At 44.7% G+C, this 472,803-nt stretch overlaps 1 protein-coding gene across 2 annotated transcripts; it reads left to right on the top strand.

Moving 5' to 3' along the window:
- Nucleotides 1-49,255: 49,255 nt before the first annotated feature.
- Nucleotides 49,256-457,926, top strand: GNAO1 (G protein subunit alpha o1). Of its 2 annotated transcripts, XM_090063850.1 has the most exons (9): nucleotides 49,256-49,852; nucleotides 50,053-50,095; nucleotides 178,687-178,828; nucleotides 324,353-324,513; nucleotides 373,414-373,542; nucleotides 374,375-374,504; nucleotides 439,466-439,619; nucleotides 455,277-455,498; nucleotides 456,611-457,926. In XM_090063850.1, the coding sequence occupies exons 1-8, from the start codon at nucleotides 49,735-49,737 to the stop codon at nucleotides 455,462-455,464; spliced, it is 1,065 nt and encodes a 354-aa protein (XP_089919976.1). In that variant the 5' UTR covers nucleotides 49,256-49,734; the 3' UTR covers nucleotides 455,465-455,498; nucleotides 456,611-457,926. The 2 variants fall into 2 exon arrangements, with proteins under 2 accessions (XP_089919976.1, XP_089919977.1); XM_090063851.1 differs by lacking the exons at nucleotides 439,466-439,619; nucleotides 455,277-455,498; nucleotides 456,611-457,926 and adding exons at nucleotides 389,722-389,875; nucleotides 395,488-411,237.
- The last annotated feature ends 14,877 nt before the right edge of the window (nucleotides 457,927-472,803 follow it).

Raw genomic sequence — 472,803 nt, forward strand, 5'->3', positions numbered from 1 at the left:
CTCTCTCTCTCTCTCTCAGCTCCCCCCCCCCCCCACTTCTCCTGCCACCTCTCAGTCCCTTCTCTGTTCCCCTGCTCTAGCCTCTTTGCCCTGTTGCTTTCTGCCATCTCTCAGTCCCATTCCTGTCATCTACCACCTTCTTCCCACATCTTTCTGCAGCCCTTCCCACCATTTCTGCCACTTCTAGCCTCCTGGCCCCATTTCTGCTGTCCACTGCCTCCTTCCCATGTCTTTTTGCAGCTCTTCCTGCCACTTTTAGCCTCTCAGCCCCACTCATTTCTGCCTCCTGCTGCCTCTCCTCATCTCTCTCTCCACCTTCTGTTCCCAACCTTTCCTGCCCTTTTCCCCCTTTTCTCTGTGTTCTCCAGCTTTCCCCCACACCCTCTCTAGCTGCCCCCTCCCCCACAATCCTCTGGCCTGCCACCAACTTCCCTGCAGCTCCTTCAGGCTGCCCCACAGGTTTCCTGGCAGCCAGAGCTATCATCCAGCTCCCGGCACCACAGCCCCTCTCCCTGTAGTTTCCTGAGCTCCCTGGCAGTCCCCCTCCAGCACCCCTGATTCCCGGAGCCAGCCTCCAGTTTCCTCTGTACCCTCTCTAGTTCCCCTGCACTGTCTGTCCCAGTTTCCCTCTCCCTGCTTACCTTTTGGCTCCCCTGTAGCTCTGACTTTGCTCCCAGCCTCTGTGCTGGCTTCTCTCCAGCATCACTCCCCTGTTCTTCAGGCTTTTATCCTTTAATCAATACAGGTCATTTAACCTAAAGTTACCCCCAAGCCTCAATTCTTCAGCCCAGATCCTCTAGTTGACCAGTTCTAATCCCAGTCCCAGTAACTTTCACTCCCTTTTTTTACCTTAACCTTTCCCCAGGTATCCCAAGTACACCAAGCACATACATACATACATACACATCACAACACCCAAGTTAGGAACTTACCTGTGTGTACGTGTAGGTGAGTGGTATGTATGTGAACTGATATACATATATGTTACTGTGTGCATGATATACGAATTAGTCATCTGTGTGTATTGGGCATGCAGGTATTGATAATTGATTCTGGTCTAATTTTTGGTTTGTAGAGTGTGTGTAGGTGTTTGAACTGGTGACAGGTGTGTATATGCCTAGGCTGGTAATTGACTTTCTGTGTGTGTGTGTGTGTGTGTGTGTGTGTGTATGCACCTAATTAATTTCTGTGTTTATGTATATACAAATGTACACTGCACCCTCCTGTCTAGCAGCACAATTTTGAGACCCTGGGAGTTGGCCTGACCCCACAGGACAACAGTAGGAGATTTTGATAATCTCTAGAGCCTCTTGACAAGCAGGACAGGAGATTCTAAAAGAAAGAGTTTCTCACTGGCAATTTTAGAGAAGGGAAGGAAGAACACCAGAAAAAGAGAGCTGACTGCTGAAGTGAGAGATCCCATGATTCAGATAAGAAGCCAGGAACTGCAGGTAAGGGATCCTTGACACCTCAGTGGCCTCTGACCTAAAGCCCAAACAATGTTCCAGTGAGGGAACTGAAGCAGAGCAATGCATATAAGTACATTTATGATTTTGTTTAGATTTGTGAGCTTCTTGTGCTAGCTCCAGTAAAGAATATGGGGGAGGGGAATTGGGTTGTCTCTGTCTCTTTGCTTCAACTATCACAGCTCCCCGAAAAGGTGCACTATAAATCCAAAGCGCCCACAATGCACAAGTTCCTGAAAAGAGTGTGTTTAAGCTATTGAGAGACAGAGGGACCAAGGCAGCTGTGCTATGAATTCCCATTTCTGTGAAGAGATGACAGAGAGTCTAAACCCAGGAAGTGGCTCAGAGAGGCCAGTGCTGCGCTTTGTCAAACTAAGGGAGATAGGGAACCCAGAAACTCAGAGTAATTGAACTAATATGCAGCAACTTGGTGAGTACCCAACAGGGGGAGCTCAGTAAGAACTGAGTGACAGTTCTTTTTCAGGAAAGCACTAAAATAATGTTTTTTCAAGGGCTTTTAAACACAGTTCAGTTTTCATTGTTCTGAACTCTACTGTTTATTTACTTTGGGGCAGATTTGCATTTGGCATTGACATATCACTGTGCAGTGCCTTGTACAATGCTGTATAAATAAGTAATTATCCTAATAATCCACTTCTCCCTTCATTCCCATTGGTTTATTGTGTTCTGTATTTAGGATATAATTTGGCGCTGATTTATGTTCTGTTATATTCAAAGAGGGCTGAAAGGAAGTAACACAAAGAAGAAAGATAAAATTGGTTAAATAGACCACAGATGAGATATGTTTGGCCTTGAGAAAGGTGCAGTACATGTTAATTAAGTTGATGAATATTTTGCTAGCTAAAGGGGCTATTGAACCTATTTAAAACAGGCTAAAACTATTTTCTTTAAATCTGAGGTTATCTAAGCTTTGGAGCAAAATAATTAAGTGAGCTTAGTTCCAAGTAAAATGTCAGGTTAGACAGTAGGGTTTCATTAGACCCTGTTTCATTCCACACTTTTCAGGTTGCTCATATTTATCTTTCTTTTGGGTTATTAAACCATAAAAGACTTTGAAGAAAAAAAGCATCAGAATACCAGGTTTTTACATAACCTCTGACTAAAAATAGAGAACTGCAAAGTGAGGTACTTTGACCAGAGCAACTAAGTGCAATTTTCTGCTAATTTTATGCCAAAAATTCAATCAGCCATGTAGGAACAAATCTTAAGAAGTGGCCCTTCATTTGGGATGCCCCCAAAAAGTCATGCCCCTGTAACAACCTGCAGCAACTCTGAGAACAAGATGGCTAATTTGTCTATGCACAAACAGGGCTCTCTGGAATTTTAAAAGTCTACTACAAGAAAACAAATGTATAACAGTGCCACAGTTGCACACTATCCCAAACCTCTTGAAAAACCTTGAGAAAAATCTGAAGTTGGAATCTTCACTTCACAATATTAAATAGGTTCTGAACCTCTGGAGAGTTAGTTTTTCTCCAGACTTAGTTTTTAACTGTGAATTTAGTCAAGCCTAATGTATTTCAGAATATTGTAAATAATCTCTACACATTTTTCAATGCTTTGGATCCAAAGTGAGCTTCATTAGGAGCAATGGAGAAAATTGAACCAAGTGAAACAACAAATTGGAATAGGAAGTAATGAAAACAACCCCTAATTCCCACTACTAATCTTGACTGCCTCCACCATTAACTGAAGAACACAAAAAAGAATAATGAATGCTATGTGAAAAGAACCATAATAGGACAACAGGCAAAGAAAGAAGCATTACTATGCATGTTCCACCCACTAGTCTCCATACAACTATTGTCTGACACCCCACAACATAACCCCCTCCCCTCCACACCCTGAAATATTTGCAGGGCTCCTGGTACTTTTATAGTAGGAGCAGATCAGATTAGAAGAGGACAGGAAGGAAATCCAGCTGAACAATGACATTCAGGAAAACTCTCTTGAGTCCAAATAAAAACTGAGGACCTGACTCAGCAGAGCAATTAACAGACCTTTATTCTACTCAAACCTCTAGAGAGTGGAGTAATCAATTTGTTCCCTTTTGTGAGCTGATTGTCCCTGGCTTTCTCCATGCCTAGTCTGCAGTCTCCTGATATTCCTAAGAACCAAGCTGTGCTGCTTGACAGGAATACCCCTATTGAGGACCCTGTGGGAAACTCAACTTTGCAGTCCAATATTAACAATATTTATATTTTTTAATATTACTGATTTAAAATGTGCTCATGTCTCCAAGCACATAAAAATATATAAAGATCACTTCTTCATTCACCCACACAGAGTAAAAAGCCTGGATTTGAAAATAACTCCAAAATGGAATTCCTGATCGATGAGGAGATAGTATGTCCCAGGGAGTAGGACCTTAGCCTGTATAGTAGTCTACTTCTTACTTTGACACAATCATCTTGTTTGACCTGATCAAGTGACTTCATCTTTCTGTAACTCTTCCACATCTGTATGGAGGGAATAAAAGCAGTGCCCTATATCACAGGGTTGTTGTGTGCTTGAAGATATTAAAGACTATGAGGTGTTCATAAGTGACTGGAGCTTCGTAAGTTCCTAAGCAGGCACACCATGGGAGAAGTGAATTTTTAGAATTTAGCAATACAAAATAATAATAATAGTAGTAATAATAATAATGATAATAATAATAATATGGAGGAAGGGACTATACTGTTTCATGACTGAGACAAGCTCCAAGTTGTATGAAGAAATCAGTACCAGCCAAAGATGGGGAAAACAACATTTGGAGAAGCAGTGAAAGGGAAACAGGAACAAAAGAAAAGTAATAGTCTCTTAATTTTGGAGCCAGGAAGATACAATTTGGTACAGCAGGTCAGGAAAACCAGGGTGGGGAGGAAGGAAATTACATATACTAGTAAGTATACTAGTATACATAACTGTTGTGAGTATGTTCATATAATTTCTAGTTGAGCTACAGCTTAACTTTTAAAAGACATGAAGTCCTGGATAATTGCCACTGTAGTTGGTTAAATCAGTTGCTCACAAGAAGGTTAGCTTTGAGGTAGGTTGTTCACTGGGTCAGTATGTTTGGGAATCATTGCTACAACCACCTCAGTAATCTTACTGAGAAGAGAGGCATTTTAGAGACAGAGCATAGATCTAAGAGCCACTAATTTAGGGAATCTGGCTGGTATTCTCCACTCCCACATAAAGACATCGTAATAGTGTCAACAATAATAGCACCCAGCATGACCTGAAGGTCCTCCCCTGACCTCTTATATCTCACAGAGCAAAGTGACTGAAACTTTGCTGGAGAAGACATTGCATTTGTTTCCTTTTCAGACAGCTCTGCCATCCTGACAGCATGCCAATCCTTTCTGAATACAATTATACTTCTTTATAAAACACAAAACAAACCCCTTACAAAAATGACATAGTTAACTGTCCTTTTGAACCTAAGTAGTATTTAAAACATTGTGTGATACTCAGTAATCACTTGGAGCCAAGAAATCCACTATAGATCTTCTTCACTCACTGTTAATTTTGATCTCTAATAGGCTGGCATTGCATGACATGAACCCTGGCACAACACACTGACAAGTGGTTTGGAGTGAGTCTTGCAAGAGCCCCTTAAAGACACCATTTCCCCAAAGGATAGGAGATCTTCAGAACAAGGAAAGCTTTGATTTTCATGACAGAATGGTACTGCTCACCTTTAATTACTATTTCTACAAGATTTGGGCTGGTATGACATTTGGTTGGGCTGTTCAAACTGCTCAAAAGCATCAACAGTGGGAAGAAGCCATGCAGGTATGTGTAGTAGATATTTGATGATCATGGAACACTCTAGCATATCTAAACTGTGCAGGCCTTGCATTAGGCTCCTTAGAAAGCCAAGAAATGGATTCCTCAGTTCTGGCCAGCAATATCCATTGCTGAGTGACTTGATGGCACCTACTGCAAGGTGTAGGTATAAATAGCATCTGTGTATCACTTTTACCCCCTAAGATGGGTTCTTGGGCTAGACCATGGGCTGTAGTCTGCTCCACCTTTCCCCCATGTGGTCTTCCACAATAGAACATTACAATGGCTCCTTGACTTGAAGCCCCCAACTGTTCCTCTAAGTACTCCTTGAAGACAGCACAGGCATAGCTTCTCCAGAGGGCAAGTCCACAGATCTTTGGATTCTCAGGGCCCTGAGGTCAAAATAGCAGTTGTCAGAAAAGCTCCATCACTAAGACCCAAGTGGCTCGGCTTCTTATAGGGCTTTACACCTAAGGGAAGACTTGCAACTGGAAGTGAAATACCGTAAGACAAGCTTCTGTTTTCAAACAAGACAGCATTTGTAGGTTAATTACAGTACTGCCAGAAGAATCCTTTGGTCAGCAGAGCTAGATCAGACCTAAACAGAGTGCATGGCAGCTAAAAGGACCTAAAAAGCCATGCCCCTATGGGTACCTCCTCTATGTCCAGAATCCAGGCTGTGATCCTTTTGCAAGCCCCTTTTCCACCCTGTGTTTTGTTTGATCTCTCTCCTGGGGTTTTTCCGCAGCTGCAGTCAGATGTTAGCTGGCAGTAAGTGCATCTACACATGACATAAAGTCGAAGCAATAAACTCTGGAGCTCTTTGAGCCAGAGAAAACTGCTCCCAGATGTAGCATCTACATGTGCACCTGTGACAGCAGCAATCTGTGCTTGATGGAGCAGCTCTGGGCTGGCAGGAGGCATGGGGAGGATCAGCCCCAGGCTCCAAGTGGTGGTGGAGGAGCTGGCTGGTGCATGAGGGTGCAGTGTCCCAGCCGCCTGCGGAGGGTTTAGATTGAGAATGTGGTCGGGGGTAGAAAGGTAAGAAAGATTTATTGACTTAAGGAAAACACAACTACGCGTAGTAACAAGACAAATGATGACAGACAAAAGCAATTCACGTTGGCAACTTATCAGCAGTCCCTCTGATGCCCAATAAATAGCAAGCTTCTCTTTCCACAAAGTTCAGCAAGGTCAGGTGTCCCTGAGCAACGCTGTCTATGGGGTGCCGGGAAGGACCCTGATCCAGGCAACAGCTAACTTGAGGTCCACGGGCCCACTGATCCAGGCAACAGCTAACTAATCCTTTTCACAGAGCTGCATCTTCCTTCTGAATGGTTTCCAGATATTTCATCTAATTTATAGCTTCTGAAAGACACTGATGCCATATGACCACTTAGATTCCTTTTTCTTCAACTGTCCTTAGATTGACCAATAGCAGTACAAGCCTTGCATTCCTTTGATAAGGTAATTTTAACTGCGCCACAGGGCCTTACTACTTCTAGGCTTTGCTAAATTTACTAGGCCTCACTATATCTTAAACTACCATTAGCCTTTTAGCAACAACTTATAACTTAATATCTAAACAAATACAGAAAAACCCTTGGTCTAATCTTCATAGAGCCTTCAGCAAGCAGTTTTATCACACAGACATACTTTTCAGCTGCCACATGCAGAACCTGCTGAGCTATGTTACTAAGTGGCAGGTAACCCCTGCACCTTATTACCCTTGTGCCCCAGCCAGCGCCTGTCACCATCTATACATGTGTTTCAGTACAGTTACTTTCTCCACTGTAAGATAGTACTGTTACATGGAGTTAATTCATTTTCTGTGCCTTAATACCAGCACGTGTGTAGATGATGATGCTTTACTGTAGAGCTAATTAGTCTACTCCTCAGTAAAGCACATGTAGATGCACCCAGTGATTCATATATCCAAGCTACAGGGCCACATTCCACAGTGATGTACATAAAAATAACTTGGGGTGCAGTTTCTGAAGGTTTCATCAACTAGGAAGTTATTCCAGTATAAGAAGCACAGTTCAGAGCAGTCGCATGCTCTTGCATTCTACAATGTGTTGCAGTGCAGTTCACTGAACATTGGTGCTGAGTCACAAAACTGACTGTAGCCTTGGCATGTTACACTCCAGAAAATCCAAAAGCCAGCACTGGAATTCCTATCCAAGTGGGGATTCACTTCTAAAGAAAACTAAAGAACTAAACTTGCTAAAGAAAAACTACTGGCAAAAAAAGAGCAAAAATCTGATAAATGTGACCCACTCTGAGAATGCAATATTCTCCCCCCACTTTTTAACTGGTGTTGCTGTGAATCAAGTCATTAAGCAATCCGTTGATCCTCTAGGCAGTTTAAAATCAGAACTTTCCTCATGAAATGAACGGATGATTATTCTAATTTTTATTGACTGACTAAAGCGTTGTTATTGTATTATGGCCAAATAGTCAGCTCTGTCTGCAGACTGTATTGATCCACAGACCAATCCTCCTGTGAAAAGTGCTGTGATTTCTCAATGGTGTTGGGTTACAGAGTCCTGTGAATGGGGAGATTAAGTGGACAGATGCATCACTCCTTGCTGGGTGGAGAAGAGGGGGGTTCCAGGGATGTGTGTGGAGGGGGAATGGAGGGCTGGCTCCAATCAAAGCTTGCTGCTGCTGGTTTAGCTGGATGTCTTTGCTGTGCCTGTGCTGCTGCAGTGCTCAAGTACACGCCCTGAAACAGATTGTTAAAAAAAAACCCACCAGGCTCGTTCTGCTGCCAGCCAACATCCTCTCTCCTCTGTGTAAGGCAGCTTACCAAAGCATTACTATATTAATGCTAACAACATGGTTCCCTGAAAAAGGCACAAGTTGATTTTAGGAGATTAATTTTGCATGTGAAAATCCCAGCTCCATCTCCATTCCTGTTATAGTGCTAGAGTGAAAGTGCAATTCAGAAGCCATGGAGCAAGACTGGAGGGCATATCATTTCCAGAAGACTGCAACTTCCATGCACTGTGTTATAATCCAACAGAATGAAAAGGAACCAATGCAAGGAGGCACTAAACCCCTTTAGCATCTAGATGCTGAGCTCTGCACAGGATAGAACCTTATAGACTAGCAAAGTACAAAAACAGTATTCTTCTGCCCAGTATATATTCCTGGTGTTTGACTGAATTAGTCCAATTATGGTAATTTCCTACTCTGCTGACCTCATAGAAAGCTGGTAAAGAATTTCTGCTAAGACTGATGACTTTCCCTGTGGGCTTCTGATTATTTTTATTTTATTTTGTATTCACATATTTCTAATTATCTCATGCCCAAAGAAAGTGAAGCAAATATTCTAATACTGACAGGACAAACAGCCTGTCAGCAGTAAGGCATTCTACTGAAATACTTATCTGCATCACTTTGCATCTTTCATTTCAAGCAGCTTATAAGCACCAGGTAGGAGAAGCCCTAAAACACAATGTAGATGATTTATCCTAGGTATAGACCACAGCTAATAGTCTGGTGCACAGACCCAGAAACTTGGAGTGTATACTAAGTGGGGGAAGGGGAGCAGAAAAGAGGGAAGGGGGCAGACAAATAGGCAATTGAAGTCTGAACTCAGAGCCAAATTTGAAACCTGAGCCCTTCATTAAACAGCTTGTCCAAAAACTTTCAAGTCATATAACAGTAATTCCCATATCTTTCTACTACCCTATCATTGACTTTAAGCTCCAAAGGGCCATCCATCTAGTCACATATTAATTCCATGCTCACAAACAACAGGGGAGAAAAGTAGCAACCAGGGAGCTCATAGACAGGGTATGAACTCCTTTGCTTAAAGTTTGAGCACGACTTTAAGCGGGCTAGGGCTTGGGTGAAGATCCAGAAGTAGCACCACAATCTTCTCCAGGAGAGTACTATCTTACCATCACTCTGGGTGCTTCTACACATGCTCTTTACTGCAGAGTAGACTAATTAGTTCCACAGTAAAGCATCACCATCTATATATGCTATGGTATATGAGTACAGTAAATCAATTAACTCTGCCATAAGATAGTACTGTCAGGGACAGCACTAACCTATGACAGAGTAATTTATTCTGCTGAAATGTACATGTGGACACTGACCATGACTGTAAATTGCAGCCAGTCAGCCCAGCCAGCCAGGGGCCTGCTCCACCCGGGCTGTAATTGCTGCTGTCCCAAGTGCAGTGTCTACACGTGCACCCAGGAACAGTTTACTCCAGCTCAAACTGCTCTGGAGTTTATTACTTTGCCTTCATTGCATGTGTAGATGTACTCTCTGAGTATCAGTGCTGGTGCAAGTAATTGCAACTACATCGTGGTCCACTGGTTGAAACTATATAATGTGATATATGTCTTTTTAATTTCAGAATTCTGAAATTAAATTCTGTTTCTCAGGATTTTCAATAAGCTAAAGCTGTTATTAACCATTTCTAGAACAGTTCTGTAAGTATTTTTTTCATTTAAAAATAACATTGAAAATGTTATAGAAAATGAAAAAAAATGAAGGAACTAATTATGTTTTTGAGGAAGATGCTTTGTGGGAACTTTAGAATTTTTTGTGAAAAAAATTTTGACAAGTTCTGCTGAAGATATTTTAAATTTAATGTACCTTTTGCATTATCCTAGACCAGGCATGTCAAAAGCACAGCCAGCAGGCCAGATCTGGCTCACAGAGCCATGTTGTCTGGTCTGCAGGGCTCCCAGAAGGGTCAGGGTAAGTGGGGGCAGGACCCACCACTGAAATCTGAAATCCAGAGCCCCACTGGAAACATATGTCAACAGCAGAGGGCAAGCAATGACTGCATTAATCCCTATATTGCTACCATTTGCCCTGCCACCATTCTCCCTGCCACCACTGCATCCAGATCCAGCTTGCACAAAAGAATGAGTTCAGCACCCCTGTTCTAGATGAATGAGCTAATCTCATTTAGCTTCCTTAGGAAACTTTTAGGAGTGCATTATCTTCTGAAGGAGGTGAAATTACCATTTTGATGTGAATTAAATATCCTACCAATTAAAGAGAAAGGTAGTAAAGTTCACTGCCAAACTTCCTGTCTGGTACTAGAAAGATGGTACCTAGTATTGCTTTGGCATAATCTCTTCTGTGAATGTCACTATCCAAATATTTGAAAAATTCTCTGACCTTATTCAGTGAGAATTGTGTTGAAAGCATTCTGGGTCTCCTCTCTTATTTCCTGAAGTGGAAAAGTTCAAGTAGTTGTAACTCTTACCTTTGGAATCCACGCTTATTTGGAAAACTTCTGAAAGGCAATACCTTCAGCCCTGTCCCCACTGTCCATAATTCCCAAGGTTGACTTGGAGAGTAAGATGTAAGGGGCTTTGTGGACCAACTACATAGATTAAAAGATCATCAGCATAGAGAGAAACAATTGAATGTCTCCCAGGCTAATGCCTCAAAAATCTTTTAATTCTGAAGGACTCTACTGCTGTGGCAAAATGAGACAACGACTTGCCCTGATTGGTCATAGATCGTTAGGTAACACACACAAGCTATGTGGATTTGACTTGCAAACAATGGGATTCTTGTGGCTGACTTCAGTGGGAGAAGGATCAAAATCCTAGTTTTCACTTAGGCTTATCAGTCCAAAGCAGACAAATAAATCACTCAAACATAACGTAGATTGAACTCAAGCAGATAATCCATGCAATCGCAAGACTTTTTACCCAGTCATGTCTAAGGGAGTCCCCTCTGAGAAGAACAAGCCTGGATAAAAGAAAGCAACAATGGCTAGATGACATGGAGTCAACAGACCAGCAAGCAGAATTATACTGTAGATCAGCAGCTGAAACAACATTTAAAGTCACAAATGTATAGAATAAAAATGAACAAGAGAATGATAAGAAAGACAGATAAGGTATCCACCAGACAGGGAAATAATTGGACCTTTAATTAATGAACCTACCAGCCAGTGCAATAAATTTTAATTAAGCAAGCTGGAAAAGAAGAACATTTCCTCAAAATGACAATTGCAAAAATAAAGAAATTGATTTCACATCAAACAAAATTTTACCAAGTTAAAAGTTAACAGTGTAGAAACTGAAACTAATGAGAAGGAAGCTTCACTAATGGACAGGTTAGATACCAGGAGCCAGCTCCTCCAATGTTTTGGGCACTTTCTTTATTCATGGACTTTGATGTAAACCAGATGTTCTTAGTGCCTTGTACAACTGTGTCCCCTGAGTGCTCAGACCCTATATAATGCTACTTGTACAACTTAAGCCCCAGTGAAGCCCTATTTTCAGACCTTAAAATGGGATTTAAGTGGTGCCTGGCCTTTTTCTGTGCCTGTCCATATATATGTCCTCCATACAAGTTAGTGGCAGGCACATGCAAACTTGGAAGAGGCACAGTGGCAAAGAAGGAAAGGGGGTTTTGCTATCATTCCAGAGACGTGAACTTGGGTGCTTCTCTGGACTACTGATGAAGGCTACCCCCAGCAAACACAGCTGCAAATGGGCACCTGATCATTCAGGCTAGTGAGTCAGAGCTGGTAGAATGTGGTGCTGACCACATCGCTCCCTTGGGTGCTGTTGGCTGTAGAAGCTGATGTGACTTAGCCACGCTAGGTGGAGAAAGACTTTGACCTTACCGTATCTCATTTACATACAAGGAATACAAGAGGTGCCGGACATTGGAAGAGCTGGATTCTGGTTGGTCTTGATGCTTCCCAAGGGAAAATGAGTAGCATAACATGGGGTCAGCAAGTGGAACACATGCTCCAGGCCCCACCTAAGGGAAAGGGTGCCAGAAGGATCCCATCTGCTGACATTTCCTGGCTGCAAGAGGTGGCCAGCGCAGGCACTGTATGTCACAAAGTACAAGGCATTCTAGGAATCATAATTTTGTCAAGAGGCAGTGAAGTTTGCTGCTGCTGGGGAGAGAACTGACCGCATTTTTGCCTCCAAAATCAGCTCCTTTTTTTGCTTTATTGACATGGGCTGTGGCAGCAAAAAAAAAAGGAAGTTTCCCTCCAGCAGCAGCAAATTCCACTGTTGCCCTAGAGAACTACAATTCCCAGAATACCTTGGACTCTACAACATACACCTCTTAAGTCTCCTGCTTGATGGTGCTCCTGTGCATGCTGCCTGGTGCTGAAGCCTAAGGGGAGGAGGACAGGGAGATGGGGGAGAGAGGAGTGCCTCAGGCAGTCCCACATTACACTTCTGGAGGAAATACAAGAGCTCTTCTCCATTCACCTTTTGACTCCGCTGGTTCTCAACCCACAAAATTATCAGGCTTCTCAATTAAAAAAGAATTGTGGGGTAAATCTGATGCAAACAAAGGATTATTAGTCTTTTAAGCATGTGACTCTGTTCATTTTTCCCCAGTGAAGCTCACTAGTGTGGCTTTCAGACCAGATTACTGAAATTGCTATGCACAAGATTATCCTCAAAAGTTACTCAGGAGCTACAAGCAGTAAAAAGTTTGTGTAAAATCCCATTTAGTAACTAGAGCCTGTAGTAGTTTGTGCAACCTCTCTCTGAGGTCTGGGGGTGTTTTCAGCTTGCTTCCTGACCCTAAACACAGCCATAATCCTACGGTGTACAATTCTATAAAGATCAACATGAGTAGGAGCCTGGCTACTTTTAAGGCCGCTTCTTTCTCTAAGTCAGGGGTGTCAAACTCATTTGGCCCCATAGGCCACACGATTGGCACAGGACCAGTCCACACACCAGATTCATGACGATCTGGAACTAACTTTCAAGTGAAGTGGTTCTGGCTCCTACCCTGGGGGTCTTTAAGAGGAGGCCAGACGAACACCTTGCTGGGGTTGTTTGACCCCAGTACTTTTTCCTGCCATGCCAGGGGGTCAGACTTGATGATCTGCTCAGGTCCTTTCTGACCCTACCAACCATGAAACTATGAAACTGGCATTTTTAGATACCTGGCACCCACAATTCCCCACTCACGCTAGAGAACAGTGATTTTATTGTATCTTCTTTGATATCCACCCACCAAATATAACTGAGGCAATAGTGATATTTGGTCTAACTCCAATCAAACTTTTGAATAGTCAAAAGAAAACTGAAAAGGATATGCTAGGCTGCTCACTGTGGAAAAAGCTAATCAAATCAGCCTTTGAATTGCTAGAATAATGATTTAGATGTGCAAAAACTCAGACTACATTTGCATGACTAATTAAATAATTAAGCATAGCCTGACAACTGAAGAGCATAATTATACATCCAAAAATCAAAACTGCATCCTAGGCTTCCTAAGCTTTGGTGCCAATAAATTGGAAGGCATTTGCCACCTTTTATACACTTTGTCTTCTTTTGTTGCATGGTAATTGCACTACTGTTGAAGAGTTTTATACCCGTGATTATACATCCAAGTTGCTTTTAAGGATGCCTACAACAGCAATTCACTTTTGAAATGTTTAAACTAAGTCCAAAGAATTGTCACATTTTAAATTTAAGTTTAAATGAATGAGAGAGTTTGGCCTCATTATATATACCAACATGCCTGGACCCCAAGTGAAACATCAGGCAATAAATTAAAAACAAACAATAGGAAGTACTTTTTTACACAAATCACAATTACCACATAGAACCTATTGCAACCAGACATTGTAGAAGTCAAGAGTACAATGACGTTAAAAAGTGCATATGGGGAATTTAGGAATGGATTTCCAGTTGTAGTTCTGTGGCATTTCATCACTCAATTCTTTTTGCATCTCTGACAATGTATGCCTTGGCAGCACCACTGTATCCTTGATATCTGTTGTTTTGATCCAAACATCTTGCTTCTGAGCTTCATTAAACTCTTTTTGGATATGATGCATTGTCTTGTTTTAAAACCTATTTGAAGCATTTCCTGGTCACTTCCTGTGGTTTTGGGTCAATGATTTCCATTTCTGGAGGTTTTTCATTCCCCACCTCTATACCTAAATTCATTACATAGTGTTCTGTGCTGAGACTTCTAAAATGGAGGGGACTATCTCATAAAAACAAATGAAAATATATGTAACTGGGAATGGCACAAAACCTCATGCATAAGAAGCAGGATTCTCCTCTCACTTTTCGTTGTGTACATTGTTGAAGCTAATGCAGGATTCATGCAAGCAAAGCTGAAGTACTCCATAAAAATATTAGGTTAGATACCCAACAAAAATGCTCCAGACTGGGTTTTCTGTCCCTCTCCACCTGCCCTAACTTTGTCTGGCACATCACCTGAGATGGTGAGGAGGAAGTACTCAGGCCTGTATGTGGGAAAAACAAAAAGGAATGAATCCAGGTCTGAGGGGTATGTTTCTGAAGAGTAACCAAAGGACAGGGAATTCTTTTTTTTTAAATAAAAAGGAGGGTTACAATAAAAAGGAAGACATCATCATATCCCAGAGGGCTTAAGTGATTAATACCACTTAACTTTTAGTCAAGCATGAAGCAGCTTGAACTGCAGTCTGAAGAAAGAATGACAACAGGCGTTTCAAGGATATGGGGGTACCTACGTGTTAGAAACCTGTTGCAGTTGCCAGTTTGACAGCATTAGCCTCATGGACCCAGGATGTCAATCTACAACCAACATGAGTGAGATCAGGGTCAAATTCAGTATCTTTCTCTTCTAGGAGGTCAATTCTGTGTGTCACAAAATCGAAGCTCTATCAATAGATAATAGTATGACAAGAACACACACACACATCCATGCTCCGGAGGGTTAAGAAGCAGAGTTATCAAGATAACAAAATCATTCTGTCTCCTCTCCTTGTCAAGCACAGTCACAAAATCCATTTAAAATATTAATATCATGCTAGTCAGAGCTGCAAAAGGGCAATTTGAAAAGATTAATTCTCTATTAAAAGCAGAGCCTTGTTTTGTAACATTAGAAAGCAGAAGCTCTGAAATTCTTCTCCCAAAATCTTTTCCAGGAAGCCTCATTTGACAACATTTAAAACAACATAGCATGTCAGGATATAAATTCTATGATCACTGTCATTCTTGAAAAAAGGAATAGTGAACCAGGGCAAGGGAATCATGTCCCCTCCAAAAGGGGGTTGACGTTGCTAATGTTTTACATCCTACATGACACACTTTGCTATTGACTCTATTGCTAGATTATTAGTACAGCTGTAGGAATAAAATCACTACTGCCTTCTTAGAATAACACTGGCAAAATAGCTGTCAAATTAGACCACAAAGATCCAGCATTTTTGTAATCATTATTAAGGACTACAAGCCCCTATACTGAGGCTGGAAGAGGAATCAGTTCATTAGTTATCTCTCCTGTTTGATGTCAGTATGCTGATAACTTCTTATCAGTCACAGGAATATTAATTACATACTGTGAAACTTCAAAACAGAGTGATCTTTCTGGCAAGAGAGGAATAAGTTCCCCATTTTATGTATAGGACAAAGCTGCAATAAAGATGAATCTAGGCATTCATAGTTTTAATCACTGAAACTGAAAGTTCACTAAAGTACATGGGATCCCTGAGTTTGCCAAATGCACATAAGTGCATGCCCAGATGTTAATCTTGCAGAAACAGGGGAAGTTCTAATAGATCAGGCAAATTATTGGCTTTAACTGGCACTTCCAACAATTGCAACAAATATTCCCTACTGTTAAGTCTTTCTCAACGTGTGGAATTCCATATAATTGTAAACATCAAAATAACCCAGTGCCTCATAACTAACAGTCCACTCATCATTATTAGAAAGAACCAGTATATTACTTCCAATTGGCAATGCCTTTAGAAAAATAAAATCTTACCTACACACAAAATTTAACAACAGTAGACTTAAACCAGTTCTAAATCTCTGTATGGGCAATTTTCAACCAGTTTCCATGAGGCTTATTACCTGCTTTCAGTTAAACCAGTAAAACTTTGATGTGGAGATAAAGCCATGAAACTAAATGAATATTAGTGGTAGTTGTCAGTAAAACTCAACACATGTACAGACTACGCACAAAGCAGCATCTAAATATATAGTAATGGAATTATTTCACAGGAGTCTAAGACTTTAGCCACCAAATCTCAAATGTCTGTTTTAAGAGAAGAAAAGTTTTGCTCAAGGAAAACAATTTAGGTATAGGGACATGATTGTTCAGAATAAAGTTGAAAAAAGTATTATTGATTCTGTGTGCATCACAGTTTGACACATTCATAGAAGCATGTCAGGATATCTCTATCCTGTGACAAACTGGAATCAAATGTTTATTGATAAGAATATAACACGTGCTACCATAAGCTCTGCCACTTACTAGCTGTGGGAATCACTTTATATCTGTGTACTGGCGCAGCAGCAAGCGAGGATCGCAGCCCCTGCCGAGTCGTTTGTTTCCCCAGTGCTCCCCACACTCACCGAGCACAAGAGGGAAGCCCCAGGTGCTGGAGCCAGCTGCTTTCCCCGTCCCAGCCCGCTACAGTGCCTGGGGCTTCCCCCCTGTGCCCCGCAAGTGTGGGGAGTGCCAAGGAAACAAACAGCTTGGTGGGGGCTGCGCTCCTCGCAGCGCTGGCCAGAGCCAGGAGCCAAGCACCAGTGCCAGGCAGAGCACTCCCCAACCCCGGTGCTGCCACCCCCACTGCCTGCCAGGGCTGTGCACCATGGGGGAGTGTGGGAGGGTCCCCATACCCCTCCCCCCTCACACCCACACCCTGCCCACCTGAGCTCAGCGCTGCTGCCGCCCCCACTGGGCACAGGCTCCGTGCTCCCACCCTGCAGTCCCCTTCTCCGCCCCTCCCCACCCCGAGGGAGCAGGACACTGGGGAAGCCTGCAGCAGCAACCCCATCCATGCTACCCCTTCTGCCCACAATGGTGGGAGTGAGGCATAATAGGATATGTTGGGGCGGGTGTAGGTGCTTCGCTCCCACCCTCGTGGGTGGAAGGGCTGGGCGGAGTACAGTTCATTGTGGGGGGGCATAGGCCACATGAAAGTGCCTGGCGGGCCAGATTTGACCTGTGGGCTGTATTTTGCCAACCCCTGACCTATACCGATGGCTCTACATTAGCTGTTACCACACAGAAAAGAGATATGGAAGTCATTCTGGACAGTTTGCCAAGAGCTTCAGGTCAGTGCTCAGCAGCCATCAAAAAGGCAAACAAAATGTTAGGGATTATTAAAAAGGGAACTGTAAACTAAATGGAAAGTAAGTATCATTGTGCCCCTTTATCCACACTTTGAATACTGTGTCCAGTTCTAGTCCCCACACCTCAAAAAGTATATAAAAGAACTAGAGAAGGTCCAGAGAAGGGCAAAAAAAATGATTAGGGTATGGACTAATAGGCTAGGCCCATTCAATTTAGAAAAGAGCCTCTTGAGGAGGCCATGATATGGGTTTACAAAATACTAAATGGTAAGGACAAAGTAAATAGAGAGTTATTATCACAATACAAAAATAAGGGATTGCAAAATAAAACTAGTAGGTTTAAAGCTAACAAAAAGACATTTTTTCACACCGTGTGTCATTAAAGTGTGAAACTCATTGCCACCAGATGTTGTGGAAGCTGATAGTTAGTTTAGGCAGATTCAAAAATGGATTGGACAAATTCTTGGAGGAAAGGGGCATCAGTAGCTTTTGAGCATAGGAGTTAGGGATACAATCTCTGAATCAGAACTTCCTAGACCTTAAATTCTGGAGGCTGCAAGTAAGAGAACAGTGGAAAAAACCCTGATCGTACCAGGGTTATTCTCCCTTTCAGCATCTATTCTCTGCCACTATGTGACACACAATACTGGGCAAGATGTATCTGTGGTTTGACCCAGTAAATGGCAGTTTTTATGGGTTCCTATACAAGAGCTGAGAGGCTGCTCTGATGCAGTGTAACAGTGTGTCAGAGCAGATTCAATTAATGGAATCTGCTGGAGCTTTGCAATTATCGCACTCCAGCTAGCCTCTGTCTCTCATGTACCAGCATCCCCACACTTCACAAAAGTGGTGGGAGTGCTTTAACTAAAGGTCATTCAACAAGCTTTGGCTAAAGTGCTCCTGTCACCATTTTGAAGCATGGGGACACTGATACATGAGGCACTCCAGGCGCTTTAATTAGAGTGGCTCTTGGAGCCGCTTTAATTAAAACGACCCCTCCACACATACAGTCCTGGAGCATGTGTAAAATATTCTATTTAATTTCACCAATGGATTTCTTTTCCTATCTCTGGTCTCTGCTGTCCTCTGAGAGCCAGACCAGGATTTCAGAAAAGATTAAGCCATCATCTATGAAGTTGCATTTAATTTAAAATAGAACCATTCCCTCATCTTTCCCTATACACACAAATGCATATGTATTCACATGTATGCACACCAGGAGATAGCAGGCTTGCTGAGAAATCAGAAGTTCTGAAGTGTAATTCTGAACTCTATACATGGTGCCTCAAAAAAACACTTTTAAAAGGTTTTTTAATGTTTTGGTACATAATACACAGAAATCTAGATCTCATACAAAGTATTTTACAGCAGAAAAAAATTCCTTATGACAAATTATACTGAAAAAAATGTAAAAGCTATAAAGCAAAACTGGCTTCAAAACCAACAAAAGGATTCATTGAAATTCCAGTCTTTGCACTTTGCTGATTCAGAATGATCAGACTTATCTTATTTGCTCTTCACTTTTTCTAGGTTAAGGGACTGATTAAATAAAAATTACAACTCCATTTTAAAACATGGAAGCAGCATACAAAAGATCTGGAGGATACTCTCCTGGCTTCTGCAGTCCTGTGGTATGTCTGTAGCCTGAAAGCTAAACATATCGTAACAGAGTTATTGCGCAGGCTGAGTGAATGAGTACCCCTTGGGCACAAGCACATATAGACCCTAAAAGCGTTTCTTGCTTTACCCAATAAGTAATTCAAAGGAACCTGAGCTGTACACGTCCTGCCCAGGGGAATAATCAAAATTGCAACAGAGTTGTTTCTTCATCCTCTTCCCATACAACCAGTCATGGCTCTGTTCTTAAACTGAGTTTAAGCTAGTGCCATCACTACAGAGACTCTGAATGGCTCTGCTAACAGCCCAGTAAGGAGACTGTGAGATCCTACAGTACAATTTTTACTGAATCAAACTGAAATCACACAGGCCCAAGCATATGATCTTATATTTCACGGTGTCACAAATGAAACAGAAATCTAGACTGGAAACCTAGGAAATTCAAGGTGCTGCTTCAAGTGATTCAATAGGTGGTACTCTTCCCTCTATATAAGAACCAAGCCACTTTCCCAGTGTCATGTTAAGAGGCAGTGTCTTCTAGAAGCTTCCCTGTCTTTAGAGATGAGTCACACTGAAGGCTGTCTGCTAGCGATAATTTAGGGCCCTTCAGTATCTTGGACAAATTGTATCCAAATTGCCCATTGTTTGTAAAAGGAAACTTCTTCACTTTTTGCCCTTGCAGTCCTAAAAAACAGCTGGTGCACTTCACCTTGGAGGTGGCCAATTTCCAGTCACAGGCAATAGTCATCCCAGTATGAAGTTGGTAAAGCATTTTAAGATAAGAATTTGTGATATAAGTGTGTCATCATTATATAGCAATTCTTTCAGCTTAAGAATACAAATAGAACATGCTCTAATATTATATAATAGTAGAATGAATCAATAAGCTATGATCAAAATCATTGCTCTGTTGGGCTAAATATTGCATGACAGAGGTTAACAATCACCAAGGTAGAACTGACCAATTGGGAGAGAAGGAAAACAAATGAAGATAGGGTAGAGAGAGAAGGAAAGATGTGGAACTGAGATAAAGGCCAAAGCTGGAGAAGAAGCTGACAGAACTAGGCAAAGTGAGAGAAGGGAAAGGAAAGCAGACTGTGTAAGGAATTTGTAAAGGTGACTTAGCCCTTGGCTACTTTCTTTCACTGTACCCAGGTTATAAAAGATGTGAGACGTCAATACATTAAAATATTAATCTTTCAACATATTTTTTTAATCAGAAAAGAAAAATATCTAGTGAACACTCTTCTACATTTGTCAATGTAGGATCACAGGACATTTTCTACTCCTTTTTCCAGGGTAGCAATTATGGTTAGTAGTGGTGGTGGTGGTGATGGTGATGTGTTTGTTGTAGTAGATCCAAGGTGAAGACCCCATTGTTCAAACATGGAGTAAGAGAGATTCCCTGCCCTGAATATCAAAGCTTCAATTGTCAGAATGAATATCCCACCTATTTAGGATGCATTTTGATGTACAGTTGTAGTTCATCTATCTTTAATTTTGCTTCTTTACTCTTAAACACATGCCTTGCTCTTCTGTCATAATAGTCTTTACACACTTTGAATTTTTGTAGTTTGTTATCATAGCCAGTTTAGTCACCTGTAGAGGTAATTGTTTTTAATTTGCTCTGTGAGTAACAATTAGTGCAGAATACAATTTTCTACTCTTGGTCCCATTCTGAACACCCTCCTTTCTGTCTACATGCTTTCACTAGTGAAGAATTGAGACCTAAGTGCAGTATCCTAGATGTGATCATGGTACAGATGCTTAGAAATAGAACATCACACCCCTGATCCATGATGTCACAGTACATTGGATGTTGTACTCTTGCAAACATCTGGCCTTTATTTAGGTGCCTAAATGACTCTTGAAAATTTGTCCCACTTGTTTTGTGTTAGGGTTAGAGTTTAGGGTTAGGGAAAAATCTGGCCCTGAGCTCTTACATGCAGTCCATAATAGCATTCACATCTTTTCCTACCACTTCACACTGTGAGTTCATACTTAAGATATTTTCATTCCTCCCTGCATTACTACTTTCTAAGTGTCTCTTTCTTGTTACATGTTTGTGTTGCACGTTTTGGGTAGTTTTCTCTACAGGTATTAGCCCACATTCATCCTACTGTTATTTCTTGGCCATTTTTTTTCACCATTTCTATGCCCCTTTGTATTATTTTTCTGTTCCTGTTAGTTTCTTTGAAAACCTTAGATTCTTTCCCTCATCTCCCAGCAGCTGCATAAGACAAAGTGCCATATAAAAGTGAGAGTGCCTTCTATAGACTCTGGCCCTGTTTCATCTGTTCCTGTCTATCATTGCTTTTAAATCATAATCCTGTTCAGTCAATATACGAACAGTTATATCCAAGGAACTTCAAATTAATATCGTAAATAAGATTTCAGGAGATGCTGATTCAAATGCTTTACTACAATCCAGATATATTAGATCTAGTATGTTCTCTTCAGGATGCAGCAGCAGAGCAGTTAAGGCATCTCACAATAACTCTGTAATTACATACATACACTATAAGTGACTTGAAGAAGGGTACTTGATGCCTGAAAATCTGTCCAACAGTTCTCCCGACTATAAAGTTGTTCCAATAAAAGATATCAATAAAAATAACTCTTGAATAACTCTATAGGCATGAATTCAAGCCTTATTCAAACACGTCAAAGTTCAGCTGCAGTCAACTTAGCTGTAAAGGGGCACCTGGTCATTCCAGCTGGGAAGCCACAGGCAGTTCGAGGTGATGCTAACCACATCACTTCCTAGTGTGCTATGGAAGGTAGCATGATTAACCATGTTTGCGGAATGACCTTTGATATTCTCTACCTGTTAATATTGTAATTCTGTCAATAAAGCAATTAAGTTTGTCATACATTACTTGCCCTGTCCACATAAATCCACACCTCTCATTGTACCTGCAATGTACATTTTTCCCCCTTAATACTTTTTCTATTGTGTTACCAAGAGTTAAAAGTGGTGCTCTGGTGTAGTGGCCAAAGACTGGAAGAAGGCCAATGTGGTGCCTTATCTTCAAGAAGGGGAGGAAAGTGGATCCGGCAAACTATAGGCCCATCAGCCTGACTTCTATCCTGGGGAAGATCTTAGAAAAGTTTAATAAAAAGGCCATCTTTAATGGACCAGCTGACGCCAACATCCTGAGGGGCAGCCAGCATGGGTTTGTTGCAGGTAGATCTTGCTTGACCAATCTTAATTCCTTTTATGACCAGGTGACCTATCACCTGGACAAGGGAGAAGAGATTGATGTCATATATCTTGACTTCAAAAAAGTCTTCGATCTGGTTCCCATGATCACCTCCTGGTGAAACTGGCCAATTGTGACCCTTGGTCCACTATGATCCGCTGGCTGGGAAATTGGCGCCTTGGTCGGACCCAGAGGGTAGTAATTGACAGAAGTCAATCGTCATGGGGCTCTGTGACCAGTGGGGTCCCTCAAGGCTCTGTCCTTGGACCCATATTGTTCAACATCTTCATTAATGATGTGGACATTGGAGTCAGAAGCGGACTGGCCAAGTTCACCAATGATGCCAAACTTTGGGCCAAAGCATCCACGCCAGAAGACAGGAGGGCAATCGAGGCTGACCTGGACAGGCTCAGCAAATGGGCAGATGAGAACCTGACGGTGTTTAACACTGAAAAATGCAAGATTCTCCACCTTAGGAGGAAAAACCTGCAGCATCTTTATAGGCTTGGCAGTGTTACACTGGCTAGCACTACGAAGAAAGAGGCTGGGGGGTCATCATTGACCACAAGATGAACATGAGCCTTCAATGTGATGCTGCGGCAAGTAAAGCGACCAAAACGCTGGCTTGCATCCATGGATGCTTCTCAAGCAAATCCCGGGACGTCATTCTCCCCCTGTACTCCACCTTGGTGAGGCCACAGGTGGAGTACTGCATCAGTTTTGGACCCCACAATTCAAAAAGGATGTGGAGAAGCTTCAGAGAGTCCAGAGAAGAGCCACGTGCATGATCAGAGGTCAGGAAAACAGACCTTGCGACGACAGGCTGAGAGCCATGGGGCTCCTTGGCTTGGAAAAGCGCAGGCTCAGGGATGATCTGATGGACACCTATAAGTTTATCAGGGGTGACCACCAGGATCTGGGGGAACATTTGTTCACCAGAGCGCCCCAAGGGATGACTAGGTTGAATGGTTATAAACTACTGCAAGACCGTTTCAGGCTGAACATAAGGAAGAATTTCTTTACTGTCCAAGCACCCAAGGTCTGGAACAGCCTGCCATTGGAGGTGGTTCAAGCACCCACATTGAACATTCAAGAGTAAATTGGGTGCTTATCTTGCTGGGATCCTATGACCCCAGATGACTTCCTGCCCTTTGGGTGGTGGGGCTGGACTCGATGAGGTCCCTTGCACCCCTATGAAATCTATGAAAAAGTTTGAGTTGGCATTATCTGTCCCCAGCTCTGAAGAGTGGGACCATACTCAACTTTTCCCACAGTCCTTTGGAACAGCTCAGTTTTTCTGTAATGCTTCAAAACTAGCTGTTAGAGGATATATGCATTAATTAGCATAATTCTCCCAAAGTGGCCAATAATCTATATAATTTTGCATAAATTCCCATTTTCTGAGTATTCTCTCATCTGTTATTTTAATCAATCGCTGTATTTAAAAGGATTTCATTGCTTCCTATTGGCTCAGTTGTGACTTTAAGCCACAGCCTGTGGAAAGACAGGACCCAGAGTGAGTTCCTGGAAGCACTATGTATCAGCGATGGTGGAAAATAAGATTCAAAGGGCAAGCAGGGGCAGATGCACACAAAGCAATCAGAAGTCCAAGATGTGCACTGCTCTGTTACGTACTGAAGTAACAAAAATTCTGTACTAGAATCATAATCCTGTAATTGAAAAGCATATGTGGTCTTTTTAATATGAAGTAAGACAATATATAAATCCCAGCCCTGAGCCACTGTAGATCTACTGCAGAATCACTGCAGATTTCCGGGTGATTTCTGCTCTTCTCCCATTTCTAGTACTCCTATATTAGGCCAATTTTCCCAAGGCCAGAGGAGCTCCTGCAAACAAGATTAAGAATACAAAGAATATAAGGTAATCACTTCCTTCTATTAGGTTTTGTCTTGCAGGGAAAGTTGAAAATATATCTGGGGTTTCCACATATGGTCTTTGCTCCTCAGGGGCTCTATTTTCCTTCCCCATTCCATGGATGTGGCAGACACTCCCACTTGGTTTGTCTCCAGAGTACTGGAAATCTCAAGAAAGCTGGGAATGGTAAGAGGCCTTTTGTCCCTGCCCTGCAGTCAGACACTCCCTCAGTGTCCTCAAACCCAGAGGTCCAGCAGGCCTGCCAAGCCATGGCCTCCCCTTCTTAAGGCATCCAAACATACCCCACGAGCGGGTGTGGGACAGAGGATATGTAGGTCAGATAATGCTGACTCAGACTTCTTCAGTGATTACATTCAGTAAATATATAGCATTCAATAGTTGGCACTCTTCTCTCTGAATTAATGCTTAAGTGCCCCAGCAAGGTATAAAAGTCACTGTGCTATTGGAGGTATCATCTTCCAGATAAGGCAAAAAATGGAGGTCCTGCCAACTTATAATAAAGATGTGTGACCCCCTCCTTTCCTTTGTTTACTCAAGAAGGGAGCAAAACCTTGTGTTCTGGCCACACTCCAGATTAGACAACTCAGTTCTGCCTGCATTCATCTCTGCTGCAGTTTTAATCAGATAAGTGATCTTCACCTACTTTCCTAAATTAACATCTAAGATTGTTGTGTAGTGTGAAATGGCTGCCATATTCTGCCTCAGAACTGGCTGCTTTTTAGTGATGGGCTGACATACATAGATTCTGACTGGGCAAAGTTTTTAAGGTAGTCTGGGATTCTACAAACACACATCTTCATCCCTACTAGTGAAAGCTGCTCATTTAGTAGCAGTAATGGTAGAAGATTTAACACCTGTGGAAAGTTGATATATTTTTCTTCCTGCTCCCTGCCTGTACCAAGACTATTTGAATGCATATCTTTTTGCAAAGCTGTTACCTATGATACATGATTTTGATGGGAATTTTATTTTTCCACTGAGTTACTTCCTTGAGCTTCATCTGATACAATTGTTTTGTGGGAAAAATGCATTGATACATCATTATATAAACTGTGACTTTTATATAAGCCTGAAAGAGTTAGATGCTTAGTTCTAACTCAATTTCAGGGGATTTAAGAGCCATTTTGAAAAGAGAAGCCACATACATAAGAATTTTGTTCGGTGATTTGCCTCACTTTTCCTTACTGTTTGTGTTGGGTGTTTGGCAAATATATCTGTCTTTTCTTTAAAAAGGAAATACTGTGGATTTGCAATTTTCTGGAGTACTGAAATGGTAACGATGATGAGAATTTAGATTACATTATTGTCTAAAAGCCCCATTTGGCACTGGGATTCCAATTTGGGAGGTAACATTCAACACATGTTGAAAGATGCCTCCTCTCCCAAACAGCTGACAGCGGAGAACTGTACATGGAAAAAAGAAAGGATGGAGGAGCACGGAGGCTGAGAGACAAATGTTCTTTCAAGCCAGTAGCAGAGCCAAGCACAGAACCCAGGTTCCTAACTGCCAGGCTAGCATCCTGCCAGACCCTGTTGCATCCTTCTAAAACTTCTGTTAAGCCCTGTTCCTTATTTGACTTTCAGTTGGTTGACTCATAAAAACTATAGTTTTGGTGGGATTCTGTAGGGAGCAAGGGTCAACCTACCTACTACAAACTGTAGGACTGGGGCCTTTATGTGATAAAAATATTAATGATGAGCCTGATTTTGCAGGAGAGTAGCTTGACCCAGACTAGTCTTTTGAGTTTGAAAGCACCATTTGTATGAATGAAGTTGTTTTTCTGGAGGAGTGTTTAAATAATTGGTTCTAGTACAAGTTCACAACAGGACGGGTTTTATTACATTAATAATCAACATTAGATAATTAAATAATTGGAAACATTTCCCGTTATACCTCTCTGTGTTTAATGGAGGACCAGTAAATATGTTCGTTTATTTGCAATACACAATAAAACATTTACACTGAGCTTTCACATTTTCAAGCAGGATACTAGCTTCAATAACATTATATTTTAATGTTATTATTGATGATTGCAGCTACAATATAGAATCATTTGGGTTAAAGAAAGCTTTTGAGTAGATGTTCAAATACCACTATGAAAACCATAAATGCTTAATATAACTACAAGACAGGCAGGCAAAAGGAAAGAGAGATTCAACTACTCTGTTCCCTATGCTCTTTATCATAAGACCGTGGTTTATTGCATTATCCTTAAACCATTCTTCATAGATAGTCACAGTTAGGTGAGTCTCAGACAGTGGTTCTCAATTTTTCAGTCTCAAGGTACCCCTTTTGTAGCAACCACTCACCCCTGGAAAAATGCCAACTCTTAGTTTTCACTTAGTTTTTGTTTTGTTTTCTTTCTTTTTTTTTAACTATGGAAAAACAATAGAGAAAATATTCCATTGCAAAGAAGTCAGAAAGACCACAACAGATAACAATGTTTCTGACACTGTGGATGCATATTCAAAATCTCTGGGTTTATCTTGTAAATTATTTGTAGGTGTTTGAGACTTAATGCTGCTACTGTTACATGACACCCTTAAAAGGATTTTCCAGAACCCTGCAGGTACTGGGTGCTTAACTGTTGGAAGAAGCTGCCAAGGTACCCGTTGGCTTTTCCATCTCATGAAGCCTTGAAATCACGATAGGATTGCTTTTCCTAAAGAAAGCAACAGAGTTCAGTGTAGGAATAACTGGATGAAATTCTGTGTCTTGTATTATTCAGAACATCTGATCCTATGATTTAATGGTCTCTTGTGGCCTTAAAAATCTCATTCACTAATGTAACTTGGAAAACTCACTACTGACAATTCCATGACTCTTCCGGTGATATTTTTCATTGCCATGCCTGGGCTGATGCCTTATTCTCACTGCCCATACTACCTGACTAGTGAGAATGTGCCTTCATGTATTTAATAAGTAGGCACTAACTAATAACTATGGCTTGCCCTCGATTGTCTCTGCTCCAGGCAGTGTGTCTGCTTCTCTTAACAAAAATAACCTAGAAATGGACCTTTGTCATCAGCTTCAGAGTCAGATTGATTTGGCCTATTATATAGACTGGAATCACATAGTTAAGTGGATACTCTGGCATCTATAGCACCAAGTAGATTAAAAGCTGGTTACAAAATGGCGGCTCCTGCGTGCAGTAGAGTTAGCATAGCAGCTCCTATCCAGCTACTGGCCACAGCATAGGGATACAGCCTAGGATCTGCTACATCTATGATTGTGATTCCCAGCTGCAATAACAGTTCCTTCATTCCCGAGGTTGCTCCATCTTGTTTAGCCTCTGGAACCCTGGAGTTGCAAAGCCGCTTTACTGCCACATTTGTCTGCCGTTAACAGCCCAGATTTATCATGAACTTGATCTGGATGTAACTCCAAAGCTCAAAGTGAGGAAAGAGGTGGAACTTTGGCTCTGTGCCATTCTTACTCACATCCCGGGTTCTGCTCAGCTCAGTGGGTGTCAACTGCTGCTGATTTATATTAGCAACAAATTACTACTTTCATGGACCAAAGGGGAAGGAGGAAGGGAATTATGCCTCACAGGGTGGTTCCCAGGCTCAGTGTTACAAGGGTGGCCTAGTGCTGCCAGGGTGGTGCAACTTTCACACCAGCCCTTGCTAATATCTCTGTCCAACAGTACAGCCTAGCCCTAAAATGACTAAAAACAAATTGTTAGTCATTAGAAGGTCTGCTGGTTGTTCTAGGTTCACAAGGATGCTCCTAGTGTGTGATCACCTGTATCAGAAGATCAGCTAAACAAATAATCTACTTGGCAATATAGCTTCTCTTCTTGCTCATGAAATGTCTGCAAGCTGATCATATTTCCCTTGAATTCATAAATTCTATTTATTTATTAAGCAGAGATTCTTTTTATATACATAAGCAGGGGGTAGATGCTTTGGTGGAGAAATGGTTAGAGCAAGCATCCAAGTCAGAGGAGAAACCAAAACTGGAATCAAAGGCTGAGACAGGGGTTAAAAGCCACACATCCAAAGCAGAAATCGAGTCAGGAGCAGAGGTCAGAAATCAGGGTGGAAGCTGAGGGCTGGGTAGAAGCAGGGCCCAAGGCAGCAGCTGAGAAACCACACTTGGAGGCACATAGGAACCAGACTCTTTGCAGGTTTGTGAAGCCTGCCAACACTGAGCAGTCAATTTTTCTCTAGCTGTTGCCTGATTTTATGTGGAACTGTTGGCTTCAGCAACCAGTCAGATTGCAAGGTGGTATCAGTCACCCAATTGTTGCTTAAACCAGCCCCAGCTGTGGCTAATGGCTAGGCCCTTATAATTCTTTTCTTGTATGAATTGATTGTGAACAATTCACTGCACATGCTTACTAATAAACTAAGCTTTGTGTCCAGTCTCTATAGATGGGACTAGACACATATCACATAGGACAGTATCTGTTCATGCATTGAACAATCATAGCTCTTGCTCTGTTGGATAGATTCCGGGAGGAATCAACCACCATCCTTTTTTAACTCTCAACTCTTTTGTTTGTGATCGATGGGAAGCTGGGTGACAGCGACCACGAGCTGATCACCTTCACCATCCACTGTAAAGCTGGCAAGTCAGTCAGCAACACAGAAGTCCTTGACTTCAGAAAAGCCGACTTTGACAAGCTCAAAAGGCTAGTCGGTCAGGCCCTCAGGGAACATGACCCCAGGGTGATGGGAGTTCAAGAAGAGTGGTTGCTCCTCAAGGAAGCGATCCTCAATGCACAAGCTAAATGTATTTCAACACAGAGGAAAGGCAGCAAGAAGGCACAGCAGCCCCCCTGGCTCTCCAGGGACCTAGCGGACCTCCTGTGGCTTAAAAGGAAAGCCTACAAAGGATGGAGGATGGGATTCACCTCCAAGGAGGATTATTCCGTGCTGGTCTGGTCCTGCAGGGAGCAAACCAGGAAAGCCAAGGCTGCAACTGAACTCCAACTAGCTTCAGGCATCAAGGACAACAAAAAGTCCTTTTTCAGATATGTAGGGAGCCGGAGGAAAAGCAAGGGCAACGTTGGACCCCTGCTAAACCAGATGGGGCAACTGGCAACTGACGCCCAGGAAAAAGCCAACCTATTAAATAGGTACTTTGCGTCAGTCTTTCGTCAGTCACATGGGATGCCCATGCCTGCTACGGGACAGGGAAATCTGGGTGAGGGGGATCCCCTACCCTCCATAAATGCTGACCTCGTGAAGGAACACCTTGAGAAGCTGGATACCTTCAAGTCAGCTGGCCCTGACAATCTGCACCCCAGGGTACTCAAGGAGCTGGCGAGCGTCATAGCCCAGCCCCTGGCATGGATCTTTGAAAACTCCTGGCGCTCTAGTGTAGTGCCCAAAGACTGAAAGAAGGCCAATGTGGTGCCGACCTTCAAAAAAGGGAGGAGAGTGGATCCGGCTAACTACAGGCCCATTAGCCTGACTTCTATCCTGGGGAAGATCTTAGAAAAGTTTATTAAGGAGGCCATCCTTGAGGGACTGGCCCAGGCTAACATTCTAAGGGTTAGCCAGCACGGGTTTGTTGCGGGTAGGTCTTGTTTGACCAATCTCATTTCCTTCTATGACCCGGTGACCTATCATCTGGACAAGGGAAAAGAGAATGATGTCATATATCTTGACTTCAAAAAAGCTTTTGATCTGGTATCCCATGATCACCTCTTGGCCAAACTGGCCAGTTGTGGCCTTGGCTCCACCATGATCCGCTGGCTGGGAAACTGGCTCCGTGGTTGGACCCAGAGGGTTGTGATTGATGGCAGTCACTCATCGTGGTGCCCTGTGACCAGTGGGGTCCCTCAAGGCTCTGTCCTGGGACCCATCCTGTTCAACATCTTCATTAACGATGTGGACATTGAAGTCAGGAGTGGACTGGCCAAGTTCGCTGATGACACCAAACTTTGGGGCAAAGCATCCACGCCAGAAGATAGGCGGGTGATCCAGGCTGACCTGGACAAGCTCAGCAAATGGGCAGACAAGAACCTGATGGTGTTTAACACTGAAAAATGCAAGGTTCTCCACCTTGGGAGGAAAAACCTGCAGCACCCTTATAGGCTCGGCAGTGCTACGTTGGTTAGCACTACAGAAGAAAGAGACTTGGGGGTCATCATTGACCGCAAGATGAACATGAGCCTGCAATGCAATGCTGTGGCTAATAAAGTGACCAAAATGTTGGCTTGCATCCATGGATGCTTCTCGAGCAAATCCCGGGACGTCATTCTCCCCTTGTACTTGGCCTTGGTGAGGCCGCAGCTGGAGTACTGCATCCAGTTTTGGGCTCCACAATTCAAAAAGGATGTGGAGAAGCTTGAGAGAGTCCAGAGGAGCGCCACGCGCATGATCAGAGGTCAGGAAAACAGATCTTACGATGACAGGCTGAGAGCCATGGGACTCCTTAGCCTGGAAAAGCGTAGGCTCAGGGGTGATCTGATGGCCACCTATAAGTTTACCAAGGGTGACCACCAGGATCTGGGGGAACGTTTGTTCACCAGAGCGCCCCAAGGGATGACTAGGTCAAACGGTCACAAACCCCTGCAAAACCGTTTCAGGCTGGACATAAGGAAGAATTTCTTTACTGTCCGAGCCCCCAAGGTCTGGAACAGTCTGCCATCGGAGGTGGTTCAAGCACCTACATTGAACACCTTCAAGAGTAAATTGGATGCTTATCTTGCTGGGATCCTATGACCCCAGCTGACTTCCTGCCCTTTGGGCAGGGGGCTGGACTCGATGATCTCCCGAGGTCCCTTCCAGCCCTAATGTCTATGAAATCTATGAAATCTATTCTTTAAATTAACTTCACATGGCAATTTGGATATCATATGCTTACAGTGATAAGTATTACTAAGAAGGCTCAAAGAGTTTGGCAGACAATACCCTTAGAGTAGAGTAGCCATAAATTAATGTATCTTCTTACCTTTGCTATGACCACAGGCATTTACAGGCCCAGGATCATAAGACATGCAACCAGCAGGCATAATTTCATGCCGATCAGGCTTCCACCTAGGATAAAGAGGATCTCTAGCTGTCATATGAATCTCTAAAGCCACTCTAATCAGAGATGGGTATTTGGCAAAACACACAGTTGCTGGTTCTTTTGTTAGTCTTTGCCTTATTGAAGACCCAGTTAAGTTAAATTTCTATTGGAGACTGTAGAATTATACACAGTATGAATTTGTCCCCAGTACCTTCAACCAAGCTACTTAAAACAATGCCTATAGAGACCTGATCCCACTATAATTGACTTTAATGTTCTCTTTTTCATTTATTGAATCATTCTGATAGTTTTTACTAACACAGAAACTTGATGGAGCTTAAATTTTTCCACATGTTCTAGTTTTTCTCTGTTTAGGTTCCCCATCACTGTAGTATCAAGTATTCTGCTTTGCTTGATCAAAGATAATATTTAGTTTTTATCATGTTATTCAGGAAGCAGACCCGGGAAGAAGTGCTGCTACTCTAGCTAAACATCACCCCAAGTTCTCAACACTATTCTAGGAATGTCTCTTTTCTAGCACAGCTGAGTGTTTCTGCTCTAATGATCAACAGTGAAATTTCAGTTGTGAACTTTGTAAGGTAAGGACCTTGTCTGTTTACCTTTAACACCCTGCTGAGTTACTACAGAATAATAAACAATGTTGACATTTCACTCTGAATATCACAACACTTCACATGGCAGAGGAGAAAGACAGTAGCTTATACCTCCTATAAGACGGTGGACCAAATTATTGTCTCACTTGTATTGTTGCAATTCTGAACACCCCCAATGATTTCCTTAATTTGACCTACCTGCAGAGTCACACAGACTTTGCATTAGGTTACCCTTGGATGTTGTTTTCACAGTTAGAAATGCTAGAAACTTTATTATTTTATACCAAAGCTTAAAGTCTTCAGAGGATGAGGGGGCTTCCAGGGAAAGTGCTTCTGTGGCACACAGCAGTGAGCAGTGGTTTAATTCAACCATGCTGTAGTATTCATAGTCATTTATCAAGCCTTCTTTCAGTGTTTTCTCCAGATAGAACACCCCTAGCTCTCTTCAGGTCTCCTAATAGATTTGTTTGTTTTGTTCTTCTCTAAAATATACTCCAGTCTCTCTGTGCCTTGCTTTATTCATATGGTGCCCAACACTGACTGCAGAACTATCATATATATCTGTACTGTGTGCAGTGAACTATACCTACTTTCTGGCTTTGGGTTTTCAGCCATCGCTGATCACCCCAATGAATGTACCCCTTTCACATAATAGGTGACTGACAATATCAAAGTCTCTTCCAGACTTTGCAGTGTGTCTGGCTTTTGTCCTTTTTTGTTATAGGAAATTGGACCTTATTTTATTTTGACAAGGTGGGAGGCAGATGAAAAGAGCTCAGGTAGAAAAGCTTTATCAGGAAAAAAGCTTTTAAAGTGTTTTACAAATATGACCAGACTGTGAATCCTTCTCATCTCTTGATCTCACTTTTTCCACATATGACATTCCTGTAAATGCAAACAAAATGCACTTTGCTCTATGTGGAACAACTCAAATGTTTATAATTTAGACCTCAGTTCCATCTGTCTGCCTTATAAGTACTTTTCTATTCACTTAGCCAGCTGCTGAGGTCTTTATTCAATTAGTGTTTATACTGGGGACAGGCAAAATATGCCCCATGGGCCATATCCAGAATGCCAAGCAATTTCATCTAGCCTGTGGGCAGGTGCCTGGCATTTCACTGTATCCAGCCAGGCCCTAGGCTGCCCCTGCTGTGCTTCCATGGGGGCAAGCCCCACTCATTCCTGCAGGACAGGCCTGACCCTGGCCCGCATGTAGGGAAGCAGTGGCAGGCAGGGAAGTGGTGGCGGTGGCAGTGATGGGGTGGGGAGTGGTGGTGGCAGAAGTGGGAGGGCAGAAGAAAGGGAAGGCAGGGAGACAGGCTGGAAGCAGCAGGGGAAGGGTGGCAGCAGCAGTGGGCAGGGGCAGGAGAAGTAGTGGTGATGGTGTGGGGGGAGAGGCAGGGACAGCAGCAGCAGCAGTGGATGGGGAGAGTGGTGGCAGTGGTAGGTAGGAGCAAAGTGGCAGCTGGGAAGGAGTGCGAGGCCCCCACAATATACAAGAGTAAGATTTCATTTTAAGCTATTAGGTAATAACTTCTATATACACAACACAAACACACGTAAATCAGAACAAAATATTTTTTTTAATAAAATTAAAATATGTTATTACTTTGATGTTTGATTTTTAGTATATAATTCGGGTTTTTTTCCAGTTCCAAAATAGCAAACCCCCTTCCCAAAAGAAGTACTTCTGGGGGCAAGGGAAGGGTCTTCCAGTGGCAAAGATCAGGAGTTAGGGGGCAGGATTTCCATTCCCATGATGGCGACCAGTGCTGGGGCTACCCTTGCGGCCCGCAACAGCTCACCAAAACAGCCCACCCCTGGTTTATACTGTCTCCTAATGGAGGTCACAAATAATCTTTGTGATTTGACCCAATATTTGTACATTAGCCTATCAATCCCTTAATCTTTATGACATTCTTACTGCTACTCAGTGTAATGATTTCAGTCCGTTTCTCTAATTCAGTGAGATCATATAGTATTTTAAACCTGTCTTGTACAATATAAGTAGGTTAAACTCGAGGTAATTGACATGAATTTAAAGAATGAAAAATTAGGCTGAATATCTAGCAATCTTTCTAAAGAACAGATCTGCTAGAATGTGTAAAGGTCTCCCAGTAGAACTGGCAGAAGTCCCATTAATGCAGACATTTGAACCTAAAATGGAAAGCCACCAGGTAACATATTGTAAGGAAGGATCTCACTATACAAGAATAGGCTAGATGAACTAAAAATGTCCTTCCTGTCTCTCTGTTTTTACCATCATCACATCATATCCTTAAATGTCATCCTTTTCACACCATCAGCCAATTCATTTATGAAACACTGAATTAACAATAATATCAAGTAATAGTGAATGCAGTATACAGCTTGCTGCCTTCTCCAAGCATTATTACTGTTTAGACTGAAGTAGTATCCAAAAGGTACATAAGAATATGAGAAGCGCATAATGGTTCAGACCAATGGTCCATCTAGTCCACTATTCTGTCTCCAAGGGTAGCAGAAATGAATGTTATAAAAGGACTGAGTTGAACCAGATATCTCTAGAATGATCAATCCCCTATTCAGTATCCTCCCTGGCATCCAACATTATTGGTTCTGAGATGCTAGAGGAAACATCTCCAACAATTCTGTTCAATAGCCATTAATAGATCTATCACCCATGAATTTATCTAATCCCTTGCTGAACCTAGTTATACTATCTGTCTCCACCACCTCCTGTGGCAATGAATTCCATAAGCTAATTACACATTGCATAAAAAGTACTTTCTCTGGTTAGTTTTAGTCCTGTCACTGACTAATTTCAGTAGATGCCCCCTAATTCTAGTGTAACAGACTCTAACAGAAGGGATTCTCATCCGTGGGCTGTCTCCTGAGGTGAGCTGAAACCAGGATGGGCTGGCAGCCAAGATCTGGTGCAGGAGGCTGGCAATTGGGGACAGCCAGGGAACTAAGGGAGGGACAAGCTGCTATGGGAAGACTGCAGGGATCTCGCTGGAGCAGCAAGTGTGGGAGGCTGCAGGAGCTGAGCCACCTGTTACATGAGTGAGGGAAGCAAGTAGATCCCAGAGGTGAGCCCTGGAGAAGCACCTGGAGCTGCGAGTTGGTAAGTGGGCATAGCACTCTCCCCTTGTTGTAGACCCTCATGTAGGGGACCCTGAGGGGAGACCAGCCTCAGCTAATGAGAATGTAGCTGAAGGCAATGAGGAGAAGGGCACTAGAGAAGCCCTAACTCTAAGTGTCAAAGAGGGCCCTGGGAGTGAGCAACCAGCCCTGTCGGAGGAGCAGAAAGGGCCGACAGGAGGCGGAGGTTGTTTAGGCATTACAGGAGGCCAGGCAAGGGCACCCACCATGTAGAGCCCCGGGGAAATCAAAGGAGATGCCATCGCACCCATACCTGACTGATTACAGTTGCCTGAACTAAGGTGACTTCAAGACAACAGTAGTCTACTAACAGAATAGTCTTGGGTGTCTATGAAGTCCTACCCACACTGTATCATTTTTACAAAAGAGGGGATGTCCCTGTTTTGTTTCTTTTTGGTTTTGAACACACATAAGGTTGCCTTACTGCATGGGGAATAAACCTACTGCCACTCTACCAGGGGTGTGATCACCTTCCTATACGTGTACATATTAGGGCTGTGCAAAATGGCATCATTCTGTTTCAACCTGTGTTTCAAAGTTTTGATGGAAGAGCATTTCGTTTTGAATTTTGTTTCAATTCAAAACTGCTGTTCCGTTTCATTTCATTGAAACAGTTTCATTGTTTCAATACTGTTTCAACATTTCGCCCATAGGTTATAATGGGGAAGCTTGAAACAGCCTATAACTTTGTCATTTCTGGCCTGATTTGGATGAATCCTGCCAGAATGGTAGCCTCTTCTGAGGGCATGAAGCCTGTCAAGTTTCAAGGAGATAGGTGCAGGGGTTTGGGGGAAACTGCACCTCAAACTGCTGACAAGCAAAACTTGTGTTACATGTGTATGTTAAACTACAGCAGGGTGAAAACTGCAGGGATTGTGGCCCCTGATGAGGCCACAAAGCCTTCCATCCTTCAAGGATATGGGTGCAGGAGGAGTCTGGCTTCTCAGGCCCTGCACCTCTGGCTGCTAACAGGCAAACTCATGACATAGGTGCTTGTGGGACTGTGTCTGTCTTGGGGCACAGGAGGGTGAAAATGGCAGGCCTGCTAGGCCCTGCTGTGACCATGAAGCCTGCCAGCTGTCAAGGAGATAGGTGCAGGGGCTTCTGGGGCCCTGCTGACAGGCAAAACTCATGACATGGGCGGGTGACAGTGTGTGTGTCTTGAGGTGTGCCTTCACTGGTGCTGGGGCAACTACACAACATGGTCATGTGCCCCAATGAGGCTCCTCCTCCCCTATAGCCTCACCTCAGTCCACCACTTTACATGACAACAGAGATAAAATAACTTAGTGAGTGAGCAACACTAGCACAGTTGCACCAGCAGCATCTCTGGTAGCCTAGCCAAACTATCATAGAATCATAGAATCATAGAAGTAGCGTCAGAAGGGACCTTGTAGATCTTCAAGTCCAACCCCCTGCCTGGGCAGGAGAAAAAACTGGGCTCAAATGATCCCAGCTAGGTAGGCATCAAGCCTCCTCTTAAAGACCCCCAGTGTAGGAGCCAGCACCACTTCCCTTGGAAGTTGGTTACAGATCCTAGCCGCCCTAACTGTGAAGTAGTTCTTACGGATGTCTAATCTAAACCTATTCTCCAAAAACTTGTGGCCATTATTCCTTGTTATGCCAGGGGGTGCTAGGGGAAACAAGGTCTCTCCCAAACCCGTCTGGTCCCCCCTAGTGAGTTTATAGATGGTCACCAGGTCCCTCCTCAGCCTTCTCTTGTGAAGGCTGAACAGGTTCAGGTCCCGCAGTCTCTCATTGTAGGGTCTGTCCTGCTGTCCCCAGATCATTTGGGTGGCCCTCCTCTGGACCCTCTCCATGCTGTCCACATCCCTCCTGAAGTGTGGCGCCCAGAACTGGATGCAGTACTCCAGCTGTGGCCTGACCAGTGTTGCACAGAGGGGGAGGATCACCTCCTTGTCCCTGATAGAGATGCACCTGTGAATGCATGACAAGGTCCAGTTAGCCCTGCCAACCGTGACCTTGCATTGTCGGCCCATGTTCATCTTGGAGCCAATAATGACTCCAAGATCCCTTTCTGCTTGCGTGCTTTCAAGAAGTGCGTTTCCCATCTTATAAGTGTGCTGCTGGTTACTACTGCCCAAGTGCAGCACCCTGCACTTGTCAGTATTGAAGCGCATCCTGTTTTTGCTAGTCCACCCCTGCAACGTATCCAAGTCTTGCTGCAGTCTTTCCCTTCCTACTAGCGTCCTCACCTCACCCCAAATTTTAGTATCATCAGTGAATTTAAACAGGGTGCTTTTCACCCCGTCATCCAAATCACTGATAAAGAGATTGAACAGCGCAGGCCCAAGAACCAAGCCCTGGGGGACTCCACTGCCCACTTCTCCCCGGGTCGAATATGACCCATCCACCACCACCCTCTGAGTGTGACCCTTCAGCCAATCTGCAATCCATCTGACTGTGTAGGCATCAATGCCACAGTTGCCCAATTTTTTAATGAGGATGGGGTGGGAGATGGTGTCAAAGGCCTTGCTGAAGTCCAGAAAGACTACATGAACAGCAACACCTGCATCCAATGCTTTTGTGACCCAATCATAAAAGGCAGTCAGGTCTGATATGACCTGCCCCTAATGAAACCGTGCTGGTTACCCTTGAGCATCATCTCCGAGGTTGGCCCATCACAGATGTGCTCCATGATGATCTTCTCAAAGAGTTTCCCTAGGATTGACGTAAGAGTGACGGGCCTATAGTTGCCCGGGTCCTCCCTCCTCCCTTTTTTAAAGATGGGGACACATTGGCTATCTTCCAATCATCTGGCACCTGGCCCGAGCACCACATGGGCTCGTAAAGCCGTGCCAAGGGCAGTGCCAAGGGCCTATCACAAAGCCCTTCTTTCCTCTCAGGTAGGAGCTGCTTCTTCTCCAGTGTATGTGTTAAGGTGCACCCTCACTGTGTGACTCTGTGTGTGGGTGCATGTGTGTGTGTATTTGTGTTACAGTGCGACTTCACTGGCACTGGGGCCTCTATACAACATGGTAGTGTGCCCCTATGAGGTCTCCTTGTCCCCTACAGCCTCAGCTCAGTCCACCACTTTACATGGCAACAGGTAAAATAATAACTTAGTGCACCGCACCAGCAGCATCTTAAGCAACCAAACTGTCCCAGAGCCCTTCTTTTTATAAAAGAATCAAAGCAAGAAGTAAAGATGTTGTGTTGGATATATGTCACTCATGGTGTGTGATGGCTTATCTTGTGTTTTTATGTTTATATGTTTATTATGCAAAAAACCCTCCAGAATAGTTAGAGAAATACATCTTAGGAAGCTTTCAGGTTGAAAACCCTTTGTCAGACTGAGGAAGCTCCTGCAGTTGGTGTGTCTACTGGTCCTGGATGGAAGGAATAGTAAAGAAGCCAGAGGCTGGCATGCAATGCAGGCAAGAAAGCCAGTCAGTGAAAATGGAAATAGAGGCATCAGGGGATGAAGGATTTAGCAGCGCAGGTAAAAGTGCAGAGGTACCTGGGAAGTCAGATGTCTGACAGGTTACAGTGTGTCAGAATGCCACTGTCTATATTGAGTCCGCGAGTATCTGTACCTAGGAGGCTGATGAAGTGAAGTTCATAGGTCCAGCTGTAAAACGTGGTTTCTATATTCAAACAAGCACCTAACCTCATCACCAGAACTCAAGCCAACTTTCTACAGCTCAAAAACACAAAACCTGCCAACTATCTCCAGTACCCCCACAAACTGCATACCAAAATCAAAGACAACAATACCCAACTACCTTTGGGGGCACATTCCTCACCAAAAAAACCACTCTGGCTCCAGTCTCTCAGGCCTGATCCTGAGAGGGAACCATTTTAAAACCACTTTATGGTGTGTGTGTGGGTGTGGGTGTGGGTGTGGGTGTGGGTGTGGGTGTGGGGGGGATGTTATGGCTGGTGCTCGTGGAGGGGATGCAGTCTCGGACACAGGCAATAGCACTGGCAATGGTACTACTCCCCTCTCCTTGCTGCTTGTAGCAGCCTTATTCCTTTTAGCTAGAGGAAAGAGGTGGTGTCTCAGTTTGGTGGGGGTGGGGGGAACTTACAGTTCTCCCTCAGCCCCCTCTTCCGCCCCTCCCTATAGGTTGGCCAGTGCAGTCACCTGCCTTTCCACTAGGCTTCATGGTATGTTCCACGTCTTCTTTTTTTACAAATATATAAATGTATTTGTGTTCCTATATAAATTTAAAAAAGTAGGCGTGTGGTACAATGAAGAAATGTATAACAGCAATTATATGGCTTTGTCCCTATATAAATCCAAAAGTCTAGGTGCAAGACCATTGGTACAAGGTGTGTGGTGCAAATAAGAAATATATAACAGAAACTATATATGGATGTGTCCCTGTATAAATTCAAAAGCGTAGGTGCAAGAGCATTGGTACTAGGTGGGTAGTACAAATATGAAATGTATAACAGCAAATATATATGCCTTTGTCCCTCTATAAATTCAAAAGTGTAAGTACAAGAGCGTAGGTAGGTATGTGGTGCAAATAAGAAATGTATAACACCAAATAGAAATATGTATTTGTCCATATATAAATTCTGTAATGTATGATGTATGCTGCAAAGCTTTAGATGTATAGAAATAAAATATAAATATATTTTCCTTCCTTTATAAATTAAATTCTGTAGTAATCCTATCCAATATAATTAAAGAATTCAAAAGAATAAATCAATAACAACATAAAAGAGCCTTGAAGAAAAAGGTATTCTGAATCTGAAATCCCTCTTGCTAGCAAGTAGAGAATCCTCTAGAAGATCAGGGTTGCTAGGCTAGCTGTAGTTGTCTAACACTAAACTTCTGGAACACACAGGTAAAAGTGTGTCAGCCATAACATCCCCCCCCACACACACCCACACCTACCCACACCCACACACCCACACACCATAAAGTGGTTTTAAAATGGTTCCCTCTCAGGATCAGGCCTGAGAGACTGGAACCAGAGTGGTTTTTTTGGTGAGGAATGTGCCCCCAAAGGTAGTTGGGTATTGTTGTCTTTGATTTTGGTATAACTAGTATAACTGACACCAAGGCAGAAAGCAGGGCAGTTCAAACAATGCTGCCTTTTATGCAGTTTTTCCATCCCTCCCCCAGAGCACTGGGGTTGGAAGGGACCTTAGGGAAGGAGACAGTCACTGGCCAGCTGCGCCATCAATAATGAGAGCACTCCTTCCTCCACCCCTTCCCTCTCTTCCCCCTGCCTCTCCTTCCTTTCGTTTCTGTTGCCCTGCAGGCAAGTCCAGCTTGATCTTCGAAACTTAAAATGTTTTAAAAATTTTGAAACATTTCGACTTGCCTCATTTCGTTTCGAGGCTGTTTCAAAGCTCTGTTTCATTTCGATTTTGATGTTTTGAGCTCAAAATGAGTTGAAACAGCATTAAAACAAAATTGTCGGCGAAATTTCACACAGCCCTAGTACATACAGGCATACCTCAGAGATATTGCGGGTTCGGTTCCAGACCACCGCAATAAAGTGAATATCGCAATAAAGCAAATCACACAAATTTTTTGGTTTCCCAGTGCATATAAAAGTTATGTTTACACTATACTGTAGTCTATTAAGTGTGCAATAGTATTATGTCTAAAAAACCAATGTACATACCTTAATTAAAAAATACTTTATTGCTAAAAAATGCTAACCGATGGAAAAATGGCACCAATAGACTTGCTCGACGCAGGGTTGCCACAAACCTTCAATTTGTAAAAAACGCAATATCTGCAAAGCGCAATAAAGCGAAACGCAATAAAACGAGGTATGCCTGTATGTTGTTACATAGTTACATATATTTATAAGCATTGAGTTCATTAGTATTATTCCATAAGTTAATTGGGTTATGAATTAAACCTTAGAATAGATAGCAGCGTATGTATACAAATATAAATATATATATATGTAAATATCTGATTATAAATTAATAAATATCTATATACATAGTAAATAATAAATATTGTAAATAGTTACCTGTTCAGTCAGAGTGCTGTTACAGGATGTATCCCTGTACTAGGATTCTGAGGTTCCTTGTTAGCCCAAAAGAACCAAAAAGACAGGTCCAGCTGGTGCCCCAGGGTTCCACAAATTGCCACTGCCAGCGATCAGCACCCCAGAGTGGGGTGTTGCATTAGTATTCTGGCATTTGGTGAACAACAGTTCCCTGTTCACTTGGACCATACCCTTCATGATTTTGGAGACCTCTTCCAGATCTCCTCTTCAGCCTTCTTGTTTCCAAACTGAAGTGTCCTAGCCATTTTAGTCTCTCCTGGTATAGCAACTGTGCCACGCCCCTGAATCTTTTGGTTGATCTTCTCTATATCTTTTCTAATTCTACTATATCCTTTTTGAGATGCAGAGACCAGAACTGTACACAGTATTCAAGATGTGAGTGCACCGTGGATTTGTATAGTAGCATAATGGTGTTCTCCATTTTGTTTTTTTTCTATTCCCTTCTTAACGATGCCCAACATTTTATTGGCTTTTTTGGTTGCCTCTGCACATTGAGCTGATGTTTTTAGAGAACTATCTAGAATGACTCCAAGATCTCTTTCCTGAGTCATAACACCTAGTTCAGAACTCAGCATTGTGTACATTTAGTTGAGGTTATTTTTCCCAGTGCTCTGCACTTGTCAACACTGAAGTTCATCTGCCATTTTTTTGCCCACTAACTTAACTTAGTGAGATCTTTCTGCAGGTCTGCTCTGTCAGCTTGGGATTTGACTACACCAGAATAATTGGAATCATCTGCAAACTTGAGATTTCAGCTGTGCACTCCCCATTTCCAGCTCATTGATGAAAATGTTGAACAAAAAACTGGGCCCAGCACAGATCTCTGAATAACCCACTTTTGACCTCCCTCCATCCTGAAAAGTGACCATTTAGCCCTACCCTTTGCTTCCTATCTTTCAACCAGCTCTCAATCCACAAAAGAACCTTCCCTCCAATCCTGTGGCAACACGGTTTTTTTTAAAAGCCTTTGGTGAGGGAACCTGTTCAAAATATTTTTGAACTTCCAAAAAGCTTATGTCAGCTGGATCCCCCTTGTCCACATGCTTGTTAACACCCTCAAAGAACTCCAGCAGATCGGTGAGGCAGAGATTTCCCTTTACAAAAACTATGCTGACTCTTCCCCAGCAGATCATATTTGTCCATGTGACTGCTGAACTTATTCTTTTTTATAGATTCTATCAACTTGCCAAGGGAGGGAAGTGAGACTCACTGGTCTGTAGTTCCCAGGATCACCTCTGGAGCCCTTTTGAAAGATGGGCATTATGTTGGCAGCACACAAGTGTTCTGGCACAGAGGCCATTTGTTAATGATAGGTTATATCTACTGCCAACAGTTCTGCAATTTCACCTTTGAGTTCCTTCAGAACCCTTACACGAATGCCATCCAGTCCTGGTGACTTATTAGTATTTAATTTATCAATCTACTCTAAAACTTCTGTTGTCACTTCAACGTGGTCCAACCTTTCAGACCCATTTACTGGGAAGGACTGATCAGGCATGGGAATTTCTTCAGTATTTTCTTCAGTAAAAAAAAAAATAATTTATTTAGGTTCTCTTCTATGGCTTTATCAACCCTAAATGCACCTTTTACACCATGGTCAACTAATGGTCCCACCAATTCTTTTGCTGGCTTTCTGCTTCTGAAATATTTTTTAGAAGTTTTAAGACTAACTTAGCATCTTTTGCTACACTGTCCTCAAATTCTTTTTTGGTTGCTTTTTCTTTTACATTTGACCTGCCAGAATTTGTGAGCTTTCCCATTTTCCTCATTTTGAGCAAGACTTCCACTTCTTGAAAGGTATCTTTTTGCCTTGAATGGTTTCTTTAACTACTGTTAAACCATGCAGGGGTTTCATTCAGTCACTTGGTATCCCTTTTGATTTGTGTTATCAGTTTTCCTGAGCCTCTAACACTGTATTTTAAAGAGCTTCCAAGCTGCCTGCAGGCCCTTTACAGTTTTGACTACTCCTTTTAACTTCTTCCTAAAATTCTCATTTTTGTGTAATTTCACTCAGGGTTAGGTTTAGAATTCTTTCTCCTCTTGTGGGTTCCAAGATGACTTGTTTTAGAAAACAGTCATTTATCACACCCAGAAATGTTATTTTTACATCTCACCCTGATGAGGTTTACCCAGTTTATGTGACAATAACTGAAGTCTTTCATTATTACTGCTTGTCCCATTTTAGCAGCTTCCCTAATCTCCCTGGTACTAGGCACTTTCCAAACAGGGTAATATTTTTAACAATGCCTTATTCTTTTAGGCTCTTCTGAAAAAGCTGTCTGAAGACACCGATTAATTAGTAATTAATGGCCACATCCTATTGAAGTTTTCCTTGCATTAGGACCAAAATGTGAACTGTCACAGCCATTATTCAGCTTTACAAGAAAAAAAAGACTATGCTCCCATTTCTCCTGTTCCCTTCCTTCCCTGTTGCAATTATGGAATGAGGGTCAGGGAAGCAGGTGTTGCTCATCTGTTACTTTTTCTCTATGAGATATCTTGGTTCCATCCCTTCTCTGTCTGTCCCTCACTCACCAACCCAAGCATCCAGGCAGAGTCACAGCAGAAAAGGGACTGTCCCATGGAAAGGGACAAAGCACCTTACAGTACTCTTCTTTCAAGACACAGGGAAACCTGGGAGGGATGGTAACTCAGGGTTAGGTGTCAGATCACAATACCCCAGGGCCTACTGCAATGGTGTGGCATATCCATTCTCTCTTGATCGAGTCTCAGCCTGGAGTCAAAATCTAGCCATGATGGGAAACCACAGCATGCTTATTATTCTAGCCAATTGCATATTTGTTTTATAGTAGTTCAATCTAATCTACTTTTCATTCATTTCCTCATAAGCAGGTTATGCAGAACTAGATCAAGTGTCATAGTAAACTGAAATATTATACACCACTGCACTTCCTATGTCATCTGAATTATCTGCTGAGAGAGAAAGAAATTAAGTTCATTTGGCTTGGTAGGTTTCAGATGAATCCACAATGTCTGCTATATATCACTTTACTACCCTTCACTTGTTTAAAAAATGATTGCTTTATTAATTTTCTTAGCACAGGGGTTAGAAAACCACTCACCTAGGATGTGTATAAAACTGTCCTTTCTGAAGCAGTGGGTACCCATACCAAGAATTTAAATCATCATTAAAATGTCTATTTATCCCTTATGTATGTGAGATAATTTTCCAAATGCAAGGGTTATCTTCCTGAGTCTTCAAAGAAATACCTTCATTGCAGGGTGGTTTGGAAAAGTAACGTCCCCCCCCACCCCACTCCCTCCCCCAGAAAATTTTAATTAAAGTGGGTTTCCTTTCACCCTCATTTAAGTTTCCAGCAAAGTAAAGTGTGTGTGTGCATGTGTGTGTGTGCATGTGTACACATGTATAAAAAAAACCCTGGAAATTAAAAAAAATGAAAAATCCTGACAGTATTTTGGTTTGGGGCCACACTGTTTTTGTTTCAAGGATTTGGTTGTATTTTACATGCGCTCTCTCCCTCCCTCCTCCTCTTCCCCTTCTCCTCCCAATCTTTTAGTCAAACAAACTTTTTCAAATTAGTCCAACTTCATTGCCTTTCCTTCTATTTAAGTGACAAGAAATAAAATTGATAAAACACCTGCCCAGTTTTCACTGAATTCCACAAGCAGGGAGGAGAATGGAAACTGGAGTTTGAAGGCAAGAGAAATTAGCATAAACAAATAACATTTTCATTACATCAAATAAAGAGCTTGGGGAGAAGAATAATAGACCTCTAAGTTCCTTTTTTCACCAGTTGAGACTGGGGACAAAGGGTCAAAGGCAGTTGATAAAATTACTTCTCCACTGTAGCTAGAAGCTTCTAATTTATCAGATACCTATCAGCCACAGGCTGTTGTGAATGTTGAATCCTCTGAGCAGAAACTTAGTATGAATTCCAGACTCTTCCTTTTCTCAGAGTTGAAAAAGTAGGGAAGTTAGATCTAAACTTCTCATAAAAATAATGCTTCTGGATTTTATTTGTGCCTTACTTACCCTGGATGTCTCATATTGGCCTCTGGCTAGTACAGTTTCCAAACTCTGAGCAATTATTAAACTGATTAAGCTCAATTTTGATCACTTTCACTTAATATACAGTAGTGTATAATTGTGAAACAACTAGGTTCACTGGTCCATATTTACATATACTTCCTAGTGAACAAGTACCATATGTTTGTCCCTTACAGTTCTCTAAGACTTCATTTCTTTTTCATAAGTTCTCAGAAATAATTACCAACTATTCACCATCACTGCTGATATAGGACTCTAGAGTAAATGCTTATTGGTCCAGCTCTTTTGAATATGTTTTGGATAGTCTTTAACCTTTTCCTTTCTCTCATTAACTATAGGCCATTTTCCATCCCTTCACCTAGTGGACAAAAAAAAGGAGAAACAGCCACCCACTTTTAGGGGCAGGAAGCTGCACAGAGAGGAAAAGGTAGCTGCATAAGATATGTCTCTCTCTTTCCATCATGGTGGTGATGAAACCCAGTTTGCCATAGTGGAAAGGATCTGAAACAGAGAGAAGTGGAAGAATCTGAAGAATAACTGTGTACATATATTTCTCTTAAAAACAGGAAAACGAGTGTGTAGATCACTGGAAGATAGTGATGTTTTTCTTTCTTATGGGAGGAGTCTGCACAAGCAGGGCCACAGAAATGACAACAATTAACACAGCAGGATGGGGACACTGACTGCATCCTTAAGACACACTTCAGAGCATTTGGCCTTATGATTCTATTAAGCCTACTTTCTTTTCCAGTAAAGGCTGAAGAAAGTACTTGCTTTCCCTTTGATATGTTTCTTGCTTTCTTTCGCTGCTAGGCAATGAACTTTGCTTTGGCATCTTCTTGTTCCTAACATAGAATTATAGAATCATAGAACCAGAGGGGATCTGTAAGATCAAGTCTGGTCCCCTGCCATGGGCAGGAAGTTACTGGGCTCAGACAAGCTCAACAAGGTGCCTGTCCATCCTCCTCTTGAACACCTACAAGGAGGGTGACTGCACCACCTCTGCTGGGAGTGTGTTCCAGATTCCAGTAACCCTTACAGAGAAGAAGCTCTTCCTTATATCTAGCCTGAGTATATCTAGCCTCTTCCTTATAACTTATCCTCTATAAGCTTATGTCCATTGGTCCTTGTCCTCCCTTGAGGTGCCTTCTTCAAGAGTTGCTTGCCTAGGTCTTGGTGTTCACCCTTGATGTACTTGTAAGCAGCTATCAAGTCACCTTTCAGCCTTCTCTTACTCAGACTGAACAAGCCCAATTCCCAGAGTCTCTTCTTACAAGGTCTACCCTCCATGCCCTTGACCATGCAGGTGGTCCTTCTTTTTTACCCTCTCAAGCTTAGCTATGTCCTTCTTGAAGTACAGTGCCCACAACTGGACACAGTACTCTACCTGAGGCCTGACCAGTGCTGAACAGAAAGGGAGGAGCACTTCCCTGGAACTACTGGCCACACATTGGCTGATGCAAGCCAGAGCTCTATTTTCTTTCTTGGTGACCTCATTGCACTGCTGGCTCATATTCATTTTCCAGTCGATTGTAACCCCAGGTCTCATTCAGATACTGTGCCAGCCAGCGGACCACCACCCATTGTGTAGTTGTAGTGAGGGTTCTTCCTACCCAGATGAAGGATTTTGCACTTATTCCTGTTAAAACTCATCTGTTTCTATTTCACCCATGAGTCCAGTCTGTCAACATTATCCTGGATCCTGACCCTATCCTCCAGTGTGCCCACATTTTCCCACAGCTTGGTATCATCCATCAACTTAGTAATTGAGCTTTCTACCCCTCATCCAAGTCATTAATTAATATATTAAAGAGTATGGGTCCAAGAACCAAACCCTGGGAGACACCACCAGAGATGGCCCTCCAGGGTCATCCCATTGATTACAACTCTCTGGGAGTGGCCTCTAAACCAGTTGTCCACCCACCTCACTGTAGACTGGTCAAGTCCAGCACCCTCAAGTCTGTTTGAGAGAATCCTATGCAAAACAGAATCAAATGCTTTACTGAAGTCTAAGTATATCACTTCCACCTCATGTCCCTTGTCCACATGGCTAGTTACCTGGTTGTAGAAGGACACAAGGTTTGTCAGGCATGATCTACCCTCAACAAAGCCATGCTGATTGCTTCTTAACACCCCGTTCATTTCCAGTTTGCAAACAGTGACCTCCTTCCTAATTTTTCAAAGATATTACCCAGGACTGAGGTCAGACTGACTGGCTTATAGTTTGAAGGGTCATCCCTTTTCCCTTTCTTGAAGATGGGCACCATGTTGGCCTTCTTCCAGTCATCTGGGACCACTCCTGAGTTCCACAGATCTTCAACAAACAATGTGGCCAGTGGTGCTGCTATTACCTCAGCCAGTTCTTTCAGGACTCGGGTGCTTTGGCTGTTCAAGACTCATTTTGTGTAATTTGTTGTCTTCCTGATGTTCCCCAGACCTCTGATCAGGTAAACAGCCCCCATTTGATTTCAGGAATACTGACATGAAGTATACATTTTAGGAGCTTGGCTTTTTCATGGGCATTGACTCTGGGCTACCCCTCAGCATTCAGCAGGGGTCCCACAGTACAGCCTGACCTTGTCTTGTTTGCGTGCTTGCAGCAGGTCAAATAGAAGCTGTGCAGATTTGAGCCGGGGCCTTTTGCCTCAGCACATGTGCTCAGACATGCACTTTGTTGTGGGGAAAATTGTGCCACTTGGGGCAAAATAACCCTGCCTGGCTCCTCCCGGATCTGTAACCAGGGGGAGCTAGAGCCCAGGGCCAGCACCTGCCCTCATGGGCAGGCAGCGTGCTTCAGCACCAGGGTGAGGGCTAACCATAGAGACACTCTGGCAGCCAGAGGGTCTCTATGAAGGACCCGGTCTCTGGTTGCCTCAGGACACGGTCTGGGACCGTGCCCTGACCCGCTTTTTTTCTGCAGGGTTTTTTGACCCCTGGATATCCAGGGGTCTAATTTTGCCTCACGCTGCAAACTTGCAGCATGGGGAACATTTTCTCGTTCCTGCATGTGCCACTTGCAGCTTCTCAAGGGGGTTTGAGACGCTGCAAGAAGCACATGCGGGCTCATCTGGACATTCCCTATGTACCTGTAGAAGGACTTTTTGTTGTCTTTTATTGCAGTTGCCAGCTTGATCTCCATGCCTGCCTTGGCTTTCCTTGTCTTGTATCTGCAGGCCCTGGCAATACAGGTGTATTCCTCTCTGATTACCAAGTCATTCTTCCACTGTTTATATGCTTTTTTCTTTTTCAAAACTCTCTAATATTCCTGTTGAGCCAAGCGGGTCTATTGGCTCCTTTCCTGTTTTATGCCCACTTGGGGATGGCCTGTGTTTGGGCTGTGAGAAATGCCTTCTTAAGGAAGCTCCACCATTCCTGAACTCCCAAGTCAGCCAGTTGCTGGTTGCAGAGGCCTATCCAACTAACCTCTTGAGTTTGGGAAATCACAGCAGAACTGAAGTCCCGGACTTCAAGAAGGCAGATTTTGGCAGTCTTATGGTGGATGGTGAACCTGTCTTCATTTCCCACTGGGTTATCCTGGGCCTGTAGTGCTGAAAGAACCTGCAGTTATTATTTAGATTATGACAACACTCAGAGGCCCCACCCAAGGCAGGGCCGCACCCAAGGCAGGGACTGCACCTTTGCATAATGAAAGCACAGTCCATGGCCCCAGGAGAGGACAATCTAAACAGGCAAAGGATGGAAGAAGGGTGGGATTTCCTGCTTTGAAGATGGGCCCGCTCAGCGTTGCACAAGTCTGTGGCCCAGGTTGGAATCTGACCCAGGCCTCCTGAGTCCCTGAGCCTTGGCTGCAAACCCTGCTTCTTCACAGCAAGGTGGAAGTTAGCAGTAGATCCCGTCCCCCAGCAACAGAAGAGGCCTGTTAGGGACAAAGACATGGTTGGGTGACCACAAATGGGAAAGAGGCAAAGATTTATTGGGGCGGTATCTGCAGTTGGACCAACTGCCAGCCGCCTGGCTGGGGTAGTGTTTGAAGAGTTAGAGACTCCCTGCAACTTGCTGTCCCAAAGCCCCTTGCCCTGCAGGACCCTTCCACAGCACCCCCGCCTTCGCCTGCCTGGAGCTGGGCATAGGGGTCACAGGGAGACCCCTCTGCCCTGGGACTGGACAGGAGGTGCCTCAGGGCAGGGCTGGGTGCTCACTACACCTCGCCTGGAGCAGCAGGATCCAAAGACGTGAGGGGCTGGAAGGGACCTCACAAGCTCATCGGGCGCGGCCCCCTCCACTTGGGCAGGAAAGGCTGCTGTTGAGAGCTGCAGAAAGGAGGGGGCTGCACCCCCCCCTCCGCCCACGGATCCTGGGCACGAGGGAGACCCCTGGGAACTGCCCCAGCCAGTCCCCGGGGTACGTCCCCCTGCCCCCGCAGCCCCACCCCGCTCCGCCCCGCCCCGCCTGCTCCACTGAGGCGGCGGCGCTGAGGCGCGGGCCGGGCGCATGCGCGGCAGACGTCAGCGAGGCAGGCGAGCCTGTGCGCGCGGGGAGCCGTGGCGCACTCCCGCCCCCGCCTCCCGCGCTCTCTCCATTAGGAGCCGCCGGACGATGCGATCGCTCGCAGCCATCGCCGCCGCCCATTAGAGACCCCCAGTCGGCAGCAGCACCAGCAGGACAAGGACCCACCCTCCCTCACCCGCCGCCTCCTCCTCTCCGGCTCAGCTCCCGCGCAGCCTCTGGTGCCTGCAGCCCCGCACCCGACTCGGATGCGTTGATCCTGCGGCGAGCCCGGGGAAGGCCGGCGCGGGGGGCTGTGGTCCCGCCGGGGGTCCTCTCCGCGTCTGCGGCCGCACGTTTGCTTTTCTCGGGGGGGCGGCCGGCGGTTCCCGATCTCGCGGGGGTGGGTCGTGTCCGCCTCTTTGCCTTCCCCGCCCGCGGAGCGTCTGAGAGGGGAGCGGAGCCCGCCGAGGTTGCTTGGCCACCATGGGATGTACCTTGAGCGCGGAGGAAAGAGCCGCCTTGGAGAGGAGCAAAGCGATCGAGAAGAACCTCAAGGAGGACGGCATCAGCGCCGCCAAGGATGTCAAGCTGCTGCTGCTGGGTAAGCCGGGCCCCCTCCCCGCACCGCACCGCACCGCGGCCCCGGGCGCCTGCCGGGGAGCGACCCCCTCCTCCCTCCCTGCCTCCCCCCACCTCCACCCCGCATCCATTAGCCCAGCTGCTCCCTCCTTGGTAATCTCCTTGATCTCCTTATTTTCTCCCACTCACCAGCTCTTTTCCTTTCTGTGTCTGTCCCAACAGGGGCTGGAGAATCTGGGAAAAGCACCATTGTGAAGCAGATGAAGTAAGTTCCCCCCCCCCTCCCCTTCGGGGTGGGGGCTTGTTTGGCTGCTGTAAATCCTGGATCTGACCCGAGGGGCAAGAAGGGGGTCCGTGTATCGTCGCCCCCCCCCCCCCGCCGCCTTTTTTTTTTTTTTTTTGCGGGTGCCAGGCACGGGCAGGGGGGGGATGCTCGGCGGTATGAATGGCTGTGGCCGCCATGTTTCTCGGGGAAGTGTGAAGGGTGCTCCGGGGGGGGGCGGCTGCCCCGGGTCTGGCACGGCTGGAGCGGGGCTTTCCGGCTCTGCGGGGAAGGCGGCGGGGCTGCGGGCCGAGCCGGCCGGCGGGCAGGTGTCCGCTGTTCACGGCCTTGGTGCTGAATTGGAGCTCGTGCGGTTTCTCTGCCTCACCGGGAGGGCGGAGGGAGAAGGTGGGTTTCCAAGACGATGTGAATGGCACAGATGTAACCAGGGCACTGCCATTAAACATACCGCTGTCAATTAAGCTTAATGTCAGGTTTTTATCTCCCGGCACTCCCCCCCCCCCGCTCCCCACACACTCACACACCCGTGTTTGATCTCCTGACATGGGCTCCGGGGTTGGCTCTCTAGCAATTTTTTTTTTTAATCTGTCTGTAATGCGGATTTAAAGCGCAGCTCGCTGCCACTCAAAGCCGCTGCCCTTTTACCCGAGATTTGAGCCTTTCTTCTTAATTAATTCGAGATGAATTTGGCCGTGGATCACCAATTAAAATTAAACCCGGATATTGAAACACAAACAAACAAAAACCCACCGAGGAAACCAGCTCCTTCCTAGGCCACCTCGGGAGCCTGCTCCTGCTTCCCCTTCCTCCCATCCACCATTTCTGGTGTGATGCGAGCTCGGTGTTTGAAATCTCCGAGGCTGCCAGGGTGCAAGTGAGGAGCGATGAAGCCGGCTGGTGTGGGACTGCACAGGGGTTGTGCCGTGCCCCTTTGCACACGCACACTCACACTCACGTTTGCTAATTAGGCGCTGCTGTAAAATAACAACAAATACATATTCCTGCTCAGCTCTAGCCTGGCTGGCTGGACTCATTGCATCCCCCAGAAAAGCAGATGCGGGGAGGGGCTGGGGAAGTGGGCGGCTCTGGGGGTGTCATTTCACCAAACCTTGTGTGTGTGTGGGGGGGGGGGGAATCCTTTCACTGGAGCAGACACGACCAGCCTCTTCCTGGCGGCGCCATGGCCGAGCAGTCCCCAGGGTGGCAGGGCGATGGCCTCCCCGTGCCTTTATTTTTCTCCGGGAAAAGAGAGAGAGAGAGGATGTTTTCCAGGGGTGATGGTGAAAGGAGGTCCCGGCCCAGAGCTGGGTGTGGAGGGCGGGGAGCTGCACCATTGCTCTCGCTGCCCCTCGCGGGGCCCTCGGGAGCAGGTCCCCTCTGCAGAGGACGGGCTGTGAGCATCCATCCCAGGACCGGGAGTAAGAGATGCAGGCCGGGCTGGGAGAGGCGGCTGCCGGGCCCTGTGCCGCGGGAGCAAGGAGATTTCAGGCGGTTGAGGTGGTGGACAGCGCCCAGCCCTGCCCAGCCTAGGGCCGCGATCAGGGCTGGGAGATCGGGAGCGCTCGGCTGTGCTCGGGGGTTGCCGGCTGCCCGCTCGGCTACGCTCGGAGACGCTTCGGGAGCTGTGGTAAAGACCGAGCAGCCTCGGAAACAGCCGAATGAGCTCGGAAGCGCTCGGCAATCTGGGGCTCTCCACTAGCATCAGTCAATGGAGCTGTATAGGAAAGGCTTGATCCCCCTGCCACTGCTGAAGGGAGGGGAAATTCTCTATTAATTTCCTCTGGGAACAGGCCATGGCCTTTCACTTCATCTCTTCCCCGTCAGCCCCAGTGTCTGTTAAAAAAGGTGTCATGTCAAGTAAGTTAGTGGAATAATTTGATTTTTTTTAACAGGAAAAAAAAAGAGCCCCAAAGGGCTGTACCAAATTTCAGCAATTCATAGAGAAATCAGGTTTCTTCCAGAGCTGAAGTGACATTTTTCAAGATGAGTTCTCAACCACTATAGGTGGATAGGAGATTTCTGCATGAGATCTCCAAAAGGCTTGGAAAGTCTACATGTCTCCAATGGCTTTTTATATTGATATATTTGTGTTTCCATAAAGGCTACACGCCAATCTTTTTTCTGTCTGGGTTAGATGCAGTTGATATGGCTTTAATATTTTGTTTGGTTGATGGCTTTTACTGTTGTTAGTTTGGGATTTTTTGGCAAATTTGAATTGGAAAAGGGGTTCTTGTAGATAAATTCCCATGAATGTATTATTAGTGATCTATTTGATTTTTTTTTCAGTAGAAATAGCCAGCAGTGCCCTGGAGGTGCCTTAGTTGAATAGAAGCTGTAGCTATTTGGATATCAGCACAAAATATCCTTAGGAGATTAATAAGAGGATGTGTTTCTGGGAATGAACATTATGTGACCATGCAGGCATATAGCTACTTTACAGTAGCTCTGCAAAGTAGGATTTGTGCTTTTAGAACAAGATGGATCAAGATAATGTACTGTTTCAATTCTGCTCTCAATTTATTAAGGAATCATACTATCTAGCTATTATACAGTATGTTCTGACCATCAATCTCAATACTCAGTAAATCTCAAAGCTGTATATATTATGCTCATCCCCTGGTTAAAAATTCACTGAACCCTGTCCTTATGAAACTGCTTGCATTGTCGTCAGATGGAACTGGGAGGTGTCTTTCAGAAAACTCAAGGGAACTATACTGTGGGAGATAACAGTGTTGCTATGAATACAGTAGGAGGCATATTTAGAGAGCAAAGTCTCTAGCATTGGGAGATTATGACTGTAAAATGAACACCTTGCTGAAATTTACATTTTGGAAATTAATTAAACAATGATTTACACATTAGTATATCACCTGGTCAAGCAGTGCTAGACAAGCCTGCCAAGAGCCTAATGAATTCTTAATAAAGATTAAATAGCATGTCTGTTAGCTTGTGCTGTAAGAGAGTAATGTTACTTCTATACCTCATTATTGGGGTACTTTCAGTTAATGAATCACACAAGAGTATAATGCCCATGGGCAGTTTTCACACTGGGACATGTGTGTACTATTTTGTAAACTGACAATAAATGCTAAGAGAAAGGAATAGATAGCAAAGAGTGTTAACAAAGGACCAAGAGCATTACAAAGAGTCTAGGTAATCCCTGAAATACAACATAGTAATAGTATAAGATGTGTCATATAGAAATTATAGAAATTTAAGGACACATTTGGATTAGAAATAGAAAAATAATTGTAATACTTTACAGAAATAGAAATATCAGTTGCTGATTTTTGTTACGGTAAAGAAAAATATTCTAGCAATAGGTAGATTTATAGCGTAGCTTTTGGAGGGAGTAAGTTTCAAATCTTCCCAATGGTGTGGCAATAATTTTACTGCACTATACCTTTGACATTTTCTCTGTTCATGGAAGGCCTTTCATCCTTGTTTTGCTTTCAATGTTAGAATAGCAAGACTTGTTATCATTTCCATTTGGTATTCTTTCTGGGTTTAAGCCTGCAAATTATGATGTCCACATGGGATTCCATTGGCTGTGCAGCAGATTGCAGAATCAGTATGGATTCAGGCCACACTAATTAAAGGCATGGCCATAGGTGACTGGCAGGGGGTGCACAGGGGTACATGTGCCCCCCATGACAGGGCTGCCCCCACAACAGCAGACACCAATGCTGTCAGCAGGGCTGGTCCCCCACCCCAGACAGGGCTGTCACTATCGACAGCTTCTGTGGGTGCCCCCCACAGATTCAGGAGGCACCAGGCACTCATGGGCATGGCCCTATAAGGTGCTATCCCACAAGTCAGTGTGGGTGTGGGGCACTTCATCTTTTTCAGAATCATGTTCAGCTTCATTGTGATAAAACATAAATCTCTGAGTGTTTCAAATGGATACACCAGATTTGGATAGTTATGACGTTATGGTATCTTGTAAAGAAATATTTTTACAAGAGAAGGAATCACCCAAATCATAATTTCATTTATATTTAGGTTTCAAGTAAACATAAGAATTTATTCTGTCTTAAACCAAGTAAGAGGATAGTAATTAGTGCATTATAGTCTTTTTGTACTATGTGTAATGCAGTGTGACATCTAGACAATTTTTCTTTCAGCATAATAGGATTTTGAGCATCTCTAAACTAGAGTGAAAGGGTGTGAAAAATTAAATTTACTGGTGAACGTACAGAGCCCAAGTTGGAAAGTACGGGTTCAGCTTTGCACTATCACGAGTTTATGTCACCCTTTGAAAATTACCTAATTGTACCTGTTTCCCTGTCTGTTCGTTACTAATAAAATATCAACTTGACAAACATTTTTAGATCTTTTTAAATGTATACTAAACCCCTCAGGTACAGAATACTATAGGAGATGGTGTTTATAGGAGATAAACAAATATTGTATTGTTATAATTTATTATACATTTCCCTATACCACCATCAGAACTTGGTAGATTTTTTTGAAGCTTTTTCAAAAGCTCCCAAAAACCATAAGCTGTCTGAATAACTAAATTAGTTATAGCCTAATAAAATTTCTGTAAAGAGATCATCCCCACCCACTGTGTTTCCAGTTAATGTAGGCATATCATACAAACTGACATTGGGCGTGTCTACACATGCATTTATGTGCTTTAGTCACTGTACATTAAATCAAGTACTTCCATTGTGAGGTACTAGGAAAATACACAGTAGCCTGGCTTAGTGCACATTAACTAAAGAGCACACTTTTAAGTGATGTTTAATATGCATTAACCTATTTTAATGCACATTAAGTAAAACGCATAGGGCTCCTATATACATGCACAGAGCTTGCTCTGACCTGCTGGAAAACCAGTGCATTACAGCAGACTTTACTGAGTCTGCTGGAGCACGGAAACTGACACGCTCCAGCAGCCTTCCACATCATGTGTATCAGTGTCCCAGTGTGTCTGAAAAAATGGTGGTGGGGTGCTTTGAAATTAAACATGTTCAATGAACTTTAGTTCAAAGCGTACTGTCGCCATTTTTTCAGTGCGGGGACATGCAGGGACACTGATACACATGATGGATAGGCACTTTTAATTAGCACAGCTCACTAATTAAAGTGCCCAGCATATCCCACAGCACATGTAAAGTGCCCATAGTTTTTTACGTGAGGCTTTAATGAGCGTTAAAATAAGCTAATGTGCATTAAAGTGCATGTATAGATGCAGCCATTAAGAGCAAACGGTCCATATAAACAGCTGCATGATGCCTTGTCCTTTCAGAAATCTGCTAAGGTGCCGCAGCTTTGGTGGTATCATTTGACCATCTTTAACTGAGTGTGCAGCAGAAACTATTCTATAGGAATATGTGGAGGGGTGCTTTGCAACTAGAGAGTTCAGAGATTGAAAGGTTAAAAATAACTTAAATTTACAATCTGCCTTAAGTAAATGCTGGCATGTGACAGTGCCTCCCCTAGAGCTGAGCAGGTAAACTACCTCTCATAATTCTAACCCCACTCTTAACCCCACCACTTACTTGCTCTGAGGATTGAAACACTTCCTTGTTCATGATTACCCAGCCGCCTACTGCGGTCAAATTCAGAGATACAGTTCCTTGTTTCTGAGCATCCAGCTAGCTACTGTGGTCCATAGCCAGTGTGACAAATTTATCAGAGCAGTTAGGAAATGCCTTATTTTTACTCTTCCCTATGGCCAAATAAGGTCTGTAATGATCAGCCTTGGGTATTTTTTGCAATGAATCTGAATATGCTTCAGGGATAAGGCATTGCTGCATTTGTTCCAAAGTTATGGTGCATCTGAGTCCCTTTTTTCATTAGCTACAGTACAACCAGGGACTTCCTTCATAAGATATACTGCCTTCTCTAACTTGACTTTTTCTCTTGGACCCCTTCTGGCAAATATGTGTGCTCACTACCAGCACTCTGATGAGATGATTTCTGGTAATAAAATCTACAATTGAGAGATTATTATATCTGCATCCTCAGGCCCCTGTTCAGGGGGCAAGTTAATTTCTTCAGGTTTAGGGATATGTAGCAGGACCGTGGATGTAATTCCATAGACTAAAATAAAAATGATGTCAGACAAACTGAAAAATAGTGTCTCCATTTCTCATAGATCTTAAATTGTTTCTGGTTCTCTAAGCTCCAAATACCATACACTATATCTTGAGACGCAGTAGTGAACTGCATTGTTTTCTCACATTGGAACTCTAGCATAGAATCCTTTGCAGTGAATTCCCCTGGGACAGATGGACATGAAGCATCTAGTTCAACTGAAAACATTTTAGGAAGAAGTATCCTACCATATGCAAACTTCATTACAATTTTTCTGTCTTGAATAAGTTAAGAGATGCAAAAAAATAGATTGAATCATTACAAATTAAAAAGACTTAACCTTTTCCTACTTCTTGAAGACAGAACTGTACCTCTGCAGTATATTGTTGTGCCTTTGGGGCCTCATGCTGATTTGTACCACTGTGAGATCATAGCCAAAGTCTCTGACTCTAACCATTAAATGCAAGGATACTATGTCTCCTGCAAGCTTCCACAAAGAAATAATGAAGGTCTCCTGGTTTCACAGTTTCTTGCAGGGTTCTGGTGAGGAGGCACTGAGCCTACATTTGTGGAGATGTGGAGAGTATACCTTTGACTTCATGTCTCAGTGCTGGCACAGATTTGGAAATGATTTACTGATAGCCACAGACAGTAGCAAATTCCTTCTCATCCAGCTTAATGGAGAAACCAGGGAGAGAATTACGACTCTTAGGGCACATCTAAATGTGAAATTAGCATGGCTGAATAAATTGTGCTAGAGTTTATTGCTCCCAGGCACAGCATTTACATGTGCACCCGGGACTGCAGAATAGTGAGCCAGGGTGGCACAAACCCAGCTGGTAGGGGACCAGGAGGCAGCTTAGAGCTGCTCTTCTCTGGCTCAACATGCCGCAGAGGGGCTGGCTGGAGCACAAGGGTGCTAGCTGGCAGGCAGGCCGGCCCCACATTGTAGCATCCTTGTGCCCCAGCCGGCCCCAGTCGCTGTCTACATGTGTGGTGTGGTGGAGTAAATAACTCTGCTGTAGAACAGTTCTTATGTTGGGCAGTACTATCCTACAGTGGAGTTAATTAGTTTATTCCAGCCTAACGGCATCACATGTATAGACACTGACACTTTACTCTGCAGGTAAATAGTCAATTCCACAGTAAAGTATATGTGCAGATGCCCCCGTAGAGTCACATAATTGCCCGGCCCACTTCTGTAGCAGAGCTACCTTGCTTTGGACAGTCTGTAAAGTTGCTCTCTAGCCCTAATGAGTACATGTATCAGCCATCTGATTTTTACAGAGGCCTTAGAGTGTGAAAATTAGCAGTAGCTCCACTGAAAGAGGGTCACACCCATGAAGAACTGATGGAAGTGAAAGGAGAAACAGGCTTTGGAGCTTTATAGTTTATTCAACAAAGTACTGAGGTACTAGGTCTGTGTGAAGCTTCAGGTGGTGATTCAATTTGGAGGAGATTCAGCCACCGAATCAGGCTGAATCTCCTCCAAATCAAATCAGGGGACCCATTAAAAGGTCGAAATCGATTCAAATCTCTCCACATCTTCAGAAAAGATTTGGAGAGCTTCAATGATTTGGACAGTCCCCAGTGGCTGCAGCAGGAAGCTGCAGTGTGGGGAAGTGGGGGCAGCAGGGATTGCCGCCTGCCGGCGGGAACAGTGAGTCTGGGGGTTTCTCAGGGTTTTTTTTTTTTGCTTAAAGGACCAGAACTGGGCCAGGCAGAGCAGCCATGGGGGGTTGGAAGAACGAGGGGAGGGTCAGGGGGTTCGTACCGAGCCCCCCATGCAGCATTTAGCAGTGTGGGGCAGTGGGGATTGCCCCCCTGCCCGACAGCACCCAGTGGGGCTTTTTTTTTCCAAAGGCCAAGAGCTGGGCACGTAGGGTAGCCAATGCTGGGCTGGGAGAGCTGGCGGAGGATGGGCCTGAGAGATTCCGAATCAGATTCAGCCATATTGATTCAGGACAGTGATTTGAATCACCAAATCGAATCACTGTCCCCTGAATCAGCTGAATCTGAAGCAAATACTAGCTGTTTTGCACAGGCCTATGAGGTATCACAACTCCCCTGGAAGCCACTGCAAAAAACATGGGTTATCTTGTACAACTGATCACTCAGACCCATGCATTTCCATACCAGATAAATCAGGCTCATCAGCTCAACTACTTTTGCCCTTCAATACCAACTTTCCAGTTGGATTTCAGATTTAAAAGAACTATCAGGTCACTGGAAGGAATCACAACTTCTACCTTTCAGACTTCCTTGCATGGATACTTTTAGCACCTCGAATTTGTGGCATAGGCCAACTGCAAAATTAAGCACTTAGTGGCTTCAGTCATCACATCTGACTGCACATTTTCCTTCTAAAGCAATTCAGCATTAGGAAGCAGGTTACAGAGGTACAGGAAGAGCAGATGCCAGCAAGATGAAAATACAGATAGCTCCGAAATTGCTTTATAAACAAAATAGCCATTTTCATTGTCAGAGGCATTTATATTTAAAATACTAATAAAATTTCATAATTATGACAAGGCTGCAGCTTAACTTTAATTGTGAATTTGTTTAAGTAAGGACTTAGTAGGATTCTTGGCATTTGCCCAACAAGACACTTTCAGGAATTTGATGCAAAACCAGGCTTGAAGCAAAGTTGCTGAAATCTTGCTGTGAAGCTCCTTCAGGACCCTCACAGAGCAAAGGCGGTTCACAAACAAAGGGTATTCCTATAAAAAAACACAGAGGGAAGTATAATTTCAAGTCTTTTCAAAGCACAGGAGAAGAAAACAATCTCTTTTACTGGAAAAGGGCAAAGGGACCATTCCCTTTAGAACTGGGCCAATAATAAATACTCCCAAGACAGGCTCTTACACACAATTGGGAGTTAAAGATTGAATTAAAAAACTTAACATAAAATTTGTCATAAATAGAAAATGAAGTTAATTCTGATCCTATCATTGGCAGATCCTATCACTGGCAAAAGCCTCTGTTTTACTCACACATGTAGATCCATTGACTTTCCTGTGATTATTCTTGTGGGTAAAATAGGCAGGATTTGGCCTATACTCTTATACTCTAAAACAACTTAGTCAAGCAAAACATGCAGGTAGGCAACCCAGCCTAACACAAAGGACAGCTAACGCCATTGCCAAATTTCACAGCACAATCATAAGTCTCAGGAGATTTGATGTTTTTCTTAAAGACTGAGTTCCTGGAATCATGTAACTGACAATCTCAGCTTTCATTTTTGAATGTTGAGGTTGGCAGTACTGACGTTATCTACTTATTTATTTATTAAGGAATCAATTGGAAGCCGAAACAGAGTCCTTTCCTTGACCTCAGTGGGCACGGGCACTGGACTGAGATCCTGTAGTGCCAGTGCTGTTTGCAATTCCATTCAAAGAAATATGCTCAGTTCCTGCCACTCTGGGATTCAGTCTCTTCTCTTTGACATTATGTTTTAAAGAGAATTTTTAAAAGAAAATCTATCCAAGGCATTTTAGAAGTCTGTGACAAGTAACACACAAGGTAATGGAAGCAACTGAGCATTGTACCAATTTCTACAGCACTGAAGGTCATGAATTAGAAAAGGAAGTTTGGAAATAGACATTTTGGGCCTAGTGCCTTTTTCCTTCTCTTAACATTTCTTATAGATTTATTTTATTTATAGAAAATATTAAGTTTTGCTGTGCTCTTTCTTTGTAACACAAAAGAAATGCTAGGAGATAAAAAGGAATCCTTCAAAACTGTTCATTAATGATTCACATTTAATTTTTAAAACCATTCATGTAAGCTGCAGATGAGGAGGTCAGAGGATTACAGACCTGATTACAAGATGCCCTCTACAGACTGCTTCAAATAGGAAGTATGCAAAACACTGAAGATTGCCCATATCTATCACTAAGCAGAAAAAATGACAAGCATCTGGTACTAAACACAAAGGCTTCTAATCCAAGGCTCAGTTATTGTCTGCTTATTACAATAGTATCATAAAAACTCTGTGGTAGAAATATTTTTTAGTGCACCCATAATAATGTTTGCCTTCCTGAACTGTAGTGCTAATTGAGTAGTAGAAGAGTGTCTAGGAGTGCTGAGAAAGAAGCTCAGAGAATTATGGAGCTAGTTGAAATGAGGCCTATCCTCAGTCAATGATGAGGAATGATTAATTGCATCTGGATGGCAGGAAATGCAAAAGGCCAGGAAATGCATGGATTTTTAAAACCTTGTTTTGCCCCTGTTGACAGTTGCCACTTACTCCCAATTTCTACCAGTTCAACAAGACCTAGATCCTTTTCAAATGGGCTGTGCCTGCTGTTGCAGTCAGGACATTGGCTCCTCCCTAGCCATAAAAATTTTATCCTTACTGAGGTAAAATTTTCACAGTCATTCACAAAAAGAATTGTGCCTGTGTTTACAATTGTAGGACCAGACCCCTTTAAAAAGAAATAGGCAGAACGGCCAGTAGCTATTAAATCATTTTTGGGGTAATGGTGCCAGCAGATTTATCTGATCACCAAAGAACTCTTTTGAGCCTGAGCCTATTCAGGGATGTGGCTGTTTTCTTGTACGCATTAAGTGGTGGGCATAGTATAAGAGCCTAAATAGTGGATAGTATTATTCTGTCTTTTCTGCCTTATTCCAGATGTGCACTGCCTTTCAGTGACTTGTTAAAGCAATGTCTTTAATACTCCAATGTTTGGGAGATAAAAATTACTAAAAAAGAACTTTTTTTAAAAAGGTTTTTAATCTAGCTTAATTATATATTAAATTGGCTGTAATGAGCCTGATTTTGCAACTCTTTACTTACCTGAATAAGGAATTGTAAACCTGGGGTTACATTCTGGAGGAAACAATAAGCTTTGAGCACTTTGTGAAAGGAAACAAAATGGAGGGCCTGTTTCATTATAAGGGTAGTTTTTATTGTCAGTTTTCCAGAGCAGAAGTAGCAGATACCAGGCGGTTTTCTCATTTTCAACATGATGCCATTTGTAAATTAGTTACTCCCATCCTACAGCAGCTTTACACTGCCAAAATAATGTACATAGGCTGTAGCATACATGAAAATCAGGCCTCAATGTCATTATAATAAATGAGAAGTGAAAACCATTTTGATCTTGTAAGGATGGGTACCAAAGTGGCAGATGAATGATGATATAATTGTATACTGGAGGAAAATTCATCTGAAATAATCACATAGGCCAGATCCTACTCCCAGTGAAGTAAAGGGCCAGGCTTGCAGCCACTTTAGTGGGAATGAAATATGAATTTACAAGATATAATTGAGAAAATAGTCGCAGAATCCAGAAATATTCCAAATAGCTACTGATGTGTTTAAAGGGTGAGAGTCAGCATGTGGATTGTAGGCCCCATCCCAATCTCAGACTCTAATTACTTGGTGTGGTCCCCTGAAAATCAGTGGGACTTGCTGTGCAATTAAGGGTTTTCAAAATCAGACCCATTATTTCCTTTCATGATGCTTGAAAAATTCAGGGCAATCTCCCACCTTCTTCAGATCCTTTTTGTTCTATTTTGGTAGTTTATAATTTAAGCAAACAAAACACCTATTAAGGCTCTCACAGTCACTACTCTTTTTGTCAGGCCACAGATAAAACTTATGTTCTTCATCTTTGGCAGCATCGTGGTGTGAATGCACTGTCACTCATATACCCTATCTCAGGTCTTACACCATTAGAGGCTATTTACTATCAGGACATTAGAAAGCCACAGTATTTGGCTGGATGCTGAATTTCTAATGCTCATTCCATTCCAAATATGTTTTGCCAGCCCTACTGTTCTAGTGTCTGCTTGAAATCCAGATCCTAAAATAATAAGGGATGTTTTATCATGGAGAGAAAGATACTCTGAGGGAGAGCAGCTGAGCCCAAGCAGATACTCTGGGGGAGAGAAGCTGAGCCTCCACTGCTGTATGGTTTTTGACCCTACTGAATCATTTCTGTGGTGAGGATTTTGTAGTTTAAGTGTAACTAAATAAAGGGTGTTGCCTTCAGCATCTGTATGTACATGCACTAATTATTAAGGCTATGCAAAATGGGCCGTACCGGATTCAGATTCAGCCCAAATCAGGGATAGTGATTTGATCCTTTGATTCGGATCACTGTCCCTGATTCAATTCGGCCAAATCTGAATCTGAAGATTCAGTGCTGATTCGACAAATCACTGATTCAGAGACAGGCACAGCTTTAAAAGTTTTTTCTACATACCTTGAGGTAGCAGGTGTGGCTCATGATCGCTGCAGTGCTGGGGTAGATAGAGAGTCCCACAGCAAACCCGGAAGTGAGTTGGCAGTGAACTGGAAGTCCACTTCTGTGTCTGTCGGGGAGTGTCCTGGGGAGCCCTCCATGCCCCTCCAGCTCATCAGTTGGCTGCGTGGGGACCACGGGTGCCCCCGCCCCGACCCAGGAGGCACCAGTCGCCGAGCTGGAGGGGCACAGGGCCCCACCCCCGTGCACTCCCTGGTGGACCAGGAAGTGGACCAGAACTGCTTCTGGTCCACTTCTGGGTCTGCTATTGAGCACGCTGGGGAGCCCTTGTGCTTCTGCGAGATGCTGCATCTGCCCCAGCACCACAGCATTCAGAGCCCCTGCTACCTAGAGGTATGTAAAAAAACATTTAAAGCTGTATCTATGTTCGAATCGCCAAGTGTGTCCAGATCTCTCCAAATCGATTTGGAGGGTTCTGAATTGATTTAGAGAGTGTAAAGTGTCCCCTGATTCAATTTGGATTCAGAGATTCAGCCGCCAATTCAGGCTGAATCTGTGCCGAATCAAATCAGGGACCAAAGCTTTGCATAGCCCTACTAATTATGTGTGATGGCAGACTCAAAGAGCCTTTACACAAGTAATTTAGCCTTGTGCTGTCTTGACTTTACATTGGTAGGTACAATCTGGTCCTTAAAGCGTGATTCTGCTCCTATCAAAATGAACAGCTAGATTGACGTCAATAGTACAGGACTCAGTCTGATGTAAACACATGCAAAACCTGTTTCTTAGGTAAACTGATACCTCTTTATATAGGTCTAGCAGTGCAAAGGGCCACTATAGTGGGTGCAATAGTTTGCTACCACTATGACCTCTTTGTGTGAATGAGAATCCAGGCTTTTGCTGGCAGATTATTGGCATTTGCTTATCATGACAGGGATAGTGAGCTCAATAATTTGCTCCTTCCTATATTTTGTTGGGTGGCAGGTCTCCTTATCTCAGTGAATGTAAATTCCTATTAATAACAGATAATAGATATTAATATTGCTGCAGTTCCACACATTATGGCATCTTTAGTTCAAGTGCAAAATGCCATTGGAAAAAGAAACTGGTAGTAGTGACCATACATCTCACAATGTCATCTCACTTGTCATTAAATACCTTTTGTTACTGATTATTAGTCCAAACCAGACACATTTTTCCACTTGAGTGAGAAAGTTTTTCCTTAATAAAACAGAAGGCTTCTGGGAACATGTCCTTGTTTTCCTCAGTTTAGCTACAGGATAATTTTGTATTTTCCTAATTTACAGCTCAGCAAAAAGCTAAAATGCTGTATCAACTTGTTAATTTCAAGATGGTTGCTGCATGGCCAGTTTTCAACAGGAAACCTGATTCTCCTAAATGTTTGTATTTAAAATGTGTTTAAATTGAACCTTAGACACTCACAGTGATGATCCTGGGATTTTTATTCTCTGCCCCCTGTGTGCACTAAACTCACATAGAGCAGCTTTGAGAAGAAACTGGAGACTACTTTTCTCTGCCAAGATCCTTGCTCAAGAGGATGCTCATGACAGATCATGTAAACAGTTACCCGTCTTGGCCACCAACTGTCTTAGATGACAGGAATTCTACTGCAGAGAGCATCCATGTGTTTCCTCATCTAGCCAGAAGTATCACTGCTGAGTCATGTGAATTGTACCCACTCCACACGGAATCTCATGTTGGACTTTGGTTGGCAGGGGTGTTATCAAGAGATTGAAACTGAATTTAGGTCTTTGCTTATATCATAAATAGGGGTAGTGAGGCCAAGTCCTTGGCACCTTTCACCCCTGGTTGATTCAAGGGAAAAGAACGGGAAAATGACAGACATTTCATGTAGGGGCAACCTAAGTAACTAAATTAAAGAACTATTACAGATTTGAAATGAGCTGGCAGCTATTTTCTATTGCTTTTTCTCTAGGTCAAAACAAAGGGCTGGAGAACTTTAAGTAAATTCCCCAAATAGCAAATAATTAATAGTTGCTGTATATGAGAGTGAATTCAGTTTCTTCTTCCGTTATTCTTGGAATTTTCTAAACAGGTTATTATTGCCCGAAAATTATTCTTATTTCACATTTTTATGAACAGTTTTCAACAGAGGAAAACTGTTGCCTGGTAGGGTTTGTGCCCTGGGCAACTATGTGCTCCAGCTGATGTCCAGAAGCTGAGGTTGGAAGTAGGAGGCCTCTAGGATCCGGGCAGCTCCACTGGAAGTTGTTCCCCTGCCTCTGGCCTGCCCCCCTCTTCCACAGGCACCACCAGATGCCAGGCTTAGTGAAGGATTAAAACCCTTAATTCAGCAGCAGGGGGGATGCAGTGGTGATACACAGGGCGTGCACGAGGGTGCACATGCACCTCCTGAGAGCACCAGTGCACCCCCTGACTGGCTGCATTCGCTGCTTAGGCGACGGGCAAGAGAGGCAGGCTGGAGTGCCGGTGCCCCCCCCTGCAAGCGCCAGCATTAGGGCTTGGTCATAGGAAATTAACGTTCTGTTTTTTACAAATGCTTGTGTATATGACTAAAACAAGTCTGCAAATGTTAAGTAAACCTTGCTTCCTTAAAATTTAATGAAAAAAATGTAATCAAGGTATGCAAGTCTTAGGGAATGAGTTTTAAAACTGGACAAATTTGCCCAGATTTTCAAAAATGATTAGTGGCTTCCATAATTTTAGGTGTTAAATGCCCCATTTTAGTATTTAATTTTAAATCAAAATGTCATATTCCATGCACTGAAGACTGGGTTTCAGCTGAATCAGAGCTCATTTCGACGTGGAATTTCAACTAGAGACATAAATCCGTGTTCCGTAAAACAATATTTTATATTCTTATCTCTTGGCAAATTTTGTTTGTTGTGTAAGTGCATTCACATAGAAATGTATTTGCCAAGACAAACGGATTCTCTGACACACAAAATGATGGTATTGAAAGGCTTTGCTTCCACACTACCCAGATGAAGAGAAGTTCAAATTGAGACAAGGCTTTGGGTTACTTTGCAGTTTGGAATGTAGTGAATCAAGACAGTAACTAATGACTAAAGTCTCCTTCAGTTACAATAGAGAAGCAACATATACTTGTTAAACCATCCTTAAGAAAAAGCAATATCAAATCCTATTTCACTTTTGTCTCAATGGCTGGATATGAACATACGGAGCAGAGAATCGACTTGAAGCTTTCTAGAGCCCCCTATACTTATTTCCTTTTCAAACAGAAACATGCACATTTGTCTTACTTAGCTTTAAATCTCCAAATATGTGTGTAATACTTAGCTTTATTCTTTATGAGCCTGACTTTCCAAGGCCCTGCAGCTTCTTTTTGCTTAAAGGTAACAGGTCGCTCAGCCCTGCTGAAAAATCAAGCCTGTGATTAGTTCCATTGGAGTCAGCGGTACTACTTGAAGTGTATAGAGTTTAAGTTCCTGTGCCTGCCTTTGCAAGATTGGATCCTATGTTTGTTCCTCTTACATAATATTAAAATGCCCTGATCAACACAGTTTTCACAAGCAAGAAACAATAGCAGTTAAATTGTTCCATATGTGTAACGCCATGGATGAATTCAAATCACAATCTTGTGTCAAAACACATGGGGCTTGGAAACAGCCATGGGGAAGGGACTGTTTCCCCGCTGCTGATGTTGGTGACATTTTTATCTGGAACAGAACTTGTGACCTGTCTTTATATTATTGCCCCATGTTCATTTCATTGCTTATCTAGTCTTTGTCCAAGTATTCACTCTGTGGTTTATATACACTTCATAAAATTTGGGATAGAACAAATGATCCTTGCTTAAAGGCCTCATTCTGAGTTGCACCAAAGTCTTTACCCATCATCCTGGGTGTGTCTGCAAATGCTGCTGGATGGGTTTACTCCAGAGTAAATTACACAGGCACTCATTTGGGAGCAGATTTGGTCCCACACTTCTCTGCTTCCCTGCAGCAGCCAGGGGAGCTCTAGGCCAAGGGGAGCTGCCTGCTGCTGGGGCAGGCTCCACCACTGGAGCCCAGGCAGGGATAATGTCCCCCTGCCCCAGTAGTAAGGATCTCCTGGCCCCAGCTCCCCACTCAGGAGCAGGAGACGTGGAAAGAGCTGTAGGGGAGGGGCAGGTCCCAGCCTCCTTCTCCAATCTGCCAGTGGGGCAGCTAACAGCAAGGCTCACTGCTAGCTGGGGACTCACTGCTAGCTGCCCCACTGGCAGATCAGGGCAGGGGGCTGGGACATGTCCCTTCCCCATGGCTGTTTCCAAGCCCCATGTCTCAATTGCCTGATCGGGCCACAGGGCCGGGAAAAGGCTGCGGGTCTGGGACCTGCCTCAGACTGGGAAAGTCGCAAAACAGGAAAGGTCCCACCCACACCTGGGCTGCATGTGCAGACTTCCTTGCACACTCCTGAGCTGGCCAGGAACTATTTCGGTCTGGGGCAGGTCTCAGCCTGCTCTAGGCTGAGCAGGAAACTCTGCTCGTGCAGGTAGCTCATGGCCCCAGCTCCACGATTGTAGAGTGGAGCCAGGAGCTCCCTTCTGCTTGGGCAGGGGGACAATATTTTAAAGGATGAGAGTCACCATGGGAAAAGCAAGGATTTTTGTGGGTGATATCTTTTATTGGACCAACTTTATAGTTGGGATAAAGTTAGATTAGCTTTCAAGTGCAAGGCATTCTTTATCAGGTCACCGTGTTTCTTTTGTCCTGTAATCTCTCTGTCAAAATTGATGTCAGCTCTAACAATGAACATCTTGCTGTCTTCAGGTAATCAGGACTTTTTGTCACTATAGCTATGATTTAGATTCAAATTAGTAACTTTGAAGTAAAGGATTCTGTTGTTCAGTCCTAGTTCCTTGAGTTATGCTTACAGATGCATTTAGGCATCTAGTGGGATTTTGAAAAGTGTTAAAAAATACAGTCACACACGTGGGATGTATCTGCATTTTTAGGCATTTAACTTTCTTTAAAAATCTGAAACTTTGTGCCCTCATATTACCTTACTTTAAAACATCATATGCAAATTCTCCTACTGGACAAAATTCCAGGGTTGTCTTAACAAATGTCCTATGGCCCACAGTGCACTGAAGAAGAAAGAACCTTAACAAACTTTTTAACTGTTTTATTTTATCTACATGCCATCTTTAACTACTGAAGATTCATTGTAGTTTGTTACACTTTTCACTCATTGTTAGGGACCTACTTAATTCATGATTTTGAGGAAACTGTGAAATCAGGCATTGTCTGCAATATCCACAAAATCAAAAGAAAAAAGTTACTAAAAATTAAATGCTGACTTTCCAGTGGCAGCCAGCAGTCATTATTGCAGCTGCAGCCCAGCCTCACAGCCCACCAAGGTAGGGGGTGGGGCACCAGCATGAAAGGGAGCAGCCAAATGGCAGCTGCCCACCCCTTGCCAATGATTGGCTGAGAGGGCTTCCCATTGCGCGACCCTGACCCTCTTCACCCATCAGCAGCAAGGGGCTGGGCCACTGCCCCCCAGCTAATCAGCAGTGAGGGGTGGGCTTGCTGTGAAAAGACCACAAAATTGGCTCTATGTGCAGTGACTGGCCTGCAAAAATCCCTTTCACCTCCCACAACTTAGGTAGATCCCTACATATTGTACATCTTTAGTGCAAAGCTAAATTTTGCTTTACAGGAGAATGATCCCTTCCATCTTCCAAAAGCCTTGAGCTTTTAAGACTTCTTCCTCTCCACCCTCCTTGATTTTGATCAGAGTTGTAGGTGCTTAATGTATACTTAGGAAAATCAAGCAACTTCCTTCAGTGACTAACTCAATGTAGATGCCTAATTTTTGGCATCTGCATTTAAATTTTGAAGTTACAACTCTAGATCTCACCTTGCAAGCAACAGAAATACAGCTGCCTCTGATATGACACATGGTGACTGTTTAACCACTCATTGTGCCAATATAAAAATATATGATGGGAAGTGAATGATACTTTACCTCATTGAAATTTATGCAAGAATTGTAATGTGGCAGCAGCAGATTTTCTGTCATGGAATTTGGACAGTATATGTTGCTCACACCCTTCTGCTTCCCGAAGAATTTTGAAACTAAGAGAGGTGGTTTTGAGTACCTAAACTGGTCTAATCTGGAAGAGACCAACTCTAAAAGCAATACCCCCTACCCTAAGCTAGGGAATGACTTCCATTTTAACTCTGGTTATGTCTATACTGAAGTTACTACAAGTAAAGCATCATAGCTTGGGTAGTGGTCACTGATAGCAGAGCAGCCACAGCAGCTCTGAGTTCAGCACAGGCTTCAAAACACAGCTGAGAAGTTGGGTAAATACTTGGGTAGGTTTTAACATCTGTGCTGAGCTTTATGCTACTGTGGCTAGACTGATACCACTAAATAAACTAACTAGTTAAAAGGTGACTGAAATACATCTCCAGTACTAATGATTACTCTTAAAAGGGAGAGCATCACTTAACTGAATCACTGTGTTCAGTTCATAGAGTGCTACCATCCAAGCACTGACCTGGTCTGACATTGCTTGCCTCGTAAGAACTGACCAGTGCACAGCTTGAGGAAGAAAGCTTCTCTGAACTTATTCTAAGTAAGCCAGGCTAGGAGGTCATTCTTTGTAGGATGCACTTGTCACACACTTTGACCTGTATGTGCAGAAAAGGTTCTGCATTAATGTCTCAGTGCAGGCCTGATTTCCTTAAAAGTTCTCTGGTGGCATCTTCATGGCAAGCTAAAGCATCTACTCATAAGCAGAGCTTATGTCATCTCTCCTCCTCACAGGTACTTCCAAAGACTGACCTGGTTTCCCAAAGTTGCTGCTTCTTAGTAGGTTAACCAAGTAGAGAGGGCAAGAAATTTCTCAGGAGCTATAGCAATGGAAAAACTTAAAAGCCATCACACTGCATGACAATAAATGTTATCTTAGTGATGAAGACAGTACAGCCTACTGTTAGGGGAGCCATCAGAAACAAATTTGTAGTAGCTAGGATTCCAATGAGGTTCTTTAATATTTTAACACAAAATGTCCCTGTCTGAAAGCACCAGTACAAGTGCCTCTTCCTATAGATGCCTGTGGCTGAGAAAACCATAAGACCACGCAGAGGAAATTAACATACTGCATATGAACATGGGGGAAGAGTGTTGTGGTGAATATAAAAGGGCAACTAATAGGAGACCTGGCACTGAAAAGGGAGATGTGAGAAGGGAGGAAGAACTATCTTCATTAAAATGTTATCACAAGGTAATAATATGTCACACACAAGGGACTGAATGTGTATGTACTGTGAGGCTGCTCTGTATTTCCTGTTCTTAGTCATATAAAATATATCAGAGTTTCAAAAAGTTAATACAGTTATTATATGACAGACTCATTTTCTGCAGACAGCAGTGGCTACTGTTACATAAATGGCAAGTGGTTTTCAGAGTGCTACTTGTTTTTCCGTTAGACTGTAAAGTAAGGCAGCACCAAAGAGAGAGCATATTCATTTGGAAACTAGTTTGTTTGGGTCTACCTACTCTATTATCTTGGGTTTATTCTGAAGGTCATCTTCATGAAGCTCAAGCCACGAGATAGCCCTCTGCGTCTGTGTCTAAAATTGCAGCCACTGCACTTTATGCTTCCAGTTCCTTCTAAATATCTGTCTGCCCACCACTTGTCTTTCCTGCTGAAAATCTCTAATGGGGGGCAGCAAAGATGGGAAGTAGAGTGAAAAATGGTTGGAAATCAGAAGCAGGAAATGGTGGGATTACTGCTGACTGACTTCCTATATTCATAACTAGGAACCACTGGAATTTGTGCTGGAAGTGCGCTGTGCAACAGCTCCTTTAATCCTGCAGTTTCCCCCATGCACCCCCCTGCTACTTCCTCCCCCCTCCCTGATTGGGGGAGCGGGGCAGGGGGAGGACTGTTGGCCTCACTGCTTGCTCCCAAGGGCCAGGAGGAGAAAACTGAAATTTTAAACATGCTGCTTAAGGCATGTTTTTGCCTCTTGCCCAATCAGCAGCAAGAGGAGCAGGACCCCTCTCTGCCAATCAGCAGCAGGAGGCAAAAACCATGGTATATTTAAAACCCTGATTTTTACCTCCCTGCCAGTCAGAGCGAATGGTAAGGCCAACAGGGCTCCTCTGCCAATCAGTGGTAGGCAGGTGTGCAGGGAAAACTGCAAAATTAAAAGAGCCACTGTGCAGCACACTTCTGGTGCAAATTCCAGTGGTCCCTACTCATGATGTGCAGTGCCTGAGTGAGATCTAAATACACAGCAGGGAGGGGAGAGGGAAGGGAGGGCAGAAGAAGTAGGGAGTCAGGCTTGCTTTTAGACCCAGAAGTTCACCAGAGCTTCCTGTGGTGATCTTCAATTAAGCTTAGGGATTTTCAATGGCGCTAGTTAGCATGTATTGCTTTGAGGGCAGTCTTAAGACTGACTTCACAGCAGAGGCTAGCTGCAAGCAAGTGGATGTGAAAGGTTGTCAGCTTGTTTAGAACATGGCAATGTGATGATGCTAGGACCTTGACCCCCTTTGGACACACAAAGATGAACTACTTGCAGCAAGGAGGGTGCTGGTAATAAAACAAGTTTCCGCTGCTTCCTGTTGACCCACAGTTCCCTTCATATTGGCTGTGCATTGACTTCAGTGGAGTTAACTTTTGAGTTGCACCTAAGGGAGAAGAAAAATGGACCCAATTTGTTCATTTAATTGATTGTTAATTTCACTCTGAAGCTGTTAAGAGAGGAGTAAAGGACCTGACAGAGTTTTGGGCATTGCCAACCAAAATGAGAGAGGAGTTCTAAATACAAGTGGGAATCCCACCCCACTCCGGTTACAACACTGATATAAGACTATGGCACTAGAAGAGTATACCTTCTTGAGCCAGAAACTTTTACGTGAAACATGTTCAAAGAAAGCACCCAAAATTCAGCAAAGCTTTGAATGACGACAAAGACTGAAAGGGAAAATTGGAGAAGCCACACAGCGAAGTGTGAAATGTAGACAACAGGACTTGATAATAAATGGGGATCATTAACCACAGTAAAATTGTGGAGCTCTTACTCATATGGCATCATTTAGATTATTCACTTTGGGAAAGAGTACAAAAGTTGGCTTAATGCTGACCCCAGAAAAAATCCCCACTGCTTCACAAATTAAACAGATGGTCATATAGAAAGATACTGCAGAATTTTTCTTTTTAAAATGGCTACTGCTGTATATCACTACTTAAAAACAAAGAAAGGGAGAGAGTGAGCAACTCGGAGTTAGTTCAGTTTCCAGACAGAACTTCTGCAGATCATGGATTAATTTGTTCTTGTAAGTGGTAAGCCCCACTCAATAAAACTTGTAGTTTACTGTGGACTTTGGTGCAAGTTAAATCCTTCTACTCATGACAATCATAGACTCACAGTTATTGTCTGATAGAGAAAATGCTAGTGGCATTGGCAGAAAAAAAGTGAATTAAGACAACCAGAGGCCTATTTTTCATATGGGTGTAAATTAGGAGAAACTTTATTGAACTCAACGGAATTGTTCAAGAGTAAAAATGGTTTAAAAGGATAAATAGTAGGCCCTACATTTTCAGTGGTGATCACACTTGCTTATTTTAACATGCAACATGGGAAGAAGGGACAATGAATTACAGAAAATGTGAACAGGCTAATTTTGACATTTCCAGCATCTATCAGTTGGGTTTGGTGGAGCTCTGTTACAGATACTGTCTTATATCCATTCATAAATAATCATACTAAGACATGGGCATAAAAAGTGTGAGAACTTTATAATTGATTTCCATGGAAGCAGTGTCAGACCAATCCTTATCTTGTTTGAAATTCTTACTGTGAAAATGCAACATTACAGTCTTAAAATTTCAGTCTGTCATTGGACAGTCCATTCCTTAAAAAGTAAAATAAAAAATAAAAATATTTTTCTTCTCACAGAAGAGGTCAACTGTTAATGATTTCAGGGCTGTGTGTTTCATTCTGATTAAGGTTTTTGAGAAGATGCTGATTGGCTGTCTCAAGCATACAAAGAGTATGGCCACACTAGTTGTTTAATGAACTTAAACTATAAAATAAATACAAGCAAATTAGTCTTTATAGCCAAAAGAAAAGTTGTTCTGAATTATTAATGCATGACAATATTGGAATCCTTCACCTGGTAGCAAAATACTCTCTGACATTTCTTAGATTCTGTTAGATTGAGAAGTTGACTTGTTTCTTATTGTGATAGATCAAGTAAATTCCTTGTACAGAAGCAGTTCAGGAAAGGTGAACTTCCAAATGAGAAGCTACTTCTGTGCCGAAGGCTGCTTGAAAAGCAGGTGATGAACTCCAAAACTGTAAATTGATGGATGTAAGTTGTCCTGGTCAGGGACAAAATGGTAAACAGCTTAAGAATAATGAATGACAAGCGAAATCATGGATGTTCAAAATAGAAGAGATCAAGTAAAGGTTATTGTGTTCAGCCTAGTTTTAAACGAACAGACAGGAAAGCGTCTGCCATTATACAACATTCATCATTCTAGTATTTAAGCATCTAATAGATTACAGTCATGGATTATTTTCCTTACAGGCTATATTTTCCTTTGTTTAATTTAATCTTGTTTATCCTGAGCACTGTACACTCCAAACCAGCCTAAAAAAGGCTGGAAGAAAAACAATATAATCAGTCATCACCTGGCTGGACTGAATATTAACTGTATGTTAGGGTACAGTCCAGAGATACGAGCTTGTCCCACTGAAGATAATGGGAGCTTTATATTTCCTATGTGGAAGATCTCTTAAAAGCTCAGCTGAATCCCCAGGATGAAAAGGAGTGACTACAGGATGTTAGACCAGTAGAGGGTACCGAGTGGGGAGGGGAGACATAAGGAAAATAAGTGTCTTGATTGCCATATTTCAGAGCACTGTCAGTAAATTGGGGACAAATTGTGCCACAGCAGGCAGAATCTGGGGTGAAAGTATGATATGGAAACTAAACAATGCTATGGTGAAAGGTGACTAGACAGACAGATGTACTCAGAGATTGAGAAAGAAAGAGAGAGAGGAAAATAAATTTATTCTGGGTCAAGCTCACAAGCAAGGCTAAGGTATTATCTACTCTGGAGTCTCTACTGCTATAGCTACAACAGCACAACTATGCTGGCACAGACATCTAGTTGAAGACTTAGCGTATATTGTCAGAAGCCGGGGTTATATGCAAATATAGCTTCCTCTTCTCAAGTGACATAAACTAAGCTGTCAAAAGCCCTCTTTTGTCAGCCTAGTTGTGTTCATACTGGGAATTCTTGTGACATAACAATGTTGCCCTTCCCCAGGTGACATGTGATGTTGGCAATACTTTGTAGTATAAAACTGGCCTTTGTGAGTCCAAAATGGCATCATTTATACCATAACAGAGTTGCTGGGATGGTGAGGTGAGAGGGTGTCTTGATGCATCCATAGATAACCCCTACATGCTGAAGATTGGCTCTGATGGAGTTTCAGGAACTTGTTCTGAGAGGAAGCTGAAGTATGTGCTTCCTGCACTGAAGAAAAGCAAAATTGTTTTTATCAGCAACACCAACAGCAGGAGAAAAGTTCCCTCTATACCTGATTCAGCTGATAGGTAAATGTGACACTGTTATTGAAGTGAGTTGGTGCCATTGTTCTCAGGTCTCACCCTGGTTGTGCCAACCCATGAGTAAGGAGACAACGAGATTACAAAGCAGTGCCTCCCATCAGCTCCCCCAGCCCCTGCCTTAGCATGCAATTGTATCAAATTTTAGATCCTTCTCTACTTGTCTTGACCACTGTGTAACTTACATCCTCTCAAAGGCCATGTGTAGACAAAACGAGGAGCATGTGTGCACAACACTTTGAAGCGGGCTAAATGCTTTTGCACCACTTTAATAGTGTCACTGTTTGTACACCTCAGCAGCATATTGCACAGTAATTCCAGCTGCTGTAGGAAATTCGGTGGTATAATGCACCTTAAATAATTTGGGGCGCAGAAAACTAAAACTTCTTACCTGGCATCCTGGGACCTCCCAGGGCTCCAGCGGCTGCAATCTGGGCATGCAGAGCCTAGCCAGCAACTGGAACGTGGCTCTGGCCAGCCAGGCTCTGGTTTTCGGCAGCGCACACTGTTGCCACATGCTCTGCCCCACTTTTTTCTTGTGTGGGTTTTTTTGACACGGGGATCTCCCATGCCTATCATGCTGCAAATTAGCAGTCCAAAAAACACCTGCACAGGTCTGCAGTGCCACAAACCACGCATGCACACTTGTCTGAACACACCCTTAAATGTCTGCAGCTGGTGCTTGCTAGAAACATTTGCATGCTGTGTGGAAAAGCAGAGAGTGATGGAAAAAGGCCTCAGAGGAAAAACAGCTTAGGGAGACATGAAAATCCAATTAAACAGAAGACAAGGAAAATTTAAAGCAAGTCTGATGCCCTGCTCAAAGTTGCCAACACTGCAGAGGAGAGAGCATTCACGAGCCTCATTTTCATCTCCAAATTTAATGAATGAAGAGGGCAGCAAAGGGGGAAAAATGGCCACCCCAAAGGATTTAGATGACCAGGTAGATAAACACTGAAAATTCCAGGAGGAGTCTTTTGAATTACATCTATAGCATATACTGCCTGGAGTGAGAGCTGCAACTTCCCCAATATGGGAGATGTCTGTTTTTTTCTTCTAATAAGAGTGGTTGTTATCTACATAGAAGCCAGAAAAAACACAGCTAACCTGATTCTCAATTGTACTGCTTTTTGGGTATGCATTTCCAGCCAAGTCACATTGAATGCTGCAAATGGATATAAAACTACCTGATCAGAGTGATAATATTATGCATAATTTTATGTTGGACCTGCATCTCCTGCTTTTGATTTGAAAATAAATCAAAAGGCACTTAGAAAACTGCCTTGCTTCTTGTATAGGGTTATTATAAGGTCCTGTTTTGCAGAAATAGTTTACATATGTTTGGCACAATATGCTATTATAATGTAAGAATCAGGTGATATTTGCTCCATTAAGATAAACTCTTAGCACCTTGGAAAATGATTGCCACGAATTTGCTTTCTGTCAGCTCTTCAGTGAAGTCATTCAACCTCACTTCATACCAGTGACTTAATTTTTCATGCAAACATTTTACTTCTACTTCACTTGGAATGTAATCATATACATATTTAGAACTCTGTTAATCAGGACTGAAATGTACTCTGTGATTAAACCATGTAAGACTGGTTGTTGATGTAACAATGATTTCCATTTTGCAGGTATAGAACACACCTATCAGGAAAGCTGTCAAGCTACATAACTAAATGGGTTAATGCACTTTGAGAAATTCGTATTTTTACACATTATATAAAAGGTTTGATCCAAAGCCCAATAAAGGCAATAGAAACACTCCTATTGTCTCTAGTGGGCTTTTTGGTCAGACCATAAATGCAAAATATTAGTGCTCATGGACAAAAAACAGTCAATCAGAAAAACAGCACTAACTACAGTTAAATGCTTTTTGGAGCATCTATAGGGTTGTAATTCTGTGCAAAATTAATAACTAACTATTTGCAAGACAGAGTTACTTGTGTTTTGCAACCATGGCTTTACACTCTGCAATGTTTAGCTCTTTAAATAAAATGAAAAATAAAATAAAATAAAATAAAATATTGCTGATTGGTAGATAGTCTCCAGGTCATGTTGTGAAGGGTACTGGATTTGTCAAGCTTTCCTAGAGGAAGGAGTTGAATTCAGGGTTTTAGTGTCTTTATAGCCATTCAAGTCAGTCTGTAGGTGTTCTTGCTATTATTTTAAATTATATACACATTCTAGGTTGCTTGTGGCTAATGAATTTATAAAATACAAGTAAGTAAAATAACCACATAACCCATGCAGGGGTTGTACAGCATCTGAGTTCTAAACAGGAGAAATTTATTCATTCACTTCAGTCCTTGTGCCTATTCCTGAAGTTGCTGTTGCTTTTATTATTTTTAGAACAGTTTTAGCTGTTTCCTCTTTAGCATGCCTCTAGGCTTTGTAATTTCTCTTTCCTCCTATTCTATGTAGAAATCCCATTCAAAACAGTACCACTGCAGCACTGGTTTAGGCCTGAGGAAGGAGCAGAGTTGAATGCTAATTTTGTTGTTGTCTTCTGAAGTAGAGCCTGTCATTCCCTGACACTGAACTGGCCTTGTCCACTGTGCCTTTTTTTTTTTTTGTGAAACACATTGTTATTTGATGTCATTCTTTCTGGTTTTGAAAATGAAAAGAATCAGCCCTTCACAAAAGGGGAAAAATCAAAATCAAGTTGTAGTGTTTAGGAGTTTGTTGATATTGTTAGCTTTAAAAAAAAAAAAAAAAAAAAAAAAAAAGCTTTTGTTGGTGTCATATTTTCTTCCAGTCAGAATCACTTCATTGATGTTTAAGATAGAGCAAAGTTGTTCAGAGAGAATCCCCTCCAAGCACCCTTTCCAGACTGAAATGCAGGGGTGGAGTGCCAGTGTGGCCACACCCTGCTTTGAATTCAAGGTGCATGTGCTCTCCACTGCCAGGAGCTGTGGTCTTGGCCAGTGCTCTCTGCTGCTGCTTGCATCCTCTGCACCAGTAAGCTCTTTGCTGCATCCATCCTTTTCAGAATCTTAGATCCACTCCTAACTGTTCCAGAACAACTCTAATTTCCCAATTCTTAGGACCCCATTTGTTCACTGATCTTGAGAAGTAAAGTGACAACTGACAGAAATGCTGGCCACCATGCTTTGATTTGGCCATATTAAATTGAACTATTCTGGTGTGACGGTCCCATGACCCATTATGGGTGCTTTGTCAGGTTCCATTTCAAACCAGCAATAATGATATTGTCTCACTAGAATTTTTATTCCAAATTATCTCCAACTCAAGCTCCAGTATTATTAAAGGCCACATTGTCAGTTCATTTTAAACAAAGATGAAGCCAGGTTATTCTGAGGGAATTTTTTAAATTGGATTATGGCACCAACACAAAATATAAAAAAAGCTAAAATAGAGATATCTAAACACACACACGGGCATCAATCTCTTCACCTGCCAATTTGGAACCCTGATAAATCCACATTATAGATGCTAGGTTATTATTGTCTGTAATGCCAACTTTGAAGAAAAATTTTAGGCTATAAATATGATGCTCTACTCCATTTATCACCAAAGTTTAAAATACTACCTTTTTTTCTTTGAAAGTCAGATTACAAATTCAGGCTGACAGGAATTAATCCTTAGTGTTCTCCGAGTCCCTGTTTTCTGGCTAGTTTCAGTTCTGCAGGTTTTTGGGGAAAGACAGGTCAAGTACTCTGAGAGGTAATTGAATATTGGTTAGGTAAACCTGCCGAGTTCCAGGTTTAATGAACATCATCAGGAAGCATTTGCCATTGAATAGATCAATTTAAAGTACTAGCTAGCTGGGCTAATAGTCTTATTTGTATTATGACAAAGCCTACTGACCTCGTGCAAGGGTCATGTCAAGTACTTTGTAAAAATGAAATAAAATATGGTCCTTTTTCCAAAGACCTTACAGTCTAAACAAAAAGCCATGACAAAACTAGGTTTTAAAAATAAGAGGCAGCTTCAGGGGCAGGAAGAATGACAGTAGCATGGGTGAGATTACAGAGTAGCTAGCACCATGATTATTTCTGATTCAGCTGAAAAGGTTGGAGAAGGGCTTTTAACCACTGTCTATTTCAATTTAGGCACTTAAGTAATGCCAAATCCATAAAATCAATTACTCCACCTCCTGTTGAAATCAATAAGAGTCTTTCCATTGACTTCAGTAAGAGTTGGATCAGGCTTGTGTTTGGCCAATTAATCTTTTAAACACAGGGCACATCATTTGGTAGAAACCATGCTCTCCCTAAAATAAAAATCCACAAATTGATTTAAACAGAAAACACCCAGCAAGCATCTGTCTGCCTCATGGCCTTTGTCTGGCTGTACTCTGTACATGTACTTTGTCTGGCAGATCTGTGGCCCCCAATGCACTCCAGTGAGGTTACATGCAGAGATAGTTGGTACAGAAAGCCCCATTCTTGAAAAGATGCTACACCCTGAGCCTGTTCTACTGCACAGAGAATCAGGACTGGGATAATGGAGACATGAATGTCTAGGTCAAGTAATTGAGATCAGAGCCCTGCACATACATTATTTATTTGCAGTCCCAAATTTAGGTCGTATTTCTGTTACTGTTGCTGCTAGGTAAGGGCTGATGACCAGTTATGAGTCTTAATCAACATTCACAAAGTGCTTTTTGCTGCTCAAGTAGAAAATGCTATTATCAAAAAGTGTGTCTGTATGTGTGCATATACACAATAGTACAAACTATTCCTCTTTGTTTTCTTATTTTGGCATGCATCTTATTGGAGTTGTATTAGAAGTTAAGCAGAAAGGAGCAGAGTGTTCTACTAAATGATCATAGGTGTGGCAGGGCACTATGTGTGCCTTCCACTTTAAGGCCCTGGCACCAGGTGCCTAATGAAGGCAGCCATTTTAGGCTCAGGGCTGCATATATAAACAAGGCAGTTTGGCTGCCTAGAGATCAGGCAACAATATTGCCTGATCAGAGGGCTGTTGAGTTTTATCTGGAGGTAAGGGAGGAGCTGTAGGTGATGGTAGGAGGCTCCTGGTCCTGGGTACAACCAGAAAGTACACTCTGCCAGGCGTGGGTGGCCTGGTGGGGCTCCCAGTGGCGTGGCAGCCCCCATAAAGTGCCAGGCCAGTGATCACCCTGGTAAAAGGCAGGTTGGGGTGCCTTAACCCCTAGCCCTTACCTTAAGGTGGGTCATGTACACTGGAGGTAGTTGTGGGGGTGCAAGCCCCGAAGAGGAGAGTTGGGGCTAGGTACGACTATGGCCACCTGAGCCCACCTGTGGAGAGAAGCCCTGAGACCCTGAGTAAAAGGGGTGTTATGAGCAGTGTGGAGCCCCCAGTGTGTGTGTGGGGGGGTGGGGACAGCGTGTGGAGCCCTGTGAAGGGAGAGGGGGCTCAGCCAGAGAGAGAGAAAGAGAGCTGAATCCTGACCCCAGTAAGTCCTCTAATGTGGGTTGAATACTACACCAGTAGTAGTTTGGGTTGAATACTACACCAGCAGTAGTACCATGACCTGCCGACCAGGAGGGGAATGAGAGTCCCCTGTGAGACCTTGAGGTACCAGTTGCGGTGTGAGGTAACCCCAGCTCCCCCACATCTGTGGAGGAGGACCCGGGGGGGGGACCCCGGGATAAGAGTATGGGTCATACATCAAGGCCTACCAGAGCTTCCACTGACTGGCCCAGGCGGGGGCCAGGACCAGGAGGGTCAGAAGGGCAAGGTGGCCCACCGAGAGGGATGCCCAAGAGCCGGAGGCCTGGGGTCCTGACTGGCCTGGAGGTGAGCTGAAGGTCCCAGTGAGGGGACCACACCTGAATGGGAACTGGTGGCAGGGAGATGTATGGCCTGGTATGATGGTGGCAGAGTGTCCCTCAAGGGAGGAACCCAGGTGGGGGTCTTGCATCAGAATTCTGGGGCCCATCGTGGGGGATGTATGAGAACATCGTGATGTGATCTGCAAGGCTTGGGCTGCGGTGTAGGAGAGGAATGGAGCTGCAGACAGCGCCCCCTAGCAGCAGGGCAGAGAATGGGCAGCCTCCTGCCTAATTACATCTATTAATTAATCAATTAAGACCAAGGCATGGCAGGCAAAAAGGCAGGCAGTTTGCCCAAGAATGGGTGGGTGAGCTACGTGGAGATCGGCCCCAGTAGGCCCACTGTTATAATAGGGAATACGAGAACGAAATCTAAATATGGTCAGGGTGGTAGTGCAACCTTATAATCAGCATTTAAAACTAAAATGTAGCTCTCCTTTGACTTCCCACCTTACCTTCAACATAAAAGTGCATAGAACATTACAGCTTCACAATAAGGGACTTCAGGATTTCCAATTTATAAATTATTAAAACTAATATTGTGTTCTGTGTAGTTGGAAACCTATTATAATATACACAAGGACATTGGTAAAGCACAAGCCATTTTATTAACACCTATTTCAAGAACAGGCACTTTATGCTATATTTTCCATTTGTATATGATTAATCTCTTGTTACAAACTGTTAAGACCACATCTGTCTATGAGCTAGTGTCACACCCAACACAATGAAGTCACCATATGGGGGTCTTCTGGTGCAACAACTGCTCAAACGCATTAATACTAATTAATATATCCAATTTAGCCAATGAATTCCATAGAATAAATTAATAATACCTAAGACAATCTACGTCAGTTGTAGTGTAAAATCAGAGATCGGGGTTCTTGAGAGTTATCTCTAGTGTCATTTATCCAAAAGCCCAAGCAGGGGCAGGGATGGGGTCTCTTTCTAACCTTAAAAATACAAAACTATATGAGTGCACTGTTCAGAAGGCAGATGCAGAATAGATATTTAGTCAACACTGTACAGCAAAGGACCAGTACATTACCAAAAAGCACCATCAGTTTAGAACAGGGCTGGGTACTAACTTTAGCTGGAGGGCTGCTTAATGACTTTTAGTGAGCTGTCAAGGGCTGCAATGGTAGCCCCACCCCTTGACAGGTGCCCCGCCCCCTGGTCACCATCTTGGGACTGGAAGTCCTGCCCCTTAAACCCTGACCTTTGCCACCAGAAGTACTTCCTCGGGTGGGGGAGCAAGTTGGGGTATCTCATCTTGGAACCAGAAAAAAATGAAATCATATACTAGAAGTCAAACATCTACTATAATATATTTTAACTTTATTTCAAAAAATATTTTTGTCCTGATTTCTGCATGTTTTCATAGTGTATTGCGTAATTGCTCAAAAATAAAGCCTTACTCTTGTATAATGTGTGGGGGAGTACTTGGAGTATGGTTAGGGGAGGTGAGTATGTGTGCATGGTGGGGTGTCAGGGGGATTGTGATGAGGTGTGGCACTGTTTGTCTGGGGGTGTAGGTTATGTTGCACGTTTGAGGGTGTATATGTGGGAGGGTTGTGGGGAGGTGAGGGCAGGGTGTGTGTGTGGGGGGCTGTGAGGTGTGAAGGAAGGTGGGGGGTGTGGGGAGCCCCCCACATGCACTGTCTCCCCCATGGTGCACAGCCAGCAGCAGCAGGCCCTTGGGGCACTTGTGGCCTGTGCAGGCACAGCTGCCAGGCACCATATAGCTCCAGCCAGTTCTGGGACCTACAAGTGGCAGCAAGGAGTGGATCCAGGCCAGCTCACCTCTATCACGTGGGGCTCACATGCAGCTCCTGGGACTTGCATACCAGCAGGGGTGGAAAGAAAGCACTGCACGATGGAGCCGGCTGCCTTCCGCACTGCCTGCTGCCATGTGCAGCTCACAGGACTCTGCCAGGAAGCAGGCCTACCTCTGCTCCACGCTCCTGCTGCCCCACTGGGCATGCGCCCTGGGCTCTACACTCCTGCCAGCCTCAGCCCCATGTTCTGCATTGCTGCCCAGCTGTAGCTCCCCTACATGGTGCCCAGAGCAACAGCTGCAGCAGAGACACAAGAGGAGCCGCTAGAGGCTGGGGAAACTGAGCAGGTCCCCCAGCACCTGCAGCACTGGACCCTCCTGGAAGCTGTGCATGCTGGCCATGGCTGGGCCCTCCCACGCAGAAGGGTGGGAGCAAAATGCTCAGGCTGGGCAATGTACAATTAATTGGTAGGTGTGTGCAGACCAGATGAGGCCCATAGACTGTATTTTGCCCGCTCCTGGTTTAGAAGTTTTGTTCAAACCAGGGAATACCAAAGAATAATGTTTTACCCAAAGGTGCTGTTTGACTACATAGCAACAGTGGTCTGATCAACTTTGCTTTGATGCTGTATTATATATAGAAACAAGACAGAACCTCAGTGAACAGAGAGCTAAGATTAAAGAGGCTGGCTGTAGATATTTCTTGAAAGGTACTGTTCTTGCCCTGGTTATTACTGACTTCAGAACCAAATCGGTGAATACCAAACAGAAAGATTTGTGGTTTTTTCCTACCTTGATAAATACTCTTCATAGAAATAGAAGAACGAAATGGTTCATGCTATTTTTGTATTAATGATTATTTATAATTCACTAGTTGTTCACTATGACATACACTGTTTCATACTCAGTGGTCATAAGAGAGATAAAGGGGAACTGTTGTTCTTGATTTTAAATATTTTATCCGATGTTATAATTCAAGTCAGATGTATTCCATAGGTCGCTGGTGGAATCAGAAAAGAAAGGTTATGCGGTTTTTTTGTTTGTTTTTGTTTTGGTAGGATGATGGCTGGGAAACATCAAATGTCCGGTTCCTTGCTGGCTGTTTGTTCTTTGAAATAAAGCAAGCATTGCTATGTTGCTACCTTAGCTATGTTTGTTGTGGTAAATAAGCATCATTAGGATTGTTCTGCACTGTTTAACTATTCTGTGATTGTTTTGGACTGAGAGAATTTCCTCTTTCAGATGCATTTGTCATGTTGACTTCTTGTTTTGCAGAAGCCATTCATTCCTCACCAAGGGCGTAGTCCAGGGGTCAGCAACACCCGGCACATGTGCCAAGCATGGCATGCAAGGCCATTTTGCTCAGCATACCACCGCCAGCCCAAGTTCTAAGCAGCTGCTGCCAGCCATGGAATCCAGGCTGCTCTCAGCAGGGAGCTGGGAGGCTGCAAGCCCTGCCACAAGCAGACTGGGCTCCATGGGCTGGCTGCAGCCAGGAGGGTGCAACCAGCTGCTCCGGCAGGTCAGCACTCCGGCATCTTCCAAGGTAGATATTGTGGTTTTTTTCAGCACTCCAGCCAAAAAACGTTGCCTACCCCTAGCGTAGTCTTAAGTCATTGATTGGGATGCTGGACCAGTGGAAATGCACAACCAGTAGCACACACACATGAATCTGGCTACTGAGATTCAGGCACACAGAAATTACTAGACTTTTTACTATAATCCCCATATCCCAGAGCTGATGCACAGGGAAGGGCAAGAAACAGGGCTTTGCTGGAATATCATAATTTGGCTATAGCACTCCCTAGAGAATATGGGAAGAGCTTCATATGGGTATATCTGAGGTACAGTGCATCTCAGGCTACCTCATGCTTTGGGTTATTCCTACAGGCAAAGCCTGGCCCTAAAAGGAGAGAAGTTATTGTTTTGTAGGCACAGTGAGCATCTGTAGTTTACAGTTCAAGTCTAAATCTTGACACGTGAAGCAATTCCAGATATAAATACAGAGGTTTACTATCACCACAGACCTGTGCTGTTAGTAGAGTAATTTCTTTAGCCACTACATTGTGCAATGTATTTGCAAAATTGTACAGTTTTGATCTAGTTCCTCGATATTTGAACCAGTGATGTCACTTACAACCCCCATCCAATGAAAAGATGCATAACAGTGCAAGGCCTGGCCTTCATGTTACTTTGACTATCAACTTAACCTAGTTTTGAATTTTAAATGAGTGACTAGCCATTACTGTTTGGTCTGTGTGAAATGAGTTGGTATTGGCAGTATAATCAAACCAATTTAGGATGCGGTAGGCCAAACTTGTAACACCATGGTAGCCAGAGAGGTTTTTCAATACTACACTACTGGGTAGATTATTTATGGGGCATTATAATTTCTTCCAAAGCAAAGAACATTGGCGCAGGGTATTGGACACAGCAGAATGCATTAATGACTTGTCTATGTTTCTTGATCTATCGGATGGGTTTGAATGCAATCATTCCTACTCTCAAAGAAAATACACTGCAATGTTAGAGAAGAACTAAGATCATAAGGTAGAAACATTTCCAAACTGACCCCTTCCCTTCTATATTCAAGGACAGATTCAAGCTAAGTTGTCTGGGATCAAATACAGTCAGAAGGCTGTATTTTCAAATCCTCTCACATGTTCCTCAGAGAACACTTGTGCTCCGTGTGGGGCTCTTCATAACCTGGGTTGATGTAATCTTAAAGTGATGCTTACTTTGTGTGTCTGCTGCTGGGAGGGATGTAAAACACTGATGAGAGTGTAATCCAGTTCCACCAAGATAACAAATCGAAGCCTGTCTCCTAATGCAGTTCAACTGTCTTGGTTTCAGCTAACCAGAGAATGATCACAAAGGTCTTTGTAATGCAGTTGTGGGGGTTCCTACACAGAGTCAGGAAGGAAATGTCATGCCTTAAGACCATTACTCATTAAGGATTGTCCATTCAACTGCAAGACTAAAAAAAACCCCAAAACCAGAAAACAGAACACACACCTATTTCCTCACATCAAAGCTGACAAATACAGAAATGAAGTGGGATCTGAAATCAAATGAAACAGCAAGGACTGAGATTAAAGTGAAACTCATTACACCTTGAGCCATGATCACACTAGATCTCATAGCAGTATCATTCAGCTAATTTGGATGGGAAATTTTCATTGTGTAGGCACTGATGTTTCAACAGATTAACATTTTCTGTTTGTTTCTATCATGCTGGGAGGAGGCAGAGTGCTCCTGGAGGAAATGCACCTTAGCAAAGGTTTAAAAACCCAGGATCTGCTTGCTTGTATTCATTAAAATTCCAAGAGGACATTTTGCAAGAACTAGGGGGTTAAGCCTAATATTCTGGCTATGTTCCATATTGTAGCAGTGTTATGACAATGTTGTAGACATTAGTCTGGGAGATATATGATAGGCAAGGATTTCTGTGGGTAATGTATTTTATTGGACCAACTATATAGTTGGTAGGGATATACAAAAGCTTTTGGGTACTGTGTACCCCCTGAAAACTTGTGTAGATCCCTATATATATCTATAGATATAGATATAGATATAGATATCAATCTATATAGTTGGTCCAGTAAAAGATATCACTCAAAAATCCTTGCCTATTAAATTCCACATTGTTATAGTTGTGTTCAGCCTTCTCAGCATGCTACAGCATTAATTCTGTGTCTGCATTTGCATGGTTTCTGCCAGTGGTATCTAAGTCCCTCTCACCTGTTTAAAGAACATGTTTTTTTGTTTGGTTTTTTTTAATTCAGTTTTAAATGCAAGGAAGTTAGTTGTTTGCCTTATTTTTCATGAGACTTAGGTCCAAAATCCTGTGTTTAAAAAAAAAAAAAATCTTACCCCCTTCAAATTTCTGAACTTCCCCTCATTGATTGACAGTTTCATTGTGCCAGAGGCCTATTGTTATGGGAGGCCATGATCATGGCTGCAGAGGGGATCTCTCGGGTAGTTGATGTATGTCCCATAGAGACCTTTGAATATCAAGACAGAGAGACCTTTGTATTTTAGAGGGCACCTGAACACTGTTGTTATTATTTATTATTTTTATTACCATAGAACCAAGGACCTAATTGTGGACCAAGATTCCAGTGTGCTAGGTGCTCTATAAAAGGCTGTTCCTGTTCATCTGTATGATTTTCTACTCTGTCTTGTAAAATTGCAATAATAAAAATTGAGACCCGTGGCATCAATTGCTTAGGTTTGCAAAACATTTTACAGACAATTAACTCCCTAATTACTTCTGAGTGAGGGGAATATTACACCTGGTTTGAAATATTCCCATTGCAACATTTTTTTAAAAAATAAAAAGCTGGAAAATATTTCTGTTTAAATGTTGTTTATCAATAATAAGGACACTTTAAAAAGTATTGGACACTGATGCAGAGTGGGGTCACCCACCCTTCCCAAAGGCATTGAGCAAGGAAGCTGAAGAACTGGAAATATAATCCAACAATCCTGGCTCCCAGAGTGTTGTTCTAGTCTTTTCCTCGCTTTATTACAACACTTTTAAAAAAGAGCAGTGTTGGCTATAAAGTAAGTCAAAGGCACAATGCTTTTTTATAGTGTATCTATAGCATGTTTACCAAGGTGATATAAAAGGTAGTTAAGATGCATGGCTGGAGTAAATTGGTCAGAAAACTGGTTCAAGTGGCTAGAAATAGTACAGTAGTACAACTTGGCATTCAGTGGATATGCAAAATTATTATGAAGGTAACTTGTCAATTTAAGTTTGGGGTTGGGTACAGAAGTGTTGATTTCTCTTCAGCTCAAGCTCTAACTCAAGTTGCCACGTGGAAAAGAAAGACAAAGAAAAAGAAAGACTGTCTATCAAGGGGAAAGCAGGAGCCATAATAGAAAGACGGTATGCAATGTAAGGGTTTAGCTCAAACTCTAGCTCTTACAGCTAAAAGTGATGCTTCTTATTTCCCTGCACGTGTCCTTTCTCCAGATCCTCTCCCTGACACACTTTACTGGAGCAGAGTTAATGGAAGTCAGTTTGTTGAAGTGAAAATGATGCCGGCAAGAAGCACTGTGAACCTCTCAAAGAGCACTGACAGATGTGTAATGGATTATCAGAGCAATACCTTTGCAGAACTGTCCTTAAGGATGACTAGTGGAATGTGTAGCCCACTTTTACCAGCCATGCAAAGGGTCCAACTGAGAATCTTATGTTCTTGTTCAAATGAAAACAACCCTCCCTTTCTAAGCTATGAATCCTATTAATCTGTGCAAATATGTACCCAGCATCCTTCTCTGCACCTTTGTATCAGGAACCATTTCTCAAAACAAAGCACCGTATACTTTCCGATGGAAAATGCCTTTCACATACAGCCATTACAAACCATTCTGTGTTGTTCAGTGAAAACTGATGTGCTAAAGTGGCAGGTAGAGGGAGAATCATCATCAGGGAAACAGTTATAGTGAAGTATCATCAGCATAATGATTCAAATCAAACAGTTGGCTCTGAGTCTGCTGTTGACATATCTTGTCCACCAGTCATCAGGTGGCAACCTAGTAATGTGTAGTGACTGGGGAAGGAAGAATTTCTCCTGATTTCTACTATCACCAGTTAGCAGCACTTCATATGTTACATCATTGCCATCAAGCATCATCCATCTGTTTTCCATCTCCTGGAAACAAGAACTCCCCATGGGTATGAGAAAAGGCTCATTTTGACAGCAGAAATTGGAAGAAAAGGCCAAACATTCAGTTGGAACGACAGATCATTACAGAAGATGCTGACTTCCAGATACTCTTAATACCTATTGAACTATGCTCAACCTTCCCAGATAAAAATCTCTGTAACTTGGCCATCCAAAACCAAGCATGCTTTTGTTCAAAGAAAGGGTACAATCGTGTATTTTATCCCTGAAATATGGATGCACAGCCAAGTCAATAGAAAGGTATTCAGTGCAATATTCTGGCCTTGTTCTGATGCAATTTTATTGTTCAGTGCTGGCACCACCATAATTAACAATAAGCAGAGATACCAGCAACAGTGGCTACTTGTTCCATGTTTCCTATGACTGAATACATTCAATGTCAAATGAATTACCTGTTGAGAAGTTCACAGATAAATAAGTGTTGGGTGGGACTGTCACTTTACCCTAACCCATGGCTTCAGACAACAAGCACTATATATAGCATTTCTGGAGTTGTTGTCTTAATTTAATCATTTGTGCTTTCCTTGCAGTAAACAAAAGGTGACAGTTTTATTAGCTGGGATACATGAATCCATTTGAATTACTATAAAAGCTTGCACACATCCAGAAGAGAAAAGGCCTTCCAGCTCCACAGATGACTCAAAATTACAATGCAAATAGAGTTGTACCTACTATTGGTCAAGTATATTATTGATCAGAAAGCAGCCATAATGAGATAAATTAAGGACAAGGATAACCAATGGGCAGTGTTTGGAGTAGTACTATCGTTGCTGTTGCTGAATAAAAGTTTGCTTTCACTTTAATCAAGCTAATTCAATTTACTCCTCTCCTTTTATTCTTTGTACTCTTTCAAGAGGTATTTTTAATGAAAGACTAAATAACTTGGGTTTTGACCCTAAGAATCTAAATAAACAAATAGCATTTGAACAAATTCATGAAAGTTTCTAGTAAGATCTGATGTTGTGAAGGATTTCATTAACGAAGAGATATGCTCACAGGGTGCATCTACATGTGCACTTTAATGTGTTTTAGCCTATTTTAATACACATTTAAAGCATCACAAAAATCCCATGCTTTTTTGCTAATGTGCATTAAAATAAGCTCATTTTTCTAATACCTTACAATGGAGGTACTAGATTTAATGTGCATTACTGAAAGCTCGTTAATGAATGTGTAGACATGCCCATGGAGAAGAGGGCCAGGAATTCTTAAGTCAGCTCATGGAGGTAATTAGGTCAAAGGACATGGTCATCATGGGTGACCTGAACTTTCCAGACATCTGCTGGGAAGAGCAGTTAGCCAGGTCTGACCGCTCACGTAGGTTCCTAGCCAGAATGCAGAACCTTCATTTAACCCAGGAGATGCACAGCCCCACCAGGGGAGATGCCTTGTTGGACCTGGTGTTGGCCATCGACGATAACCTGGTGAGGGGGCTGCAGGTGCTTGACCACCTTGGTGACAGTAATCATCGCCTGCTGGAATTCACCATCCAGCGCAAGGTGGCAAAGGCCTGCAGCAAGGCAGCAGCCCTGGATGTCAGGAGGGCGGACTTCAGTGAGCTAAGGAGAATAGTCAGAGAAGCACTGAGGTCCTGGAGGGGAGGGGAGGGGAGCCAGGTGTCCAAGAAGAGTGGTTGCTCCTTACAGAGACGATCCTCCAAGCCCAAAGGGAAGTAATCCCAACATGAATCAAAGGGGGCAGGAGGGTGCAAAAGCCCCCATGGCTCACCAAAAGCATCTGGGAATGTCTCCTAACTAAAAGGGAGGCTTACATCCAATGGAAGGGAGGGGCCATCACCACTGAGGATTATACTGCGGTTGCTCAGGGATGCAGGGGGGCAGTCAGGAAGGCCAAGGCAGAGGTGGAACTGGGACTAGCTTCCCAGATCAAGGACAACAAGAAGTCCTTTTTTAAATGCATGGGGGGCAAAAAGAAGGTACTGGGTAATGTGGGGCCCCTGCAAGACATGCTAGGAAATATGGTCATCATACCAGACAACAAAACTAACTTATTTAACGATTTCTTTGCCTCCATTTTTCTGAGCAGCAACCGGAACAGCCACCGCCCCCTCGAGGCCCCAGGGGAGGCACACCCAGGCCAAGGGTCAGTGAGGAATTAGTCAGGGAACTTCTGGAGGGACTGGATGTATTCAAATCAGCTGGTCTGGACAATCTCCACCCCAGAATACTGAGGGAATTAGCTGAGGTCATTGTGGGACCCCTGGCATGGCTTTACAAGCACTCATGGTGCTCTGGTGTGGTGCCAGAGGACTGGAAGAGGGCCAATCTGGTTCCCATCTTCAAAAAGGGGAGGAAGGAGGACCCGGGAAACTATAGGCCAGTTAGTCTTACCTCAATCCTAAGTAAGCGTTTTGAGAGAATTATCCTGGCTCATGTCCACAAGGGGCCAGCAGGGGAGGTAATGCTTAGGGGCAACCAACACGGGTTCATTAAAGGCAGGTCCTTTCAGACCAACCTGGTTGCTTTCCATGACCATGTCACCAAATCCTTAGATGCAGGGTTAGCTGTGGACATAGTCTTCCTGGACTTTAGGAAGGCCTTCAACACAGTCTCTCACCCCGTTCTCATTAAGAAACTGGGGGACTGTGGTGTCGACACCTATATAGTCAAATGGGTCGCCACCTGGCTGGTGGGCCGAACCCAGAGAGAGGTGATGGATGGGTCATTTTCAACCTGGAGGGATGTAGGCAGTGGTGTTCCACAGGGCTTGGTCCTCAGTCCCGCACTGTTCAACATCTTCATCAGTGACTTGGACGAGGGGGTAAAAGCACCCTGTTCAAATTTGCTGATGACACTAAGTTGTGGGCATGCTGGAAGGAAGGAATAGGCTGCAATTGGACCTAGATAGGTTACAGGGGTGGGCGGATGAGATTCAACACTGACAAGTGCAAGGTAATGCACCTGGGGACCAGCACCAGACCTACAGGCTGGGGAACTGCCTTCTTGTCAGCACAGAGGCAGAAAAGGATCTTGGAGTCATCATTGATGAACATGGGCCAGCAGTGTGGGGATTCAGTCAGGAAGGCCAACCACACCCTGTCATGCATCCACAGATGCATCTCAAGCAGGTCCAAGGAGGTGATCCTCCCCCTCTATGCGGCACTGGTCAGGCTGCAGTTGGAGTACTGCATTCAGTTCTGGGCGCCGCACTGCAGGAGGGATGTGGACAGCATGGAGAGGGTCCAGAGGAGGCCACTCACATAATCAGGGGCAGCAGGGCAGGCCCTGCGAGGAGAGGTTGCGGGACCTGAACCTGTTCAGCCTCCACAAGAGAAGGCTGAGGGGGATCTAGTGGCCTGTTACAAACTAGTCAGAGGGGACCAGCAGGCATTGGGGGAGTCCCTGTTCCCCCCAAGCACTACCAGGAGTGACCTGGAATAACGGTCACAGGCTGACAGAGGGTAGATTTAGGCTAGATATCAGGAGGCGCTACTTCACTGTCAGGGCGGCTAGGATCTGGAACCAACTTCCAGGAAAAGTGGTGCTGGCTCCTACCCTGGGGGTCTTTAAGAGGAGGTTAGATGAACACCTTGCTGGGGTCGTTTGACCCCAGTACTCTTTCCTGCCATGGCAGGGGGTCGGACTTGATGATCTGCTCAGGTCCCTTCTAACCCTAGAAACTATGAAGTGCCAGAAGAGTGGCCAGAAGTGCCAGAACAGGGTACTAAGCACCCAGGAATCTCTATAATATGTCTCAGTAAACCTCTCTGTACTCAGTTCCTATCACATACCCTACACCAAAGTTTGAGGGAGTTCCTCAGAAAGCAGCCTTGAACATTGCCTACTCCAGAACTTCTCTAAACTGAAAACAGAACTTCATGGGTTCCTTTATAGCCTGTAACCTGTATTCAGAATGAGGAACCACAGTATCACCCAAAATCAGTCCTTTCTGTGATTGATACAAAAGAAGAAAGTTTCTGCTTAAATTAGATATTATTCTGTTTGCAAAATTCTTTGTTTCTCAGCAGAAATCTAAGATACAGGTCACAATGCTAGTAACTAAGCTAAATATTTAGTTGGGCAAATATTCCTTATCATAGAGGACTCACCTTTTGCATTGCAAGGAGATATTTGTTTTTCCATAGTATCTTGAGCTGCGTTCTGCCCAGTGTCACCCTTCAATGGAGCTACACTGATGGCAATGCAACACTTGGACCTTAAATGTCAGCCATGAATCTACATTAAGCATGTTATTATTGTTGTTGTTATAAATAATACAGTTAGATAGCACTTCATGTAGGAAGTCGGTACCAATGTCCTCACTTTAGACATGGCAAAACTGAGGCATAGAAAGGGAAAATGGACTTGCTCATCGTCACTAAGCAGGCTGCTGGCCAACAAGAAAACCCAGTCTCCTGACTCCCAATCTTGTGCTCTACCCAGCAGACAATACTCCTTAAGTCTATTCTTATTCTGCAAAAGCCTTGTGCACCAGCTTAAGTCTTTACATGTTTAAAGTTAAGTGCTTTGCTGACATGAAGGCTTCATTTTTTTTCATAAGTGATCATTTTTCTCTTGCTGGCTGCGTCCACATAAGCACGGACATTTGATTCCCTGAGGACAACTAGCAACGAAACACCTTGTGTTTCTGCTAGTTGTCCCGGGGGAATGCCTGTACCATGAACCCTCTGATGCACAGCAGGTTACCCCAAGTAGAGGAGGCTGGGGCCAGCACTGGGCTGGCCCCAGCAGCCTTACTTGGGGTTCTGGGGGCTTCCTGGGGCTGCAGCAGCAGCAATCCTATTGCTTGGAGCCTGGCCGGCAGCCAGAGTCTGGATCTGGCCAGCCAGGCTCCATTTTTTAACAGAGCAGATCATGCTGCCCCAACACCCTGCACCACTCTACCTTTTTTTTTTCCCTCTGTGTGTGCAGGGTTTTTTGACCCGTGGATATCCAGAGGTCAGAAAAACACCCTTGAGCTGCTCCCTTGCAGCACAGAGAACAGCTAAACATGCAATATGTGGCACCACAGATGTGTCTGCAGCACCACATGACTACACTCATCTGGGCACAGCTGCTGAGTCCAACTGAAATGCAGATCCAATTTGTGAGATCAGGCCTGGAGGAGGAGGAACATGCACAATATTCTACACATGGGGTACAAAGACTAAATACCAGTTACTATCTCTACGGAAAACATGGCCAGGGAGGAGCTAACATGCTTACCAATTGTACTAGGGAAATATACCGCATCCTGAAAAGAAGCAACTTGTTTTGTACAACAGGAGAAGCCTGAAAAGAAACTTTCTCTGGGAAGTGTCTGAGGGGTGCCTGACTTCTCCAAGCTTGCAATAGAAGCTTAGTGAAATGAGCATGAAGCAAAACTGAAAGTATCTGATGACCCAAGATGGCGACAACAATTGTTTTTAATGACCCAAGATGGCAACTGCGATCATTATAACAAAAGTCACTGAGCAATAAATGAGCGTTATAGTGAAAAAGCGCTAAGTGAAACATTATTAAGCAGGGGTTACCTGTATTTAGCCTTTTTACTCCAAGCGAAGATTCAAGTAGCCCCTTATAAAGTTTCACAATGGATAGGAAAATCTTTACTTCTTCCCTTCACCCTTGTAAGAGCTGCCCCGATACAACCTTTATTTTAGATGTTTTCTGTGTTTAGTAACTGAAATATAACTATTGTACATGGGATTGAAATGAAACGCATTCCCTGTTTTCATTTTCATCTGCTCATTACCTCAGGAAAAGTTCAGTTTGATTCTCTGCTGCCTTTGGGTCTTCGGAAATAAATCACACTGTACTGCACTTTAGAATTATTATATGGGTTGGTTATTTGCTTGCAAATCTTTGCTGATTATTGCTTACATTTATATTTACCTACAGAAGAATTATCTGCTTACCTTAGTACAAATTTTATCTAGAGAAAGAGCAAGAGGCCTTGGTCATGTTTAAAACAGAGGCCATTGTCAGATGCATTGTATCATTTGGTTTGACAGTCCAAATGTTGCAACAGTTGCAAACATTGCAACATATTTAGTGGCTGCACACAAACTGTTTTAGGTTGACAGAGAAAGTGAATAGGTACAACAATCAGTTTGTGCTTGGTAAAATTGTTCTGCTTTAAAAAGTTGCTGTGAAAATGGCACCATGACATTTTGTAGCCATTGCATCACAGCAGCTGTGTTCACTGTGCTCAGGTTACAAGGTAAAAATATATGTTGTCTGGCTGTAATGTTGCCAACTTACATTTTATTATGAGTTTCATAACATTGAGTATTTCTCTTACAGCCAAACTTTGTAGAAAATGTTGGTTACATGAGAATCTCAGTTTCCACATCTAAAAAAAAAAGGCAGTTTCTAATCCCTGTCTTTGTAAAACTTGAAAATGTGAATCCTGAAAGCTCAAAAACTAGAGCACAACTGTAAAGAAAAATGTATGCTCTGTATTTAAAATCTTATTAATTTTAAGTCACTTCTCATGATTTTGGAGACCCAGCTCATATTTTTTTAATGCTTCAAGTTAGTGTTAGTGCAAGGGCTTTAGGTTTTTTTCACCCAGTCCATCACTGCCAGTGACATAGGTTCAGTGAAACAAAGCCTTGTTGCACACTGATAGCATCAGAGTTGCTTGTGAAACCATTTTGTCCTCAGCAGTTCTGCATACTTGCAACTAGGTAGAACCCATGAAAGATGTTCTGTGGATTATTTGCAAGAGAGGTGAAAGTCCATCTCCCTGTCTCAGCTTTCTTGGTTCTTCAGTGCTACCTAGAGTGAACAGCTGTAAAAAATTATTTTTGGCACTACAGTCTGCATATCCACGCCTGCATAACAGACGAATGGATCTGTTACATAAGATTGCATCATTTTTAGACAGATACTTTTCAGAGCAGCGTTGTGTTTTAAGAGAATAATTTTCCTCCTCTTTCCTAAATTCATGCGGCTCAGATGGAGCCTTAGAAAGGACAGGTGTCATCCTTGTCCCTGGCACCTTTGCCACACGTTTTGCAATCTGCTTTATAACAAGGGAGGGGCCAGAACTGCAAAGATTGAGCCAGAGACAAGACTGGTATTAAGGGATCTGTTTCCACAGGCAGTGGTGATGCAGCCCTCTGTTTTGCTTACACAACATTTTTCTTATAGTACTGCAGAAGTCTTAAATGAGAAAGGTCAATAATAGAGATAATGACTTCAGTTACTGAGTCTCAGTGCATTCTAGAATGAATAAATGCTCAAAATCCAAACTGGAACCATTCATCAGTATGTTTGGGTATAAGCATGTGCCATGGAGCCTTTCATAACCTTAACAAAGATCATGCTCAAATCCAAATAACTGGGGCTGACTCTGACTTCAGTACAAACATGAATTGTTTTTAAATACAGTAAGGGTAAATATCCTTGACAAACACAAAGGAAGAGAGCAGTCAAATAATACATTATTCTTATATAGCATTTTTTTATCCTTTACATTTTGCAAAGGCAGTAAGTGTCATCTCCATTTTATAGATGGGATAATTGAAGAAGAGAGAGGTGTGTCGTGGCACACGCATGGTCTTCCAGCAGGCCACTGACAGAACCAAGAAGGAAACCTGCTATCTTTACTCCCGGTGCAGTACTATGACCATGTAAAGTAGGTTAAACACATACAAAAGCATAGAAAAGATTATACTTCGGTCTCTATCTGTTTTCATGGCAGGTAGGGGGGAGGTTCACCTGTACTCAATTTGCTTTATTTTCTCTCTTTAATTATTTAGTTTGGTAACAAAATATAATCAAGTCATTTAAGGAAAAAACAAAATTAATCACTGGGAATTTTAATTAAGCGATATTGAAAATGACATCTAAATGGACATAAATAGAAGAAGAGGTTTTTCCTAACTCAGAGTAAGCAGTAGTAAATTATTTGCAGCTGTGCTCATGATATATGTACATGCTACAAAAAGTACTTAATAAAATATTATTAAGGCTGCAAAGTCAATGGGCCTACAGACATGCTTCAGGTTATACAAGGGATGTGTGTACACACATGCACAGGAACAAGAGGAAGAGAGTACTTTCACATGATGAAAATGCAGAGTTGTAAAGGGCTTGTTAATTCACTGAAGAAAGTACTGAGAGGAGTACATCATATTCTTAATTGTGAGGTTAACCAGCCACTACAAAAAAAACCACCAAGGAAAATAATAAGTGTCTCATACAGCTAGAGATAGAAGTTCTACATAAACCAGTTTAAGTGATCAGAAACTGGTTTAAACCTGTAACAGAACCAAAGTTCAGTGCACATCAATCAGTTTCAAAATGGCCAAAACTAGTTTAAGATAAGCCTGGTGGGATGTAGTATCACACTTAAACAACTTAGGTCAAACCGGCTTATGCAAATTCTGTCCCAGACCCCTTCCTGGTTTAAGTTAAATCAGAATTCCCCAGCATCCCCACATGCTTTTCAGCCCTGGGCTGTGCTGTCTGCTCCAGAGAGCAAGGCTGGCCCCACCCTTTTGTTCCATAGCCAGCCCTCACTGCTGAGGCTAGAGAGGAGGTGGGAAGCCTGGCTGAGGACTGCAGCCAGTCTGCTGGGGGGGGGGAGGGGGCAGCTCCTGCCAGACCTTTCCCCTCTCTCTTGGAGCAGAGGGGACAGAGGCTTGGAGCAAGGTGGGGCAACAAGAAGGATTGCATACGTCCCCTCCCTCCCCCCCAGGCAAATCCTGTCTGGGGTCTTGGAGGGGTTTTAATCCTCCCTTCCTCAACTCAGTGTGCTGACACTAAGCCCTGCAGGACCAGACTGAGAGGTGGAAGCTGTTAGCAGAGACTTGGAGGGGGCCCCACACAGCTTGACCAAAGAATGCAGAGAGCTACATTTACATTATAAAGCAGAACCTTTAAAAGGTGGGAATACCTAAACAAATGCTTTCTGAATACCTGACTGTAAGGAGACATGGTCAGGATTATGTAAGATTTATGCAAGGCTTTGTCTTGTCTTTTTGGTTTATAACATTCCATTTTAAATTAGACTAAGTTGTGTTTGCTCTCACTGTGTTTTACTGGGCTCTATCTTAACTTGGGTGAAGATTTTGGTTTGTTCTTTGTTGTGTGTTTAATACATACTTGCTTCAGAGAAAGCATTTCTCCTCTGTGCCCCCCTCCCCTCAATGGATTTAAACTTCCACTCTCCAGCAGGCTAGCCCCTGGCTGGTGCCTGCCCCCGCATCCCACCCTGTTCCAGCAGGGAGGGGTGAGAGCCTTTCAGGCTAGGTACAGACAGTCAAAAAGCCTGAGGCTGAATCGATTCAGTCTTTGCAGGTTAGCCTAAACTTCACAGATCAAATTGAAACAGAAATGAACAAACATTTACCTTTGATTCAGCAAATGCAGCCACATGCCTGCAGTGGCTCAGACTAGATGTACAGGGGCACTACGGCATGGCTTTCTGGCTGTGTGTTCACTTCCTCTTGCTGCTGTTCCCGAGGTCTCTGGGATTTGCAGTCCAGAATTACAGTATCAGGACTGTGTAGGCTTACTCATCATCACTTCCTCTTCCTGCTTCCAGGTCCCTCTGGGATTTGTAGTCCATAGTTGCAGGCAGCAGTAAGTCTGAGTGGGGGAAGGGGGATTTAACCACCCTCCCTGGCCCCAGACTTGAGCCAGGGTTTGCCTGGAGGGGGCAGTCCCTCCCCCTCCAGACTGGACTGCATCCCCAGCCAGCCTTGTCCCCCCGACCCCCTTATAAGCCAGCTCTCACTGCTCCAACCAGGGAACAAAGGGGCAGGGCCAGCCCTGCGCTCTGGAGCAGACAGAGAGTTCACCCTAGGGCTGGAAAGCATTGGGATGCTAGGGGACTGTGATTTAACTTGAACCAGGAAGGGGTCTGGGACAGAAGTTTCATAAACCAGTTTGACCCAAATCAGTTAAGTCTGATTACTACATTCAACCAGGTTTCAGCCATTTTGAAACTTGCTTATGTACGCTGAGCTTCTGTTCTGTTACAGGTTTAAACTAGTCTCTGATCACTTAAACCAGTTTATGTGTAACTTCTCTCCCTAGCATTAGAGGTCTCATCTACCCTCCCCTTTGACAGTGCCTGGCAGTCATGCTCTCGCACCCCCCAGCTTCTGGTTTGAGCTTCTGGTTTGAATCAGAAAATGTGGCTGCATTTTCTGATTCAAAAGTGAATGTCTGTCCAGTTGTTAATCAGTTCAATCTTTGTAGCTTAGACCTACGAAGATTGAATCAATTCAGGCTCAGGCTTTTTGAATGTCTGTCCCTAGCTTTTGTCTTTCATTCAAATCTCATTGTCTTTCTAGAAAGTATGATTTCTTGAAATGCAGGTTACTAAGGACCAGTAACTAGGGGTAGTCAAGCAGGGCACCAGCCCTGCCAGTTTAGAGTAGGTACCAGAACGGCAGTCCCTCTGGGGAGTCCACATTGTGACAGCCGTAGCAGCTGGGTCCTGGGATTGAGGCCCCACTGCACCACTGCTGTAGCCCCAGAGCCAGGTAAAAGTGACACACACACCCCTGCTCCCTGGCCCCTTGTGAGTTACACTGGTGACTAGGCAGAGATAGCTGGGTGCAATTCTGTGACCCGCTTTTACAGTGGAGTAGAAATATGGGCATATAAAGGAAACCAATGAAGTACCTTTCTAAGCTAGGGTTCATATGACATTCGTAACTGACAAATAACATCCCTTGCCCTCTGCTACTGAAGAAGGCTCTGTGTATGCAGAAAAAAATGAAAGGCAAACTAATGTTTGCATCTAATGTCACTAACGCTTTAAAAGACTGATGCAAAACATGCTCTTATGATTCCCTGTGAATTTATCTGCCTGTCTATGGAGTGGCTCTGCTTTAGATAATACAGGGAAGGGGCAATTCCTCATTTGAAACAAATGGAAATAATTAAATTAAGAGGTAAATGTTAATGGGATAGATGATTTGACCTGGCAAGACAGTGATCGCCTGCTGATAGACTGAAAATAAAAGCCAAGAGGCAACTAGGGCATTTATTTTGAAAAGATGAGACTTTTTTTTGACAACGTAGTTTTCCAGTGAATTAGAAATGAGAAATCCAATGTCTAGGTACTCACTTTCTTCAAACTTTAAATCAATGGGTCTAGCATGATATGATGACAGTGACATTTGCCCATCATGCTGTCATTGGAAAGCTCCATTTTGATAGGATCAGAGAATGTTCTTATTTTATTTCTCCAGTCAATTAGAACAATCGGATTCACAAAAGTACTTTTTTAATATTTTGTATCATTAACAAAGCTGATATTCTAATAGGTTGTAGATAATCTGGGATGCTTTGGGATTGTGAGTTAATTTGAATCTGAAGGAGATCTGGGACAGAAGTTTAATACACTGATTTAACCTAAATCAGTTAAGTCTGATACTATATCCATCCAGGTTTATCTTAAACCTGTTTCGGCCATTTTGAAAGGAGTTTATGTACACTGAACTTTGGTTGTGTTACAGATTTGAACTGGTTTCTGATCACTTATACCACTTTATTAGGGGTGTGTGAAACAGGCCCTATTTGATTCGGATTTGGCCTGAATCGGGGACAATGATTCGATTCATTAATTCAGATCACTGCCCCGATTCGATTTGGTCAAATCTGAATCTGAAGATTCAATGCTGATTCAGAGAATTAGTGATTCGGACATAGACACAGCTTTAAATGTTTTTTTCTACATATCTCAAAGTACCAGGCACAGCTTGTGCACGCTGTGATGCTGAGGCAGATGGAGAATTCCACAGGAGTGTGGTGGGGGGGTCCCACATGCTCAGCAGCAAACCTGGAAGTGGAATGGAAGTACTTCCTGTCCATTTCCGGGTCTGCTGGGGAGCGTGTGGGGGGGCCCCCCAACTCTCCCAGCTCAGCAGTCAGCCATGCAGTCACCTCTCCCAGCTCAGCAGTCAGGTGCTCCCCCAGACCCAGGAGGATTCAGTCACTGAGCTGGGCAGGTGCAGGGGGGGCCCCCAAATGCTCTCCAGTGAACCTGGAAGTGTACCGGAAGTGTTTCTGGTCCACTTCCAGGTCTATTGCCAAGTGCGTTGGGGAGCCCCCTGCGCTCCTGTGAGGTGTTCCATCTGCCCCAGCATCACAGCATTCGCGACCCGCCTGGTACCTTGAAATATGTAGAAAAAACATTTAAAGGTGTGTCTATCGCCAAATCTTTCTGAATCTCTCCGAATCAATTCAGAGGGTTCCAATTCAATTCAGAGAGATGAAAATGTCTCCTGAATTGATTTGGATTCAGAAATTCGGCCAATGAATCGGGCCGAATCTCTGCTGAATTGAATCAGTGATTGAAGCTTTTCACAGCCCTGCAGTTTATGTGTAATTTCTGTTCCTAGCCTATGTGGCAGAACCCAACCCTTTTACCCTTTGCAGTATTTATATGTGCAACCTAGACAAAGTCCACACTATTAAGTATGTAACAAATTTTGAATATCTTTAAGAGCTTCAGTCCTTTAATCCTTTAAAATATTTGGAAGATTTTCAGAGTTTACCGGCTTACTTCACTCAGCTAATGTTCTTGCAGTACTTTGTAAAACTTTCCAGAATAGTATTCTGAAACACTGACTAGAGTGAGGTTAAGTCCTTGTGTCTGATCAATAAGATTAGCCTTTGGTACATTTTCAACCTGGGATCTTTCATATGTACACCATGACCGAATGTTGTGAGTGCTGCTATTGCCATGTATATTTTAAAGAAGGGCTTGGATAAGGAAAGACAAGGCCTGTGAGATTGTGGGGCCTTTTGGTGATAAGTAAGCACATCCAAATTCGTTGTTTTAGCGTGGTTTTGGACATTGCCAAAAGAAGTACTGTGGATGATGGATAGACTATCATGCTGGGAGTAAAAAGACCTGGATTCAATTCTTTGATTTTTTTTCCACTGATCTCCTGGGTTATTGTAGAAGAGTCACTTCACCTCTCTCTCTGTTTCTTCTTCTGTCATTCATGTTTGGTCTGTTTAAGGCTGTGATCAACTGGTCAATCACAAGGCCTCTTTCAGTGAATCCTGGGCTGGGGGGGAGGGGACAGGGTGCCTGTGTGCATGTGCCTTCCACTCCCAGCCCAACAGGTCAGTCTGTGGGGGAGGAAAGGGGCAGAGACCAAACCAAGGCCCCCACAGTGAGGGAGGGATGGAATGCAGCAGAGCCAGGAGCAGAGGAAGGTGAGTGGGGCCCCAAGCTGTCCGGGTGGTGGGAGGATTGGAGCCCGGGAGGCTCATCCCAGACAGTAGAGGGAGTTCCCCCTGCTGGGTGCCCCCAGCAGAGGCCCTGGGGGCATGTGCCTCCCGTCATCTCTGCATAGGGTGGAGGCATCTGCCACTGCCCACTGCACCTTGATTCCCACTCCAGCTGGCTGTGTGCGAGCATGGCTAAGCCCAGTGGCAGGACTCATGTGGACTTGGACTCCAGCCAGGCCTCTGAAGATCTGCTCATCCAGGGGCACATGGGGGAGAGGGGCTCCTGCTGCTGGACACATTGTAGTGGAGGCCTGGAGGGCCCATCCCCGCCATCTCTGTGCAGAGCAGAGATGGCTGCTGCTGTGGGCTTTGCACCCCAACCACAGGTGGGGAGGACATGGGGCCCCTGGGGCCTCCACTGCAGTGTGGCCAGAGGCAGAAGCCCCCCCCCGCCCCAGTGCACCCCTGGGCAAGTAGATAGTCTCAGACCCAGCTGGGCTGGGGCCTGACACCATGTGCATGTGCATCCCACTGCCAGGCAGGTGCAGCTCAGCCCAGTGATAGGACTCTTGTGGGGTCATCCAGGGAGTGGGGCTGGGGTTGGGGCTGGGGCAAGTGCTGCATGGCTGGGATGGAGCTTAGGACAGAGCCATGATAAGCTTATCCAGTGGATGTGGTGGAGCAAGCACCCCAGGAGGGCAGGGTGGACTGTGTGCCCAGGATCTGCATGTGGGGGAGGGTTGGCTGGAGCTGGGGCTGTGCTGGGCTTTTCCCAGTGGGGAGATTGGGCTGGGCTGGGCTGGGCTGGGCTGGGCTCAGGGTAGGTGGCAGTGGTGGCGCTAGGAGTGGGGCTATGGGGGTGGCTGGAGTCACCTGAAAATTCACCATAGCTCCCCCCAAACTACCCTACCAGCAATGTTCCCTCTAAGATGTAGGAATCCATGAGCACACCGCTTCGGTCCATGAGCACACTGCTTCAGTCCATTCCCAAATCGGTCCCTCCCCCTTTTGGCACACGCCAGGGGAATGCCTGCATTCAGGAGCATAAGACTAGAAGGGACCTGCTGGAAAATCCCAGGCAGGGCCCCTACATATGCTGGCAGACAACTGTGCAAAGGGGTCCACAATATCCACTCCAGCCCCTTTCACACACTGTAGATCCAGGGCAGCTCCTGCCCCAAAACCCCAATGTGGGCCACCGGATGGGAGCAGGACACACAACAGGAGCACTGAGACCCTTGCCATGGCAATGTCAGGGCAAGATGTGTTCAAACAGACTTAGACAGCTGACCATGCCCCATGCTAGAGGCAGGCAAAACCACCATAGTCCTTGTACCTGGGAGGTCTCTCAATACCTCTGGGAGCACCAGCACCCCCTGTCCCAGCCCATCTCCCACCTCTGGCTGTGGCCAGTGTCCAGGGCTTAAAGCTGAGAGGGGAAAGCTCTTCCTTGCTCCTTCAGGTGGTCAGCAGAAGCCCTGAAGCCTGGGGCTACAACCCACCAGTCTCCTCTCACAAGGCAGGTTCTCCATTCCTCCAATTGCCCCGAGCCAGGGAGGCACATGGTGTCAGGGCTCAGGGCCAAGCTTGCCCGATGGGGCTGGGAAACAGAGCAGTTTCCCAGAGCTGGCATAGCCTGCACTGTGACTCAGCTCTAACCCAGGCCCAGTTCCTGCCCTGCCCTGCCTCAGGGAGAAGCTGCTGCCTGTCCCACACTGCTCTCCCTCCCCCCAGTGATGCCAGCACGCTGAGGAGTAAGGAGCAGAGTGGAGGAGTAAGGAGCAGAGTGGAGTGGCCCCTGTGCAGCTGAGCGCAGTAACTTACCACTGGCCCTGGTGCCTCCAAGCCCATTGTTTATAGGAAGCTGCAACCCAGTTCCTCTCTGGGCAAGTGTGCGGCAAGATTTTTTTATTATGCACAGCCGCGCACGCACCTAGCTTAGAGACAACCTTGCCTACCAGCACTGTTGCCACCTGCCCTGAGCACAGCACAGCACAGCACAGCCCAATCTCCCCATTGGGAAAAGGCTGGCCCCAGCCCGCAGCAGCAGCCAGCTCTCCCCCACACACAGATCCTGGGCACACGGCCTCCATGCCTACCCAGTGTGCGTGCAGCAGCAGAAACTGCCACCCCCCTCCCCACATCAGGCCCCCCCCCCCAGACAAGCAGCTTGTCGTTCTGTCCCAGCCCAGCTGTGCAGGGCCTGACCCTACCCCAGTCCTACTCCTTCCCTCACAGCCATGTAGGAAGGGCAGATTGAGGCCCCAGCAGTGAGGGAGGGAGTGGGACACAGGCAGGAGCAGGGGCTGGGGTGAGTGGGGCCTGAGCTGGGCTGAGTGGTAAGACAAGCAGATGTCTGGGGCCCCACTCACCCCAGCCCCTGCTTCTGTCTGTGACCTGCTCCCTTCCTCACTGCTGGGGCCTCGATCTGTCGTCCTGTCCCCCACCCCCACCACGGCCCTTTCCCCTCTCCCCACCCCTTGCCCCACTTACCTGCTGGGGGAGTGCCCCCAAATAATTTTTTATCCTTCTGCCCCAATCTGCCCCTCACCCCTTCCCTCCTCACAGACTGACCTGGCATGGTGCGGGGAGTGGGGGCTGCACGGTAGATCCTAGGCTGCTTTTTCATTCAAAACATGATCTCCTACTTAAACAGGTTGGAGACCACTGGTTTAGGGCATTAAATCTCTCTCACTGTGCTTGCATAGTAGGGGCCTGACCTTATTTAGTGTCACTACACTACTGTCATATAAACAAGCGCTAAAGTAAGTAGACAGTAGATGCTGGTGCCTCTCCAAAAGGGAGTAATAGTGGGTGAAGGAAAAGGATTACTTTTCTCATCTGTCAGTGCTGCACAAGAGCACTTAGGTGCCTGCATGAGCGGACTCTGTGGTTACATCCAGATGAGCATGGCCATGCCGTATGTGGCGCCGTAAACATGTCTGCAGTGCCACATACCACACAGTCAGGTGTTTTCCACACTGCAAGGGCACACTGCCCGTGCATGCGCTGCTCCTTTTTTTCCTGCTCCACAGGATATCCAGAGGTCAAAAAAATTACTGTGAAAGAAATGGAGCAGCGCTCCACAGGTAGCATGCGCTGCTGAAAAGCGGAGCCAGGCCACCCAGAGCCATGCTGTAGCTGCCAGCCAAACTGTACCCAGCAGGGTCACCACTGCTGCAGCCCCGGAGGCCCCCAGAACCCCAGGTGAGGCTGCTGGAGTCAAGACCGTGCTGGCCCCAGCCTCTCCTACCACCCCCCAAAGTAATTTGCCGTGTACCAAAACATGTGGCACAGGCATTCCCCAGGGACAAGTAGCTACAGTGTAAGGTGCACCTTCTACTACTTGTCCCCAGGGAACTAAACACCTCGCTTGTCTGGATATGGCCTGTAGCACCAGGCTTACAATCTTTGTGGATGACTGGGGACCCAGAAAGCTGACTAAGCAGAATCTTTTATTCTCTGCAGCTTGGGCCTGCTCTAATACTGTTGGCACTAATAGAAGTGTTTTGACTTGAAGGGGAGCAGACTGGGGGCCTTAGTGCATTTTCATGTTCTGAGACACATTCAGCTGTCATTTATGGGCATGTGTAGATGAAATGAAGAGCATGTGTGCACAACACTAAAGTGGGTGAAGTGCTTTTGCACCACTTTAATGGAATTGGTGTTTGCATACGTCAGCAGCATATTGCACATTAATTCCAGCCACGGTAGCACTTTCAGCAGCATAATGTGCCTTAAATGACTTTGGGGCACAGCAAACTAAAACATCTCTGAGGAGTTTTAGGTTGCTGCCCTACAGCCATGGAGCAAATCCCTGGGCTCCATGTGGCTCAGGGCTGTGGAGACAGCCCGTGCAGGCAGCCTGGCAGCAGCCCAGGAACTCAGGCTCCACCGAAGGTTTAAAAAAAAAGAAAGAAAGAAAAAAAGTGGTGAGCCTGATTCCCACCCCCACTGGAGCTTGCCTGCCTGTATGAGCTGCATAGGGACCTGGTCCTTCCCTCCTCACCTGTGGTGACCCCCGGGACCACTGAATCTGGGTGTCTGCGGGCAGGTGTTGCCTGGGTGGGGGAGGGCCGCCCCTGCTACAGAGGGAACCATTAGCTCCTCCCACCCACCACAACCCAGGGACCACTGTGCCTGCTGGCAGCTCGCCCTCCCCTCCCCTCCCTGCCACCAGAAAGGCAGGTAGGACATGGGTGTACACAACATGTGGGTTTACTTTGTCTTAAGTTGAAGCGGTGTTTTTAAAAACAAGCGGGGGGACAGGAGGAGGCAGCAGTACTGGTGCTCCCCCTGCAAGTGCTGGCCAGGGAGTGGGAGTGCTGGATGAAGCAGCCACTTCCACTTCCAGCGTTGGATGAAGCGGCCGCTTCCATATGAGTGTGATTGTCCACAGAGGGGATCCCCCTCCCCCAATCACTGCTGGGGGGAGGAGGGGGAGCCTTTGTCCCCCCCTGACTAAGGTGGCACCCATTGCCCATGAGAAGCAGGACAAACCTGTGGAATATTTGCACTGTGCAGCCTGAAGCTACTCATTTACACCAAGTGACCAGACTTTACTACTCATTTACTCCAAGTGACCAGACTTCCTGGAATATTCATGTTTAAAGTGCCTTGCAGCAGCTTTGCTTAGCTTGTGTCGCCATTGATTTTAATGGGAACTTTGCCTCAGGTGCAACCTTAGGTTACTAACAATCTCTACTCCCCTGGTCTCGTCAGGAAATCAGCACTTTGTCCATCCAGTCTTTTGTCACGGGCTACATTTCAATGACAAACTACAAACAACCCATGTGCTCAGCATCTACTATTAAAAAAAATGCTGCATGGTTGATCCTTTTCCTAAGTCTCCTCTGACTCAAGGGGTAACAGTCATGTTTTTCGTTCGCTATCACATAGAAAGGAAGATCTGGTAGATCATTCTTGCTGCACAGACAGGGGTGTGATCAAATTAGCATCAAATAAAGACAACTTACACAGGGGAGGACTTGTCATATCAGGACCTAAAGCTAGTCCTGTTAGCTGAGGGACAGAGGCAGTAATGCCACTTGAAAATATACTCTGTGGGGTAAGCACAAAAAGTCTGAGAAGAGGAAAAAAAATCCTCTCTGAAGCCACTGATGCTGAGCTAATATCTCACCCAGCGATCATGCTAATGAAGTGCACTCGGTTTCCTCTCTTCTCTGCAACATGTCAGATTCAGTCGCATTGAAAATTACTGTGCTGGATACTGCTTGTTGGTTCTGCATTACTTCAGGTTGATGAGAGAGAGCTTGCAAAAGCTGAAACCTAGATTAAAATCTCAGTGTGGTAGAGATCAGCAGCTGCTAAACACATGCAGTGCAAGTTCTCGCCAGTAAAATGAAGCTTTACTTGGAACATGTTGTTAAACATTATCTAGAGCAGTTTCCCCAGTCAGATAATGCAAGGCTTTTTGGATACCCATGGGAACAATGAAAAAGAAGTTTGTCAAATCCCAGGTAAAAGCATCTCTATTTAATTTCCTTCACATGCTCTTACCAGTTTTCTGACTAAGATGAGGAGTCAGTGACACTGAGGGATACAAGGCAGGTGTCCTAGATGGCTTGAATTGCAGAGAATGCTCCTGCATCAGATGAGCTGGCAGGGAAAAACAGACAGTGACTGATGACAAAGGATATAACCTGCAAGAGCAGTCAGAGAGCTTATTCCAAGGGAAGTTGTTATAGGTAAAACACCTCGGATTTCTGTGGCACCTTTATATTTTACACACACACACAATGGGAAGAAGTTGAGGGAATGATCTTGTTTGTAATCCTGCAAGCCCTTTTTGCATGAAGCTATCATCACTTTTAATGGGAATTCAATGTGCAGAGTGTTTGTGACTGAGCCCATGTGCACATGACTAAGTGTCATTTAAGTGAATAGCTTCATGATAGAGAGTTTGGAGTGAAAACATGTCTAGTGAGCCGTCTCTGAGAGTGCACTATAGCACCCTAGCATGGAAGAGAGACTCACACCATTCCCATCAGAAACTGAGAACCTTTCTCAGATTTTTCTTTTGTGAAATATTTAGTCATATCTCCATAAAATCTTAGAAATGCATAAGGAATCAGAATAATGCACGTATGATGGTGACACTGCACTGCGCAGACAGGACTGAGACTCAGTGTGGTACACATGTAACCAGAAGTTACAACCTAGGCTCTGGGGATGGTATAATCTAGTAGTGTGCACAGCAGTTCTCCCATGGTATTATGAGAAAATCAGATTACTATAGCTTCTCTTTCTTTCCTCTTCCTTAGCTTCTCTTTCTCTCCTCTTCCTCTTGCAATCTCCAATTCCAATCCCTTCCCACCCCCACATTATTATTTTTCATCCTTTTTCTACAACCCAGTTCCCATTCTTCAAACAATTTTTGTGATTTCACCTTTTCTTTGTTATCTGATTTTAACCTTCATTCCTCCTTCCCTTTCCTTTTGTACTCAGATTTCCTCTGTTCTCCAGCATAGTCCATATACTCTAGGATCCATCTCTTTTTATTATCTCAAGATGAATGACTGGGGTACGAATCCTGCTTGCCTTCTAAACACAGTTAAGGGGAAAGTCTTGAAGAAGGTATGGCTGATAGAGATCCGTCTCAAAACACTCCAGGTACTTAGTTGCTAGTAGCTTTGTCCCTGTCAACACATGAGTTGGGGGGGAAGGCGGAGAGCCATGGAAGAAAAGGGCCAATATTTTAGTCACCTTTAAACCAACCCCTTAATTATCTCTGAAAAAAAAATTGTGTGGTCCATTTTCTCCCCAGCATGCAGCATCAAACTTTCAACCATATCTGCAAAGAGCTGGAGATGTTATAGGCCCCAATTTTGAGAATTTGGTCCTTTATAATATGCAGTATTACATAATTCAACATTTTGTTTCACATGGATTCAAAATGTGTTACAGACATTCAGAGGAAGATTCTCCTCTCATGACTACCAGTTTTGCACTGGGTGTATAATTCCTGAATCAGACCCATACAGGGAAAGCAGATGGCTCTTATTTCAAAACCTGAATCACCTCAGAATCCAGGACATTGGCTGGCCAGGGGAAATAGACTAGTTTGGGTGATATGCTGACCTCCCAGAAGTCAGTGGTAGCAGTGAGTGAGAAGGGGTCAGGATTTCACCCCTGGTCACTGCCACCCTAAAAACCCTAATTTTGATTATTTCAATATATAGTGAAGGGGTTAATATTTAGAACAGCTTAGCTTAGATAAATGATGGTGTTTTCAGCTCTGTACCAGTCTCAGATGTGTATGACCTTCTCTTTCTAACCTCCTATTAGTTTTACGACAAGCCAGATTAAGGAGTGATCTCTTCCACAGAGTCTTCAGCGTAAGCTTGTAGAGCAGCAGAGATGGAATCCCTCTCAGGACAGAAAGGGATTACGGTAGACATCCAGGTTGGGATTTCCCTATGACGTGCACTGATAGAAAGTGTTTTAATTACCAGGGAGATCTTCTTGTACAATGGCAGTAGATGGGCCTCTTCCAATCTGCAACTGCTAACACATACCATTTGTGATCACTGCAGGGACAGCATTGGTGGACAGAAGTCAAAGTTACCTTGATAAACTGGAGAGAGGGTCTGAAATGAAGATGTTGAAATGTAATAAAGCCAAGTGTAAAGTACTACACAGACAAAAGAGAAATCAAATGCACAAATAATAAATAAGGGAATAATTAGCTAGACCAGAGATCAGCAGGGGACTTCTGTGGTGTTTCAGCAGTGATGGGCTTGGTCTGCACAGCAACCAGGTGGTAGGAAGAAGTAGCAGAGATGGTACTACAGGAGGGAGTAATGACTGGGTACAGCAGCTCAGGCCAGGTTGGAGACAGACTGTATGAACAGCTAAGCTCCATTAAAGCAGCACTCCCACTCCAAAATGTTGCTGATTCTTGGGCTAGACAGTAATGCTTCAGAAAGTGATCTTGGAGTTTCAGTGTATCACAAACTGAGCCAACAATGTAATGCTGTTGCAAAAAAAACAACATTTTTTGTGATGTATTAACAGGATCATCGTAGGTAAGACACGGGAAGTTATCACTCTTTAATTAGTGCTGTGAGATCTCAGCTGGAGTACCATGCCCTGTTTCAGTTACCATAACTTGAAGATATATAGAAATTGGATAATGTTTGGAAGGAGAGCAACAAGACTGATAAGAACTTTAGAAAAGATGGTGAATGAAGAAAGAGTAAAGGAACTGAGTTTGTTTAGTTTAGGGAAAAAATTACTAAGATGAGAAAGGGTAACAGTTTTCCAGAACTAGAAGATGTTTCAAAGAGGACAGAGATTATTTGTTCTCCAAGTTTACAGGGGGTAGGAAAAAAATAAACCAAGTTTATTTGAGTTAGATATTGTAGAAAAGAAAACCCCTGGAACAGGTTATCTATGAAGGAACCTCCTTTATTACAGGTTTTAAATAACAGGTTAAAAAAAAAACAACCTCAAGTGGTCCAGAGTTCACATAGGTATCAGGGATCCTGAACTGGACAAGATGACCTCTTGAGGCCATTTTCAATTCTACTTTACTATAATTCAATTCAATGATTTATGCGGACAGGGGGGTCCAAAAATGTAACGGTCATTCCTATAACTACATGCAATTTGGGCAAGTAATACTGAACAGTAGCATGTCACAGCACAAATAGTGCTAATATGCTACAATGCAGTATTATAAGGCTACTGTGCAATACAGGCAGTCCTCAGACTTCTGACACAATTGGTTCCTGAAAACTGTGTCTTAAGTCGAAACGTTGCAACTTGGAACCGATTTTTTCATAAGAAACAATGTTAAAAATGGAGGATTGGTTCCTGAACCAAAAATACCCCAGAATTTTGTACTCGATCAATTATAAATTAGTACTATAATTAGTACTAATTAATGTATTTATATTGTAAATAGCAATCATATTGATTTGGAAGGACTTCTTTGAGGTGACTTTGCTGGAGTTTTTGAAAGGCTCTTAGTTGGACTTTTTGAAGGGTTCTTGGCTGGGGTCTTCTCAGGAGTCTTGGCTGTAGGTTTTTCTGGAGTCTTGTCTGCTTTCTTAAAGAAAGTGTCCAAGGAAGTTTCGACAGATGTTCTCCAGGGAGATAGGCAACGCAGCAAACCTGTTCACTGGCATGGCGTTGACTCGGATCAAGTGTTGTAAAGTCAAAACTGACATCAAAGTTGAAATAGGGTGTCAATTTATAAATATTGTAAGTGCGAAACGTTGTAACTTGAAATGTTGTAAGTCAAGTACTGCCTGTAGTGTCTCTAAAATGGTACTCACTGGTGGTACTGCACAGTAACTCTGGTCACTGCACATTTATTAAGTACTTGATTATACAAGTACTAAATAAATGCATAGTAACCACTGCACAGTAGCATCTTGTATAGATATGCTCACTTCTGACCTGCAAGGATCACAGCTAGGTTTGAGAGGAGAGTTCAGTCTCTATGGCCCAGTAAGTCTTCTGCTGAGATGGTCAATGGAAGGAAGCCATTCATAGAATCATAAAAAGTTAGGGTTGGAAGGGACCTCAGAAGGTTATCTGGTCCAACCTCCTACTTAAAGCACGACCATCCCCAACTAGATCCCAGCCAAAGCTTTGTCTAGCTAGGTTTTTAAAACCTCCAAGCATAGAACTTCCACCATCTCTCTGGGTAACCTGTTCCAGTGTTTTACAACCCTGCTGTTGAGAAAATTCTTCCTAATATCTACCCTAAACCTCCTTTGTTGCAACTTGAGATGGTTGTTCCTTGTTCTGTCATCTGCCACCACTGAGAACAGTCTAGCTCCAGCCTCTTTCAAACCCCACTTCAGGTAGCTGAAGGCTGCTATTAAGTCCTCTCTCGGTCTCTTCTTCTCTAGACTAAATAAGCCCAGTTCCCTCAGTGTTTCCTCATAAGTCATGTCCCCCAGCCCTCTCCATTTTTCTTGCCCTGCACTGGACTCTTTCCAATTTGTCCACATCCTTTCTGTAATGAGGGGCCAAAAACTGAACACAGCATTCCATATATGGCCTCACCAGGGCTGAATAAAAGGGAATAATCACTTCCCTTGACCTACTGGCAATACACCTACCAATGAAGCTGAGGATGCTGTTAGCCTTCTTGGCAACAAGGACACAGTGGTAGCTCAGATTCAGCTTATTTTCCACTGTAACCCCCAGATCCTTTTCTGCAGAACTTCTGCCCAGCCAGTCAGCCCCCAGCCTGTAGTGGTGCATGGGATTGTTCTGTCCTAATTACCAAAGGACACTTGAACCTGAACTCTAACAACCAACTTATTTCAAATAGGGGACCAGAAAGTCATCAGATTTTCATCACTTCCAGCATACATGCAACTCCCAAAACTGAAAGCCTAGACCCACTGACGTGAAAAGGCAAAACTTTCAGGGAAGCCAGAATTCCATCCCAAGCTCCATGCTCCTCTCTCTCTTCTTGTGGAAAATAGGTTACAGAAGGTGGAAAACAGAATCTTACATTGGCTGATTATTGTGTGATAGAATGTGTATTACTTTATATGTTGGCACAGAAAATAGATGGGCAAATGAAAAGGTAAAGAAGTTTTGTGTAGCCATACTAAATTTTTCTTTGCAATTGAGAGATACAGAGTAGTAATGTTTGATTTGTTGGGGATAAGAAAGGATACCTCTTCATTTCCAAACCTTGACAGAATTTCAAAATGAGGCTGAACCAAACTGTTTTTGAAGTTAGTAACAGAGATAGGCCCAAACTCCACAATTCAGGAATTTATACATGTGCTTCGGCAGGGAGGCACATTAATTAAAGTGGCTCCGAGAGCTGCTGTAATTAAAGCACCTGTAGCATCACATACTTCAGTGTCCCCATGCTGCAAAATGGTGGCGGGGACACTTTAACTAAAGCTTGTCAAGTGAGCTTTAGTTAAAGCACCCCCACTGCCATTTTTCAGTGTGGGGACACTGATGCACGAGATGCTGGAGTCTCCAGGAGTGCACTAATTACCAAGCTCCAGCCAGCAGATTCAATCAATCAAATATGCTCCAACACTGTAGTAACAGCATGTCGGAGCATCCTCACTGCATGTGTATAGGTGTCCTCTGATATGTTGCTGGAAAGTCCAAAAACCATATCCAGGGTTTTGGATCAAAAGGATTTTGGTTCATAAGCCAAATTTGGATCCATAACTGTGTTCAGATTGCAGCAGAGAAACTCTTTTCTTCTCCCACCCCTAAGAGATGCTTGGATGTAGGATTCTGGTATGGACTTACCTCAAAAAAATGTATCTGTTCCATCTACAAAATGTTTTACTTCAAGCTCCCCTATGTTCTTTTGGGTTCCAGCTATGACTAAAAGAACTTATCAACGTATAGTCATCAAGACTATAAGCAAGGTCTTATTATCTAACTGTACCGTGGAGAAGAGTCATGGCATTTATGGCTCAAACAGAATCAAGAGGTACCAGAAATCTCAGTAGAAATACTTTTTGTTCAACTTCCAGCCAAATCTTGCAAATTCAAAAGACTCCTGACTCTCAAGCCTGCGTTAACTGCCATCTAAGGTCAAACCAGCCTTGGGTTGTGGAGCAACCAACATGGTGCAATGCCTTGTCTACTTCATAATTAAAATCACAGGGATGGAAGGGATCGACGGCCTGTTACCAGATTTGCCCACTACTTTGGGGTGTGCTCATTTATTAGGGCTAGGGTCTTGGTAATTCTATCAATGTGCTGCTTGTGTTACTTGTGTTTCTATTATGGAGCTGTATCTCTCCCTTCTGCAAGCCCTCACCCCCCAATGGAGCTATCTTGCAGGACTCAGTTCAGTGGGGCTGGGTTCCTCCAGTCCCCAAATCAGTCATACACACAAACACACACAGATTAATGTGACATGCCTGACCTGGCCGGGTTGATCAGCATGGACAGGCTGACACCCTCATATGCCAAGAATCAGTTCATCAGAGCAACAATAACCACAGTCAGACACAAGCACACAATTAAACAGCATACCTCTGAATCCGGCCGGGTGTCCAGATGACACCCTCATGAGCCAGCATTCAGTTCATTAGGGCATGTCTGAGCCAGACTGGGTCAATCAGCCTGTACAAGCTGATCCCCTTATGTGTTTCGAACTCAGCACATCCCAATCTTTTAGTCTCTTGATGAGCAGACCCCACAGTATTTCTAGGCTTCACAGGGATCTTTAGCGTAGGTAAGAGGGACGTTGCTACAGAGCAAGTGGGGAAAGAGAAGTAAAGAAGGCAAAATATACCCAGTTACCACCAGCTTGACTATAAAAGTTATTTATTGCTAAGTAGATGAAATATATATATATTGACACTAGTAGTGATAGACATGCAAAGGAAAAACAAACACAGACAGTCACAGTATACCCTGGTTTCACTAAGTATTTGGGGAAACTTAGCTCAAGCTTAACTAATACAGTTCAAGTTCAGAAATCTATGCCTAGAGAGAGAGGAGAGAAAAGAGAGAGAGAGCTGGGATCTCACCAGTCCAAGGCACTCGGGTTGCAAAGCTGACAGGTCAAAGTTCTCAGCACGATCCTTGAAGGGAGATGATCTTCCTGCTGCAGCCTCTCCAGAAGAAAGCGAGTGGTGTCAGCACTCACACTGCTGCTGCTTTTACAGATATTTATACCCCCAGTTCAGCTTCTTTCAAGCATTCTCAATAGTGTAAATCAAATTGTCTTTTCTATTGACAAGGGGTTATCTGAGTGGAACATCTCAGGAACTTGATTGATACTCAGGAAACATCTACTTGGAGCCAACTTGACATTCCTATGGATAGCAGATATACTTGATGGGATCTCTCTTGGTGTCTTCAGAAACAATAGATTGCAGCATCAGGGTTTTTGGATTTTTACTTGCTGTGAACAAGCCTCAGCTTAGCATGACTTTTCCAGATCTTACTTTTCCAGTCTTTTAACAGACTTAAGGCAATTATTAGAGTGTTCATAACCTGTTGTGGAGAGGACTCCCACCAGTCATCTTGGGAAAAGTATGACAACACTTGTGGACAGGGCTCCAACGGGCTGGACGCTGTGATGAACCCTGTAGCATTGTTCAAATGTTGCCCATACCCCCTCTGACTGGGTCTATTGCCTCAGCATTCCCTAACCCGGCAACCGAGTTGTAGCCAATTAAGTTTACATAGGCCTCCCATAGTGGGACTGGGGAATGTACGGCCAGAGATGCCTAATAAACTTACTTTTGCTTGGGGGGGGAGGAAAAGTCCTTTGTAAATCCAGATTAGAACTGGTCTGATAAGTGCTGAGCTGGGTGTGGGGGTTGATTAACATTTGGAGCACAGCTTCCCATCATGCAGTGCTTCCCTGCTTCGCTGATCCCAGAATTCACTGCAGTCTCTGCTTCAGGCTTTCTGTTCTCCATCTCTCATGTAAATGAATGGTCATCTGTGCCCATCTCAGATGCAAATGAAACCTAGAGCAGTTGTTGCGCTTTTGTCACCCTTATCTGGAGGGTTTTAGGTGTGTCTCGCACTGCATCTTAATCAGCTTCTGTTTAGGTGGGGGGGGCGATTCTTTGTGAGTCAGACAGTCTGTGTCCTGTGTCAGGGTTCCCCAAGAACATGGAGCTGACAGGTAACAGGCCATCTCAACCAACTGCCCTGTACAAATGAGGTTTCACTATACATAACCAGTAGGGCTGTGCAAAATTTTAGCAGCCATTTCATTTTGGAGGTGTTTTGGCCCATTTTGGCCCAAAACACCAAATCCAAAACAAAATGGAGGGCTCTGAAATGTTTCGGAAAGTATTGGCGTTTCAGAGCTGAGCTTTCAGGGAAACAGAAACTCAAAAGAGGAAGGGAGAAGGGGGAGGGGCAGGGAAGGACTGCTCTGATATTGACATCTGTAGCTGGCTAGTGTCTGCAATCTGTCCCTGAGGTCCCTTCCAATCCCTGTGCTCTGCGGAAGGGACAGAGAAACAGCATATAATGCTCTGTGTGAAGCCTTTCTGTCCCTTTTGTGAGCTGTCTGTCTGAAAGTAACAGCATGTGAAAGGTACTATGGCTGGCTGCAGTGACTGGCTTCCTAGTCAGTCTCCTGCTACTCTCTCTTTTTGAAAGTCACTCTTTTTGGATACACCTTTCCAATATATTACAGATACAAGATATAGTAAGCAGATAGAAGACAATATAGTAAAGACATAGATATAGTCAAGTAAGCAGATAGAAGAAGCAAATAAAAGGAAGGCGCAGGGCAGCTCCACACTCCTCAAAATTCCCCTAGAGCTAGGTCTTTTTTTCTGGAAGGCACTACAGAGGAGGTTGTGGAAGCAGGCAACAGAGATCATGGGGGCCATGAACCACTTGGTGCAGGGATGGCTTGTTGGGCACAGCGAGCTCACCCACAGGTTCATGGATGCCCTCAATGGGGCCAATATGGTCAGGGCAGTCCATGATGCCAACTTTGTTGGCATCTGCTGTGTGGCACACAAGTTCCTCCTCATAGTCAGGGATGCCTTGGAGGGGGACAGAGCTGCTAGTGAGGGCACTGTCACAACCAGCCAGCTCATTTAAAAATGCAGGAAGGCAGGCTACTTCTACCGGAGCATCAAGGGGGGCAAGATGCTGTGTGACAAACAGGCAGAGCTGAGCATCCCGCAGCACACAATCATGCAGGATGTGGAGACTTGGTGGAACTCCACATACCTGATGCTCGAAAGGCTGGTTGAGCAACAGAAGGTGATCCATTAGATCACCTTGCTCAGGGAGACTGAGATCAGCGGCCCCCTTAACAAAACAGAGTGGGATGCCATCTCCCAGATCTTGGTGGTCCTCAAGCTGTTCCTTGAGGCCACTAAGAGCCTCAGCACTGATGATGCCCTCCTTAGCCAGGTGATCACTGAAGTAAGGTAACTTGAGAACCAAATGGAGAGGTTCCAGGGGATCTGTGTTCCTGGCTGGAGCAAGCAGCTGTCACCAGAGGTGCAGGCACTGGTGAAGTGGCTGAAGAAGGGCATCAAGAAATGGCTGGATCCATTGCAGTCTAGTACGGTCCATGTGCTAGCAGGCATGTGTGACCCGAGGGTGAAGGGGAGTGTCTGTGGCAGCAAAACCCTGAATCACTGGATGGAGGTGCTGGTGAACAGAGTCAGGGAGGCAGAAGGGTAGAGGCGTGGGGACGTGGAAGAGGGGTATGTCAGCACTCCATCCACCAGCCAGTTTCTTCCACCACAGGTACTGCCAACGTGAGCCAAGGGCATGGCTTCCATGTTGGGGTCCAGGGGCACCAGACCCTAGCATCGGGCAGGTAGCATCAAGGCCTAGGTGGCTACCTATCTCACCAATGATGTGGAGCCGCTGCTCTGCAACCCCTTGGCCTACTGGCAAGCAGCAGCCAGCTGTGGCAGGATCTTGCCACAGTTGCCTGGGAACACCTGTCCTGTCCACTGACCAGTGTTCCAGCGAGAGGATGTTCAGCATTGCTGGGGATGTTGTGACACCCCACCACACCTCCTTGGATCCTGGTTTGGCGCAGCAGCTGGTGTTCCTCATAGTGAACCTCCCGCTGCTGGGGCTCCCCAAGCCCCATGTGCAGGTGGACTGCGTGCCACCCTCGTCACTCTGTCCGCACCTATTACCTTTTTTAATTTTTCTTTAAACCATGTAATGCCGTGCTCTCAGGGCTGGAGGCGGCACTCACTGTATCACCAGCCAGCAGGGGAAGAACCTGTCATGGGGGACCTAAACTACCCTGAAATCTGGGAGGAGCAGTCATCCAAATCCAATCGTTTGCGTAGGTCCTTAACCTATGTGCAGGACCTTCACCTAATGCAGGAGGTACACAGTCCCACAAGGGGAAATGCCTTACTAGACTTGGTGTTGGCTACGGGGGGGAGGACCTGGTAGAGGAGCTGCAGATTCATGGTCACCTTGGGGACAATGACCACCAATCAGTTGAATTCACCATCCAGCATAGGGTGGTAAGGTAACTAGTAGGGTGGAAGTGCTTGACTTTAGGAAGGCTAACTTCAGTGTGCTCAGGAGTGTAGTCAATGACACACTTCAGGATAGGAATATTGGCAAGATGGGAGTCCAGGAAGGGTGGTCGTTCCTAAAGGAGGCAATCCTTTGGGCACAGAGGGAAACTATCCCAGTATGAAGGAAGAGGGGGAAAGGAGCCAAAAAACTTCCTTGGCTAAACAGGGAAATCCAGGAGAGCCTAAGGGCAAAAATGAAGGTATATAGGCAGTGGAAGCAGGGGGAATCTACCAAGGAGGAGTATACCTACTTCGCCCACACTTGCAGGGGGGCAGTTAGAAAGGCCAAAGCAACTACAGAGCTAAGGCTGGCAACACAAAGACAACAAAAAGTCTTTTTTTAGGTATGTAGGGAGTAAAAGGAAGGCACAGGGCAGCATAGGACCTCTACTAAACAAGAAGAAGCAATTAGTGACAGACAGAGGGGACAAGACTGAGCTATTCAAGGAGTTTTTTGCCTCTGTGTTCTTGAACAGGGGTCAAAATAAGTCTCCTAATGGGCTCTTAGGCAGGCATCAGGGGGACTCCAGCCCACCAACTGTTGACGCTGGTTTGGTGCAGAGTCACTTGGATGAACTGGATGTGTTCAAGTCAGCAGGCCCGGATGAGCTTCATCTGAGAGTACTGAAGGAATTGGCCAGTGTCATAGCAGAACCATTGGCACGGCTGTTTGAATGCTCATGGCGCTTGGGTCAGGTCCCAGAGGACTGAAAAAGGGCCAATGTGGTCCCTGTTTTCAAGAAAGGGAGGATCCAAGTAATTATAGGCCAGTCACTCTCACCTCCACCCTTGCAAAGGTCTTTGAAAAGATTATGAAGGATTATATCTGTGGGAGTCTAGCAGGAAAAATAATGCAGCAGGGAAACCAGCATGGATTCATAGCAGGTAGATCATGCCTGACCAATCTGGTTTTGTTTTATGACAGGGTCACAAAATGCTTAGATGCAGGAGTAGAGGTGGATGTCATTTTCTTGGATTTTAGCAAGGCCTTCGATACTGTATCTCATCCCAATCTCATAAATAAATTAAGAGGCTGTGATATAGATGTATACATGGTCCGGTGGGTGGCAAGTTGACTTAGCGGTCGCACCCAGAGAGTGGTAGTAGACGGGTTGGTATTGACCTGGAAGGATGTGGGTAGTGGGGTCCTGCAGAGTTCGGTCCTTGGACCTGTACTCTTCAATATCTTCATCAGTGACTTGAATGTGGGTGCAAAGTGTACTCTGTCCAAGTTTGCGGATGATACTAAATTGTGGGGTGAAGTGCACACTCTAGAGGGTAGGGAATGATTGCAGGCAGACCTGGACAGGTTAGAAAAGTGCACAATAAGATACAGTACAACAAGGAAAAGTGCAGAGTGCTGCACCTAGGGCGCAAAAATATCCAGCACACCTATTGGCTGGAAAGTGACCTTCTCAGCAGCACAGAAGCAAAAAGGGATCTCAGAGTCATTGTGGACTCCAAAGATGAACATGAGTCATCAGTGTGACAAAATCATCAACAAAGCTAACTGCGCTTTATCATGCATCAGCAGATGCATGACAAATAGAACCAAGGAGGTGATACTTCCCCTCTATGTGGCATTGGTCAGACCACAGTTGGAGTACTGTATCCAGTTTTGGGCACTGTACTTCAAGAAGGATGTTGATAGACTTGAGCGGGTCTAGAGGACAACAACTCATATGGTCAGGGGCTTACAGGACAAACCCTATGAGGAGAGACTGAGGTATCTGGACCTCTTCAGCCTCCACAAGAGAAAGCTGAGAGGTGTTCTTGTGGCCACCTACAAATTCATTAGGGGCAAGCAGCAAGGAATTGGAGATGCTCTGTTCACCATGGTGCCTCTTGTGGTAACAAGGAACAATGGTCACAAACTGACAGAGCAGATTTAAGCTAGATATCAGGAAAAACTTCTTCATGGTAAGGGTGGCCAAAATTTGGAATGGGTTTGCAAGGGAGGTGGTGCTCTCCCATACCTTAGGGGTCTTTAAGAGAAGTCTGGATAGGCATCTGGCTGGGGTCATCTGACCCCAGCACTCTTTCCTGCCTAGGCAGGGGGTCGGACTTGTTGATCTGTTGAGGTCCCTTCTGACACTAGCATCTATTAACAGCTCCCTGCTGAGCTCCCATGCCAGGATGAACTTGGAGATATGGGAAGGGGCTATGGGGAAGGAGGAGACCCCAGGTCCTGGGCATGACCACTAAAACTCTGCCAGGGTCCGGGAGGCCTGGTGGGATTGCCGGTCATGTGTCAGCCCCCAAGAAATGCCAGGACCGCAAACCTTCCTGGTGAAAGATGGGTAGGAGGTGCTTTATAACCTCCAGCCACCACATGCACATACAGTCCTGGCTAGGGAAAGCCCAGATCTGTAAGATGTTTGAGAGGCCTGAGGCTTGCTGGTTGCAGTGGAGTTGTGAGTCTCCAGGTGAGCATAGCTGCCTGGGATACTATCTGCGAGGCATGGGCCTCGGTGTTAGGGGAGGTATGGAGCTGCGGAACAGATGTATGTCACCCCTAGACATCAAGGGCCTAAATGGGCAGCCTCCTATCTGGGAAACATCTGAATCGGTTTTCCATCAGGGTGTGGCAGATGAAAGAGGAGCGGGGAGTTGGTTCAGAAACAGATCTCTCCTGAACTGGGAAGGCCCCCTGCTCTTCCTGGATGGAATGAATAGTGAAGAAGCCAGAGGCTGGCATGGAATGCAGGCAAGAAAACTAGTCAGTGAAAGTGTAAACTGAGGTGTCACGGGGTGAGGGACAGGCTGGGAAGTGTGTGGGGGGGAAGGGGGATGCAGCAGGTAAAAGAGGAGGAGTCAGATGTTAGGCAGGTTATAGTGTCATAAATCCAATGTCTATATTGAGTCCATGAGTTTCTGTATCTAGGAAGCTGATGAAGTGAAGTTCATAGGCTTATCTGTGAAAAGTGGTTTGTAAATTCCCTTTGAGGATAAGGCCAGAGAGATTGGAAACAGGGTGGCTTTCTTGTGAAAAATGGGACCCCACAGGTAGTTGGGTATTCTTGTCCGTAATAGATTGGATTAGTATGTTGGCAGGCTTTGCATTTCTTGTCATGGCATGGTCTAGATCCATTTGGTGTGTTTTGGGCTGTGGGAGGTTGGTTTCTGGTGATGAGGTTAGGGAGGTTCGGTGCTTGTTTGAATTTACAAACCATTTTTCACAGACGAGCCTATGAACTTCCCTTCATCAACCTCCTGGATACAAAAACTCATGGATCCAATATAGACATTGGATTTATGACACACTATAACCTGCCTGACATCTGACTCCCCAGGTACCTCTCTACTTCTACCTGCTTCATTCCCCTTCCCTCCCCCTCTCCCCCAGCCTGTCCCTCATCCCCTGACAACTCATTTTACATTTTCACTGGCTGGCTTTCTTGCCTGCATTGCATGCCAGCCTCTGATTTCTTCACTATTCATTCCATCCAAGAAGAGCATGCACACACACCAACTAGATGCATCCTCAGCCTGATGAAGGGTTTTTAAATCTAAAAGCTCGCTAAGATATATTTCTCCAACTGTTCAGCTGGTCAAATAAAAGATATCAGAGGTACCTTCAACTGGTCCATGCTGGGGCCAGGACCCAAAGCAGAGTCAAAGGACCAGAGGCCCACTGCAAGGAATGCCCAGAGCAAGAGGCTCAGGATGTTGACTAGCCTGAAGTTGGGGCCAGGGCCTAAGGGGGGTAGCCAAATGTCCCAGAGAGGGGACCGGAGCTGGAGGGGGTGAAAGATGCAATTTGCGAGGCACAGGCCACAGTGTTAAGGGAGGTATGGAGCTGTGGAATGGATGTCACCCCAAGACACCTAAATAGGCAGCTACTTACCTGGGAAGCATCGGAATCAGTTTTCCATCAAGGCGTTGCAGAAAAGAGGGGCGGGTGGTTGGCCCAGAAACAGGTGGGCAGGCGGAGATCCAACTGGCACCGGGAAGACCCCCTGTTACAGACTACCATCCCTGTTGGTTTGATCCCACTGCACCTTAACACACACACAAATCACACGTGTCACAAGTTTTGCTTTGAGATGCAGTTTCACAGAAACCCCCGCACATATCTCCTTGAAACCTGGCAGGCCTCCTGCCCTGAGAAGGGGCTACCATCTCTGCTGTTTTCACCTCGCTCTGCCTTAACACACATGACATGAGTTTTGCTTTGAACAGTTTGAGGTGCAGTTTCACAAAAAAAACCCTGCACCTATCTCCTTGAAGCTTGGCAGGTTTTATCCCCTCAGAAGGAGCTACCATCCCTGCAATTTTCATCCAAATCAGGCAAGAAATGACAAAAGTTATAGGCATTTTAGTGATTCCACATTATAGCCTATGGCCAAATCACCGAAACAGCATTGAAACTCTGAAACAGATTCAGCTGAATTGAAACAGAACAGTGATCTGAAATACACAAAGCACTGTCCGCCAAAATGGCTGAATCCAGAATCAAAATGAGACATAACCGTTTCGCCCAGCTCTAATAACCAGTCTCTTGATGACTCAGTAGCTCCCTTCTATTCCTTTGATCCTTCCAATTCCTCTTGAACCTTGCACTTAATGAAGTAAAGCTAGACCCAAGAATCAGAGTCCACATCTCTTAAACAAGGTGATGGTGATGCTTGTTCTGTACACAGTATTGCATTAGGCTAGCCAACCTTTTAGCCTCATGGACCAGATGAAGAGTGTGGGGCCAGTCCATGGGCCAGATCAGATCCCATGCATGAGGATCAGGTTCCAGGGACATCACCCAGTTCTGTGTGCAGGGATCAGTTTCTGGGGGCCCTGTGCCATGGCCCTCTGGTTTTCCTGCAGGGATTAGGTTCAGGGGCCTCTCACTGCCTCCAGGCAGTCCCACACATTGGGATTGGGCCTCACACCATGTTGCACACCTGATCTAGTATGCAAGACCATGCCCCACAGGCTGGGGAGCCCACAGGCTGGATGGCACAATGCTAGGGGCTAGATCTGGCCCATCATCCAGAGGTTGAGCCCACCTGAGATAGAAGAATACCCTTTTCTATTAAGAAAGGCTAATGACAACTTCCTATCCCCATGCAGTGGCTATTTGTGACATCACTACTGTTTGCAATCGCTGTCTCCCAAAGGCGTGGGGACTCTGTGGATCAAATTCAGCAGAAATGATTGTCCCGAAATGTAGTGAATAAACAGAAGCAGGTCTTTAGTAGATCAGTGTGACTACTGATTCCAGTAGTGCTACATTAACTTACACTACTGGAGAGTATAGTCAACAGAATTTTTTCATTAGCTTTGTTCTCATCCTGCTTTCAAATTTGTTCTTTCTACCATTCTGTTTTACCTTATTTTTTTTAATCAGATTTTTTTTCCTCTACCCTCTCTCCCTGCTGTTGTTTTCCCAGTGTCTCCTAAACTGAATGCAAACCCAACAGTATTGAAGTTCATGTTGAACTTTTGAACCTACCCTATTCAACTGGGTTCTAAATTAAGCAAAATGGGTTGAGGCAGCCCTAGTTCTGATAACGGCAATTAGCTTTTGCAAAATAATTGACAAACATTTTACATTTTGGCCACAACTGGCTTTCAAGAGACTGCTTATATTCTGAAACTCTTGCTTGCAAAGTGCCAATATTCACTAGGACATTTTAATAACATCCTTTGTGAAGAAGTATTTGTTCTCAGAACCTTATTTTTTCCTCCACTCAGACAATTGTCAGCTAATGGACTTGCAGATAGTGAAATGGAATTAAATCTATTCAGAAAATTGGAACATTATGCATTTCTCATTTTCCAAGCTGGATTCATTGCTAACAGCACTGTAATCTGCATCTTTTTGCCTGAACTACACTTCCACTCCTGCTTCTGAGGAGCAGCCTTGCCATTTTCATAGATAAGCAGGTACACCCGGAATGGATTGTGGATCTCAACCCAACCTAGATTGATGATCTGAAAAAACAGGTGTTCCTAGACAAGGCAAACTCATTGGTTTCCAGGAGCTTTGGATCAGGTCCATAATCTTTCATGCAAGGAGATGGTCATAAATCTGTTTCCTTCAGGCTAAATACAGGAATTCAAAAAAGCCTGAAATAGAATCAGTACGCAGGTTTCTGTAAGCAGTGTAGGTTAGTTCAGGAGCAAACAGAACACGCGTTCACTCTTTGGTGGGGGGCGCACAGGCTGCCTGCACTGGCACAGGCTAGCAGGTTGGGGGCACTCCTGCTCACCTGCCTGCAAGCCCTGTGGGGTCTCCAGGCTGCCAGAGAATGCTGAGCAGCCACGTCACCCTGATTGGCTTCTGGGTCCATGAGGCAGAAGCTTTCCTTCCCACCCCCTTCTCTCCCACTGCCTGGCTGCAGCTGATTGCTGACCTGAGGCAGGAGGCAGGGCTGGGGAGAGGGGCAGTGCTGTCTCAGATCTGGGAGAGCTGGAGGGTGAGGCCCACTGGGAATTCAACTGGAGCAGCCAAGCACAGTGCAAGTCCTAACACAAATCCCTGTGAGGAGGCTGGCCAGAGGCTGCAAAGGTACCTGGGCTGCCAGTGAACAGTGACCTAACTCAAATCAGTAGGAGTACTGAAGTTTGATACACCAGTCTAACCTAAATTGATTAAGCCTGAGTATGTGTCGATCCAGGTCTATCTTAGACAGGGTTCTGCTCTTTTTAAATCAGTCTGTATCCCAAACTTCTGTTCTGTTACAGATTTAAGACTGGTTTCCAATCACTTAGCAGTAAAAGTGTAATGTCTGTATCTGGCCTCAGTGTCTAAATGATCAGACCTGTATATCACAAGCCTCTCCACAATACAACAGTTAGTTCCAACTGGTTCACCCCAGAGCTGCTTACATGTACAACTCCCCACATCTTCTTTCTCCACCAAACATTGCAATAACAGTTATCAATCAGCACTGACATAATGCAGAATTTCAAGTACACATAAACAACCTCCTAATTAACCACATTCAGTTAATCTCAGAGGTGCTCCATACTGTCACATGGACCCAAAAATCTCCCGAGACAACAGCACCATTGTTGCCTGAAGGGGCTAAGTCTGAGTTCTGGTTGTATCATATCTAGCTCAATCTGCTTTGGTTGTTGCCTGCCAGAGACCTTCTAGGCAAAACAGGTGACTCAGTGCCCCTTATCTCCACCCTTTCTGGTACTTGGAGAATTAAGGAATGTCTCCATCTGGGGTAACAACCTCATGTGCCCATGCAGTGGCTGTTTGTGACATCGCTACTGTTTGCAATCACTGTCTCCCAAAAGAGGTTCTGAATTTGCAGAAATGGGGGGGGGGGTCCCCCTGCCAGAGCCCTGTTAATGCACAAGTGTAGAAAAAAATATTTGGTGTGAGCCATCTTCCAAAAGATTTCTCAGTTCATTGTGGAAAATATTCCTCTTGTACATATTAAATTCTGCTGGGCCTGTACACAAGCAGTGGCTCTGTCTCTTCCTTCTGTGATGACAAGTGTGTGTACCCACTATCTTGGTTCTGCTATTTAGTCAGATTCACAAGCAACAAGCTTGTCCAGCTCCTTTTTTAGTTCCTGCCCCAGGAAGATTCCTCTTGCATGGGAGCATGAATCATAGGAATATTAGGCTCCTTCAGTTCTGTTCCATACTTTTTTGAGTGTTTCTGTACCCCTTCAAACCCTTCCTCAGTTCTTTTGGTTCCCTGCCTTTTCAATGGTGACAGCCCCATGACATGAGCAAGGGCTCAAACATTTTCACCCCATAAAGAGTATTATTTTTCCCTCTGTTACTGTTGCAACTTGTATGTTTGCCAACTTATTTTCCTACACATTTTGTTCCCATCCTTTGGTGGGGATAAAAACATCAACCTATGTCCCCAGTTTTACTCATTTACATTCTCCTGCCTGGGGGCATTTTTTTCAGTGATAGTATCAGTTTCTCAAATCACATAGGCTTGCACAGTGGCTCCATTGGCATTCAGACTGCTCTGCATCTTTTACTGCAAAGTAGTTTATTGAACCTATGAAGAATTTCTTTAAGCTGATAGTGCATTTTCCTCTTAGTTCATGATGTACACGCTCAGTTGGCACTTGCAAAACCTTTAAGAGTGCTATAATAGGGTACTCAGCCTCTGGACCATGGGTTAAATCCAGCCCATAGAGCCATGACATATGATCTATGGGATTCTGCACAGGTCAGAAAATTTGGCAGTGTGAGCAGTGCAAGTTACATGTGGCCAGATCCAGCCTTGCTGTGAGATGAAGGCCAGTCCTGTCCTGCACACATCCAGATAGGGACAGGGCTGTTTCCCCTCCCATGCACATCAGGGTCATCACATGCCTTCCCCATCCTCCCCCCACTCCAAACTGGGGCTGGGCTGCTCCTTCCACCACATGTCCAGGTTGGGACCAAGCCATTCCCCACCCCTACCCCAAGCAGACAATCAAGGTTGACACAGGGTTGCACAACCCCACAGCTGGATCCAGCCTGCAGACAGACCTGGCACCATCCATTTGGCCCACAGGGTGAAAAAGGTTGGGAGCCACTGTTCCACTCTGTTTAAAAAAAGCCATCACTCTGATATAATACAGCACTCTGTACATTTCTGTAGTATAATTTCATAGTTAAACTCCTCCTAAATTGACTGAAAAGCATCAAATGCTGCAGATTCTATTATTGTTAGAAATAAATCTAGATGTTGATTGTTTTCCTGTATACCATCATCTGTTTCTCACAGATCCAGAGGAAGTGCTGTTGAAACCTTTTTCCCCTTCTCCACATTTGTGGCTTTTGAGGCATTTAACTTCCTCTTTCTTCCCCCTGAGGGCATTGTCTTAGTTCATTTTATTCCTGCTACCATGTGTTGTTCAGAAATCATTCAGAGCCATGGGGTCTGATTTCAGAGAGGCTCAGCAGGGATGCCAGTACTCAACCTTAGTACATTAATGGAAATATGTCTCTAGGCTGGTGTAAATCAGTGTGTCTCAGTTGATGCCAGTAGACCTATATTAATTAGTGCTACTAGAGAGACTGGTCTACTGTATTTTTTCGTTTTCTTTAGCCAGGATCTGACTTCTAACTTTTCAGCACAACCACTGTTTCTACATAGTTCTGGCAAGGATTTCTTAAGGATATAATGCTCTACTAGCATGAAAAAAGATGCAAACTGAAATAAGACTTGAAGATTTGAACATATATGCAGAAATAGAGCATATAAATAGATGTGGGTAGACACACCCAGATTCACTGCAAGCATAGCTATAGTCATGTCAATGGAATTATGCCAGGGATGAATCTGGCCTCAGATAATAGAACTTTATTTAAGAGCGGGGGGAAAGAAGATACCCAGTTGTGTTTTCTGGAGTCGTACTAGTTAGAGGGTAACATGATGGGCTCAAAATTAAAGTTATTTTTCTGGAGCAATAAGTTCTGGAGTTTATTGCTTTGCATTAATTGCATGTGTAGACATACCCAGTGAATGCAAGTCTCCACAGGGCATTTTCTAATAATTTTTTTAAACTACATTTTAACATTATTAACCACCAACACACCTGGACTTTAATTGAACAATTTCTTAGCAGCCTCCAAAGGAGAGTCTAAAGATTGAGCAGTCATGGAAACAAATGTATCTCATGACCAGTTCCCTGGTCCTTTCAGGATACAGCTGAGTCACAATACTGGTGTATTGTGGGAAAGCTCTTGCCGCTGCTATCTGAGTTTTAGTGGTCCTGTCAATAACTGCAAAACTAAGTCTTCCTGGACTTTAGTATGGCATTTCTTCATTACCACTTAAACATGATTGTGTCCTTTGTCTTTCTCGAATAATAAATATATATATATGGTTCTTCTCTAGATGGTGGATATCATTGATGCTTTGGTAATAATGACTCAATGTCCGTTTGCTCTTTCATCTGCTTGTTTTACCCATCATTGATGGTGGGCTGTGATGATAATGAGACTTCATATGTAAATAAACCCTAACATATACTATAAGATACACACACAAATCTGCACAATGCTGTGAATGAACTATTGTGAGCACTGGGCATCAGAGCTATGAATGGGTAATGAATAATGAGTGTTCTTCTGAACAAACTTGAGCACAAGAAACACAAGCTACAAAAAGCCTTTCCTGTTCTGCAAAATGGTGTCTGTTTTGTCTTCTTAAATTAACACCATTTTTAAATTACTGGAAAAGAGAAGGAACCTGAAATCTTTTCTTCGTCTTTTTCTTAAGTTTTGGATATGGGGTTCTTTTAAGTATATAAACTGCTTTTGCAATATCATTCATCATCCCAGTACAGGGGATAGTTCCTTTCTGAGCCCATGCCAGAGGATGGTTTTCAGATCTGGTTGCATACAAATGATAAATACAAATATGTGCCTGAATTGCATATACACAATTATTGCAGTTGCACATGCAAATCAAGTAATTACATTATAGTAAACTGCCAGTCATACAGCCACAAAATATAACTGCCAAATTTGCATTTATAATCATGGCAATTAGTCATGAAAAATAAGATGTACATTTAATAGTACCTGCATTTTTGCATCTAATTTCAAGTGCCTCATCCTGAAAATTAGGTCCAGTCTTGTTAATAATAATTCTATTTCTAAAGAAAAATAAATAAAAAAAAATTTTAAAAAATCAAATTTAGTTTACTGAATTACATTTTATCTTATCAAAGGATAATGGAAACAAGATAGGAGAGAATATTCCTAATGTTGAGATATTATGGATTAGTAATCCTGGGTAAGAGGCAAAAGCCCTTTTGCTTGAGACTTTTACATATTAAAAAATATTCAAACAATACAGGAAGATATTTGGCATCCTGCTCAGGTATGCGCCATGGGATTTTCTAGTGTAAATTCTTCTGATATTGTAATTTCCTGAAGGAGCCTTACAGATGGTGGCAAGTACTGCTGGGATAATCCAGAAATCACACAAAGTGGTAACAGTAAATATAGGAAGCAGGATATTTGAGTATAGATTTTAAAGTAAGGCTTTCAATTTTCCCTGTTCCTTTATGCCCAAGGGTAAGGATTCTAAAACTGAAGTGAGTTTTTCTGGAAACTCAAAAGGGCAAGTGACTCCAGGCTTGAATGATGGCCAGTGCGCTTTTTCAAAGCACAAAGGTCTGTCACATCAGCCACACACACGATACATGCTGTCACATATTATCTGGCAGAAATTGCTGTAGTCACAATGGGTTTAGGTCAACAGCTCAGCCTTGCAACAGTAGTATCATAGTGACTTCTCCAGGGGCAGTTTATGTTCTATTACTGACTGGATAACTTGCCTTGTACCAACAGGGATTGCAGCTGTAGAGCAGCTCCCAGATGATCTCAAGGTGTCTGGACAGATATGGTTGCCATCAATCTCTTGAGAAAAATATTTGGAAGATGAGCAGTTTCACTCTGCCTCCATAAAGGGCCAAACACACCACTGAGAGCCTGGGCTAATCTCCAAAGTTAAAAGGTTCCCTTGCTTAATTTATACACTCGGTAATGTGAGGCAGTACAGGGTAATCCTTCCATATTCCACAATTGACATTGTACAACCTATTGCAAGGTGTGACATGTCTTTGTTCTTATCAGAGAGATTAGGAAGCTCTATTAACTTTACATCCTGGCAGATTAAGTGTCCTTGCATTTCTCCTTTCTCTGGGGTTGCACAAGACCAATTTGGTCACCAGGGAATAAGTTAGAGCAGTTCCAATTTATGCCATCTTATAATGATCCCAAAGAGACCATTAGATTAGTTGGAGGGTGCAGCTGTATTCTGGCCCAACCCACTCTGCAGAGACATGTCCAGAGCCTTTAAAACATAGCCTAATTCTCTGTTGCCGTGTTCCTTGTGTCAGCATTTTCACCAGTTGCAAAGAGTGTGTCTACAATGAGTGTGTACATCACCACTGAGATCTGATAACACTCTGCGCATGCTTTGCCCTTACCTTGTCCTGATGTGAGGGGCTGCAGAAGTTATTTAGATTGGGAGGCTGAGCCATGAACCTGCTTACATGTTTATACTGTGTGTGCCAGAAGCTCTCAGCTGGTGGTGCAAGGCTAATAAATACCAGTAATACATTTTAAAAGACATTTTTTTAAAAAACATCATTTTGGTTGCAAAGTCAAGCACTCAAAAGTTAGCAAGTACCAGAACTAATAGCGCTCCTAAAGCCTTGCATTTTGATACCCTCTCATTTTATAAGCACAAAGTTTTGTTTTTTTCACAGGACCCCTGCCCTGATACTTCAGCCCCTTCCCAATCCTTCCTGATTTTCCTCACTGGCTCTCAGGCTCTCTGGTCCCCTAGATCACATGAGAATTAAAAACCAGTAACATCAGTGCTCTTTCAGCTCCACACATTCTATGATTCCTACCCATAGCAGTCTGTCTTCTCTGTGTGGCTGGTATTAGACTTTAGCTTAACTTATTCAGACCTACATGCGTCTTGCTAAACTAGCCAATTAATATTTAGCTTGATTTATCCCATTTAATTTTATCAGTTGATTCGTTAATGAGCCATTTGTTTACCTTGAGTTACTCATCACCATTGTCTCTGTGTATAGACTAGAGGGTGTTTTTTATCTCACGTTTTCCCATATCTTGTGGGTTGTAAATGATATTATTAAACTAAATAATAAATATAGATATTATTAAACTGAAATTGTCACTGTTTAAAGAGGATACTTTCAATGCTACTAAACTCCAAATCTGACTTACATCTTTTTCTTATCCGTGTTTGATAAATCTAGGTAGTTCTTTTTATTTTTTTTCTACAACAAATGCTTCTGTGTGCTTTAAAGAGGGGAAAAAATCACTGTCAACAGCCCAGCACTTACGTACAACCTCATCATAATATACCAAAGCATGCAGGGCAGCTGCCATACAAGAGGTGAATGAGAGTGATGGTTTGGAAACAGTCACCCTTAGGCTAGAAACAGACATTGCATTTGTCCCCGGAGAATTGTGATTTTGTTTGTCCTGGAATAGAAATATCCCAGGATTGACAGTTACACATCACACTCTTCCAAACAGAATTTAGTGAGCGGCTGAATGCACTGCTGCTTTTCTGCCATTGATTCAATGATACAATTCTGGGATAACCATTTAGATCCACTTTGCAATGTCCTGGGATAAACTATTAGTACTTCTTTTGCTGGGACCCTTTTTGGATTTCAGACAATGGTCATGGATGTCTGAATGATTGCACTTTGTCTAAATAAAAAAGTTACGACATCTGTTTGTAGCCTTACTGAATAACAAGAAATGCAGTGTGAACAGCATAAGTATGACTTTCCCCATATCCCACCAGATAAATATTTCTCAACTCTTCTTGGCAAATACCAAATCTAATTATGAGAAGATAATTCACTCTTTGCAATCATTTCTTCCAAACCCAAGAGTTATCTCTCTGGGAATGAGAAAAGTTTTATACAAATAAGAAGGTGCATAATTTTTTATGCGTGCTTTAGAACAAGTCTGATGCAGTCAACCAGACAATAGAACTATTATAAGGCTATTATAAGTTGAACTATTATTATTATTGTATATCAGGGACCAGTCTGGTGCATTTGCTAATAAATTTAAACTGCCCACTTGCAACTTTAATGCATTATGTTTTAAGATGAATTTAGATACCATTTTAGCTTAGATTTATATATAAACCAAAGTATCTAAACTTGGGCTGGAGAGCAGTCTTAGACTAGACTGCAAAGTCTGATGAGGGGGGGAAGGGAGAAGCCTGTTTATTTTAAGGGGTGTCCCACTCTGTAGTAACTAGTTGTCTAACCCAAGATGTTTGCTGACACAAGGAGAAATGTTTTCATCTCATCCACTAATAGCAGTTCAGCTGTCAATTACAGTTGGGTCTGTTGTGGAAGCCAATTTTGTATAAACTCATCCATAGAAAGCTGGATTGGAACTCATGCAAACCCCTAATTACAACAAGTTGCTTGACAAGGCCTATTTCTTCTACCCAGCTCTAATGGCTATCATGTAATGTATCTGTATATGGGGGGGGCCAAGCCAGCTTTTTGTTTGCCCTCCTGAGAGATTTGCTTCCCATAACTCTCCAGGTTGTTTCTTGGTAGCACAGAGCTCACAGGGCTTACATTAGCATAATATGTGCCTGACAAAAAGACTTAAGTGCAAGGGTGGCTCTAAGCCAAACTTTCAGACATGAGAGTGCTTCTGGTCAGGGTGACCCTGGCATTTGGTTCTTCCACACACCCTTCCATTGCTCATGGTAGTTGCCATGCTGAATGTGAACATTTAACTCCAGAGAGGCTGTGGGAAAGCTTTCCTCGAACATAGCAGTGTATCCCCATAGGACAAATGCACTGAGTGATTCTTGGCAACCATGTACTAGCTGTGATTACATGAGATGCCCTATGGGAAAGTAGAAGAGCTGTTTGATGTACTACAGGCAAGATCTTCATCCAGTGATATCAATGAGAGATTTTCCAGTGACTTCAATGTGATGAGGCTACCACCCCAACTGATTAAGAAATAATCACTTGGAGATAGTAGAGCCTCAGCCAATTAGCAGAAGGTTCCCAGAAATGGTTAAAAAGAACATTGCATAGAGGGGCTTTTATGAACAGAGACATAACAGAGGAGGATGTCACCTTTCACAAGACTGAGCGTAGGTCTGTCCTACAGACAGAGCATGCTAGAGGGGAAGTGGTGGAATTCCCTTCCCCCTGCAGACTAGCCTATGCAAGAAAGTGAATTCTGGAGACAGTACACAGCTCAAATCTTTTGTAAAGTAGTAGCAATACCCTCTGAGCTCACTTTCCAGCATCTCAGTGGCATAGAGCTTCCTCCTACAAGGGTGTTGCCGATTCAGCTGCTGACTTCTGTTCCAGTTCATGCCTTGTTTAACTGGCAGACTGGCACTCTGATCTATAGTTTGGCCTTTAGTGCCTTTCAAACAAGCTGTATTCACAAATGCTTTAGAATAAAATCACTCCCAACAGTGAACTGTGTTCACCTATCTAGTGAGATACACAGATGGATCTGATCTATCTGTAATTAATCTATAACTTGTAACAGAAGCCAATAGTGTAAAGAAATTGAAAGGAAACTACGAATCTTTGCAAACTGGTGATACAGTGTTCAGGCTTATTACTATGACATTGAAGCCAAGAAAAGAAAACACCCTATTTTTGCTTGAATGTATGGTTTTTGGAATATAATGCTTCTTTTCTTTTTTTCCTGTTCCCAACATCTACTCCACCAAACTTAATTAAATTTGGTGCTTTAAACACAAAGTATCTGATAAAAGCCCATCATTCCAGGATGTCAAAGCTACATTCTACATTATTGAAAGAATGCAAAGAGGACTCAGAACCTTCAGATATTGCTTGGGCAAAACTCCCATTGGCTCCAAAGAGTCCAGGATTGAGTCCACAATTTGTCAATGATCTAATTAATTAGTCAGATGATCTAATTAATTTGATATTCTCTTTTTCCAAGTGGCCAAATTCCAGCTGTTGTGGATCACAGTAAATCAAAGTAACAAATACCTTCAAATAGAGCAACACCTATTTACATTTTCTTAGGATCTGGCCTATACCTGCATAGTGCCAGAAAAGAGGTGGGAAGGGCTTTTACAAATGTACTTTTAAGACTAGTCAATAACCATCTAAAATACACATTTTGTGGCTGAAGTCAGAACTATAGGGGAGTGTTGCACTCTGTGGGCTTCACTGGAGATGCATCTGTTTCCAAGCCACAGAATTTGGCCTTTTGTGTATGGAGACATGACGAATTTGAGTCTGGAGTTTGTTCTCTCCTTTTTTTCCCCCTTAAATTCTCCTTTTGCAACACAGCCTTATTTGCAGGTTCCTAGTTATCACACGGCATACTGTGTAAAAAAACCCAGCCTTGTTTATTATCCCTTGAAAAGCACTTGCTGTGCCTCTATGCTTGATTATGTGGCAAATCTAGCAACAAGGAAGGTGGGAGGTAGAGAGGGTAGTAGTAACTGTCTATGGTTTGGAATTTCCAAGAAGCAAGGGTAACTGGCTCTGGAACATGAGCGATGCATCTCTCTCAAAGACAAACCAAGCAGCCTGTCTTGCTTTTTTCCTTCTAGAGTGGAGCCCAAAAATCTATTTATGACATTTAATGAAGGCTGGTAAAAGTAATTATTAGTGGTCTCTTGGCAGTTCATGCATTTCTTATGACATATACCTACACTTTTCAGGAGATAAAGGATACACTATTGAAAAATAGGAATCCACCTTATAGTTATATTGGATAAATGTTTTTACAGTGTATTGTCTCCTGGTCTCAAATATCCTTTATTGCCTTATCATCATATTGTGCTTAGTTAGCAAGTTCTTCTTGTGCCTAGGAACTCCCAAAGAATTGATCTTGCTTATGTAAATGTTTGGACACATGGCCTCAGCTTTTGTGTCCAGCCAGGTCAGAGAATACAATCACCAGCAGAGTTCTTGATTTTATACTATTGATCTCAAGAAAAGAAGCAAAGTTTCAGGCAAGTTAGTCTTTGAGCCATTTCTGAAGCCAAATTTAAATGGAGAAACCTGACACTGAAGTGACTGGGTCCCCTGTACCAGGGAGCTCCTGATTAGATTAATCAGGGATAATTGGGGGTAAGAGTTTCTTTTCCAAATCTTAAGAAAATCTGTATTTATTATTTCACATGCTTACAACGTTATGATTTAGTTAACCTTACTTTCCAAATTTCTGAGCTTAAGCCTGATGTATGTTTAATAGTAAGGGATGTTTTAACTCCTCGCTTTCCAGTAACCATAAGACCTTAGGTACATAAAAAGTGCCATACTGGGTTAGATGAACAGTCTGTCTATCCCAGTGGCAGGAGTGAATGCTTTAAACAGAGAGCATTGAAGTAGGCATAGCTAGAATGATCTAGCCAGTATTTCAGTGATTCTCAGCCAGGTTGCTATGAGATCCTTTGAAGGGTGCTCTGAGGCATGAAGAGACAAGCAAAATGTGAGGAGGTAAGCAGATAAACACAGGCTTAGGCTTGGCCCTGTGTGGCTGATCCCCAACCCCTACTGCACAGCTCTACTGCAAGAAAGTAAGCACCATAATATATACATTTGTTTTTGAAATTGGGTGCCACTCAAGTGCCTCAAGTATAGCGAGGGGTGCCTCAAGTCCAGTAAGAGGTGTCTTGAGTCCAAAAAGTTTTAGAAGCTGTCCTATTCATTATCCTCCCTGGTATGCACCATCATTGGTTGGTTTAGACATGCCAGATGATAAATCTTTAACTGTTTGGCTTAATGGCTTAATAGCTATTAATAGATCTATCATCCATGAATGTCTAGTCCCTTTTTGAACCTAGGTATGCTATACTAGCTGCCTCTACAACCTCCTGTGATAATGAGTTCCACAAGTTAACTACATGTTGCAAAAAAGTACTCTCTCTTGTTAGTTTTAAACCTGTCTCCTGCTAATTTCAGTGGGTGCCTCCTAGTTCTAGTATTCTGAGACTGGGAGAATAACAAACAGTTCTCTATTCACTCGGGATGTCTGTAGATGTAGGCTGGGGTTGGGGGGGGGGCTGTTCCAATGCTCTGTCAGTACAGCATATCGGAGCAGACCCAATTAATCGTGTAATTAAAAGTGCTCCAGCCACTGCATCTTGTGTATCAGTGTCCCTGTACTTCAGAATGGCAGCAAGTGAGCTTCAACTAAAGCTCCCCAACCACTATTTTAAAGCACAGGGACACTGATACATGAAATGCTGTGGACTCTTTAATTAAAGTGACTCTTGGAGCTACTCTGATTAAAGCACTCAACCCCAAAGCACATGTAAAAATATCCTTGGTCCACACCCCTCATGATTTTATAGACATCTATCATAAATACCCCCTCAGCCTTTTCCTTTTCAAACTGAAGAGCCCTATACCTTTTAGTAGGGCTGTGTGAGGCTTTGGTCCCTGATTCGATTCGGTGGAGATTCAGCTCAATTCCAGTCTACTTCTGGGCTTGCCACTGAACACATGAGGGACCCCCCACACCCCCATGCTCCTGTGGGACACTCCATCCACCCCACTGGAAGAGGACAGGGTCCTTAAGGAGGGCTGTGATTTCCCAAGGCCCCTTACTGTGCCAAGTTGGCCCAATGGGCACCCTCGATTCTCACCCACCACATCTTTAATGGTATGAATGATAGGGAGGCTGCCTCTAAATCCTCTTGGACACAGTCGAGATGGGTTCTCAGGATCCCGTGGGTCCCGCTGCAAGATGGATGTCACAATAGGTGTTTCAGGGCACCCTAGACTTATGGGCTATGCATGGCTCTAACCACCCCTTTACCACACCCCACACCTCACAGATGGAACTGATATTGTTCGGTCTGGGCCTTGTTATAATTTGGCCCCCTCGTCCTCCCTGGGCTCTCCATAGCCCTGTCTTGCACTGCACCTCCACTGGTGGGGGGGGGGGGGGGGCCTGTGGAGAGCCCAAATGCCACGCCCTCTCTGGCACGGGATCCTGAGAACCCATCTCGACTGGGGCCCATGCACCCCAAATGCCACTCTCTCTGGTGCTGGGGTCCCCACACTGCCATGGGTCCCCTATGAGGCCTCCTCCATCCCCTAATAGGCTCACCCAAACCACCAGTCTTATACAGCAGTAAACAAAACACAAGCCCCTGGGCTGCAACATAAATTCAAGCCATCTGGCTACAACATCATTCAAACCATACTGGGGAATACCCCATCCCTCAACAGTGTCAGAAGCTGCTCCTGCAGTCAGGCCTCTCCTCTTTGGTTGCTCTGCGAGAGCTCCTCCCCCCTTAGCTGCTAGCAGGGAACTGCCTTCAGCTCTGGGGTTTATATATAAGCCAGGCCCTGCCCTTCGAGTCAGCTGACCACTGGCAGGTGTGGGCCACTAGCTCATTCTAGTTGCCCTGGTAACCAGCAGCTAGGGGTTCCCCACTTACTGCTAGGGCTCTTTCCCTAGCAGTTTCCACTCTTTAAAGGAGCAGGGCACCTAAGTGCTCTGCAACACCCACCATTGCAGCATTCATGAGCCATGCCTGGAACCTCAACATATGTAGAAAAAACACTTAAAGCTGTTTCTATGCCTGAACTGCTGATTCTTCAAATCAGCATTGAATCTTTGGATTCGGATTCAGCTGAACCAAAACAGGGACAGTGATCTGAATCAACGAATTCACACACCCCTACCTTTTAGTTTCTCTTAGTATGGCAACTATCCCATACCCCAATAATTTTGGTTGCTCTTCTCTGCTCTCATATTCTACTATATCACTTCTGTTATGTGGAGACCAAAACTGCACACAGTATTCAGGATACGGGCCCACCATGAATTCATATGGTGACATAATAGTGTTTTTAGGGCTTTCAGTTAATTGTGGTTAATGCACAGAATTAACGTGTTAATCAGTGTTCATGTTAATTTTTTTAACATGTTAACTGCATATGTGGTTTTGGAGCCCATGCCTGGGCTTCATTCTGCCACCATGACTGCCACTTCTGGGCCGCCCAGCAGTGCAGCGGTGGCAGCACACCAGACCAACAGGGCAACCTGGGCACAGGCTCCAGGCTGATGCAGTGTGGGGGGAGGGGTGTGCACAGACACAGAAGAGCAGCTGCAGCCTGCACATGGCACAGAAGAGCAGGAATGCAGCCTGGCGGTATGTAGAACACCACCCAGCAGGGAAGTCTGTGGGGGAGACACAGAGCATGGGGAAGGGCAGGAGTGGGGGAGCAGATCAGGGTCCCCAAGGTGAGGGAGGATGTGTGGCAGAGGCACAGTCAGGGGCTGGGCTGAATAGGTCCCCAGGGCTGGGGCAGATTGTGGGCAAGGGCAGCTCCTGATGCTGCATTCATCCCCAGGGGAAGCACAGAGGGCACATGCCCCCCTGAATTTCTGCATGGGGTAGAGGCAGGCTGCAGGCCATAGCTCTCTGTACCCTGCTTCTTTGTACCAAGAGCCACAAGCTGGTTGTACTGCATATACCCTGCCTGCCCGGCAGTGGGAAGCACAGCATGGTATCGTGTCGCTTCTGAGGCAATGGCAGCAGGGCACAAAGCCCTGAGCCTGCAGCCTGCCTCTGCCCTATGCACAAATCTGGGGGGCATGTGCCCCTCATGTCTCCCCTGGGGGTGTGTGCAGCAGTGGAGCTGCGCCTCCCTCCTCCCCGCCCCCCATGCCTGGACAAGCATCCAGCAGCTCTGTCACACATCCTTCCCTGGCCCCAGAGCCCCATTCACCCCAGCCCCTGCCTCTTCCTCTGCCCCACTCCCTCACCATGGGGGCCTCAATCTGCCCCCCTGCCCCTTCTCCCCCTCCACACCCCTTCCTCTCCACAATCTTGCCTGTTGGACAGTGTCTGTGAATGTCTATGCATGTGTGGGGGGGGTGTTTGCCCCTCACTCCCAAGCCACAGTGCCCCCAGCCCTGCTGCTGCCCCTCATTCCTGGCTTACAGTACCTCACATCCTGCTAGGAAATGCGGGAGCCTCTCATCCCAGGCTCCAAACCCCACACACACACTCACAACCCCACACACCTTCACAAATTCCCACACGCATAGCACACATACCCCCCAACCATACAAAGCACCTGTATAATTTGGGGTTTTCTGCGCATAATTTTGAGTTTTTACCTGTGCAATTAAAGTCACGATTTTGCAACTAATCTTCTTAATTGCACAACTAATCGTAATCACTTTTTTCCCACTTTTCGACAGCCCTAGATGTTTTCCATTTTGTTTTCAATTCCCTTTTTAAATGATGCCCAACGTTTTATTAGGGGTTTTTTGGTCACCGTTGCACATTGAGCTGATGTTGATCAGTCACTCCTAACTGATACTGGCAGATTGTCTAGATCCCACTCCAAGGGTCCTGCCCTCCCATACTCAGAGAGATTAATGCAGATGAAAATGAAAGTCAGGGAGCACAATCACAGCCTTCTGGCACATATACATTTTGCATAGTTGTGAGGATTTACAGGCTTTCTTCTGCAGTTCTCCACCTGGGTAGATTTTTGTCCTGATACCTGACACATACTGCTCTAAGCCACTGACTCCATTTTGGAGCTTTCCACACCACCAGGATATATCACCTGCTCTGAATAGCTTGGATCACCTGGGCAGCCCAAGCCCATATCCACCTTGATGAGCCAAGGAGGCACTACAGCAGTGCTCCAGAATGGGCTGTGTTGGGAAGGGTTTGGTGAAGATGGAGTTTGTGTAGATGGTTCACAGTTGCCCTACTCAACGCTCTAGAACATGTGGACATGGAGGCATGGAATTCATCTGCGCTAGGCCTGGGGTTCCAGCCAGGCTCCCTGGCACACATACCATGGCCAAGACTGGCCTCTGTATTTATGAGACATGAATCCCATCTGAAATAAGATGCTGGGCACAGTTCAGTTCCTAGTAGATTAATGACCATTTAACAAAAATCTACCCTGCTTTGTATTCTCAGCAATGCATCTATCAGTTGAATTGAACAAAAAGATTATTCTGTCATTGCCGCTGATGTTCAGTATCTGTCTTCTGTGCTAGGGAAAGAGTTGTTAAATTAGTACATTTTCACCAGCCCTAAATTAAACAAGAAATGGAGCACAAAGAGTCAGTTGTTTATACACCAGTATGTGGAAACTGTCCATCAGAAAATGCAAAGAAATAGCCAACAGGAATGATGGCTAAAGAAACATTTTCTCTTCCATAATTCATCCTGCTTTAGAGCTGGATTTTTTTGGAAATGAAAAACATATTGTGCCATTATCTGATCTAAAGTAAATCACAGTTGTTCAGTGACTTCACTGGAGCTGCTGGTGATAGCACCAACAGACCTAGCCATCATTACAAGAAATAGCAGTTTTATAAAAGGGACCCTTAGGACCCACACTAACTGCATAACATGGGACAAAATCTCTTCCAGAGTGACCCCATCATGTTTCATAGTTTCATAGTAGCTAGAGTCGGAAGGGACCTAGGTAGATCATCAAGTCCGACCCCCTGCCTTGGCAGGAAAGAGCACCGGGGTCAGATGACCCCGGCAAGGTGCTCATCTAACTTCCTTTTAAAAATCCCCAGGCTAGGAGCCTGCACCACTTCCCCTGGAAGCCGGTTCCAGGCCACGTGCATAACTTTTGTTTGAACTATTGCCTCTCTTTTAGAAAGGTCACTGTATAGTCTTGTCTTAAAGACTGGAAGTGATAGAAAAGTCCAGCCTATGTTGATTTTTTCCAATGGTTAATTACTGTTGCTGTTAAACATTTGCACCTTACTTCTAGCTCAAATTCCTTCCAGTTGTTGGATCTTGTCATACCTTTGTCTTCTAAAGTGTCATCTACCATCAGAAATGTTGTTCTGTGCAAGTATTGTAAATCATGATCGATCTGCACTATAAAAGTTATAATCTATTACATCAATAAAGAACCACCCATTTCTGAGGCTCCAAAATTGCTTCAGAATTTATTCACCTACAGAAACAACTTTGCTTACCAGAACAATGTAGCGGAACATGGCAGCTGTTAACAGTGTAGAGAAGTGCATACAGAACAACTTGGGACCAGCAGTGAGGTATACCTAATCCAGCTGAAACAAATCATGGCAATGCCAGTTTCTGGCTTACAAGCATTATATCAAATATAATCTCAAAAGTATTTGAAAGAGTATAATTTCTCTATCTGATCATATATTCCTATTATTCTCATCACCATTATATCTAGGTGCAACATGGAAAGGACTGAGAGAAACAAGGGGGTGCACTTCATTTAGAGGCACCCTAACACTTCATAGTTAGGGATGCTAAACTCTGCATTTACAACTGAATTTGATCAGTTTTTTTTTTTAAAGTTAATTTTTCTTGGGACAGTAGCAGTGCCATGAGGATTTGTTCAGGTTCACTGGTACAGCACTGGGCTTCCCCCTTTGCAAATACCATTATAGACTTCTGTGCTGCTTCTATTAGTCTGCGTCTATCCACCTATTGTTACATGTATCCAATCTGTTGGCAATTTAAAATAGCTGAAGCAGAGCTCATGATATGAATTTACTACCATGACTGAGGAATCAGATACATATTAACTATATTCATATGACAAAAATGGTGTCTGTATCTTTATCTTTGTGTGCTTTGGCATTTTTGTTGATTCAGGAGCTCTTGGCCATCAGAGACATTACTAGGAATCACTATGTGGAAGTGGTTCTCATTGATCCCCATTGACTATATACTCTAAGAGAAAGAGCTGTGGTTTGTTGGGTGCTGAGACACAGAAGCTGAGGTTAATGTGAAAGTGAATGCTTAATTGGTGCTTTCAGGGATTTGTAGTAAATACCATACCCAGAAATGGAGCTATGCAACCTTAACTGTAATTTTAATTTTGTAGGAGGATATGCATATGCAGGTCTAGACAATCACTGCTGATGGAGCGTGTCAGATTAGTATGCAAAATGTAGTAAAAGTGTTATGCTCTTTTTTAATGCAACTATCAGAGCAAATCAAAGAGAAACACTGAGATTTCAAACTTTAAAATGCCAGCTGCCCTGATGAAGAGGATGACCATTTGTTTGATCAATCAAACTGAAAGTCTCCTTCGAAGAGCCTTTGTTATTTTTCCTGACAACTGGATTCATTACTTATGAACTACACTGCTATTTTTTGGAGAAAAAATCATACTGGTTCAGGAATCGTCCCAGGAGCCTATGGGAGTCATGCATCCAACCAGAACTAAATTCCATCCAACCAAAAGTTGGGTGCACAACTGCTATATCCCTTTGAAAATCTCAGCCCAAACCATGAGTCTGCTTAAATTTTACTCAGGCCTCAAGTCATATGAAGGCCTTACAGGATGGATAGCCCTTCTGATGGCTCTCAGCACCAGGAAAAATAGTATTTTCCATATGTATGTGCTTGTACTATAGTTAAAAGTTCTTCAATAAAGCTAAAGCTCAGTCAACAGGCCTTTAGGTTGTTTATTTTCTTTATTGTATTTGGAATACCATCACTAGCTGGGTTAGGACAATAAAATAGTTTCAAAGGTCAAAAAGTCACTGTCTATCATACAAATGCTGCAGATCAAGCAAATGCAAGGTCAACAGTATTATATTTGGTTTGGGCAGTTGAACTGATGTTGGACCCATTTGTTTTTCTTGTCATGGTTAATGACAGCCCACAGAAATTCTAAGTCATCTAAAAAAGCCATATAAAGCTGTTTGGTATCTTTCTAGTTTGGGGGATGAATTTCACAAAACCATTACAGTCTTTAAAGCACTATTTTGACTTTCAAGAACTGGTTGTGGGATGATCCAACTGCAGTTGGATCTCGCTGCATCAAAGAGAACATTTAAGAGGATTAATCCAAACAATTTTAATTCAACAAAATGACCTTATATAACATTACTAAGGAATTAATGAGAATTCTCTCATGTGGGTCAGTGCTAGCCACTGGATTTTTTTCCTCTGGGGTTTTCACTGCTCTTTGAGAAGGAGTCAACAAAGCAGACAGGAAATGTGGCATATTTTATGAAATGAGCAAAGATATCAATCAGCAAAAGAAGAGACCCTGTTTATCTGAGTGCATTACTGCCTAGTAATATACAATGGATGGGGACACATCCTCATTAAAGCTGTTTGGAACATTTTTGACAGAAGAGTTTTCAATAAGAAAATGCAGTTTTATCTAAATGAAAACAGGAACATGTCAGTTTCAGTTAAATATTTGCCAGAGAAAAACCTAAATCAGCCTGCCAGCATGTGGGTCTGAGCTGGCCTGTAGATCTGTATCATGCAGTCTGTGGGTCTCCCCAAGGGTGTGGAAGTTTAGCTACAGAGGGAACAGGGGAAGGGTTAATTGCCACTCCCCTGCTGCCAAATTTCTAGACCTGCAGGGAGCCCCATGAATTGGATGATTTGGCTGTATGCACTCAATTGTGCAGGGGCACTCCACAGCCAAATCCCAGAATGTGGGTTCAGAGATGGGCCAATGCAAAGCTGGGCTGGTGCCCTGGATATCACCCATGGTTCAACCCTACTCACTGACCCCATAAATCAATACCACAACACTCATCTGACTCTCAGGCCAGAAGGTTGAACACCACTGGTTTAAAGTAATAGTTCCGATTCCATCCATTTCAACTTTAACTCTTTAATTCATTTATTTAGTGACTTTTTATGGACACACTATTTTAATACAATATTGTCACAGGGCGGGGACCCAGGAGCAGCCGTGATCTCTCTTGGCGCCCCCTACCATGCCAAGTTGGCGATCAAGCACCCTCATTCTCACCCGCCACATCTTTGATGATCAAAGTATTATAAGGGAGGCTGCCTTTATTTGTCCCTTTGGACACGGTGCTCTTATTTATCCTGGCCCCTGTTCTGTATAGATAGATTTTGGTGTACCCAGCCTTATGGGCTATACGTGGCCCCTACTACCCCTTATACCATGCCCCAAGCCTCTCGGATGTACTGGACGTTGTTGAGTCAGCTTCTATAGCCCGTGCCCTCACAGACGCCCTCCAGGCTAGTCTTCTCCCTGTGCGCTCGCCCTCCCTGGGGCTTAACACGAGCACCCTCTGGGCTTATTGCCAGTGCCCACGCTGGTGCTTCTCACAATTGGGGCTCAGGTGGCCTTAGCCATGCCTGGCTCCCAGACCTCCTTCTTAGGTCTATGATCCCTATCCAGCTCAGGCAGCCTCAGCCTTACCTGGCCCTAGATTCAGACTGCTGTGCCCTCTCTAGCACTAGGAACCCCCCCATGCTACTGGGGTGCTCCCCTGAAGCCTCCTCCAACCCCTTATAGCCTCTCCCAGTCCTGTGGTATAATAACACAAGCCAACCAGCTACAACTCAAATGAAGCCTCCTGGCTGAAAGGCAACCCTAAACTATCTGGTAGCTTAGCCCCTCAAATCCCTACCAGGGTTTCTGCCACCCAGTATCCTCACACAGGAGCTGATTCAGGCCCTCAACTTCTATAGGCTGCAATACTTCAACAGAGCTCCTACTCCATCAGCAGCCAGATGAGAACTACCTATGGCCTCAGCCTGGGCTGTTTATATAGGCCAGGCCCTGCCCCCTCCTAGTCAGCTGACCCTTGTGGTTGCCCCAGCAACCAACACCTGTCCTTCTCTAGGAGCAGGCACTTCGGTGCACTGTGACAAATATATACACTATACAATATTAAAATGCATTATAAATCATTGGACATACAAAAAACTAGAACTCTTGGTTCCAAAATTATACCTTTTTTCCACTTTTCCATCTTCAGCTCCCTGTGTGCAAAAATGAAGTTTATTTCCTACCTATGGGGACTTTGTACCATCTACACTTTTCCCAGAGCCTAACAAAGGGACTTTGATCCCAAAAACTTGCAGAAAAGGACAGTTTTCTTGCCAATTTTCCAGTTGGTCTAATAAAAGGTATCATTTTGGAACCAAGAGTTCTAGTTTTTTGTATGCCTTTTTGTCTCAGACCAACACAGCTACGAAGTACACCCTTATAAATCATTGATAATATTAGAGTTAATTAAATATTTGGACATCATAACAATACAGTTCAATATTATTGAAACAAAGAGAATAAATCACTCTAGATATATTGGGTTCAGCGCTCTCCCTCTGCAGTATCCATGTCTGCTACTATCAGAGAAAAGATACTAGATAAGACAAACCATTAGTGTGTCCCAGTGGCCATGTGTACATGTGCACTTTACTGTGGAGTAGACTAATTAGCTGTGGAGTAAAGTGTCTACATGTGCTACACCATTAGGCTGCAATAAAGTAATTAACACTGCTGTAAGACAGTACTTACTGTCAAGCGGAGTTAATTTCTTACAGCAGAGTAATTAACTGTGATTAAATGCATGTGTAGACACTGACCATGGCGTAAACTGTTTTACCCCACCTCAAATTGCTGCTGTCCTAGGCACATGTGTAGATGCTGTGCCTGGTAGTAACCTACTCTAGTTCAAACTGCTCTGGAGTGTATTGCTGCAGATTAATTGCACATGTAGATGTACCCATATGGCATTTCAATTTAATCTTAGAAAACATTTGTATTTCCAATCAAACAAAAATTCCAGTGTCTAGTCAAACCTATTCTTTACCTTATTTCAACCTGATAATGCCCCAGAAATTTTACCATATGTGTTGTTAGATAGAAGAGAAGGAGAAAAAGATTTGATTAAATCAAAAGAACTCCTTATTTCTGCAGGATCTTCATACTGCAGACAGCCTTTATGTGTATTTGCCAACCTCTCCCAGTTAAGGTGACACACACCAGAGAGCTGTATGGCAGATCCTTGGCTCTCAAGTTAAAACAGAGTGATGGCAAGGAGCAGCTCCTACTGGTACTATATAAAATATGCATATTCAATTACATGTTTGTGTGCAAGGCTGTGGAGAGCCAAGACAGCCTGAACTTAAATGGACACAGCATTTGTTGTTCCTTTCAATTACTGCTCCCTGCTTTTGATCTCTGCTCTGCAGAGTCTGTTTTGGCATACAGCTGGTTGTTGAGCCAAATGAGGTCTCTGTAGTAGTTGTGTTAGCTTGTTTAGACATTTTACTTTTCTTTAGGAAGCATTTTTTTAATTATAGAAGACTGAAGACAGCAAGGGACTGAAGACAGCAAGGGAAGAAAGCTGAGGCATTTTCTCCCACACCTGCTTGTCTGATGGATCTTCTCCTTCAGGCCTTGCTGTCCAGACTCCCATTTGCAGCCTTACTTTCAACCCAATATTATAAAGGAAGGGGAAGGACATGTTTTCAGCAGAAGTTTGATGATATAACATGGATTCAGTGGCCATGTCTACATGAAATGCTGGCTGCACAGTAGCTTGATACTGCTGCTGAGTAGCATCGCTTGGCAACAACCGTGATGCAATGCTACTGCACAGCAGTATTAGGTATTCATTGGTGCTATTGCACAGCAACTCAGATTACTGTGCAGTCATTTAGTATTTGCTTGTACAAGTACTAAATGACTGTGCAGTAATGACTGTGGAGTCAGCATCTCATGTAGAAGTGGCCAATAACAGTTGTACCAGTTTATGTATAACTTCTGTCCCCAGTGTTTAAGTGATTGGAAGCCAATTCAAATCTGTAACACAACAGAATTTCAGTGCACATAAACTGCTCTCAAAATGGGTGAAAGATAAGCCTGGATGGTTGTAGTATCAGACTTAACTGATTTAGGTTAAATCAGTTTACTGAACTTCTGTCCCAAATCCCCTCCAGTTTCAAGTTAACTCTCACAGTCTCCCAGCATCCCAGGACGCTTATTAGCATGTTTGTATCTTCTGCTAAAAAGATGGAAGAGGTTTCTTTGAGGAAACCAGATACTACAGAAATGCCTCTGAAGAAGTTAGATATGTGGTTAGCTGGTGTAGAGAAAGGCCATGTGTAGACTAAACAAGAGGCATGTGTGCACAACACTTTAAAGCAAGCTAAATTGCACCGTTTTAATAGTGTAGGTGTTTGCACACATTGGCAACGTATCATGCATTAATTCCAGCTGCTGTAGGAAATTCAGCAGTGTAATGTGCCTTAAATGATTTGGGCACAGCAAACTAAAACTCCTTCGAGGAGTTTTAGTTTGCTGCACCTACAGCCACGGAGCAAAGCACCAGGCTCCATGCATCTCCATGGCTCTGCAGAAAGCCCTGCAGGCAGCCTGGCAGCAGCCCAGGAAAGCAGGGTTCACCTAAGAAAAGCGGTGAACCTGATCTCCCTCCCCCCCCCGGAGTCTGCCTGCCTGAGCTGCATGGGGGCCGGGTGCTTCCTTCTTCAACTGCAGTGTCTCCTGGGACCGCCCAAGCCAAATGCCTGTGGGCAGGTGCTGCTTGGGGGGACACTGGTGCTGCCGTGGAGAGAAGCACCAGCCTACCCCCTCTCCGCAGCCCAGGGACCACTCCACCCGCCGGCAGCTCACTCTCCCCTCCCCACTAGAGAGGCAAGTAAGTCATCAGGGTGTGTGCACAACACGGGGGTTTAATCAGCCCCAAATTGAAGCAGTGTTTTTTTTAAACGGTGTGTTTGATCTACACACACCCAAATTTGTTAAGGAACTTTGAGTTAATACACAGGGCTCTAAAGAGAGAAGCTAAGCAAACAGCTAAAAGCATATGCCTTTTCAAGAAGGAAAACCCCAAATTACTAAAGGATGGGTATTTTTAATATATATTTGATCAATGTAAATTGGTGTTGCTTGGTTTACTTTGGTGAAAGTCCAACCATTCACCAGGTGAGCCTCTGTCCCAGTAATAAGAGTATCTAATTTTCCTTGAGTACATGTAAGGATTCACCTTCAAATATTTGATGTGCAGAAGTTTTTCTCCAGCTGGAGAAAATCATCTGAGTTTTGCCACTGATTTTTCTGGGGGTGCCTTCCCCGGTATGCTTGTACAGAAACTCATTTCTTTTATCATTCTTAAATCTCCATCTTCACAAGAATTTTCTTTTGCTGAATCTGCTGAAAAATCACCTTTCAAAACCAGGTATTAATAGTAACTTTGGCTGTGTATAAACAAAACAAGAAGCATGTGTGTACAATACTTTAAAGCAGGCTAAATGTTTTTGCACCACTTTAATGGTGTTAGTGTTTGCCTGCATTGGCGGTGTATTGCACAGTAATTCCAGCTGCTGTCGGAAATTCGGTGGCGTAATACATCTTAAATGACTTGGGGTGCAGCAAACTACAAGGAGTTTTAGTTTGCTTCCCTACAGCTGCGGAGTGAAGCACTGGGCTCCGTGCAGTTCCATGGCTCTGCAGGAAACCCTGCAGGCAGCCTGACAGCAGCCTGGGAAATCAGCTCCACATAAGAAAAGCAGTGAGCAGGATCTTTCCCCCACAACACTCCCTGGAGCCTGCCTGCCTACCTGAGCTGTATGGGGACCCAGTGCCTCCCTCCACAGCTGTGGTGCCCCCCAAGACCTCCCAAGCCAGGTGCCTGTGGGCAGGTGCCACCCAGGGTATGTGTGTGGGGGGGTGCAGCTGACACAGAGGGAAGCACCAGCTTCCCCCCGCAACCCAGGGACTGCTCCACCTGCTGGCAGCTCACCCTTCTCTCCCTGCCAGAGAGGCATATAAGTCAGCAGGGTGTACATACTACATGGTGGCTTAATCAGCCCTAAATTAAAGCGGTGTTTTTTATTTCATAGATTTCATAGACATTAGGGCTGGAAGGGACCTTGGAAGATCATCGAGCCCAGCCCCCCGCCCGAAGGGCAGGAAGTCATCTGGGGTCATAGGATCCCAGCAAGATAAGCATCCAGTTTGCTCTTGAAGGTGTTCAATGTAGGTGCCTGAACCACCTCTGATGGCAGGCTGTTCCAGACCTTGGGGGCTCAGACAGTAAAGAAAGTTTTCTTTATGTCCAGCCTGAAATGGTCTGTAGTAGTTTATGACCATTCGACCACATCATCCCTTGGGGTGCTCTGGTGAACAAACGTTCCCCCAGATATCAGTGGTGACCCCTGATAAACTTATCGGTGGCCATCAGGTCACCCCTGAGCCTGAGCCTGAGCTTTTCCAGGCTAAAGAGCCCCATGGCTCTCAGCCTGTCATCGTAAGATCTGTTTTCCTGACCTCTGATCATGTGTGTGGCTCTTTGCTGGACTCTCTCAAGCTTCTCCACATTCTTTTTGAATTGTGGAGCCCAAAACTGGACGCAGTACTCCAGCTGTGGCCTCACCAAGGCTCAGTACAAGGGGAGAATGATGTCCCGGGATTTGCTTGAGAACTATCTATGGGTGCAAGCCAGCGTTTGGGTTGCTTTACTAGCTGCAGCATCACATTGAAGGCTCATGTTCATCTTGTGGTCAATGATGACCCCCAAGTCTCTTTCTTCTGTAGTACTAGCCAGCGTAGCACTGCCGAGCCTATAAAGATGCTGCAGGTTTTTCCTCCCAAGGTGGAGAACCTTGCATTTTTCAGTGTTAAACACCGTCAGATTCTCATCCCCCCATTTGCTGAGCCTGTCCAGGTCAGCCTGGATTGCCCTCCTGTCTTCAACTGTGAATGCTTTGCCCCAAAGTTTGGTGTCATCGGCGAACTTGGCCAGTCCACTTCCGACTCCAATGTCCACATCATTAATGAAGATGTTGAACAATATGGATCCAAGGACAGAGCCTTGGGGAACCCCACTGATCACAGGGCACCATGATGATTGACTTCCGTCGATTACCACCCTCTGGGACTGACCACGGAGCCAATTTCCAAGCCAGCAGATCATGGTGGACCCAAAGCCACAATTGGCCAGTTTCGCCAAGAGGGAATCATGGGATACCAGATTGAAGGCTTTTTTGAAGTCAAGGTATATGACATCAATCTCTTCTCTCTTGTCCAGCTGATAGGGTCACGTGGTCGTAAAAGGAAATGAGATTGGTCAAGCAAGACATACCCACAACAAACCTGTGCTGGCTATCCCTCAGGATGTTGGCATCGGCCAGTCCATTAAGGATGGCCTATTTAATAAACTTTTCTAAGACCTTCCCTGGGATAGAGGTCAGGCTGATGGGCCTATAGTTTGCCAGATCCACTTTCCTCCCTTTCTTGAAGATAGGCACCACATTGGCCTTCTTCCAGTCTTCGGGCACCACACCAGAGTGCCAGGAGTTCTCAAAGATCTGTGCCAGAGGCTGCGCTATCATGTTCACCAGCTCCTTGAGTACCCTGGGGTGTAGATTATCAGGGCCAACTGACTTGAAGGTATCCAGCCTCTCAAGGTGTTCCTTCACAAGGTCAGCATTGATGGAAGGCAGCGGATCTCCCTCACCTGAACCTCCCTGTCCCATAGCGGGCATGGGCATCCCATGGGACTGATGAAAGACCGACTCAAAGTACCCATTTAATATGTTGGCTTTTTCCTGGGTGTCAGTTGTCCCATCTGGTTCAGCAGGGGTCCAGCATTTCTCTTGCTTTTCCTCTGGCTCCCCACATATCTGAAAAAGGACTTTTTATTGTCCTTGATACTCGAAGCTAGTTGGAGTTCATTTGCAGCCTTGGCTTTCCTGGTTTGTTCCCTGCAGGACTGGACCAGTGCGGAAACCCACTGCTTCCCTGTTTCATCTACATATGCCCTTTGTTGCATTATAACTGTTTTGGCTTTCCCAAAATAATTAGCAAATCCATTGCATTTGAGAGTTGGTGGTTGTTGCTCCATATAAGGGAGTGGTCATTCCAAACTTAATTATAACAACAGGGATAGTTCACAACTCCCCCTACTCTAAAATGATAGGACCCTTGCCATTTGCAGTAAAAGACAATTTCTCTCTGTTGGCACTGGGTTTATGACCCAGATACCTTGTTCCAGGCTGACCATGACCACTAAAATATAATAGGCAAATTTTCTTGATATGCAATAATGGCAGATAAGAATCATGCAAACAATTCTATATTTAGCAGTCCTACAGCTGCACAGAGGGACGGTATGTCTGGCCAGTTTGTGAGCTTTACCTTGAGGTTCTTTCTTGAATGTCAGATGTCAGCAACCTGGAGGTCAAAGGCTAAGGCCCACTCCCCCTAAGCTCCAGCGGGTTGCGTGAGATGGACTGGTGGTATGCCCTCTGTTCATGGTGGCCTCATGTTCTCCTCTCGGGGACCCTTTGCTGCTCTGAAATACCTTCTTTTGTATTCTCTCTCTCCTCTGATCATTCTTCATCTGAGCATCATTGACCCTGTGGTCATCATACTGTCCGTGTTCTGTCCTGTCAGCGTGTTCCTTTGTTTCACAAGTCCACACGTGCACACATCCTAATTTGGTTGTTTACCAGGCTTCCTAATTTGATCTATTCCCCCAGATCTGGAAATTCCTAGGGCCCTGTGGTTTCACACTGTGACCCGGCACCAATGCTGCAGCATCCCTTATCTCTGTTATGGAACATCGTGGTACATGTCTTCAGTTTCCCAGCCTGTGTGTTTGCTTGCTGCTTGCCTATGAGAGACACAGTAGGCCTTGAAGGAAACTTTGTCACAAACAGGCTTTTAGAAATCCATTAACCCCTGCCATTGCCCTGGACCATTGTTCTAATGCATATTAGAGCTGTGCAAAATTTCACTGGCTGTTTCATTTTGACACTGTTTTGACTCGTTTCAAGCTCAAAACAGTGAAATCAAAATGAAACAAAAGGCTTAGAAACAGCCTCAAAACAAAATGAGGGCAATCAGAACATTTCAAAAGTTTCAAAACATTTTGAGTTTCAAAGCTGGGCTTGCTTGCAGCTAAAGAGAAACTAAGGAGAGGGAGGGGGAGGAGGGGGGAAGGACTGCTGTGATATTGACGTGTATAGCTGGCCATTGACTGTGATCCTTCCCTGAGGTCCCTTCCAATCCCAGTGCTCTGGGAGAGGGACAGGAAAACAGTATAAAAAGCATTGTTTGAACTGAGCTTTCTCTGTGCCTTCACACTTACAAGTGACAGAAGTTTTGCTGTGAACAGTTTGAGGTACAGTTTCCCAGAAACCTCTGCACCTATCTCCTTGAAACTTGGCAGGCTTCGTGGCCTCAGTAGGGGCTACCATCCGTGCAGTTTTCACCCCACTGTGCCTTAACACACACGCAGTTACACGTCACAAGTTTTGCTTGTCAGCAGTGTGAGGTTGTTTCCCAGAAACCCCTGCACCTAATCTCCTTGAAAGCTGGCAGTCTTCATGGCCTCAGCATATAGAATGTAGCAAGACTGTTACAATGTACCTCTGTGGGAAGGGAGGGTCTTATGCTTTCAGACATTTCAAAGGAAGCACAAGTCTGTATGCCCAATTTTTATTGCATAGTAAATCTTAGCTGTCAATGCAGAAGTTTTCATTTTGCGTCCTTGCCAGGACTCTCTAGACTTATTATATGATTTATTACGATTTCAGACCAGCAATTTCGTCAACAGAGAAGTCAAATCAAATCTAAATTTGGGCAGGGTTAAGTCATTGTGATAGGAATCCTTTTGACAATGGAATCTGTTCTGCCAGGATGGAAACCTGGCATTTTCGTACATAAAGAATACTATTATCAGGGCTACTCATGCAAGTAACATTACATTGTCAAGTCTATGGAAGATCAAACTTAGTAGGGATATTAAATTTTATGATTGGTGTAACTTATAGACCAAAGGCTGGATTGAACCCATGGGACTTCTGTTTTCTGGCCCACAGAACTTGTAAAGACACAGGGTGAACAAAGATGGGGCCCCTCCACCAAAATCTGGGGCATGGAGTCCCATTGGGTACATGTATTGGTGGCGGGGAGTGAGTGATGGTCATGTTAACTCTTGGGGATCCCTGAATTGCTCACTCTACCATCACTGCCCCGCTACTGCATCTAGATCCAGCCCACAAGTATTTCTGTGGTCAGGATCTGGCTGGCGGGAGCAGGGGTGGCACAGGCAGGGGAGTTTGACACCCCTCCCATGGTACATGGATCAGTTTCCTCGTTTTGTTTCTGCATCGATAGTTTTCGCAGAATAATTATACACAGGTAGATTTTGGATGTGCTATTAAGAATATCCTGAATTCAATTTGTCTCTCTGCTTTGACCTTTCCTGAATATTAGTAGAGGATCTTTTGGCTTATTTCTAATATTGGATTCTTGCTAGAACATCTATCAGGAAAATGGTTTGTTTCAGTTTATTGGTACATAAACAGATAAAAGATTTCTCACCATCACTTCATTTTTATTTAATTCATTTATTTTCTTTGTAATTGACATTTTTAGGAATAACATTTCCTGACAGGATGCTCCATTTTCTCATTCTAATGAATCATACAAAAATTAAGGGAAAAAAATCAGTAAAATGTAACATATAAACAAAGAATACAAAAGTAGCAATAGAACCAAGGCTCTAATTCAAGAAAGCTTCTCCGTATTGAGTGTTGACATACAGGCTTAGCTTTAAGACTTAGAGACCCTTGGGGAGACTGAAATACATGCTTATGTCCATTCCTGATCTAGGCCTAAACTTTAGCTTCACTGAGACAGAAGCATGATATTTTACAACACCTGGGCTTGATGGAACACTTCCTTACATTTCTACGGTTAAACTAAATGTTAAAACGATGCTTCTCTCTAAATAGAAATATGGTAGTGATTATTACCTATGGGTTGAATACACTAAATCACTTAGTTTCATCATCCTGACATCTCAAAAAACTCTCTTTGGATGCCATTAAAACCCAAGTTCAGCAGGGTCATAGCCCATATTCTAATATTATAAAAGCCTAAGTCTGTCTGTCTGTCCATAATGCTTTATTCACACTCTGATTGGCTAACGGAAACAGCCAATCAGACTGCTCCAAGCATGGGGGAGTGCTGCCATAATTCCAAAGCTGCACTGAGGACTGGACAGAGGGTGGGGGAGCCACCCCATGGCCTCGGCTCCTCCACCCTGCTCTCTGCAAGAGGCAGACAGCGACAGCATGGGGCATTAGGGGGCAGCACCCCACCCCTATCGTTCTTGATGGGCAGTTGGCTAGTCTAACTGTAAAGACACAAATGGTTCCACTAATGGTCAATAGGGCTATGAACACACTTCAATGCCTTGCAGAATACTGGGTCACAAAGCCTGGGGGATCCCATCTTTTCTGAAGTTAATGGGAATTTGGCAATCAACTGGAATGGGAGCAGGATTTAACATTTCATGGGCTTTGGCATGGCTTATTTTGATCAAATATGCTTTAGTCCTTTGATTGACTGTGTAAAGGTGAAAAAGCTCGTTAATTACACTGTGATCCTTGTATCCAAGAAAGAAATTAATTAGTGTTAAGAATTTTTCTGAGTGGCCCTGCTGGCCTATTTAAGAATATTACTTCTAAGGAGCTACACTTCATTACACCAGCTAAGAATCTGAGCCATTGTATAATTGGGTACAATCATCTTACCTTGAAACCTAGTCCTGCACTGAAACATGGAAATCAAAAAATTGCTTTAAAAAGTCCCATAGCTTTTATTTCTAATTGGATACATTTTTTTATGACTCCTAAACCTAACCCCAATTGGCATTTTTTTTTTTAAACAAGAGGATTGTAGTCACAGGTTCACTTCTCTTTCTGACTCAGCTAGCAAGGATGGAAGGACAACATGTCATTTAAGAAGAGCTAGCAAGGTGGAAAGATATCAGTTTTGATAGAATTTGATCTATAATGTACTTCTGAATTGGGTTTTTGCAGTCCTTAGCTGCAAGGTCATAGCCATCTGTCCCCATGTACTGATTTAGTTAAACATAATCCAAAATATTTAAATCGCATTTCAGATTATTATATGAGTGGAAATGGAGTAATTGAAATGTGGCTTTATGGAGGGCATTGTAGCTTTAAAACTCTTTAAAACTTTTCAACCCCATAGCAAGTGGAGTAGAGAGGAGAGGAGCAGAAAGAAAAATAGGTGTACTATCTGAGGGATAAAATTGCTATCCAGTTTTGGCATATTTGGGAAGGGAAGAGGGAAGAAAATCATTTCACTTAAAATTATATTTTTAATTAAAAATCTGGTAAGGAATATTTGCATTGAATTTTGAGAAAACAGTGTTTTCCATCTCTAATGGTACTTTAATTTTGCTTGATAAAATTGCAAATAAAAAAAACCAACACATTTCTTCCCCCCAAATGCAGATGTTGGATATGAAATAAAAATGAACATTTCCTTTGCTTTCAAATGTTCTGATGCAAAAAAGCCCAAAAGCTTTCATGAAAAGTTTCATAGAAAATTCATGTCTTTCCTAATTTATTGCAGCACTGAATCTAATATTTTAATCAGTTATTAGTCACCTAAAAATGTCATTCAGTTAATCAGCAAATAAGCAATAGAGACTTGTTCCTTTCATGCCACCTTACCACAAACACCAACACCCCATAATTTATAGACAATGCCTTGTATACCAAAGCATCTCAAATTCTTTCCTTTTATGGGTTACATCCTGCCAGTATTCTACCTGTGGACTTCCTAGTGGCCGTTCCACACACAGAGCACAGCCAGGAAATAGGCCTTAAAGCCTGGAATCACTTCATCCACTATTAAAATGCAGCCATTCTGCAGTGGGATAATCACATGCAACAGAAATTCTACAAATGTTAGAAGGAAAAAAAAAGAACAGAGAAATTGTGGGCTTGCTGCTTGATGGAGAAAAGTGAGCTGTTTGTAGAAGACACAGAGAAGACTGAACTGGTCAGTAGGGTGTGCAAATGGGCTGTATTGGATTTGGATTCGGATTCAGCCCAAATCAGGGACAGTGATTCAATTTGTTGATTCGGATCACTGTCCCCGATTCAATTTGACTGAATCTGAATCTGAATCCGAAGATTCGATGCCAATTTGGAGAATCAGCAATTCAGCCGTAGACATAGCTTTAAATGTTTTTTCTACATACTCCTAGGTAGCAGGCATGGCTCATGAACACTGCGATGGTGGGGCGGATGGAGTGTCCCACAGAAGCACAGGGGGGCCCTTGGCATGCTCAGTAACATACCCAGAAGTGGTTCAGAAGTAGTTCCAGGCCACTTCTGGGTCCACTGTGGAGCACGCTGGGGTCCCCTCCCATGCCCTCCTGCCTCAGCAATCGGCCATGGGGGTACCACAGGTGCCCCTCCAGGCTCAGGAGGCACCAGTTGTCGACCCGGGGGGGTGCAGGGAGAGGGAACCTAGTGCGTTGCCCGGCAAACCTGGAAGTGGCCCAGAAGTGCTTGTCGTCCTGTGGGAGATTCCATCTGCCCCACCATCACAGCATTCATGAGCTGCCTGCTACCTAGAGATAGATATGTAGGAAAGACATTTAAAGCTGTGTCTATGTCCAAATCACTAAATCTTTCCAAATCTCTCTGAATCAACTCAGAGGTTTCTGATTCGATTCGGAGAGATTAAAGGGTCTCCTGATTTGATTCATATTCTAGCAGAATAAATCTCAGAAGCATTGAGAATAACATTAGTGGAGTCCTGGGTGACAGGCAATGTCCTACAGGGCTGGAGAAGGGCTAACCTCATGCCAATCATTAAAATAGGAAGAGGTACTATATTTACTCAAATAGAAACCAACTCTGATTATAAGACAACCCCCAATAATTAGATTCTATATACAGAAAATTTATAAATTATTGGAGGTTTGCGTTGAGAATTTGTCCCCCTGCTATTGCTACAGCAGGGGAAAAAATCTGGGGGGGTCAGGTAGTGCCTTTCCACTCTGCTTCCCCCCAGTTTTTTCCCCTGGCAGCCCCTTCCTCCTCTCCTTATTGCCAGATCCTGCTCCCCCTGAGTACAGAGAGCGAGGAGCAAATTTTAAAACAGTAACTTTGAAATTGAGCATGACTGTAACAATTTGCATATAGTACCAATACACTTAGCTCATCCAGAATTGATGCATTTCAACTTTTTTTGAAACTTCTGTATGTTTTAGCAGATAAACACACTTTTAAGCAGCACTTTGGCACCTACTTATATGTAGTACAAACAATTTTTTAAAATGTTATCAAGGCCAAATCAGTTCTAAATTCAATTGGGCAAAGCTCAGTAGTTAAGTTCCAAAATTCAACTGGGCAGAACTCAGTTGCCAAGTCTATGTGACTGTACCACCAGGCAAGTATCTTTCCTCCAAAACTGATTAATTCAGGGCTTTGGATATTCCCCAGTTCAGGTAGGCATCCTACTTGCAAGCCCCAGGCCCAGAGACCTTAGGATCAGATGACCCCTGTCTCACTTGATCTTAGCCAAAGGCTACTAGATTTGGCTTTTGACCTTTAATAATTAACTCCTTTATGTACATGCTCTACGAAGGTAATCCCAACGAGGATCAAAGGGAACAGGAGAGCACACAAGCCTCCATGGCTCACCAAAAGCATCCGGGAATGTCTCCTTGCTAAAACGGAGGCGTACCCAATGGAAAGAAGGGGTCATCACCAGGGATGACTATTCTGGAGTCGCATGGGGATGTAGGGGAGCAGTTAGGAAGGCCAAGGCAAAGATGGAATTAGAACTAACTTCTCAGATTAAGGACAATAAGAAGTCCTTTTTTAAATACCTAGGGGGCAAAAAGAAGGTCCCTGGTAACGTGGGGCCCTTGCAGGACGCGTTGGGAAATTTGGTCTTCACACCAGACGACAAAGCTAACATGTTTAACGATTTCTTTGCCTCTGTCTTCCTAAGTAGGGACCAGAACAGCCACCTCCCTGCTGGGCCCCCCTCGGGCCCCAGGGGAGGCACAGCTGGGCCAAAGGTTAGCAAGGAACTAGTTAGGGAGGTTCTGGAGGGGCTGGATGTATTCAAGTCAGCCGGCCTGGACGATCTCCACCCTAGAGTTCTAAAGGAATTGGCTGAGGTCATTGCAGGACCCCTGGCACAGCTTTATGAGCACTCGTGGTGCTCTGGTATGGTCCCAGAGGACTGGAAGAGGGCCAACATGGTTCCCATCTTCAAAAAAGGGAGGAAGGAGGACCCAGGAAACTATAGGCCAGTTAGTCTTACCTCGATCCTAGGCAAGCTGTTTGAGAAAATTATGCTGGCACACATCCATGAGGGGCCAGCAGGGGACTGCATGCTTAGGGGCAACCAACACGGGTTCATCAGTGTCAGGTTCTGTCAGGCTAACCTGGTGGCCTTCTGTGATCAGATTACCAGATCATTAGATGCAGGGGTAGCAGTGGACATAGTCTTCCTGGACTTCCAGAAGGCATTCAACACTGTCTCTCATCCCGTTCTCATTAAGAAACTGGGGGACAGTGGTGTCGACGCCCACACAGTCAACTGGGTCACCAACTGGCTGGAGGGCCGCACCCAGAGGGTGGTAGTGGATGGGTCCTTCTCAACCTGGAAGGACGTGGGCAGTGGGGTTCTGCAGGGCTCGGTCCTTGGTCCCGCACTGTTCAACTTCTTCATCAGTGATTTGGATGAGGGGGTAAAAAGCACCCTGTTCAAATTTGCTGATGACACTAAGATGTGGGGGGACGTGGGTACATTGGAAGGATGCAACAGGCTACAATCAGACCTCGACAGGTTACAAGGGTGGGTGGATGAGAATAGGATGGGTTTCAACACAGACAAGTGCAAGGTGATGCACCTCGGGAGGAACAACCGGCACCATACCTACAGGTTGGGGAACTCCCCTCTTGTCAGCACGGAGGCGGAAAGGGATCTGGGAGTGATCATTGACTCCAAGATGAACATGGGCCGGCAGTGTGGAGAGGCAGTAAGGAAGGCCAACCGCACCTTGGCATGCATCCACAGATGCATCTCGAGCAGGTCCAAGGAGGTGATCCTCCCCCTCTATGCTGCACTGGTCAGGCCGCAGCTGGAGTATTGCGTCCAATTCTGGGCGCCGCACTTCAAGAGGGATGTCGACAGCATGGAGAGGGTCCAGAGGAGGGCCACTCATATGATCAGGGGACAGCAGGGCAGGCCCTATGAGGACAGGCTGCAGGACCTGAACCTGTTCAGCCTCCAAAAGAGAAGGCTGAGGGGGGATCTAGTGGCCTGTTATAAACTAGTCAGGGGGGGATCAGCAGGCATTGGGGAAGTCACTGTTTCCCCGAGCACCGCCAGGAGTGACCAGGAATAACGGTCACAAGCTGGCAGAGGGTAGATTTAGGTTAGATATCAGGAGGCGCTACTTCACAGTCAGGGCGGCTAGGGTCTGGAACCAGCTTCCAAGAGAAGTGGTGCAGGCTCCTACCCTGGGGGTGTTTAAGAGCAGGTTAGATGAACATCTAGCTGGGGTCATTTGACCCCAGTATTCTTTCCTGCCATGGCAGGGGGTCGGACTAGATGATCTGCTCAGGTCCCTTCCAACCTTACAAACTATGAAACTAGGATGGGTTTCAACACAGACAAGTGCAAGGTGATGCACCTGGGGAGAAACAACCGGCACCATACCTACAGGTTGGGGAACTCCTCTCTTGTCAGCACGGAGGCGGAAAAGGATCTTGGAGTCATAATTGACTCCAAGATGAACATGGGCCGGCAGTGTGGGGAGGCAGTTAGGAAGGCCAACTGCACCTTGTCATGCATCCACAGATGCATTTCAAGCAGGTCCAAAGAAGTGATCCTCCCCCTCTATGCTGCACTGGTCAGGCCGCAGCTGGAGTACTGCGTCCAGTTCTGGGCACCGCACTTCAAGAGGGATGTGGGTCCAGCATCGAGAGGGTCCAGAGGCAGGCCACTCACATGATCAGGGGACAGCAGGGCAGGCCCTATGAGGAGAGGCTACGGGACCTGAACCTGTTCAGCCTCCAAAAGAGAAGGCTGAGGGGGGATCTTGTGGCCTGTTATAAACTAGTCAGGGGGGGATCAGCAGGCATTGGGGAAGTCACTGTTTCCCCGAGCACTGCCAGGAGTGACCAGGAATAACAGTCACAAGCTGGCAGAGGGCATGTTTAGGCTAGATATCAGGAAGCGCTACTTCACGGTCAGGGTGGCTAGGATCTGGAACCAACTTCCAAGAAAAGTGGTGCTGGCTCCTACCCTGGGGGTTTTTAAGAGGAGGTTGGATGAACATCTTGCTGTGGTCGTTTGACCCCAGTATTATTTCCTGCCATGGCGGGGAGTCGGACTAGATGATCTACTCAGGTCCCTTCCGACCCTAGAAACTATGAAACTATGAAGCGGAAGGGGGAGGGAGGGAGGTGCTTTAATTCGAGTGGCTTCCAGAGGGTTATGTGTATCAGCCTTCCCGTGCTAAAAAATGGCTTGTTGAACAAACTTTAATTAAAGTACCCCCACTGCCATTTTTCAGCCTGGGAACACTAATACATGTGACACTGGAGTCTGCTGGAATGCGGTAATTACCATGCTCCAGCAGACTCAATTAATCAAGTCTGCTCCAACATGTTGTAATTATAGCATGTCGAAGCAACCTCAGTGTATACGTATAGGTGCCCTTGGTGCCTCAGTTTAACTAATCTTAAAGATGGATTCAGGATGTTCCTGTAAAGGGTTGTACAAAAGTGTAATTTAGCACTCACAAAGCACTTTGCCATGATGGGACAAAAGGCCATGTACATTCTGAAAGTCATTACTGAACCTGAACTTGAAATGATTTTGGTTTCACAGTCTTGTCCCCATCATAATTCCTACACATAAACTTCTAAGTGGCTCCTGAGCATAGACTAAATCCAAACCTGGATCTTTTAAAGGATTTAAACATCTGAACCAGGTACAGGCATTACACTTTTACCAGTATAAATTATTGGAAACCAGTTTATACCCATAACAGAAGTTCAGCACACACAGACTGGTTCAAAAATGGCAGAACCCAGTCTAAGATTTACCCTCCCCACCCCCCACCAAAGGGCAAATGTGTGTTCTGTTCACTACCAATCTAAACTACACCATTGACAGAAAACTATGTTATCTCGGATTCCATATTGGGCTTTTTGAATGTTTGTACCTAGCCCTGGGGTTTAGATTCAACCCTCTCACTCTTTTGCCATCTTTAAAGTTTTGAGGACAGACTCCTCAAATTCAAGTTTGCCCCTCAAATTTCAATAATGAAAGAAACCTAATGCCACCCCTGTATTTTGTACTGGTCATTCTCACTGATAGAGAATCACAAAAATGTTAGAGGTTAATAAATGTTAGGGCTTAATGTATTTAAGCTATAAACGGACAAGAAGCAGGGTAGTAACTGGGGATTAATAGTTATGGCATCTCAAAGTAACTCAAATTTAGTATTTCATAAAATTAATAACTCTTTGTCAAGACCCCATAGGGCAAATATCAGCTGTCCCAACCACCACACAAAACCCCACCCTTGTCTCATGTGCAAGAAGAATGAATGTTTTATGTTATCAGTCTGAGTTACCTGGGAATATTTAAGGAACTGGTGCCAGTTACTTCGTATTAGCTATCAGATATGCTACTTATTTGCTTACTTAGACCCCCAGTCAGCAAAGCACTTACTTAACTTTAATCATGTGTAAGTGCTTTGTTGAATGGGGGCCAATCAAATTATGCTCATTGTTTCCAACTATTCCATTTATTTTATAATTAAGCAATAATTATTGAGATACTGGGCATTTCTTCAGAACTAATGATTTGCAGGGAGGTAGTAGAAGATACACTGTGCATTCAAGCTATTTATCCCCAGAACATGTCCTTCATCAGTGTTGTTATTGCCACTGTAAAATGAAAACAACAATCTAATGCATAAGCATATGGATTTATTGTTATTTGTACGATTTATATGCACTAAGCATTAGCAGAGTGCATAAAGCAATCAGATGGCTTCAATCATCTCTCAGTGTTCCATTCAACATATTTGTACTTTACTAACCACATTATGAATGAAGTGATCCTTTAATTTTTCAGAATTACGTATAAAGTTAAAATCTCTCTCCACCATACAGTGATCCTCTTTCCATCTTTGCTATAGATTTCATAGATTTTCATACATTTTCATAGACATTAGGGCTGGAAAGGACGTCGGAAGATCATCGAGTCCAGCCCCCCGCCCAAAGGGAAGGAAGTTAGCTGGGGTCATAGGATCTCAGAAGCATTGAGAATAACAGCGGAGTCCCAAGGCCACAACTGGCCAGTTTCACCAAGAGGTGATCATGGGATACCAGACTGAAGGCTTTTTTGAAGTCAAGATATATAACCTCAATCTATTCTCCCTTGTCCAGGTGATAGGTCACCTGGTCGTAGAAGGAAATGAGACTGGTCAAGCAAGACCTACCCACAACAAACCTGTGCTGGCTGTCCCTTAGGATGTTGGCGTTGCTCAGTCCATTAAGGATGGCCTCTTTAATAAACTTTTCTAAGATCTTCCCCAGGATAGAAGTCAGGCTGATGGGCCTGTAGTTTGCCGGATCCACTTTCCTCCCTTTCTTGAAGATAGGCACCACATTGGCCTTCTTCCAGTCTTCGGGCATTACAACAGAGCAACAGGAGTTTTCAAAGATCCGTGCCAGGGGCTGGGCTATGATGCTTGCCAGCTCCTTGAATACCCTGGGGTGTAGATTGTCAGGGCCGGCTGACTTGAAGGTATCCAGCTTCTCAAGATGTTCCTTCACGAGGTCAGCATTTATGGCGGGCAGGGGATCTCCCTGTCCCGTAGCAGGCATGGGCGTCCCATGGGACTGATGAAAGACTGACCCAAAGTACCCATTTAATAGGCTGGCTTTTTCCTGGGTGTCAGTTGTCAGTTGCCCCATCTGGTTCAGCAGGGGTTGAATGTCGCCCTTGCTCTTCCTCTGGCTCCCCACATATCTGAAAAAGGACTTTTTATTGTCCTTGATGCTCAAAGCTAGTTGGAGATCAGTTGCAGCCTTGGCTTTCCTGGCTTGCTCCCTGCAGGACCGGACCAGTGCAGAATAATCCTCCTTGGAGATGAATCCCATCCTCCATCCTTTGTAGGCTTTTCTTGTTAGCCTTAGGAGGTCTGCTAGGTCCCTGGAGAGCCAGGGGGGCTGCTGTGCCCTCTTGCTGCCTTTCCTTCAAGATGGAATAGACTTAGCTTGTGCATTGAGGATCGCTCCCTTGAGGAGCAACCACCCTTCTTAAACTCCCCTTTCCTTGGGGTCATGGTCCCTTAGGGCCTGACTGACAAGCCTCCTGAGCTTGTCAAAGTTGGCTTTTCTGAACTGAAGGACTTCCGTGTTGCTGACTGACTTGCCAGCTTTACAGCAGATGGTGAAGGTGATCAGCTCATGGTCGCTGTCACCCAGCTTCCCATCGATCACTAGATTGCTGATTAGGTCATCCCCTGTAGCCAGTACCAGGTCGAGAAGCACTTTGCCTGTCATTGGCCCATAGACTTCTTGAGTCAGGTAGAGGTCATCCACACAGGAGAGGAAGCTTTGTGACCAGTCGGATTTTGCTGAGTGGTCCTCCCACGAGATGTCCGGGTAATTGAAGTCACCCATGACAACCATGGTCCTGGAGCATGCGGCCTCAGCCAGTTCCCGGGCGAACTCCTGGTCAAGCTCAGGACTTTGGGTGGGAGGTCTGTAGTAGATTCCCACCGTTGTGTCCCCTGTGCTGTGTTCCCCACAAATTTTAACCCAGAGGGTCTCCAGTCGTCCACCCTGGTCGCCAATATCAACCTGCAGCTTCCCTTAACATGAAGAAACCGAGTAAATAAAAGGGCTGAGGGTGAAGCTTTCTGTTACAGGGTATAGCCATCTATACCCATGGTCCAGTCATGGGTGGAGTCCCACCAGGTCTCCGTTATCCCTATGACATCATAATTATTTGCGTTAAGCTGGAGGACGAGTTCCTCCTGCTTATTCCCCAAGCTCCTGTGTACAGGCAGGTAAGTGTCCCCCTGGGGGCTCTTGCCTTGCCCACAGATTGTACCAGCACTGGGGCAAGGGTGGGCTCCCTTAAGTGCCTTGGCCTGCTGGCTTTGCAAGGGTTGCTCAGTGGGCCAGCAGTGGTGGAAGTCCTCACATCCCCCCGACGGGCTTAGTTTAAAGCCCGGTGGAGCAGGTCAGCCAGTCTGGCTGAGAAGAGCCTCCTCTCCCAGGGGAGAGAGGTGGAGGCCATCTCTTCCCAGAAGCTCACTGCCTCTCTCACCAAAGAGCGGGCTGTGGTCATGGAAGCCAAAGCCTTCCCGATGACACCAGTGCCGCAGTCTTTGGTTAACTATGTGGATCCTCCTCTCCCTCCTCAGCCCATAGCCCGAGACTGGGAGGATCAACAAGAACACCACCTGTGCCCCCAGACTCTTTAGCCCCGCTCTCAAATCCCTGTAGCACCTCATGACCCGGCTGGGAGCGCTCCGAGCCGTATCATTGGAGCCCACATGAATAAGGAGCATAGGATAGTGGTCTGTGGGCTGGAGGAGCTTTGGGATCTTCTCCGCAATGTCCCAGATGTGGGCCCCCGGGAAGCAGCAGACTTCCTGGGCTAAAGGGTCAGTGTGCCAGATTACCCCCTCAGTCCCCCTCAGGATGGAGTCTCCCACAACAAACACTTTGCGTTTTGTCTTGGGGAGAGCGGGGGCGGTAGCTGCAGTTGAGCCTGTGTTGCCTGTGGGAGCTAGCAACTCAGCAGGCTCTGCTGGAGCAGCAAGAGGTGCGTACCTGTTGCTAAGCTCCGGCGGGGCAGGGGCCTTGGTGTGGCAGGCCTTAGGGCCCTTGACCACCTTGGTCCTGCCCCTGACTGGACAGACTGGGAGGTTCTGGAGTCCTCCTTTGTCCTGGAAGGAGACAGTGGTCTACCCTCCGGCTCCTGGGGCAGAAGGGCCTGGCAGTAGGAGTCTATCTCCTGCTCACAGTCCCTGATGGCACACAGTCTCTGGACTGTGGCCTGGAGCTCCTCCAGCTGGCGCGCCAGAGACCGCAGTAGGGAGCAGACCCCACAGGGGAGGTGGCCATGCTCCTGGGCCCCAGAGGCTGAAAAAGGGACAGGCAGCCCCCGCAGCCAAGAGCCAGGGGCTCCGTCTGCCTGGAGCCTGGAACCATGGGCTCCATCTGGGTGGCCGTCTCTGAGGTGCCTGAGTGGGGGCCGTAGAGCCTGAGGGGACCCTCGGCATGCGGCACATGTCCATCCATGTCATGCCTCTTGTAGGCTGGCTATGGCTGGGACTGTCTACCCTGGGGGGTTCACAGGCAGGGTCTCGGGCCCTCCTGCATGCCCTCTTACGCGAACTCCGCGCTAACTCATGCACCAGCAGACAAGTGCGCCTGTTTGCACAGCTTGTTCGCGTGGCTCCCTGGCAGGGGCTGGGCTAAGTAGGGGTCTGGGAGGGAGCTTGACCCAGCCCGGCTCCATGCAGCCGCCTCCTCCCACTCAGAGTTAACCCTTTCCCACCAAGAGCCCTGCTTGCCTCCAGTTGTGCTGGGGGTCAGCGGGGGGCTCCGTGGCTTCTGGGGGGCATCTGGGGGGCTTCGGGGGAGCGGCAGGCTTTCACTCGCGTGTCTCTCGCTGCTCCGGAGCCTAACTGGGGCTTTTTTTGCTGTTGGCGGGCCCTTTTAAACTGCGCGCATGCACAGTGGCCCTGCCATCGGGGAAAGCTGCTCTCGGGCAAGGGAGTCCCTGCCCGGGATTTGGGGGGCCCTGCCTTAGATCAAACCCATCATAGCATGACAAAGAGGAACCTGCACAAAGCAATTTCATTGTACCTAGATACATTTTGATATACAGAAATCTAGTAAAAAGAAGAAAGCATAAACCATTGAAATATATAAGAACAAAACCTTCAGGGTGCTGAACACATTCACATCTCACTGATGTTCATTAGTACCTTCTAGGACCAGACCTACTGTGATCTCATTTGCAGAATCCTCTAGGAATTGCTTATCATTTCTGTCCACATTCTGGTTATTTTCAGCACTGTGCATCTTTTCCCCTTAAATGGTTGCAGCTGATCACAGTATCCAAGATGCTGTTTCTTGTGCCTTACATTCATAAACTGATTGGAACCATGTTCTTAAGTATGTATCTTGAAGAAGCATTTGATCTGTTTTCTAGGGAAAGAGAAACAGTAACGACACGTCTTTACATGGAGATGCCTATTCCAAATAAGAGTGGCAAAATGAACGTGTTAAAGAACTAGGGATAAAGCTGCAGCTAGATTTCATTGGTTAAATTTCACACAGCAAGTGAAAAATTAAAAATAAAACATTCAGTAGAACAAAATAAGAGAGTGTCCTAGCATGGTCTCAGAAATGTGGCTGTCCAAGCTCAGCAGTGGCCCTTCCCTTGGATTATTAGCATCCAAATATTAGATGGTCAATGGCAATATCTTAGTACTGCGGCCTGCTAAATGATATGTCTGTGGTCTATCCTAAAGCTAAACTCTAATAATCTGCAGGATTCCTTTCTATCATTGAGGTGCTGGGATTAATTACCTTCCCAGATCTGAAATCCACATAGGAACAATTGTTAGAATTGCTTATATGACAAAGTAATAGGGTTTTTTATATCTGTACCTTGAACAGAGGATGAATGACGTAAGTATGCTGAACAGTCTGTACTATCATCATTGAAGGAGGCCAAAGACATTTTCCACCATTTACATTCTACCTTTTTAAACATATACTGTTACTCAGTTAGGACTTTTATTATCATGCAGCATTTCATTGCCAGGCACAATAAAACTTAAAAATCCTAGAGTGGAGCTACAGAGGTTTTCATTATCTACTTACCAAGGTACTAGGGGTGTGCGAAGTGGGCCCTATTTGATTTAGATTTGGATTCGGCCCGAATTAGGGACAGTGATGCAATTTGTTGATTCAGATCACTGTCCCTGGTTTGATTCGGCCAAATCTGAATCTGAAGATTTGATGCTGATTTGGAGAATCAGTGATTCGGACATAGACACAGCTTTAAAAGTTTTTACCACATACCTTGAGGTAGCAGGCACAGCTTGTGATCATTGTGATGCTGGGGTGCATGGAGCATCCCACAGGAGTGCAGGGGGGCCCTCCATGTGCTCGGTGGAGAATCCAGAAGTACTTCTGGTCCACTTCCAGGTCTGCCAGGGAGCATGCCAGGGGGCCCCCGTGCTTTCCCAGCTCGGTGATTGGCTGCAGGGGACCCCAAACGCCCCCGCTCCGACCCAAGAGGCACCAGTCACCTCGCCAGGGGCGTGCAACCTGGAAGTGGACCAGAAGTGCTTCTGGTCCACTTCTGGGACTGGTGCTGAGTGCACTGGTGATCCCCCCCACCACCCAACCATGCTTCTGTGGGACGCTCCATGCGGCCCAGCATCGCAGCGAACACGAGCCCCTGCTACCTAGAGGTATGTAGAAAAAACATTTAAAGCTGGGTCTATGTCCAAATCACTGAATCTCTCCAAATAGATTTGGAGGATTCCAGTTCAATTCAGAGAGATTAAAGGGTCCTCTGATTCAATTCAGATTCAGAGATTCAGCCACCAATTGGGCCAAATCTCTGCCGAATCAAATTAGGGACCGAAGCTTCACACAGCCCTACAAGGTACTTTCAACTCCTGTGCCAAAGCAGGTTAAAACATAATATCAAAGCAAGTTCACTTTTATCCAGGGTATTCTAATAAATTACAGATTTAAAAATCCACTATGATGAATCCAGCTCTTGCTTACAATCAGTGCCTGACCCCTTTTGTGAGACCCATTATCAAATTTCTTCCATAGGTTTTAGTACACAGTGGTATTGATAGAGCATTGAAACTGTGTGTTAGGACAAGGCTTGGTCTATATTCAAACACAGCCTTACAGTGTTCCCATGACAGAAAGGAATTTGTATATGGTCACTTGGCTCAGAGGAAGAATTAGACCTAGAGAACTAAAATCATTTTGTACTTATCCAGCATGGCAAAATGTAATTAATAGTGTCAAGCATGACTTTACTCTCTCTGTCTCTGTCTCCCCCTCTCTCTAAAGAGCCTGGACATATCACATCGGCATGGCATAACTAGCTGCGCATTGTGTATATATGAGAGATCTTTCTAAATAATTAAGCTCAAAGCATCTTCTCTCTTGCAATCATTTAAAAAATATCTTTGTACCTTCTTAGGATCAAGATAACTTCTTGCTGTGCTTATACTGAAAGTGTATTGTACAGAATATATCTTTCTCTACCTGCCAACTTCAGAACCATCATTAAAAAAAAATCTGAATTAAATAAGCAAAACCTCCACCAAGAATCCATACTTTCCAAAATTCCTGCTCTGCCTAATTAATTGTCTCATTCCTCATAATTGGTAGAAGCTGTTGCTGCACATGGTCTCTATTTATTTGGGGTGGGTATTGATAGCAAGACATCACACCTGATACGTCTTGTGACTCTTCAAATTTTATTGTGGCTTTTGGCAAAATGCAGGTTTCCCAGAAGGGCAATGAGTTGTGAGAGCAAACATTCAGAAAAACATCCAGCCTTCTGCCTTTTTTTTTCCTCTCCAACTTGCTAAAATTGAAAGTGCTGCTGCTAGAAGCTTCTCATCAGTCATTAGAGAATTGAAGCTTCTGATCTGTTCCAATCTAATAGGGCAATTTCAAGATGTGGGCAGATGAGACTTGCTTGACTTTAGGCATCTACTGAAGCTAAAAGCCACACCAGGTGTTCAAAAAAACTTCGATTATTTGTTGACCTTGCGTCATAAATCTGATGTAACATGAAGTGATTCATTAAATATAGAATAAATTTAATCTTTCAGGTGCTAGTTTGTGTTACTTCTTCTTCCTCCCCATTGATGCAGGTTACTTGGAGTCTTCATTTAACTACTGGATATATGTTTACAAAAATAAACAATCTAGTGCAGCTACTCAGGGCAATCCATTACACATCCACACATACTTCAGAGTCAGCAACTTTGAATTAATGAGGTAATATTATAGCATTTAAAACTGAAACTTTTTAGGAAACCTAAAGAAGTAATTCAACTGGTATTAAAAGTCCATAGGATCTTGGCACCTTATTCCTTTTGGTCTTTCTGAAAATTCTGGAGTTTGAACAGAAATAGCAAAGCACTTGAGCCTAATGATACATAATGTACTTACTCAAGTTGGGTAAAGAGCATCAGTGCAAAGACAAACAGACATTCTCCTGACTACAGATACAATGAGCCAACTTATATACAGGCAGGCCTCAACTTACCATGTTTTGAGTTACAACATTTCACACTTACAACGTTTATAAATTGACACTGTTTCAACTTTCTGACATCAGTTTCGAGTTTACAATGCTTGATCCGATGCAATGCCACACCAGCAAACAAGTTCGCTCAATTGCCCATCTCCCTGAAGAACATCTGTTCCTTGGACACTTTCTTTAAGAAAGCAGACAAGACTCCAGAAAAACCTGCAGCCAAGATTCCTGAGAAGACTGCAGCCAAGAGCCCTTCAAAAAGTCCAGCAAACTCACCTCACCTTCCAAATCAATATGATTGCTATTTACAATATAAATACATTAAGGTAGCTATGTTAGTACAAAATTCTGGGTTATTTTTGGTGAAAATAGGGCATTGAGCCTTGGTACAGGAACATTGTTTCCTACAGGAAAATGGTTCTGAGTTACAATGTTTCCACTTACGACGCGGTTTTCAGGAACCCATTGTGGTGTAAGTCCAAGGACTGCCTGTACATTCACATCACTGTGTGAACACAACTCACAGTCAAGCATATTTCTGAAGCCTTAGGAAATTCAAGCATTTGGGCTGCAGATCCTCTGAACAAAAAGCAGAGAGACTAACCGGTAAAATTATGGATATGATTTTTCTTGCACTAGTATAACACCACTGTCTTCAGTGGAGTTATTTTTTATCTACATCAGCATGAAATCAGAATTGGATGCCAGATCAGGTTCAGGCACAGAGAGAGAATTATTTTTAAGCCTGTTAATGCACCCAGAGCCAGTTGTAGGGTCATCGCAATTGCCCAGGGTTCAAGGGCATGGGTGAGGAAGCTAAGTTTGTTCATATCTACATAGAAGCAGTGCAGTGCAAGTCACTATGGGTACAAATCAAAGGAAGAAGGGCACTATCCCACGCCAGTTCTGCATACCTCCTTGACAGATTAGGAACTTTTTGAGCTGTTGTTCTTCAACTGCAGCCCATATGACTCAGGAATCAGACTCCTCACCAGGTGTTTCTCAGACTTTCCAAGGATTTCAGGACGTTCTCCTATTGATAATATCAGTTGCCAAAAAGGTGAAAGTTGGGAAATCAAAGCAGCTGGAGAAGGCAATGTTAATAACATTTCAAGCTGGCAAAAGGAAAATGATACATTTCAGCAGAGGGACAACACCATAACTCTCAAATACTTCATTCAGAATTCAAAGCCTGGGAAATTACAGGGTCAGATCATGGCTCCTAAGGCTGTGGACTTAGTACTGCCCTGGCATAAAGAAAATCCCAGGAAGTTCCTAGGCTAGAACTAGTCTATCCATCCTAAAACACAGGATGTAGCAGGAAGAAGATATGGTTCGAGTGCTACTGAAAGGCAGTTAGGAATGGATCACTAGGTGATTCTTACAAATTCTTTTCTAAATTCATATAGTGCAATGGATTTACTCCTGTGGAGTCACTCTGCATTATGCATTTTGCTGAGAACAAGTTCTTCTGTGGATTCTTCCACTACCTTGGATACAAATGAGGAGTAAAACCTTGTGAATCTATTGAATCTTCAGGGATACCTCCCCCTGCCCCTACCAATCCGTTAAAATATTTTCATCCAGCTCTTTCTGCATTAACCACAAAACTTGTCTGAGGAAACAAAACTTGAAGAAAATCTTTACAGTAGCTATGCTTTAATTCCCAAGTGTCTTTGCTGGTCAAAGGGGTGAAAGTCAGTAACAAAATTTGCAACATACATTGCAGCACTTCAAGAATATCATTCAAGAGGAAATAGATTTGCATTTTCCCCCCAGGCCTGATGGCAATGCAGGTATCATGCTAAAATTCCAGAGGCATGAGTGAGCCCTGCTCTGGACTTGCATCAAAGGCCTCCCACAGTTGGCCCAGCTGCAAATGGGAACATGTCCATTTGAACTGGGGAGTCAAAGGTGGCTGAACGTGATGGTTAGGCATGTCACTCACTTGCATGTTGTTGGCTACACGAAATGATGCATCTTAACCATACTCGCCTGTTGGCTCAGTGGACCTTCATCTTGACCAAATTTTGCACAAGTGATTGCACAGGTTGTGCTTTGAAATATTAGCCAAGGGACTGACTTATGTGTATCTGATTTAAGGGGGAAAAAATCATGTGATACCATAGGGTGCCAGTAAGTGCTTAGTAAGGATAAGATCAAAAATAAAAGATTGATTTTTTTTTTTATACAACCTAAGGCTATCATCAGTCACCCACTTGGTTCCCCCCTTCCTCCCTCATTAAGGAGATCATTACAATCCTATGTTTTAGAGATAAAAATGATCACATCTGATGTGCCTTCATTTGGAGGAGCCTTGCAAACAGAATTAGTTCTGCAAATCCAAACTCTGTTCTAGACACACCCAGATCTTAATTCCTGAGTTAGTGAAATACATGTTAAGGGTCAGCTTTTTCTGGACATCAGCAAACGCGGTCCTAAGGAACAAACGTCTTAAGATTGGCTGCAGGTCTCAAAATGGAATCTGAACTAAGGAATCTTGGATAATAATTTTCTAGGCATGCATGCCCAAGGTCAGCAGCTAATTATACAAATTACATGGTGGATGCACACTTGAGCAGTGTAGCTGAGTGCTGGGGAAGGGGAATTGGCAGCCACAATGTTGTAAATTCCAAAGGAAAAAAAGATTCAAATTACTTGATGCCCATTGCAACAAAATCAGTCCAGCATTTGAAAATCCATCTGGGCCTGTCAGTCATATCACCACTTAGAAAAATGCTGATTGAAGCTGATCTGATCATTTTGCTTAAATGCACAGGTGGAAATAGAATCCAGCTCAGTATTCCATAAGCTTCTCACCATGAGTCAAATCCATTTATTCCAGTGGGAGTAAAGACAGGAGGAGCTGCTCTTTAAAAACTGCCATTGTAGTAACTCTTGCACACTGAAACTGTAACTGTGTTATTAAAACATCTTACTATATTCTGATTCCCAGTTTGCAGAAACCTAATCCTGGTAACCATTTCTGGTTCTGTTTTAAAGGGTACCTGACTTAAAACTCTCCTTTCCAGTCAATACAGTTCGAGGTACTGCCCTAAGATGACATCTAGTAGCAGAGCTTTGCTCTGAAGAGTTCTGCTGACCAGGCTTTTCTACAGTGAAGGTCTCTTTTCATCTAGATGCTCATAATTAAGGCTTTATGACAAGCTTCCCCATTAATGGTCCTGAGGCAATGCTTGGTTTACCTGAATTGTGCACTGTGTGCAATAATTCACTGTTTAACCACTATCTAGAGAGTACACAGGGGCCACATTTTTTAAATGGATTAACATTTTGTGCCCACAATCAATTATGGGTGCAATTTTGTGGACATAAACAACAGCAACATCTAACTATCCAATTACATCCACAAATCAAGTAGGCAGACATCTAATTGCCATTGTCTCTGCCCACAGTTATTCATGCTGACGACCAACGCATGCAAAACTGGAGGTAGGATTGAGGCTCCTTGAAAATGTTGTCCCTAAAATTTAGCTCTTGTAGTTGTCAAACCAAGCATTTTTTTGTATCTTCTCTCTCTTCTGTAAAGAAGCTCACTGTCAAGTGTCTATGGTATCTAGCCTTTGCCTTCCCACATTCCCCATTCCACTCATATCCCGCTGCTGGGAGTTCTGTCAACTCAGGTTTGAAATGAACTCTGCAACCTGCACTGTGCACTGAGTCACTCAAGATTAGCTTGGTTCTCCTCCTGCGCTGGTACAAATTAGGAGTGATTCCACTGAAGTGAGGGAGTTGCACTAGTGTCAGACTTGTGTGAAATCAAAATTGGGCCCAATAGTTTTATGTCTTACCAAACTTTCCCAAAAAAAATAAATAATAATAATAATAATAATATAGATAGATAGATAGATTTCATAGATTTCATAGACATTAGGGCTGGAAGGGACCTCGGGAGATCATCGAGTCCAGCCCCCTGCCCAAAGGGCAGGAAGTCAGCTGGGGTCATAGGATCCCAGCAAGATAAGCATCCAATTTACTCTTGAAGGTGTTCAGTGTAGGTGCTTGAACCACCTCCAATGGCAGGCTGTTCCAGACCTTGGGGCCTCGGACAGTAAAGAAATTCTTCCTTATGTCCAGCCTGAAACGGTCTTGCAGGAGTTTGTGACCGTTCGACCTCGTCATCCCTTGGGGCGCTCTGGTGAACAGACGTTCCCCCAGATCCTGGTGGTCACCCCTGATAAACTTATAGGTCGCCATCAGATCACCCCTGAGCCTATGCTTTTCCAGGCTAAAGAGTCCTATGGCTCTCAGCCTGTCATTGTAAGATGTTTTCCTGACCTCTGATCATGTGCGTGGCTCTCCTCTGGACTCTCTCAAGCTTCTCCACATCCTTTTTGAATTGTGGAGCCCAAAACTGGACGCAGTACTCCAGCTGCAGCCTCACCAAGGCCGAGTACAAGGGGAGAATGACGTCCCGGGATTTGCTCGAGAAGCATCTATGGATGCAAGCCAGCATTTTGGTCGCTTTACTAGCTGCAGCATCGCATTGCAAGCTCATGTTCATCTTGTGGTCAATGATGACCCCCAAGTCTCTTTCTTCTGTAGTGCTATCCAACGTAGCACTGCTGAGCCTATAAGGATGCTGCAGATTTTTCCGCCCAAGGTGGAGAACCTTGCATTTTTCGGTGTTAAACACCATCAGGTTCTCATCCGCCCATTTGCTGAGCTTGTCCAGGTCAGCCTGGATCACCCGCCTATCTTCTGGCATGGATGCTTTGCCCCACAGTTTGGTGTTATCGGCGAACTTGGCCAGTCCACTCCTGACTCCGATGTCCACATCATTAATGAAGATGTTGAACAGGATGGGTCCCAGGACAGAGCCTTGAGGGACCCCACTGGTCACAGGGCACCACGATGAGTGACTGCCATCAATTACAACCCTCTGGGTCCGACCATGGAGCCAATTTCCCAGCCAGAGGATCGTGGTGGAGCCAAGGCCACAACTGGCCAGTTTGGCCAAGAGGTGATCGTGGGATACCAGATCAAAGGCTTTTTTGAAGTCAAGATATATGACATCAATCTCTTCTCCCTTGTCCAGGTGATAGGTCACCTGGTCATAGAAGGAAATGAGATTGGTCAAACAAGACCTACCCGCAACAAACCCGTGCTGGCTATCCCTTAGGATGTTAGCCTGGGCCAGTCCCTCAAGGATGGCCTCCTTAATAAACTTTTCTAAGATCTTCACCAGGATAGAAGTCAGGCTAATGGGCCTGTAGTTAGCCGGATCCACTCTCCTCCTTTTCTTGAAGATCGGCACCACATTCGCCGTCTTCCAGTCTTCGGGCACTACGCCAGAGCACCAGGAGTTTTCAAAGATCCGTGTCAGGGGCTGGGCTATGACGCTCGCCAGCTCCTTGAGTACTCTGGGGTGCAGATTGTCAGGGCCGGCTGACTTGAAGGTATCCAGCTTCTCAAGATGTTCCTTCACGAGGTCAGCATTTATGGAGGGTAGGGGATCCTCATCACCCGGATCTCCCTGTCCCGTAGCAGGCATGGGCGTCCCATGGGATTGATGAAAGACTGACGCAAAGTACCTATTTAATAGGTTGGCTTTTTCCTGGGCGTCGGTTGTCAGTTGCCCCATCTGGTTTAGCAGGGGTCCAACATTGCCCTTGCTTTTCCTCCGGCTCCCCACATACCTGAAAAAGGACTTTTTGTTGTCCTTGATGCTTGAAGCTAGTTGGAGTTCAGTTGCAGCCTTGGCTTTCCTGGTTTGCTCCCTGCAGGACCGGACCAGCGCAGAATACTCCTCCTTGGAGGTGAATCCCATCCTCCATCCTTTGTAGGCTCGCAGGAGGTCCGCTAGGTCCCTAGAGAGCCAGGAGGGCTGCTGTGCCTTCTTGCTGCCTTTCCTCCGTGTTGGAATATTCATATGTATGAATTCTATACTACACTCTCACACCTCTTGCTGTTTTCAGTGATTTCCCCATCTGTCTCCTTTTCCCAGATCAGCCTCAAAATTTCGTGTCACAAATGTGACTTGGCTGTTTTTGAGATTCAGTGGGCATGTCTACGCATGATGCTACGGCGACGTAGCATCAGTGGTTACAAACCATGATGCCGCAGCTACGTGATCGTAGCAATGCACTCCCTCATTATAGTATGTTGCTATGGCAATGTAGCAACTAAAAATAACTGTGCACAGCACATATGGCACAGTACAAGTTGTTACTGCTGTAATTTAGTACTTCCAAAAGGAAGTACTAAATGATGGTGCAGTGACAAAGGCGCTGTAGTAGCATGTAGCATGTAGATGCTTGATGGCCCAGTTTGTAGCCATTTGTAGACGCATGTAGATGCTTGATGACCCTGCTTGATGACCCAGTTTGTCCAGTCTCAGCATTCTGTATAACCTGGTCATGTTAGTACCTGCTGTACCAGTAACAAAAATAGGAGCAAAAGTGCAGCATGCCATCTTTTTGCATTTATGTCAGTGATTCTCAACCAAGATGCCAGGGCACCCTGGAGTGCCAAAGGGTGCCGCAAGGTATAAGGAGATAAGTGAGGCATGAGGAGATAAGTAGGTAAACTGAACAGATTAGCACAGACTGAGGCTTGTCCCTGCCTAAATGATCCCTCACCCCAACACCTCTGCAGGAGGTAAGCACAATAATATATGAATTAGTTTTTGAAATTGGGTGCCACTTAATTCACAAAGGTTATGGAGAGCTGCTTCAAATCCAATGAGGGGTGCCTAAAGTCCAAAAACATTGAGAACCACTGATTTATATGCTTCTTTTGCCTGAGGTGGTAACAATCTCAACATTGTTTGGATGCACAGATCAGTATCTTGAGCCTTGTTTGTTAGATGAGAGTCTGAAAGATGACAAAAATCTAATCCCTAATCAACATGTCTCCACATAACAAAAAGCCAAAATAGCCCAACTCTCTTGGAAGGCAATAGGGGCCACTAGCTGGAGTATGTCAGCCTCCCCCTCTTCCTGTAGTGGCATTTCCAGGTTTTGTGATTAATATTTGTGCAAGTTCAAAGTTCCTAGAATGCGAAGGTGTTCTATAAATGCATAGTGCTATTAACTACAGCAATAGTGACAGTGACAATCTCAGCAGAAGGATGGAGAAATAAGTGAATTGTGAAGACTGAATTGCTTTGTCTTATTAATTTTTAAATAGAGTTCTTCTTCTCCATTGCACTTTCTTCCTTTTTCATGTCCTTATGACAGGGTATTTAGCAAAATACACAGATTTTGTTGCAATCTGACAGGCTGCACTTCTGCTGTGGCCTCAAACTTGCAACCTCTGAGTTGTCAATAGTGCATCTTAGTGCCTGCACAACCTCAGCCCCCTTCTTTGTGCTAACAGATGCCTTAAGCTACATAGTGAAAGCCTCTCACCAGTTTAACAGATGGGCATGCTTCCACTGTAAGGAAGGTCATTTTAAATCCTGCTCAGGACTATTTCTAAGAGATGAAATAGTCATTGGCTATGATGGGATTATTTTAATGCATGGCCCTATAGCTTTTTTACTATTCAGGCTGAAGAACTGGTGTAGCAGAAATTCTACAAGAATGGATTTAGGCTCAGGCCCCATAAAGGCATCTGAAACAGCAATACTTATCCCTCTCCCCCTACCTTGAGACAAGAATACCCAACACCTCTGTTTGCATATCTTTCCTGCTCACAGTGAAAAGCTTGAAGGAAAGAAGATGTGTCACAAAGTGCTAAAGGCGTACGATGGAAGCTAATCAAATCAGGACACAGCGGTCATGTCCAGACAAACACAGACATTTGGTTCCCTGGGACAAGTAGCAGCGGCACACCTTGCACCATAGCTACTTCTCCCTGAGGAGTGCCCAGGCCATGCGCACTTTGGCGTGCAGCAAGTTATCCTGGGGGCAGTAGAGGAGGCTGGAGCCAGAACCGGGCTGGCCCCAGCAGCCTTACCTGGGGTCCTGGAGGCTTCCTGGGGCTGGAGCTGCAGCAATCCTGCCACTTGGAGTGTGGCCAACAGCTGCTGCAGCATGGCTCTGGGTGGCCCAGCTCCACTTTTTAGCTGCACACATTGCCCATGCTTGTGCTGCTCAAGGTTTTTTTTCCCCCCCCCAATTTTTTTTTTTTTATCCCTGGATAAAAAAAAAAAATGGAATAGCACACACATGGGCAGTGAGCCCTTGCAGCACAGAGGACAGCTGACTGTGCAGTATATGGTGCTGCATACGTGTTTGCAGATATGTTTGTGCCACATACCACATGGCCACACTTGTCTGGACACACCCAATGAGAGCAAAGACCTCGCTGACAAGAATCCTTGTTTCCCATTCCACTCACCTTTTCCTGAATAGTTTTAAATTATTGATCATCTTCTAGGAATCTCTTAGAGCCCTTTGAAGTAATGACCTCTGTACCGTAAATTAAGTGGGGATCAAGGGGCACTCATTTCCAGCATGGGGGAAGATAACAATTCAGCAGGTTTTGTGCCTACTTAACTGCAGTGCAAGGACAAAAAGTCAGCTCCATTCAATCATGTGAAATCCTGCAACACCTCCATTTCAGCAGCTGTTTGTTTGGTTAGAAAGGTCCTTTAAACAGGTTAAGTCTGTTGAAGAATTCTCTTTAAAAAGAACCCATAAAAGCAATAAAAATGCCATGAAAATGAAGCATTTTATGTAGTCATTCTCTACTTCTTTTGCCACTTACCCCTCCATCCAGTTTGTAAACCACCCAAATAAAATCAGGCAAGGCCTTCCCCACAAGTGCAGACTGTATTATGCAGATGTACAACATCTTTTAAAAACATAGTTTTTATTAGCCCTGGAGCTTCTTCTGTCCCTTACACCAACAAAGTACCAGAAGGTCAGTCTCAGAAGTCCTTAGTCACCACTCACAGAGTAGCCTAAGCTACACATCTCCTATGAAGCCCCTTTACATATATCATGCAAGGCACTCCAGACTTGTCAGAGCTACATCCTAAGTAATCCCTACTCATTTTACGTGTGTGTGTGTGTGTGTGTGTGCGTGTGTGTGTGCGTGTGTGTTCCCCCCCAGACCATACAAGTTTATATTGGGCCTCACATGCGAGTCCAGCTGAGCTATGCTTAACAGTCATGAAGGGACAGTGGGCAAAAAATGACTTTCTGCCACTTTTATGCCACCCAGTATGGAAACCAAGACCTGGGCTGATGCACTCTTCTGCACAAATTAGAGAAACCTCAGCACTGGTCTCATTTTTGCTCAGCCTTTCCAGTGGGCCTCTCCAGTTGGTGGGGGATCACAAAGCCTGGATATATACTGCCCATGCTGCTCACTTCAGCACTCCACGTGGTGATGCAAAGTCAGCATTTCCAGCTCTGCATCTTCTTGGGATTCTAGTAGTTGGGAAGAATACTTAATTGGTTTGTGAGGTGTCTTTGTGGTGCCAGGGCAGTGACAGAGCAGCATGAAGGCAGCATGGCAAGGCTCTGGAGGGAGGGAGGGAGAGCAGAGTTGCTCTGAATCCAAAATTATATTTATGCATAGAAGCCAAGTGAAGTTCTACTAACAAGCATGTGCGTGCAGGGTCTGCAGCTGTGATTTATGAGACTCCTTTGAAAATACATCTGTTTAGTGTTTGTAAATCCATGGTGGGGGGAGGTGAAGGGGGAGAGAAGGCCTCCATCCTCCTTTCCAGCCTTCCTCTACCCACTCCAAGTTCTTAACAAATGACATAGTTTTAATAAGTGTGTTACTGGAAAAAAAATTAAATCCCCCATTTTTGGCAAGCCATCTATCCTCAGTGCAGCCTATTACCCAGCGAACCATGCTGTCCCCAAGGATGTAGTTAGTTAGCAGCAAGGAACTGCCAGGATGGTGCCAGTATTTCTCATACTAGTAACTATTTGTGTGCATGTTTTTTTAATGCTAAACCTTTATGTGGCTACATTTGTTATTGTTTTATTCCCTGGGAATTGCAGCAGGTCCAGACACAACCTGCCTAGTGCATTACCACGTCCTTGGCTCCTCCGAGATATTTATGTCTTCTCACAGCTGGCAATTCTTCATGAGGCATTGTTTTTTCTCTTGGTCTTTGGGCCTGTTTGCATGCCTTCTGTGCATGCCTGGGAGCACCACTGGGAAAAGCATGCCCTACTCTTGCACACACCAGTCAGCACATTGGAGACAGAGAGTTTAAGAGTGGCTCTTGGTATGTGCTCAGGACAGAACTAAGGTGGTAACTTGACCTTTTTTATGGGATTTGGTACCCAGAGTTTGGGATGAAGTGTGTGGGACATGCTCCATAGCACCTCTGCCAGGTGCAGCACAAAGCCAGTGTAGGTGCAGACATTCTCTTATTTCTATAGTTTTGCATATCCTGTTCCCTAGGCTTAGCCTTTCTTCACCTCAGCAGCACCTGTTGATTCAGGCCTGTCATCTCACCTAGACTTGCGAATGAGGGAATGGAAATAGAGTCAAAAGTCAAGGTTCAATTAAATTATTATCATAGGTCTGACCACAGACAATTGGTATCCATTTGGGCTTAGACCAGCTGTTAAAAGCTAAAGGCCTGGTTAATCATTCACACTGGAACACATCCAGAGTTACTCCAATAAAGCGATGCTGGCATAAAGTGAGTGAAAGACCAATAAAGCCACAGACAAGGATGGCTCTGGAATATGTTGTTGTTGCACACCTTATATGTGTAATATGGAAGCAAGTACACATGTACATATGCACACAGACATATATGCAAATAGGATCTAGTGCATAAACCTGATATGTTACAATCATTTCAGCACTGTGTTGGGTACAGAGAAACGCAATGAGCCTTTCTCAGTATTTTTAGATGGAAGAGCTTTCTTCTGGTAAAGATTTTAAACTGACCAAAAAAAAAGCAAGCTTCAGATTCCCAAAGTTTATAAATGCTATATTGTAGCTCAATATTTTTTTTAACAATTTGCAGTTTCCTCCCTCTGTATTCCTCAGTTTTTCTACCTGTAATATAGGAATAATGATACTAAATTCCTTTGTAAAGTGCTTTGAGATTGACTGATTGTGCTGTCTCAGACTCAAGTTTTAGGGTTGGTTTTTGGTTTTGTTTGGGGGTGGGTTTCACTAAGCTACAAGTCTGGTCCAAATTGTCACTGAAAAAAGGAAAGATTTCCATATATTTTAGTGAGAGGTAGATAAGGCCTTGACAACCAGTAATTGCTGGGAGGCTCAAATATGAAGCCCCGTTACAGCTCAACTCCAGGTTCAAATGTGAACAATTAAGTCTAAGGGAGACAACAGCAATACAAAAACACCCTTGTGGGTTCATAATTAAAATAATGAACAGAAAATAAGAGAATGCCACATACAACAACTTAAAATGCCAGTAATGCAAATAACAGATGTAAAGCAGGGAGTAGGAACTTTTTACAAATGACAGGCCACAGCTCACAACCCAGCCGCCACCATAGGCTGCCAATCCCCTGCTTTTCCCAAGCCAACCCTTTGCAGATGGTTATTTTGTGACACCCCTTCCCTCCCCTAACACAGCCTCTGCCAAAAATTGTTGAAAGCAACAATTTGGAGCAACTAACTTGGTGGAGGTGGTAAGCAGGAGCTGCAGCAGAGGGCAAGAAAGCAGGGACGGTTGAGGCAGCAGTAGAAGATTGCTGTGGTGTTAGTAAAACATGAGCTGGTTTGTGGGCTGGATCCAGACTCTTTTGTGGGCCACAGACTGCTAACCCCTGGTCTGGAGAAAAATAATCAAATAAAAAATTGGGCTAATCAAACTATAAAAACAGCCTTTAAACATCTTGGGTTTAAATGCTTATTCAACCCAACTGACATTCTCACTAAGTCTTTATCATTTTCTTCATTATTTGTTTAGGATCATCCATGAAGATGGTTTCTCTGGAGAAGACGTGAAGCAGTATAAGCCTGTGGTCTATAGCAACACTATTCAGTCACTGGCAGCTATTGTCCGCGCCATGGATACTTTGGGCATTGAATATGGCGATAAAGAACGAAGGGTAGGTTAATATCCAGTAAAAATGGTTGACTTCAAAATGCTGACTTGGAGAAACAAGTAGAGTTTGTGTGTCATGAGAAATGGCATATTTGTACAATCCAACAAAAGCTGAGAGAGGATGTTCAAACCTTTTAGCTAGGCAACTGCATAATTTGATCAGTTTTGTACAAATTGCCTGTACAAAGGGCTAAACAAATAGATTTACATAGCCATCTATTTCAGCTGTGATAAATGTATAATTGCAGACACAACTGTGATAATTGTATACATACCTGCATGTCTAAGTGGTATGAAACTGTGGCCCTATGCACCTCTATGGGCAGAGAAATGCAAGGCCTCACTGGCAGAGTAACAGGTGTCCAAAATACGTGTGTGACAGTAGACAGTAAGTAGATACTACACCAATGAGGATTTGCTTGAGATAAAAATTGCTACAAAATATTCCAGAAAAGAATGCTCTGCTAGTGTTCAGTTACACTCCCCATGCCTTGGAAGGGTGGAGAGGAAGTGGAGTTATCTTACATCCATCTATACACAAAGTTTCTTCTGCTGAATTATCTTTTGTGTTTTCCAAGTGGATGCATCCAGTTTGATGTTGAAATAACTCTACTTCAGAATGGAGTTTTACTAGAAAAGAGGCTTGTACAGATACATGTAGCATCTGTAGCACTTTGAACTAACTCTTAGGCTGATGACAGTCAGCCTAGTGCTATCCTACTATGCATAACTTTACACCTGGATTGGCCTGTGTTTTCTTACAAGGTTTTCTTTTGCTTATCCATTTTCCCAGATGTCAGTAATGCCTTTAAATGCTAGCAAACAGCCAAATGAGCCCCTTTGTAACTCCAGCTCATGATATGTTCACCCAGAGCCACATACCTTGAAGTCATGGCCTGTGCTTCTGCATGGTCCCAAGTAACCTTTGCTTCACTGGAAAAAAATCTCTCTTTAAAAGCAACTAACCCCTTTCCTCTCTTGTCCTTGCATCTATTGTTTTATTAAGTGACCACAGCATGTACATACACGCTTCTCATTTAGTAACTCATAAGGAATTGAACTAAAAAAAGGAAAGAATTAGTTTTCCAAACCAAATCAGGGGCTGAGCTGTTACCATGGATACTTTGTTCACAAAAAGCAGGTCTTAAGTGCCTGTTTTTTCCATACGGTGTCTACAGTATAGAAGATATACACTAATGGAAATCTTGTGAACTAATACTGATGGCTTTGAAATAAATATGTTAATCTGATGATTACCCAGTGACTCAGCTCCAAATAATGCACATATCTTGTCTTTCCTAAAAGTCTATGTGCAGGAGAGAAAAAATCATTCTGTCTGATAAATAGCTTATGACAGATGGTTTTAAATGTAAAATTGATTTTTTTATGTAAAAGTCCTAATTCTATAAGGTAAACTCCTCATCATTTACAAAACTGACTTTACCTACTAATGGAGGTTCTCAGTAATTAGGACTATGGCCAGTGAAAAACTGCTGCTAGAAACCCTTTGAATAGTATTAAAAGTTATGTCAGTTCCCATTCCTATGGATAAGGTGTCAAATGTACCACTGGAGGATTCCCATTGCACTGAGGGGACTTCAATTTGGTATGTTAGTAGTCTCCATTTCCCTCCTCTTCTATGAAGCCAAACACAAGGACCAGCTCCTAATCTCAGGGGCAGAAGCACTTGTGCTGTAGTTAAAAAAAAACCTTGTCACTTGCCTTCAGCATACTCAGGGACCAGCCTCAGCTCCCTGTACCTCAGGAAAACAGTGTCATGGTAACAGGAAACAATGGTTTACTTGATTATTCTAAGGATACAACTACATGAACAAGGTACCATACAGCTCACCAGCTACTCCACAGTAACTGCCTATGTTCACACATTTACTCTGCTGGAAATGCCAGGTAGTTTATCCTGCTTCCACTGAGAGATCAATTACTGTGGAGATGATGATGGACTGCAAGTTCACATCCTAGTCTACCTCCTGATAACTTGCTCAGTTGTGGCCGTGCCCTCATTTGTCTTCTATTGCCAGTCTTGGACAGATTTTCAAAAAACTTTATAGATGCAGATCCATGCATACACACGTAGTTTCATGCACGGTTGCTTTTGAGCACAATTTGAATGTGATGTGTACAGAAATGTAGAGGCTGGTTTAACATCTCAGGCCAGAGCTAATTTGCCCTTTACTTATATGACTATTATGGTCAAATAGTGGTGGTCCTTACTCTGCTGAAACTCCCCCTGATTTCAGTTTATTTCTAAGGTTCAGGCCCTTGAAAATTGGGGCTTGATCCATCTATCTACTTCCTACTGATTTTGTTGGGGTGAGGTTAGGTCCTCAGTGCTCAAAAGCAGTGGTTTTTTTTATAAAGCATTGTCTGGCATTATTTATATCAGCTCTTGGATATAGCTCAGAAGAAAACTCTTTCTGAAATAAATGTATTCCTATTAGAAACTAATAGTCACACTATGTAGTATTTAGGTCTTCAGCACTAAGTATGTGGTGAGATTTTGGACCATGATATTTATCTCAGCTGTTCCCCTCTTACTAGATTTAGGTGAATCTAAATCAAACTTCTTGTCCCATTGTTATTTTCCCAATAATCATGATAAGAAACCCACAAGAATCAAATCTAAATTGAATTCACGTCACACATTTGGTTAAAATATAGTGTTGCCTAGTCAAATGGAAGATTTTCAAGGACAGGTTTTCTAGATTCATTTTTTAATGTAGAGCAGGAAAAGGGGCAGAATTATTTAATGTGGAGAATCTACTAACCTTCTCTAGAACATCAGATATTTTCAATTCCTTCTTTGGGGTTTTGTGACCTTAGAAGGCAATCCATGAATCATTCTACACTAACTTCAGGAAAGAAGTTTCAAGTTTATGTTGAAGTCTGTTAGACAGAGATAGGCTACCTGCTGGTGAATGGGTAACTGCCAGGGCCTTTTAGCTTAGTGGAGTCTGGTGGCTTTAAAATCAAATAATGAGTTTGATTCAATTTGGACTTATGTGTTTTACCCTAGAGTGACTCAGTTGATTGTAGTGTAGGTACTGCTAATTGACTCTGGTATAAGCAGAGTGACCTAGACAAATTGGAGCACTGGGCCAAAAGAAATCTCATGAGCTTCAACAAGGACAAGTGCAAAGTCCTGTACTTAGGACAGAAGAATCCCATGCACTGCTACAGCCTGGAGACTGACTGGCTGAGCAGCAGCTCTGCAGAAAAGGTTCTGGGGGTTACACTGGACAATAAGCTGGATGTGAGTCAACAGTGTGCCCTTGTTGCCAAAAAGGCTAACAGCATACTGGGCTGCATTAGTAAGAGTGTTGCCAACAGATCGAGGGAAGTAATTATTCCACTCTATTCAGAACTGGTGAGGCCACATCTGGAGTACTGTGTACAGAAAGGATATGGACAGGTTGGAGAAAGTCCAGTGGAGGGCAATGAAAATGTCTAAGAGCCTGGGGCACATGATTTCTGAGGAGAAGCTGAGGGAACTAAGTTTATTTAGTCTACAGAAGAGAAGACTGAGGGAGGATTTGATAGCAGCGTTCAGCTACCTGCAGGGTGGTTCCAAAAAGAATGAAGCTGGACTGTTCTTAGTGGTGACATGACAGAATAAGGAGCAATGGTCTTAAGTTGCTGCAAAGGAGGTTTAGGTTGGATATTAGGAAAAACTCTCTCATTAGGAGGATAGTGGAGCCCTGGAATAGGTTACCTAAAGAGGTGATGGAATCTCCATCCTCGAAGGCTTTTAAGGCCCAGCTTGACAAAGCTTTGGCTGGGATGATCTAGTTGGGGGTGGTCCTGCTTTGAGCAGAGGGTTGGACTAGATGACCTCCTGAGGTCCCTGCCAACCCTAACTTTCTATGATTCTACGATCAGCATTAGGCCAGCTGTGTTCAGATAGTATAAGTAAAAGCATAAGGTCAATAAGTATTTCATAACAAATCCTTAATTTCTCTTATTATATTTCGAAATAGTCCTTCATTCTCTGTTCTGTGTAGAGTACACAACCTGTTACCTTGACCCTACGCTATTCCATTTATTCCTTTTTCTTTCTTACCCTCTACAAAGATTTTTTAGAATATCTATGGAAAACCACATTCATTTTCACCTTTTGTCAATTGTACAGCTATTTTCCTGATTTTATTTATGTCAGTGTGATGCAAGAGCATAAGAGAGCTTGCCACCACTAAGCAGATAGTTTATCTAGTCCACAATGAAGACTGCAGATGGTTGTTCTTTGAAGGGGTAAGTCCTGCACTGACCCTGTATACAGCTGTAAATTTCAACCCTATACCTTTGAGATTGAAAACTTACTTTTTTCATTTATAAAAAGTGATTGAGAGGATCTAGACTTTCATTGCTGCTGTAAGAAACTAATTTCTTCTCCCTCTCCAGTCATCTCCATGAAATACTCAGATATACAAGATCACCACTGCCCATACTGACCACCTCACTTCCATTAGGCCAAATACTAAGGATAGAGGAAATGTCATAATGAATCTCTTACCTTTTGGCAGTGAAAGAACACAGGAAGTACCAAACAAAGGAGAGAGTCTTTTGATTTATTGGCCCACTATCTCTGACATCGCTAATGCGAGACCCTTCAGAAAAAGGGATACTAGCAGTAAAAGGCACCCTAATTGCATAATATATCTTGCTGACGCTATTTTTTCCTGACCCCAGCTGGTGATCTGCATCCGCCCTGAAGCAAGAAGATTAACGGCCATTGCATGTTACTTTAACTAGCCTTGCTAAAATGGTAATTATACTGGAAGATCATTTTAAAAGTTACTGGAAGGCCATTCCCATAAGGCAGAGGTTCTCAAACTGTGGGCCGCAGACCACCACTAGTCCACGATCTCCATTCAGGTGGTCCACAGAAAGGTTGTGGAACAATCGAGAATATCTGTACTTGTAAGGTAACACTACTGATATTAAAATATGAGTTGTGTACTTTGATTTGTAGGGAAAAAAATATTAAGTGGTCTGCTGAGACCCTCAGCAATTTTCAAGTGGTCCATGAAAAAAAAACATTTGAGAACCACTGCCAAGGTATTAATGCCTTGCTGAGAAGCATTCAGGACTTCATTTTCTATCAACTTCAGTATGATAGGACTCAAGTGGAGTAGTTCCCAGGAGAAGCTCAGCAGTAAGGTATCAGGCCTAAGATATCAGTCTAAACTTGAATATCTTTCTGTGGTTTGAATGTAAAAAACCATCTAACTTGCGTGAAACGAGAACTGTGCTACCATGAGTATTATTGCTCATGCTCAACACAAGAGTCCAAGAGTAGGAGGAACTTTCTTCTATAGTTTCTCTTTCTTAATAGCTCACCATAATCATCAGGATTATTAGGATATATCAGAAACCAAATTCTGCCTTTCCTGACATATGTGCAGTGTAGCTGACACCAGAGAAATTGCATAATTAACTGAGGGCAAGATTTGGGTCCTGTGGTTGGCCTGTAGGGTTCATAAGTATACACTTCATCATTACCTTTCCAGTTGGATTAACAGGCAGGAAAACTAGGCAAGATTCAATCTATTAAAGCCTGTGGATGTGACAGCCAATGTATCTGAGAAATCCTCTTTTCTTTTAATTTATTGGTGAAGTTGTGTAGAGGAACCTGAGATCTGAAGTTAGTAACCCAAGGAAAAAATCATTACAATGTTTTTATCTGACCAAATAATTAAGAAGGAAGGAAAACTGACTGTTTTTCAGCTATTGCTGTTGGGAGAAACAACTGTTTGAACTCTACATTTAAACATTAAAGCTATTAGTCATGATATTTTTCAGTATAAGTCAATATTAACCATAGAATAAACTTCTAGAAATGACATATGTTCTCCCACTCAGCCACAAATATATAATTTCTATGCTAAGAGTAGTATAAGTAGGGTGGGACAAGTGGGGCACCAGCCCCTGGTGCCCACTATGAGGGGGTGTCAGAATCCCTGCCTCCCAAGAGTCCACCAGCCCTATGCTACCCCTGCCCCTGTCCAGCCTTAGGAGCAGCCCCACACCCAGCAGTGCATCTGGAGAGCAGGAAGCAAATGTGCTTCCCCCTTCCCAGGAGTTTTTTTCAACAACAGGCACAGCCCTACACCCAGTAGGGTATCTGGGGAGGGGAGAGCAAACAGGCCCCCAAGAGTGGCTCCCAGAGAGCCCACACTACAGGGTTGCTGTTCTTCTTTTGTCAGTGCTGCTGCCAGGCTATCTGCATAGGGAAGACACACTACAGAAGCAGCGGCAGCCATAGCAGCTGCATTCCCTGTGCAGACAGCCCAGGAAGGTAAGACTTCCCTTCCCCTCACCCTCTACAATGGTCAGCATGCCACCTTCCTCCACCATGAGTGCCAAATGAGCTTGCTATGCCTCTGATGAACAACCTAAGAGAACCCAAAGGCCCTTTAGTAATCCAAGCCACATGTAGTGTGTGTATGGGTAGGCAAATAATATTAATGCATATACACATATTCATGATTTGCACTTATTTATTCTTGTTTTCGCTAAAAGAAAATGAGGGAAGTAATTGTCTTTGAGGATTTTCATTTGCATTAAAAATATGAAGTTTTCAACCAAACCTTTTTCTGTAGTTGTAAAATCTTGATCTGAAATGTTTTACAGAAACATCACTTTTGACAAAGTGTCATTAGGGAGGTTTCTTGGGTCCAACATGGAGCTCTGATGAATTTCCTGTCCTATGCTCATGAAAAATTTCTAAAAAATCCTGGCTTCCTCCTGATACAGAATAGAGAAAGAGTGGACATTTCCTTTAAATTTTCCAGACAACAGGAAAATGACAGGGCACAACTTTACGAGCACTCGTGGTGCTCTGGTGAGGTACCAGAGGACTGGAAGAGGGCCAACATGGTCCCCATCTTCAAAAAAGGCAGGAAGGAAGACCCGGGAAACTATAGGCCGGTTAGTCTCACCTCGATCCTAGGCAAGCTGTTCGAAAAAATTATGCTGGCACACATCCAGGAGGGGCCAGCAGGAGACTGCATGCTTAGGGGCAACCAACATGGGTTCATCAGTGGCAGGTCCTCCTGTCAGACCAACCTGGTGGCCCTTTACAATCAGATCACTAGATCATTAGATGCAGGGGTAGCAGTGGATATAATCTTCCTGGACTTCCGGAAGGCTTTTGACACTGTCTCTCACCCGGTTCTCATTAAGAAACTGGGGGGCTGTGGTGTAGACACCCACACAGTCAAATGGGTCGCCAACTGGCTGGAGGGCTGCACCCAGCGGGTGGTAGTGGATGGGTCCTTCTCAACCTGGAAGGACGTGGGCAGTGGAGTTCCACAGGGCTCGGTCCTCGGGCCCGCACTGTTCAACATCTTCATCAGCGATTTGGATGAGGGGGTAAAAAGCACCCTGTTCAAATTTGCTGATGACACTAAGATGTGGGGGGACGTGGGAACATTGGAAGGATGCAACAGGCTACAATCTGACCTAGACAGGTTACAAGGGTGGGCAGACGAGACTAGGATGGGATTCAACACAGACAAGAGCAAGGTGATGCACCTCGGGAGGAACAACCGGCACTAGACCTACAGGTTGGGGAACTCCCCTCTTGTCAGCACGGAGGCGGAAAGGGATCTGGGAGTGATCATTGACTCCAAGATGAACATGGGCCAGCAGTGTGGAGAGGCAGAAAGGAAGGCCAACCGCACCTTGGCATGCATCCACAGATGCATCTCGAGCAGGTCCAAGGAGGTGATCCTTCCCCTCTATGCGGCATTGGTCAGGCCGCAGCTGGAGTACTGAGTCCAGTTCTGGGCACCGCACTTCAAGAGGGATGTCGACGGCATCGAGAGGGTCCAGAGGAGGGCCACTCGTATGATCAGGGGACAACAGAGCAGGCCCTATGAGGACAGGCTGCAGGACCTGAACCTGTTCAGCCTCCAAAAGAGAAGGCTGAGGGGGGATCTTGTGGCCTGTTATAAACTAGTCAGGGGGGGATCAGCAGGCATTGGGGAAGTCACTGTTTCCCCGAGCACTGCCAGGAGTGACCAGGAATAATGGTCACAAGCTGGCAGAGGGTAGGTTTAGGTTAGATATCAGGAGGCGCTACTTCACAGTCAGGGCGGCTAGGATCTGGAACCAGCTTCCAAGAGAAGTGGTGCAGGCTCCTACCCTGGGGGTGTTTAAGAGGAGGTTAGATGAACATCTAGCTGGGGTCATTTGACCCCAGTACTCTTTCCTGCCATGGCAGGGGGTCAGACTAGATGATCTGCTCAGGTCCCTTCCGACCCTACAAACTATGAAACTATGAACTATGATTTCCTGCTTTGTTCTACAACAGTTTCTTCAGAGTTGTTACAGAATGACACATAATATGTTTAGTCCTTCAACTGGAAACTGTGTAAATATGCACTTATTAACTCTTTAAAGAAGAAAGCTTATTGATCAAAGAACAGGATCTACCAAGTTGTAATCCAACAGTATACATTATGCCTGCAGTGTCCAACGCAGGGGCAAGGCATAGATTTCATAGACATCAGGGTTGGAAGGGACCTCGGGAAATCATCGAGTCCAGCCCCCTGCCCAAAGGGCAGGAAGTCAGCTGGGGTCATAGGATTCCAGCAAGATAAGCATCCAATTTACTCTTGAAGGTGTTCAATGTAGGTGCTTGAACCACCTCCGATGGCAGGCTATTCCAGACCTTGGGGGCTCAGACAGTAAAGAAGTTCTTCCTTATGTCCAGCCTGAAACGGTCTTGCAGGAGTTTGTGACCGTTCGACCTCGTCATCCCTTGGGGCGCTCTGGTGAACAAACATTCCCCCAGATCCTGGTGGTCACCCCTGATAAACTTATAGGTGGCCATCAGATCACCCCTGAGCCTACGCTTTTCCAGGCTAAAGAGTCCCATGTCTCTCAGCCTGTCATCGTAAGATCTGTTTTCCTGACCTCTGATCATGCGCGTGGCTCTCCTCTGGCAAGGGACAGTAGAGCTGACACTGCTGGCCAGAAGCTACCTGCAGGTGGCCCTGGGAGCTGACAGGCCTGGTTAGAGGCTGGAGCAGCACCCTGCAGCCCTGGATAGGGTTGTCTAGGCAGCTAAGCAGCAGCTCAGAGGCAGGCAGCAGCACTGGGGTGCAGGCAGGCTGGTGAAGCTAGCCTGTGGCCTGCCAGGGGGACACAGGACCTGAAGTGGCCTCAGGTTCCCTGTTTGTGTGCCCCAGGGCTGAAAGTGTCTGCAGGATTTTAAAGCCTAAGGTAGGGGCTGCAATAGAGGCAGCCCAGCCCTGGGGTAGAAGAGGTTCCCAGGCCAGAGCCTGGAGCTGGCCTCAGGCCGGCCTGCTAGCAGCTACCCCAGACAGGTTGTGGGCCCCATTTCAAATATCAATGTAGGGCATCCAGAGGAAGCCGAGGTCTGAATGTCTCCCCCTCTTCTTCACATTTGTATTGCACCAAGTTAAACCTCCTCCAGAGTACCCTCAGTCCTCTATACTTAATGTTGCTGTAGTCATGGAAGTACAGTTTGGATAACCCCACAAGGAAGTCACCTCTGAACTGCCCCTAAAGGAATCTACTTTTAACTCATACAGTAAGAAGCCAGAAGACAAGCAATTTAGCTCATAAATCAGCTAACAAGAGAGAATACATTAAATATAGCAAGTGACCCCAAGTTTTAACTCCAGCCTCTCTCATGCCTTTCAGCCTCTCTCAGCTGATATGTTACATCATTACTTAAACTTCAGGTAAATTTGCAGGTTTGTGGTGGGGGAAGGAATGCAGAAGCAGCTCTAAAGGAAATCTAACACCACCTTTTAAGTCATCTTTTGCATTGGCTGTTTTATACAGGGCAGATCTACAGGGTATAAGCTTCAGAGGGTGAAATTGCTTAATGATTTTGTTTCAAAGTAGATTGCCAGAATTCCAGACAGGACTTATACCTCTTCCATATTGTGTCGTATCTAAGAAAGATGCCCTTCCACAATCTATAGCAGGCCTATATAGCAACTATAAAGAGGGACTTGCTCAAGAGTCTCTTCCAGATATTACTGAGGATTTGTTTCTTGTTGCTTCAGGACATTTGGGAATTTAATTTTGTTTCAGGCAGGCAGTTGAATAGTTATGCCAGATGTATCACAGTATTCTTTATTTTATTATGAAAACTAACTCTGGACAGAATACAGAGCTGATAGACAGTAAAGCCAACTTATAAAAGTCATATGATAGTAGAGCTGTTACTAATAAATAAACACCAGTCTTTTGCCAGTATTTATTCAATAGAACAATCTTTGGAACCTATAAAGAAGACCAGTTTTGATATATGTAGGGGGAAGATTACAGATAGGTCCCTTTCTGACCTATATAGGCCTAGTTTTATCATTAGTATATCAACAGTTATTTTCTGTTGTAGCCTCAGGGAATTTCCACCATGAAAAGTTTCACTGTGACACTTTACTTGGGGCTGCTGTCATGTGATACCCATCTGGCACTCAGCTATTTCAGAGACAGGTGTCCTATATTTAGATTGATATAGCTGTATTTTTGTCTCTATGCCAAACTTACCTCCCCCTACACTCCCTGCTTTGATGAGGTATGTTTTTGTAACCACCATTCTCATTTCTGAGAAAAAGAAAAAGATAAAAAGAGGGAGCAAGTTTCTCAGGAGGAAAAATGCACTTATTATTTTCACAGTGTTTTGTTGCTATGGGTAATATTTGTCTTGGCCAGGGAAAGATTTGTTGTCACTGGCTGAGGTGGCCAACTTTTTAGAAATGTGTTTTGTTAAGAGAAGAATTTAGAGGGAGAACTGATTCATAGATTTCATAGACATTAGGGCTGGAAGGGACCTAGAAGATCATCGAGTCCAGCCCCCCACGTGAAGGGCAGGAAGTCAGCTGGGGTCATAGGATCCCAGCAAAATAAGCATCCAATTTACTCTTGAAGGTGTTCAATGTAGGTGCTTGAACCACCTCCAATGGCAGGCTGGTCCAGACCTTGGAGGCTCGGACAGTAAAGAATGATGATGAATGATGGACAGAAGTTCTGCATGTACAATCCACACCCCAAGCTCCCCATATCAAATACAGCAAGAATCTCTCCAACAAAGCACATTGAGACACGTTAGGTTAATGTTGTTCCATCCTTGCCTGCCCCCACCTCATAAGTGCCCTGGAAATGCTGGTCCTGAGAGAAAATCTCTGCTAGTAAAAGGAAAAAAGAAGTTCAGATCAGCGCCCTGAAAAATCAATGTAAAGGTGCTGACAGGTTTCCTTGGAGCTTGCAAGCTCAATCAGGGTGCTTGCACTCTTGGGACAAGAATCTGCAGCAGGCTGTGCACACAGAATGCATGCACGTGATTGGACAGCTCCAGGGTGGGAAGCCTGAGAAAAGAGGGGAGACTAGCTGGGGAGAGGGTAGCTGAAGCTGTGCTGAGAAGGGCTGGTTCTAAGGGGGGACAGTTGCTTCTGAGAGGACTCCTGGCAGAACAGTTGTTGCTGAGAAAGCTGGTACTGAGGGCTGAGGAGCCACCAGCTACTGAATACCCAGGATTGCCTAGTATCCTTTACTAAAGGAACAGGGGTTGTGCAGATGGGTTCCTCTCCCCACTCTTAAGATCCCTGGGTGCAGGGAGTCACTGAGAGGGAATCAGGGACAGGGGTTGCTAGAGGAGGTTCTCTGGCAGAGCTAAAGAAAGTAGCAGAGAGTTGTGGCTGTGTGGGAGCTCCAGCAGAAAGCTCAATAAAGTACAGGTTTCCCTCGATTTATGCAGTATATGCGTTCCTGGAGAACAGTGCATAAATCAAATTTGCATAAAGTGAACCCAGTTTACACTGTAACAAATAGGGATAGGTTCCCATGGTGGTGAGGGAGGGAGGGAGGCTGGGACTAGGGGCGGGGTGCTGCACCCAGGGCTGCACAAGGCAGCAAAGCAGAAGGAACAGAATGGCCCTCCACTCAGCCCCCACTGCAGTGGCCCCGGGAGTGGCTGGCACCGTACCCTGAACTTCCCAGGGCTCTGACTGTCCCCACTCACCGCAGCCTTAGCTGCAGCAGCCCCGGGAGCAGCTCACACCAGCTGCCTGCACCAGGGCATGGCACAGCCCAGGAGCAGAGGTGAGTGCAGACAAGTGGAGCCCAGGTGCAGGGGGGACAGGCAGAGCACAGTGCAGCCCAGCAGCTGTAGGTAGCTGATGCCGGCCACTCTCAGGGCTGCTGCAACTGGGCCTGGGGTGAGCGAGGCCACGGGCATTTCCCATCCTCTCACAGACTTACCTGCTTGGCTTATTGCATAAGAGCAAATTTACCGTGCATATAATGAATTATGGGTCTAAATATGCTCATTGCATAAGAGTGAATTCGCATAAGGAACCCGCATAAATCAAGGGAAACCTATACAGCAAAGAAGGGGCACTTCAGGTGCCAAACACAGGGGAGCTGCCTTAGGGAAGTGTCTGGGGAATGGTGCAATTGATTGCAGACATCCAGGAAAGACTGGAAAAGGAAGAAACCCTAGTCTCCAAAGCATCCAGACCTAAAATCCTGGCAGGCACCCACATCTTCTTTCCGGGTGATGGCATTGCCACACCTCGTCTGAGGCAGAACGAGTGCCACTCCCCAGGGCTCCACTGCAGCCTCTCCACAGTGGGCTACTTTGCGGTGAGCAGAGTGATTTTTGTGGAGACTTGGCTGATTATGTGTATATACCTGTTATAAGTTGCTTGAGTGTTAAAATTGATAACGTAATTGCTTTTGCAAATAAATATTTGCTTTCTCTGCTGGTATAGTTTATTATTGAGCTTATTGAAAGTATTTTGTTTGTTATTTATGGGATGTTGAATTTGTCACTCAGTTACTATTGTAAATAATAAATTATTGTAAATAGTTATTTAGTGTGTGGTCTAGTGCGGGGAGGGGAGGACCACAGGAGAGCACTCCAATGAGTGGTGGCTCCCCGCCTGTAGAGGAGTGGAAGTAGACCGAGACCTATTGGCATCCCAGGATCCCAAAAATTTGGACATGGCTGTGGGTAGCGCTGCCACCAGGGTTACATTAAAGAGCACATTATAGTTCTATTTGCTGCAGGATATCAGCACTCTTTTAAAAAGAGAGATCAAAGTACAAGGCATAGAAAGTCCCTTACCTGGGACATTTCTCCAAGGGTACCAAAGACCAGATTCCCATCACCCAGAGAGGCACAGCAAGGAGCTTGGTATAATGTGACTTTTCCAGAATAACTCTGAGAACTCCCAGGTGTTGGCCACTTGGGTGAGGACCACAGACTTTTGTTACTCTGCACAAAAGAGGCAAAACCCATTCTTGTGGGTTTCACTAAAGCATTTCCTTGATATGTCCCTCTCTTCTCTCCCTTAATCCCTGCATTATCCAGCGATGGTATAAAACAAGCCCTTAAAATCTCCATGGCTATACTTTAAAAAATAAGAGACCTGGTTCTTCTGTGTACCTTCTTCTGGTAGGTGTGCCCCCCAATATACTTTGGTGAGTTGTTCCATGGCTTCTAGCAAGAGTTTTCAAAGCAGTCATCAGAGTAAGTACATATAAGGTCACTACCATCCTTGATGTGCTAAAAAGACCTGCTTTGAGTCTAAAGCCAGCTGATTTGCCCCTTGATTTTATTTTCTTGGCTCAGTCTCCTCTAAAGAAGGCCATATGAGAGATACTCAGTAAAATTTGTGCAGAGCAAAGAAATGAAAGCAGAGAGCAAGCTGTTGGGTGCTTGAAGAGAAGAATAATTTGGTCTTGTAGGAAAAGGCTGCTCTATGAAGTCTGGGTGGAGAATTGCTAACAAGGTTAATATACAGGCTTACCCCCAGGACAGAGCAGGTTATTTCACTTAACCAAAAGGGGAAGATACTGTCTTTTTAGGACTCAAGAGATATTGCTGTTTCCAAAGATTAATAAAAACAACTGAGTAGAGTTTAGAAAACAACATGGATTTGCAAGGGGGGAATGGCAAGTTCAGCTTCTTTTCAAGAGAACTAGAAAAGAGCCTCAATTTGTGTAAATTAATGCAGTTGTATTGACTTTAGTGGAGCTGTACTTATTCGCAGCCAACCAAGAACTTATCCCTGTGAAGTTCAGTCCTGGTCATTTAGATGGCACGGAGGAACAGTAAGTAGTGTTGGCTTCAACAACAGCAGAAAAAAGGCACTGATGAAAGAGATGCTGTGGAAATGTTTACATGAATTAATATTTAAAATCAGCTGGTTGGAATCTAAGTGCACTTAAAGATGTTGCCAATGAAAGAAATAATAAATGAACTTTGTAATGCACACAGTGCAAGTATAACATCTCTAGGGTTTAATTTTTTATTGGGTTTTTGTTATGGATGAATAATAATGGTTATGATTAGGGCTGTATAAACTATCCACACAGAATCCCTTATGCATTCAAGATTAGATTTACAGAAGCTAGTTTATAAAGCTGTAAAGAAACTCTGCCCCTCCCTCACCTCCTCCTTTCAGGATACTCCCAGTAAAGGAAAAAAGATAATCATCATACAGAACTCCTCTGAAGACCCAAGAGAGCTAAGAAAGGTGGGCAGGCCTTCATGCCCTGAAGACATTACCTGGTGTGTATAGAACAAGGCCTGGAGGGAAAGGAGTGACAGGTACTTAGGCATCCTTTGTGTGAGATGCAAGGGTGGGATGGGCATTCCTTGGAGGTTCATATTTATTGAATACAAACTTCTGAGTGAACCAGTGAAATGCAAATAGTAACAGCTGAATTGCAAGACAAACTCCACTGGTTTCAATTCCACACCATGTCCAGCAGCAATATCTAGGGTTTAACAACTTCATCTTGGGCTGGAAATTGGGTTTGGATTTTTTCCCCCTTAATGGTGGTGGTTGGGAAGAATGGAGCTGTCTAAAAATCAAGACTGTTAGGACTAAGTTGCCACAGTGTTGCTGGGCCAATACCTAACCTATACACTGAAATCCAAGAATTAATCACAGGGAATGTTCTGAGTTACACAGACATCAGAGAGGGATGTAGTAACATTTTGTCATTTACTAGTGGAAAAGCAAGCCCCTTGACCAACCAAGCAGTGGCTTTGCAGGCTATCCAGAGATTGTATTTGTGGACTAAAAGTGATTCCAGAAGGGCCAGGGCCATTCCCAGCTACACCAGTGTAAGTCTGAAATAACTCCAATACAGTTAAGAGATACTTGTTATTTACACCAGTGGAAGACAGCAGGATTTGGTCCTTGATGTCTTTGTTCAGTACTTGCCTGAGCAAAAACCTTAGGATTTGGCCAAATCCTAATGGGCTTGTGGGGTTCCTTGGTAGGAAGGACCCTATCAGGTTATTGAAGTTTATTGTCTAGAGGCCTTTTTGGCTGAAATGATTTCCATGCTTCTTCTGAGGGCTGGAGTGTATGATCAACAACCAAGAGGTTGCAAGTTTGAAGCTATAGCAGAAGGACTTGCAGCACAGCCACATTTGCAAATTATTCTAAATACCTTGTTATAAGCACAAAGATACAGGAAGGAAGAACAGATCCTTCACTTTTATTAAGAACCTCAGGAACAATGAATGCAAGTTTCCTTGTTTGTTTTCCCCTAACAGGCTGCACTTTGATTTAGGCTCATATTTTTTCAGTTACAACCAGATCAAACTCCCATTGGTGTCAGTGGAATCACTTCCTTTTACTTTTTATGGGGAGGTGGATCTAGCCTACAGACTTTAGTCAATACATGTACAAAGCATGTCAGCCTTCACAGAAATACAGCCAACTTCAGGAGGAGGGTTTCTGTCTTATAACACACAGGAGTGATTTAGAATAAGCAGTAAAGCATGCCATGCCCAGCTGCAACATGGAGTTAGATGAGCAAAATGTAGTTACCCTTGCTGGCACATGGCCAGGATGCTGGATAAAAAGGCACTGTTCTTATGGGAGATGCTATTAGTATTATAGGGTGTATCCAGAAGTGCTCCATGCACATTTTACAGCACTGTAATTTAGAGCACTTTTTATAGAACTATAAAGTTACAGTGCTCTTAAACATGACAGAAGCACAGTGTTCGGTGGTGGGGAAGGGGGGTCCTGAGCCTCCCAGCACTTTTCAGGCTAGGAGGCAGGGGGTGCCCTACAGAAAAGCAGCTCTGGGCAGACTCCAGCCTACAGAAGTTATTTAAAGCACTGTAAGTTGCTAAAGTACTGTAAAATTTAGCACTTCAAATTTAATACCGCATTTAACAAGGGTTAATTTAAAATGCTGTACCCATTTTTAAAGTGCTGTAAAGTCATGCATTTCTGTTAATTCATGGCAGTAAAGTGCTTTAAATGGCAAAAAAGCAACTTCTGTACACACCCATAAGGACTACAAGAGGTAGCACATTCAGCAGCACAGGGCTCCCTAATGACATATTACAAGGCATTGGTTCAGTGCATGCCTTCATGCATTTTCCATGATGTTTCAGCTCAGATGGACATAATGCCAACACTAAATTACCAAAAGTCCCATCAGGCTTTTCTAGAACTTCACTTTCATTTGGGGTTTCCATGGTTTAGCTCCTTAAGCAAGTGGAACAAGTTAGAGGAATGGGTGTCATTTGGTGATGTCTCCATGAGACAAAGCACAATGCTGAAGCTTTCCCCAAAGTCCATCCATTCCTGTGATCACTGAGTGAGAGGCAGAAGCTACTTAAGAAATCCAGAGGCATAGCAACCAAGGAGTAACCCCTGGGAAGTGGCGGCAGTGGCAAGGGCTGGACAAGCTGTGGTGGTTTCAGTGGTTGGGCTGTCACCCATGACAGCTGCTATTCTTGTGCCATCTGTAAGTGGGCACCAGGCTCAGTGCCCCAGTCACCCACAGCTGGTTACATTACTGAAGAAATCAGTCGCAGTTTAAGACAAGAGAATCCTTATGTCTCCATTGCACAGGGCATTGCTTTGGGCTATGCAGCCTCCTGTCTATCTCAAGTTAAATCATGTAGCAGCATTTAGGGCTCAATTCTGAGCTTGCATCTGTTTTACACAAATAACTTCAGTGGTGTTCTTCCACATTTGTGATTCGGAACTCACTCCTGAGGCCAGTCTTCAGGGTTTTTTAAGAAATTCACTTCTTCCCCCCCACCTTTTTTTTTTTCTTCGTCTTTGTCTTGGGCAAGGAGGAAAATTCAGATTTTCATCTGTTGTTCTTAAGCCTTTCTGCATCCTGCCTCACCTAAATAATATTTGTAATAATACTGCAAAGACTTTCCAGAACATATGCATCCAAAATGATGGTCTGGCCTAACAAGCCTGGAAGTCATCTACAGGTATGTCTCCAACCCATTATCCTTGCTAATCAAACTGTCTCTGAAAAGACAGTCATGGTCCCTCCAGGGACTCTCCTGATTAAAGGACAGAGTGATGAGCTGTACTTATGGCCTTGGGCAGGAGCCTGTCCCATGCTGATTCATTTACCCTCCTCCTCTATTCACTCTGTACAACATAAACTTGTGCAGCTGTTGTCACATTCCTTCAAGCCTCTTCCCCTTAGTCTAGCTGCTGTCTCCTGGGTGAGGACAGCCTCGGTTGTCCATCTCAATACTGCTGCTAAGATTATTTCCTGCCAACTGACCACACCAAGAACAGAGGCCTTACTCAAGATGTTTCTAGTCCTATACTTTGTTTGTTTTATTTTTATCACAGCATCTTAGCTTTTTTTGTCAACAGTTCTATCAGAAAGAAACTTAAAATGAAGAGCAATGACGTATGTGCCTGGGAATGAGAGAGGGCTATCATAGGTTCATCTTTTAAATGGCATGCCTATGGCATGAATGCCAGATACCCCAGCATGTTTACTGACCCCTTGTAAGCAGCATGGCTGTAGCAAATGCTTCAAAGAGACTTAAATGTAGAGGGGATACTGACCTTACTGAGCAAATTTAGATCACACAGTCCGGAACAAAATCACAGACGTGGTGTTAATGTGGGAAACTGAGAAGTGGCTTTTGAGGGGAACACTGTAAGGGAGGTTTGACAATGGGCTAAGAAGGAAGGAACAGAGTGAGATAGGCAAGATGCTTGATTTTGATATGACACCAGTAGCAGCAACCTCTAGCACCTAATGTCATGTTTATATGTCTTCTGTCCCAACCCCAGGTCCACCCTTGACAAAATACATCTTACCAACTTTCTCCCACTCAGGTATCCTTAATCTCTGGTGGTAATTATAAATTGCTCAAAGCAAATCTTAGTGCCCCCTCAATCCCTAACATTAGTCTCCCAAGCGAGCCTGTGCAGGGCCCTAGGGCACCCACTGCACCACTCTGAGCCATTCACTCTGCTTAACTGCCAGTCTTTGGCATGTTTGAGTAGAAATGAGTGGATGGGATTTATGTGGTCAGTGATGAACCCAAGCTCAGGCAGAACACTGTATAGATGTGCCCTAAGATGCCAATCTGCCTGTACTGCATCACTCAGGTTTATTCAAATAAATAGAGGTAGAAAAGGACTGAGTCTTGCTGTTTTATTCATATCAACCTGCCATTGCCCTAAATTAGAACTTTTAAAATATGGTTTAGGTCCTAAAAATTCCCATGGGCTAGGCTGAGTCCCTTGAGCCTAGCCTATGGGACTATTGCAGTCAAACCTGTGCATTCTTTTTGCTGTTTTAATGAATCCCTTACTCATTGCCAACTAAAGAGATTCTAGAATCGGGACTCAGCTGACAATTTAGTTGATGATGCACAAGCTAGAACAAAAACAGAGCTTGCTTTTCTGCAGCTGCAGTATATTGGTTCTGTATTGCTGACAAAACTAATCTTGGTCAGCAAGGAAAGAATATATGATCCTTACATAGGGAGAAGAGTCTCAATACAAATGCCTTTGTCTATATAGTCACTTTAATATAGGGGAGTTGGACATCATACTAACATCTCATGGCTGTACGTTTGGGCCTGGGTTGCACTTGGGGGTAGAATTTGGCTCTGAAGGAGTCAGCCAATTAAACAAACAGGCTGTAGGAAATTGTAGAAACTGCCTTCCCACCAAATCATCAGTCGGAGCTTGCATTGGGCTGAGTTAGTCTTGGTCTCCCATTGCTAGGGTATTTAAGAAAGACAATCAAAGAAATTAAGGTTGGTAGGGACTTTAGGAGGTCTACTCAGGAAGCGCGTCCAGACAAGCACACAGGTGCCTCTGCAAGAGACACATGGGAACAAAAAAACATTCCCTGTGCTGCAAATCTGCAGCACGGGGGCAAAATTAGACCCCTGCAGCTCCCCACCCACAATGGCTGCCCCGCCCAGCCCGCATGCCTACATTTGTGGACGCACTCGGAGCACATCTAGATGAGCCCACACGTACATCTTGCAGCATCTCAAACCCCTTTGAGATAAAGCATCCCGTGCACTGCAAATTTGTAGCAAGGGAGCAAAATTAGGCCCTGGATATCCAGGGGTCAAACAATACCCTGGGGGGGAGGGGGAAGGGGTAACCTGAGGTAGCCAGAGTCTTGGTCTTCCACAGAGATTCTCTGGCAGTGTGCCAGCGTGTCTCTGTGGCTGGCCTTTTCCCCAGTCCTGAAGCACACTGCCTGGCTATGCGATGCAGACAGCGGTGCAAGCTGCAGGGACCTGGATCCAGCTTTTGCCAGGTAAGAAGGAGATTGGGGGGCTGGAGGAGGGAGGAGGAGACCTTCCCCAGGTCCCTGTTTGTTCTCTCCACCCCCGATTTGTTTCCCCAGCTCCATGTTCAGTCTCCCAGCCCCCTCACACTCACCAAAAGGAGCAGGAGGCTGGAGAGAACAGGGGACTGTCTCCAGCTCATTTCCAGGGGCTTGTCTCCAGCCTCCTGCTGGTCTCCAGCTTCCTGCTCGTTCCCTGGCTTGTCTCCAGCCTTGCCTCAGAAAAGGCAGTGTCAGCAGTCCCTGTGGATGATCAGCGCTTGCTACAACCACCCCCCCCACCTCCAGCTAAATAAGGCAAAAGGGAAGTGTAATAATGGAGAGAGGTAGAGATATGCATATCTTTTTTAATACTGTTCTCTGGGAAGGGCTCTCTTGCTAAGCATGTGAAATGTCAGCATGATTTTTCTTGGAGATCTGTTCCACATCTTGACAACATAAATTGTGTTATGGCAGTATTATAATCCTCGCTTAAAATGAGGTTCTGGTTCTCTGTGGACATTTTAGGGATGTGGACCAAAATGGGGAATGTGCCCCAGTAAGGAATTGTGAACTGCTCTGCAGACAAGGACTATTTTCATCAGCAAGTTAAAAAGGATTCAGTTCTTAAAACTGAATTACTAGAGGTAAGCTCTCCCAATGCACTGAAATGTTACCTTTAGTACACCAGATCATAGGAGAGACTTATTGATTCAATTACACTTTAAGTAAGCATTTCAGTATGCATCTTTCAGCCAATTTGTTCTGATATCCATCTGCCATGAGCCAGTTTTCTGTAGAGCAGTGGCATTTAATTTTCCATACTGTCTTCTTATTTCCAAAATGAGTTTTATAGTTCATATCTAGATAATCAGTAGACAGAAAAAAACCAGCACCATTTCAAATTGCTCTTTAATTTTCATTTGTAGAAAATGGAAAAGGGGACTGGATGATTCAGTGGACAGTTGAATGGGAAAATTATTGTATGATCACCAGTTTATCTCTGGCTCTAGACTCCATGGTGAGCCTTTCTATTATCTGGTGCCTGTTTGGTGACCTTCATGAAAGAGTGAACTGGGCTTCTCAGTTCAGCTCTAACTACCAATATTAAAATATCCATTATGTAAGCACCTGTCATCCTGAAGAATGTGAAACAACTTTATTACTATATACGGTGAAACAGACAACAAAAGTTACATTCAATATGTACCATGTGGTCATAAAACAATAATTATTAAAATATCCCCAGTAGGATTTTAACTACCGATCAACCAGAAGCAAACTCTGCTAATGTTCTGCTGGCTCTTTGGTTTTGCTTTAAATGCAGGACCCTTAGAATGCAGCCACCTTTGCCGAGGAAGAAGGAAGCCAAGATACTAATTCATCATATAGCCTAAAGCACAAAAAAGTGAGTGTGCCCAAGGACAATAGGACAAATGTCTTCTTTAAATGAGGAGCCCTAAGAACTGTAGCAGCCATTCAGGTTCTAATTTCTTAAAGTTTCTTTGTGACAGCTCTATAAACAGTTAAATACACAGGCTCCCACTGCTGTACGTTGGATGGCTGAAGGCATGAGTTGAATCTACCATGGTTTGAATTGATAATTCCCAGAAGCCCGTTCTTATACAACCCACTAAATCATCTCCTCTCGTAATAGACAACCATCACCATGCATTATCACAATTAGCACTAATTGTACACTTATTTTCAGTCTCAGCAGATGGGCTCAGAATTCACTGAGTCATGGTGAATTGCTCCATCTTTCATGGAAAGTAAGAGGCCATGTGATCCAATGTACTAACCAGGAGTCCAGGAATCCTTTTCCAGCTTCTGCCACTATCCTACTGCCTGACCTTGTACAGATCACTTAATCTCTCTATTTGTTGTCTACATAGATTTAGAAAGACAGACAGTCTCTACTTTATGGGCATGGACTGTACCGTTTACAATGGGTCTCAGTCTCTGCTAGACTCTCAAAGTGCTCCTGTAATACAAGACATGAATCTAGGGCTGCAGGGTGTTTGTGATGCTACATAATGTTTCTTGGTGGTGCTAAAACGTGATTACAAAATTCACTCTCACATTATCATTCCTATTAAAAATAATACATAAAGCACTATAAAACCCATGTGATCTCCTTTTGTGCCTGTTCTAAGTACTACATAGAAAAGAGACTGTGAGACAGAAGAATCAAATCAATTTGCCTCATAGCAGTGAGGTCCTTTGATGCCATGAAACAAGTCAATAGCATAGTATCAAGAGGCATTTGTACCCACAGTTATGCTCCTTAATTCATATAGTTTATGTAAGATGTCCAAAGGGAAGAAGGGTATAGGCAAGCTGAGAGTGCCTTAAAATGCCTGGAATCTCAGCATGCAATAAAGAAAATACCATGGGCCAAAATTTACATCAGAGCTGTGCTTATTTACACCAATGATGAATTTGACCCCTGGTGCTAATTAGCAGATCTTACCTAATGTATATTTCAGCTGATAAGAATGTAACCATTCTAATGCTCACTGTATCTTAATGCCAGTTGCAATTTCCTCAATGGATTTTTTAAAGTTATTTCACCTCATCTTAACTTCATTGCAATCATGAACCACTCATGTGAAGCATTTGATCTTCACTAAGTCTCAAAGTTGCATGTCACAGGTTGAGAGAAAGAGAAGAAATGTCTTTGTTTATATATCAAGATCTTGATTTTCAGAGCCAGTCTATAACTAACTCAGACCTTTGTGAAACGAGAAAATGATTATGGGGAAGAAGGTTGAAATTAAAATAAAACTGAAGACTGGGTTGGGAAATGAAGAGAAAAGCAGCTGAGACCTGAACCCCTGATTAAAAAGTATTTTTATATATTTTATGGAAGTTTGGAAAGGTGATTTTACAGTTTCTCTCTCACTGGAAGGTCATGACCTTTTCTCTCATATGATATTTGCTACTATCATAAATTCCTTTGAAGGCTTTGTTTGTAAGGATGTGCTCTATATAGGGCTGCAGATTGGGGCTACTTAGAAACTCAAATTGGAGAATGGTTTTACCCATTAAGGGAGTGGTGTGTCTTGCAAGGAGCACATTCAGACAGGGGGGCCTTGCAATTAATCTTCTGAGGGAGATCAAATAGCTGGTTTTGACCCACAGAGCCCTCAGTTGGTTTGAGGCTCCCAAGGGACGTCTCTTACTGGGATCTTGCTGCCATGACTGGTTCTCAGAAGAGCTGCCTAACTTGGAACTTCCCTGGTTGCTAACAAGGTGTTCTTCATGAGAGTTCCATGATTCCAGGTTTCATTTCACGTGTTGATTTGCCAGAATCTGAATTTGTTAACTTTACAGGCATATAGGAAAACCTATCTTTTCTTTCAGGCATTTTAATGTAAGGGTTCCTCCAATACTCATTGAATAGTCAGTGGGAAGTCTCCCGTTGACCTTGATGGACTTCAGATTGGTCGATATGGGACATTAGTGGGCCTGGAAACTGAAGGATTAATTTAGGGAGAATGAATTGCTTGCATGGATAGTCAGAATTTCATTTTTTTTTTTATGGAGAATCTACTAAAAGATATGTAATATCAACTTTGCTGAAAGAGTGTTGTAATTTTTCAAATGTAATTTTTAAAAATTGTAGGCTCTGATGTAAGAATTCCCAGTGCAAGAAAGAGCTGAGTTCCTAATTCGAGTCTCAATACTTTTACAAGAGTCGCTTGGAAATTCGTTTTCCACAAATCCTTCATATGGGTTGTATTGTGCTGGCACAAGTATTCACTCAAAGTGAACACAAGAGGACCTAATGTGACCAAAGCAAACTTACATTGACATTCAAACCTAACCATACATATGAGCCCCACATGTCCTGATATTTTGTTATAATGGAAAGTTTGGAGAAAAGGGCTGTAGTCCTTAGCTGTGTGATAGGACTCAAACTGTTATCATAAACATAGAATACACTTAAATCAGGGGTGCTCAACCTCCAGGCCACATCTGGCCCACAGAGACATGTGCGTCTGGGAGCTCCACATAGCCAGTTCCAGCCTCAGCCAAGTGACTGCAGGAAAGGGGGATCAAGGCTGGGCCCCACCCCCACACATCCAGATTGGGGTTGCTCTGTTTGCCCCACCCCATGTGTCCAGACTGGGGCTGGGCCACTCTGCCCTCCTCTTGCATATATCCAGGTTGGATTCACTCACCCCTTCCCCATCCCACCCCATCTCCTCCTCCACCCCCTCCCCTGCATATCCAGACTGGAACTGCCCTGCCCCTCCCCACCTCCTCCCTGCACATCTAGACCAGGACCAGGCTGCTTCCCACCCACATGTCCAGACTGAGGCCGCTCTGCCTCAACCCAGGTGGACGAACCAGGGTTAGGCTGTACAACCCCCCAGAGCTGGATTGGGCCTATCCACGAGATCCAGCCCAGAGAGGGACCTGGCATTGTTTATCCAGCCCACACAGTGAAAAGGTTGGACACCACTGACTTGAACTATTTAAGTTTAAATTTAGCATCAGGAAATAACCAAAACATGTTAATTAGGGATTCTAGTTCCCCTTACCCAAGTAATCATAACTCCAGATGAGAAAATTTTGGCAGGTTTCATGGAAATACAGACTAATCTTTAGTACAAATTATATGTCTAAAATTGTCAGTGAATTGGATAGTTCTTATGGACTTCAGTAACTATGGTTCAGGTTCAAAAGCAAAAAAGTGAAAACAGGCACAGCACTCTACACTGGTAGGTGCCAGTGACTGCCCTAACTTTAGCAGCCTTCAGCAGCAGCTTTTCTGATTCAATGGAGTCAGGGACAAAGAGCCACTAAGGTGTAGAGAAAAAGCTTACCACAACATTAAATTCCTGGTGTGGCTTCTAAGACCTCATAGGGAATCCAAGCCTGCTGCACAGCCCATGCTTCAGTAGTTTACAGCATAGTAGAAGTAAGAGATGAAGAAATATTGTTCCTAGATGTTCCTAATTCTGTATTTGCTGGTGCTGCATTCAGTGCAACTTTAAGAGTTCTAGAACAAGGAGGCTCTAGCCACTTCATTTGCACACTTCTCCACAGGTGAATATGCCTCACTGTCCTGAAGTTTATTCTAACAATAGGGTTGGAGTGTTGTTGTAGCGGTGATGGGCCAGGAAATATGTGATTAGCAAGGGGTTTTTGTGGTATTTTTTTTGGACCAACTGTATAATTGAAAGCAAAAACTGAAAATTTGCACGGCAACCATTTACACACACTGCAGGCAGGCACTGTTGACTGACTTTTATCCTAATAGTATCAGTTTTTCAGCTTCTATATTTCAATTATACCAGTGAATGATTCCAAATAGCTGTTGGTCTCTTGTGGTGTTTACAACTTTCTAGTAGGGCTGTGCGAAGCTTTGGTCCCTGATTTGATTTGGGAGAGATTTGGTCCAATTCAGTGGCTGAATCTCCAAATCCGAATCAAATCGAAGGACCCTTTAATCTCTCCGAATCCAATCAGAACCCTCCAAATCAATTTGGAGAGATTCGGAAAGATTCAGCGATTCAGACAGACACAGTTTTAAATGTTTTTTCTACATACCTCTAGGTAGCAGTTGGCTCATGAATGCTGCAATGCTGGGGCGGATGGAGTGTCCCACAGAAGTGCAGTGGGGGAGGTCCCCAGCATGCTCAGCAGCAGACCCAGAAGTGGACCAGAAGCGCTTCCGGTCTGCTGGGGAGCATGCAAGAGGGGCCCCCTGCACCTCCCTGGCTCGGTGACTGGTGGCTCCTGGATCTGAGGGGGAACCTGGGCTCTCCCTGTGACTGATCACTGAGTTAGAGGAGGACGTGGGTGGGGGCCTCTGCACACTCCCCAGCAGACCTGGAAGTGGACCAGAAATAGTTCCAGATTCACTGCCAATCATATGGAGGGCCCCTCCACACTCCTGTGTGACACTCCATGCACCTCAACTTCGCAGCGTTCACAAACCACGCTGGTACCACAAGGTGTGTAGAAAAAAAACATTTAAAGCTGTCCAAATCCCTGATTCTCCAAATCAGCATCGAATCTTCAGATTCGGATTCAGCCGAATCAAATCAGGGACAATGATCTGAATCAACTAATCAAATCTCTGTCCCAGATTTGGACCGAATCTGAATTGAATAGGGCACACTTCACACACTCCTAATGAGTAATATGGGGCTGGTCCATGAGTGGGCTTGAGCCCCCTGCTCCCTCTCCCACCTCACTATCAGATTCAGGGCACATGCCACATGCAATGCCCATTCCAACTAGTCTGGGATCTGTGGCACATGGGAGCAGCACCAGGGGCCAGACAACAGGGATCTGCAGGTTGTATCTTTGTGTACACAAGCCCAAAGCAACTATTTGCTTTGTTAGGGTTGACCATCACCTGACTACATCCCAAAAGGTGAATACCTTGATGGATCAACATTGTATCAAAATACACAGCACAGGATCAGATAGTGAAATAACTGCACCATTCTGTTGAGTAGCCTATGTAATGCAGATCCTCAGTCTGGAATCCATTTGAGGTTGCTGCAGAACTAAGCACAAAACACATGGAGATTTTTTTCCTGCAGCCCCAGGACTCCCACAGTATGTAGGATCCAGGAGACAACTCCTGCATTCTAATCTTTTTTATTGGAGGCACCTTTGTCAGTCACTGGCCTAGCTTTGTGTTGTTTTAAATGGTTTTCATCTGTCAGCACCTAGAAATGAGGTTGGTAATTGTGTGAACTGCACAGAGAACTACTGAAGAAACACCTTTTGCAAGCTGCATTTCTGTTCTGAACATGCATGCCCCCTCTCATGCCTCTTTTGCTTACTGCAGTGCCTTCTACCTGGGCTGGTTAGAATTCACTGAAGTGCAGGGAATGATGCAGGCCTGGACAAAGTGAAATGGCAAAGCAAGCCAAAGCCTCACCTGATGTAGACACCAAGAATCCCCAACTCAGAGACACGCTTTGATATTTTCAAGGGGGAGTGGGCCCTCAACATGTAATTCATCATTGGCTGAGGCTTGCTCTTATCCATTAGGATATAGGAAGTTCTCTCTGGGCTGTCTTTAGTTTTCTCCAGCGCTTGCTTGAGGTTTTCACCATAGAGATTGTTCCCTGATGCAAATAATTATCAGTTTAAAACAAATCCCAGATAGCTGCAAAAGCCATTTGATTCATTTCTACCTGAAGGCCTTGAAGCAGCCCTAAATGGAAAAGAACATAAACATCCCCTGCTATACAAACACAGGTAGCTGTAAATATAATCCCCATACTGCAGATACTGCATTGGTCTCCAGAGAACTCCTGGTTACATCCTATGGTTTAGACTCAAGGGTCCCTCACTGCTGTAGCCCTAGAATGTCTCAGAGATTATCTAGTCGTAACTGCAGTCCTCAGAACCTACACTGACAAAGGCTCACAAGAGCACAGCAGGCACAAAGCTACTGAACAGGCCCTAACAGGTTTGAATGCTGAAAAATCCCAGTACCTTCCAGGAGAAAATATTAGACACCTCCTCCTTGGCTCTCAAAACCAACATGCTCTAGGAGGAAAAAGAAAGGGATGGAGAACCTCAGCTACTAAAGTCACCAGAGGATGCTGAACAAGGACAGTAAAATGTTCCTTCTGTCTGGAAAGGGAAAGGGCATGAGGAAAAAAAAAAGATTTTTGCTTTGGTGAGATTTTCTGCTACACCTCTCAGTAGTGCAGCACAAGACTTGCAGCTTGAAGGAGCATGGGGTGTTAGAAAGAAACCACTAACTATTCTAGCCACAGAGCATTACAGTGAGATGCCTTGGATAGACAAGGCTCAAATACTGCCCTGAAAATACAAAACAAGTCCCCTAGTGAACACCAGGCTTCTGATCTCCGAAGTTCATGAAATGTGAGGGAAGTCAATACCTCCACCCTTTCACTGAGGCTTCAGAACAAATTGGTTTGGATCAGCAATGGTGATGGCAACCATCTGATCATCTTCTTTGCCCTAGAGGAAAAAAAAGTAGCAGTAGCAAAATTCCAGCATATTTCTGTCTGTATTTATATCTTTTCAAGCAAGCAGCAAGATAATCCATGTTCCAAAACAGCATAAACAGTAGCCCCACCTCTACCATAAGCCAGGGAAAATGCTCTGTCTCTCACTTGTGAAAGTTATGATACCACCTTTGAGAGATGGATTTTCAAGTGTTTTTTCACTATATCCTACTCTTGTGGTCTAATTGAAAAAACATGGGGGAAAAAAAAATCACACAAGAGCAGCTGTGATCAAAAAGGATGCAGAGGACTGTTGCTTTACTCACAACTGAACTACTTACCATATCTAAGGCATAGGGCCAGTAAAGATTGCTCTCAGGTGAGCAACAGACTCTGCTTTGTTGGGCAGCAGTCTTTCTAAGGTTGCAGGCTGGTTCAGCTCCTGCTGAACTTTTTTGGTCACTCCGAGTTGGGTAGCAATGTCAGGACACTTGACTGCTTTGAACCTTTCCATCAATAACCCAGTTCTAAGAGGCAAACAAAGCAACATTTACCTGCTTTAATCTAAATTCCCTTTCCCCCCTTTTGTATTCAATTGCTAGTAGTTAAAGTCTAGGTGGGAGCACCAGTATACACCGTAGCCAACACCTGGACCTCTAACTTTTGCTGCTGGGAGCAGCACTAGCAAAGGTTGGACATCCTCCATTGTCTAATACTGTCTGACTTCCTCAGTTAAGGGTTTGCATTTACACAAACAGCAGTTTTAGCAGCAGCTCTGGCACTGGTCTGAAATACCTCATCACTAGGGATCCTGGTTTTCTGTTTAAAAATCCAAATATTTTTTGTTAAAAACTTCAAAATCCTTATTTTCTGTGATTAAAATGAAGCACCACTAACATTCTATATACATGAGAGACAGAGGTATTAGGGCTGTGTCAAGCTTTAGTCCCCAGTTCAATTTGGCAGAGATTCAACCTGATTTGGTGGCCAAATCTCCAAATCAAATCACAGGACCCTTTAATCTCTCTGAATCGAATCAGAACCCTCCAAAAGGATTTGGAGAGAGTCAGTGATTCAGCCATAGACATAGCTTTAAGTGTTTTTTCTACATACCTCAAGGTACCAGGTAGCTCATGAATGCTGTGATGCTGGGGCGCATGGAGCATCCCACAGGAGCACAGGGGGCAGGTCCCCAGCACACTTGGCAGCAGACCCGGAAGTGGAGCAGAAGCACTTCCAGTCTGCTTCTGGATCTGCTGGGGAGTGCACAAGGGCCCCCCCACCCCATGCACCTCTCCAGCTTGGCGACCGGTGCCTCTTGGGTCTGGGTGCCACCAGGGTCCCCTCACAACTGATCGCTAAGCAGGGGAATGTGTTGGGGCGGGGGGCACAGCGTGCTCCCCAGTGGACCTGGAAGTGGACTGGAGGTACTTTTGGTCCACTTTCAGGTTCACCGCCAAGCACATGGAGAGCCCCCCCCACACTCCTGTGGGACACTCCACACGCTCCAGCATCGCAGTGTTCACGAGCCACATTGGTACTTCAAGTTATGTAGAAAAAACATTTAAAGCTGTGTCTATGTCCGAATTGCTGATTCTCTGAATTAGCATCGAATATTCATATTTGGATTCAGCCGAATTGAATCAGGGACTGTGATCCAAATCAAAGAATCCAATCACTGCCTCCGATTCAGGCTGAATCAGAATCGAATAGGGCCTGGTTCACACACCCCTACTTTCTAGCATGTCTGTTTTCCTGTACCTGCTATAAGCCTCGATTCAGCAAAGCACTTGGGCATGTGCTTCAGTTGCACGGGATGCAGTAGGGTAAAATACATGGCTGGAAGCAAGCAAGCAAGCAAAGTTAGTGCACAAAGTCCTGAAGTGCTTCATTAGGTCATGAACAAGGTGCTTGGTCTATGGCAGAAATTTCAGGACAAAAAACAGCTTACTTATAAAGTTAATTTTGCAAAAGTTGCCTTTTTTTTAATGTAAATTTTGTGATGGCCGCTGAGCTCTGAAGGAAGCCATTTGCATCATGAATTTCCTTTGTGCTAGGTCTCATCAACTCCCTTGTTGCTCTATGTCATGTTCCCAGTCAGGAGACAAGCCAGCCATAGACTCCAGACTGAGAGCACCTGTAGAAACAACCAAAGCAGGAACTGCTGTGCCACTGCTGCCCCGTGCCCTCCAAAATAGGGGAGGTAGAATGCCACTTGGCTTGCTGGGCAAGTTTCTTTTGGTAGATGTGATGTCTTTTGTTAGACCAACTTAATGGTTGGAACCATCACACTGTTTGCTCTACTTGTGTTCTACCCCCAACTGTTTAGATCAGTGGTTCTCAGCCTTATTAGATTCAAGGCACACCTTGAAAAACACTGGCTCTTAGCTTTCATTTGTTTCTTGACTACAGAAAAATACCGTTGAAAGAACTCAGAAAGATCACAGCAGATTAGGATGTTTTTGATACTCGGGATCCCTATTTGAAATCTCTGGGTTTATCTTAATCATGTATAGGTGTTTGCACACCTAACAGAAGGCTCTCAGTACCCCAGGGTGCCATAACATCCCACTTTCCAGTCTAAGGCAGTGGTTCTGAAATCTAAACTCTTTGGGCCCAGGACCACTTGGTCATCAGTTTGTACAGTGCTTTGCACAATGGGATTCCAGTCGTGAGAGCCTTTGTAATGGAGCTTATGTAATGGACATGATTAGGTGAGGTCCAGTTTTAGGGGTCTGCTGAGCTTTCTTTCACCTTGGGTGTATACGGAAGAGACTGACGGGAACCTTGATCATGCTGTAACTTTTTGCACTTTACACAAAGCACTTAAAAATTTACACCGTCATGGAAACTAACAGGCGTTCAGTATTTGACGGTGGGGGGGGGGGGGGGCTGAGTGCCTCTATGCACTTGTCGAAGCCAGGGAGCAAGGAGCTCTGAAGCCTTGTGTGGAAGCCAGCAAGTCCAGTTGCTACCCAGCTGTTCCCCCTCCCCCACCTTCCAGCTGGCTGCAAAGAGCCAGTCAGGATTCATTCTCTGGGGGGGGAGGGGCGGGGGGCAGTGTGAGGGCAGCTCAAGGACTGTGCCCTCTACACCAGGCACCTTCTCCCACTGGGAGGGGGCCTCTTGGGACACCTCCACCCCCAGTTGCTGCCCTGCTGCTCCCCCTCCCCCACCTGCTGGCTGGCTGCACAGGGAGGAGACTCTCTGCCTCCTCCCTGTGGCAGACCAGGGGCATGACACATAACCCTTGTAGGGAACTGTATACAAGTTCCCTAAGGCACTCTAATTTAGAGCTCCTTCATTTACTCCCTGATTTAACAAGTGTTACATTGTCATATAATTGGCCATTTTAAAAGCTTTCTGTAACCATGTACATGTGTTATGACATGAATGTAGAGCGCTGTCAGGGGCAAGTCATGTGAAAAATGTCACTTCTGTCTGTGTCCCTTGTGAAAAAAATCAAACCACCTCAATGGTGCATCAAGCCAGGCATCCAAAAGCTCTAGTCACCTCTGAAAACTCTTCCTTTTGTTGATAGCCAGGATTTACCATTATCTATCTCTTATCAATATTGTCTTTTTCAACTTTGCAAATGTCAGTTTCTTCATGGATTTGTCTTTAAGGGATTGAAGATAATGTTTTAATGAGGGGAAACTACGTTCCCAAACACTCCCTATTACGGAACTACTGTCTGCTTCACTCTGCAAGATTTATTATTAAAATAAACAGCTTCCACCATGAGTTTGTGAAAAGGTACAATCAGAAAGAACTAAAAAGGATAGAAGATTGTGACATTAACACAAGATTGATAATGAGAGTACTATACTGTAACTATTCACCACTAAAAAAACATACTAGCAATGTTTTTGTCATCTAGCAGTGACTAGATGAGTCACGTACTCATCCTACAGTCCACTGGAAAATAACGAATCTGAGCCATGATAGAAGATATAAATAGCAAGCCAGGGAAAAGGGGGAAGCATAATGTGATCGATTGCTAGTTTTTAAGTCAGTCTCAAGAGGGACCAAACCCCTTTATGGAATTTTTTCATAAACTGGAATGGGCTTTGGATTTGAACAAAGATTTTTTTGGCGTCTGTGGAAAGGCATAATGCACATCCTGGTGGTTTTCTTTGGGCCAGAATTGTTTCAGGAGGAATAAGATACGTGGTAACTTGGTCTGGCACACAAATATGCTTACAAGTTATCACAATACAACTCAGGCACAGGTTATACTCTAGGACAGTGTTTCTCACCCTTTTTAGACTTGAGGCACCCCTCCAAAACTTTTCTGAATTTTGCAGCACCCCATTTCAAAAACTAAATTTCACTCATTTTTTAGACTATGGAAAAATACTAGAGTAATTCTTCTGTTGCAAGAAAATGTCAGAAAGACCACAACAGGCCAGCATGTTTTTGATACTATCAATTCCTATTTGAAATCTCTGAGTGTACTTTATGAATCATGTATAGGTGTTTGAACCCCTAACAGTGATAACATTATGTGGTACCCCACACTCTTAAAAGGATCATGCAGTATCCCAAGGTCCTGCAGCTCCCTGGTTGAGAATCATCACTTGAGGATAATGTCACCCATTTCCTACAGAGGCACCTGCTGGTGTAGAGGAAAGCGCCAGTCACACTCCCTCCACTTCACTCGTTTTGGTTCAATAAAGCTGTCCCAGCAGCTCTGATTCTCTGGTTCTTCCAAAACACAATCTTGCCCTTAAAACACACTCTTCCTATCTGAAAGCCTTAAGATTCTATTGGTTACAAAAGGTCAGACAGAGTATATGAGAAATAGCTCCAGATTCAGGTCCCTGTGTCAGAGACAGTGTATCAGCACAACAGTAAGAGCCACTGACAAGACTTCGTCCAATAGATTCATGCACATGTCTAAGCCACACTAGGTGCTGCAGAAGCTCAGATGCCTCTTGGAAGGACTTCTAACTAACATGGAGCTAATTGGATGCAGGTCATAGCTACAAGAGAAAGAAGATATTTGGATTCAATATACAAGGTGTTGAACTATAACTGAGGCTATCAGAGACAAGTAGGTGCAGCTACCTCCTCCCTTAATGCCGCGCTTCCCTACAGTGAGACACAGGCACCACATCTAGGCATGTTTCGGCTGTCTCAGAATACCATGCAACACATTCTTCACAGAAAGGGGGAGCGACTCTCAGAGTTCTGCCCTCATAACACTTTGGTTCAGCAAGGGCAGCTGTTATGAAACAGTATTAATTCCGAGGCAGGTTGTGGAAGTTTAGAATTGCATTCACTTCAGAAACCACAGCAGACCTCACCTAATAGTGTTTAAATTACATTATACATTTCTCTTACAAAATCTCCTAATTCAGTGCTTAAGGCTCTAGCCTTTTGTCTCCTAGGAGCACAGAATGGATTTGCCTGCTGGGGCCAAATGTTTGAAATATAGAAACATCACACTATTTTTCCTTAATTCAAGCGCCTCAACTTTTCCTACAAAGCAAGATTTCACAGAACCTGCCAAACCCAACGGCTGGGGACAGACATTACGCACAAACCAGTTTAAGTGATCAGAAACTGGTTTAAACCTGTAACAGAACAGATGTTCAATACACATAAACCAGTTTCAAAATGGCTGAAGTTAGTTTGAGATAAACTTGGTTGAATGTAGTATCAGACTTAATTGATTTGGCTCAAATTGGTTTATGCAATGTCTGTCCAAGACCCCTTGTTGGTTTAAGATAAACCACATTCCCACAGCATCCCAGCATGCTCTCTGGGCTGCGCGCTGCTTTCTGTTCCACAGCAGGGCTGACCCCATCCCACCACTCCCTGGCTGGAGTTCTGGCAGAGCCTCCCTCACTGCTTGCTGGACAAGCAGGGATCCCCCCTCAGTCCCTCCCTCCCTCTCAGCGCAGACCCTAGGCATGTGGTATGCTAGCTAATGCTGAGAGGTGTCTCTGTGCATGAGTGTCTCCAAATTCACTAGGGCAGGCAGACAGAACAGTGTCCACCTAGGGCTTTTTGGAGCTAATCAACAGGTCAGCTGTTAAGTTGTTTAAAGAGAGTTTGAACTAATGGCTATTTTTTGCTGATGAGGTGATAAACACTGTTATCAGCCCCCTGCTGGCCTGCTCACCTGTCAGTTTGCTGCAAACAGTATAAAGCAACAGGGAGAGGGAGACTGAAAAGCTCCGTATCATCAGCATGCACTGCACACATAGCCCCCTTGCCTCAGAATGCTAGCAGGGGGCTGGGGTCTAGCAACACTCCCACCCCTTGAGCAGGCAGCAGGGAAAAGCCTGGGATGGTTCAGGCAGACCTCCCTAATCAGAGCATTCTACCAGGGCCCGAATGAGATCCAGAGAGGATAGGTAGCCTACATCCAAATGGCCATCACTCCTCAGCAGAGCTATTGCACAATAATAACCATTTACACTATGGGATTGCTTTTCATTTCAAGACCTCAGCATGATTTGCAAGTCTCTCAGTCCTCTTGCAATGCAGAAATATTTTGTAGGTATTTTACAAATTGGGAAGAGGGGACATGCAGGTTAAGCACTCAGAGAAGAAGCACCCCAAACTGGTGCATACTCTTGAAAATGTGGGTGTAAAGGGTGTGCTAAATACCATGCTGAAAGTCACTCAGTCAGCAGAGCCAGGACTAGAACGCAGGCATCCTGAATCACAATCATTCTTTGTTGGCTAGGCAAACACTCCATGTCAACAAGCTTGCCACTGAAATGAGTAGATGACAATATGTTGGTAGTTAATTAGTATTTAAATGTTTTCATCACAATTTCTTGGTTTATTATTTAAACATTTGTCAGGTGTCCCCACTAGCCTTGAGTTGGGATTGCTGATCAATGTAGGAGCATGACTCAGAGGCTGATAAGGAAATGCAGGGCCTTTTGCTTGTAGGCGACTTGTTTGCATCAAGCCTAGGTTGGGGGTATCAAACTGACATTACTATTTGAGGATTACCAGTAACCTTCCAGTAATTCTTCTGTGTTCCATAATAAATCAAGGAGTTTATTCTTTTTTCCTGTGGGCAAAAAGCCTCATCACAGAACCATGAGAAATTGTGCTAATTGGGTTTTACAGGCAGTTTCAGCAAGAAGGGCCATCTCTTACTCTCCCCACAGCAGTCTCTCCAGGTAAAGAGTGGTCTAGCAATGTGATAAAGGCTTACCCTGCTCCGTCAATAAAACACAAGCCTTTGGTTTCCATGGATGTCAATCTGGCATTTTCCACTAGAACAGAAGATCACAGGGTATCCTAAGCCAGCCATCATTGAGTTTGAAGTTATTGACAAAGGCTCAAATCAATTATAGGAAAGTACAACATTTGAACACACAGACACACACAAACTCTGCAAACATTTATCTCTTTATCAGACACTTGGTTGTTATGAACCCTTGATAGGAAGCAGTTAAAAGCTTTCATGTGATACGTGATCCAGTCAAAATCCATTAGCATAGCTGCTTTATAAATTCCCTTTCCCCACTCCTTTTGTTTCCCAACCACAAATTGCTAAGACTGATGTCTCATCTTCTTGTATGTCAGCTTTAGGGTATAAGCATGCAAACAACTTAGAGAGTAAAAAGGGGTAGTAGGGCTTTATTGCACATCGGCAACCACCTGTGCTGATTCTGCTTTACCTCCATCATCAGCTACACCAAACCAAGCATGTAAAGATCTACAGTCCTCTCCTGCTAGCTGATCAGCAAGACAAAGCAAAACTTCCCATACTGGTTATTGTGATGCCTCTACTTGTCCTGCAACCTTTTTCAGCAGCTAGTCAGCAGCATTGAAGTGTCATTTAAAAATTATTTGCTTGGGATCTCCCAAAATGTCTTACTGTTGAAAAGAGAGGAAGAGGGAGAACCTTGAACCTTTCCAGGGCTCAGTAGATTTAATCTAGAAACAGGTAGTTCTCAGTTTTCCACCTAGGCCTATCTTATGTGTATTGATTACCTTTGCTTCAAGAAGTTTTGGAGCTGTTTCCTGTAGCATGCAATTCAATTCACCCAACAGCAAATGCAGATGCAGATCACTACAAACCACTCTGATTTGTAAATCTGCCTGTCATTAGATTAATTTATTTTTATCTGTTCTGGGAAATGTGTGAAAATGCTGCTGAGTCACTGCTTATATGAATGTCTCCAGATGTGAAATGAAAATGCTTTACAGGCAGGCCATCCCTAATCTCTTATAAATGATTTTCATTAAAAGGCCTGAAATTAATGTCTTGAGAGGAGGCCTCCTGTCTATTATTTAATATTCATATAAAGCTTATAGTGTGTGAATTTTGGGCCTTGTTACACATTACACAGCAAGCCACACAAATGTTGATTAGTGTAATGCTAGCTCAAATTTGGAACAATTACATATTCAAGCCAGCAGGTGCATGGAGAACTGAAAGGTAAGAGTACCTTCCCCTGCAGCTTCCTCCTGCCCTTCAGGGCTCCCAGCCACCCCATTGCCCTGCTTGCTTGTGGCTGCCCACACTGTCTGTCCCAGGGGAGCAGGTAGGGACTTACCAGCAGCAGGTTAACCTACCAGCCTGGCCCTCACTGCTGCTCTTCTCCTGGCTAAGATGGGCCCAGAGAGCAGCAGCAGAGGCAGTGGCAGGGCAGGCAGGTTAACCCTTTACTGCCTGCTCTCCCAGGACAGATAGTGCGTGCAGCCACAAGAGGGGGGCAGTGAGCAGGGATCTGGGGTGCTGAGCAGGGAAAGGTGGGGGCAGTAGGCCCCATCCAGGCCAGCAGGAGAGGGAGGACAGATAGGTGGGGTGTTTACACTAAGTTTAGAGTAGCTGCCCCTTAATGTAACATAAGCTGGGTAACAGATCAGAGATAATCCTGCCCTGAAGTGGTGTAAGTATAGTTTCAGATGTTAATGTGCAGATATTCCAGGTGTCAAGAACTCCAGGAGCCACCCCAAATTACTGTGTAACAAAGCCCCCTATTTCCAGTTAGGACTAGACCTAATACAGAATGAGAGCTGTGCTGCAATCATGGCTAAGCATATGGTAGAATCTAGGAATTTTGTCCCAGTTTCAGGAGTGTAAGGATGAAAACAGCCATCACATAGCAGGTGGTTTTCCCTTTCATGTAGTATTTTTGGGACCCTGCAAGGACTACAGTCAGTTTTAAAGCAGACATCATCTGTGGCTATTTTTCTGTTGTGGATTTTTCCTTATTGCTTCTAGTTTGTAGTTGGAAGCCATGACTGCATGCATCTCCATTCTGCAGCTTTTAGTTACCATAATCCAGAACATCAGCTGATTCACTGAAATCAGCAGAGCTTGGAAGAGCTACACCAACTAAGGACCTAAGTCTCTCACCAAATATTTAATTTGCATGAAAACCCCAGGATTATTCAACTCCAAACTCCTTACCTCATACTGAGAACGGGTTGATATGTGAAAGTGACTGCACACCTCACAGCAGCCAACTCCACCTTAGCAACTAGATGTCACATATTGAAAGAATCCTCTCCCTAGTCCATATAGCAGAGTCAGAATCTCTGGGTTCTACAAGCTCCTTACGAGTGCACCTTAATTATTACTGCTGGTTTTTTATCATTATTTTTGATACAGCACAAACTCCCTCTGCCCCGACAAAAAGCTCTTATCTGGGAAACCTAGACACAGATTCTCACTCCATCGCCATCCCCCTCTGCTGTCATTTCCTTCTGAAAAGCATCATTTCTGCTGCTTCCATCCATCACAGCTCTGTCGTTTCTCCATTACTCATTACTTGATGTGCCAAATACTTGAGCACAAAACAGGCTAGTGGGTAGGCAAAGCTATTTATATTAACATTCTGTTCTTTACATGATATACCCTTACACCTATTAAGTGGAGGGAAAGACTGCAGCAAGACCCTGGATATGTTACAGGGGTGGGCTAACAAAAACAGGATGCGTTTCAATACTGACAAGTGCAGGTTGCTGCACTTGGGCAGTAGTAACCAGCAGCACACTTATAAGATGGGAAACTCCCTTCTTGAGAGCACGGAGGCAGATAGAGATCTTGGAGTCATTATTGACTCCAAGATGAATATGGGCCGACAACACGAGGTCACGGTTGGCAGGGCTAACCGGACCTTGTCGTGCATCCACAGGTGCATCTCAAGTAGGGCCAAGGAGGTGATCCTCCCCCTCTACGCGACACTGGTCAGGCCACAGCTGGAGTACTGCGTCCAGTTCTATGCGCCCCACTTCAGGAGGGATGTGGACAACATTGAGAGGGTCCAGAGGAGGGCTACCCATATGATCTGGGGACAACAAGGCAGACCCTACAATGAGAGCCTGCGGGACCTGAACCTGTTCAGCCTTCACAAGAGAAGGCTGAGGAGGGACCTGGTGACCATCTATAAACTCACTAGGGGGGACCAGACGGGTTTGGGAGAGACCTTGTTTCCCCTAGCGCTCCCTGGCATGACAAGGAATAACAGCCATAAGTTGTTGGAGAGTAGGTTTAGATTAGACATCTGTAAAAACTACTTCACAGTCAGGGCGGCTAGGATCTGTAACCAACTTCCAAGGGAAGTGGTGCTGGCTCCTACCCTGGGGGTCTTTAAGAAGAGGCTTGATGCGTACCTGGCTGGAGTCATTTGAGCCCAGTTTTTCTCCTGCCCAGGTGGGGGGTCGGACTTGAAGATCTACAAGGTCCCTTCCGACCCGACTTCTATGATTCTATGAAGTGGCATACCTTAAGCTGTGGCTAAAAAAGCCAGCAGTGGAAGAGTTAAAGTAAAATAATGAATTCCACTTTATGTCTCAAGCGTCTGCTGCAATGTGTCGCACATTTTAAGAATCTCCATTACTCCTTTACCATAGCAGGTCGAGAGTGGCTTGGCCACCTCTGACTTGGTGGAGACTGGTTTTTTTAATTGGCATGCTTATTCCATGAGGTATGTAGAAGCCCCTGTTGGGCCATGTGTGTAAATCTGAATGCCAGTTGATCCAACCATACATTTGAAATAAAACCTCAGGGAGGGTGAAGAAGTTGAAATAAAAAACCTGGTTCATGGCCTGTGGCTGAAGAGGCAAGTTTCTGCTCAGCTAATGAGAAAGGAGTCTGTAACAGTGGGAATGAATCTCTATCAATCTATCCTTGAACACTCAGCAATGTAAATACTGCAGTAGCTGCATTCTTCCCTGTTTTTGCCAAATTAAAGCTGCTTGCAACCCTAGTCCCTCCACTGCCCAAATTTCACCCCTTTCAGCTCACATAAATGAACAAGGGGCTGGGGCTTATTACACACCATTTAGGTGATGTACCTTCTTTAACTGAAAAGATGTTACTGAGTGATTCAGATTACATCCAACAACTCTTAACATACTTGTTTGCATTATATAGCATAAGTAATTTGGAAACTGGCTTAATAAAGGCAGTAGGCATAGAAATAACTACCTACACATGAAAGGATTTTTTAAAAACTCTCATAATTTCAACCAAGGGAGTAAAAGACACACTACAGCAATAAGCCTAACTGAGCAAGACACACTACAGCAATAACCTTAACTGAGCAATATTTGCCATACAGGCAAATCTCATCTACTGATCAGTGTATGTCCTAAAACCCGAGGATTTCTAGTCTGCAATAGAGACTATTCTTGATCACATGCACATCTGATCTGTTTTTTAAAAAGCATGCGATGCTGTTCATGCCCCAAATCAAATCTTATGGTAGTGCATTTCACAGGTTAAAATACATCACATAAAATGTTAATACACTGTTACAATGAAAGAGACCTTGCAGAGTACCGGATATTTTCAGGATGTAACTGATGATTAAAAACGGAGTACATCCAAATGAAAGTGCATATGTGATTTCTAGTGCCTCAAAGCTCGGTACACATGCACCCATTTGCTGCACTGCTAATTTGCAGCATGGTGCCAAAATTTGACACCAGGAGATCCCAGTATAAAAAAAAAAAAAGATGCCACTAAAAAAAGTGGCATAGCACATGCAGCAGCAGCATGCACCACCAGAAATGGAGCCTGGATGGCCAGAGCCACACTGGCTGCCAGCGAGGCTCCAAGCAGCTGATCGGCACTGCTGCTGCCCCAGGAGACCCTCAGGCCCCCAGGAAAGCACAGGTGCTGGCCCCAGTCTCTCCTACCCCACCTGGGTCAGTTTGCTGTGTACTGGAGTGCACATACAGCAGAAGCATGCCCTGGGACAAAAAGCAATGGCACAAATATGTTCCACTGCTTTTTATGCCACAGGAAACTTGCATCCCTACATGTGTGTGCTCATCTGGATGTGCCCTGGGAGGGATTCATGAGCCAGTAGCATAAATTTTGTTATTCTAGTTTCATGCAGCAAAGTCAAAGGCTTAAGATTTTCATTTCCACAACACTTTAAAAACAGTATCATTCTGGATCATGAGTGATCAAAACAAACAGTGCTGTACAACCTGAGGCTGCTGAAGTGCTTTCTAGTTGGGGAAATGTCTTTCATTATTTCAGAACGATCCCCCCTTTTTCTTTTCCAGGTACACCCACGTGAGGTCAGGGCCTTTTATCCTACCCACTTGAGGGTGGAACACAGAGAACTTCCACTAAAACCCAAGTAAATTACACCCTACATATATCAACCATGCTGGTCTATCTTCATCTTAGTGTCTACTTATTCTGTCTTCAGGAACCTGTGATCAGTGGTACTGTCCAATAACAACCCTGCTCAGTATTTGGGACAAGGCATCAGGAAATAGAGACAGACTAACTATTCACCTGCACACATATGTAGTCTCATCTAATGTAATGTAATGTAATGTAACGTTAGTCTCAGCCAGAACTTGCTATGAAATATATGATAAGAAAAGAAAGTCCTTCCATTCTTCTAGCAAGCCCCATTCCTCCTCTGTATCTTGGGAAGCCACAGTCTGGATCCCTCCCCTGTCCAAACTGGATTGATGGCCCATTCCCAGGAAAGTAAGCTTCAGCTGTTAAGGATACTTGCCCTGGCATTGTGTCTTAAATGTCTTTTGCATGCATATGGTTAGAAAATTCCATCTTGCCCACCAGTAAATTAGCCTGAGACCCCTGGGGAAATATCCGACCTATATGTGACAATGGGTACTAGTGGCAGATCCCGCTTCATTATAGAAAAAAATAGATCCCCCACATTTGTCATAACCTTTCAGCACCCTGTCAGGTAGGGGAAGTGGTTAGAAATGAGTGACGCACACAGATGTGGAATTTTTTAATTGCAAGCTGCAAAGTAGTCTGAAAACCCAGACAAGACTTGTGGTGCAACTGTGGGCTTGAGCCCGGATACGCCAATTCTGAAGGAAAGGAAGCAAAGAAAGAACTCTACTAAAAGGGTAACTATGGTAATTAGTACCAATGGCCTCATTACTGACAGGATTCCACATGAAGATCAAGGAGAAGTGAAACCTTGGCAGAATTGAAGTCAATATGAATATTGCTATTGACTTCAGCGAGACCAGCATATCACCCTGTGTGTAAAAGGGAGAAGTTATCAACCTCCCAATTTAGTTTTCAGAGTGTACTTCTAAGGAGAAACATCACAAATGCTGCGAAGTGACATAAAAACCCAAAGAGCTGTCATGACATAGTATCATTTTGCAGGGTAGTGAGGTTTGACCTTGCGCTTAAGACAGATAGAGAAACTGAGCAGGAAAAAAAAAGAAAGAAAATACAATCTGTCTGCTTGTCCAGTTTAGTTCTTTTGATTAATTTTCCTCCTGAGGCCTTGAGGCACCCCATTGTTTCATATCAGAGATCTGCACCTTCAGCACATCTCCCCAGAACCACTCCAGGCAATACAGCTTATTCTTCCAAACTGTCAAAATCTGGTCAGGACCTGACACGGAGAGCTCGTTAAAACCAAAGCAAATATTCTCCACCGGAGCTAAACACTATGCCCCAGATGAGTACAAATTTCCTCCTTTTTGCAGCAATTTAATTTTCCACAACGGTAGGAGTATTCGACTTGCAGTAAATTTTATGTATACCATATTTACTCAAATATAAGGTGAGGGGTTTTTTTCCTCCTCAATCAGTTTAGGGAGAAAAAATCCCTTGTCTTACATTCACATGCAAAGAAGTCTCACTAAACACATTGTCTATTATTAAACTGCTGCCAAAAGCAGCATATGCTTAGTAACTAAAATCTACTACAGAGTACATTAAATGCAGCCAGCACTAAGCATGACTATAAAACACATAACCCACATAGCCTGTGGCGAGCGTTGAGCCACCCACCTCACTGTGCCTGACTATTTTCCAGGCTCCGAGTGCCTCCCTGGGGGTGCCTCACATCTGGCCGACCCCTTCCTGGAGCACACTCGCTAGCCTGGGGGTTCTACTGCCACCGCCCAGGGCTGGGCTTGACTCTGGCTCTGTGCACCCTGGGAAACACAGGCCTAATAGCCCTCAAGGGTACTTGATTCACTTCAAGAACTTGGGATGCTTCTCTCGGACAGAAGCACTAGTGGTCTCCCTTAGTCAGCCGAATCAAGGGGACCCCAAGGCATAATCTAGACCCACTCCCAATAAGTCTCCCATAGTAGGTACAAAGGGGAACTTTATTCCAACCCTGCCCCTTGTAACCAATAAAGCACAGGGTAGGGCAATATCAGAGAAATCCCATAGAGCAAACTCCCATGGCTGGGTAGCCTTTGATCATGCATCTGAGTTACTGCAAGCTATGTATCTAGTTAGATTACTCACAAGTATCATCCAGAGGCAGTTGGAGACTCCCTCTGGAGGCAGGCAGGTCCTTGATCATGAGTTTTGAGAGAACGAGCAAGTTTCAGATGGTTCAGCTCTTCTGTCTCTGAGTCTCCCTCATGGCTGCTGCCCCCTCCTCCTGGGCAGTCCTTAACTTATATAGCCCTTGTGACCTCATTTACCTGGTCCAGTGGAGGCCAGCACCTGTTGGCCAACCAATTTGAAATATGTCACTAGTTGCTGGGCAGACTGGCAGCAACTATCACCTCACCCAGGTAGGTGATACCAGTCACATAGGCAGAGGGAGCAGGTTCCCCCCTCCCTCAGGAATGTATCCAGCTCAGGTTACCTAAAGAGATAGGGTAAGGTGTGTCTCCTCTGCTGGGCCCATCCTAACCAAATTGTCACAGAGCAGAGTTTTTGGGGAGAAACAGAGGTGGCCTTCTGCCACATAGCCCGTAATGTGTGTGTGGCCCTTAAAAGAAAACAGGCAGGAATGAGGACTGGGCCTGGAGGTACTGCAATACCAGGTTGGAACTCAGAAAGGCTGAAGCAAGCTCCAATATCCTCCTTGGGTGCCAAAAACACTGATGGAATTTTCTTTTCTTTTTTTACATTTGAAAAAAGAAAGATGTTCCCCCCCACAGGAAATTATCCCAGTCTTGAAGGCACTGTAATACCAAGCCAGTACCAGGAGAACCAGATGCCAAGTTTATATATTCTAATACATATACATACACATATACACACACACAAACACACACACACACACGTGGTTTGATCAAAAAGTTCTAAGACTTGTTGTTCGGGGTATTGTTCATCAGGAATTTGTACTGAGTGGTCAAACAATCAATCAGGCCTTTTATAAAGAGGTTTTGATTTGATTGAGGGATAAAGTTAGAAGAAACTACTGTGAGCTGTGTGAAAATGGTCAATGGTTTCAGCACCATGACAATGCTCCTTCACACACTGTCTCCATTCAAGAATTTTTCGCTGAAAAAAACATTCCTGTGATACCACACCCACCATATTCACCTGACCTTGCCCCATGCGATTTTTTTCTGTTCCCAAAAATCAAAATAAAGTTGAAAGGAAGGAGATTTGATGACAGTCCAACCATCCATAAGAATGTGAAAGCGGAACTTAAAAAAACTCACAGTTGAAGGCTTCCAGCATTGCTTCCAAAAGTGGCAGAAACATTGGGATAAGTGCATATTATCTGGGGGAGATTACTTTGAAGGGGACAGCTCCTAAAAATGTTGTTTGTACACTATTCTTTAAAATAAAGGCTAAGCCTTAGAACTTTTTGATCACCCCTCACACACACGCACACACACACACACACACCCCAAATCAGTTCTGAATCCTTTAGATTGACTTAGGTGCATCTGAAGCCCCAGACTGATGAGTGTGGGATGGAGGATGCTTGCCCAGTGGTAGAGTCACACACAGACTTGAATGCTTAAGCTTTGCTCAACTGACATTTGGAACTTAACTACTGGACGTTGCCCAATAGAATGTGGAACTGATTTAGCCCTTGAAATGAAATTTCACAGCATTTGTAGTGTATAAAGTAGGTACAGAAGCGCTACATAAAACTGTGTTTATAGAGTACCTGTGCTAAGACTAACAGCAGTTTCAAAAGAGGTAAACTGCATCAATTCTGGATTAATTAAGTCTATGGGTACCTGCTGTAATTGCCCTGACAGTAAGGAAAGGGGGAAGTGCCTGAAGGGGAAAGAAGGTGAGGGAGCAGGGGGCAAAGAGCTATCTGAGCCCCCAGATCTATTTTTCTTGCTGGAGCAGTGGGAAAGAGAGGGACAAATTCAAAGCAAAACTCTAATAATTAGATTCTATATATGGAAAATTATAACAAATTTGTAAATTTTCAGTATATAGAATCTAATTGTTGGGGGGTCATCTTATAATCAGAGTCATTGTATATTCGAGTAAATGATATATATTTTTCAGTGGTGTCATCTTATATAATATTTCATAGTGGTTCAGCAGAAGCTGTCTCTCCTTGAGAAAAGTTCCAGTCAGCCATGTATAAAATAGCATATTCTTCAACAGAATGAGCACAAGTCTGCACTTGCTCTGCTCTTACACCAGTTTTCCATCATGGACTTAAATGGAATTACTCAGGATTTAGACCATGATGAGTGAAGAAGATTGAGGCCACATACATGTGTGGAGTTGGAGGCACAACATTTTAAGCAGAATACTTTCCATTCCATTACACAGGCCTTCTCTTAATTGCCCAACGAATTGCAGTTTATTCCCATTACAATACAATACCTTTGGAGCTGCTTCATCTGGATTTTATCTCCGGCATTTAAGTATTTGAACTGCTACCAATACAACCATCTCAAGTACCCAGCAGTCTAATGCACCACCTGACTGCGCTACATACGCACAATAAGATAACATTTAAATGAGAGAATGCTTTTCAGAGTGGTCATAAGGAATAAGAAGGGACTACTAAGTGGAAATGAATGACTGCTCTTACAGTCAGGATGGAGGAACATAGTAAGCAGGTAGAGGCTATGCACCCTGAATGAAGAGCATCACCCACTGCTCTCCTAAAGAGGCAGTTGCACATTCAAGGCCCTGTGAAATAAGCTATTGATAAGCCAACACACAGGAAATGTGGAAGTTGGAAAACAAATGTCAAGCAATCCCAAAGATAGGCACCCTAAGGCAGGTGTTGGCAACCTACAGCCTGTGGGCTGGATGCAGCCCACAGACCCAGCCCATAGAGCCCACTGCTGCCAGAAAACATTATCCACCTCCTACCCTAAAGGATTTAGCTGGAGAAGTTACATAGTGAGAGATTTTCAAAAGAAGGAGGAAAGATTGATCCTGGCAGCTACTATCTGGGAAGCATGATTTCACTCTGCTCATGAAGGCAACAAAGCAGAGAAAAATATCATGCCCTGTAAGTGCAGTCAGACCCTCTCTCTTTCCCTCAGTTTAGTGTTTTCTTCACTTCATTGAATTTGTGTAGCATTTCTTGCCACCAAATGGCAGGTCCTGAAACATGATCATTAGCCATGCCTATAGAACACTAGCAAAATGTGTGAGTTTGTAAATGGCCTCCAGCTCCCCACTCAGCCTTCTCTTGTGGAGGCTGAATAGGTGCAGGCCCTTTAGCCTCTCTTCGTACGGCCTGCCCTGTTGCCCCTTGACCATGTGAGTGGCCCTCCCCTGGACCCTTTCAACGCTAGCCACATCCCTCTTGAAGTGTGGCGCAGAACCGGATGCAGTACTCCAACTGCGGCCTGACCAGTGCCGCATAGAGGGGGAGGATCACCTCCCTGGACCTGCTTGTGATGCATCTGTAGATACACGACAAGGTGAGGTTAGCCTTACTGACTGCTTCCTCACATTGGTGGTTCATGTTCATCCTGGAATCAACAATGACTCCTAGATCCCTTTCTGCTACCATGTTGACAAGCTTATCTTCAGCTACTATAACACACAAGCTTGTTCCCACTGTTTATCTTCACTGTTCAGATTCTCCTCTACCTGGGAAAAGGCTTTGACATAATTCAGCATCTACTGTTGATGTATACCTACTGCTACTGCAAGGTGGTTGTTATTTTTAACTTTATGGACAGAACTAAATTACTGGAAAAATTGTACTGATCATTGGACTTGCATGTGGACTGAAAAGACAGAAGGTATCTTCGAGCGACAAATCAAAGAAACAAAATCTTGAGGCACAGATGTGTTTTGGCAACTAGCCATGGGTTTCAAAGCATATGACCTCCAGTTCTGTGACTAACCAATTAAAGCCTACAAAGGATGGAGGACGGGATTCACCACCAAGGAGGATTACTCCGCGCTGGTCCAGTCCTGCAGAGAGCAAACCAGGAAAGCCAAGGCTGCAACTGAACTCCAACTAGCTTCAGGCATCAAGGACAACAAAAAGTCCTTTTTCAGATATGTGGGGAGCCAGAGGAAGAGCAAGGGCGACATTCAACCCCTGCTGAACCAGATGGGGCAACTGACAACTGACGCCCAGGAAAAAGCCAACCTATTAAATAGGTACTTTGCATCAGTCTTTCATCAGTCACATGGGATGCCCATGCCTGCTATGGGACAGGGAAATCTGGGTGAGGGGGATCCCCTACCCTCCATAAATGCTGACCTCGTGAAGGAACACCTTGAGAAGCTGGATACCTTCAAGTCAGCCGGCCCTGACAACCTGCACCCCAGGGTACTCAAGGAGCTGGTGAGCGTCATAGCCGAGCCCCTGGCACGGATCTTTGAAAACTCCTGGCGCTCTGGTGTAGTGCCCGAAGACTGGAAGACGGCGAATGTGGTGCCGATCTTCAAAAAAGGGAGGAGAGTGGATCCGGCTAACTACAGGCCCATTAGCCTGACTTCTATCCTGGGGAAGATCCTAGAAAAGTTTATTAAGGAGGCCATCCTTGAGGGACTGGCCCAGGCTAACATTCTAAGGGATAGCCAGCACGGGTTTGTTGCGGGTAGGTCTTGTTTGACCAATCTCATTTCCTTCTATGACCAGGTGACCTATCAGCTGGACAAGGGAGAAGAGATTGATGGCATATATCTTGACTTCAAAAAAGCCTTTGATCTGGTATCCCATGATCACCTCTTGGCCAAACTGGCCAGTTGTGGCCTTGGCTCCACCACAATCTGCTGGCTGGGAAATTGGCTCCGTGGTCGGACCCAGAGGGTTGTGATTGATGGCAGTCAGTCATCGTGGTGCCCTGTGACCAGTGGGGTCCCTCAAGGCTCTGTCCTGGGACCCATCCTGTTCAACATCTTCATTAACGATGTGGACATTGGAGTTAGGAGTGGACTGGCCAAGTTCGCCGATGACACCAAACTGTGGGGCAAAGCATCCACGCCAGAAGATAGGCGGGTGATCCAGGCTGACCTGGACAAGCTTAGCAAATGGGCAGATGAGAACCTCATGGTGTTTAACACCAAAAAATGCAAGGTTCTCCACCTTGGGAGGAAAAACCTGCAGCACCCTTATAGGCTCGGCAGTGCTACGTTGGTTAGCACTACAGAAGAAAAAGACTTGGGGGTCATCATTGACCACAAGATGAACATGAGCCTGCAATGCGATGCTGCGGCTAGTAAAGCGACCAAAACGCTAGCTTGCATCCATAGATGCTTCTCGAGCAAATCCCGGGACGTCATTCTCCCCTTGTACTTGGCCTTGGTGAGGCCGCAGCTGGAGTACTGTGTCCAGTTTTGGGCTCCACAATTCAAAAAGGATGTGGAGAAGCTTGAGAGAGTCCAGAGGAGAGCCACGTGCATAATCAGGGGTCAGGAAAACAAATCTTACGATGACAAGCTGAGAGCCATGGGACTCTTTAGCCTGGGAAAGCATAGGCTCAGGGGTGATCTGATGGCCACCTATAAGTTTATCAGGGGTGACCACCAGGATCTGGGGGAACGTTTGTTCACCAGAGCGCCCCAAGGGATGACGAGGTCGAACGGTCACAAACTCCTGCAAGACCGCTTCAGGCTGGACATAAGGAAGAATTTCTTTACTGTCCGAGCCCCCAAGGTCTGGAACAGTCTGCCAGCGGAGGTGGTTCAAGCACCTACATTGAACACCTTCAAGAGTAAATTGGATGCTTATCTTGCTGGGATCCTATGACCCCAGCTGACTTCCTGCCCTTTGGGCAGGGGGCTGGACTCGATGATCTCCCGAGGTCCCTTCCAGCCCTGATGTCTATGAAATCTATGAAATCTATGAAAAAAAACCCTGTGAGATTCTAAACGAAAGTTGTCTCCAGCACAAACATGAGAGTGGGTCTCTTAACCCTCAGGGGAGCATTTCTACCATCTTGGTCAAGGCACATTGGGAAACAGGACTCAGTTTTGCCTTTGTTATACCCATTTTTAAAAGAAGAGAGCTTTAGAACTTGAGGGCCATCATCCTGGCATTTTATCAGCCATCCAATCATCCTTAAAACCATTTGCCTGTCCTATATACCTTTTCTTGACCCTTTGTGCCACTTTTAAAAGCTAATTCTTTCCTGTTGTGGGGTTTGAACTCAGCAGGAAACACCTCCATCTACTCCCAAAAATTACTCGTGGCAGCAGCTGCATGGTAGAAGGGTATTCACCTTCCTCAGAGAACACTTCTGATAGATGTGGACAGGGGCATCTTTAGGCAGAGCTCCTTGGGAGCCTGGCCAGTAGAAGTGCCCTCAGAGATGAGCTCAGCAGACATCTTAGGTATCCTGCAATTTATGACCCTCACAATCTGACTCTGCTTGCTTTGTTGGCTACACCAGCCTACATCAGACTGCTGCTGTATTGGTAGCCCACTCCTTCCAAAGCTAGGATTTTGAGTTACCTGTAGACAATCCACTTGAAATTTTAGCCTGTGTCCCATGGGCAAAGGCTAAGAGAGAACAGTGCCACCCTCCCCCACCTGCTATGTTTAAAACTAACAAGATGAGCCAATAGCATCTTTGACAAAAGGGAATATTCCTAATAAGAATCAACTTAGTCAGAAGGTCTTTCCCTCTGGCTGCATTTTCACCACAGATCATCAGTCCCCCCGCAAATTTGGGGAAGGGTAAAAAGAGATTTGCTCATGAATTTTCTGAAGGTTAAGCTGCTTGTCAGTACCAATATCCAAGCTCCAAATATATCTGTCTAAAACCATCCAAGAACACTGAGGCTTAAGGAAATGGACAGACCATTCTCTCTTGCCCTTCTTTTTTGTCCTCCCTTCTCTCCTTTCATGTCACCCAGCGTATAAAGAGGGGCCTCATGGAGTGGATGGGAGTGAGGGGGGGGGGGAGAGTGGGCTGGAAGAAAAGCTTCATGCCCCCCTCATCTTATGTTCCTTGAAATTCTTCCGGTTACTTGTAGAAATTCATTCTGACATTGATAAGCAAGTCTCAACAATTAAAGAACCAAACTGAGGTCAGAAGTGACCCCAATGCAAACCTTGCCTTCTGCAGGCTAAATTCTAGTTGGTGTCAACAGATATTATCTTCACAAAACCCCTACCAGTTCCTCTGTACAGTTAGGTGGTGCCACTAATAGTCATTTATAAGGTTTGTAAGTTATTCCTCATCAAGCAATATAGCTCTTTCTTGAAAATGCCCATCCAGTTTCCAAGCTCTGGAAAACGTGTTTGCTGTTAAGCAAATATATTATTGCTGGTTCAAATCCTCTCATAGCTGCAGGGAGCCAGGAGTTGTTACTAGTCAGCTAGCTAGGACATGTATGAAAGGGCATAATGGTAAAATGAAGTTCATAGTGGACTTGTGTACCCACCACACAGAAAACTAAACTGAACCTGGCTGCTTTCTTGGAAGCTTTGATAGAGAACAAAGATTGGGTGGGTCCCGGAGGTCGATTCCATTCACGCCATGATTGAAATGTGTTACCACTCTTCCTTTCCAGGCTCACTAAGACCCCTTCCAATTCATTCACAGAGGTGACTAGCCTTCCCCACCTCTTACCTGGGACAGCAGCAAAGCCTTATCAGGTGGCAGGGACAGTGTAAAATGTTTTTCAAGACATATTTTCTTTCAACATATTGGGCTGTACCATTTCTGTAAACTTATGTTTCATTTGCACATCACTGAATTATATCCCTACCCATTCTATGTGATTCCTTCAGGCAAGGTAGTCAGCAATTCACAGTCTATTTCCATGTAGTCCTTGGCAATTAATGTTTGCTGTCATACGGACTGAAAAAAGTCATCAGTTTCTTCAACACAAGCCACAAAGCAATCATACATGGCAGTGACCAACAGCAGCTGCTACCCTGGGCTGGAGTTGAATCAGAAGATCCAGAGGGGCATTAAGATCCAGAAGGGCCTTTGCACATGCATAAAAGCTGTAAAATTGGGAAGTTTTAAGTTTGTGGCCCAAATTAGAATGGGAACAAACTATCACCTCTGCACCAATAGGTAATGGAAGGCTGTGCTTCGATGGCTTTAAGAACCATGGCTGGAGGTGTTCCAGAAGCAATCCAAGTACTTGAAGTGTGAAGAGAAACCCCACTACCTTGCACAGGATTGTGTATTAAATGACCCAAGAGGTTCTTCCAGTTCTGTCATCAAAAAAAAACCTCTAGAAAGAATTCTTGTAACAGGTATAAAGATTTATACCAGTTAGAACAATAAATGCAGGGTACTTATACATACGCTAAGCATGTGTCAGAATCAGTTAATTGAGTCTGATCTCAATTAATTGAGTCTGTTGGAGCGTACTAATGAAGGTGTTCCAGCAGCCCCCATGTTTCAAAATGGCAGTGGGGGGCACTTTAACTAAAGCTCATCAAACAAACTTTAGGTAAAGCACCCCCTTCCCCCCCCCGCCATTTTCAAGCTGCAGGCACTTTAATTAGAGTAGCTCTCAAAGCTGCTCTAATTGAAGCATGCTCCCTCTCCCCCAACCCAGAGCATGTCTATATGCATCCACAGTTTCTCTGCAGTTAAAACGATGTACTAGCAACTAACTAGGCCTGTGCAAAGCAGCAAGTATTCACTTCGGATTCGGCCAATTCAGAGGGGACAGTGATTCAATTCAGAGATTCGAATCTCTGTCCTGATTCAATTCAGCCAAATCAGATCCAAAGCTTCAGCACCGTTTTGGAGATGTGGCCATAGACTAAACAGGCAGCAGTCTTCACCATGCTGAACACAGCTGCCTCCAGCTGGTAAGTCTGTTGCAGAGTGGGGAAGGGAAGGGAAGGGAAGGGAAGGGAAGGATTAGGGCTGGGACAAGCTGCCCAGCTGGTATAGAGGGCATGGGATGCAGGTGCAACAGTGCTGGGACCAGGGGCTAAGCCCTGCTGAGGTGGGGGGGGACAGGATGCGGGCACGGCTCACTGAGCAGAAGGGGGCAAGTGGTACCAAAGCATAGCCTCTGCTCCCAGCACCGCCACACCCGCATTTCCCCCCCCCCCCGCGGCTGCTCCTCTGACACCAGCTGGCAAGTGGTGGCAGCATCCACCCTCCTGCATGTTTCCGCACTGGCTGGCAAGCAGCGGCAGCACCCACCCCACCATTCCCCATTGCCCCCCTGCGCCAGATGGCAAGAAGCAGCAGGGCAGAGCCACTGCTCTCAGTGCTGATGCAGGTGTGGCAGTGCTGGGAGCAAGGGCTATGTCCTGCTGCCATTTGCCCAGCTGAAGCGAGAGGGGTGCGATGCCTTGCTCTGGGCAGAAGGGGGCAAGCAGTAGCACAGCATAGCTGCCGCTCTCAGCACTACCACACCCACATCAACACTGGGAGTCAGGGCTCTGCCCTGCTACTACTTGCCAGCCGGCGCGGGGGGACACAGGATGTGGGCATGGCAACAGGGCCTATGCCCTGCTGCCACTTGTCCCTTTCTGCCCAATGTAAGCCGCTCCTGTATCCTGCCCCAACTGGGCAAGCAGCAGCAGGACATAGCCCCTGCTCCCAGTGCTGCCCCACCTGCATCCCGCCTCTCCACCTGTCCCCCTCCCCAAGTCCGACATCCCCACTCCAGCTGGGCAGCTTGTCCCACCGCCAGCCTCAATCCCTCCCTCCCCCAAGTCCCTTCTCTCCCCCACCCCCAACTCCAACAGACTTACCAGCTGGAGACAGCTGTGTCCAGTGCAGTGAGGACTGCAGCCTGTTTTGTCTATGGCCGAATTTTTTCCAGATTGATTCAGAAGCTTCCGATTAAATTCAGAGCTTTTATTTGGTCTCCTGATTCAATTCAGATTCAGAGATTTGGTCACCAAATCAGGCCAAATCTCCTCTGAATTGAAGCAGCTACTGAAGCTTTGCACAGCCCTACTAGAAACCAGGATTGTGTAGGCTGTCCTCTGCTAGCTATTCTATACAAATAGTAATTCTTCTCATCTGCACATTGAGTCTTTAACCACAACTAGGTGTGTTTACAGCCTAATGTTGTTCCATCCAAAAGAGGATGATTTATTACCAAGAAGGACTGTTTGAAAATTTCTGAGAACTAGCTCAGCCTCTTCAAAAATAGCACATAATCAGGCAAATAGCAATACAAGTGACAGACACTCATGGTAGCTGCATCCCAGATTCCAGTTTATTTCTGCCTCTTAGAAATGCTACAGTGCCCCCTAGTGAAAGAGAATTGCCAAGGACCATTGTTGCTGCTACTCACTTCAGTGTTGTGACTGTTAAAATGCCATGAATGGATAGATGAATGGATTCTAGTCATAGTCAGTTCCTCTTTTAACACTTCCACAAAAAGCGAATACCTTTTTTCTTTTTGTGATTGTACAGCTCAGAGCTACACCAAACAAAATCTCATCAGGGTTAAAATCCTTCTCCACCCCTTGAAAGGATATCGAAAAAGACTCTTCCAAAACTCAGATTATAGCTAAAGTACAAGTAAAAAAATGGGAGTTCTCCAGCCACATTTTACAGAGGAGAGATATTAGAGCTATTATACTGACATACAATCAAGGATGTTAGAGTTTAAGGGAGAAATTGGGGGTTTTATTATTCATATTTTTTTCTGATTTTATAGTATTTGTTGCCAGGGCAACAAGCTAATTTAGATAGAGATTAAAACACTAGAACAAGAATACACAATTTAACTCAATAATGGATAAAGTAATGTGTCTAGCATTAGCCTCCCCTAATGCTCTAGATTAAAGCTCCAGTAGGCTATCCGCAGGAGTGAAAGTAACTGCGTGCCAAAGAACCAACATTCCTCCAACACACTTCAAGATCCTGAAAGAAACTGTTTTGTTAGGAAGAAAAACCATGATACAAACATCACTTCTGAGACTTCCCTATTCTCCCCTTAGTATCAAGCAAAATAATTTGCTGTATTTCAGAAAACTCCTTAAGAACAGCAGTGAACTGAAATCAGATCTAGAGAACTTTTAAAAATCTGAGAAGTAATAGGTTTCAGATTTACCTTTTAAAGGAAAACTTCCTGGAAAGGTCTATGACCCAATTCTACCCTCCTTCCTCACTGGGTGGCTCAATTTCTCTGCAGACAGTCTTATTTAAATCAGTCCATTATCAGTACACATGCATCCACCCTTTCCTGATTCAGTGCCTCCATCCAGTGAGGGAGACACCATTGTTTTAAGTCATATTGTCTGCCATTTCAATAAGAGTTCTTGCTTTCTTCACTTCACATCTCTACTGCTGCCATGTCCTCCTTGGTAAAGGCAACTGGCCCATTAAACTTTTATAATGCTGCTGTAATCATAATTTTCCTTCTTTTTTGCTTCAACCGAAGTCCCCCAAGGTATAACTGGCATTACTGTTACCCCAAGCAGAATGCCAAAGACTGAGGGGTGAGTTGCCCAGCAGAGGGATCTGACTGGTATCCCTCTAAATCAGCTCCCAGTGCCCCAGTTACTCCACTGCAAGCCCCACTTTTCTTTGCATCCTTCCAATGGCTTCCAATTCTCCAGTGCTTCAAACATAAACCACTTGTCTATACCTTTACAGCCCTTAATGGTCTATTCCTACCCTGCTCAGCATCTTGCATATGTTCTAATACACCATCATCTTTCCTAAGCAACCCATACAGACTCTTCACTGCCAACAGTCAGGTAGCTGATGAGCATGGTCCATGGAGTATCATGTTGATGAATGTAATTCTGTTATTTTCTTTTGTTCCCTACATCTATTTATCTACTTTACTTGCCCATTGGTTCAAATCTTATGCTTAGAGATGATGAACTCTGAGGCAGGGAGTGTTGCTTACACCTTTGTACAGTGCCTAATACAGTGGGGCCCTGACCTGTGAGCCCTAGCAGCTCACCCACTACTGGACCAGTTTAAAACGTAAAAATTAGCGCTGATCAATTGTCTGATTGGAAACCAAATTGTGATCCAAAGTCTGCATTCATGCATGGAAGGATGAGGGAATGTACACAGAGTCCCAAAAGGGTGTTTGGAGCTTGGATTCAGACAGGAACAAGCACATATACTATTCACCCACTGGCATGTAAACCAAACCATTCTAAATTGCTGCAACATGCAGTGCATAATTAAAGAATGCATTAGTAAATGTAAATCTGATATTAACCACCTGAATTTGGTAAAGGTCAGCATGAATTGAAACCCGAATCAAAACATGCCTCCAAACAGTGGAAAGTTCTGGCTCCAAACTGTGTGTTCCTGTCCTCTGTCATAAATAAAAAAAAGAGATGAAAGCTTGCAACACTAACTTCCAATGAGAAAGCCCATGCTTTCAACTCCTACTTTCCAGCATCTTAATATCAAGAAGGAGATTCCAGTTTTGTTAAATAGAATGGTGAAAAATGACTAAGAAAAGGTTTTAAAGTAATTTATACTGCTGTAATATTTAATCAAAGTGATTACTGTCGCGCCCCATAACACCAGTGCACCCTTGACCTGCGAGCCTGGGTCAGCACAACTGGCTTGGCGTGAGGAGGGGGATTTATGACCGGGCAGGTGGGTGATAACGGTGAGGAGGAGTCAGGATGATTTAAACACAGCGTGATGTTTTTACAAAAGATTTATTTTACTTACGCTTCTGATGGCTAGAGCATAGGCAGTGGAGTTGATTTATTCAGTTACAGCATGCAGATATCATGTTACCCAGCATTTACAGGGCGGGTAAGACAGTTGCTTCCGAGCGATTCATATAAGCCGTTGCAGTCTGCAGATTACTAAGAGCTCTTGATAAGAAAGATAACGTCAAAGATAGATAAATGGGGATATGCCAGAAAGATAACGTAGGCGGAGAGAAATATTCGTGCACGATCTGTTCTTCTTGAGTGTATAGGCAGTTCTCTGCTTTGGGCGGAAGTTCTTTCAAAGTTTTATCTGACACAGGTGACCAATTACTATACGTCAATTATAAATAATTAATGAGTTGGCACTTGTGCTTTCTTTGTTTGCTCAGATTTCATAAAAAGGGGGGTTATTTTTACTTGGGTGGTGCTGGTTCTGTTTGGTCACAGGATGGCGCGCATAGTATATTTAATTAATTTTACAACTTCACTAAAGTTAGCTAATTTCGTTACTATAGATACTTTATCTTTTGTGCTGGGCCATCAAGGTCAGATTCTCTCTCTCTCGTATGGAAAGCTCAAGTAATTTGAAATGAGGCACAGACAGGGGTGTGTATATGCAACACTGTTAATACAGAGGGATAAATTACAACCACAAGAGTTTGTTGTGTTAGCTTCTGACCCTTTGTCATCTGACCTTTTGCCATCGGCATCTGAAATCAAAGACTTTAATCTTTGACATGCCCCCTTGCCGATGGCAACTTTTGGTGACATCGTTTAGAATTGGTTATCTTTCTCATCGAGCTCATAAACAATTGGCAAGCATGTATATACAAAAGCAGAAAGTGTGGTTATTCGTTTCTTGATTACATGAAAAGGCAAGAAAAGATGCATACAACAATGGTGGCCGCTTACAAAGTAAAAACACAAACAACTCACCATTAAACCGAACCAAATTAACCAGTACATCACACCATGACAGACACCTTCGCGACATTTTACGTCGTGTCTTACATGCTAAGTATGCGGTCGGCTTATCGGCCACACGGTCATAAACAATTTAGACTTTACTCTATTTCATCATACACGTAACAAAACCTTCGACTTTTCATATAAACCTGTGGCCATTTAGATATAGGTATATATACAGTAGTGTTGATAGTAAAAGGTAATTCTAAAACATCCGCTGAAGGGAGGTTATAACGCAAGAGGTTACGATAGCGAGATATAAAAATACTAGACTGTGGTCGACTAAGATGAGTGACGATTCCGGTGTCTGTTGTTGCTATGAGTCTTGGGAAACAGAGCCGGTAGTCTACTGTTGCGGTTCCGGTGTCTTCGAAGTTGTGGCATTCAGTAGTGGAAACAGCTAGTAGAGTCAGGAACATGTTCTGTTGAATTGTGTCCGAAGCGAGACATATGACATAGTGCAGGGTGATGGTCGTGAGAAATCTCATGGTCTTTACCTACAAAAGAAAATAAGAAACAGCAGTATCCAGAGATATTAGACAATTTACGTAACTTTTTGTTCGGTGTGCCTAGATAACCAATTGTGATGCGCTAAAAGGTGCAGAGGTTCTGAAGAGCTATTGACATCTTTGATGACCCAATAAGTGTTCGGATACTGTCCAGGGCGAACAACTTGGCCTTTGGTCGGTGTCGGGTGTTTGTTTTCTGGGTTCGGAGTTGTAACCCAAACTAATTTGCCTGGGAGAAATTTGGGTGTCCACGGCTTGACCAGGGTGGGCATCTGATGTTCCCATAAGGATTTGTCGGCATTCAGACTGATGAGGACGTCGGGAAGGATTATGTCTTATCCAGCTGATAAGTACATGTTTTCAGAGACCGGTGTGATGCGACCTTCTTGTTCCAAGGTGAGTAGCAGGATTTGAAGAAAGGCTTGAAGCAATGCTTTAGTCGGGATGGGTCAGTGTCGCTAAGCAGTTGTGTTATGCAAAGGTGTACGATGACGACTGTCTGGTGACATAGCAAGTGGAAGAGTTTGCAACACTTGTTCTTTGAGCTTTAATGCGCGGATTGCGGGGACGCCTAGGAGATTGATGCCCCCTAGAACACTTGTTTGCACTTTTCAATGACCCTTTACTAGAAATCCAATTACAGGTGTGGGCTTTACGGCATTCAGGCCTTCTACCATGATGACTTTCTTCATCACCTGATGGGGTACATCAGTGGTAATCACGCTGACTTGGGCTCCTGTGTCGAGTAGGAATGAGACACGTACTTGTCTGAGAGGTTTCGTTGGATCGATGAGGGTGAGCTCGGCGTAAGGGCGAGGATCATCTGTAGCAGCTTCTTGGATTGTGCTGTTGGGTCTGCCGACGGCGACTACTCGTTTTTTGGCTGCTCGTTGTATTTGAAGCCCAGTTGTTCTGTGAGGAGTTTCTGTCCTTCATCTCTTAGTGCCCGTAGTTGAGCTTTGTTGAGTTTCGTGTGGTTCAACAAGAATCCGAACATGGCTCTTTCTTCCGCTGATCTTTGAGGCGGTGCTGTTCTGGGTGGGCCCCAGTGACTGGTTTCTCCGGGTGATGTTTGAATTGGGTAGGCTGCAGTGTGGGCTTTAGGAGGGTTGCTCACCATTGCCGATTGCAGGCGGGATATTAGGCCCAAGACATTTGCCGACGCTCCATTCAGACTCGGGTTAAGGACCAATTTTGCAGTAAGTCCTTGTGGACCTCCGTATACATCAGTTACAGCTTCAATAGCTTACTGGAGGCAGGAAACTCGACTTGGGTTATGTAGATAACGTTGCGGCCATGCTGCACCCTGCTGCACTTGTGTCATATTCAGAGGGTGTAGATTTGGGTTCCACATGGCATAAGAAATTCCGATTATGGCATGGAGCAACTGGATGGCATTAGGTTGGTTGGGGCTGCCTTCATGCCAGATGTGTGATTTCCGCATGAGAACTTCTACTACCAAGGCTGGTAATGGTATTGGCCAATGTCCATTTCTCGTCACAGGGGCTGGATCAGTAACTAGCCCTTGGCTCCAGGCTGTGTTTTGAACGAGTTGCATGGCTTTGTCTGAATCAAGAGTTTCGTGTCCTGCCGCTACCACGAGACGGCTTAGCCAAACTATAAGAATTTCGTCGGGTTGAATTTGTCTCTTTGCGGAGCTCACTCATTTCCATCCAAGTTTTGGGACGAGTGGTGGTGGTATTTTGTGTGACACCACCTGCTTGAGTATGCTTGCATACGGTGATGGGCAAGGCTAAAGTCATCAGTTCTTTTTCGCCAGCTTTACTTTCGGTTTTTGTTAGTGGCATGTCATCGAGCTCTTCTAGGTACAGTGGAGGCGGAGTGGTTGGCAGCAGAGCATGGTCCGGCCAGGCAGTAGGCGTGACTACGTCTGGTGACGTCAGATTGTCCTTCGTTAGCGGGGCGGTGGCAGGAGGATAGGCCAGCCAAAAGGTGGGTGTGGCCTTGTTTGGTGATGTCTCATTGTTTGCCGTCAGTCCCTCTAGGCTTAGGCATAGTCTCCCCTTTGGCTTAGTTCCAATTTCTGGGCGTGGCTTGTTGTCGGCGCTATGTTCGGGCGTTGGCTTCTCCATTTGTGTACCGGCATCTTTTAGCTGCGGCTTCTGTTTTTGTGCGGTGCCATGTTGGGGCGCTGGTGGAGCACTGCACTTTACCGCCAGATCCTCAGCAGTCTTGCTAGCCGTACCCAGCTGTGAATCAAAATTTGCAACCTCACGCAGCAGAATAGACACAGTACGGAATAAAACATTAATCATCTTTCCTTTGTCCCATTTGGGACCAGTCCACTTTGTCACCATACAGCTCTCTGATTCTAGGGCTTCATGGAGCTGCGTCAGCAGTTCATGCCCACGTGAGTCGGGTGGCAAGTTGGGGCAGTTGAACTTGTCATGTGGGGTGCCCTCTCCCCCTTCCCGTACATGGCAGATGCAGCGAGCAAATTCTTGAGCGGGTATTGGGTTCACTGCGCTGTCAGGTTTTACTCGCGCCAGAGACAAGTTCCCGACTTCATCTCTGGGCCGAAAGGTGACTCCATCTCAGCTCATAACACATCTGAAGGAGCTTGGCCCCAATTGAATGGCCCACTTTTTGCCTCCCTTGTCTCCAATGAGAGACACATACCCGGTGATCAATGGGTTAATGAGACCATCTGCTTGGTGGTAAATAATGTGCGCCCATAGATCATTTGAGTTTGCATAATCACGGTCTCCAGCATGCCACGGACAGTGACGTATTAACTCTGAGTCCATTTCACCTCCCCTGGATCCTGTTCATGACGCCATGTTGCGCCCCATAACGCCGGTGCACCCTTGACCCACGAGCCTGGGTCGGCATGACCGGCTTGGCGCAAGGAGGGGGATTTATGACCGGGCAGGTGAGTGATAACGGTGAGGAGGAGTCAGGATGATTTAAACACAGCGTGATGTTTTCACAAAAGATTTATTTTACTTACGCTTCTGATGGCTAGAGCATAGGCAGTGGAGTTGATTTATTCAGTTACAGCATGCAGATATCATGTTACCCAGCATTTACAGGGTGGGTAAGACAGTTGCTTCCGAGCGATTCATATAAGCCGTTGCAGTCTGCAGATTACTAAGAGCTCTTGATAAGAAAGATAACGTCAAAGATAGATAAACGGGGATACGCCAGAAAGATAACGTAGGCGGAGAGAAATATTCGTGCACGATCTGTTCTTCTTGAGTGTATAGGCAGTTCTCTGCTTTGGGCGGAAGTTCTTTCAAAGTTTTATCTGACACAGGTGACCAATTACTATACGCCAATTATAAATAATTAATGAGTTGGCACTTGTGCTTTCTTTGTTTGCTCAGATTTCATAAAAAGGGGGGTTATTTTTACTTGGGTGGTGCTGGTTCTGTTTGGTCACAGGATGGCGCGCATAGTATATTTAATTAATTTTACAACTTCACTAAAGTTAGCTAATTTCGTTACTATAGATACTTTATCTTTTGTGCTGGGCCATCAAGGTCAGATTCTCTCTCTCTCGTATGGAAAGCTCAAGTAATTTGAAATGAGGCACAGACAGGGGTGTGTATATGCAACACTGTTAATACAGAGGGATAAATTACAACCACAAGAGTTTGTTGTGTTAGCTTCTGACCCTTTGTCATCTGACCTTTTGCCATCGGCATCTGAAATCAAAGACTTTAATCTTTGACATGCCCCCTTGCCGATGGCAACTTTTGGTGACATCGTTTAGAATTGGTTATCTTTCTCATCGAGCTCATAAACAATTGGCAAGCATGTATATACAAAAGCAGAAAGTGTGGTTATTCGTTTCTTGATTACATGAAAAGGCAAGAAAAGATGCATACAACAATGGTGGCCGCTTACAAAGTAAAAACACAAACAACTCACCATTAAACCGAACCAAATTAACCAGTACATCACACCATGACAGACACCTTCGCGACATTTTACGTCGTGTCTTACATGCTAAGTATGCGGTCGGCTTATCGGCCACACGGTCATAAACAATTTAGACTTTACTCTATTTCATCATACACGTAACAAAACCTTCGACTTTTCATATAAACCTGTGGCCATTTAGATATAGGTATATATACAGTAGTGTTGATAGTAAAAGGTAATTCTAAAACATCCGCTGAAGGGAGGTTATAACGCAAGAGGTTACGATAGCGAGATATAAAAATACTAGACTGTGGTCGACTAAGATGAGTGACGATTCCGGTGTCTGTTGTTGCTATGAGTCTTGGGAAACAGAGCCGGTAGTCTACTGTTGCGGTTCCGGTGTCTTCGAAGTTGTGGCATTCAGTAGTGGAAACAGCTAGTAGAGTCAGGAACATGTTCTGTTGAATTGTGTCCGAAGCGAGACATATGACATAGTGCAGGGTGATGGTCGTGAGAAATCTCATGGTCTTTACCTACAAAAGAAAATAAGAAACAGCAGTATCCAGAGATATTAGACAATTTACGTAACTTTTTGTTCGGTGTGCCTAGATAACCAATTGTGATGCGCTAAAAGGTGCAGAGGTTCTGAAGAGCTATTGACATCTTTGATGACCCAATAAGTGTTCGGATACTGTCCAGGGCGAACAACTTGGCCTTTGGTCGGTGTCGGGTGTTTGTTTTCTGGGTTCGGAGTTGTAACCCAAACTAATTTGCCTGGGAGAAATTTGGGTGTCCACGGCTTGACCAGGGTGGGCATCTGATGTTCCCATAAGGATTTGTCGGCATTCAGACTGATGAGGACGTCGGGAAGGATTATGTCTTATCCAGCTGATAAGTACATGTTTTCAGAGACCGGTGTGATGCGACCTTCTTGTTCCAAGGCGAGTAGCAGGATTTGAAGAAAGGCTTGAAGCAATGCTTTAGTCGGGATGGGTCAGTGTCGCTAAGCAGTTGTGTTATGCAAAGGTGTACGATGACGACTGTCTGGTGACATAGCAAGTGGAAGAGTTTGCAACACTTGTTCTTTGAGCTTTAATGCGCGGATTGCGGGGACGCCTAGGAGATTGATGCCCCCTAGAACACTTGTTTGCACTTTTCAATGACCCTTTACTAGAAATCCAATTACAGGTGTGGGCTTTACGGCATTCAGGCCTTCTACCATGATGACTTTCTTCATCACCTGATGGGGTACATCAGTGGTAATCACGCTGACTTGGGCTCCTGTGTCGAGTAGGAATGAGACACGTACTTGTCTGAGAGGTTTCGTTGGATCGATGAGGGTGAGCTCGGCGTAAGGGCGAGGATCATCTGTAGCAGCTTCTTGGATTGTGCTGTTGGGTCTGCCGACGGCGACTACTCGTTTTTTGGCTGCTCGTTGTATTTGAAGCCCAGTTGTTCTGTGAGGAGTTTCTGTCCTTCATCTCTTAGTGCCCGTAGTTGAGCTTTGTTGAGTTTCGTGTGGTTCAACAAGAATCCGAACATGGCTCTTTCTTCCGCTGATCTTTGAGGCGGTGCTGTTCTGGGTGGGCCCCAGTGACTGGTTTCTCCGGGTGATGTTTGAATTGGGTAGGCTGCAGTGTGGGCTTTAGGAGGGTTGCTCACCATTGCCGATTGCAGGCGGGATATTAGGCCCAAGACATTTGCCGACGCTCCATTCAGACTCGGGTTAAGGACCAATTTTGCAGTAAGTCCTTGTGGACCTCCGTATACATCAGTTACAGCTTCAATAGCTTACTGGAGGCAGGAAACTCGACTTGGGTTATGTAGATAACGTTGCGGCCATGCTGCACCCTGCTGCACTTGTGTCATATTCAGAGGGTGTAGATTTGGGTTCCACATGGCATAAGAAATTCCGATTATGGCATGGAGCAACTGGATGGCATTAGGTTGGTTGGGGCTGCCTTCATGCCAGATGTGTGATTTCCGCATGAGAACTTCTACTACCAAGGCTGGTAATGGTATTGGCCAATGTCCATTTCTCGTCACAGGGGCTGGATCAGTAACTAGCCCTTGGCTCCAGGCTGTGTTTTGAACGAGTTGCATGGCTTTGTCTGAATCAAGAGTTTCGTGTCCTGCCGCTACCACGAGACGGCTTAGCCAAACTATAAGAATTTCGTCGGGTTGAATTTGTCTCTTTGCGGAGCTCACTCATTTCCATCCAAGTTTTGGGACGAGTGGTGGTGGTATTTTGTGTGACACCACCTGCTTGAGTATGCTTGCATACGGTGATGGGCAAGGCTAAAGTCATCAGTTCTTTTTCGCCAGCTTTACTTTCGGTTTTTGTTAGTGGCATGTCATCGAGCTCTTCTAGGTACAGTGGAGGCGGAGTGGTTGGCAGCAGAGCATGGTCCGGCCAGGCAGTAGGCGTGACTACGTCTGGTGACGTCAGATTGTCCTTCGTTAGCGGGGCGGTGGCAGGAGGATAGGCCAGCCAAAAGGTGGGTGTGGCCTTGTTTGGTGATGTCTCATTGTTTGCCGTCAGTCCCTCTAGGCTTAGGCATAGTCTCCCCTTTGGCTTAGTTCCAATTTCTGGGCGTGGCTTGTTGTCGGCGCTATGTTCGGGCGTTGGCTTCTCCATTTGTGTACCGGCATCTTTTAGCTGCGGCTTCTGTTTTTGTGCGGTGCCATGTTGGGGCGCTGGTGGAGCACTGCACTTTACCGCCAGATCCTCAGCAGTCTTGCTAGCCGTACCCAGCTGTGAATCAAAATTTGCAACCTCACGCAGCAGAATAGACACAGTACGGAATAAAACATTAATCATCTTTCCTTTGTCCCATTTGGGACCAGTCCACTTTGTCACCATACAGCTCTCTGATTCTAGGGCTTCATGGAGCTGCGTCAGCAGTTCATGCCCACGTGAGTCGGGTGGCAAGTTGGGGCAGTTGAACTTGTCATGTGGGGTGCCCTCTCCCCCTTCCCGTACATGGCAGATGCAGCGAGCAAATTCTTGAGCGGGTATTGGGTTCACTGCGCTGTCAGGTTTTACTCGCGCCAGAGACAAGTTCCCGACTTCATCTCTGGGCCGAAAGGTGACTCCATCTCAGCTCATAACACATCTGAAGGAGCTTGGCCCCAATTGAATGGCCCACTTTTTGCCTCCCTTGTCTCCAATGAGAGACACATACCCGGTGATCAATGGGTTAATGAGACCATCTGCTTGGTGGTAAATAATGTGCGCCCATAGATCATTTGAGTTTGCATAATCACGGTCTCCAGCATGCCACGGACAGTGACGTATTAACTCTGAGTCCATTTCACCTCCCCTGGATCCTGTTCATGACGCCATGTTGCGCCCCATAACGCCGGTGCACCCTTGACCCACGAGCCTGGGTCGGCATGACCGGCTTGGCGCAAGGAGGGGGATTTATGACCGGGCAGGTGAGTGATAACGGTGAGGAGGAGTCAGGATGATTTAAACACAGCGTGATGTTTTCACAAAAGATTTATTTTACTTACGCTTCTGATGGCTAGAGCATAGGCAGTGGAGTTGATTTATTCAGTTACAGCATGCAGATATCATGTTACCCAGCATTTACAGGGTGGGTAAGACAGTTGCTTCCGAGCGATTCATATAAGCCGTTGCAGTCTGCAGATTACTAAGAGCTCTTGATAAGAAAGATAACGTCAAAGATAGATAAACGGGGATACGCCAGAAAGATAACGTAGGCGGAGAGAAATATTCGTGCACGATCTGTTCTTCTTGAGTGTATAGGCAGTTCTCTGCTTTGGGCGGAAGTTCTTTCAAAGTTTTATCTGACACAGGTGACCAATTACTATACGCCAATTATAAATAATTAATGAGTTGGCACTTGTGCTTTCTTTGTTTGCTCAGATTTCATAAAAAGGGGGGTTATTTTTACTTGGGTGGTGCTGGTTCTGTTTGGTCACAGGATGGCGCGCATAGTATATTTAATTAATTTTACAACTTCACTAAAGTTAGCTAATTTCGTTACTATAGATACTTTATCTTTTGTGCTGGGCCATCAAGGTCAGATTCTCTCTCTCTCGTATGGAAAGCTCAAGTAATTTGAAATGAGGCACAGACAGGGGTGTGTATATGCAACACTGTTAATACAGAGGGATAAATTACAACCACAAGAGTTTGTTGTGTTAGCTTCTGACCATTTGTCATCTGACCTTTTGCCATCGGCATCTGAAATCAAAGATTTTAATCTTTGACAATTACTATCCCATTGTATTCCACTAGAGTTTTCTTCTATACACAGGTTTTATGGTTTAAATGTATGTTGTTAAAGGAGAACTCTCCAGAGGGATTTAAACCTGAAACTCATTAAAACCAATGGGAGTTCAAATGACTAAATCACAGCACAACTTCTGAAAATTCAGGGTTAAAATCACTGCTGGAATCCTGGATTAGTCCAGGATACTTGGGAAAGTAAGCTTGTCCCATCAGCAAAAAGCCCATAATTTTGCCAGGTATAAAGGACAATTATGAGCATTACACTTGTTCCATATAATCACCCAGCAACAAAAGACTTTAACCTCAAAACTGGGGGAACCTGGGGGTAGGGGAGACATTTAAGATACAGATTAACTTCTACTTTTCTGAGGGGGTTGAACTGTTCAAACCTCAGATCTGAATGACACCAAACATCAGGGCTTCACAATCCACGTCTTGATTTTGTTGTTTGCCCCCACCTCTAACAGGAGCTCCTCCACCTGATTTTTTGAGAACTGCTTTCTGTAGAGGACAGATCTCAAAAGCAGCTGAACTACTATCATGCATGAAAAAGTTCAGTTAGTCATAGCCATGTAGCACAGGGGTTAGCAACCCATGGCACAGGTGCCAGAGCGTGACATGCAAAGACATTTTGCACATGCTCCTCAGAGCAGATGGTGGGGAAGGAACCAGCGCTGCACTGCTGCAATAAAGATTAGGCCCACTACAGCTCACCCGCCATCCTCCCCGGCACACCAACATCTTACAAGTTGAGGTTGTGGGGGTTTTTGGCACTCTGCCCAAAAACATTGCCAACCCCTGATGTAGCACATGGAATTGCAGAAGTGGTGTTTACAAATGTGTACGTTCACATGCTGCACATCTGTGCACAGCTGAAATGCACATCACAATTGATCACCCTATAGTTGCAAAGAAGAACTGCAGGTACATATGCAAATGCTAAGTTATACAGCTGATGTTTGTGCTGGTGCTTGTGTACACATTGGCTAAGTACCGTACAAAGGTTGTGAGAGCCTGAGGTGAAAATGCTCCAAGTTTCACGCTTTATTTTAAGTCCCCTCGGTTAAGTCATGAGAGAACAGAACAGACATTCCTCCTTCTGTGGTAGGGGAGGGGAGAAGTGCAGTGGCCAAGGTCATCAGGCTATGAGTGTTCAAACATGCATCCCAGCAGCTGGCCCACCCCTGATTGGCCAGCCTGGCCCTCTCCCAAGCCCCACCCCTACAATGGCCAGCTCTCAGTTGCAGCCAGGCTGGCCCCCCACACCTGTACCAGCTGGCTCATATGGAAGGGGGGACTAAGGTCAGGGCCATCTGCTCCCACACCAGTGCACTATGCCCAGTGAAAACTTCCCAAGCCTTAGGAGTCATGGCAACCATGATCTCCAGGATCCAGGGGTTTCATGTGCCTCTGAGCCATCCCTAGGGCTTGTGTGTGTGAAACCCCCAGACCCAGGGGACCACAGCTACCACAACCTCCAGGGATTGCAGCTGCCACAATCCCTTGGGCTCAGAGGTTTTTCACTTGGCATGGTGCATCTGTGGAGGAGCAGATGCTCCCACCGTGCCAGCCCAGCCTCTCTCTCCCTCCCCCCCACCCACAAACCAAACACCACGGGGTCGGGGGGGCACTGCCACTGCCTGATGCCTGCTGATGACAGGCGCAAGCAAACCTGTCAGCAGCACTGGGTAGCAGCTGCAGGGGGGAACAGATGCCCCCACGGTGTAGACCTGGTCTCCACTGTGCAGACCCCACTGGTGGGCCTGGGGCAGGGAGCTCTGTTCTCCCCCTCACCCACCCCCATGCCACCAGTGGCCAGGCTCCACTACAGCAGATGAGCAGAAGTGGATGCTAACCCACCTGCCCTGTGAGGGGCCTACAAAGCATCCTGGGATCTCAAAGGACTGTGACAACTTGATTCAGGAGGGGATCTGGTACTGAAGTTCAGTAGACTGGTTTAACCTAAAAAGTCTGATACTACATCAATTCAGGTTCATCTTAGACCAGGTTCTGACATTATTTTTACTGGTTTATGTGCACTGATCTGTTCTGTCACAAGTTTAGACCAGTTTTGGATCATTTATACTAGTTTATGTGTAATTTCTGTGCCTAGCCATTGAAGTAACACCCTCACTTGTGCCAAATGTGTGAGCAAGCTAGCTATAACCTTTATACAGAAAATAAATGCACATGCATTTTACCATGATACCCTGAGCTTATCACTATGTGATTTCAGACTTTCAACAGGAAGCACATCTGCATGTGAACTTCCTGAATTGACCAAGCAGAAATTAAGTTCTTGGATCTTCTGATTGCCATGTGCTTTTGTTTTAATTTCAAGGGGCTGCTCTGAGAGCTAATTAGCCTTAAAGTTCAGCTGGGAAAAACAGCTACTTACTTACAAGATGTCTGAGTCTGCTTTTCTGTCTCTCTACCTACTACCTCACCTTCACACTCTAAAATCAACCATTCAGGCCCTTCAGGAAGTTAATAGCACACTGGAATTTCTCTAACTCAGTCCACATTCTTTTAAGAGGGAGCAAGAGAGAGAGAGAGAGAGAGAGAGAGAGAGAGAGAGAGAGAGAGAGAGAGAGAGAGAGAGAGAACATATAGATATTTAGGATTTATTTTATTTTATTATGATGCTAGAGACACTCAAAGGCTTCCAGATTTCTTTAACATTTTAAACATAGCAATAAAACATTCACCATCTGATCAATCCCTCTCTCCCCCTCTTTGTTCTAATTGTGGAAGAATGTGGATTTGGGGGTATTTTAAAAAGTGAATTTGGGATGCTGTTTCAGCAGTCTAGCTGACACAATGGGGCTAATGTCCCCAGATACCAAGTGGCTGGGCCTCAGAAGCTCCTATGGGCAAGTAGCCCTGAGCTGCTGACCAGGGCAGGTTTTTATACTGCTGGGCCACCCCAGGCTCTAATTCCCCCTACCTGCAGATCCAGGAGGAGCCAGGCAGGGTTATTTTGCCCCAAGTGGAACAATTTGTCCCACACCAAAGTGCATGTTGGGGCACAAGCGCTGAGGCAAAAAGCCCCAGCTCAAATTTGTACCACTTCTATTTGAGCTGCTGCAAGCACACGTGCCTGCATGTGTGGACATGCCCCTTATGTCCACTTCACCTATATGCCCAGGAAGAATGCTTTTCCATATACTTTTTCACTGTATATCTTCCCTTCAGTGTATTGGCTGCCTCCTGGATTCTCATCTGATTTATTTACAAAGAAATTAGTTACTGGATTTTCATGCCTACTGGAAGTCAAAGCGCTCTATTACCATTCTCATCATTGTAAGCTATAGCCCAGTACTAGATCTTTCTGGGTTTTTTTAAAGGCTCTGTCCAATCCATTTCCCCAAGCAATGATGTTTTGCATTGCTCATGCCTGAAAAGCTAATATATAGCTTTCAAGGAAGTTACTAGAAGATGGTAGATTGGATTCAGCAGACAGTGGATGAATATGTCAGTGGTGGCATCATCTAATAAAGGAGCTGCAAGGAAGTAAATTGTCTGTCAACATAAACAGCTAAAGTTAAATAGCTTTTCTGTACCATGGAACACACTCCTTTAAGTTGTGTGCAATGAGTGGCTGGAAATGAGTCTTTTATATGATGTTGATTTATGATGGACAAACCTGTTGTCATGCAGCTAAGGGAAAGCAAAGTAGCAATTTATCTATGGCATCACAGCATTCAGGGACTGCTCCTGACATCTGTGACATCTACACTCAAAACTGGATCTATTTGTTTGTATATACAACTTGGTCTGTGTAGAAGTACAATAGGCTGTAACATATCTTTCACTGGAAGAATCTTAATATAGGGGCTACATGGTCAGCATTGTGTTCTGGATGAGAGCAATGGAATCAATATACTCGAATTAGCACAGTGAATGCCCAAAAGGTTCAATATGTATTGACATACCCTCCATTTAGGCTCTGGTGCAAGAAATTGGAAATAGGAGTTTGTTTGAAATCCCCTTCATTTTCCACCTGGCCTGAAGTAAGGCTAGGCAGGGAATTACACACCAGTACACACTGTTCTCTCCAGACAAAGGAAACTCTAGGAACAGGGTGAACAGAATTTTTGTACTTGTATTGCTCAGAGCCAGCAAAATCTCTATTAAGATTTAAAAAGTCATGTGCAAATTAAAAGGAAATCAGTTTTTATACTTAGCAATAAGAATATTGTGATCTGATTCATGGTTACATGGATATCATTCTAAAGCAATTTTTAAAAAACTAGAGGGTTTTGAAACATTTCAGTTGGAATCAACTGAATCTGGAATTACCAGAATGAAGACAGACAGTTGCATGGACCATGCAACTAAAACCAAAAAGCCAAACAGAGGTTTTATTCTGTTGTGGAAGTTCAACTACAACCATGAAAGACTTAAGTATGGCTGATCCTAACTAAAATCAAATGACAAGCTGAACAGCTTTGGATCAAATAATATACAAGCTGTACCAAATTCACCAACATAGATTCTGATAGCCACAAGTTACATAAAGAAGAATATGTGTCCTCTCAAAACATAAGTGAAAAAGGAAATGAAAAAGTAAAATGCTGGCTTTAAAGTAAACAAAATGTTCAGGCATCAGGCCCTTAAATTCACAAATAGTTAATTTTTTGTTCACTAGTCTTCTTCTTCCTCTACTGGCAGACCAGCATATCAGCTTTTATTATCAATGGGTTCCATAAGACATGTGGCCAACTGGAACTCGGGAAGCAGTTTTAACTTTGTAAATTTCCCTCCTGACCTTTGAATACATGAGATGTGTGTGTCTAATTCTGCTCGTAGCTACACTGATGTTAAATCAGCAATACCACCCCCATCAGTGCAAGAGCCAGCCCAGCTGAGCCAAAACCAAGAGAAGGAACTGGCCCAAAACATAAGGTTGCTGCAAATTACTACTTCTTGGGGGTGGAGAGGAAAAAAGGCAAACCAGGAACAAGATTACAGTTCTCATAATCACATTCCAGGTCTTCGATCTGATCCTCATTGTGTTGCCCCTGGCAAAGGGTTTATGCCAATGATACAGTGGAGCCTTTCATATTTTTCTGTGAATCTGAAGAGTTGGAAAAGAGCATCAGTCCTTAAATATTAACTACAGCTGGATGATCCCTCTTGCTTTCTTCAACATGCTTCTGTCAGCGTATTTTGTGCAACACTAGAAACTCAAGGCAAAGAAAATGGGTTTGCATGTGTAGTCATCAGCAAGTAGGAAATTAAACAGCCATTCATGTGTATTAAGCTTTCTGTGCTTCCCAAAAGCACAAGAAGGTCTTGCCTGTAGGGACAGCCTCTCTGCTCTTTAATTTACCATCTCCTGATGTTTCTTAGGTGGGAGAGTAGCTAGAATTTTTTGTAGAGATGAAAGAGGCATTTGCCTTTTTTGGGTAAAATAGCCAAAATAAAGGTAAAGGAATCAGATTTGAGGAGAAAACAGCAGCTGGCGCCCATCAGCTTCTTTAATGCTCTGTGAAAGAAACATTTCTCCAAGTTTCTTGACACAAGGCTATTTGGGAAGCAAGCCTGCATGTGGGGTTTCTTTAAGCACAGCCTCTAAAGAGCCAAAGAGAAGGTAGGCATTTGAGGGAGGAAAACAGGGATGAAAAATAAAACCCAGCGAAATAGCAGCTGTTGAATCAAAGTTGGGAGAAAAAGGATATTTGTGTATAAGGTATGAAATGCCAAGTATAGAGACCAGATTTAAAATATAGGCATTCTAAGAACAGAACAGTAATCATCAGCACTTGTCTCAATAAGATATTATATTCTTATTTGCATAACTGCATTTTAACTTAAAAGGTTGTGGAACCCTTGTTTTACTGGTGACTGAACAGCACCTATGCTTGCCTTGTACAATACATGTAAGCCAAGGACCAGTACAACAACAAGTTAAAACACTAAGAACTACTAGAGGGATAAATACTTCAAGGCTTATCCTTTCCCTAAGGTCCAGTGCTGTGTATTCGGATGTGTTTGGCTGGTGTGTCCAAACAGCAGTGCACTGTCTCTAACTAAAGCATTACATTATAAGACCATTTCAAGAAAAGTAATACACCAAAGGGAGCCAAATTCAGGTCTATTGGAATAGTAAAAATAAGTGTTATATTTATTGCAGCATATAGTTGTAAGCAGAGTGATGTGCTGTCAATATTCCCTCAAAATGCTTCTCTCTACCAATAAGCTGCATGTCCTAGGCATACACATATTCCTAGAAAGGCTTAGTGAGGCACCAGAGAATCAACTAAACCTATTTCCTTTCTTATAGCTATAAGAGAGGAGTCTGGCACAAATGCTTGCCAGGTACATACAGAAAATGCACTTAATTGGAAATGGTTATACTTTATTTCTGAACTCTATCCTGAATGTATAGATAGCATAGCACAGAGTCCAACTGAGAATAAATAGTGTGTAGAAGAGTGAATCAGCAGATCAAGCCATGAGAAAATTTAATTTGTTAATAATAGCTGTGAAAGGTAAGGATTTGCAGGGGTGGGGTTGTTCTCTTTTATTGAACCAACTGCATAGCTGGGATAAAAAGTTAGACAAGCTTTCAAATGCAAGACATTCTTCAGGTGAGGAAGAAAGCGTGTACAACAATAATAGTTGTCATTCATGTAATTTTTGAGTGTTCAGGGAAAATAGATTCATAGAATGTAGAGTGGGAAGGGACCCCAAAGGATCATTGTGTCCGACCTCCTGCCCCAGGCAGGAAAAGGACCAAGGCACCTGACTGGGGTCATCTGACCTATCTAGCCTCCTCTTTAAGACCTCCAAAATAATTCCATGCCATTTAGAAACTTCTATGTGAGGAGGATAACAGAGCTCGTCTGAAAAAAACAGATGATTCAGTGAGTGTCCAGGTACAAGTGACTCCAGAAAAGTTCTTGCACGTCTTACTGAGCAGTAAGATTTTAGAGGGGCTGTCTAGGGATACTCTTGAGCTTTGGTCACAGACCCTTGAAATAACATTAAACTTTTCTTAAGAGTAAGCATTGGGGACTTCTTATACAAGTACTCTTACACTGCTCATGTCCCCAACCCCTAGATAAGTGGTCCTCATGTAGACCACCCCACCTACAAAGTTGTAGAGCTGCTTCTGTAAGTGCTACAGAACCATTTTCTGGGTACCTTTGATTATAACAACTCAGGGTAAGTAAGACTAGCTACATGAGATCTAGACAGCAGAGTATGACTTCAAGCCAGTCCCATATTGCTGCTTTTGAAAAAAAAACAAACTAACAACATATTGATGGGCTCATCACCCCTGTTCTTTGTATTCTAACATATCTTGTTTTGTATATATTTATATAGCCCCTAGCTTAAATGAAAACCTAGTAGACAGAAACGTAAGCATTCGCTCTTTCTTACCAAGCTGCCTATAGAGCTCACATACTTCTACTTCCTAAGTTCAAAAGAAAAAAAAAGCATAGGTAGAGAACCACTCTCTCCTTTTATTTGACTCTGCTAGCCAATCATTAGCTATTAGTCATTATCAGTTGATTATTACCAGTGGCAGAGTCACCTGTTTAGTGTTCATTACTCAGTCTGGGCCCCAAGTGCTTGAAAGAGAGAATTAAATCAATTCCAGCTGCAGCTTCACCCCAAACCTTCTGTCTAACATTAAGCTGCTTAAAGATACAGCTTCTAATATCAAAACTGTCCTTGCAACTTGTCTGTCCAACTAACCTATTCTGATGCATTAATTTGCAACTAAATTTGGAAACCAGCAAGTCCATCCAGGAGTTAACTCCTTGCTTGCCAAGGTGATTACCACTACTAAACAAGTGACATTCCTTTCAATAAACCTGGAGTATACCAAAGAGAATTGTTTTTGATGTTACTAGTTGGTATCAGGCACATATACTCTCTGGATTTATTTCCACAGCACATATACCCTATAGAGCTATCTAGATGCATGACACACAATGTCTGCTATACAGTAAGTTATAGGAGAGGTAATATATTTTTAATTTGAGAACTGCATAGGCATGTATGGAGAATTAATGACACAAAGATAATAATAGTTAAGAATAACAAATTCCCCTTCTAGGGCAATTTTCATGATTTTCTAGAGAAAATGTCAATTATCCAGATGTCTACAAACTCTTTGCTGAGTGAGTCCTGGCCCACAGGCATGTAACTTGGCTGTAGTGAACATATCCTGCACCTTCCCCACAGAACATCATTAATGAGGCACCAGGGAATGTCTAGCCCAGTACCCCCCACATTACTCTGAGCCTCTCTCTCCTGGGGCTCTCCTGTGCAATGGCTCTCCCCATTGTAGAGACTGGGTGCTAGAGTGACCATGTAGTATAACCACTCCCATTTTGCACATTTTGCCTGACCCCTTTATGGATAACAGAAAAGAGATTTCTTGGCTCCCTTCTCTCCCTTACTCATGTATGTAGGGACTGGAGACATGGAGTCCTAGTCACTTCATAGCCTTGTTACACATTCATTTTAGGTGGCTCCTGGAGCTCTTAACCCCTGGATTATCCACAGATTAATGCTTGAAACTAGTTTTAAACACAGTTTAGACAGCTTAAAGTAATGCCTCTCCAGGACAGGTTTATCTCTGATTCATGTTACCCATTTTGTATTCTATTAACATGTGGCCACTCCCTACAGATGAGCTGCCCAAGATGCAGTCCTCCAGCATCTCCAGATGCAGTGTCCCCTTCCCCACCCTCCTGCTCTGTGTGGACACTTTCTACTCCCTGAACTCTACAGCCAAGGGGGCAGTTCAAGGCAGCTCTCCCTCCTGCCCCCAGCATGTGACCATCCCATCCACAGGTGTGCAACCCCATACTAACAGCCTGCAGAGCACATGCCAGCTAACCCGGTCAAAGGGCACAGACAGGTCCAGGAGTGGGATCTATGGGGGAGGCAAAATAAAGTAGGGGGGCAGATTGAGTCCCCATGAGCTGGGGCTTCCTTGCTGGGGCAGGGGCAGTAGCTCCCCAAAAAGCACCTTCCCTCAGTGCTCCCAACTCTCAGCCACCCCAGGAAGCACAACCAACAGCCCCCATACCCCAACTGCAATCTCAGTTTATTGAAACATAAGACCTTCTTTAATTTACTATCTCTTTATTTCTTTTTTTTTTTTACTTCTTTTAACCTAGTGTTCCACATTCTCAGTTTTTATTTAAGAGAGAAAGAAAGAAAGACAATGACTTTTAAGAGATGTTAATTCCAGGGAGGGTGACAAATGCAGGGCAGTAGAAAACATGTACAGATTGGTCCGACAAGGCTTGGGCTCATGTCCTGCAAGGCCTGCCCGCACATTCTAGACAAAAAAATGAAAACACAAAGAACAAAAGAAGTATTTACATATATACATATATACAGTTCTTGCCAGTGGGGATGCCCAAGGGGGGCCTCAAGACATTAGGGGTTGACCCACCTGGACAAAGCCTGAGGTCTCAGCTCACTGGATGCTCCTCTGCACCTTGAGCAGGTGGTGGCATCACAGGGCAAGGAGCAGGTGTCCCACCTCAACTCAACACAGTGCCCCCTCGATGGCCCAGCATTCCTCAAAGGTGGACACCATCTGCTGGAGGACTGCATGTTCCAATTCAAGTGAGAGGCAGGCCTGCACCAGCAGGGTGCAGGGCATCATCCATCCTGGTCTTGGTGAACCAGTTTTGCCTGCTCTTCAGGGTGGCCATCTTGGCCTGGCCCACCAGGAAGTTGGCCAGGCTGACTGCCCACTCAGCTGCCCAGTATGGGATGGAGTAGATGTAGGTGTCCTCTGAGAAGTCCCAGCCCAGTGCCTGAAACAGCAGCCTGAGGGCAGCAAAGAGCAGCCCCAGCTGGGGGCAGTCAAGGAAGGCATGGAAAACATCCTTGTCCAGCACCCCTGGGCAGAAGGGGCAGGCCACCAAAGCCACCGGGTCCAGGTGGCGCACAAAGGTGCCAGTCACCAGGATGCCGTGCACCAATCTCCACTGGAGGTCACTGGTCTTCTTGGCGGTGGGCACCTTGTACAGTGTGTGCCATGCTGGGGTCCCTGGCCACGCCAGGTGCCACCGCCACACGGTGTCAGGGCAGCCAGCCAGCACCTGGGCATGCTGGGTGCGCACCGCCCATGTGTAGAGTCCCTTCTGGGGCAGTGTGCCAAAGGGGCAGCCCGTATTGCTGCTGGGGGGCACAGGACGCCTGAGCAGTGTGTTGGGCCGGTCCGCCAGCTCACTGGCCACCGCTGGGATGACCAGCAGTGGTGGGTAGGCGTCACCTGGGGTGTCTGCAGTGGGGAGGGCCTGGTGATTCTGGAGGTAGCCTTCTAGGGTGGTCACTGCTTCTGTTGGGAGGGCGGCCCTAGCGGCCCGCAGAAGCCAGCCCGCAGTGCGGACAGAGTGCAGTGCCAGCCAGGCAGCCAGGGCTTCAGCTGACAGCCAGCCCAACTGAACAGGGTCCAGGAGGTGCCCCAGGTGAGTAGTGTGCGCCTCGATGAGAGCAGCCATGAGGCTGGCAGAGGAAAGACTTGGCATGACATGCTGCAGGGCCGAGTTGGGGACCAGGGGCTCCTGAAGCTGTTGCAGGAAACATAGGTGCCTGGCTTGGGGACAGAGATGGAAGGCAGCCTGCCAGGCCCACACCATGCTGCGGTAGAATGGGGGAAGGACTGCCCCGTTCAGGAAGGTGAGGTCCAGCATAAAGAGCTCCTGGTCAAAACCAAGCCCCCCCACTCAGTGCCGGAACCGGCACGCCAGCTGCTGCCACAGGAGGTAGCCCTCAGCATACAGGAGCTGCTGGAGGGCTTGCAGATGATAGGCAGCCACCCTGCTGGCCAGGTCAATCAGGCCCTGGCCCCCCTCAGTGGTGGGCAGGTAAAGGGCAGCTCGCAGGAGTCAGTGGCGTCCATCCCAGAGGAAGTCCACTAGGAGCCGGTGCAGTCTCTCAAGTAGCTCTGGCAGAGAGTCCAGCACAGCACAGTGGTGTCACAGGGTCACCACTGACAGGTTGTTGGTGATGAGGACCTAGCTGCAGTAGGAGAGGGAGGGCAAGCGCCAGCGCTGCAGGCTGGACTCCACTCCCTCTGCCAGGTCCTCCCAGTTGCGGGCTGCCCCAGGAACACTCCCAAGGCTTTGAGGCCTTCCTGGTGCCAGGCGTGGCCCCCCAGCAGGTCCAGAGGTGGTTTGCTGGCCCACGTCCGGAGCAGAAGTGTGTCACTCTTGCCCCAGTTGATGCAAGCCGATGCGGTGAGCTCGTAGGTGCGTTGGCAGTCCACCAGGGCCCACACATCCTCCTGGCTGCCCAGGAATGCTGTCACATCATCCGCATACGCCATCAGCTGGATCGGGTGCTGGTGGTCGGGCCCAGTGCCAGTGGTAGAGCTAAGCTGGTCAGGTGACATCGCAGAGCATGCAGCAGCGGTTCGATGGCCAGGGCGTACAGCATGCCTGAGAGGGGGCAGCCCTGGCATATGCTGCAATGCACCAGGAATGGGGAGCACAGCGTGCTGTTCACCTTGAGCAGGCTGGAGACGTCGTGGTACAGGACCCGGAGCACCACAATGAAAAGAGGCTTAAAGCCAAAAACCTCAAGGGTGCCAAGCAGGTACTGGTGGTCGACGCAATCAAAGGCCTTCTCCTGGTCCAGGGAGACCAAGCCAATGTCCAGGCCAAAACACTCTGCAGACGTGAGCAGGTCACACAGCAGAAACAGGTTGTCCTGGATGGTCCTGCCCGGCACACAGTAGCTCTGCTCAGGCCTGATGACGGAGGCCATGACGGTGTGGAAACAATTCACCAGCACCTTCACCAGGATCTTATAGTCCGCGCACAGAAAGGAGATGGGCTGCCGGTTCTTAAGGCACCTGAGGTCCCCCTTCTTGGGCAGCAAGGTGAGAGCTGCCCAGCGGCAGCTGTTTGGTAGGGTCTCATCGGCGAGGCTCTCGTGGAAGACACGGAGGAGGCTGGGAAAGAAAGACAGAAAACTAAGCAAGAACAGAATTTGGCTTAGAGTTTTAAAAAAACCCAAAATCATTAGATTTGCTTGGCTGTTAATTTGTGAGTATGCATATGGCAGACAACAGACTGATTTCTATAGCCTTCTAAATTGGTGGCTACCTTCACCATTTTATTGTCCATATTTTAAATGGCCTAGTTCTAATCTCTGAATGATGAAAGGTTGAGATTGTTTTCAGTGACACATTCAGGTACCACAACAGGTAAAAATACAGTATTCATTGAATGAAGAGATTGAGCTTGCTTTCTGACCCACCACCCCACACTAAATAAATATATAAACTGCATGGCCAGGGTCTTCATCATTTGTGCAAGTGTAGCTGTGATACTCTTTGATGCTTAACTACATGCTATCAGCACAAGTTGTTGGGTGTATTGACTACCACATAATTTCTAGGTTTCTTGGCTGAAAGGGCTATTAATAACAGCTACCTACTGCAAACAGAAGCATTTATGGATCTCAGGATTGATGTGTCTGCAACTTCATGTAGTTTCATAGTTTTGTAGCTGGTAGGGTCAGAAGGGACTTGAGCAGATCATCAAGTCCAACCCCCTGCAATGGCACGAAAGAGCACATGCCAGCTAAATGACTAGGTAGTCATTTACCTAGACATATCAATTGTGCCTAGTGTGTAAATGGACAGTTAGACTGAGCTATTGTGATCAGCACTCACGGCTCATTTCATGTTATTACACAGCTACCCAAGGGTAAATTTTCCATTTGTTGATGTTTTATAAAAATGTGTCCTGAGCAGCGGGCAGAAAAATATCACTTAGAGGTACATCACTCCATGTTTTGAGATGTAGATCAAGCAGCCCAAATATATGGGATGTTTTACGGCTATATGTCCCAGGAAAACATCCTACAAACAGCCCACGCTATCTGTCAGTGGAAAGGAGAAGCCAAAAACCAGGTTAAAAGGTGTGCTTGTGCTAAGTGAAAAAAATTCAATTACATAGTTTTCTGTAGAAAAAGTGTCTTGAAAATGAAATATCATGGAGGAACATGATGATTTCCAGGATATTTTTTAACAGAAAAAGTCTACAGAAATTGTTTTGAGTTTCTCATTCTGTGAGATTATATCATATCTAATAAATGATAACTTAAAATGAAATGGGTTGCCAGTGGTGCCATTTCTCATAATTTACATGAAACAATGGACTAATAACGGACTTTAAGAAAAACATGTAGACACCCCTCCCAATTACCACAGAGGGAGGGCAAGCGCCAGCACTGCAGGCGGGCTTCCACTCCCTCTGCCAGGTCCTCCCAGGTGCGGTATGCAAAGGCCGTGACCCCAGGAACACTCCCAGGGCTTTGAGGCCTTCCTGGTGCCAGGCAAGGCCCCCCAGCAGGTCCAGATGTGGTTTACCATTTTTGTTTCCAGAAAGTTGTTAATTTCTGCCTCTGTGGAATGGAAATTCTGGGTCCCAAACAACTCTAATTAGCACCAGATAGGGAACCCCAAATGAGCAACAGGAACTAACAGGAAATGATCTTGGCCTAAACCAGTACATGGACAGTAAGAACTTTTTTGTTCTCTCTAGCCAGTCATCAGGATGCATATTGTTTAACTGCATGCTAAGGGAATGGGAGCTGATTCTCATCTGATGTATAACTGGCTTGAATTAAGTGACACAGATTTATGCCAGCTGAGGACATGGCTTGTCGTTTCACATACTGAGAAGTGCAGAAGGCATTGTACACACAATTAGCAAAATCCTTGTCACAAAAGGGGAAGAGTCCACAAATCTGTGACAGTCCACCCAGCTGAGCCTGGCACTTCCAGGTTCCCATCAGTCCACCAAGCAGGCTGCTGTTTAGCCAATGGTCAAGCTGAACAGGAGACAGACAAGTTTCCAACTGAAGCTTGACTTCTGACAAAAAAAATCAGGCAAACTATCTGTGTAACCTTTCTAATTCAACAATTAGGCATCCTCTGACAAAAATCTGAATTGAACAGAAAGATTTTCTATATGGCCTTCATCAGTGGCCTAATCACCTTCCTGCCACCTAGTACTGCATTAGATAACATCACTAACCTCTGTTACATGTAGACATTTGTCTACTGCCCTTCCCCCACATTATTTCTTGTAGCAATCTGTCTCAAGCTGAATATTTTACAAAGGCTGAATATTTTACAGATATAGGAAAATCATATGAACAGATTCATTGGCATTCATTCAGGAATAACTCAACTGAAGTCAATGGAGCTGCACCAATTCAGAAATCTCTGAGGAGTGAAACAGTCTGTAAGTACTTTACAGACTGGGAGATATGCATACTCAGTTACAGCAAGGGAAGATCAGTGAGCAGTCATGAAACATAACCACAAAAAAAAATGAAAAAGACCAAAATAAGTAAGGACTCAAAATAATTCTTCTTGGAAATATCTTTGACTATAAATGTATAATCTAAAATACCATAAAGATTAGTGCTTGGTTTAATCATCACAGAAGAGAATGGCAGACATAAAAGATTTTGAGCTTTGGGTCACCAGTTTCTGATTTTATGATGATCAACTGCATCAACAAGTATACATGTATCATGAATATGAAACAATTTTAAAGTAATACCCGGAAGCTGTTCAACCTTGTTTTGTGATCTGGCCAGATATCAAACATTAATTAGAGTAGGGCCTGGAGATTAATTGGAAGGAAGACTGTGGCGGGCCAGTAGGGGGTGCTCCTGCATTGAGCCGCCCACCTCCCTGCGCCCGACCACCTTCCAGGCTCCGAATGCTTCCCTAGGGGTGCCTTATGCTTGGCCGACCCCTCTCCTGGAGCACACTTGCTAGTCTGGGGGTAACATCACCACCACCACCCCGAGAAGGGACTGTCTCGGCCCTGTGTCCTCGGGGAAACACAGGCCTAATAGTCTGACGGGTACTCAACCCAGTACAGGCAAACCTCCCCGCTCCCTCAGCCCCTAGCCAGCTTCCCTCCAGCCCTGCTCTGTAACCCCCAAGCCCCACTTAACTCCAGCAAGAAGAATGAGTGTGAAGCAGCCTCTGGTAAGTGTGAGTGTCAGGCCCTGCCGTTCCCCCCTGGGCAGGGTTGTGGGTTCCCCTGCCACTTTTGGAAACAGCTCTTGTAGGCTGGAACTCTGCCAGTCTGCAGAGCTCTTTGCAAAAGGGGGGAAATCTGTGGGTTTCTCTTCTAAAAAGGTAAAATCTGTGTTCTCTCTGATAAAAAAATAGGAAATCTATGGTTTTCTCTGTTTTTCCATGGGACGCAGAAAACCAGGATCCCTGGTCATGATGTTTTCTTATTTTTAATGTTACACAGTTGGTCAAACTGTGTCCAGTCTGGAGGTTCTTCCAGTCACTGAGGAAGACATTATGATGATACTCCCCTTTTCTTATGCACATTTCCCATGGGTTGGCTGATAGGTAGAGAGCACCTAAAGCTCACCTGACTTCAATGGGAGTTTGCCTGTGATGAAGGAAGAAATAAGATCTTTGAACCTAGTAATGCTGCCTATAGAAAAATCAATAGGCAATATCTAATAGCACAAAATCTCCATAAGCAGGAACCTACCAAACTCACAGTTTCACAATTTTCATGAACACCATGAATTTGGTAGTCTCCTGTGAAAACACCCGGTCCATGCAAAAAAGTGCGGGGACTACGAAAAAGCAGAAAAATGTAGGTGGGGGAGGAAAGGGAGCTGCAAACAGAGGTGGGAAGCTCTGTTGTCCTGAAACATGGAAAGGGAGGAGGAGGTTGGGGAGGGAGAGGAGGAGATTTTCCCAGCAAAGCGTCGTGGTCCCCCACCATCCCTCTGATTGTCTGAGGGGCCCTGGAAGTTCTGCCCCTCCCCAGAGGGCCCACCTGTCAATCTCTAGAGAGTGGCAGGATTCCAGGGCTCCTTGGCCAATCAGTGTGGAGGGGAGGGGGCGCTGCACTCCACTGAAAAATTATACCCAATGCCATACCGGCACCACATTATATGGAGGCAGCCTCCATGGATTGGGTAGATCCCTATCCATAAGGTAAGGATTTCCATTGGGATCAAGTTGTTTCCACCCAACCTTGCAGAACAGCCTTGGAGGACTCATCATGGAAACCAACAGACCTTTCAGGATTCACATATGGGAAGCCAGGACCTGTAACCCTGTGTCCCTGGGACTGTCAGACAGTACCGCTCTTCCCCTATTTCTACAGCTGACAGTTAACCCTGTAGTCTGACCTAAAAGAGGGTCTTCCACGATATGTATTCTCATTGCCTCTCTACATGTCCAAAGATTAGGTAGAGAGGCAATGAGAATACGTATCATGGAAGATCCCTCTACAGTGTGTAGAGATATGAGTGTTGCTTCCTTCTGCACAAGTGTTGTATCTTCCATGAGCAGACTTGGATGTAGGACAAAGCCCTATATAAGGACATGATCCATAAGGACCAACTCGCCTAGGTAAAAATCTCAATAGCTTTCAATTTCTGTTCCATGACCGTGATTTTTTTTGCTTAAATTATGTCTCTTCACGCTCGGAAGATTTCTGTGATTTCAGCTGCTCCCTTTGACGATATAAATAACATAGTCTATTCTTAGTTCTACAGCAGTGTATTAGAATCATTATCTACATTCTGTAGAATTTTCCGTATCGGACCTTCAACCTTTCAGAAGCAGGCCATTACTTAGCCTACGTACAGTGTTATTCCTTTGATACGTAATCTGAAAATTCAATTATAAAACAAATTATTGATTTTCTGAGATTTACAAGGAAGATATTGAAGTTTAATTAAGTTAGAATTCCTGCTTGGCTGATCAACAGTGAAATCAAAATGAAGCTTCATTTTTTAATAGCTTTGCCATGTTGTGATGCATGAGGTGCATCTTACCTGAAACCCCACTGACAACAAAAGAGAACCCCGAATAGTGATCAATGGAAGATGCTCTTTCAGTAATTTTAAAAATAAATATTACTTGTTATAGTGTTAGAGTTGTAATGCTACAACATAAGTGTCAAGGGTGTCTTCTCAATACAGATGTTGAGAAGGAACATGCTGATTATAGCCACGTTACATTAGTAATTCTTACGTGTAAATGAGGCTGGAAATTAGATTTCTAACCATCAAAGGAGCACAGTTTTAGAACAGCCTTCCAGTAGGAGCTGTGGAATTAAACAACAAACAAACTGATTTGAGATGAAGTTTGATCAGTTTATGAACAGGTTTATATAACATGGTTACCTGTGATAGCAGGAGATTGAATTTAATGATCCATCAGATCCCTTCCAGTCATGTTTTCCTATTAGAAAAGACCCACAATTAAAACCCTATAAGCAAATATCCTATGACTATGGTTGAGTTCAGATTTAAATCTAAACACCCCAGGTGCCAGCCTTTATATCACAATAGACTACTATGCACTTGAACCTTCTAGTGGTTTAAGCTGAGCATCTGTGGAAAATGTGGAGCATGATGAAGACAGTATGGAGCTCACTAAGACCTAACTAATCAAAACTTAATCACAAGACAGAAAGAAAGCAAAACAAGAAAATATCCAAGTTAGGAGAGTCTTGCCAAAACAACCTCAGCAAACTCTATTCTGTGGAGAACCAGAACCTCTCTACCTAACCACCACTAGCCTTTGGCACTGATTCATAGTTGTCCCTGTATTCTCCCATATTCCCTGAACAACTCACCCATCCTGAAGATGCAAACCCTGTAGAGGGAAAGAACATCCCTGATGAGCTGAAGGCTGAAAGCCAGGTATGGGTGAAAGCAACAGATCTTGTCCAGGGAATAAAATATATCTTAATGTATTGGCAAAGTTGGCCAGTGGAAGAGTTTATTGCTGACAATATAGGTAGAGTTGTGGCCCTTCCAATCCTCTCTAGCTTACACCAACCCAGAACTCTACATCTGCATGTGGCAAAGTGAGGGCTCCCCAACTAGCCACAGTGCTAGTTTCCCCACCTGCCTTTGGGCACACCACCCACCTGTCTCATCTGCCACACCTTGTTGTTAATTAATTAGGATATTACTTAAAGCAGGAGGCTACCTATTCTTGCCTCAATGCCCAGGAGTGCTATCTGCAGCTCTGTTCCTCCCCTATACCGCAGCCCAAGCCTCGCTGATGGCATCCAGATGACAGTGCTCCCAGCCTACAGCTTGACCAAGCTTACACTTCGTTGTCAGGCCTCATACACACTCACATTCATACTGCCCTCCTCTCACTAGGGCCTCTCACAATCCACCCTCTCACAAGGTCTCTTTCATCCATCAACAACTTATACCAGTGGGCTCAGCTGACCATAGCCATGCCTGGCCCCAACTACCTTTCCTCGGGGTCTTGCATTCCCCAGGGCTCAGGTGGCCACAGCTGTGCCTAGCCCCCAACTACCTCCGATGTTACATAACCCACCCAAAGGTGAGGGCTGGGGTTAATGTGCCCCTACTCGCCTTTCACCAGGGTGGTAACTGGCCTGGCATTTCCTGGGGGCTCCCGCACCACTGGGAGCCCCACCAGACAACCCACTTCTGGCAGGGTACAGTTTTAGGTCATGCCCAGGACCAGGAGCCTCCAAGCCATCCCCTACAGTTCCTGCCCTTACCACCAAGATGTTGCATGGAGCCTTGCAGCCAGACAATGTTACTGCCTGGGCTGCCAGCAGCGAACTGCCCTGTTTATATAGGCGGCCAGAGATCTAAAATGGCCACCACAATCAAATACTGCTACATGGAATCTAGGCACTCTACAATACGTTAGTTCTGTTGTTACAATCCTGTATTCCTTGCACACCTGCTCATGTCAGTGCAAGATCTGGCTACACAGTGGATGCATCTACATGTGTATATTAAAGTGAAGCAATAAATTCCAGCACATATTGTGCCAGTGTTTATTGTTCCTGACATTGAATTTATACATGCATCCAGGACAGCAGCACATTGAGCCTGGTCAGAGCAGCCCTGACTGGCAGGAAGCCTGTGAAGTCAGATGAGGACAGGCTGGCTGGAGCATGAGGATGCTCCTGTGCAGGGGTAGCCAGCAGGCAGCCCCTGAACTGAAGCATCTTCATGCCCCAGGTCAGTGTATACACATGTTGCTGTGCATAAAAAAACTCTGCAGCAGCATAGTACTTGTATTTACAAGTACTAACATGCTGTGGAGGTTATTAGCTTCCTGTGGCCTAATAAAGCCGGATGTGTAGATGCTGAGACATTCAGTACAAAGCTAATTAGGCAACTTGTAGTAAATGTCTCATGTAGACATGTTCAGTGAAGGCAGGATTGGGCCCACTGAGGTGACACAAACCAAATTAATCACAACATAGACAGTAAGGATTCCCACTGAGGATTGAGGTCTAAGTTAGGAAAACTTTGCTGAAACCGTACCAGCAAGTCTCTCTCCAAACCCTTACAATTCCATTTTGTAGAAACAAAACATTTCTGTAGCGGGAAAAGATTGCATGCAATTGCTATCTCTGAATTCACAACTGTGAAGCCAATGACAGGCTGGTGGTGCAGTGTTACAGCTGCCTTCCTTTTAGTCTCTCAGGATAATTGCCCTGTGGGGTCAGGCCAATGCTCAGGATCTCAATATTGTGCTGTTAGACAGGAGGGCATGGTGTACAGTTGCACATGCACACATTCAAAAATCAGTTAGGTGCATACACACACACTAGGTGCAAACACACACTCTAGGTTCATACACCCCCACCAGGTGTGCACACACACATCCAAAATTAGCAACCTAGGCACATGCACACCTATCACCAATTCAAGCACCTACAAATTATACACACCAAAAGTTAGACAAAAATCAATTGTTAAAACCCACACACTCAGTACACATACATGGATTACTAATTCGTAGATCATGCATACAATGATATACACACACACACTCTCTCTCTTTCTCTCTCTCTCTCTCACCAGTTCACACACATACAACCCACATACACGCAGGTAAGTTCCTAACTTGAATGGTACGGTGTGTGGATGTGTGTGCTTGAGGTACCTGGGATACTTGGGGGAAGGTTAAGGTGAGAGAGAGAGTTAAAATGTAGGGAGTGAAAGTTGCCAGAACCAGGATTAAAACCAGTGGACTAGAGAGAAGCTGGTTGAAGAACTGAGGCTTGGGGTTACTTAAGGTTAAGTGGCCCCAGGGTTACTCGGTCTCACCTGGTGCCAGGGTGGAAGCAAGGGAAAAAGCCCAGTGGCAAAGAGGAAACAGCCAGGAGACAGAGGCAGAAAGCTGGGAGAGCAGGGGAACAGGCAGTGGGGACAAGGCAATAACAGTGGCAGAGATCAGGGGAAAAGGCATTGGGGATGAGACAGTGGCAAAGAAACAGTGGTTTGCAGGCAGAGAGGAGCTCAGGATGGCTAGAGCCACAGGAGCATGGCAGAGGTGTTGGAGGTGGCAATGAGCCAGAAGCAGGAGAGGGAGAAATGTGACAGAAGTTAGAGGGGCGAGGAAGGGGTCAGACTTGATGATCTGCTTAGGTCCCTTCAGACCCTACCAACTATGAAACTAACCCTGTACTGTACAGCTTGGTTCCTACACCCACACACACACACGCAATGATAGCAGGAGAAAGAGACTCAGTGGATGGGTTGGAGTCCAGCAAGGGAAGAGAAACAGAGTCCAAGTCCTTGGTTGAAGAGAGGATGGGGGTGTAGCTACCTATCCAGGCTGGAAGGAGGGTCTTTGTCCAGCAGGTGTTGTCCAGAGGGGGTCACCGGCAGGGCCTCTGGGTGGATAGGTGGTGTGGTATGGTGCTGGTCCAAATGGAGAGGGTGTCCCAAGGAGTCAGTCTTCACTACCCCTTTTTATGAGGTAGACTACCTCTGATCTCCTATGGGGAAGGCCTGTCCAGGCAAGGTCAGTCCTGTTCCAGAGGACTCCAGGTGTTCTTACTGAGCATATGCAGCTGGCACAATGGTGGGTTGCCTCATCTTTTGTTTCTTGAATACTGAGGGTGGGTCCAATGGCTGGTCGTTAGTCCAGGTATTGGTTTTGATGGTCTGGTCATTCAGAGGAAGCTATTTTTAGATCTACTGCCATTGTCTCTCAAGCACCCTCATTCATCCCCATTCATTCAGGAACCAAGTTGCACAGGAGGGGTAGGTATGAGTCATAGATTACACAACAGGGCATGGGGACAAGATGGAAACCTGACAAACAAAACAGAAACTTGACATGACTTATGCTAACTTTCATATGTAGACCTAAATCATATAGTACCAGTAAAACAATAATATAGAACAGTAAAAAATCAATATAAACATAATAATTATATAATATAAAGAAGGAGAAAAAACAAAACAAATACAACTTGCTACCAAAATAAAATGCTGAAGTCTTAGCTCACTTACACTTATCTATAGGGAATAGGGAAGGAGAAACAAAGTCAGAAATGGTTGGGGAAGGGGAGGGAATGCATTTAAAAATAACAGCAACAATAACAAAAACCAGGGGTTTTGCTACAAGGATATGGTACCTGGATTCTATCTCCTTGAAAACACATGAGCTCAGGAAGCCTAGTCTTAGGATCAAAAGTGCTTTCTTACATATGCCTCCCATTACCTTCTTCTATTTCACTGTGGACTGACAATTCTTTAGACTGAAGTCTCTACCACTCTATCCATGTAGACATTTCTCACTGAGCTAATCCAAGGACCTCTGTCTGTTTATAGATACAGCCCAGACAGAAACCTGCTCTTCCCCAAATAAGTACATTCTCTTTGATATGCAGGGATGACTCAGGCTTTACCAGCAGAGCTTGACCTCTTCTGGAAAAAAACAGAGTATGTTCACACCTAAAACTCTTCTGGGGTGGCAGAATGCTTCTTTATCCTCTGCTGAGTGAAGTGAGTCTTCTGCCACTGCCTGGCAGCTGGCAAAAGGCTTTTCTTGCTACCATCCCGTTAGCAGCTGGTGCCTTCCCAAAATGTACTTCACATTTTGTCAACCTAACTGCTGAATGGAGCTATAGAGAGGCTCCAAGAGCACCTGCATGTACACACATATTGGTGGTGGCATCTGCCGGCAGAGTTTCATGGGCAAAGCTCAGTGAGCATAGACAAGGCCTAAATATGAGAGGGTAGTCAGCTCATTCCATCCTGTCCCTGTCTGCCAAGACTGCCAACAAGGTGATAACTATGATAATCAAGAGTTAAAACAATTTGACCAAAGTAACTAGGAATAGGACCCTTGATTTGCAGACCCCTGCTGGAACTACTCTGTTACAGAATAAAATATACTGTCTTAAAAATGCCCTTTGCTGATGGTAATTCCATCTCCTAAATAGAACTGGAAGACATTTTTCACCAAAATTCTATTTCACCAAAGGGGGAAAAAAAGGCAATCTCAAATCAACCAAAGTATTTCACAAATTTGTGTCAGTTTCAATTTCTTTTGATCAAAAACCTCCTGAAAAGAATCAAAATGACATTTCATTTCAAAATTTCTTTCACCTCTATTAAACAGTTTTCTAAAAAATGAAGATAAAAGCTTCAAAACCAACCCAGAACTCTTAGTTTCAGATAGAACAAAACAATCTCTTTGACCCAAAGTGATATTTTTTCTTTGTTAATTTTTTATTTATACTATATTTTCTCATATGCACCTTTTTAAAGAAAGCTGTTGGAAATTGGAGTGTGTGTTATATGTGAAGAAATACAGAAGCAACAGTTTCTGCTACTTACTTGGAAAAACCAGAAATAAAGTCTACATGCAATCCACAAGTAGTAAAAGTAGTGAGCAGGTTGGGCTCCCTAGCTGCTGCTACTCAGTTACTTATGACAAGGAAAGATCTTTTTCTCTTCATTCTGGCTTTCAAAAACAAGGAGCATATTTTATTCTGGGACATGTTGTATGTGAGAAACTACAGTTTGTTTGTTTGTTTGTTTAATAGTTTCAAGTCCACCAAAAATTAAATTTCTTTGGCCACCCAATTGTATTAATCCATCATTCACACCAGTCTACTGCTGAATAGTGTTGCTTCTAAGCTATTCAATAGTTAAGCTCAGAAAGTCTGCCTGGGAGAACTGTAAGGCAACACGGACACCATCAGGGCATCCTATCCATTCAGTATCAAGGGACAAAACTAAAATAGCTCCTCATCTTTTTTCCACTATCAGGATGACTTTAGAATAGTAAAAAAATTAGATAGTTTAGTTCTATAACATATTGTACTTTCTAACCTACAGTGCAAGCACATGGTCAGCCATTTCAGTGGGTCTGACTGGCTGGACATCTCCAATGCTCTTTTTATTATCATCTGGTGTATGCTAGGAATGTCAATTGAGAGAAATGCTGACATCATTTTGATTAATAGGATTTCTTGGAAAATAATCCCAATTTAATCAAATGGATTAGGAACTGCCAAAAGGTTCCATTTGGACAATGCTACTCAAGTTATTAATAAAGTTCTTGATGATAAGTTTAGTGAAGTTAGTAATTCTTTTCCAGAGGTTGCTGCAGTTCAGCTGTAAGTCCCATTGATTCATTGTTATTAAAAATGGTCATGGTGAAGAGGAAAGGTACAGATATTAATTATTATTTTATACAAATGATAATAGAATGTGCTTTAGTTAAACTTCCAACATGCTGTGGGGCCCCCAGAGCCTGATCCCTGCATACAGGACTGGGTGGAAGTGGTGCAGGGCCCCCAGAGCCCAATCCCCATACACAAGACTGGGCAGGGGCAGCACAAGCCCCAGGGCCCAATCATGGTGCATCAGTCTGGCCCACAGACCAGCCCCACATCCCTCATCTGGCCTTTGGGGTCAAAAGGTTGAGCACCTCTGCACTAGAGTAGGATGCTGAATGCAGGTATTGTTTACAATGATCAGTTCTGATGATAAAAGTTACAAGAACTTTACTGTTATTTTACAGTAAATGGCTTAAGTCTGCATTTCAGCTAAGTACAATATTCAGAAGGTTAAATTGGGTTCAAAATGGCCATCCAGTTTAAACTTAGCTCATCCCAGTGCCAACTTTACACTTACAGACCAAGTCTCAGTGATGGGCAATCAGTATAAAACTAGCTGAACAAAAGTTCACAAACCGGTCCAAAAATTGCACACAAACCAGGCTAAAAAATGTAGAACAAGGTTTAAGATAAAGCTGAATCTATCAGACTCATTTGATTTAGGTCAAACCAGTGCATGGAACTTCTGTCCACTTCCCCTGAGCAGCCCCAGGTCTAGGAAAACCCAGCCACTGGCTCCAGCCCCAGTGCTGCTCTTTCCATGCCCTCTTTCCCCCACACTCACCTCCAGCCCCTTGCTCCCCACCAGACAGTCTCTTAACTTCCATCTGACAAGCCCTTTCAGGTGCAGCTGCTTTTATCAGTGTTCACCACTGCTAGTGCCGAGCAAGTAAGTTCCAGTCAGGGTGCAGGGGAGGGATGGGTGTGTAGGTTTTCTGGGGGGGATCCCACCTTTGGGTTGTGCCTGCCCCCCAACCCTACATGCAGGTCACATCTACCCCTCCCCTTGGTCATGTCTGCTCCCTCTACCCCACCTGCAGGTCATGCCTCCACCCCACCTGTGGGTTGTACCTGCCCCCCTACCCCACCCATGGGTCATGCCTCCCCCACATTCCCCAGCAGCCCCCTGATCCCCTTCAGCCTGCTGGACCTCCCATTCCCCAGCTAGCTCCCCCCCATCCTGACTTACCTGATATTGGGCAGCCATTTTGAATTGATTTAACCTCACCCTATTGCCCCTGAATGTCTGTACTTAGCCTTAATGCAGATTTAATACATCTGCATCAGCCCTGGCTTACACTTGTTCTATTCTGGTATAACTCCATTGTTTAACTGAAATTGCTCCTGATTTACATTAGTGTGAGTAACATCAGAATAAGGCCAGTATAAATTTGGGAGTCATTCTGAGGAGCATGTTATATCACATTGCTGCTGGAAAAGAGCTATTTGGTGCTCTCATACAGAGTTTCTTAAAAGTACTAAGGCGATCACATTGTACATTAAGGCTGCTTGTTTTCTTTCCAGAACTTGCACCCAACAGACAAATTCACCTAGAACTGTACAAGTTATTGGCAGCAGCAAGGGTGGTGGCAGGGGCTAGGCTTGTGCCCCAGTCACCCATCCTTCATTGTACTACTGACTTCCTATTGACTTCCACCCACTGATTCCCACAATGGAGCAAATTATTCTTTTGCACTGTTTAACAATATTGGACTCAAATGGGCTAATACTAGAACAACTGATTCCTTAGAAACTAATCCTCTTGATTTTTGGGAATATTTGAAACTTAACTTGCCAGCCTAGGTCCACTACTAAGCAGAGACCACAGTGGTACATACTCCCTCCCTTTTCACTATTTATGGTGCTCAGCTGTATTCTAGAGAGGCAACCCAGAAAGGGCAGAGAGGAATCTCCATGCTTATTCAGCTCTTGGGCCATGCCTTAAAGTCCAATGCAAAGGTACTGTTTGTGAGTTGAATAACACTCCAGCAAGAACTGCATTAAGAATTTCTACTCAATACAGTTCAGTTCATGTAAGCCCTTATAGTTGTCAGAAGTAATCAGCATGAATCAAAAGGTGCAGGCACACAATACATTTAAACTGATATAAAAGTTGAGTAGACATGTGATATGCAGATCTACCCTGATGTAAGTTCCACCAGTGTACGTGTTATGTCTGCAACTCTAGTCCACTTCAACTGAATACTCCAGAGGAGTGATTTGCTCAAGCTGTTGCCTGCTCCTTCTCATCTCTAAGTCAGGTGCTATAGTAGCACTGGAATAAAGTGGTCACCTGCCTATTCTGTATCCCAGTGTAATTTATATCAGTGTACAAAAGTGATAAAAGCACCCTGGTATAAATGTGTCATGTGTTCCACCCTTTATCTCAGTTGAATTTATACACACAACTACACGTAGAGGCATACCATACACATGTGCACATGCACATGCACACACCCCTTTCTATGCAACTGGCATAAATCATCTCTTAATATTTTTTCCTGTTAGTTTCTCAAAGGATTTAAGAAGCAAATAAAGGACTAGATTTTCATCTGGGCACCTACCCAGGATTGTATAATTAATCCACTTCATGTAGACATCTGGCTAATGAAGCCTACATACCAGGTAGGCAGCGCAAGTACAAAAGAACATGTCTGCTTTAAAAATCTGGCCTTAAAATATGGATGTGCATTGAACTCATGGTGAATTAGTTGAAAATAGATGTAATAGGATAGATATAAATGTATATGGCTGCATCTTGAGCGCAAAGGAGGTTCAGAGTCATAACTGCTGTTTATTTACAAACTAACTAGGCAAGCATATGTTGCTGAAAAGAGCTTTTGCTGAGACTAGTACTAGGGTGATGGGTCACCCTAAGGCGCTGCCAAATACTTTGCAGAGTACCATGAGGTATGAGGAGATAAGTGAGGTGTTAGGAGATAGGCAGCCAAACTAAATCGATAAGATTAGGCTCCAGATTATGTCTGCCTGAATGATCCCCCATTCCCACTGCCAGGTGCCTCTGCAAGGAAACAAGCACCGTAATCTATAAATTAGTTCTTGAAACTGGGTGCCACTCAATTCACAAGAATTATGGAGGGGCATCTCAAGTCCAACGTGGGGTGCCTCAAGTCCAAAGAGATTGAGAACCTCTTTGTTCTAGACCCTGTCTCTACCAGGATCATAGCACTGGGAGTAAAAGTTGGGATACTTCACTGAGTTACTTACGTTGAACTACATAGGAAGTCCAGAGAACATTCTAAAAGGATACAAAATGCTTGAAAGCAATAAGAAGAGAAATCGCAAATTCTCAGATTTTAAAAAAATGAAAATTATCTGATTAAAAAACCTAAAATCCATGTTTTTCCACAATTAAAATGACATACTAATATATATATAGGCATCAGTTGAACACACTGCTTTCTTGATGTATTTACAATTTTAAAGCAGTTAGGAAGCCTACCAGTGCCTCAATCACTATAATAAAATGAATTCTAAATACCTATACATTTTGGCATTTAATTTGGGGGTTTTTATAATGGACAATCAGAGGTTCCCCTGCCCCCTTCACTCACCAAGACACGAGTCCAGCTGTCCCCCTGCCACTGGTTTGTGGCACTGAGCAGCCTTGATATGCCACTGCCCTGCCTATGCCATTGCCCCTCACACCCAACCCACAGGCCCCTGTGCCCTGTCGGTACCCCTCACTCCTGACCCATAGCCCCCCGGCCCTGCTGGTGCCCCTAACTCCCCAACCACAGCCCCTTGGCCCTGCTAGTGCCCCTCACACCCCACTCACAGCCCACCCAGCTCTGCCAGTGCCCTTCACTCCCAACCCACAGCCCCCTGGCCCCGCCAGTGCCACTCATTCCTGACCCACAGCCCTATATAGGGCCCTGCCAGTTCCACTCACTCTCCTCACTCCCCACCCACAGCACCGCTGGAGGGGGCCGCCAGCTGCCAGGGCTATGGGGCCAGGGACCTGGTCTATGGCCCCCTGAATGCCTAGCAGTGTCCAAGCCCCAGCTGCCACACACAAGAGGCATCAGCTGTTGTGGCTGAGTGAAGCACGAAGGCTGCCCCCCTCTCCCCCTTGGGTGGCATAGCTGGAGCAGAGCCCATGGGTAGGATGGATGTGGAATGGTGGCTGTGGGCTTAGAGCTCTCTGCCCTGTTGCCCTCCCACAAGGGCCTCTGCAATTCAGCAGGTGGGACCTGAAGCAACAGGCAGAACAGGGCGAGGAGGCTCAGGATCACCACCATGGTGAGGGGACCCCAACCCACCAAGCAGTAGCACGGGGCACAATGCACAACCATCCCCACTGCAGCTGCGTAGGCAGGGGGCAACTTGCCATAGTGGCATGGAGCTCACAGCAGCATCACCAATCCTCCCTGCCCTGCTCTGCCCTCCTGTGCCAAATCCCACACCCGGGGCCATGGAGAGCTCCAGGGGAGGGCAGCAGGGCAGAGCCCTGAGCCTGCAGCCACCAACATTGGCTTTGCAGAGGGGATGCACATGGGTGCATGTGCACCCCCTGAGATTAGCAGTGTACCCCTTGCGACACTGCTTCCCATCCTCCCTGCCACTGTCGCCGCCACATTCACCTGCGGTAGCTCCACTCAGCCCACCCTCGTCACCGACACCACCAAGACTCCCCGCAGGAGCTCCCCGCTTACCACCACCATGCCCCTGCTGCTGACACCGCTGCTGCTTCCTATGGGAGCTCGCTGTGCCCCCCCAGCCTCCGGGGGCATACATTGTTCATGGCTGCCAGCCTGCATCTGCCCACACCCCACACACAGGTTTGAAGGTCACATGCCCCCCATGGCTCCACAGGAGTGCATGTAGTGGTGAGGAGCCAGCCCCCCCATCAGACAAGCCACCTATGGCTTCATCCTTCTCCCTGTGCACATCCCATACTCCAAACCCCACATACCACCCCAGCTGGGCACCAGCCCCAGCCCTAGTCCTGTCCAACTCCTTCCCTCTCTCCTTCCCTTCCTCCCTCCCTCCCTCATTATGGGGGCCTCCCATAATCCCATAATCCCACCCCACCTCCCACCAACTTACCACAGGGAGCTGCTGAAGCTGCTCTCCTGCTGCCCAGCTGGCACATGCATGTGAGCATGTGCACATGCACATGGCACCTGCTGCCTGATCCCCACAACCCCTTGCAAGCTGGAACTCTGCCACCCTGCAAGAGGATACCCACCTTCTCTGTGTTTTTGGCCTTAAAATGAAAAAATCTGAATTTTACTACATTTTTCCATGGCAAACAAAAAACCTGGATTCCTGGTTATAATCAACTGTACCTGCTGTGTAATCCTTATCTTTCATTACTGTTTTTTTCAATGTGAAGTGCAGAAGGAGAAAACCATGGAAACCTGTTTTAACCTACCGCCTTTATCAAATCAGAAGTTAATACCACAGAGGACTAATGCAAAATGGATAAGCACTTAGTATGAGGAGTGGCTCCTCCTTTTCACTGAGGGATTAATGACAGTAAAATCAATTGCATAAAGGTGGGGCCAGTTGAACCAGTCTTCTTTAGAAAGCAGTGCTCCTCCCATGTCCTCTGCATTTCTGTCTTAAACATATTTCATTTGAAATGTTAATAAATCAGGACAGCAACAAAAATCAATTGCCAAGGAATTATTGCAGAGCTACTTGTTTCCATATTATGCTTTCGTGAGGCTGAACCAGGTGTAAGACAACAGAGTTGTATCCACCTATAGCAAATCTCAGTTTGGCCCATGGCATGTATATGATTTTGCATCAAATCATCAAAATGAAGGAGGCTTAAATTATGTTCCCCACGTTTTCCTAAGCTGACCTATCCAAGAGATGCTTGATTCTGAACACTTCAAATAACGACCTTTTGAATGATTTAGCACACATCTTCTCCAATAATGGATCAAAACCATTCTTAGATGAAAAAACCCTCATATTCATGTAGGACAGAGATTGCAGAATGCTATTAAAATTGTATGGCAACCTGGCACAGCAACCAACTTAACACAATAAGGAGAAAGGAGAAAACAGCCTTTTCAGCATAGAGTAATATTTACACATGCACATACACATAAATCCTGGCTGGGTTCATCACCCCACTTGAGGGAATAAAGACAGTTAATATATTAAAATGGGACGATCACTCTTGGCAGAAATTACTAAATCAGGCTTGGATCAAAACACATCAGGGTAAGGGGCACTGTTTGTAGTTGTAGCAAAAACAATAGTGGAAAAGAGAAATTGATTGTGATTTGGAGTGAAAGAGTTGGTTTGATAGATATAGGCAAATATTCATTGTGGGGAGAACGGCAGTATGGTGTTGTCTTAGTGGATTTGAATTAGGACTGCATTTATTTCCTGCTCTACCACTGGCCTGATGTGATTTGTATAACTCACTTCATATCTCTATAGGCACTTACACAAGTTACATTTTTTGCACAATAAGGCCCCTGAAAGTTCTGTACAGCCATGACATAATGCATGTTACCGGCTGCAGAGTGCTTTTAAAATGGTTGATTTTAAGTGAAAACTTAACCCTCATGAAATCAGCTATTAGCTGAAGGTGCTCTAGAGCAGAGTGTCTTAGGGAACTTCTGTTCAGGTTCCCTGCAAAGGTTAAGTGCAGGCAATTCCACCCACATCCCATGCACTTTCTAGGGCTGTCACAGAAAGGCAGTAGGGGAGGCAGGATGAAGGAAGGTACCCCTGCTAGGGTCTGAAGGAGAATCAGGCCAGGCCCACAAGGTGAGGGGGCTCCATGGCCCCTCTCCTACCAACTCACCCCACCTCCTCCTCAGACCTAGCTCCAGTCATGGCAAAGCCCAGCTGGAAGCTGCATGCTGCCACTGTCAAATGGGTCAGGCAGGGGTTGAGAGAATGAAGCCACCCACCTCACGGGCCTAGCCCAGCTCCACCCAATACCTCAGCCAGGGTACTGGGGGGTAGGGAGGGAGAGAGCTTGCAAGGCAGGCAGGAGCTCCCTTCCCTGACCCCCAACCCGAGCCTCTTGACAGCATCAGCACATAGCTGACAGCTTGTAGCCACTGGCTCAGCTTTGCCACAGCCAGAGCTGGGGCAGAGGGATGGGGTGGAACAGACCCCCCCTGCCTTGCAAGACCCTCCCAACTACCCCACCTCGGGTACTGGGGGGGATATGGGCCAGGCCCATGAAGCAAGGGGATTCTGTTCCACACCCCCACCCCTCCACCCCAGCTCTAGCTGCAGCAAAGCTAAGCCAGTAGCTGTATGCTTCCCCTGGCAAAAGGCTTGGGCAGGGGGTGAGGGAAGGGAAACCCCCCTCACCTCATGGGCCTGGCCTAGCTCCCCCAGTACCCATGCCAGAGTAGCTGGGGGGGGCTCAGCTTTGCCACTGCCAGAGCTGGGGTAGGGGAAAAGGGAGACAGGGCTGAGGAGAAGGTCAGATCAGCAGCCTCCTAGCTGCTGGAGTACCCCAGCTTGCTGGCCAGGGCCAGTGCAGGCAGGTTTGAGTCCCCCTATCCAAGAGGTGAATACCTGTTGGGTTCAGTGACGCTCTAACTCACAGCACTTTGTGTAAAGCCCAACAGTCTGCCTAAATATCTGTAGGCACCCTATACTTCTCTTTCACTTCCAGCTTGTGCCTGTCCTATTTAAACTGGAAGAACTTCAGAGCAGGGATTGTGTCAGTACATATTTGTACAGCACCTAGCACCTACAGGTTCCAGTATGAGTTAGAGCAAACAGACATAGTCCTGTAGATGTACAATCCATATTGGAGATAGCCAGGAGAGGAATATGGGCCCTGACACTCCTATTCAGATGTGATAACATTTTACATCCAGAGGAATTAATGGCCATAAATAATCTGAGCAAGTGGGGATCAGACCCATGATATTTGTATAACATACAGTTACAAATCTGTATTTGAGGAGCTCACTGAGGTATAGAGATAGAGCCAAACTCGACAGTCTATCCTTATTCACATGGGTGCGGCTGCTTTCAGTGGAACTGCAGTGGTGTCCATGCACAGAGCAGGTCAATGACAATAAAATCCATTGGACAAGTGAATGAATTGCACCAAATGATATTTATATGAGGTTTTTTACCTATAGCCTTAAATGATTTTGGTCCCTGACATCTCTTGCCTTTTGAGATACATGACAGTTGATATGCACTAAAGCTGACAGAAATTTAAGCTTAGTAAAGGGTTCTGAGCTATTGGGTTTCCATCCCCTAGCGGTCTGCACAATCTAATAAATGTAGTCATGTTCCAAAGCCTTTCTATTTTTTCAGGCTTTTCTGACTGAGAAAACTGAGAAATGGGAGTAGGTGTTGGCAGTATTGTTTGGCTCAGCTTCAGAGGGCTCTTTTCCATGCAGATCTAGTCTCCTTTGTTTTGTTATGTAGATTCTCAGTTACATCTTGTGTTTGTGCCCAGACCTGTGGATGGGCACATTTTAAATATGTCTTAAAAGGAGCATTAAATAAATGAACCCAGAGGGGAAGAATTCCAAAGGTATTTTGATGCCCAAAGACATAGAAAAGTGGCCTGTGCTTTTTAAAAAGCACCTATGTAGAGAAGTCAATGGTAACTTTGCTCTTAACTCACTTAGGTATTTGTGTAAATCCCAGTGGGTGTGTCTACACATGCAACTAAGGCACATGCTGGAATCTATTGCTGTGCATTAATTGCACATGTAGACGTGACCACTGGGATTTACAGAAACACCTGAGTTAAGAGCAAAATTCCCACTGACTTGTCTGCATGGGCAGGGGGGAGTTTAATAGCACAAGGCATCTTTCTATGTCTTTGGGCATCTAAATAGCACAAGACACTTTTCTATGTCTTTGGTCATGATACATGCCAGAGTTATTGCTGTGCATTAATTGCACATGTAGACACCCTATACTGGGATTTAAACAAATACCTAAGTGACTTAAGAGCAAAACTCCCATTGAGACATGCTGGAGTTTATTGCTCCTGGGTGCCACATCTTCATGTGCACTTGGGACCACAGCATGTTAAGAGGGTTGAAGCAGTCCCAGCTGGCAGGTGGCCCAGGGGAGAGGAGGGGAAACATGCTCTACCAGAAGCAGCGACATGTTACTTTGACCTGGCTCCGCAGCATCTCTATAGATTGGGCGCTTCAGCGGGGCTTTTTGGCTCGTTTAGCTAAAGTCAATTAAATTAGCTATTAGATAAAAGTGCAAAAAAACCCCCACTAAAGTGCCTGATCTCTACAGACTTTGGGAAAGCCAGGTACAACTAACATACTGCCTCTTCTGGGCATGTGCGGGTCTCAGCGTGGGAGCACAAAGACTTTAAAGTAAAGTGCTGTTTTGTTTTTATTTTTCCCACATCTGCAAGCGCCCTAAATTAATATATGGTTTCAGTTTTCAATAAGGTATATAACATTGAGCATGGGAGAAATGACAAGACAGCTAAAGGAAACAAGGTAATGAAAAGTCCCATTCCCCCAGTGAAAACACAGAAGAATTCAATATGCTAATGTCTGAGGACCTGGGTAATCTCTTCCCCAGAATTCTGAACCTGTCCCATATCTAGAGGGTCCTTGGCACCTTCCTCTGAAGGTTTGGGACATAAGGCACAGCTCAGGGTTTTTGGGTTTGTTTGTTTTTGTTGGGTTTTTTTGACTGGGGTGCCCAAATGTTCTGCCTGGTACTTAGAAAACTCAAAAGTCAATGGCCTGAGAGACCCTTTCTAGGCTTATGTTCTTAATCAAGAGACCAGTAACAAGGTTTTTTAACAAATCTTTCAAGTTCGGGGTGAAATCATAAGGCTGGAGAACAGTGTGTATGTTTATAAATAGGGAAACGTGATCTGGACAACAAGAAACCAATTAGTCTGACTTCAGTAGTATAGAAGTCTTTATAGACAACAGGATAAAACACAACAGGGTTTTGCCGGGGTAGATCACACTGGGCTAATCTGATACCTGTCCTTAATAAAATAACTACTTTTCAAGATCAAAAATACATAGTAGGTCCAACATATATTGATTTTAGTAAAACATTTGATATGCTGCCAAATGGCAAATTTTTAGTTTCACTGCAAATGGGGATAGTACAAAAATGGTAAGGTGGGAAAAGAACTGATTGAAGAGGAGACACCAACAAGCTGTGTCAGTGAAGGCACTAGCGGGTTGATGAGGGATTACTAGCAGTGTTTCCTGAGGATCATTCTTGTGCTTGATATGATTTAATATTTTCATAGATCACCTTGGCACATAAAGCCAAAGCATGCTAATATAATCTACCAATGACACAGAGTTGAGAGATACTGCCAGTTCACAAGAGGATCAGAATATCATGCAGCAAAAAATGGATAGCTGTGAGAACTGGAGTAATAGAAATGGGATTAAATGTAATAGTACAAAGTGCAAGGTCATGCACATAAGGCTAATAATAAGTTTCTGTTATAAACTGGGAGCTCATTAGATGGAAACATCAGAGGGTGAGAGAGACTGGTGTATTAGCTGATCACAGGATAGCTTTGAGCTTTAGATGTAATATGGCCATGAAAAAGGCAAATGTGATTTTGAAACTTGTCATCTGATAAAGCACTGCCAGTAGATAAAAGGTGCAGACAGAAGTGTAGCGCTCCAGTCTAACATGGAGCTTCACAAAAAGTGCCATGAGTTAAACTGACACTCCTAACCCAACAGAAGTTAGCTGTTGGGTCAGGAGGGTGGGGGATTGAGCTCCAATTTGGAGCCGATCAAGTGAGAGAGGCAGCCTCTTTCCGTAGCCCTGTGCCCCCTTCTCCTGTTCCCAGTGCTCTCTCAGAATGGGAGGGGGAGAAGGGATGGGAGGGAGGTCTGTTCTGGGGTTTGACCAGCAGTGCGCTGGGGAGGGTGTGGTGGACAACCACTCCATCTCTGACCTCACAGTCCATATACTCAAGGGAAATGTATATAATCCCTTCAGAAGATCAGCCTGGAAACAACATTTTTAACTTTACTGGACACACAAAAAAGGGATTTGACAGAGACTTATAGCTCATTACAGTTTGCCTGCTCCTTCTTCTAAATTGTCTGTATTGTACAGGTAAAGATGACCCTTTAAATGGGAACGGTCTTATTCTTTTACATAGTTAGATTTATCTATTTAAATTGTTCGTTACTCAGTATGAAGCTACTTCTTACAAGTTCTCATTCTTCACAGGTTTACTGCTCAATTCTGTTTTTTAAGTGACCATTGTTATTTACATAATGGAGTTAGACAAAAGTAATTGTTCCACCTGGTAATTTAGTTTAGCCTGTATCCACTTCTTTCCCAAAACTAAGGATAGACGTTTCGTGCAGAAGCTTCTCCAATATCTCTCCCAGCTGTACAGTTGGTCCAATAAAAGATATTAGCAAACAAAGCTAGCTTCAAGATTTATATGGAGAATTATTGGTGCAATAAGAAATTTAAATAACATTTGGCATTGTTATACAGATAACTCCTTTGCTATGATACAATATCTGATGCTTTTCAGCAAAATACCCATTTCTTTTTTCTTGGTTAGTGGAAATAATCGCTGCTTCCTGGTAGCTTTGTTTGGTTCCCCTCATTTATGCTTCCTTAATTCATGAAAACTGAACTAACCACACCTTGAACTAACCAATAAATTGGAGTCATTGAACTCAGGACCATTTAGGGTTGCCTCCTCATCAGATCCCTCAGGCTAAGTCAGTACAAATATTTAGAAAGAAAACCCCGCAACATGTTCAAAGGCAAAAGCTGTGCAGGAAGTAAGATAAGGCCATTAAAACTTGTGCAGAATTTATATAGTTCTTAGACTGCTAAAAGGCATTTGGCACTGTCTCAGATGAAAAACTGAAATCCTAATCACTCACGGTCTTCAAAGGACTCCTGGCACTTATTTGCAAGACTGGAGAAGAGTTTACAACAATAGCGCTTTAGCCAAATCCCAATCTGTGCAGTTACATTCAGCCTCCTTAATGTCCCTGAAAATGTATTAGCTACAGAAAGGCCAAAAACTCCAGAGCAACTAGTCCTAGGATCTGCACTGGTGTTTCTAAGATGAGAATTTGGCAAACAAGTTTATTCGTTTCCTGCATTAAACCACTGTAAGCCGCATCTGAGGTCTTTTGAAGAGTCTCTGTATTCCACTCCAGTGGCAACTGCTTTTCAGCAGTGTGCAGAGTGATTGCTGTACTGGGTCAGTAGCTTGCAACGTTCTTAGAGACTGAGTGCCGTATGATATATTTTTATTAAACTCCCTGTGCTGTCGGTGGCAAGTAACCTTAACAATTCCCTAACTGCATCAAAATGTAGCAGCTGCAAAGAGAGAAAGTAGTCATTTTATGCTCTAAATTTTTAATGTCACTATTAAAAATGAAGAGATTGAGGGATCTCCTAGAGATAATGGATTACAATGCAACTGAAAACAAGACAGCTTTTCAACTGGTATAAATCTGCAGCAATCAGTGAATGAAGTCAATGGAGACTGCCAAATTGTATCAGTTGATGAGCTGGCCCATGATAACTAAAGTGTCTCTAACTGAATAACCCTACCGAAGAAATATACAGGTGGCATCTTAAATATTTAAATTGAAAATTAACAGTGATTCTTCCTTAATTTTTGGACTGAGCACTGCAGCAAGAACTCCCACTTCAAACATGTTGCCCACTGAAAGGCCTCATGAAAAGAAAAACACTGCATGGGGTTTTTCTCTTCAGTGTGAGAAATACAGGGGGAAAGTCATTTGGAAGGAAAGGAAGCTGACATTGCAAAAGTGAGGGAAGGACTAGCAAATACCAGTCATGCTGTGCCCTTAAGGTGCTCAATGGAACTACCGTTCTGATGCAGACTAATTGAGGCAACAGTAATATCTACAGAGAATGGACAAATCAAGTCTCTCCTCTCTGACCACAGCTGTTTTTTCTGAGGGGAAGCAGGGGTGAAGCAGGAATTGCTCATAGACCTACACACACTGACATCTTGCCCTGTGAGTATTGTACTGAGGCTACAGCCAGTATGTGTCCATTCGCAAAGCCGGGGTTCCAAATGGGCAGGGGAGCTGCAACACCCAAGCTTTTATTTATCTGATTAGCTATTTTTCTTCTGACAGCCAGGGGGGCACTCAGAATGACTGATCCCTTGCATCTGGAAAAGCTGAATAAGATCTTGGCAGGGACAAGAGGGCATGCTGTGGTTCTATCAATGGTTCACAAGAAGTAGGAAGGCTTACAGAAACCTGTATTCTGATAACACAGAAAGGGGAAGGAATTTCCAGCCTGGTGTATTACTCCAAAGATAGCAACTCAAAGGATAGTTAAAAACTTGACATCTCTGCAAATTGGTATCTCCTCAGAGATGAGATGAGATCTATATGGCCTACTCTTTTTTGTTTGAAGTCTAGAAGCTAGTGAGGGCATGCTCTGTTTATGCACATAGAGGAATGGATACAGGGGTGGATCCAGAAGGGGTGCAGTGGCCCAGCTGCACCCCCCATTTTCAGTCTGTACTATGCTGCTGGAGTCTCTGAGGTCCCCAAAGCAGAAGAGAATACTCTTTTCCCCTCCATACTTAGAGGCACATCTTCCCCTCTGGCTGTGGCTGCTTTCTCCGCTGTCCCAGAGCAAGAGAATCTTTAGAGCTGCTCCTACCTGCTCCAGCTAGGCTGCATAGGGGCTAGTTCACATAGGGCAACGATAGCAGCAACTTCCAGCACTTGCTCCTGGGGTGACTGTGCAGTATGGGGGAACCCACCGCCTTTCTGTTGCTGCTACCTCTGTTCTGAGCTAAGCCCAGCCCACAGGCAACCCATCTCCAATGGCCAGGAGCACCTCTGAAGCTTTCCCTGCCTCCAGGACAGCAAAGAAAGCAGCAGCAAGTGGAGGAGGAGGGACTTGCCTCTGAGCACAGAGGGAAAGGCAGGGATGCTTACCTGCCTTAGGAACATTAAAATGTCCTCAGATGCTCCTGCAGCACTGTCTGCCCACACCCATGGGTTGAAGGAAAGGAAGCTGGGAGTAGGGGTGCAGCTGCCCCTGCAGCACAGGTGTCAGGGACATTGATTTTCACCGAGCCACAGAGAAAATCATGCCAGATAGAATACAGAATGAGCAGGGCAGAAATGACTACCTCCCTACAGTTTCCATAGAACTGGTGTGTTCTCAATTAAAGAAATTAGACATATATAAGTCAGCAGGATCAGATGAACTCCATCCAAGGGTGCTGAAGGAGCTAGCTGATGTCATCATGGAGACGCTGGAGAAACTATTCCAAAATTCATGGTGCCCTAGAGGGGTCCCTGAAGACTGGAAGAGGGCCAATGTTGTGCCTGTCTTCAAGAAGGGGAGAAAGGAGGGCCCGGGTAACTATTGGCCAATTAACTTAACTTCTATCCCAGGGAAAATCCTGGAAAAATTCATTAAGGAATCTATGTGCAATAGGCTTGCAGAAGATAGCATTCTGAATGACAGCCAGCATGGCTTCATCACAGGCAGGTCTTATCAAACCAACCTCATCTCCTTTTACAATCAGATGACTCGTCACCTGGGTAAGGGAGAAGTGGTAGATATTGTATACTTTGGCTTCCAAAAAGCCTTTGGTCTGGTATCCCACAATGTTCTTGCAAGAAAATTGAAAGATAGTTGGCTTAACTCCAAGACGGTTAGGTGGGTACAAAGGTGGCTGCAGAGTAGGACTCATAGAATCAATGGTGGGAAGGGACCTAGACAGATCATCTAGTCCAACCCCCTGCCATGGGCAGGAAGGAGCACTGGGGGTGGCAGGGGTCATAAGACCCCAGCCAGGTGCCTATCCAGTCTCCTCTTGAAGATCTCCAGGGAAGGTGAGAGCACCACCTCTCTGGGAAGCCTGTTCCAGGCTCTGGCTACCCTTACCGTGAAGTAGTTCTTCCTAATATCTAACCTAAACCTATCCTCCCTCAGCTTGCGGCCACTGTTCCTAGTGACTCCAAGGGGGGCCCTGGTGAACAGACTTTCCCCGAGTCCCTGCTGGTGGCCCCTGATAAGGTTGTAGGCAGCCACAAGATCCCCCCTCAGTCTCCTCTTGCGGAGACTGAAGAGATTCAGGTCCCTCAGCCTCTCCTCATAGGGCTGGCCACGGAGGCCCCAACCATACGAGTGGCCTCCTCTGGACCCTCTCCAGGTCCTCCACATCCTTCTTGAAGTGCAGCGCCCAGAACTGGACACAGTACTCCAGCTTCAGCCTGACCAGCGCCACATAGAGGGGGAGCAAGACCTCTCTGGTCCTGTTAGAGATGCCCCTGTTGATGCAGGACAGGGTGCGGCTGGCTCTGCCTATTGCTTCATCACATTGGCGACTCATATTCATCCTGGAGTCAATCCTGACTCCAAGATCCCTCTCTGCCTCTGTGCTGCTGAGAGGGGCAGCCCCTAACCTATAACCATAATGCTGGTTTCCTCTCCCCAGGTGCAGCACCCTGCACTTGTCCTTGTTGAACCGCATCCTGTTCAGATCCGACCACTTCTCCAACCTACCCAGGTCTGCCTGGATGCGGTCCCTGCCTGCCGGTGTATTCCCTTTACCCCACAGCTTGGTGTCATCAGCGAACTTGAACAGGGTGCTTTCCACACCCTCGTCCAGGTCGCTAATGAAGATGTTGAACAGCACCAGCCCAAGGACCAGTCCCTGGGGGACTCCGCTGCCCACACCCTCCCAGGTCGACATCGACCCATCCACCACCACCCTCTGGGTGTGCCCCTGGAGCCAGTTTGCCACCCATGTTACTGTGCATTCGTCAATGCTGCAGTTCCTCAGCTTGCCCACCAGAATTGGGTGGGACACTGTGTCGAAGGCCTTCTGGAAGTCCAAGAAGACGACATCAACTTCCTCCTTCCCATCTAAGCCCTTTGTTACCTGGTCACAGAAAGAGACCAGGTTAGTCAGGCAGAATCGTCCTTGCACGAACCCATGCTGGTTACCCCTCAACATCACTTCCCCTGCACAGCTCTCACAAATGTGGCCCTTGATAATTTTTTCAAAGACTTCCCCAGGATAGAAGTGAGGCTGCCTGGCCTGTAGTTGCCAGGCTCTTCCTCCCCTTCTTGAAAATAGGGACCATATTGGCCCTTTTCCAGTCCTCAGGGACTTGGCCCAAAGACCAGGAGTCCTCGAACAGCCGTGCCAATGGCTCCGCAATGACACCAGCCAATTCCCTCAGCACCCGTGGATGAAGGTCATCCAGGCCCACCGACTTGGACACATCTAAGCCCTCCAGGTAATCCTTAACTAGGTCTGAACTAACAGTCGGGGGACTCGCATCCTTCCTGGGCCTCTCTACGCTGTCACCCGAGAGCACCCCATTGTCAGCGGACAGGAGCACGGAGACAAAGAACTTGTTGAAGAGTTCTGCCTTCTCTCGCGCATCCGTCACCATCTGCCCTGCCCTACCTTGTAGGGGTCCAGTGTTACCCTGCAACTTCTTCTTGCTACCTATGTACTTGAAAAAGACTCTTTGTTATCCTTAATCCCAGAAGCTAATCTAAGCTCCAGTGCTCCTTTAGCCTTCCTCACCAAATCCCTACAAGCTCGGGTCAGGGAGGTGTACTCCTCCTTTGTCCCTGCCCCCTGCTTCCACTGCCAGTATGCTTTTTTCTTTGCCCTCAGGCCAGCCTGGATATCAACACTCAGCCATGAGGGTTTCTTGGACCCTTTTCCCGCCTTCCTGTGCAGAGGAATTGTGTCCTGCTGCACCCCAAGGATAGCCTCTTTGAGGAAGGACCACCTTTTCTGGACCCCCATACTACCTACCCCCTGGGCTCCGAGTGCCTCCCTGACTACTGCTCTGATCACATCAAAGTTGGCTTTCCTAAAGTCAAGCATTTACGCTGTGCTAGTTACCTTCCCCACCTTTCTCTGAATAGCAAACTGGATCATTTCATGATCACTGTCCCCTAGCCTCCCTTGTACTAGCACCTCCCCCACCAGGTGGTCCCCAGATCCAGTATGCCATTTTCCCTAGTAGGGACGAGTACCTCCTGCATGAGGTGTAGGTCCTGTACGCACATCAGGAACCTTCATGGGTGGCTAGACCTGGCTGACTGCTCCTCCCAGTTGATGTCAAGGTAATTCATATTTCCCATGACCACAACATCCTTTGCACGCACCGCCTCCCCCAGCTGCATGGAGAATTCCAGATCCAGCTCTTCCTCCTGATGTGGTGGCCTGTAGTAAACCCCTACCACCAGATCCCTCTCCTCCCGCCCTTCTTGAAGTTTGACCCACAGGGTCTCAGTTAAGCCTTCCTCTGGTCTCATTTGGAAGGTAGAACTGGTATACTGTTCCCTAACATAGAGCGCAACCCCCCCCCGCACCTTTTTTCCCCTTCCTATCTCTTCTAAACAACCTATAGCCCTCTATGTCTACTGCCCAGTCAAAAGGTTCATCCCACCATGTCTCCACTAGGCCAACCAGGTCGATTTTACTACTTGCAAGCAGGAAAGCAAACTCCTCCTGCTTGTTCCCCATGCTTCTTGCATTAGTGAAGAGACACCTTAATCCCCCTGTGGGAGCCCTGGGCACCCCCCTTCCTGGGAGACAACTGGTCCTTTGGTATGTACCTGAGCTCTTACCTGGGCAGGTCCTACACCTGGTTGACTTGTCTCTTGCTCCTGTGGATCCCCATCCCCTGACGAACTTAGTTTAAAGCCTGGAGGAGGTCAAGTAGCCTGTAAGAAAACAAACTCTTACCTTTGGAGGAGAGATGGAGACCATCACGCCCCAGGATGCCCTCTGCTCTGAAGTGCGGGTCGTGGTCCAGGAAGCCAAATCCGGCGTGACAACACCAACTCTGGAGGTGCCAGTTCACCTCATGGATGCAGGCGCTCCGCCACTGACAGCCTCCACTAACCCAGAGGAGGGATGAAAAGACCACCTGGGCCCCCAATTCTCTAAGCTTGGCCCCCAGAACCATGTAGTCATCCATGATCTGGTCCGAACTACTCTGGGCCGCATTATTGGTTCCCACGTGGAGGAGGGCCATAGGATAGTAGTAGGAAGGCCAGATGAGGTCAGTGATCTTCCTTGTGATGTCCCCAATCTTGGCTCCTGGGAGACAGTATACTTCTCTCACATTGGGGTCCGTGCAGCGGATGGGTCCCTCCGTTCCTCTGAGGAGGGAGTGCCCTATGACAATGACCCACCGTCTCTTCCTCTGGGTCACTGGATGATGCTCCAGAGGTACGGATGCCGGCATGTTGGATGAGAGTGTGGCTTCCTCCCTTCCTCCTCGCTCACGCCCAGTCTCCTCCAGCGCTGCCAGGGCTGCATACCTGTTCCCCAGTTGTACTGGGGTGACAGTTGATGCAGCTGCATGCCGCCTGCAACGCCGCCTGGCCCTGGAGGTGACCATCCTCCCTTCGCCTCCTGCAGACTCCTGGGTGGTGACAGCCTGAGGGGACGGGCCCTGCAGAGAGAGAAAGTACCCATCAATCTTGTCCTCCATGGCCCTGATCCCCTGCAGCCAGCTCACCTCCGCCTGGAGCTCTCTCACCTGCCCCTCCAGCACCGCAATCCTGGCACAGGTGGGACAGGTAAAGAGAACCCTCTGCTTCCACGTCCCCCCCCCGGCCCCAGGGACCAGGCCAAGCAGCCCCCACAGGCAGGTGGACCCACCTGCGTGGAAGCCTCACCGGTCCCTGGGCCAGGAGGCAGCTGTGGGGCAGGAGCCCTGGCTGCACTCTGCGTGACAACTCCCATGCTGTCACCCCCACGCACTTACCTGGAGATGACTGCTGCTGCTGCTGCTGCTGCCGCTGTTGGCTCTTCCACTGCCTGTGGCCTCCTTTGTGCGTCTCCCTGCCCGAACCCCTGCGCAGACTCTGGCACGCCCCTAAAGAGCACGCCTGTTTGCACGCCCTGTTCACGCAACTCCTGCCCAGAGCGGCTAAATGGGGTCAGGCAGAGAAAGAATCCCCTGCCCGATCGCCCGCACCTGGCCCCACTCTCTCCCTTCCCCTTCCCTGGCTTACCTCCTCATTGCCGCAGCTGTCCCTCAGCTGCAGACTGTTGCTGCTGCTGCTGCCACTGCCTCAAGGGTCCGGAGATACCAGCACTCCCTCTGGTGTCCTCAGCACAACTGCCCCCCACACCTGGACCAGGAAGGGCCTCGGGACCTGCTGAAAGCTGAATGGAATCACATGGCAGACTGGATCCAGCCTGCGGGCCGTATTTTGCATGCTCCTAATTTAGTACCAGCTGAAGGAATGGGTTTGCAGACTAGTCAACAGTTTTGCTATGGCAAGTTTCCTGGTTCCTGACCCTGGTTTTCAGCTTATTTCTGGGCTTTGTCTTTGGATTCTCCTGCAGTTCTGTTTCACAGAATCCTAGAAAATTAGAGTTGGAAGGGACCTCAAGAGGTCATCTAGTCCAACCTCCTTCTCAGAGCAGGACCATCCCCAACGAGATCATTCCAACCAGGGCTTTGTCCATCTGGGCCCATAAAACCTCCAACAATGGAGACTCCAACACCTGTCTAGGTAACCGGTTCAGTTCAGTGTTTCACCACCATTCTAGTGAGAAAGTTTTTCCTAATATCCAACCTAAACCTCCCTTGTTGCAACTTGAGACCATTGTTCCTTGTTCTGTCATCTGTCACCGCTGAAAACAGCCTAGCTACATCATCTTTGGAACCATCCTTCAGGGACTTAAAGGCTGCTATCAAATCCCCCCTCAGTCTTCTTTTCAGCAAGCTAAACAAACCCAGTACCCTCAGCCCCTCCTCAGAAGTCATGTGTCCCACCCCACTAGCAATTTTCATTGCCCTCCACTGTACTTTCTCCAACTTGTCCACATCCTTTCTGTAGTAGGGGTCCCAAAACTGGACACAGAACTGCAGCTGTTGCCTCATCAGTGCAGAATAGAGGGGAATAATTACTTCCCTCAATCTGCTGGCAATGCTCCTACTAATAGCCCAGTATCCTGTTAGCCTTCTTGGCAACAAGGGCACACTGTTGACTAATATCCAGCTTATTGTCTACTGTAAACCCAGGTCCTTTTCTGCAGGGCTGCTGCTCAGCCAGGTGGTCCCAAGCCTGTAGTGGTCCATGGGATTCTTCTGTCCTAAGTTCGGGACTTTGCACTTGTCCTTGTTGAACCCCATGAGATTTCTTTTGGCTCATTTCATATCTCCAATTATTCTCCAATATCTCTAGATCACTCTAAAGCCTAGCCCTACACTCTAGCATATCTACTACTCTCCCCAACTCAATGTCTTCCACATACTTGCCTAGGGTGCAATCCATCCCATCTTCCAGATTGTTAATGAAGATATTGAACAAAAGTGGCTCCAGGACCAAGTCATGTAGCCCTCCATTTGATACCAACTGCCAACTAGACCTTGAGCCATTGATCCCTAGTCTTTGAGCCCAATGATCCAGCCAGCTTTCTATCCACCTTACAGCCCATTCATCCAACCCATACTTCCCCAGTTTGCTTGCAAGAATGCTCTGGGACACCATATCAAAAGCCTTGCTAAAGTCAAGGTATATCACATCCACTGCTTTCCGCAAAGCCAGTTATCTCATCATAGAAGACAATCATGTTGATCAGGCATGACTTGCCCTTGGGGAATTCTAGCTGACTCTTCCTGATCACTTTCTTCTCCTCCAAGTGCTTAGAAATGGATTCCTTGAGGACTTGCTCCATGATTTTTCTGGGAACTGATTTTCCTGGTTCCTGACATCAGTTTGGCTCTGTTTTTGGACTTTGTCCTGTGGATTGCTCCTCAGATTGGTACTCAGCATCTGACCCCCAGATCCTGACCCTGGACTGTGTTGTGGACTCTGCTTCTGGATTTCCCTCTGGCATTGGTCTATGGCTCCTGCCCCAGGCTCTGCTTCCCTTTGTTGGTCTAACCATTAGGCAAGCCTTTCTACACCCTGGTCCCTTACAGTGGGTGGCTGCTTTGCCAAATCCTGGATCTGCCTTTAAACAGATATGTGTATATATGTGTGCAAAAAGACTACATAGCTTTCGGGATGCACTCAGCACCTCGCTATGTTAGGTTCCAAAATGTGAATGTATCTTCAGCATTTTACCTTCTTCAGAAGTAACTAGTAAAAAGCTGAATATTATTCAGAACCAAAACTATATGTGAAGCCAGTTTCCTCCAGCCTGGCCTGAAATAACTAAACCAGAAATACTTGATAAGTATTGTATTTATATAGACTTATATTGTATTTATATAGCTATATAAATTCACTGTACATATATTTATATATTCCAAAGGTTTTCAGAATACCTTACAGGGTACCATTCATGTGTATATGCAGGAATCACTTCCCCCAGCAATTAAATACAAGGCACCGTATGATGAAATATGACAGCTATTGAAAAAGACACAGAAACATTACACTATGGTTTAGGGCAAAACAACTATGGAATGCCAAACAGAATTAGAACTGCTGCCATATAGAAGTGGAACTGGAGGGTAAAATTAAAGAAGCAGTATGAAATTATTCAAATTGGACCTTAGAAAAAGCACAAAACTTAACATCACTGTATTAACAGAATGTGTTGTAAGATGCTTAATTCCTATCCAAGCAGGACAGCGGACATGTTTGTCAACTAGGAAATTTTACAAGGTTAATCCCTCTAGCCCATCTCAACTACTGCTAGTATTAGCAGACCTAAAACTATGGGTGCCCATACACAAACGTGGAGGCTGCTCCAATGTGCTGGAATTCCAGTGTGTCAGAGAAGACTCAATTAATCGAGTCTGCTGGTCCATGGCAAGTGCCGCACTTCAGCAGCCTGCTGCACCTCGTGTATCAGTGTCCCCATGCTTAAAAAAGGCAGTGGGGGCACTTGAACTACAGCTCGTCAAACAAGCTTCTTGTTCAAGCACCCCTGCACATTTTCAAGTGTGCAGATGCCGATACAGGAAACTTAATTAGAGTGGCTCTCAGAACTGCTCTAATTAGAGGGATGCCCCACCCCCAGCACAAACCCTGAGTAGCAATTAAAGGAGCATTAAATGAGGTGTGAACAACTGAACATACACTCAGAATAACAATGCAATGAGCATTAATGAGATACTAGATGCTGAATACAGACTGTTCCCACAAGACTTAGCAGGCCTGTTTAAATTGGCTTAAGAGATGCCCTTAATGTTGAAATCAATGAGATTTGACAAATGGGTAGTGATAGTTGCACAATTTAAATGGTGGCCATCTTCACCCATAAGGGTGGTAAGTGGCTTAGATTTAAGCCATCAGAGGTCAGGGCCTTAGGTTTGTATCAAAGACAACTCCTTGCTGTATAGCACTTATTAGCATCGCTCATTCTGTACTATCTCAGAGGGAAACATGCCACCTGCTGAATGCCCAGTACAACGTCCTGAAGTAGCCTGCACATGTTGCTCCTGTATGGAAAAAAGAAGGCAAGCCACTCCCTTCCCCTCACCCTGTGACTTACTGGGGCATTTTAGAGCCAGTAATACACTAGGAAATGTAGATCTCAATATTGTGCATGTAAAAGTCATTGTTTCAAGCATAGCAACAGTAGGCTAATTAAAAGGATCCACTCCACACCTCTCAAGTCCAGCCTCTCTCTGACTTCTTTCCCAAGAGCTCTCTCTTTCTTTAACAATGTGCCATGAAACACCTCCTGCATCTAAAGGGAACATTTCAGAACTTCTTTTTCGGCAAACTCCGAGCTTTTCCAATGAACTTGCCAAGGTTTATGCTTCTCTTTTTTGCTAATCAAGTGGCTGTTTTGAATAAGCAATCCATGCTCAGCTAGGAAAAGAGCTAGGCTAACAAACACCGCTTTGCCTGTTGAATATTTAAGAGTTGCCTACTACTCAGAGCTCCCTGAATCCAACCCAGGAGGAAACATGGTGAAAACAACAGGCAAATTCATCCTAAGATGTCCATTCTATTACATGGTGGTCAGTAGTGTAACAAGGGGTGAGTGGGGGCATCAGCTCTGGGTCCTGATTCAAAGTCACTGCCAAAATGTTGTTCCCCAGGGAGCCTGCACTACAGCAGCAGCAGCCAGGGTGTGAGAAGACTCTCCGCTGCTTGCCCCCAACCCCCATCATGGCACAAAAATCATTAGTTAGACTTCAGCTTGTGGCATTTCATATTTCTCACTACTACATGAAGCAAACAAGCATCCTTTTCAGAAGAATGCTTGCAAAAACCGCTGATGTTCATGGCATGGGGCAGGCAACTTGGGTGAGATTCTGATCTAGTGACACTGATGGAATTCCAGTACAATCCAACAGAATTACTCCAGATTAAAAGGAAGGGAGGGGAAACAGAAGGAAAATCTTTATCTGAGAAGTGGCCTGGAAAGCACCATGGATATAATAGCTGTGTGAATAACGAATAGTAATTACCAGTGCTGGACACAGAGAGGTTTACACTGCAGCAGGAAGGAAACAATTCCTACGGAAAGCAAAGCAAGCAGTGCTCTTCTTGCAGGCCCATTACTCATTTTGTATTGATGGCAAAAGCATATAAACGTAAAGGCTTTAGTCAAATTAAATGCTTTAATATCAGGCAAGATATTGAAGACCTCATAAGAAAGAGCCTGTAGGGACAAGAAGAGGAAGAGTATGTCTGCTGGAAGAGCAGTAAAACAAGAAGACTCATGGAGATTTCAAGCTAAATAATATACATGGAGCATTATCCCAACCTGCACACTTGCTCTGGAAGTCAGAAGCAGCTGTCATAATCTCAGTCTTGCCGTAGTTTGAAGTCTGAATGCTTCTAAGATCCAGATCCAAAACTCAGTGGATTAATTGTGCTGTAGATTAGGGTTTAAATGCTACCTTCTGGAAGCATCTACATGTGCAATTAATGTGAAGAAATAAACTCCAGAGCAATTTTAAGTGAAGTCAGATGCTCCCAGGTGCAGAATCTACACATGCACCCCAGACACCAGCAATTTGAGCTGGGGCAAAGCAGTCCTGAGCTGGCAGGGGGGCACAGGGGTTAGTCCTGGACCTGGGGAGTAGTGTCGAGTGGCAGAGGGGCTAGCTGGGGCACAAGGATCAGGCAGGAGGAGTCTGGCCTAGCTGGACTGACCAGGCACTACTGAGACCCACAGTCACCACCTACACATGTGTTTGATCACATGTAATTACTCCACCATAAAATAGTACTGTCCCTGACAGTATGACAAAGTTAATTAATTTACTGTCCCATAATACCAGTGCATGTGTAGACAGTGACACTTTACTGCAGAGCTAATTAGTCTACTCCACAGTAAAATGCCCATATAGATGCACCCTCTGAAATATAATGAAAAGGATTCAACAGCTCAATCTGCTTTTAAGGAGATGTATGTCTGACACTTTCAGGAGGTACTACAATTTGTGAACCTACAATATCCTGAATATCCAAGCAGGATTTGGACAGAATGGCTGCCATCATGCTCTCCCATGAACACTTTTGAAATTGGTGTCATGAGTGGCAAAAGCCTCATCAAAGATCCAGAGGGCAGAGGAGTGGTTGGGGCAGGAAGGGGGGAGGTTCAGCCCACTTTCTGTTTTCTTAGCCTGAAATCCAAACCCTTCTGCTGGAGGCAACCTAGCTCCTTGAAGTAATAACTGTGTGACAGGGCTGGCTTCAGCACACAATATTAAGTCTTCCCATCCCTGGTCTGGGTTGGTTCAGCCCTCCCTATCACACACACAGACAAACCAAGTGAGTCTCACTCAGCAGCTTCAGTTCCATACATACATTTCAGGCTTGCAGTCTGCTTGACCCATGGGAGCCTGAATGATGGGGAAAAGCTTTCCTGCAAGAAATGCCTAAGGAACCATCCCATGAGAGAGAAGGACAAGACCCCCATTTGACTGCCTGTGATGTCCAATTAGCAGAGCTGTTCTGCAATAGATGGAAATGTTGGTGGGAACTGGAAGTGATTAAAATCTGGGGAATGCTGCAGTCCTGCCTGAAAGGCTCCTGGGACTTGGAAGGACAGCTGTGCTGGACAATTCACTAATTTTAACTTGTCTAAATCTCTGAACACTGTACTACTGAGCTTAGTGCCCTCTCCAGCTCTCATTAAGCCAATGGGAGTTGTGCCATGCATTTCAATGGGTGCAGAGGGAAAATAGCACCTTCTTCCTTTAACTCTCTGTGCAGTTATAAAGCTTGATTAGCTTTTCTCTTCCCTGGCCCAAAAACTCCCTTCTCCCCTCCCCTCCCAATACTCTTACTGGCAGATTTTTTTGTTGTTGTTGCTCTATTCATTTTCCATAGGCTGCCTTCATTCTTGTGGCCTTTTGCAGCTAGGAGACAAGATGTTGCCTTGGTAACAAAGCCCCTTAGATGTTTGGAGTCTCTGGGATCACTCTGTCTGCACCCAAGTACTTTTAGGTTATTTTTACTAACCACACAAAGATGCTGAAGCCTTGTCACTAATGGACAAAGTAGCCATGAGACATGCAGGGGAGGGGAGTGTGTCTTCCTGACACTATTTACTCCACCAGGGATTTTTTTTCCTCCTTTTCAGTACAATACTGACTGAACAGCTGCAAAAGAAATTGCCTCTCCAGGGGCTGTAGGCTCACATGGGTGGTGCTGTGAGCTGAACAGAGAATGTCTGCAAAGCATACTCCCTCCTGAAACTGAGACATGGTAGCACAAGTGAGACAGGATAATCATCCAATTGTACTCCATGGCTCCGCTGTCTTCTACATACCATAACTAGCTACAAAAAGCTCATGCAGCTGATTTCATCTCTCATTTTCACTGATCTTACATCAAAGTTGTTCTGCTGTTTTCAGGTGGATTTATTCTGGAGGGAATCAGAACCCATGTATTTGTCAGTGGGAAAGGGCTTGCTGTCTTGTGATGCCTTGTCCAGCAATCTTTGCTGATGTGGCAGGAGTCTTCCATATTGAGATCATCAGAAAAAAATCATGGCCCTTAAAAGAGACAGAGGAAAATGGAAGACAGAAGTGGAAGGAGAGGAAAAGGACATGAGGGGAAAAGAATGAAAAAGGTGTCAGAGAGTGAAGAGAGAGAGGAAGAAGTGAGTGTCAATACATCTGAGTTTTGTAAGAGATTCTCACAAACAAAGAACAAATACTCTAATTGGATTAACTTTATTTTAGATTAAGAGATTAAATAAACTCTCCAAAGCAAAGCATTGTGTGTTTTTCTCTGACAGTCTGCCTTGAATAGCATACAAAAAATGGCTGACCAACTCTGTAGGACCCCCACACAGTTGTCAAATGCACCACAGAGAAAAAGACAGTGTAGTTGCATGGTAAATGCACCACTACTGAGATTTCTACACCTTATGTGGAGGATTTGGAGGTGCCATTCCCATCAATGTCAATGGAAATTGGGTGTATAAATCCATTAGACACCTTTGAAGGTCTCGTTTCAGAGGTTCTGTTGACAGTTGCGCTGTGTGTCACAGGAAAAGTTATTTAGTTATCATTCTGCTGAGTACTGAAGAAACTGAAGAGAGAGATGGATAGATTGATTTAGCCATCAAAAATGTGTTGGTTTGAATAACCCTCAGAAACCTGGAATCCTTTAGGTACCTAGTTTTGTATCTTGTTTGCTTAGAAGCCAAAGTGATTTGCAAGCTTTCTGCATTTGACAAGCATTACATAACGAAAAGCTGTGCCCTTCTCAAATGAGAGATGGGAATTTGACTAGGCTGCTCACAAGCACTTTATCACACCAGATTTGGATTTCTGTCTGTGGCATTCAAAATATCAGCCTGACTGGAATATATACAGTGTCCTCCCATTCAGCTCACGTTCAGGCTCTCTCTTCAATGCCAATGCATTTTTTTTCAGTGCCATTGTGAACCAGTGATTCTTGCCTCTTTCCAAACCCCTTCTTCCAAAAGCAGTCTAATAAGTTCCTCAGTGTCAATAGAGAAATGAGCACATCCTTTCAGAAGGTAGTGTGATTTAGTGAACAGGGCACTAGGGCCCTGTTCCCTGTTCTGCTGCCAGCCTGCTGCGTGACTCTGAGCTATCATCTCACTATGTCTGTCTCATGTTTTTCACAATGTCTGTCTGTAAAGTGCAGATAATTATACTGGTCTAGTTTGCAATAACAAACTTGTAGATCTATAGATAAAATGTGTAGAGAGTTAGGCATTAGTATAATCATTTTCAAAAGTGACGTAAGATTTTGGCCAGATTTTTTAAAATTAGCTCACTGAGTTAAAGTAAATGCTGAGCTCTTATGAAAACCCAGGGCCAAATTGTGGGTGGTAAAGCACTGGAAAATCTAGCCCTTAGTGTGCTATGCAATAAATAATAATGGGTTATATCCCCAGCAGGAGTTGATTGCAAACAGAAGACTCTCTTGTGCCGAAAATAATTTTGCTGGCTATGTCTAAGTAATAAATGTATATATAATAAGACTCTGACATACATAGGCTTGGAAATTTATTACATTTTATTACATTTTTCTCTCTTTAAAGCAAATGCGGTTGGGTCACTATGGATTTTTAGGATGTCTGTATATGTCTACAGCAGTGTGAAAAAGGGATTCTAAAGTACCCCAGTGTCTGCAGCACTAGGTTGTTCCCTGGCTTGTTTCTTAATGGAGCAGGGAAGCTGCTTTGAAGGTATGATGTTGCACTTTAAAGGTTGTAGTAATCAAAAAAACTGTAGGGCATAGTTTTATACCAAAGTAAAATGGAAATCAATGCACTAAAATAACCATGGTTACACTGGCATAAAAGACCTCTAAGTGGGACCAGAATCAAGGTAATAATGGTTATTAAGGGGAATAATGGTCATTATTAATTAACAGCTGTGTCTATGAGTACAAAGGTAGTTTTATTTAATACTCTGCAACCTGTAGGAATGCATCCTTTAATTACTACAGAATCATCATTAAGATTTGCCAAAAAACAAAAAAACCTTTGCTATGATTGAACCAAGACAGAGAGCAACAGAAATATTTTCTGTAATGTACCCTTTTCCCCCATACAATTCTAATCTCACTGTGCTCACCAGAAATAATGGAATTCAGGATCCCAAAGGTCCAATCATCAATGCACTACCTACATTTTAACAAGAGGCTCATACTTGGCATGTATAGACATTCGTTCTCCCAGGAGAAACTCTCTTGGGAATGATGTAACCTGGTTGTTCTCAGGTTATTTTTCTTCTGGACTAGCCATTTTTACTCTGAGAGAAAAAGCCTGAGCATCAGTACACTTGTGACTTCTCCTAAGACAGCAGCATCTCTCCCAGGAAAAACGGAGGACCTTGTTACACAATAATTTTGGGTGGCTTCTGGAGCTGTTAGCGCCTGGATTGTCCATACATTCACAGCTGAAACAAGTTTTAAGCACTTGTTAGGTGGCTCAAAGTTATGCCATTCCAGGGCAGAATTATCTCTGATCCGTGTTACCCAGCTCATATTACACTAAGGTGTAGCCACTGTAAAATACGCCTTAGTGTAAACACCCCACCCACCTCCCCTCCCACACTGGCCTTGAACAAGCCCACTACCCCTCTCACGTCCCTCCACCCCTGCACCTGGACTCAGCCTGAAGAAGGGCAGCAGCCCAGCAGCGGTGGTAGCAGGGGGCAGGTAGTAAAGTTAACCCTTCCCTGCCTGCCCCCAGGGACAGACAGTGTGGGCAGCCCCATGTAAGCAAGGGGGTGCATGGAGAGAACTCCAAGGGCCAAGGGGGGATCCCTGAGGGTTGGGGGAACCATGGGGAAGCCGTCCTCCAGTGGCAGCAGCATTTCTAGTCAGGCAGTGCTGAGGTAGTCAATTGACTTCATGGATCACTGTAATCTGATCCCTTCCCCTCTTCATTCCACAGGTATTAACAACCCGCTCTTCTTTTTCATGGGCTTGATAATTCCACCAATCAAGATAGCCTTTGTTTTGCAATTCTGCTGTCTGCTAACTGCTCCTGGAAAAGAAGTTCCTATTTCACAGCCTTGCAGATTTGTTTTTCATAGAATCATAGAATCATAGAAGTCGGGTCAGAAGGGACCTTGTAGATCTTCAAGTCCGACCCCCCGCCTGGGCGGGAGAAAAGACTGGACTCAAATGAGTCCAACCAGGTAGTCATCAAGCCTCGTCTTAAGGATCCCCAGGGTAGGAGCCAGCACCACTTCCCTTGGAAGTTGGTTCCAGATCCTAGCTGCCCTAACTGTGAAGTAGTTCTTGCAGATGTCTAATCTAAATCTACTCTCTAATAATTTGTGTCCATTGTTCCTTGTCATGCCGGGGGGGCGCTAGGGGAAACAATGTCTCCCCTTCTGGTCCCCCCTAGTGAGTTTATAGACGGTCACCAGGTCCCCCCTCAGCCTTCTCTTGTGAAGGCTGAACAGGTTTAGGTCCCACAGTCTTTCAATGTAGGGTCTGCCCTGTAGTCCCCGGATCATGCGGGTGGCCCTCCTCTGGACCCTCTCAATGTTTTCCACATCCCTCCTGAAGTGGGGCGCCCAGAACTGGACGCAGTACTCCAGCTGTGGCTTGACCAACATCGCATAGAGGGGGAGGATCACCTCCCTGGCTCTACTTGAGATGCATGACAAGGTCCAGTTAGCCCTGCCAACTGTGACCTCGCATTGTCGGCCCATGTTCATCTTGGAGTCAGTAATGACTCCAAGATCCCTTTCTGTCTCTGTGCTCTCAAGAAGTGCGTTTCCCATCTTATAAGTGTGCTGCTGGTTTCTACTGCCTAACTGCAGCACCCTGTACTTGTCAGTATTGAAAGGCATCCTGTTTATGTCACCCCACTCCTGTAACCTATCCAGGTCCTGTTGCAGTCTTTCCCTCCCTACTAGCGTGCTCACCTCACCCCAAATTTTGGTATCATCAGTGAATTTAAACAGGTTGCATTTCACCCCGTCATCCAAATCACTGATAAACAAATTGAACAGCGGAGGCCCAAGGCCCAAGCCCTGGGGGACTCCACTGCCCACTTCCCCCCAGGTCGAATATGACCCGTCCACCACCACCCTCTGAGTACGACCCTTGAGCCAATCTGCAATCCATCTGACTGTGTAGGCATCAATCTAATTAAATTATATTTGGTTTTCTTTCAATTGGAAATTGAATAATAAAGCCCTTGGTCCCTCGTTTATTACTAAAGCACCTAGTTTAGTTTTAAATGAAGAAATGTTGTGTTATATGTGATGATGCACAACACTGCCTGCATTCCCCTTTTCAAAATTATAGATCCACCCATACATGTGCCTCTATCCATTTTGCTTCCAACAAGGAAAAGCCTTTTTCTAAACCACATCTCTCACCCAATTGGAAGCTGCCACAGACCTTCACAAACAGGCTGTGAAAATGGACATACATCTTTTCTCGTATCTTCTGTGTAAATCTGCCCTAGTCTTCCCTGCTGCCAAAAAAGAACCACCCGCTTTCAGCCAGGTGTATGCTGGTCTCTGGGTTCTTTTTCAGAGTGCTGCTGGCTCTCTCTTAAAGTGACATAATAACATGATTGTAGCTATGTAGGATAAACTGAGCTGCATAAGTTTATGGACCTCTTGTATCTGAAGTTCTCTGATGCTATATTCGTCCCAGAAAAATAAATAATACATTTGTAGAACAACATCAGAAGATTTCCAAATACAAAGTCACACGACCTGTTTCTGTCTATTCTTCCTCAGACATTATAAAAATAATGTCTGTGTCTTACTTTACAGACTGTCCCACTGTCTAACACTGCACTTGAAGTCTCACTTGTGTCCTGCCTTAGACAAGTGCAGTTATGAACATGTCAATAATTCAAAGAACAAATTCTCCTAGGATCCCTATGCTAATTTCTAGATCCTATGAAATTGCCCTTGTGTTATTCTTTCTAAATTAGAAGTCTATTAAACCGTGAAATAGCCTCCCATGGGAAACAGTGAATGTCCCATTACTTGCATCATGTGCAATTAAACGGGCAAATATACAACAGGGAATAATCCTGCATTGACTTTAAGGGGGGTGGGACTGGGAATAGATAAACTAATATCAGTAGGCTCTTTTTATTTCTGATCAGTGCAATTCCTATGGAAGACACAGCAATAAAAAAGGCATTAGAATGAACAAGGAATGTGATCTCCAAAGCAAACCAACATGCTTGTTAAAAAGAAAAAGGGCAAGATCCCTAAGAGCATATCTCTGCCTCAGAATTAACTCACTCGATAGTCATCCAAGTGTGAGCAAAGCCATCACTGAGTTCCTGCACTGCATCTTTACTGGTGCTACACTCACCCATGTGTATCACTAGGACTTCTGGAATCATATTCCATGGTTCTTTTTACTGCAGTAAGATGAGTCCCTCTTTCACAGGGAGAAATTGTCTGTCCTTCTGGGCACATGAGGAAAATTTTGGGGGACAATCCACAAGCAAGTCATTTAGCCTGCATCTTCACTGCAAACTTTATTTTGGGTTGCAAATAGATGCCGCATTTGATTCAGGCCTGACTGTCACAGGCTTTGAACTGAATCAAAAGAGGAGCAACACAGGCATTGATGCACATCACCCTTCCAAGCTGCATTGTTGCTGCTTTGCCAAAGAAGAGTGCAGAGCCTGGCTGGTTTGCCTGGAAAAAAGAGCAATAACTTGTCTCCCATGTCCTGGGAGAAAGTATTAGCGCATTGTATCCTGTATGCTTTGGAAGACTTGAAGTGGGACAGTGGACTTGTACATCTGTAGAAGCTGGGGACAAAAGGTTTTCTCCCAGGATAAATGCAACACCTATTGACAGCCTTAGAAATAAGGAATTTCTAAAGAAGGAGCTAAAATGTGTATTTCCATGCACCATATAATTTTCTAACTGCTCGTAGAAACTTAGGGTAACAATTTCAAAAGCACAAAAGTGTATATTTTTTGTTATTATTATTAACATTCTACATATAATGTTTACCCTTTAGCTTCTCAATGAAAACAAACCAATCATTTTAGGAGGTTAAAGTATTTCCAGGTGGAAACCTTTAAATAAGGCCAGAATTACTTCTGCTGAGCAATTTTTCAAGGATTCCAGCTGGTATAATCATGTGTTAACAATAGGCTGGTTCATAATTAGGCACCTAAATAAGTGGACAGGTATTCAAACTTTGAGTGCATGCTGAGGGCTGAGCTTCTTTGAAAACCTGCCCATAGTGGTCACATCTGAGCCACAAGGGCTGAGGTCTTGACAGTCTGGTGCATTGTCAGGCATTCCTTCCTAACTTCTGTCATTGACAAAGTTAAAAGATCCACTTACTAATAGGGATTCAAAACTGAAAAAATAATCAGTGTTTAAAAACAGTTTTGGGTCTTGGTTATCCGTTGCCCCATACTTTAGACAATCAGATAGGCTGGTAGGAGAAAAATTGTCCCAAATTAAAAATGTTTTTCCGTCCACATTGCACTCCCTCCACTCTGGTGACTACATAGGTACAAGGTGATGAAAACTCAGGCATCTAATAGTTACTAAGAGAGTGAGAAAAATGACAGGTTTCTTAATTGTAGCAGGCAAGTGGACATTAATAGATTTTTGGTTTTTATTTTATGTTGCCTTTTTTCCAGTGGTCACCTACATTTCTCTCCATTGCTTAACTGGAGGAAAAGCTGAGTGAAATTTCTAGGAATTATTAGAATCTGGTGTCTTATATGCAGTATTTCACACCAGAATAAAATGGGAAAATCCCTTTCTAAGTGGATGTCTGCTCCTAACCCCATGAGTACTTAATAGGGCTATGCAAAGCTTCAGTCACAGATTTGATTGGGAGGAGATTCGGCCCAGTTCGGTGGCCAATTCTCTGAATTGAATTGGGAGATGCATTAATCTCTCTGAATCAAATCAGAAACCTCCAATTCAATTTGGAGGGATTCGGAGAGATTCAACAGTTTGGACATAGGCACAGCTTTATACTTTTTTCTACATACCTCAGGGTACCAGGCAGCTCATGAATGCTGAGATGGTGGGGCAGATGGAGCGTCCCACGGGAGTGCAGGGAGGTCCCCAGAACGCTTGGTGGTAGACCCAGAAGTGAACCAGGAGCACTTCCAGTCCACTTCCGGATCCTCCACGGAGCCCACCGGCTTGGTGACTGGTGCCTCCTAGGTCTGGGGGGCACCTGGGGTCCCCTGCAGCCAATTGCCAAGCCAGGGAGGTACATGGGGAGGTCCCCCTGTGCACTCGGCAACGGACCTGGAATTGGACCAGAAGTACTTCTGGTCCACTTCTGGGTCTGCTGCTGAGCACGTGGGAGGGCCCACCACGCTCCTGTGTGGGATGTTCCATCCACCCCACCATCTCATGAGCTGTGCCTGGTACCTTAAGGTATGTAAAAAAAAATTTAAAGCTGTGTCTATGGCCAAATCGCCCATTCTCCAAATCAGAATTGAATCTTCAGATTTGGATTCAGCCAAATCGAATTGAGACAGTGATCCGAATCAGTGAATTGAATCACTGTCCCCTGAATCGGGCCAAATCTGAATCCAAATCCAATACAGCCCACTTTGCACACCCCTAGTGCTTAAGCAGCATTTAAGTCTTCCTGTGTGTACCATTGCACACTTCTGCCCTCCAGTATGTAAAAGCAATAATTACAGGGTCACTCTGGAACTCTGCGTCCACCCATTAAAAGTAAAAGTGCCTCATTACAATGCAATCCATTCCCCAGGTCTTAAAAGATTCTAGTTCACCCTGCAGAGAAGTGTTAATAGACAACTGGAAATTAAGGGAGAGGAAAGCTAAACAAAGTCACAGGCAAATCTTCACCAATCATCCAATCAGTTAATCATGTCCCATTTCATCTCATCCTTCTCTTTGTATTATACTGTTGTCTGTTAGATTGTAAACTCCTCAGGGCAAGGGCCTTGGCTTCATCCCTGTTTGTAATTCACTTGACCAACTACTATTAAGAAGCCAAATAAAAAAATCTTGATTAGCTAATTGAGGTAAGAACATTCTTCCTCACTCAGCATCCCTGATTCTCTGCCTCAGTGGATGGCTCCAGGCAAGATCCTCAAATAACAGAGTATTTGCAAAGTTTGACCTTGTACTTTAAAAATGCCACAAAAACTGTTTATTTGACAGGGGATGTTTGATATAGTAAGTAACTACTATTAGGCTGGCTCCTGCTTTTAAAATATTCCTTATATAACCAAAAATGTAGAATAACACAAAATGGACTAGTAATTTGTTCCCAAAGTCTCTGTACCATTTGAATAGCTATTCACAGTGAATGGCAAAACCCTCCAGATAGTGGACAAGTTCATGTATCTCACTGCACTGTCATGTGCAGTTCACATCAATGATGAAACCAATGCCAGCATTGCTAAAGCCAGCTAGGCCTTCTATAGACATTCTGTGCAAATGTGTGGGAGCACAAAGGCATCAGTCCACATACAAAACTGAAGGTCCACAAAGCCATTGTGCTGCCAATCCTGATGTATGCATGCGGAACCTGGACAATGTACAGGCACCATGCTATGAAACTGAACCTCTTTCACAAGGGCTGTCTGAGAAAACTGATAAGGATAAGATGGCAAGACAAGGTCCCAGACACTGAGGTTTTTACACAAGCAGGCATTGCAAGCATCCACACTCTGCTGATGAAATCACAGATGGGATGAGCAGGCCATGTCACCAGGTTATCAGATGAGCAACTGCCAAAGATCTTTACAGTGAGCTGAAGGAGGACAAGTGGTCTCAGGCAGGCCACAAGAGACAACTGAAAGACTCTCTCAAGTCATCCTTGAAACATTTCAACATCAACCTGAAGTCTTGGGAAGATCTTGCTCATGAGAGCTCCACCTGGCAAAACCTCACCCATACTGGAGAGACTTACTGCACAGTCTTTTAATACTTGCAAGTATTACATGACTGTGCACCACAGTACTGCACAGTCCTGGCACTGCGCAGGTCATTTCTAACCCTACTGCGCAGTAGCAGCAGCATCATGGTTCATGCTGTTGCTGTAGTGACAAACTACATGCCTCCTATTGACTAAAACAGCTATGAATTATTATGTTGACCTTGTCCATCACTCCTACCCAGTTTACTTAGCTGTCCCTTCTGACAGAAATCTGTTTTCCACAATATTGATCCTGTCACCTTGTTTTCATATTAACTGGTGGTGGTACAAAAGAAAGGTGGGAGGGAACAGGAGAGGTGGAGTTCTTGGTTTTAAGGGAACTATTTCATTTTGATTTGTCTAGTGGCCACCAAGAAACATGAAAAGCCTTAGGGCCAAATTTGGCAACATAAAAATGTCAATTACAAGACTCATGTTCACCTGTTTTCATAGGTGAACACAAGCAGCACAAGCTGCATATCTCAAATGCCATTTGCTTGCATAAACTTGGGGGTGTAGCTATGTAAATTTTGCTACGTATGGACAGCAGAGGTAGAGTTAAAAGTTGCATAACTGTAGGTATGCACACACTAATGGAAATGAAAACAAGCCTTCTCCCTCTGAAGATAACTGCCTATGAAAGCAGTAAGCTTCCATTTAATTAGCATTTTTTTATTTTTAATATCTTTAACCATATCAGCTGAGACGCTTCACTAGTTCTTCTGTGTAGCTGTAATTTTTGTGAGTAGGCAAAATAGGAACATAAATGTTTATATAATGGGAAAAAATTGAGACCATGATATAGAGAATAATGGGTCAATTTAAAAATTAGGAAGAATTTAATCCAATGAAACACAAATTCCCTAATTAGAGAGTAGTCCGTAGCTTGAGTGCCAAGTTGAATGTCTCAAAGTTCCGCCACGTCAGACAAGGGTTAACTCTGGGTTGTGCTACATAGCTTATGTTAGGGTAACTGCCGTTTGCTCTACAGAAATAAAGTGAGCAATTTGCAATTCTCCAGCCTCCCAGGATGCACCACTCACAGACACCCAAGAAGGGATAGAGCCCAGGTGTCTCTGCTCTCAGCCATGCTGCAGCTTACCAGCCCTCTGGTTTCAAGTCAGAGCTGTGCAGGCAAAAAAATAGTATTAACCCTTAATGTGCAACTTCACAGCACATTCTGAATTTAACACTGCTTAGCATTCCACAGATTTAATATGGTCTAAGGGTGTTATGTAACTTCACCCTTAGTGCTTTAGGTATTTCAGTGACCAGCAATACCAGGAAACTCTGGATGACAAATGCTCAAGAGGGAAGGATGGATTATTGATACTCATATGAATTAAAGATGACCTACATATGGAACTGAACACTTAACTAATCTAAAGGGGAAACAAACCATGATCTCTTCTCTCTGTCCTTTCCCCTAAGAATATTTTTCTTACTGCCAGGGGGGAGGGATAAAAAGGGGGCAAGATAACAATAACAAAGCCTTTTCCAGAGAAGGTCACTGCAACTCACAGACTCTGTCCAAAGTCATGCTGTGCACTGACAAGTCTGTTACATTAATTGTAGAGTGGATATTAGCACCCACCTTTCTGCACCAGGCTCTGAACATTAAACTAATTATCAGGTTTCAGCAGTGCATGGCTTCCCAGCATGAAAACAGTTGCTCTATAAATCATCATACATGAGCAGCATTTAGCCAGAGAAGTTTTTGAAAAGTCAGTGTCTCTCTAAATATCCATCTGTTTTATATTTAAAATACTGCCTCTATAGGTGCTACTTTTGCATATTTTAGAAGACACTGATTCTGTAAGTTAAGGAAGCTCTCAAATCAAAATCAAGATTATCCTTGCCTTATTGTCTCTAAGCAACTGCCTAGAATGTTATCAATATGGAAGATCCTGAGAAGATTAAAAGAATAAAAACAGCCATCCTCCTTTTATTGATAAATGTAAAACTGTTGGTTTTCATTTAGAATCATTATCACTCTCCATATAACAATCAGCCATTCTCTTCGCAACCCTTCCCTTGTCTATTAGATATCCCTTCATTACCCTCCAGCTCTGATTTCAGGTCTGTCAGTTTGAGAAAGGTTGGGCCTATCTACTACTTCAGTGAGACAGTCTCCCAAAGAGACCTGAGATGCTACAGAAGTTAGTAATGATGATTCAGAACGGGTGAGGTACTACCTGGGTCATTAATAAACTAGTTCCCTAGCATGGTATTGATGTCCTGGGCTATCAGAGATGTTGTAATCATAAAAGATTAAATATAAGATAAAAAATAATCATACTGTTTACAAGAAACAGGATTTTTTAGCCTCAAGGTACAAACTGCTCTCTAATTAGGGAATTTGTGTTTCACTGGAACCTATTCTTCCTAATTTTGAAATAGATCTATTATTCTCTATATTGTGGCCTCAAGTTTTTTGTTGTATTCTTCTGTACTGATAAACAACTGCAGTGTTTTACCTGGAAAAAGCTGCATTTCATGAACCCACCTATATGTGCCTGGCCCCTGAGTGTGGGCAATTTAGCAACAATCTGGGACTTTTGCTTCAATTCTCTGCAATAGCTGGAATGCAGAGACAACCTCCAAAATCCAGGACTATCCTAGCCAATTCAGAACATATGATCACTCTGTCTAATAGAGTGGAGAGCCAGGTCCCAAAACCATAATTTCCTGTGCCATTTCTAAGTGGGGTGAAGGGGTTGTTGCTCTGGAATCTTGCTGTATGCATTTATGGCAATACTGGAGCATCTACTTCTCATGAGATTCCTTGCACAAAGAAAATGGACTTCAACAATACAGAGGATAAAGATTCCTAAATGACTAAGGAAATGTTTGTATATGTCTTGTACACATGCTACCCAACTGTTCTTATATCACACTCATCACTAGGAGTGCACTGATAGAGATTTTTTGGGGGATACCGATAGCCAATTTTTAAGGAGCCATATCACTCAATACTAATTCAATTGCCAATATGCAGCTGGGCTGCATGGAGAGCAGCATCTGGCTGGTAAGTCTGTTATAGGGAAAGGGGCGAGTGGAGAGGAAAGGATGGTGTGGGGGACAGATTAATGCCCCCACATTGAGAAGGGAGTGGGGCTGGAACAGGGGCAGGTGCTACACAGCCAGGGTGGGGCACAGGACAGAGTTGCAAGTGGCTGATCCTGGGGGGTAACTCCCACCGCTACATGCACCCTGGGAGGGCATGAGGGGCATGTGCCCCCAGAACTGAATGCAGGATGAGAGCAGGCTGCTGCTACAGGCTGGGGCCAGGGCTGTGCCCAGGGTGGGCAGCAGCAACAGCTCTGGGAGGCAGGCTGAAGAGGGGCTACAGTGAATTTTGGGGTGGCTGCACCCCTCCATAGCCCCCCTCCCAACACTGCTGCTGCCCATCCCAAGCACTGACCCAGCCCCCTGCTGGGACGAGCCCAGTGCCACCCCTGGCCCCAGCCCACAGAGGCAGCCCACCCTCTCCCCATATGCAGATCTGGGGGGCACAACCCCCCCATGCCCTCCCAGAAGCCACCCCCCCCACAATGAGCCGCTTGTAGTTTTGTCCCGCACCCCACGCTGCCCCGGCTGTGCAACATCTGCCCCTACCCCAGCCCCAGCCCCACTCCCTCCCTCACCGCTGGGGCCTCGATCTTCCCCACCCACCACACCCCTTCCCTCACAACAGACTTACCAGCCAGACTCAGCTACCCTCCACACTGCCAGACTGCACTCCTGCATGTTGCATTGTGGCTGCGCGCATGCACAGGGCACTTATCGTCCACATTACTGACCACTTCAGCCAAAAAAAACAATTGCCAATACTGTCAATTTTCCTTATATCAGTGCCAATCTGATATGGGATCGATGTATTGGTGCACCTGTACCCATCACTCATCTCTCCCTTCTGCTTTGTGTCTGTCTTAAAAAGATCATCCTGTATGATCTGGTAATAAACAGCCTTGGTCGATATTCCACATAGCCAGTCAGTTCTATAGGACAGTGAACAATTATAGAAGGCATATCAGACATTCCTATCTGCCTTTCACTGCAACTAATAGATGACAACATATTTAGGAAAATATATTCCAATTTTTATCTGAGGTACTGAGAGCTATCACAAAGATTCCTGTTCCTCAGACTGAACAGCCCCTTCCAATCCAAGTCTGAACATATTAGATATGCTGTATGCATTTGTCCTCCAATGAGACAACATGCTGAACTCTTTACCAGAGACGTAACTTGAAATATTGGCAGCCTGAGTAGTGCACAGCTGGGGGGAAAATGAGCGCTTACCTCTTCACCTGGGGCTGCCATAGTTTTGGCAGTGGCATGGACTACTGCTGCCTCAGCAGAAGCTCCCCAGATATGGCCTGCAGTGGGAGTGGTAGCAGCAGCATGGGCTCCCTGGGGGCTGCCATTCTAACACCCCTCTGAATCAATGCCCTTGGCTCATAACCTGTTCACCCCACCCAAATTATGCTACTGCTTCTCCCTTTTGTAGTCAAAAGAGAAGGGAATACTTCTTGTGTTATGGCCAGAATCTAATCTGGGTCTGGGTAATTATATGCTTAACTGTATTCCCCTTGCAGTTTCAATTACGTATGCATCTCTTTTTTTCCTGTTGTGTTCCTGTCTGTAGTAAAGCAGCTGCTGCCTTCCACCCAAGAGGCGGCTGTACTTCAGCACTGAGTGTGAAGTGGTTCTCCTATGTTATATGCATCTGTGGAAACTTTATAGAGATAAAAAAATGTAATGTTATTGTTGTTCCTGATCTTCATAAGTATGAAGCCATGCAGTATACACTAGCCAGGTTTAAAAATAGAAATCATGAGATTAATAGGAAAAATGGAATAGTTGCAAAGATAAAAGAATAGAGCTAGAGGTGGTGGAACTGTCTTCAGTCCCATAAGACATTAAAATCAGAAAGGCATTAAGACTAATATTAGGCTGTAGGTCACCCTTACAGGAAGGTATCTGCATGTCACTGTGAGCATTGATGCATGTTTTCTGTCTAAAATAAATGGTGATAGCATGCAGTGAAAGACAGGGGTCTTTCCTGCGGCACTCACTCACATAATCTGCTCCATTTTATACAAAGAAGATGGTTGGCATTCTAGCAGAGCTAGCTGGTTTTGTGGTAGTTTAATGCCATTAGGTTTAGTTTTCCTGTGTGGTATAAATTAAAACATCTTGAGCTTTACTCCATGTAATATCAATTGAGTCATTTCTGATATAAATCAGTAGAAGTGAAGTTAAATGCAGGTGCTTTGAGAACAAAGGTCCTACAAGAACATAGGCCAAAATTTCCAAAGCAACACAATACTGAGTGCCCATCTTGAGGGATTATGAACAGAGGGCAGTTTGGTAACTAGTGTGAGGCAACTGGGAGAGCTGTCCTAGCCACTGACTTGGGATAAAGAGGGACCAGCAGCAGTCATTGCACCTGTGTGACAACTGCCTCAGGCACCCAGCTACATCATTACAACTCTGATGGAGAGCATGGACAAAAAAAGGAAAAGGAGCTGCTGCTCAGGAGCATGCAACAGCTGTTACCTTTTAATTGTCACCTTCCCTGGAGTCTGTAGTGATACAAGTGAGTTAAATCACCCAGCTATAACCCAGGGTGAAGCAGGGTTGGAGATGGATTAGTTTTGCTCCTTTTGTATTGCTACAAGCTCCTACACAGGTAACTGCTATAACATAACAGCTGCTACATGATCCCAAGCAGCAGCTCCTCCTCCCTTTCTGAAACTGCTTCAAGTGTGTTTATCCCTGTCCCCATTGATTCTAACGGAGCATGTTCTTGGCACTTCTTATTAGGCCCACTTAGCAGTGTCTCAGTTTGTTCCCTCAAAAATTCAAGGGAGGCCTACAGAAAGAAGTTAGCATTAGTAACACATATGCTGGAGAGGAGTAGAGGTATGTTGCTGGAGCTTCTTCAATCCAAATTGCACTAACTCGTTCATAACAAGCAAGTTTCCAAAGCTTTAGAATTTGATTCTGCAAATAGACCACACATCAGGAGGATTATCCAGTGCATTTCCAAACTCTTTTGGGTCCTAAAATTGGGCTGGGCATATCACTAGCATGGGTTGATTCACAAGGTTTGCATAAGTTGGAAATACCATGAAAATAGCTAGTTTTGATTGTCATAAAATTGCATTTCAGTCCATAGCAATTTCAAAGAGTTAGGCTGATTTCTGTCTTCAGGAGATCATACAAATTCATGAACCACTTTCTAAGAGTATGACATTGTGTCCTCTAAAGAGTCTGGGACAGAAGTTTCATAAACCAGTTTGACCCAAATCAGTTAAGTCTGATGCTACATTCAACCAGGATTATCTTAAACTAGTTTCAGACATTTTGAAACAGGTTTAAATGCACTGAGCTTCTGTTCTGTTACAGGTTTAAGCCAGTTTCTGATCATTTAACCATTTTATGTTTAACTTCTGTCCCTAGCCTGAGAGGTTTTACTGCTTCCAAGTTAAGGGACTTTAAAGCAAGTAGCGGAGGTTCTTTTCCTTATATGCCAAAGTCCCGGGTTCAGGTCTCCTAAGACACCCAGGAGGTGGGGACAATTTAAATCAGTCCTTATCTTCATGAAGCCAGCTTGCTTCTTCTCAGTTCCTTGTTAAACATGGAACCTCTCTCATAGCACACTGGGTTATACAAGGTCAGCATGCTGGTAATTAGCCTGGTGCCTCTGAGTTCTATTGCCTTGCTGGTAAAATTTAATCTTTCTTTTTCCCACATTGTTTGGTTTTCCTGAAATTTTGAGATGTGGTTTTGATTACAACCAGGCTGTGAAGAAAGCACTGCTGATATTAACCTTTAAAACAGGTTAAGTGACAACTTTAATAAATCAGAGTACCATATTTCACAGTGTACATGTCAAAAGTTTGAAGCCAAAATATTTACCCTTAAGTTTGCACCTCGACTTATACACCACATCAATACTTTGAAATAAAAACATATTGCGTTTCAAAGGTCATCTTCAGCCAGACCCCGTACCAGTGCCCTGCTGCATCCAGCCCATGGAGGGGCATGTAGGGGCTTCCCTGGGGCCAGGCCAAACTCCTTCCTTCTCCCCCCGCCCCTACCCGATACCCCAGAGCCAGTTAAAACCCGCACCCATCGAGTCTGGCCTAGGGACACTTACCCACAGCCCTGTGGCTGCCCTGCAGGTAGATCTTGAACAGTGGGGTAGAGCTGCCACTCAATAGTGAGGGAGCTGCAGTGCCACCACCCACCACCAATAGCACCAGGATGCAAAGCAGCAGCGAGTCACACTTGCCAGGCAGGAGACACTTGCAGCCCCCCCATGCTGAGCTCCACTACTGCAGTTCATAGCCTCCAGCTATAGCAGCCACCACTGACCCACATTTATAAAGGTGCCAGGATGAGGTGAAGGCCGAGTTCAAGTGCCTGATGCTTCCCCTTGAGGTGGCTCCATTGAGGCAGGGTCGACTTATACACCAGATCTACAAAAATCCTTGTTTGAGCAGAAATATGGGGTTGACTTATACACCACGTAGACTTGTACACCATAAAATATAATAAATAATAGCAAACATGGTATTTTTTAGGCTTTTGCTCATCAAAATGCTGAATGTTATGCAATAAGACACCTTGGCCCCTTTCTTCAGCTGGTGCAAATCACAGAGTTTATCAGAGACATCTCAGCCAAGTCCCTGATTTCCGTGGCATTCTCTTTTACTTTTATTATTTTATCCTACACACTCCTCAACTTTTGGAGAGAAGAAAGATGTTTCAAAAATCTCTAAGCAAGTTGAATAGGATTGGGTTCTAGGTTCAATTTAGCACACCCTTTTTATTCAAGAAAAGCTGTGCTTTATCACGGGGTGGGGTGGGTCCCTCTGTGAAGTAGATCAGATAAAATATTACACGCTACTTGTCCTCTAGAGCTTGTGTTTAGATGAATATCACGGGTGGCTGTACATCAGGAGCTGGGAGGGTTCTGAAGCTACTTCAAAATCTTAGCATCACTGTCCATGACCAGTTGAAAGAGGGAATCTGCACTGTGAGGAAGGTTAAAAAAAATAAAGAAGCAAGAAGAGCCCAGTACAAGCTCCATCTTGCCATGAGATTAGATGGCTCAAGGGATGTACATCAAAGTTGTCTATTTTAACCTGGACTCAGCTGGTAATGACTGAAATTCATCAGTATGAAGAGGTGGCTCACTGGCACATACATGTGCAAGCATGTGGCTACAGTCCCATTTGCAGTATGCAGGAGATGACATCTTATCTTTTTTGGCAACATCAGTTGCAAGGACTAAGTAGACCGCACAGTCCAAACAACTCTCCCACAGCTGAAAGAAGTTAGATCTGTAGCTGCCTGGGATGAACCTGTCATATCACTAAACAGAGGACTTCAATCTGCAGGTCTGTCAACAAAGCACCTCGGTGCCAAGCTGTAGTGCTGATGGGGTCAAGAGATGGATATAGAAAGCAAAATTAAAATGTGAAGGGGCAAGGAGGTATTTATGTCCAAACTGACAAAATGAATAAAATCTCCTGGGCTTGGGTACACTGTCTCAGCTGTTTTACTAGGAGTTAAAACCTTGGAGGCCCAGTGGGAGTCCTACCATTGACTTCATGGTGCACAGGAGCAGGCATATGGGGAAAAGGTGAATAACTAGGATAATTTATTGCAGTACCTCTAAAAAGTCTGACATGCATTAAAAGTAACACTTGGGAAGACAAATGTGATTGTCAGTTTTATTTGACTGAATGGATCAGTTCCACTGGCTTATGCAATCCAGTAAAAGTAATAGATTAATTAAGCTTGACAGCATCATATTCCATGTGGAGAAAGTAACCTACTGGTTTCTTTGCAGAAGCCTAAATGGATATACTCTATATGCTCTGGTAGAAAGCAGAGCAAAAGGAGAAGTCCAAAAAATAGCAATTAGATTCAGACTCATGAGAAAACGATTCTCTCTATTCACTGAACGTATTCAAAATCTCCAGCACACAGAAGCACAATGGGTAGTCACTGTACGTACTTTGCAGTAACTAAATAAACCATTTCTACAGCTTCCTGTGTATTTTAATGTTTTATAAAATTTCACCCTGTACTAGCCATTCAGAACAGTCCCAGTTTGCTAATGGGTGCATAGCTTAGCTTTTTACCTAGGACTTATTTGGGTGTTTTGCCATCATGGTTATAGACTGGGCAGGTAATTTAATATCTCACAGTTTCTGAACTCAGCTGTTTTTGCAAGCTAACACCCAGGTCCCAACTACTTGCAGGGAGTTGGCTTGCAAAATTACTTGCAGGTAGTCAAGTAACTGGGAGCAGCTAAGAGCCAAATAAATTCAGCTTTAGACAGCAAACTTACCCAAGGCATTCAACTGAGATTTGGGTTTGTCCCATTATGAAAAACATTGAGCATTTGACAAAATCCAGGTGAAAATCTACCAGAACTTGCAGATGCCTAAGATTTTACTTTTGTCTCATTTCTACTCTCAAATTTTTCACTAATCAGCCTTCACCTACTACACACACAGCATGTCTACAAAAGACATTTCCTGAGCAGCTGCCTAATTAGCTCCACAGTAAAGTTTCTGCATCTACACCTGCGGCCCTATTAGGCTGCAGTAAACTAATTAACTCCGCCATAAGTTAGTTCTTGTAAACACAAGAACTATCCTATGGCACAGTTTTTTAGGGCACAGCAATATACATGTAGATGCTGACGGGGCTGGCTGGGGCATGGAGAGGCTGCCTGCTGGCTAGCCCTGCACTGAAGCACCCTTGTGCCCCAGCCAGCCTTTCTGCAGCACATTGAGCTGGGTTGGAGCAGTCCCAGGCTGACAGGCTGACCCCCAGGGCTCCTTGCCAGCCAGGGTGCTCCAACCTGGCTCAATGTGCTGCAGTCCTGGATGCACATTCAAATGTGGCACCTGGGAGCAATAAACTTTGGTGCAGTATACACCATTGCTTATTGCTTTGCATTACTTGTGCATGCAGATGTGCCCACAAAGCATTATAGGGCATATGAATGTAATTCTTTTCTGGGCAGAAATATTATATACATATAAGACCTATTCCAATTCCCATAGCAATCAATGCAAAGATTTCTTTAGAACATATCCATAATGGGGCCTGTTGGGAGGTTTTATGTTGTTAGGAGATTGAGATCTTTCTCCTAGCTGAAATTATTTGTCAGAGTAAAATATGTCACTAATATTGCACATTGTAGGGAAAACATAGGTTAAGGGGAGCTCATGTCATGAGCCATTTCTTCTTCTTGGGCTACCTCTGATTAAGCCATTTTATTCCTAGAGCAGCTAGGCTGCTGTTCTCCACTCCACCCTTTCCTAACCACCATCAGGCTTAGTTGTCAAATACTCAAAAAGAAGTTAGTTAGATGTGTGAATGAGAGAACAAACAAAATGGTTACTCCAGTATTACTAATTACTGACAGTGCCGTCCCCACAAACTGTCAGACATAGAGGACTAGTCAGCAGACAAAAGCCATGACAACTGGGTTCATTGTTGGTTTTCTGAGCAAAATCAGAGGCATCAACTTTCCCCTTTTGCCCTTTCTGGAACTGTAATAAGGATGGGTTGAAGAGGGAAGAAGCTTATATTACCTCTGTTGTGCTGCCTGTCCCATAGGAAGCAAAATTAAGGCACTTTAATCTCCTCGGCCATCTTTCACCAATTCACTTCACATTTAAGAAAATACAGGATGAAATTTTGCATTTTTGCAAACCTGCTCGCCTCCCCCAACAAAAAGCAGTTGCAGCAATCTCCAAGGAGCAGCAAGAAGAAGCCAGGAGGTCTGGTGAGCTGAGCAGAATGTCAGGAGACCACTGAGCAGTTCCCTTTCCTTCTGCCCTTGGCTCAGTGATGGAGCAGCTGGGAGACGGTACTTAAAAAGAAGAATAGGGAACAAAAAAATGCTACACCAATCTGTGCTCCAACAGTCCCATGGGTGCTCATCATATATTTTTAGCTCCTGAGGAAAATACCACCATGATATTTATTAAATACAACCCCAGTGGGATGGGAGCTGCTAGGAGTGTTTTGTCTTGTTTTATTTAATTGCTTGCCTCAGTGCAGATGGCAAAGCATGGCGGGAGGCTTAAATCCCATCACCTAAGGAAAAGCAGGAGAACCAGGCCTGGGGGAGGCGTGAGAAGAAAAGTCAGTCAGGCAGTATTTAAAAATCTACCTGCTGGGCTCAGAGGGGGCTGGAGCTGTGAAGGTCATTCACAGTTTGAGCCGCATCCTGGCCAGTGAGAAAAGAAAGGGGTGCCTTCCTTTCTTGGATCATTAATTGCTTGTTAAGTTAGCTAACAAATGCAGATATTGATGGATGGCCCCATGCCCTTTTGGCAGAGGCCTTTTTTAGAAAAAAAAATTGCTTGCTACTTCTGTGCCAATTTAAGCTAAGATTCTTTGGAAGCAGCAGTTCACACAGGAGAGTATGAACTATTTTTATACTTTTTTATTTTGCTACCTGCACAGCAGAAATGTTAAGTGATCTCATCCACAGTTCCCCTTCCTTTGCCCACCAAGGTTCTGACTTCCCTGCATAAGGGCTTTCAGAGCAGCTAGCACAGATGCTTTATCACCCAAAAAGAGACTTTCAGTGGCTTGAGGGGAGCTGCGGTTTCTACTGATTCTCAGTTACCAAAATAATATTGCTGCCCTAACTCTTTGTTTATGCATCTGACCCAAACCAGGATCAAATAGTCACTATAGCCACAGCCTGACCAAGTATCTCTATTTGTTTCTATTTCTGCTGTGTCATCACTGTTCACTTGTATCCTATTGCATCACATTATAAAGAGAGATGTGATTTCTTAAATAAGATATTTTCTCTTAAAAACTAAATCAGAAGTTATTGCATATCCAAATAATGGAAGGGGTGGAAGAGATATTTTTCAGTGTGGAAAGATGACAGTTTTAACCCTCTAAAGCAGGGTGTCAAACTCAACTGCCCCCCTGGCCCAAATCTGGACCCACCAGCAGTGGTCAGATGAATGCCAGGGCCAGCAGCAGCATAGAGTTTAGCAGAGCCATTGCTTTCCCCTTCCCTCTCCCGAGCCCCCTCCCCCCCATCCTGTCAACTTACATCCCCAACAGGGCTCCATACCCAAGCATCTGACAGCAGGCTCCACCCCCATTTGCCCTATCCCTGAATCCCCAGCCCCTGGGGGAGCCCCATGAACAGAGTGGAATGGCCAGATCTGATCTGCATGCCATATCTTTGACACTCCTGCTCTACAGGAAGCAGCTCCTACTTCGGTACACATGACTAAAAGCTGGGAAGGATTGAGGCTTGGGCCCTGTTTTGATGGACTGTGGTATCTTAAATGTGGTTTGACATCACAGTTATGACTTACACCTGGGAGGTATCTGTCATGTAGAATCATAGAACAGTAGAATTGGAAGGGACCTCATGAAGTCATCTAGTCCAGCCCCCTGCTCAAAGCAGGATCATTCTTGACTAAACCACCCCAGCTAAGTCCATCTAACCTGCTCTTAAAAGCTTTCAAGAATAGAGATGCTACAGTCTCTCCGTGTCATCATCAGGTTTTTCCTTATCAGCAAGTTCTTCCTAATATTCAGTCCAAATTTTGGAAGGATGTAGAAGGATCTCAGATCATGTTCCAAACTGAACAACATTTAAGGGTAGAATATTATGTCCCATTGAAGCAACTAGAAAGCTAGGTCAGTTAGACATAATATAAACTAATTACCTGAGTTGGAGTTTGGTTAGCAACAAGTGGTTGCATCCTTCCTCTGGGTGTTTTCTGGGAACGCTTAAAGATCAGAGGTAGCCAGGACTTTATACATTGTGTCACTTGCACTACTTACTAATGCTATACTCCCTGGGACACTGAGGAAAATGAGCATCAGCTGATCACTAGTATCACTTGTATAGCCATTATACTTCCTCTTCTAAGCATCATCCAGGCATGAGTCATGAGATCTAACAAAATCACCATCCAGGATGGACTGGCTATTAGCAGGTTTTGTATTATTTAGTATGTGTGAAGACAGGGAGAGAATTACATACTCTCCATGCTGCAGGAAAATAACACTGATCATTTATGAATATTCACTGGAATTGAGAAGACCTCCTGGGTAGAAAAACAAAACAACTACTGAGATAAACTGAATTTGCAAGACCCTCCATTTGTTTTGCCATTGGGATGTAAGCCATCAACACTGTTTCTGGAATTGATGGAGATGGTCCACAGAGATAGAAATGTTTCCAGACACCAAATACACATTTTATATAACTTGGGAGAAAGACCTTATTCATAAAGGCCTTAATTCATAAAGAATTCAGCCCATTACATTTTATGTACTGATGTCTCCAGAAAGTCTTTATGTGCTGAAGGTGTCAACTGCTGAAGACATTAACACCATTCTTCGATGCTAAACTCTTTGGTAACTTATGTCTCCAGTACATTATCTTCGTGCACTGAGGTTTTCAGCAATTTGAGTGTTGGGCTCATTAAGTCTTGCAACAATGATTTTCAGGAACAGCTCAGCATTACAGAGCACTATGGAAGCAATTTGATCCTGTGAGATCTCTAGGAGACATCAGAATCTTACTGATGAACCATACTTGTAGAGCCTGCCAAAGACTCTTTGTCCTTTCCCTCTCCACACTTGTAATCCAAGTAGTTTTGTCAAGTCTTTACATAGATATGACTATCAGCAGGTCAATATACCTCTTTCCCACCTCTCCCGCCCCCACCTCTACAGATGCACAAGGGATGAGGAACATCCTGGGGTTCTCGATCTTTTCAGACTTGAGGTACTCCTCCTTTAACTCTAGATATCACTCCAAATGTTGTGAATTGAGCAGGATGCCATTTCAAAAATGAATATTTTTATTACGGTGCTTACCGCCTTGCAGAGGAGCCAGGTAGCCAGGGCAGAACAACAACCAGGTAAGGACAAGCGTGAGCCTGCATTTATCTCCTCATATCTTGCAACACCCTGCAAAAGATCTCACCGCACCCCAGGTTCCCCTGGTTGTAAATCACTGTTATAAATGCAGGATAAAGCAGAATCTTAACCTTTATGTACTAAGGCCACATACTAAAGAGCAATGGAAGAAGTAACTAGGAAGCTGGTGGGAGGCAGCTGGAAGTAGATTGACTATACTCAAAAAATGGCTATCATTTCCTCTGGCCACCTTAAATATCAAAATTGCAGTTTTATCATCAGGAACAGAACGCTTTAAAGTTGTTTTTGGCAATGTCATTTCTGTCATGGGTGATGTAATGACCGATAATAACACTTTGTACTATTCTTCTATGTTGGAATGACTGTGATAGTTAGTATCCTCAGAGGTTTTCTCATAATCCATTTTGGTGTGGAGGTAGCGGGAAATGGGAACATCAAAGCATACACTCAGTTCCATCCTTCTTCCAACGCTGCCAAGGCTCAAAGCTTCATTTCTGTTGTCATGTCTGTAGGAGAATCAAACAGGTTTGAGCACCATTACCACTTAGATGATGCCAACACAACTGCCAAAGAACTCCCACTCCACTCAGGACTCAGCAGGGTTATAAATGCAGCCATGCACTCCTTGAGAGGCTTTTCCTTCATTCAGCTACACTTGCACAGTTTACCCTGCAGAACTTGCAGAGCTACCACTGTAAACCTGGTAGATGTGAGGGTAGCAAATGAGACAAAGGCAGAATTTGGAATTTCTTGACTTCAGTGGATTAAATCAGGCAATATTTGTTTGCAGAGGCTGCATCCAGACAAGCAGGGGTGTGCAGATTGTGGTGCGAAAGATCTCTTTGTGGTGGCACAAACTGCATGCAGTGAACATTGAAATCTACTCCACACTGCAGATTTGCAGTGCAGGGAAAAAATTTGCTCCTGGGATTTCCAGAAAGAAAGTGGCATGAAGAAACCCTGGTGGGCTTTAAACTAGGCTTGTCGGGGGAAGGGGAAGATGAGGGCAGAGGAAGTCTTGGACCACTAAACCAAGCGGCACTCACAAGTACAACCCAGCCTAGACTGACGAGCAGAACAAATACCCAGGTAAGCAACAGGGGCCAGTGCGCACATCTTCAGGAGGCCTCAAGTGCCTGTACACAAACGCTCGTAGTATGGGAAACAAGCAGGAGAAACTTACCCTCCTGCTAGCTGACACCAACCCAGACATAGTGGGGCTCACAGAAACATGGTGGGACCCAATGCACGACTGGACAGCGAATATTAAGGCTGTACAGGAGGGACAGGACAGGGAGGAAAGGTGGGGGTGTGGTGCTCTACATTAAGGAGCAATACACATCCTGATCAAGTAGCACAGGGTCAGAGGAGGGGCACACTGAAGTGCTCTGGGTTAGAATACAAGGCAGTCGAAGGGAAAGGGACTTAACGGTGGGGGTCTACTACAGACCTCCCAAACAAGGGGAAGAGCTCGACCAGGAATTCTTAAGTCAGCTCACAGAGGTAGTTAGGTCAAAGGACGTGGTCATCATGGGTGACCTGAACTCTCCAGACATCTTCTGGGAAGAGCAGTCAGCCAGGTCTGACCGCTCATGTAGGTTCCTAGCCAAAATGCAGGACCTCCATCTAACCCAGGAGGTGCACAGCCCCACCAGGGGAGACACCTTGTTGGACCTGGTGCTGGCCATAGGCAACGACCTGGTGAGGGGGCTGTGGGTACTCGACCACCTGGGCGACAGCGATCATCGCCTGCTGGAATTCGCCACCCAGCGCAAGGTGGCAAAGGCCTGCAGCAAGGCAGCAGCCCTAGATTTCAGGAGGGCGGACTTCAGTGAGCTAAGGAGAATATTCAGGGAGGCACTGAGGTCCCGGAGGGGAGGGGAGTCAGGTGTCCAAGAAGAGTGGTCGCTCCTTAAGGAGACAATCCTCCAAGCCCAAAGGGAGGTAATCCCAACATGGATCAAAGGGAGCAGGGGGGTATAAAAGCTCCCATGGTTCACCAAAAGCATCCAGAAATGTCTCCTAACTAAAAGGGAAGCATACACCCAATGGAAGGGAGGAGCCATCACCAGGGAGGATTATACTGCAGTTGCTTGGGGCTGCAGGGCGGCAGTCAGGAAGGCCAAGGCGGAGATGGAACTGGGACTAGCTACCCGGATCAAGGACAACAAGAAGTCCTTTATAAAATACATAGCGGGCAAAAAGAAGGTACTGAGTAACGTGGGGCCCCTGCAAGACACGCTAGGAAATCTGGTCATCATACCAAATGACAAAGCTAACCTATTTAACAATTTCTTTGCCTCCATTTTCCTGAGCAGGGACCAAATCAGCCCCCCCACCGGGACCCCCTCAGGCCCCAGGGGAGGTGCACCTAGGCCAAGGGTCAGTGAGGATCTAGTCAGAGAACTTCTGGAGGGGCTAGACATATTTAAATCAGGTGGTCCAGACGATCTCCACCCCAGAGTACTGAGGGAATTAGCTGAAGTCATTGCGGGACCCCTGGCATGGCTTTATGAGCACTCATGGTGCTCTGGTGTGGTGCCAGAGGACTGGAAGAGGGCCAACATGGTTCCCATCTTCAAAAAAGGGAGGAAGGAGGACCCAGGAAACTATAGTCCAGTTAGTCTTACCTTGATCCTGGGTAAGCTTTTTGAGAGAATTATCCTGGCACATGTCCACAAGGGGCCAGCAGGGGCGGTTATGCTTAGGGGCAACCAACACAGTTCATTAGAGGCATGTCCTGTCAGACCAACCTGGTGGCCTTCTATGACCAGGTCAGAAAATCCTTAGATGCAGGGGTAGCAGTGGATGTAGTCTTTCTGGACTTTAGGAAGGCCTTCTTACCCCATTCTTATTAAAAAATTGGGAGATTGTGGTGTCGACACCTACACAGTCAAATGGGTCACCAACTGGCTGGAGGGCCGCACCCAGAGAGTGGTGGTGGATGGGTCATTTTCGATCTGGAGGGATGTGGGCAGTGGGGTTCCCCAGGGCTCAGTCCTCAGGCCTGCACTGTTCAACATCTTCATCAGTGACTAGGATGAAGGGGTAAAAAGCACCCTGATCAAATTTGCTGATGATACCAAGATGTGGGGGGATGTGGGCACACTAGAAGGGAGGAATAGGCTGCAATTGGACCTAGACAGGTTCTGAGGGTGGGCAGATGAGAACAGGATGGGTTTCAATACTGACTAGTGCAAGGTTATGCACCTGGGGAGGAAGAACCAGCAGCATACCTACAGGATGAGGAACTCCCTTCTCACCAGTGCGAAGGCAGAAAAGGATCTTGGAGTCATCATTGATGCCAAGATGAACATGGGCCAGCAGTGTGGGGATGCAGTCAGGAAGGCCAACCGCACCTTGTCATTCATCCACAGATGCATCTCAAGCATGTCCAAGGAGGTAATACTCCCCCTTTATGCGACACTGGTCAGGCTGCAGCTGGAGTACTGCGTCCAGTTCTGGGCACCACACTTCAAGAGGGATGTGGACAACATGGAGAGGGTCCAGAGGAGGGCCAGTCACATGTTCAGGGGGCAGCAGGGGAGGCCCTACGAGGAGAGGCTATGGGACCTGAACCTATTCAGCCTCCACAAGAGAAGGCTGAGGGGGGATCTAGTGGCCTGTTACAAACTAGTCAGAGGGGATCAGCAGGCACTGTGGGAGTCCCTGTTCCCCCAAGAACTACCAGGAGTGACTAGAAATAACAGTCACAAGCTGGCAGAAGGTAGATTCAGGCATCAGGAGGCGCTACTTCACTGTCAGGACGTCTAGGATCTGGAACCAATTTCCAAGTGAAGTGGTGCTGGCTCCTACCCTGGGGGCTTTAAGACAAGCTAGATGAACACTTTGCTAGGGTCGTTTGACCCCAGTACTTTTTCCTACCAAGGCAGGGGGTCGGACTTGATCTGCTCAGGTCCCTTCTGACCCTACAAACTATGAAACTATGAAGTGGAAAGAAGGTGGCATGCCACACACTACAATAGTGTGCACCAGAACAAATGGAGACTTGATCCTCCAGGGAGATGCTCTGGCAGCTGGCTAGAGTATCTCTACTATTTCATTTGTGCCCTAGCTGCTTTAAATGCCGGGAGCCGGGAGGAGCTCAGAAAAGGCAGTTTGCCGGAAGTAGGACAGTTTGTCCCTCAACACAGACCATGTGTAGGGGCGGGCACTAATGCTCAAAGTAGCAGCATATATTTGAGGCGCTATTATTTTTCCTGCTGCAAGTGCATGTCCCTGCTCATCTGGATGTAGCTAGAGGATGGAATTCCATGGAAGTTTCAGGGACAGATTTGGATTCAGAGGGCTTAAATTTTCCTGGTATGTATTTATCTTTCTGAAGTCAGTAGTTTATGCTGAGGATCTTCCCCCTCACCTGCTAATAGGCAAGCTACCTTGTGGACTCTATACTTTCCCCTGCTATCTTGCCACTCCTACCAGTTTTCTGTAGTAACTCACCTCACTTTATCACTGACTGCAAGGTGCCTTATCTTGTTATCCTTCCCCACCAGCTGCCACAGATGCTGCTGTCTGAAGCTCAATTAATGCAACAGCTTTGACAGGAATAACCAAATGCTGGGCAGTTGATGCGCTAGAGCAGGGGCAGGCAATTATTTTGGGCAGAGGGCCACTTACCGAGTTTAGGCAAGCTGTTGAGGGCCACATGGATAGCCCTCCCCCTTGACAGGTGACCCACCCCCTGGTCTCCATCTTGTCACCAGAAGTCCTACCCCCTAACTCCTGACCTTTGCTGCCAGAAGTCCCTCCCCTTGCCCCCAGAAGTACTTCTTTCAGCAAGGGGTTTTGTCATCTCAGAATGAAGAAAACACCAAGTTATATTCTAAAAGAAAACATCTACAACGTTCTTTAATTTGATTTCAAAAAATATTTTTGTCCTGATTTTGTGTTTGTATAGTGTTCATAGAGGTGATTGCACAGTAGCTTAAATGAAGCCTTATTCTTGTATGCTGTGGGGGTGGGTATAGATTTGTGGGGGCTATGGGTGTGTGGGGCAGGGCATGGGTGTGTCTGTGGGGGTGGATAGATGTGGGGGGGTGAGGGAGCATGTGGATATGTTGAGTGTGGGTGGGTATGGGGTTTTTGGGGTGTTGTATGGGGGGAGGGTGGCTGGTATGTGTGAGGGGGTCTGGGTGTGGGGGTCTGCATGTATGGAAATGCAAGGGGGGTTGTGGGTGCACGTGTATAGAGGGTTGTGCATGTAGGACTTACCCTATGAACACACCCTCTGTCCCTGCCTACACACACATGCACACACTCTGCCTCCACATACACACACACACACCCTCTGCTCCTGCCCACAAACAACCCTCCAGCTCCTGATCCCAGGGTACTGGCACATACCATGCTCCCCAGTCTGGCAATGCAGCCCGGGGCCATGTGGTGCTGGAGCAGTGCAGGGGCAGGAAGGCAGGGAAGTGGCTGCGGGTGGAGCGGGACTGGGCTGCTCAGTCCTGCTGGCTCCCCCTGGGTCCTATTGCCCCTGGCTCCTGTCATCTTTGACAGGAAGCCAGGAGCAAATAAATATTAATCTACTAAATTTTTTAGGGGCCCTGCAGGCCAGATAGAATGGCCTGGTAGGCTGGATCTGGCCCTTTGCCCACCCCTGTACTGCAGCCTTTCCCTGGGACAAAACCTAACCACTTGAGACAGCATGTTACAATCCAAGGTCACTCATGAGGTACACCAAGGCCAGAGACCACATCAAGAAATTAATTGTAAAATCATTATGAACCACTTTCTCAGCAATCCTACATTGTATGAGCTCTCACAAGAGTGAAAGATAGTCTGCAATGTTTGTGTTTCAGTACAGAAACATTCAGGAATCTAGACAACAAAAGAAAAATGTCCCAAAATGTCTTTCAGCTGAACAAGGGCAAGTAGTTTTCAGCGCAGTGGACTGAAACTTGACCCATTCACATTTATCCCATGATGCAAAAGCCAAGCAGAAAGCCTATTAACCACTTAAATACTTCTTTTGCCTTGTTTGAGTGATGCCTTATTCTGATTGCCTGTTCAGGAGTGAAATGTATGTAAGATTCACTTGTTCATCCCAAATCATCCACATAAAGCTGCATGACTGAAACAGACATTTTCTAGATGCAGAAAATTCCTCTTGGTGCAAAACTTTAAGAGAACAGAGATGTAACCACAATAGAGAACTCATGTGGTCCACTGGGAGACTGTATTCACTAGTTCTGCTTCCAGAGAGATGAGTTCAGATTCTAGGCTTTACTTGCTAACCTAGCCTACACAAATAGAACATTCTGCTGAAGTGAATGAAAATACTCCATATTTGCTCTAGTGTAAATGAGACCCAATTCTGGCTAAATTCCCTAGTGACTTTAATACCCAACATCATTAGCATTCTGTCCTTGTAAGACACTCAGGACTGTGGTAGGTGGTAGGGTTGAGAAGTGCTGGCAAAACCAGCCAACTGGAACAGAGAATAGATAACAGTGGCAGGTGAACATATATATCAAGCCATAATTAAGCCAGGAGCTGCTGATGGAGAGCGAAGTGCATTGACAGTAGTTTCCAAGATTTTTACTGCATGCAGGACCCTAGCAAGGATTGCTAGTCTCTTTCTTTCAAGAACACCAATTTCCTTCTAATCATTTTTCTTTAGAAAATGAAAAAAGAAAGTTACCTGTTATTAAATGCCCAGAGACAAATCTATGAAACTGGATAATAGGGAACCCCTGCTGGAATTAGTGTGTGAGCAAAGGACTGCAAATTGACAAATAGGGATGAGATCTTGGAACCATGCAGTTTTTTTGTTCTTTCTCTTTTTCATGTTCAACTCAGCTAGCATCAATTAACTTTTATTCATACTTCTAGGAAAATATTGTCCATGATGAGCTCCCAACCATCCCTGTATAGCACACAACAGCCATAACAAAACAAGTGGTATGGGAACCCTCTCTTTCTTTTATAGTCAGTCATATGGGGTGCTTCTCCTCTAAGCAAAATCCAACAGGATGTAGCAGTTCCCAAACAATGGGTCACAAGCCCAAATGGATTCTTGGCACCTGAAGAGTGAGGCACACTGAAATTCAGTTATAGTGGTTGGACCACTGAAAGCGGTGTGTGTGGCCATTGAAAAAGTGGGGAACTGCTGCCCTATGGACTGCTCAGCAAACAGATTCCAGTTTGTGAAGCCAAGAGGAGAGTATCTTATATATTAACATATCCCCTGAGATCCTCACTAGAAGCATCCTGACTCCACCAGATCCTAGTACTCTGTTGCAGCTTTGTATTTACCAGGGCTGTGTGAAGCTTCGGTCCCCAATTCAATTCAATTTTCAATGTTGAAAAAACATTTAAAGCTATGTCTATGTCCAGATCGCTGATTCTTTGAATCAGCGTCAGATCTTCAGATTCAGATTTGGCCAAATCAAATCAGGGACAGAGATCTGAATCAACAAATCGAATCCCTGTCCCTGATTTGGGCTGAATCCAAATCCGAATCAAATAGGGCCCACTTCGCACACCCCTACTATTTACCTTTGTGGTGGTGTATAAAATGTGTTAGAGAGTGCCTCTGAATTGCAGTGTTTGTCCAGGGGACAGATATGTTTGCCTCTGTATGTTTCTAGCCTTCAGCACCTCTGAAGATACTGCCAAGTACAATGTTAGCTGCTGTAGTAGTCACATTTGCTGCCTGAGGACTAGATATGGGCCAAAATAGCCAGTGGAGGGCAATGACTTCCAGTTGCTGCTGACCTAGGTTGGATTTGAACAGGTGAGCTAGCTGAGAAAAGCTCTAAAATCCCTGAAAAAATCCCCTATATCTTGTCTTCACCATTTCATGCTGTATAAAGTCTGTCTTAGTGCTGGATATTCTGGCAGATGAGAAGGTTGTTGTCAATTAGTGAACTGACGTCAGTCTGCACCTGCAGTTTAGAAGCATGCAGCTGATTGAGTTTGACAGTAAACCTAGCCAGTTTCAGGGCACTCTAGGTAGGAGATGTTGGCTCAGCAGTCTTTTTGAACTGTGCAGTTGGCAGGGAGATCAGATCAGACATTTGAGCAGTGATGTACAAACCTACACAATCAAAGGGGCAAAAGTACAAGTTAATGAAGAACTATAGTTGTTATGTCCTCTTCTTGTTGTAAGCTAATTATTACAGGGACTTGTTATAGAATACAAGCTAAGATAACCTGGACAGCTTTAGCAAAAAGAACAGCAGCATTATGCACTGGACACAAGCAGAAACAAGTGAACAAGGGCTTTCTTAGGCAAGTGGTTTCCAATCTACTTGGTATACAGCAGACTAACATCTCAACTGCCATGCCCAGTGCAACCATGGGAGTGGGGCAGAATCTTGCATGACTCTGAAACATTGTCTTACGAAGTCCAGTATGAGTAAAAACATTCACTTTGGTGATCTCCTGTTACCTGTCCCCTATTCATCTGATATGATACCGGATATAATCTGATTGGGAGACAGGTAACAGGAGAACACCAAAGTCCAGCCAGTAGGCTCAGAAGCAGAGCTGGGGAAATAATAGACTGTTGGTTCTGTGGCTGAACAGAATAACTTGGGGCATAAGGCTGGTTTAGGAAGACAGAAGACAAGTACATTTTCAGTTGTTTTATGGGAAGAAAAGGGGAAAAAAATCAAGTGTTGGTCACCTAAATCAAATTATTCTGTTTTCAGGTCCTCTAACCCTATGTTTACCCCTTCTTTTTTAATTTAGATGAAATGCAAAATGTAAAATGCCATTTTGAAATAAAAAGCAAAAATATTTTTGTTTCAAACATGCTGAAATGAAGCATTTCGGCCTTGCTGACATGAAATTATTTATTTATTTAGAACACCTGAGAAAAAACATTTCAATATTTGGAAAATAAGGAATGTAATTTTTTACCAGATGAATTTATGAACTATCTTGAATTCTCAGGAAGAGAACAATTCTCTGCTTCCAGAATGTGACCAGTTGCTTCTTTCCCTTCTAGGCTGATGCTAAGATGGTCTGCGACGTGGTAAGTCGGATGGAGGACACAGAGCCCTTCTCTCCAGAGCTGCTGTCAGCTATGATGAGACTCTGGGCAGATTCTGGAATCCAGGAATGCTTCAATCGGTCCCGAGAATATCAGCTTAATGACTCTGCACAATAGTAAGTATCCCATTGTATAGTTTTATATATCAAGAGGAAGGAAAACACTGGATTTGGACATAGTAAGAAGTGGCATTTAAGATACTTTATAATGTGTAAAAGTTGCCATTTAAAGATTAGGATAAGCACTTTGTTCAAAGCTACTGAAAGTTTAAGTATCTTGCAGAACTTATACAGATTTAATTCTGACCCATCAGAAGCCAACCTCTTTGCCACAGTAAGTCTCCCCAAGATGTGATCTGGATACTGTAAAATGGCTGACACCAAGTAGGTTTCTACAAACCTAGGTACAGGAAGTGAACTGGATCCATTCATGTGATCAATAGACCACAAACATCGCTGTTTGATTATAGGATAATTTGTATACTTGCTTACTATGGCAAATTGTATCATAAGATAGTTAAGTTAGTGTTCACCTTCCTAGCAGAGCTTGCATATTATACTGATAGGCATTTCAGAAATTCAGAGAGAGAATGATGGAGAGATTATAGCAAAGAGCATATTAACTCTGCTTTTGCAATGGTATTCTTATCTGTGTATTATTATTATTATTATTATTATTATCGCCAAATTGATTTGGACATAGACACAGCTTTAAGAGTTTTTTCTACATACCTGTAGGTATCAGGGGGCTCTGAACGCTGCGGTGCTGGGGCAGATGCAGCATCCCACAGAAGCAGGGGGGGCTCCCCAGTGTGCTTGGCAGCAGGCTCAGTAGTGGACCAGAAGCACTTCCTGCTCCACCAGGCAGCATGCAGGAGGGCCCCTATGCCCCCTTTGGCTCACCAACTGGTGCCTTCTGGGTCTGGGGGGGGCACCTGGGGTCCCTCTGCAGCCAATCACTGAGCTGAAGGGGCACGGGGGGCCCACCAGCACGCTCCCTGGCAAACCCAGAAGTGGACCGGAAGTACTTCCAGTCCACTTCCATGTTTGCTGCTGAGCACGCTGAAGAGCACCCCCATGCTCCTGTGGAATGCTGCATCTGCCCCAGCATCACAGCGATCGCAAGCCTCACTGCTACCTCAAGGTATGTAGAAAAAAACTTTTCAAGCTGTCTCTGTGTCCGAATTGCTGATTCACCAAATCAGCATTGAATCTTCAGATTCGTATTTGGCCGAATCGAATCGGGGCAGTGATCCAAATCAATAGATCGAATCACTGTCCCTGATTAGGGCCAAATCCAAATCGAATAGGATCTGTTTTCCACAGCCCTAATTAGTAGTACTACTTCTCATTTAGTTAGTTGATACTATACCACTAGTAGTACTAATAGTACAGTGCTACGCCACTAGTAATACTGCTTCTCATTTAGTTGGTCAGTACTACACCACTACACGCACTTCACGAATGGAAAGTCAGGTGGACCACAATCATTAAACTGTCCCCCAAACCCGCACAAATCTGAGCCTGTTTTAAATTATTTGCAATATAAATGATTTGCTATGACATTGTACTTGGGGCCAGTGTACATCCTCTTAACTTGAAGTCCACCCAAATTTACATCCCTAGCTATACCACTAATATGTATCAATCATCAGAATAAAGTAGTTCTAAAGGCCTTCATTCTTTCTACTTTTTTGTCATGGCTGCAGCCACTTTGGCTAGAGAAAATTTGTCTGGCCTCTCCCTTAAAATCCAGAATGTGATTTTTGTTGTGGCTGCAGAGTTGTTTCCCTGAATTCAATACTATCCTTAGTTTAACTATCTAACCTAGTGAAGTCCTTAACATTTTCAGATCTGATGATGTTTAGGAGCCTCAGGTGGTTCAGTCACCATGAGCAGAAACCATATCACAGGGCAAGGACACCAACTCCCCAATACAGCCCTAGGCCCTGGTACATTGCACCTGATGGTAACACACGTGATATCTCAGTTGGAACTTATTAATGTCAAAAGAGTCCCCTTTTAAGGGTATATTTTTTTCATTTAATCCTTGAACACTTCTGTTCCTGTTGTTGATAACAGATTTCAATCATCAATCACTGCAGAAATCATTTTCTATTTAGGATAACTCTAGATCAGGTCAGAACTATCCCAGAGTTGGCAGATAAGAACCAGCCTGCACCCCTAGAGAGGTGAGAGCACTTAAAGTTTGGGCCATCTTTGTTTTAAATGGTTACCCTGAGATCTTTTTAGCAAAGTAAACTTTACATACGGTAATAAACTTCCTATGGCAGGTTGGCCCACAGCACTTAGCAAAACAATGAATTATAGTCTGATAGTACAATGAATATAGTAATATGCAAGTAGAGCAGCATGATACTTTTTGGGGGCTGCCACCCCAGAACCCTGCTGGGGCCTGCGCTCTCCCTCTGGTAGTTCCCCTTTAAGGGAGTGTTCCCATAGGCTTCAAAGCACTTGTCAGGGCCGTAGCTGTGACAGCTGAGGCCCCCTTTTCCTCTCGGCTGTACACTCAGCTTTGGTCTCCTGTTTAAGACCTCAGTTCCCAGGTATTGGCCCCACCTTGGTGGCAGCCCCTCCTACAGCTCCAATCTCACCATGCCAGTCTCCACCCCTCTAGTTTAGAACTAGGTTTTAACACTCCTTGTTCATGGCCTCATCCACTCCTGTAGCTGCAATCTGGTCTTCCAGTATCAAGTTCAAACAGAACAAAACCACAAGAAAGCTGCATTACAAAAACAAATAGTGTCCCTTCTTGGGGTAAATGTTGCCTACAGGCCCTACATCCATAAGACCCATCTCACTCCATCTTCCCTGGGTGGCTTGTCTACCTCCAGCAGCCCCTCGCTCCCGGGAGCTCCTCTCCCTGCCACAGGCAGGGGCAGCTCCCCTTGCATGGTCAGAGCCTGAGCTTAAATCTCCCAAGCCCAGCCTTCTTCGTGCCATGTGACTGGGTCTTCTGCACCCAGGGACCAGGTACAGCTAGTTGCTTCATTAGCAACCTGGCCTTATTAGTCCCTGGCTCAGTCCACCTGGGATGCTACTCCTTACTACCTGTTCTGACCCTGGGTTTCCTACCCTCTCAGGCCCTTGTAGTAACATGGCCAGGGGTTCCCTGTTACAAGCAGCCAGTGTGGGTAGAATATTTAGAATAATTCAGTATTGACATAACTGTTCATACTGGAAGTGGTAGAAGAGCTATCCCAATGACAAATACTTGTTGAAAATCCCAAATTATCTGACCAACTTAGGTATTTCTAAGGGAGCAGTTAGTTTCTGCTCATAATAGTTCAGACATTGCCTAGGCCATTACAACATGTCTTGTTAAATGAAGGGATGTTAGCCAGGTCACTCTGATTTCCTTGTCTAATCCAAGTAGCATGATATCTCTAACTTGCATATAAACATTCCTGAAGATCCTGGGGAACTTGAAACGGAACAGGTCCATTACACTACTTGCTAGGCTCAGTGGCCAATGCAGCATTATTTTGTACCTCCTAGCATCTAACATTTTGTTCCATAAAATACGAAGTTTCTCAAGCACTGGATCTTCTGCTGCTTCCCATAAAAGATTAATCCACAACCTAATCTAGGGTTGTCCAACTTCTGAGACATGGGGCAGAGGGGAAGAGGTGTGAGCCCTACAGATCCCCAAGCCATACACCAGTGTGGGCTGCACACTGCAGGGGTGGCCCTCACAAGTTCTCTCTGGCTGCTCAGGTAGCTGCACCTCCTTTTCACCACACACATAGCATGGGCAACCCAGCTCCTTTCCTGGCCACACAGGCAACATGGTCTCTCCCCAAGCCTACTGTGCAGGGGCAGGGGGCAGGAAGCAAAAGCCAGAAGAAAGAGGGGGAGTCAGAGCCCCAGACCTCTGTAGCAATAGGAACGAGCAAAGGAGCAGTGGCTGGGCAGGAGCCCATAGGCCACATGTTAACCCCTTGCAGGTTGCATAAGGTCTGTGGGCCACCAATTCAACAGCCCTTATCTAATCAGTAGCAAAGAGAGATACCAGCATGCATTACAATGTAAGTTTTCAGAAGTGTAAGTTCAGCCCAGTAGTCAGATTTACCCTGTTATATGTTCCTAAACATGGTGCGAGTAAAAAGTAGCAACCTCTCCTCTATCATAGATGGACAGAAAAGACCTAGGTTCCCACATCACTCATTTACACTTATACATAAAAGTTTGACCTTTTCATCCTTTTTAACATATAAATTGGTCTGTCTTTACCAAGCATCTCACAACAGTGCTGAGGAAGAAATGGGGAAAAGCATAATTTACCAGGGAGAAAATGAGACAGAAGCAACTGATGTTCTGTAAAGAGCCTTTAGCATCTTAGACAGCTTCTCCCATAAAGAGTAAAAAAACAGGGAAAAGAAAGAAAGGGAAGGACATTAACATACTACAGATGCTTTTCACAATTGTTATTTGGGGTGGGGGGGCTGGTTCTCATTGGTGCCACAGGCAAATTTGTAGGTGGATCGAGTTCTGGATTTCTGATCTCTTGATTTTGTTTTCACTTACTCCTACAAAAGCCATTTCTTTCTTGTTTTAATGCCTGGGCGGTATATGTACCCTTGCTCACAAAAGAAAAATCTTGGGAATACTGAAGTCATCTTCTTACTCAGCAGGATGCTGTCAGCTAGAGCGTGTGTGACCCACATTTGCTCTCAAAAGTCAACAAAATAAGGGTTTTCACTGAGTTTCTTTGGATCAGATTAAAAAGTTTCCTAGTATTGGATTCCTAACTAGACAGGGTCAGCTAAATGCACCACACAGAACAGACCTGATTTCCATCATACACATTGGACACCTACTTTGCAAGCACTTGGGAGAGTCAAACCTATGGGATGTGTGCTAAAAAATGGAGTACCACCTGTGCCTGGTCACATAGGGAGCAGGCACATCCAATATGTAGGTGACAAAGAAAATGAGTTATTGTACATACATGGAAGGACCAGGATCCATTTCAGAAGGACTCAGAAATCCCAGTTATGCTAATCCTGGGGGTGTCCAGACACACATGAATGTTTGGTTCCCCAGGGATAACTAGCAGCAGCACACCTTGCACCACAGCTATTCGTCCCCAGGAAATGCCTGTGCCACATATACTTTGGTGCACAGCAAATTATTCCAGGTGGAGTAGGGGAGGCTGTGGCCAGCACTAGGCTGGCCTCAGCAGCCTTACCTGGGATCCTGGGACCTTCCTGGGGCTGCAGCCATGGCAATTCTGCCACATGGAGCCTGGCCAGCAGCCACAGCACAGCTCCAGGTGGCCTGACTCCACTTTTCAGCAACACATACTACCTGAGCATGTGCTGTGCCATTTTTTTCCACAGGTTTTTTTACCCCTATATCCAGAGGTCAAAAAAACCTGCGGGGAAAAAAAACTGGCACAGCACACGCTGGGGCAGTGCGCCCTTGCAGCATGTAGAACACCAGACTGTGCAGTATGTGGTGCTGCAAACATGTTTACCGTGCCTTTGAGTTCTATCTTGGTGTGGACAGACTAACACTAAGAGGTAGAGGGCAATTCATTCTGTAACTCGGGTACACTCAAGGGTGTGCCCTATTCTCAAAAGAATGGGATGGGTAGGCAGGAGGGGGTGCTGTGAGAGGGATGCCAGAATTCTGGGCTGATCCCTCTTTCCTCTGTAGAGTTAGCCCAGGCCCAAAGTTCTTAACTATATACAATTTATTGAGTTACCAACATTTATATATAAAACTCTTTAAGATAGATATAATTACAGATATAGATACAAAGATGCATATAAAGATCTGTTGGCAAGAGGAAGTCTGCCCTAGGGAGGGCATTTGGGTAAGTTCCCATGCCTCAAGCCCAGAAGAGGGGTGGATCCCAGGACAGTCAATTCAGCAAATTTATACTACAAGTGGGTTAGCTAATAAAGACATCCTTACAGAGTCTATTGTACAGAATTAATACACCCAACTATTTGTAACACTGACAATAACAATAGATACCAAATAGGAAACATAACTATAGCAGGTATTAGACCCATCCTATCGGGGTTCCAATGACTTGGTCCCTCAAATGGGATAGGGTCTTCTCCCCCTAGGTCTACTGGGGGTTCCACAGAACCCTCCCCGGTATATATTTGGGGTCTCCTCCCCTCCAGCTCTGGAGAGTGGAAGGTGTGTGGGGCCTTCCCCCTTGCCCACTTCCCAGGGTCCCTTGCCCGGAGGCACCTCCCCTGCAGGGTTCCCAGTAACTCACTCTCCTTCCTCTGCGGGCTGCTGATCTGACCTCTGGGTCCCCACACCATCTCAGGCCTCCTGGTGCCACTGGCCTTGAGTTGAGGGTCCTTCCTTCTGGGTCCTGTGCACCCAGGGAGCTATGGGAGCCGAGCCTTCTCTGGCTCCAGTTCCCCAGCCTCGTGCCAGGGGTCTTTCCCCTTCCTGGGCCCTGCTCTGGACACCTGGGCTCTTTTAGTTTTATGCTGAGCCACACAGCGGGGCTCCGGTTATCCAGCTTAGAGCCGGGGCTAACTTGAGCAGCCTCAAGCTGCTTCCAGGGCTGGCTCTCCATGCATCAACCTGTGCACCAAGTGGGGCCTGAACAGCCTCAAGCTGCTTCCAGCCAGCAATCCATGCATCAAACTGTGCACTGTGTGGGGCCCAAGCAGCCTCAAGCTGCTTCCAGGGTTGGCTCACTGTATGCCGATCCATACACTGGCTCACCCAGCCGCTTGCCGGGTTCACAAGCTCAAGTCACCTTGAGCACCTCCCGGAGCCTGAGCACCATGCACTGATCCGCACACCGTCGAGGCTCAGGCAGGGTTCCGATGATGGTCTTCCCTGGAGCTCCTCTCTCCTCGCCATCCCTCACTGCATCTGCCCAGTAAGCTGGGCATGCTGGGCTTTTATTTACACTGGAGGCCCCACCCCTAAAGTCTGCCACACCTTTAAGGCAAAGTCTTCAATCAGGTCCAGGGGCTCCTCGCTCCCCCAAACTCCGAGCATGGGCAGGGCAAGCCCCAGCTAGCTGTTGCCTGATTGTTGGAAATGTTCCACCAATCCAAAGTGTCCTTCTCCAAGCCAGGCTTTCCAGGCAAAAGCAGCAAGCCCGCCACAATTCTCAATGCTCTTCAGCCCATGATCTGTCAGTTTTGCAGTAACCAGAGTGTGAGTTGTGCTTATGTTACTTTTTGTGGTATGAATACCTGTTCCTCTCAGACCTGGGCAGATCCCCATCAAACACCAAACATATGTAGTTTAATATGAATGCCAAGGTGGAAAACTTTGAGAAGAGTGTGTGAACAAATCACACCCAGTGATTTGGGTTGAGGGAATCCCACATGCTTCTCCCTCCTTTATTGTTTAGCAAATCTCCCCTCCCCTGTCCCTCTTGGGACAATGAAACTTCCGGTCAGGTCCAATATCAATAAAGTTGCTTTGTCCCTTTTCTACTATTTGACACAGCTCATTCTCAGAGCCTTGGAAATGGAGGATGATCTCTCCATTAGTGCTCCTAAGGGCCTGATCATCCCGAGCACCACCCTGTACTGAATTCAGGGCAGCAGAAACCTATGCTGTCATCTCTCTTCATCCTGTTTACTTGTTTTTTCCACTGTCTTTTCTCTCATAAAGCTGGGTTATAAAGCCTCTAATTAAGCAAAAGGATGAGGGGATGCCTTGTGTCTTGAGGCTCCTGGAGCGTGAACTTTATCAGCAAAGCTCTCAGCCCTACAGCAATACAATGCTGGCTAAAGGAACCCATCCCCAGCCCTTTGCTCTGCCACAGATGGAGCCAGGCATTATTAACACAGTCAGAGAGCTGCTCTGAAAAAGCCACCTGGCATTCATCCCATAATGTACTCTGTCCCTGAAGCAAGGTCACTAACAAAGAAGGGGATAGAAAGAGGTAGCAGTTGGGATGAAATTAAAGAAAGTAAAAATTAAGCTTGACTTTCATGAAGCATTGCCTGACAGAAGGTCTGTTTGTCTGAGAAGCATTCTCAATGGAAAGAGAAATGCCCAGTCACTTAGAATATTTATGGATAAGCAAGGGAGAATATTATGACTAATCCTATACTCGCTGGGGGCTGGACCAGATGACCACATAAGACTAACTCATCTCTAATTCTGAGAATCCAGTGATATTTTATTCCTTACAAACCCTCATCTCCCCCTGTCCTCCATCACTAATTGCTGGAATCACCATTTTTAGCCAGTCCTCTGCAGTAGGTGGTGTAGTAGGCAGGGTAATAAATCTTGACACAGACATGAGAGTAATGGAGTGTTGCTAGGGACTCTACGAGAGAACTAGAACATGGCTGGGCAATGGATATTCATTCCCACTTAGCCTATCAGGTCTAATGTACTGCTTGTGTAAGTACGATTCCTGTGCCTTATTATCCCTATACAAGTGCTATGTGCTCTGAGAATGTGTAGCACTACAAAATTAGCTTTAACAGTAAAGTAAACATTTGGATCAGGTGATTTGTTGGGCATTGTAGCTTCATGCACAAATACCAGGATAGATTGAATTTTATTAGTAGATGTTTAGGATTGTGAATCCAAAAAGATGACAAAGCCAGTAGGGAAATACAAATCACCCAAGCAAAGAACTAACAAGAGAGAGATGGGGGTGAGGAGGGGAACACAACTAGGTTACAGAAAATACAATGTTAGCCAACTAAGCCCAGGGGTGAGGGAGGGGAGCGAGGGAAGGGGAGGGAGGGGGTTCGCGACGCTGAGAGAGAAAGAAGATGGACACACACAAACTTGTACAGTGGTCCACAGTGGTGGAGGAAGTAGGTCAAAGAAAGTGTCTCAGCCCATATAGAGTCTCATCAGGGGGGTCCTCTTCGGGTGGAGTAGGGTGGTCCATTACTGAAGATTCCTCTTGAAGTGAAGTCTATCTGGTGCAGGGGGGGGGTTCAGGCAGTCCCCTCTGGGTCCAGTCAGGTGGCGATCAGTCTGGTGGGGTTGGAATACTGGCGGTGGCCCATGATGTGCTCCACATCAGTGCCATGGGACCAGCAGTTCTTGTCAGACACCATGAGGCAGCGCATCAGCTTGGCGTAGCAGTGGGAGACGCAGCAGGCACACAGGACACTCTTGTTGCTGGGGTCCCAGGCTCTGAGCATCCCCATGATGGGGGCATTGACCATCATGTCATAGCCGCAGCCCCTCCAGTTGTTGGCCAGCAGGGCATACTTCTCCTACTTGCAAGCCTGGGCGTCAGTGAAGGCTTGGTGCCAGTTCTCAAAGGGGATGGTCATGTCCACGATCACAATATTCTTGGCCTCTTCCTTCATGATCACCATGTCGGGCGCATCTGGCTCTCACAGCCTGGGATGGTGTGGTTCATGGAGATCTCCCCCACTGTGGCCAGGATGGCCCTCACCAGGCAGTCCTGGACAGCATTGTGGCAGAGATGCCAGGCTCTGGTATGCAGCCTGCAGCTGCACAACACGTGGGGGAGGGTCTGCTGCATAGCTGCACCATCGCCACCTCTTGTCCCGGTGGCCGAAGCAGACAACCCCATTCAGAGGCAGTCAATTGAGGCAGGTGCGGTGGAGGAAGTACCAGTCTGCGAAGCGCATGAAACTCCCGCCGGGCATGAAGTGGTTACTGGAGTCCCACTTCAAGGTGACATCAAAGACCTTGCCCTGATCAGGTTTGGCCCTCAGGTTGCTGGTGTACTTGTTTCAGATGGCATCCTTCAGGCACTGCTCCAGGAAGGTCCTTGTGTGGGGCATCACAGTAACACAGTCAGCGTGCAGGGCTGGTTGCAGGGAGACTCCCAGCTCTCAGCACTCCTCAGTCCAAGTCCAGGCATAGCCAGTGCACTTCCAAAGGTGGCGCATGGCATTGAGGGTTAGGCTGCACAGCGAGACAAAGTCCCCGCTGTCTCTGCTGAACTCACCTTCCAGCGAGCCGCTGAGGAAGGTGGCCAAGTCATGTCTGGTCAGTTGTCTCGCTATCCTCTTGCAGGTGGTCTCCTAGAGGGTGCTGGTGGCGATGATACTTACCGTGGGGTCTGGGCAGGTCAGGAAGCAGAAGTCGTGGGTGAACACCATGATGTCACAGAGGTCTCCCATGCAGGGGACGTTAGCACCTCCCTGCCAGTAGGGGACGTGCAGGATCTCGTTGCTGGCCCTCAGCAGCAGGTGCAGCTACTTCTTCAGCAGCTGCCAGATCTTGGCATTCACCTTCTTCAGTGGGGTCATGGGGACCACCGAGCCTCTCAAGACAAACACGACATGGGGGATGAGGAAGGTGTTCACTGCATCTATCTTCTGCCGGGGACCAGCAGGGCTGAGTCCAGCTTGTGGGCATCCTGCATGATCTCACTGATGGTCTGTTCTGGCATCTGCTTGGCCCAGTGGCCGGTGGGTGTCCCCAGGTGGCAGTGGGCCTCGCCATCATGTAGGTGCCTCATTGCCTGGCCCTGGATCGTGAGGATGGAGTCGAGGACGCGGCTTCTCTGCCTGCCATTGATGTGCAGGGAGGCACACTTGGTGACATTGAAGTGCAGGCCCATCCACCTGGCCGCCTCAGACGTCACATCCAGCATCTGCTGCAGCTGGGCAGCAGCGTGGGCGAGGAGAACAAGGTCATTGGTGTGGTCCAGGATGCTCAACTTCTGGCTATACAGGTCGAGCCTGCCAGGGCCGCCTACCACAGATCAAAGGAGTGGTTTCATGGCTAGGTTAAAGATGATGGGGCTGAGGGGGCAGCCCTGTCTCACCCCGACCAGAAAGGGACTCTGTGGTCTCTCCATTGGTGGTGCAGATGGTCATGGTGCATCCATTGTAGAGCTCTCGCACCAGGTTGACTCCGTCCAGTAGGCCGAGATCGTGGAGGGTGCCGAAAATGTGGCAGTGGGGCACAGAGCCAGAGAGATTGCAGATGTCCAGCCACACCACTGCATGCTGCTTCCTAGTCCTTCAGACATTGTCCAGAGCCAGCTGGAGGGTGAAATTGTGTTCATAGCAGCCCTCCATTGACATAAAGCCCTTCTGGCTCTGGCTGATAGCCCTGCTGGTCACCGCTGAATTGGTGATGTGGGCCACCAGGCAGCTGGCATACAGCTTGGCAATGATGGCAGAACTCTCTGCACCTGTTGAAGAGAACAGAGAGAATAAGGCAGCTAGGGTCATGCTTCTTAAGGAGACTGTACCTGCTGCTGTCCTTGCCAGGGGCATTGTCCCTGGTCCTCTTGAGTCAGGTTTCCACTTCCTGTGTTGTGACGGTGTCCTTGAACCCCTCTGCTGGGGGGACAGGGGTCAGCACTTTGATGGTCTCAGGGCATGGGGTAGTGGCTTCTTCTGTGGGGTTGAAGACCCTGCTGAAGAAATTATACAGAGTCTCCCAGGGGATCTGGCAGAAAGCCCTCCAGGATCTCTCTCACCACCTTGGGATGGTTGGCCCAGTACAGCTTCTGGATCTGGGAGGCTGCTGCCAGGTCATAGCACTGGTGCCTGGGTCACCTCTGTGGCTGTGGTCTGTGGTCTTATCACGTTGCCAGTCTGTTGTTGCCCCCCCAGGGCTGGCCGGGCCAGGTGACCACCGAGAGCTCCTCTGTGAGTCAGGCCACCAAGGCCGCAAAGGTGGTGGCCCAAGAGAGCTCCCCCAGCCGGAGGGTTTGCCATGGGGTGGGCATCCTCTGCTGGGTGGTGGGCTCCACACCCAGAGACCCCGGCATGCTCAGGAAATGGGGAGGTACCAGCAGCTCAGTTTCTCCAGGTGGCTCTGGGATCCTTGGCGGTTCGGGGGCATCGGATGGTCTCGGGGGTCTGGAAAGGGAGCTGTCCAGTCGGGGCATCATGTTCAGTCAGGGATCCCTGGGCAGAGACCTGTGTGATGGTATCTCTGGGGCAGGTCTCTCTGCTGGGGGGGTCTTTGGAGGTCTGGTCTGGTGGGGTTGCCAGCGGGGTGGCCGGTCTGCCAAGCCTTCGCGCAGTGGCCTGGGTCCGACGGGCCGGGGCAGTGGACCTCACCAGCGTGCCGGGTCTCCTCTCAGCTCTGCGGTCCTCACATCCCCTCTGGTGGTTCTTCAGGAGCTTCAGGGCCTCGTACTCGGTGCCACAAACTACATGTTAATGTACTCCAATTATTAGGGAGTACATTCAGATTGAAGACAGAAGTATTGTTAAATCAAGCTTTTCCATTATTATTCCTATGAGATGTAAAAATTCTATTTTCCTATTACTTCTTCTGCAGTAAGATTTGTTTCATATGCTCCATCTTCCTCCCAACTTGTCATTCAAGCTCACTTACATTTAACTGAAAGAAATACCATCATAAACAAATGATCCAATTAATTGAGCTGAGCATAATGCCCTATTTATTGAACAATCTACTTTTATGCCTTAAGCCAAAGTTACCAATAAAACAAAAAGGGATAATTTTATGCATTAGTCACATCAGAGCTGAAGACACTATTTCACTGGATTCATGGTTTGTCCTGATCTTTGCAAGTAACTCTTGTTGTCTGAAGTGTTAAAACTTGAATATTAAGTTCCCTGTACAAGCCCCATACAACTCCTATCACCAAATTCAATTAACTGGAATCTAAGAACATCACTCCACCAGTGTTATTCCATAGCATTTACCTCACTCAGAAGCAAATACCATATTCCTCTCACGTACAAGACACACTTTTTTCTAAAATTCAGCTGCTGGAAATTGGAGGGTGCACTATAAGTGAGGAAATATGGTAACAGCAGTTTCTGTCTCTGTGGGGTGGCGGGGGAGAGCTAAAGTAATGCAGCAGCACTGTATGTGGGTCCCCACATCTTTCCCCTGCATACAAGTGGGAACACTGTGTTACCTTTTATCCCAGTAAAAAATAAATGGATCTGTTTGAAGAAACCCAGGAGATATCCCACAGTCAAGTTCAAATAGGTACAGAAAAGTAATCTCGATAATTTAGCACCTTATACTTAAAGAATTTATGGTATCTTGTCTCTCTCTACTAGATTACATACAGTGTCCCAGCAGAACAGTTCAACTTTTATGGACTGACATATCTTTGTCTGGATTAAAAGCATTTCTAGTTTAGATGCACATGATCCTAAGTATGAATTCTGAGCTTCTGATGGTCTTGAACTAGCAATAGGCAACCAGGCAGTACACCACAATATGAAGAACATTGTTTTTTCAAAACTGTTTAGTAGCAAGTGGAATTTGACAAATGCTGATGGGGAAAAGGAGAGTATTGGATCAGGCAGTTGCTAAGAAATAAACATTCCTGCATTTAAAAAAAAACCCAAAAAACAGAAAATATTGTCTAGTACTTGTCTTTATTCTCTAGTACTCTTGTCATCGTGTCTTAAACAATAGGGCTGCACAAAGTTTCAGGTGGTAATTCGATTCGGAGGAGATTCAGGCTATTTGGTGGCCAAATCTCTGAATCCAAATCAAATCAGGGGACCAAGTAAAAGGCCTGAATTGATTCAAAGCTCTCCAAATCTTCGGAGAAGATTAGGAGAGCTTTGATGATTCAGACAGTCCCTGGTGGCTGCAGCAGGGAGCTGCACCTAGACTAGGAGATGGTAAGTAGGGGGAGGGGAGGAGGGGCTGGAGGAGTGGGGAGGGGACCATTGGGGGACCCCTGCCAGGCCCTATCCCCTGCCTGCTCTCCCAGCCTCCCCATGGCTGCCCTGCCTGCTACAGCTCCCAGCCCTTTAAAGAAAAGGCCCGGTACTCATCGGGTGCTGCCAGGTGGGGGGGCAATCCTTGCTGCCCCTCACTGCACCATGCTGTGTGGGAGGCTCTGCATGAGCCCCCGACGCCCCTCGCCACTCCTCCAGCCCTGCCATGGCTGCCCCACCTGCCGCAGCTTCGGCCCTTTAAAGAAAAAATACGGAGAAACCCCCCAGGATGCACCACTCCTGCAGTGGCCTCAGGGCTTTGTGGAGCTAGTGGGAGAGCCCCCCACATGGCACGAGGCAGTGGGGATCGCCCCCTACTGGCAAGAATGGTGAATCTGGGGTTTTCTTGTGTTTTTTTTCTTAAAGGGCCAGAGCTACAGCAGGCGGGGCAGCTATGGCGGGGCTGGGGGAGCAGCATGGGCCAGGAGGCTCATGGAGAGCCCCCCACACAGTGTGGGGTAGTGGGGAGCAGCAAGGATCATCCCCCTGCCTGGCAACACCCGCTGAGTCGGGGCTTTTTTTTTCCCAAGTGGTGGGAGCTGCAGCAGGCGGGGCAACTATTGCCGGGCTGGGTGGGAATGGACCTGGCTGATTTGGAGATTCGGCAGCAAACAAATTTCTGAATCAGATTCAGCCAGATCAATTTGGGACAGTGATTCGAATCAATGAGTTAAATCACTGTCCCCCAAATTGGTCGAATCCGAAGTGAATACTAGCTGCGTCGCACAGACCTACTAAACAGTTACGTAGTTTTGACGTATGCCATTGAACCTGTGCTGATTCTGATTTATCTCAGAAATCATTAGGCCTGCATAAGTCCTTGGCACAAATTAGGTTTTTTGCAAAGGAAAAACATCTAAGAAAGTATTAAAGTTTACAGACCTAGGCACATTCATTATCAGAGGCATAAAATTGTCCACAGTACCAGGCTAGTAGAAGTTACTGTAGTTTCAGACTCCTGTAGATATCCTTGTGTGCAACAGAAGAAACACTAACAGTATTAGGAAATTTCACTTCTCTCTTACCCAAGGGTACATTCTATATTTTGAGTCCAGAGTCACTGGTGAGGGATAGGGGGAGTAACCCTGTGTCCAGAAATACAAGCTATGCTTGTATTTGATACTGCAGAAATGTATCGGATCCCATTTGTACCCAGAGTGTAATCTTGCTCCCATCTAGGGCTGACAGATTTTAAAAAGTAAGAATGTTCTGTTGAAAGAAATGTAGGTGACAGATTGAGTGCGTGGATATTTTATTTTAACGGGGGGGTTTTGGTTGTGTATTTGTGTATTTTTATTCTGAAATGTATTTGTTAAGCCAGCTGGAACTGGCAACCTGCCACCAAGAGAGTTCTTTTTTATTGCCGCTTCTTACATCTTTGTTTGTGGTCCCTGTTTTCCATCAGTTCTACTTTTGGAACTAGCTGTGGTGCTCTTTAGTGTAGGCGTGTGCTTTTCCCCAAAACTGCTACAAGTGGATACTGTCCTCCCCAATGAGCTTCGTGTACTGCTTGGTGCAGCTCCAGAGAAGACCAGACCCTTGACTTCTGTAAATCAGTACAGCTTCATCAAAGTGAATGGATCTCCTTTCTTCTGAAGTCAGTGGAGCTGTGCAGATTTACCCCAGCTGAGAATCAGGAATTCATAACTTTCCTGTTCCATTTGAATTAACTTTAAAGGAGAGACCCTTTTCTCTCCTTTATAACTCAAGAGAACTTGGTCCGTAATGTCCTCAGGGTAAATTTCTCTCCCAGTTACATTGGTCTCTACTGACTCAAGTCCATTCTGAGGTCTGTGCCGGTTTCTGATGGAGGTGTTTGACAGCAGCAAAAAACCCACAACAAAAACTGTTCAAAAAAGAATTTTGTGATCCCAAAAAACTTAATGAATGCCATTGAGTTCAATGGAGCACTCTTCACTAATTATCCCAAGTACTTTCCTTGTGCATTCATGTTTCTGAAAGGCTGCGCCTGTTACTTGAAACCACTTAAATATCATAGAGGCCTATGCTACATCTCTTACTGATATAGCATCATGCAAAGTTGTTGGGAGAGAGAAAAAGGAAAAGGCTGGTTATTCATCCCCATGCCTTAATACTTTATTGTATGCTGGCATCAGGTCCAGACTTCTGTATGCAAAGGAGTATTTTACAGACACATCCAGAAGTTTCAAAGGATTCTCTCAGTGTTCACTGTTTGCTCAGGGTCTTTAAATGACTTAGACTAACGTGAACAGGAATTCTCTCTAGCCATATTGTACTCAGCAAACAAGTTGCTGGGACTCCTCAGGCCTTTCTTGAGCTGCTTTCAGTCAGCAGGTACTCCTCACACCCTGCTGGGGCTAGGACTGCTGCCATAAGTCATGTAATCTAGCAGCTAGGAAATTAAGTCCCTCATGTGTAAAAGTCCTTAATTCAGTTTCCAATATTGCTTCCAGGAATAATCATAGGTCTAGTCCACAGGACTGTGTGGACTGTGTTATAAACACATAGCCCTGATTTGCTACTTGACTTACATGTGCATGTAGGCTCAGGACTGCAAAATGAATGCTGGGCTATTTCTAGCTGCAGATTTGGAGAGAGTTCTTTCCAGATCAGATATTAGAAGTCTCCTAGAGTAAGTGGAACTTCATGATTTGTTTATGTTTGCATCATGAAGATGAGTTATGAAGGTAATATAGAAGAGGCTTTTCCTCTTAGGCAGCATTTCTCATTAAAGCAATACAATTTACCTCACCTGCTCCCTGAGTGTGGTATGCTGAGCCCTACCAACTCTGTGTCTAGTCTCATATTTATTTTTTACTAAAAAATATTTAGGAACACATCCCTGCAGATTTCTAAACCCAAGGAATCTCTCTCTCTGTAGCACTGCAGAACATGCTTGCCTCTCTTCCTGAGCTGCTTCAGAAACATTCAATCCAGATCAGCCAGAATAAGACAGAGTCTGTCATTCAGAGATATAGTAAAGCATTTATTCTGTGGAAACTTGCTAACAAGCACAATGGAGCAAATGCATGTCATTGTCATATAGTTGGTTGGTAAGGGACTTTGTTCTTAAAGGGTGAATAAAATGGAAAAGGTGTTGTGGCGGTTTCTGCTTACATCACGAATGCATGTCTTAGCTAGAATTCAGAGCCTGGGAAGAAATGGGAAAAAAAGATTCCTGCAAAGGGATGATATGCATCTGAGGTGTTAAAATTCAAAGGAAGGTATCTGTAGTTGTGCAGATGCAGCTGTAGAACATAACAGAGAGTAAAATGAGAAATCAGGTTTCTCAGTGACATGGGATTGCAGGTCTGAACTGGGACTTGAGCACAGTGGAGAGATGGAAAAGCAGGAAGGACTTGGTTGTTGTTGCAGCTCTGCTGTAAGATGGAAAACAGATTGTAAGAGACTGGAAAGCAGCAGGTCCATTGCAAAGCTACAGGGCAGTGCATAGGATGAGATGCTAAAGAGAAGAGTTAATGCAGGTCAGACCTAGAGAACAGATCAAAGCAGATTAAAAAACAAGGTACTTGGTGTAAATTCAGCAACACTGCAAAACAGGTCTGATAAGGCTCCTGGAGCATTCATCTCCCTACTCTGTTGCATTTAATTGCCATTAGCCCTTTTCTGCATCTATTTTCTTTGAACTTATTCCAGAAAATCAGCTTCTCTCTGCAACCAAGATGGCTGGACATTTCTTTCAGGGAGAGGTAAGATTCCCATACAACCCTCTGTCTTCAGGAGCTGGGGCTTTAAAAAAAAACAGCAATTTTGTGAGACTTGCAATACAAACCAGGAGAAAAGGTAACACTAGGGGACAGACATTGCACATAAACTGGTTTAAGTGATCAGAAACTGGTTTAAACCTGTAACAGAACACACATTTAGTGCACGTAAACCAGTTTGAAAATGGCTGAAACCAGTTTAAGATAAACCTGGTTGAATGCCATATCAGACTTAACTGATTTAGGTCAAACCAGTTTATGCAATGTCTGTCCTAGACCCCTTCCTGGTTTAACTTAAACCAGAGTCCTCCAGCATCTCAGATGCTTTGCAGCCCTGGGCAGGGCTCTCAGCTCCAGAGCAGAGCTGGCCCTGCCCCTCTACTCCCTGGCTGGAGCTCCAGCAGAGACTTGCAGGCATAGCAGGGTCTGCCTGGCTTCCCCCTGCCCCATCATCCCCCCCACACACACACAACTCGCTGCTCCAGCAGGGATTCCCTCCCTCCTCTCTCCCACACCACGGACCGTAGCCAACACATACTGTGCTAGCTAATGCTGAGAAGTGTCTGTGTAAGGCAGACAGGACAAAGGCAGACAAGACCGTGTCTGCTTAGGGCTTTTTAGAGATAATCAACATGTCAGCTGGTGATGTCCTTCCATTCCTTCCTTGGAAAAAGTTGTTTAAGAAGAGCTTGAATAATAAGAGAGGCTTTTGTTTTGCTGATGGGCTGATAAGTGCTGTGTCCCTGCTGGCTCCCTTCCTGTTCAGGAGTGGAGGAACCCCTCCCTAATCAGAGCATCCTGCTCGGCCCTGGCCATGCCCCCCCCCACCTCAGCCTAGCATTGCAGAAGGGAAGGGAGGGGTCTGCTAGCACCCCCCAGCTTCTAGCTTGAGCCACTGCAGGCATGTGCCTCCATTTTCTCAGTCCAGAGAGGATGTCTGTGTGGTTACAAGACTGAATCAGTTCAGGCTTAAGCTTTTTGAATGTCTGTGTCTAGCATGGGGTTGGGAAATCTATAATTGCAAGCATCTTAAGGAAAAATAACTATAGGGTAAATGCATTGATCTGGGATGCAAGCAATGTGAGTTTTGTTCTGAGCTCTCTATAGACTGACTGCCTGTGTGACCCTGTACAGACTACTTAAGCTCCCTGTCTCAACTCCCCTTCAGTAATTTGGAGTTATTAATGGTTCCCTGCTTCTGAGGGTGCTATGATGATCAATGCATTTCTGTCTATAAGGTGTTCAGATACTGCGCCACTCTAGGAAAGGCAGTGAACAAACAAAAGTGACCTTTGGTCCCTATGGAGGTGGAAAGAGCAAGATGTGCCCAGTGATGGCACCGCTAATCTCTGTTTTACAGGAGCATTCCAGTCCCCAGAGTTTTGCCAACACATTCATGCTAGGATCAGGATTTGCTTCTTGGAGCTCTGGGTGGAGCAATCATCACTTAAAAGATTAATTGATTTAATACTTCTAAAAAAATCCCAAAACTAAATGCCGTTTTGTTTTTTCACATCAAGGTCTAGCTATGATCCAATCATTTGACTTCTGCCTACTACTTTCTTACTGTTTTTACTCAGAAAAAGGTGCAAAACTCAGTTTTTGCCATGCTGTAAAGCTAGAACATTACTTATCCCCACCGGCCTCTCTCTCCTCACCCTGACACACACACACATACATTGTGGATTCTAAATCCTTTCATTTGTTTTAGTAAGTGAGGAGATTTCAGTCAGATTAGAGGGCAAGGTCCTTCCTGCAGCCTTTAAAAAGCTGGAATGGATGTGCTGGAAGTCACATGGCTCTTAAACAACTATTCATTCTACCTCTCAGCATAACTACAGTGTGTCACTGTCCCCAGGTTGGTTCTCAGGGGACTGCATCACAATTATTTTGTGCATCTTACCTTGTTAAATATGATTTCAGTGCAGACTCCCCACTCTTGCCTGCACCTAAGACCACATCTGTATAACATGGATGAGGAATATTCAGAAGCATGGGGTAGAGTGTGAATTCAGACATGCACAGAGTTTTGTGTTCAGTGGGTTGCAACCCATAGGGACCCACCAGCCACCATGGTTTGTGGAATAGATTGGGAGTGTAATTAGATGCATTTGGTGCCTAGTGTCTCAGCAGCACAGGAACATGTGTTTGAGCACAGTTGGTATTGCACATATGGTAGCATGTGTGGGATATCTCTGACAATACAGGCAATCCTTGACTGACAACATTTCGAGTTACAACATTTTGCACTTACCAAGCTTATAAATTGACACCCCGTTTCAACTTTGACATCAGTTTCGACTTTACAATGCCTGATCCAATGTGACACCTTGCCAGCAAACAAGTTCGCTGCATCGCTCATCTCCCTGGAGCACATCTGTGCACACTTCCTTCGACACTTTCTTTAAGAAAACAGACAAGACTCCAGAAAAACCTGCAGCCAAGGCTCCTGAGAAGACTCCAGCCAAGAACCCTTCAAAAAGTCCAACCAAGAGCCTTTCAAAAAATCCAGCAAAGTCACCTCAAAGAAGTCCTTCCAAATCAATATGATTGCTATTTACAATATAAATACATTAATGTAGCTATATTGCTCATCTATAATTGATCGAGTACAAAATTCTGGGGTATTTTTAGTGAATAAAGGGTATCGGGCCTTGGTTCAAGAACAAATCCCCCATTTATAACATTGTTTATTATGAGAAAATTGGTTCTGAGTTACAATGTTTCGACTTAAGACGTGGTTTTCAGGAACCCATTGTGTCATAAGTCCGAGGACACCCTGTACTTAGCACTACGTATTTTGGCTGCAGATAACTCATTGCTACATTGCTAAAGAATTGCTACTTTCCTTTGTATTTCATTAACACACACACTCCCTTTGTCTCCTAAATTTCTAAATAGCAGAGATTGCATTCTCAGCTAGCCTGCATCTATGTGGCTCCTCTTGTTGCACAAGGGGCCATTCGAGCTCCTGGAGGCTAAGTTCCAATTTGGTCTCCAGAAGTGAGTCACACCACAAGCCACAGAGACAAAGTCTTTATTGCTTGCAAGCAGGTTGGCCTGGAGTCATGAGACTCCGATCAAAAGCTGACCCCAAGTGCCTATTCTCCATTGCTTATATACTCAATTACAAGGTACTGGAAAATTCCTTTAGCGCAGGCGTACTTTGGGTTACATAGTTGTGAAATTAGTTGCAAAGTTTGGGACTATCTAGCCGTTAGCTTGTGGTTTGCATTCTCACACAACAGGGCCAAATTTCAGGTCCTGGGTACATTCTTGTGAAAGCATAAAGCGTTAAAGCAAACAGTTTTTAGCCCCCGCTTGTCCCACAATTATCCCCCCTCAAGATGCTTTCTTTTTAATTCCTCGTCTGTCTCCCGTGAAGCATTGCGAGTTGTAAATGTGTAGCAGTTTTGATCCTTGCAGAAATAAATCAGTTCAGGGCTTGTATAATATGAGGGCCACACATTAAGATAACTAGCCCGACGAGTAGGACTGGTATGAGGGGCAATAGAAGGGATAATAGCCATTGTATCGGTCTCCCTGCCCAGGTTCCCCATCCCGCTGACTTGATGTTGCTAGCATGCTGCAGTATTTCATTAATGTTTTCTTGTACTTGCCCTGACTGGTTTACATAAAAGCAACATTCCTCTTGGAGAAACAGGCATGTTCCTCCTTGTCCTGAGGTCAAAAGATATGGAGCTCATCTATTCTGGAGCACTACCCCTGCAAGGGAGTCAAGTTGCTGCTGGAGCAAGGTTAAAGTCTCACCCGTTTTTTCAAGGGCTTTGGCTGTCTCTTGGGACAGTTCTTGCTGTAACCCTAGCGCAGTTCCCCCGGTGGCTATCCCGGTTGCGCCGGCTGCCGCCGCTACTACTGCCATTAGGGGTAGCAGTGGGACTGCTCTTTTAGCTATTTTACATACTGCTTGTAGTCGGAAGGGGAGTGGAGTCCCTGAGGGGGACCACCTCAATTTGTGGCAGCACAAACCCTAGGGAGCAGGTTCCTTGCTAGCTGGGAGGCAGAACCCAGTAGGCTTGGTTATACTCTTGATGTGGAGGACAGGACACTATTAAAGATAGCGGATGCATACAAATGCTGTGGGTTGAGGTCGACTTCCTTCCCGTTCTGAGTTTCCTTTGCAACAAAGGCCTGCAATGTCTGAGCAGCCATGGTAGCTGAGAGCAAAGGGTCTAAGGGAGGATCTTTATAGGAGGTATTGTTCACGGGGGAGAAAAAGATTGATCCTCGGCCCGCATCGAAAAGGACCTGTCCTTGAGGCCGCGAAGAGTGATATATTACGATTGCATTTGGCGCTCCCTGTTTCATAGCAGGGTGAGAGTTTACTGGCCTGCCCCAGGAATAATTTGAGTACTGTCTAGGCTCTGGAGGGCTGCTAAGCTGTGACGGGGAGAACACCGAATAATTAAAACCACTCAGGGTGAACCCAGGGCCTTGGACCACGAAGGTAAGGTTACACTGCCAGGGTTCTATGCTGCCAAGATAGACAGCACCTTGGTATCTGGTATAGTTACTTTGCAAGCAAATTGGGTATAAATTCTCAGCATGATTAGTAATATATCCGAATATGGACCCGGATGCTGGGCTTTTTGCTGTAAAGGGCTGATCTCTGAATTTCCATGCCGACTTAAGCGCTTGTTCCTCTCCCCTCAGAGACTGACCCCTGTCTGATTTAGGGTGCGTTCTCGTCCATTGAGAATTACTAGCCTGAAGAGAACCCCACAGGGATGGTGGGGCTGGGATAGCGGTTTCCCAGCTTCGCTGGGATACACAAAGCCACCAGGCAGAAAGGTTTAGACTATGAGCCGTGCAGTTAGCGAGCTGGTAGGAGGAGGTTAACACTCCTTCAGGAAAGGGGAATGGGGTAATTGGGAGGAATGAGAGAAAAAGCAAGCAAAGCAATTGTTTTACCATACTACTAGGTCTTAGACGATCCTTTAAGTCAGAGCGTGAGGTCCCCTGCTTGCTCACTGGTCCAGGTGTCGGCTTCTTGTTCTGAGGGTGGCCCGGCTTCCGGTGCGGGCTCACCCAGGGAGCTGCTGTCCGTCTCCTTATCCAAATATCGCTTAATTCTCATATGGTTAATCCACCAGTCGTGACCCTCAATCTTTACCGCGGAATGGGTAGTTAACAACACCTGGTATGGGCCTTCCCACTTTTCCGAGAGTGGCTCGTGCCTCCGCTGCTGCACCAATACCCGGTCTCCTGGTTGGAAGTTATGGACTGGCGTATCTAGGGGAAGTTGCTGGAAGGAGGCGGTGTACCTGTGGAGAGAGGTTAAGACAGACTGCAAGGCAATAACATACGCTCTAAGTTTGGTAATACCTAATTCGAAGGTGACTGCTTCTCGGGCTCCTGGTGGCAAGACTCGGGGCAGCATTCCAAACATTATCTCGTAGGGGGACAATTTAATACCTCTTCATGGTGTATTACGGATACGAGTTAAGGTAACATCCGAGTGTAGTTGCTTCCACTCCTCTAAGTCCTTTTGGAGAGAGATGCCAAAAATGTGTGGGGCAGATACAAATCCTTGAGGCAAAAGAGTCCACATAAGTTGAGACTTACGGTGAGCGTCCAGATCTTCCCATTCAAAAGTAAAGAGTCTTTGGCTATCCTCATGGAGAGGGATGGAAAAGAAGGCATCTTTTAGGTCAAGCACTGTGAAGATCTTTGCATTCGGTGGGACCTGGGTTAGGATGGTGTGAGGATTTGGGACCACTGGGTGATCTACTAGAACCTTCTGGTTCACAGTTCGTAAGTCCTGCACCAATCGGTATGAGGTCCCGTCGGCAGGGTATTCTGAGTATGGGGGTGTTAAATGGAGATGAGCCTTCCACTAGCCATCCATATCCTTTAAATTTCTCTATGAGGGGTTTTAATCCCCTTCTGGCTTGCTTGTTAAGGGCATATTGCTTTACACGGGCGGGCCCCTCTCCCTCCTTAAGGTAAACCCTTACTGGTGTCACATGCTTGGCCCTCACGGGGGTCCCGTCGGCCCATACCTGTGGATGTACGTTTTCTAAACTTTCAATTTCCACTGCCGAGCTTTCGCCCCCCCAAGAGTGCCATCTGGTAGTTGGATCCTTGTTTCACCGGCAGCTGGACCACCATCTGGTCTCCTCGGAAAAAAATCTCGGCTTGGAGTTTGGTAAGGAGATCTCGTCCCAGCAGGGCAACCGGGCAGGCGGGAGAATAAACAAAGGCATGCTCAAGCAGATTGTCGCCAATTTTGGTGAGGAGGGGGTCCGCACATGGGTAGCTTACTCTGCTTACCCTCAATTCCTTCTATGGTTGCATACTTTCCACTTTCCCCTCCAAGTGGGGGTTTTTCGGGGAGCATTGAAAATGTGGCCCCAGTATCTACTAATGCTTCATAATTTTTGCCACCAACCCTTATTTTTACCATGGGATCCTTGCGGGACTCTGCCCGCAGAGCGGTGGCCTTGAATCCCGGTCCCCATCAATTGGATTTCTCTCCGGAGAGTTCAGCTCTCATTTGGTGGGACTAGGGTGTTCCCCCCTCTTCTCCCTCAGCCGGGGGCACTCTCACTTCCAATGTCCCTTTTCCTTACAATAAGCACAAGTATCCGCCTCGACACGTCCCTCTCCCTGTGACACGAAACCCCCAAATACCCAAGTAAATTCAATAGTCTTGAAACCAGTCAATAAGGTATCAAGGCACTCAGGCATATGCAGATGGATTGAAAATTCCAAAACTAAAACTTCACGAAAAAAGTTCTCTTTTCTTTTTAGGATACCTCCAAACTAAATGCATGCATTATTCCAAAACAGATTACCAATTCTAAGCATATCTGGAACTTTACAGCTTCAAATGAAATGGTTACTATACCTTCACCTTTAAAAGATCACCCCTTCCACTGCCCCACCACCCTATAAATCTGTCTGAAGTACAGAACATATCTACCTTTTCAATAAACTGGAGTAAGGGTGCAGAGATGGGGGAGCAAGCTGCCATATGCTGCCTGCTCCCCCCATCTCCAAGTTTGTCCCAGCACTTGCTATTTCGCATGCTTTTTTTTTTTTTCCTGGGGTTTATTTGTGCTACCAGAAAATCCTGCACTGCAAATTAGCAGTGCCAAGCACGGTTTAACATGCAATGAGTGCAGTTTGTGACACCACAAAGCCCACATGCCTGCACATCTGAACACACCCTAAGCATGCAAGCCAGAAAAAAAGCAGAAGCAAATCCAAATTATGACAGTCTGCCTGAAAATCCAAACTGTGACAGTCTGCCTGCAAACACCACAGTACACAACAGGTGAGGAGACAGCAGCTTGGTCCTGGGCCATGCCTAACCAACAGTCAATGTAAGGGAACTGGTCCCAATGTCAGTCATGAACTACTATGTTATGCACCCTTGTGACCTGGTCAACATCAAAGGATCCCATTCCTGGCCAGCCTACCCCGAAGGTAGGCCATTCTAATTGGCAGAACTTTGAAATTTCACTCTTAGTCATTTTTATTCTATAATCTCCATATTTGCCAAATTTATCAAAATTGCACAAAATACAACCCAACAGGGTGCTGAAGTTTTCAACTTGGGAGTGACCCGTACCCATTATGTCTCTTTCCAAATTCTGGGCCAAAGAACTCCCAGACCAACATCCTGATGGGCCAACAAATAACAATACTAACAAAATGAGACAGGGAATTAGTATACTCACTCCAAACACGCCCAGGTACCTCATCCTCGGAGTCCGCGGCTGGGGTGACTCAAATGGAAATGGAGTGCCTTTAACCTCCCGGGTGCCCCAACTCATGCTTTCGGCCTTGTGGCAAGCCCAAATTATGGCTTGGTGTGCACTCCACAAGCACGTACGGCGGTCTTGTCGTCCGGCCCCAGGGTGGTCCAAGAGCGCTCGCTCCTAGCTGGCTCGCCAAAATTGTTGCACAAGGGGCCGTTCGAGCTCCTGGAGGCTAAGTTCCAATTTGGTCTCCAGAAGTGAGTCACACCACAAGCCACAGAGACAAAAGCCTTTATTGCTTGCAAGCAGGTCGGCCTGGAGTCATGAGACTCAGATCAAAAGCCGACCCCGAGTGCCTATTCTCCATTGCTTATATACTCGATTACAAGGTACTGGAAAATTCCTTTAGCGCAGGTGTACTTTGGGTTATAGTTGTGAAATTGGTTGCAAAGTTTGGGACTATCTAGCCTTTAGCTTGTGGTTTGCATTCTCACACAACAGGGCGGAAAGACAGATTTCAGGTCCTGGGTACATTCTTGTGAAAGCATAAAGCGTTAAAGCAAACAGTCTTTATCCCCCACTTGTCCCACACTCTGAAGCCAGCAGAACTCCAATAAGACGCACCAGCTGAGTACATGGCCTAAGAATTTTAAGAAGGGGGTTGTGTGCCTGTAGGATCTTTCCACCCTCCCCCTTCTTTTGGAAAGATGACAAGAACTCAAGGAGTAGCAAAGATAGGTGAGCTGATGAGAGGATCATTTATTTGTGAGAGATCTCTGTGCCACTTGATATAGTTGCTACTCTGCTAGATGCCTCCTGAGAATACTCGTATTCTATCAGAGAAACAGTACCAGAATTTTACACTGCCCCCCCCCCAAGTGGAACAAACCAATTCCTCTTAAAAACATAGAGTTTATAAGAACTATATTGGGATCACATAAAAACCAAGATGCGTCATACACCTCATTTTCAGATAAACTCCTAAAATTCAGAACATTAGTGCAAATGCCCACAGAGCTTATTTTGCTGGTAAGTCAGAAAATCCAAACAGTTTCAGCCCAGATTACGTCTTGAGTACCTTAAATTCCATGCACAGCAGGACCTCTTTCTCTCTGACCCTACATAGTGTATATGTTTAAAAAGCTCTAGTGTTTGTGAAAGGTATCCCCTTTAAAGTCCCCTTCTCATTGAGCTGGAATTTGTTAGGGCACCTGGTTCAGAGAAAAACAGATGCCCCAGCAACTTCTTCTGCACTCTGGTCAAGACTGGAATTTTAGACAGAACCATCTTCATTCTTGTGACTGGCCAAAAAATGAACATAAGGCAAAGAAACAAGGCACCAACCACACTTTGATGGCCAAAACCAAAGGAACAACAGCTCAAATTTTCAACATTAAGCCTAAATCTCCTTCTTGCTGAGGATGTGTCACTCTATTTCTTTAACTCCCCCATTGCTGCATCCCATTGTTGTTCCTATACATGGTAATAGATTCTCTTTGAAGTGCCATGGTTAAAAGGAAATGCTGGTATTCTAAATCATGTCCCTGGTACATGAGGCCACCCCCAAATCATAAGTGTAGTTGTGGGACTCTAATACTTCCTTTTAAAATGCAGGTCTGCATTCCCCTTGTAAGTTTCCTTTTCTGGTTCCAAGTTCTTTGCATGTTATAAGTTAAAGCAGCATTCCCCAAATTTTGAAAACTGAGTCCCCATTCAGGATAATGAAATCAATCATGCATTGACCCTACCGTGTCCTATTGAAGATCTAATCATCTTAGTATGCTCCCTCAACTCCCTCACCACCCACTAGCTCAGCACACACGTCCTAGGAGTTTGAAGCCCATACTATGGGGGACAATGAGTTACAGCATGCATTAAACAAAGCCAAATTTTCATCACATGAAAATAGGAACAAGCCTACTTAAGTTTATGGTGCTGTACCAATTGACATCTGCTGAAAGTCTGGCAGTAGTAATTTACAAGAGATTCTAGGTAAAACACTTTTTCCAACTGAAATTAAAATTGAGGTCACATATTATCACCATCAAGATAAAAGTCCTTAGAGAAAAGTTACACTTAGCAAAAACTAGCCAATAGACAGGGAAATGAGTTATGCTGACAAGAAACCCAAATATTTAATACCACAAATTCACAGATAAAGTGCCCAAACCAAACTGCCTCCACACTACCCACGTGGCAATACTCCAAGGAAACCAGAAGCTCAGATTACCCCATCCACCTACAACAAAGAGGTTCATAGCATCACACAAAACCTCAAATGCCTCTCTCTCAGACATACAGTGGGTGTGCCAACTACAAACTTGATGGCTGCACAGGAAAAATAATCTTCCCACAGCTTCACTTCCTGTTGATATTTACAAAGAAAGACACAAGTGAGTCGAGCCTCTAACCAGCTGTTTTCTGTCACAGATCCTGATGGGTATGCAGAGGCACGCTAATTACGTACATAACTGTGCACGCAATTTTATATGCATTTCAGGGTTCCTGATGTCTTGAAAACAGACCTATAAAGTGAAATTGTTGTGGTGTTCCCACAGGAGTCTGTCATCTCTTTTAAGTGCTCTCAATAGCCTCTCTCTATATATAACATAATGGTTACTAGGTGGGATAAATACACAGTTTAGGAGGATCATTTAGCTTATTCACTTTGACAAGTATAAAATTTAGTTTCATACTTTGCTCTGTTACAGATTGCTCTACGTCTTTTTGGCTTGCACCTTCTGCTAGACTGTGATAGCTCTGGAGCATCAATTTTGTTTTCAGCGTCATTCAGGGGCATGGGTTAAATAGCCACAGCACAAACAATCTTCCTTTTTGACACCAATAATCACACTCAGCTGGAACCTGATGAGGAAGTTCAGGAAAGCTTTATATTTCATTAGGACTTGAATGCTAGACTACTGTCCAGTCCAGAACAGTAGTGACTTCAAGTCAATATGATTTTTATCTGAGAAGAATTTCCCATCTCAGTCTATTCTCCAGCAGACAGGAATCTATATCACATATCCAAGGTTTACTATTAATGCTACCTAGTCTGGTTACACATGATCTTGTCTGACCTTGGAAACCATAGAGTCTTAGGGTGTGCCTACTACTTGGCTAGAAAAGTAGGGACTGTAGGCATACTGTAAACAAAGGAGTTATGGTCAAACCCTTGGTAAATATAACCAAAGGGTTATATTCAGCCCTATCATTGCTGCTGAGCCACTGGATTGGAATAAAAGGAAAGGAGAAACATTCCCTTTTGGCAGTCTCAACCAAGAGGCTAAGGACAGGATAGGTATGGAGATTGAGGGTAGGGACAGAAGTTACACATAAACCAGTTTAAGTGTTCAGAAACTGGTTTAAACTTGTAACAGAACATAAGTTCAGTGCACATAAACCAGTTTCAAAATGGCCAAAACTGGTTTAAGATAAACCTAGTTGAATGCAGTATCAGATTTAACTGCTTTGGGTCAAACCAGACCCCTTCCTGGTTTAAGTTAAATCAGTCCCCCAGAATCCCAGAACGCATTTCATCCCTGGACTGAGCTGTCTGCTTCAGATAACAGGGCTAGCCCTGCCCATCTCCTCCCTAGCTGGAGCCCTGGTTGGCTGAGAAGGAGGTGTGATGCTGCTATGCCTGCAGTCTGCTCGCTGCTCAAGCAGGGATCCCTCTTCCCACCCTCCTTCCCCTCTCCCACAGCATGGACCACAGCGGCATGGACCCAAGCCAACATCTGCTCATGGTCATGCCACCCTTATGCTAGCTAATGCTGACAGGTGTTTATGTATGTGTGTCTCCAATTTCACTGGAACAAAGGCAGACAGAACATTGTCTGCTTAGGGCTTTTTGGAGCTAATCAAGAGGTCAGCTGGTAATGTTCCCCTCTTTTTCCTTAAAAATGCTGTACAAAAAGCTTGAGCTAATGAGAGAGGCTTTGTTTTGTTGATGGGCTGATAAGCTTTGTGTTTTGATAAGCTCCCTGGTGGCTGTGGGCTGCTGAGAGGTGTGAGAAGTTACCTGGTTTGCAATGAATGCAGTGCCTGTCAGATTACTGCAGACAGTATGAAGAATCAGGGAGAGGGATATTGAAAATCTCAGTATCATCAACAGATGCATGCAGTCCACAGCAATCCTCCTCCCCCCCGGCCTTTGCCTCAGAGTGCTAGCTTGGGGCCAGGGTCTGGCAACACTCCCTCAGTGAGAGGGGGTGGAGGGGAAGTCCTGGCAAGGGCTGCTTCCCCCTCCACCTCCAGACACACCCCAGCTGGGGACTGTGCCAGCCAAGCTGGGGGTTTAAAATCCTCCCTAATCAGAGCTTCCTGCTGGGGCCTGGCCATGCCCCAACCCTCCCCTGCCAGCTCACCACTGTGGAAGGGAAGGGAGGGATCACTCTAGTGCCCCCCAGCTTCTGACCTGAGCCACTGCAGGCATGTGCCTGAATCAAAAGTGAATGTCTATCCACTTACAAATCAGTTCAGTCTCTGCAGGTTAAACTAACCTGAGAAGATTGAATCAATTCAGGCTCAGGCTTTTTGAATGTCTGTCTCTAGCCTAAAAGTATCATCTCCTCCGTCTTCCACACCAGGCAGTTAGACATCAGGCATCTAGAGTTGGCTCCAGGATACCTCAGTGGTACACTGGGAAAATGTTCCCAGTCTTACTGTGCTTGACCTGTAGGTAACTAGAGAATTCCAGTCAAGACCACTGTTGTTCCAGCACTTTGCAACAGCATTAAAATCACTTTAAAGCAAATAAATCCAATAACTAAGCAAAGCAGGATGGCAGCTATGCAGCTGCTAACCTACTTTCCACACTACATCTCGCCCATATCATCACCTACATCACTGAGATTTGTAGTGTAATTCACTGCTGAGCAAACAAGGTGGAAAATAAGGTTCAGCCATGTTGTGTTTATTCATGCATTTGTGACTGTAGGGGGAGATTTAAGAACAACTGCTTAAAATAGTTTGTAGTAACTAGAAAGTGTGCTAGAGCCATGGAAGGTGCCCATGTGACCTATTTACTAGGGCTGTGCGGCTTCGGAGAGAGCTTCCGATTCAGAGAAGCTTTGGACACTTCAGGGTCCAAAGTAGCACATCCCAGTCAGAGTGCCAGCCTCGTTTGGCTTCCTGAAGCGGTTCAGAGCTGTCTCAGAGCCACCTCAGAGATCCGGCCATAGGGTATAATGGGAAAACAAAAAATGCCTATAACTTTGTTGTTTTTTGTCCGATTTGGATTAAATTTTCAGGACTGATAGACTCTGCAGAGAGGATGAAGTCTGCCAAGCTTCAAAAGGATTGGTGGAGGGCTTTGGGGTGAATGGCACCCCAAATTCTTGAAAGCAAAACTCATGTCACGTCTATGTGTTACACCATAGCGGGGTGAAAACTGCAGGGGTGGAGCTCTGACTGAGGCCACAAAGCCTGCCAAGTTTCAAGAAGGTCTGTGCAGGGGTTTGGGGGGAACTGCCCCTCAAGCTGTGGACATGCAAAACTGGTGCCATGGATGCTTGTGGGACTGATTGTCTCTGGCTTGGGGCCTGGGAGACACTACTGCAGGCCTGGCTGCTAAACTACTGTGTTACCAGTTACCAGTCAATCAGTCATGACTCACTCAGGGAACAGGGACTCAGGAACCAGCTCAATACACAGGACCTAGCTGCTACATAATGACTTAACGAGCATCAATTAGCACCTACAAAACCAGGCTAAGGAGAGGAAAGAATCAATACAGACAATCAACTGCCCCAAGACACACACAGTCTTGGCAGGAGTTTTGTCTGTCAGCAGCTAGGGGTGCAGGGCCCCGGACTGCCTCTGCACCGATCTCCTCAACAGCTAGCAGGCGTTGTGGCCTCAGCAGGGGCCACCATCCCTGCAGCTGTCACCCTGCTGCACCTTAACACATGCAATGTCACCCATGGCATGAGTTTTGCCCACAGCTTGAAGTGCAGTTCCCCCCAAACCCCTATACCGATCTCCTTGAAACTTGACAGGCTTTGTGGGCTCAGTAAGAGCTACTACCCCTGCAGTTTTGACCCTCCCCCCCATGTTGTAATACATGGCCATGAAATGACTTTGGCTTTCAAGAATTTGGGATACAGTTCCCCCCGAACTTCTATGGAGCCGTTTCGCTGAATCGAGGCAGAAACCCAGTCTGGAGCTCTGGATCGGATCACAGCCATCCAAAGCGGTGAATCCAAAGCCAGATCAAATCACTGACAACTTGCACAGCCCTACTATTTACCTTAACATCTTCCAGTAGTTCAATTGAGTTCATGCTGTTGGGTGATGCTAGGCATGCACAGAAATAGTTCACAAACCTGTTTTCTGACACTTCATCCCAAGGCAGAATAAAAAAAAATGGCAAGTAGAATTAAGGCTCCACCTGTCACCTGAGACCCCCAACTTGACCTGACAGTGGGCTGAGGCTTTCTAGGCAGGCTTCTGAGACTAAGCCAAGGAACACTAATGTAGTGAGGTCCAACTATGTCCCAGAATATCAAAAACACGGGACTCCAAACCTGTGTGAACATGTCCACGTGTCTGAACATTAGAATTCTCAGAGTGCAGAGTCTGCATCAGCTGATCCATTCAGTCTTTCTTTTAATCCTCCACTGTCAGTAAATAACAGCAGTGCCAAAGTCTTTGCTTTTATACTGTGGCATCCACCTGATTGATCAGGCCTTTCCTTTTCATCAGCCTGACAAGAAACTGCACAGATCTATGCTAACTATTAGCCACCAAATCCACATTTCAAAACCCTATTGAAAGTTTCAGCAAAGGAGCCACCAACTGGATTACCAAGAAGACTGCTCCTGGGGCTAGTCAAAATAAAGGTCCCTTAGCAGGACAGCAGGAAAGAAGCTTGCATAGGCCCTTCTCCAAAGGAACAGCACTAATCAACATCACAGGAACAGCATGGTGCTGCACCTTAACATTTTGCCTGATTAATAGTCACAAGCCATTTGGGAGATCTTTCACCACACTCCAAAGGCAAGACCAAAGTCCTTTAGCAAAGATCCGGGTTAGATAATCTTTTCTAACTAAAGGGTCTTATCTTCTGCCTAATGTCATGCTGATTGCCAATTCTGGGGTCAGAAAGGAATGTTTATCCTAAATCAGATTGGCACAGACTTGTGGTGGCTTTGGCCTTCCCCTGTAACATGGGTGTGGTCCTTTTCCTAGTATCATCTGAAATTATATTAACCACCTGCTTCCCTGTAATTGCAGTCACAAGGCGCTGGCAGTGTCCTTGTCTCCTCTGCTTTCATGGATGCTATATCATGTTTTAGGGTGTTCTTGATATTTTGAGTATTGTGTCTGGTAGTGATGTGTATGAGGGTTTAAAGTGGGGATTTGGGGAGTCCTTTGTAAATGGTTGCCTGAAAATGGAGGGGGAACTGGATTTGATGGCCTGGGAGGCTCCTTCTAGTTCTATGTCCCTATGTTATTCCTCTTTCCTCATAAGTTTCTGGTCTGGTTTTCTACTGATGAGCCCTGCGCTAGCTCACAGAGCAAGCCCTTCTTCACCGGACTGTGTGCCCAAGGCCCAGATTTACCAAGCACTCCAGAGCCTGGTTTTGAACCACTTTTGAAAGAGGCATAAAAGCAGCTTATTGAGTCTCAAAGAAAACTGAAGCAGCCTCCAGACAATGAGCCAGATCCTGACCTCAGTTATACTACTGTAACCCCGCTGATTTACACCTGGTCCCAGAGAAGACAATCTAATCCAAAGTAATTTAAGAAACATCCATTAAGTGTGCTCTCAGGGAACCTCTTCTTGTCAACTGAATTCAGAATGCATAGGCTCTGACACCTGCATGTATTTGTCAGGCCCATTTCATTCTATCTAGGTATCTTTTCACTCAAAACAAATACTTCAGCAGTGTAAATAAAGCCATTTCCAGCCTCCATTCCACTTGAGAACTCTTACAGCCAAAGCAGAGCGTCCAGACAATCCCCACTCAGTCTCAGCTCTCTGTCTGCTTCGCTATTTATAGTGCTCTCAGCACAGCACTGTTGAGGCACCAGAATACAAATGGAAGGAGTCCAGTGAAGCCCTTGAAAAGACTCTCCAGCCTACCTGGTCTAAGCGTATGTCTGTATTGATCCCTGCTAAGGTTAGGACTGTAGCTGAAAATCAAAACCTGCTGATTTTCTCCCATTCTGCACACAACAAGCCCAGTAATCTGGAGGGTCTGTGAGCATATATTCAGAGCCGCTCTCAGGTTCTCTTGTCCTGGAAGAGCCTGAGAGCAACCCAGTTATACATCTATTTGCTATGTGGAGCAAGAACAAATAGGTAGAACTTGATTCTTGGCAGTGGTCATGGGTTTGGCAAAAAAGTACCGTAGACGTGTCCTTAGGGAAGGCAAATGTGTCTTCCTTTCCTTCATTGTTTTACATCCAACTCTACTTTCCAGCTTCTTCATAACTTTATCTTTAGTAGGCATGTCTATATGAGGCATTTACTGTGGAGCTGCCTAATTAGCTCCTCAGTAAATGTCTCTGTGTCTACACATGTACCCCTATTAAGGTGCACAAAACTAAAAATCTCTGGAGCAGGCTAGTACCTGTATTTACAAGTATTTGCCTGCTCCAGAGTTTTTTCATGTGCTGCCCAGCTGGCTGGAGCACAAGGGTGCTTCAGTGTGGGGGCTGCCTGCCAGCTATCCCAGCACTGAAACACCATCATGCCCCAGCCAGCTCCTCTGCAGCACATTGAGCCTGGTCAGAGCAGCCCTGAGCTCCTGCCAGTTGGGGTTGCACCAACTGGGCTCAGTGTGCTGTGCACAAATAAACTTTGGAACAATAGACTCTGGAGTTTTTTGCTCCTGGGCACATATTGAACCAGCACAGCTGGGAGCAATAAGAGTTTATTCATGCATGTTAATTGCACAAGTAGATGTATCCAGTGAGTTCTAAGTTGCTCCTCAGCCCTGCATTGTAGGAACCAGGCCTTTATGGACACATGGATGCTTTTAACAACCAATAATCATGTGCTATCCATCCTAAATAAATAACACATCAGTGCGTGAAGGCAACCTCAGTACAAACTTCTTGACCACAACTTGTATAAGCAAGATGCCATTAATAAGGCATTGTGTAGTAGTCCACATTTTAGGATGAAATCTATTCCTGGGATCATTTTTTTCTTTCCTTTGCAGAAGAAGCCAAAGGTTCCTTATATTTTAGTAAGCTTCAAGCATTGATTAGATATGGCCAAGTATCCCATCTGCTGGGATCATGCCACCAGCTCTAGAAATCTTGTATACCTCTGTAATAATTGCTTGTCTTGTATTTAAATGCCAGGTCACTGGTCTGTGCAACTCAACAAACTCTGTGCACAAAAGCGTGATATACTATTGGATGAAGCAACAAAGTACATGGCCATAGCCATTTTCAGCCCTTCTGGTCTATAAAATAAATAAATAATCCAATTAATATTATCTCTGCTCATTTGCCTGTGGTAGCTGAGTTTTCTTATAAAAAATAACATGCTTTTACTAACTAATCATTAGGTGGACAGTATATTTCTTCCATATAATATGTCAGTTGATTTCTACCCCTTCACTACTAATGTGTGGTGTGAACTGCTGCCAGAGGGCCCAGTTCTTACTTGGGCAAAATAGCTAGTTAAAATCAACTGAGGGAACTGGGTAAGTATAGTCTTGTGGTTAAAGCTCTTGACTAGGACTCAGGAGACCTGCAATTGCCTCCTAATTGCTCTACATACATCACGTGTGTCCTTCAGCAAGTCACTTATCCTCTAGGTTTTGGTTCCTAATAAATGAAGTGAGAACAATATTTCTCTGCCTTGGGAGAGGTAGTAAAGATGAATTCATCAACGTTCATGATACATTCAGATACTATAGCAGTGTGGGGTAGCCAAAGTACTGAGGTGGGTGAGAGCAGGTTGTATTCACTGGTCATTCGCGCCTCCATTCTACAGTCATAAAAAGATTCAGCACAGACTTTTCATTGAAAATAAATACCAGTCAGAAGAAACCTTGATATTTTTTAGGTTTTCCACTGCTTTGGACAAACTCTGTCTTCCCAGTGGAAATAACCTGTTCTCAAAGCAACTTGTGCTCCTTTCCAGATAGAACAAGCAAGACTTTTGGCCTCACCTAACAGAGATTATGATTGCAAAAATGGAACTGAACCCAAACTCTGATATTTAGCCTTTGATTCCCATTGGGAGATATTCTGTTCCCCAAAACCCTGTGGGCCGTTCCAGGAGGGGAGGCTCTCTCTAGAGGACAATCACTACCTGGTCCACAGAAAGAGAATACAGGTTGCTCCACTCCTTAGCCAATACAGGCTTCTCTTCTTTCTCAACACTGACAGGTTTCAGAGGCATAACTAATGGACCAGGTGCTAACTTTAGCTACTATGAAAAGATAACATCTGTCCCTTGGCCTGGTGATCACTGGAGGAGTCCCTCGCCTTTCTCTTACCTAGTCACCCACAAACCTACAATAAAGTCTCAGTCCCTGTCCCATATTGACTATCATAGGCTGATTTTTGTTTATTTTTTCCTCGATGTGCCTTAAGTTGAAGCACTGCTTTCTCTCCTCTCCCTCTGCAGGAAAGAGCTTTTTAAGTCTATTGACTAGTTACTTGAACAGTCAATTGTGTGGATTTTGGTCTTAGCAAAAAATTACTAGGAAAACAGTAATGATCATCAAAAATGCAATACACATTTTGATGGTATTCTGTTAGGTAACAAAGCTGGACATCAGAACAGCAACATAACTGGAGCATGTTTGAGAAGCAGTTATTTGAGAGAGAAGATTTGTTATGAATGAGTACCCAACAAACGACATATGACTGTTACCTTCCAATCAAATCCCAACCCAAAGGGAGTTCATTGGCTTAAAAGGACTTTTAGGTAGCATTGCCACTCAGGAGCCAGCTTCTTGCAGCAGAGATTCAGGAACAATTCCAGGTGATGGCAAAATGGTTTATATGAGCCAAATCTTTTCCTTTATTTGCATTTAATATTCTTGGCTAGGACTCAGGGGACCTGCAGTTGCTGAATGACAGCAGAAGGCCAAGGTTGTTGCTTTGGCCGCCAGGCCACTTTGCAGTTGATCATGTTTGAGCATATAAAAATGTGACAAAGCATAGGAAGACTGCTTAGTCATCATTTTATGAGGTGCCTAATGAAACTAGACTACCTTCAGTGATTACAGGGTAGGAGTGGATGAGCTATTTAAAATAATACCAGGCATACATCTTTTAAAAATTTTGGTTGAATATTTATTGAGTAAAATACTGAAAAGTTTGAATAATTAGTTTTAGTTTTATTTTTATGTCTCGCCTCACTTCTGGATTCTGACCTAGACTGATACCAAAAAGTTGAAATAGTGTAAGCAAGGCTATCAACAGAGTAGTTCTAGCCTGACTATTATTGGGAAATGCCAGAAAGCCTGTTTACACAAAGTTTCCAGCACATGTTTGCAGATCTCTGCAAGAGATCGAGAGAAGTCTGGGTTAATTTTAAACCCGCCTAAGGTTTGTTATCACTGGATCTTTGTCACACCAGCTGCATGACAAGTTTTAGAATAGAACAGAGATGTGAAATTTGCTTATTCCACCACATGCTGTATCTGCTGGATACATCTAGATGTATGGATGCAAAATGTGGGTAGCAAGTACAGAGAAAAAGGCAAGACTTGAACACCTTATAATAACTCCAGCATACCAGCAGCATCCTGTCCTTCCAACAGATAAGAAAAGTAGATATATTACATAGGGGCTTGGCTCAAATCAGTTCCAACCAGACATAGAAATCTGTGCTTGACAATTATCTTTCCAACAAACCATGGCAGTTCTCTACCTTAGTGACACTAGACCTCAGTTCTCATTAGCCAGTGCTTTTCTTCCCAGACCAATTCAAGCTAAATCACTTTCTGAATTTGATCTTTTAGAGTAGCATCTTTGCCCTGTTCGAACAAGCCTTGAGAACAATAAACAAATTTGTTTACTGAGAGGTGAAGAAATTAAGGTTGCTTCCAAATGTTACCATAAATGTTTCAAACACAAATTCAAGTGATACCCTAGTATCTCTCCCCAAGCCGATTAGAGCCCAGAAAGTTAACTTGTGGAAGATCTGTGGATACATCTGCTTCCCTTCCAAAGTTGAACTAGTCAGCCTGCAAGATTTCCATGGGACAAAGCAAACCAGAGCGCAGTTAACTAGGCAAATTCTGTTGATACCAAGCCTCTGAAATTTTGACAGAGTTCATCATTAAGGGGACAGTACCTTACTACAAGATGCATTTGTTTATTTCTCTCATGTGTTTGTGCTGAAACAGATTTTCTTGCTGCGATGGCAAAGCTAGTGCCATGTGGGTGAATCAGGTGCCTTATGCCAAACCCCAGTCCTGCAGCATAGATACATTCTTTCTACGACTAAGGTCATTCTTTCTACGACTAAGGTTTCTTACCAGAACAAACCCTTTATTATTTCAAAGCCCCAGCTATATCATTTTTTAACTTCTCATCACAGTATAAGAAGCCACCAGCACTAAACGTTAGTGTACTTCTACCAGCAGAAATTAAGCACACACACAAGAGTTAGAAAGCTCAACCCACCAATTACTCTGATATTGAAAAGATTATAAAAAATTATCCTATTCCAAAGTGCTGAACCTCAGTGTTTGTTTTTGGCTCCAACTCTTCTGTTTTCCTAATCAGCCATTGCCGTCTCCCTTCAATTTCACAGATTTCATAGATTTCATAGACATTAGGGCTGGAAGGGACCTCAAAAGATTGAGTCCAGCCCCCTGCCCAAAGGGCAAGAAGTCAGCTGGGGTCATAGGATCCCAGCAAGATGAGCATCCAATTTGCTCTTGAAGGTGTTCAATGTAGGTGCTTGAACCACCTCTGATGGCAAGCTGTTCCAGACCTTGGGGGCTCAGACAGTAAAGAAATTCTTCCTTATGTCCAGCCTGAAACGGTCTCGTAGTAGCTTATGACCATTCGACCTCATCATCCCTTGGGACACTCTGGTGAACAAACGTTCCCCCAGATCCTGGTGGTCACCCTTGATAAACTTATAGGTGGCCATCAGATCACCCCTGAGCCTGTGCTTTTCCAGGCCAGGCATACTGGCCAATGAAGCAAAAGAGAAGCAAATAGAAGCTAAGTACAACCTGACAGAACTGGCATCAGTAGAGAAAGAGGGCAACTTTGCAAGATGTTGGCAAAGCCCCTGTGAAAAGAGGCAGAGGAATTACTGCTAGTCATCATGCAGAATTAGGTTCATACTATATGGTTTACAAAGGATGAGGACTACATTGAACTGGAAGTCTTCCTTATTTTCATTTGGGAATTCTTATAGCTACCTAAAGCTATGGAGAGTTCCATCCCCTTCCAATATCTAATTGTCCATATAGTTATTTAAACAAAATATTTCAAACAAGCTGTAATCACATCCTCTGGATCCTCCCAATAATTACATATAGGTGACCATACTATAAATCATAATAGGTATAGCTCCTGGAAGATCTTTGTGGTTGTCCTCCACCACCTGCAATGAAATCCCAAATGTCTAGGTTCCAAATACAATTTTAGAAAGCCCAGATAAGCATGACACCAAGCAGATGACATCAAAAAGCCGGGGGGGTTGGGGGAGGCAGTAGTAACACACTGGAAGGTAGGGCTAGGATTCAGCGTGACCTGGACAAATTGAAGAAGGCCAAAAGGAATCCCAGAAGATTCAACAAAGACAAGTGCAAAGTCCTGCACATAGAACAGAACAATCCCATGCACCAGTACGGGCTGGGGCTGACTGGCTGGGCAGCACCTCTGCAGAAAAGGACCTAGGGGTTACAGTGGACAATAAGCTGAATATGAGCCAGCAGTGTGCCCTTGTTGCCAAGAAGGCTGATAGCAGACTGGCCTGCATTGGTAGGTATGTTGCCAGCAGGTCAAGGGAAGTGATTCTTCCCCTCTATTCAGCACTGGTGAGGCCACATCTGGAGTACTGTGTTCAGTTTTGGGCTGCCCACTACAGAAATTATGTGGACAAGTTGGAGAGAGTCCAGCAGAGGGCAACAAAAATGGTTCGGGGGCTGAGGGACATGATTTGTGAGGAGAGACAGAGGGAACTGGACTTATTTAGTCTAGAGAAGTGAAGACTGAGAGGTAATTTAATACCAGCCTTCAACTACCTGAAGAGGGGTCCAAAAGAAAATGGAGCTAGATCAGAGGCAGGCAAAATATGGCCCAGGGGCCAGATCCATCCCACCAGGCCATTCTATGTGGCCATCAGGGCCACTAAAAAGTTTAGAAAATTAATATTTATCTTCCCCTGGCTGCCTGCCAAAGATGACATGAGCCAGAGGCAGTAGGACCCAGGGGAAGCCACAGCAGGACCCTGCAAAAGCAAGGCCTGCCAAGCCCTGCCCCACCACCACCACCCAGAGGCCCCTACCTAGCAGAGGCTTCTGGCCTGGGACTGTGGGGTTGTTCCCGTCTCCCTGTGCCGGAGTGGGAAGTTCAGGTAAGAAGTGGGGGCGGGGAGGCAGGGTAGGACTGCGGGTAATCGCTCAAACCTTGGGGCCGAGCCAGCTCCTGCTGAGTCCTGCCATCGTGGCCATGCAGCCAGAAGCCACATGCTCCAGGAGCTGCCAGCAGGCTGGCAGAGAAGAGGGGAGAGCAGCAGCAGGGGTTGGGGGAAATGGAAGCTAGTGGAAGTGCAGGGCCAGTGCCAGTGAGGCCCAGAGCAGGGTGACAGAAGCATAGTGCATGGGCTGTCAGGGATCTATGGAGCCAGCCTGGGCTGTCCCAGAAGGGAGAGAGCAGATCTGGCCCAGTTCCATAGAACCCCTGTTGGCCAGGACCCCACACTCCTGCCATCCTGCTCTGGGCCCCACTGGCACTGGCCCCGGGTCCTGGCATAGGTCCCATGCTCCCACCCAGCTGTTGCTGCACTCCCACACAACCACTCGCTCCTGCTTCCACTGCCCCTCCACTCCAGCCCTGTGGTACAGGTGGGGACCAGCACACGCAGCCCTAACATGCCCCGCGCTCGCCCATCTGGGCTGAGCAGCAGTAGCATGGGACAAACTGCCACTCAGTGGAAAGGGAAAGCTGCCCCTCCCCCTCCTGGCACTTTCTGGTGCAGCCGCTCGGAGCCTGCACGGAGCTTTCCAACATCTCCACCACATCACCTTCACCTCTGGGCTGCCCCATGGGGCAGCAGCAGCAGCACAGAGCAGACAAAGGGCAACTGCACGTGGGCTCTGAGCAGCTGCACCAGGAAGTGCTGGCAGGGGAAGGGGTCCCACTGAGCAGAGTTTGGCCTGTGCTGTTGCTGCTGAGGCTGCCATCGGGGCTGAGCAGCAGCAGCAGTGGCAGCAGGAGCTGGGTAAAAACTGCTGCTCAGCACAGAGGGAAGTGAACCCTTCCCCTTACTGCCACTGGGCAGTTTTTGCTGTGGCCTTCTGGAGCCTGCACCATGCTAGGCTGCAATGCTGCTCCTTGACCACTGCCTCTGGGCTGCTCAGTGTGGCAGTGGGGACAGTGTGAAGCAACCGCAGGACAGCTCACAGGTGATGGTGAAGGAGCTGCATGGCAGCTTAGCAAGGCATGAACTCCAGGCATCTGCAGCAAAAGCTGCCTGGTGTTGAGGGGGAGGGATCACTTTTCCTTGTGTTGAGCAACAGTTTCTGCCCAACTGCTGCTGCCACTGCTCAGCCCCAGTGGACAAGCCTGGAGCTGGCACTACCACTGCATGTAGCCAGGTGGTGCAGAGTGGGCACAGGCCACACTGGGGCTGTGCACTGTTGGTGGTAGTGGGGAAACGCCACAGGGTGCTCAGGCTGTTGTGGGGCAGATGCAGGTGCTGACCAGCTCAGAGGAGTGCATGGGGGGGGCTCCCATGCACACCCCACATACCGTCAAACCCTTCCCACAAACCTCACAGCCACACCCTCCCCCACAATCACACACCCCACAGATACCATACCCACACACACACACACATCCCCACAAACCCCCCATACCCACCCACCCACATCCACACACACATCCACAGCTCCCCACAAACCCCACACTCAGCCACCCATACCCCTGCACGCCCCACACACATACAAGAATAAGACTGCATTTTGAGCTATTGAGAAATGGTAGAAGCTGCATCCTTGGAGGTTTTTAAGACCCTGCTAGACAAAGCTTTGGCTGGGATGATTTATATGGGGATGGTTCTGGGGGAAAAGAGTTCCATCTGGGTTTTGCCCAGGCTGTGCTGGAGGGGGGAGCAGATGCCTCGGAGCCCCCCACAAAGGTTGGGGAGCTCTAATCCACCTGCCCTCCCAGTCTCCCAGGGCAGGCTGGACAAAACCTGACTGAGCCCCTTTCCTCCCATCCTGAAAACAACACTGGAGCTAGTGAAGGGGTGGGGAAGTGGCAGGATAAGGGGAGAGAGGCTGAAAATACGCAGCCAACTCCAAACTGGAGCTCCATCTCCCAACCCCAGGACCCAACAGAGAACATCTGTTGGGTCAGGGGAAATCTCTGTAACTTATAGTGCTTCCTTTGAAGCACTGTGTGTTACAGCGGGGAGCTGCACATCTGTCAGCACCCTATGTCGGTGCCCAGGGCTCCATTTGTCCTCCTCAGAATAGCCCTGTAGCTTCTACCAGTCTAAGCAAGGGGAGCCTAATCTAAGAAGAAAGTCCCATTTGGCAGAGCTGGGTTGTTGCCCCTGGCCTTCTGAGTTTCTAAATGTCTACCTGCAGGTCAAAGTTTATCCAAGCAGATTCCTTTACATCAGTGCAACATCAGTGACATTCTAATGCCTTTTTTTATTTGAAGTGGTACAGTAGGGTATATTAGCACCTTGCTACCTTTCATTTATTTGGCTTTCACACTCTGCAGCTGCTCAGTGAAGGCAGCATGGATACTATTATCATATTTGAATCTCCAGGATTTTTCACACATAACTAGCCAGGGCCAGCCCATCCTATCCTGCAGAACCTGCAGCCACAGGGGGCCCCGCAGCCAAGGGGCCATGACCCACTTGCCCCACCCACCCTCCCCAGCTGCCTGCACCATCTTTAAAGGGCTTGATGCAGGCAGGGAGCCCCTTGCCGGCCAAGTGGGGGAGGAGGCCCCAGCATCAGGGAGGGAACCCAGGCGTTCCCAGTGTGGCGGGCCAGTAGGGGGTGCTCCTGCATTGAGCCACCCACGTCACTGTGCCCAACCACCTTCCAGACTCCGAGTGCCTCCCTGGGGGTGCCTCACGTCTGGCCAACCCCCTTCCTGGAACACACCCACTAGCCTGGGGGTTCCACTGCCACCACCCAGGGTCTGGACTGATTCTGGCTCTGCACACCCTGGGAAACGCAGGCCTACTAGTCCTCAAGGGTACTTGATTCACTTCAAGAAGTTGGGATATTTTCCTCAGTCAGAAGCTCAAGTAGTGGCCTCCTTTAGTAAGCTGAACCAAGGGGACCCCAAGGCATAACCTAGACCCACTCCCAATAAGTCTCCCATACTAGGTACAAAGGAGAACTTCATTTGTTATAGAGGGTAGGGTTGGAATAGGGTAGAGGCTAGAGCAATGTCAGAGAAATTCCAGAGAGCAAACTCCTGGGCTGAGCAGCCTTTGATCATGCAAGCTATGTATGTAGTTAGATCTCAGGTAGCTTACTCACAAGTATCATCCAGAGGCAGGTGAAGATTCCCTCTGGAGGCAGGCAATTCCTTGATTATGAGTTTTGAGAGAGAGAGCAAGTTTCAGATGGTCCAGCTCTTCTCTGTCTCTGAATCTCCCTCATGGCTGCTGCCCCCTCCTCCTGGGCAGTCCTTAACTTATATAGCCCTTGTGACCTCATTTACCTGGTCCAATGGAGGCCAGCACCTTTTGGCTGTCAGCCAACCAATTTGAAATACATCACTAGTTGCCAGGCAGACGCTAGCCCACCAGGGAGCAAGGCCCTCACCCAGGTAGGTGATACCAGTCACATAGGCAGAGGGAGCAGGTTTCCTCCTTCCCTCAGGAATGTATCCAGCTCAGGTTACCCAAAGAAGTAAGGTGTGTATCCGCTGCTGGGCTCATCCTAATCAAAACTGTCACAGAGCAGAGTTTTTGAGGAGAAACAAAGGTGGCCTTCTGCCACACCCATCATATGCTGCCTCCACCCCACACCATCTGCAGCACAGCCCACGTGTGTGCAGCCTGGCCCCAACTATTTTATTTCAGTGAGTTTATACTGCAACTAACCCCAATTTTGATTTGTCGATGGATTGGGGGGCCCCAAAACTATATCTTGCAGGGGTCCCAAAAACTTGTGGGCTGGCCCTGTAAGTAGCCCATCACGATAGGGTATCATGGTGCCTGCACTTATGCAACTGTTTGTTTTTGAGACTGAGAGGGAAGGAAGGGTGACAATCACTACACTTTAGTTACAGCAATATATGATCTCATCAGATGCAGAAACCAGGGATTTAGCTACAGCAGCAGGATGATGAAAGGTGGGTGCCACAGGGAGATACTGTCTTAAAAATCAGTATAATTACACTAGAGGGGAGATTGTGGGGGAATGGGGAGGGTGGTTTAAAGCAGCAGATTAATTCCTTGTTTCCAGAAGCATCTTCTCAAGACCTCCATTCTCTGAACTGGGTTCAGAGAGCCTAGCTGATACTGCTGATTTGCTATTTTTAGCCATTGTCTTTTTTTTCTGTCCATTATGACAATTCATTGTTTGGTGTCCAATGAACAATGCTCAACTTGCCCTCAAATTGTTTAAGATGAGACTACGTAGATTAGAAGCTGCATTTCTCATGCTCAGGAATTGATTTATGAAGGAGCAGATAAGCTTATATGTATCCATGCCCAGCGTTTCATAAGTGATGATTAATTAAAACATGTTATTCTATGGATTTGTGTTGGCTGATTGTTTGAAGGCGACAAGTTGTAGCAGGGTGTCATTTATTGTGATGGTGTGTGGGGTTCTTGTGTTTCAGGAGGACACCTAAGAAAGAGTGCAGCAGATATAGGAGATGTACTATGTGCACATAAAATAAGCTAAGGCAGAGCTATCCATCTCCAGAGCAGCTGAGTGCTACATGCCTGCCAGGTCACAAGCCCTAGGATACACAGCATGTGGGCTGCATTCTGTAGGGGCTGTACAGGTTCCCCAGAAACTCCACTGCGTGAGGTCTCCCATGCTGCTGTCTCATGAGCCCCCACCCCACCCACCCACTGCCACCACTGCACAAGTGACTCCTCCTTGCCTTTTGCTCCCCACTTCTGTCACTTGAGCACTGCCATAGCCGCACAAGCCCCTGCTTGAGCACTGCCATAGCCGCACAAGACCACAACTCAGGCTATTTCCCTCACCACCCCCATACTGATGCCACATGAGCAGCATGAGCCCCATCTCTCCCCTATAACAACTGGAGCAATGGGAGCAGTGGTGCAGAGGCTGTATATAAACTCCTCATGGGCTGGACGTGACCCACAGGCTGCCAGTTGGACAGCCCTATGCTTAGGTATCCCATAATAGAGGTGTGACTGTCCCTGGTAGCTATACTGAGATCCATTTGATCTCTTCTGGAAGCACTGCCCACTTTTTCCTCTTTTTTTTGTGAGATATTACTAAAGTATACTTTTGTGGAGGAGACACTAATACTCTTTTAGTCAAGTGCTTGGTGTTTGAGTCTTTATCTTACAAATAATAAACAACCACTGTTATTAGTTGCACATCAGGCTATTTGCCCACTGTGGTAAAAAGCAAGAAATGTACATTCAAATAAAACCTAAAACAATACACACACACATGATTTCCCTTAAAAAGCTAGCATTTGCTAACAGGTATCATGCAAAAGTATTTGACATAACCGCAGATAAGCTTTCTGCGCAACAAGAAATAACTGAGATAATCATGAGGGATCTGTTAACAAACATTGAGTTTTTTATTTTTTATGTTCATTCACACACAGTAAAAGGCAGCAAAGCAGGGTACCAGGCTCAGGACCTACAGCATTTTGGTTAAAGAGGGAGTATAAATCCTAATCCAAAAAACTTGCAAGATAACAAAAGATCACCTTTGATGCTGAATCAGGGGTTTCACGACTTTGTTTTTATTCATGTCAATATCTAAGAGTATAAATTCCTTTGTGCCACGCTGAAAACCTTGTTCTCCCTTGTCAACAGACCCAAACTATTCTACTGAGCAACAGCCTCTGCTGCATTTTTGTTGATTGGGCATTTGAAACAATCAGTGACAGTCAGGAAGAAGATTCCCCCTTGGGGCAGTGTTGTACCCAATTTAGTGTATCAGGAAGGGGATGAGTCCTGTGAGGCATGCAGTATTGGCTATTGAGACAGTTTACCATTGGTCTGTTCTCACAGGATATGGCCTATACAGTATTTCTTGGTAACCTGAAATTTGCTTCAGAACAAAGCTTTGAAATAAAAGATGCATACAGCAATAGAGCTATTCAACATAATAATGTAAGTGCTAGAGACTTGATCGTGTACCTAAAATTATCCTTTCTTCATCAGTAGATAAGTTCTTACATGCCTCATCACATGTGCTTGCATTTCAGTTTTAAAAACCTAGAGTCCCAATAAGTAAAATATTTTCCAGCACTGTGCAATGGAAATGATGTAGAATGAGGAGAGTATGGGGTTACTGCATGTACTCCAAAGTGGTGTTATTTCTGCTAGTTAAACTGATGCTGACCTCTGTTGGGATTATGGGTCATCAAGACTGTTGGCTGTGATAACTAGCTATCTACAGGAGTGGTTTGGCTTCTGATTTATAGTTTTTAATGGTACGCTGATTGTACTTTGAAGTGATTTCTCTCCATCCTCAATAATGTAGAACTTGAGTCCCTGTTCCTAGCAGGGCTTCTCTGCTGAGAAACTTTAAAAACCTAAAGTTCTATCAGAAAGGAAGTTTCTGCTTCCTTCTAGCATGTAGTAACTATGGTCCTATCATACATTTATAGTGGGTGTGCATATAACATTTCTTACAACGCAGTGGGTGTGTCTACACGTGCATTTGATCTGGGAGCAGTTTACTCATGAGTAAACTACTCACGAGTAAACACTCCTGGGCAAGATGAACGGATGCATGAGTCCCAACATATACCCCAGAACCAAAGTACAGTTTGAGCTCTTTGAACACTTTGAGCTTTTTTCATGAGAACATGGGTCAGCAGGTATAAGCAAACACATGTAAAAACTGCAAAGCTGCCTGTTTATGGAAACATGAAGTTAGAGAGAGTCACATCTTTAGAGAGCCATCTCTTAAATAATGGAAACTGACAACAAGTTGTGAATAAATGAGTGATTATGTCTGCAGCCATCACAGAGAGGAATCTTATTACTGCGATGAGCTAATGTGGCCCCATTCATATATCCATAGCCCATCATAAGTCTATTAAGGAAGCATCTGTCACAAAATCATGATGTTTTTAAATACTTGACAAAGGACATAGTAAAAATAACGCCTACTTACACCTTGCATGTTTCCCTGGGTGATATAATTCCATGATTTTTTCACTGAAAATGAATAATGAAAATGATGAGGAATAAAAATATAAGATAATGTGAGTAGGCTGAACAGTGGGTTTGTTTTTCACTTTCACAGAGACATTGGGACTTTTTTTAAAATTAAGTGGAATATAGCATATGAGTAGGGAATCAAATGATGAAAGTCGCTTAGTAAAGAGTTTGAGGTTCTTTCAGTTCAAAAGACACCTGGGTTCACTTAGGGCATAAATGAAAATCAACTTAGTAGGTTTCATCCTGTTCTTCTATTTTTTTACATCACAAAACCTCCATACAAACAAAATTTCAGCATGATCTATACAAGATAGATGGGTGAATCTACCTTGACTAAGGTTTTCAAAGAAGCTTAAAAGAATTAGATACCCAAATACCATCAAATGTCAATGGGTATTGGGTTCGTAATTCCCTTAAACTCTTTGAAAATCCCAGCCTTTATCAATTTATCTGTTTATCAGTCTGTCTATTTTGGCACTTGCGTGGTCCCTGCTACCTTGGGATGTGAGCAGTACCCAGTTTTTAGAAATAAACTGCAATCCCATCCCACATGAAGTCAAGGAAAGTTTAGCCATTAACTTCAGTGGGGCCAGGATTCCTTTACCATAAGTTTGCAGTTTCCACTACCATAATTTTTGGATTGTTACCCAAGCTAGATCAGAGCAGTACCTCTAGTATTGCTACCAGCTACCACTCTAATAATGATGATTAAGCCAAGTGGAAAATTGTGAACAGTTTAATGGCAATCTTTTACCTAAACTGTCTAACCGGGCATAGTTTGCAGGCTTTGAGTTGGTTCCTATGCAAATAAATAAGTCCAATTCATAAAGCCAGTGACTTACACTTCATCATACAAACCAATGCTCCTGCTTTCAGACCTTGTTTTTCAGTATTAATGCACGGAGTCCTTTATAACTACATTAGAGTATTGGAGACAGTCTTGTAGCATGCTGTGCGCAGTGGCCTTATTTTGCAAAGTACTTAAGCTTGTGGCCCGCCTTAACCATGTACATAGCCTCACCAATTTCAGTGGGATTGTGTTAAGTGCCCGCTGAAGCATATTGCTGGATCAGACCACTGTCAAGCCCCAATCAGAAGCAAGTTCTTATTGGCCACATCTACACATGCATTTTACTGGCTAATTAGTTGTGGATAAGGCATCCCTATCTATACATGCAATGGTATTAGGTAACAGTAAACTAATTTATGATGCAGTAAAAATAGTACTGCCGGGGGCAGTACTATTTTATGCTGGGGTAACTTACTGTGATTAAATGCACATGTAGACACTGGTCATAGGCATAAATTGTGCCTGGTCAGCCCAGCCAGCAGGGAACCAGACTCCTGTCTACTGCCTAGCCATACAGTTCTGCACTTTCAGCACCCTCATGCCTCAGCCAGCCCAACATCACCTGACACCACCACCCAGAGCTCAGGACTGAGTTACCTGGCATAAACTCCTCTACTCTGGCTCAAATTGCTCCTGTTCCAGACACACGTGTTAACCCTGATTCACATACATATTTTGCAGCCCATGATGAATTCAATGTTAAGCATCAATACATTGCTCCTAGTAGCCAACTAATTAATCTCAAGCTGCCTGAAGTGTATCTATACAACACAACACAACCTTCATGACAGTGTAGACATGTCATACTTCTCTACCTGCTGTATGTGTTTTTCTTTCCTCCTCCCAATTTATCTATCACTATTTGATAACCATTTACATTATAAAAGAACCCAAAATATGCCGGGTGCTCTGTAGATACAGAAGACACTCTCAAGAAGCTGATATTTTGGGAGAAAAAATTTGGAAATGAACATTACAAAGAAAACAACAGTATTCTACAGCCACATCTCAGAACACTACACTGCCTGATGCTTAATTAAAAAAACCCCAATGTTTTGATCAAACAGGGATCTACAGTATTGTAAGAATATTCAGGACATGGAGCAGTTTTTTGTTCCACATACATACAGTATGAACCCAATGGGCCCTGGTACCCCTTTGCAGCCCTTGGGCACTACTGCAGTGAATAATACTAATTACATAATTCACAGTCTGGAATCACATCACTCAGGACATGATTGTTTAAGGTCCTGACTCTAGTTCAGCGTTGGGTCTAGTTATCTGGGCCAATATGGTTTGATTTAAAGGTTTTCAATGGAGATTTTTTTCTTGACAAGAATATGAACAGCTTGGAAAAATAAAGCCAACATTGATTAATATGTAGTGGACACTGATTGAACAGGGGATTGGACTAGATGACCTTTTGAGGTCCCTTTCAGCTCTCTTTTTTCCTGCATTCTCAATTCTTGGATTATCATAAACTAACAAAGTTTCTTGAGCTTCTTATTCTTATGGTTTTGTTTTGTTTTTCATTTCATAGCTACCTAGACAGCTTAGATAGAATCGGAGCTGCGGACTACCAGCCAACAGAGCAAGATATCCTTCGGACCAGAGTCAAAACAACCGGCATTGTAGAAACTCATTTCACATTCAAAAACCTCCACTTCAGGTTAGTCTGGTGTAAATGCAATGTTATCTTTTCAGACAATGAATGTTGACAGCTTTGGTATCTTGGCTCAAATTTCTTCTGTCCCAAACCTGCATAATATACCATGCATGATTTATTTAACTAGCTGCTGTGCTCCACCTGAGCGAGAACCAGATTTCTGCAGGGCTACAACTATTGGCATAAAGTGTTTTAAAATGGTTCACCATTCTGCTATGGAAGGCACAGCTTGACTTACATTAGGTAAGATTTCCCTATGGACAAGTTATTCTACATGTGCACATAACAGAGGGGTTTTTTTTATCTTCCTCAGAACCATCAGTGCTGGAGATACAATATGAAAACTAAATATACCACTGGGCCAGTCTAGCTTCATAAATGTAAAAATATCGGACTGAATTCTCACCTAAATGGGATAATGCTATGTAGGTGAATGGAAACGCTTCCAATTGACACTCGAGGGGTACGCCAGTAATTCTTCTCTCAAATGCAGGGGGAAAGATGTTTCAAGCACGTTTCATTATTTACTACAGAATCAAGGGCTGTTCTCATGAAGGCACCTTACCTGTGAAGTCACCAAAGTCCCCAGAGCAATCTACCCACAAACAAGCTATGCTGTCATGAGCTTCCCTGCTAGCAGGTGTCCTTAGGATTCTCCCTTGCAGAGGGAGGGGTTCCACACCTCAGAGGAAGCAGTGATGTGAGCTATTGCAGGCTCTGTTGCCCTATACTTGGAATTGTCTGGGGATGAATACTGAGAAATGCAAAGGTATCACTAACATTTCCTCTTTATTAATGAAGAATAAATGAAGAGCCGTCCCTGTTTCATGCACAGGCTGTTCGATGTGGGAGGTCAGAGATCAGAACGTAAGAAATGGATTCACTGCTTTGAGGACGTCACAGCAATCATTTTCTGTGTGGCGCTGAGTGGTTATGACCAGGTGCTCCATGAAGACGAAACCACGGTGAGTGCTTATCAAGTGATGGAGGCCCAGACACCTTATCACTGCCCTGTCAAATAGCCTTCTGTTGTTCAATGATTGCCTTCCATTCTATTATCATACAAGATTTGTGTGCTTTTGATAATCATATGTCTTTCTTTGACTCTGAAATGCTACGGAGATTCCTTTCTTCTCCCTACTTATGGAATTAAGTCTTCCATTTCCCAGAGCGGAATTACTACAGCTTATTGCTGCAATAACACCTCATTGCTCTGATTAGGTAAAAATGTTTTCTTTTCTCTCTAGTTGATCTTTGTGAATTGTCTTGGGATATGAAAAGGACCTTGGAGCCAAAGGGTAGGGCAATAAGAAATGGTGGTTTTGAAAATAAGCTTCAGGAAAGACAATAATCAGCAGCAGCATCTAGGTACAGAAAGTTATACCAACACCATGAATATCTCAGTTAGAGTCAAGCTATCAGGAGAACTTACTTTTAACTGCAGAAGAAATTCATTTTCAGGAGTTACACTGGAAGTGTTCTGTTTCTTGGGGAATGTGTTTAATGAGTCTTGCAACTTCCTGCTATAGTACTATGCTTGAAATACCACAGCTGTGTAAAAATAAAAGAAAGCAGGATGTATTGGCTCTCTGATGTTTATGTGGAACTACCATTCACCTGAATGAGTTAGATGTATGCACATTTCAAGAGTAAAATAATAGCTGCCATCATTGCTTTTCACCAGCTACACATGGCATACAAAAAGACAGATATATATGCATTTGGGAAGTTAGGCTGTCAGACACAGGACTGATGAGCAGTTGAGATTGTCATTTAAAAGTAGTTACATTAGCCTGACTATGAAAAACCAAAAGCCAGACCAAAAGCTTGGGAAATGTTTTCTTTGTGGCTAATACACAACACCAGAAGTGGTTGCTGTGGTCACCAGATTCTGTACTAGGCTCCAAACTTCATTCCTTTCCTATTGCTAAAGAATCAGATGTTAAAACTAGCAGAATAGAATTCTAAAAATCAGTTTATAATTTGTAGACAATCAGATACTCCTAAACAGACTCTTTTGGTAATGATATCCTGTATCTTCCTCATCAGAATAATTAATTCTGTTAAAGAGATCACCTACTTGCATAAATCTTCTATCACATCACAACACATCACTCCTGAATTTAAACTGATATTACTGTTCATTACCATATAAATAAATCAAGCCTGAGACTGAGATTCTTTACTGTCCCTAACCCACTCCATCATCACTAAATGATAGATAACTTCTTCCACCACCTGTGGATCCCATTATAATTGGCTGAGTTTTTCAAAAGCTTAAAAGAAAATGAAAACCTGACTTTAAAAATCAATTATATGTAGACATTAAAGCCTTTTAGTGTCCACAGAATCCCAGCCATCAACTCTGGGGTCAATTTTTTGTAGTAATACTACTGCCATCTGTCATATAGATCTAAAATAATAGTATGCATATCTGTTTTGTGTCGGCTTGTTGGCCATTTTTCCTAATCCCCAAGAGATGGTCACCCATCAGAAAGAGGAAATCTGCATAGGCCCAAGGGCCTTGCCCCACCTTGGGAAAAGAGTAGGGTAACCACCCATCTCAGATTGGGTGGGACAGTCCCAAAATGGGAACATTAAGTCCCAGTCCTGGACTGCATGACTCCAGGACAACATTTGTTCTGGATTTCCAATGTCGTGCAGAGAGCCAGGTTTTCTGTTCACTGCGGGGGAAAAGCAGGAAATGGCAGGTTTCCCCTTGCAGGCTGGCAGAGTTCCAGCCTGTAAGGGTTGGGGGAAGCAGGATGCAGGGGTGCCACATATACATACATATGAACATGGGTAGGAATATAGCCCCAGGCAACAGTGGAGAGCCGATCCTCCAGCTGTGTGCCGGTAAGTCTAAGGAGAGAGGGGAACAGGGCAGGGCAGATCAAGGCCCCCACAGTGAGGGAGGGAGTGAGGCAGGTGCTGGGTCTGGGGCCGGGGTGGGGAACAGGACAGAGCCACAGGTGGCTCGTCCAGGAGTCAGGAGGGGGTGGCTCCCTGCTGCTTCATACACCAACAGGCTGCCATTTTATTTCCATTTAAATTTTGTTTTGCCTTGTATTCCCTCGGCAGTAGGAAGGCACATGGATTCTCATAGTTTACCCATTTTATCATCAGTCTTTGAATGAATACTTGCTAGTTTAAACAAAATATATTCCAGTAGAATGCTCATTTAGTCTAAATAAAATGAATCCCTACTGAGCTCTGCACAAATAGCTAAGAAAAATAACAAAGTTTAGTATTGTCACTGTATTCTTTCTAAAACCACTACCACCATAGGCAATAGAGCTTCACTTGGTTTCACTACCACCCTCCAGTTAGGGACAGTTTTGCCTACAGATTTAGCCTACTGTTTCCTTCCTGTAGAGATGATTTGCTCTAAAAAACTAACAGTGAAAGCTGTTGTCAGCTGATTTTGCCAACACCTGATTTTGCCATCTGTGTGCATCAGTCACAATGTTGATTTTATTAATGAAAATAAGCTGTTGCTGCTTCTTGCTTGTTGACACAAAGGCAATAAAGTTTAGAGAATAAACTGAATTATTTTCTTCCATATGCATCTCCTGTAGAAATGCTAAGTGCTGGTTGTTTGCACCTGAGCAATACCCTTGAATGCAGCTTGGCTGAACAGGTGTCACTGAGAACAGGTATATGACAACTTACAGAGTCCTTATTACTGGTGATGATATGGAAGGAAAAAAATACCTGGCTTGAGTGCCAGATCCCAGGATGTTTTTGATGTGAACTGAGCATATCATTGACAATAATTGTGAGGGCTCACAATGCCATTTTCCACTATACTGAGTAGAATTATACTTTAAGAGGGTGAAACTTCAGTTAATATGCAGTCAGCCTGTAACAGGCTACAGGCTGGCAGCCTGGAGCAATTAGCCAGCTGGTAACAGACCACCCGCTTAAGGGTAGGGGTGTGCAAAATGGGCTGTATTCGATTCAGATTCGGATTCAGCCTGAATCGGGGGCAGTGATTCAATTTCTTGATTAGGCTCACTGTTCCCGATTCGATTCAGCCAAATCCGAATCTGATGATTTGATGCTGATTTGGAGAATCAGTGATCTGGCCATAGATGCAGCTTTAACTGTTTTTTCTACATACCTCGAGGTACCACGTGTGGTTCATGAATGCTGCAATGGTGGGGTGGATGGAGCATCCCACAGGAGTGCAAAGGGCCTCCCTGCATGCTCAGTGGTGAACCTGGAAGTAGCCTGGAAGTACTGGTCCACTTACGGGTCCACCGGGGAACACACTTCCCGCCCCCCCCCCGCCCCCTGGCTCAGCAATCGACCATGGGGGGACCCTGGGTGCCCTCCCCAGACCCAGGAGGCATCAGTTGCCAAGCCAGGGGGACTACTGGGGACCCTGACAGACCTGGAAGTGGACTGGAAGTGCTTCTGATCCACTTCCAGGTCTGCTGCCGAGCATGCTGGGGCCCCACCCCCACCCCATGCTCCTGTGGGATGCTTCAACCGCTGCACCATCACAGCATTCATGAACCACCTGCTAAGGGTGCCGATTCGATTCAGAGAGATTAAAGGGTCTCCTGATTCGATTCAGATTCAGAGATTCAGCCACAGAATTGGGTCAAATCTCCACTAAATCAAATGAAGGACCGAAGCTTCGCACAGCCCTAACTAAGGGGCTGCAGCTGATTAAGTCAATCAGTAAGTGAGGGGAAGTTGACTGGCTCACCTGGAAATAAAAGGGGACAGGAAGAGGAAGTGCAGAGGAGAGTGGGGAAGGTTCACATAGAGAGGAAGGGCTCTTCAAAGGAAAACTACAGGCTGAGAATTAGCCCATGCTGGAAGTTTTTATTTTGTATTGTTTTATATTTGCAAATGAGCTCTGTGCTGCAGATTAACCTGAGGCTTTGAAGTTTGTGTTGCTGGGACCAGGTTAAAGGTGTAGTCATGTGGATTGTTTGCTTTTGCAGAGCCCTGGGAAGCAGGAGAACCCAAGGCACTATAGCCTGTGTTTCTAAGCCCTGGAAAACAAAAGAACACAGAGCATTACGATTTCTAAGCCCAGGGAAAGACTGTTGCTGGAACCAGTTTAAAGGGCTCAAGGACTGATTTGTAGGGGGTTGATAGCCAACCTGGCTCAACTGGTGGAGATGCTGGGGATAGCTAAATCTTCCCTCCAAGGATGGAAAAGGAGCCTCTTTTGCAGCAGCTCCAGCTGCAACAGCAGCAATTTCATAAGCTCCAGCTTCAACAATAGCAACTTCAAAAAGACCTGCAGCAGCAGGAATGTCAAAAAGAGCTGCAACAGCAGGATTTCTTATGGCGGCAGATGATATGACAATGGAACCTTGGTCAAGGGGGTGGAGGCTCTGTGCACCCCAGGAGCAAGCCTTGGATTCTGATCAAGATGGGGCTGGACGATGATCTAGAAGCCTTCTTAGCTACATTTGAGTGTGTGGCAGAGGAGTACCAGTGGGCCTGGGACACCTGGGTGGTGCAGGTGGCCCCAATTCTAATGGGGGAAGCACAAGCTGCTTATTGCGTTGGGGTCAGAGGCATCTCAAAACTATGAAATGCTTGAAGTTGCAATTCTTGATTGCCTGGGTCTCAGGGGAGGCTTACTGGTAGCAGTTTAGAACTGAGGCCTGGGACCCCCATTGCCCATCCCCAAGCTATGACTTGGAGATTAAAGGATTTATGTACCTGATGGTTCCACCCAGATTGTGGAACTGGTGGCAGCTGGGAGCAACTTTGTGCTGCCCTCCTAGTGGAGATGTGCAAGTGGGTATACTACCTTTTATGTGGCCAGTCTAGAGGAAGTCACTAGGAGGGGAAAGGACTTTCAGGTGGTGGAAATGAACTGCTGAGACCTCTGAGAAAGTTACTGCTAAGCAGTAGGGGAAGGCCCAGTGGGCACAGGGTGTCTGCAGAGATGACATGGAGGGCACCAGACTGAGTGGCAACCCCATCACCTCCCCAACCCGAGCACAGGGAGATGCTCACACCTGACCTTTCTGGGATCCTGGTACTACTAGGGCAACCCCAAAGTCTGCACAGAAAGCCAGATGCCTAACTAACTTGCTTCCAGTGATAAGAGAAGGGACATAGAGCCCAAGACTGCCCCCAGGTGGACTGCAGGGATTCATTGGCTTAACTCATTGGACTAGGGATGGGGGAAGGAGGACCCTGAGATGAAGAACTATATGGTCCCTGTAAAGACTGGGGAGGTCTGGGTCAATAGGTTTGTGTACTCCAGCTTAGATCAGACATTTGTCCAGACACAAGATGTGAAAGTCAAAGAGATCTCAGGGGAATGTGACCTATATCCATGGGGATACCTGCCCCTATCCAGTGGCTTATCTGACACTTCATTTGGTGAAAGTGAGAGTCAAGTGAGAGCTTTGGGGCCTCCTAATTGGCCTACCCCATTGTAGCAGGGAGACACTGGAGCTCAATGGGTTGCCTTCTGTGGAAGGCCCACCGAATGAAGAAGCCTTTGGGCCCCAACCCAGCAGAGCCTACACTTGTGAAGATCTTCCCTCTTATGGACCCCCAGCTGTTTGGGCCATAGCCCTGCTCACACCAAGAATGGAAGCAGGCTTGGTGAGAAGCCCTTCTTGGGCAACAGAAGGACTTAGGGAAAGATGTTGTGGTCCAGTGTAACTTAAACCCTCCAGAAGGGGGATATTACATGCTGGAGCCCACTGAGTCCAACCCTGAGCTGGAACTGGGTCAATTGGGAGTGACCCAGGGTGTTTTTGCGGGACCAATGGGAAGACCCTGTGTTTATGAGACTATATGGCCATTTAGCATGAATAATAGGCCAATTATCCATGACCCCTATCTGACCAACCAAGACCCCCATTCTGAACTGCAGGGAGTTCTCCTGGTCCAAATGACCAAAACTTAAGCTATGAGAACTTGGCGGTCCCAGCTGTTGGTGCCTTGGCCTCACTACAAGGAAGTGCTAAGTTTGGCCCATGACATACCCTGGAGAAGTCATCTGGGGCAGGAGAAAACTCAGAGCCAGAGACTCTTCTGGCCTAGAGTATAGGATGAGGTTAAGAAGTATGCTGCCTTGAATACCAGTTAGTAGTGCCCCAGATCAGTCCTAAAACCCCACTCATGCCTGCTCCCTGGTTGATATCCTGTTTGAGCAGGTCAGAGTGGATTTAGTCAGCCACCTAGTAACCCAGCACCTGAGGTGCTTGGTTCATATTAGTTCTCATGAGCTATGCCACCCACTACCTGAAGGCTGTAGCAATTTGGACGGCATCCACCCAAACCATGGCCTTGGAACTAATACAGATTTTTTTCCCAGGTGCATATTCCAAAAGAGATCTTAACCAACCAGGGTATGGTTTTTTTTTCTGGACTGTTACAGGTGGTTTGGGGTTTGCTCAAAGTCTGGTCAATCAAGACCTCAATGTACCACTCCCAAATCAATGGACTCATTGAGCAATTTAACCAGACATTAAAGGAAATGTTATGGAGTTTGTGTTGGGTGAGCTATGAAACTGGGACCAGCTACTCCCCTATCTGTTGTTCATTATTCAGGAGGTACCCCAGTCGTTTACAGGCTTTTCACCATTCAAGCTCTTATATGGAAGACAGCTCTGAGGGGTGCTAGACCTAGTGCAGGAATCATGGCAGATCCAAACCTCCAAGGCACAGAATGTCCTACAGTATGTCCTAACGTTACAGGAACATCTAGATTTGGTGGGGGCGCTTACAAAGGAAAACCTTGAAGCTACCCAGCACAGGCAAGGACAGCACTATAACAAAGGGGCCCAGCTACAGGTATATCAGCCTGGAGACCAAGTGTTACTCTTACTTCCATCATTGGAAACTAAGCTATTGGCAAAATGGCAAGGCCCATTTGAAGTACTACAGCAAGTCAACTATGAAACACACCTCATAGGGAAGCGTTGCAAGTCACAGGTGTAATCCTGTAAACTTTTAAAACCTTGGGTTGCCTGAGAAGCTTGCCTGATGGCCCTGTACTGGAAGACAGCTACTTCAGAGGTTCAGGATCCTCCCACCAGTCCACCAGCAGGGCCCCATTTGGGGGAGGACTAACCTCTGCTCAGCAGGGACACATGAACACTGTGCCAAGAGTTTGTCGAGATGTTCACAGAGAAACCGCACCATCCAAAGAATATGCTCATGAATTCTGGAATGGTTAAGGGACAGAGTCAGGCAAGAGATGGCAAAAATGCTGAACGTGGGGAGTCACTGAGTGAATGGAGCAACCCTATTGTACTGGTTCTGAAACTTGACCACTCTGTCAGGTTCTGCACCAACTTTCATAGGGTCAACGTAGTTTCAGAATGAGACACATACCCCTTGCCTAGGACAGATGAATTGGTAGAAGGAATTGGCCGTACCAAGTATATATCCACCTTGGACTTTGCAAAAGAGTATTAGCAGATTCCACTGGAACTCACATCCTGGGAAATTGTGGCCTTCACCACCCCATAGGGGCTATATCACTTCCAGGCTCTCCCCTTTGGACTCCAAGGTACCCCAACGACATTCCAGCGATTGATAGACTGAATACTCTGGCTGCACTGGGCATATGTGGTTACCTACTTTAACAATGACATATTATTCACCAATACATGGACAGACCACATACAAGGAGTTAGGGCAGTCCTACGGTCAATATGTGCAGCAGGCTTTACGGTCAACCCAACCAAGAGTCACCTCAGCAAGATGGAGACCAAGTATCTTGGATATATCCTGGGCAACGGTAAGGTCTAGCCCCTGATAAACTAGTTACTATCCCCAGTACTCAAAACAAGAAGACAGATAAAATCCTTCCTGGGCCTGGCTAGCTATTACTGGAGGTTTATTTCTCAGGTGTGTAGCCCTCATAGCCCACCTAACTAATTTCCTGCGAAAGGTGGTCCTACAACAGGTGTAGTGGTCACCAGAGTGTGCAAGTGCATTAGGAGAGAAAACGCTTGCTATGCAGTGACTTGGTCCTAAATTCCTCAGACATGGGGAAAGAATTTATAGTGCAAACGGATGTTTCTGAAAGAGGTCTCGGGGCAGTACTAGCACAGGAATTCAAAGACTGCGAACACCCCATCATATACCAGAGCTAGCAGCTATTTTCCTGAGAACAAAAATATGCAACAATGGAAAAAGAGTGTCTAGCTATTAAATGCCATTGAGATCCTCCGGTATTATCTCTTGGGGACCCACTTCCTACTAGTCACTGATCATGCTCCATTAAAATGGCTACATGCCATGGGGGAGACAAATTCTCGACTAACACATTGGTACCTTGATCTGCAGCCATTCAACTTTGAAATATGCCACCATACAGGAACTGCCCCTGAAAATGTGAACTTCTCCAAAGAAGGGGAGGGAGAGAAAGAAGAAATGGAAGAATTTACCTCAGGCTCCACTCTTGGAGGGAAGGGTATGTAACAGGCTGCTGCCTAGCAGCCTGGAGCAATTAGCCAGATGGTAATAGGCCATCTGCCTAAGCGGCCATAGCTGCCTCAGCTGATCAGTAATGAGGGGAAGTTGATTGGCTGACCCAAAAATAAAAGGAGATGGGAAGAGGAAGTAAAGAGGAGGATTATTGAGAGGGGAGAAGGGTTGCATAAAGAGGAAGGACTCTTTAACTGAAGACCCAAGGGTGAGAATTGACCCTGGCTAGGAGTGTTTATTTTGGAGCTGTGTGGCAAATTAACCCAGTGCTTTGAAGTTTGTGTTGCTGGCCACACGCTACAGATGTGTTCATGTGGATTGTTTGCTTTTACCTGAGCTCTGGGAGGCAGAAGAGTAGCCCAGGCTATTACAGTTTGTGTTTCTGAGCCCAGAGAAAGACTGTTGCTGGGACCAGATAAGAGGGCTCAAGGACTGATTTGAGCCAGGCTAAATGGCAACCCTCTAGATAGCATTTAAATCTAAAACAAACTTTGGATATCCTTCACTTGTACTCTACTAGTTCACAAGTTGTTTGAAGCAGGGGCACCTGGAGGGGAAGGTATCTCAGCAGACTAGAAATTTCAGGCAGCCTCCAAGTTAGGCTGATTTTATCGGACAGTCTTTTCAGGGGAAAAAGTCTGCACCCAAATTATTCATATTAGTCCATCCACTCAAAAGCTGACAAAATGAACCAGTTCAATAAGCACTGATCCAAATTCCCTCCCCCACCTGCAAAAATGAAAGCCTTGCTTGAAGTTCAGAAGAAACGGAAACTGTTTATAGCAATGCCGTTAAGCTGCACAGCCCAGGGCTCCTAGGTTCCCTTCTCCCTGCAGACCTTCAGCTCCAGGTCACTGTAGGCCACCCTGACCCCAGGGACAGGGACAGGCAGTGAAAGTGGGAGGAGAAAGGGGGAGCCTGAGCCAGTCACTGAGGGGGTAGGGGGGAACACAGTTTAACCCCTTGGGGCCACATGTGGCCTACAGGCCACTAGTTGGACAATCCTGATTTATAGCAACATATCTCCTTTGCTTTAAAAGGCACATCACTGATTTCTATAATTGCAGCACATAGAATATGCTTTAGTGTTTGAAATCATTTCTTAATAAAAACTAGTAAAGTGTGACACTTCAAATTATGGTTTTCAGCTAGGAACAGCCATGCAAAAACAGTAGGAGAAACACTAATTTTCCATATTATCCTGAACTAATAATCTCAGAAGAAAGTTGTGCTCATGAGATTTCAAGGCCTGCATTCAACAAACAATCTAAGCTTTGCCAAACAGAACAGCCAAACCATATGAATCCAGGCAGTCACAACTTCCGGTTTCCTCTTTTAGCAGTCGGCAGGAATCAGAAATTCTACTTGTATGGTACTGTAGCCTCGGGCCTGGCTGTGTAAGGTGCTGAACTTATTGTATAGCCAGAGCAGAAGGATGAATGGTGTGGAGAGAGTAATGTCAGAATTTGCCATTGCTTTCATATATTTCCTATAGGGAGAAACTTTAAAGCCAAATTAAAATAGTATCCATGTTTTCCCCTAGATCTACCTAAATAACTGACAAAAAACTTTCCTCCAGGTCATCAGATGGGTCACACACAGCTGCCTATTGTGGGTAATATACCTCCACCTAGTCAGGAATGGAGTTATTGTTATTATTTAGCAATACACAGTAAATGAAACAATTCATTAGATGTCATTGAACAGTAAAGTTTTCTGCTCTCAAATGTGGCAGTTCAAGAGCTGTTTCAGCCTTCACAAGACAAGGGCATGAAATCATCCCACATCCATTTTTCCATCTCTAGAAGTACAGTACCATATTTTTTTATATAGTACGTACCTTTTCCCCTCCAAAAAAATCAAATGTTTAAAATCATGGTGCACATTATAAGCAAGGAAATATGGTAACTTCAGTTTCTGCAGCATATGTGGGGAGGGAGCAGGATGCAAAGGAATGAAACCAACTTGGTACCTGCTCCACAGAGAGCAGCATAACAAGCATCCTGGGCTCCCCAGCTGCTGCTACTCAGTTATGTACTGCTACTTACCAGCATTTTCAAGGAAAGATCTTTTTCTTCTTCATTCTGTCTTTCAGAAACAAGGTGCATATCTTATTTGGGGTGGTGTACATGAGAAAATGCAATATTTGCTATGTTTATATTGAGGTGACACTTAAAGATATTGTTGATGTCCATGTTACTGGATATGTACCATCCAGTTATATCCAATTATGATATTGTGCCATTGACCCTTAGGTAGGCATTAGCTTTGGGCCTTTCAAAACTGGCATTTGCTGAGTGACATAGTTCTCCAGGCTATAACTGTCCAATGGAAATTGCATTGCAGAAGTGAAAAACTTAATTCCTTTGAACTAAAAAACAAGTCCAAGGATCTCTGACACTGTAGAACATGAAACTAGAATGGGGGAAAAAGGAGACCAGTTTTTGTGGCAGTGTACTATAGTTTGGGTCCTTAGCACTCAGACAATAGTCTGCACATTGCCAGGAGCAAAAAGGCTGAATTGACTATAGCTATTTTGCAACAATTAACAGTTCTATTTTGTGGTGGGTTGAGAGTTTGTCACTGTTCTAAAAACCCCTAACTATAGTTTTTATTTTTATCTGCACACTGTAAAAAAACTGTTTACTCCACACAGCAATAAGTGATATGGGTATGTTTTCACAATGACAACCAAATGCACCTCTAAGTGATGTTTGTCTCTAGCTGTATGCCCATATGTGTGTACTCAAAAGGAGAGAGAAAATTCCACTTCTGAATATCAGGGTCAGATGGTTTCCTTCTGTGTTGGTATAGCTGCTTCTTTCATTAGGGTCTTCTTCTTCTAGTGTCCTGTCATTATCTTTTCATTTTATTAGGATAATAAAGTATGTTTAGGAGCATTGGTTCAATGAATGGATTTAGAATTGGAAGCTATTATCCTTAAGAATCAAAATGTTCCAATATTCCTGCTAATAATGATTTACCAATGTACCTCAAATCAAGTACAATAATGGATTATGATTGTTGCAAAAACAGAAAGTAATTTATGTGGGAAAAGTGCAAAATATATGGCTACATATGGCCATTATTGATACATGCTAGCTATACTCAATGGTACCAAATATGCCTTTAAAAAGCCAGTATAGGAGCAGTGCACATTCTGAGAGAATATGAAATCCATTCTTCAGTTTTGGATAAGTCAGGAGCGTGACAGGATGTAAGGAGATCCTCAGCCAGCCCTGCTTGACCTGAAGAATGAGTTACCACAAAGAATGGCACTTGAGTTCTGGTAGCAGGAGAAAAACAGAAGAGAAATCCTGGACATCTGTCCTTCTTTCTCCAGCAAAATGCATTCAGCTCTCGACATAATCTGGAAAAAGAAATGGAAAAGCTCAGGGAGGAAAGCCATACCAACACACAGATAGAACCATAAAAGTTCTCCAATTCTGGGTCTGAGAGCTATTCTGTTTATCCTAATCACTGTAACAAAGAGCAGTGTGGATGCTATGGGTAAAAGCCTGGCCCCACTGAAGTCAACAGAAATTTTGTCCTTAGTGTCTTTCATTTCACCCTGTATATGTCCCTGAAGAGAAGTCACGTAATCCTCCAAACAGGAAAGAGTTCTTCTCCCTATGGAAAAACTTTTAGATAGATTGAAGTCTCCTACAAAAGACTGTTAAATATATGACATCTTGAGAGAGAAAAGAATACAGGAGATAACATGGATTTCCCTGTGGGTTTAAGTTTGTTAGTCCAGTTACTGTTAGTTAAATACCCACCTAAACAGCATGACTCATTATAGTCTATGTACTAATTCACAAAAGATCTTCAATGAAAATAATGTCATTTACCTGCCTTCGGTTTCACACCATGGAAAAAAAAATCTAAATGGGGGAGACCCTTGCCTCTATCCTGTTGCTGTAGACCATCTAGAGGACTTTCCACTTTAGTACTTTCATTGTCCATTTTGCACATTGTTCAGAGAAATTTGGTTGGTCCCTTTCTCTTTCAGAATGTTTCTTTTTTTGTCCTCTGGCACTGAGGTGGAGGGTTGGTTTGTTTTTAAACCAAAGAATGACAGGTCTGTCATTTGCTCCTGGGTAACAGCAGGAGGAGGGCGACAGAATATATTATATAGTCAGGAAAAGGATGCCCTGAGCCTTGGTCAGACACTAGATGACTCTCATCTGTCCTTGGGGTTTGGTGAGATCTCAGGTCTTGGTGCTGGATTTGAGAAGAGCAACATAACATTATTATAACTACTATTTTCTACTTGCTTTTATTTAATTTTTCCTGATGTATGCATATTATGCTGAAAGCTGAATGACAAATGACTGTTACTGGGGGAAAGACGATGATTTCCTTGCAGGTTTTAATGAAAATGTTTAAAACTGAAAAAGAAACCATAGGATTTTCATGGGCTCTTTCAACATTGTGGCTGTAATGGATAAATGACAATGCCCTGGCAAAAAGTCTGCCTGATAATGTCTCTAGTCTGTTTATAAAGCAACACTGCAGTGTTCATTATATTGCAATTCTTGTACTTCCTAAAAACCTGTCTTTGAACCTATTCTGATTGTTGTTTCATTATATTGTAATGTGATGAAGAGAGTGGTAAGTATCATAACATTCCACAATTTAAGGTCTCTGGTTACAGTATAACAAAAGTTGTTATTAAGGTAATCCAAGAAGCAGTGTTGACTCCTTGCTGTGTATACATCTGCCTTTAACCAAAACAAATGATAAGGAGTGGTACAGAAAATATTTTGTGAGGGACTTCAGTTAAAAATGACTAAAACATATTTGTGCGTCTTTTCATCCTTTGCTTTCTCCTTTTCCCATCACAAAGGGTCTTTGAAAGCCAGGAGACATCTGAAAAAAAATCTTTTAAGGTTTTCACAGGGTTGTACTTTTGATTCTACCACTAAACCACAAAATTGTAACATCTTTGAGAATCCAAGAGAATTATTAAGCTTGTAGCCATGTTATCCTTGTCACACATGGGAGAGAGGGAAGTAATTCAATTTAATGAAATCTGCAGATTCTGATCAGCAATGTATGGTATGGCATTGAAATACTTTATTTCACAACCAATCCAATTGGAAGCTCAAGCGTTTTAGTCCGCGTATTTTTTTTTAAATTTAAATAAAACATTTGATTAAAATAAAGCACGTCAGTATAAAGGAAAGTGCTAATAAAGAGAATATGGGGCTTTTCATGCAATCAATACTTGCACATGACTCAGCAGGAAGGATGTGCAAGTGGTGCCAGGGAATGGAAGAAGCTCCCTGTTTGCACACTGTACAAGTCATTTTGTGTGTCTAAATACAGGTGGGCTGGGCCACATCCACCACTGAAAGGATTTAACAGATTAGAAGTATGTAGCACTTCTCTTTCTCGCTTATTGCCTGCGTTCATTTTAACGTCTGCTAGTCTTGTATGAGTGTGAGTGGGACTGGGATGCACTATCCGAGGTGCTGCCAATGACGAAAACCAAGAAAGCAGTCTGGTCTGTAACCTCATTTGCCTTTGATAATCCCATGACTCTTTGGGTGTGCTTCATCCTCATTATGCCTGCTCTCTCTGCTATCCCGTTCCTGGTTGGGAGGCGGCCACGCAACCGGCGTGTGCGCTCCAGCTTCGGCCTCTTGCTCCAAACATCACCAAGCCTCAGCACCTTCACAACTTTTCCTCGGCCGTCTGACCTTATCTAACCAAACAAAGGCCAAAAAATGAGATTTTGAGAGACCCACCAAATTTGGCAGGTATGAAGCTTCTCTTGAACCAAGAAAAAACAAGTTAAGAGTTGAAAGCAGCAGTGGACCATGACACTACTGGTTGACTTTGCCGTGAGCTCTTTCTACCTCTATAGACAACGTGGCAGACTTTGCAACTTCCTAACCAATACCTTAAATTTCTTTTGTTTTATCCATTTCCTCTCTTTTTGTCATTTACTGCATGATTTATAACCAAAACACACTGCCTTCTACCAGCATGCGTGTTTGAACTTGTGACTCCTTTACTGGCAAACAAGCTAATGTTCTTCCATGAGGCATGAGCTAACACTATCGGGTTAGTCTGCTAACTAGTAGTCTGGTTGTTTGTAGGTCCCCTCCATTATGGTTTTCTCTTTTCTTTTTTTCTTTGCTAAATGCTTTTTGTCAAGCCATTTTCAAATAAAATCACACTAAAAAAGCCCTACAAAAAACACACTAAACAAAATAACAAAAATGAAGCAAAGGTCACAGCAAGGTCATTGCCAAGAAGTTGTCACTTACTGCCTGCTTCCAACTCTGGATTAATTCAAGGAACTCACCAGTCCTTGGTTAATGTGCCCAACCAATTGTATGCCACACACAAAAGAAGGGGAAAAATGTAATGAAAACATTTTAGAAAATCTGCATGACCTACACCAACACATAGATCTGACTGAAGGGCAGAAGTAGTTTCCCCATACATGCATGGTGCATGATGATTTATATGAGCTGACAACCTTTAAACTACATGCTAGTCAAAATAAACAGCTCTTATACAGTTAAATGCCCTTATGTTACTAACTGTACATAATTATCATAGGGATTGCATCTGTGTATGTATATGCTCACCTGTATGTATACATACATTTATTACATATACTGTAGATTTTTTCTTTTTTTCCCTCTTTAATTTAGTTATTTTAGATTGCCCTACATGTTGAATATCACATAGTCACTATCTTTGTCCTGACGTGTCCTCTCCTTTGTGTTGCAGAACCGCATGCATGAATCGCTGAAGCTGTTTGACAGTATCTGTAACAACAAATGGTTCACAGACACATCCATCATCCTCTTTCTAAACAAGAAGGACATTTTTGAGGAGAAAATTAAGAAATCTGCATTGACAATCTGCTTTCCTGAGTACACAGGTAATGAGAAATTTATGGAATTTTTGAAACTCATGGGCACAATAATGCTTGAAAAAGTGTGTGGGGCTTGGGGTAATAGGATACAGTGCCTCCTTTATCCTGGTCCAAGGTATGTCTCAAACTAAGACAACAAATGTTTCAAGCCTGCAACCCTTAGCTAAAACTCCCTGAGACTTCTGTGAAAGTTTTCTTTGCATGAAGGCAGTAGACAGACCTCCCATTGGCTGACAAAGATACATGGCCACCATTACTAAATCATCAGCATGGGTGCCACTAGCTGACACCTGTGTAGCAGTTTCAGCGGCAAGATCAAGAACTAAATGAGCTTGGCATCGTATAACGTCATCACTGCTGGTAGCTGGCGCAGTCTGGTGTAAGTTTGAAGAAGCTGGGCTGTTTGTCACAAAGTGACAGAACCTTAATGAGTATTGTGGTTCAGCAGAGAAAATTCAGTAGATTTTTTACATTTAAGAAAGTCACTATAATTTGGTAGGCAATATGGAAAAGCAAGTGACAGACCATGATCAAGTAAAACCTAATCAGGATTAAAGCAAGAAAACACTCCATTTTACCCTCTTCACATACTACCATATTGATTTACTAGCTTCCAAGCACTATGTAGAAAGTTGCTGCTGTTTTAGCCCAGTGGCAACTATGCGTTATGTATCCCCTGTGTCAACCACAGGGGATATTAGCTGTTGCAACCACCACCCAAAGACTACAAATCCTCTAGATAAAGCCATAGCAGATCAACTGTTTAGTTCTGCAGCCCCTAATTCAATCTTCAGTAGGACAGCTGTAATAGTGGTCATCATATTGGAAGTAGAAGTTTGGTAAGGATGTGCTTGCCCCTCAAAGATGAAATGGAAAATAAGTTATCTTGAAAAATCAGACCACAGGTGCCACAACAGAGCAGTGCACAAGAGGCCCCACTTTCCTCTGGGCTGGCTGTCTCATATCTGACTAGCTGGCAATTAAAATGTTTCATCTTGCAAAGTTGGTAAGTTCCATCTACTGCTCCATGATGCATCTCCCAGTCTTCCAGAAACCCTCATTTAGAGTCTGAGACAGCTTTAAAATAACTATTTATCATACTGAATTATTTAATCTTACTAGAGACATCTGGATGAATCAAACTGTCAGACATAAAGGCAGACTGCTTTGGCAATAAATGTAGTTGTGAACTAGGTCTATCAAGAGAGTCTCATATTTCTGGGCATGCCAACAGATTATTAACCATAGTTTCCTGTACCTGACCGCTTGATTCCCACTATAAATGGACGAGTGATCCATCATTTTTTTCTGTGCTGAATAGTAAATTAATATTGAACCTTTTGAATTCAAAAGAGATTCTGTAGCTTAGGCTTTTGGAGAAATCTCAGCTATTTACCTGCTAACTAAAAACCTAGGGCAACAAAGGATTTTCTGTACTTAAAGTCCTTGAGGGCTAATTTTAATGAACTTCTGAAGTATGAACGAATGTGTAGGCCTGTTGTGGAATTAATGAAGTTGCCTAGAAATGTAAGGCCAGAAGGAACCTCAAGAGGTCGTCTAGTCCTTCCCCCTGGTCTGAGGCAAAATCAGATATACCCAAACTATGCTTGACAGATGTGTGTTTAACCTGTTCTTAACTGTCCTTAGTGACAGAATTCTCCAGTCTCCCTAGTTAACTTATTCAAGTGTTTAATTATTCTCATAGTTAAAAAGTTTCCTTATTATCTAATCTATATTACTTAGTGCAAATTAAGTCAATAACTACTTCTCCTACTGATGGTAAGCATGGAAAACACCTGATCAGCATCCTTATAAATAAATTATATTTGCAAACTTACTACGCCCCTTTTAGTTTTCCCCTTCCTAAACTAAACAAACCCAGTTCTTTTAGCCTTTCCTTATAGCTCACATTTTATAATCCTTCATTTCAGTTGCTCACCTGTAACCCCGTTCTTAAGGGATTCTCATGGTTATTTTTAATTACATGGACATATAGATGGTAGACAGATTACAACAGAATATAATTTATTTTTCTATACAGCCTTTCATACTAAAGGTAACTCAATGCAACTGCATTGATTCAATACCAGAGGCTATATCAGCAGCAGCCAAACAAGCTGGGAAAAACAAAGAAGGGTATGTGCAGACATTACATTTAGATAAACCTAACTAGTCAAGTGCTTATCTGTCTGGACATTCAGAGAGGTTGCATGAAGCACAAATGGTGGCCCTGATCTAAATTCATTCACCTGAGGACGTGAACTAAGTTAGACTGGGAACAGGTTACCCTGATCTAGTAAACGCCTTCACACATTTGGAAAGCAACCCCAGGGCTGAGAGAGTGCATCCACTCACCTCAGCTCCAAGGCTGAGCTCTTCCTACCCCCCTGACCCTGGGGGCGCTATTTTTAGTCCCCAGACCTCCACCCCTGCAGACAGACACCTCCCCAGGCTCTTGCTAGCTCCCCTGATTCCACCTGCCCCTCCCCCACCCCAACTTACTTGTACTGGGCTCCTGGCATCACTCCCAGTATCAGTGAACATGCACACAGCTATTCCAAATGTATGATCATCATGTGGCTTAAAGTAAATCACACGATCGCAGGTCAATGCAACAAACATCTGCACACATCATAAAGTTTTAAGTCACTTCTGCAGTGCCCTCAGTTCTGAGCCTAGCTGGCAGCCCTATATAATTCAGAGTATCCTACAGACTGCTCTAAATTGTAGAGATCACAAAGCACTACTCTGGAAGTGGGAACTACCAGAATGTAAGGAAAGCCTCAGCCTCAGCCTCAGCCTCAGCCTCAGCCTCAGCCTCATGCATTATTTTCCCCTTTTGCTGCACCACTATCAGCAGTCAGGAGTGGAGGGCATCAGAGCCAATACACAGGTTCTGAATGATCTAGGAATTGCCCTAATAAGAAAGAAAGCTTGGAGGGCTGGATTGCCTAACTTCTGGGCTGCTTTGTGTTGCCAAAACAGTGCACAACAGTGCTGTTGCAGGACACAATTAGGGTTAGTTGTGTGTTCAATGTGCAGACAAACACAGCAGTCAATGTGCAAAGAGAAATAACTCCTATCCAGGCTTGGTCTTGGAGGCTTTGCTTTTTTAGAAAGATAGAAGAATATCAAAAACCATAAGGATAACCATGCAGTTTTAGTCAATAATCTGCTATCTTGTTCTAACTGCCTCAAAACTCAGTGGAAGCCTTTTCATTGACTTTATTGGGAGCAAGTAAAAGAAGGAACCAACATGTAAGAGCCCACCTTCACATGAGACTCTCAGTCTCTGGTTCAGCCATTCAGAGTTTAATTTTAAGTACTTTTTTTTTCTTACTTTGGAACCTAACTCTAAGCTTGAAGTTAATTCATGCAGAACCATTTGCGCAACAGGGCCTCCATTGCCAAGATGAGATTTCAGTGGGAGCAAATGCTAGAGAAGGTGAACTAGCACGGGAGTCCCAGGAAGCTGGCATTGTGGAAAAGCAACATGATATGGAGAGTTGTGCTAGAATTCAAAAGGAATAATTGATAAGCCTATAAATCACACAGAAGGCTTTTAAGATGAAAAAGTTGGTTACACAAAATGCTTTTAATAAAATGAAGTATCAGTATCAAGTGACAATTATTTCTGCTGACTGACATAGAACTGTTACACGAATACATCCACAAAGGTGCCTTTTTATGCTAAAGCTCCGTCCATTTCTTTCTCCTTAATTTACCTAGGCTTTTAACTAATGCACAATACTTAGCAAAGCAGTATCAGAATCACAGGGGTGCACTTTATCATGAGTCAGAGTTATTGATCCTCCATTGCTCTCAGTGGGAATCCGATGATTAAATCCTTACGCTGACAAGCAGCGTGCTGACAAATTTTCCCTTCATAAAAAATCCCTTATAGTCATACTGGCATGACAAACAAATAATATGGGAGTTGAATCCCTGTAATATTTATTGAGCCCCTAGGGTAGAAACAGGTCCCTGTTAAGCATTTTATTTAAGCACACATTCGTCAGCAAGCACAGGCTTAATTTCCACTGACAACAAAAATGGGCATGAACATGTGCTTAAGTGCTCAGTTGAATAAGAGCTTTAGACTCTACTTTAAAAAAGTCAGCCACATACGGGACTTTCTCTGAAAATATATAATAATGTTTATTTATTTAGAAATAATGTGTAATAATGGCTCAACTTCAACCCATGAGGACCCTGGAATTCTTCACTAAAAAAATCACATGCCACCAGCAATAAAATGTAGTCACCTCTGGAGCTTAACAGATGAAAACACTTTAACAGCAGTGGTACTCAATCTTCTGGACCCAGGGGACAAAGGAGTAGCATGGGGGCCAGTCCACAGGCGAGATCCTACACAGAGTAGGTTCCTGGATCTCCTACACAGAGTAGATTACAGATGCACAGGACTGAGGCAACACACATGCAGAGCCCTGCTATCCAGACAGTGGGGCTCCCCACAGGTCCAGAAATTTGGCAGCAGGAAAGCAGCAATTAAGACTCCTCTGCCGCCAAGTTTTTGGACCTGTGAAGAGTTCTGAGGTCCAGGTTACATGGCTGTGTGGGCTGGATCTGGCCCACAGGCCAGATGCTGAGCACCCCTGCTTTACAGAGATTGTCAGTTCCAGACAAACATTAAGAACCTAGGCACATGGCCTGACCAAATGGAATCGTGTGGAAATGGAATGAATTATCTACCCTGGAATCTGGCCCGGAAAATATAAATAAATAAACAGGAAAACGGGATATTTACGTGCTGCCCCCCTGCTGAACTTTTTAAAACAAAATGTGATCAGTATAAACACATATGTACTAAAAGCCTTTATATACAGAAGACATATGCAAACACCTAGTGATTTTCTTGATATAGCATGAGCTGTACTGTCACCAAAAAGGTGACTGCTGCAGTGACATGAAACAGCCACTAGATTTGAATGAAAACAGGAACTCTGTTTGTGAACAAGTTTCAGATTGCACATGAAATGTGTTGTGAAAAATCTATCCCATTTTCTTTTACATCTGAAATGTCAACAACAATTTTCATGAATATTTGAAAATAAAATGACAAACTATAACACTGGTCAAAAAGAGGGGATGATTTTTTCATAAACATGAGTAAAAACGTTTGTAAAAACAGACCACCATGTCTTTCCACCAAATTTTGAACACTCTGAAGATGAACAGCCTGTCCCCTTTCCTGTGCAATCACTGTTTTTTGACAACATTGCATAGAATTCCTTCTACTTCCTTCTTCAGAATGAACTTAATGATTAGTGACCTCATCCTCTACATCACTGACTGCCCATACATTTTACCTCAGTACACTATAATATACAAAACCATATCTGGGATCACACAGTGGAATCCCACAGTGGCATCAGCTCCAGTTTTGTACCAGTGTAACTCCACTTATCTTTACTCAGGGAATCAGTGGCATAGATTGTTTTGAATATAGCTTAGGAAGCCCAACAGGCCAGTAAAAAGCCAACCATATTTGTCCAAAATGCTAATACATGTCCATGTCTTTAGTAAAAACTGATTCAAGCCCGGTGTTCAGAATTGTTTTAATGTGCTTTCCCCAATCTTTCTGGATTCTCTTTTAGGCCCTAACTCTTTCACAGAGGCTGTGGCTTACATCCAGTCTCAGTATGAGAGCAAGAACAAGTCCCCCAACAAGGAGATCTACACACACATCACCTGTGCCACTGATACCAACAACATCCAGTTCGTCTTCGATGCGGTGACAGATGTTATCATTGCCAACAACCTGCGCGGATGCGGACTCTACTAAACCCTTCTTCTCTGTCTCCTCTCCCTACGTACACCTGGAAACACTCCCATTCAGGTTTATGGGTTTCTCTTACCCTTCCCCCACTCCCAAAAGATAAGATGGAGAAGATGATAAAAAATTACATAAAATCCCCTCCTTTTTCTGTCCCCAAGAACCTCTGAAGAAAGGTCTGCTTTCCCCTAGCCACCCCTTTTTAAAAAAAATTCCTCTGTTACATCTGTTTTCACCTTGTTCAGTTTCAGGAATGGCAGCCAGTGTTCATGATACCGCAGAGGGAGCTAAAACTATCTCTGCATTTCAGCTGCCAAAAAAGGCTCATTCATGAAAACAAAATCAATTTCTCAGAGCTGTATGACTAGCTTACATCAAAATTAAAATCTGAAATTTAAACACTTTTTTATTTGCCTAAAATTGAGGTATATTTTAATTTCCATTGTTGTTTATGTTTTTCTTAAATTCTCTCTGGATACTCCAGATGAAAGGTAATCACTTTGGAGGCACTTTCTGGCACCAGCTTCTATTCCAAAGTTGAAAGGGTCAATTTAGGAAACAGAGACAACAGTTTGATCCTAGATTTTTTTTCTTTTAGAAAAATATTTGGATACATGAAACAGCTGTAATGATGTTTGCTGGTGTCGGTTAAGACAGGCCCAGTAACAGAAGCTACTAAGCATTGTAAAATGTTTGTTACCTATAACAGTTTTACCTCAAGTTTTCAAAATTAACGTTAAAATATTTCTCTAGTATTTTCAATAACCCATTCTGATTCTACATATATCCTTATTCTCTTCACTTGATACTGCAGAGCTACTGTACTGTAACCGGGCAACTGCTAGATATTTGTTTAACAACCCTCATGTAACGAGACATTAGCAACAAGCATTGTTCCGAGTGAAGTTCTGAATCATGTACGTTTCCTGGTATGACTAAGTATAAACAAAATACACACTGGGCCCTGTTCTTTCCTGCATCCAGGTTCTGGTCAGCACAGGTCTATCAGGAAACTAGTTATGGTTTCCTGATGCAGTGCCAGCCCAACACCAGCATTAGTTAGATCATGTGGGGCCACAGGTGTAACTTTAAATTTTGGTGCCCAGGGCAGTGTTGGGAGGGAGTGCTTATCTCCCCGTGAAGACTGCAGCAATGCCAGCATGGGCCACTTGTGCCTTGGCACAAGCTCCCAACACAGCTGTTGCAGCAGCACACGCTCCTGGGGCCTGCCTTTCTGGCATCCTCTCTGAATCGACATCCAGAGCTAGTGCCCAAGTTATGCCACTATCTGAGGGGTTTGCTGTAAGCTGTATCACTGCCCTTAGGACTCCAAAGGATCTTAAGCCTGGAAGAATTAGCATGGCAGAACTGTGCTCCTTGGTGCCTTCAGCTATGCACACTGTGCCCTCTCTCCTCAGGTAGCCCACCCCTAAGCTTGAGCAGAAGCAGGTGGATGACACAGGAGCCAGCTCTGCCAGATTCACATCAGCAATAAATTTCCCAGTGTAAAGGCAATTTTCATTGGCCATTCCCAAAAGGAATCCCTGGGCATGAAGTGTCCAGGGAGCTTTTCACTGTATTCCTGTTTGCATCTTTGTCCACCTCAATACCTTTAAAAATCTGACCTATAAGAGATTAAATCTTATTGATTGTCAGCAAGCATTAAGCTTCTAAACTGCCTCACCAGTTTTCAGGTAGAACTGAGGCTCCTATATCCTATAGCCACTTTTTAAAATTTACCATCACCTTCAGCAATTACAAAGTTGCTAAGGGGCAGATTTTTAAAACATATTTAGACATGTAAAGTTGCAAATTGGAGTACATGTATTTTCAAACACACTGAGGACCAGATTCTGTTCTACTTATTAGGTGTGTAAGTGGATTTAAGTGCCTAAATGCTATTTTGTTCCTTCCAGCTCAAGTCCCTGGAAAACACTTAATGCAAAAGTGGTAGTTCCTCCTTCTCCTTGCTTTTTTATGACTCAGTCTTAAGGTATGTTACAAAAGTAGCTGCATTAATGGATCTTCTGGACTTGAATAGGATAGAATGGAATCACACTTAGGTTCCTAAGACCACTTAGAAAGAAAAGAGTCTGGCCTAGTGGTGCTTTTCATCTTTAGGCACCTAATTTCTTTAAAAATCTGCTGGAAATTTCTTAGCTTCTTTAGACCTATCCAAAACATGCAGTTTACCTATGTTAGCACACACCCCTGTCACCATGAAAAAGGAGTCCTACATTTTTGTGGAACATTTTTCAGTGTCCTTTAGTTATCAGCCTCATATCTGAAGAACATTCTGTAGCTACTGTTGTTAGTAAGGATTCCGAAGAAAATAATCTGCCTTTATTTATATTTATTTGGTCAACAGATGCCTTGCTTTAATTTGACCTTTGGCCTCTGAAGCCAGGAGAACCAACAGCCATACCACCAGAAACTGGGACAGTAGCAAGGACTGACTTTCTACCAGAGAGCTGTAGTCGCAGGTAGGGTGAGGGCTAAAAATCAGTGAGGAGTTTGAGACCCTAATTAAGTGTTGAGTTTAGTCTGTTATAGAAAATTATAGCTCACTATGCATCTACTTCAGTAGTGTTCAGACCTGGGATTTTGGTTTAGACTTTTTTTCTCTGCTCTGTCTATGTAGATGCACATGCATATGGAAAAAAATTATAAACATTCCCTTTAACCATAATTTTTATATATATATATATATATATATATATAAATTACATGAGTTGTTTAAACCAGTGGTGCTCAACCTTCCAGCCCCACATGCCATGAGTGGTGCAAGGAAGGTCTGTGGGCTGGATCCTGCATGAAGTCAGGCCCCATGCATCCGACTGGACCTTGCATTGGACTGGCCCCACACCCTCAAGCTACATTCACTCAGCCACCAACAAGGATCCCCACAGGCTCTGAAATTTGGTGTCTGGGAAACAGCAATTCATACTTCTTTTGGCAGGTCCCCTGCTGCCAAGGTTTTTGGATCCAAGGGGAGCCCTGAAAGCTTGATGACATGGCTCTGCAGGCTGGGGATTGAGCACCCTTGGTTTATACCCAAGGCAGCTTTGTTATGGGAGTGGCAACAGGAAGCTAACATGATCAAAGCAATAGAGTGGGAAGGGAGAATGTAAGAAAGAGGGACAGAAGTGGAGGGTGACAGGTGTGCAGAGGACAGATTTGGAGAGTGAAGTAAGATGGAGCAGGGGGGCTAATGAGGATCAGAAGAACAAAGTCTGCAGGTATAAGAGTGAAAAATAAAACCTGGCAGTGATTCAGTGGCTTGCTGCCACCACCAGGGGCCAGAGTGCTTGGGTGTTTGTCCTTGCAGTGATAGTGTGCAGCTGAAGTGAAGACAGTAGCATGAGAGGAGATACAGAGTTCAGCATGCTCCTACTGCTGCTGACAGGCACTTCTGAGGAAGCTTAAAGCTCCACCTTAAAAGACTTTGTGGACATCCCAAGTGGCATCAATGAGAGGAAATCACATTTCAGGATCCCCTGTATCATGTTGCCTTGGAAGGGAGGACAAGAGGGATCCTGCTGATCCCTAGCTCTGTATCACAGATCTGTCATTTTGTACATGGACCCATTGGCTTGATCTGTGATTCTGATCTGTGTGAGCCTGTACCTGATAGCTCTGGACAAGGTCAAGTTCTGTGACAGAAAATATACTGGTTTTCATGGCCCAAAAGCTGATGGTTGGCTAAGAAGGATAATACAGGAAACCCTCGGTATTTGCGGGTTCAGCATTCGCAGTTTCAAATATATGTGGATGCCTAACCCACATTTTAAATATAATTTAAACACTTACCAGAGCTCCTGCCACGCTCCTGCCGCCCCCGCCATGCTCCAGCCGCCGCCACCAGAGCCATGCCTCCCCAGCTGCCTATTCGCAGATTTTGCCATTCACAGGGATCACAGGAACATATCCCCCATGAATGGTGAGGGTCACCTGTATTAGGCTACTCCCTGCACCTCTTCCCCCTCCATTTTGCTAACTAAAGATGCTGAACTGGTTTGTTAAAAAATAAGAGCCAGACCAGACCTCTACTCTTTTAAAAGCTGTATACATTGGGTTCCTCTCCTAGACTCAAGTTCACATTACTTTTAAAGACCATTACAATACAGTGTGATTCCATCAACATACTACAGCAGTTAGTGTGCTATAAATGCCATGCTAGAGACCCAGAGCAGGCTTAGATCCTTGAATGAGTTCTGTATTCAGTTTTCGTGAACTCTCATTCCCAGGGTATTCTGGAGTGCCTTTGACACAGATGAGACCCAGATTTTCATTCAGCTTGTGTCCCCAGGCCCAAAAATGATGACTGGCCTAACTGGTCAGCATAGCCAGTTTGGCTTCAGTAGGTGGCAATCAGTGAAAGAAACAAGCATGGTGAAAATGGCTGGTGATAACTGTAAGAGAAAAGATGTGAAGAGCAGAGAACAGAAGACTGAAGTTGGAAAGGAGGAAGGAAAAGGATCTGAATGAGTTGCCAAAGGTTGGGGGGGGGGAAGCAGATGAGGAAAAGAGTGATACATGAAGAACTGGAAAGTCTCAGTCCAGGAAATTTAGATTTTCCAAGGGCTTCTGTGATATCTGTGACTAACCTGCACCAATAATTCTGCCAAACAGTGTCCTCAAGATATAAGAAATGAATAGGAAATCACATATTTTTAAAAGCATTACAAAATGATCACAGCCCAAACTAACATATCTCTAAAATCTAAAGTATTAAATAATATTTATTATTGTGTGTAGTCAACAGTCACTGCCTGGGAGGGCAGGTAACTGCAACAATAACAGCAATGGTTCCATTGTAGTTTTGTCTTTGCTCTTGGCTGGCAAAGAAGAATGAGCCTTCTTTCTCTCCATAGCCATAAAACAAAGTTCAGCCTATGCTTCAAAAATACCTCCCCGTGGAACAGCATTCATGAAGAGTCAGGCAGCTTGATTAGTATTCTTCTTCCAGCTTTTAAACCTCCTGTATCTACTTTCATAGATACTAACTCCATAGTCAGTTTTGTATAATTCTAGCACCCTCTACAGTATTAGATCTAAAACAACAGGATACCACTCATGGATACAAGATATGCACATATAATTGCACTTATTTTAACTGGGATTTTTTTAAATCAGTGGAATGTGGTGTCTAATTCTCTTGGCCCCTTTTGAAAATCCCTTGAGCCCTGATACTGCAAAGACCTATTCAGTTGTTTAGTTAGTATTACTACCTTGTGATTGAAATCAGTGGAACTACCCATGAGACATGGTTAAGTCTGTGAAGGACCAGGAACTCAGTGTGTAAGCAGACAGTGTGGAGACAGGAAGACCACAGGAAAGTTAGACCAGCAACACCGGATGAGCCATTCTTCCTTCACTGAGGTTGTACTAGTAAAATAAAAATTTTGCAGCCTAATGAAAGCTGTGTAGTTAACTTGTTTTACTGCTCAAGGCAACATGCCCTGAAGAACCCTGTAGTTCTTCCTACATTGAAGGGCTTCTGGAAGGTGATAAATAACTTCGCAAAATCAAAAGAAAAAAAGACAACTATAACTCTTGTTTTGAGGGGTGTTTTGACAAGGGATGGAGAAAATGATATCAATCCTAAAATGTTGCCATTGTGCAACATCGATTTTGATTTCCCGATTTAGGGCCAAAAATCTGAATATTATAATCAACACATAGTTATAACCATGGAAGTGTACTAATATAGTGTAGGAGATGCACATAATCTGAACAATGACTCTGTGGAGCAACATCTGTTTATCTAATGATCTTTAATGTACAACACTGGTCTCTAATCTCATGTGTAATTATTCAGCCCCAAACAAAATGCTAAACTTACTTAATGTTAAGGACCAAAGACTTTATCTGACTGACAGCAAGTAGAAAAGCATTGGCCTTTACTGAGTTGTAACAGAAGCAGCAATAGTACCACTTGCAGTTTGAGCTGGGGGGTTTTCCCCTAGCTGGGGGTGGGGTATTACCCTTTGTAGTAAGCAGAGTAATGAAATCTGTTCTTACTCTAGATGGTGCTAATTCATAGGGCCCAATTCTCTGCCACACTGCACCCTGTGTCATCATTTGTAAGCGCACAGAGTGCAGATTGCTGCCATTCTGATTAATAGAGTTTTCCACCCACTTTGTGCTCACGTAAGTTACACTACTTGATTGCAGAATAGCAGCATGTCAGGCCCATGAAAGTTTTACCTGGAATCAGATGCTCAAAGATTTAGAAAGATTAAAATAGTGTGTGGTGGGTCAGAGCAAACTCTTGCTCTTTACAGCAGATGGTTTGTGTCTCATGTATTTTGCACAGATTGATCTTACAGGGCTGATTCTATGGTCCGAACTCAGAATTTACTCAAGCAAAGTACCCGGTGAGATTAACAGGATATTTTGGCTGCAAAAGTTGTCAATAAAGACAGTAGGATTTTCTCCTGAATAATACTAGAGTTAGTCATAAACACCATCTTCAAGCAGTAGTTGATCAAATGTTGCTGCCGTTGCAATCTTTCCTGTGTTTGTACACAAGCATTTGCATTTTTGCCCTGCATGCACAGATCAATGCATGCCTAATTGGAATATTTGTATGCTTATTTGACTGGTGCACGTCCATAAAATCTTGACTTGCGCTCACTCACCTGATCATTTATTCATGAAGTAGGTTCCCAAGTAAGTATAGATCCAAGCTTACAGTTCAATTAGGCCTTTGCTGGGCATTTCCCACAGCTTTGCATAATGATGATGACATGATGGGGAGATACAGTAAGTGAGAAAAAAAGTGTAGTGGAAATCATCTTCAGCAGCATTTCAAAACCTAGGGGAAAGTTAGACTTCACTGAAATCAGTGGCAAAACTCCCTTGCATTTTTAATATGAGCAGGAACTCATCCATAATCCCTTAAAGGGAGTCAGTCGCTTTTGATTACTTCACACCTTGATGGGGGTAAGGGGAGGATATTTTAGGAAGCTGCTTTAATATACTCCATTAAAAGAAGAGATGGATTTTTTTTTAAATGTATGTATGCTGCCTTAGATTCCTCACTCCTTATGTAATTGCTGATGTCATATGACATTTCTTGGATAATGTTGGTGAAGTAAACAGAATTTAAATCAACTTGAACTACACTACTTAATAACATGGGAGCCTCCTCACTGTTATAATAATACAATTACACTTTACACATAGTTATGGCCAAGCAGTTTGGGCTCTCATTTCTGAGCTGTGAGTGCTAATTCTGCCCCTCTTGACATGAGCTTTTCTGTGGCTTTGAGCAGATCACTTAATTGCTCTTCCTCCATTTCCCCTTGTGTATTTATAGACTTTGCTTCCAAAATGGCATTATTCATCAGCAATCACCATCCTTCCTTCCAGTTCTTTTTTAATTGGTTGCCCTGTGCAGACAACATTTTACCCAATTCTTATTGTTTACTTAAGTGATAGCAATAATTACATGTACAACATATAAATAAAATGTAAAAATACAGTCCACCTTTCCTAAAACCCTTTTACTGAACAATAAATAGGTCTTTCCTTACACTGCAGCATTCTACCTTCATCTCTCTTGGAGTCCCAGAATTAGTTTTACTTGCAACACATACACACATAAACAATATAGACTTTGTATCACATTGGTACCATTGCAACCAAATTAGGTTATGAGAGAAAATAAAGACATGAAAATCAACTAATGATTTTAGCTGAATGTTGAAGCTAGTATGGAAATTTGCCATAGATTCTTTGCTGTTCCTTTAATGTATTTTGGAAGATACATTTTTTTTAAATTACTCAAATTATTAGATGAAGATGGTCATCACCTGAAAGTTCCAGAATGCAGAATTAGCATTAGCAAACCTGAGAAGAGCTGGCAGTAGCAGGGGGCAGGGAGGCAAAAGAAGAGAGGCTCCCAATTGGCTTCAGATCTTCAAGCTGATATAAATCAGCACAGATCTATTGAAATCAGTGGAACTACACTAATGGAGAATTTGGCCCACACTATGTGCAGCAGTATGCACACACTTAGTTCTCTTTGTTGAGTGTGCTAGTATGGTTTTCCATGAAAATGCAGCTTGGATGAGACAGTGGTTTCATCATACACTGAAAAACATTTTGTTAATGAGGGAGTTGGAGGCGGCAAATAAGTACTTAGATGGTTGTGCCACGCTTACTCCCTTACCATAGTATCTTACTGCATACAGTCTCATTGATATCAGTGGGATTCTTTGGGTGCATCTACACAAGATGCTGAATTCACAGTAGACTAATTCTACTGCAGATTAGTGCACCATGGCGAAAGCCATGCTATTGTGATAATGTGCAGTAGAATTAATCTACAGCACATTAGTGTCTCTTAAAAGACACATGCTGGCACTACTGCACAGTAGTGCCAGTTGCTGTGCATTTAGTTAGTACCTGTTATTACCAGTACTAAACAATGTGCAGTAACCACAGTGCATTAATGCACATGTAGAGGTGTCCATTAGATAGTAAGTTACAACTCCCAGAAGGGTAGCACCATTTGGACCCCAGCAATAAAACTGCACTGCAAGTATATGTGTTGGAATATTCACATATATTTTTAAAGGCTAACTTGTCTTTAACACAGGGAGGTTACACTATCACCTTTGTATATAGACTGGGGAGTGTAGACCAGAATCAAAGCAACATAAATGATCCAGCCGTCAGACTTTTCCTTACAGTCTCTTCTCTAGTGCATAGCTGCAAATTAATCATTTGGTCAGTTTTCCACCATCTCCCATGGAGAAACTATTCCAAAGACTCTGCTAGAAATGTGATTATAAAAATGAATCTATTGTAGAAATGTCTGTGGTCAAACCAGGAAGTCATGAAGCCACACTAGAGGTCACCCATGCTGAAATATGGTGAACTGCAGTAAATTTAGGCATAGTTATTAATTGCCATTTTCTGGGTAGTGATAGATTTTGAAAGATTGCCTCCTTTTAAATCTGTTACAACCCAGAGAGACTTGTCACAAGTTAAGCTATGTCCAAGTTACTGAATGACAAGAAGAAGCAGGAGCAATTCTAGACTGAAAGAGCTGCCTGCTAACTAATGCTAGGGCTACTGAAATTTTGATTTTGAAATATTGGTGGGAGTTCAAGTCTCAAGCACTGTGGAAGACACTGCAGGGGATCCATGCTAAATAATCAGATTACCTATCATTTGTGACAATGAAATGTACTTGGAACAGCCTCTTTCAGTAGAAGTCACGGTCCCAGGTTCTCACAAGCCCAGCAGCCCATAAGGCTAGCATCGTTAAGGCAAGCCAGTTTCCATAGCCAGTGGTGCAGAAAGGAGCAGTGAGACTGGCATAAATTCCAGCTGCCTTTGTCTCCTCCACAGGTGCCAATTACAGCAGGGTTGAGTAGGGTGGCCTTTGGCACAGGGCCAGATGGGCTCAAACTCATGTTTCCAGACCTGTAGAAAGATCACTTCACTACTTGGGCACCATCAATAGGCATAGGGAGAACAAAATCCAAAATAGAGTTGTAAAATTGAGCTTGATTAATGTAAACAGGATTATATGATATGGCTGCCTACAAATGCAGGCAACTGAAATGGATGAATCAAAGGCCCCTTCCAGTCCTATATTCCTATGTGATAGAACTCCAAAAGTAAGCTGGCACAGTAGAAGTTAAATGTGTTCATCTCCTTTCACATGATGTTGCAGAACAGCAAGACTGTGAAAGCTCCCATGTTGGATGCGGTGCCTTAAGGGCACTGCAGGTTTAGAGCAGCCCATTAGCTTCCCCACCTTCTGTGATGATAGTTCCATCCTTCTGAGCATTTAGACTGATTTTCCTCTTCTTGCCTTGCTGTGCCTCAGACTCTGAATGGCCACCAGCAGCAGCTGTTATGGTCTCAGCTATATCAGCCACCTCAGGGTGCACCAATCTGTTCATTCTTGTGTACAGTACTGGGACTAACAGAAGTGCCTTTTTCTATATCTCAAATACTGGTTGAAATGAGCAGTCTGCCTGTGGGTTGTTGGGGCTAGTCATAGAAATAGTAACCTTCAAACCCTGCTCTGTCATACAGGACACATAAAAAGAAAAGTTAGTTATGTGTGGAGAGGAGGAGTTTAGATCTGATCAGTGTGGGTAGGTACTGCTTGGATCCATCCTGACAGTAACCATTCCTAGAGACCAATGAGCTAACAGCATTGCTAGCAGCTGTCTAAAGTATGGCAGGGTAATAGGCTTCCTCAGTGGGATCTATTATCCTACTTGACTCCTTGATTTTTACCTGATAGGTCCTGAACTGTTCCAGTAAATGAAGGCTATACAGTTTGGGAAACTGTTTTAATACTGTACCCGATGGTGACCTTGTTACAGTTAGACAGATATTGAACTGGGATGTTAGCTATTAATATGCTAGGGTGCATTCCCATGAGTGGGAAATTGCATTCCCCAGAAACAACCCCTGCATGAATGCTCTGGCACATAGCAAGTTGCCCTAAGCAAGGTAGGGAAGGTTGGGGCCAGCACCTGGGCTGGCCCTAGCAGCTTTACCTGGGGTCCTTCCAGGGCTCCAGCAGTGGCAATCCAGGCACATGGAGCCTGGCCAGCAGCCAGAGCTCTGGCTGGCCAAGCTCTGGTTTCAGGCAGCACATGCTGCCACCACGTGTACCACCCTACCACCCTTTTTTTTTTTGGCATCGGTTTTTTTGATACCAGGATTGCCTAATGTCAAAAAAAAAAATCTGCTGTGCTGTGGATTAGCAGAACAGCAAATGTCTGTATATGCAGCACATGTGGTCTGCACCACCACAAACTACATGACCACTGTGACATACCTGGTATGATCTGACTGGTACTGGAGGTCTGTGCCTGGCTTCTGGGGCAGAAGGGGAGGAATGAAGTCTTTGTTTTTGTACTGCAGAACATCTCTACCTCCCACCACCTGCAGTAGAATGACATTGGATAACAACATGTAAATTCAACTGAGATTCTTTCACAATTAACTTTCTGTTCATACTGTCCTGGCTCCAGCTATCACCCACTTCCAAAAATATACAAAGTATATCTGTATATAAGAGTTATACAAATACACCTCATAATGTAAGGTCTTGCACTGATCCAGCATCAAAATCCAAGGCAAAGTAGCACTAGGAAACATCAAGTGACTTGTGATTACAGACTGATAACTGCTTTATTTCCTTGTAAAAAAAATGATAGCTTGTAGGTAGGGCATTACCTTTATATGTTTTATCACAAATATTATAATATCTCCAAAAGTGCCTGAGGAAGATCAAAACAACTGGGAGGATGGTTTCAGAATGGAACACCACCTCTCTACCCCTGCTGTATTGTTGAAATACTATAACTGAAAGCAAAACAATGTAATGGGCAGGGAGTCAGGAGACCTGGGTTCAGTTCCCGGCTCTCAACTTACCACTGATCTGCTGGTGTAAGCTGAGGCAACTCTACTGAGACCAATGGAGTTGCATCCAGTAATGATAGCAATGAAATGGCCATATTGAGCAGAAAAGCCTGTAAGAACTAGTGCAGTGATGAAAAGCAGAGGCCTCAGGGTTAGATCCAAACATGCTGTGTGCATCTACACATGCAATTAATTAGAAGCAATAAACATATCACACCAGAGTTTATTGCTCCCAGGTGCTGCATCTTCACACACCCAGGACCACAGCACATTGAGCCAGGTCAGATCAGCCCAGGGTGGCAGAGGGCCTGGGAGGTCAGCCTGCCAGCCTGAAGCTGCTCTGGCTCAACGTGCTGTGGAGAGGCTGACTGAGGCACCAGGGTGCTTTAGTGAATGGCTAGCTGTCAGGTAGCCCCCGCACCAACCTTTGTTCCACGTGCACTTTTGGGCAGTAGGAAGCAGCCAGTGAAGGCGCTTGTTGTGGGTGCCTATACACAAACACTGAAGCTGCCCCAACATACCATAATTACAGCATGTCAGAGCAGACTCAATTAATCATTCAATAAGCTTTAGTTAAAGCCACTTTTCAGCCCAAGGACACTGATACACGTGACACTCTGGGTGCTTCAATAAGAACGGCTCTCACCTCCCAGAGCATGTGTATAAACACCTTCTAGTGACACAAAGTGCAAGGCATTCTGGGAATCACAGCTCTGTAGAGTACCAATACTTTGCTGCTGCTGTGGGGAGAGTTGACCCCATTTTTGCTGCCAAATTCAGTGGGGTTTTTTGCCACCTTGACATGGGCTTCAGCAGGAAAAACAAGGGGGGAGGGGGATGAAGGTTTCCCCTCAGCAGCAGCAAACTCTACTGCTGTTCTAGAGAATTACAATTCTCAGAATACCTTGTACTCCATGACACACTGCCCCTCTGCAGCTTCCTGTTGCTCCTGCAGGCTGCCTTGTGTGAACCCAGAAGGTGTTGGGAGGGCAGAGGAAGAGGAGATGAAGACAGCACTGCCCCAACTACATTTTCCCATATGATGCCTCTGCAGTCCTCCACCTGGTCTATGGGAGTAAATCCCCCACTTTTTATGGTGCTGAGCAAATAAAGGATAATAGGTTTGTTTTTGATCCCTGAACCAAACCAAACCACATAAAAAAAACTGGCAGGGAGGAGGGAATCAGTTAGAAAACCAAAGTTTTTTCAATTAAGTACAACAAAAATAATCCTAATTATTGCTCAGCACAGAAATCTTCATTCAAATTTCTCTCTTTTATTTTTTGCATTTTCAAACCTTTTTTAAAAGCCCTTTAATAAGAGACGGTATAGGTCATTTCCTAAAGAAAAAACCCTTCCCAAATGAAACGCTAAGCTTCAAAATTTGCAAAAAATTAAATAAACAATATTTCCCAGAGATTTTAAATTTTGAAAGTGCCAAAACAGGCTTTTTAGACATGTTTGAATGTTTTTCCACATTTTTCTGCCAAAATTTGTTGCCAAATGTGACATGATTTTGAAATGCATTTCATTCCTTCCAAAACTCTGTATTTCAGCAGATTTACTGTTTGTCAGAAATAATTTCTTCCAGTTCTGATTCACAGGCACATAACTGTTTCTTCATATGTATGTGACACCCTTTAAGGGTGCAAAGTTAGAGGCTGAGCAGAGTGTGCTCCTGAAGGAAATGGTTTTCCTTATGAAGGAAATGGCTGCAGAGGAAAGCCAGTCAAGCTGAAATACATCCCTGAAAGCTAGTTAGAGCCACTGGCACAGTCCAGCAACAACCTCACAGGACAAGAAGCACCTACCCAGGAGCTCTACTTGCATATGCCACTTTCCTGTTGCTCTAGTAATCTGAGGAAGAGAGAAACTTCCTAGCCAGCACCCTGTATCCTCAGGTATAATGGTTTGGGAAGAATCTAGAGGCAGTCCCATAACTAAGCTGGGGCAATACTGCTAACTAAGCAGTCCTAAATACTGACTTAAGGGGTGGCCTAGCCACTGCCACCCAGGGTGCACAACTGACCAGCTATGCCTCTGTCTAGGAGACAGGAATGGTGTTTTCACTATTCCATCTCCCCACCTCAGCCCAAGCTCTGCCAAAGCAGTGGGTAGGATCCTTGCCTTGTAAGCTAATCCTCCAAAGACAGGAAATTCAAAGCCATGAGATGCCCTGAAGGTCCAGGAAAAAGTGAGGTGGCTCCCACAGAGGGAATGAGTCCAGAAGAAGAGCATGCCATCAGGAGGAATGAATAGAAAATTGCTGAATAGAACTTAGCTATTCAGCTAAATTCTATTAGCTGAATAGAAATTTGGCAGCTGAACTCCACAGCCATCATGACAGAGTAAGACAAGCTACCAACTTCTTGTGTCATGAGACAACCAGGGGGTGGGGGTAGAGCAGTGACCTGCCTTGGGCCTTATGTAATAGGGCTGTGCAAAATTTCTCTGGCTGTTTTGTTTCAACTCTGTTTCGACTCATTTCAAGCTAGAAACGGCTAAATCGAAATGAAGCGAAGGGCTTCGAAACAGCCTCAAAATGAAACAAGGGCAGCTGAAATATTTCAAAGGTTTCTAAACATTTCAAGTTTTGAAGCAGCCAGCCAGGTGGTGGGAGACAAGGGAGAACCAAGGCTGTGATTGGGCTGGGGAAGGGAACTCAGCCCGGCTCAGTTTCCCACCCCAGCACTGCGATCCCAGGACTGAACTGAGGACTGAACAGTTCAGAGGAACTGAACTGGGCTGAGTTCTCATCCCCAGCCAACTGAAACGTCAAAACAGTGTCAAAACAGCAAAACCGTTTCAATGAAACAGAATGGAACAGTGTTTTCGAAACAAGATGAAACTCAAAATGAAACACTGCTCTGTCAAAACAGATGTTGAAGCAGAATGCTGCTGTTTCGCCCAGCCCTATGATGTAATGCAAGCAACATCTGTATGTCATATCTGTATGAGTAAAATGAGCCAGAACAGTGCTGTGCTGCAGTTGAGGTGAAAGCTCCCTTTGGTTCCCTTTCCAAGTCACTCAGCTGCCTGAAAATTGGATGAGGGCCATGCCAGGTTGTCAGGGAAGGGGTGGAGTGGGTTGCCACCATACATTTTCCTTACAGTGCCTTTAGAAAGCAGCTTGGTGACCACACATGGTTGACACAACGTTAATAAGTGCCTGTGTCAACAATCCTCCATCCCACAGAGAGCGCTCACCACTGCCTCCTTATCCAAATTAATCTGCTTCTGCATTGCCATACTGACAACAGCACTGACAGATCGGACAGCACACTAGGTTTCAGGTCTATTTTATGCTTTAAACAGTGCCAACTGCAGTGGCCCATGATACCTACTGCAATAAGGCAGGGCTGGGGGGGAGCAGAGAGGGGAGAGGAGAGAAGGGAAGGAACCTCAAACATCTGAAGCAGGGTACTTGACTTCACTTGCCTTTCACTTCACAGGAGAGTCCTGCTTCTTGACAGGTCTCTTCCACCACAACCTCTATTCCCAGCATTTACAGGGCAATGGGAGAGTCACAAATGTATTTCCAACTTCACAATAGAGCGCTGTAATATGCAGCTGGTGCAGAGGAGTTGGGGTTGCCACAAAACTAACCCTGCTTATGGTCACAAAATCCTAACAAACTTGGTCCTTGAAGATACTGTATTGACCCTATTTTTGGAAACAAAAAGGACTCTTAAAAACAGGCAGAATCTGTTCTTTTCTTAATCTATCCTTCATTCTATACTTCTTGCTCTCTCCCTTCTTATTCCAAGACTTTGCGCATCATCCTGACTAAGCTTCTCAGTCACTTCCCCTTCTCACCCTCCTTTCTCGCTCCAGTTTAATAGGAGAATAATCTTTTAGACTGATACCATTTCATTCTATTCATAGACAGTTATGATCCATAACTCCTCCACCTTTTGCCCCCATAATTCTAATCCTCTGCAGCATTTCCGATTTTTTTTGAAGGAACACTGAAGTCTGCTAAAATTTTTCTTTTCCCCAATTCCTTTCCCAATCATTTCCTTGCATGTTTGATGGCCCAAACTGTATTAACTGTAATTTTGTATGAAGAGTGACTGTCCATTGATTTAGTAGAATTTTAGTTATTGTAATAATTTATTGGCTGTCAGTAATGTATTTATTAGTTTAAAATGTTAATAAAGTGCCAACTCTTTTCTAGTGTGAGAGGGTTTTTATTTTAAACACCTCAAAATCTTTGCACTAGCAGCAATACTGTCACCCCCTGCAAACACACACAGACACAAGCATTTTGCTGCTACAGCAATGCTGGTGAAGCCCTCACACAGCGGCTATAGAAGTTTGCCAAACCTCCTGGAACTACAGATCTTTAAGAAGATACAATCAACAGGTACTTAAATATATATTTGTGAAATCTTAAAAGAAGTACTTGCTTCTAATTATTTCTTAAAAGCTTTAAAAGTCTCTCTCTTTTCTAAACTATTAAATATTCTGTCTTCCTATCAACCTGTTCAGAAGTACGCTGTTTGGTAGATGGAGCTGTCATAATGCAGTGTGAGGCAGATCTATTGTATATATATTACTGACTGTGACCCAGGTATCAGCTGTTGTCTTGTACAGTGAACTGAATATCTGTGATAACCACATCTATTAAGTGTGCTAACAGCACACTCCTACATTAATTCAGATTATCAGTGCTAATTTTGAAAACATGCAGTGCCAGCAGTTCAAAAGCCATGTCTCCAGACAGAACTGAACTGGCTTCATTTAAGTTGTTTTAGGTGAAATGGTGTCAAATCCTAAGTAGCTTGAATCACTATTGAGTCCAAGATGAACATGGGCTGCCAACGTGGGGACTCAGTCAGGAAGGCTAACCATACTTTGTTATGCATCCATACATCATCTCCTTGGACCTGCAGGTCCTCCCCCTCTATGCAACGTTGGTCAGGCCGCAGTTGGAGTACTGCATCCAGTTCTGGGTGCCGCACTGCAGGAGGGATGGGGACAGCATTGAGAGAGTCCAGAGAAGGGCCACTCACATGATGAGGGGGCAGCAGGGCAGGCCCTACAAGGAGAGGCTACAGGACCTGAACCTGTTCAGCCTCCACAAAAGAAGGCTGAGAGGGGATCTGGTGGCTGCCTATACATTTGCCAAGGGGGCCAGCAGGCAATGGTTGAGTCCGAAACAACAGCCATAAGTTGACTGAGAGTAGATTCAGGCTAGATATCTGAAGGCATTACTTCACTGTCAGGGAGACTAGTAGCTGGAACCAACTTCCAAGGGAAGTGGTGCTTGCCCCTACCTTGGGGGTCTTCAAAAGGAGGCTAGACAGCCACCTAGCTGGGGTCATTTGACCCCAGCATCCCTTCCTGCCCATGGCAGGATGATGATTTGCTTAGGTCCCTTCCACCCTACCAACTATGAAACTATGAAACTAGATGCTTAGTTCAGTTCAAAATAAGCTTATTCTGATTTACTTACATTGATTAGGTACATGTTAGAAATAAACCAAATTAGACCATTTTTTTAGCGGAAATTATCAGAGTGCTCACCTTGGCTTTTGTATTGTTTTAACTAAATGATGTTAATCAAACCCTTTGAAGTTTGTGTAGACTAGGCATCAACTACGAGGTACATCCATGGTGTGATTTTCAGTCCCTGTGCATACAGCTAACTTCACATATATATGTACTGTGGGGGCTACAGCCAACTTAAACATTACATCTAGACTTTTAAAAACAAAGGATAAATTCCAGAAGTTAAGTATAATTATTTGTAAGTGTCCTTAGCTGGTCAAAGGCCAGATTTCAGCACAGCTGCTGCTTGCTTGGTTGCATTATTTTCCAGGGTTCTCCATATCATTAGTTGCTCTAGGTGTTCCATGACAAGAAGTTGCATGTTCATCCCATAAAATAAAGGGTGAGAATGTTGCCGTAAATCATTTCATGGGGAAGGCAGCCTGTTTGTTAGCTGTAGAAGGATCATAGCTTGACTGAAATGATGTGATAATTCTGGTGCACCTCAGTCTGCTTTCAGTGTTGTTTTCTGGTGATTCTATAGCTCTGGTCATGGCTTCTCCTGCTATTCAACATCCAATACAGCCATGTGCATGGTTGTAAATAAAATAGCAATATAAGTTGGGAGGAGACTGGTTTTCCAAGCAAATGGAATATTACTGCAGTAAGTATTCATCCTGGTATTATGAAAGTTCTAAGTAGTGACTTTCCCCAAATCAATTTCCAGCCATTACATTTTTACTTCCAATATTTCAGTTGTGAATCCACTGCAGATAACAAGTTTTCCATGTCTCACAATCCATTTCTTAGTGTGACCCATATTTCTATAGCAGACATTTCTGTTTGCAACCACAGAAACAAAAAGTAATATTAACTATGATTAAAAGGATTCTATATATCTTTAATTTCAGTAATTCTGGATATTTCCTAGTGCCACAATGCAGTATTTTGAGACTATCTCTTAAAATACTTAAGCAACTTTCATAATTTTGGTAATTTCCAGAAGATATCAAAAGCTGCACTGATTGTAGCCTAAAAAAATCAGCCTTAGAATGGGGTAGGGAGCGTGTCAATAAAGCTATCAACCAAACACCCAACTACTTTCCATCAATTTTTCCCTACACCCAGTTCTCAAACTGGATGAGCTCATGGCAAATTTTAAGGCATTTTCAAAGCTTCACAAGGGAAGAAAAACTCTATGATAAATTATAAAGCAATATGTACCTTGTCATATAATGATAATGTCCTGGGCATTAGCATCAATGATTGAAGTCATCACACAGTTGTCATTTCTGTTTCACCCAGGTGTTTAATTTCCCACAAAAATATCTATTGCCTCCCTAATTAAGCAATATTCCACTATCAAAAAGCAAAAACAACACAGGCTACAAAAGGAACCATCAAGGGGAAAAATTACGTGGGACATCTATTGTGGACAACTGAAGAAACCAACACCTTTGGAAAACAGGTTGCTTCATCAGGTTTCCATGAGGAAGAACCACATAAAATGAAAACAAACCAGAACACAACCATTGTAAGTTCTTTATTCTCAAATAAGATTCAGAAGCATGGAAGAGTTACAGCTCTCCTTTCACAGCTAGTTTTTGTTGGAAAACTACAGAGTAATCCCAGGGGTAACAGGGGTATTAAGATAAAGTCAGACATCTATCTTCATGGAACATCTATATTCAAACCATACCTAACAGTATTACCTATTAATTAAAAAAAATCATTCCCTGTTAAACATGTGTAATTGAGTCATTTTCTCACCGAGAAGCACAAATATGCTCGTCAACCCAAAAAATACCTATAGCCCCATTCCTTGTAGTGCTGTGGTCCTGGTTGTTATCCCAGCAGTACAATGAATCTGTAGAGTGAATGGAAACTGCCGTCAGATACAGCCCTTGCTTACGGAGTACATCTCTGTCATAGCAGCTGTACAGCAGATCCCTTCATAGTCTTCAGCACAGGTGATGTTCCAGGTTGGAGCAAGTAAAAAACAGGATTAGTCAGAGCACAACATGCTTTGATCATTTTCAGCTGTCTTCAGCAACAGAGCTACGGGCAGCTGTCATGTCTTACTGTCTTTTCCTTGTACTGTACCTTTTAAGGCCAAAGCCCTCACGTTCAGCACTGCAGGGTTCAGTTTGCTTTGTGGCAGTTTTGCAGCACTGGGAACTCCATATTCTCTGCCATGAGGAGCCAAAGGTTTTCTTGGTTCCTCGCCCTCCACAGGACTGGACTGGCTCAAGTCAGAGGCAGAGCAAGTATAAGTTCTGCATACATATAAAGAGGGCAATTGTTAAAATCCATCATGGACACGATTCCAGAGAATTATAATAATAAATAACTGTTAGTTCAACACAGCGGTGTCCAGAGTGTTGTTGCTGAACTCACAACGTATCATCTGGCGACAAGGATGGGATCCTTTGCTGAAAGAGACACCCCTAGATTATGAGAACAATATTCTGAGACCCGGCTGTGTTTTGTAATCAGAGGGAAGTCTTTTTTTCATAGATTTCATAGATTTCATAGACATTAGGGCTGGAAGGGACCTCGGGAGATCATCGAGTCCAGCCCCCTGCCCAAAGGGCAGGAAGTCAGCTGCGGTCATAGGATCCCAGCAAGATAAGCATCCAATTTACTCTTGAAGGTGTTCAATGTAGGTGCTTGAACCACCTCCGATGGCAGGCTGTTCCAGACTTTGGGGGCTCGGACAGTAAAGAAATTCTTCCTTATGTCCAGCATGAAACGGTCTTGCAGGAGTTTGTGACCGTTCGACCTCGTCATCCCATGGGGCGCTCTGGTGAACAGATGTTCCCCCAGATCCTGGTGGTCACCCCTGATAAACTTGTAGGTGGCCATCAGATCACCCCTGAGCCTACGCTTTTCCAGGCTAAAGAGTCCCATGGCTCTCAGCCTGTCATCGTAAGATCTGTTTTCCTGACCTCTGATCATGCGCGTGGCTCTCCTCTGGACTCTCTCAAGCTTCTCCACATCCTTTTTGAATTGTGGAGCCCAAAACTGGACGCAGTACTCCAGCTGCGGCCTCACTAAGGCCGAGTACAAGGCGAGAATGACGTCCCGGGATTTGCTCGAGAAGCATCTATGGATGCACGCCAGCATTTTGGTCGCTTTACTAGCCGCAGCATCGCGTTGGAGGCTGATGTTCATCTTGTGGTCAATGATGACCCCCAAGTCTTTTTCTTCTGTAGTGCTAACCAACGTAGCACTGCTGAGCCTATAAGGGTGCTGCAGGTTTTTCCTCCCAAGGTGGAGAACCTTGCATTTTTCGGTGTTAAACACCATGAGGTTCTCGTCTGCCCATTTGCTGAGCTTGTCCAGGTCAGCCTGGATCACCCGCCTATCTTCTGGCGTGGATGCTTTGCCCCAAAGTTTGGTGTCATCGGCGAACTTGGCCAGTCCACTCCTGACTCCAATGTCCACATCGTTAATGAAGATGTTGAACAGTATGGGTCCCTCATACGGACAGAGCCTTGAGGGACCCCACTGGTCACAGGGCACCACGGTGAGTGACTGCCGTCAATTACAACCCTCTGGGTCCGACCACGAAGCCAATTTCCCAGCCAGCGGATCGTGGTGGAGCCAAAGCCACAACCGGCCAGTTTGGCCAAGAGGTGATCATGGGATACCAGATCAAAAGCTTTTTTGAAGTCAGATATATGAGATCAATCTCTTCTCCCTTGTCCAGGTGATAGGTCAGCTGGTCATAGAAGGAAATGAGATTGGTCAAACAAGACCTACCCGCAACAAACCCATGCTGGCTGTCCCTTAGAATGTTAGCCTGGGCCAGTCCCTCAAGGATGGCCTCCTTAATAAAGTTTTCTAAGATCTTCCCCAGGATAGAAGTCAGGCTAATGGGCCTGTAGTTAGCTGGATCCACTCTCCTCCCTTTCTTGAAGATCGGCACCACATTGGTCTTCTTCCAGTCTTCGGGCACTACACCAGAGCGCCAGGAGTTTTCAAAGATCTGTGCCAGGGGCTGGGCTATGACGCTCTTCTTCTTCTTTTGTTTCTATTATGGCTGATGTTAGTTAAAATAGCCACACTGGGGCATATAAAAGAATTTGATGCGAGCCAAAATTTGATGCAAGCCAACCAGCTTCTTGGGACTCCTATGCAGAAAGGCTATCCTATTACCTGGAAGCCAACAAAGTGGAAAATGCAGAACAAAAGCATGCGATCCTCCTGACAATCTGTGGGGCCAAAACATTTGCTATTGCTTGTTCCCTCACAGCACCTGCCTTACCAAACACCAAGTCTTTTGCTGAACTAATTGCCCTGCTAAAGGCACACTTTTGTCCAAGGCCATCTGCTACCCTGCAGAGATTTCATTTTTTTAAATGGGACCAAAAGGCCAACGAGCTCCATCACCTTGCAGAATTTGGTGAGTTCGGTGATCTCCTGGATGGCCTGCTTCGCGACCATCTTATCTGTGGAGTTCAAGATGAAGCAATCGAATGTCATCTACTCTATGAACCAAATTTGACCTTGGCTACTGCTCAAGAAAAAGCCTTGGCAGCTGAAGCAACATCCTATAATGTGAGAGAAATTTGCCAGGTGTCTTCCAGCAATGTCCGATTGCTCCAAAAAGATCAAGAATCAGATCATCACCAGCAAATTCAGTGAATTATACCTTCACCAACAGCACCACATAAGCCAATTAATCCACAAATATGTTTGAGCTGTGGCAGCCAACATAGATGAAGGGAGTGCAGGTTTAGGAATGCAGAGTGTCATGCCTGCAAGAAGAAGGGCCACATAGAGAGGGTTTGCCACTCAAAGGCCAGTTCCAGGAGACAAAAAGTCTGTGGCAAATGTATTCACTCCCAAACCACTCACAGATTAGAGTCGTCCCCAGAATGTGAGGTACAAAAACTATATTTGATTCAAAATGTTGGTGTTGTTGAAACTCAAGGTTCTGAGATGATTGCAACTGTGGCAATATATGGAAAGAAGTGCAAAATGGAAATGGACTCAGGTTCAGAAGTATTCCTCATAAATGAAAATACATTCTTCCAGTTGTTTCTGCACCCTCTCCCCAAGTTACTGAAACCTGAGTGTCACCTGCATGACTACAATGGACAGACTGTGAAAACTTTGGGTAGCTGCAGTGTAGATGTCCAGTACGGATCTGTTAGCATTTACCCCTCGTTGTCACTAAGGGTTCCTGCAAAAGTCTTCTGGGGAGAAATTGGTTCTTACCACTGGGAACTAGTATTCAAGGCATACACAGTCTCTACACAGAAAGTCTGGAAACCCTTGCAAGGGAGTTTCCCCAGGTATTCTCTGAGGAATTAGGAACTTACTCAGGCCCACCTGTAACGTTCCAAATGGATCTTGCGATAGCCCCTATCTGTATGAAGACTTAGAACATACCTTTCTGAGCCTTCGGAAAGGCCAAAAATTGATGCAACCAAAAACTGATGCAAAATTAGATCGGCCAATTGTGCAAGGGGTCTTCAAGCCAGTCATACATACAAGCTGAACCAAACCAATTGTTCCCATTTTAAAACCTAATGGCAGTGTTCGCATCTGTAGGGCTTACAAGTACGCTGTTAATAAAGCACTTAAGCAGGACCAGTTGCTGTCTGTTCCTGCAGGAGGGAAGGTTTTTGCCAAACCTGACCTCACTCAAGCCTATCAGCAATTGATAGTGGATAACAAGGCTGCTGAGGCCCAAAAAATAATTACACACCTTGGAACATTCCATGTCAGGTGCCTCCAATTCGGAATTTCTGTGGCAGCAGGAAATTTCCAGCAGTTCATGGAGAAAATGCTAACAGGAATTCCTGGGGTTGTTCCATACTTTGATGATGTGTTGATCATGGGGCCATCTAGAGAGAAACTCACTGAGAGACTCAGAGAAGTGTTACAAAGATTCAATAAAGCAGGTATCAGAGTAAAGAGAGAGATATGTCAACTGGGAGTTTCCAGTATCAACTTTCTGGGATATCAAATTGATGCTTCTGGCATTCACCCAGTTGAAGATAAGGTTAAAGCAATACATGATGCCCCCATACCAAAATACAGACAGGATCTTCAAGCATTCTTAGGACTTCTCAATTTTTATCACATCTTCTTGAAAGACAAAGTCACCGTAGCAGAGCCCCTTCATTGCTTACTAGATAAAGGAGCTCAGTGGAAGTGGACTTGCCAGCACAACAAAGTCTTCCAGGGCATCAAGAAGTTGCTGACATCAGACTCTGTCCTTGTTCACTATGATAAGCACAAGCCACTTTCCATTACTTGTGATGCCTCACTGTTTGGTGTTGGCACTGTCCTCAGTCACACATTGCTTGATGGCACGGACACACCTTTTGCTTTTTTCTCAAGAACAATGACTTCAACTGAGAGGAACTACACACAGATTGATAAAGAAGCACTGGCAATCATTGCAGGAGTTAAAAAATTTCACAATTACATTTATGGCTGCAAATTCGAAATCCAAACAGACCACAAATCCCTTCTTGGAATTTTACTGTGGACAAACCCACTTCTCCTATTCTGTCTCCCCATATGCAACACTGGAGCATCATGCTAAACTCATATGACTATACATTCATGTACAAACTGGGGAAAATGATTGCAAATGCTGATGCATTGAGCTGCCTACCACTACAAATACCTGATTGTACTACTCTGTTAGCGGAAGTCCTCATGCTGGAATCCATGCCATAAGCCCCTCTTCAGGCTCATCAGATATCAAGGATGCCTGCAAAAGACCCTATCCTTGCCCATGTCCTCAACTGGGTGTAGAGGGGTAACAGGTCGGTGTTCTTGGGGCCAATTTCCCTGTGGCCCACCCACCTGTTCCTGGGCTAACTGCCTGCCTTCTTGCCTGCCACATCTTGATGTTAATTAATTGATTAAAGATCTTAATAAGCAGGAGGCTACCCATTAGTGTACCCCCAATGTTTGGGGGGGGGTCTGTGGCTCCATACCTCCCCTACACCGCGGCCCAAGCCTCACAGATGGCATCCAGATGTTATCAGTCAGCCTGGCCCCACACTAGCTCCAGAATCCTCTTGGCAGGACCCTCCTTTGATCTCTCCACTCAGGCTGCCGAGCTCCTTGTAGCTGGCTCCCCTCTTGGGCGTCGTCCCCACTCGGGATCTTAAGCCACACACAGGCCCTGGCCTCACCTCCAAGGCCAGGCAGGGTCCCAGGCCCACAACTCTGGGTGCCCCTCACAGTGGGCATCTGGCCCTTAGTCCTGGCCCCAGCATGGACCAGTTAAGGGGGCACTCTACCTCCAGCCTCATTAGCCCTACCACACTCTCTCTGGGGCCCCCTTCCTGGATATGCAGAGATGGGGTGACTCACACCATGACTGGTGTTCCAGGGTCTCACAGAGGACTCTAACTCTGCCCCTGGAGCAGCAGGTCATGGTGCTACCCTGAGATCTTACACAACGCCCCCTCTACTCAGGGCTCCACAATGTGCCCCCCTCTACTCAGGGTCTTGAGGCTTCCCTTCTCAGGTGGGCTCAGGAGGCCATAGCCATCCCTGGCCCCCTCTACCTCTGATGTCCTGACCCACCCGAAGGTGGGAGCTGGGGTTAAGGCACCCTGACCCACCTTTCACCAGGGTGGTGACTGGCCTGGCATTTCCTGGGGGCTCCTGCACCACTGAGAGCCCCACCAGGCCACCCATTCCTGGCAGGGTGCAGTTTTAGGTCATACCCAGGACCAGGAGCCTCCCAATCATCCCCTACAGCTCCTGCCCTTACCTCCCATTGATACCCACAGCCAGGCGATGTTGTTGCCTGATCTTCCAGCAGCAAAATGCCCTGCCTATATGGGCAGCCCTGGATCCAAAATGGCTATCCTAACCAGGCACCTGCCAGCTGCTGGCATCAGCCCCTTAAAGTGGTAGGCACAAATAGTGCCCTGCCACAAGGGGCTGGCCTGCAGACAAATTGGCTGAGGAATTCAGGCCATTTTCATCGTGTCAGCATGAGCCGTCTGCCCACAAGGGTTGCCTCTTGTAGGAAAAGTGTGTCACAATTCCAGAAACAGGACACCAAATCATACTGACAACTCTGCACACAGCACACCCAGGCTTTTTCATAGTTTCATAGTTTCTAGGACCTGAGTAGCTCATCTAGTCCGACCCCCCGCCATGGCAGCAAATAATACTGGGGTCAAATGACCCCAGCAAGATGTTCATCCAACCTCCTCTTAAAAAACCCCAGGGTAGGAGCCAGCACCACTTCTTTTGGAAGTTGGTTCCAGATCCTAGCCGCCCTGACCGTGAAGTAGCGCTGCCTGATATCTAGCCTAAACCTGCCCTCTGCCAGCTTGTGACCATTATTCCTGGTTACTCCTGGCAGTGCATGGGGGAATAGTGATTCCCCCAATGCCTGCTGATCCCCTCTGACTAATTTATAACAGGCCACTAGATCCTCCCTCAACCTTCTCTTTTGGAGGCTGAACAGGTTCAGGTCCCGTAGCCTCTCCTCATAGGGCCTGCCCTGCTGTCCCCGATCATGCGAGTGGCCCTCCTCTGGACCCTCTTGATGCTGTCCATATCCCTCTTGAAGTGCAGTGCCCAGAACTGGATGCAGTACTCCAGCTGCAGCCTGACCAGTGCCGCATAGAGGGGGAGGATCACCTTTTTGGACCTGCTTGAGATGCATCTGTGGATGTGTGACAAGGTACGGTTGGCCTTCCTGACTGCATCCCCACACTGCCGACCCATGTTCATCTTGGAGTCCATTATGACTCCAAGATCCTTTTCCGCCTCCATGCTGACAAGAGGGGAGTTCCCCAACCTGTAGGTATGGTGCCGGTTGTTTCTCCCCAGGTGCATCACCTTGCACTTGTCTGTGTTGAATCCCATCCTATTCACATCCGCCCATCCTTGTAACCTGTCTAGGTCTGATTGAAGCCTGATGCTTCCTTCTAGTGTGCCCACATCCCCCCACATCTTAGTGTCATCCGCAAATTTGAAGAGGGTGCTTTTTACCCCCTCATCCAAATCACTGATGAAGATGTTGAACAGTGCGGGCCCGAGAACCGAGCCCTGTGGAACTCCACTGCCCACATCCTTCCAGGTTGAGAAGGACCCATCCACTACCACCCTCTGGGTGCAGCCCTCCAGCCAGTTGGTGACCCAGTTGACTGTGTGGGCATCGACACCACAGTCCTCCAGTTTCTGAATGAGAACGGGGTGAGAGACAGTGTCAAATGCCTTTTTGAAGGATGAAAGTGCTGGCTAGAAGTTCTGTATGGTGGCCAGGTATGGACAATATCATAGAAAGGGTTGTGAGGGAGTGCAGCATTTGTCAAGCAACCCATCATAATCCACCAAAGGCACCAGTATTCCCTTGGGAAATAACAAAGGAACCCTGGTCACGCATCCACATTGATTCTGCTGGCCCTTTTCAAGGTAAGAACTTCTTAATTGTTGTTGACTCATACACAAAATTACTTGAAGTGATTACTGGTCTCTCAACTCTTACATCAACTGCCACTATAACAGCTCTTCATCAGCTGTTCACAACCCAGGAGGTGCCCAACACTTTCATTTCTAATAATAGCAGTGCATTCACCTCAGCAGAGTTCCAAGATTTTGCCACCCGCAACCTCACGTGAACTGTTACTATTGCACCTCACAGGCCACAGGCCAATGGGCAAGTTGAGCAACCGGTGCAGACTACAAAAGATGCACTGAAAAGGATTGTTGTAGGAGATGGGCCTACCACACTGGCCAGATTTCTGTTTCCTCAATTCCTTGCCCTACAACAGGGTCCAGCCCATCAGAGCTTCTTATGGGTCATCATCTGAAGACACGCAGTTCAGGAAAGAAAAGGAGTTGGACTCCACATTGGCATCTCATAGATTTCATAGATTTCATAGACATTAGGGCTGGAAGGGACCTTGGAAGATCATCGAGTCCAGCCCCCTGCCCAAAGGGCAAGAAGTCAGCTGGGGTCATAGGATCCCAGCAAGATAAGCATCCAATTTGCTCTTGAAGGTGTTCAATGTAGGTGCTTGAACCACCTCCGATGGCAGGCTGTTCCAGACCTTGGGGGCTTGGACAGTAAAGAAATTCTTCCTTATGTCCAGCCTGAAACAGCCTTGCAGGCTATAACCGTTTGACCTCATCATCCCTTGGGGCGCTCTGGTGAACAAATGTTCCCCCAGATATCAGTGGTCACCCCTATAAACTTATAGGTGGCCATCAGGTCACCCCTGAGCCTGCACTTTTCCAGGCTAAAGAGCCCCATGGCTCTCAGCCTGTCATCGTAAGGTCTGTTTTCCTGACCTCTGATCGTGTGCATTGCTCTTCGCTGGACTCTCTCAAGCTTCTACGCATCCGTTTTGAATTGTGGAGCCCAAAACCGGATGCAGCACTCCAGCTGCGGCCTCACCAAGGCCAAGTACAGGGGGAGAATGACGTCTCGGGATTTGCTTGAGAAGCATCTATGGATGCAAGCCAGCATTTTGGTCACTTTACTAGCTGCAACATCGCACTGAAAGCTCATGTTCATCTTGTGGTCAATGATGACCCCCAAGTCTCTTTCTTCCACAGTGCTAGCCAGCGTAGCACTGCCGAGCCTATAAGGATGCTGCAGATTTTTCCTCCCGTAGAGAACCTTGCATTTTTTGGTGTTAAACACCATCAGGTTCTTGTCCGCCCATTTGCTGAGCCTGTCCAGGTCAGCCTGGATCACCCTCCTGTCTTCTGGTGTGGATGCTTTGCCCGGAAGTTTGGTATCATTGGCAAACTTGGCCAGTCCACTTCTGACTCCAATATCCTCATCATTAATGAAGATGTTGAACAATATGGGTCCAAGGACAGAGCCTTGGGGGACCCCACTGGTCACAGCGCAGCATGACAATTCATTTCCATCAATTACCACCCTCTGGGTCTGACCACGGAGCCTATTTCCCAGCCAGCGGATCGTGGTGGACCCAAGGCCACAACTGGCCAGTTTTGCCAAGAGGTGATCATGGGATACCAGATTGAAGGCTTTTTTGAAGTCAAGATATATGACATCAATCTCTTCTCCCTTGTCCAGGTGATAGGTCACCTGGTTGTAGAAGGAAGTGAAATTGGTCAAGCAAGTCCTACCCACAACAAACCTGTGCTAGCTATCCCTTAGGATATTGGTGTCGGCCAGTCCATTAAGGATGGCCTCTTTAATAAACTTTTGTAAGACCTTCCCCAAGATAGAGGTCAGGCTGATGGACCAGCTGACTTGAAGGTATCCAGCCTCTCAAGGTGTTCCTTCACGAGGTCAGCATTGATGGAGGGTAGGGAATCTCCCTCACCTGGACCTCTCTGTCCTGTAGTGGGCATGGGCGTCCCATGGGACTCATGAAAGACCGACTCAAAGTATCCATTTAATAGGTTGGCTTTTTCCTGGGCGTCAGTTGTCAGTTGTCCCATCTGGTTTAGCAGGGGTCCAGTGTTGCCCTTGCTTTTCCTCTGGCTCCCCACATTTGTGACAAAGGACTTTGTATTGTCCTTGATACTCGAAGCTAGTTGGAGTTCAGTTGCAGCCTTGGCTTTCCTGGTTTGCTCCCTGCAGGACCAGACCAGTGCAGAATATTCCTCCTTGGAGGTGAATCCCATCCTCCATCCTTTGTAGGCCTTTCTTTTTAGCCTCAGGAGGGTGGCTGCTGTGCCCTCTTGCTGCCTTTCCTCCGAGTTGGAATAGCATTACCTTGTGCATTGAGGATTGCTCCCTTGAGGAGCAACCACTCTTTCTGAACTCCCCTCGCCCTGGGGTCGTGGTCCCTTAGGGCCTCACTGACAAGCCTCCTGAGTTTGTCAAAGTCGGCTTTCCTGAAGTCAAGGACTTCAGTGTTGCTGACTGACTTGCCAGCTTTACGGCGGATCGTGAAGGTGATCAGCTCATGGCCGCTGTCACCCAGCTTCCCATCGATCACTAGGTCGCCGATTAGGTCATCCCCAGTAGCCAGTACCAAGTCAAGCAGTGCTTTACCTCTCGTTGGCCCGTAGACTTCTTGAGTCAGGTAGGGGTCATCCACGCACAATAGGAAGCTTTATGGCCACTCAGATTTTGCTGAGTGATTCTCCCATGCAATGTTTGGGTAGTTGAAGTCACCCATGACAACCATGGTCCTGGAGCATGCGGCCTTAGCCAGTTCCTGGGTGAACTCCTGGTCAAGCTCTTGACTTTGGGTGGGAGGTCTGTAGTAGACTTCCACCGTTGTGTCCCCTGTGCCGTGTTCCCCATGGATTTTAACCCAAAGGGTCTCCAGTTGTCCACCCTGGTCACCAACATCAGCTTGCAGGGACACATAGCTGTCCTTAACATAGAGAGCTACACCCCCGCCCCTTTTATCTACTTGATCTCTCCTGTACAGGGTATAGCTGTCTATACCTGTGGTCCAGTCATGGATGGAGTCCCACCAGATCTCCATTATCCCTATGACATCATAATTATTTGTGTTAAGCAGAAGGACGGTTCCTCCTGCTTATCCCCCAAGTTCCTGGTATTTGCATACAGGCAGATAAGTGTCCCCTTGAGGTCTCTTGCCTTGCCCACAGATTGTAGCAGGGCTGGGGCAGGGGTGGGCTCCCTTAAGTGCCTTGGCCTGCTGGCTTTGCAAGGGTTGCTCAGCAGGCCAGCAGTGGCGGTAGTCCCTCCATCCCTCAGCGGGCTTAGTTTAAAGCCTGGTGGAGCAGGTCAGGTAGTCTGGCTGAGAAGAGCCTCCTCCACGGGGAAGAGAGGTCAAGGCCATCTCTTCCCAGCAGCTCACTGCCTCTCTCACCATAGAGCGGGCTGGGGAGCCAAAGCGCTCCAAGCCATGTCATTGGTGCCCACATGAATAAGGAGCATGGGATAGTGGTCTGTGGGCTGGAGGAGCTTAGGGATCTTCTCCACAATGTCTCAGATGTTTAATTATTCATCTTCCAAGACACACCATTATAATGTGATGGTTAGGTCTAAAAATAGCAGGACAGGTTGGTAATCTCAAACCAACAAGTATTACTAGTGTATGCAGGACCTGAATATAGTTATTAATAGGCTCTGGGGATAACAGGAGCCGGACAGTAGAGACATGATGAGCCATTGATGCTCAGCATATGACCAGTTGTGTCGCTCCAGCTACATAGAGGAAACTTAAAGCTCCCCAAAGGGGCAGGGAAAGATTCCCCTCCATAAGAAAAAGTCCTCAGCCACTATGCAACGTATTCCTACATCCAGGGCTGTCCCTAGGGGGGCATGATTTGGGGCAACCGCGCGAGGACCCACTCTTCAGAAGACCCCGCAGAGCCAGATGGAGAGGCCGTGGCTGCTGCATTTGATGTTTAGCCCGCCCTCCCGCCTGATGGGTTGGATGTCTCTTTGTTCTGGCTAGAAGTTCCAGCCACCACCCCTCCTGCTGCATCCAGGGTGCCAGGGCTTTCACTCCCTGGTGTAAGTGTGCCATGGGATGGGGAGGGAGGCCCCATACAGGCTGCTTTGCCCTGGGCCCTGCACCCTGCTGGGATCGTCTCTGCCAGCATCGTCTAGACAGATAGTATTGAGTAGATGTGGAAATATGAGAGAGGCTGCCAGAAAGCTGGTATGGATTGAAGGAGTCTTCAGCTATTCAAGTAGAGGAGGTTTGAGGTCCTTTGCCATGCTATCAGACTTGCAGGTTAGGATGTGACCTGTTAATTGTTTCTCCATTGTACTGTAATAAGACCCAGTATTAATATAGTAAGATTGAACAGCTAACACATTGGCTAGGGACAGGCATTCAAAAAGCCTGAGCCTGAATTGATTCACTCTTTGCAAGTTAGTCTAAGCTGGATGGGCTAAATCAGTTTTGTAACCAGACAGACATCTCAGAAATGCAGGTACATACCTGCAGTGGCTCAGGCTAGAAGCCAGGGGGCACTAAAACAGCCCTCCCTTCTCTTGCACAGTACTGGGGAGGAGGGGGTGTGGCCAGGCCCTGGCAGGATGCTTTGATTACCCCAGCAGGGAACTGATAACAGTGTTTATCACCCCTAACTCATTGTTTATTACTCTATTAAGAAAACAACGAAGGGACATTACCAGCTACCTGTTGATTCTGCCTGTTGATTCAGCATGGACTGTAGCCAGAATGTGGTCTGCTAGGTAATACACAGACACCTCCTCAGCAAGGTAGAGGGGAGGGGTGAATTCCTGCTTAGCAGGGAGTGGTGAGGGGGAGTGGGAGAGCAGCCTGCAAGTCTCTGGAGCTGCAACCAAGGGCCAGCCCTGCTGTGGAGCAGAGCATCCCATCCAGGCCAGAGAGCATGCCTGGATGCTGGAGTAGTCTGATTTATCTTAAACCAGCAAGAAGTATGGAGCAGACATTGCATAAACCAATTTGAGTCAAATCAGTTAAGTCTGATACTACATTCAACCAGGTTTCTCTCAAACTGGTTTCAGTCATTTTCAAACTGGTTTATGTGCACTGAACATCTGTTCTGTTACAGGTTTAAACCAGTTTCTGAACACTTAAACCAGTTTATGTGTAATTTCTGTTCCTAGTCATTAAGACTAAGATCCACATACACAGTGTGGAAGAAATCAAACTTTGCATTGTGGTTGAATCAGAACTGACAGAGCCAGCTTTTCTTTATTTAGGGCCATACTGTGATCACAGGGAGAATTCCGCACAGCAAGGGGAAACACCCACGTGTCTGTTTCAAAGGAATCCTCCCCCTCCCTAAGTTTCTAAGCATTTTTATACTTAAGACAGATAAAGAGAAAAAAATACAACTTAGAAGAAACTATAACAAGTTTACTTACTTACTTACTTGCACAGAGTAATAAATCATGCAGGATTTTTTTATCTCAAAACATATAACTGAAATAAGCAGTATCAGCACTTTTGGTTTCTGTCTGTTTTTCTAGTCAGGGAGGCCAGAAGCCCGACTAAATTCACTCCTACCTTCCCTAATTTTTTTTTAACAAGTTAGATACTTATAGCTATTAGCCTTTTAACTTTTAGTTTTTCTTTACTTTCTGCTATTTCAACATACAAATTATATACTTTATTTCTTGTTGATGGGCTATTCTTTATTTGCTTGACAGAACAGTTTAAGCAACGTTGAATTATCATAAACACTAGGCATACTTCAATAAAAACAACAAACTATTAACAAACTATGAATGACGGTAGAGCCTAAGGAACTGAAAATAGAGCTAAACTAAGAATTCAAATTCTAACTATCATGCAGTTTAGCTGCTTCTTTTCAAATATGTTTACTTAAATTCTGGATTTCTTCTGAATTGTTGGGAATATAAGTACAACATTTTTTACATATTAAAGCCTTTGTTGGCTAGTATATAATCTAATGCAAGTCGGTTTTGCAATGTCATTTGCCTTATTGCCTTCATTTCTGTATTTATTTTATCAAAACTATCAGCAGTAGTATTGCAATCTTTTGTAGAGATGCTGCAACTTTTTTTATCTTGGACATAGCTAAGCCTGCACCATAGCTGGGGAACATTATACCTCAAAACATTTGATTTTTTGTAATTTTGCGAACATTGCAAATTTTTTCTTTAGGTAAGTGAGATTTAATAGTAAAGGCAGGATACGCTACGGAGACGTAGCCCGTACTTCTTTAACTGGATGGAAGATTTTTATAGGCCTTATCTCTACACACAAAATAGTGACCAGCTAGTGCAGTATATTCACCTATATTACAGCATGGGGACATCATTTATTGTGAATAATAGCCTGAAAATTGACCTGCAGGGGAGTAGTTAGATATCCAGGAACCATTAGAAAACCAAGCACCATTTATCTTAAATGCTACCTCACACTTACTGACTCTTACTACAATACAAGATCCATTACAGGTCTAACAGAACTTTCCAGGGGTGGCATATGCTAATCGTACATAGTCAGACAACTGCAACTTACATTCTGCCAAGTTTCGTTTCTATGAAAATTTGAATAGTAAGAGGCTAACATTTGAGTTGCATTCAAAGGTACTGGTATTATGGGTATTCCTCTGGTAGAATAGATAGGGACATGACTACATATCCAACAACAAGAGACATTTAAATCTATCCTAAGTTGATTAACTAAAGACAAGAACATATTTTCATGAAATGATCTTCTTTGTCGGTGCAGAAGTGTAGTTTGGTTTACAGAGTTTTTTATAACTGATGAGTCAAGTTCATATAAGATGGCCCAAAAAGAAATACTGAGAACTACACAAATCACAACTAACCAACTCCACCTCAGGAACCAGGAGCTAGGTAGAGGCCTTTTTCCTGTCCCAAAGGGCATAGTGGTGTCGTTGGGGCACATCCTCTTCGCTCTGTAGTGGCAAATCCTTTTTGCCAGTAGGTGCTTGGCTCACTACTGGTCTTGAGCTCTTCTGCTGGCAGGCGCTAGGCTCGCTACCAGTCTGTGGAGGCTGATTACAAGATTGATATGGAGGAGACTGTGGGTCTAATGGGGCTGATGTTTTTTTACTGTGTAAAGCGTGGATCCATGTCTGGAGTCTTTGACACCTTATTGCAGTGTTGGTGGTCAGGAGTACCTGAAATGGGCCTTTCCAGCGAGGTTTTAGCAATGACATTCATTGATGGACTTTTATACGGACCCAGTATCCAGGCAGGATAGAATGGCACGGCTCATCTGGTTCTTTGGGGAGAGCTGCATGTACCTGTGAATGAAAAGCCTTAACACACTTCATTAGTGCCTTACAGTAGTCCAGAATGGTATCATCAAGTGAATGTATATTGCAAAAGTGGGAGGCAACAGGTGGTGAGACAGGGAGCCTCATGGGTCTTCCCATTAGAATTTCATGTAGGCAGTAGATCTCATACTCATAAGGGCTATGGGAAGTGCATCTAGCACAAATTTTGGCGTGTTTATTTTTCAGAATGCCATTTTGGTGTTCTACATGGCCCGAGGCCTGTGGATGGTATGGGCAATGAAAGTGCTGTTGGATCTGCAGGACTTTGCAGACTTCTTTCATTATCTGTCCAGTAAAATGAGTTCTTCTATCAGAGTTTAGGGATAAAGGAATACTAAACTTTGGAATAAAGTCTCTGAGCAACTTTTTGCTTACAGTAATGGTGTCAGCTTTTGCACGTGGGTAGGCTTTTACCCATCCAGAAAACATACATACAATAACAAGAACATCTTCATAAGAACAACATTTCTGCATTTGAATAAAATTTAATTGTAAATTTACAAAAGGTCCCCAAGGTGGGGGACATGCTGCCTTCTTTGTTTTTACAGGCTTTCTTACATTATGGGCTTGGCAAATAGGACAGATGTGGCAGTACTGTTGAGCCACAGATGGAAAAGTTGGAGCAAACCAATCAAGCTTAACAGCTTTTATCATTTCTCCTTTGCTCACATGTGACATGCCATGGTGTATACAAGCAAGATGAGGAGGAAGAACCACTGGGGCCACCAGGTGGCCATCCAGGGAGCGCTACAAATGGTCAGGGTGTAACAAACACCCAGCCAGTCTCCATGTATGTTTCTCTGGTTCTGGAGCCTAATCTTGGAGGAGGGCAACATCGTGAAGACTTGCCAATGGAGACTAGTCAGTTGGAATAGACAAAAACACAGGTGTAGCCTGAGGAGTGGAAATAGCTGCAGCTTTGGCAGTGGAATCTGCCAGAGCATTTTCACGTGTAACATCATCATAAGGTTTCTGGTGAGCTTGGCATTTAATAATAGCAACAGCAGAAGGTAATTGTAAAGCATTCAACAAGGCATTTACGTATGGACCATTACTGATTTTCTTTCCAAAGTTGGCCATAATTGTGTACAATACTAAAAGCATAGCAAGAATCAGTATAAATATTAACAGAAGCACCAGAGGCTAGGGTGCAAACCCTGGTGAGGGCCACAAGCTTGGCAACTTGAGCTGAATACACATTAGGTAAGTGATGGCTTTTTATAAACATCATATTGGGAACATACTGCATATCTTGCAACAAGGGAACCTTTTGAGTTTCTTTGACACAATCTGTTAACATAGAATACTAGATCTGGGTTTTGCAAGGGGTTGTCCTTTAGATCAGTGCAGGGCATTGTTAGGTGCACAGTAACAAAAATCCAATCATGGGGTTCACCATCTGGAGGGGTAGGTAACAGGGAAGCAGGGTTTAAAACAGGGCACCTAGTTAGGGTGACATTTCCAGCAGAGAGAAGCAAGATTTTATATTTAGTTAATCTAGCAGAGAAACATAGAATCATAGAAGTAGGGTTGGAAGGAACCTTGTAGATCTTCAAGTCCAACCCCATTTGAAAGGTGTTGGGTTTTAATCTAATTTTTACAGGCTGGGCAGTATGGATTTGTCTTACTTCATTAGCATGCTGGGACCAGAGAAATGGAGGGACAGCTTTTATGATTTTTTCTTGCAACACAGAAAGATTAAAGAACTCAGGCTCAGGAGGTGAGCTAGCTAAAGCAGCAAGTACTGCTATCTTATTATCACAGGGGACATCTAAATAAACACCATTAGGAGAACAATAGATAGTACAGCCGAGTTTACAAAGCAAATCTCTGCCTAATAAATTAACAGGAGAACAAGGACTAAGGAGAAAGCCATGTTGATCAGAAACAGGACCAAGAGAAACATGTAATGGTTGGGAAACAGGATGAGGAACTATTTGATCTGAAATTCCTACAGCGTTTACAACAGCAGAGGAGAGGGGAGTTGTGGAAAATTCTTCAGCTCAAAGAGTAGAGCGGCTTGCACTGGTGTCTACTAAACATTTTGTAGAGATGCCATTTATCACTCTGGAAATGAAGGGATCATTTTGATTAAGTGGGAGAAGCAGGCTGTGATGATGTTACTATTCCTCAGGCTGGCCTAACAGGAGGTTCCTTGATTCGGGACAGAGAATTGATTGGTTTAACCTGCAGTGGTGGGTTAAACGTCATCCCTGGCTGGCCAGGCCAGTGAGGACATTGAGCCTTCCAGTGTCCTGGTTGGTGACAAGAATGACAACTGTCATTATTTTCGGACTGAAATCTTCCTTGTCCCATCCTACGACCACGTCTCCTGCCTCTGAACTGTCTTTGATGGAAACTTAGGCTTCTGCCCCTGCCTAAAGTCTGTAATTGCAATTACATTAACTTAGTTTCTGTGGATTCCTTTTTCTTTTCCTGGCAGGTTGTACAATGATTTGCAGTGGTGACTCGTTCTGCAAGTGGCTTAGTCTGCCAACCTACAGCAATTGTGCACAACTGTTCCTGGACTTTAGAAAGAAGTTTGTGGACAAAAGCAGAAGCAAGTGCTTCTGGGGCAGTTTCAGCTGCATTTTTAATACTAGAATGTCTTTCAAATACTAGTTTTAAGCAGTCCATGTATTTTGCTGGGGATTCTCCTTTTTGTTTACAGTTATGTGTTTTGGCCCGGTCAGTTTTCCTGGGGCAAATTTTAAGCACAGCCTCAAGGAGGCATCTTCGGGCATCTGCTAAGTGATCTCCTATTTTGGGGTCTTGAGTAAGCCAAGTAGCCTGTGCGATGAGGCGGTTGCGGACCTTAGAGGCAGTGGGGGCCCCAAAACTGAACACAGTACTCCAGATGTGGCCTCACCAGTGCAGAATAGAGGGGAAAAATCACTTCCCTTGACCTGCTGGCAACACACCTACCATGCAGTCCAGTAAGTCATTCGCCTTTTTGGCAACAAGGGCACACTGTTGGGTCACATTCAGCTTATTGTCCAGGTCCTTTTCTGCAGAGCTGCTGCCCAGTCACCCCCCACCCTGTACTGGTACATGGGACTGTTCCATCCTAAGTGCAGGACTTTGCACTTGTCCTTGTTGAACCTCATGAGATTCCTCTTGGGTCACTCTGAATCCTAGCCCTACCCTTCAAGAATATCTACTACTCCCCCAACTTGGTGTCATCTGCAAACATGCTGAGGGTGCACTCCATGCCGTCTTCCAGGTCATTGATGAAGACATTGAACAAAACCGGCCCCAGGACCAACCCCTGAGGCACTCCACTTGATGCTGGCTGCCAGCTAGACATTGAGCCATTGATTACGACTCTCTGAGCCTGATGCTCCAGCCAGTTTATCCACCTTAAAATCCATTCATCCAACCCAAACTTCCTTAGCTTGCCTACAAGAATGTTGTGGGAGACTGTATCAAAAGCCTTGATAAATCAAGGTACACCATATCCACTCGTCTCCCCATATCCACAGAGCCAATCATCTCATCAGAGAAGGCAATCAGGTTGGTCAGGTATGACGTGCCACTGGTGAATCCATACTGATTGTTCCTAATTACCCTTTTCTTCTCCAACTGCTTAGAAATGGATTCCTTGAGGATCTGCTCCATGATTTTTCCAGGGACTGAGGTGAGGCTGACTGGTCTGTAGTTCCCTGGCTCCTCCTTTTTCTCTTTCTTAAATATGGGCAGTATGTTTATCCCTTTCCAATCATCAGGGACCTCTCTTGATTGCCATGAGTTTTCAAAGATGATGACAATCACATCAGCCAACACCCTCAGCACCCTCGGATGTATCTCATCTGGCCCCATGGATTTGTACACATCCAGCTTTTCTAAGTAGTCCTTTGTCACAGGCCAGCTGGGCACTGTGAGTATATCAATTTAGTTGCAGACTGACTGAGCACTGCAACTTTATTAGCCACTGGGCTTTTTGGTTCGGGATCGAGAAGGTGATGTTGGAAAGGAAAGAAATGACAAGTTTCACTTACAAAAAAGAATGTATTTTACTTATGACAACAAAAGATATAGTTTGCATATATAATAGTTAATAAAAAGGTTAAGCTAATAAGCAGACAACATAACAATACAGATTAAAATTGACAATGATAATAAAACATATAAAGAAATTAACCAAGAGTTCCCACTTGGTTAGTAACTTATCGGTAGTCCCTCGGTTAGAAGATGCACAGCAAGTTGAATCAGCGAAGTCAGATGTCTCTGAACTGGGCTGCTTGAAGGATACCGGTGGAAACCTCTCAGTCAGGATCTGGTTCTCACTCTCACAGGGAGTAAGAGATATCCGTGGGGTATGGGACAGCAATGACCCTTCTGTTCGTCCTTCCTGAGGGTTACTATGACGTGTGTGTTCTTTTATATTCTAATTATGCTAATTTTTTAGTTATATAGCCATTTATATTATTGCTTTATAGCTGTTATCCTATGGGGTTAAAAGGTGTTAGATATTATTATAATAAGTTACTGCCCAAGCTTGGGTTTATCCAATAAGCGAATTGCAAAACAACATCTTCAGGTTTAAAATTAATATTACCCCGCCTAAATCCAGCCCCTTCAAAACTCTCTGGCTATGCTTTTTTGAGATGTCCTTTTTGAAATGTACTAGATAAGCTGGGCAGTTGAATCCAGTTTTTATCATCATCAAGGCTAAATCCTGAGTGAGAAAAAACTATTAGGTCAGCTAATTCCACAGCTATAGCTTTGTCTTTGAGGCCTAGTCAGTTCCACAAACAGTTACAAGTTGCATTTGCGGGTTACAAAAATACAAGCTTCATATTAGACAAAAGTTCCAAATGCCTCCAAGAAGCACATATTTATTGCTTATTAATTTCTTTGTTTCTGGCCATCACAGTCCCTAACCTGTTCTTTCACCACTGAGAGCTGATGACCTCCTCCCCAAACTGTGCTGCCTGGTGCACTAGTTTGGGAGCTGACCTTGCCTGTGAAAACTGAAGCCAAAAAAGGCATTGAGCACTTTAGCCTTTTCTTCATCCTCTGTCCCAAGGTTGCATCGCCCATTCAGTAAGGGCCTCACACTTTCCCTGATCCTCCTGTTGCTACTGTAAGCCAGGTGGTACTCAGACAAGGTACCCCCTCTCCAACTGAGGGGATTTAGTGAGTGCTTGTGCACTGTGGGAGGGGTAGCTTCTTCCCTCCTATCCCCTGTAGGGTAGAATAAAGCCAAGACCAGTTGGAACTTAACCATATATGGGTTTAATAGGAAAAGAACCGAGTTAAGATATGACACATATGTGGGGAGGGCAATGGGTGCAGGAGAGCAAGAGGGGATTCAGTCAAGGTATGGTACACATATACATCTAGCACAGGCAAATCAACAACAAAGCTTGAGGCGCAGGCACCCTGGAAGGGTTGGGGCGAAAGAGGTGGGAAGAACCCTTCTACCCAGTGGGGATTCCCTGTTCCTGGCAAATCACCCCTCTGGGGCCTTGGCCAGGAATGAAACCCAGGTCACTTATGGGCAGACAAGAACTCTACCACTGAGCTATCAGTGCCTTGGGAGCTGCTTTTGACTCCAGGGTCTAGTCCCTCCGGCATCTTCCACATGCCACCTGCACATCGAGTTGCAGAGACTCACCCCAAGATCAGATAACCCGAGCTCCCGCCTGCAGTTTGGGGCGTTGGTCCCTCCAGGATCCACCATGCACCACCTCTGCATGCTGAGCTCCTGGCCTCCCTGCCAGGGGTCAAATGCCTGAGCTGCCACCTGTGGCTCAGGACTTTGGGTCCCCGCCATGCGCCACCTGCATGTTAAGCTCCCAGCCTCCCTGCCAGGGGTCAGATGCCCAAGCCAGCGCCTGCAGCTCAGGGCTTGGATCCAGCAGGGGATCCGCTGTGCACCACCTGTGTCCTGAGCAACCAAAGCCCAAGTCACCACCTGTGGCTCCAATCCTCAGGCAAGCCACCTCCTGCAGCTCCCAGACTCCAGGGCTCTTCCAAGACAACCACTCTGCCCCTCTGGCCAGCTGTCACCAGCTCTTCAGAACTCCTCTCCTTCATCTCTCCCTTGTCATCCTCTCTCTTGGGGCTCTCTCTTTAGGTGCACTGCCCCTTTTATCCCTCAAAGACCAATCAGGCAACATAAGAGGTGAGTCTACTCTCAGGTCTGGTTTCGCTACCTGGCATCTGGATGAGGAGGGGCAAGACTTCTCCTTTTCCAGGGCCTGATTGGTGGGGAAAAGGAAATCCCCCCCCCATACACACACACACCACTTTTTGAACTTTTCAAAACTCCTGGGCCAAACCACCATCAGCTAGCCTATCACACTACTGTCATACTTGTAGAAACCCTTCTTGTTACCCTTCACAACACTTGCTAGCTGCAACTCCCAATTGCACTTTGGTCTTCCTGACTTCACCCCTGCATGCCCAAGCAGTGCTCTTATACTCCTCCCTAGTTATTTGTCCAAGTTTCCACTTCTTATAAGCTTCCTTTTTGTGATTTAGCTTACTGAAATATTCCCTGCCTGTTCATCTCCCGTAGTTCCTAGTCTTCCTGTACATTGGGATGGTTTGTTCCTGCACTCGCAGTAAGGTTGCTTTAAAGCACAGCCAACTCTTCTGGACTCCTCTCCCTCTCAGTCTGGCTTCCCAAGGAATGCTTCCCATGAGTTCCCTGAGCGAGTCAAAGTCTACTTTTCTGAAGGTCAAGGTCCTTACTCTGCTGGTCTCATCCTTTCTTTCTTCAGGGTCCTGAAATCAATCATCTCGCAGTCACTGCTGCCCAAGTTGCCATCCACTACTACATTCCCCACCAATTCATCCCTGTTTGTGAGCAGCAGGTCAAGAAGAGCACGGCCCCTACTTGGCCACTCCAGCACTTACACCAGGAAGTTGTCCCCAACACTCTCCAAAAACTCTGGATTGCCTGAGCACTGCTGTATTTAACTCCCAGCAGGTGTTAGTGTGATTGAAGTCTCCCAAGAGAACCAGGGCTTGCGACTGGGGAACTTCCACTAGATTACTTCCTCTATATTACCATATAATATTATTATATTCCCATATATACATATATTCCCATTCAACAAAGCACAGCAACAGGAAATGATTTTCAGGAGATTCAGCAGCTTCTTTCTCTCTGAAAGGAAACTATGTCCCAACTATATCTTTAAAAAAAAAATCTTACACAAGGTAGGTATTTATATTTTCAGTGTCATCTCCTAGTTTCAATGCTGCTGACAGTTATATCCAACAGGAACGAAAGTGAAATGCAACACACTAAGAATATTACAATGGTTACTGCCATACCTAGAAGTAAATAAAATAAATTAATATAAATGCTTATACATCTTCAAAGCATGGTACTAACATGAAGCAAGAGTAGAATAAGTAACAGTATTCTATTGGTTATATATGTATATCAGTAATTGACCATTAGTTTCTTCTCACTGAAGTGCCTCACTGACTGATTTCTTTTATCTTGATCTCTCTTTTTATCTCTTTATGATGTAATTTATATGTTGTTAATCCTAAAGTCATTTTAGATCACTTCAAGTACAAGTGATCTGTCTAGATACATTTCAGAAACTTTAGAGAGTTTATGTACTTACCTTCAAGCAACTGCTTTGTCTCTCATAGAAATACAGAGGCTTGAAATGGACTTTATCAGCATTTCCAGACCATATATCACACTGTTATCCGGGTACTACAAGCAGGTTACAAAATCCAGCAGGACAAGTCAGTTCTCCATCCTAATTTCTGTATTAACAACAGACTCTTTCACTGGAGCATGCTTCCAAGCTACTTCTATTCTTGTTCTTTGGACAATATTTTATTGAAGAGGGGAGTCTTCAACTCCCCATGCAAGATGGCAAGGGCTGGTTTATTACCAAACATCTTAGGGAATGTGTAACAGATCCTAGGGAACTGGCAGCTGATAAAGCTATTTTTCCATCAAATTCATAGATTACTTATATAATTCCTGCCAGGCACCTTGTACTCTGTGAGAATCATCTCAGAAGTTTTGGTACCCATTTCTTTGTTCTGCTCTTCTGGAAGATTAATAGGATCAAACCCCACAAAATAACATATTCTATCCCCCTCCCCATGGTCAATGATACCTAATTCCTCTTAGTCTACTTTCCTTCAAGCATAAGGCTGTTCCCTATGATTCCATTTAGTTAGTTTTAAATGACTGTGGCAATAAGGATCCACTTGGTATACTGTTCCACAAGCTAAGAGAAATCGATGTCGAAGAATAGTCAATCTTATACCGCATAAATTGGTCAAAGGGCAACATTTTCATCTTGGCATTCACTGGCCCCGGTTTTTGTGCTTGTAGGTACAAATTATCAAAAGGGCAAAATTGCACCAGCAATTTAGAGGCACAAAAATTATAGCCTGTGTTTGAACTCTGATGACAGTAAACAACCTTTTGCTTATTTTTAAAAGCAAGTCAATGACAGAAAAATAAAATTTTGGAAAGAGTCTGTAGTACAGTATATATTCTTTTCTGTTTTGTAGCTGCTTTCTGCGCACTCCTCTTATAAAGACCTGTGCATGTAAACTGTTCATACAAGTGTACCCCCAGCCATTTAACATGATAGAATGCAATTGAAACTGATAAAACAAAGGAAAATGCTCGGCCTAATGGTATTCTGTGTTTTTTGGCAGCTAATTCAAGAAAGATTAACCTCATTTGCTCTTTTGTTTTTGGTTTGTTTGGGGGGGGGGGGGAAATTCCACTCCCTTCTTCTCCCTTTCTGGCAACAAGTGCTATTGGATTATAAAACCTCAGACCTGCTCATCAAGTTATTAGAAGGACATTTAATTGAGAAGCTTCAGAGATGCCACCAACACAGCTACTGGGAGAAACATAAGATTTGTTAAAAACCTCCTTTGATCAGACACCTTGCACCAAATGGCTTCTCAAGTGGGATCTAGGTTTCCTGGAGAACCAACAAACAGAGCAATTACATAGGAAAGATGCAAAATGACCAGGGTACTGAAGTTTCATTCATTTGCCTCTGCAGCATGGTGAATCCTCAGTCCTGGGATTTTAAGCAATGCCTGGAAAGTCTGACTGTTAATACGCATTTTGAAAGGCAAATAGAAGGGTTTCAAAGGGGGCAATGGCGCACAATGACAGTAGCACCTTTCAATGTTCTGGGTGCTACCATGAGGTATATTTAGCATAACTGGATTTCCCCCCTCCCCCCAGTGGTTACAGGGGTAACGCCATGTGTCTGAGGCTGGCTGGGAGGCTAAAATCTTACAGAATGATTCTGAAGTACTGTGTGTAACCTTATGTAGCATGGGACTACTTCAATATATGCCAAAACCTACACCCTCCCCATGAGCCAAGGTAGTTTGTGATCTGGCCTTCCTGCAACAGTGAGATTCAACACTATTGCTCTGTCCTCATGAAACTAAGAAAGTATGTTGCCCTCCAGAGTGAATTCCAGAGCAGTTACTGCTCAGCTGGGATGGGCAACTGGGACTCATCACAGCATGCAGGATGCACTAACCAAGTTCTACAGCTTGTTTTCTCTGCTTGATGTGAGATTGCCTATTGCATCTTTCCATCTAAATGAAGGGCCATGTAGCATAGGGTCTGTGCAATGCCATGACCTAATGAAGAACTTTGCTATGATTTCAGCCGATAAAATTCTTTTGATGGACTGAGAAAGGTACTACGTTATTGTTCAGTCCAGATTTATTATTAGGAAGAGAATAATGAAAGTGGCATGCTTTGAGGCACCAACTGATGAAAGTATTTTCCCCTTCCACAGCCCCCAAGTTTAGCACATGTACCCTAGAAGTTTAGCAGTACGTAAGTGGACAGAGATACAGTGGTGGCTTTTCAACTTTCTTTGAAGCTTCATGCATTGGCCACTGGGAATGAGACTCGAGAATGGCAGATCTATGTTCCAGCATAGGTTGTGGCATCATGTCAGGTTTTGTGGCTGTTCTGCATGTTGTACTGGGATTCTGTTCTGTTGAAAGCTATCCAATTACCTCCAAGCATATTTGATCTGAAGAGAATACAACTCTCTCTTTGTCCTTTGTAACTGTTTCATTATATTTGTCCTATGTTAGAAAATTTGCTTTCTAACCATTTCTCAAAATTTGATTTAGAAAAATTTCTCTTTCCTAAATCTAACTCTTTATCTCTCTCTCTCTCTCTCTGTATGCCTGTCCCTTTCTTTTAATTTCTGACGTGATTCCTGCTACAGAACCGCATGCATGAGTCTCTCATGCTCTTCGACTCCATCTGTAACAACAAATTCTTCATCGATACCTCCATCATTCTCTTCCTCAACAAGAAAGATCTATTTGCTGAGAAGATCAAGAAATCCCCTCTGACCATCTGTTTCCCTGAATATACAGGTATGTGTTACACCTGGGGACAATTGAGCCTGTAGGGTCAGGAAGCAAGAGGCAAAAAAGTGGCCATGCAACCATAGGGTAGCAATGAGAAGCAACACACTCAAAATGCTCTGAAAATTATATGGGGCCATGAAAGTATGTGGCCATTAGCATTGATAGAAGATGGCTTGTGTACAGTTACTGTTCAGGTGACATGTTGTCAATGGGGAGTGTAACCAGAGGACCTCAGGGTACCATATGAACACTGAGTTGATAACTAATGGAATGATACAATCATCTTTACTATAGTAGTAGTAGAAGTGTTGTCTCTCCTCTGTTGTGTACTTATAATCAAACTTGCACATGGACCTACCCTTGAAATATTAAGTAATTTTAATTTTTGAGGCCTGCTCCCCAAATGTTGATTGCAAGGTCCATAACCTGGGTGTGTACCCATACACACCCTCAAAAGGGAGGACAACACTGTCAGAAGGTAAATCAGGCTCCACATGTATGCACAAGTTTATCTCTTACCATCTTGAGTAGTCCAACTGAAATCAGACAACTCAGAGTAATAAAATTAAGCATATATGCTAATGTTTTTAGGACTGGGTCTGAGTTCCAGAGGCTTGAGTTGCTTCAGATCCATCTGTCTTCTGGTGTTCTGATTTTGACAGATTTACAATTTTTGCTCTGATAAATGTCATTTTCAAGGGTTTTTTTAATTGAAATAGATGGCAAACAACAATTTAAGGAATATTAAATTGTGAGAAAATCATGCAAAAAGCTAACTAAATCCCCTTTACTGTGCAATATAAATCATTGAAAAATCACTTAAGATTTATATAGCAATGTAAAACCATTGGAAGTCCATTAAACTGCTGAAACAGAGAGCTAAGTCTGTAAAAGGTCAAGACTGGGGACTTGCTCAGTATCTGGCTGGCTGGGAAGACAAAGACCTAAGGGACTATTCAGAAAAGCTGCACATGTACAAGTCCATGGGGTCAGATGGGATGCCCCCAAGGGTGCTGAGGAAGTTGGCTGATGAGATTGCAGAGCCACTGGCCATCATCTTTGAAAACTTATGGCAATCAGGAGAGGTCCCAGATGATTGGAAAAGGGCAATCATAGTGCCCATATTTAAGAAAGGGAAGACAGAAGATCCAGAACTACAGACCAGTCAGCCTCACCTCAGTCCCTGGAAAAATCATGGAGCAGATCCCCAAAGAATCCATTTCCAGGCACTTGGAGGAGCAGAAAGTGATCAAGAACACCAGGGGCAAATCATGCCCGACTAACCTGATTGACTTCTATGATGAGATGACTGACTCTGTGGATGCAGGGAGACTGATGCATGTGGTGTACCTTGATTTTATCAAGGCTTTTCATACAGTCTCCCACAACTTTCTTGTAGGCAAGCTAAGGAAGTATGGGCTGGATGAAAGGACTGTAGGCAGATAGAAAACTGGCTGGAGTATGTCTTACAGGGTAGTAATCAGTGACTCTATGTGTAGTTGACAGCCAGTATCATTTGGAGTGCCCCAAGGGTTGGTCCTGGGGCCAGTTTTGTTCAATGTCTTCATCAATGACCTGGAAGATGGCATAGAGTACACTCTCAGAAAGTTTGAAGATGACACCAAGTTCGGGGAAGTAGTAGATATGCTGGAGGTTAGGGCTAGGATTCAGAGTGTCCTAGACAAATTGGAAGATTGGGCCAAAAGGAATTTCATGAGGTTCAACAAGGACAAGTGCAAATTCCTGCACATAGTCCTAAACAATCCCATGCAGCAGTACAGGCTGGGGGCTGACTGGCTGGGCACAGCAGCTTTGCAGAAAAGGACCTGGGGGCTGCAGTGGACAAGAAGCTGAATTTGAGCCAACAGTGCACCATTTTTGACAAGGCTGGACTAGATGACCTCCTGAGGTCCCTTCCAACCCTAATTTTCTATGAGTCTATATCATATAAAAAAAACCCTTTAGGTGATCACTTTTGTAACATACCATAAACTGTGGCTGAGAAGCTTATAGTGTCTGTTATGGCAGATGTGTTACTCAGATAACAGCCACAGAACATGGGTATTGCTAGATGGACCAGACCTGCAGGGCTGGCAGACATTTTCTCTGGCAGAATGCAGCAGCTCCCCCCTCCCCCATGCCTCTGACTGGCTCAGAGGCCCTTGGTGGCCCCACCCCTCACAGCTGATTGGCTGACAGCTGTACATCATATGGCATCACCTCTGATTGGTTGTAAGGGCTGTCCATCATGTGGCCCCACCCCTCACTGCTATTTGGTGGTGAGTGGTGGGGCCATATGGCAGATAGCCCTCACAGCCAATCAGTGGTAAGGGACTGGGGTGGCTGCCATCTTGCCATGTTGGCAGCCCCTCCCCCCCAACCCCCAGTGGGCTGGGGGGCTGGGCCACAACAGCCATGAGGACTGCTGGTTTCCTAGAGGGAGAAAGCATTTTATTTTCAATAAGGGGGTGGGGGGTTTAGTGAAGCTGCCAGAAGTGCAGAGCTTGTGCTTTTTTGTAGAGCCTGTCCAAAATCACAGTTTCCTTGAAAACTGCAATTTCAGTAGGTCCCTTCACATAAAGGAATGCACACCAAAAGGCAGAATGTAGGGTAACAACATCACTCCCCAAGCATATGGATCACTAAATTAGCCAAGGGGAAAAAAAGGCCTTTGAAATGGAATGTTCCATTAGTTCAAGAGAACATTCCATGAGCAAATGAAGCACCAGCTTCCTTCTCAGAATTAGAGTTTGGATGATCAGTTGTTCAAGCAGTCCAATTGGCAAAAAATGTCTAAAACACTTCCTGAATATTAAGCTGGAAGGTTTCAATTTTGCAAACAGAATGTGCCCCCAAAGTCATGCAAATAAAGATCTGTTGAAACACTCAACCACGAACTAGAACAGACTATTTTGTTTCTTTCTGATTATTAAATAATGACAAAAAATGTTACATCTCACGGCTATGGCTTTATGATACTACAAGTCAAGCCATTCACTGAAACAGTCTCTATCTGTGGGAGGCCTAGTTATATATAGGGGGCACTCAAACTGTTGTTTTGTGTCCTCAACAGGGATCCGGGTTTTCCCTTTCCCACAGAAAAACGAAGAAAACCACAGATTCCCTGTTTTTATAGGAGAAAATGTGGATTTCCCTTTTTAGCAGAGAAATCCACAGATTCTCTGCTTTTGCAAAGAGCTCTTGCAGGCTGGCACAGCTCCAGCCTGCAAGAGCCAATTACAAAAACGGCAAGAAACCCCCAGCCCTGGCCAGAGGGGGAGAGAGAGTGGGGAGGGCGGGACCCAAACCTCTGAGGCAGCCAAAATTAGACTCAGACTCAGACTTGACCTTCGCCCTGGAGCATAGAGGTAAGTGGGGCTTAAGGCAGGGCTGGGGAAGATGGTTTGGGGGCTGAGGGAGTGGGGGGTGTTGCCAGCCCTAAGCAGCACATCACAGCTGGGAGCAGGGCCAGGGGGTGAGGGCAGGGGTGCCCCTCTGCAGGGGAGCTCTGCAGGCAAGCAATGCAGGGTGCGGTGCAGGGTGCAGTGTGGTGGTGCCCGCCATGTGCAGACTGCACACATGCCACCCGGCTTCCTGGCCAGGGGAGGGGGAGAGGGAGACTGGCATGTGGCCAGAGCACAACTCTGTGGCTGACTCTGCAGCCGCAGTAAGGGATGGAGGCACAGGGGCAGGGGCAGAGGCTTGGGCTCACACTCGGCACTGCTGCATACCTGGAGGCCCGTGACGGTGGTGACAGGCACTGCCTACAAAACCTCCGGGTGCTGCCACAGAGCTGTGCACCCAGCCATTTCCATCCCTACCACCACTGCATTCAAGCCCCTCGTTTCACCCTCTGGTCGGGCAGCACGTATGTGGCCTGCACACAGTGGTTGCCACTGCACAGCCATGCCCTGCACCACTTGCCCACAAAATGGTGCAGGTGACCATGGGATGGTAGCACAGAGTGCAGTGGCAGAGTTGTGGTGGCAGCCTCCGTGTGTGAACCTCCTGTCAAGCCGGCCGGCATGTGTATGGCCTACAAGGTGGCACCCCTGCCCTCACCCTCTGGCCCTGCTCCTGGGAATGGGCACAAGGGCATACTCCCACCCTTCTTGATCTACTCCCCCAGCACCTTCCCTTTCCCCTGCCCTGCCCCACCCCTTCCCCCCACACACACTTACCTGCTGGGGTGGGTGTCAGTGTCTGTGTCTGCATGGCTGTGGGTCTGGGGGGGCTGTTGCGAGGGGCATCAGGATGGCTGTTGAGACAGACTGTGGGGAGGAGTGCGAGGCAACATCAGCACTGGCTGTGGGGGGCCTTTAATTTTTATCACAGATTTTGGGTTTTTAAATCAGAGAATTTGCAATTTTTAATCAGAGAAAACCAGGATCCCTTGCCCTCGGTAAGATCTCAAGCCTGCATTCATATGACAACTGGAAGGTTAAGCCCATAGGCTGTTAAAAAATAATAATGAAACTCTGCTTGTTTTCACAAAATAAGCATTCTCAAATTGTTTCTTCCATTTTGCTCCCTCAAAAAAAAAATGGTGATGTTTTAGAGGAGGGGGTGAAACACCACCATTTTGCTTGCAAAGGGAAATCAAAAACTACCCAAGTTTTTTTTATAATGAAGAAAGCTTGGCTTGAAACTTCCTGAAAACAGAACCATTTCTGAATGGACAACAAGAGGCAAAGGGACAACAGTACTGAGGGACAGCAGTGCAACATCCTGCCAAGTGTCAGAGCGTACTTATAAAACACAGGAGTGCTGGAAAGTTTGCAAAAATATATAAATAGAACAACATGGTTTACAATCATCTACCCAAGAAAGTAGATCTGTGGAGCTACCCAGGGAGGGAGCACAGCTGAAGTAACTGGCCATTCCCATTTAACTATTGTGTCTGTGCTCCTTGCTGACCCACCTATCTCTGCCGGAGAGAGAAGTTGCTACAGAGTCTTTCTTTCTAACTAGGCTTCACTTTCTATTTCTATCACTTCTGCAGATAATGGTGTGGTTGGCGCTTAAAGTAGAAGGTAGAAAAGAATGAAGTAGGGTCAATAGAAAAAGGTGGTAACGAAGGAAGAGCTTGAGGATACCTCTGCCACGCTGACTTCAGCTGCAGAGAAGTGATCCAGCTTAGAGACTTCATCATCCCTGTGTATGCCAAATTAGCTCAGTGCCATTTTACAGAACATCGTAAACCACATCATCTTGTTACTGATCACACATTCCCAGACACCTAAGGACTGATCAACCCATCATATTGGCTTCCTGGGATTTGAATGCACTCCGCCAATGGGCTAATTGGGCCCCTGCTGTATTCCCATTCCCAAGAAAATGTCAGCACTGTCACTGTTCTAGGATAAAGCATAACAGCATATGCACTACCTCCAAGGCTTAAATCTCTCTCCCTCCCTCCTTCAAAAATTATCTGACAAGGGGATCTTTGCTCCTCCAAGCAATAGCATTAACATAAAGGAATGGAACCAGAGAAGACTTAAAAAGACAAACAAATTTCCAGATAATAACAGCTCTTTAGAAGATGATTGCAGTAGCATAATTTGGGTTTTGTATATTTCAGCAAAGGACCATGCCCAGCTGCTCTCATCATCGTAAGCTACTTAATGTATTAATATATATTTTTCAGCTCTAACATCTGGCTTATCTCCAAACCATATCAGGAACATATCATAAAGATTTTCCAGACTCCAAGTTCTTCCCTGTATACTGATGTTTAGATGCTAAAAAATCCCCTTAGAGAGAATAGGCCCTTCCAGCCTTGCCTTTTACACAGTAGAAAGCATTGCAACAGAAGGGAGAACCCAACATACCTCTGTATGCCAGCATTTGTTACCAAATGCCTCACATGTCCATCACTGGAAACTGAAGGACAAGGGAGCAATACCCATCATGTGGGCAGAACCCAACTCACATTTTTTCCCTGGTAGTTCACCTCTTGTTTGAAGAAGCAGTGACCTTCCCTACCAACCTGGTCACAACCCTCAGCTTGAGCTCAGTTTAGAGAGCCACTACCAGTAGCTCTGTACTCCCTCAGGAAACTTTGAGCTAGCCAATTTAGCCACAGTGGCGAAAAAGCAGCTAAAACAGCATCCAGAATCTGGTCTTTTCTGCCTGAGGAACTTCATTTTTTTTTTTTTACGTAGCCCCCCCACTCCCAATATTTACTCACATGTCCACCACAGGATGCCCCTGGAGGCATGTTTACACCATCAAAACTACCCATAGTAAAGCACTGGGCATGTGTGGCAAGTTCACTGTCTCAGGAGTGCTTAAGACCACGCCACACTCCGAATGGCTCCATTCCATCTTTCTGAGGTGTTCATACATGTCACTGTATGCTATAATTCAAAGCAGCATTGCCCATCACTGCCCTTTGATGGCATAGACATGCCCTGGAAGGCCCTGAGAAAACAGCAGAAATGACATGCCTGCTGTATGTGTAGTTTGCCAAACTTCTCATCTTGGTTTGTAACTGTGTGGTAATGGTCATGGCACTGCAGTTATATTCTCCATCAACTTAGCCCCCACAGCAACCATTTACTGCCCTGTATGTGCTTCCACCGGGCACATTAGCCCTCACCACTACAGAAGTAACATTCTCAACAATGGAGCAGAAGAGTTGGTCTGGGGGTGTCTTTACATACTGGTTCCATTTCTTTCCAAGCTTCCAGTTTGATATATTTTTCTTCTTGACAATATTTTAGTGAATTCAGTGCTGCTGAGTGATCTTACTTTAACAATCCTAGAGGGGGAAGCCCAAACTAAACAAACAGAAGCAAACTAAAAACCCAGGTCCAGATACCCACCCTGTCTGAAAAGTGTGGATCTCAATTAAAATGTTAAGACTGGCCTCCATTTTATGAGAAGCCTAAATCACCATCTCTGTGAAGACTGCATATATGGGAGCAATATTGCCATCTTTCCTACCTGAAAGGACCACTCATTGTAGGCCAAATTCCACATGGCACCCTTTGTCCTTACAACTGCTCATTAGAGGAGTCCATCTGAGTTCATCTCATTCCACCTAAGCTACCTGTCAGTCAACAGTCAACTTTTTTTGCTTGTAACCAATATGGAGGTGATAGCAATAATACAAGCTCCCTTAAAATGCTCCAAAACCATCTGATCCTTCCTGATTTTCTGTGTGTGTGTGACAGATGACACTGCCCATCTTCAGGCTCCTTCTCGTTATCTTTTATTACTTAGCACTGAACAGCCTGGCTGCATCAGTCTATCATTTTTGTATCTGATTGCATCAATGAATGTGATTCATTCCAGTTAGCACTAAGTGCTTGATTCTGGTCTGGGTCACAGCCATGTTAGCTGCAGCCGTAGGGTCACACAGATTTGAGAAGAGAAGTAAGCTGTGTTCCCAGCAATTTAATGGTGGTATTAGAAGCACCTACTTTCCCAAGAAATGTTTGAGATGCAATTCAAAGATAATACCAGTTAGAAACCCAACTTCTGATGGCTTATTGTGTCCACTTCAATAGCAGTGACTATAATGATCAATTTACTGAAGGATTCCTGGAAAGCTGGGTACCTCAAAGAGTCCCAAGATAAAGTTGTCCTCTCTGTTCACAGGCATATTTCTGAAGTTACTGTAATGACATTAGAGCATCTTCCTGAAGCATGTAGTGTTGAAACAGAGCGTAATTAGGCTCCTGGGCTATGTCTAATCTGCCTCCTGAGTGAGCTGGGACTTGCTCCATATACATGCCCATGCCTGTAAATTAGGCAAGAAAGATAGCTCAGAGGAGTCCTGATCATATGCCCCAGCACCCTGGGTCAGGCTCTTAGAAGAGACTGTCACAGTGTTGCACATGTTCAGAACCTCTCCAAACCATTCAGGCCTGCTCCTGAGCTGTCTGTTCTTCCTGCTTCCCAGGCATGGGCAAGTGCAGAGTGATCAGGGCTCACATTTCAGCAGAATACCCATAGCAGTCAGTAGGTTGTTTAGACTGATCACTCATACAGACCACTGTTCTGGGCCTCATAGTTCTTTGCTTTTCCCTTAACTGTGTATGATATTGTGACGCACTAAAGCAGTAGGAGGAACAGGAGTACAGCTCCTTGCTTTGCTCTAAGAGCTAGGATTTCAGTAGGGCTTCAACTTAATATTAGATTCGACAAATATTCGACATATTCGACCTTGAAAAGTGAAAGTCGAGTCAAATAGCAGCTGGTCGAATAGCTGTCGAATCGAATACTGGAAGTCAAATATTAACAGCGCAAGTCGAATATTAACAGCACGGATCGACTATTTGACAAGGGCTGAATATTCAACTTGCCTATACTGGATTCCCTGGGGCGGGGGGAAGGAAAGTAAGGGGAGGGAAGAGGAGGGGGAGGGGGGAAGGAGTGCTGTCATGGCTGACGTGTGTGGCTGGCCAGTGACCTGTCAGCATTCTCTGAGGTCCCTTCCAATCCCAGTGCTCTGGGGGAGGGCCAGAGAAAATGCATAAAAGGCAGCAGTTTTTCAGCTCCCCTGCTTTCTGCCTTGGGGTCCATTTCTGAGCTGCTGGTGTTCTCCAGCACCTCTGCGTCAGACCACGATGGCTGGAAGCCCTGATCTTCAACAGACTCCCTGCTTGCAACACTAGCAACAGGTACTTCTGAGAACTTGTGCTTTTATTTTATAACTGCTTTTCATATTAGTTTATGCTTATATTGGATAGGGCTAGTAGTAGCCTAGGATCTATTCTATATATAGGAATTTAGTTTATATATATATTTTTTATACATCATTCATTCTTTCCACCACACCAACACTTCTCAATATATTATCTACACACACAAACACATTTACATAATATCCAGACATCTAATCCACGGCGCACAGCACACTTAGAGGTTCCAGTTTACATACGAAGAAACACATTATGAAGCGGGGTGGAAAGGCAGGTGGCCACACTGGCCAGCCTGCATGAAGGGGAGCAAGGGGGGTTGCAAGAGGGAGAGCTGCAGTTTCTCCCCCCACCAAACTGAGATGCAGCCTCTTTCCTCCCGCTACAAGGGATGAGGCTGCTACAAGCAGTAAAGAGAGGGGAGCAGACATGCCACCAGAGCCACTGCCTGTGCCTGAGACTCTCTCATGTCCAGACACAGCAGCCACAACCTCTCCCACCATAACTGCAACCAGCACAGCAGTGCGCTCCACCCCTGTATCACTGCCGATGCTGAGCCTCCCAGCACCAGAAGAAGAGCTGGCGCTGGATCTGGATCTCAGTGCCCTGGTGATGTAAAAATCGCGGTTCGTTTCTCGGGAGGCGGAAAAAAACCTTCAGCTACAGACACACTCTATTAGCAACACAAAAGGTATATATTTGCAAATAGGGTCAGAGAGAGAGACAAAAGATCAAACACTCTGCCCCCGGGCACAATCATTAGCAGGCTTTTATCCCCTCTCTCCTGACCACGTGTGCAGAAGGAGGAACTTTTACAACTCATTTCCGGTTCATACAAACATATATGTAAACATGTCGCTTCATACGTCCCATGTGCATTATAATTAACTACTTAAGTATGCGGGGCGGATAGGCTTAATATGCATTAGGTTATCACACGTGCGTAGAAGGGATCCAAGGTTACTCAAGGTTCAACCTGAAGGCTAAAATGGCAATTGCTCTTATCTTAGCCTAAGAATGTGGGGGTCATGAAAGAAAGTGTGATTTAGTGTAACAAAGAGATAGTAAATTTGCAGAACAAAGAGAGAGTGATACCTTAGTACAAAGGGCCTTTGGTGGTTTTCCCTTCAATTTCCAACCCCCCCCTTCCCTCTCCCATTAAGGAGACAAGGAGGGCTAGCAGCTGTGTTTTTTTTCTAAATCTGCTATTGATAATGCATTTTTAATAATATTTCTAACACTGGCAGGGGAAGTTCTGGGGAAGGAGGGGGAATCAGTCAAGTTTGTGCTCAACACCCCTCAGGTTTTTTCCTTTCAAGCCACGAGGTCTTTTCCAGAAGGCACTTCAGAAGGTGCCTCTGTACAGGTGAAGGCAAGCGGCTCAGCTGAGTCCACTCTTTCTCTTGCTGTGCCTCTGACTGCTGAAGAGGGGGAGAGTTCAGCAGCATCCACAGATGCACCCACATGCCAGAGGGAAAGGCCTAGTACTAGCATGGTCTGGGATCATTATGAGCTGGCAGATGATCCTGCGTTTGCTATCTGCGTGCACTGCCGAGCCAAAATCAGCCGGGGCAAGGGAACAATGTGCACGACCACCTCAGGGATGCTGAATCATCTCCGCAGGTACCACCCCTTTGCCACAGGAATGGCCCCTGCTTGCTGCACACCCCCGTCCCCCCACAGCAGAGGCAGGGCACCCTGGTACATGGGGGGCAAAAGGGACAGGTTGCAAATGCAAGCAAGATCACCCAGACGACTGGGGAGATGCTTGCTCTGGATAGCCAGCCCTTCACCTTTGTTGAGCAGCCAGGGTTTAGGCAGCTCCTGGCACTGCTGGCTCCATCCTACCAGGTGCCCGCACATACCACCTTCAGCAGGACAGTGGTGCCCTCCCTATACGAAGCATGCAGGGAGCACTTGAGGGAGGAGCTGCACAAGGCAGGTCTGCAGGTGACCGTACACTTCACCTCGGACATCTGGAACACCAGGGTGGAGATCATGCATACTTCTCCTTCACAGGGCACTGATGTGGTCAGTCAGGCCATTGGTGGACTCTCCTTCACGCCAAGGTGATGGATGAGTCCCACACAGCAGCAGAGATAAGGGAAGCCAAGAACTGCATGGTACAGGGGTGGCTGGGCATTGGGCAGGCTGAGCTCACCCGCGGCTTCATGGTCACCAACAATGGGGCCAATATGGTCAAGCCAGGCTGTGATGTCAACAGCTGGTATTCACTGTGTGGCACACAATTTACATCTGATTGTGAGGGATGCCTTGGAGGGGGACAGGGCTGCTGGTGATGGCGCCAGCAACACCAGCAGGCTCGTTTCCAGATGCAGGAAGGTGGCAGGCTACTTCCACCGGAGCATCAAGGGGGGCAAGATGCTGCGGGACAAACAAGCAGAGCTAAATGTCCCGCAGCACAGAATCATGCAGGATGTGGAGACTCGGTGGGACTCCACATACCTGATGCTTGAGAGCCGGTGGAGCAACAGAAGGCCATCCATGAGCTAGCCTTGCCTGGGGAGATTGGGATCAGCAGGCCCCTGACCAAAGCTGAATGGGATGCCATCTCCCAGATCTTGCTCGTCCTCAAGCCCTTCCTCGAGGTCACTGAGACCCTCAGTGCTGCTGATGCCTTCCTCAGCCAAGTGGTCCCCATAGTGAAGGAGCTCCACAACCAAATGGAGAGCTTCCTGGGGGCTGATGTTCCTGGCTGGGGCAGGCCGCTTTCACCAGATGTGCAGGCACTGGTGAGGCAGCTGAAGGAGGGCCTTAGGAAAAGGCTTGAACCCTTGGGGTCCAACACAGTTCATATGCTGGTGACCATCTGTGACCCAAGAGTGAAGGGCACCATATGTGGCAGCAGGACACTGAGTCACTGGAGGGAGGTACTTATTAAGAAAGTGACAGAGGTGGAACGGCAGAGGAGGGGGGGAAGTGGGACAGGGGAATCCACTGCCTGAACCCAGCCTGCCATGCACAAGCCCCTCCACCACAGGTGCTGCCAGTATGGGCTAAGGCCATGGCAAACATTAGGGGGTCCAGACCCACCAGACCCGAGGATCAGGCAGACAGCCCTCACACCATGGTGTCTGCCTATCTTGCTGAGCCTGTGGAGCCCCTGGACTGTGACCCCTTGGCCTACTGGGCAACCCGTAGCCCAATCTGGCCACAGTTGCCTGGGAATACCTGTCCTGTCCACCGATCAGTGTGCAAGTGAGAGGGTGTTCAGCATGGCTGCAGATGTTGTGACACCCCACCACACCTGCCTGGACCCTGGTCTGGTGGAGCAGCTGGCATTCCTCGAGGTGAACCTCCCGCTGCCGGGGTCCCCGAGTGCCAGGTGCAGACGGAGCGAATGCCGCCTCCTCACGCCATCTGGAGCACAAGTTTTGTCTGTCAGCAGTCTAAGGTGCAGTCTCCCCCAGACCCCTGCACCTATCACTGTGAAAATTGGCAGGCTTTGTGGGCTCCTCAGGGGCCAGCAAGCCTGCAGTTTTGAGCTCCCTGTGGCTTTCCACACACAAGTCACAAGAGGTTTTCTCTCAAGAATTTGGGGTGCTATTTCTCTGAACCCCCTGAACCTATCTTGTTGAAAGTTGGCAGGCTTTGTGGGCTCCTCAGGAGCTACCATTCCTGAAAGTTTCATCAAGATCAGACAAGAAATGCCAAAGTTATAGCCTGCTTCAACCTTCCCCATTATAGCCAATGGGGAAGTCGAAGCAGCTTGAATATTCGACTGAGCTTCGACCTCGAGTCCGAGCGGGCCTGCTTCTACTCAGAGCGGACGGCAAATCAAAGCAGGACCCAGTTAAATATTTGACATGGCTGTCAAATCAAATATTACCTGCTCTGCACCGCCCTAGATTTCAGGAGGAATGCAGAACGTTGAGCTCATGTCTAAAGTCTTTAATTATCCTTTCATTTAATCTTCAAGGCTCAGTTACCTGAAGTATTAATTTTTGTTTAACTGGTGTAATGCTTGGTTAAAGGACCAACATGCTCTAAGCAGCTCTGAGGGCCCCCCTTCCCTTTACGCTTTGCATTAACCAGGGAAAAACAGTGGGAATCCACAGTGCAGCTTGGACCACAGTGACCGTGGAGCTAGGCATGGTTTGAAAGGAAATCCTGTTATTGCTTAGCTTAGCATGTTTGTACTGGGTCTGCCCTGCACTGCTTAGCAGTTCCATGCCAGTCCTGTGGAGTCAGACAGCAGCACTGCAGAGCTGAGTATCACCTCCTTGGATCTATTTGTGGTGATACTTCCCCTCTATGTGGCATTGGTCAGACTGCAGTCGGAGTAGTGCATTCAGTTTTGGGCTCTGTACTTCAAGAAGGATGTTAATAGTTTCAAGAGGGTCCAGAAGAGGGCCACTTGTGTTGTTAGGAGGTTACAGGACAAACCCTATGAGGAGAGACTGAGGGACCTGGACCTCTTCAGCCTCCTCAAGAGAAGGCTGAGAGGTGATCTTGTGGCCACCTACAAATTCACTAGGGGAACACAGCAAGGGGTCAGAGGTGCTCTGTTTGCCAGGCACCTCTTGGGGTAACAAGGAACAATGGTCACAAACTAACAGAGAGCAGATTTAGGCTAGATATCAGGAAAAACTTTTTCACAGTAAGGGTGGCCAACATTTGGAATGGGTTTCCAAGGGAGGTGGTGCTCTCCCCTACCTTGGGGGTCTTTAAGAGAAGGCTGGATAGGCATCTGGCTGGGGTCATCTGACCCCAGCACTCTTTCCTGCCCAGGGCGGGGGGGGTCGGACTCGATGATCTGTTGAGGTCCCTTCCAACCCTAGCATCTATGAAACTATGAATCTAAAGCAAGAGAAACTCACTTGAATTCAGTGAGGCAGTCGAAACATCTGATGAAGCTGCCTATGACACCTCACGGATCTCTGATTTAGGTAGTCTACAACAGGGGTTTTCAACCTTTTTTAATAAGCATACCCCCGGCAGCCAGACACAGAGTGGGGGGTGGAGGGAGGTGGTGCACAGCCAGAGTACACAGAGCTGGTGGAGTGGCGTGCAGCCTAACACAGAGCAGCAGCAGCATGGCATGGTGGGTGGTGGCAACAGGGCAAGCTTCCCTGCCCCCCCTGTGTCTGACCAGCTGGGCAGTGCTTGTGTGACCCACAGCGGGGCGCCACTCCTCCCACCCCCTCTTCCCCCGGCCCTGCTCCTGGAACATGGTGGCATGGGGTGGTGGGTGGTGGCGCTCTGTCCACATGCATGTACCCTCTAGGGCCTTCCAAAGTACCCCCTGGTTGAGAACCCCTGATCTATAAGATGCCTTCTGCCTGATTTCAGACTAACGCAGCTAACTACTTTGCTATGCAAAATGGGTGAGAACTGCTTTTCTGATCCTTCATTCGTTCTTTTTTTCCTTGGAGCGATTTTTTTCTTCGTATTGCCAATATGATTCCTGTTAGGAAAATGAATGTTAGAGCCTCCAAGCTTTTCAGTGCTTTAAACCTTTGAGGCCCGTTCACACTACATTTTGGGAGTGCACAGGTCATGTGAGATCAAGATCCCTTCCCTCATTTTCTCCACTCATAATACTACCTTTAAGCCACCCCCTCCCGCCATGGTTGGCCCAGTCTCCTGCAAGAAAGACCCAGCAGTTCACTCAGTGCTTCTCCCTGGTCATCCAGAGGAAGACACTGGGAGGTGATGCAAGGTGTTTCTCCTCTCCTTCCCCTTTTCCCAGTTGCAGAGCTGGACCCTTTCTTCCCCTTTAACAATACTAATGTGTAGTCTATGGAGAAAGATGACAACAGAGAAATGTGGGGAAAAAAGGGAGGGATAGTGTAATAGGCAGGGAGGATGTAAGAGGTGGGTTCTAGGGGAGAAAAAGAAACGAGAGGTGAAGGGAATAAAAAGAAAGACTAAGGAGTGACAGGAAATGTTTGATCAGAGAAGGACACCACTGAGGGATGAAAGGCAGTAGAAGTTGGGTAATGGTGAAAGGAAGCAGGGTGCTGGAAAGAGCTGGAAGGATGGGTAGAGAGGCGGAGGGCTGAGATGAGTGCATAATCATGGCTTCCTGACCCCAACACAAATGAGAAAGAAGTGGAAATCACCACAGCCAGTAGGGTGATATAGGAAAATCAGAGGTAGTTTGGGGATGTGTCTTAAGTACACAACGCTCAGGTCACATTCAAGAAGGTCGCAGACTATACAAGTTAACAAAATATTCCTGGTGCACTGCTGATCTTCCTGCAGACAAACAGCTAAAATAAATGTTACAACAAAGCACTTTTTATTAAGATCACAATAGTTACATGGCCTAGCACTGCACTGATCCTACACTTCAGACCCTACTTTTAACAGTAACATCAAAGAGGGAGGACAAAACACATGGATTGTTACTTTTGGAGCTTCTTTGTGATGAATAAATACAATCCACAAAGTTGACTTGGGTTTTATGTTTTCTGCTTGCTTTTCACCTCATGAACAGCATCAAGCCATATCTTCCTTGGGTTTTCTGGGGGCCTGTGTGAGATGCAGAGAGTTGTAGTAGCAACTTTCTATATCCTTAAATTAAAGGGGAGAGAAGGGGAAACACTGCTGAATATTTTCCCCCAGCTGTTTGTTCAGGTGTTGGAGTCAAGTAAGTAACAACAAAAGAATGCAAACTCCTCAGCTCACATACAGGAGTGTTACTCTTGAAATTAACAGAGCTAACTGACTTGTGTCAGCTGAGGATCTGGCCCAGAGAAATCTCTTCCCCTTTGAGTTGCTCAGACTGTACTTGTGATGTCACCATCTCACTAGATCTGCAGTCATCCATAGAATCTGCTAGAATGAAGGAGAGGGCACCTGGAACCTGATTCTCTGCTGTAAAACAAGCACAGAAAAACCAACTCGCCTTTTTAAGCCTTCTGTAGAGGTTGACCCTCTTAGATGATCTTGAAGAGGACAACACAACAACCTCCTCTCGACACTTCTCTTCTAGAGTATTCATTCTTATGCCCATTCTTTCTTTTCCTGTTTGTTTGTCTGTCTGCAGGTCCAAACACTTATGAAGATGCGGCAGCATATATCCAAGCACAATTTGAAAGCAAAAACCGCTCCCCCAACAAGGAGATTTACTGTCACATGACTTGCGCGACAGACACGAACAACATCCAGGTGGTATTCGACGCTGTCACCGACATCATCATTGCCAACAACCTTCGAGGCTGCGGCTTGTACTGACCTTCTCACCCTGTATAGCAAAGCAACTTCTTTGGTAATGATCACAGTGCGAGGGGGAAAAAAGCAAAACAAAACAAAAACCGAATCAAATGAGAAATAAAACATAATAATAATAATGCAAGTTGGTAAATAAAAAGGCATAATGAAAACATATATATATATACATATATATATAAAAAAATCCACAACAACCTTTTTAGTTTGTCTCAAAGAGCTGTGGACAGAACTGATTTCTCTGACAGATCTCAGCCCTTCCTAGCAAAGCTGCTAGTAATAGAAATTGCATCAATTCAATCAGCCAAGAAAACCAATGCTGTCATTTTCTAAATGGTCTGCCCTCATGTTCAGCCTAAAATAGACCATGAATTTTAAAAGAATCTCTTTCTTAAAACAAATAGTGGTGATGTTATTTTTTAACTCTCCTTTGTGTGTTGGGGTTGTGGGAAGGAAAATTTTTCTTTCTTTCCTTCTTTCTTTCTCTCTGCTTCTCTTTCTTTTTTGTATATGTTTCGGGGGTGTTTTTGGGGCAAGGTTTTTTTGGATACAACCATGGGAAACTGTAGGTCAGCTGGTGCCACCCTGAGTACAGGGTTCAGTGGGCTGAGCTTTCAGTACCTCTCAGTTCTGTTCAGCTCTTGTGGGTTTAAAAGGCAAACAAACAAAAACAACAATGGAAAAAAAAGACAACAAGAAAAACAATAAAAAAGTAAGCCACAATATTTTAAGACTTTTTTTAACAGGACGCGGCAGGAAAGCACCCTTACGTAAAAGCTCTTCACTTGTGGAATGTAACTTTGTCCCAAGTTAAAGCACAGGATGGAGAGCTTCAGGCTTTTTTACCAGCGCGGAGTCTGTGAGAAAGAGGAGGGCCCCTAGTAGCGTGCATCCACACACACACACACGCACATGCACACACACACACAAGATGGGGGGTGGGAAATGTATTTGCCAGTCCAATTTCAGTGCCAACCTCACTATTAGGGCTGTGGGCAGGGGAGGGGAGTTATAAATATTTTTTTAAACAAGGTTAATCACATTGACCATTTTAATGCTGTTTTACTTAGTAGTGAGGAACACCCCTATTATTTATTTGATTTTTTTAAAGCATTCAAGCCTGGGCTCCCTTTTCTTTCTCTCTCTCTCCAGACCACTTCACGGACTCTCCTGTTGACGTTCTCCTTACCGGTAGCATGACCTTTTGGCCTTTGTATAAGACACAGCCTTCCTTATTGAGTCGATGTATAATGTTCTGAACATGGAATGGTGGCTGTGTTTCCGTAGAATGCTGTAGATCTGGTTTTAGCTGAGTCTTTACATTTAGAAGCTAAATGATTAAAAAAAGAAGAAAAACATTTAAAAAAAAACAACTTTTTTTTCCATGTGCTTTGTAGCTAAAAAAGAGGGAAAAATTCTTCCTTTCACATTCTCCCTTCCCCCATTTCTTTTCAAAAACAGATTTTTGCAACAGTTCTAGGAAGCATTCTCTTCTCAATTCCTCATTTCAATGGGGATGAATTTGCATTTGTTTTCATTTAAGTTCCTTTTCAATTTTCATTTGTGCCCTGCCTTTAAAAACTAAAAAATAAAGGTTTTTATTAGCCTGGAGTAATAAGACCATGCTGTAGTACCATGACAGTGGGTCAGGTATCTAGAAGGGGTTGTCTTTCTGCTTTTGTTTTTCCTAGTTTAATAACAACTCTTTGCTCTGAATTGTCTCTCTCATTCTCCAGGTTTGTATTGAAAAAAGCACAGCTGTCACTGGCCAGTCAATAGTGGCCAAATTATCTAGAGGTTTCCCCCATTTCAACTTTATTTTCTCTGAAGAATACTGTGTATTACATACCATATAGGCTTCCTCTTCTTTATTTATTTTGGGGGTTGATTTGGGGACTTTGGGGAGGGTATTTTTGTTTGGGGTATTTTTTGTTTTGTTTTATTATTTTTAATTTTTAACTCTTTCCAGTGAATGCTTTTTTGTGCTGCTTTTTCCCTCCTCTGAGCCTTCCTTTTAGTGAATGTTTTTTCTCTCTCATGTGGGGATGTTTGTGCTTCAAAAATAATTAAAAAAAAAAAGAAAGAAAGAAATGATTTAAAAATTTTAAAAAACACACACAAAAACCACAAAAACTATAAAAAAAACAGAATCGAATGTAGTGTTTACATTAAAGCCACAGTTTTCATGACTAATCCTTCATCATTTCTACTTTGATTAGTAATCAGATGTCTTCACAGTTTCACTTTTAAGAGTTATCTTTGCTGAAGAAAACCAGTCACACCTGTTTAAAATAAAATGAATAAACAAAGAGGAAACTAAAATATATATATATATAAAGCGCCAGGTCTTTCTAAGCCTTTCTATTACCAATCAGTGAGGTTTCTGTGATATATTAGACACTGCCAATCTCTTTCTCTGACTAATGGAAAATTCATGTGTAGCTCAATAAAGAGAATGTTTGTCTGTATTCCTGGTCTCTCACCTTCTGGTTTTCAGACTACACTTATTTTATAACTGTTCTTCCTTAAATAAGGAGAAAACATACAAAGTGTTGCACCTGTTGGGTTTTTTGCCAAAATATAGCAAAGTACATTTAATTCCAGGTTTCTGGAAAAATTCAACTCCTATTTCAGCACTACAGTAAGCGGCCAAATTTTCAGTATTCAGTATATTTATTGAATGTTTCCTGGTTGCTAAGTGCTTTTGGACTTTAATTGTGGATGCCAAACAGTTAAAAATCTAATCTATATATTTTGGGAGATTGGGAATAGGGGGGCTTTTTCCTTCAAGTAAATAATTTCTAGTGTAGGATCCCATTTGGCAGATTTTCACATATGGACACACCACTGTACCAGCACAGGGTACCATTGACTTCCATGTGGTTCTATACTGGCCTGGAACTATGCCTACACACACAACCTGCAGGATTAATGCTCAGATCAGAAGTGACTGGATGTTGTCATCCCCTGATGGCTGTTGCTGATCTATGCAACATGAGTTTGGTGGTCTCCATCAAGTGGATGTATCACATGAAATGCCACCCGCAGTACGGGCCATGCTGTTGATATTCTTAAACAGAGACTCCAAGGATAGACTGCCCAATGGAATCTGAGCTGCGTTCTGGTCCTCCAGTGCAGGTTTCAGACATAGGTGCAGGAAAATGGAGGGAGGAAGCTTCTGCTGTCAGCACTTTTGCTGCACTGGCATGGTGGATAAAGAAAGAGCATCAGCTTTGAAGTCTGTCACTTGAGAGCCCTTCTGCACCACTGAATGTGATTAAAATACTTAAATTGCCAGTAAAATGGGAAAAGAATACCTACAGCTCCTTTCTGGAGCGTTCTGGAATGCAAGAATGAAAAAGTTCCTGTGGAAGATAGGTATGAATTAGCACTATTTAACAGAAACACAGCTACTGAGAGATCAGAAAAATAATTACAGAATCAGGACTCTCCCAGGAAACCGGCTGCAGGTGAGAAGGCCACAATTCACAAAACATATTCCCAGCTGCTTAACTTTAAGTATCTGGAAAGTACTCACCTGCTTAGATACATGGTTATGTGTTTGCAGGACCAAGCTTAAATATCTAATCTCACTGAATCCTATGTTCCTACTGTAGATTTCCACTAACAGCAGTCTTCACAGCCAACCATGATGTAGATATTCATTTACTAGGGCCTGCATTACAACTCCCAGTTTACTTCACATAGAATGAACTACCAAACAGCCATCACAGGGCTTACTACGGTGTCCAGCTTGGAACATATTGAAACTGGTGATAGAAAGGTAAAAAGTCAAAAAGTGAGCTAGTTTCAGTCCATTCAGCTATCTAGCTGCACATCAAATAAGATGTAAAACCTATATTCCTCCCTAGCCCACTGGAACCATGACATGTTCTGAAGCTCCCTCTTGCCATAATTAATACCTCAAACTGCATCCAAGTCAGAAAAGAGAGTGCTGGGATGTTTATTAGCCCCACCTCTCTCTCCAAAGGAAACAAAAGCCCAAACTACAAATTTGGTTGCAATGTGCACAATGCAGTAGATTCAGCAGAAAAATAGCTAAAAGACATAAAATATTTAGGAAAAGAAATACTGGGGGGAAATATCCACTATAAAACAGAAATGATAACTGCAATAACAAAGATGTTCCTATATTTAACTTTCAGTGGCACGGACATGGGGAAAGAGTTCAATCAGTTAAAGCAGGGCAAAAGCAACAGAGGATCTGGTTGAAAGCTAAGTGAATGGCTCAGAAATGTTCAGTAGACATTGGTTTTGATGAACAATGGTAATTGAATTTGCTTAGCTTTGTATCTCTGTCATGCTCACTTCCGTGAATAAGCTAGAGATTGAGCTCATCAGCATGAATTAGAAGCAAATTATAGAGAATATTCACAGAAGATCAATATGAAACTTTTAAGTACATATACTTGCATTGGGCATGTTCATCCTAACAGGGAATCAGAAACAATGCTATATGACATACATGTCTAACAAAAACTAACCAACACAGCTTCAGTATCAAACACTGAATTATTTCAAAGGGTTTGGGAACCATTTACAATACAAGAATTTTACACAGAAAAAGTTTGCTGAAGAATGAATACATATATGATCTTTGTTAAATGCACTGTAGAAAATTTGCAAACAGAAAAGAAGCTGAAATTAATTGCACACATTTCTTTCTTCACATAATTAGCTCAGAGGCACAAAACAGGAGGCTGCTGCAGCATTTGAAGTAGTGGGGCTATTTTTTAAACTTCCTGCTCTCCTCTGTTACAGAACACTGGTGGAAGTGGTATTGCCAAACTTCAGACATATTCATGATATAAAGATCCATGTACAGGCATGTTCCAGTCTTGAGGGAGTTCAGAGGGGAAAGGCAGAAAAATTACTTGATCTTTAGCAAACTGGGAAGCTGACCAATTTCAGATGAGACCCAAACAAAGTCTAAGAAAAAAGAGCAGATGAACAAAAATATTTTTGTTACAAGAACCTGGAATGCAATAGTCAACACTGAAGGAGCCCTTCATTTGTCTCATCCAGTGGTAAATAACCCAGTCAACTCACAAAAATGAGCATGAATTACCTCTTTGTAGAGGAGTAAAACAAATCAAAGCAAATGCACTTCTTTTTTTCCAGGAAAAGTCCTCTGTTCTGCCTTTCATTACAAGGAAACAAACATCCTAAGGCCCTGTTCACAACAAGACATTAATAATAACTAGCTGGTATGAGGGCCCTACAGCAAGCCATTTGCTAGGACACTTGAACTTACCATATGAGCACAATGCCTACATCCCTGTATGAGTCATGCCAGGTGTTTCACAAGACGACATTGACAGCCTCTGTAATGAGGCCTTGAGCTCAGATCAAGAGGAACTGTTGTTCAACATTAACTCCAGACTCCATAGACACTGACTCCAGCTCTGTGATGGGCTATTAACCTGTTTACACATAACCCAGAATTGGCTATTGCAGTTCAGAAACAGAGTCATCTCAAATCCAGCTCTGGTTGGTTACATAAAGACAGAAGCAAATTAAATCTTTCTTAAAACTTGAATGAATGAAGCTACCAAGGATTCCTCAAGTCTGGTAGAGAACTGACACCTCTATGGCATAGTGCAGTCTACCAGTAGACAGGAAATCACAAGTCATGCACTTACATTAGTGCTTCCAGCCTTCCATCCTGTAACACAGCACTTCACATTTGGAAATGATGCCAAAGGCCTGCTGTGAGGAGTAGAATTAGGCAGGCCCTATGGAAAAGATACATCAAGAGAAGCAGAATGCAACTGCTTAGTAGGGCTGTGCGAAGCACAGTCCCTGATTTGATTCAGTGGAGATTCGGCCCGATTTGGTGACTGAATCTCCAAATCTGAATGAAATCAGAGGACCCTTTCATCTCTCTGAATCAAATCAGAACCCTCTGAATCAATTCAGAGAGATTTGAAACGATTTGGATATAGACACAGATTTAAATGTTTTTTCTATATAACTCTAGGTAGCAGGGGCTCGTGAATGCTGTGATGCTGGGGCGCATACAGTGTCCCACAGAAGCATGGAGGGCTCCCCAGTGCGCTTGGCAGCAGACCTGGAAGCAGACCAGAAGCACTTCTGGTTCATTTCTGGGTCTGCCAGGGAGTCAGACACTGGGGGGACCCCCACACCCTCCGGGCTTGGTGACTGGTGCCTCCTGGGTCTGGGGGGGCACCCAGGCTCCCCCCGTGGATGATTGCTGATCTGGGGAGGTGTGGGGGGGCCCAGTACACTCCCCAGCAGACCCAGAAGTGAATCAGAAGTACCCACAGACCCGAAAGTGGACCAGAAGGACCCCAGAATTGCAGCAATCACAAACCATGCCTGCTACATCAAGTTATGTAGAAAAAACTTCTAAAGCTGTGTCTATGTTCAAATCGCTGATTCTTCAAATAGCATCAAATCTTCAGATTCAGATTTGGCCAAATAAAATCAGGGACAGTGATCCGAACCAAAAAATCAAATCACTGTCCCTGATTCAGGCCAAATCCAAATCAAATAGGGCCTGCTTCACACACCGCTACAGCTTAGCCACCACAGTATGGCATGGTGCATGTGGAAGTTCCAAATAGTTTGCCAAAAACCATCTCAAAGAATTAGCACAATGTAAAAACAACCAGTTCTTTCCACAGGGTACCTACAGTTCAGTTAATTCTTAGCAAATCAATTAATTAATGGACTTTAGATTGGGCTGTTAGCGTACATGCACCCTTAAAGTTTTCAGCATTGCTGGAAGAAACTATTCCAAATAGTGCACTTGAAAACAGGGGATCAGCAGCATAAACATTCCACTGAGCCACACTAACCTGGGGAAACATGTTATAATATTCGGCATAAGTTCACCTAGATGTAGACATTAGAGGCAGGCCAATTGTTTAATCAGAAGCAATTACAGGTGATAAGAGTCAGCTGTAATCAGTTATTTTACAGACAAATGTCAAAAATTGAACTTTTAATTCCTCCTAACTGACTTTTCTGTGTCTGCTTGACCAGCAGGAATTAAATCTCATTGAAAGTCTTGTGCTGGGAAAGACCAACATGGTGTAGTTTTGTAGAGATTTTGGCCAAAACTTTTTTCCTGTCTTCTTTTTGCCTAGATTCTCAGCCTCCAGGATATCACTAATTTGCATCTGGGGTTCAGAAAAGCCTGTTTCAAACTAACCCAAAACTGAACTAAACACTGGATATGTGGATATATGGAAAAACTAAATGTTTCTTACCTTGGTTTCTCTGGGAAAAAACAGATTATATTTAACAGTGAGCTGTAGCAAATCTGAAATGAATTTCATGTTTGAAACAAAACCCCAAGGCATGTACATTTCACATGGTTTAAGGTTTTGAGTTTCACATTATTATAACTGTAACTGTGCTATAAGATGTAAATCAATCGGTCACAATGTTGTAAAACTGAACTTTGGCTCCACAGCAGATTGCACTGCTGTCTATTAAAAACTGTCTTAAATCTCTGTTTTTGAATTAGGAAACAAAATGTTGAGATGAAGCTTTGGTTGATATGCCCTCCTACAAAATGCTATCTGAATGGTACTTCCCACATCTAGGTGGGATCAGAACTATGCAAATAGCTGTTCCAACAGGCAGACAGCTAGATATTATTTTGTAGGACACTAATACATACCAAATAAAGCTCTCATCCTGTGTTGGGAAAGTTCATACTTTTGGTACAGAACTTAGGCAGAAGGCAGGGCAGGTTGGCACCTTTGGGCCAGGTACAGACATTACACTTTTATGCTTGATGTGTTAAATATTGCAGTTATATCAGCTTCTTTTTCACTGAGCTACAGCATTGCCTCTCTACTCTACTTGAGCATCTTTCAGCTGGTTTCTTTGCTACTGATTTAAACTATGCCACTTACAGAAAACCATGTAACTTGATTCTGCCTCAGACTTTTGGAATGTCTGTACCTAGCCTTTGCAACAGACTACTCATCGGATACTATTACATGGAACTTGGCTTTAATTCAAAAGTGCATTATTATACAACTGCTTCTCTAATTCATTCTATGCATCTCACTAGGATTACCAGTTCATTCTGTCTATGCATTTCTAATACCTTCAACTAAGTAATATTTAAGCATCCAAAGAGAAATCAAAATGTGTACCTCCCACCACTCTGATCTCTTTTCATCTGATGGCACTTATGCTTTTGGCATAAGTGGATAAAACACCCCACTACACTCCATGAGAAGACTTGTTACAGCTGGTGGAAACATTTCAAAATGTTGGTGAATAAATAAGGCAAGGAGGGACTGTGAATATTTTTGTAAGAAAATAAATGTTTTCCATCTTATGATCAGCTCTTATAGTGGTTTCCTCAAAGGTGGCTGAATGTGATGCTAGCCACATTTCTCCCTTCTTTACCATTGGCTTCCAAAACTGGTAGGCCTTAACCACACTAGCCAATGGCCAATGGCCCACCTGGGCTTAGGTGGACTCTGAACTAAGCCATAAAACGCAGAATGGTTCAATGATGGTCCTTCATGCCCATGCATACCGAGCAAAAGGAGAACAATTTTGAACCTTTCCCTTATAAGCATGTCCCAAGAAGATAAAACAGTTAGGAGATTTCACTTCTTCCAAAGTGTGTGTGGAAAGTGGTCAGTATAGATCTACCTCTTGTTGAACGTTGATCATAAGGCATAGGTCCATCTGATACAAATGACTGAGCACTCCCACATACCCAAAAGAAAGGTGAACCCTTCCCCTCCCTGACTCTCTGCAAATATATGGCATGGCCAATTTATTACCAATCCCAAATTTAACAGCTAAATCTTGTACAGATGAACAGTTCTTCTTAAAAATCTCACAATATTAATATCTCAAGATCATATCCTGACCAAATGAATACAATTGTTTCTGCGAAGACTTGTCTGAAAACTTATTCTTGAATGTGAGAGTCAAAATCAATTAACATGTTTCCATCCTAAACAGGAATAAAAATCAGCAGCAGGAAGCAAGATACCATCCTGTTTATAGGCATTTCATATTCATAGTTGAAAACTATCCAGAAAGATAATCTCCAGAAGTAAAAAGCAAGCACAATACAGAAAACTGGCTATGAATATTTGACTTTGATGAATAAAGGTACATAGGAAGGAAAAATGTTTTTCATTTTAATTGTAAGAATATTTTCTGTGGCTCACACCCCTTCTGACTGCTTTGCCTGGCACCCACAGGGGTCTTGACTCAGCAATGGAGAGACAATACTCTAAAACCAAGTGCCAGCAAAAGCAAGGAGGAAAAGTGTGTGTGGCAGGAAAAAATAAACTCTGGGTATTTAGAAATCAGAAGCAAGCAGCACATCACAAAAAATCAGGACTAATATTGAAAAAGAGAGTAAAGGAACTGTTGTGTGTTAAGTATTCTTACATCACGTATTTTCTGTTCCTTAAAGCTTAACTTTTGGTAAACAAAGAAGAGCTTTTCCAAGATATATCAAAAGAAACCAGCTTAAAGGTGCTGGAGGACAAAAAATCCAGTCCTCTTCAGGATGCAAATGCAAGATGTACAGATTATTCTGTTCATCTGAAGGAAATAATGGCACATGGTTCATCTACAATTGTGCCATCCTTTTCTTTAAGCTGGTATGTCATAGGCCAGGGGTTGGCAGCCTACATCCTGCAAGCCAGATATAGCTTACAGAACCATTGGATCCAGCTTGCAGAACTAAGGGAACTTTGTCAGCAGAGGGGCTTCACCTGTGCTGTGGCCAGGTGGCAGGTAGACAGCTCTGGGTGCTGGTCTTCCATGGACCTGAGCTGGGCCATTCTAGCCTGCCACCCAAAAAGGTTTGCTGACCACTGTAATAGATCAATAAACTCTTGTTTGTAAAGTCTGCATCTCTCACGCCTATGTAAAGGATTTACTTTCCAGTGAGGGATAATTTTGAATCAGCTTCAGGTACTGAATGCTACAGTCCCTTACCAAGTAGAGCAGAGAGGCAATGCTGTAGCACAGTGAAAAAGAAGTTGATATAACTGCAATATTTAACGCATCAAGTGTATGCATTACCAAGGCCTGTTCTGCCTTAAACAAGGGCTGTCCAATGTCAGGGCGGCTGGGGACTGTAAGTCTGGCAGGCCACAGACCCAGGGGCCACATGCTATGTGGGTGAGGGGGCAGGCATCCCTTGGTTTCCCCCACCATTGCACGGGCTGTCCAGTACATCCCCCTGCTGCTCACAAAACACAGGCATCTCAATTCCCTCCCACCCCACCTTCTCTTAGCTGCATCCCAAGTGCACAGTGATCCCTCCCCTCTCCTCCCCCCCCGCCACACCTGCAGTGCAGGCATCTCAGCTTGGCCAGGCAACTCAGACACGCTAGGTGGCCAGGCAGAAACTCATCCAGGCTGCAAGTTGAATAGCTAGAACTAGTCAGTTAAATTACAGCTAGAACAACCTAGATTTATTCCTTTGCTGATTTCTGCTCAGTGCAGGGTGTAGAGGCAGGTTGCACATTAAAAAACTTAATATAAATCTCCAGTTTCCAACCCCAGCCCCACAAGGTAGCTGGTCATGTCACCCTGCCCTATTTTATTAACTACTGAAAAAGAAAATGTCCCACTGACAGAGCTGGTCCCAAATTAGGACCTTCATAGAGCCAAGCTATGGCAGACTTAATCTGGGCCTCATGTAATATTGAATGTAGTAGGCTTGCAGATACCTGCAACTGTTGCAAAGAGGGGGTCAGTACTAGCTCTAGCATCTGTAGATCATTCAGTGCCTATGTAAGAAGCATTCAGAGACTTTGATCTTTCTCATCCATGACAAGGGAAAACTGTGCAAGGTGATATTCCTAGAGTAAGAATAGAGCTACTTCTCTCAGACAGGTATAACACGTAGCATTCAGGATTCTTGTTCATCTGAGCTTCCCATTTTCTATGAGAGCTAATGTAGATTTCCCAACAGGCAAACATGAAGTCAAGCAATGAAATGTATCCCAAGTTTCTGATGCCTCAGGAGAAGTTGTCAGCAACACTAAATGATTTATCAAAAGGCTAATACCCCAATGGAGTCATATTTGGTCTTCATTCATTCAGGTAGGAAGTCACTTCTGAAATGTAGGTGCTGGGGTGGGTTTAATTTTCAGCCTAATCCAGTGGTCTCTGAAGAGTTCAGCTTTTATCACATACAGTGAGAAGTATGCAACCAATTCTTTCTATTGTCACTGTGGCATTGTCATCCCAAAGTTCAGTTACTGTTTGAATGCCAAAGTTCAAAATCTTTAAACATCTTCCACGGTTTATGTAAACTCACCAGCAATGCAGTCAGCTCCAAAGACAATGTTCTACACCATATATAAAAACTGCAAATTCATGCCTCTACAATGTAACTTTTAACATCATGTCTCCCTTTCCTGGTCATGCCCCTGCCAAATTATTGAGAAAAGAATCACCAAAAATTATATTGTCATCAAAATCACCTGTTTGTTGTTTGTACCTTAACTCCAAAATTATTATTAGATTAAACCTCATCCTAGTTCTCAGGGTCTGTCACTTGTAGTTGAAGATGATTCACAAAGGATGACTTATGATGGCAACAGGACTGAAGAATAACTTTATGCTTAAACTACTTTATTTGGTTTCACAGGTCAATACCCCGTTCTGCCACAGACTCCACATATGACCTTAGGTGAGTCACATAATTTCTCTAGGGCTCAGTTTCATACCTGTAAAATGGAAATGATCATTTTTCCTTTTAACTTTGTTTGCTTGTTTAGCTTGGAAGCTCTTCAAAGCAGGGACAGGATTAAAAGGGATCCAGTCTTGATCCTGCAGCAGTAAAGATTGTAGTAATGGGTCTTGAAATGATCACCAGCACCTACTGTCCCTTGTGCAAAACTGACTGCTTCCTGTCCGTCTTGCACATGTTGGTCAGCACTGTGGAATATATGTCTGAATTCTGTTAAATAGCAGGGATGGATCCAGGAATGTAAACCACAGAGAGACGGAATGGTTGAAATTCCCCTCCCTATAGCATATTATTGTTATTTGGGCAGTCCATATCAAATACAATGTGCAGAGGTGCCAGATGATATGTGTGCACACAAAGCATAATTTGGTGGCCATATAGTGCAAAGAATGTAATGTGCCCAGTTCAGGCATCCAATTGCTTTGTTGTGGATCTTAAAGCCCTTAAGAAACTAGAGTAGTTAGGACTAGATCAATAAAAAAGACCTAGGAAAAGACTGAACTACCAAGTGTCAGGCCAGATCATAGGAAAACTGATCGAAGCTCTTTGTGAAAGATGAACTGGACCAACAGACATAAAGCAGTAGAGATGAGAAGAAGTACTGTAATTATAATTATACACAGAGGAAGAGAGTCCCTGACCTGCAGAGCTTACCATTCAGAGAGAGAAAGAACAGAAGGGGGAGACAAAAGTGATACAACTTGCTGAAAAGCAATGTCACAAGGGGGCAGCAGGGCCTGGAGCAAATTTCTGTTCCTCTGACTCTTGGCCCAACACCTTTCAGCTGGCCCAGGCTGCCTCACAACTGCAGGAGATGGAAGAGACATTACCCAAAAGATGAACTCTGCCTGGGTGTTTCAGTCTCGGAGACAGAAATTAAACAGGGAAGAAAGACCAGGATCATTGCATTTTGCATTCAGAGGACTTTATTCTGCTCCCAGCTCCATGGGACACTGGTGACACATGGGAGGTGCACACAGGTGCACCCCCTGAGCATGCTGGTGCATTCCCTATTAAAAGGCACCACTGACACTGTCAGCAGTGACTGTGGGCAATCACCGCTCACCATCCCCCCCATCCCCTGCTGCTGGTGGCATCTATAAGTGGATGCCGACCCCTGGTTGGAGCTCACCACCTGCAATCCCCCTGCTGCCAACACTGCCAGTGGCGTCTGCAGGAGCTCACCACTACCGCCGCTGCATTCCCACCACCACCGTGCCCCCCCAGCCACCAGGGGCATGAGTCATGCATGCCATGGGGAGTATCTTCCACTAAAGGAGCTGCATGAAGAAGGAGGCACGATGACCCTCCGGGTTCAAAGAGCTACCTCAAGATGCACTGACTCAAAGGTATAACAGCAGCTGGGCAGCAGCAGCTTCTTGCTGCTGTGCTGCCAGTGCAATTACACAGCTATGATAGCAGCTGTTATTTTTTGCTTCCATTCTCCCCCAAATCAGTGCCCATGCTGCCCCAGTCTCTCCACCCTAGTTATGCTACTCACTGATTGGAAAAGTATATTGTAGCAAAAAGTAACCGATGCTCTTGTCAGTATACCTTTATTGAAAATAGTCTGGAGTTGAATCAATGGATCCCACAGCAGCACTGGGCCACTGCCTGCATTTCTTGGAGAAGTTCAAAGAAGATGAATTTCACTGCTTTTCCATCAGCCTTCAAGCCTCAAGGTCTACTATGATCCTGCAGCACAGCTGGAGCTGAAAGAGAATTATGTTCTACGGGACTGCTTCAGCAAGGGGCCTCTCACAGATTCCCAACACTTCAGACAATCCAGAGCCTCGGGGTAGGGCAGGGCAAGTGGCCTCCAAGGGCCTGTCGATCCCTCCATAGAATCATTGGAAGGGACCTCAGGAGGTCATCCAGTCCAACCCCCTGCTCAAAGCAGAACCATCCCCAACTAGATCACCCCAGCCAAGGCTTTGTCTAGCCGGGTTTTGAAAATCTCCAAGGATGGAGCTTCTGCCACCTCTCTGGGTAACCTGTTCCATTGTTTTACTACTCTAATAGTGAGAAAATTCTTCCTAATATCTAACCTAAACTTCCCTTGCTGCAACTTGAGACCACTGCTCTTTGTTCTGTCATCTGCCATCACTGAGAATAGCCTACTTCAGGGGTGGGCAAAATGTGGCCCGTGGGCCAGATGCAGTCCGCCAGGCCATTCTATCTGGCCTGCAGGGTCCCTAAAAAATTTTGAAAATTAATATATAACTGCCCCTGGCTGCTTGTCATGTGGCCTTCGGGGGCTTGCCAGAACTCAGTAAGCAGCCCTCCGCCCAAAATAATTGCCACCCCTGGCCTACCTCCATCCTCTTTCTACCCCCTTCAGGTAGTTGAAGGCTGGTATTAAGTCCCCTTTCAGTCTCCTATTCTATAAACTAAATAAGCCTAGTTCCCTCAGCCTTTCCTCATAAGCAGGGACCTGGGTTTTCCATTTCCCATGGAAAAACAGAGTAAAACATGGATTTGCCCCCTTATTGGAGTAAAATACGAATTTCTCTTTTTAGCGGAGAAACCTGTGGATTTTGCTGTTTTGCAACAACCCCTCTGAAGCCTGGCAGAGTTCTGGCCTGCAGGGGACTGGGAGGAAGCAGGAAGGGGTCAGGCAGGTGGCACCACGTGCATGTACGTGGCCCCAGGCAGCCTGGAGAGCAGCTCCCACAGATAAATTGTGGGGAAGGCCCCCATAGAAAGGGAGGCAGGGGGGAAGCTGCGCACGGCTATGGCTAGGACTGCTGCCCAGCTGGGCGGTATGTGGGGCTTGGGGCCCAGGGCCACAATGCACAGCTGCAAGGCCACCAGCAGCTTGTTTGAAAGTGGGGGAGGGGCCAGATTCCCGCTGCCCCATGCACTCCCTGGGGGTAGGGCAGTTCCGCATCCCCCAGTTCTGTGCACAGGGCAATTTGTCCACATCCTTTCTGTAGTAGCGAGGCCCAAAACTGGACACAGGACTGCAGATGTGGCCTCACCAGTGCTGAATAGAGGGAAAGAATCACTCCTCTTGACCTGCTGGCAACACTCCTACCAATGCAACCCAGGATGCCGCTAGCCTTCTTGGCAATAAGGGTATATTGCTGGCTCATATTCAGCTTATTGTCCATTGTAACCCCCATGTCCTTTTCTGCCAGTCAGCCCCCAGCCTGTACTTGTACATGGTATTGTTCCATCCTAAGTGCAGGACTTTGCACTTGTCCTTGTTGAACCTCGTAAGATTCCTTTTGGCCCAATCCTCCTATTCGCCTAGGTCACTCTGAATCCTAGCCTTATCTTCTAGCATATCTTGCATCAAAGTGCATCAAACTTGCTTAGGGTGCACTCTATGCCATCTTCCAGGTCACTGATGAGGGCACTGAACAAAACCAGCCCCAGGACTGACCCCGGGGCACTCCACTTGATACTGGCTGCCAACTAGACATCAAACCATTGATTATTACTCACTGAGCCCAATGCTTCAGCCAGTTTTCTGTCCACCTTACAGTCCATTCACCTAGCCCATACTTCCTTAGCTTGCCTGGGAGAATGTTGTGGGACACTGCATCAAAAGCCTTGATAAAATCAAGGTACACCACATCCACCGGTCTCCTCACATCCACAGAGCCAGTCATCTTGTCATAGAAGGCAATCAGGTTGGTCAGGCATGACTTACCCCTGGTGAATCCATGCCAACTATTCCTAATAACCTTCTGGTCCTCCAAGTTCTTGGAAGTGAATTTCTTGAGGATCTGCTCCATGATTTTTCCAGGGACTGAGGTGAGGTTGACTGGTCTGTAGTTCCCTGGATCCTTCTTTTTCCCTTTCTTAAATATGGGCACTATGTTTGCCCTTTTCCAATCATCCAGGACCTCTCCTGATCACCATGAGTTTTCAAAGATGATGGCCAGTGGCTCTGCAATCACATCAGCTAACTTCCTCAGCACCCTCAGGCATATCCCATCTGGCTCCATGGACTTGTACATGCCCAGCTTTTCCAAGCAGTCTCTAACCTGTTCTTTTACCACTGAGGGCTGCTGACCTCCTCAAACTGCACTGCCTGGTGCACTAGTCTGGGAGCTGACTTTGCCTTGTGAAGACTGAGGCAAAAAAGGCACTGAGCACTTTAGCCTTTTCTGCATCCTCTGTCACAAGGTTGCAACCCCCATTCAGTAAGGGCCCCACACTTCCCGATCCTTTTCTTGCTCCCGACATACTTGTAGAAACCCTTCTCGTTACCCTTCACACCTCCCTTGCTAGCTGCAATTCCAGTTGCACTTTGATCTTCCTGACTTCATCCCTGTATGCCCCAGCAGTGCTCTTATACTCCTCCCTAGTTATTTGTCAGTGTCTACTTCTTATAAGCTACTTTTTTGTGACTTGGTTTACTGTAGAGTTTCCTGCTAAGGCAAGCTTATCTTCTGCCATACTTGCTAGTCTTCCTGTGCATTGGAATGGTTATTTCCTGCACCCGCAGTAAGGTTTCTTTGAAGTACAGCCAAATCTCCTGGACTCTTTCCCCCCTCAGTCTGGCTTCCCAGGGGATCCTGCCCATGAGTTCCCTGAGTCCATCAAACATCTCCAGTTAACCTGGGAAGAGTCCACCTCATTTCTGGTCAGAATCTGGCCTAAGGGGTTAATTGCATCTCTGTGACTGTGTCCCTACATGCCACTGATTTATGATGGACTGCCTCCCCCCCACAACAAGGTGCCCACTCTGATCATTGTTCACTGACTTGGCAGCAATTTTAGCATCCACCAAAGCCAACAGCCTCTCCCCTACTGGGCTGATTTCAAAAGTGATGCAAAGAGCTCTGGGTGCTAGAGAACAAAGAATTGTGTCCTAATCACCTGACACTCTCTCTCTCTCTCTCTCTCGGAGCCTCTGCTTCAGGTTTATTGGCAAGAAATGGAAGAAGTTGCCAAAGTTAACAAGAATTTTCTACATGTCTGTTTTATAACACTACTTCTGACTCAGCAGCCCAAGCTGCAGCAGGCTGCAGAACAGCACTGGTCTCTACCTCTTCCTTGGGAACAGCTCCTGGATTAAATGACAGAGACTGCACAGCACTCTGGGGATATTAACGATGTGTCAACATTTCCAATGGCTTGGTGACTCAGCTGTTAAAAAGCTGCTTAATGCAGAAGGTTGGCAGAAAGTCATGACTTGAGACTAGTTTTCTTACCCAAACTAAGCAAGCATACCTTGGAGGATTTGGGTTCAAGACTATTGCAAAGAAATAATTATTTTCCACATGAATGTTGCATGCCTCCCAAGGCTTGAGGGACATGGTGACCACCCACAGGTGGCAGTGGTGCTGGCAGCAGTGGCATGGTGGTGGCAAGGGTGGGAGGGTTGGCAGATACCGCCAGCAGCATTGACAGCGGCCAGCAGCGATCGGTGACCGCCCACAGATGCTGCTGGTGGTGTCAAGGGGGGAGGGGCAGCAAGCGGTGACTGCCCGCAAGCACCACTGGCAACAGCCAATTTCAGGGGGTGTACACACACTAACGTGCACCCCTACACATCACCAGTGATTTTCCAGGCAAAGAGGCCTTTGTGCCCTTGAATTCTCTCTTACGAAGATCCTCTAGATTTACCCAGGATCACTTTCCA

The sequence above is a fragment of the Crocodylus siamensis genome, chromosome 9, assembly GCF_052110815.1.
Source record: "Crocodylus siamensis isolate JL-2025a chromosome 9, ASM5211081v1, whole genome shotgun sequence".
NCBI classification, from domain to species: Eukaryota; Metazoa; Chordata; order Crocodylia; family Crocodylidae; genus Crocodylus; species Crocodylus siamensis.

Coding starts and splice junctions, on each gene's coding strand:
- GNAO1 (XM_090063850.1), top strand. CDS start 49,735: ATGGGATGTACCTTGAGCGCGGAGGAAAGAGCCGCCTTGGAGAGGAGC. Junction 50,096..178,686: donor ACCATTGTGAAGCAGATGAA/GTAAGTTCCCCC, acceptor TTATTTGTTTAG/GATCATCCATGAAGATGGTT. Junction 374,505..439,465: donor TCCATGAAGACGAAACCACG/GTGAGTGCTTAT, acceptor TTCCTGCTACAG/AACCGCATGCATGAGTCTCT.